Source organism: Melanotaenia boesemani, chromosome 1, assembly GCF_017639745.1.
Source record: "Melanotaenia boesemani isolate fMelBoe1 chromosome 1, fMelBoe1.pri, whole genome shotgun sequence".
NCBI lineage: Eukaryota > Metazoa > Chordata > Actinopteri > Atheriniformes > Melanotaeniidae > Melanotaenia > Melanotaenia boesemani.
In genome coordinates this window covers 2672784-3249499 of record NC_055682.1, presented here as the reverse complement: position 1 = coordinate 3249499, position 576716 = coordinate 2672784, and the positions used below count along the sequence as shown (strand labels likewise).

At 42.2% G+C, this 576716-nt stretch overlaps 20 protein-coding genes, 1 long non-coding RNA gene and 1 pseudogene across 35 annotated transcripts in view; 10 read left to right on the top strand and 12 right to left on the bottom strand.

The window, feature by feature from the left end:
• Positions 1-17212: 17212 nt before the first annotated feature.
• On the top strand, positions 17213-20149 carry LOC121641551. Its single transcript, XM_041987767.1, has 9 exons — positions 17213-17667; positions 17874-17992; positions 18084-18206; positions 18367-18432; positions 18509-18597; positions 19258-19363; positions 19457-19562; positions 19788-19849; positions 20028-20149. The coding sequence occupies exons 1-9, from the start codon at positions 17223-17225 to the stop codon at positions 20121-20123; spliced, it is 1212 nt and encodes a 403-aa protein (XP_041843701.1). The 5' UTR covers positions 17213-17222; the 3' UTR covers positions 20124-20149.
• Positions 20150-41024: 20875 nt separating this feature from the next.
• LOC121641543 (oncoprotein-induced transcript 3 protein-like) lies at positions 41025-43001 on the bottom strand. Its single transcript, XM_041987755.1, has 6 exons — positions 42986-43001; positions 42799-42857; positions 42525-42712; positions 41509-41903; positions 41326-41422; positions 41025-41036 (listed from the first exon to the last, which is right to left on the bottom strand). Exons 2-6 carry the CDS (start codon positions 42818-42820, stop codon positions 41025-41027), a joined length of 714 nt encoding a protein of 237 aa, XP_041843689.1. The 5' UTR covers positions 42821-42857; positions 42986-43001.
• Positions 43002-62854: 19853 nt separating this feature from the next.
• Positions 62855-65489, bottom strand: LOC121641537 (annotated as a pseudogene).
• Positions 65490-71013: 5524 nt separating this feature from the next.
• LOC121638559 (cell wall protein DAN4-like) lies at positions 71014-82543 on the bottom strand. Its single transcript, XM_041983445.1, has 13 exons — positions 82354-82543; positions 81681-81871; positions 81409-81573; positions 80688-80841; positions 77728-78838; positions 77498-77642; positions 77223-77366; positions 77036-77094; positions 76761-76948; positions 75143-75537; positions 74960-75056; positions 73024-73204; positions 71014-71730 (listed from the first exon to the last, which is right to left on the bottom strand). The coding sequence occupies exons 1-13, from the start codon at positions 82471-82473 to the stop codon at positions 71597-71599; spliced, it is 3084 nt and encodes a 1027-aa protein (XP_041839379.1). The 5' UTR covers positions 82474-82543; the 3' UTR covers positions 71014-71596.
• A 12188-nt stretch (positions 82544-94731) lies between these two features.
• Positions 94732-109820, bottom strand: LOC121635843. Its single transcript, XM_041979238.1, has 13 exons — positions 109665-109820; positions 108929-109128; positions 105040-105177; positions 104604-104721; positions 104164-104350; positions 102841-102982; positions 102569-102724; positions 101715-101770; positions 99806-99981; positions 99326-99726; positions 99148-99244; positions 96101-96329; positions 94732-96028 (listed from the first exon to the last, which is right to left on the bottom strand). Exons 1-13 carry the CDS (start codon positions 109785-109787, stop codon positions 95814-95816), a joined length of 2238 nt encoding a protein of 745 aa, XP_041835172.1. The 5' UTR covers positions 109788-109820; the 3' UTR covers positions 94732-95813.
• Positions 109821-110566: 746 nt separating this feature from the next.
• On the top strand, positions 110567-128465 carry arfgap2 (ADP-ribosylation factor GTPase activating protein 2). Its single transcript, XM_041979366.1, has 16 exons — positions 110567-110687; positions 112587-112705; positions 112886-112958; positions 113096-113227; positions 115385-115465; positions 117377-117482; positions 119776-119832; positions 121449-121501; positions 123099-123235; positions 123334-123465; positions 123550-123678; positions 124544-124696; positions 124779-124905; positions 124990-125077; positions 127158-127282; positions 127602-128465. Exons 1-16 carry the CDS (start codon positions 110616-110618, stop codon positions 127620-127622), a joined length of 1605 nt encoding a protein of 534 aa, XP_041835300.1. The 5' UTR covers positions 110567-110615; the 3' UTR covers positions 127623-128465.
• Positions 128055-159338, bottom strand: pex16 (peroxisomal biogenesis factor 16). Its single transcript, XM_041979396.1, has 11 exons — positions 159050-159338; positions 158797-158832; positions 154730-154806; positions 154508-154641; positions 152926-153026; positions 149240-149320; positions 148807-148956; positions 147368-147440; positions 143409-143528; positions 142731-142795; positions 128055-131584 (listed from the first exon to the last, which is right to left on the bottom strand). Exons 1-11 carry the CDS (start codon positions 159180-159182, stop codon positions 131526-131528), a joined length of 1029 nt encoding a protein of 342 aa, XP_041835330.1. The 5' UTR covers positions 159183-159338; the 3' UTR covers positions 128055-131525.
• A 64-nt stretch (positions 159339-159402) lies between these two features.
• cars1 (cysteinyl-tRNA synthetase 1) lies at positions 159403-181261 on the top strand. 2 transcript variants are annotated; one of them, XM_041989597.1, is made up of 22 exons: positions 159408-159478; positions 162735-162962; positions 164068-164159; positions 164798-164886; positions 164971-165067; positions 166188-166286; positions 166561-166710; positions 166853-166993; positions 169182-169270; positions 169349-169583; positions 170296-170424; positions 170498-170627; positions 170698-170801; positions 170883-170980; positions 172713-172902; positions 176668-176736; positions 178014-178095; positions 178177-178257; positions 178424-178491; positions 178613-178672; positions 178749-178832; positions 180685-181261. In XM_041989597.1, the coding sequence occupies exons 1-22, from the start codon at positions 159457-159459 to the stop codon at positions 180805-180807; spliced, it is 2460 nt and encodes an 819-aa protein (XP_041845531.1). In that variant the 5' UTR covers positions 159408-159456; the 3' UTR covers positions 180808-181261. The 2 variants fall into 2 exon arrangements, with proteins under 2 accessions (XP_041845540.1, XP_041845531.1); XM_041989606.1 differs by lacking the exon at positions 162735-162962 and having other exon boundaries at positions 159403-159478.
• A 3898-nt stretch (positions 181262-185159) lies between these two features.
• Positions 185160-188095, top strand: ccnb2 (cyclin B2). Its single transcript, XM_041979913.1, has 8 exons — positions 185160-185320; positions 185503-185616; positions 186440-186715; positions 186787-186945; positions 187012-187248; positions 187355-187495; positions 187574-187684; positions 187756-188095. Exons 1-8 carry the CDS (start codon positions 185294-185296, stop codon positions 187864-187866), a joined length of 1176 nt encoding a protein of 391 aa, XP_041835847.1. The 5' UTR covers positions 185160-185293; the 3' UTR covers positions 187867-188095.
• Positions 188096-189568: 1473 nt separating this feature from the next.
• On the bottom strand, positions 189569-196079 carry crybgx (crystallin beta gamma X). Its single transcript, XM_041986687.1, has 6 exons — positions 195740-196079; positions 195356-195404; positions 193216-193337; positions 192193-192328; positions 190464-190603; positions 189569-189793 (listed from the first exon to the last, which is right to left on the bottom strand). The coding sequence occupies exons 1-6, from the start codon at positions 195781-195783 to the stop codon at positions 189661-189663; spliced, it is 624 nt and encodes a 207-aa protein (XP_041842621.1). The 5' UTR covers positions 195784-196079; the 3' UTR covers positions 189569-189660.
• On the top strand, positions 195958-214200 carry lctla (lactase-like a). Its single transcript, XM_041986700.1, has 14 exons — positions 195958-196010; positions 198966-199131; positions 199298-199458; positions 199933-200020; positions 205495-205604; positions 205685-205813; positions 205888-205983; positions 206376-206430; positions 206510-206671; positions 210587-210861; positions 211141-211267; positions 211360-211559; positions 212925-212988; positions 213914-214200. The coding sequence occupies exons 2-14, from the start codon at positions 199002-199004 to the stop codon at positions 214027-214029; spliced, it is 1713 nt and encodes a 570-aa protein (XP_041842634.1). The 5' UTR covers positions 195958-196010; positions 198966-199001; the 3' UTR covers positions 214030-214200.
• A 1017-nt stretch (positions 214201-215217) lies between these two features.
• On the top strand, positions 215218-219812 carry tipin (timeless interacting protein). Of its 2 annotated transcripts, none has more exons than XM_041987715.1 (8): positions 215218-215306; positions 216311-216458; positions 216577-216667; positions 216974-217049; positions 217900-218022; positions 218105-218168; positions 218254-218514; positions 219223-219812. In XM_041987715.1, the coding sequence occupies exons 2-8, from the start codon at positions 216320-216322 to the stop codon at positions 219486-219488; spliced, it is 1020 nt and encodes a 339-aa protein (XP_041843649.1). In that variant the 5' UTR covers positions 215218-215306; positions 216311-216319; the 3' UTR covers positions 219489-219812. The 2 variants fall into 2 exon arrangements, with proteins under 2 accessions (XP_041843649.1, XP_041843641.1); XM_041987707.1 differs by having other exon boundaries at positions 215223-215306; positions 216308-216458.
• Positions 219813-219982: 170 nt separating this feature from the next.
• dis3l (DIS3 like exosome 3'-5' exoribonuclease) lies at positions 219983-235312 on the bottom strand. Of its 3 annotated transcripts, none has more exons than XM_041987675.1 (18): positions 234567-235312; positions 233665-233815; positions 230953-231081; positions 229016-229151; positions 227181-227348; positions 226922-227015; positions 226643-226819; positions 225921-226090; positions 225582-225743; positions 225256-225506; positions 223621-223713; positions 223260-223548; positions 222231-222466; positions 222000-222154; positions 221751-221929; positions 221085-221230; positions 220706-220877; positions 219983-220631 (listed from the first exon to the last, which is right to left on the bottom strand). In XM_041987675.1, the coding sequence occupies exons 1-18, from the start codon at positions 234694-234696 to the stop codon at positions 220320-220322; spliced, it is 3150 nt and encodes a 1049-aa protein (XP_041843609.1). In that variant the 5' UTR covers positions 234697-235312; the 3' UTR covers positions 219983-220319. The 3 variants fall into 3 exon arrangements, with proteins under 3 accessions (XP_041843609.1, XP_041843619.1, XP_041843629.1); XM_041987685.1 differs by having other exon boundaries at positions 226937-227015; positions 234567-235311; XM_041987695.1 differs by lacking the exon at positions 233665-233815 and having other exon boundaries at positions 234567-234651.
• A 24927-nt stretch (positions 235313-260239) lies between these two features.
• Positions 260240-272283, bottom strand: LOC121641532 (lactase-like protein). The gene is made up of 5 exons (XM_041987729.1): positions 272160-272283; positions 263429-263703; positions 263045-263171; positions 262754-262952; positions 260240-260312 (listed from the first exon to the last, which is right to left on the bottom strand). The coding sequence occupies exons 1-5, from the start codon at positions 272281-272283 to the stop codon at positions 260240-260242; spliced, it is 798 nt and encodes a 265-aa protein (XP_041843663.1).
• A 13410-nt stretch (positions 272284-285693) lies between these two features.
• Positions 285694-428484, top strand: LOC121643868 (multiple epidermal growth factor-like domains protein 10). The gene is made up of 22 exons (XM_041991455.1): positions 285694-285784; positions 313235-313327; positions 363251-363497; positions 367056-367176; positions 370353-370489; positions 373916-374128; positions 376747-376921; positions 391214-391334; positions 393109-393272; positions 393382-393484; positions 404796-404942; positions 406567-406701; positions 413087-413215; positions 413320-413448; positions 416310-416438; positions 416517-416645; positions 420239-420472; positions 420686-420837; positions 421801-421876; positions 423318-423371; positions 425311-425523; positions 426414-428484. The coding sequence occupies exons 1-22, from the start codon at positions 285724-285726 to the stop codon at positions 426596-426598; spliced, it is 3147 nt and encodes a 1048-aa protein (XP_041847389.1). The 5' UTR covers positions 285694-285723; the 3' UTR covers positions 426599-428484.
• On the bottom strand, positions 376172-400258 carry LOC121643873. The gene is made up of 5 exons (XR_006011184.1): positions 400248-400258; positions 394396-394403; positions 394225-394227; positions 387441-387446; positions 376172-376253 (listed from the first exon to the last, which is right to left on the bottom strand). It is a non-coding gene; the product is annotated as an uncharacterized LOC121643873 (long non-coding RNA).
• Positions 428485-433443: 4959 nt separating the features above from the next.
• On the bottom strand, positions 433444-440942 carry LOC121639770 (ras-related protein Rab-11A). The gene is made up of 5 exons (XM_041985253.1): positions 440765-440942; positions 438638-438833; positions 438359-438552; positions 437410-437490; positions 433444-436095 (listed from the first exon to the last, which is right to left on the bottom strand). Exons 1-5 carry the CDS (start codon positions 440802-440804, stop codon positions 435959-435961), a joined length of 648 nt encoding a protein of 215 aa, XP_041841187.1. The 5' UTR covers positions 440805-440942; the 3' UTR covers positions 433444-435958.
• LOC121639724 (collagen alpha-1(I) chain-like) lies at positions 434680-435498 on the top strand. 8 transcript variants are annotated; one of them, XM_041985209.1, is made up of 3 exons: positions 434680-434981; positions 435056-435093; positions 435149-435498. In XM_041985209.1, exons 1-3 carry the CDS (start codon positions 434680-434682, stop codon positions 435496-435498), a joined length of 690 nt encoding a protein of 229 aa, XP_041841143.1. The 8 variants fall into 8 exon arrangements, with proteins under 8 accessions (XP_041841143.1, XP_041841136.1, XP_041841129.1 ...); XM_041985202.1 differs by having other exon boundaries at positions 435056-435298; positions 435336-435498; XM_041985195.1 differs by having other exon boundaries at positions 434680-435093; positions 435149-435299; positions 435356-435498.
• Positions 440943-446153: 5211 nt separating the features above from the next.
• sh2d7 (SH2 domain containing 7) lies at positions 446154-453814 on the bottom strand. Its single transcript, XM_041990226.1, has 6 exons — positions 453214-453814; positions 451322-451411; positions 451074-451239; positions 448588-448818; positions 446705-447346; positions 446154-446610 (listed from the first exon to the last, which is right to left on the bottom strand). The coding sequence occupies exons 1-6, from the start codon at positions 453363-453365 to the stop codon at positions 446566-446568; spliced, it is 1326 nt and encodes a 441-aa protein (XP_041846160.1). The 5' UTR covers positions 453366-453814; the 3' UTR covers positions 446154-446565.
• On the top strand, positions 451796-476502 carry dapk2a (death-associated protein kinase 2a). 4 transcript variants are annotated; one of them, XM_041990186.1, is made up of 9 exons: positions 455781-456160; positions 456284-456369; positions 468801-469022; positions 469663-469801; positions 471299-471428; positions 471607-471682; positions 472877-473029; positions 473119-473164; positions 475576-476502. In XM_041990186.1, the coding sequence occupies exons 2-9, from the start codon at positions 456308-456310 to the stop codon at positions 476230-476232; spliced, it is 1485 nt and encodes a 494-aa protein (XP_041846120.1). In that variant the 5' UTR covers positions 455781-456160; positions 456284-456307; the 3' UTR covers positions 476233-476502. The 4 variants fall into 4 exon arrangements, with proteins under 4 accessions (XP_041846147.1, XP_041846120.1, XP_041846129.1 ...); XM_041990195.1 differs by having other exon boundaries at positions 456239-456369; XM_041990213.1 differs by lacking the exons at positions 455781-456160; positions 456284-456369 and adding an exon at positions 451796-451864.
• An 8478-nt stretch (positions 476503-484980) lies between these two features.
• On the top strand, positions 484981-568763 carry herc1 (HECT and RLD domain containing E3 ubiquitin protein ligase family member 1). Its single transcript, XM_041987663.1, is given in 120 exon segments — positions 484981-485444; positions 491542-492518; positions 494689-494784; positions 494858-495052; positions 496484-496795; positions 496898-496994; positions 498253-498396; positions 498494-498621; positions 498723-498867; positions 499084-499255; positions 500348-500482; positions 500565-500730; positions 501030-501155; positions 502051-502272; positions 505623-505775; positions 506675-506807; positions 506941-507132; positions 507791-508015; positions 508114-508287; positions 508363-508477; positions 511296-511416; positions 513058-513229; positions 514188-514527; positions 516961-517081; positions 517162-517213; positions 517818-518089; positions 521248-521463; positions 521535-521655; positions 522571-522808; positions 522907-523079; positions 524897-525052; positions 525141-525247; positions 525317-525427; positions 525605-525775; positions 525851-526090; positions 529520-529603; positions 529688-530247; positions 531359-531992; positions 534403-534676; positions 534759-534969; positions 535054-535214; positions 535292-535321; positions 535324-535407; positions 535631-535862; positions 538928-538963; positions 538965-539050; positions 539149-539333; positions 539335-539376; positions 539688-539717; positions 539719-539742; positions 539744-539818; positions 539821-539859; positions 539861-539961; positions 540301-540353; positions 541328-541374; positions 541377-541427; positions 541429-541531; positions 541612-541674; positions 541677-541750; positions 541753-541787; positions 545425-545692; positions 549886-550099; positions 550406-550614; positions 550697-550824; positions 551364-551500; positions 551603-551803; positions 551875-552005; positions 554758-554981; positions 556936-557043; positions 557130-557261; positions 557263-557275; positions 557351-557383; positions 557385-557453; positions 557527-557548; positions 557551-557591; positions 557593-557703; positions 559486-559620; positions 559622-559754; positions 559757-559785; positions 559865-559891; positions 559893-559931; positions 560027-560104; positions 560106-560153; positions 562995-563133; positions 563276-563460; positions 563535-563558; positions 563560-563619; positions 563621-563692; positions 563769-563891; positions 563973-564051; positions 564054-564074; positions 564492-564532; positions 564534-564563; positions 564565-564612; positions 564614-564664; positions 564819-564894; positions 564897-564931; positions 564933-564957; positions 565038-565093; positions 565096-565152; positions 565154-565210; positions 565611-565620; positions 565811-565982; positions 566100-566194; positions 566197-566264; positions 566341-566406; positions 566408-566418; positions 566507-566546; positions 566548-566602; positions 566605-566651; positions 566653-566731; positions 566734-566759; positions 567530-567569; positions 567572-567613; positions 567616-567633; positions 567636-567679; positions 567859-567951; positions 567953-568177; positions 568242-568268; positions 568270-568763. Coding segments are annotated over 119 exon segments (14832 nt in total). The 5' UTR covers positions 484981-485444; positions 491542-491567; the 3' UTR covers positions 568429-568763.
• Positions 568764-576406: 7643 nt separating this feature from the next.
• Positions 576407-576716, bottom strand: part of LOC121641492 — a 5608-nt gene continuing 5298 nt past the window's right edge. The window contains exons 2-3 of the mRNA XM_041987651.1: positions 576475-576627; positions 576407-576442 (exon numbers count right to left, since the gene is read on the bottom strand). Of these exons, the coding sequence (XP_041843585.1) occupies positions 576407-576442; positions 576475-576627 (189 nt within the window). The remainder of the gene's footprint in view (positions 576443-576474; positions 576628-576716) is intronic.

Here is a 576716-nt window from a genome sequence, read left to right as displayed (position 1 = left end):
ACAGAAGGAGAAGGTGAAGAACCAGGGCCGCGAACTGAAGGGGACCAACTTCGGAGTAAACGACCAATATCCGAGAGAGATTCTGGACCGACGGAGAGTCCTGTTTCCCATCAGAAGGAAATCTATGGCTAATGGCGCTCGCGCTGTCATCGCGGTGGATAAACTGTTTATTAATGGACAACTGTACCGCGACCCGGACATCACTCCGTGGCTCTTCTGATCCCAGGTGCTGTAAGTCAATCTCTCCAAATGATCACTCTTAACTCGCCATTATAGATCACTGACAGTAGAACACACTGCTCGTCTCACCACAGCCTCTACATCTAGATCGATGTATTTTTTTCTGTTTCACCACTCTTCTCACTTTTCACTTTTCACTATCTTTCTATTTCACGTCTTCACTGTTAATTGTAATCCAGCTCGTAATATCAGCAGCGCACGCAACACCGTCAGGACGCACAGCCGCACCATACATGATACATATAAACACTCGCGTTTTATGTATGAGAGAACACGCATTAAGGTAGACTACATATACGGACATTTAACATACGGACAAACGCGCGCAATCAGGCTGCATGCAAACACGCGCGAACACGCAAGAGGGGCGCACAAAGACACACGCGTCAGTAACACGCATGAAGCATTAAACCGTTCACAATAACCATGTTAAAAATCGTCTGTTGGAATGTACATGGAGCCGGTTCCAGGGAGAAGAGGTTGAAGATCTTTAATAAATTACAGGAGCTGCAGGCTGACATTGTCTTACTACAAGAGACTCATTTAACAAACTCAACCATAGATCTTCTTAAAACAGCTCAGTTTCCTCATGTTTACTCAGCTTGTTATAATTCTAGGCAGAGAGGAGTAGCTACTCTTATTAATAAGAGACTAAATTTTGACATAGATAGCACAGTAGTGGATCCGGAAGGCAGATTTCTGATAACTTTATTATCTATTTGTAATATCAAATTATGTATTACCAATGTGTACGGCCCCAATGCAGATGATCCCTCCTTTTTCCACTCCCTGTTTGCTACACTCCAGAATTATTCAGATAACAGAATAGTGCTAGCTGGTGATTTTAATGTAGTCTTGACTGAACAAGATCGCTGCAGCATATCAGCCAGTCATCGAGTCTGGCAGTCGTCAGAAACTATCAAACAGTACATGAAGGATTTTGGTCTTTGCGATGCTTGGCGCTCTCACCATCCTAAACTAAGAGAATACACCTTCTTCTCTTCAGTTCACCACTCCTTCTCTAGACTAGATTATATTTTAAATAGTAATTCACTAATGGGCGACATTTCAGAGACTCAGATACATCCAATCAGCATTAGCGATCACGCACCAGTTTCATTCAGTCTGAGAATCAAAAATAATAAACCGATTGGTAAAAGCTGGAGATTTAACACCTCTTTATTGAAAGATCCTGAGTTTATTGATTATTTTAAAAAAGAATGGTCAATTTATATAGAAAAAAATGACATGCCTGAAACTTCAGCGTGTCTCCTTTGGGAAGCAGGAAAAGCAGTAATGCGAGGGAAAATAATTTCCTTCTCCTCACATAAGAAGAAGAAGGAAACAGCAAGAGTTTTAGAATTAGAACTCCGGATTAAATCATTGGAGGAGGCTTACCGCATTTCCCCCGAAGAGCACACAATGAATAATATAAGGAAAACTAAATTGCAGCTTAAAGAAATTATAGATAAAAAAACACAGTTTTTAGTGCAAAGACTTCGCTTGGAGAACTTTGAACACAGTAACAAATCTGGAAAGTTTTTAGCAAATCAACTAAAAACAAACAAGGAGAAAACAACAATCTCTTCTGTTAAAGATCAAGACGGAAACATCAGCCATGACTCAGACAAGATAAATGACACGTTTAGAAGCTTCTATAAAACATTATATGAATCACAGATTAATCCAACAGATGAACATATTGAACAATTTTTAAACAACATTAATCTACCAAAACTAAAAAATGAAAATAGTAGGGTAAGTGAGAATGAAATTATTTCTGTTGTATCCAAATTACAAAGTAAACGTTCATGTGACAGTGATGGCTTAGATATGTTTATTGTTAAAGAGAGTGTACACTGCATTAGTAGACCATTAGTATATATATTTAATTTGTCCTTCAATACTGGTGTCTTTCCAGAAAAAATGAAGGTGGCTAAAATTATTCCACTTTTTAAATCAGGCAACAGGCAAGCATCACAAATTATAGACCTATATCTTTACTTTCGCAGTTTTCAAAAATTTTGGAGAAGCTTTTTGTTAAAAAGTTGGACGCTTTTATTGAAAAACATTCTTTGATATATGACAATCAGTTTGGTTTTCGTAGTAATCGTTCAACAGCTTTGGCAATAATGAAAATTACAGAGGACATAACCACAGAACTGGACAACAAAAATCACACAGTGGGAGTTTTCATTGACCTTAAAAAGGCTTTCGACACTTTGGACCATCGTATACTGATTTCCAAATTACAGTCATATGGAATTAGAGGTATAGTGTTAAACTGGGTTATTAGTTATTTAGAAAACAGACAACAATATGTGGAGTATCTTGACCATAAATCTATGGTGAAAACAATTCTCTGTGGAGTCCCTCAAGGCTCTGTGCTTGGACCTAAACTTTTTACGTTATATATTAATGACCTTTGTGATGTATCAAAAATTTTACGTTTTATTCTCTTCGCAGATGATACAAATTTTTTTGTGTCAGGAAAGAACTTAAAACTACTAATGAAAATAATAGAACAAGAAATGGTACTACTTCAGAAATGGTTCAGTGAAAATAAATTGTCTTTAAATTTAAGTAAAACAAGGTTTATGCTGTTTACAAATCAAAAATGCCCTGAAAATATTGATTTAAGTTTAAATGGAATCAGTATAAAGAGGGTGTCTGAATTTAGATTTTTAGGAGTAGTTATTGATGAAAAATTAAAATGGAAGTCACACATAGCATTCGTTAAAAAGAAAATTTGTAAAAACATTGCTGTGTTGAGTAAGGTCAAGTTTATGTTAAATTATAAGGCAATGCGAATTCTCTACTGTTCTCTTATTTTGCCATACTTGATGTACTGTTTGGAAGTGTGGGGTAATTCCTATAGCACCAATCTAAGCCCTCTAATTGTCTTACAAAAGAGGGCAATACGAATAATTAATAAAACTGCTCCTAAAGAGTCGACAACAGGACTGTTTCTGAAGTCAGGACTGTTAAAATTGCAAGACTTGGTTGTGATGAAAACATTATTAGTAATATATAAAGCTAGACATTTCTTGTTGCCACTTGGACTACAAACGCTTTTTATCCTAAATGATGAATCAAGTAGACGATATTGTGACTTTCAACATCCTTTTGCAAGAACTACACTCAAACAAATGAGTTGGTGTAAAACAATGGAACTCACTTAAAACAGATCTTAAATGTTGTTCAAATATTCTCCAATTTAAATATAAATATAAAGAGTACATAATTAAAATGTATGAAAAGAATTGTCTGAATGGTTAAGAAAATAGAGGCATCTGCTGGATGTATTTGTGTTTTAAGAATCTACTGTTGATGAGGCTGTCCTGTTCGTTTAGAAATAAGGATGGGGTAGGAGTTAATAAGATTAATTCTTCTTCCTACTCCAATTCTGTTTTTTTTTTTTTTTGTTTTGTTTTTTTCTCTCTTTCTATGGAATGTATTACAATTGTTGTATTTAAATTATTGTAATTATGAAATGTTTTGTTTTGAATTTGATGCATTAACGTGGGAAGAGGGGAAAGGAGAAGGGGGAAAGAAAGGAAAAAAAAAGGAGAAAAAAAAAAGAGAGAATAAATAAATAAAAAGAAAAAAAAAAGAAAGAAAAAGAAAATAAAATAACTTTAGATGCACCTATTACTGTAGATGAACTCCACGAAGCTCTCCAACATATGCCCAACAATAAAGCCCCAGGTCCAGATGGTTACTCAGCAGAATTTTACAAGGAATTCTGGACAACGCTAGCTCCTACATTTTATAATATGTTGTTAGAAATACAGGAAAAACAAAAAACACCGCAAAATATGAACTTAGCTAATATAACACTATTGCTAAAACCAGGCAAAGACCCCACACTTCCATCCAGTTACCGTCCCATATCTTTAATAAATGTAGACCTGAAAATAATTAGTAAAGCTCTTGCCAGAAGGATAGAAAAAATAACCCCTCTTATAATACATCCGGACCAGACAGGTTTTATAAAAGGTCGACATTCATCTACTAACACGCGTAGACTAATTAACCTCATAGATTACTCTACTTTACATAATCTAGAATCCACAATCATTTCTCTAGATGCAGAAAAAGCCTTCGACAGGGTAAACTGGAAGTTTCTATTTGCAACACTAGACAAATTTGGGTTTGGACCTGCTTTCATAGAGTGGATTAAAATATTATATAATAACCCAAACGCATGTGTGAAAACCAACGATCAAACTTCTCCAAGCTTTCGCTTACAGAGAGGCACCAGACAGGGCTGCCCACTCTCCCCCTCACTTTTTGCCATTTTCATAGAGCCGTTAGCAGCTGCTATTAGACAAAATATAGAAATTAAAGGAATCCAGGGCAAAAACATAGAACATAAAATAAGTCTTTATGCAGATGATATATTACTTTTCCTTCAGAACTCACAAACATCACTCTCTGAGACAATCACAGTTATTAATAAGTTCTCATCAATATCTGATTATTCTATTAACTGGTCTAAGACTACAGCCATGTCCATCAACTGTGACCTACAAAACATCCCTAATATCAAAATACAGACAGGAAACATTAGATATTTAGGTATAAATATTTCCCCCAGATTATCAGATTTAACAAAATTAAACTATGTTCAGCTACTAAAAACAATAGAAGATGATCTCTTACGGTGGAGGCGCTTACCCATCTCACTAATGGGGAGAGTTGCCACCATTAAGATGATGATTCTACCTAAAGTTAATTATTTATTTTCAATGATACCCACTAAACCCTCCACCAGTTGGTTTAAATCTCTGGACTCTTTCATATCCAAGTTTCTTTGGAAAAACAAGCCGTCACGTATCAGTCTTAAAACCTTACAACAGACTAAAGATAGAGGAGGACTGGATCTACCAAACTTTAATCACTACTTTATAGCTAACAGGCTGCAGTACATCTCAATGTGGCTCAAACCCAGTTATCTGGATGAGCCGTGGCTAGATGTGGAGCAGGCTTTGTGTGAGGACTTAGTCATCTCTGACCTGCCGTTCATCAGCTCAACCATTAAACCATATAAGTGCTTTAAAAGCCTTAACATCCGTTTTTCCTTAATGGCTTGGTGGGAATTCTGTAAGATAACCAGATCTTCCCTCTTTCCATGTAGACTTACACCCATCTGGAACAACCCTGACATCCTGCAGAACAAAAAGATGATAAACTTCACTCAATGGAAGACTAAAGGAATACAACAGTTAGGACAGATAATAGAAAATGGAAACTTTGTATCTTTCAACACAATTGTCTCACAGTATGGAATCAACAGCAATAAATTCTTAGAGTACCACCAACTAAAATCAATTATATGTAAGAAGTATACCCCTGTACAGTTAGACTTGCAGCTTCCTGTCAGAATAGCAGAATTCTTGAATCTTAATACTCCAAAATTATTATCAAAAATATATAGATTACTTGCAAAGCTAGAAGACAGGATATCTCTCCCAACTTCAAAATGGGAAGATGATTTATCTAATAACTTTGATCAGAAAAGATGGTCACAAATATGTTTAAACACGTTTAAAATGACTCAGAATTCAAATATACAACTAATACAATTCAAAATTCTCCATAGAACTCATTATACAGGACACAGGATGTTCAGGATGGGCCTTTCACCATCAGATATCTGCCCACACTGCTCTGAGAACACTTCTGATAGCTACTTCCATGCGCTGTGGTCCTGCACACCTGTCCAAAGGTTCTGGATTAAGGTGTGTGAAGATCTCTCAAAATGGTTTAAAACCAGTTTTTCTGCAAACCCCACACTCTGCCTACTGGGCGACCTTGGTGACACTAACATAGGAATACACTCCATAAACTTGGTCCTCGCAGTCTTATGCATCGCAAAGAAAACTATCCTTGTGAACTGGAAAGATAAGAATAATTTGTCTATCCAGCAGTTTAGAAATCTCCTGTTAGATCACATCAGCATTGAGACAATGTCTGCCTCCTCCAGGAACCAATCAGATGACTTTCATTCCCTCTGGTCCCCTGTGACTGGCTACATCACCTAATGTAGGTGGAGGATTGCGGCTTCGCTGGGATGGGGGTGGATATGGGTGGGGGGTCCCTGGTGGCTTCGGGACTCCGGTTGTCTCCTGGGTGGGGATCTCGGCTGCTCCGCTGCTGGGTCGGCTGGGGGTTCCGGTCTGGGCGGGCGGCATTGGGTGGGCCCCGGGGTGGGACTGCCTCGTGGCGGTGGGGGGTGGCTGCCGGGGTGCCTGGGTCGGTGTCCGTCGGCCCCTGGCCGGGTGGCCGGTCGGGCCCGGGGTGGGCCGGGTGGGGGCCCCGGGCTCTGGGGTGTCGGGTCTCCCCCCTCTCCTGGGGGTGGGGGGTCTGCCGCTGCTGGGGGGGGCTGGGTCTGTCCGGATGTGCCGTGCCGGGGGTTGGTCCGTGCCCTGGTGCTTGGTCGCAGCCCCGGAACCTGGGTGGGGGTGTGTTTGTATATAGGTGGGTGTGTGTGTGTGTGTGTGTCTGTAGGTATGCGGGTGTGTGGGTGGGTGTAGAGGGATGTGTGTGCTGTATGTGTGTGTGGGTGTGTATGAAGGTCTAGGTGTGTGCGTGTATGTGTGTGTGAGTGGTGTGCGGGTGTGTGTGTGGAGGTCTATGTGGGATGTGTGTGTGGGTGTGTGTGAAGGTGTGTATATATGAGTGTGTGCACGTGGAGGTCGAGGTGTGTGTGGAGGAGTGAAGGAGTGGGTGGAGGCGTGAGTATGTATGGAGGTGCTTGTGTGTATATGCAGGTATGTATGTGAGTGCGTGTGTAGTGGTGTATGTGTATGGAGGGGTATGAGAGTGTGTGTGTATGTGGGCACCGGTGTGTGTGTTTATAGGTATGTGCGTGAAGTGTGTGTGTGGAGGTATGTGCACGTATTGAGGTGTTGGTGTATAGAGGTGTGTGAGAGGGTGTGTGAGTGGCTGGGGTATAAAAAAAAAAAAAAAAAAAAAAAAGTGTGTGCGTTTGCAGGGGGTTAGGACGTGTCCTCTGGGGGGCGCCCTGGCCGGGTGTTGGGGGCGTGGGCCTGGGGTTCCCTTCCTTTGCCTCGCCCCCCTCCCACTCAGAAAGAGGAAAGTGGCCCCTTGGGCTGGTGGCTGGCCCCTGGGGGGGTTCGTGGCGTGCCTGGGTTGGGGTGCCTGCTCCAGGCCTGTGACGCCCTTCGGGGCTGGCGGGGGACGGGGGCGCCCTAAGCCACTGGCGGGTCGTCTTCCAGGGGGGAGGCTTACTCCCCTCTGGACCTACATCTCCTGACCCCTCCCCTCCCCCACTCTTCACTACATACACAGGTAGGGCTGTGGGAGGTGTGCTTGTTGCGCTGGGCGGGGCAGGGGGGTCATCATAGTGGCCCTGTTGCTTCGCCGAGCGGCAGCATGCCTCCCAGCTTTTAATTCCACTTAGTCACTGAGCACAAATAACATTTGCAACATACAAACACGTTTTGGGGAGTGGAACATGCAAGGTCAGGTGGGTGGGACTGCTCAGGTGGCCCCACCCCCTCCTTAATGCAGTTACTGCCCCCCAATTTTAACCCTCTTTTTTTTAATTGCAAACAGCACATAATATATTCCATCACTAGTGGGGGAGGGAGGGGGGATGGGGTCTTCAAGCGCCCCTGTCTCCATGGATGGCCCGGGGGCGGGGCGGGCCGGGTGGCCTGTCGCGTTGGCCCGGGGCGTAGGCGGGCTGTCCCGAGGGGTTTTGGCTGCTGGCCCTGGGGGGAAGGTGCTGTTTTGGGGGTGGGGAGTGGGGGGCGGGGGCGGGGTGGGGGGTTGGGGGCCTGGCTCGTGTCTCCTCGCCTCCTGGCTGGGGCTGTCCCCCCGTGGCGTGGGGTGGCGGGAGGATGGTGGTGGGGGGATGGTGTTTGTGTGTGTGTGTGTTGGGGGGGGGGTGGTGTGTGGGTGGGAGAGTGGTGTGGGTGTGGGGGGATGGGTGGTGGAGGGATGGTGTGTGGGAGGGTGGGGTGTGTGGAGGTGGATGCGTGGTGTGTGGGAGGGGGGGTGGTGTGGGTGTGGGAGGATGAATGGTGGAGGGATGATGTATGTGTGGGAGGATGGGGCATGTGTGGGAGAATGTATGGTGCAGGGATGGGGGAGTGTGTGGGAGGATGGATGGTGGAAGGATGGTGTGTGTGCGGGAGGATGGATGGTGTATGGGAGGGAGGATGGTGTGTGTGTGGGGGAGTGGTGTATGTTTGGGAGAGTGGGTGATGGAGGGGTGGTGTGTGTGTGTGGGAGGATGGGGTACGTGAAGGTGGATGTTTGGTGTAGGAGAATGATGTATGTGTGGGAGGATGGGTAGTGGAAGGAAGGTGTGTGTGTGTGTGTGTGTATGGGAGGTGTGAAGGTGGATGAATGGTGTGTGAGAGGGAGGATGGTGTATGTGTGGGAGGATGAGTGGTGGAGGGATGATGTGTGTGTGGGAGGATGGGATAGGTGTGGGAGAGTGTATGGTGGAAGGATGGTGAGTGTGTGGGAGGAAGGATGGTCTGTGTGTGGAAGGATGGATGGTGGAAGGATGGTGTGTGTGTGTGTGGGAGGACAGAGTATGTGAGGGTTGAATGGTGTATGCGTGGGAGGATAAATGGAGGAGTGGAAGGAGAGTGTGTGTGTTTGTGTGTGTGTGTGTTGGTCTGGGGGGGGGCAGGACTGGTTCTCGGGGTGTGCGGCTGGGCGCTGGGGTGTGGGGCTGGCCTCTGGTGGTGGCCGTCTGGGCGGGCCGGGTCCCCCCGGGTGGCGTGCTGGCCCTTGGCCTGTGGGGGAGGGGGGTGTCCCTGCGCTCCTGGGCCCGGGCCCTCTGCCCCGTCTGTCCCGGGCGGCCGGTGCCCGGGGGGGTCGGGGACTGCTGGCCTCGGCCTGCCGGGGCCGGTGCCCTGTGTCCGCGGGGCGGCTCCTGCTGGGGTCTCCTGCTGCTGCCTTCCTGGGCGGGCGAGTGGTCGTCTCTGTGGACCGGTCGGGATCTGTTGCCTGCGGGGGGGCTGGTGGCCTGGGTCTCGGGACCGCTGGCCTGACTCTGGCCTCTGTTCAAGTGAGGTGGCATCTGCATGATCACTCTGCATGGTCACTCCTTCCTGAACGTCTCCACACAGTCTTTGCGTCGCCGTGTGGCCGAGTTCTCAACACATCCACACAGGTTTCTCTGCGCGTGTTCTTGAATACAGCAGTTTCACTTATATCTATTATCATATTTTGTTTCTTTTTTCAATTATTTCTGTTCTTATTATTATTATTATTACTCTTACTCTTATTATTATTATTGTTACTATTATCAACTAGTTGTGTAATGACCTACTGGCTAGGATGATCGTAGCTATATATGTTGTAAGTAGTATGGATTACATGGTCTTCTGTATGATGTTTCAAGTCCCCACCCGCACTCCCCACACCCTTTCTGTCCCTCTCTCTCCCCTCCCTCTTCTCTCTACTTTCTTTTCTCTCTCTCTCTCTCTGTCCCCTCCGGTCGAGTCCAGCATTAAGAGTCTGATTTAATAAAGTTTTTCATCAAGAGGGACTTTATACATGTAGTATAAATCCCTGCTTGATAGAGTAAAATTGCCCAGCACCAGACAGCAGCCAGACAATCATTCTGTTTGCAACGATGCTGGACAAGACAGGTTAAAAAAAAAAAAAAAAAAAAAAAAAAAAACTAAAGGAACCATTTGCCGGACAATCAGATGCGTTTGTCTGGCGCTGAAATCATTCAGCAATATATTCATCACCTTCCCTGGCCACAGAAGACCCCTCTACATCAAGGAGGAGTTTTACAAGATTGCAGGTAACCTCAATTTTAATGTGCACCCATTAGTTTCTAAGTATATCTGTCACAGTTGGATACTCACTATTTTTTGTTACAGCTTTCCCTAACATCATTGGGGCAGTGGATTGCACACACATAAGAATCAGACGCCCCTCAGATGAACATGAGGGAGATTACATTAACAGGAAATCCTTCCACAGCATCAATGTTCAGGTAAGAGTGATTTGTGATTATGACCTACATGAATCTGTTCTGTGCATTTAATGACCTTAATAGGCTACAACTAAATATTTCAGATGATCAGTGATGCTGACTGCCTTGTGAGCAATTTAGAGGCAAAGTGGCCTGGCTCAGTGCATGACTCTAGAGTCTTTCGGGCTAGTCCAATTTATGAGAGACTTTCACAAGGTAGCCCACACATTTGTACTGTAAGCACCTTGGACATTGTGTGTGTAACTGTTTTCTAAATTATATTTTGTATTATCAGGTGAATTCTCTGGTGTGCTGCTGGGAGATGAAGGATACGCCTGTGAGTCATTCCTCTTGACTCCCCTTGCAGATCCCCAAACCCCACCACAGCAGGCCTACAACCATGCACACACCAAGACAAGGGCTCGAATCGAGATGACCTTCGGCCTTCTGAAATCTCGGTTTCAGTGCGTGCACCACCTGAGGATTTACCCGGACAGAGCCTGTGATGTTATTGCTGCATGCGTAGTACTGCATAACATTGCAGGCCTAAGAAAGGAGAGACCCCCCCCCCGAGTGGCTGTTGATGTTGACTGGGAAAATGCTCCCATCTTCCCGGACAACATTAATGGCAGACTTGTCAGGGAGCAATATATTGCAAGTTTCTTCACTTAATTTTGGGATTTAGCCCCTTTATTTAATAAAAGAGCTTTTCCTGTGTGAGCATTTTGTTTAGCACTGGTGGTTCTTTGAAATTCTTTTACATTCATGAAAAGAGGACAGACACCAATGTTCTAGTTCTTTTTTTTTATTAAGCAGTCATTTGTCTTGGTTGCTTGGATCCTACGACAGCAAAAGTAACAAGGATTAAAACACTGTATTGCAGATATGGTTACTGTGTGCATTGAAACACTCACTTCTCTTTCTAGTTTCTGGATTTCCAGATCCAGTTTTCTGAGTGTCCGGCGTTTAATCTCTAGATCCAGCTCTATTTCTTGGAGCTTTCTCTTTTTGAGTCTGATTTTAACATCTGCCAGCTCTATCTGTCTCTCCAGGTGCTTTGCATAAAGTGTTCTGACAGTTTGTGAAGTCTGTAAAGGAAATGTCAGTTAGCACAGCAGGATTTGTTCATAACGTAGATTTACTTTAGCCAATACTCACAATGTTACCAGGCCGCTTAGGAGACTGTGCAGCATCCGGGTCCTGTTATACATTTTCTATTAGCACCACATCACTGACTTCATATCCTTCATGGAATAAATAAGCAGACCAATCCCATAAAACTGACATGCCTCAAGCCTTCTGGACTCCACTGACACAGTCTCCTCATCTGCAGACGTGCATTCTGCAGCTGCAGATGTGCCTTCCTCCTGCCGTATACATGCAGCGAGAGGACTCGGATTAAGATTTCACAGAACATACCAAGCCTGTGATTTCGAGACACTGTACTAACCGGATCATCTTCTGGTGGCTCCAAAAGTGTAATTGTGTTCCCAGACACTGCAAGGTTATCCAAAGTCAGACACTATATTATATTTGATTGTGTTCCATGTGCAGTAGAATTGCAGTACTTTGTGTACCTTGTATGAAGCGGACAGTTTCTGTGGCTGGGACAGAGTCAGTTATTGTCCCTCCCTGGATCCCCTCCATCACTGGCCTCCCTTTATTTAAATGGAGGCCAGTTCCTCTGCTGGAGTCACATCCTGGCTTGGTGGGCCGCCCCCTGTGCCAGTTCTATAGGCCTTTTTTTAACTGCTACAATCATACAGACATTCAACATGTCAGCAGACACCTCATCTATTCACCTCATTTGTTCTCGGTTATCTACTTTGGAGTCACTTACCAGCCTGCAAAATGTTCTTATATTTAATTTTTTCTTGCTGCCAGGTCCTTTTATGGCCAGACAGGTTTGTCCTTTATGAAGGACAGAAAGATAAAATAGATAAAAACGTTACATGAGGAAAATAGATTAAATGACACATTGTGGATAATTGTTTGCACCTAATCATACTCTACATTTCCTGAGTAACATGCACCTGCTTGTCACTCTTAAAGTATACAACAGTTAGTGGATTTGAAAAGTAACTCCTTTAATTGTAGCCTAATTATGACAGTTCCAGTGGAGCACTGTTTATTAATTGTACAGTTTTTGACCACTTACGCATTGAGCCGGTGGGCTATTGTCTGCCAGGCTCTCTCGCGTTCTTTACTTATGGCATTGGTATTGCCTTTTTTCCTTATAATATCCTTAACTTCGTCAGAGAACTCCGTCAGGAGCTGTTGTTCAGCGGCCGTGACATAGGACGCGCGACTTTTATCCATTTCCCCATCGGTGATTCTGTGAGCGATCGCGAGGTCTGCTTCAGTATGCCGTGCACACGCACTTATCCCAACTATCTTCACCTGGCTTAACCTAGCCGCACCTTCTCATCCTGGCTCAGCAAGCGTGCAACCAATTAAGCCAGGATAGGCTGCGCAAGCTAGGTCAAGCTGGGCTTGCTTAATTATCCTGGATTTCTTTATTCTGGTTTCGTGCAATACCCCTCGGGTGTCGTGCCAAGGCACTTATCCCCGACACAATTTGTTTCCCCTGTCTCGGGAGCGCGCACTGCCGCTCAGCAGCGTATGGTCGCTTATGATGATGGATTTCACCACGCAAACAAACGAAACAACGGCATAGGAGTGTCCTGAATAATTTTGCTGGAATTTTTGTTATTTCAGCGAGGATTTCTAGCGGCATTGAATATTAGATTTGTCTCCATTTTCGTAAGTTTGCTACTGTTTGGCTGACGAATTCTAGATCTCGTCACTAAATCAGTCCGCCCGCTTCACAGTAAAACAACTAAGCTCTCTTTTATATATATCCAAATCGCGGTTTTCGTAACTAGTCAACTTCTTTTTGTCGCTATGTCCATTCACCACATTGTTAGATATGAATAATGAAGTTTAATAAGTGATAAGCGATCCGTTGATCCAGAAAACCCGATTATTACACGCATTTATATATAATAATTAATACTTGCCAGAAAAACTTTGCACTTATACAATTTTTAAGGTACCTGGAAGTTAATCCATCATACTGCATAGGTTACATTCTGTCATCTCGTCTTTCAAGCTCAGTCTCTTCTCTTACACAAGCTGTTTTCACACAGTTTATCATATTTGATCATTTAAGTATGGAAAAGTTCACACTTTCTTCACAAAAGCTGACAGCTGCCTATTTAGTCTATAGACAGAATATGAGAGAAGTTTGGCATTCATATGCCAAAATGTAAAGATGTCACACATTCTAGCAGCCTGAAAATAATGGGCTGCAAGAATCTGTGTCCCCTGCCTTTAAAGCATGGAACATATGTAATCTTCACAATATTCTCTCTATTTGTACTATGTATCATGTCTACTAGCTGCTGTGAAGGAGATCCATTAATGTCTACAAATATTAAAGTTAGACAGGAGGTACATATTCTGGCAGCCTGTGTGAATCAGCCTGCCAGAATCTGTGTCCCCTGCCTTTAAAGCATGAAATATATCTAATCTTCACAATATTCTGTCTATTTGTACTATGGATCATGGCTAACATCTGCAGTGAAGGAGATCCATTAATGTCTACAAATATTAAAGTTAGACAGGGGGTACATATTCTGGCAGCCTGTGTGAATCAGCCCGCCAGAATCTGTGTCCCCTGCCTTTAAAGCATGAAATATATCTAATCTTCACAATATTCTGTCTATTTGTACTATGGATCATGGCTAACATCTGCAGTGAAGGAGATCCATTAATGTCTACAAATATTAAAGTTAGACAGGAGGTACATATTCTGGCAGCCTGTGTGAATCAGCCTGCCAGAATCTGTGTCCCCTGCCTTTAAAGCATGAAATATATCTAATCTTCACAATATTCTGTCTATTTGTACTATGGATCATGGCTAACATCTGCAGTGAAGGAGATCCATTAATGTCTACAAATATTAAAGTTAGACAGGGGGTACATATTCTGGCAGCCTGTGTGAATCAGCCTGCCAGAATCTGTGTCCCCTGCCTTTAAAGCATGAAATATATCTAATCTTCACAATATTCTGTCTATTTGTACTATGGATCATGCCTAATAAATGCAGTGAAAAAGATCCATTTATGTTTTCAAATAGAAGAGTTAGACAGGGGGTACAGATTCTGTGTGAATCAGTCTGCTAGGATTCGTATCCCCTGCTTATATTATTTATGATATATCCCACCATCAGATGTTTTTATTCATAGGTAGACTACCTTATGTCATACCAAAATACTGCAGTCAATATGATTTGGTTTACTCTTTATTTGATTCTAGCAGCCAGTATAACTCTGCACAAATAATGTTTTTCTTTTGCTAAGATTATCTTTATATTTTAGTATCATAAGTTTTAATTTACAGGGAATTTGTATGTCAATCTTTACAGGCTTTCTTAATATTATCAAAAAATGAAATAACATTTCGAAATCAATTAAAAGTAACTCATCCTCATTTGTTCATTGTAAGAGCAGCAAACTTAGCGGACATGGCCTAATAGTTCAATTAGCCTATTCATGCTAATTAGTTGGGTTCGTGGCACGGTACACAGCGTGCTGCAGGACTTTTGATACTTAGCAGTTAATACTCTATTCTTCATTTTGAGGACAAAATGAATCCAGAGGAGTACAAAAACATTTTACAATACAAACTTAACGGGACATACCCGTCTCTCTTAACAAAAAGAGACAAATTTTTGCTGAGACGAAAAGCATCCCTTTACGACATTGAAGGTAAGGCGATTGAGCGTCTTTTCTTATTATTAGCTTTACGTTAGAGTATGGTAATTAAACTGACTACCTATAAATCTATTTATTTTCCTTTATATAGATGAAGAGTTGTATTATTGGCGTCACAAAGGCACTGATAAAACTGTCAAGACAAAAGTTGTCTGTGGCACAGAGGAAGCCAATAACATTTTTAATGACTTCCATGCCAGTGCAACTGGGGCACATTGTGGCCAAACCAAAACCAGAGACGCGATCTCTAAGAGGTTCTACTGGCCAGGCATGTCAGTGGACATTAATAACTGGGTATGTAACGCAACATCCATAAAACGTAATAATTCTGGAAAAATTGAAATTGTTTTTTTATTCCCATATATTAAAGTATGTAACTTTAATATCTCAATTCATAAACTGATGTCAGATGTTATGTCAGAGTTTTCCTCTTTTTGCATGTTTTAATTTAACAAAACTCTATTATTAAATTACACTCTACAGGTTGCACAGTGCTCAGCCTGTCAGGCCAGTGGCCCATCAATTAAAAAGCCATCAAAACTGACGCCAATTAAAGTAAGTCAATTAATATTGCTAATTTTATACCATTGTTAACGAATGTTCAAAATGTACATTATTCATTTATTTAAACGCATTTTCTTCAGGTTCAGTCTTTGAAGCCATCAAGAATGTGTTTAAAGTTTTTTTTTACTTGAAAAAACTTCTAAAAAAGAACCTTCATTACAGGTCTCTGAGCCATTTGAGTTGGTTGGCATGGATCTTATTGGGAAATTAACGGCATCAAAAAGTGGACATCAGTACATCTGCGTCATGGTGGACTATTTCACGAAATGGCCACAGGCGTATGCACTGAAATCTAAGTCGGCCAGTGAAGTGACGGAGTGCATACTGAAATTTGTTTATCAGTTTGGAGCCCCCAAAAGAATCTTGACCGACCAGGGGAGAGAATTTGTTAATTCTGTTAGTACCTTTGTCCTATCACAACACTGTAAACATGCTTAAAGCAAATTGTACAATATAAACGTATTAAATGGTAAACATGGCCATTTTAAACTTCCAAAATTTAAATGAAATAACTTAAAAGCCAAAAATGTTTTATTCATTGTTAATACTCCAGATCAACAAAGAAGTGTGTGGTGCCTTGGGCATCCAAAGGAGCCTCTGCTCTCCATATCATCCTCAAACCAATGGATTGGTTGAGAGGATGAATGGGACGATTCAGAGGTAAGTCCTTTACTTTTCCATACAACATTGCAACTTTTCATACAACTAATGAATACATATTTACTTAAATTTTTTTAAGTTGCCTTTTTAATAACATGTTTATGTGGAGGAATTTTTATCCAATAGCCATCCTACAACTAAACTTTTAATTTTTTTTTTTAATTTGTTTGCAGAGCCTTGAGTAAAGTGGTTGTCCGCCACCTAGAAGAATGGGATGATTTCCTGGATCCCATAATGTTTGGTCTTCGTACCAAAAAACAGATGACCACAAAATACTCACCATACTACCTCATGTTTGGACGAGAGGCTCGGTATCCCTCTGAAATTCCAGAGCATCTTGAGGTAGATTGGTCAGATACTTCACATGTTTGTTAAACTCTGTTACCTGCTACATATGCAAATAAACACATTACCAGTTTCACATAAAGCAGCAACCACATGAATATCTATGAGACATAATTTCATTTATAAGCATTTTTCAAACATAGGTAGCACAAAGTGCTTTACATATTACAAACAACAATGGTAAAAAGAAATTGTATTGTAACAACTATGTTCTATTATTGTAGTACACTTCCAATGATTTATCAAGTAGCAATAGCAAATGTTCTGTTGAAGAACTTATTACACAGACAAAATGTGTTTTTTCTATTCATTCTCTGTAATTTATCATTTCAGTCAAACACATAATATAATAAGAACAAAACACTGAAAAGATTCTAAACAATTAACATTTTGTGCTTTCCTCAAAGATTGACAACACTGTTGAGGAGGCAGTTGGAGCAGAGGAAATCTCTGTGAACATTGAGCGACATACTAAACTTTTGGAGGTTGTCAGGGAAAACCTCTCAAAAGGTCATGACAAAACAAAGGGCAAGATAAAACCTGATAAACAGCCTGAGCTGAAAGTAGGGGACAAGGTTTTGAGGAAAAATGTCCGAAATAGTAGCAGAAAAGGGGGTAAGCTGGAAGCTAGCTTCCTAGGGCCTTTTACTATTGTGGCCATGCAGGGAAAGAGTGCTGACCTTCAAGATCAGAAAGGAGTGATCTATCCAAGGATCAATGTTGACCAGCTGAAGCTCACCTTTGACCCCGTCCCCAGAGTTCCACACAAAAATCTTAGGAACCAACCAACTCCCCCCACAGCTCCAGCTCCCCAACCACCAGCTCCAACTCCTACACCTTCCTCAGTTCCAGCTACCCCACCATCAGCTCCAGCTACCCCACCATCAGCTCCAGCTACCCCACCATCAGCTCCAATTCCTCCACCATCAGCTCCAGCTCCAGCTCCGACACCCTCCGCAGCTCCAGCTACCCCACTTTCAGCTCCAACTGCCTCCGCAGCTCCAGCTCCTCCACCATCAGCTCCAGCTCCAACTTCTCCTGCAGCTCCAGCTCCCCCATCGCCTGCTTTCACTCCCAGACACACAAAAACTGTAGCAGAGAAGTGTAAGTACTAACTTAATAAACTAATTAACTAACTTCATACATACATACATACTGCATACATGAATGCATACAAATTTACTTGAGACAAGAAAACTTATATTTAGTGTTAAATTGTATTTAGCCCCTAAAATGTTTGCATAATTCATTCATTAATTCCCATAAGTAACAATTTTGAATGTTTTTGTATTTTTTTTTATTTTTGACAGACGTCAGAGATGCCTGGGCTGGAAATGTTTCCCATGTCCTCCTGTCCAAAGTGGGGGCATACAAAATGTTTTATTGGGACATATCCCAAATTGGACCAAATATGGAGATGGAAAGTGAGGTATACCTTAAGGCTTTAGAGTTTAACTGCTTTCTAAATTTACTATAAACCTAATTCCTTTCTAACCTTCAGATGAAATATGTTTTTACAGGCTATCAATGCATACATGTCAATCATTGTGAGGGATCACAACGCCCAAAACACACAAAAAGCAGCTGTGATTGACTCTTTTGCAATGACGGCAATATGGCAAGGAAAATCCTCAAGAATTAAGGTCTATATCTGTTTTATTGCAAACTTGGATGTACTCTTAAAAGCAGAGTATTTTTGGTAAACCTGAAATAGCAAATACTTTTATGGAACATATTTTTGTTATATTTTATATTTAGTATTACCGACAGCTAACTTTTATTTCTTTGTTTAATTCCTTGCAGATCAAACCCCTGGACTACCACATTCTTTTGGGGATCATAAATCAAAACCATCACTGGATATTGGCGGTATTTACAGAAATTAAAAAACATACCTGTAGTACAGGCAAAACTTATGTAAATTTTATATAACTCTTTTTTTCAGGCTATCTATCCACATGAAAAAAGATCCCTGCTAATGGGTCCTCTGGGAGAGTCCAAACAAAATATAAAGCGATGTTTGGAGAGAACAAGGTAAGATATGTTTCACCCACATGCATATACACTTGTGCTTGAAAGTTTCCATCCCTCCCATTAAAAGTGGAAAAAATCTGTTGCCAGTGAAACCAGTCAAATTAACAAAAAAAAAAAAGGTATATACATATTTCATGTAACTCATGACATTGATTTTGAATTATTTTGACAGAAATATATGAAAATATATAATAATAATAATAATAATAATAATAATAATAATAATAAAATTAACAAAAACCAAAAAAACAAATGAGCATAATTGGGCTCATGAACGAAATTTTTATTGAGCAAAACATTGAGGTGATCACTGCAATCAAGTGTTTTCAATAATGTTCTATAAGACTTCTTCATCTTTTAAAAGGTATTTTGGCCCTCTGTTCATGAGAAAGGTGCTTTAATCTGTCTGTTTTTTTTCTAAACTACAATCTAAAATCAATAACCTATTTTACTGAATTTAAAATTCGTAAATTTTAATTATTGTTACTTTTTGCTAATTCTTGTCATTTGAATGACTACAGTTAATTTAGTCTTTTCTTTAATGAAAGGGTATTTAAACTTTGAAGCACATCTGTATATAGTTTTGTGGGTATAATCTGCTATGTATGAATACTTTTGTCAAATGTGTAGTAATGATGGACTTGTTTTGTACTTTTGTAGGGCTTTCCTTAGAAACAAGGGATGCAATGTGTCAAGGTGGACATGTGACACAGTCGAACACCCCTTCCAAACAGATGGCACCTCATGTGGAGTGTTTTCACTGAAGGTATATCCCCCCACACACAGAGAAAGCCAATAAATCGGCTTTTGGTGAAGCATCTGTCACCACGTTTTAACTTTGATTTACTTACTCTCTCAGTTTGCAGAAAAAATCCTACAAAATGAGAGAATTCATTTCAGTGCTACCCAACAGGCCATCAACAGATACAGGATGGAAATAGCTGTCACTCTCCTCCTACAGACTGGTTAGTTATATGCTATACTAGACAGACAACAGTCAGTTAAAACCCTGACCATCATAGCACTTTTTGCTTTAGATTAAGACTCAACAACTTACATGATTTCAAGTCTCAACTAATATTGCTTACTTTGAACATATTAATGAAACATCCATATTACTTTTGTTACAAAAACATAGACCTCAACAGATGTGAGACAAGTCAAATTTCAGCTCCTTTTATTTTAAACAGATGACCTAAATGACTTGTGCTTCTATTGTGGGACAAAGGAGCATGAGACAGACATTGACTGGGTAAGAAAAAAGAGCAACTGTGAATTTTGAATAGTAAATTCTATATGTTGAGATGTTATTATTACTACTCTAGATCATTAGATTAATATTACTCTTGTTGGCTTGCACCATTTGGCCTTCATACTTTGCATGCATAAATTGTATGAGATTATTATTTGAAAACAATTGTCTTTTTCAGATCCAGTGTGATATTTGTCTGCGGTGGTTTCACCAGACCTGTGTAGGAAGCCCATCACCACAGGAAACTTTTGTTTGCCCAGCTTGTGTTCACTGAAAAGTGAAGGGGGATGAGCTGCTCTCAAATGCAGCTTCAGTGTTAACTATAATAATTATTGTTTTCATATGTTGCTTTAGGTGTACATTATTTTTTGGGATGTATATAGTTAATAAATTGTTTTGAAAAGTTAAATAAAGGTGTCAAGACACTGCAAATGTTGTGCCAAACAAATTGAAAATGCCCATCTCTTAACTATAGATAGCTGCCCCCCCCCCCAAAAAGTTCGACAAATAAAGTCTGATCTGCTACAGTTTGTTTGTACTAAGGACATCAAAAATCACTAGCTTTCTGACAATGTTGAATATTAAAAGACTTTATTAAGCAAAAAAAGAAGAACTTCCTTATATTAACTGCATATTTTAAGTATAACGTATTTATGAATGAAAGCATCTGATGGTGGGATATATTACAAACTATAAGCAGACGTAGAAATTCTTGCAGACTGAGTCACACTGGCTGCTAGAATTTGTATACCCTATATAACCACAGTTAAGAGACCTACCTTCCTCATATTTACAGCATTTACAGCACTTGCTGCCAGAATCTGTACCCCCTGTCTAACTCTTCTATTTGAAAACATAAATGGATCTTTTTCACTGCATTTATTAGGCATGATCCATAGTACAAATAGACAGAATATTGTGAAGATTAGATATATTTCATGCTTTAAAGGCAGGGGACACAGATTCTGGCAGGCTGATTCACACAGGCTGCCAGAATATGTACCCCCTGTCTAACTTTAATATTTGTAGACATTAATGGATCTCCTTCACTGCAGATGTTAGCCATGATCCATAGTACAAATAGACAGAATATTGTGAAGATTAGATATATTTCATGCTTTAAAGGCAGGGGACACAGATTCTGGCAGGCTGATTCACACAGGCTGCCAGAATATGTACCCCCTGTCTAACTTTAATATTTGTAGACATTAATGGATCTCCTTCACTGCAGATGTTAGCCATGATCCATAGTACAAATAGACAGAATATTGTGAAGATTAGATATATTTCATGCTTTAAAGGCAGGGGACACAGATTCTGGCAGGCTGATTCACACAGGCTGCCAGAATATGTACCCCCTGTCTAACTTTAATATTTGTAGACATTAATGGATCTCCTTCACTGCAGATGTTAGCCATGATCCATAGTACAAATAGACAGAATATTGTGAAGATTAGATATATTTCATGCTTTAAAGGCAGGGGACACAGATTCTGGCAGGCTGATTCACACAGGCTGCCAGAATATGTACCCCCTGTCTAACTTTAATATTTGTAGACATTAATGGATCTCCTTCACTGCAGATGTTAGCCATGATCCATAGTACAAATAGACAGAATATTGTGAAGATTAGATATATTTCATGCTTTAAAGGCAGGGGACACAGATTCTGGCAGGCTGATTCACACAGGCTGCCAGAATATGTACCACCTGTCTAACTTTAATATTTGTAGACATTAATGGATCTCCTTCACTGCAGATGTTAGCCATGATCCATAGTACAAATAGACAGAATATTGTGAAGATTAGATATATTTCATGCTTTAAAGGCAGGGGACACAGATTCTGGCAGGCTGATTCACACAGGCTGCCAGAATATGTACCCCCTGTCTAACCTTTCTATTTGAAAACATAAATGGATCTCCTTTACAGCAGCTAGTAGGCATGATACATAGTACAAATAGAGAGAATATTGTGAAGATTACATATGTTCCATGCTTTAAAGGCAGGGGACACAGATTCTGGCAGGCTGATTCACACAGGCTGCCAGAATATGTACCCCCTGTCTAACTTTTCTATTTGAAAACATAAATGGATCTCCTTCACAGCAGCTAGTAGGCATGATACATAGTACAAATAGAGAGAATATTGTGAAGATTACATATGTTCCATGCTTTAAAGGCAGGGGACACAGATTCTTGCAGCCCATTATTTTCAGGCTGCTAGAATGTGTGACATCTTTACATTTTGGCATATGAATGCCAAACTTCTCTCATATTCTGTCTATAGACTAAATAGGCAGCTGTCAGCTTTTGTGAAGAAAGTGTGAACTTTTCAATACTTAAATGATCAAATATGATAAACTGTGTGAAAACAGCTTGTGTAAGAGAAGAGACTGAGCTTGAAAGACGAGATGACAGAATGTAACCTATGCAGTATGATGGATTAACTTCCAGGTACCTTAAAAATTGTATAAGTGCAAAGTTTTTCTGGCAAGTATTAATTGTTATATATAAATGCGTGTAATAATCGGGTTTTCTGGATCAACGGATCGCTTATCACTTATTAAACTTCATTATTCATATCTAACAATGTGGTGAATGGACATAGCGACAAAAAGAAGTTGACTAGTTACGAAAACCGCGATTTGGATATATATAAAAGAGAGCTTAGTTGTTTTACTGTGAAGCGGGCGGACTGATTTAGTGACGAGATCTAGAATTCGTCAGCCAAACAGTAGCAAACTTACGAAAATGGAGACAAATCTAATATTCAATGCCGCTAGAAATCCTCGCTGAAATAACAAAAATTCCAGCAAAATTATTCAGGACACTCCTATGCCGTTGTTTCGTTTGTTTGCATGGTGAAATCCATCATCATAAGCGACCATACGCTGCTGAGCGGCAGTGCGCGCTCCCGAGACAGGGGAAACAAATTGTGTCGGGGATAAGTGCCTTGGCACGACACCGGCGCACGTCTGTGTAAAGGAACAGCTCTGCACCAGGGACATTGAGTTACTCGCTGTGGGCATGCGGCCGTATTACCTCCCGAGGGAGTTTTCACACGTTATACTGTTTAATGTGTACATCCCTCCCTCGGCCGATGCAGCAGCTGCTTGTGAGCTGCTCCACAGCGCAGTGACTCGGATGCAGACTCGCCACCCGCAGTCCCTCCTGCTCATCAGCGGGGATTTCAATCACACCTCGCTCTCTGCCACTCTCCCTACTTTCATCCAGTACGTGAAGTGCCACACCAGGGAGAACAAGACGCTGGACCTACTGTATGCTAATGTGAAGGACGCATACACCTCCGCCCCCCTCCCCCCGCTTGGACGCTCTGATCACAACCTCGTACATCTGCTCCCTGAATACACACCCAGGGTGAGAAGACAGCTGGCACAGAAGAAGTCCGTGAAAGTGTGGACCGATGAGGCCAATGAGAGACTGAGAGACTGTTTCCAAACCACAGACTGGGAGACACTCTGCAGCTCTCATGGAGAGGACATTGATGGCCTGACCCACTGCATCACGGACTACATCAACTTCTGTGTGGAGAACACTGTGCCAACCCGGAGGGTGCGGCGTTTCTCCAACAACAAACCCTGGGTGAGCCCTGAGCTTAAAGTCCTGCTGAACCAGAAGAAGAGGGTTTTCATTTCAGGGGACAGAGAGGAGCAGAGGAGAGTTCAGCATGAACTCCAGTACAAGATCAGGCGAGCCAAGGACAGCTACAGGAAGAAGCTGGAGGAGCGGCTGGAGCAGAAGAACAAGCGGGACGTGTGGAGAGGGCTGAAGGAGATCTCTGGATTTGGACAGAGTGGTGCCAGAGGGACAGCTGATGGAGACCAGCGCTGGGCCAATGATTAAAATCTGTTTTTTAACAGATTTGATTCTAACCCCACTCTCCCTGCCCCCCCTCCCTCCTCTTCACACATCCCCAGTCCAGCGTCAACCATCCCCTTCCCCCGACCACCTTCATCTTCACCTCCACTTTCACCTACCCCCCATCTCCACTCCACACCAATGGACTCCACCACCAGCCCCCCACTGCCCTCCACCTCCCCCCTCTCCCTTACATCGGCCCAGGTGAGGAGAGAACTGAGGCGGCTGAAGAACAAGAAAGCTGCAGGACCAGACGGCATCAGCCCCAGGCTGCTCAGGACCTGTGCAGACCAGCTCTGTGAGGTGCTCAGGTACATCTTTAACCTGAGCCTCAGCCTGGAGAAGGTCCCTGTCCTGTGGAAGACCTCCTGTGTGGTTCCGGTTCCTAAGATATCACACGCTAAGGAACTGAACCATTACAGACCCGTCGCCTTGACCTCCCACCTGATGAAGACCATGGAGAGGCTCATCCTCTGTCACCTCCGCTCCGTGGTGTGCACCGCGATGGACCCGCTGCAGTTTGCCTACAGGCCAAACATTGGGGTGGATGATGCTGTCATCTACCTACTGCACAGGACGCTGGCTCACCTGGAGACCGCTGGGAGCGTCATGAGTCATGTTTTTTGACTTCTCCAGTGCGTTCAACACCATCCAGCCGGCGCTGCTGCGGGGGAAGCTGGGTGGAGCTGGAGTGGATGGAAAGTTAGCTGCGTGGACCATCGACTACCTCACCAACCGGCCACAGTACGTGCGTCTGCAGAACTGTGTGTCTGAGGTGGTAGTCTGCAGCACGGGGGCCCCTCAGGGAACAGTGCTCTCACCGTTCCTCTTCACCCTCTACACCTCAGACTTCACCTACAACACCAGCAGCTGTCATCTCCAGAAGTTCTCTGACGACTCAGCCATTGTGGGCTGTGTGTCTGAGGGGAACGAGCTGGAGTACCGGTCAGTCATCATGGACTTTGTGGACTGGTGTGAGCGCAACCACCTGTGCTTAAACACCAGTAAGACCAAGGAGATGGTGATGGACCTCCGGAGAAGGACACTACCCCACACACCGGTGAACATCCAGGGGAAGGACATTGACCCGGTGGACAGTTTCAAGTACCTGGGTGTTCACCTCAACAGTAAACTGGACTGGTCACACCACACAGACGCCCTGTACAAGAAGGGCCGAGTGGAGGCAGAGTCGCCTCCACCTCCTGAGGAGACTGAGGTCCTTTGGAGTATGCAGGCCTCTGCTAAGGACATTTTATGTCTCTGTGGTAGCCTCTGCTGTCCTCTACGCCGTTGTCTGCTGGGGAGCGAGCAGCACTGACCGGGACAGGAAGAGACTGAACAAGCTGGTCAGGAGGGCCAGCTCTGTCCTGGGCTGCCCGCTGGACTCTGTGGAGGAGGTGGGTGAGAGGAGGATGTTGGCCAAGCTCACATCCATCATGGACAACACCTCTCACCCGCTGCACCAGACTGTGGAGGGGCTGAGCAGCTCCTTCAGCAGCAGACTGAGACACCCTCAGTGTAGGAAGGAGCTACCGCAGGTCCTTCATTCCCACTGCTGTCAGACTGTACAACTTATCTGTATAGTCATAATACTGTGTAATATTTATTTATATTTTACTGTGCAATACCCCCCATTATCAATGTCAATATTCTTCATATCCCACCATCACCATGTAAATATGTATATAGTCTGTGAAGTTGTTGTTATATTCTATATATATATATAGTATATATATATATATATCTTTTATATTTATAATGGTACATATTATTTCTTTTCTTAGACTTTTTCTTGTAAATAATTTATATTGCACCTTCTTGCTGTGATGCATGTTCACCTTATTCTGTCTTTCTGCACTTTATTCTATAACAAGAGCTGCTGTAACAAGTGAATTTCTCCACTGTGAGATAATAAAGTCTAATCTAATCTCTCTAATCTAATTTATCTTGCTTTTAATCATTTTAATGTAATTTATGATTTTATTGTGATTCTTGCTATGTGTTGCTGCCTTTTACTATTTCTTCCTATTTGTAATGCTTTTGTTTTATGTAAATCACTTTGAATTGTCCCGTACATGAAACGTGCTGCACAAATAAACTGCCCTGTCTTGTTTTGGCATTTCTTTGGATGAAGTCATTTGTACAAACAAAGGTCGGGATCATTCTAGTTTTAATTAAGGCTGACATGGGCGGGGAAGTTGGTTGAAATCTAGCATGAGAACGTAGAATGTGTTCTTCTAGGTGGAGTCGATTTACAGGAAACATTCATTGCTGCTCCTCCCTCTCCTGACAGTTACTGGTGAATCAGCAGTCAGAAATCAGGTCAGAAATATGTCCACCTGAACAAAACAAGTCACCTGACATCAACTCTTTACTGACACGTTACAGTTTCTATAGACATGTTATTGTTGGCAGAAACATCAGTTTTTGTGGAGAGAAAACCTGATTTTCTGACAGGTCTGTAATCAACCCTCTTTTGTTTTTCACCTTCTTCAGGTTCATCAGGACACAGTCTACTCCTCAAAACTACTGACTATCATTACCATCTATCCATCCATCCGTCCACCCACCCATCCATTCATTCATCCGTCCACCCATTCATCCACCCATCCATCCATCCTTCCATACACCCGCCCATCCATCCATCCATCCATCCATCCGTCCACCCATCCATCCATCCATCCATCCATCCATCCATCCTTTCATCCATCCATCCACCCATCCTTTCATCCATCCACCCATCCATCCACCCACCCATCCATCCATCCATCCACCCATCCATCCATCCACCCATCCATCCATCCATCCACCCATCCATCCATCCATCCATCCTTTCATCCATCCACCCATCCATACACCCACCCTTCCATCCATCGACCCATCCATCCATCCGTCCACCCATCCATCCATCCATCCATCCATCCTTTCATCCATCCACCCATCCTTTCATCCATCCACCCATCCATCCACCCATCCATCCACCCATCCTTTCATCCATCCACCCATCCATCCACCCACCCATCCATCCATCCATCCACCCATCCATCCACCCACCCACCCACCCATCCATCCATCCACCCATCCATCCATCCATCCATCCATCCATCCTTTCATCCATCCACCCATCCATCCACCCACCCATCCATCCATCCACCCATCCATCCATCCGTCCACCCATCCATCCATCCATCCATCCATCCATTCATCCATCCACCCATCCATCCATCCACCCATGCATCCATCCATCCATCCACCCACCCATCCATCCACCCATCCATCCATTCATCCATCCATCCATCCATCCATCCATCCATCCACCTGTCAATCCATCCATCCATCCTTCCATCCATCTGTCCATCCATCCATCCATCCATCCATCCATCCATCCACCCGTCAATCCATCCATCCACCTGTCAATCCATCCATCCATCCATCCATCCATCCATCCACCCGTCAATCCATCCATCCACCTGTCAATCCATCCATCCATCCATCCATCCATCCACCCGTCAATCCATCCATCCACCTGTCAATCCATCCATCCATCCATCCATCCATCCATTCATCCATCCATCCATTTCTTTTGCCCCCTTTTCCACCATGTTGTTCAGCTCAGTACGTCATTATTTCAGTTCTACATACAAAAGCTGATAACAGCATGACACAGCTACGATGTCATGCTGTTACAAACAGGTAAAGGTACAATTAGCTGTGGAAACACAACAGAGATCAGAGTTAACCAAACCAAACCACACCAAACTGTCCCTCCCTGAGCCGGACCCCATGCTGGAAACGGGGCTTCTCAGTCACCATCTACATCTTGTGACCGTTAGTTGTGAGTTCAAACATAGACCAGTGGATGGAGAGCTTTGCCTTTCAGCTCAGCTCTCGCTTCACCACAACAGACCAGTGCATCTCCTTCATTACGACTGATGAAGCTCCAATCCACTGGTCTATGTCTCGCTCCATCCTACCAGCACTCGTCAACAAAATGCTGACATACACTCAAAACGTAATGATGGAGAAATGAAGAAGAAAACAGAACCACATTATCTGTAAAATCAGGGCGAAATCCCAAACTTCCCAAATGAAATATTTACTCCTTTAACCACTACTGGGTAAAACCTTATAATGTTATTAGAAGCTGCAGAAAACACAGATGCGACTTTCAGTGCCTTGAGGAACAAAACTTGTGTGACGGGGTTCATCCGGCTACACACCTGTGGGTGTCAGAATGCTGATCACACCAGTTTGCTCTGATTAAATACATCATTGGATGGTTTAAAGTTTGTATTTGTATTTTGTATTTGTTTAAAAAGCTTTTTAAATGAATGAAATAAAAAATATTTTAGCAATCTAAGAAGGAACTTCCAAAGCAATGGAAATTAGTTTTTCCCATTTTTATCCCCAGTAAATGAACTGGCACTGAGATCAGCTTTGAAGGTTTGAAGGGAGCCTTTTCCAGACGCCATGTTTCAGCTCCTTCCAAAGATGCTTAATAGGATTTAGTTCAGGGCTCATAGAAGCCACTTTAGAATAGTCCATGTTTTCCTCTTAGCCATTCTTGGTGTTTTTAGCTGTGTTTATGGTCATTGTCCTGTTGAAAGACCCATGACCTGCGACTGAGACCAAGCTTTCTGACACTGGCCAGCACATTTCTCTCTAGAATCCCTTGATAGTCTTGAGATTTCATTGTACCTGCACAGATTCAAGACAACCTGTACCAGATGCAGCAAAGCAGCCCAGAACATAACAGAACCTCCTCCATGTTCCACAGCAGGGACGGTGTTCTTTTCTTCATATGCTTCATTTTTCTGTCTGTAAACATAGAGCTGATGAGCCTCAGCAAAAAGTTCCATTTTTGTCTCATCTGTCCAAAAGGACATTCTCCCAGAAGCTTTGTGGCTTGTAAACATGCAGTCTCTCTATTTGATTTGTCGTAAATTTTCCTCCTGCGGCCACGTCCAGGGAGGTTGGCTACAGTCCCATGGATCTTACATTTCTGAATATGTGCAACTGTAGTCACAGGAACATCAGGCTGCTTGGAGATGGTCTTATAGCCTTTACCTTTAACATGCTGTCTATAATTTTCTTTCTAACCTCCTGAGACAACTCTTTTCTTTGCTTCCTCTGGTCCATGTTGAGTGTGGTACACACCATGTCACCAAACAGCACAGTGACCACCTGTAGCCTATATATAGGCCCACTGACTGGTTACAAGATTGTAGACACCTGTGATGCTAATTAGTGGACACACCTTGGATTAACACGTCCCTTTGGTCACATTATTTTCAGTCTTTTCTAGAGGGACCATCATTTTAGTCCAGGCCTGTTTCATGAGTTTATTTTTTTTAAATATTTCTGTTGAAACATGGTTAAAAAGCAACGTCTGACTTTCACTGGTTAAATTTCATAGAATTATTTATTATTACTTTTTTCAGATTCAAGTTGTTTCTGTGACCATTGTGAGTTTTTCTTTCATTAACCCTTGCGCTCTCTTGACTCGCAACTGGGTCAAAACGCCCCTCGTTTCTCTTCTCCGCCTGGGTCAAAACGTCCCCACCACCACCACCAACAACCACTGGGTCAAAACGTCCCAGCCACCACCAACAACCACCGGGTCAAAAAATCCCCATGGGTCAAAACGTCCCCACCACCACCACCACCACCACCACCAACCAAGCACTACCGGGTCAAAACGTCCCCACCACCACCAACACCTATTTCATTTCAAAGTGTAATGTTATAATAATAATAATAATAATAATAATAATAATAATAATGCATGTCATTATAGAATGAGGACAAGTGAAAAATGTTACTTTTACAGTTGTCAAGGTAGATTTTTATTCGTCCCCACCACCACCACCACCACCAACAACTACCGGGTCAAAACGTCCCCACCACCAACCACTGGGTCAAAACGTCCCCACCACCACCAACAACCACCGTGTCAAAACGTCCCCATGGGTCAAAACGTCCCCACCACCAACCAACCAACCAACCAACCAACCAACCAAGCACTGGGTCAAAACGTCCCCACCACCAACCAACCAACCAAGCACTGGGTCAAAACGTCCCCACCACCACCACCACCAAGCACTGGGTCAAAACGTCCCCACCACCACCAAACAACCACTAAGCAAGCACTAGCGGGTCAAAACGTCCCCACCACCAACCAACCAACCAAGCACTGGGTCAAAACGTCCCCATGGGTCAAAACGTCCCCACCACCAACCACTGGGTCAAAACGTCCCCACCACCACCAAACAACCACCAAGCTAGCACTACCGGGTCAAAACGTCCCCACCACCAACCAACCAACCAAGCACTGGGTCAAAACGTCCCCATGGGTCAAAACGTCCCCACCACCAACCACTGGGTCAAAACGTCCCCACCACCAAACAACAAGCACTACCGGGTCAAAACGTCCCCACCACCAACCACCAAGCAAGCACTACCGGGTCAAAACGTCCCCACCACCAACCACTGGGTGAAAACGTCCCCACCAACAACCAACCACCGGGTCAAAACGTCCCCATGGGTCAAAACGTCCCCACCACCAAACAACCACCAAGCAAGCACTAGCGGGTCAAAACGTCCCCACCACCAACCAACCAAGCACTGGGTCAAAATGTCCCCATGGGTCAAAACGTCCCCACCACCAAGCACTGGGTCAAAACGTCCCCACCACCACCAAACAACCACCAAGCTAGCACTACCGGGTCAAAACGTCCCCACCACCAACCAACCAACCAAGCACTGGGTCAAAACGTCCCCACCACCAAGCACTGGGTCAAAACGTCCCCACCACCACCAAACAACCACCAAGCTAGCACTACCGGGTCAAAACGTCCCCACCACCAACCAACCAACCAACCAAGCACTGGGTCAAAACGTCCCCACCACCAACAACCAACCACTACCGGGTCAAAACGTCCCCCACCACCACCACCACCACCACCACCACCACCAACAACAACCACCTATTTCATTTCAAAGTGTAATGTTATTATAGAATGAGGACAAGTGAAAAAAAATGCTACTTTTACAGTTTTCAAGGAAGGTAGATTTTTATTAATCTTTCCAGCACATACCTTCAATTTGGTGAGTACAGAGATCATTGTGCAGGACAGTTAGCTGAATAAGAAAAATGCATTGTACTATAAATTTAACCCTTGCGCTCTCCTGGCTCGCACCTGGGTCAAAACGCCCCCTCGTTTCTCTTCTCCGCCTGGGTCAAAACGTCCCCACCACCAACCAACCAACCACCGGGTCAAAACGTCCCCACCACCACCAACAACAACCACCGGGTCAAAACGTCCCCACCACCAACCAACCAACCACCGGGTCAAAACGTCCCCACCACCACCAACAACAACCACCGTGTCAAAACGTCCCCATGGGTCAAAACGTCCCCACCACCAACCAACCAACCACCGGGTCAAAATGTCCCCACCACCACCACCAACAACCACCGGGTCAAAACGTCCCCATGGGTCAAAACGTCCCCACCACCAACCAACCAACCACCGGGTCAAAACGTCCCCATGGGTCAAAACGTCCCCACCACCAACCAACCAACCAACCACCTATTTCATTTCAAAGTGTAATGTTATTATAAAATGAGGACAAGTGAAAAAAAAAATGCTACTTTTACAGTTTTCAAGGAAGGTAGATTTTTATTACTCTTTCCAGCACATACCTTCAATTTGGGAGTACAGAGATCATTGTGCAGGACAGTTAGCTGAATAAGAAAAATGCATTGTACTATAAATTTAAATGCACACACACATATACACACATATACACACACATATATATATATATATATATATATATATATATATTCTTTTTACATTCACTTCAAGCAATCAGACGGCCACCTGCTGTGGGTCGCGTGATTGCTATGAAAGAGGCAACGGGCCTGTTGGTAAAAGCACATAATCAAGTTTCCCACGGTACTGTGCCTACCCTCCATTAGGAGGTCGTACCGCAACATGGGACGCGGAACGTAACGCTTAAACCTCTTCCCGTATTTGTAACCGACCACGACCATACAGTTCTCGCCCATCATATATTCGGTAGCCTGTTCCAGCATGTCACGTCCCAAAGAATCCACGATGCCGTTGTTGAGCTTACACAGCCTCTTTACTTCGGTGTCCTGGACGTGAACAAACGTCAGCAGGCCTTCGGGGGAGATCCACTCCTTGGGCGGCCTGTAAAACGTAACGTCCATGTCCACGTACATCAGCGCGTTGCCGGTCAGAACCGAAGCACGCTCGGGGGTACACATGCCTCTCACGACCTCTTTGAATCGGGCAGCCTCGTACATAGCCATTTGCCTGAGGTAGTCCATGAAGTATACCTCGTTGTATTCGGCAGGTATCCGCTCGTACGTCTCCGGAGGATAAAGTTCGGGTAGGTCTTCCAGGCATACGGCGAGCAGATTTTCTCCTCGGACCTGCCGGAGCATTTCACGCTCGTTGGTCATGCGCCATCGGGAGTAGAACAACACGTGCACGTAGTCGAGCATGGTCTTGGATTGGTGCCTTATTTTAGAAACATAGTCATGTTTCTCTCCCGCTCTGCCCGCTGGCAGAGGACGTCCAAACACGCTGGCCCACGTGTACATTATTATGTCGGGTGTTAGAGTTACGTAGTGATCGGGAATCTTATACTGAAAGTTTTCCAGCATATACCTTTTTACGCTCTCTTTGCCTCCGACAATGCATGACGAGGAGGAAGAAGAAGAAGAAGAAGAAGAAGAAGAAGAAGAAGAAGAAGAAGAAGAACAAGAAGCCATTATGTGTACTACTGGGACAAAAACTCAACTGTGGGGGCCTTCTATGTAAGCTGTGTCCTTTAAGTATCTACATGTAAGCCCGCCCTCCCCCTTCTGTTATGTGGGCAGGTTTTTTGTGGTAAGATGACAGCAGGTTGATGTTCATGGTGCTGAAGGAAACAACGGATCTGAAAGACAGAAAAAAAAGAAATGAATAAAAAATAAAACTTGAAATGTTGTTGTTGTTGTGAAAGATTTTTGTTTTTGGGGTATTTCAAATAAAGTTAACGTGCCCACAACCACCACCACCACCACCACCACCACCACCACCACCACCAAGTCTTTGTTGTTTTCGTGCTCGTACTAATTGCACCTGGATTCCCAAACTACTACTACTACTACTACTACTACTACTACTAGTACTACTACTACTACTACTAGAGCTATGAGCAGAACTAGAGGATTAAAGACGGTCCTGGACCCTAACAAAGAGGATAAGGTTGAGCATCAAAGCAAGGAAGAAGAAGAAGAAGAAGAAGATGAGGATGAGGAGGATGAAGAGGATGAGGAGGATGAGGAGGAGGAAGAGGAGGAACAACAACAACAACAACAACAAACGCTCGTCTCGAGAAATGGACAAATAACATGGTACACGTCTCCGTCGCAGGCCGACCGGTACAGTGGCTGCGAGGAGAGTTACGGTGGTCTCCGTGACGATAGTGATGATGATGATGCTGCTGCTGCTGATGCTGATGCTGATGCTGATGGTGATGACCACCAAAGACAAAGGAAAAAACAGCACCACCACCACCAACAACAACAACAACAACAACAACAGGGACCCACAGAGTACGCAAGAGCTCGCATTCGGGACACGGTTTCGGCCTTTCGCCTCTTTCTAACGTATGACATGGAACGGCTTATACTAGACAGCACAAACGCGGCGGGTCTGCGAAAATACGGCATACAAAGACAAAACGGGAGGACCGTGAAGAGACCGAGACTCCTCGCGGGCGCAGCGGCAGTAGACCAGGACAAAGAACAAGACAAACGACACGAACAACATCAAGAAGAAGAAGAAGAAGAAGAAGAAGAAGTTGATGATGAAGAAGAAGTTGATGAAGAAGAAGAAGTTGAACAAGACAAACAAGAACAAGATGATGATGATGATGATGATGATGATGATGATGATGATGGAAACCAAGAAGAACATGAAAAAGAAAAGCGAGGTCCGCGTGGTGGTGGCGGCGGAGGTGGCAGTAGCAGCGGCAGAAGCAGCAGTAGCAGCGGCAGAAGCAGCAGCAGCGGCAGAAGCAGCAGCAGCAGCAGCAGCAGCTGGAGAGAGATGGATGCGGTGGATCTGCGAGCGTACGTGGGCCTGCTCATTCTGGCGGGTGTGTATCGCTCTCGAGGAGAGGCCGCGGCCAGCCTGTGGCACGCAAAGAGCGGACGCCCTGTCTTTCGCGCAACCATGCCGCTCAAAGTGTTCTACTCGTACTCGGCGGCGCTGCGTTTTGACGATCAAAGCACCAGAGCGGAGAGACGCGCCACGGACAAGCTCGCGCCCGTCAGGGAACTGTGGGACATGTGGACGGAGCGACTCTCCTCTACGAGCCCGGCTCCGAAGTAACGGTGGACGAGCAGCTGGTTCCGTTCCGAGGTGAGTGGAGTGGAGTGAGTGGAGTGGAGTGAGTGAATGAATGAATGAATGAATGAATGAATGAATGAATGAGTGTTATGATGATGATGATGATGATAATAACTATTTTTTTTATCGTCTGTGTCCTTTTCTTTTTTCTTTCTTTTTTTGTTGTTGTTGTTCTTGGACATCGTTTTTTCCCCCCTTTTCTCTTCAATGACCACCACCACCACCGTCACCATCACCACCACCACCACCACCACCACCACCATCACCACCATCATCACCACCATCATCACCATCACCATCACCATCACCACCAACGCCACCTCTCACAACACCAGGTCGTTGTCCATTCCGCCAGTACATGCCCAACAAACCAGCCAAATATGGAATCAAATCGTGGGTAGCGTGCGACGCCAGGTCCAGCTACGCGTGGAAGATGCAAATCTACACAGGGAAAAGACAAAAACAAAAACAAACAACGGAGGCAACAACAACAACAACAACAACAACAACAACTGTGGCTGCTGCTGCTGCTGCTGAGGAAAACCTGGGCACCAGAGTCGTGCTCGAAGTGACCGAGGGACTCAGGGACCGCAACATCACGTGTGATAATTTCTTCACGTCCTACGATCTCGCTATGAAACTCCTCTCTCCGGCGGACCGCAACAACACCTTGGTCGGTACGCTTCGAAAAAACAGACCGGAGATCCCGGCCGCCTTGCTCGCGGTCAAGGGCAGGCAAATCTTTTCTTCCCTGCACGCGTTCACGAGCCGAGCCGCGCTCGTTTCTCACGTAGCTAAAAAGAACAGAGCGGTAGTGCTGCTCAGCACGCGCCCCGAACACCGCCGCAGCAGCAGCAGCAGCAGACGCCGCTGGAGCGCAGGTGGTGGGCGTGATTCTTCTTCTTCTGAGGAGGAGGAGGAGGATGAGGAGGATGCAGCAGCAGCAGCAGCAGCAGCAGCAGCAGCAGCAGCAAGAGGCAAAGAGGGAAGCGCAAGAAGAAAAAGAAGAGGAGGAAAGCAAAAACAACAACAACAACAACAACAACAACGAGTCCAAAAGCCCGAGATCATCCTTAGCTACAATCGCAACAAGGGAGGCGTAGACAACCTTGACAAATGCGTAGCCACGTACAGCTGCCGGAGGATGACCTCTCGCTGGCCCGTGGCCGTTTTCCACAACATCATCGACGTGTCTTGCTACAACGCCTTCGTGCTGTGGCGAGAAATCAATCCGGATTGGTTACAGCGCAAGCGCAACAAGAGAAGGCTGTTTCTGGAGCAGCTGGGACTAGCGCTCGTGGACCCTTTGATCCGACGCAGGACCCACATGCCCCGCGGGGCTCCGGCTTCAGCTTCCATCGTCGTCGTCGCCTCTGCCTCCGACAACAACAACAACAACAAAAACAACAACTCTGCCTCCGCTTCAACCAAGAAAACCAGAACGCTTGTCGAGCCTAGGAGGGCGTCGGCAGCAGCGTCGGCAGCCACAGGAGCAGCCACAGGAGCAGCCGGAGCAGCAGCATCAGCATCGGCATCATCATCATCATCATCAGCAGCAGCAGCAGCAGCAGCAGCAGCAGCATCACAACAAGAACGAGAACAAGAACGAGAACAAGAACGAGAACAAGAACGAGAACAAGAACGAGAACGAGAACGAGAACAAGAACCAGAAAGAGGACGAGGACGAGGAGGACGAATACGAGCACGAGGACGAGGAGGAATACGAGGACGAGGACGAGCGTCTTGTGTTGGGGAGACTACGAGAGACCCGGAAGAGTATCCGAACAACAACATCGCACCTACTACAACATCCTCATCCTTGTGCTCAGATGCCAACGTTGTTCACGTCGAGGAGGAGCAGGAGGAGCAGGAGCAGGAGGGGGAGGACGCCGCTGTCTCCGCCGATGATGATGCAAACACGTCCCCCGCCACAGCGTTGCCAGCGGCAAACAAAAAACAAAAAAGCAAAAGGAAACGATGTCAGATATGTCCCTGGAAAAAAGATTGTAAAACGGTAAATGTGTGCTACGCGTGTAAGAGATATGTGTGCAGAACCCGAGCGGTCATGTACTGTCCGTCTTGCTGTAACGCAGATGCGGAAACTTCAGCGGGAGCGGTCGTACCGGGAGACCAGAGAAAAAAAAAATAAATGTAAAAAAAAATAAAAAGAAAAGAGAAACACAATAAATCGTTGCAACAAAATCATGGTCCTTGTGTTCTTTTGGGTTTCCTGACTGACAGCAAAAAAAAAAAAAAATAAAAAATAAAAAATAAAAGTACAGAAAAAAAAATAAAACAGGGATGAACTCCAAAAACAAAACAAAAAAAAACAACAAAAAAAAAAGAGGTCAGAGAGCTAACACGATCCCAAAGGCAAGAAAAAGAAAAAGAAAAAGAAAAAAGAAAGAAAATCAAACCAAATAAAGTATGAGATAAACCAAAAGCCTGTGGTATACATTGAAATGAGCGAAGAGAGCACAAGGGTTATCCGAAGGGAACCAACAACTTTGTCCACGTGTGTATTTAATGAGAAATATTGTCTAAGTTAGTTTGGCGTTTGTTGGGAAGCTGAGTTGTTTGTACAAGCCAAGCCGGGTTTGTTCTGGTTTTTAATTAAGGTTGTCATGTGCAGGACTGAAATCCAACATGAGGCGATTGGTTTGTCACGGCCTCAGAGTGTAGAATGTGTTCTTCTTCCAAGTAGAGTCAATTTACAGGAAACATTCAACGTTCCTCCTTCGCTGCACGTTTAGATTCACAAGTGTGTCAACACTCATTTTTAATTAGGTCATAAATATGGCTACACACACACACACACACACACACACACGCACACACACACACGCACACACACACACACAAAAAAACAGTCACCTGACACAAACTCTTCTCTGACACTCGTTCTTTGTTTTATTTTCACATCCTCTATAGAAATGATAGTTTTGTTATCAGGAACGTTGAAATACAACCTGATCTTCTGACCCTCTTATGTTCTTAAACTGGAAGTTTGCCTACAAGTGATACCTGCACATGCAGCGGGCCAAACCAAGGTGACAGGTTGGTATGTGCTGTCCTTGTCTGACACCATCAGCTGCATGGTTTCACTGAGCCTCATAAGACAAAGAAACAACCTTCACCAGGCTACATCATGACCTGCAACACTTTACAGGACTTACAGCCGCTGGTTCGACTAACCCCGTCTTTTTACTGGTCACTGTCCTTGACGATAACAGTAATAAACACACACACATCTAAAAACTGTAAGCGTACATTATAGCCATTATTATCAGCGTGTTCAGACACTGTGTCTGTGTGTGCTGCGTATCTATGATCAATATGTGGGTTCTTTTAATAACCTACTTCCATATCACTGCAAAAACAATCCATCTGATCCTTCAGACCAAGTCAAACCCAGCTCCTTATTGGCGAGTACAGACTTCAGTGTGGTTTTATTTATCTATATTTAGATAAAATCCAATAAATAAATATCTTATAAAAGACCTCTAACCAAGGATTGCAAGGTGCATGCAGGGGTGAAGGACCACAGAGTGCTTTCTACGATTTTATTTATTTCTTTAAATCAATCGTAAAGCGTACTGGCACATTGCAGTGCTCCCTTTCCCTCTATAACTTTGCACTATCCAGATTTCTCATCATTAGTAGATTCTTAAAATAGAAAAATACACCTTTTATCAGAAAAGAATTACTTTAAAACAATATGATTGCTTCAGGGAAAATTTTTCCAGCTTCCATGAAAAAGAGAAATATAAACTCTGTCCACTACATCCTGATCCAAGCTGATGAAAGCATCTTATGTGTCAAAGGTTGGCAGGGGCTGGTATCCAGTTCTGGTCCTCCTCGATCGGTAGATGACCACTCCACATGCCAGGAGGCAGCCGGCAATAAAGACGAGGTTTGCGCCCAGATTCAGGCTCAGACCGGATGCTGGAAGGAGAAAATAGTCGTTCAGCTTGAGGTGCTTATTTTCCTACCAGGTCAGAGTGTGTGGTATAAAAGATGTTCGGTCTGCTCTCTGGCCAATTATTTCTCTACACGATGCAAAGTTCACAGTTACCACTGGGTTGGGATTAAAATGTTTAATTAGAATTTTTTTTATCAATCCCATGATTTTCTTTGATTTATCACAATCACTTGAATTTTCTTTTAATAATCATTTGATTTTCTCTCTGTTTCAGTTTATTTTATTTCTAAAAAGGGACGGTGCATATTTATGTATTTGGCAAATCATGATTAACTGCAGGATTTTTTATATTAATCACTTGATTTTCTTTGATTAATCACAATTAAATTCTTTTTTTATTGTATGATGTTTAGTGATTTATCACAATTATGGAACCAATTGCAATAAATTGCAGCTATAAGCAAAATGAAATAATAAAAAAAAAGATTATTCATGAGGAAAACTAAGATAATAACCTCAAGCGTGTGTAAATACTTGGTTTTCTACCATTAACCTTTTCTCTTAGCTTAAAATTTGATAATCACTTATTTTTATGAACATTCTCACAAACTGGTATAATATTTTATTTTATGCATTGGCACGTGCTGCGATGCTGTCGCTCTCTTTGTTAAACTGTAACTGGATGAAAAATAGCTTGTTTTGGTTTAAACTTCTTTCAAAAGGAACTGAATAACTGCCGATCTGTGTTTGAGTTTTTGGTTTGGCAGAAATGGCGGTTAATGTTAAATCAGTTGTGAATTTTCCCTCATTCCCCTCTGGCCTGCTGCAGGAGATGGGAGAGGCCTGGCCGCTGTCTGCATGCCCCTCCTGCTCTCCACAGAATAAATGTGCACATCCTGATCCCTGGATCATCATCATATTTGTTTGAGTTTTACAAAAAACTAGCAGTATGACACAAGCACGGTATGTCGGGAACAGGTTTGAAATGAGTGTGCACTTCTTTCCCCCATGTGAACGGGTGGAGATTGGGTGGAGATAAAGAGGGATAGATCTCAACACATCACCAGTTCCTGTGATTGTGCCAGCAGTCTACATACAGATGGCCTTCCAGTCCAGCACCCCTCTCCTGTGGTTTGTCTGTATGTGTATTTAGTCAGTGAATAATGGACTTTTAAAAAACTACCTTTACATGCAATAAAATAATTTTCTGTTTTAATTACTACGTTAACACGTAACATGCCCAGCCCTTGTTGAAATACAACAGAAACTACGTAGCAGCACCCTCATCTTTTCCCCTGACTGCAGGTGCACACTCACCTGTCTTCTCAGAAGTCTTAACCAGGTGCAAAGGCCCCTGGGAAATGAAGTGACTGCTGGTCTGAGATGCAGCTTCTCTTTTGCCGCGATGGTTCTCAGAGTTGGACCCGAGGCATCCCTGGGAGCACCGGGTTCCAGGAACATCACTCTCACACAGGATGACTGAGCAGGTGATGTAGACCTGCAGACACACGGAGGTCAAGTCCAACATTTGGACATTTTAATGACGTCCCAAACATGAGAAACCAGCTTTTACAGAGTAAAGAACTTCTTTCATCCGGACATGTTCTGTTAGATCGGTTTTAAACACACTGAATTATTGGGGAATATTAAAGACTTTGGCTTTTGAGTCACTGTTTTGCTCATCATGGCTGGACTTGTTGTCAGCTGCTCTAAGTGGTTTTAAGCTGTGCGTGATGATGGTGGCTTTCCATATCAGACTGTGATAACAGCAGAGGGCACTGCTGAACATCAGATATCCAAACATGCATCTGTTTTTACCTCTGTTGCTCTTCTCCTTCTAATTCCCTGGTAAAACAGGTATGTTGGCATGAACATGCATCAGTGCTGAATTCCTAAGTTAAAGTCGGGTGGTTACAAATGTCTAGAGACTGAGGAAGTGCAACCAAACCTCCCCTTCCACATTAACCGGTTGGACTGGTGTCTGTCTGATATTAGCAAAAAGGAAAACCTGCTTTTAATTCACTGATGGGCATCAATAATGACTCAAGGAAGTTGACTAACTATTTGAAAACATCTCAAATTGTATGGCTCATGGCTGAAAGATCACAAAATGATTTGTGGTTGTGACCAGAAAAAGTCTTAATGCTTCAGAGATAATCGCAGGGGACAGAAAAAGAGTAAAAATACATCAGAAATGAAATGAAAGATTTGATGTTGGTATAGGTGTTTTGCCGGTGGAGTAGCCCAAGTATAACGGTGTGGGCCAAAATTACAGACTCATGTTTAAAACTGTGCGTAGCAAAATAAACTACAGGTGGCGTCTGCAGGAATAAAGGAAATACAGCACATAAAAACTTTCAGATTTATAAAAACGCTTGTTTCCATTTATAAATCAGAATCAACTCTAATGATACACATGAGGGAGCGCCTTGCCCCGCCCACATGGTGGCTATAAATGGTCAGGTGGATGCCTGTAAAACATATTCATCACATCATTTCCATGATGGCTCAGGAGGTAAAAGGAGGGAAAAAGTGGATTTTTTCAGAATGTGATGGACCACGTTGGAAAAGGTACAAAATGTTCAACTGGTGGGCACAGCGTGGACATTACTGGTGTCAGAGAGGCTGAATAGTGGCAGCAAGTGGAGATGCTGTCATCACAGTGTCAGAGGGGGAAGACACGCCAGAGGAATCGAACGTACGGCTGGATATCTCAGTCGATAGAGCATTCGTCTGTCATGCAGGAGATCGAAGTTCGATTCCCACAGGGGTGAACAATAACACCTTCCAGATGGGGCCTTAGGCAGGATGCTACAGCCCAGAGTCAATCGTTCTAGAGAAAAGCGTCTGCTAGATGACAGTAATGATGCCGGTAATGTAGTCTTTTAATGTATAAAATAAATATGTACAGCCCATCCAGCACCGTAGCAGACGTGTCCTCAGAGGAAGTCCTGCAGGTGCAGAGGGACACCATCACCTCTATTAACCAGGTGGACAAGGAGCTGCAGAAAATGGAGACTGACTTGACGGAAATTGGAACAATTACAAAAGGATTGTGTAGGAATAAATAAATAAATAAAGGAAATCCACCTCTTGTGTGTGTCATGAGCATTGCAGTGCTTTAGCTAGCACCATTTTCTACTGACCAAATCTTGTTTTGTTGTTACTTTGACTTGGATTTCTGACTTTTAAAAGCTTTAAAGTATCTTGTCTGTTTGTTTGTTTTTTAAGGAACTCTACCTCATCTTGTGCTCCAATGAACTCGAAAGCCTCCATACCAAATCTTAACTGAGACCTGGACCTGGAGTAGATTTGCACAGTTTTGTCCTTAACACACCTGAGACAGAGAGCAGGTAAATGCTTTAGAAACTGATCATTTCTCATAAAGATCAGACACAACACAGAAACATTTTCACCAAATACCCATTTTCCATGATGGTGTAGCTGATGTGGGAGTTAGGGTTGTCGTAGGGAGTTGCCTTGCAGGCCTCCACAAAGAGCTCGGTGTTGGGGATGGACGAAGTCGCCTCGATCTGCATGAAGATCATCTGCTTGATGTAAACCTGCACTGGGTAGCTGCTGGGGTTCACTCGTCTGCTGAAATTCTGAGTCTCAAAGAACTCAAACTGGAAGGTGAACACACCAAAGCCTCTCTCTCTGAAGCTGTACGGGTCTTTGTGTGTGAATCCCAGAGTCAGGCTGGTTCGCTTCGGATAGACGCAGGAAAAGGAGATCTCTTCATGATGTCGTCTGGAAATGACTTCATTTAGGTCCGCAGATGTGATCGCATTCCTATAGACGATGTTATCATCGTCCTCCTAAAGTGACAGGAGATAAAAGAGAATTAAATGGAGTCAATAAGACAGGAGGTGGTGATAATTGGAGAATTTTTTACATGAATGCACATATTATCTAGATAAAAGATTAAAATAGAAATTTTATTATAAATTATACTGTAGATTATAGATTATAAAACCACAATATATACAACCACTGTGTTAGACCAGTAAAAAAACAGCATAAAAGAAGAGTAATAATAATAATAATAATCATAATAATAATAATAATGGTATCGGGAGAGATAGAAAACAACATTAAAAACAGTCAGCAGAGAAAGTTGTGGCTGAGACAGATCTTTGTTATTGTCTAATAAATAAGTTTTTTTATGAAAGTCACACACACACACACATATATATATATATATATATATATATGCATATATATATATGTATATAGGTGGGTGGATGGATGGATGGATGGATGGATGGATGGATGGATAGATAGATAGATAGATAGATAGATAGATAGATAGATAGATAGATAGATAGATAGATAGATAGATAGATAGATAGATAGATAGATAGATAGATAGATAGATAAATAGATAGATAGATAAATAGATAGATAGATAGATAGATAGGTTGGTTTGTTTTGAGTACCTCAACATAAGTCCCACAGGCATTGAGTGACATCACAGCTACCAGGTGGGTTGCGTTGGAGAGTCTTTTCAGGTCACAGGAAGAATCTGTGAACTCGTTCAGGTGCAGTTTGTTTTCGTTGAGTTTGATATGGGGGGTCTTCTTCACTTCAACGGTTACAGTTGTTTCATTGCAGGTCACAGTGGCCTCTACATGGTGTAAGATGTTTTTATTCTAGTGACACTGAATTTCATATAAATAATTAAACAAAAGCAAAAATCTTGCTATAACTAACCATGTTGCTCAACATCAACCATGACACAGCGCAGCTCTGAATGGAAGACTCGGTTTTGTCTAAGAAAGACAGAAAGAGCAGGTTATGTAGGTTTTACAATGAAATGCCACAGAATGTTTGATCTAAACTGCAGTTTTAAGTGTACAGTGGGAAAGTCATTAAACAAAGACAATTATCTAAACCTCACCCATCTTTTGCTTCAGACACGAAACAAAAAGGAGATGTTCATTCAGTTCAAGTTCAGTTGGTGTCCATGTAATCAGGTATGAGTCTGTGGAGACTTTCTGCTTTGAAAAGCCTCGTGGTCCCGTCACTATCAGGTCAATTATCCTACAAAATAAATTCATTTACAATAGGCGTCATTATTGGCCATGAAACAAATAAAGTCAGACATGATATTAAAACGAGGCACAATAGAAGGAAAATACCGTATTGAGGATTCTTTTGAAAGGTTTTCTTACTCTGTATATTGGGTTGTGGATCTGACTTTGATTTCAAGGCTTTGGTTGACAAATGCAGGAAGGTGTGCACCATGCGCTGGAGTTGGTGACAAGAAAAGGGGAAAATAATCGCCATCCAGACATGAAGGGATGTCATGGGAGTCCACTGAAAACAATATGGAGAAACAGACTGTAAGGAGTTTATAAGTTCCAAAATATTAAATATTATGACAATAAAAATGTTACCATACCAAAAACAGTAAAATCCAAAGGAATCCTGCTTAAACGAGGTGCTGATGCTCTGTAATATGGTGTGGTAGTCAATGGTCCAGGTGTGGGGGTTGATAGGGGATCTGTTGTAATAACTGGTCCAGCTGTGGTGGTGGTGGTTGGAGGAGCTGTTGCATTGACTGGTCCAGCTGTGGTGGTGGTTGGAGGAGCTGTTGCATTGACAAGTCTAGCTGTGGTGATGGTTGGAGGAGCTGTTGCATTGACTGGTCTAGCTGCGGTGGTGGTTGGAGGAGCTGTTGCATTGACTGGTCTAGCTGCGGTGGTGGTTGGAGGAGCTGTTGCATTGACTGGTCTAGCTGCGGTGGTGGTTGGAGGAGCTGTTGCATTGACTGGTCTAGCTGCGGTGGTGGTTGGAGGAGCTGTTGCATTGACTGGTCCAGCTGTGGTGGTGGTTGGAGGAGCTGTTGCATTGACTGGTCTAGCTGCGGTGGTGGTTGGAGGAGCAGTTGCATTGACTGGTCCAGCTGTGGTGGTGGTTGGAGGAGCTGTTGCATTGACTGGTCTAGCTGTGGTGGTGGTTGGAGGAGCTGTTGCATTAACTGGTCCAGCTGTGGTGGTGGTTGGAGGAGCTGTTGCATTGACTGGTCCAGCTGTGGTGGTGGTTGGAGGAGCTGTTGCATTGACTGGTCCAGCTGTGGTGATGGTTGGAGGAGCTGTTGCATTAACTGGTCCAGCTGTGGTGGTGGTTGGAGGAGCTGTTGCATTAACTGGTCCAGCTGTGGTGGTGGTTGAAGGAGCTGTTGCATTAACTGGTCCAGCTGTGGTGGTGGTTGGAGGAGCTGTTGCATTGACTGGTCCAGCTGTGGTCGTGGTTGGAGGAGCTGTTGCATTGACTGGTCCAGCTGTGGTGGTGGTTGGAGGAGCTGTTGCATTGACTGGTCCAGCTGTGGTCGTGGTTGGAGGAGCTGTTGCATTGACTGGTCCAGCTGTGGTGTTCATAGATGGATCTACAACTTGACGTTTACTTCGGCTAACTGAAAGGGGTGTTTTTCTTGTGTAAGAGCCATCAGAGTAGAACAGTGTGATATCATTGTTGGGAAAGTCTTCCACCACAAGCTCAATTGGATGGTATCCACTGACAGTACTGTATCTGTATGTAAGGGAGCACGAATTCTGACAAATAGGAAGACAATGGTCATGAGTTGTGGGTAGTGACCGAGTGAATGAGATTGCAAATACAGGTGGTCATCTCGGTCATCCAGGCAGGGCTCAGAGTAGTTACTGCTACTTTGCTTCGAGAATAGCCAGATGGTTTAGAATCTGGTTGCCTCCTGGACAACTCCCTGGTGAGGGATTCTGAGCAGATCCCACCTGGAGAAGACCTCGTGTAAGACCCTGGACATGCTGGAGGGACTATATCTCACAGCTTGCCTGGAAATGCCTTGAGATCCGGCCGGACGAGCTGGCAAATGAGGCCCGGAAGAGGGAAGTCTGAGTTTCCCTGTTTAGACAGCCTCCCCGCCACCAGAACCCGGAAAAGCAGCAAGAAAATGGAAGAATAGATTTATATAGCACTTTTCATGACCCCCAAAGTGCTGTACACTGAATCTGTTGTGCATTCATTCCAACAGGAACACACAGGAGGGATTTTCCCTCTCGGCGGTCCTGGAAGCTGAAAGAAGTTGCTAGGGGCTGGGCTTCTCTTCTTAGGCTACTGCACCCACAATCCACCCTAGATGAGCAGTAGAAAGTGGATGGATGTGTAGGCGGGTCTGTTGTACACTGGGTCTTGCAAACATCCAAAATACACATTAAGCCAGATTTACCAAACATTTTTTGTTTGTTTGTTTGTTTTGTTTTCTTTAAAAAAAAATACTATTGATATTTATTAACAAGGTGTAGTGATAAGCTAGTATCTGGCAGCCTTGTCAGGTTTCACAACCATGTAGTTTATGCAACATATGCTGCATACAGTTTTCTGCAACAATATCATGACATATATATTTTCATGTGAAAGCACCACAACTTGTGTTAAATACTTTTTAATAATCATAACTCTTTTGTGTTTCATTTATTTTTTGTTTAATTCTATTTTCTATTATATAACTGCTGATGGTATCATGAAGCACTTTGATCAACTGTTTTTAAATGTGCTACATAAATAAATTTAACATTGACATTAGACATTGTGTAGCTGAGATGCAGACACTTCCTTACCTGATCTAAAGTGAAAGCTGAGTCAAGGTTACACAGCGAACATGTTTCATGGTAATGTAATCCATATGCATATGAAATGAAATGAATGAAATGAAAAATACTTTATTAATCCCAAAGGGAAATTCAATATTGCAGTAGTAGTAATTTTTTTTTTTTTTTTTTTTTTTTTAAACAATCACATTAATTAATTAAGGGCTTTGTTCTTCAGCCTGATAGCTGCTGGAAGGAAGGATCTTCTGTATCTCTCTGTCTTGCATCGGACTTGAACAAGCCTCCCACTGAACACACTCTGTTGTTTCGTCACGGCGTTGTGTAGAGGGTGTGAAGGATCTTCCATTATCTTCGTCAGCTTGTACAGAATTCTTTTTTTGATGATCAACTCCAGCGGCTCCAGAGTTACTCCAAGCACAGAACCAGCTTTCTTGATCAGTTTGTTAATTCTTTTCAAGTCTCTGGTTCTGATGCCGCTGCCCCAGCAGATTGCTGCAAAGCTGATTGCACTTTCAACAACAGACCTGTAGAACATTTGCAACATTTTGGTGCAGACGTTAAAAGATCTCAGCTTCCTTAAGAAGTAGAGTCTGCTCTGACCTTTCTTGTAAATGTACTCAGTGTTGCTTTTCCACTCAAGTCTGTTGTCCAGCTGAACTCCAAGGTACTTGTATTCCTCCACCACCTCCACCTCCTCTCCCATGATGGAAACACTTCTATGTGTGTTCTTGTTCCTCCTGAAGTCAACAATCATCTCCTTTGTTTTCTTGGTATTCAAGATGAGATGATTGTCACCGCACCATTTCACAAACTGACCGACCAGTTCTCTGTACTCTGCTTCTTGTCCATCACTGATACACCCAACAACTGCTGAGTCATCAGAGTATTTCTGCAGATGACAGAACTCAGAGTTGTACTGGAAGTCTGAGGTGTACAGCGTGAATAGAAATGGTGAAAGTACAGTCCCTTGTGGTGTTCCAGTGCAGCTGACCACCATCTCAGACACACAACCTTTCAGTCTCACAAACTGTGGTCTGTTTGTGAGGTAGTCGTAAATCCAGGTGGTTGTGGAGGGATCCACCTGGAATTTCTGCAGCTTCTCACACAGCAGAGCAGGCTGAATCGTATTAAAAGCACTTGAGAAATCAAAGAACATGACCCTCAAAGTGCTGCCTGACTGGTCCAGATGAGAGTGGGCTCTCTGAAGCAGGTATATGATGGCATCTTCAACCCCAAGCCCATTACGGTATGCAAACTGTAATGGGTCCTGAAAGGTGTTCACCTGCTTGCTGAGGTGAGCCAGTAAGAGTCTCTCCAGGACTTTCATGACGTGAGATGTCAGGGCGACTGGTCTGTAGTCTTTTGGTTCAGCTGGTTGTGGTTTTTTAGGCACTGGAACAAGGCAGGATGTTTTCCACAGCACCGGGATTCTACTCTGACTCAGGCTGGTGTTGAACAGGTGCTGGAGAATCGGACATAGCTGTTTTGAGCAGGTCTTGAGAACTCTGGGACTGACACCATCTGGACCTGCAGCCTTGTTCTGGTTCAGTTTCACCAGTTGTTGCATGACTTGGTTACAGGAGACAATGTTTCCAGTCTGCATCTCACGCTGTCACCATCAGGGTCAAACACGGTGAGGTTGAATGTTCGAGGGCACTTCTGTGTTACTCTGTAAAATGTGATTCAAATAAGTCAGAAATTATTTCCACTTAGAGGAATCCATTTTGTAATGGGGAGAGGCGGAGCCCATCCCAGCTGTCATTTAGCATGAGGCATAATACACCGGTCCATCATGGGGTCATCTACCACATGAGTGGGAAGCCCATTTGAAAGCTAGCTGCTGTATATATCCCTCCTAATGCAAACAAAGGGACTCAAATCTGCTGTGACACTAACTCAGACTGATGTTACTGGAATAGAATTGTTTAAGGTTGAGTTTTTAGAAAGGTCCAGGGACAAACACTCATGCATACTCACTCCTAAGTTAAATTCAGAGTCACAAATTACCCCAACATGCACAGTTTTGGACTATAAGGGGAAGTTAGAGGACCTTGTAGCCCAGTATCTGCCACTGAATATGTTTCATTAGCAAATTTACTGCATACTTATTTACCACCAGCTTACACCTAAACAGGTGGTTTAGATACTGAAATTTAACTTAATATTAATGAAACCAAAAGATCATTTCAAGATCAAGAAAGAGAAAATGTTAAAGAAACAGGAACCACTTCCTTACCTGATAATTGGAAGTATGGTAGTGATGGGAGAACGGTTTGATTCTCCAGTATCAGATCGAGTTCCCAGGTCCACATGTGTCAACATTCTCCATGAAACACGTGAGCCTCTGTGATTTTCGATCCAGAAAGTCGGATCATTGTAGAACATGGCATACTCAGGGTACCTGTTTAAAGAGATATTTGCAAAATAAGCATAAAATTCACATAAATGTCAATAAATGTTTCTACTGAAAAAACTTTTGCTGAATCCTCAGATTTAATGTTGTCTTACATTACATCAAAGGGGAGGTTGGTGTTGAGCTCTCTTCGTAATAACAACTCAGTTTGGTGCCAGGTGAGGCCATAAGAATTACGGGCAGTTGTTTCAGCATAGATCTCGGTCGGATATCCACATTCTCCATATGTACAACCTTGGGAATACGTATGGAAATCATTTCCAGTTGGCTTGTAGCGAAAATCTACCTGTAAAAATTTTAAAAGTTATATGTATTTATGTTCAGTTTGTTTTACAAGAGGAATAATATTCAAGACTCAGGAGAGTAATAAACCCCGATATAAGCAATAAATATGAATTCTACAGCTTATTTAGTTCTTGTGTTATCACTTAGTTTTATCACAAGATAAAATTATTATGATAAAACTAAGCGTCTGATAACACAAGGATTAAATCAGTCACTGAAAATTATAGACGCCTTATTGGATTAAATATGAACTCTATTTTCATGACAAAGCACCAATACAATCACTTCTAAATGAACCAATCAACTAAGTCAGGGGAATGCTGTGGGCTTTGTGTTTGTCAGCCAAACATCAGTTTTGCCTGCATCTAATGATCAGGATACTGGGATTCATCAAATTCTATGTAAAAGAAGTTCAACCACATTCTGCTCATTTTAAGGTTCTTGAAGATTTCACAAGACACCTGCCATTAAATTTAACTTACCTCATAACGCCCATTTGAATTCCTTCCTTTGGGGGTGAAAGCCAGTGATGCACCTATGTGACTGGATGTACATGCAGGTGTGAACATCAGCAGTTGCAGAAGCAGCGTAAGGGAACCCATCCTGTCGAGTTCTTCTACCTCAACATGTGCAGCTCGCCTTAAATATTCTGCTACACGGAAAAAAACATGACATCCTCACACTGGATCAACTTTAGTAAAAACACCCTGGACTGATGAGAACTAGTTTTACCAGATTTGTTTTCTAAGAAGCCAAAATGTTCCACCCCTGATCTCAGGAATCCCAGACTTGTGTAAATGAACTGGGTCTGCATTGTGTTTCTGCATCTGAGAACAATTAAAGCTTGTTGAAAACAAACCTATGACTATGCAAAATGTTGGTAAAGATCTTCCACTTAAATCAGAAAAAATATTCAAATAAAAATGAATGAAAAATAAATTCATTAACCCACCTAAAACTCCTGACTTCAGTACTACTTATTTATCATAATTTGCTTTTATTTGAAATGAAATTCTTCGTTTCTTGACTTCTTGTCTCTTTTTTGGATCCAGATTGACAAAACAGAACAGTCTGCCCTGCTGTTTACAGGGCGTGATTGGGCTAGGAACATATGGGGTGAATATTAAAACCTTCCAGTTGGGTCCTTGACACTGCCTATTCTCAAATGTACGTTGCTTTGAAGAAAAGTGTCTGCTAAACAGTGTTGGGCACGTTACTTTGAAAAAGTAATTAGTTACAGTTACTAGTTACTTCTCCCAAAAAGTAACTGAGTTAGTAACTGAGTTACTCCACTATAAAAATAACTAGTTACCAGGGAAAGTAACTATTTAATTACTTTTTTAAAGTTTAAAAATGTCAAAGAAGTTTGATTTTTTTCAGAACAGGTTTCACAGGCCAGGTGCATAGAGTAGAACAGCAAAGACTGGTACCTGAACAGAGGTTTTAATATTTATTGCACCTCAAAAGACCACAACTGGTACAACTGTACTTCAAGAATTTTCTTCATCATTTCCACCTCGAAAACGCCGTCTTTCCCTGAGACTCCGGACTCGCCATCTCTGATTTTTTGTGTGTGTGCTTCTATGTGCTGGGTTTGTGTGTAAACATCCGCCCACCTGGTGTCTCTGATTGGCTTATAAAATTTTCCTCCAATCATCATTACTTAATCGCTTACCCCTGTTTTCACTACAGGGGAAAACACACACACATTTGGAGCTCCTGTGTCTGTGAGCCAAGCTAGCGTTAAACCAAGTGGGACGACCACTTCGTAGCTTCACTCAGTAACTTGTAGTAACGGCATTTTGGTAATGGTAACGGCGTTGTAACGATAGAAAAAGTAATTAATTAGATTACTCGTTACTAAAAAAGGCAACGGCGTTAGTAACGGCGTTTATTTTAACTCCGTTATTCCCATCACTGCTGCTAAATGAGTGTAATGTAATTTAGTCTGTTTTGGGGTCGAAACCATGGGGGCAGTGTTGAGCAGTATAGCTGATGCAAAAGGAACAAAGAATAAGAAGTGACACATTTAATGGCATCACAGACCACCTGTATCTACTGCACTGCCTTCTATTATGTTGTTTTCTAAGAATGAACATCATCATGATCTCCACTGCCGCCATGGACTTCAGAACTCAGAGATGAACTCTGCACTGGTGGATGTATTAGCTAACAACCATATGATGCATGAAGGCATGAGGGCAGTGCCATTTGAAACAGATGTACCGGCTTACTTATGGAAAGGGAGCATAAATAGGACATTAGAGGAAGGAGGCGGTGTTAACTCTTCTGTTGCCATGGAAACTCATAACAAGCCTTGAAGGAGTCAAAAGTACATGGAGAAACAACTTCAGCAGCACAGCCTCTAAAGCAACATGAAAAAACATGAAAAATTATCTTTACAGCGAATGTCTTAAAAAAATGTTTATATGTTAAAAATCACAACACTGCCCACGTTTAGACGAGTTTTAATGACCCTTTAATTCAGAATTAAAATTTAGTCCTCTTCCATCCATCCTTTAATTTTATTCCGCTTATCCGGAGTCGGGTCGCGGGGGCAGCTGCCTAAGCAGGGAAGCCCAGACTTCCCTCTCCCTGGCCACATTCACCAGCTCATCCCGAGGGATCCCAAGGCGTTTCCCGGCCAGCCGAGAGATGTAGTCCGTCCAGCGTGTCCTGGGTCTTCCCCGGGTCCTCTTTCCGGTGGGACGTGCCCAGAACACCTCACTAGGGAGGCTTCCAGGAGGCATCCTAACCAGATGCCCGAGCCACCTCATCTGGTTCCTCTCGATGTGGAGGAGCAGCGACTCTACTCTGAGCCCCTCCCAGATCACTGAGCTTCTCACCCTATCTCTAAGGGAGAGCCCGGCCACCCTGCAGAGAAAACTCATTTCAGCCGCTTGTATTTGCGATCTCGTTCTTTCGGTCACTACCCAGAGCTCATGACCATAGGTGAGGGTAGGAACGTAGATCGACCAGTAAATCAGAATCAGAATCAGAATCAGAATCAGAATCAGATTTATTGCCAAGTAACTTCCATTCCAAGGAATTTGTTGTGATTTGACGGTGCCTACATATAAATAAATAAATATGAACCATAAAGATATGAACAAGCCAACTGAACATATAACATTAAGACTGCAAAACTATATAAATAAAAAGTTATGTACATAAAATAAGATAAAAGTAAAGTAGTGTATTTACATGAAATGTGCAGTCTGTAGTATAAAAATGTACAAGTTGAAGTGACCAATGGAGGGGGAGTGTGTTAATATAACTCCTGTGTGCTTGGATGTGCGTTAAGATAACGAACATCCAGATGTCGCTAATATAACGAATTGCGTTGTGTCAGTTAGTCAGGTAAGTCTTTAGGTGAGTTCCAAAGCCTGATGGCAGAGGGGAAGAAACTGTTTTTGTGGCGGGAGGTTCTGGTTCTGATAGACCGCAGCCTCCGGCCAGAGGGGAGAGGGTCAAACAGATGGTGTCCAGGGTGGGAGGGGTCAGCTGCTATCCTCCCTAAATTGAGAGCTTTGCCTTTTGGCTCAGCTCCTTCTTCACCACGACAGACCGATGCAGAGTCTGCATCACTGTTTACGATTTAGTCCTCTTTAAAAGTCAAAAAAATACTTGTAAACACCAAATTCCAAATGAAAATCACCATTTCGAATTAAACTTAACTCCAAAGTAAGTGGCTGGTTTATTCTGATTTTAAGTCCAATAAAATAATTCCTCGATAATGTATGTATAATGTATGTTTAAATAAATTCCGGTTGTTCTGCGCATGCTCGTTCCCCTGTCCTGTCACGATGATACACAAATGATATCGTCCTTCTCCTCAGCTGACGAAAGTGAAGTAGGATGCCAGTGTTGAGCTGCTGATTCAAAACTATAATCAAAAGTAAAGCAAAAGTGGTTATTATTATGTGATCTTCTATGTTGTAAGTGAAAAGAAAAGAAGCAGGAAGTAGAGTTTGTTTACTTCCAGTAGACGTAAATGCGTCATGTCCATCCCCTGTCCAGTAAGAACCCTTTCCAACACCCAGATCTAAAGCAGAATTCGGAATTACTCTTTTCATGTAAATGCGAGTGAGAATACTTTAATTTCAAATTATCTAATTCATTATTTCATTCTGAATTCATAAATCAGAGTTAAAAATCATCATGTAATCATGGCCACTATGACACCGTGGTCAGGTCTACGATAGCTTGCTGCCACATCGCGGCGCTTTCTGGAACACAAGGAGCAGATTCAGCAGCATATGAAACAAAGCCATCCTGAAAAGAAGTCCATCTTGAACATGAATGCTTCATCCTAAATATGCCTCTGTAACGGGTGTGTCTACGGTCCTCTCAGTTCAGTTCCTCACCAAGTCCACACCCGTGACTCTTTATGTAGTCTGCGTTGTGTTCATATGCGTGATGATGAATAAGACCACGCTGGACCACGTTGCTGGTTGCTCTTTAATAGCTGTACAAATAAAACAGAAATGAGCTGTGACATGCAGCTTGCTTCATACAGTAAGGCAAGGCAAGGCAAGGCAGTTTATTTGTATAGCACATTTCATGTACAGGACAATTCAAAGTGCTTTACATAAAACAAAGACATTACAGATATTTAGAATAGTAAAAGGCATCAACACATAATCAACACATAATCACAATAAAATAATAAATTACATTAAAATGATTAAAAGCAAGATGAGTTAAAAAAAAGTTACCGTGCAGATTTCATGCATAGGCGCATGAGAAAAGAAAAGTTTTTAACCTGGATTTAAAAATGTCTACATTTGGGGAAAGTTTAATCTCCACTGGCAGTTTGTTCCATTTGTTTGCAGCATAACAGCTAAATGCTGCTTCTCCATGTTTAGTCTGGACTCTGGCCTGGACTAGTTGACCAGAGTCTTTGGATCTAAGAGCTCTGCTAGGTTTATATTCTCTGAACATATCACAGATGTATTCTGGGCCTAAACCATTCTGGGATTTGTAAATGATCAGAAGGGTTTTAAAATCTATTCTGTGACTGACTGGAAGCCAGTGTAAAGATTTTAAAACTGGTGTGATGTGTTCAGATCTCTTAGTCCTGGTTAAAACTCTAGCAGCAGCGTTCTGGATGAGCTGCAGATGTTTAATGCTCTTTTTAGGAAGTCCTGTTAAAAGACCATTACAGTAATCCAGTCTACTGGAGATGAATGCATGGATGAGTTTCTCTTGGTCTTTCTGGGAGACTAAACTTTTAATTCTGTTGATGTTTCTGAGCTGGTAAAAAGCTGTCTTAGTGACAGCTTTGATATGGCTGCTGAAAGTCAGATCTGAGTCTATCAACACTCCCAGGTTACGAACTTGGTTGGTAATTTTAAGAGCCCGAGTCTCCAGGTGTTTGCCAATGCTGACCCTCTTCTCTTTGCTACCAAACAGAATAATCTCAGTTTTGTCTTCATTTAATTGTAGGAAATTCTCCCTCATCCAGGTGTGGTCGTCAGCCACCTTTTCTCAGACAGCAAAGCGCGGACTGAGAGCACTGCCACGCGGGCTGAGAACGGTGCAGCCCCGACGTCATCAAACAGTGAAGTCTTAAAGGGATAGTACACCGGAGTAGAAACAAGCTACCAAACATATTCTGAACAAAAGGAAAGGGAAGATTTTCTAGTTCAATCAGGATTTGGTGGTATTTCAAACATAAAATTAAGGACATATCACCTTTGTTACATTCACCCCCCATGAAATCCACCAATATCCTGATGACAGTTCTTCTGCAGGAAAGTAAAAAGAACATGTCTCATACTGGTACACACTGGCACAAGTAAAATGAAAGACCTAGTCTTCACAGTCAACTGAAAAGTTACCCTCTGTGGAAGGTACAGGGAAGAAAGAGGGTGATCAAGCCTCCCAATTCCCTTAGCTCAAGGTGACAGTGGCAATCTTGACATGTACAAATATAAAACGTACATTAGAGTTCAGCTCCCAACACTAAATAGAAGGAACAGAGCGGCTACCAAATGAAATGGTAGGGCCCTTAAGGAATGGTTTCTGAACCATAGATTCTATCAGTCTATTCACTGATTTCACCAGCCTTCCTGCACATGTCCTAACCTGGCCTTCAGTACCATCATGCGCCTGTGAGGTGGTGTGAACAGAGGTGTCAGCATTTAGCGCAAGTGAAGTGGGTAAATTGTCAGCAGAGGCCTGGGCAGGACTAGATACTGGACCAAGGGGCAATAGGTCACTGGAAACAGCCAATTCAGACTCTTGAGAGTCGCTGTCCCTGCCCTGCTGTCCCTGCCCTGCTGTCCCTGGAACACGATGGGTCCTGTGCATCCACATCAAGAGTCGAACCTCCAAGCACTGAAACAGTCACATCTCCACTGTCAGTGTCATCCAGTTCAGATCCCACACTGTCCAGTAACCCATAAGATGCATCAATATAATTAATCTCAGAAAGCGGCAGGAAGTTGACATCCAGTAGAAGATTTCTGTGCACAACTTTTGTGCGTCCGGCCGCATCCTGGATTTTATAGACATGGATATTTGGGTCGACTCCAACAACTGTGTACATACAATCCTCCCATTTATCAGCAAGTTTCCTCTTTCCTCGTTCACCCTTATTTGCCACCAAAACTCGATCTCCCACAGACAAGCACGTTCCCCTGATGCGCCTGTTATACTGGTGGGCTTGGTGTCACTGCTGAAGATGATGAAGAGTGTTTCTGGGCAATTTCCATGGCACACTTCAGTGAGGAAAGAAGAGACTTGGCATATGAGTCATAGTCAACAACTTTGGGATCATCCAGAACTGGCTTGAACATGATGTCCACCGGAAGTCTAGGAACACGCCCAAACATCAGGAAGAAGGGAGTGTAACCAGTTGTTTCGTGGACAGTGGCATTATAGGCAAATGTGAGAGACTGGATTTGCTCTGGCCATCGTTGTTTCTCTTTAAGAGGAAGGGTACGCAACATGCAGCCTAAGGTGGGGTTGAATCGCTCAGTTACCCCATTCCCCATAGGGTGTTAAGTGGTTGTATAGGATTTCGCGACACCTGCCAACCGAAGAAGCTCTGAAATAAGGTTGCTCTCAAAATTTGTGCCTTGGTCAGTGTGTATTCTTTCTGGGAAACCATAAACGCAGAACACATTATCCCAGAGCTTTTTGGCAACCTGTTTTGCCGTCTGGTTGGCACAAGGGAATGCATGAGCAAGCTTGGTGAAGTGGTCGGTAACCACAAGAACATCCACTGATCTCTGCTTGCTATCTTCTGCTGACCAAAAGTCTAAACACACCAACTCCATTGGTGCAGAGCTCACGATACCTTCCAGTGGTGCTCGGGCAGCAGGTTCTGGTGATTTTCCAAGCACACACCTCTGACAGCATCTGACATATGCACGCACATCCTTCTCCATATCAGGCCAATAAAAGCGTTGCCTTGCCAGTGAGAGAGTACGGTCCTGGCCCTGATGACCCGCCAGGTCGTGGGTACCTGAAAGCGCTGAGTCTTGTAGACTCTGAGGCAGCACAAACTGGAACCTTCTGTGCCCGGACATGGGATCCTTAGACACTCTATACAGCACACCATCACGGACTTCCAATTTGTCCCACTGCTTGAACAGCCTAAGAACCTTCAAGTCAGTTACATGCTTCTCACGCCTAGATGGTCTTTTTCTGGCAGCAACAAAGGGCAACACTTTAGAGATCACAGGGTCCTGCTGTTGGCTGGACTGCAACTCTTGAATAGAGAACATGGGCAATACATCCTGACCACCTGATATCTGTTGAACTTGGTGGGTCAGACAAAGTGCTCTATACTCAGCTGCTTCAATCCAGTCACAGTGAGCCTCACAAAGAGCTCTGATTTCAGTTTGACCATATGCCCCACTGAATTTTGGAAAGTCTGATGAGTCAAGAGCCTGAGTTTGACAGGTGAACCTGAAAACATCCTGCAACGAACTCTCCTCAATCTCATTAGCTTCCCGGAGCAGAGATGGGTATGGTTCCTTCAGCGGCCTTTGACCAACTGATTTTGCAAAAGGGTCACGGCTGAGAGCGTCCGCAACCACATTTCGCTTCCCTGGGAGATGTTTGAGATCAAAAGAGTAAGATGCAAGTTTGGACACCCAGAGGATCTTGCATGCATCCAGCTTTGGCTTTGTCAAAAGGTAGGTAAGCTGATTATTGTCCGTCCACATGGTGAAACTATGGCCCCGTAGCCAATGACTAAACTTTTCACACACGCTCCACTTTAGAGCCATGAATTCCAGCCTATGAGCTGGATATTTCCGCTGTGATGCGTTGAGAGTCTTGCTTGCAAAAGCAATAGGTCTGGCACTGGACTCTCCACGTGGCACTTGAGATAGTACCGCACCAAGACCGTCCAATGACGCATCCACAGACAAGATTAAAGGTTCATCAAAGTCAGGGTGGGCAAGTACGACACACTCCAACAACATGTTCTTCAGATGACTGAATGCAGCTTCACATTCTGCTGTCCAATCCGCAGGGCTAAGCTTACGATAGACATCTTTTGACTTCTTGTCTCTAGCAGCACTGCCCCGTCTCTTCTGACCAGCTGTAAGTGCAAACAAAGACTTTGCAATGGAAGAACAGTTAGGGATGAAATGCTGGTAATAAAGCACCATGCCCAAGAAGGACTTAATCCTTCGAACAGAGGGTGTACAACCATCAACCTCCATGAGATCTTGAACAGCCATGTTGGCGATGACCTCTACCTTTGAAGGATCCACAGATACACCCCCGCCGCCAATAACATGACCAAGGAAGTTGACTCGCTTCTGTAGCAAGTGGCACTTCTTAGGAGCGAGTTTAAGATTGTTCTCTCGCAACCTTTGAAACACTGTGTGAAGTCTCGATATGGCTTCATCCTCTGATGGTGCAACGACCAGAAGGTCATCCAGGTAACACAAGAGTTTTGTAAAGTTCATGTCACCGAAGATACCAATCATCATTCTCATGAAAGAGGCTGGGCTATTACACAGACAGACAGGGGGAAGTAGCCATCTTCTACTTCTAATGCACCATGTCACAAAGCTCAGATCATCTCCACCTGTTTTCTAGAACATGACAATGAGTTTACTGGACTCCAACGGCCTCCAGATCTCAGTCCAGTAGAGCAGCTTTGGGATGTGGTGGAACGGGAGATTCTCATCATGGATGCAGCCGACAAACCTGCATCAACTGTATGATGCTGTCATGTCAATATGGAGAAAACCTCTGAGGTAGGTTTCCACCACCTGCTTCCATCTATCACACCAGGAATTTAATCATATATGTCTGCATGTGTGTGTATGTTACAGTGCAGATACACTTGTTGCTTATTTTAACTTTGCTCCCCATTATTCAAGTTGTTTCTGTGAACATTGTGAATTTTTCTTTCATTAACCGAAGGGTACCAACAATTTTGTCCACGTGTGTATTTAATTAGAAAGATTGTCTAAGTTAGTTTGGCGTTTGTTGGGAGTCTGAGTTGTTTGTTCTGGTTTTTAATTAAGGTTGTCATGTGCAGGACTGAAATCCAACATGAGGCGATTGGTTTGTCACGGCCTCAGAGTGTAGAATGTGTTCTTCTTCCAAGTAGAGTCAATTTACAGGAAACATTCAACGTTCCTCCTTCGCTGCACGTTTAGATTCACAAGTGTGTCAACATTCATTTTTAATTAGGTCATAAATATGGCTACACACAAAAAAAACGGTCACCTGACGCAAACTCTTCTCTGACACTCGTTCTTTGTTTTATTTTCACATCCTCTATAGATATGATAGGTTTGTTATCAGGAAAGTTGAAATAAGACGTAGGGTTACTTGCGTAACTCCTGGTTCTTTGATAACAGACTGAGGTGTTTCACTATGGAAAATCGCCTTGGCGTGACCAACTACGGAAGCTCCAATGACATCACGTCTGTCAGTGACAGACTGGTCAAGCAGTGCTCGGGGCCCCGCCCCCTCATATTAACACGGCCGACCGACCCCTCCTACTCATTCTAAGCAGGTTTCTTTCCGTGCCCTGCAAGGAGGGAAGTGTTGGTGAAACACCTCACTCTGTTATCAAAGAACCAGGAGTTACGCAAGTAACCCTACGTTCTTTTTCTAACTTCGCTCGGTGTTTCACTATGGGAGATATAGCCCACTCCCGAATTGCATCAGCTCCCTGACGCCGTGAACTTTAATGAGTAAAGAGAGACCTTTACCCTAGATCAGCAAAACCTGCCTCCAGCACAGCTTGAGACAGTGACTGACGAACAACATTGAGCCTATAAAAATGCACAAACCTGTGAGGTGTTGCCCAACTTGCTGCTGTGCAAATGTCCTGAACTGACACTCCTCTGAATAAGGCCCACGGTGAAGCCATGCTTCTAGTAGAGTGGGCTCTCACCCCCAGAGGAGGCTGGGAGCCCTTACATCTGTAAGCAACAGACATGGCCTCCACTATCCAGTGTGACAGTCTCTGACGAGACAACGGCTTACCCTTATGAGGAGTGGCCCAAGACACAAACAACTGATCGGTTCTCCTGAACCCAGCTGTCCGATCCACATACACCCCCAGAGCCCGCACAGGGCACAGGGTATGAAGCCGCTCGTCCTCCTCCGAAGAAAATGGTGGAGGGTGAAAAGCCAACAGCTCCACAGACGGACATCTGTAAGAATGCCCCATCACCTTAGGCACAAACGCCAGATTAGGTTGTAAGTGCGCCTTAGCCCGCCCAGGGGCTAACTGTAAACAAGAAGGATGGACTGACAAAGCCTGTAAGTCACTCACCCGCTTTGCAGTGGTCAGAGTCAGAAGTAAAGCTGTCTTAATCGAAAGAAATTTCAACCCTACTGCCTCAATGGGCTGGAAAGGGTGGTTAGAAAGGGCGTCCAAGCCCTGGTGCTTGGTCGCAGCCCCGGAACCTGGGTGGGGGTGTGTTTGTGTGTGGGTGTGTGTGTGTGTGTGTCTGTGGGTATGCTGGTGTGTGGGTGGGTGTAGAGGGACGTGTGTGCCGTATGTGTGTGTGGGTGTGTATGAAGGTCTGGGTGTGTGCGTGTATGTGTGTGTGTGAGTAGTGTGCGGGTGTGTGTGTGGAGGTCTATGTGGGATGTGGGTGTGTGTGAAGGTATGTATATATGAGTGTGTGCACGTGGAGGTCGAGGTGTGTGTGGAGGAGTGAAGGAGTGGGTGGAGGCGTGAGTATGTATGGAGGTGCTTGTGTGTATATGCAGGTATGTATGTGAGTGTGTGTGTAGTGGTGTATGTGTATGGAGGGGTATGAGAGTGTGTGTGTATGTGGGCACCGGTGTGTGTGTTTATAGGTATGTGCGTGACGTGTGTGTGTGGAGGTATGTGCACGTATTGAGGTGTTGGTATATAGAGGTGTGTGAGAGTGTGTGTGAGTGGCTGGGGAGAAAAAAAAAAAAAAAAAAAAAAAAAAAAAAAAAAAAAGGGAGTGTGTGCGTTTGCAGGGGGTTAGGACGTGTCCTCTGGGGGGCGCCCTGGCTGGGTGTTGGGGGCGGGGGCCTGGGGTTCCCTTCCTTCGCCTCGCCCCCCTCCCACTCAGAAAGAGGAAAGTGGCCCCTTGGGCTGGTGGCTGGCCCCTGGGGGGGTTCGTGGCGTGCCTGGGTTGAGGTGCCTGCTCTGGGCCTGTGACGCCCTTCGGGGCCGGCGGGGGACGGGGGCGCCCTAAGCCACTGGCGGGTCGTCTTCCAGGGGGGAGGCTTACCCCCCTCTGGACCTACATCTCCTGACCCCTCCCCTCCCCACTCTTCACTACATACACAGGTAGGGCCGTGGGGGGTGTGCTTGTTGCGCTGGGCGGGGCAGGGGGGGTCATCATAGTGGCCCCGTTGCTTCGCCGAGCGGCAGCATGCCTCCCAGCTTTTAATTCCACTTAGTCACTGAGCACAAATAACATTTGCAACATACAAACACGTTTTGGGGGGTGGAACATGCGAGGTCAGGTGGGTGGGACTGCTCAGGTGGCCCCACCCCCTCCTCAATGCAGTTACTGCCCCCCAATTTTAACCCTCTTTTTTTAATTGCAAACAGCACATAATATATTCCCTCACTAGTGGGGGAGGGAGGGGCGATGGGGTCTTCAAGCGCCCCTGTCTCCATGGATGGCCCGGGGGCGGGGCGGGCCGGGTGGCCTGTCGCGTTGGCCCGGGGCGTGGGCGGGCTGTCCCGGGGGGTTTGGCTGCTGGCCCTGGGGGGAAGGTGCTGTTTTGGGGGTGGGGAGTGGGGGACTGGGGCGGGGTGGGGGGGGGTGGGGGCCTGGCTCGTGTCTCCTCGCCTCCTGGCTGGGGCTGTCCCCCCGCGGCATGGGGTGGCAGGAGGATGGTGGTGGGGGGATGGTGTTTGTTTGTGTGTGTGTGTGTATGTGGGGGGGGGGGGGGGAAGAGAGTGGTGTGTGTGTGGGGGGATGGGTGGTGGAGGGATGGTGTGTGTGTGTGGGAGGGTGGGGTGTGTGGAGGTGGATGTGTGGTGTGTGGGAGGGGGGGTGGTGTGGGTGTGGGAGGATGAATGGTGGAGGGATGATGTATGTGGGGGAGGATGGGGTATGTGTGGGAGAATGTATGGTGCAGGGAGGGGGAGTGTGTGGGAGGATGGATGGTGGAAGAATGGTGTGTGTGCAGGAGGATGGATGGTGTATGGGAGGGAGGATGGTGTGTGTGTGGGGGAGTGGTGTATGTTTGGGAGAGTGGGTGATGGAGGGGTGGTGTGTGTGTGTGTGGGAGGATGGGGTACGTGAAGGTGGATGTTTGGTGTAGGAGAGGGAGGACGGTGTATGTGTAGGAGAATGATGTATGTGTGGGAGGATGGGTAGTGGAAGGATGGTGTGTGTGTGTGTGTGTGGGAGGTGTGAAGGTGGAGGATGGTGTATGTGTGGGAGGATGAGTGGTGGAGGGATGATGTGTGTGTGGGAGGATGGGGTAGGTGTGGGAGAGTGTATGGTGGAAGGATGGTGAGTGTGTGGGAGGATGGATGGTGGAAGGATGGTGTGTGGAAGGATGGATGGTGGAAGGATGGTGTGTGTGTGTGGGAGGACAGAGTATGTAAGGGTTGGATGGTGTATGTGTGGGAGGATGAATGGAGGAGTGGAAGGAGAGTGTGTGTGTTTGTGTGTGTTGGTCTGGGGGGGGGGCAGGACTGGTTCTCGGGGTGTGCGGCTGGGCGCTGGGGTGTGGGGCTGGCCTCTGGCGGTGGCCGTCTGGGCGGGCCGGGTCCCCCCGGGTGGCGTGCTGGCCCTTGGCCTGTGGGGGTGGGGGGTGTCCCTGCGCTCCTGGGCCCGGGCCCTCTGCCCCGTCTGTCCCGGGCGGCCGGTGCCCGGGGGGGTCGGGGACTGCTGGCCTCGGCCTGCCGGGGCCGGTGCCCTGTGTCCGCGGGGCGGCTCCTGCTGGGGTCTCCTGCTGCTGCCTTCCTGGGCGGGCGAGTGGTCGTCTCTGTGGACCGGTCGGGATCTGTAGCCTACGGGGGGGCTGGTGGCCTGGGTCTCGGGACCGCTGGCCTGACTCTGGCCTCTGTTCAAGTGAGGTGGCATCTGCATGATCACTCTGCATGGTCACTCCTTCCTGAACGTCTCCACACAGTCTTTGCGTCGCCATGTGGCCGAGTTCTCCAGCATATCCACACAGGTTTCTCTGCGCGTGTTCTTGAATACAGCAGTTTCACTTATATCTATTATCATATTTTTTTTTCTTTTTTTTTTTTATTTCTGTTCTTATTATTATTATTACTCTTACTCTTATTATTATTACTACTACTATTATTATTATTACTATTATTGTGATTATTATTATTGTTACTATTATCAACTAGTTGTGTAATGACCTACTGGCCAGGATGATCTTAGCTATATATGTTGCAAGTAGTATGGATTACATGGTTTTCTGTATAATGTTTTAAGTCCCCACCCGCACTCCCCACACCCTTTCTGTCCCTCTCTCTCCCCTCCCTCTTCTCTCTACTTTCTTTTCTATCTCTCTCTCTCTCTGTCCCCTCCGGTCGAGTCCAGCATTAAGAGTCTGATTTAATAAAGTTTTTCATGTCATCAAGAGGGACTTTATACATGTAGTATAAATCCCTGCTTGATAGAGTAAAATTGCCCAGCACCAGACAGCAGCCAGACAATCATTCTGTTTGCAACGATGCTGGACAAGACAAGTTAAAAAAAAAAAAAAAAAAAAAAAGAAAGGGCGTTCAGCACCAGCGACAAATCCCACAATGGCACCAGTGGCCTAGACACTGGGAGCTTGCAGTGGGCCCCCTTCATGAAGCGGCACACCAAAGGGTGCTGCCCCGCCGACTTATCACCAAAACCCACATGACAAGCTGAAATTGCTGCCAAATAAACCTTAATTGGAGAAAGCCGTTCCTTTATCCAACAATTTCTGTAGGAAACAGAACGATTCCACCACTGAACACTGAAAAGGGATAATGCCCCTAGGCTGGCACCAATCCTCAAAAATCCGCCATTTACCACTGTAAAACGGGTGGAGGAAGCCCTAGCATTCTGAATAGTGTCAATGACCTCTGGAGGCAAGCCCGCAGCATTCAGGTTCCACCTCTCACTGGCCAGGCCCAAAGAGACAGACGGTCTGGGTGAGGGTGATAAATCTCGCCCCGAGCCTGGGAGAGAATATCCCTGCGTATGGGGAGTGGCCATGGCTCGTCTGCCAGAAGCTGTATTACCTCTGCTATCCAGTGTTTGGACGGCCACCGAGAAGCCACCAAAATCAGTGTTAGCCCCTGCTCCCGCACTCTGGCCAGAGTCGGAGAAATCAGGCAGAGAGGCAGAAAGGCATACAGCAGAGCATCTGGCCACTGGTGGGCCAGAGCGTCGACGCCTAGAGGTGCGCTCATGTCCGACAGAGAGAAGAACAGTGGGCAGTGAGTGTTTTCTTGAGAGGCGAAGAGATCTACGTCTGCCTGGCCGTATCTCTGCTAAATCTGTGCTACCACATGTGGGTGGAGCCTCCACTTTCCATACAGCGGGTTCCCCCTGGACAATAGGTCCGCTCCCCTGTTCAGAATCCCTGCTACATGGGTCGCTCTGAAGGACAGGAACCTTGTACTGCTCCACACAATTAACTTCTGAGTTAACCTATGCAGCTGCAGACACCGTGTGCCTCCCTGGCGGTTGATATAAGCTACCACAGTGGAGTTGTCTGTCTTCACTAAGACATGACAGCCATAAAGATGGGACAGAAAATGTCTGAGTGCCAAAAACACTGCATGCATCTCCAGTACATTTATGTGAAATTGCACCATCCGCTGGGGCCCCACGCCATTGGCTGTCCTGCCCAGAAGCGCCGCACCCCACCCCGAAAGAGAAGCGTCTGTCGTCATGGTTACCCTGGACGACACCTCCCCCAGAGGTACGCCAGACGTTAACATCGTCGGGTCTCTCCATGGCCAAAGTGCCGTAATGCACTGCACCGTTATCCTCACTCTGCGGTGCAGATGACGCTGAGAGCTCAGATGCAGAGATGCCACCCATCGCTGAAGATCCCTCATCATAAGCAGCCCCAGCCGCACCACAAATATCACGGACGCCATGAGTCCGAGAAGCCGTAGGCATAGTCTGAAACTCACTACTTTCCCCAGCTGAAAAAGCGCGAGACACTGACTGAATGCCGTCACCCTCGCCTCCGATAACCTGATGCGATACGAGAGGGAGTTTATACTGAGCCCTAAATACTCTGTGCATTGTGCCGGCTCCAGGCGACTCTTTGCCTCGTTTATTCTGAAACCGAGGTCTTTGAGGTGATTCAGCACCGTAACAGAATCTTTGATCACCTGCTCCCGAGAGTGAGAGCAAATGAGATAGTCGTCTATGTACGAAAATATCCTGATGCCGTTGTTCCTCAGAGGAAACCCTCGGAGCTAACAAAAGGCCGAAAGGGATTGTCTGAAACTCGTAGGCCGCCCCTTGATAGGTGAACCTGAGGAATTTCCTGTGTGCTGGATAAATGGCAATGTGAAAATACGCGTCTGGTAAATCGATAGTCACAAACCAGTCGTTTGGACGAACCGAGCGGCAGAGCACTTTGTGTGTTAGCATTCTGAACGTGTATTTTAGAATAGAATAGAATAGAAATACTTTATTAATCTCTTCGGAGAGCCCTCAGGGAAATTTGGGTACCAGCAGCAATACAACACCAACAGTAAAGCAGGACAGACACAAGAGACAATATATACAGGTACAAAGCAAAATAGAGGCAAATAGAATGCAATAAATATAACAATAATAACAATAATAACAATAAGATAAGTTAAATAAAACAATATAAACATAAGCTTCTTCCTCCTGCTTCCTGCGCGTGCTGGTTTCCTTCATCCTCTCCAGCGCAGGGCCAAAAAGACCTTTGGTGGGGTCATATGCTGCATCCATCTCAGCCTTCTGAGAGTCACTTAAACCAGACAAATTCAGCCACAGGGCTCTCTCACCTGTGACTGCTAGCCCCATGATGCAGGCACATCCCTGCACTGCTCCCCTGGAGGAGCGTAGGAGGAGATCATTCACCACGCATATTTCATCCCAAAGGAGGGGGTTGGGAGTCTGGGAATCCAGCTGACGACCCATCTCCTCCAGAATCTCAGCCTGGTACGCTGACAGCAGTGTGGCAGCGTTGAGGGAGCACACTGACTGAGCTGCATACTTATACATCCTCTGGTAAATAGATGCGGTGAGGCGATCTGATTTACTGGGCAGAGAAACGCTGGATGAGGCTGAAACTGACCTGCGGTTAGGATGTAGGTGGTATGCCACTGAAGGCTTCACCGCTGGGGGTTTGGCCAGACTCAGCTCACTCATCCCCTGAATCTCCAGCTTGGAACAGTCCTTGGTTGGGAGCTTGCTCTTGAAAGGGGATGGCCAGTAACGGCTCATCTCTTTCATACAGGCTGGCACCGCTGGTAAGAGCTGTTTGGGTGGAGGCTGAGCCAGCGGGAGCCTCTTACCATCATACAGGTCCCGCTCTATCCCCCTCTGCACCCTGGGCTGCAGGCCATGCAATTCCCAGTTTGGCAGCAGCACGCTTACAGACTTCATACAAGTTGCTGTCCATCGGTGGAGCAGCCTCGGCACCGCTAGGTGGCCTCGACTGTTGGGGTGGAAAAGAATCGTCATCCTCTTCTTCCTTCATATCCACCATGTCGAGGAGGTCAGAGTCAGCATTACACTCTGCGTCCTCATCACCCAGCTCCCCGTGATCTAGGTCGTCGAACAGCGGGGCATAACCGGGGATTCAGTGTCCATCGTGTCCGACCAGCTCGTAGAGACTCGCAGCTGATGGACGTCGGGCTTGGGAGTGGCGGCTGCCAGACAGGGGTCCTGACTGTTAGCCACACCTACTCTCAACCTCCTTTTCAAAATTTTCTCAGGCATTGAAGCACAGTAAGAACATGATTGTGGGTCAGCCAGCGAAGCCTGGGCGTGTTTAGGGCCCATGCACATTATGCACATCGGGTGAGGGTCCCTGCCTGAGATGGTCGCACCTCATGACGCGGGACATGGGCAGGATACAACCTCCTTGGCCTTGGGCTCCGACCCTTTGGCGGGGGTGACAGCCGTAGACATACTAAAGGAAAGGGGACACGACAGGTTAAAGGACTAGACTCGTCACAACACGTTAGCCTGTATCCTCTCAAATGTAAGTCGCTTTGGATAAAAGCGTCTGCTAAATGACTGTAGAATAGAATAGAATAGAATATCCACGCTGACGCTAGCAGCAATGCTAAAAACTCCATGGAGAAATGAAGAAATTAGAAAATTGAAAAAAGGCTGCAGGAGAGCTGAAAGAAAATGGAGAAAAACCAAACTCACAATACATTATGAAATCTTACGTGAACAACTCAAAAATTACAATAAAACTGTTAAAGAGGCAAGAACACACTACTTCTCAAACCTAATTACAGATAACAAAAACAACCCCCAATTCCTTTTTAGAACCATCGACCTTTTAATAAATATTGGGGGTAACAAGTCCACCATGTCGCCATCAGCCAACGCATGTGAGAACTTTGCATGTCACTTCGGAAGTAAAATCAATGCTATTAGATCCAGTCTTGTATCACAACAAAATTTTAGTTTTAACAGATCTGAAGCATTGTTTTTAGCCAAAGAAACACTGGAGAGTTTTGTCCTGGTTGATGCAGAGATGCTTGGTCGAGTTTTCTCCCAGCTAAACCCAACAACCTGCCTTTTAGACCCCATTCCCACATCTCTTTTAAAAACATTTTATGGTTTCTTCGAGTCTGAGCTTTTAAATATTGTAAACTGCTCTCTTCAGACAGGTGTCTTCCCATCTGCCTGCAAAACAGCTGTGGTACGGCCTCTTCTGAAGAAGAGTAATTTAGACTGCAACATCCTTGACAACTACAGACCTGTATCCAATCTACCATTTTTAAGTAAAATTATAGAAAAGGTTGTTTATACTCAATTACATGGGTTTTTAAACAAACACAACATTTTAGAAAAGTATCAGTCTGGTTTTAGGACAAACCACAGTACCGAGACGGCCCTTTTAAAGATTGTCAGTGACCTTAGACGTAATTTGGACTCTCAGAAACTTAATGTCCTGGTGCTACTTGATCTTAGTGCTGCTTTTGATACAGTGGACCACCAGATTTTATTAGACAGACTGAGAAGTCTGGTGGGCCTCTCAGGTACTGTTCTTAACTGGTTTTACTCCTATCTGGCTGATCGAAAGTTCTTGGTGAGTATGGATACATGCTCTTCAGGAATCTATGACATAAAATGTGGGGTTCCCCAAGGCTCAATTTTAGGCCCAATACTTTTTAATCTTTACATGTTGCCACTTGGGGACGTCATCAGGAGACACGGCATTGACTTTCACAGCTATGCTGATGATACACAGCTTTACATCGCCGTGTCTCCTGATGACCTAGAGCCAGTTAACACCCTTTTAAACTGTATTTTGGACATAAAGTCATGGATGGCAGTGAATTTCTTGCAGCTCAACCAGGACAAAACTGAGGTTTTAGTCATCGGTCCTGAAGACAAGAGAGAGATAATTTCCTGCAGACTGAAAAACTTCAAACCCTCTCAGTGTGTGAGAAATCTGGGTGTCCTTTTCGACTCTGAGCTGAATTTTATTTCACACATCAGAAATGTCACAAAGACAGGCTTTTATCATCTTAAAAACATCGCCAGAGTTCGCCCATTTCTCTCTCTTGCCAGCACGGAGGTGCTAATGCATGCTTTTATTTCCAGCAGGCTAGATTATTGTAATGCCCTGCTCTCTGGTCTTCCCAAAAAGTCTATTTCTAGTTTACAGTTACTGCAAAACTCGGCAGCACGAGTTCTGACGAGGACCGGGGGGCGGGAACACATTACACCGGTTTTAAAATCGCTGCATTGGCTCCCCGTGCGCTTCAGGATTGATTTTAAGGTTCTCTTACTTGTTTATAAATGTCGTAATGGTCTTGGGCCTTCTTATTTATCTGACTTGTTTTCAAATTATGGGAGGTGTTTAATCTGTCACATAACTGGGTGTGTAAAGGGCTTATTGTTTTTGTTCTGTGATTTCCTTTTTTTTTTTTTTTTCATTTTAATATGCATTCATTTCTACTATGTAAAGCACTTTGTGTTGCCTTTGCATGAAAAGCGCTTTATAAATAAAATTTGATTTGATTTGATTTGATCAGCAGCTGTACAAGTTAGCTCGTCGTGACACATTAGCTTAACTCGAGTAAACAGTCCCGGTAGCAGCTTAATGTCACCGAACTGCTACCACTTCAGCTCGCCTTGACGAGTCAGACGTGATGTCATTGGAGCTTCCGTAGTTGGTCACGCCAAGGCAATTTCCCATAGTGAAACACCAAGCGAAGTTAGAAAAAGAGCCTGATCTTCTGACCCTCTTATGTTTTTAAACTGGAAGTTTGCCTACAAGTGATACCTGCACATGCAGCGGGCCAAACCAAGGTGACAGGTTGGTATGGGCTGTCCTTATCTGACACCATCAGCTGCATGGTTTTACTGAGCCTCATAAGACAAAGAAACAACCTTCACCAGGCTACATTGTGACCTGCAACACTTTACAGGACTTACAGCCGCTGGTTCGACTAACCCTGTCTTTTTACTGGTCACTGTCCTTGACGATAACAGTAATAAACACACACACATCTAAAAACTGTATGTGAGCATACATTATAGCCATTATTATCAGCGTGTTCATACACTGTATCTGTGTGTGCTGCGTATCTATGATCAATGTGACGGAGACCAGTGGTTCCATCACCACCACAAGTCTGGCACATATTATTGGAATGTTTGGCAGATAGGACCACACAGATTAATTAATTGTTTTATTGAATGTTAAAACAGAGAAAAGTGTTTATTTGTTTGCAGAGGGGGACTGGCCATCCTGCCCAGGGAAAAGAGAACTTAAATTAGTATTTTAACATTTAACAACATTTTGATACTCATTTTTACTTTGATCTGTGTCTAATTGTGTAAAGCTATAAGCTCAAGAAGGAAATGGCAATACTCACCTCTTGTCTTTATTGCAGGGCAGGAGAGGTAAAAGGGGGAAGTAGGCCTAATTTCCTGTTTAAGAGGTTTCGGAACAAACCATGTTAACAAAGAGGGGTGGGAAGTAGTTTATATAAATTAAATGTGTATTTGAAGCATGCTGTAAAATTATTAAGTGGATTATGTTTAAGTTTGTATATATGTAAATATTGATTTATGATGTTTGCTTTACAGGTGTTATTTTAAGTAAGATATTTTGTGGATATGTTAACTTGTATAGTCTAGTCCCACTTCAACAGGTGGTTCCGGCTAATTACCTGCAGCAGGAGGGTATAAAAGCCCTTAGTTGCTCTTTAGAAGGTTGTTGATGGTTGTGGTTTAGATACCAATAAATTTTGCCAATCCCAGGCTTAAATGGACCCAAGTCTCACGCCTTTTTTTTAAAAGATTGTTGGGATCGTCGGCCAAATTGACAATCAATATGTGGGTTCTTTTAATAACTTACTTCCATATCACTGCAAAAACAATCCATCTAACCAAGTCTTACAATCTTATAATCAGCCAAAACGTCTTTAAGGTCTTGTTTTGAAAGTGACAAACGCAGCAGAAGTAGAATGTGTAAGGTTAATGATCATGTCTTTTTTTTCTTACTTACTAACTGAATCTTAATATTGTTTAGTTTACATGAACGTTGGGATAAATAATCTTACTGAGACTGAGATCATGTTGTATCTTTGACTCCCATCATACATTGTAAACTCTAATTACCACAGAGATGATTATAAACCACAAATAATAGTAAATGATCACCTACAGCAGTCATTAAAATTCCACTCGCTGTTTTTCCAACAGTTACACTGCCCCCCATTCTAAGTAATACACACCCACATTTGAAAGAATTTAATTATGTTTTTTGGGTTTTCTGTTTAACTAATCAACCAGAGTAGATTTGATTGGAGATTCTTCAACAGGATGTGAACAGGAGACCAGAGCTGATGGATCAGTGTTCAGTGTGTCGCTGCCATCAGAGGCAGCTGTCGTATATTCAGTCAGTCATTCAGTCAGTCACTTCCATATTTGGCCAGAAATGTAACAAATACAAATAGTAGTTCAATAATAAATAAGTGGGGATGTTTTCAGTAACTCCATGTAATAGTGTGTCATTTATTTGGATAAAAATGTATAAAACAAAGGGGAAACCACTTTTTTTGTTCTGCTTGTTCACATTGTTGCTCGGGAAATAAGTTTAAGTTGATGCGCTCCAAGAGCCACACGAGGCGCTGTATATGTGATGTCTGCAAGAGACAAGTCACAAAGGGTGTGCCAAGAAGATGGAAACCAGTCCTTTTTTCTAAGAAGCTAATGCAGTCTATCAGGTACAATATTTTACATGTTTTTCATTGTTAATAATAAATCATGTAAATGTCATGTAGCTATGATGCCAATTAAGCCATTAATTTTATAGTAAGACAAAGTTTTTTTTATTATGTCTCATGTATTTGTTGTATTTATGTAAGTCCTCCATTTTTGTTCTTTTGTTTTTTTTTTAGTTTATTTAAGTTTGTATTTCTTTATTAGTTCTGACAGCATAATTGGGGCAACCAAGGATCATTTAAAAACACGTTCCTACAATAAATACCTGTGAAAACCCAAGAACAACTTTGTCGAGACAGTAACACGGTATGAACAACAAAATACTTAAGTGAGAAAATATTCAATAATGTGTGAAAAGTCAGACTTAAAAAAAAGGTTCACAAAAAAAAACCTCTTTCCCAAAACACTCTAATCAACCACACTGATGCTCTCTTATGCTTCCTTACATCCTTCAGACCAAGTCAAACCCAGCTCCTTATTGGCGAGTACAGACTTCAGTGTGGTTTTATTTCTCTTCCATCTACTGGGCCTTACATAGTGGGTTTGCAAACTTCCCACAACTCAGCCCTGAACAAGCGTCGACTGGTAGGTCTAGTCTGGAGTCTGGAGCTGGTTGAGTGTCAGTATTGCTGAATTAGTTCAAGCCTGACATCAACCTCACTTCCATGTTCCTAATGCTTATCTCCAGTTTGACTACAGAATTAAGTCAAAGGACACATGAAATGTGTGTGTATATAGATCATGTACTTTAAACTATATTTGCTATAAATGACTCTTTTCACCCTTTAGGAATACATCATAAACTTTATAAAGCACTTTTCAAAACAAATGCAGCAAAATGCTTAAATCAACACAACAAATTAAACCATAATCAGCAACAGGAATAGTACAAATACAAATCAAAGTCATTGTAACTGCATTTTAATAAAAAAACAACCCCAATAAAAAGATGACCCTGAGTCAGCTGATTTTATTTCCACCTGCATGTTGTTCCAGAATGTTGAGGTGAAAAGCTCCGCCCCCTTTTTTTACAGCTTAACCAGAACAGATAAAAGACCTCTAACCAAGGATTGCAAGGTGCATGCAGGGGTGAAGGACCACAGAGTGCTTTCTACGATTTTATTTATTTCTTTAAATCAATCGTAAAGCGTACTGGCACATTGCAGTGCTCCCTTTCCCTCTATAACTTTGCACTATCCAGATTTCTCATCATTAGTAGATTCTTAAAATAGAAAAATACACCTTTTATCAGAAAAGAATTACTTTAAAACAATATGATTGCTTCAGGGAAAATTTTTCCAGCTTCCATGAAAAAGAGAAATATAAACTCTGTCCACTACATCCTGATCCAAGCTGATGAAAGCATCTTATGTGTCAAAGGTTGGCAGGGGCTGGTATCCAGTTCTGGTCCTCCTCGATCGGTAGATGACCACTCCACATGCCAGGAGGCAGCCGGCAATAAAGACAAGGTTTGCGCCCAGATTCAGGCTCAGACCGGATGCTGGAAGGAGAAAATAGTCGTTCAGCTTGAGGTGCTTATTTTCCTACCAGGTCAGAGTGTGTGGTATAAAAGATGTTCGGTCTGCTCTCTGGCCAATTATTTCTCTACACGATGCAAAGTTCACAGTTACCACTGGGTTGGGATTAAAATGTTTAATTAGAATTTTTTTTATCAATCCCATGATTTTCTTTGATTTATCACAATCACTTGAATTTTCTTTTAATAATCATTTGATTTTCTCTCTGTTTCAGTTTATTTTATTTCTAAAAAGGGACGGTGCATATTTATGTATTTGGCAAATCATGATTAACTGCAGGATTTTTTATATTAATCACTTGATTTTCTTTGATTAATCACAATTAAATTCTTTTTTATTGTATGATGTTTAGTGATTTATCACAATTATGGAACCAATTGCAATAAATTGCAGCTATAAGCAAAATGAAATAATAAAAAAAAAGATTATTCATGAGGAAAACTAAGATAATAACCTCAAGCGTGTGTAAATACTTGGTTTTCTACCATTAACCTTTTCTCTTAGCTTAAAATTTGATAATCACTTATTTTTATGAACATTCTCACAAACTGGTATAATATTTTATTTTATGCATTGGCACGTGCTGCGATGCTGTCGCTCTCTTTGTTAAACTGTAACTGGATGAAAAATAGCTTGTTTTGGTTTAAACTTCTTTCAAAAGGAACTGAATAACTGCCGATCTGTGTTTGAGTTTTTGGTTTGGCAGAAATGGCGGTTAATGTTAAATCAGTTGTGAATTTTCCCTCATTCCCCTCTGGCCTGCTGCAGGAGATGGGAGAGGCCTGGCCGCTGTCTGCATGCCCCTCCTGCTCTCCACAGAATAAATGTGCACATCCTGATCCCTGGATCATCATCATATTTGTTTGAGTTTTACAAAAAACTAGCAGTATGACACAAGCACGGTATGTCGGGAACAGGTTTGAAATGAGTGTGCACTTCTTTCCCCCATGTGAACGGGTGGAGATTGGGTGGAGATAAAGAGGGATAGATCTCAACACATCACCAGTTCCTGTGATTGTGCCAGCAGTCTACATACAGATGGCCTTCCAGTCCAGCACCCCTCTCCTGTGGTTTGTCTGTATGTGTATTTAGTCAGTGAATAATGGACTTTTAAAAAACTACCTTTACATGCAATAAAATAATTTTCTGTTTTAATTACTACGTTAACACGTAACATGCCCAGCCCTTGTTGAAATACAACAGAAACTACGTAGCAGCACCCTCATCTTTTCCCCTGACTGCAGGTGCACACTCACCTGTCTTCTCAGAAGTCTTAACCAGGTGCAAAGGCCCCTGGGAAATGAAGTGACTGCTGGTCTGAGATGCAGCTTCTCTTTTGCCGCGATGGTTCTCAGAGTTGGACCCGAGGCATCCCTGGGAGCACCGGGTTCCAGGAACATCACTCTCACACAGGATGACTGAGCAGGTGATGTAGACCTGCAGACACACGGAGGTCAAGTCCAACATTTGGACATTTTAATGACGTCTCAAACATGAGAAACCAGCTTTTACAGAGTGAAGAACTTCCTTCATCCGGACATGTTCTGTTAGATCGGTTTTAAACACACTGAATTATTGGGGAATATTAAAGACTTTGGCTTTTGAGTCACTGTTTTGCTCATCATGGCTGGACTTGTCAGCTGCTCTAAGTGGTTTTAAGCTGTGCATGATGATGGTGGCTTTCCATATCAGACTGTGATAACAGCAGAGGGCACTGCTGAACATCAGATATCCAAACGTGCATCTGTTTTTACCTCTGTTGCTCTTCTCCTTCTAATTCCCTGGTAAAACAGGTATGTTGGCATGAACATGCATCAATGCTGAATTTAAAGTTAAAGTCGGGTGGTTACAAATGTCTAGAGACTGATGAAGCGCAACCAGACCTCCCCTTCCACATTAACCGGTTGGACTGGTGTCTGTCTGATATTAGCAAAAAGGAAAACCTGCTTTTAATTCACTGATGGGCATCAATAATGACTCAAGGAAGTTGACTAACTATTTGAAAACATCTAAAATTGTATGGCTCATGGCTGAAAGATCACAAAATTATTTGTGGTTGTGACCAGAAAAAGTCTTCATGCTTCAGAGATAATCGCAGGGGACAGAAAAAGAGTAAAAATACATCAGAAATGAAATAAAAGATTTGATGTTGGTATAGGTGTTCTGCCAGCGGGAAGCCTCAGTTTTACAGCTGAACTGGGCCAAAATTACAGACTCATGTTAAAAACTGTGCGTAGCAAAATAAACTACAGGTGGCGTCTGCAGGAAAAAAGGAAATACGGCGCATAAAAACTTTCAGATTTATAAAAACGCTTGTTTCCATTTATAAATCAGAATCAACTCTAATGATACACATGAGGGAGCGCCTTGCCCCGCCCACATGGTGGCTATAAATGGTCAGGTGGATGCCTGTAAAACATATTCATCACATCATTTCCATGATGGCTCAGGAGGTAAAAGGAGGGGAAAAGTGGATTTTTTCAGAATGTGAGACAGAGATCCTGATGAACCACTCTGGAAAAGGTACAAAATGTTCAACTGGTGGGCACGGCGTGGACATTACTGGTGTCAGAGAGGCTGAATAGTGGCAGCAAGTGGAGATGCTGTCATCACAGTGTCAGAGGGGGAAGACACGCCAGAGGAATCGAACGTACGGCTGGATATCTCAGTCGATAGAGCATTCGTCTGTCATGCAGGAGATCGAAGTTCGATTCCCACAGGGGTGAACAGTAACACCTTCCAGATGGGACCTTAGGCAGGATGCTACAGCACAGAGTCAATCGTTCTGGAGAAAAGCGTCTGCTAGATGACAGTAATGATGCCGGTAATGTAGTCTTTTAATGTATAAAATAAATATGTACAGCCCATCCAGCACCGTAGCAGACGTGTCCTCAGAGGAAGTCCTGCAGGTGCAGAGGGACACCATCACCGCTATTAATCAGGTGGACAAGGAGCTGCAGCAAATGGAGACTGACTTGACGGAAATTGGAACAATTACAAAAGGATTGTGTAGGAATAAATAAATAAATAAAGGAAATCCACCTCTTGTGTGTTTCATGAGCATTGCAGTGCTTTAGCTAGCACCATTTTCTACTGACCAAATCTTGTTTTGTTGTTACTTTGACTTGGATTTCTGACTTTTAAAAGCTTTAAAGTATCTTGTCTGTTTGTTTGTTTTTTAAGGAACTCTACCTCATCTTGTGCTCCGATGAACTCGAAAGCCTCCATACCAAATCTGAACTGAGACCTGGACCTGGAGTAGATTTGCACAGTTTTGTCCTTCACACACCTGAGACAGAGAGCAGGTAAATGCTTTAGAAACTGATCATTTCTCATAAAGATCAGACACAGCACAGAAACATTTTCACCAAATACCCATTTTCCATGATGGTGTAGCTGATGTGGGAGTTAGGGTTGTCGTAGGGAGTTGCCTTGCAGGCCTCCACAAAGAGCTCGGTGTTGGGGATGGACGAAGTCGCCTCGATCTGCATGAAGATCATCTGCTTGATGTAAACCTGCACTGGGTAGCTGCTGGGGTTCACTCGTCTGCTGAAATTCTGAGTCTCAAAGAACTCAAACTGGAAGGTGAACACACCAAAGCCTCTCTCTCTGAAGCTGTACGGGTCTTTGTGTGTGAATCCCAGAGTCAGGCTGGTTCGCTTCGGATAGACGCAGGAAAAGGAGATCTCTTCATGATGTCGTCTGGAAATGACTTCATTTAGGTCCGCAGATGTGATCGCATTCCTATAGACGATGTTATCATCGTCCTCCTAAAGTGACAGGAGATAAAAGAGAATTAAATGGAGTCAATAAGACAGGAGGTGGTGATAATTGGAGAATTTTTTACATGAATGCACATATTATCTAGATAAAAGATTAAAATAGAAATTTTATTATAAATTATACTGTAGATTATAGATTATAAAACCACAATATATACAACCACTGTGTTAGACCAGTAAAAAAACAGCATAAAAGAAGAGTAATAATAATAATAGAATAGAATAGAATAGAATAGAATAGAAATACTTTATTAATCCCTTTGGAGAGTCCTCAGTGAAATTTGGGTACCAGCAGCAATACAACACCAACAGTAAAGCAGGATAAGCACTAAGATATACTATATACAGGTATAAAGTAAAATAGAGGTAATAAGGTGCAAGAAAAGTATAAAATAGAATGCAATAAAAAAAAGATAAGTTAAATAAAACAATATAAACAAGCATTGCACACAGTAGAGGTGATGCAGATTCCCAGTTCAGTATTGCACGTATAAGTTATTGCAACTGTTTGTATGGGTTTTTGTGCATGTGTTGTATCAGGCGGACTGCACAGCTGCCTCTCCCCCCTCCTTCTCCCCCTCCCTCTCCCCCCTCCTTCTCCCCCTCCTGCCTAATGCAGAGTTGTACAGTTTGATGGCTCGGTGGTCAAAGGAGTCTCTGAGCCGGTTGGTTCTACTCTTGGGGAGGAGCAGCCTGTTACTGGTCAGGCTTCTCTGTGCACTGATGACAGTGTGCAGAGGGAGACTGGCATCATTCACAATAGCCAGTAGTTTTTTTAGTGTTCTCCTCTCTGCCACTGTCACCAGGGAGTCCAGCTTCATGCCAACCACAGAGCCCGCCCGCCTGATGAGTTTTTCCAGTTAGCACACCTTTTTCTCATAATAATAATAATAACAATAATAATAATAATAATAATAATGGTATCGGGAGAGATAGAAAACAACATTAAAAACAGTCAGCAGAGAAAGTTGTGGCTGAGACAGATCTTTGTTATTGTCTAATAAATATGTTTTCTCTGAGTCATGCCAATTACAATGCATGTATATATATATATATACAGACAGACAGACAGATAGACAGATAGATAGATAGATAGATAGATAGATAGATAGATAGATAGATAGATAGATAGATAGATAGATAGATAGATAGATAGATAGATAGATAAATAGATAGATAGATAGATAGATAGGTTGGTTTGTTTTGAGTACCTCAACATAAGTCCCACAGGCATTGAGTGACATCACAGCTACCAGGTGGGTTGCGTTGGAGAGTCTTTTCAGGTCACAGGAAGAATCTGTGAACTCGTTCAGGTGCAGTTTGTTTTCGTTGAGTTTGATATGGGGGGTCTTCTTCACTTCAACGGTTACAGTTGTTTCATTGCAGGTCACAGTGGCCTCTACATGGTGTAAGATGTTTTTTATTCTAGTGACACTGAATTTCATATAAATAATTAAAGAAAAGCAAAAATCTTGCTATAACTAACCATGTTGCTCAACATCAACCATGACACAGCGCAGCTCTGAATGGAAGACTCGGTTTTGTCTAAGAAAGACAGAAAGAGCAGGTTATGTAGGTTTTACAATGAAATGCCACAGAATGTTTGATCTAAACTGCAGTTTTAAGTGTACAGTGGGAAAGTCATTAAACAAAGACAATTATCTAAAACTCACCCATCTTTTGCTTCAGACACGAAGCAAAAAGGGAGATGTTCATTAAGTTCAATTTCAGTTGGTGTCCATGTAATCAGGTATGAGTCTGTGGAGACTTTCTGCTTTGAAAAGCCTCGTGGTCCCGTCACTATCAGGTCAATTATCCTACAAAATAAATTCATTTACAATAGGCGTCATTATTGGCCATGAAACAAATAAAGTCAGACATGATATTAAAACGAGGCACAATAGAAGGAAAATACCGTATTGAGGATTCTTTTGAAAGGTTTTCTTACTCTGTATATTGGGTTGTAGATCTGACTTTGATTTCAAGGCTATGGTTGACAAATGCAGGAAGGTGTGCACCATGCGCTGGAGTTGGTGACAAGAAAAGGGGAAAATAATCGCCATCCAGACATGAAGGGATGTCATGGGAGTCCACTGAAAGCAATATGGAGAAACAGACTGTAAGGAATTTATAAGTTCCAAAATATTAAATATTATAACAATAAAAATGTTACCATACCAAAAACAGTAAAATCCAAAGGAATCCTGCTCAAACGAGGTGCTGATGCCCTGTAATATGGTGTGGTAGTCAATGGTCCAGGTGTGGGGGTTGATAGGGGATCTGTTGTAATAACTGGTCCAGCTGTTGTGGTGGTGGTTGGAGGAGCTGTTGCATTGACTGGTCCAGCTGTGGTGGTGGTTGGAGGAGCTGTTGCATTGACTGGTCTAGCTGCGGTGGTGGTTGGAGGAGCTGTTGCATTGACTGGTCTTGCTGCGGTGGTGGTTGGAGGAGCTGTTGCATTGACTGGTCTAGCTGCGGTGGTGGTTGGAGGAGCTGTTGCATTGACTGGTCTAGCTGCGGTGGTGGTTGGAGGAGCTGTTGCATTGACTGGTCTAGCTGTGGTGGTGGTTGGAGGAGCTGTTGCATTGACTGGTCTAGCTGTGGTGGTGGTTGGAGGAGCTGTTGCATTGACTGGTCTAGCTGCGGTGGTGGTTGGAGGAGCTGTTGCATTGACTGGTCTAGCTGCGGTGGTGGTTGGAGGAGCTGTTGCATTGACTGGTCTAGCTGCGGTGGTGGTTGGAGGAGCTGTTGCATTGACTGGTCTAGCTGTGGTGGTGGTTGGAGGAGCAGTTGCATTGACTGGTCCAGCTGTGGTGGTGGTTGGAGGAGCTGTTGCATTGACTGGTCCAGCTGCGGTGGTGGTTGGAGGAGCTGTTGCATTTACTGGTCTAGCTGTGGTGGTGGTTGGAGGAGCTGTTGCATTGACTGGTCCAGCTCTGGTGGTGGTTGGAGGAGCTGTTGCATTTACTGGTCTAGCTGCGGTGGTGGTTGGAGGAGCTGTTGCATTGACTGGTCCAGCTGTGGTGGTGGTTGGAGGAGCTGTTGCATTTACTGGTCTAGCTGTGGTCGTGGTTGGAGGAGCTGTTGCATTGACTGGTCCAGCTGTGGTGTTCAAAGATGGATCTACAACTTGACGTTTACTTCTGCTAACTGAAAGGGGTGTTTTTCTTGTGTAAGAGCCATCAGAGTAGAACAGTGTGATATCATTGTTGGGAAAGTCTTCCACCACAAGCTCAATTGGATGGTATCCACTGATAGTACTGTATCTGTATGTAAGGGAGCACGAATTCTGACAAATAGGAAGACAATGGTCATGAGTTGTGGGTAGTGACAGAGTGAATGAGATTGCAAGTACAGGTGGTCATCTTGGTCATCCAGGCAGGGCTCAGAGTAGTTACTGCTACTTTGCTTCGAGAATAGCCAGATGGTTTAGAATCTGGTTACCTCCTGGACAACTCCCTGGTGAGGGATTCTGAGCAGATCCCACCTGGAGAAGACCCCGTGTAAGACCCTGGACATGCTGGAGGGACTATATCTCACAGCTTGCCTGGAAATGCCTTGAGATCCGGCCGGACGAGCTGGCAAATGTGGCCGGGAAGAGGGAAGTCTGAGTTTCCCTGTTTAGACAGCTTCCCAGCCACCAGAACCCGGAAAAGTGGCAAGAAAATGGAAGAATAGATTTATATAGCACTTTTCATGACCCCCAAAGTGCTGTACACTGAATCTGTTGTGCATTTATTCCACATTTATACTTGGTGGTGGTAAGCTAAACGTGTAGTCACAGCTACCCTGGGCCACATCGATGGAAACATGGCAGCCAATCAGCACCATCTGAACAACCATGAATATTCATATGCATTCATACATCAGCAATGTTGATGCTGAGGGCAAGGAGGGTGAAGAATAGTTGATTCTGGATTGAGGAGGAGCAGTGTAGTTTTTGCCCCGGCCCTGGAACAGTGGACCAGCTCTACACCCTCTGCAGGGTCTTGGAGGAAGCATGGAAGTTTGCCCAACCAGTCTACATGTTTTGTTGACTTAAAGAAGGAGTCCAACTGTGTCTACTGTGGGAGTCCTGTCGTAGGTTTATTGATTATTGAGTGCCAGACCTCCTTATATAGGCTGTGTGGCCCATGTACAACTGGTTTCAGAGCTGGGTATCTCAGGTTCTTGTTCACAAATGAGGGAAGAATGAATGAAGCTGGAAATCGATAAGCAGATCAGTGCAGCATCTGCAGTGATGCAGACTCTGCATCTGTCTGTTGTGGTGAAGAAGGAGCTGAGCTAAAGCTTCTTCCTGTACTGGTCGATCTATGTTACTACCCTCACCTTGGTCTCCATTTGTGGGTAGTGGCCAAATAAAGGAGCTGAGCCAAAAGGCAAAGCTCTCGATTTATCGGTCAGTCCACATTCCTACCCTCACCCATGGTCATGAGTTGTAGGTAGTGACTGAATGAATGAGACTGCAAATACAAGTGGTGCAAATACATCCTGTACACCTCTCAGGAGAAATTTTCTGGACATGTCCCAAGAGGAGACCACTGGGAAGACCCAGAACACACAGGAGGGATTTTCGCTCTCGGAGGTCCTGGAAGCTGAAAGAAGTTGCTAGGGGCTGGGCTTCTCTTCTTAGGCTACTGCACCCACAATCCACCCTAGATGAGCAGTAGAAAGTGGATGGATGTGTAGGCGGGTCTGTTGTACACTGGGTCTTGCAAACATCCAAAATACACATTAAGCCAGATTTACCAAACATTTTTTGTTTGTTTGTTTGTTATGTTTTCTTTAAAAAATTACTATTGATATTTATTAACAAGGTGTAGTGATAAGCTAGTATCTGGCAGCCTTGTCAGGTTTCACAACCATGTAGTTTATGCAACACATGCTGCATACAGTTTTCTGCAACAATATCATGACATATATATTTTCATGTGAAAGCACCACAACTTGTGTTAAATACTTTTTAATAATCATAACTCTTTTGTGTTTCATTTATTTTTTGTTTAATTCTATTTTCTATTATATAACTGCTGATGGTATCATGAAGCACTTTGATCAACTGTTTTTAAATGTGCTACATAAATAAATTTAACATTGACATTAGACATTGTGTAGCTGAGATGCAGACACTTCCTTACCTGATCTAAAGTGAAAGCTGAGTCAAGGTTACACAGCGAACATGTTTCATGGTAATGTAATCCATATGCATATGTTTCCAGTCTGCATCTCACGCTGTCACCATCAGGGTCAAACACGGTGAGGTTGAATGTTCGAGGGCACTTCTGTGTTACTCTGTAAAATGTGATTCAAATAAGTCAGAAATTATTTCCACTTAGAGGAATCCATTTTGTAATGGGGAGAGGCGGAGCCTATCCCAGCTGTCATTTAGCATGAGGCATAATACACCGGTCCATCATGGGGTCATCTACCACATGAGTGGGAAGCCCATTTGAAAGCTAGCTGCTGTATATATCCCTCCTAATGCAAACAAAGGGACTCAAATCTGCTGTGACACTAACTCAGACTGATGTTACTGGAATAGAATTGTTTAAGGTTGAGTTTTTAGAAAGGTCCAGGGACAAACACTCATGCATACTCACTCCTAAGTTAAATTCAGAGTCACAAATTACCCCAACATGCACAGTTTTGGACTATAAGGGGAAGTTAGAGGACCTTGTAGCCCAGTATCTGCCACTGAATATGTTTCATTAGCAAATTTACTGCATACTTATTTACCACCAGCTTACACCTAAACAGGTGGTTTAGATACTGAAATTTAACTTAATATTAATGAAACCAAAAGATCATTTCAAGATCAAGAAAGAGAAAATGTTAAAGAAACAGGAACCACTTCCTTACCTGATAATTGGAAGTATGGTAGTGATGGGAGAACGGTTTGATTCTCCAGTATCAGATCGAGTTCCCAGGTCCACATGTGTCAACATTCTCCATGAAACACGTGAGCCTCTGTGATTTTCGATCCAGAAAGTCGGATCATTGTAGAACATGGCATACTCAGGGTACCTGTTTAAAGAGATATTTGCAAAATAAGCATAAAATTCACATAAATGTCAATAAATGTTTCTACTGAAAAAGCTTTTGCTGAATCCTCAGATTTAATGTTGTCTTACATTACATCAAAGGGGAGGTTGGTGTTGAGCTCTCTTCGTAATAACAACTCAGTTTGGTGCCAGGTGAGGCCATAGGAATTACGGGCAGTTGTTTCAGCATAGATCTCGGTCGGATATCCACATTCTCCATATGTACAACCTTGGGAATACGTATGGAAATCATTTCCAGTTGGCTTGTAGCGAAAATCTACCTGTAAAAATTTTAAAAGTTATATGTATTTATGTTCAGTTTGTTTTACAAGAGGAATAATATTCAAGACTCAGGAGAGTAATAAACCCCGATATAAGCAATAAATATGAATTCTACAGCTTATTTAGTTCTTGTGTTATCACTTAGTTTTATCACAAGATAAAATTATTATGATAAAACTAAGCGTCTGATAACACAAGGATTAAATCAGTCACTGAAAATTATAGACGTCTTATTGGATTAAATATGAACTCTATTTTCATGACAAAGCACCAATACAATCACTTCTAAATGAACCAATCAACTAAGTCAGGGGAATGCTGTGGGCTTTGTGTTTGTCAGCCAAACATCAGTTTTGCCTGCATCTAATGATCAGGATACTGGGATTCATCAAATTCTATGTAAAAGAAGTCTCAACCACATTCTGCTCATTTTAAGGTTCTTGAAGATTTCACAAGACACCTGCCATTAAATTTAACTTACCTCATAACGCCCATTTGAATTCCTTCCTTTGGGGGTGAAAGCCAGTGATGCACCTATGTGACTGGATGTACATGCAGGTGTGAACATCAGCAGTTGCAGAAGCAGCGTAAGGGAACCCATCCTGTCGAGTTCTTCTACCTCAACATGTGCAGCTCGCCTTAAATATTCTGCTACACGGAAAAAAACATGACATCCTCACACTGGATCAGCTTTAATAAAAACACCCTGGACTGATGAGAACTAGTTTTACCAGATTCGTTTTCTAAGAAGCCAAAATGTTCCACCCCTGATCTCAGGAATCCCAGACTTGTGTAAATGAACTGGGTCTGCATTGTGTTTCTGCATCTGAGAACAATTAAAGCTTGTTGAAAACAAACCTATGACTATGCAAAATGTTGGTAAAGATCTTCCACTTAAATCAGAAAAAATATTCAAATAAAAATGAATGAAAAATAAATTCATTAACCCACCTAAAACTCCTGACTTCAGTACTACTTATTTATCATAATTTGCTTTTATTTGAACTGAAATTCTTTGTTTCTTGACTTCTTGTCTCTTTTTTGGATCCAGATTGACAAAACAGAACAGTCTGCCCTGCTGTTTACAGGGCGTGATTGGGCCATGGCCCAACTACACAAAACACATTCATTTTACTTCTACTTACACACTCGTAATTTTAAATTAAATTTTAAATTAAAATTTAAAACTTCCTAATAAAGCATGCAGAGAATCTCTTAAAAGATTTCACTGGAAATCTGTTTTAGAAATCCAAGTATTTTTGCTTTAGTTGACAAAATTGTTTATGTTTTAAAGATTATCTTTTAAGGAATTCCTTAAGTATAAGTATTTATACTCTACACTAATGACGGAGTCTTACATGTGTAATTTGGTGGCCGGATACTTCAGTTTGCAGGTCATCCATCTCCCATGTGGAAGACCTGAGTTTGAACCCAACTAGGGACATATGGGGTGAATATTAAAACCTTCCAGTTGGGTCCTTGACACTGCCTATTCTCAAATGTACGTTGCTTTGAAGAAAAGTGTCTGCTAAATGAGTGTAATGTAATTTCGTCTGTTTTGGGGTCGAAACCATGGGGGCAGTGTTGAGCAGTATAGTTGATACAAAAGGAACAAAGAATAAGAAGTGACACATTTAATGGCATCACAGACCACCTGTATCTACTGCACTGCCTTCTATTATGTTGTTTTCTAAGAATGAACATCATCATGATCTCCACTGCCGCCATGGACTTCAGAACTCAGAGATGAACTCTGCACTGCCCTCTGGTGGATGTATTAGCTAACAACCATATGATGCATGAAGGCATGAGGGCAGTGCCATTTGAAACAGATGTACCGGCTTACTTATGGAAAGGGAGCATAAATAGGACATTAGAGGAAGGAGCTGGTGTTAACTCTTCTGTTGCCATGGAAACTCATAACAAGCCTTGAAGGAGTCAAAAGTACATGGAGAAACAACTTCAGCAGCACAGCCTCTAAAGCAACATGAAAAATTATCTTTACAGTGAATGTCTTTAAAAAAAGTTTATATGTTAAAAATCACAACACTGCCCACGTTTAGACGAGTTTTAATGACCCTTTAATTCAGAATTAAAATTTAGTCCTCTTTAAAAGTTAAAAAAAATACTCGTAAAATCCAAATTCCAAATGAAAATCACCATTTCGAACTTAACTCCAAAGTAAGTGGCTGGTTTATTCTGATTTTAAGTCCAAATAAAATAATTCCTCGATAATGTATGTATAATGTATGTTTAAATAAATTCCGGTTGTTCTGCGCATGCTCGTTCCCCTGTCCTGTCACGATGATACACAAATGATATCGTCCTTCTCCTCCTCAGCTGACGAAAGTGAAGTAGGATGCCAGTGTTGAGCTGCTGCTTCAAAACTATAATCAAAAGTAAAGCAAAAGTGGTTATTATTATGTGATCTTCTATGTTGTAAGTGAAAAGAAAAGAAGCAGGAAGTAGAGTTTGTTTTCTTCCAGTAGACGTAAATGCGTCATGTCCATCCCCTGTCCAGTAAGAACCCTTTCCAACACCCAGATCTAAAGCAGAATTCGGAATTACTCTTTTCATGTAAATGCGAACGAGAATACTTTAATTTCAAATTATCTAATTCATTATTTCATTCTGAATAATTAAATCAGAGTTAAAAATCATCATGTAACCATGGCCACTATGACACCGTGGTCAGGTCTACGATAGCTTGCTGCCACATCGCGGCGCATTCTGGAATGGATTCACCGTGAACACAAGGAGCAGATGCAGCAGCATGTGAAACAAAGCCATCCTGAAAAGAAGTCCATCTTGAACATGAATGCTGCATCCTAAATATGCCTCGAATAAATTTTACTTATTATGCTCCATGTATTATTACAATCACAACTATAATCATTTCCTTTTATTATTTAAATTTATTTATTCATTTATTAATTGTGTTCACACTGACTGTTCAACATTTTATCCATTGTGCATTTTTCATTGTGTTCTGTTCTACTTGGAGTTCACTGAAAGGACAGAGTGACCCCCCAGTTTCCATCTCCTCATCTCTGATAGTGGGTGCAGGCTGGTGCTTGTACAGACGCAGATCTGGAACATAGCTCAACTCTTTGAAGATAACAGGCTGTTCACGACACCGATCTACAGATTTATGCACCCACTCCAGATTCTGGGAGGAGGGAAGGATTCACTCTGTCTTGACCTTATCGGGTCAAAGTGACCCCTAAGTACGACAGAAAGGGATAAAACATTTGTCCCGGCTTGGGTCCAGCAGAGTCCTCTTTTGACTTTACACGACTCAGACGAATGCTCTCACTTACTTGCAAGTAATTTGTCTTTGTTCATTTTCCTTTAATAAATTGTGTTATACTTTACTCATTCCAGACTCTTGGTAATTAATTAACAGCCTCACTGGAGATAGAAAAGGAACAAACCATCACATCATTTACTGAAAGCAACATGAATGAAGCGAAACCTGTTTAGCTGCTTTGTATTTTCCACTGTGTGAACTGATCTGATCTTTGTAGATTAAAATATTTATTTCTTTAGGCTGACTTATTAAAACTTTGAGTTTGCAATCAGATTGATTTTTATCTTCAAAAGGTTCATCTAGAACGACTCATAAATAAGATCTAAGTGAGTCCCGATGTGCACGGCTGTAACACTGGGTTACTCATGAGCTGATACATATTTGTCTTCTGAGTAAAGCCATATTACAGGAAACATTTGTAGTTGTTTCCTCCTATTTGCACTTGCAGAATGGATCACGTTGTCAGTAACCAGTCCTCAGAAGACCTGTAGCATGGCTCAGAGGGTAGAGTGGTCATCTTGTAGCCTGAGGGTTGCTGGTTTGATCCTCGTCCTGTTGAGCTCATGTCAAGGTGTGAAGGGGTTAGCGCCTTGCATGGCAGCTTCCGCCAGTGTGTGAATATGTGTGTGAATGAATGAATGTGATGCATAATGTAAAGCGCTTTGGGTATCATTACAGGTACAGAAAAGTGTTGTATAAATTTACCATTTAGAAAATGGAGAAACGTTGCTCATCTGACGAGTCTCCATTTCAGCTCCACATTCAGATGCTCAGCTCAGAATCTGCTGGAAACATCATGAAAACATGGATCCATCCTGCCTTGGATCAACGCTTCAGGCTGCTGCTGGTGTCATTGTGGGGGAAGTAGCCATCTTCTACTTCAAATGCACCATGTCACAAAGCTCAGATCATCTCCACCTGCTTTCTAGAACATGACGATGAGTTCACTGGACTCCAACGGCCTCCACAGCCACCAGATCTCAGTCCAGTAGAGCAGCTTTGGGATGTGGTGGAACCGGAGATTCTCATCATGGATGCAGCCGACAAACCTGCAGCAACTGTGTGATGCTGTCATGTCAATATGGAGAAAACCTCTGAGGAAGGTTTCCACCTGCTTCCATCTATCACACCAGGAATTAAAAAGGTCCGACCCGGTACAAGCAGGTGGACGGTGAGTGTATGTTACATCATGTTTTGTGCGGGTCAGACATGATGCAAAGGCCCAAAACATATTCCCTGAATCATGATCGTCATTCTAAACCAGTGTGGTGTCTCTCTCTGCTCCTTATTTGAGACAGAAATTGTTTTCTCAAACAGGACAAAACCAGAAGTAAAATACCTCTGCTTTGTTTGCACAACCTAATTGTTCTCTGAGGAGGAATGTTCTGCTTAAAGAAAACAAATGAGTTGTCCTGGATGGTTTCACTTCACTTGAACATGAACACAAAAGACGAGAGATTCTCTTTAGTTTGAATTTGGTTTGGTTACGTTGTCAAGACACAGTTTTAAAATCTGAAAAGAGGTTATAGGAGGGCATTAAGTGACTGTCGTGGGTCCACAAACCTGCAGCAACTGTGTGATGCTGTCATGTCAATATGGAGAAAACCTCTGAGGAAGGTTTCCACCACCTGCTTCCATCTATCACACCAAGAATTTAATCATATATGTCTGCATGTGTGTGTATGTTACAGTGCAGATACACTTGTTGCTTATTTTAACTTTGCTCCCCATTATTAACTTGTCCTTATTAAAGTATCTTAAAGTATCGAGTTGGATGGGATCCAAGCTCAGAACCTCCATTTGACAAATGTGTTACCACCACTAAAACCCTCCAATTTCCAAATATTGGCACATTAAAGCTGATATTTGTTCCTTTCATGCCTATTTTGTCAATTCCAATGAGATTGCAATCCTGTATTTTTGTGTCCACACGCACCAATTTATGTCCCAAGACAAATAATGAACAATACCTGTAGACAGTTTCACAGATTTTTATGACTAATGCACATCATGCAGATTTTAATTAGTTTAAAGATAGATGGTGAGGTGTTTCGGGCACGTCCCACCGGAAAGAGGCCCCGGGGAAGACCTAGGACACACTGGATGGACTACATCTCTCGGCTGGCCTGGGAACGCCTTGGGATCCCCCCGGATGAGCTGTTGAATGTGGCCCGGGAGAGGGAAGTCTGGGTTTCCCTGTTTAGACAGCTGCCCCCGCAACCCTACTCTGGATAAGTGGCAGACAGTGGATGGATGGATGGATAAAGCTAGGTGAGTTGATAGGTCCTTCTGTGTCATCATTTACAGGCTCAGAATCATCCAGTCTTGTGTCATGTGGAGTCCCACAGGGATCAGTTCTAGAGCCACTGTTTTTTACTTGTATTATTTGCCTCTGGGATCCATCCTTACAAAGCCTGGAATTACGTTCCACTGCTATGCTGATGACTGTCAGATTTATTTGCCTCTAAAGAAGAAGGGTGTCTTCTTAATTGAACCACTCATGAATTGTTTGGAGGATATTAAAGTTTGCTTGGTTCTAAACTTCTTATGTTTATTTTTAAATGTTTAAATGGCCTTGACCCGCCTTACCTTTAATTTCACTTATACATAATCTGAATGACATCTTATCATAAAATCCTTGACTGTCATCAGAGCTTTTGTGCTTTCAGTCTTTGTTTATCTTGAACTTATACCAGTGTCACACCCTCTGACACAATGCTGTGAAAATTCAGCAAATTTTTTCAAGTCATGTCGGGAAGACTTGTGTAACTACAGTCTTCACACTTACTGTGGCATGTGAACTCCTGTTACATCTCAGGTGGCGTTTATTGTCGTCTTCCAGTAAACTGAAAATTACCTGCATCATTTCTTCCATTCTTACAGTCCTGAAAGGGTTTGCATGCATGAATGAAGACAAACAGCTCTGCTCTGATGCTAATCACAAAGCGGGAAATGAGACAAAAGCTTGACAAGGGAATGAAATCCTTCAACATTCATCAGCAGCAGGATGATTTAGCAGCAGATGGTAACTTTTTCTGGTGTAACTAAACTCCTTAATCATAATCCACTTTAAAAATTTAAAATGGGGGCCTTGTTAATTTTTAATTATTAAAAATAAATATGCCGGATTTAGTAAAAGGGCTAATTTTCATCCGTTGCCTCTGGTAAGATCTTACAAAGGCTCCCTGGAATAAGGAAAAACAGAAAGAAAAGCAAACATTAATATAAGTATCAGTAATTAAGATTAATATTGAAGTTGTAGCTATTTTTATGTGTTTCTATCATGCAGGAGTTTCCTTCAGTTCTATTGATTTTTGTTGAAGGAAATTTGGTCATAATAACAAACTAATAAAAGAAATCTTAAGAACAGATTGAAGAGCAGCTTTTCCCCCAGAGATGCTACTGCTACTGGTTTTAGCTTGTATACTTCAGGGTCCATCTGCAATTATTTCTACACTCCACAAGCTTATCCAGATGACACACACATTTCAACTGTACTAATTTAGTTTCTTATTGTTTCTATGTCATAAAGAATGTACACATTATTTATCTATCATACTTTTAGCTACATGTTAGTATTTTAACTTTGTATTGTACTGCTGCTAATCCCATTATGTTGCACTTTGCTGCCATACTTTGCAGTTTTAATAAATTACCTTCTTTCATGCCTCTTGTATGAGGCATCAAAGACTAAAAATTATCTGTTCAGACTCAGTTTCATTGTGTGTATCCTCTCTGAAGTCTGTTCATAAAATGCATTGCGGTTTTATTTTGATTGAGCCGTCAGGTGTCACATGACAGAAAAACATGAGTGTGAATCTTCTGCAGGTGCCAGATCACCATGTGACGGCTGCATGACCCATTTCCTGCCCCTTTATGATGTGATGTGAAGGGAATCCGTCTACATGTATCGTAACTTTGGAACTTCACAAGAAAGTCCATTAAAATAGGACCAAATGCACCATAAAAATGTGAAGGTATTTTCCGTGGTAACTTTTTACAGTTTTACCAATATTTGTTTCATTTAGCTGTCCTTCTCCTGATGATTGACTTCAGGACAAGGAGGACAGCTCCACAGCGCCTTTGCATCCTGGGGAGGAACAAGAACCTGGGTGTGAACACTGACAGCAGACTGGACCGGAAGACCAACAGCCTGGCTGTACACAAGAAGGTGATGAGCCGACTTTTTTCCCGAGGAAGCTCAGATCCTCCAACATGTGCAACAGGATGCTGGAGATGTTCTACCAGCCTGTTGTTGCCAGCGTCTTGTTCATCGCTGTGGTCTTCTGGGGGAGCAGCATTGGAGCCAGAGACAGGATCAAATTCAACAAAGTGATCAGGAAAGCTGGCTCTGTGATTGGCTGCAGGCAGGAAACATTTGAGACCGTGGTGGAGAGGAGGACAGCAGACCATCTGTCATCTATCATGGATAATCCAGACCACCCTCTCCACCACAGGTATAACGCTACCTGGGATCTTCCTGCCACCGACCATAACAGACAGCCGGACTCACAACTGCTTAACTCTCCTTCTTTTCTATTTCTTCATGCACCACCATACCTGTTTTTAATCTTGTACCCTACATTGTCCCATTATTCATGTTTTATTTTTGCCTGGATACTTATTTATGAATAGTGTCTTGTAAATATTTTCGTAAATATTTACATACATACATACATACACACACACACACACACATACACACATTTTTTTTTTTTTTTTTTTTTAAACACACACACACTGTGAGCATGCTGCCCTAAGAGCGGCTGGAAAACAGTGAGGCGAGGACCGCAGAATCCAATCCAAAAAAAAGGTTTTATTCATCAATCACAGAACACATAGAAAACTCACCCCTTTTGTTCTATGGGTAGTCCAGTCACCATCAGCAGCCACCCAAATGAGCAAATCTTCCTCATTTATCCTCTGCTGCTTATTGGGCTGTACCATTCCCCCAACAGGTGCATTCTCAATTATAACCCATTTCTCTATTAAAATTAATTCTACAAAAGCTAAAAATATTCACACACACTATATACTTAATATGGCAACCATGAAGTTAAACCAAAAACCCAAAATACAAATAACTCCAACAATCTTCCTGCCACATGGTCTCTCCCAAATCATTAAAAGAAATCCAGGCCACCTGAAACCCATTTGCCCGGTCACCCTGGAGAGGCCATGTGCCAGGTAAGTAAAGCTCCATTACTTCATTAAATTACCTATGACTTCAGATTTACACACAATGTTCTGCCTATTACTGTTAACGGCTGTCTTTGCAGGCATCTGTAAAACAAACCACATCAGTAATAAATAAACAGTTCAACCTTTGTGCATAATTGTAATTCTTTTAAAGTGCCAAACCTCAGCTTCGTTACACACACACACACACACATATATATATAAACGCCATATATATATATATATATATATATATGTTTTTACATCTCTTTTTTTTGTATATAGTATTTTTGCATCTTACAGTTTATTTTCCTCTTTTTATTTTTCTCTGACATTTTTGCTGCTGTTAACACTGAAATTTCCCAGTCTGGGATGAATAAAGTACTTCTGATTCTGAATTTGTGCATTAATTATAATAATTCATGCTTGTGTTGTTCTTACTCTCAAATGTAAGTCACTTTGGATAAAAGCGTCTGCTAAATGACTGTAGAATAGAACAGAATAGAATAGAATAATACATTTTGTTTAAAAGCACCTTTCAAAACCCCCAAGGGCACTGTACAAAAGAACATCAAAATAGTTAAAAAACAATAAGTACAAAACAAACATTAAAACAGTTAAAAACAATAAGTACAAAACAAAACGAAACGGAGGACAACATAAAGATGAAGAGTGACAAGATGGCATAGGGCTGTCTGAACAAATGTGTTTTGAGTTGTGATTTAAAGAGAGGAAGAGAGTCTATGATACGGATGTCAGGGGGAGTTCCAGAGATGGGGAGCAGAGCGGCTGAATGCTCGGCTCCCCATAGTGACAAGGCGGGCAGGGGGGACAAGAAGCTGGAGAGAGGAGGAGGAGCGAAGCGAACGGACCGGAGTGGCAATGTGCAGGAGATCAGATATATATGGTGGGGCCAGATTGTGGAGTGCTTTGAATGTAATGAGGAGAATTTTGAAGTTAATTCTTTGTTTTACGGGGAGCCAGTGAAGTTGTTGTAAGATAGGGGTGATGTGGTGAGTAGTAGGGGTCCGTGTAATGATGCATGCTGCAGAGTTTTGGAGGAGCTGCAGTTTCTGGAGGGATTTATTGGGGAGATCAAAGAGAAGTGAGTTGCAATAGTCAATCCGGGAAGTAACAAGACTGTGGATGAGGATGGCAGAGGTGTGCGGGGTGAGAGAGGGAAGGAGATGAGAAATGTTTCTCAAGTGAAAATATGCAGACCGGGTGATACTGTTAATGTGGGAGTGAAAAGAAAGAGTGCTGTCGAGGACGACACCCAGACTCTTTACCTGAGTGGAGGGAAGGACAGGTGAGTTGTTTATGGAAATGGGAAAACTGTTAGATTTGGCGAGAGTGGGGGGCGTGCCTACCAGGAGGATTTCTGTTTTAGAACTGTTGAGTTTGAGGAAGTTGGATGAAAACATAGAATGAATTTCTTGTAGACAGGTGGTGAGGGAGGTCGGTGGAAGTGAAGAGGATGGTTTGGTAGAGAGGTAGAGCTGGGTGTCATCTGCGTAGCAATGAAAATTAATATTGTGTCTGCGAAAGATGTAACCAAGTGGAAGAATGTAGATAATGAAAAGGAGGGGCCCCAGGACTGAGCCCTGGGGCACACCAGCAGAGACAGGAAAGCGTTTGATTCATGGGATTTCATTTGAATGAATTGTGTGCGGCCTGAAAGGTAAGAAGTGAACTAGGCGAGGGGGGTGTGAGTGATGCCGATGGACGATAGTCTATCAAGGAGAATGCTGTGAGAGATAGTGTCGAATGCTGCGGTGAGGTCAAGAAGGAGGAGAATGGATAGTAAACCTGAATCTGAAGCTATGAGAAGGTCGTTGGAGATTTTGAGAAGTACTGTTTCAGTACTGTGAAGGGGACTGAAACTGGATTGAAACTGCTCATAAATATTGTTAGTAATAAGATGGTTATGAAGTTGAGAAGCAACAGACTTTTCAAGGATTTTGGAAATGAAGGGTAAATTGGAAGTTGGACGAAGGTTATTGAAATTTGTGGGTTAGGGTTATCTGGATTGAGCTGACAGGTAGAGGGTTTGGATTTGAGGATAAAGTCAGAGATGGCTTGGACGGAGGGGAGAATTAAACTGGAGAATGTGGTTATGGGTGATGTATAGGGGGCGGTGAAGTCCACTCCAGAGACTGCGGCTTTCCATGAGGCCAGGTGTTGGTGAATGTCAGAGATTTTGGAGACAAAGAAAGACATGAATGAGTTACAGAAGTCAGTGGATTGCATGTGGTGGGAAGAGAGTCAGGCGGCTTTGTAATATTGGTGAGGAGAGAAAAGAGAGTTCTGGAGTTGTGTTGATTGGACTGAATGACACCAGAGTAGTAAGAAGATTTAGTTAAGGAGAGACTGTCCTTGTATAGCATTACATGATTATTGTACATTTCTTTGTGTATACTGAGTCCAGTTTTGTTATAGAGTTGTTCAAGTTGTCGTCCTTGGGATTTGAGCCGACGGAGGGCAGGAGTGAACCAGGGTGCAGAGCGGGCAAAGATCTGGTTTTCAGTGGAGCGTGAGTATTCAGAAGAGTATGAAGATTGTTGTTATAGTGGGAAACCAGGTCATCTGGTGAGCTGTTGGCATGTGGACTGGGAAAATTGATAATATCAGAAGAAAAAATCTTAATGTTAATGTCCTTAACACTACGGAATGAGATGGTCCGGGGGAGAATGATTCTGGACAGAAGGAGGTTGACATTGAAAGTAATGAGTCTATGGTCAGTGTACGGGAGTGTATGAGGTTTACAGTCAATGGGGGTGATACCAGAACAGCAGACTAAATCCAAGATATGACCTTTTCAGTGAGTTGGAAAATTAATGTGTTGTTGCAGACCAAATCTTTCTAGACAAGATGAGCATTATGTTATTGTCCATATGAATATTAAAGTCACCAAGAATAATTGTGTTTGACATCTTGGGATGCAGTGTACGGTTCTATACTGATTTTTTTTCTCTTGCTTTACTTTTAAAGTAATTCCTCCTAAATGTATTTATTATACAGGCATATTGCATTCACTTTCTTCCAGTTCTGTCATTGTGCCCTTGGGCAAGACACTTCACCCTCTTTGCCTCCAGCATCGCCATCGCTGGTGTTTGAATGTGGATGAATGTTGGGTGGTCGGAGAGGCCGTTGGAGCAGATTAGTGTCAGGACAGCTGTGGCTACAGATGGAGATTAACACCAGCAGGTGTGAATGAGTGAATGAACGATGGATTCACAGTAAAACACTTCGGTGCCTTAAAAAGTTGTAAAGATCTAACCTGTTATTAGTTTTTAAAAAAACTACTGCACCAGTACAATTTCCCTCTGGCAATAAAGCCTTTTTCATTTAACTTCATTCTTACTTTTAAAAGAATAAATACACATTTTCATTCATTTTCTTTATTTAAAGATATTTCTAAGTTCTTTAATTATGTTATATTGTGACCATGACCAGCAGGTCTCTGCAGAATCAAAACCTTTATCTTCTCACGAGCTGTAGAAGTTCATGTTAAGAGCAAGACTGATTTTAGTCTATTTTTATTTTATTACAAATTTAAATGTTTTTCGTATGCTATTTATTTTTGTAGTTTAATATTATGTCTGTTATAAATAAAGTTGATAGTTATTTATAAATCACACTATGTACTGATGAGTCAGAAAAACTCTTTTGTTTTGTTTTTATTTTTAAATTATTTTAATTAATAAAAACAAAGTTTGTTTGTTTTTTTTCCAAGTGAATGTAGTATGCTCCGTAGTTTATATTTATAGTCTTCTGCTTGGGATCAGCCATGTCTCAGTGTTAAATGAGATATTAAAGAGATAAAAGAGATAATAATACAACATTGCTGTAATATTTGTGATGCTCCCTTAATAACAGAGAGAAAAAAAACAATTTATTATCAACCAGACTCAGTTTTCATTATTTCATTGTTAGATTATCTTTGAGATATCATCAGTATTATCTGTAATGATATTTCATATTTACATTTAAACTAAATGAATCAACAAAATTAACCCATAAGAGTCCGACATGACATATTTGTCATATACAGTTTCTGCTACAATTTGTGGTAAAAACTTTGCTCAAAATCCCGTTGAACACAATCTGATACTCGTCTTCTGTCCCATAACAGATGCCCAGAAGCAGAAAACCCTATTATAATATTTTTTAAATATCACATGGTAATAAATGATAGATATTCCTTTACATTTTGTTAAAGGGCCAAATAAAGACCTCAAATTAAAAGACATTAGACTTTTCTTATCATTTTTCCATGGGTCAGGCCTTAGAGGGTTATACACACAAACACAAAGGAGATTCATTTTATTAAGTTAGACTTAAAAATCCAATGTAAACAAAATACCCATCTCATATTGAAAATATGTTTTTCATTTATTTGTATGATGTGTTAATACATGAAAAAATATAATAACATTATGTACATTTATTTATTGAAAACAATGGCTTATATGAGTTCTTAACAAGAACAAACCAACACCAGGTAAAAGGTAGGTAACATATTATATTGTTGTATTTTGACCAAAAACAGCTTCAGATGTCAGAAAGTAATTAATTACAGCAGCTTAAAAACACCCTGCTAAACCAGCCTGGAAGGACTTTTCTCATCTTTCTGCTATAATTAGAGTGAAACAGGTCGAGCGAGTTTCTTTCTGCAGGTTCTGCTCATCACTTCAGGAAATCTGACTCAAACGTAAACCCTGTTTCATTTCATTGGTAATAAAAAAACAATGCTACAGCAAACACTGACCTCTAAGTCAGATTAAATCATTCAGATCAGATATGTTTATTTTTCTGAAAAGCTTTTTCTCCTGAGATTTTATTACCTATAATGACTAAGTCTATGCTTGAAACTAGAATATCGATAGATACAAACCAGCACTAAAAGTCTAAAATTGCTTTTCCAAAGTAAATCTTTATTATTTCAATCAAGACAAGAAAATAATTCTCATATATTGTATTCTTATCACTAAAATTGAACTTGTTATTAGTGAGAAACACTTATTTTGAGATATTTGTGGGTTCATTGACGTTAGATATTTTCGTGCTTTGGAAAATCTTGACAAACCAAAGTTTCTTCTTGTGTTGGCAGATCATTTTTCTTATTTTAGGCAACATAAACTACATTTTTGTACTTTTTTCTTGTTGTTGGAAGCTGACATTTTGCATATTGGATTTTTAGTTATTTGTTTTTCATGAAAATAAAATGGAATAACAGTTATAACAGTTGTTATCTTAGTTGCAGTAATCATCCCTCCTGTTATGATAAAAATGGTCATTAAATCAGTCTTGGTCAAATTTGGTCAAATTGGTCAAATCAATTAAAAATATTCCAAATTTTCATACAAGACTCAGATAAACATGTTTTTATCTGATATGAAAAGCAGGAACCAACACACACGTTTATGACAGAAGAAGGAGATGATTTATGCTTAGTTCTCACAGTCGGACTCGATGAGGACGGTACGATCTTCTGCTCTTCTCTTCCGGTTGTAGTGACGAACAATCACGGCCATCAGCAGCAGCGACAGAACGAAGCCGCTGGCAAAGACCACTGTGGTGATGTGTGAGGTGAGGACCTGTCCGAATCCAGTAGGTTCTCCGTCTCTGGCTGATTTGGTGTCTGGGAAAACTGGTGGAAAGTTCACTGAAAGACATAATGATGGAGATTAGATTGCAGACAAATGGACAGACAGACAGAGGGTCTTTAATATTCTACCTGTAGCAGGCATGCCACTCTTCTTCTCCACAACATCCCCCTCTTCCTCAGCTGCCATGGCTGCAGATGGCCCCACAAACTGCAGGGGGCCCTGGGTGATGTAGTGGCTGCTCGTCTCCTTGCTCAGCCCTCGTCTGCGCCTGCGGGACGGTTCCGTCACACACCCCTGAGCACATCTGGAAAAGGGATTTTCAGGTTCGCACATGATGACGGAGCAAGTGATGAACACCTGGGAGGAAGTACAAGAGAGAGTTCGTTCAAAGCAGGTTATCAGAGAAATCCGTCCACATGATCACAGCGTGCCGTTAAACTCGGATGTAATGATGTCTGACCCATGCAACCCTTTATTTTAGGTCCTTTATAAAACTGAAGCTTCCTTTTTACAACGGCCACTGATCTCCTTCATTTTATTTCTTTGAATTTTATTTTCAGTCCTTTTTGCAGCTTTTTGTGCAAATTACAGGTCTGCAGGGGTGTGAAGTCCTCGGTGCTGGAGCTGCTCCTGAGCTGCATGAAATGCCTCATTTATAGTCCGACAGGTATGGAAATCATTATGAGATCAATTAAATTAAATTAAATTAAAAAATCATTAATCCCAGAGGGAAATTGCAATGTTGTAGTGGGTTTTAAAATATTTTTCAATTTATTTATTTATTTCATTTTGACACATTTACCTTATCTCTGCTTCATCATTCTATTATGAATTTTATGAACGTATTTCTATTCTATTCTATTCTATCACACAAGTTTTAATTTAGAAAGACTTTCTTTTTTAATTTCTGAATACTTTGTGATTATGTTCTGTACACTGACAGTGATAGTGATTACTTTAATTTAAAATATATGAAAAATTATATATGAAATTGGAAAATAAAAATTGACAAGGTTTAAACCTGTCACAGCTTAAGATGTTTTAGACCATCAACATTATGGAAAGATAAGATGATAACAGCTGAAAAGTCTAAGTGTGTGTACTGTTAAGCGTGCAGCTTAAGCAGCTGTTCTCAAAGTTTTTTAAGTATATATATATATAAATATATATATGAACTTATATATGAACTTTTACAGATTTTACGTGTGTGTATTAATCCTGACCACCTGAAGTGACTCACCTCATCTCGATAGATAGATCGATAGATAGATAGATGGATGGATGGATGGATGGATGGATGGATGGATGGATGGATGGATGGATGGATGGATGGGTAGGTAGGTAGGTAGGTAGGTAGGTAGGTAGATAGATAGATAGATAGATAGATAGATAGATAGATAGATAGATAGATGGGCTGTAAAATGATTAAACTTTTTAATCAGATTAACCACAGCTTACAAATGAATCATGATTAATCACCATTTGCGACTACGCCTGAAATCTGCCCGTTTTTACTGCATTGTATCACCAGAACGAGTCGATGCTACAAATATTTAAAATGGTAAATGGTCCGTATTTATACAGCGCTTTATTGTACCTGGGATGATACCCATGTATGTACATCATACATCCCATTCACCCATTCACACACACATTCACACACTGATGGCAGAAGCTGCCATGCAAGGCGCTCAACCACGACCCAACAGGAGCAAGTAGGGGTTCGTTGTCTTGCCCAAGGACACCTCGACATGAACTCAACTTGGCCGAGGATCGAACCGACAACCCTCAGACGACCGCTCTACCTTGCTGAGCCACGTCGCCCTTTTACTGTTTACTGTTAACTGACCTTCTCTTGGGTAAACGTCAGATGTCCAATGGTCAATAAATGCAGCATGTAATGTTCTATATGTTGTTCTAAATCATCTCTACCATGTTCTAGATCATAATTCAGAATTCATATATCACCATCTCACCAACCGTCTCCATGGTGATAATTTCTGTCGTAAAACCAGCAGATGTGATGACTGAAGTTAAACAGCCAACATTGATGAAGAAACTCTGATAAAGCTGATGATGTAGATAAAAACCTTCCTTTTATCGTTGAAGTGTGAGTGTTTGTGCAGCCGTGATAAAAGTCCTACAGCAGCATCACATAAAGTAAACACATCACTGGCTGTTTGTTTTACTAGTTTCTCTGCACATTTTTACATCAGATGATCACTTTAGTTGTAATAATCAGTTCAATACTTCATAAAATCTAGACCTAAAAGGTCTCATCTGTGCCCCCCTTTTTCTGGTCAGTGCTCCTGCCTGGCCCCCCATCAGAACTTTTCTAGAACCGCCCCTGCATAGCTGAAGTATAAACCCTGTTTACCACCAGCCAGCTACTGTGTTAGAGAAGGTCCTGCCAACAACAAGACTTTGGGGTAAATATGTGACGGTGTGAACCATGAATCGCTAGTTTCCTCCTTCTCATCTGATCCATAAACAAACACAACAAGAGAGAAAAGCCGATCAGCTGATCACCAACGACCAGAGCTCCTCTAGAGCAGACACTCTGGTGCAAAACAAGCTGGACTGTCACAAGTCGCAGAAAAAGAATGCGAGAAGAGTGCAGGTGTGAAACCTTCTCAACGGGAAAAGAGTGTGTGTTAAAACACCCCCATTCTCCACGGAGGCGACGTCCATGGGTTGCTCCATAATGCTGTGTTTATTCTCAGGTCCATCCATAGAAACGCCCGGCTGATCCCGTCATAACAGAGAAAAGACGGATGTATGGGGCTTGTCATGCCGCGCATGTGTTAAAAATTTTAACGCAATTAATTACATAATAAATTAATGCTGTTAAAGCGTTATTTTTGACAGCCCTAATATATATATATATATATTTATATAAAGAGAGAGAGAGAGAGAGAGAGAGCGATATAGAGATATAGATATTTATAAATATATAAATATATATATCTATATATATAAAAGAACAAGTTACCTCACTTTTTTTCATAAATTTTTCAGGTATTGTGATAGTGTGTTTATGAGAACCCCAGGGGGTACGTGCACCCCCATTTGAGAAACAGTGACTTAATGTTTCTAAGAGTTTATATTGTGATATAAAGCTTCACTCTCTCAGAGAGACGGTGATGTCAGTGGTTTTAGTTTGACTCTGACGTACCTGGTCATAGTTTCCACTAAATTTAAAGGCTTGAACTTCAAAGTTGAATGAAGTGGGACCAGACGGGTGGACTTTAAGCGTCTCATCCTTCTTACACCTGAAACAGAACAGATTGCAGAAAAGGCAGTGAATATTTTTATAAATAAGTCCTCAAACCCTCAGCATCATCACCACTAACCCGTTCTTGATGAGATCATAAGAGAGAACGTTCTCAGGGTTGTCATCTGGAGTTGCTTTGCATGAATCCACAAACAAAGTCACATTTGGGAGGTCTGAAGTTGCCTGAATGCCCATATAGATCATCTCCAGCAGCTTGACCTGCACTGGGTACGCACTGGCCTCCACTTTTTTTGTAAAGTTGCCATCATTGAATATCTCAAAGGTGTAGCTGAAGCTGCCGAAGCTGGATTCGGTGAAGATGTAGTCGGAGCTGTGCATGTTGTAGTAACTGGAGATGCTGATGATTTTGGGAAACTCGCAAAAGAAGTCGATCTTAACCGTCCTCCTCCGGATGATGACCTCTTCTGGCAGCTCAAAGGAGTTGATCTCATTCTTGAAAACTATGAAGTCACCTTTATCCTGATTTCATGTTAAATGATAGGGTTAGAAACAAAAGGAAATGAGAGGGAATTTTCCACTTTCATCTATTTTTCCATACCTCCAGTTTGGTGCCGCAGGTGTTGAAGGACATGCTGCCCACTATGTGAGTACTGTTGGAGGTGAGCGAGCAGGACGGGTCCCTCAGCTGGAGGAAGTTCTCATCGATGTCAGGCATCGACGCTCTCTCCAGAGCCACCATCATCTTATTAGACGAGCAATGAACGATGGCCTTCCCTGTAAATCATTTTTTAATTATTAGTATTATTATTATCACTATTATTAATAGAGATGGGTATCGTACTTTCCCGGAATCAATTCAATTCAAATCAATCAATTATCGATTCAATATCGATTTATTTACAGCCAATTGTCTAACACCACCTATTTTTATTAAGTATTAAAGACTTTCTTAGATAAATATTTTATAAAACATTGAGTGCATTTACATGACAATCAAAATCACTTATCTGGGAGTAATCAGATTACTGTAATAGTCTAATCTGACACATCTACATGCATTTCTGACATACCAGAACAATCCAGTGTTTCCCAGATTCACAGGCAGAAATACTGTGATGAAGAAAGAAAACCCTCGGGACAGAAAAAAGTGAAACTTTTTAAATGTCCTGGTGAAGCTTTTTATTCAGTGGAGTCGCTCTAAATACTCTTAAAGTTCAGATCTCAGATAACGTGTTGATGTTAATAAAACATACAAAGAATACTGGATCAGTTTACACTACAATGATGTAGATTCAGCTCGTTCTGCTGTGAGCGTTCCCATGACAACCGTGACCCAATCGCATGACACCGGAACAGGAGAAAGCCTCTGCTTTTACAATCCAAGTTACTAAACTCCAGGACCGGGTTAATTATCACACAGCACTTTAAAGGCTAGCTAGATTCTGTTTAAAGTTAGCTGGAGATTGTTACCATACCATATACAAAAACTTTTTAGCCAGAGAGATGGGGGTATAATTTACAAGGAAACACAGTTTATAAAATCCAGTTGGTGAGAAGCATCAGGAAAAGTTTTTGTGTCTGTTTGTGGGTAAAACTATGGAACAGGATGGGGAAAAACACAGGGGGTGTCCAAATATACAAATATTTAAATCAGTATATAAAGAGATGACACTCGAACAGTACAGAAATGGTCTGGAATGAAGAAGTATTATACAGACTGAGAATTTCTGTTATCATTATTCTTATAATTGTTGCTATTGTAATTGTTGTTATTATTATGATTGTTATTATTACTGCATAACTCTGTAATTGCAATTGATTATTGTAAGCTTATTGATTATGTAACATAATAAGGATAATATTACTATATGGGTATCACTATTATTATTATTACTGTATTATTGTTAGCACAGCTATTATTATTATATAGTTTCATGATAAAAAAAGATATTGATTGTATGTGTACTGAATCCTGTTATTGGAACTACTGTGTCTAAAAGATTATCTTGTGCCTGGTAGTGGTTGTGATAATGGTACTATCTGAAGATAGTTGTAATTTACTGGGGTGGGATTAAATAAGATTATGCTTCCAACCACTGCTTTTCAACTTTTTGTGTTTCCTGTTTTTGACAGGACGGGTAAAAAAATGAAAAGAATACTACATACTGGACTGGAACTGTCCCTAATCAGGCCCAAACTTGGGTCTGAGTCAAGCCAGATCTGGGCCAAACTTGGGCCAAATTTACAACTCAGGAATCTCACATCTGGACCTGGGCTTCAGTTCTAGCCTGGATTTGGAAAAACGGAACCGCACCAGTGTTGGCCTGTTGTGTTAAAGGACAATGGGCAGAACTTTGGTGGACTCCGGGCCAGATCCGGGCCAAGTGATTTTTGCTATCTGGGCAGCAAGAGTTGGCCCTGATGCAAAGATGTATACAAACCTGATCCGGTCTGTCGGACTCCCGTCAAAAAGTCTTTTAACAGAAATAACTGATGAGTTAACAAACCTTGGGTAATAGTTGAGCGGGTCACCATGATGACAACACACCTCATCTCTGATTGGCTTTGGGACAAAAAGAAAGAAAATGTTATCATGAGTACAAATATATAAAAAATGAAGAGAAAGTTGATATTAAAGTTAGTCAAATTTCAAAATTGATTGAAATGTTGGGAGAAAAGACACGTGAGGGTGTAGCAGGTAAAACCTAAAGCTAATAAAGCTAACAGCTAACACTAGCTATTCTGTTCCATGGTGTTTGTTTTTTTCAAGCATGGGGACGTATGGACGCATACACATTAATGGCTTCGCATTAAAATATATATATATATATATATATATATATATATATATATATATACTGGTAGTGTATATATTTACCATTTGTACGCAGCCACCCATTAACATTAAACAAGTTTACTAAATTAAGCTAATCATGCTCACCCAGTTCTTTGTTTAACGTTTGATATCCAAACTGGGAAATCTGACTTCCTGCTGGGTTTTTTTGTTAACAGGTCTGTGGTAGTCTGAGCTCTCAGGTTTGCTACTGGATTTTTCCACATTATGGGAACAACTTGCGAGAGGATGAAAATGAGCAAGCTAAAAATAAGTCAATGTTTATTTATATTGCACCTTTCAAGTGCTTCACAATGAAACACAAAGCAACACGGGAGACATAAAACAAATAAAAGCGGCTGCTATGAACAGAGCTGTGAAGATGTGTTGGAGAAGGAACTGTTGTTCTGCATTTCAGTGGTATTTTGACTAAAATGTGACTGCGGTTTAAAGAACTGACCATTCTGCCAACAAGTTTAGGTAAACATAAACTCTGAGGTGTGTTTTCTAGTACATGAAAGCACTCACGCTTCATTTGTCTCTGCAGTGAAACAGACTGGGACTAATCTATACAAGTCACTCCTTTGTGGTGTCCAGTTCAGGGTGACTTCTGCGTTCCCCGCAGCATCTTTTTTGAACTCTTTAGTCATGTTCTGGGGGCCACTGACCTGGAAGTCGTATATCCTTCATAGAAATAAAAAAGACAGATTGAGACATATGACATAAATGTCCATCGTAACAGAAGTATTCTGACATGGTATAGTAACTAGTCATGTCTTAGAGAAGAAATGTGTCAGTACTGAGACTGGCCAGCCTGTGCTTGTGCAAAGAGCTGGAAGTTCTGGCCCACGGTGGCATGAAGAACATCTCCATGAGACGGAGTCCTGGCCAGGAACATGGGCTGCACATGACCGGCCCCACAGTCTAGAATCGAAGGAAGAACTGAAACACAAACACAGAAGCTATTTTAGCTGACTCAGACTACAATATGAGGGTTTAAAACATTCATTATTATGTCTCCATGCAAGTCATGTTAAACCTTTTCTCTCTCGTGAAAATGAGACCGTAGAATGACGAGAGAGAAATATTTATTTACAACCGTTGTGTCACCGTGAGGATGACAACCCAAATGCTGGGTGGAGATGCAGGAGAAAGATGGACATAGGGATTAATGGTTTAATGAGGATAACTAAAATATAACCTATGGCTTGCAAAACTGGACTAGGAGGCAGACTAATACAAACAAGGAACACAAGGATGACACTGGCTAAATAACGACAATCTGGCAGATAACAAATGAAACCAAGGGGTATATATACACCGAGGGGAACAAACTAAACAAGGAGCAGGTGAAGCAAATTGAAAAATGAAACCAAGTGTGTAGAGAACAGAAGGTAAACAGAAATAACACACAAGGAGATGAACATCACTAAATAAATCAGGAAACAAGAACAGAAACTAAGGAACAGATGAGAACAGAAATAAAAATGTGGGGCAAAAACCCATAAACCGATCCATCCACCCATCCTTCTATCTATCTATCCATCCATCCATCCATCCATCCATCCATCCTTCTATCTATCTATCTATCTATCTATCTATCTATCTATCTATCTATCTATCTATCTATCTATCTATCTATCTATCTATCTATCTATCTATCTATCTATCTATCTATCTCTGTATTCTTCAGTCTGTTTCTTTATATCATTTAATGAGCATTATGAAAATGTGCTGTTTAACTAAATGTGCCTTGAAAACATCTTTAGAAAATAACTTTACTCATATATGGTGCAGAAGAAATGCATTTTAATGTGAAAACTCTTATTTCATACATCTACTCTGCTACATTTCAGGGGGAAATATTTTGTTTCTTAGACTTTTTAAAGTAGTACTATGTAACTTTCCGACTTTAAAACTTTGTGTTTTTGACACTGACGTTCATTCTGTTCCTTTGTGGAGTTGCCGTTGTCCTGCAGCATCCTGAGGCTGAGAATCTTCACTTCATTATTTTTGCTTCCAGGACGCTGCGTCACGTTACAGATGAGCTTTAAACTTGCTGTTGACTCAGATCAAACTGTTGGATTTGTCCCCATGAATGCTTCACGTTGTTGCACACTCACCCTCCATGGAGAACTGCAGCTTCACTTTACAGAGAGGAGGTGAGTTCCTGTCTGAGGCATCCCGAAACACTGATGTCCCATCTGTGTAGGTCAGAGTGATGTTTCGAGTGGAGAAGTCCTCCATCATCAGCTCAAATACATGGATGCCGGTTTGGATTTGACCCGACCTGCTCAGTGTGCAGGTTTTCTAAGAGGAAGCGAAAAATTACAGGAATTCTGGTCAAGATCTGCCTGCCTGGGTCTGGAACTCGTGTAAAAACGCAGTTTTATTTGTTAAATTGGAATAATGCAGGTAAACCAACAGCAGTTTAAAAATGAAGGATGTAAACATGCTGATTGCAATCAATCAAGCAAGCACATCTTATTTCTAAAGCGCACTTATTGTACACTTATTGCAGGGTAATTGTTTGAATACTGGATCATTTGCTGGGGTGGATCACCTTGTCCAGAGCGAAGTTCAAAGGAACGCTGGCGTCTGCAGAGAAGCGGCATCGTACTTCATCTCCATCTGGATCATGAGCCAGAAGACGAACTCTGGTAAAACAGTTCTGAGGGACTCTGCACAAAACCACACATTTAAAATTTCACATATTATTAGGATCTTTACAATTTTCATAGTTAGTAAAAGTTGGTTACCACATTAACACATGTAAATATGCTGAATGACACTGTAATTTGGTACCTTCCAGTTTAGTATATTTCCTGCTTATTGTATTTGTTTTCAAGAAAAATCGTACAGATTTATAAAAGATACTGCACTTGGCTGAAAATCCGCACTGAAATATTCTGATTATTTTTATTATTATGAATAATTTAATGATTGAATATATATATATATTATTCATTTTCATATTATTATATTATATAATTCCTTACCGTAAAGAAGACACTGTTGTGGTTACTGGGCATCTGTTGATGGAGTGGGAGTCAGATCGCGTTCCCAGGTCTAGCTCTGCTTGAGTCGTCCAGTTGGTTTTTCCTTCAACATTAGAGACCCAACAGCAGCCTGAGTCCCTGAAAATAAAGATGTCAGTTCAAACAGAAACATGAAACGTCTTCCTACCTCACAATGTTCCCACACACTGACCCCAACAACTAATCACCCAAATAACCGAGATTATACAGAAATAAAAGATGTAAAACTGGGACAAAAGAAAGAGGCAGATCAGCAAGGGCAGAGCCAGAGCGATGGTCTGGAGGTGGGGGGGGGGCATCGGTCACGTCTAGAACCTGACTGGCCTTCCCAGTTACCCAAGAACAGACAATCAAATTCTAACAAATATTTAGAGCAAACTGATCTTTACCTGGTAAAGTTCAGATGTCCAAGTGTAAGTGAATGCAGCATATAATGTACCTCTATGTTTTTCTACATCAACACATCCGTGTTCTTGATCATAACGCAGATTCATACATCGTACATCTGACAACATGCCTAGAAGGTGATAATATCTGTCTGTCCAAGCTGTTTATACTTTATAAAAAAAGGATGTAAAAATCATAAAAACACAGATACGACGGTACAAAGTTAAACTTTCCTTATTCCTCAAAATTTAGACCTTTATAATCTCTCTTTTATTTATCTTTTTTAAGGTCTTCTTTTCATATGCCACAATTGTCCCAGTCTGTACCTGTGCCTGACCACCCAGCAAAAATGTTCTAGCACCACCCCTGTTCTGTTTGGATCAACTGCATAACTACCTCAGCTTAGGTTAATAGAAGTATTAACTGATGATATTAACTGATTTTACTTTTATTCATATTTTTATAAATGACCCTTTACAATAAAATAATAATGTATAACAATAGTCTTAATATTCCTAGATTATTTAATAAATAATAGATAGATAGATAGATAGATAGATAGATAGATAGATAGATAGATAGATAGATAGATAGATAGATAGATAGATGGGCTGTAAAATGATTAAACTTTTTAATCAGATTAACCACAGCTTACAAATGAATCATGATTAATCACCATTTGCGACTACGCCTGAAATCTGCCCGTTTTTACTGCATTGTATCACCAGAACGAGTCGATGCTACAAATATTTAAAATGGTAAATGGTCCGTATTTATACAGCGCTTTATTGTACCTGGGATGATACCCATGTATGTACATCATACATCCCATTCACCCATTCACACACACATTCACACACTGATGGCAGAAGCTGCCATGCAAGGCGCTCAACCACGACCCAACAGGAGCAAGTAGGGGTTCGTTGTCTTGCCCAAGGACACCTCGACATGAACTCAACTTGGCCGAGGATCGAACTAACAACCCTCAGACGACCGCTCTACCTTGCTGAGCCACGTCGCCCTTTTACTGTTTACTGTTAACTGACCTTCTCTTGGGTAAACGTCAGATGTCCAATGGTCAATAAATGCAGCATGTAATGTTCTATATGTTGTTCTAAATCATCTCTACCATGTTCTAGATCATAATTCAGAATTCATATAGATAGATAGAAAACATTCCTTTTGTTGAGTCACACCAGCTCAACAAAAGAAACGAGCAAACGTTTTGCTCTTATTGAAAACACGAGGAAATGATCTAACAGGTATTGTCTTCATGCTTTGTTCTCACAACTCTTTCACTTTAACTGAGCATATTTCTTTTTGTTTTTAATACTCGAACACTCCCAGAACAAGATAATGACAGTGTTCTCTCAACTTTCTCACAGCGTGACATCAGTTAGCACGAAAGCTAAATAACCCTGATGAGACGAAGAATTCACTCAGATCATGAGATAAATGTTGGAAGGAGGAGACAATCCAGCCTTCAAAACACACTTAAATATATTTACTAATGTTTAATTAATCAGAGTCATTAAGAGGACATTATACTTCACAGCAACGGCCTGAAAACAGCCTTCAACGCAAAATCAGAGTCACATGACAAATAAATGAGCTTCTGCTGATGCGTTCACTGTGGTCAGGATTTCAGAAAATTAAATTTAGTGTCTTTGCTGAAGCACAAATATGTGGATAGGTGAGACACATTAGGTGGAGCAGAACATTTATGGTCTGTTTACCCCAAAGCAGAGTTCCACCTATGTCACAAACAATGTAGTACAGTCTTTCTTTCTAAATCTAATCTAATGCACTTTTTAAGTTTCATTTTTAGCTTTAAATTTTACAGATAAATGTCATTGAGGCACAAGGTCACATTTATAGGAGCGGCCTGTTTTAAAAGTACAGACAAAACTACAATGTGATTAAACAAACTTTAGTAATTACCCTTCATATAACAAAGTAACTGAAAGAATAAATTACAAAGACAGTAGCAATAAAAGATTAAGAACAGGAACAGTCAGTTATGATGCGTATGTTTAACTGAAAGTGTACTAAAGACATCTGTACCTGAACGCCATGAACAAAACACTAAATATGCACCATAACTTTCAAACTGATTTGAAATGAACAAAACTGATCTCTCTGGGGGAGATTAAGTCTATTCTAAGGGCTTGAAAAGACAAATTTCTCGGTAAATGTTTAAACCTTTATGTATTATCAACCCAGGCTGCGTTTCATTACCTGATGTTGGCTTTGCGTGTTTTACTTCTTGTGATCTCTGTTATGTGGTAAATTGTGTTCTTGTGGTTGTGCCTTTCTTGGCCAGGTCACTCTTGAAAAAGAGGTTTCTGATCTCAATAAGTTTTTTATTTGGTTAAATAATAGTTAAGAAAATGAACTGTTCTCAAATTATAGGGTTATAAAATTAATAACAGACCTCTTCGTTCTACCATAATATCTAAAGAATTATTAATAATTAAGTAATTTTAATTGTTTGGATAGTTTAATTCAGAATATGTGAACAGAAGTAATAAATGTAATTAGGTCAACTTAAAGTATAAAAGAAAAAAGATTATTTGACTGATCTGACTGAATCTGATCTGTTATAATCTGACTAAAGATTCAGCTGAAGTTTATAATAAAGAAACTAAACTAAAAGAACATAAAGCCAGCTCCTGTGTTCTGTTGGACCATCATGTTCATGTTAAAAATGGTTTGTTTCAACTGTGATGGAAATGTCAAAGTTCCTCACAATTTTCAGAAAACATTGCTGTGGATTTTCTAAAAGCTGGGGAAATGTTAACACCTTAACACTGGAATTCACTTCCAATTAAATAAAAACAGAAAATCAAGTAAAAAAAATCTGGAAAATAAATAAATAAATAAATAAAAGACTACAAAATAATTAAATAAAATATAATTAAATTAATGACAATTAATAAATAAAGAAAAATAAACTAATTATAAGAAAATACATATATAGATATATGTGAATACAAGCAAAAACATGAAAGTAATAGATTAGTTACTTAAAGATAAATGAGCTAAACAAAGTCAGAAGTGGATTGTTAATTAGCACCAGCAGGCGTTCATGCAGCCAAACGAGGTTCTGCAAAGGCTGCAGGAGAACGCGAGGGAACAAATCATGCAGCTAAAATATGAATTCGTGTTTATATCAGGAAAATGTTTGTAATGAACCAAATCAAATCAAAAATAACTTTTGGGGAACATTTCTGCAACCAAAAACCAACATTCCTGAAGCTTTCCATGCCTTCAGCATTTTCTGATGCAGTCTTTTCTCGACCATCTTTATTAAACATTAACTTCACCGGGACAAAATTCCACTGAGATGATAAAAGTTTTTCTGGGAAGGTGCAGGCCTAAAGAGCAGCTGAACCCACTTGATGGATATTAGAAGGTCTGCTTGGAAAAAGATGCACATGGAGAGGTTTGGTGCTTCACTTACTGCAGACTGAACGTTGTTTTGTTAGTCATGACGGTGGTGGTCGTGTGTCCTTCAGACTGACACCAGCGGCTCTGACCGGTATCCTCATCTGTTTGCAGGACAGCTGATGAATCAAGGTTTGAACACACACCACCCTCACATGAGAAGGACGACTGAGCCGAACAATTGCTTCGCCCATTCTGCCTGCGATGGAAGGTCACCTGAAGAGTTTGGAAAAATAAGCACCAACATGATGCAGACATTGTCTGAAATCCTTTTTCAGAGCAGAAATTATCTAATATTCATGGTTTATACAGACTTACTTCAATATTTGGAGCCTTTTAGATCAGACTGATGTCACAGTGGACATGTAATTAAAATTCAAAGTGACTTCTGTGATCTTTTAATTCTTTTTTTTAATATGTTTGTTTTTGAGCTTGAAAGATTTCCAGGAACTTTTATAGACACAAGTCATAAAATACTGTGACAGAAGGTGTGGCTGACATGTAGCTGGGAAACATACCATGGAGCAGCTCTTCAGTCTGTACATGAACGTAGGGGTTCATGATTCAATCAATTCATCAGTTTTTACTCAGATTCTGTTTACGAACAATAACTTAACAATTAAACAAGAAGCTGGAACTAAATTCAGGTTGTTACACATAATAAATGAATAAGTATTCATAAATACTCATTTTGGCTGTTAAATAAATCAACCATTTTTAAAGAATATTATATAAGTTTTAAGAGACTTTACCTTAAATGTTTCATCTGCTATCCTCTGTGGAGGCATGAAACTGATGCTGTCTCCATAAAAACTGAGAGATGAACTCGCCCCCAACAATGTGAACATAAAGAGAAGAAGTGCACCTGCCTCCATGATGTCTCACCGACTCTGCTCATGCCAAACCCTGTAGTCAGCATAGCTTTAGAGATGGAGGAGGCGGCTCCCTTTCAATCCATCCAACAGGTTTAACCAGATTTCAGATAACACAACACATTTCTGGAGATGGGGATATACAGTAACATTTTTGTAAAAGGTTATTCATATAAATTTTCCTCTATGTAAAATACTAGTTTAATACCCACACAGGCGTAACGGTGGCTGATGTGTGTGTGAAGCTGCAACAATTCTAACTAATTTACCTTATGTGACAGGATATAAATCTTTAATGGAAAATGACACAATGTCCTAAATGAACATAAATAAATACCTTAATAAAAGTATACCTGGAATTTTGGTGTTTCCATATAATAAATAAATAATTTAATTAAATTAACTATTTGAGGTCTTTTGGAGTAAATATGGAGAAGGATTTTCTACCTGATCTGAAGTAGAGATTAGATATAAAGTAAAGCCATCGTACATTTTGACACAGGAATTCATAACAACCCCTTCAGCTACACGCTAAATCTGTGTAAAGACCCATCAAAAAGCTCGATTCTCAGTGGCTGGGTGGAGAGAGGGGGCTACTAATTACTGCAGATCATTAATTAAAGATGTTGACACGGAAAAGTTCAGACAGTGATTTTAGCTCAAACACTGTATTTTATTTTCTCAAAAACGAGGGATATGATCGTTTTACGGCAGGGTTTTACTCTCCCCTCCATCGGTTTGGTGATAAACAAGAACTTTCGTTTTTGTTTGATTTGGGACACACGACTTGCCGTAGTTACGTCAGCTAATGGAAATTGTCAGAGTGGCAAGATGGCTACTGAACCAAATAAGACCGAAATCCTTACCATTTTCAAAAGACTAAGATCTATTCCTACAAACAAGGTAAGCTAGAACGACGTTGTTGTTGTTTGTGTGGACTTTTGTGATCTTGTTTTTTGTTGGCACTCTTACGTTAGCTTGATTAGGTCGGTTGGGGACCGTGAGCTAGCGCTTAGCTTGGCCCGGCTCCACGGTCACACAGCTAGCCTTGGCTAACAACTGCTAACCTAAGCTAAGAGCTACTAGCCTGCCGGTATAGTTGTAACACATAAGGCCACGTAAACGGTTAGTGTTTGCCGAGGAAGGTGACACGTTAGCTACTGTGTTTTCGAACTCAGCTGAATTATTTAACTGGTTACGTGGATCTAAAAATATTAAGATTAAGCCGTCAAAGAGGTATAACAATGATGACGTTTACGTCGTGATATAAAGTTACACATAGGTGCAGGTGGCTTTGTCGGGTGTGTGTAATCATCTGAGGGGAGTTTTCTGTTGCCTCTTACATCCAAGTTATCAATGTTTAGGTTTACATATTTAACAAAGCTCCCGCAAATAAAACCATACTTTATGTCTTTAGTTCTAACATTCTTGATTTGTGTTTGTAGTGAAGTTGTATTTAAAAGTCCCAATCCAGACCTAATTTCCTCATATTTCTCTTCCGACTGCCAGATTTTCCTACGTAGCCTTGATCAATAGTTCTCCAGCTTTCTGAAGGTCTTTTAAGTTTTTCTTTGGACATTGACACTTATTTGAGTCCATTCCTTGTACCTGACCATTTTCAGAGGAGCTCAACTCTGACATGAATCATTCAAGCATATAAAGCCCCATAATTAAAAAAATGAACCAGTGTTGTGATGACATTTAACAGACAACTTAGGAAATAACCTGTTTAAAACAGGATCTATATGCTCTTTATTTCAAAGACACAATTTATTCTCATTTATATGTGGAAAAACAGCAAAGATAAGACAGTCTGTCAGACAAGAAAAAAAAAATTTTAACAGCAACGAGGTGATTCCCAAAGAGCTGTTAGTTTGGTGGCAGAAACTAGAAAACAGGAGGACAAATAAAGAAAAAGAATCAGGACTAAAAACTATCTACAGTAGATAAACAGGATCTGAAAGTGATGTCCTAAAGAAATAGGAACAAATCCAAGAAAGACCTGAACCAGGACCTGAGAGATGCATCTGGACCTTCAGTTGATCTACTGATATATAAGATCTTCTGAGGGCTGAAGCCGCATCAGAAATGGTGTCCATGGAAACGGGGCTATCAAGAAGCCATTCTTAAGGAAGGGAAACAGAAAGGAAAAACTGTATGTCACATGACCCAAGAACTGGCCTAAAGATCAGTGGCAACAGGTCTGATGGAGGGATGGATCCTTCCCAGAACCCGGACCTCAGCAGGTCTGATGGAGGGATGGATCCTTCCCAGAACCCGGACCTCAGCAGGTCTGATGGAGGGATGGATCCTTCCCAGAACCCGGACCTCAGCAGGTCTGATGGAGGGATGGATCCTTCCCAGAACCCGGACCTCAGCAGGTCTGATGGAGGCATGGATCCTTCCCAGAACCCGGCCCTAAGCAGGTCTGATGGAGGCATGGATCCTTCCCAGAACCCGGACCTCAGCAGGTCTGATGGAGGGATGGATCCTTCCCAGAAACCAGACCTCAGCAGGTCTGATGGAGTGAGAGAAGTCAGATGTATTTGAGGCACTTCAGTGGTGGAAAACAAACAAAAGTTCATCAGACTCATAAATGTTTTCAGGATGACTAAAACAAGTTGTACAACATCACCAAACACTGAATCACACTGGTGGGGAAGGTTTGCATATTGGTGCTTGAAATCTGAGGAAGTGATGTAACATATAATTATAATATCTTCAAGTGTTCTTTGAAATCTTTTCAGCACAGAATGACATGTTGCTCTAATCAGCCTCTGGTGACATGCTTTGTCTGTTCAGGCTTGTTTTGATTGTGCTGCCAAAAACCCGAGCTGGGCGAGCATCCCGTACGGTGTGTTCCTGTGCATCGACTGCTCTGGCATCCACCGCTCACTGGGAGTGCATCTCAGCTTCATCAGGTAAACTTCAACAATTATTATCATCAGCTTACTTCCGAGGACCAGTTTAACCACCGGGTTTATTAAATAAATTCATACTGTAGAGAATGGGTGTGTGCGCTATGCTGAAAATAGTTTTCCTTAGACGACAGGTTGTGAATGACTGCTGTCTGAGTTACATGCTCCTTTTCTTCCCTTCAGATCTACTGAGTTAGACTCCAACTGGAACTGGTTTCAGCTCAGATGTATGCAAGTTGGAGGCAATGCCAATGCGGTAAGTCAGAACCTCACTTTTCCCAGAAAATCAAGGGTTTGAACTGAAATAGAAAATTAGGAATCAGAATTGGGCGGTGGGCAGATTTTTCTTTGGTTTCTGACTCGGTGTGATAACCCTTCTCCTTCTGTCTGAAGACGGCCTTCTTCCGTCAACACGGCTGCTCCACAAACGACACCAACGCTAAGTATAACAGTCGCGCAGCCCAGATGTACCGGGAGAAAATTCGCCAGCTGGCAAATGCAGCATTGTCCAAGTATGGCACAGAAGTGAGTATCAGATGGGTGGAAATGTTTTGGATTATTAACACAAAATCTACTAAATATAAAATTTTGCTACAGAAAACTAAATAAAAGTGGACTTGCTAAATACATTCAAATAAATAAAGTTTCAAATTAAATAAACTGTAAAAAATATATTTAGTTTATTTAGATGTTTAATTCCAAAACATTTAATTCATAAAATGGTTAAAAATATTTTAAATTGTTATTTATCTGTGAAACTTTTCTTAGAATCTTTTTAGGAGTTGCCAGACGTGACAGGCTTTCTGCATCTGTAGCTCATTTTCATTCCCTTTTTTTTGTTTGTTTCGTAAAAATTCCAGCAGCTTTCCCCCGAGTGGACGTTTGGTTGCTAGCTGCTGCTTTAGTGTTGTGATGGGAAGTGTTAGCTAGCTCTCCATACACACCTCTCAGCTCTGCCTTGTTACCTCTGTTTAATACAGCGTAATGCATGAAGGGGTTTGTTCTTTTGCAATATTTTTTTTCTTTTCAGGGGTTTGGGCTAATTTTTGTCTTAATGTTTTTTTGTTTTAAATACTGCAGGCTAACTGCTAGCTGAGTGTCTTTTTTCTACTTATTGGAGTTTATTGCTGCATTGCAACAGAGCTTTTAATGGATAACAGTGATATCTGCTGTGTACGTTATTCGGTTTTGTGGCGCTCAGCCACTTTTAAGTTTTTTGCAGCCCTCTAGGTGGCGCTTGAGTCCCAAGCATGGGCCTCGTGATTAAGAATCACTGACTTAAACCATTCTTATTGTTCGCTGTGAGGAAAAAAGAGAATAATAGAGTGAAGAGAATAAGAAAGAGACAAATATAAAACAAATGGAAAGCAACAGCAACGTCTGTGCAACAGAAAGCATGCTATAGCTTCTGCAGGCAAACAAAGCAGACTATCATCAGGAGCACCTAATGGAAGACAAACAGAATCATTCAGTAAAAGCAAGACTACAAAAACTTCTATTGAAGATTAAACCTTCACAACAACTGTGTGTGAGTAAATAAATGTGTTAAATGCACATTTCTGTTGACTCAGAGCAGCAGACCGTCAGACTCCAGCGTGTCCCGGTTGAGGGTCTACAGGCTTCAGAGTGCGGGTTCGCGCTTCATTTCGCACAAGATGATGGTGAATGAGCAACAAAGCTCATTCACGTTTTTATTTTAACTCGCTTCAGTAGAAATGTGACAAAACCAAATACATTAAAAACATGTTTGTTAAACGGTGCCATTAAATTCTGTGATATTTGATACTCGTGGATTTTTAAGGGGTTAATGAAGAAACTACCAGCTGGAAAACAGCAGAGCCTCAGACAGGTTTTTTTTTTACATTATTACTTGGTCGGTGTTAACGTGCACTATGACGTGCAAACTTAGTCATTTCAGAGGTTTAAGTGATTCAACGTGCTTCTCGTCAGCTAGGTAGGCTGTCCCATTTCATGAACGGTAAGCGGCTTCGGAGTGACAGCCTACGTAGGACACGCCGAAGTGTGTAGACCCTGAATTGGGACACGGCTTTTATCACTGATTGAGTGTTGAAAATAATGTGGACTTTTCTGGTCATCATAAACTTTCAACTTATTTTTTGTTTTGTTTGTTTTGTATTTAACTCATCTGACGTCACACTTGAGAAATAAGATAATAAACTGGGACTTAATGAACTGTTGCATCATTAAATACAGGATGATCACGGTGAGGTAACACACGACAGCAGACATTTATTATCTTCTACTCATAGTTTGTGTCTGTCGAGTAAAACACAGAAACTTTTAAGTAATCTGAAGGAATCATGTTTTTGACTCAGATGAGATAGTGAGATGTTTACATTTTAAAACCTAAAAGAATTCAGATGAAGCCAAATGTTTACGGATGCTATGGTATGTAATTGGTAGAGTAGCAGTTCAGTCTAACTCAGTCATCGGGTTACAGGTCATTGTGTAGCTCACAGGTCCAGCAGTTCATTGGTCTGTCAGTAAATAAGTTCTGCTCCAGAAGTTCTGACATGTTATATAAGATCAGTAAAGGGATTATCAGTGTGGTGGATCCCACCCAGATTACACGGGGTATGTTATACTTCTTATCATTAGCAACATGATAAGAAAAACAATGTAAAATCATGTCTGTAACAAATTTTGTCGTCCTGCTTGCAGCTCTGGATCGACTCTCCTGCAGGAGGAACTCTGGCTGCTGCTGAGAAGAAGGAGGCCGACTTTTTTGCAGAACATGCGCAGGTTGGCTTTCTGCACGAGTGTGGTCACTAATTTAAACCAAAAGTCGTCTCAGATTACTAATACTTGATGTTTTAAGGGTGCCAGTATGCCATTTAAAAATGAATATAACCAGTGTACCAACTGGTAATATTCACTTTTCAGTGTGTTGGATGACTCACTAATGTCAACTAAAGTTGCTTATATGCAAATTTACCATCCTCACCCATTGGCCTGTCTCGATAAGCAATAATTAATTGCACGGTAAGAAAAAATGAGCACAATAAGTTTGCCGGCTGCGAACATTTTTATTATTTTTTTCCCCCTATGTTACTTTACCATAGACTGTGTATGACACTAGGTTTCCCTGTGAAGTGTCTCGACTGAACGCTCTGGTTACTAGCGGACTGATCTCTCTCTCGTGTCATACTTGACAGCAGCATGTTGCAGCATGAGACCGTGGTGAAGCACCTGTGCGAGCCGGTACGCCGCATTTGTTTTGCAGGGCTGCCGACACGCATCGGCCGTGAGACTCATGCATTTAAGTGGCTTCTCACGCTCTCGCGCCGATTCTCATGCTGAAATATGTAAATAAGTCGAATGGAGAAATAATAGCAGCGAGCGCCTCCTCATTTATTGTTTTGCTGCTCCTCACATGTAAGCAGAGCACACACATGTAGCCTACAACTCCAGTACAAAGCCCCCACTTCCTGGTCTACCGTAATAACCCCTGTAATGCGCAGGCACATTACACAAATAGAGTCAACCTATATACTACTGTAAATGACAAAATACACATCAAGAGCAGCAATGCTGGCTAATCGAGAGGTTCAGGAGGATTCCCGGCAGGCCGCATTACTTTTGGGCCGGTGTCCCGGCGTGTGTGAAAAAGGCGCGTCGCAGCAGCGCATCGCAGCAGCGTCGCAGCAGCTCGTCGCAGCAGCGCGGTTCACTCACTGCTCATAGATCAGTCTGACACGTAGTGATGAGGGGAGATATTTCAGCTTTACAAACGATGCGCAGTGTGTGTGTATAACAGCTTTTAAACGTGTGTGAAGAGGTTAAAAATTCAGGAGGCAAAACATAATTTGGTTGTTTCAGTCGCACCTGTTTTAATATCGCTAAGTCCTTAGAAATGAAAATCTAAGAGTTAATTTCTGAAATGGTAAGAACATTTTACATGCCATCCTGGGCATTTTCTGGGGTTATTCTGGCATTATTCCAGGGAACCTGTTTGTTCAGCAGAGCTTTGCTTGAGGTGTTGTGTTGTCCCACTATAAATTCTCTAAATGACTTTTGCTGGATTCTGGTCTGGTGGCATACTTGTCTTGGTTAGTTTTGTTCGTTTCTTCTGCAGTTCTGATGTAATTTAGGTTTTTCTTGAGCTGTCATTCTAATGCTCCCACCCCCTGCTTCACTGCACATTCGACCCAAACCTGCTGATATTTGGTATCCATCTAAACAAGTTGAAAGTTTTTAGCTTAGTTTTGTGCCAATGGCCAGAAAGTTTTTGTTAGATGCTGTTTGTTAAGATGAGCGCTGTCCTTTATGCTGAGCCGTCACTTGGTGTCAGGAGGACGGGTCTGATCAGTGGGTATGCAGGTTGTACTTGAAGTATTTATCTTCCACGTGGATCGATGATGCAGATATTCTGTACAGAGAATTCTGGGTTCCTGGGTGCAAAACACACAGGTCAGCTAATGTTTAGATCGGAATTTATGACTTCTCCTCTGAAAAGATTCGACTATGACATTTTCTGTCTTCTGTCATTAACTTTCAATGCATCACATAAACATTTTGATATTGGTCATTTTGTGACTTGGATGTGTAACCAGCCAAACAATTTAAGCTGAAATTATTGAAGGAAACTGAAAAACTAAAGTTTAATATTATGATCTGATATTGTAACAAGCTGTACTGTATTTTCCCTTTTAGCTTGCTAACGACTGGAGCATGGGGCCCCCCTCAGAGCCGCAGCAGAATGGAGCCGCCATCACTCCACAGCTGACGGACACATCGGCTAAAGGCCAGGCTGACAACCGTAAGACGACTAAGCTGTTGCTGTTAAAGTTCATGTGCTCCGTGTGAACAGCTGCTAAGTCTTGGCAGTGCTATCAGAATTTGACTTGACTTGGCAACACAAAGTGTCTTAAAAACTGCTGGTACTGACTCTGAAGTTCACAGGCAGAGTCTAATTAAAGCCACCAGTGTGTTTTAAACTGGAACAAACAGGCTTGAAATGAGATCCTGCACACTGCTGCAGTGCTGTCCCATCCATCACCTTCACCCGTGTTTACTTGTGTTGTCATAGAGGTGCTTTAATCAGGCTGTTTTGCCTCCTTTAAGAACTGATGTTGACTAAAATGACACCACTCGCCCTCAGAAACACATTTTGGGAGATTCTAACTGATTGAAAAGCTTTCAGTTTCTTCCTGATTCAGGGTTTATAACCTGCAGCTAATAAACCGTATTCAGTCTGTGCTGCCATGTTAAAACTCTGGTGCATCACTGGAGGTCTCCACATATGGACAATCTGTCAGCAATGCTGTCAGACTGTAGTGTTCCCAGATTATTCACCGACATCCTGCTAGGCCTGTCACGATAACCAATTTAGCTGTACGATAAATTTTCTCAGAAATTATCGCGATAAACGATAATATTGCGCAAAGCGCTAATGTGTCATTTTGAGACCATTCTCAACTAATATAATAATAATAATGCAAGTACACATTTTCAAAGATCAATAAACTAAATAAATAAAAGCGCCTTTTTCACATAAGCCGGGACGCCGGCCCAAAAGTAATGCAGCCCACTGGGAATCCTCCCAAACCTCTCGATTAGCCGGCATTGCTCTTAATGTGTATTTTGTCAAATACGCTAGTGTTAACCATTCCCGCTTCTTATCCGCCGATAGTAGTCGGAGGACACGGGGGAGATCCGTCCTCTCCAGGGCCGAAGTGGAGTTGGCTTCGGGGTTAACTCCCAATTACTCTTCTCTCGCCGCTCACGGCGTGGAGCACCATAAAAAAAAGGAAACAGCGGTTGTGCTGAGAAACGGCTTTATTATAACGCACCGTTATTGTTTTTCCTGACTGTTCTGCCTAACCGCTCCGTCTCTTCTCTTCACACCTTTTCTTCTTCTGCTACTCTCGTTCCTCATAAGCTCTTCTTCTCCTCCCTCTGCGCTCACGCTCACTCTCACGCGCACTGAGCTGCTGGATCGCACACACAAAGTTAGACACATCGCACAACACTAGTATATAGGCTGACTCTATTTGCGTAATGTGCCTGCGGATTACAGGGGTTATTACGGTAGACCAGGAAGTGGGGGCTTTGTACTGACGTCGTAAGCTAGATGTGTGTGTTCTGCTTACATGTGGGGAGCAGCGAAATGATAAAAGAGGAGGTGCTTGCATCTATTATTTCTCCATTCGACTTATTTACATATTTCAGCATGAGAATCGGAGGTTTAGCGCGAGAGCGTGAGAAGCCACTTAAATGCGCAAGTCTCACGGCCATTGCGTGTTGGCAGCCCTGCAAAACAAATGCGGCTTACCGGCTCGTGCTGCAACATGCTGCAGTCAAGTATGACACCAGAGAGATCACTCCGCAACAAACCAGAGCGTTGAGTCGAAATACGCCATAGTGAAACCTATTGTCATACACAGTTTATGGTAAAGGGAGGACTAATAAAAATAATCGCGGCCGGCAAACTTATCGTGCTCTTATTTTCTTATCGTTCAATTAATTGACTTATTGCTTATCGCGACAGGCCTACATCCTGCTTCCCTTTCAACACTTTCTCTTTAAAACTGAAAGACTGTTAAATTAGAACTACCTTTGTTTTTCTTTAGATTTTGAAGCAGCTACTAGTCTTGTCTTTCATTTACTTTTTTTTCTTAAGTTTAAAAAATTAAGTTATTTTTCTTATGAATTTGCTAAACATTTAAATCGGATTAATTTTGTGTATCAGTTGCTCTCTTAATAAGAAGTGGTGTGTGGTTTGTTACAGCCTAATGAAACACAATAACCACAACAGCAATTATGTTCCCGTAAACTGATTTGGTGTTGGAAAAAAACGTATCAGCAGAAATCTAATCTCAGATATTAGAATCTGATCAAAACCCCACAATAGTTGATCGGTGCCTCTCTAAATATTTCCAGCATGTTTGGGATCTATAAGAAGCTTTAAAAGTGTATTATGGGAAACGTTAGCTTAGCTCATAATATCTTCTGCCCCCAGTGACCCGTTTCCTGTGGTTCCTACACGTTTTATGTGCTGCTACATCCATCCTGTAATATGTGTTTGATGAGTCTGTCGTGTTTGCTTCCAGAGCCAGAGGAAGGACCCAGCATCGATGGTCTGAGCACATCACCCAAAGCCTCCCTCGGTGAGTAAATCAGCCCGAGAGAAGCACATCTCATCTTCTTTCATAAGCTGTCGCCTACCATTTACCTCCTCATTCACTGTGTTCATATATACACCTCCCTCCCATTAATCTCCTCATTTCACTGCAGTTTTTCCAGCTTGTTTTAAGATCTTTTGATCCGATATGAGCTCAGGCTCTGAATTATTACCGGAAAGTAAACACTTTTAATACTGGTGTAGATATTATTGACCACTTTGGTTGTGCAGAAACTCATCAAAGGTCAAAGCTTTTTTCAACAGTAGTGATAGCTACAGTAGTTTAGTTTTAAGCATAATATATGTTTAAAAACCAGTTTCACAGACACCCACGAGAACAAGAACAAAGTTCTCGCAGTGGATGGGACAAGCTTCACTAAGAAGCAATTTTCCAGATTATTTTAATCATATAGCAGATTTCATCCATGAGGACTGAAGAAAATCTTCCACACAAATGTGAGCAAAAATGACACATTCAGTAAGTTATTCAGCCTGTACATTAGGGGATCCGTTGGCAGGGCACCGAGTTCCATCCCACAGGGGACGAATATTAACACCTTCCAGTTGGGTTCTTAGACCAGACTGCCGGACCACCTTCACATGTAAGTCTCTTTGGAGAAAGGCTTGACTACATGACTGCAGAGAGAATAGAAATGCTGGTTTGTGTTCTGAGCGCCTGCAAATGGAAGGTTTTCCACCTGCATGAATAGAAAATAGGAAATATCAGACTTTTGGACTTGGATCTTATTGGAGGAGGTCTTCTCATGTCCAGTGTCACTCTGTGTTTGGGTCATCCCCGGTCCTGCTGTCCCGTCCTGTAGAGGACTCCATGCGTTTGTCGTCACAGGAAGGATGGACACCCAGAGGTGAAAAGTGTGTGTATCGTCCCGCTTTAAACGCATGGCCAACCAGTTCACCCACCGTGGATCTCTGTTACTGAGACTCTCCACTATCCTGCTAAACTGCTAATTACTAGTATTTAATTAAAACAAAGCTGCCCTCCGAAGAGGAGTGGTGGTGGTGGGCCGGAAAAAACCTGCATGGCTTTGTCTGCGTGACACTTTCTGAGCCGCTGTCCGTCCTCACCTCGCTGTCAGGTCATGCAAATATCTGTGGTGGGAGAGGCTGAGATGGTTGAGAGCTATTTGTGACGAGCACCTGCTGTTTAGCAAGATGCTTCCAGCAAAATAAAGCTTGGTATTCTCATTCAGCCCCAACAATGCTGTTGTGTAAGCATCAGTGTCTTTGTGAAGTTGCAGCTAATCAGCGTTTAGCCTCCAGCGTTTCAGTGAAACAAGTCATTTCCAAAGACCAGCATAGATTTCTAACAGTAGTGGTGATCGTGACAAGTCTGTCTGAACGATGAATTCTTTCCTAAATTATATCTGCTTCTCTTTGTGACACAAATCCCGTCTGCAGCGAAACCAGGCGACTGCATTCGTGTCTAACTGCTTTTTTCTGTTTGATAATTAACCTTGAAAAGCTGCAAGACGAGCTTCCCCAGCATGACCCAGTTCCTCTGAGCTGCTCTGGGTTTCTCGCTTTGATTTAAAGTCTTAAAGATCTAAATGTCTTTTAAAGAGAGTCTTGCTTGTGTTACAGATGTGAAGCCTTCCATCATCGGGAAGAAGAAGCCCATGGCTGCCAAGAAAGGGGTGAGTGCAGCTCAAACCACCAGCAATCTGCTCATTTCAAGGTTTCGTTAGGAAAGTTTTACATTCTTTAAAGGTCCCATATTATACACTTTATTCCCAATCTGAGACCATTCATTAATATCTAAATGAAATATTTCCGCCATGGTATGGACAAATCGACCCTCAGTTTGAGTGCAGCGGCTTCTCTTCACCTCCCTCTTTTTAGCAGCTTCAGAAATGTGCCGTTTATGGTGGGCGGAACCCTGGTGGAGCAGCTCAGCTGTTGGCTCCGCCCATCGCATCGCCCGTCATGAGGTGATTGACAGGTTAATATATTTTCAAGCTATCAGACTAATAAGGCCGAAACGATAAAATAACTGCCAGCTCTTACCTCTCCAGCTGTGTCACGGACAGTTGGTATTGAACCTGGCTTCAGCTTCAAACGGTTGGCGAAGCCTGCTTTCCATGCCCCCATGTTGTGGAAACAGTCCTCTTTGAAATGCTGGCCACAGACATGCAAAACCTTTGGAAGTTTTCCGGGTACATTTCCTCCAAAAATAAAATTAATCCACTCAGTCCTCGTGGGTTCAGTGGATGGAAGTAAAAAAACGTTTTCGTGTTCATTTATGCAGCCACAAACAGAACAGTGCTTCTGTCGCTTAGCCATGTCCGCTAACGAGGGTTGCCGAAGAGGGAAAAACACTGGGCGCTAGGTGATTTTTAGAGGGCGGGCTTTGAGAGCCGGTAGACGGGTCCATCGCTCTGTGGGGAGTGGTTATTGTCCCTTATGACGTCATAACGTACACGCTTTCAAACAAGCTCATTTCAGCGCTTACTTCCCTAGAGGTGGAGCAGGGGGGAGAGAGAGCGCCTGAAAGAGTTTCACACTTACGGGTCTCCTACACATGCGGGGGGACCAGTATGACTGTTCCAAAACCATTAAAAAGTGAATTTTGCATAATATGGGACCTTTAACCTTAAAAGCACGTTTTTATCATCACTCTCTGTCAGAAACTACACTTTTAGTTCCTTGTATCTGTGAAGTTTGAGCTGTTGGGAGGTCAAAGTGGATCCAACAGACTCCTGCAGAAGCTGGTGTTTCACAGCGAGCACCATGTTTTCATGCAGCGGTGTCGTGTTTCTAAAACCTCCTGCATCGTGGCCACCCGGGTGTCGCATGCTCCGCGCCAGGAGAGGTCATGTTGCACTGGAGCTCATTGCTGCTCCCAGTTAATAATGATTAATAAGGGTTCATCCCTTTTCAAGCCCTGGAAAGGCAACTAAATATGCCCAAACTCCAAAAGCACATCTGAAGTTAAAGTTCAGCTTTCTGGTTAACGTCATGAGTGATTTTAAAAACCAAGAAATGTGTTTTTCTCCAGATGAGCTTTGAATTAACATTCAGAACTTTAACTGGGCTATAAAAACCTCACACACACTCCAGGAAAAAGCATTTTTCTGAGCTCTGATGTCTAATAAATACATACAGCTGATCAGTTATTTCCACAAACTATTCTGTGAATACTTCCTACATACTGTAAGACAACAGAAGTCAGTTAGTAGGTCACTGAAGAGGCTTTTAAACCCTGAAGTGATCTGTACCACATCCTTCCTGCAGCTCGGAGCAAAGAAAGGTCTCGGTGCCCAGAAGGTGAGCAGCCAGAGTTTCTCTGAGGTGGAGAAGCAGGCGCAGGTGGCCGAAAAGCTGAGGGAGGAGCAGGTGGCCGAGGCCAAGAAACAAGCCGAGGAATCCATGTGAGGACAGAAAATATTCTCCTTATCGTGTAGATGTCGGTTCAGAAAGCAAAGCGCCATGTTGGGAGGATTAAAGCGTTTCTGTCTGGCTGCTGCAGAGTGACGTCGATGCGTCTGGCCTACAAGGAGCTGGAGATCGACAGGAAGATGGAGGAGAAGAAGCTGCAGAGCCTGGAAGGGAAGAAGAGGGAGCAGGCCGAGAGGCTGGGGATGGGCTTCGGGAACAGGAGGTAAGCTCGACAGTTCGACCCCTCCATGACAACGGTACAGTTACAGTGTGTGTGTGTTAATGTGTGTGTCGTTTCCCGTTTCAGCGCCGTGTCGCACTCGGTCATGTCAGAGATGCAGGTGATCGAGCAGGAAACACCTGTGGGAGCCAAGTCGTCCTCTCGCTCCAAACTGGACATGTTTGATGAGCCGGGCTTCACCTCTGGACCCCCGAAGTACGCGTCACGCTCAGCCCACAATCTGAACTCCTCCCTCTGGGTTCTGTCTGACAGAACCAGCCAGTTTCCTTCATTTTAATGCAATTCATGGCACACAGAGTAGTTTCCAGGTTTCACTGGATGTGGGGAGTAAGGCAGAAGACAGGTAGCCCCACAACCAGGGTGGTGGTGCGGTACATGTCGTGTAAAGGTAAAACATGTAAATTAAATCAAATATAAGGAAGTAACATGGCAGTAATACACACTATGATATAGTACTGTAGTATAATATGTAATCTAGAATGTATATTAAATGGCAATAAAGTACATTTTACTATTATATAGGGTGTAATATTATAAACTGTAATAATAACAGTATAAGAGTACTAATAATAGATAATAATAAATTATTAATTGGGCAGTATTAGCCTATGATTACAGAGGCAGGCTTGGGTCTGGAGGACTCTGGTCCCTGTTCTGGCAACAGAGGTGTAAAAGCCCATTTATGCTCGATGTAGAAGACGGATACGCAGAAGACAGAGTTTCATCTGTCTTCTGCATCAGTTACAAGCATAATTTAGTCCGTCTTCAGGTAGATTAGCTATCTGTAAGCAATACCACCAGAAATCACAGGGGGCAGCACCACCTTTAACGCGTTATTTTGACAGCCCTAGTTATAATATAATATAATATAATATAATGCCATAAGCTGTGCTATGGTATGATAAACAGTATACTAATAATAATAACATGAGGAGTACACCAATACTGTCCTGTGCGATAAAGTAAACCGTGTAAGTGTGAAAGTAATGAATAAATAGTGACAGCACTTTATGATTAATAATCTCACCACCGGCTTAATCCCAGGTGTTTCCTGTTTCAGGTACAAGGACAACCCCTTCACTGTGGGGGACAGTTTTGGATCCCGGTGGGACACTGATGGAGGGACCGCTTCTTTCACCACCTCCTGGACTCTGGAGAAGGAGGACCCCAAAGAGGAGGTCACCATCTCTAGTATTCAGCCAATTGGAGAGAGGTATTGCACAGATGTTCATGCACACACACGCAGACACACACACGCTGGTTGTGTTGGTTCTGACGTGTCCCTTTAAATTCAGACGTCCCAGCAGGAGGAAAGCAGAGGCGTCGGCTCCGGTCTCCGAGTCCAATGAGGCCAGACAGAAGTTCGCCAACGCCAAGGCCATCTCCTCCGACATGTTCTTCGGACGGGAGAGCAGCGCAGAGGTGAGACATGTTCCTTTCAGCGTGAAGCCGCCACCAGCACACGCTTGTTATTTCACCTGGGCTTGACTTTGTCCTCTGTCTCAGTACGATGCCAAGACGAGACTGGAGAGCATGTCTGGCAGCACCTCCATCAGCTCGGCCGACCTGTTTGGAGACGACAGCGACCATAAAGGTGAGGCCTGTTCCTCTCCTGGTTATACAACCTAGTCCTGCATGTGGACTGGATCAGATCTAAAGTTAATAAAGCAGTTCAGATAATAATCTCCTCCTCCTTCATTATAGTTTGGTTTATTCTTTCTTACTGTAATATAGTTTGGACAACAACTCGTCTGCTCCGTTTTATTCCCTTTATTTAACAACCTGAAAATTCTCACCGTATTTTTATACGAAATGTATTCCAACATTTAAATATACCTGATCATTTATTAATAAGAAGTCCTAATGTAGAAAGTTTAAGGAGGTGTCATTTATATTTAATCTTTATTTAACCAGGAAATGATCCATTGAGATTAAAAAGTGTCCTGCTGATACACATTATATTTGCAGGTTTTCATACAATGTTGTGTTTTAATCTAAGTGTTTAGTTTTCTTACTTAATATTTATTTTCTTAAAAAGTAAAACTTGAGGACTAAATTATTAGCACCATATAAAATTCCAGTTTTTTTCTACGTTATCCCAAGTGCTTTTTTTAACGGGCAAAGAATTGTCAACATGTGATTTGTAAACATAGAAAAATAAATTAATTCTGTTTTCACACAATAACAGAACTGATGCAGGAAACATGAAAATGTCCAGGGTCGGCATCATTAGCCCTCTTAAGTGCTGATCTGTTTACCGAGCCATCGAACAATCCCATGTACAAGATCTTTAACTTGGTTATGCTCAAAGCTGGTAAGACCATGATAAAAATAAAAAGGTTTCCTCACACACAGTTTAAAAACTGAGCATCACTCGAGAGAGTATCAAGGCAAAAACACACATCTCTCCTGGTGAAGAACCACCTCCAAAGACCAAAGTGCACGTTGTTGACTGGCCTGCATCAAGTCCTGACTTTAACATTAAAAACCTGTGGGGTGATCTTTAGACGAAGGTCCACCAAGTCTGGAGGAATTTGAGAGATTTGCTTAAGAAGCCTGGGCTGGGATATCTGAAGAGAGGCATCACACGACAGCTGTTATCCAGCAGCTGCTAGGCGGTTAGCATCAGGAGGCCATCATCTTGACCCTGGGAGGTTTTTTTTTTTTTTTTTTTTTGTAGAATAATTTAATTTCTGGCTTCAAAGTAAAATAATTTAAGCATCCAAAACAAAACTATGATGTCTGTTAAATATTATTTGCTTTGTTTAACAGTATTTGGGAAAAACTTTAAAAATAATTACATTTTCCTAAGGAGGCGAATAACTTTGTCCTCAAGCTTTGTCCTTAGAGGTGGAGGCTGATTCAAGCCGGTTTGGGCTTTTTGTGCTTCTTCCTGCTGGGTCCTCCAGGTTTTAGAAGTTTCTCTGCACACGTGTGCTAATCACCCACGGGTTTGAGCCAGATGTGTTGCAGCAGGGAAACCTGCAGGACACCGGTTTTTTAAACTGATTTTAAACAGTCTGTTGCTGGATTAAAGAAGGATCTCAGCCAATAAGAGCGTTTCAGGTTGACCTAAAGCACTCATATGAACCGGTTTTGGGTCAAGGTTTGTTCCTCCTCATGCCAAAATTTCTCCTTTTTACAGCACGCCTATTTTTAGGTTTTAAAACATAATTAAAACACAGACTTTCCCCTCAGAAGGTGAGCTGAGATTATAATCCTGCAGTCCGTTCCAGCAGAGAAACCACATGTTCTTCCCTCAGTGTTACAAGGCAGATTCACACAGCTGTTCCTTTTCTCTTGAAATCCTGAACATGTCCCGTTTGGGCGTTTGGCCTTGATTTTATATGTCAGATAAGTTGGATTATTTTAGTCTTTGAGTTGAGATTTTTACAGGAAACAGTTTGCTGTTAAAGTTACGGAACTTTTCTTTATATAGAAGTATGCAATACACTTTTACTGAACTGTGCTCAGCCCCTCCTCCGGTGCCTCCGAGGTCCATCTCTTCTGTCGTCATCAGTGTCTCGGGAACGGTGGTGTGTAACTCTACGGAACTTTTCCAGACATCCCGTCAGGAGGTTTACAGTCCAGCTGCTAAAGTAGATCAGTTAACGCAGGAACGAGGGTTTTATATTTGTTCCAGCTTTCTGAATTTCTCCTCTTTCTGCTTCCAGGGAGGGCATCAGGCTTCGACAACGTGCTCCCCTCCGGCCCGGACATCGCTCAGTTCAAACAGGGAGTGAAGACCGTCGCGGGCAAGATGGCCGTCCTCGCCAACGGCGTGATGAACACGATCCAGGTGAGGATCAGAAACATTTGTAGTTGTTCCCTCCTATTTGCACTTGAAGAATGGATGACATTTATCAGTGACCAGTCCTCAGAAGACCTGTGGCATGGCTCAGTGGGTAGAGTGGTCGTCTTGTAGCCCGAGGGTTGCTGGTTCGATCCTGGCCTGGAGAGTTCATGTTGAGGTGTCCCTGAGCAGGACTCCAAACCCCAAAGTGCTCCTGATGGGTGGTGGTTAACACCTTGCATGGCAGCTTCCGCCATCAGTGTGTGAATAATGTGAAGTGTTATATAAATACAGACCATTTACTACTTTGTTTTGTTTTGCTCAGGACCGTTACGGCTCCTACTGAGCGGCGGCCTGAAGACACGCCTACCAACGCCCGTGTAGAACCAACCAGCCTCCGAATGACACGTGCATCTGGACGACACGCAGAGGGTTGCATGAGGAAAGACGGCGTCCCTCTCGCCCGTCCTCCACTAGAGACAATTTTCCAGGACTGAGACAGTATTTCCTCCTCTCATCCTCATTAGCAGACTCTTATTTTCATAAACGAAACCATGAAAGGATTTAAATTCTTTTCTAAAACCAGATGATTTTGTCGTTTACTGTCTGCAATATTTTGGTCTTAGCTTTTCAAAAACAATGTGAGTAAATTCTTCTATATTTTATTCTTTATTCATAAATCAGAGTGTTGATTTTGTTTTATGTGATATTAAAACAAGGCACAGTTTCTATTTTTAGTTAATTTGAAGAGAAAGTTTCAGCAGGTTTCTTTTTACTGACACGAAGCACTGATTCTGTGGAGGTGAACCATCGGACGTCTTAGCTGCTGTTATTTCCTCCAGACGGCCGACCCGGCGGTTCTGTTCTGCTGTCATTTACTTCGGCTTGTTTCACTTCCACGGCTGTAAACGGTTGACAGGAATCAGACGTGCTCGGCGTGGTGTGAGCGTTTCCATCCATCACACACCCCCCTTCGCCTTGCGCTCTGAGCAGACTCCATGTTGGCCGAGCAGATGAGGTCTGGAGGCGGTTTGTTCATTTTCTGATATTTTTCCCTCTACATGCCTGTGTATTCCTCACCTACTGAGAGCCTCCAGAAAAAAACACGTGTGGACTGAAAGGATGAAAGTATTTATTTGTAGGCTACAAAAAAAACTTATTCAGTATGTTAATAAAGATCAAAAACCTTCTTATTGACTCCATTTTTTTGGCTTTTTCTGCAGGAAACAAATATTAACTCTCGTGGGAATTTTCTTCCTTCAGGTCATTAGTGGACAGAAACAGCTTCACTTTTTTCTTGTCTTAAAACTGTAGGTCAGCTTGTGGTGTGTAACTCAACCGGTCGAGCAGCCACCTCCACGTAGAGGCTACAGCTCCTCGGTGCACTGGCTCGAGTCCCGACCTGGGGCGGTTAGTAGCTTAGCTTAATGTCTCTGACCCCACTTTCCTGTCCATGTCCAAGTACTGTCAAATAAAGGCCACTAGAGCCCAAAAAAGTCAGTGTCAATCCTTATGAAACCTGTAGCTGGATGTCTCGGGTGGCAGAGCAGCCGTCTCCCATGCAGGAGACGGAGGAGAGAGAGTTCGATTCCCCCCAAGAGACAAATCTCAACACCTCCCAGTTGGGTCTTTTGGCTAGACCCCGACCACTGTAAGTCGCTTTGGATGAAAGCGTCTGCTAAATGACTGTAATGTACCAAATATGCATTTATTTAAATTATTTTAACACTTAAAAGGCTAATTTAATTACGTCACTGTTTTTCTTCAAAAATATACATAAAGTGAGTTACTTTCCATCTAAGAAATGTTAAGATCTGGGATTATTAGTATTTTACAAAAAAGATTTATTTTAGAGGACAAAGAAGTCCTCTCCCAAAAAGTGCCATAAAACAAAGATTGAGATTTTTCCACTTTTTTAAAATCTTTCCACTAAATATGTCATTAAATGCCAATTTATTAACATGTGAAAAAAAGAAAAATAATTTTCATAAAACACGTTTGTGAGTTGGAGGGAGTTTTCTTAGACTTAAATTTACTAAAAATTAATCATAAAACACTAACTTGGATCTTTCCTGAAAATCACCCAAACATGCATGAAGTTTCTTTTCATAAAAATTTGCATTGTATAATTAAACAGGCATTGAAAGGGTTAAAATAAACTGAATAGTTACATATTTGGTATTTTTAATTAGGACTGAAGTTGATGGGGCATTTTGAGAAGAAAAGTGGAAAACCGAGTCTGTAATGTTTTGTTTTGTGTCCACTAATGAAGGAAAAAAGTCTCTGATGGCCGGCGAGTTAAATCTACTAAAAATAACTACTCTAACAGTGATTGGTTTTACAGTGTCGGATTTAAAATTTACTGCCCTTTCAGGTCCTTAGAAGACTAAAAACAGTCTCCCAAAAAAGGACTATAAAAACTTTGATCAAGTCTTCAGTATATTTAACCATTTAATGCTGTATTTATTACTGATAAGTTTGAGACATTTTGCATCATTTTATGGTAAAAACTTTGCTTAAAACCCTGTAGTACACAATGATACGTCTTCTGCCCCCTGGTGGACACCTTTTACACTACAACATTTTTGACATCAAAAAATAAATATATAAAATTATTTTGGTTATTTTTAGGGCTGTCGAAAATAACGCGTTAACAGCAGTAACTAATTTATGTTATTAATTCCGTTAATATTTTAACCCTAATAATATTTTAATGCAATTAACGCATTTGCAGAATACGTCCATCATTTCTCCCTTATGGACCTATGGGTGCCGCCCCGGGAGGATGGTGGCGTTTTAACACCCGAACTTCTCGGGTTGCGAGGGCTCCACAGCCGCACTCTTCCCGCCTTTAATAAAAAGAAAAGACTTCCTGCGTTTACCTGGTTAGTGGCTCTCCGGACGTCTCTGTGCAGCCCAGCGTGGCTCCTCCCTCTCATATTCTTTTATGAATCATGGCGGCTGTCAGCGATCAGCTGATCAGCTTTTCTCTCTTGTTGTGTGTGTTTATGGATCAGCTGAGAAAGAGGAAGCTAGCGGTTCATGTTCACACCGTCACATATTTACCCCAAAGTCTTGTTGTTGGCAGGACCTTCTCTAACTGGGTAGCTGCTGGTGGTAGACTGGGTTTATATGCAGGGCCGCGTCTAGAAAAGTTCTGATGGGGGGCCAGGCAGGAGCTCTGACCAGGAAAAGGGGGGCATAGATGACACCTTTTTATAGGTCTAGATTTTATGAAATATTGAACTGATTATTACAACTGAACTAATCATCTAATTTGTAAAAAAAAAAAAAAAAAAAAATACAGTATAAAATACAGTAAAAATGATCAAATTTCAAGCATAGCTGCGAATGGTGATTAACCATGATTAATTAATTTGGGATTAATCTGGTTACATTTTTTATCTTTTGACAGCCCTAATTTTTTTTTTTTTTTTTACATTTTGTTAAAGGGCAAATAAAGATTTCAGAAAAAAATATTTGACTTTTCTCCCCATTTTTTCTTGAGCCGGGCTCTAAAGGGTTAAGATTGATCTTAAGAGAAAGAAATAATAGATATTTTTTTATTTGAACCAAACTGGCATTAAACGTGTTGAAATGATATCTTTGATAGTTTTAATAAGATTTGAGCAACAAACAGGGAAAAAGTATGAATCCAGTTTTTTAACAGTTTCTGGGGAGGAAAGCGTTCCTGGTATGTTGTTAATCTTAATGAAATAAAAAGAAACTGGAATTTCAAAGTTCTTTGAGGAGAAAAGCATCCTCCCAGACGGGGAAACGCATCCAGAACAGAGAGCAAGAACTGGCCTGAATGGAGGAGAAAGTCCTCGGCGACCTGCAGGGGTTCAGTTGGAAACTGATCTCCAGTCATGGGAAAAGTTTTGTGTTGTTGCAGCGCAGCCTCTGCAGCCAGCTGCTGACAACGAAAATCACCACAAAGATGTCACACAAGTCATAAATCTGTCATCCCGGAGACGGAGCTTAAATCTTAAACTGGAGGAATGAAGTGGCCCAACCTGCCTGACGGGCGGCAAATCTGCTTCTAGCACAGGATGATGGCTTCGTCAGGATCACAAGGTCAGCTGTTCCTGACGTCTGAAATGTGTTTGGAATCATTTCCACTAAATTTAATCAGATTTGTGGGGATTGATGGGAAGCGTCTCTGTCTCTGGAGGAGGAGGAGCAGCATCCAGACGGGTCCTTCCTCCCTGCTGCCTCAGATCATTTACAAACATGGAGTCCTGCAGGTTTACCCCCAGTTATAGAAGTAGATCTTCTGCCAGGCGGGGAGGTACTCCATCAGAGGACCTGAAACACACAGCAGCACCTCAGTTCTGATGCAGTTCAGTCAGTTACCAGCAGCTGATGCTATTTTCATTATTGTTTTAACTAAAATTCAACCCGGGGCAAACAAAAACGAGCAGCACTAGAGACATTTCCAGAGCACAAACACAGCATTTGCTGAACCAAACTAAAGAAACGTTTCAGATTTTCTTTTCTGTGAAAAGCTGAGCCGACTGTGAAGAAGTGGATCAAGTCCCTAAAGGCAACTCCTGCTGCAGGTTTTTTGGCAACCTAAGCGGTAGGAAGTCACGGAAAGCCTTTTACAAGCAGAGCATCTATACCTGGACTTAAATGTGAAATAGTTGGTTTAGCTCCAGCTGGCTGAAGCACCCGTCGCCATGCCAACACCACCCATCAGACCGCTCTGATGGTGCACAGGAGTTTCTTCTTCTTTTCTCATGACAAAAAGCTATAAAATGTTGGCAGTTTTATTTATTGTAAGTTACTCTTATTTGTGACCAAACAGGCGGTAAAAATGGCTCTTTTATTCATAAACGTTGTAGAACACAGCCTTTCCCAAACGGAGGGTCCCAAGATCGCTGAAAAATAAAGCCTACATGTAGGGCTGCAGAATAACCGTGTTAATTATTTACTGAATAAACTACTAAGTTATTACTCATGCCACATTAAAAATCTGAATTTGGTTTTATCTCGGTGACAGAAGCTGATCTTGGGCATGAAGGTGCCTTGTCACTAGGGCTGCAACTAATGACTATTCTGATGGTCGATTAGTCATCGACTATTAAAACGACTAGTCCACCAATCAGATTATGTATCTCATCGTTGTTAAATGGATCTTATTTCCCTTTCAGCTTTGAAATCTTGCATGAGGTTGTTCTGTAAGGCCGACGTTCCTCCTCTTTAAATGTTCGAGCGTTGCAGACGTACTTCGTGGTACACAAGGTCAGCTTTACAAACCTCACATGTATTTAATTTATTTTGTTTAACGTGAAGTTATTTCAGACTTTTGACGTCCTCTACAACCGTTTTATTCCCTAGTCGGCCGCCATATTTTTCCCCTGGACGACTTTAATGCACATGTGGAACATTTAGCAGAGATTAAAAAAAGAAGACAATGTCTCACTGTAGGTTTCTTTTTTTGTTTGTTTTGGGGGTTTTTTGCCGACAATAGTCGGTGGTTAAATTCATTGTCGACTATTTTTTTTGTTGACTATTAACAACGTTGACTAGTCGTTGCAGCCCTACTTTTCCCAGCTGTGAACCAGATCCAACAAAAAAGCACTTTATCCTCCTCATTGCTTTAGTTTCTGATCATTTTCAAGCCTTACATTTAGAATGATCAGGTCTCAGTCGTGGATGTAAAAGTTTGAGAAGCGCTGCTCGATCTGATTCGGGTTAGGTCTGGTCTCCATGTGGAACAGGTTTCTGTAGCCGCAGGTTAAAAGTAAAACATAGAACAGCTGGAGGACCCCGCTGTCTGAAACCAGTTCTACAGCAGACGTCCAGACTCCGTTCATGCCTGGTAAAAGTCCTGCCCTCCTTGTTGATCAGGTTTCAGTCCAGATCAGAGTTCAGACGGGTGTGTGTGTGTGTGTGTGTGTGTGTGTGTGTGGACACATAGTTTTAGTGGGGCTGAACAAAGACGGGCTCTGGGCCACGCTAATGACCACCTGACCTCACACACCTCTGGTTTTTCCCTCCCTTCTTTTTGTTTATGGAGCTTCAATATTCTGTCGTAGTGTTTGGACGAAGGATTTCATGGTTACTTAATTCCACAGTATGGCAGTATTGAATGCTACGATTAATTAAACTGCAAAGATTCCTCAGTATCCTCACTTTCCATAAAAGATCATGTCTGTACCATGACGCCGGAGTTTTTTTTTACCAAGAATTTGTAAAATCTGACGGATTTTCAGAACCAACAAGCGCACATTTTTCACAACACCCCTTTCTGACCACATACGTGCTGACCTGGTTTGGGAAGAGTTCAGTCCGCTAGCGCCATCCCTGATGAGAAAGACTTATTAGTCACTGTAGCGGGAGCAGGGCCCAGCGAGCCAACATGGCGGCATATTCGGCCAGTGTGATGTCACTGAGAACGGTCCATAGAAGGAAGCGTACTAATTCCAGATATGTGGTCCAGGTTCTTTTTTCCCACTGTTCCAGGTGATTTATGTGTCAAACAGCAGCTGGACGTCAGAGCAGCCAGATGTTTTCCTGCTTTCTAGAGAAATGCTCAAAAGCATGTTTATAACGTAGTTTCCAGAAAGAAGCCTCTCAAGTCCAGGTAGAGGTCCTGGTCCTGGTAGAGGTCCTGGTCCAGGTAGAGGTCCTGGTCCAGGTAGAGGCCCTGGTCCAGGTAGGGGTCCTGGTCCTGGTAGAGGTTCTGGTCCTGGTCGAGGTCCTGGTCCTGGCAGAGGTCCAGATAGAGGTCCTGGTCGCGCTAGACCATGGGCACCTTTACAAGCACAACCTTCTCAGCTTGCTTGACCAAGTCAAAGCAGTTTATTGAAGTGTTCCCCCTCTCACTTTCTCTTATCGGCAGGATTAACTCTATCAAAATGACTCAAAATACTCCCCAAACTCTTATACCTCTTCCAATGCCTCCCTACTCTTATCCCTAAATCATTCTTTAAAGCACTTGACTCTGCTCGGTTCTTATTTTTGGAACGGCAAATCTTCCAGGCTGCGTAGTGTTTCTCCAAAGACCGAAGCACGAGGGTGGCATGGCCCTCCCTAACTTCCAATATTACTATTGGGCTTCAAATATCTGCTGTGTACTACATTGGGTCCACTTCCACCTCGACCCGTTCCCCCCTGTTTGGGTGAGTTTCCAGTTTCTTACCTACAACAGTCATCTCTGAGTAGTCCCCCCCTCCACCCACCACATTTATTCTATTCTATTTTATTTTACGTTTTATTTACCTAATTTACTTAATAATTGTTAGTTGTTTTTTTTTTTTCTTTTTTTTTCTCTCTGTTATAATTTTTATTTTCCATTCGTCAGTGGGGTACTGTTGGGGGTCTGCTTCATAGTTGGCACTTGCTGTTCTCCTTGGGTTGTGGGTGGGGGAGTACATGGGAAGGGGTCTACTTTGCTATCCGTTATGTTTGACTGCTATGCCGTTCTTAACCTGGAATGCTACACCGATTCAAGGCAGAAAAAAATTAAAACGGTTACTGTCCAGGTGTTTGTCCATTTCATGTATGTTTGTGATTGCTTCTTTAAAAAAAACACTGAAAGAGGTCCTGGTCCTGGCAGAGGTCCAGGTAGAGTTTCTGGTCCTGGTAGAGGTCCAGGTAGAGGTTCTGGTCCTGGCAGAGGTCCAGGTAGAGGTTCTGGTCCTGGTAGAGGTTCTGGTCCTGGCAGAGGTCCAGGTAGAGGTTCTGGTCCTGGTAGAGGTTCTGGACCTGGTAGAGGTCCATGTAGAGGTTCTGGTCCTGGCAGAGGTCCAGGTAGAGGTTCTGGTCCTGGTAGAGGTCCAGGTAGAGGTTCTGGTCCTGGTAGAGGTTCTGGTCCTGGCAGAGGTCCAGGTAGAGGTTCTGGACCTGGTAGAGGTCCAGGTAGAGGTTCTGGTCCTGGCAGAGGTCCAGGTAGAGGTTCTGGTCCTGGTAGAGGTCCAGGTAGAGGTTCTGGGCCTGGTAGAGGTTCTGTACCTGGTAGAGGTCCTGCAGCTTTTCAGCTGTTTCCCTGAGTTAATATGTAGGATTTATTTATTCTAACTTTACTTTGTTTCTATATTATTTTGTTATGTTGGCATCAAAAGATAATAAATTAATCACCTATAACGAGTGTTCATGTGATTCTTTATAGTGCTGGAAATAAAATAATGTAAAATAATCCTGTTGTGTAATGTTGTGTTGTGTTGTGTAATGTTGTGTTGTGTTTTGTTGTGTAATGTTGTGTTGTGTTGTGTAATGTTGTGTAATTTTGTGTTCTGTTGTGTAATGTTGTGTTCTCTTGTGTAATGTTGTGTTATGTTGTGTTATGTTGTGTAATGTTGTGTTATGTTGTGTTATGTTGTGTTGTGTAATGTTGTGTTATGTTGTGTTGTGTTATGTTGTGTTGTGGTATGTTATGTTGTGTTGTGTAATGTTGTGTTATGTTGTGTAATGTTGTGTAATGTTGTGTTATGTTGTGTAATGTTGTTTTATGTTGTGTTATGTTGTGTAATGTTGTGTAATGTTGTGTTGTGTTGTGTTGTGTTTTGTTGTGTTGTGTAATGTTTTGTTGTGTTGTGTTGTGTTGTGTAATGTTGTGTTGTGTTTTGTTGTGTTGTGTAATGTTTTGTTGTGTTGTGTTGTGTAATGTTGTGTTGTGTAATGTTGTGTTGTGTTCTGTTGTGTAATGTTGTGTTATGTTATGTTGTGTTGTGTTCTGTTGTATTGTGTTATGTTATTTTGTGTTGTGTTATGTTATGTTGTGTTGTGTAATGTTGTGTTATGTTGTGTAATGTTGTGTTGTGTTGTGTTATGTTGTGTAATGTTGTGTTGTGTAATGTTGTGTTATGTTGTGTAATGTTGTGTTATGTTGTGTAATGTTGTGTAATGCTGTGTTATGTTGTGTAATGTTGTGTTGTGTTGTGTAATGTTGTGTAATTTTGTGTTCTGTTGTGTAATGTTGTGTTCTGTTGTGTAATGTTGTGTTATGTTGTGTTATGTTGTGTAATGTTGTGTTATGTTGTGTTATGTTGTGTTGTGTAATGTTGTGTTGTGTTATGTTGTGTTGTGTAATGTTGTGTTATGTTGTGTAATGTTGTGTAATGTTGTGTTATGTTGTGTAATGTTGTTTTATGTTGTGTTATGTTGTGTAATGTTGTGTAATGTTGTGTTATGTTGTGTTATGTTGTGTTGTTGTGTTATGTTGTGTTGTGTTATGTTGTGTTGTGTAATGTTGTGTTTTGTTGTGTTGTGTTGTGTTATGTTGTGTTGTGTAATGCTGTGTTATGTTGTGTAATGTTGTGTTATGTTGTGTTATGTTGTGTAATGTTGTGTTGTGTTGTGTAATGTTGTGTTGTGTAATGTTGTGTTGTGTTGTGTAATGTTATGTTGTGTTTTGTTGTGTAATGTTGTGTTGTGTTGTGTTGTGTAATGTTGTGTTGTGTAATGTTGTGCCGTGTAATGTTGTGCCGTGTAATGTTGTGTTGTGTAATGTTTTGTTGTGTTGTGTAATGTTTTGTTGTGTTGTGTAATGTTGTTTTATGTTGTGTTATGTTGTGTAATGTTGTGTAATGTTGTGTTATGTTGTGTTATGTTGTGTTGTTGTGTTATGTTGTGTTGTGTAATGTTGTGTTTTGTTGTGTTGTGTTGTGTTATGTTGTGTTGTGTAATGCTGTGTTATGTTGTGTAATGTTGTGTAATGTTGTGTAATGTTGTGTTATGTTGTGTTATGTTGTGTTATGTTGTGTTGTTGTGTTATGTTGTGTTGTGTAATGTTGTGTTGTGTTGTGTTGTGTTGTGTTATGTTGTGTTGTGTAATGCTGTGTTATGTTGTGTAATGTTGTGTAATGTTGTGTAATGTTGTGTAATGTTGTGTAATGTTGTGTAATGTTGTGTTGTGTTGTGTAATGTTGTGTTGTGTAATGTTGTGTTGTGTAATGTTGTGTTGTGTTGTGTAATGTTATGTTGTGTTTTGTTGTGTAATGTTGTGTTGTGTTGTGTTGTGTAATGTTGTGTTGTGTAATGTTGTGCCGTGTAATGTTGTGCTGTGTAATGTTGTGTTGTGTAATGTTTTGTTGTGTTGTGTAATGTTTTGTTGTGTTGTGTAATGTTGTGTTGTGTTTTGTTGTGTTGTGTTTTGTTGTGTAATGTTTTGTTGTGTTGTGTTGTGTTGTGTAATGTTGTGTTGTGTTGTGTAATGTTGTGTTGTGTTTTGTTGTGTTGTGTAATGTTGTGTTGTGTTGTGTAATGTTGTGTTGTGTTGTGTAATGTTGTGTTGTGTTGTGTAATGTTGTGTTGTGTTGTGTTGTGTAATGTTGTGTTGTGTTGTGTTGTGTTATGTTATTTTGTGTTGTGTAATGTTGTGTTATGTTGTGTAATGTTGTGTTGTGTTGTGTTATGTTGTGTAATGTTGTGTTGTGTAATGTTGTGTTATGTTGTGTAATGTTGTGTAATGCTGTGTTATGTTGTGTAATGTTGTGTTGTGTTGTGTTCTGTTGTGTAATGTTGTGTTCTGTTGTGTTATGTTGTGTAATGTTGTGTAATGTTGTGTTATGTTGTGTTGTGTAATGTTGTGTTATGTTGTGTTGTGTTATGTTGTGTTGTGGTATGTTATGTTGTGTTGTGTAATGTTGTGTTATGTTGTGTAATGTTGTGTAATGTTGTGTTATGTTGTGTAATGTTGTGTTATGTTGTGTTATGTTGTGTAATGTTGTGTAATGTTGTGTTATGTTGTGTAATGTTGTGTAATGTTGTGTTATGTTGTGTTATGTTGTGTTATGTTGTGTTATGTTGTGTTGTGTAATGTTGTGTTATGTTGTGTTATGTTGTGTAATGTTGTGTTATGTTGTGTTGTGTAATGTTGTGTTATGTTGTGTTGTGTTATGTTGTGTTGTGGTATGTTATGTTGTGTTGTGTAATGTTGTGTTATGTTGTGTAATGTTGTGTAATGTTGTGTTATGTTGTGTAATGTTGTTTTATGTTGTGTTATGTTGTGTAATGTTGTGTAATGTTGTGTTTTGTTGTGTTGTGTAATGTTTTGTTGTGTTGTGTTGTGTTGTGTAATGTTGTGTTGTGTTTTGTTGTGTTGTGTAATGTTTTGTTGTGTTGTGTTGTGTAATGTTGTGTTGTGTAATGTTGTGTTGTGTTCTGTTGTGTAATGTTGTGTTATGTTATGTTGTGTTGTGTTCTGTTGTATTGTGTTATGTTATTTTGTGTTGTGTTATGTTATGTTGTGTTGTGTAATGTTGTGTTATGTTGTGTAATGTTGTGCTGTGTTGTGTAATGTTGTGTAATTTTGTGTTCTGTTGTGTAATGTTGTGTTCTCTTGTGTAATGTTGTGTTATGTTGTGTTATGTTGTGTTATGTTGTGTTGTGTAATGTTGTGTTATGTTGTGTTGTGTTATGTTGTGTTGTGGTATGTTATGTTGTGTTGTGTAATGTTGTGTTATGTTGTGTAATGTTGTGTAATGTTGTGTTATGTTGTTTTATGTTGTGTTATGTTGTGTAATGTTGTGTAATGTTGTGTTGTGTTGTGTTTTGTTGTGTTGTGTAATGTTTTGTTGTGTTGTGTTGTTGTGTAATGTTGTGTTGTGTTTTGTTGTGTTGTGTTGTGTAATGTTGTGTTGTGTTGTGTAATGTTGTGTTGTGTTCTGTTGTGTAATGTTGTGTTATGTTATGTTGTGTTGTGTTCTGTTGTATTGTGTTATGTTATTTTGTGTTGTGTTATGTTATGTTGTGTTGTGTAATGTTGTGTTATGTTGTGTAATGTTGTGTTATGTTGTGTAATGTTGTGTTGTGTAATGTTGTGTTATGTTGTGTAATGTTGTGTTATGTTGTGTAATGTTGTGTTGTGTTGTGTAATGTTGTGTTGTGTAATGTTGTGTTGTGTTGTGTAATGTTATGTTGTGTTTTGTTGTGTAATGTTGTGTTGTGTTGTGTTGTGTAATGTTGTGTTGTGTAATGTTGTGCCATGTAATGTTGTGTTGTGTAATGTTTTGTTGTGTTGTGTAATGTTGTGTTGTGTTTTGTTGTGTTGTGTTTTGTTGTGTTGTGTAATGTTTTGTTGTGTTGTGTTGTGTTGTGTAATGTTGTGTTGTGTTGTGTAATGTTGTGTTGTGTTTTGTTGTGTTGTGTAATGTTTTGTTGTGTTGTGTTATGTTGTGTAATGTTGTGTTGTGTAATGTTGTGTTATGTTGTGTAATGTTGTTTTATGTTGTGTAATGTTGTGTAATGCTGTGTTATGTTGTGTAATGTTGTGTTGTGTTGTGTTCTGTTGTGTAATGTTGTGTTCTGTTGTGTTATGTTGTGTTATGTTGTGTTATGTTGTGTAATGTTGTGTTATGTTGTGTTGTGGTATGTTATGTTGTGTTGTGTAATGTTGTGTAATGTTGTGTAATGTTGTGTTATGTTGTGTTATGTTGTGTAATGTTGTTTTATGTTGTGTTATGTTGTGTAATGTTGTGTAATGTTGTGTTATGTTGTGTAATGTTGTGTAATGTTGTGTTATGTTGTGTTATGTTGTGTTATGTTGTGTTGTGTAATGTTGTGTTATGTTGTGTTGTGTTGTGTTATGTTGTGTTGTGGTATGTTGTGTAATGCTGTGTTATGTTGTGTAATGTTGTGTAATGTTGTGTTATGTTGTGTAATGCTGTGTAATGCTGTGTAATGCTGTGTAATGTTGTGTAATGTTGTGTAATGTTTTGTTGTGTAATGTTGTGTTATGTTGTGTAATGTTGTGTAATGCTGTGTAATGTTGTGTTATGTTGTGTTATGTTGTGTTCTGTTGTGTAATGTTGTGTTATGTTGTGTTTTGTTGTGTAATGTTGTGTTATGTTGTGTAATGTTGTGTTATGTTGTGTTGTGTAATGTTGTGTTATGTTGTGTTGTGTTGTGTTATGTTGTGTTGTGGTATGTTGTGTTGTGTTGTGTAATGTTGTGTTATGTTGTGTAATGCTGTGTTATGTTGTGTAATGTTGTATAATGTTGTGTTATGTTGTGTAATGTTGTGTTATGTTGTGTTATGTTGTGTTATGTTGTGTTATGTTGTGTAATGTAATGTTGTGTTATGTTGTGTTGTGGTATGTTGTGTTGTGTAATGTTGTGTAATGTTGTGTTGTGTTGTGTTGTGTTGTGTAATGTTGTGTTGTGGTATGTTGTGTAATGCTGTGTTATGTTGTGTTATGTTGTGTAATCTTGTGTAATGTTGTTTTATGTTGTGTAATGTTGTGTTATGTTGTGTAATGTTGTGTAATGTTGTGTTATGTTGTGTTATGTTGTGTTGTGTAATGTTGTGTTATGTTGTGTTGTGTTGTGTTATGTTGTGTTGTGGTATGTTGTGTTGTGTTGTGTAATGTTGTGTTATGTTGTGTAATGTTGTGTAATGTTGTGTAATGTTGTGTAATGTTGTGTTATGTTGTGTAATGTTGTGTAATGTTGTGTTATGTTGTGTAATGTTGTGTTATGTTTTGTTATGTTGTGTAATGTTGTGTAATGTTGTGTTATGTTGTGTTGTGGTATGTTGTGTTGTGTTGTGTAATGTTGTGTAATGTTGTGTTATGTTGTGTTGTGGTATGTTATGTTGTGTTGTGTAATGCTGTGTTATGTTGTGTAATGTTGTGTAATGTTGTGTTATGTTGTGTAATGTTGTGTAATGTTGTGTTATGTTGTGTAATGTTGTGTAATGTTGTGTAATGTTGTGTAATGTTGTGTAATGTTGTGTTATGTTGTGTTGTGGTATGTTATGTTGTGTTATGTTGTGTAATGTTGTGTAATGTTGTGTTATGTTGTGTAATGTTGTGTTATGTTGTGTAATGTTGTGTAATGTAATGTTGTGTTATGTTGTGTTGTGGTATGTTGTGTTGTGTTATGTAATGTTGTGTTATGTTGTACTGTGTTATGTTATGTTGTGTTGTGTAATGTTGTGTTCTGTTGTGTTGTGTTATGTTATGTTGTGTTGTGTTGTGTTATGTTGTGTAATGTTGTATTGTGTTATGTTATGTTGTGTTGTGTAATGTTGTGTTATGTTATGTTGTGTTGTGTTATGTTATGTTGTGTTGTGTAATGTTGTGTTATGTTGTGTAATGTTATGTTATGTTGTGTAATGTTGTGTTGTGTTATGTTGTGTTGTGTTGTGTTGTGTAATGTTGTGTAATGTTGTGTTATGTTGTGTTATGTTGTGTTGTGGTATGTTATGTTGTGTTGTGTAATGTTGTGGTATGTTGTGGTATGTTATGTTGTGTTGTGTAATGTTGTGTTATGTTGTGTAATGTTGTGTTATGTTGTGTTGTGTAATGTTGTGTTGTGTGATGTTGTGTTGTGTTATGTTGTGTTGTGTTGTGTAATGTTGTGTTGTGTTATGTTGTGTAATGTTGTGTTGTGTTGTGTAATGTTGTGTAATGTTGTGTTGTGTTATGTTGTGTAATATTGTCTTGTGTTGTGTAATGTTGTGTAATGTTGTGTTATGTTGTGTAATGTTGTGTTGTGTAATATTGTGTAATGTTGTGTAATGTGTTGTGTAATGTTGTGTTGTGTTATGTTGTGTAATATTGTCTTGTGTTGTGTAATGTTGTGTAATGTTGTGTTATGTTGTGTAATGTTATGTTGTGTAATATTGTGTAATGTTGTGTTATGTTGTGTAATGTTGTGTTGTGTAATGTTGTGTTGTGTTGAACTAGGTTTAAATGTCCTGAATTACCTTCAAACTTACAAAGTAAAGTTAAATAAAATACAATAAAACTACATAAAACAAATCAACATAAAATAAAGTTAAATAAAAAAACTAAATTAAATAAAAATGTAAAAAATAAAGTAAAATAAGACCAAATAAAATAAATAAAATTCTTACAATCTGATACAACAGATATGGAGTGAGTTTGTGAAGAAGAGTAGGAAATATTTCAAAGCTAAGACGTTCAGTCCTGATAGACTCCAACACTTTGGGATTAAATCCAAATTTAATTAAATTTGAGGGTGTCCAAACTTAAGCAACCAGTGTATTGTATGTTTTTAATTTTTCTCCATTTTAAAACCTTTATTTCTGAATAAAGTTAATAAGAATAAAGCTAGCATACAGGTTAAAGATTAAAGTCTAAATGTTGAGAATAACCTCAACCTTTAAAAGATATAAATAAATCAGAGATTAGATTAAACCAGAAAGATACGATGAGGATTTCTACTAATTTTACCCCAGAGCAGCAAGAAAAATGATCCTCATCAGATAAAGGCCGTACGGTCGCAGGTATTAGCACGTTAAAGGTCCAGTGAGTAAATTTACTGCCATCTAGTGGTTAAGACGGTTATTGCACAGTTGTGAAAGGATGGTGGCCATCAGTGGCCAAACTTCTTCCAGGCATAAAGATGTTTTTATGTGTGAGTGGTCTAATGGTCTCAGGTGCAGCGATGACTGCACTACAGGTGTACTGTCTTCTTCTATGGTGCTTTTAAGGCGCTACGTATCAGCGGTTCAACCTCCAAACACTGCAGTACTTACGCGCCACAAGTCCGACTCCTGGAATGTGATCAGCCAGAAGTCTGAGGAGGAAGAGGATCTTCTCCCTGTGGATGAAGCAGCAGAGTGGTCAGGAGGAGCCGAGCTGAGGCTGTTTTTACCGGAAACACGGCTCATACATGTTTAGTTCTGCAGCGCCGTCCTCTGACACGCTCTTCTGGGATACTCCTATTGTTGCTGAATCAGGGAATAACTGATGAACAGACTCCAGTTACTATGGCGATCATCGTTTGTTTGGACTCAGAATTTTCTCTCCATGTGAGCGGGTGAAGCAGGAACTTTCCACCAGTTTGAATCACCATGGCAACCAAGCTGGAAATTCTCATGGGGTTTGTTCCTGAGGACTTTTAAAGATTTATAGCTTTACATTTCTTTCTATTTATTAAAAATCATGACTGGGCTGGAAGGACTTCGGGTCCATCTGATCACATCTTATCAAACAAATTCAGCTAAAATCCTTCAACATGAACATTTTAAAACTTTTACTGGAGATCATTTAAACCAGCTGATGCCAGAAAGTCACCAGCAACAATTCATTTGATAAAATACCCACTCATACATCATCTGATCTGTTTATGCTTTACGTCAGTGGTATTGATCAGATTACATTCAGTCCAGCTTTCTCTTTGTCACTGAATAAGAAGAACAAGAAAAACTCACTCTGAGTATCTGTCATAGAAAGGTGAACGCAGCAGGTAGTACAACAGAAGGAAGGCCCTCCTCCTCATCTCAGCTCGCTCCCATCGGTTCTGAAATTTGGCTTCATGGAGGACGGCGAAGCTGCAAAAAGACAGCAAATATAAATGTTCTGGTCTGAGACAGAGGTTGAACTTTCTAGACACAATTCCAAAAGAAAAACCACTTTGCATCCCCACAGTGAAGCACGGTGGTGGCAGTGTCAGGCTAAGGGGTTGCTTCTCTTCAGTTGGAACTGGGCTTTAATCAAGGTTGAGGGAATCATAACCAGATCCAAAACCTTCACGTCCTCTAGAAAGCTGAAGCTGAGGAGGGATTTCACTTTTCAGCCAGAGAACATCTTCACCAGAAGAAAGTAAAGGTTCTGGAAAGGCCACAAGGTACAGTCCAGAACCTAAATCCAACAGAACAGAGCTTTCCGCACGAGACTATTAATGATGGAAAAACAAAAATAGTGAAATCAATTGCTCTGTTAGATAAAATAAAGGACTCATTGAAAAATAAAGCTCCAGATCTCTTTGTTCCATATATGACTTGTTAAGTTTTAAGCTAATTTATGAAGCTCATAGTAAGTTTGCCATCAATAGCAAAAAAAGATTTTAAAAAGACAAATTTTTAAAGCCATTATAATTTAAAATGACGTGAGATAATCACAAAACCAAGACTCAGAACCAAGGATGCGTTTCTGTGTCTGGAAAGCTGCAGCTGCTTTTAGCTCAGTCTAACTATGTGTTTGGTTTAATTCATTGTTTGTGCGAGACGGCAGATTCCACGAGATTTTTGTTGTTTCAGATCTATGACTGTTTTGTTTTGATTAGTAAAGCATGAAATAAATTTATAAATAAAACACAACAAAAATAAAATATTTTATGAATAAAAATAAACTGAAACAAAACTAAGTCAAATAAAATAAAATAAAATACAAGAAAGTAAAGTCAAATAAAGTTAAATAAAACAATGAAATAAAATTTTACTAATTTAAACAAAAATAAAATAAAATAAAGTTCCATCCTGACAGACTCCAGCACTTCTGGATTAAATCACACTTTTAGTTTATGTTCGTATGTATTCATACATTCTTAACAGATCTGGGTGTTTTTCAGTTGAATGGTAGGACAGAGCTCATTGTTTAGCCTCGCAAACACATTTTAAATCCGCTGTAAATGAAACGAAAGTTGGCTTTCATTGTCTGATCTTTGCTTTGTTCACATTTCAACTCTGACAGACATCTGAAAAGGAAAACGGGAGGAGAGGAGACGCAGCACAGCCCAGGTTCAGCCTCAGCCTCGGGTAAATATTTCATTTAAACAAAGACCAAGTCACAAACATCTGAGCTGAGAACAGACAGTCTGCAGACGTAGTGTAATGGAAATGCAAATACTTTACATCAAACCACACCCGAAAACCCAACCTCTCTGCAGGACAAGTGTTCAGACTTTTTACCGTCTCTTCGCATCTGTTGCATGAGATCCAAAAGCAGACCAAGACTTCTCAGAACTCTGCTGACCTCTGTGGTTAAACAGTGGTGAGGAAAACAGACATTAAATGAGGGTTTGAAACGGTTTCTAAAGCTGTAAGTGGAACAAAAACACCGGTCAGAGCCGTGAGACAGATGAAAGAAGCCAAGTATGCAGCAGAGGCTAGAAACAGCTCACATCAGTCCTGGATATCACAATCAGAAAGCACTAATAGGTGTGAACACGCCATCATTACAGATGGTGAGGGAGAAATCCTAAATTCCTCCATTTGAGCTCAAATCCAAAACAAATCATGTAGAGAAAAATAAGGTCAGAAAGTTTCTGCAACAGCTCCTTTTTATCCTGCAGAGAATCTCAGAGCTGCAGAAATCTGCACTTCCATACAGATCAGTGCATTAACACAAACAACATCATATCAAGCTGCCACAGAAGTATAAATCCTCCTAAAGGAGGCTTAAAACAACAGATCCACTTCATTTAGTCAGAATTCTGCAGGTTTCATCCAAAAGGTCTACCACAGAATTTAATGATCCATGGGTTGATTTGTTTAAACGTAGGAATACGTAAAGTAATCCTAGGGATGAGTAAAGTAATCCTAGGGATGAGTAAAGTAATTCTAGGGAAGAGTAAAGTAATCCTATGAATGAGTAAAGTAATTCTAGGAATGAGTAAAGTAATCCTAGGGATGAGTAAAGTAATTCTAGGGACAAGTAAAGTAATCCTATGAATGAGTAAAGTAATTCTAGGAATGAGTAAAGTAATCCTAGGGATGAGTAAAGTAATTCTAGGGACAAGTAAAGTAATCCTATGAATGAGTAAAGTAATTCTAGGAATGAGTAAAGTAATCCTAGGAATGAGTAAAGTGGTCCTAGGAATAAGTAAAGTAGTCCTAGGAATGAGTAAAGTAATCCTAGGAATAAGTAAAGTAATCGTAGGGATGAGTAAAGTAATCCTAGGGATGAGTAAAGTAATCCTATGAATGAGTAAAGTAATCCTAGGGATGAGTAAAGTAATTCTAGGGACAAGTAAAGTAATCCTAGGAATGAGTAAAGTAATCCTAGGGATGAGTAAAGTAATCCTAGGAATGAGTAAAGTAATCCTAGGAATGAGTAAAGTAATCCTAGGAATAAGTAGAGTAATCCTAGGGATGAGTAAAGTAATCCTAGGAATAAGGAAAGTAATCCTAGGAATGAGTAAAGTAATCCTAGGAATGAGTAAAGTAATACTAGGGATGAGTAAAGTAATCCTAGGAATGAGTAAAGTAATTCTGGGAATGAGTAAAGTAAGCCTAGGAATGAGTAAAGTAATCCTAGGAATGAGTAAAGTAATACTAGGGATGAGTAAAGTAATCGTAGGGATGAGTAAAGTAATCGTAGGGATGAGTAAAGTAATCCTAGGAATGAGTAAAGTAATTCTGGGAATGAGTAAATTAATCCCAGGAATGAGTAAAGTAATCCTAGGGATGAGTAAAGTAATCCTAGGAATGAGTAAAGTAATCCTGGGAATGAGTAAAGTAATCGTAGGAATGAGTAAAGTAATCCTAGGGATGAGTAAAGTAATCCTAGGAATGAGTAAAGTAATCCTAGGAATGAGTAAAGTAATCCTAGGAATGAGTAAAGTAGTCCTAGGGATGAGTAAAGTTATCCTAGGAATAAGTAAAGTAATCCTAGGAATGAGTAAAGTAATCCTAGGAATGAGTAAAGTAGTCCTAGGGATGAGTAAAGTGGTACTAGGAATAAGTAAAGTAATCCTAGGAATGAGTAAAGTAATCCTAGGGATGAGTAAAGTAATCCTAGGGATGAGTAAAGTAATCCTAGGACTACTCATGGTTTTCTTACATTCCAATAGAACTGTTTGGGGTCTGAACTGTTTGGTTTGGATGCTGGTGCTTGGTAGAGTTATTTACCTGAGTTTCTCCCGTCATGTACTATGCTACATGTAAGCATCTGCTGGACTGTACGTATTTCATGCATGAGGGTGAGCTGGGGGTTTCTTTAACACAGAGCTTACCAGCTGCATAATCCATATTACCAGTTCAGATTTGCTGTTTTATGCTCTGGTATCTACTGTTTCAGGGCTCATTTGGTTGGTCTAACATTTGCAAACCCACAGGGACGTGAAAACGTGGTGATCCACAGTTTATATTTAATTTAACTGGAGTTTTTTTCCCATGATGAGGATGACAGAAAGGTTTAGTATTTGTTGTGTTACTGCAACAAGGGCCTGACGCTCTTAGAAACTGTTTTTTGGACATGACACCATCTTTGACTGCAGGTCATGAAAAAGATCCTTAAAAGCTTGTAATTTTGCAAACTGGGTTTATCGTTCCACTAAGGATTTCCAAGTTCATCTTTTCTTCTTCTTTTTTCTTTTTGCTGTTGTTCTTAAATGATGTATAATTTCTTCTAAACATTTACAAGCACAGCAATGGTGGAGTGTGTTCACCTCGACATTTCCAGGAGTCCAGAGATGAGCCACGGCTTCCAGGACTGCTTCCCGCAGAGTCCAAGACAGAGTACTGCAGTCAGGAGGGAGTCGGGAGTCAAAGAAAACTCATGTTAAAAGTCTCCTGTGGCTCAAACTACAACACACACAGAAGGAAACAAACAAATCTGGTGGCCACTGCCCTCCTTCCTGTGTCACATCTCAGGTGTTTTCTGGGTGTTTTGAGCTGAAGAATGATGAAGATCTGACAGAACATCGTCACTGAAGCAGGAAAAGCTCAGATTCTTCCAACCGAGTACAGAAAGTTAATATTTACTCTGTCTTCACAGTCACATGCAGCTTCCGCTGCAACAGCACCATCTAGAGTTCACTTCAGGTAATGCATAACACACATTTTATCTTCAAAACCAGGGGTGCCAAACCTACGGTCTGGGGGCCAAAATTGGTCCGCCAGAGGGCTCAGTCTGGCCTGCGGGGAAAATTAGGTAAATATGAAAATGACATAGAGGACAGAAGATTACAGTAGAACTGTAATATTGTAATAAAAGTAACTGTAATCTCTGATGTGGCCACATGAGGTTTAAATTTGTTTAAACATAAAACATTTCCAAGGCAAGAGGAGAATATCTTCCATCTTTCTGACTTCATAGATGTGACTTCAGTTTATACGATGAGGTGAGTCAGTTCAGGTGCTCACGATTACTACACACATGTGGAAATGTACACGTATGTAGATTTAAAATAACTTCTAGATCTGGAAAAGTTGCTCTGCTCTGATCATCATGTGAAATACTGGATTTTTCTCCTCCCGATACATGGAATTAAACATGCTGTGATTTTATTGATCCATGTTGTAATGTATAAATAAATATGTAAAATAAATAAAATATGCAAGTAAAAGATAAAATAAATAAAAATACATAATAGATGAAAATAAAATGTGGAACTGACACAAAATTTTGTGTAAATTGCTCTTTTGTTTCTCAAATAATTTCAGGTTGTGATAAGCTTCTAACGGGGTGATTCATTAGAGATAAACATATTGATTAGGCACTTATTCTTCTTTGCACTATAAGAAAGAAAAATTTTGCATTATGCTGTTATTTTACTGGTCGGACCCCTTTAAGAACAAACTGTGCTGGATGTGACCCTGAACTCAAATGAGTTTGACACCCCTGCTCTAAACCCTCATCTCCTCCTCTTCCTCATCTTTATCTTCTCCTTCATCTGAACTAAAACAAACTGTTTTGTACCAGGTTACAATTATCCAACAGATCGGCAAACATGAGGAAACCACCACAGACGTTCAGCCAGCAGAAAGATGGAGAAATGACCCCCCCCCCCCCCCCCCCCCCAAAAAAAAAAAAACATCCTCAAAACAAAAACAGGATCCAGAATCTAGAAATCTGCATGGACGATGTGACGCTGGGGAAGGATACGGTGCACGAGCGGCCGTCCAATGAACGCGGACTCTGCGATGGTCTCCTGAAGGCCCAGAGATGTTGGTTTGCTGTTGAGCTTCTCCTTCAAGCTGCTCCGCTTCTTCCTCTGGGGGGATGCTCCCCACAGCCGGGACTGCAGGGATGGAGCTGGAGACACATGCTGACTTCAGTTATTAAACATAAGCACTAGCAGGGAAATAATTGTGCTATTGTGTCCCAGTATAACCAAAGCAGAAGTCTGACAGGATCTTTTTTTGGGAAGCAGAATCTGACCAGAAGTCACTGTTTTCTCACGAATTAGATAATTTTGGTGAGATAACACCAGATCACTGAAGATAACTTCTCACCTGTCCCAGGTGTTCTTTCTAAGTTCTACAAGCGATAAAGTCAGACCATGTGAACCTTTTAAGGACATTCAGTTTTATCTCACCGCTTCCCAGAGGCCTGATGACTCGTCCTGACCTCTGACCCACAAAGCAGGACTCTTCTTGCTCCTCGCTGTTAGCATCACCTGTGTATGAGACAAAGGTGGGAAGATAGAAGGAGAAAAAGAGCATAAAGCTGAAAAAAGCATCACTTGTGGAGGATTTGAGTGGCAGCAGCACTGGAGTTTCAGCTACATGAAGCAGCAGGAACGTTCATGTGAGGCGCTGATGTGATCCGTATGAACCCTCCAGTTCAGAACCAAGAGGAGTCCATGGTCCACTCAATGACCGCAAGGAGTCCAGATCATCATCCTTCCACCACCGTGCTGGACAGCTGGTTTGGGTTTTTTGTGTATTCTGTCAAAACATCTCCACTTTGGTCTGGTCTGTCCAAAGGACATTGGGCCTCATTCACTAGTATCTTCTTATGAATCTTCCTAAATTTGTTCTTAGCTCTTATCATTTTTTTAAATTCCATCTGATTCACAAACGCGTTCACATCTTTCCTTTTGAAAGAATTACACCCAAAAGTTGTCCATAAAAAGCCATGATGTCGGGGCCGTGTGCAGACACAGACGGAGGCAAGACAGACGAGGAAAAATATCAGAGTCCCAAAAGAATGAATGAAAACAAACCTTTAAAGGTCCCATATTATACACTTTATTCCCAATCTGAGACCATTCATTAATATCTAAATGAAATATTTCCGCCATGGTATGGACAAATCGACCCTCAGTTTGAGTGCAGCGGCTTCTCTTCACCTCCCTCTTTTTAGCAGCTTCAGAAATGTGCCGTTTATGGTGGGCGGAACCCTGGTGGAGCAGCTCAGCTGTTGGCTCCGCCCATCGCATCGCCCGTCATGAGGTGATTGACAGGTTAATATATTTTCAAGCTATCAGACTAATAAGGCCGAAACGATAAAATAACTGCCAGCTCTTACCTCTCCAGCTGTGTCACGGACAGTTGGTATTGAACCTGGCTTCAGCTTCAAACGGTTGGCGAAGCCTGCTTTCCATGCCCCCATGTTGTGGAAACAGTCCTCTTTGAAATGCTGGCCACAGACATGCAAAACCTTTGGAAGTTTTCCGGGTACATTTCCTCCAAAAATAAAATTAATCCACTCAGTCCTCGTGGGTTCAGTGGATGGAAGTAAAAAAACGTTTTCGTGTTCATTTATGCAGCCACAAACAGAACAGTGCTTCTGTCGCTTAGCCATGTCCGCTAACGAGGGTTGCCGAAGAGGGAAAAACACTGGGCGCTAGGTGATTTTTAGAGGGCGGGCTTTGAGAGCCGGTAGACGGGTCCATCGCTCTGTGGGGAGTGGTTATTGTCCCTTATGATGTCATAACGTACACGCTTTCAAACAAGCTCATTTCAGCGCTTACTTCCCTAGAGGTGGAGCAGGGGGGAGAGAGAGCGCCTGAAAGAGTTTCACACTTACGGGTCTCCTACACATGCGGGGGGACCAGTATGACTGTTCCAAAACCATTAAAAAGTGAATTTTGCATAATATGGGACCTTTAAAATAAAGATATTCACTGAAACTTGACCGTCCTCACTTTGAAGTGATAAGTTGGTTATACATCATCACACGGTGAGATTCAGATCATATGAAAGCAGTTTCAGCTATAAAGGGTCATTAATTCCCCCTGAACTTGGACTGGTCTGGTCCTATGAATGCATCAGGACCAACATCCTCATGGATTCAAGGCTGGAAGAAACTGTACAATAAAGTGTTGATGGTAGAACAGACGAGAATCAGACTATTTTCTTAACAAGGTCAAGGAAATCTGGAAGGACTTGTGCTGTTCATGGCTGCTGGAACAGCAGTGGAAAACTTTAATTGTGATAAAAAAAGTGAATGTGATGATCACGGACATTTACTCCATGAAGATTTCAGCTGTCTGGGTGACACTGAAGGGGGTGTTGGTTGTTTGTATCGGGGTGGAACATTACCCAATCAGAGCACAGAGGAGAAACAACACTGTCATGCAGCGGAAACACAGGATTTTATTCCCAACAACAAAAGCAAGGTAAATTTTGGTGACCAGTCATGAATCCGATGCTAAATTCTACGTTTCCATGTTGCTGTCCAGCTTAACGTGACACAACGGGTAACGTTTGTTATGCTAATAATGCTAACGCAACGGGTAACATTTTGTTATGCTAGTTAATGCTAAGTTAACGGGTAATGTTTGTCATGCTAGTTAATGCTAAGTTAACGGGTAACATTTTGTCATGCTAGTTAATGCTAAGTTAACGGGTAACATTTGTTATGCTAGTTAATGCTAAGTTAACGGGTAATGTTTGTCATGCTAGTTAATGCTAAGTTAACGGGTAACATTTGTCATGCTAGTTAATGCCAAGTTAACGTGTAACATTTGTTAATGCTAGTTAATGCTAAGGTAACGGGTAATGTTTGTCATGCTAGTTAATGCAAAGGTAACGGGTAATGTTTGTCATGCTAGTTAATGCAAAGGTAACGGATAACGTTTGTTATGCTAGTTAATGTTTAAGTAACGGGTAATGTTTGTCACGCTAGTTAATGTTAAGGTAAGGGGTAACGTTTGTTATGCTAGTTAATGCTAAAGTAACGGGTAATATTTGTAATGCTAGTTAATGCAAACATAACTTGTCAAATTTGTTATGCTAGTTAATGCTAAGGTAACGGATAACGTTTGTCATGCTAGTTAATGCTAAGTTAACGGGTAACATTTGTTATGCTAGTTAATGCTAAGTTAACGGGTAATGTTTGTCATGCTAGTTAATGCTAAGTTAACGGGTAACATTTGTTAATGCTAGTTAATGCTAAGGTAACGGGTAATGTTTGTCATGCTAGTTAATGCTAAGGTAACGGATAACGTTTGTTATGCTAGTTAATGTTTAAGTAACGGGTAATGTTTGTCATGCTAGTTAATGCTAAGTTAACGGGTAATGTTTGTCATGCTAGTTAATGCTAAGTTAACGGGTAACATTTGTTATGCTAGTTAATGCTAAGTTAACGGGTAATGTTTGTCATGCTAGTTAATGCTAAGTTAACGGGTAACATTTGTTAATGCTAGTTAATGCTAAGGTAACGGGTAATGTTTGTCATGCTAGTTAATGCTAAGTAGCGTGATTACCTCACCACCATCTCAACTTTGCCAACCTAAACCTTGCTGCCATGTTTTTCTTTTTTCTCCAAACAAGCCATATTTGTTCAGCTTTTTTCTAACTGGCCTGTCGTGAACTTTAACCTTTAACTTGCTAACAGAGACCTGGAGATTTTGAGATGGAGCTCTTGGGTCTGATCTTGGACTGAACTTGCTGGGACGTCCACTGCTAGAAGGATTAGCATCTGTGTTGTAAATAATCTTTCACTCTGTGGAACAATAGACTCCAGAAAGTTTGGAAATGACCTTATTGACCTTCCCAGACTGATGGGCAACAACAGCTGCTTCTCTACTACCACTGCTGATGTCTTTCCTCCTTGGCATTGTGCTAACACAAACTGCCAAAACTTCTTCTCATAACTTGAGTCTTCAAGCTATAAGACAGGATGACACCACAAAGATAATGTCTTGTGATGGATAGAGTTGACCAATCACAGTGAAGGAGGAGGGAGCTTCCTTCCCACCAGTGTTTACAGAAGAATGTGTAAATATGCATGAAAAAAATATTTTATTTATTTTTTTGCTGATATAAAACTGACCTTCACCAACACATTCTGCACTTCTGTCCAGAGGGATTATGGGAGGTGAAGTCTGAAGGCCGGATTTGTAGACGAGAAGAAGAACGATGCGGAAAGCTGCCCTGGAAGAGAGGAAGAATGAAAGTTTACGTTGCATCAAGTAACTGGAAAGAGTTTTTATGACAGAGTACTGCAGACAGGACATCCTAAACATCAGACGACATAAAGAAAACAAACCTGGTGTATTCAGACTCACATTCACACTACATGACCTAAAACTTGCTGGAAAGGGATGAGTCCGTTTGTCCCGGTGGAAATGAGCCTTTAGTAGTTTTAGTTTGTTTTAAATTCTTTTTAATGTGTCTTTTGCGGTTTGCTTTTATGTAATGCATTTTATTTATTTTATACTTTTCTTGGCATCTATTTCCAGTCTGGTCTACATACTGATGAACAGACGTTCTGGTTTTATTTAATTTCTTTTTTAATTCTCTTCATTTTAATGTTTCCTTTGCACCTTGCTGTGATGTTTTTAATGTTTTATGTAAAGCACTTTGAGTTGTCTTTACTACCACATGACCAACTTCCAGGATCTACTCACTCCTCCAGTTACAAAAGGGACATTCAACATACTGAGACAGGAAAAGGAAGCCAATATATAACTTGGTTGAATATATGTAGGACAAACCACACTACCTCCTGGCAGTCAGTTCATATGGAAAAACATTTTAACATTTTGTAACGTGCAACATAAAAAGTCTGACTATGGCCACTGGTGGAGGCTGTAGGGGATTCATCTGCTGGTCTTTTCCATATTTTCTGGGACTCCTCCAACATAACCCCCCACTGAATGAAAACTGTAAAAGTCTGGATCTTGATCTTAATTTTGGTGTAGTCTACTTGGGAAATGTTCCAAATGGTCTGAAAAAACAAGATTTAATACCCAAATTGTTTGCAGGAAGCAGCAAAGGAATAACAAGGAAATGGCTGAACAAAGAGCCTCCATCAGTTTCTGACTGGACAGAAGTTGTTAAAGAAATTCCCTGAATGGAACGAATGACATTTACCCCGAGACAAGCTAACAGTAAGGGTGAAAAGCACTGGGAAAAAATGGACATATTTAAAACCATAACCTGCACCCGTGCTGCTAGCTAGCTATTTATTTGTTTGTTTGTTTATAATCTGTCTGTTTTTCTTCTTTCTTCTCCAGCCCAGCGTCTTTAAAACAAGAGACTGTTTTCTGTGGTTACGTATTACCTACATGTATGGATGTCCAGAGACAAGCTAAGGGGACAGAAAGCAGAACGGATCTGGAAAGACTATAAGGCTTTGAAGTGCTACATTAATTACTGACTGATATGAAGGACAAAGACATGGTTGATCTTTTGTGATCATATCTATCTGTCAATCCACAAGTATGAAGTATTTCTGATTCCTCCAGGCCAATCTGTCTTGTTCCATTGTCAAATGTTTTGTAACTGAAATATGACGTACAAATAAACCTTCTTCAAAGTCAATCTGATCTGTCTGATCACTCCAGAATCGGTTCCCACTGTTCAATCCTTCTGTTTCTTTTATGTTTTTAAGGAGGAAGAGGAGGACGTACTTAAAAAGCTGAACGAGTCCGATCACGAGCCAGCGGCCGACTTCACCCCACAGCCTGCCGGCTCCCATCTCCAGGAAAACCTCCACGTGCTCCAGCACCGACAGCCAGGTGAGGAGTCTCTGCTGAGACAGAGACTGAACACACAGCGCATGATTAACGTTAAAGGTTTAAAAACGAAAACTTAACGTTTTAAATGCAGCGATGAAGAATGACGGTTCTCACCGGAGGAAAAGCACATCTCAGCCCTTTACGCAGGATGCTGTCGTTAAAAAGCACCAGAAGGTTGGAGGCAGAATACACTGGAAAACAAGACATGACAACATTTTACTACCACACTGTCTACACATGTTCATCAGATAATTCACAGCATAAAATCACGCCAGTTCAAACGACCCCCTGAGCTGTACTCATGCCTCATGCCTGAACTGGTGGCAGAGCTAACTGCCCCTGCTGTTTGTCATATAACTAACCAAAGCCTAATTCTCTGTGTATGTCCACAAAAATGTAAACAGCTAAAATCAAACCACTGCCACAAACAAGAAACTACCATTCTCTGGTCCAAACAGTCGTCTAATTAGCTTACTGCCTTCTGCTTAGTAAAATAATGGAGAATGTAGTTTATCAACAAATTCAATATTATTTTATCACAAATATTTTCCTAACAGACTGCCAACATGTCTACAGAAAAGGGCTCCACAGCACCAGCTCTCACTTTGATGCCTGGTGACTGGCTTAGAGAAGTAGAGAAGGTAACAGGGGCAGTTATGTTAGACTTTTCAGCTGCATTTGATATTAATAATCATTAAATACTGGAAAAAACTGGCATGAGATGGATTTGAACTGCCGTGTCCTGGACCGAGCGTTACCTAACCAACCAGACACAAACTGTGTTTTAATGGATGCTATTCTGATGGCAGCAGTGTAACAGACCAATGTTATACAACAGTTTTACTAATTACCTACCACTGATCCTACATAGAGCAAAATGTGTGCTGTATGCCGACGATTCAACTATAAATTCATCTGCATTTCCAGGGGGAACTACAGTCAGTGATCCAACGGGTGGAGCAAAATGAAAGAAAAAGTGAAAGAAATGAAGTTTCTGGTGGTGATAATCAACCAACATGTACAAGCTAAACTAAACAAAACTATTTCAGTACTTAGTAAAGCTAAATATTTTTTTAATATTAAAGCAATACATATTTATGTTGCTTACTTATATCGCCGTACTTGAATTATTGTGTGGAAGTATGTATGTACTTGTGGGTATGTATGTATATATATTTATAAATATGATTGATGTAACTGTGTAGGCATGTATATGCATGTAGGTGTATGTGTGTTAAGGGATGTTTGGGTGTGTATGGGGGCATGTGTGAATGTATGTGGATATAGATATGTGTGTGTGGATAGAGGAATGACTATGTATATCTGCTAGGATGGTGGGGAGTGATATCTGTGTGTGAACTTATGAATATGTACATGTATGTATGGGTTTGGGGTATGTATATGTATGTATGTAGGGTGGGTACATATATGTATATATGGGTGTATGGGTATGTATTTATGTATATATGTACACAAGTATAATTTCTCCCCTTCTTAAAACATAAGTAAGGAAGCAGGATGATTGTATAGGGTAACTATTAACTTTGGGTGAGGGGTAGGAATAAATAAGTTTACTTCTACCCGTTTTCGGACATGTCGATTGGTATAAATGTACTGCTAGATGGCTACGTATGTTATTGGTAAAGAAGTGACCAGTCTGAAATAAACTGAACTGAAAATATTTTCTTAAAGGGTCAAATAAAGAATTCAGATTTTAAAAAGTATTTTCTGCCCATTATTTCCTGGGTCAGGCTTTTAAATTTTACTGTCACTGTGTCTCTTGGTGGAGGTGATGATCTGTTTATTTCTGACTCTCAGAGTGAGTTACAGGAAAACATTATGGGTTCATTTCAGTTTCATTCTGAGTGGAGGTGATGCACACGAGGAGTGTGTTTGCATCAGCTTTTCTATCTGGACAGCAGGCCTGTAAGAGTCCACAAAACATGGTCTCATGTTTCATTATGGAAAAGAAAACCTACCACTGAAAATTCCAAATTTAAAGTAAATCAAAATAAATATTCTCTCAAAAAATGAAGTAATAATTAAAGTGGACATTTAGAAAATGAAGCAAAAATTGTGTTCTGCGTGTGAAATGTAATAGATTACATGTTTGTAGATCACCTAAAATTAGGAATCTGTCCATTGTTGTTTGGCAAACACGGTCTCCAAACAGCGCCATGCACAAAGTTAGAAAACGCCCTGGTGCAGAGCATCACAAAGCACGATTTAAGTCACTCTTCTCCATTTATCAGTTGTAGTTAGTTTGATTTTGTTTCCATTTTTAACGCCAAACGTATCATATTTTATAGTTTCTGAGACCTGCTGCATCATTTTATTATAAAAAGGTACTTAAAATCCTGTTGTAGACAACCTGAAACTGGTCTTCTGCACCCTAGTGGAGACCTTTTGTACTACAATAATCATAACATATAACACAGTAATAACCCGTGAAACAGGTAAACATACCTGTCCTACTAGACATGCTGTTTATAATTTCACTTCACCAGAAGTAAAAACTAATGCCAACAAGCAAACTGTTCTCTACAAATAAGCTTTTTGTTTAAAGAAAATATTTTATTAAAGGGTCAAATAAAGAATTCAGATTTTAAAAAGTATTTTCTGCCCATTAATTCCTGGGTCAGGCTTTAAAGTTTTACTGTCACTGTGTCTCTTGGTGGAGGTGATGATCTGACTCTCAGAGTGAGTTACAGGAAAACGTTATCAGTTTCTTTCTGTTTCATTCTGAGTGGAGGTGATGATGCACACGAGGAGTGTGTCTGCATCAGCTTTTCTATCTGAGCTTCAGGGCTGTGACAGACCACAAAACCATGTCTGTTTTTTTCAGTTCAGCAAAGTGAAAACAAATAAACAGAATATAAAGAACTTGTTTTAGTATGAAACTTGCAGAATTTTTAAATCATATCAAAAAGCCAAAGAAAATCAGCAGGTGGTGCTACCGAGCTGATAGTTTTCTAGAAATTGCTGGAACTCTCCAGTTCTTTCTGACTTATTTTTATTTTAAACCTGTTTTCTAGGACCAATAAATAAACATCTTCACACAGAGATGAGAATAGGCGAAGTCATCACCTGATTCCAACATTGAGCAGCTGTGAGGCTTTTCAGTCTCAACGTGTTTGTCAGCCATTGATTTTAATATCTGGTTTATGGCTCAGTGTATAAATAAGTGAAACATGGCGCTGTGTAAAATCATTGAGCCGCTCCTCAATTTTGTCTATATTTCCAGGAAAATAGGAATGAAATCCAGGTTTTGGGGAGGATCCATCCCTCCATCAGACCTGTTGCCACTGATCTTCAGTCCAGTTCTTGTGTCATGTGACATACCTCAGCCTTTCCTCTCTGTTTCCCTTCCTTAAGAAAGGCTTTTTGACAGCCCCGTTTCCATGGAGACCATTTCTGATGAGGCTTCAGTCAACAGTAGGGTCAGGTGCATCTCTGAGGTCCTGGATTCAGGTCTTTGCCGGATTTGTTCCTATTTCTTCAGGACCTACAGATCCTGTTCATCTGCTGTAGATAGTTTTTAGTCCTGACTCTTCTTTTGTCTTCCACGTGTCCAGTTTCTGCCTCTATGCTGAGATAAACCAGGTTTCCAGCCAACAGCTCTTTGGGAATCACCTTGTTGCTGCTAGAATCCTGTTTTCTGTCTGTCAGACTGTCTGATCTTTGCTGGTTTTCACAAATGAAACTAAAGAAACAGTAACAGATTATGTGTTTTGTGAGAGGCTGCTAATAACAAAGAGACTAAAGGTTAAAGATTGGTTCTTTAAGTTGTCTGCTATGTGTCGACACAACACTGGTTCATCCTGTGAGTTAGGAGCTAGTTTCTGATCGAATTATTCATGGGTCAGAGTTAAGTTCCTCTAAATATGATTAAGCACCAAAAGGAAAAACTTTGAAAGACCATCAGAAAGCTGGAGAAATATTGATGAAGACCACTTCAGAAGATCAAAGAAAAAGATAGGCTGCTTGGAGGGAAATATAAAGATATGGAGGGTGGATCAACACTTTTGCTCAGGACTGTATTAACATCACCACTCGCTGAATCCCCAGATAACATCTTCACTTTATTTCTTTGAATAAAGAATCAAAAACTCACATTTAAAAATTAATCAGTCTAATTCTAAAAGCAACCTTGTGTCAATGCATGACGGACCAAAGCTTACCTAGTTCAGATAATTCATGGGAATCAGCAAATCGCCCTGTAAAAGAAAAAACATGACATGTTGACATTAGCTGCTGCAAATGTGTTTTCATTTTCTGAAACAAAAACGAAACTCGGGCTAGATCTGGGACAAAGTTCAGGACTGTGAACAGTGTGGCTAGGTTTCGGTACTTTTATATTAACTGTAGAGTTTCTAACACTGCATTCTGGATTCATAATGACTTCAAAGCTCATTTTAATGAGCTGTCACGGACCTGCTATCAGGTAGGAGAGAGTCCGCACAGTGTTCTCCAGCTGCGCTGTGGCAGCTGGGTTCCTCCTCACATACTCGGTGTATCTCTCATAAACACGAGTCACTTTGTCGATATACTCCTTAATGTTAGACATTTCAGCTCTAACGGACACGCGCGCTCCTCATTTAGCCACTCAAATTTAGAAAACAACAGCTACAAAAACGAGTTTCATTCGGTTTCCATTGCTTCTTCTTCTTCTTTTAAAATAAACTGAACAAACTTCCGCTTGGTTGAACCGACACGCATTAGCGTCCCCTTGCTCTCTAATTCAAAAGATTGGTTCCGGTTCCTACCGTTGGTATATAGTGCGCATGTTCTTCCGGACACGTTATTGTTGCATCAGCATCCAACCAGTAAGCACTGTGGCTATGTCGAGCTCAGGAGATCCAGGTAGTGTTTACTAATTTGTCTTTCTCATTTTACAGCTTGCTTTGTTATAATCTAATAGGAAGTTATGACATTTTGTTTAAATGCTAGACGAACTGTCACAGTGATTAAACTAAAGTTAGCAGTGTTAGCTGAAACTGATTTAAAGCTGAGCTACAGTGAGCAATAACGTGAAGCTGAACTCCCTTTTTAAAAAAATCCAATTTAAGCGTTTAACACAAGAAGCAGCTTACAGCAAAGACACACAGATAGCCTAATAAAAGATTATCTGAGCGTAAAAGACTCTTTTAACTTAGGCATATTTAAAATTAACCGAACTGCAAAGAAATTGGAGTGTAAATGTTTAAAGCTCGAGCTGATCAGTTCGAGTTGGTGCGTTAAGCAGCTAAACTAAACCTTAGTTTATGTTTCTTTCAAAAGAGTAAAACATAAGGCATTTAGATAAAATCATATTTATGTCGGTTTATATGATTTTGCCGGAACTGCTGCACATCACTGTTATAACGGTTCTCCTCGCAGCTGTGACTTAATTCAGCGAGATCACAGATTATTTGCAAATTTTCAGATTATTGATACACACATTTTTGACGACGTTAAACTATCATAAAATAAAGTTAATTTGCATTCATTAGTTCACTGTTTATTATCTCTGCTATCATCCAGTATTTTCCTAATTTGAAGTTACTTGAAAGATGATTTTTAGATCTTATTCTTTTTGTTAAACCCGTTTTTCTCCTTTTGAATAGTTACAGGGAAATCCTAACATTTATTATTATATATTTGTTTTTAGAGTTTTTTTTTATAAAGTTGCCATAAATTTGTGAATTTCTATCATTTGCACGGATGACTATAGAAGATCAAATGGCAGGAGATTTTATTATGTGCTTTCATGTGTGTATGAATAAATTGAAGTACTTATTAGACAAAGATGATATAAAGCATCTTATGATAATATAAAAAGGTATAAAATACCTGGTCTGTAAGTCCTAATGGTGCATTTGCTGGTTCATTTGGCGTGTAGGGCGTAGTTATAATTTTAGCATCACTTTGTTTTCCACTTATCTCCATTTATGGTCATAACTTATTGTTTGTGTGGTTTTTTTTTGTTTTTTTTTTTGTTTTGTTTTGTTTTTTTGCTTTCATTTTCACAATTGGTCATGCATGGGTGGGGCCGGTCCTCAGTTTCTGTTTGACTCTTCATCATGTTGAAAGTACCATCAGTTCATTTCACTTTCATTCTTAGCAGTGGGCATGATGTCCAAGGAGTGTGTGTGCGTCATGTTTGCTTTGTGTGCATGAATAAAATACCATCAGTTGTGGGCTTGAGTTTATGTACAAAGGTCTGTGTGCATTTTGCATCAGTCAAGTCGAGAGTGTACTTGATGTTGGTGTGATGCATCGAGTGTTCACTCTGCAGGTTCCACTCGTCCACACATCAGGATTCCTCTTGTTAATGTTGGTCGTCTAAAAGAAAACCATCAGCTTCACTAACTCGTCCTTATTGTTTAATCTGCTCATAGCATGGAAAAAGCATCACATGAAGTGAAAGATTTCAGCTTTGTTGACTAGTTTTGGAGATGGACTTTTGGAAAGGATAGAAGTGCCACAAAACAGAATAAATCATTTAAAAGACAACAAACAAATTAGAGCATTTATGGCAGGTAGCCCAACAGGTGCAGCATTACAGAAAACACCTGACTGCAGTTCAACAGAATACTGTACACAACTGACTGGACAAAATATGTAAATAAAATAGTTTATTATTCCTTTTGCTTGATTTGTTTTTCTATTATTAAATTTATTGTAAATTTTCTTTTTTTTGTTAGTAGTTTCTTATTCTTCTGTGTGGTGCTCCTTTCTTCATCTGATAAGACGTGGTGCTGGGTGGAGCTGCATGGAGCTGCGTGGTTCTGCGTGGTTTTGCTTGGTGTTGTGTGGTGCTGCGTGGTTCTGCGTGGTTCTGCGTGGTGCTGCATGGTGCTGCGTGGTTCTGTGTGGTTCTGCGTGGTTCTGCGTGGTTCTGCATGGTGCTGCGTGGTTCTGTGTGGTTCTGCGTGGTTCTGTGTGGTGCTGCATGGTTCTGCGTGGAGCTGTGTGGTTCTGCGTGGAGCTGCGTGGTTCTGCTTGGTGCTGCCTGGTTCTGCGTGGTTCTGCGTGGTTCTGCGTGGAGCTGCGTGGTTCTGCTTGGTGCTGTCTGGTTCTGCGTGGTGCTGCGTGGTTCTGTGTGGTGCTGCGTGGTTCTGCGTGGTTCTGCGTGGAGCTGCGTGGTGCTGCCTGGTTCTGCCTGGTTCTGCGTGGTGCTGCGTGGTTCTGCGTGGTGCTGCGTGGTTCTGCGTGGTGCTGCGTGGTTCTGCTTGGTGCTGTCTGGTTCTGCGTGGAGCTGCGTGGTTCTGTGTGGTGCTGCGTGGTTCTGCTTGGTGCTGCGTGGTTCTGTGTGGTGCTGCATGGTTCTGCGTGGTGCTGTGTGGTTCTGCGTGGTTCTGCGTGGAGCTGCGTGGTTCTACTTGGTGCTGTCTGGTTCTGCGTGGAGCTGCGTGGTTCTGTGTGGTGCTGCATGGTTCTGCGTGGAGCTGCGTGGTTCTGCTTGGTGCTGTCTGGTTCTGCGTGGAGCTGCGTGGTTCTGTGTGGTGCTGCGTGGTTCTGCTTGGTGCTGCCTGGTTCTGTGTGGTGCTGCGTGGTTCTGCGTGGTGCTGCGTGGTTCTGCGTGGTTCTGCGTGGAGCTGCGTGGTTCTGCTTGGTGCTGTCTGGTTCTGCGTGGAGCTGCGTGGTTCTGCGTGGAGCTGCGTGGTTCTGTGTGGTGCTGCGTGGTTCTGCTTGGTGCTGCATGGAGCTGCGTGGTTCTGTGTGGTGCTGCGTGGTTCTGCTTGGTGCTGCATGGAGCTGCGTGGTTCTGTGTGGTGCTGCGTGGTTCTGCTTGGTGCTGCATGGAGCTGCGTGGTTCTGCTTGGTGCTGCATGGAGCTGCGTGGTTCTGTGTGGTGCTGCGTGGTTCTGCTTGGTGCTGCATGGAGCTGCGTGGTTCTGCTTGGTGCTGCATGGAGCTGCGTGGTTCTGTGTGGTGCTGCGTGGTTCTGCTTGGTGCTGCATGGAGCTGCGTGGTTCTGTGTGGTGCTGCATGGTTCTGCGTGGAGCTGCGTGGTTCTGCGTGGTAGCCAGTGATCGTGTCTGCAGAGCAAACCTGCCGTGCTCTTCTTGTTTTCTCACCCTGATGCTGCTTGCTCGGTAACTCTTTGCGAACATTTGCCCTCTTGTTTCTGCAGCCTTTGAGTTTGGCTTCTTGCTGCAGATAAATGAGGAGGCTGCGCTGACAGCTGCCCTGAATGACTACCTTACCTCACGCAGCTACCTGGCGGGGTTCGGCCCCTCCCAGGCCGACCTGAAAGCCTTTAAGCTCCTCCACAGGCCCCCCGATCCACAACATGTCCACGCGCTGCGCTGGTACAGACACATAGGCGCCCTGCAGCAGGACCTCAGCACACAGAGCAGCAGTGAGTAGACGGCTGAGGGCTGGAGGAGGTTAGGTGTGATTTGAGCATGATTGGTCCGGATGTGGAGGTCTTTAAAACGCAGCTGTATCTGTGCAGGCATGAAGCCATTCCAGAGCTCCACGCTGGTCACGGTGGCGTTCTGTGTGTGAAGCGTGCCGGGGAGGGTCCGTTAATCGCTGTTTAAACTGAGTGATGGCGGCTGGAAAAAACCGCACCCAGGTTTGGGTTTTAGCAAACGTGAAAGTCGCCTGGAGAAAACCTGCCGTTTCAGAAGCAGCCACGGTGTAGTCGGGCTTCTGATGGTTGATTTTTGCCCACATGTGTTTCATGAACATGTGCAGCTGCAGTTCCAACATCCTGACAAACCATAAAGCCAAACCGTTACTGGGAATGACGGCAGATGGTTGAATGATATAACATTCCTAAATTCATTTATTTAGGAATTTCTTATTTTTATTCAGTTATAGGGGAGATGCAAAAAAATGACCAAATTTATGGTAGAATAAGAAAACCAGAAGCACTCAGAGCGCAGACCTCCACCGAGCCATTGTCATTTTCTTTTTCTTTTTTTTTTTTTTTTTTTTTTGATTGTGGGCGTTATATTACCCCAAACTCCTTTAGTAAAGAATCCAGTTTTCCTGGATCCAGGCGGTGATCCAGATCACCCCCAAAATGTAACCACTTGTTTCCATTTCTGATGTTTCCTAAAAATTTACTCAAAATCCGTCCTCAAGTTTTTGAGTTATGCTGCTGACGGACGGACGGACAGACGCCCTGAATTCCTGACGTCCGCCATGACGGCGGTCAGGAAGCAGAATGTTTGAGTTTAATTTTTTATTTTATTTTGTTTTATTTCATATTTTATTTTGTTTTATTTAGTTTATTTTGTGTATTTAATGTCATTTAATTTTATTTAATCTTATTTTAATTTTTTTATATATTTAATTTTTCAAATATTCATTTTATTTATTTCATTATATTTATTTATTTATTGGGTTAGATTAAGGGCTGTTGATACTGGCTTGTACAAGTAGTAAAAGGTTGGTGGTAAAACTTAGATGCTCTGGTCTGAATGAAGTAAAGTTTTTCCCTGTTCTCATTCCAGTGAGGGAGAAGCGGGTCCAGCCTCCGTGGTCTCCTCCAGCAGGGACCAACGTTCCCCAGCTGCGACTCTACAACAGCCTGACCAGAGCAAAGGTACATGAAAGCCCCCAGTTTGCCATAATCTAACTCTAAAATATAAACTGGGTATAAAACATGCAGCAGGTGTGGTTGGCAGGATCAGTGATGTAGACGTGGATGCATGTCGATGAAATGCAAACAAACCAAACATCAGAGGCTCATTGATAACCGGGTCTTTAATAACCCGGATGTGCTGGGTACAAGCTCTCCGGTGAGAAGGAAGCACCCATGCAGGCTGCGGCACACTAACCTGACAAGGCAAATACCAGCAGGCAGAGCGAGGGCCGCCCCTGAAGTGGTTTTACGGGGTGCTGTGTCTCAGTTGACATGTGCAGAGTCCATGATCATTTAGTTTGAGCGGTTATTAGTGTCGGACAGCCTCGTGCAGCCGGTTGTTTCTGCAGAAGATGACTGAAGCGTTTTCTGCAGACATGAAGGAGAAGGTCTGAAAACTCACAGTAGTGGCTTCTTCTCACCCTATTCTGGTATAAAAAGCTCATTTAATATTTTATATTCATCAGAGACGTTTAAAATTTACTTTTTGTACGACTGTCTCTAGAAAAGATGGTGTGGGTGGTGTAAAAATGGTGTGTGTGACTCAGATCTCGTCATTCTTTTGTTTTTCCATAACTTTTGTGATCTTGGTGTTTCAGGAGCCGTTTGTACCCCAGAAGGGGAATAAAGTGACGTGGTACTGCTGTGGGCCGACGGTGTATGACGCCTCACACATGGGACATGCTCGGTAAACAGATCACAGCCAGACAAATAAATCGGTGGTGATTCCTCCCTAGTATGTGGATTATAATATATTCTAATCTGTGTCCAGGTCCTACATATCTTTTGACATCCTGCGAAGGATTCTGAAGGATTACTTCAAGTATGACGTCCTCTACTGCATGAACATCACGGACATAGATGACAAGGTTAGTGGGGTTTAGATGTGTACATCTTGAGCATTGCTGGCTGTTCTGCAGGGCTGGAAAAGTCTTCCTTAGAAAGGGTCCAGAATTATTTGACTTTGAAATGTGCAGCCTGAGATAAAACTGCAAGTCAGAGTGAAAAACGAAGCCGACCGAAGCCAAAGATAAACTAAGCTAGAGCTGATAAATGGATCATAAATGTCTTTATCTCTGTTTTCCTTTCTTTAAGGGAGTCTTATTAACTGATTCGTTCAGTGGAGGACGAGGCAGAACTTTGATTGCATTGAAAGTCTCTCCTGCACAGTGAAAACAGCTAAAATATTGCTTATCAACTTCCTTAATTCCTGGTGTGATAAATGGAAGCAGGTGATGGAAACCTTCCTCAGAGGTTTTCTCCATATTGACATGACAGCATCACACAGTTGCTGCAGGTTTGTCGGCTGCATCCATGATGAGAATCTCCCGTTCCACCACATCCCAAAGCTGCTCTACTGGACTGAGATCTGGTGGCTGTGGAGGCCGTTGGAGTCCAGTGAACTCATCGTCATGTTCTAGAAAGCAGGTGGAGATGATCTGAGCTTTGTGACATGGTGCATTATCCTGCTGGAAGTAGCATCAGAAGATGCTCCACTGTGGTCATAAAGGGATGGACATGGTCAGCAACAATACTCAGGCTGCACCCAGCCTGCACATTCTCCTCTGACCTCTTCAGACCGTTCTCTGGAAACCCTGGAGATGGTTGTGGGTGAAAATCCCAGTAATCACTCAGACCAGCAACCATGTCACGTTCAAAGTCTCTTAAATCTTCTTTCTTCCTCATTCTGATGCTCAGTTTGAACTTCAGCACGTCATCTTCACCACATCAACGTGACTACATGCTGCCGTGTGATTGGCTGGTTGGATATTTGTGTTGCTAACAGGAAGCTGGATGGGTAGATCTGAACAAGTGGATGGTGACTGTATAATTAGTTCTGGAGTTATATTTGTGTACGATTCCTGAATCTTCCAATAGAAATCATCAAGAACAGGGAGATGTCAGCAGCTAAAGTTGCACTAGTGTTGTTTCCAGCATCACGGCTGCTTTTTTTTATCCTTTTTTTTTATTTCCTTTTTTCTCTTTCAGATTATTAAAAGGGCCCGGCAGAACTACCTTCTGGACCAGTACAAAGAGAAGCAGCCGCAAGCTGCCCAGATACTGCAGGATGTCCTGAGTGCCCGAGGGGTGAGACACTACACATGTCCCTCTGCAGTGTGTCAGTCTGGATTAGGACTATTTTTCCTGACAGCTCAAATTAAACAGACCTTTTTCCAAATATTCTTCATACTGTTATTATCAGTCCTGGTTTTTATTACATTTCGCTTCACAGCATAAAATGGTATTTCAACTTGTTTGCTGCAGCCAGAGGTCATCATGAGCCTGATAGACGATTAAGTTCAGTTCGGCTGAGGCTGTTTTTACGAGTTTCCGTCTCACCTGTTTGTCCTGCCGTCTTCAGCCCTTTCAGGAGTATTTGGCTTCCACCACTGACCCGGATAAGAAGCAGATGCTGGAGCGGCTGGACGATGCCGTCTCCGCCGCTCTGCAGCCCCTGCAGGCAGCAATGGAGAGCAAAGCAGCGGACCAGGTCCTGCAGCCTCTCGCACAGGTGAGACTCCTATTTAGATTTTATAAAATGATCTGACTGAACATGTGTGATGGAAGGAGGAGATTCATATTCCCCGTTTGTTTTAAAATGAATAAATGCTGCATTTTAACTAAGTGTTTCTTTTATTTTCTCTTTTTTAAAGACGTTGTTGGACAGTTCCAAGGATTTGCTCGCCGACTGGTTGGACAAACAGTTTGGAAGTCAAGTTACAGAGAATTCCATCTTCTCCATCCTCCCTAAATACTGGGAGGGAGAGTACCACAAAGACATGGAAGCCCTGAACGTAAGCCGCCTGTTTGAGTCGCACCCGCCTGGTAATTCACCTTCTAGCAAATGTCAAACGTTTCTGTCCACTTCAAGAAAACCAACAACACAATTAAACCGCGTGGTCAGGAGGTGGCGCTTCTATACTTGATCTCTTATCCAGAACGTAACCTGTCCGGAGCAGGTTAGCCGCTCAGCGTACGTTACCATGGTGATTTACCCGGTAAGAAGTTAACTAGCGTTATAGGACAGAAATCCCCAGGTTAACCTCGAAGTCACCTCCGAAAGAGAAAATCCAGCTTCCTAGTACAGGCCTCAAGTCTTCTTCTGCCGAGGATCATAATAAGAAAAAACAAATTCTTTAATTTATAAAGCACTTTACATTGTAGGACCCTCTCAAAGTGCTGCAAGCAATCACCAAAAAAAGATGTTATAAAACATAAAATCACACCAAAACACAGCCAATAAAAGCAATTAAAGAATTCTCCGGTTTAATCAGCATGATTCACCATATTTTTGTCATTTTCTCAGAAAGTTCGTCCAGAAATTTAGTTTCTGATGTGACCAGGGTCTCCTCTGCCTTCTCTGCATCGCCTCTTGTTCATGTAATTAGACGCTTCCCGCACAAGATGGCGCTCCCGTTCCAACATGAAATCTAAAACAGCCTCGTCTTCTGGTTTCTGTTCTCCCTCCCCCAGTCGGCATCAGGAGCATCACTGAGTGTCTGAGTTATGAACCTGCTCCCGGATTTTAGTCACAGATCTGGAAGCACGATACGAAGTAGAACGTCCAAAGTCCAGACCTGCTCTGCACAGAGAACATTATGTTTAAAATCCCCTTCATCTACCAGCAATTTAAGCGGCTCTGATCATCAGCTTAAACGGACTTATTAGCATTTTCTCTGCATGTAGATGCTTTCTCACAGCTGTGAACCGAATCCACCAAAAACCACTTTATCCTCCTTATTTCTGAAGATTCTATGGGTTTTATTAGTACTCGTATCAGCAAGTACTCAAATGCATGTACTTGGAAAAATGTGTCGCCCACACTAAAAATGTAACTGTCTGCAAAGGTGGATCAGTATAAACCACGACAGAATTATTGTTGCAGTCCTGACTGCACACAGTGTCAAGATCAACCTTAGATAAATTATATAGATTTATAGATAATGAGGAGGGGGGGCTCATGTCCAATGAGGAGGGGGAGCTCATGTCCAATGAGGAGGGGGAGCTCATGTCCAATGAGGAGGGGGAGCTCATGTCCAATGAGGAGGGGGAGCTCATGTCTAATGTGAAGGGGGGGCTCATGTCCAATGAGGAGGGGGAGCTCATGTCTGATGCGGAGGGGGGGCTCATGTCCAATGAGGAGGGGGGGCTCATGTCTAATGTGAAGGGGGGCTCATGTCTGATGTGAAGGGAGGCTCATGTCTGATGAGGAGGGAGGCTCATGTCTGATGAGGAGGGGGGGCTCATGTCTAATGAGGAGGGGAGCTCATGTCTAATGTGAAGGGGGGCTCATGTCTGATGTGAAGGGGGGCTCATGTCTGATGAGGAGGGGAGCTCATGTCTAATGTGAAGGGGGGCTCATGTCTGATGTGAAGGGAGGCTCATGTCTGATGAGGAGGGGGGGCTCATGTCTGATGAGGAGGGGAGCTCATGTCTAATGTGAAGGGGGGCTCATGTCTGATGTGAAGGGAGGCTCATGTCTGATGAGGAGGGGGGGCTCATGTCTAATGAGGAGGGGAGCTCATGTCTAATGTGAAGGGGGGCTCATGTCTGATGTGAAGGGGGGCTCATGTCTGATGTGAAGGGGGGCTCATGTCTGATGAGGAGGGGGGGCTCATGTCTAATGGGAAGGGGGGCTCATGTCTGATGAGGAGGGGAGCTCATGTCTAATGTGAAGGGGGGCTCATGTCTGATGAGGAGGGGGGGCTCATGTCTAATGTGAAGGGGAGCTCATGTCTAATGTGAAGGGGGGCTCATGTCTGATGAGGAGGGGGGGCTCATGTCTAATGAGGAGGGGGAGCTCATTCCACCAGGGCTGTCATTGTTTTTGGATTGTTTGTGTGTGTTTGTGTGGCATTGGGTGAGTCTTGTGTCTGGAGAAATGCACCATGTCAGGGTTTTATACAGAATCTGTCATTAACATATTTCTAACGGCTTGTGGTGAATGAAAGCTCAGATATAAACTCTGTTTCTCTGCTTCAGGTTCTTCCTCCAGACGTCCTCACTCGCGTCAGCGAATATGTGCCCGAGATCGTGGAGTTTGTGAAGAAGATCGTCTCCAACGGTTACGGGTGAGGAAGAAACCAACGCAGCAGATGAACAGCTGCATCTGTTCTGGTTTTAACCACCTGCTTCTCTGACGTCCGCAGATACGAGTCGAACGGTTCGGTTTACTTCGACACCTCCAAGTTCGACGCCAGTCCCCAGCACTCATACGCCAAACTGGTCCCAGAAGCTGTCGGAGATCAGAAAGCTCTGCAGGAGGGGGAAGGTGACCTGAGCATCTCTGCAGAAAGACTGAGTGAGAAAAAGTCCCAGAATGACTTTGCTCTGTGGAAAGCTTCCAAACCCGGAGAGCCGTCGTGGGACTCCCCGTGGGGGAAGGTTAGCGTTTGCTCTGCGTGGAATTTGCTTCCAGCCATGTCTACAGTCGGGTCATAACCGGTGTTTTTATCAGATAAAGGGATGAAGGAATTTATTTCTGGTTGCTGGGTGAAGATCTGGTGGTTTATTTACCAGGATGGCTTCCAGTTTGTCCAGTTTGACCAACAGGGTTCATATAAAGATCAACTGACAAACATCAGGATGTTTAAATTAGTCTTTAAGTAAAAATGTTAAATATTGAGTTTTTTTTCATGGTTAAATAAAATTAATTTAAAAAATGAAAGAATATTTTATTCATGCCAGAAGCAAATATTATTACTTTTAGATAATTAGAATTTCATTTATACACAAATACTTCACCAAAAACACAATGAAAAGACTAAATAGAAATAGTTTTCATTCAACTGAAAGGAAATGAAAATATAAATAAAAATATAATAATAAATAAACAAAAGGAAAGTGTAAGAAATAAACGATATGCAAAGAGAGAGGACTGAATGGCTGAAAAATAAAATATTAGATGACAGAGATACATGAATAAATGAAGAGAAAGATGAATAGATTGAAAATATACGCGGTTGGTTGGATGAGTATATGCAGATGGATGAATGAATAGATAAATTGGGGTTTTAGTTTTTAAGCCTAGTAACTAAACTTCAAATGTGACTGCCGTGTTCAGTGTGAATGTATTTTGGTCTGTTTCTTGGGTCAGGGTCGGCCCGGGTGGCACATCGAATGTTCGGCTATGGCCGGGTCCATCTTGGGGGAGTCGATGGATATCCACGGCGGAGGGTTCGATCTCCGATTCCCTCACCATGACAACGAGTTGGCTCAGTCTGAGGTCAGATTCCTTCACCTTTACTCAGTTTCCAGTGGAGACACCTCCTCTGACCACAGCCGGTCTCCTTCCACAGGCTTTCTTTGAGAACGACTACTGGGTCCGTTACTTCCTGCACACCGGTCACCTGACCATCGCAGGCTGCAAGATGTCAAAATCCCTCAAAAATTTTATCACCATTAAGGAGGCGTTGGCAAAGAACACAGGTGAGTCGTCAGTGAAGCAGACAGCTGATGCTTCTACCTGAAAAACTCTGACATGTTGGTCTTCCTGCAGCTCGTCAGCTCCGTCTGGCTTTCCTGATGCATTCCTGGAAGGACACCCTCGACTACTCCTCCAACACGATGGAGTCGGCCGTCCAGTACGAGAAATTCCTGAACGTAGGTGACAAGACGAGCGTGGGGGCAGATCCTGAACTCCACCTCAGTTTGTGTTTATTTATTTTTTTTACTGTCCACCAGGAGTTCTTCCTGACCGTGAAGGACATCCTGCGCGCTCCCACCGATATCACCGGCCGCTTTGAGAAGTGGGAGGCCGAAGAGGTGGCGCTGAACAACAGGTGAGGCGGGGAAACGGGGAGTCTGCTCGCAGACTGGGTTTCAGCTGGGTGGCTGTTTTTAGAGTTTAGTCAAATATTACTGCGTACCTGGTTCTGCGTACCTGGTTCTGTATACCTGTTTCTCAGTCTTCAACTTTGTACCCAGTGTTTTGAAGTTTGAAGAATGATTTCAGCCAAGTACCCCTTTAAACCAGAGATGTCATTTACGTTTAGCTCGGGTTCCACATTCAGCACAGTCCGATCTCCAGGGGACCGGACTCCTGGAGAAGCCGTCCTAGTCGATAAGACCAGTTTGGGGTTGGGCGATATGGCCTTTAACTGATATCACAATACTTTTTTGCCTTATCCCGATACACGATGTACATCCCGATGTTTTGAAATCTCTTCTGAAACACTGTTGAGGATGAATGAATGAATGAATTTAACATTATCACAATAAAAAGACAAAAACCAGCAGGATTTAGGTAATCTCTGCTAAATTTATCTCTCAACTTTCAACAAACTTTTTATTTTGAATCGGGGACCTGAACTCAAACATTTAATAAACCGGTGGTTCCCTGAACATTATATACTCCCACGGCCCTATAAGGTTACGTTTATTTTTTTTTCTAGAATTACTCAACTAATCACTGATATATTTCTTCAGTTATTTTATATTAAAATATTATTTTATTTTTATTACATCAGCAGTAATCCAGGGTCTCCTTTCCTTCAGAACAGGTTTATATTTTTCCTTTTATTATAAAAACTAAACAGCCAGGTTTATTTATCTTTTTCTCATGTTGACATGTAATTACATCATGTCATGTCTGTACACACAGGTGAGCTACCTGGTCAACCGCCCGTAAATCAAACAAAAACGTCTGGTTTAACAAGAGGAGCAGGTGGAGGAGCAGGTGGAGGAGTTTCCGTCTCCGGTGTATTAAGAACTTCATGTCCACACGCACAGCTGAACAGTCTCCTCGTCACCGTCGTCAATTCTGAGATGACGTCCTGGTTAAATGGACGTCTTGCATTTAGCTTCCGTCTCTTAGCGATCGTAAGCTAGCTAGCTAGCTGCATTCTCCTTCATGCTTCGTTCCTGTCTCCCCTGAAACAGCGCGCATGGGAGTGGGAGAGCTTTCTGGATGGGAGAGGGCGAAATGTCACCTAAGCTAAACTACGAAGAAAATCACATGTAGACACGTCAAACGCTGTCGTGTCATTTTGTGCTCGATGTTCACCATAAAGACATTTAATATGTCGTATGTAAAACTTCTTGGGATACCTCGAGTATATCCGGTACATCGACCAGCACTAGACCAGTTAACTCTTTACCACCTTCCCAAACACACACTCTCCGACCGCCTCTGCCTGCTGTTGGGAGCCTGCTCATCTGTGTGCATCGAGGTTTAGGAGAATCGTAAACATGTGACCATGTAAAATGACAAGCTGTAGCTTAAATGAGATGAAAAACTGTTTCCTTTTTAAACATGGGCATCAAAATCCAAGAACTGGAGTAATCAGATTACTGTGATAATCTGATTTTAGGAATCTATGTGCAGTGCTAAAGTGTGATATTTAAAATACTCGGGTCTACAAAGTGATGTAGCTTCCGTACATCATAGCTGAGGTGAGCCGGGCAGATGAAGATTGTTTCCATAAAGCTGCAGCTTGTAGACGTCACTGTGTGAAGAAAACGATTCAGCCTTTCCTGCTGTCTCACCTCCAACACCGACTTTTTGTTGTCCAGTTTCTACGACAGGAAGTCGGCCGTCCACGAGGCTCTGTGTGACAACATGGACACGCGCACCGCCGTGGAGGAGATGAGGGTGCTGGTCGGCCACAGCAACAGTTACATCGCCAGCAGGAAGAGCGCCAAGCTGAGGCCCAACCGCATGCTGGTGGAAAGCATCGCCGCCTACCTCACCAGCATGCTGAAGGTCAGTCACATCGCCTCGAATGCTTCGGTCGTTGGATTTTACTTTCAGAGTTGAGTGTTAAAAACAAACTTAACTTTTATTTTTCTTTTAAAAAAAAAAACCGCTGAAAATGAAATAAAGTATTTTTCCTTTTAACTGTTGAAATGGAATTAACAAAAAAAATTGTTTTATAGTTTGCCAAACGACACATAAAATCACTAAAAAAAAAAAAACATTTATTCGTATTTTCAGACAGGAATTGGTATTTTATGTTCATGCTTCTCATGAACTAGTTCATTTCATTTCAGTTGTTTTAAATTAGAACTGAGAATAAAAGACTGAACGTGAGAAACCTCTGTGTAGACCGGCGAGCTGTCCAGGGTGTACCTGCCTCTCAACTCCTAATTGCTGGGATAGGCTCCAGTCTAACCCGACCCTGAATTGGATTAAGCTGTATGGAAAATGGATGGGTGGACTTGAGAAACCTGCAACGATTCAGCTGACCTGTTGCAGGGAAATCCGGCTCCTGAAGGCTGCAGGCCATTTGATCTGGGTCGTTGAGGCTGTTGGGACGAGGTCTTGCCCTTTCCCTCTCAAACTGGACAGATGCTTATGTTGAGTCGATGAGGCTGACGTTATGCAGGCAGACATAACTTATAGAAATGTCGGCTTTTTACTGTCGGAAGCTTCTGCAGACAGAATGTAATATTCCTGGGAATGACCATAAGCACATGCAGCATGTGATGTGCAGCTTCTCTTCTTTCTCCTCCACTTGCCATTTCAGAGCAGGACTGTACCGATGTTGCTGAGGAGCGTTGCCGGTTTGTAATGCTGAAGTGAGCAATGCATGGTGGGAAATGTAGTGTAAAGTAGGTGAAGATGTAGGCAGAGATATGCAGGACCTCACATAATCTGAACAGTTCACGTTCTTTATTTACAGTTACTTTGTGGTGTTGTGCATGAATGTGTTCTTATGAGGTCAACAAGTCCAGAATTCTTTATTTACCAGGTTAAAATAATTCAGAGTAATCTGCGTTAGTTCTGTAATTCTATTCTATGTCTGATACCACTTGTTGGTACGACCAGACTCCGCCTGTTGTGGTCCTTCTGTAACGGCTGGGGGGTCTGGCTGTCTGGACCAAACAGCAAGCGCTGCAAGAACAGAGGTCTAGTAAAAACCAGGTTGATTGAATATATAGTTTTTGGGAGCCGGAGGGACGATCCAGCTACACAAGAATCTCTGGGAGGAGAGGCAGATGATTAATGGGAGTTCCAGTGGGAAACAAATCCAAATAGCGACTGGGTTAGTGTTTTCATAAGTAAAGCACAGAAACAGGCCGGTCTGGGGTCTAGTTGCTCCTGCAGGTCTTTAAAAAGGAGGCCTTGATGAGATGACCAGACTCCGCTACGCTTCCTGGACCCTTCTCCAACCCCTTCTAGACCCAGAAACCAAACCAACACCTCAGCAAGCATAACTGACATCTTCAGCTTCTTTAGTCTTGTTTCAGTTTCTTTAACATTTTCTGAACGTGTGTGTGTGTCCTACACTCAGCTCTGCTGCTGGTTGGCTGTTTGCAGCACACACTTGTTTAAAAGTTGCAAACTGAAAGTCGACGTGAATGGCGTCCTCAGTAAATGCTCCACAGATCCTGGACCTCGTGGTCCGTCCCCGTCTCATAGTCCATTTTTCCAAATGATCAAAACACAGAGCTCCATTGGAGAAGCAGAATTAATATTTTTGAAGGCGAACACCCTATTATACACACTTCAGTTGACTTGTGTTTTCATTGTCACCATTGCGTGAGGAGGCTCCATATGTCCATGCTTAGACAGTGAGATCACTGTTTTGGATTTCCGTCATCAAAACTGGCACACGCGTGTCACGTGAAGGCAGCATGGAAAAATGTAGATTAAAAATATACTGCTCGCTACTGCAGCTTGGTTCTTATGTTTCATTTAAAAGAGCCGTTTAAAAGAATTGATTTGTTCATGAACTTCACATCTCTATTCTTGACGCGAGGCCTGTCATCCACACAAAGTTCTGCACGGATGTCGCTCAAAAGTGGGAGGAGAAGAGATAAAATCCTTTTGTTTGGCAGATTTATAAAACTGAAATCAAAGCATTTTCTCACTTAATATCAGAAAGTTTAAAAGGAAAAACGTCTCGTATTTTGTTTTTGTTTTTTTGCCTTTTTTTTGTTTGTTCGTTTTAAGACTCCCCTCTGAACAGAAAATCCATTGACCAAATTATCCACCGACACTCCCCATTTCCTGTTTCTGTTCTGCCGTCAGAGACCATAGAGGCCACGCCTGCAGGTCCTCTGTGTTGGCGTGTTCTGTAGATCAGACTCCTGTTTTCAGGCTGGAAAACTGAGTTGGACTCTCTGGAGCGGTCCTTAACTGGTTCAGGTCCTGTTTAGAAGGCCGGAGTTATTTAGTTCCGATCGGCAGCTATGAATCTATGCGAGTGGCCATGACTTGTGGAGTCCCCCAGGGGTCAGTCCTTGGACCTCTTCTGTTCAACTTGTATATGCTCCCTTTTGGTCAAATATTACAGAACTATAGAAATAATTATCAAAGTTATGCAGATGATACACAACTTTATGTCTCTGTCACCAGATGACTGCAGTCCAATAGACTTATTGTGTCAGTGTCTGGAGCAAATAAACACCTGGATGAAGGAGAATTTTCTACAATTACATGAAGACAAAACTGAGATTATTCTGTTTGGTAGCAAAGAGAAGAGGGTCAACATTGGTAAACACCTGGAGACTCGGGCTCTTAAAACCACCGACCAAGTTCGTAACCTGGGAGTGTTGATAGACTCAGATCTGACTTTCAGCAGCCACATCAAAGCTTCACTAAGAAGCTTTTTACCAGCTCAGAAACATCAACAGAATTAAAAGTTTAGCCTCCCAGAAAGACCAAGAGAAACTCATCCATGAATCCATCTCCAGTAGGCTGGATTACTGTAATGGTCTTTTAACAGGACTTCCTAAAAAGAGCATTAAACATCTGCAGCTCATCCAGAACGCTGCTGCTAGAGTTTTAACCAGGACTAAGAGATCTGAACACATCACACCAGTTTTGAAATCTTTACACTGGCTTCCAGTCAGTCACAGAATAGATTTTAAAACCCTTCTGCTTGTTTACAAATCCCAGAACAGTTTAGGCCCAGAATACATCTGTGATATGTTCAGAGATTATAAACCTAGCAGAGCTCTTAGATCCAAAGACTCTGGTCAACTAGTCCAGACCAGAGTCCAGACTAAACATGGAGAAGCAGCATTTAGCTGTTATGCTGCAAACAAATGGACCAAACTGCCAGTGGAGATTAAACTTTCCCCAAATGTAGACATTTTTAAATCCAGGTTAAAAACATTTCTTTTCTCATGCGTCTATGCATGAAATCTGCACGGTAACTTTTTAACTTATCTTGCTTTTAATCATTTTAATGTAATTTATTATTTTATTGTGATTATGTGTTGATGCCTTTTACTATTCTAAATATCTGTAATGTCTTTGTTTTAAGTAAAGCACTTTGAATTGTCCTGTACATGAAATGTGCTGTACAAATAAACTGCCTTGTCTATGGAGGCCACACCGGTGGCTCCTCCGTGTTGGCGCATCCTCCGTGGACGCCACTCAGGCACATTTTTCTGAGCAGAAATGTCTGACAGACGTTTGAGCAGAAGCTTCGTTTTGAGTTTTGTTCCTGCACAAATGATTTTTGTTTGGCTGGAAGCTTGTTGCCTCTCACTGATAAAAGGCTTCTCTGACCTTCAGATATTCGGTGCGATTGAAGGATCGGAGCCCATCGGGTTCCCCATGGGAGGACCAAGCCATGGTGTTGATGTAAGTAAGCATGTTTTCTCTAGAAAAGTCAGGAACAGATGTGTAACTACACTTCCTGCTTTTAAGTGCGGGGATGAGCAGGGATGAGGGTAAACTGGTGGTGACATGGACCGTGGTCAGGCCAGCAGGCTTTTAACAGATGGAGAGCGACACAGATCTACTAGGAAACAGTAGCAAGCTGCTGATAACTGGACAGGTTTGACTCTGCTTGTGTCCTCTTCAGACATTTTTATATAGTTTTTCTAAATGCCAGTTTAATTATTTGTATTATTGCATATTTATTACCAAAATAAAAAAAACACACATAACATTAATTATTTTCCGTAGTTAACTGTAAACCGTAGAAGGATGAGCCGTTTGTGGTGATTAAACGTGTCAAAGATTAGCAGCAAAACTAATTTAATATCAGTATTTTTTATTTTAGATACTCCATGTGGGACCTTTGTGGCCAAAAACAGCCCACTGACTTTAAACTCCAACTTTTAATGTCAGTCATTACAGTTTAGAACCTTTTATTTTTATTGTTGGTATTTCATTTGGGGAAAAAGAATATTTTACATTTTTACTGGATTCCACCAAATTCAACTGGTTTCCACTGGTTTCCATTGTAGCCAGATCCAGGACATTTGTGTGGTTTTGCTGGTTAGATAATGGAGCCGTGGGGGCACCAGGGACGCCAAACGAGAAATTATTTCACCCGCACACACAAACTTAGAAAGCTGGCTGCGCCCTCCTTGTTGTCACATACATATGTCTGATTGTGTGTGTTAATTTTATAGATCATGTTTTGTGTTTAGACATTTTTGGCCACAAAGGTAGAAAATCTGGTTTAAAGGGCAACGTGAGAGGTTTATTTTACAGACATCCTCCAAAGAGATGGAAGCAGCTGCAAATCGTTAGGAGGCATAGGAAATGCATAATGTTGCACGCTGAAAATTAGTGATAGGAGCAACATTACAAACTCTTTGCATCTCACTTTTTCTCCTGACATAGCAGGGTCCCAGACGGTCGATTGTCAGGTTTGAGCATGAAAAACTAAACCTGGTCTGAACCAGTAGGTGGCGTTTTTGAGCCGTTTTTCAACCCCCCAAAAAATCATGATTAAAAAAAAAAGTGGTTTCCATAGCAATACAGTGATGTTGTTTCCAGGTCCGAAAACACAATTTAGGATTCACTACCCTGCTTCTGTGTCCATCTTCCTCGTCAGGATTTCCTTCTGTTAAATTAAAAGAGCTGTGGAAGTTTTATTCAGAACCTTGTTCCTCACGTCTCTGCAGCTGGAGAGCACGGTGATGCCGTACCTCACGGTGCTGTCGGACTTCAGGGAGAAAGTCCGGAATATCGCCCGGGAGCAGAAGGGTAAGGAGGAAGAATCACATCCAAGTTAAATCTGAGTTTTTCTTCGGGGTGTAACCGAAGCTTTTTCTCCGGCTCATGCAGTGGTGCAGCTGCTGCAGCTGTGCGACATCATCCGTGACGACACGTTACCGGAGCTGGGCGTCCGACTGGAGGATCATGAAGGTAACACGGAAACATCCGTACAAGAACAAAGTCTGCTGGCGTATTCTCTTCAGAAAAGGACGTCGGCTTTGATAGTTACAGCGGAGTTTTCTGTAAAAAGAGGTTATTTCATTAAATAAAAGAAAGAAGGATGAAAACTAAGCTGAAACTAAGTGGTGTGTTGCAGGTTTGCCCACTGTGGTGAAACTGGTGGACAAGGAGACATTACTGAAGGAGAAAGAAGAGAAGAAGAAGGTAAGAACAACAAGGAGACGGGACTGATAGTGATGCTGATTTTTATTTTATTTATTTAAGGTGGCACAAACACATCCGTCACGTGAACACGAGCGAGGTTCTGAATTTTCCTCATTCACAGGTAGAAGAAGAGAAGAAAAGAAAGAAGGAAGAGGCGGCCCAGAAGAAGCAGGAGCAGGAGGTCAGGCTGACGCCTCGTCTCTCCGACCGTCCACGTTTTTCTCTTATTTCTCACTTCTTTTCCGCCTCGGTTTCAGATGGCTAAACTCGCCAAGATGAAAGTCCCTCCCAGTGAAATGTTCCGCTCGGAAACGGACAAGTATTCCAAATTTGATGAAACGGTAAACGTTTTTTTGTTGTTTTGTTTTGTTTTTGTTTTTATTAAATATTTATTTCAGCTTAGTTTATTCAATTTTATTCAATACATTTCAGTGAAGTCCAGGTTTACTGAAAGACTTTTTTTTTGCCCTCTGATGACTTGAATGAGTGGGAATTTTTTCCCAGTTTCTTGTTGGAAAAATTTAAATTGTATTTCCAAAGTTCTTCTAAATAAATACATGATTCCAAAAAAAATCATCAGACAAGGTAAAACAACCAAAATGATGGCCAAAAGCTGAAGGGAAAACTACCAGAAAGGACAAAAAAGTCCATAATGAGCAGTAAGGATTCATATGATAGAATAGTTTCATTGCCTACTTACTCACTCTCACACACACACAACACACACACGTGCACACAGGCAGGCATGTTTGAAGATACAATAAATACCATGTAGGAAACCGAATTAAAGTGCATAAAAAATGAGGGTGCATCAGTGATAAAATCAAGTCTATGGGTGGGTCAGATGGTGGAGGGGAGCGGCGGTGGGATAGGGCAGCACAAGTGCTCAGCTGGTTCGACTCTGGTGCTTCCAAAGAACCTGTTCAGGTTTCCACAGATGGAGCGAAGTCAGTGCTGCGTCATAACATCATCTAAAACATCTGTCCGTAACATATCTAATGTCACAGTCATTTCCCCTTGTTACGCAGTAGAAAGCCGCTACACTGACGGTTCAGCGGCGTTCCGAGCTTCCACCATGAGCAGGAGGATGGACTCACCTGTGGTGGATCCGGTTGTTTGGTTTGTCCCGTTGCGTCTGCGTCCCAGCTCCTTTTTCTGGGCCCTGAAATCTTTTTCCAGCTCTTAGAATTCCTTAACTAGCTGGTGGACGCCGCGTTCGTAGCAGCAGTATTCATCTCCCTCTGTAGCTGCTCAAAGACTGGCACCCAACAGTAATACCAGGAAAGCCTCGGTCTCCTCCTCAGACCAGTTTAGCTTGTTTTTATTGTCCATTGCTTCGCTGGTTTGAAGATGTTGGTCTTGTTTCAGCGCTCTTATGTCGGCCAGAAAACCCCGCCCCCAGCTGTTAATGCAAGCAACGTGAAGCGGTTCTTCACTTTGGTGCAGCAAAGAGTTGGTGCCTGTTTAGAACCAGACTCAGGAGCCTGTGCTTAGTCAGGCTCTGGCTCCAAACCAGCACGGGGGCCGCTCGGTTGAAAAAGAGGCCGGACAGCTGAGGGCTAGAAGCTGTTCCTCAGCCTTGCTGTGCAGCACCTCGGGCCGTGTAACACCTCCCAGAGGGCAGCAGAGAGAAGACATGATGGAAGAAGGGAGAGGGAGGATTTTCTAAACCGTGTTCAGAGCTGGAGAGCAGCTCGGTCTGCTTCTGTGCAGCTGCCAAACCATGCCAAGAGGAAATATAGAACCGCGGTAGAAGGTTTTCAGGAGTCCAGGCAGAGGTTCTTCTTCAAAATCCTGAGAATGTGCAGTCTCTGGTGGGTCTTCACTACAGCAGCAGTGTTGATGCCCCATTTCAGGTTGTTCTTGATGTGAGATCCCAGGAACTCGAAGCTGGACACCTGCTCCACCTCCTGGTGTGTGATCCTCAGCGGCAGGTGCTCATTCCTGTTGTGTCTGAGGTCCAGGATGAGCTCCTTAGTTTCCTGATGTTCAGGGACGACTTGTTGTCTGCACACCAGCCGTTCAGGCTGCAGACTTCAGGCCTGTACGTGGTCTCATCGTTGTTTGAGATGACCCTGATCACAGTTGTTTGTCAGGGTGCGAGTTTCTATTGATCTCCTTGGAAGTGCTGTAAAATCTTGATGTGATTATCCGGATCATGATTTTTGTTTGTCTTCCTGTTGCTGCATGCAGGGTTTCCCCACTCATGATGCAGAAGGGAAGGAGCTCAGCAAGGGTCAGGCCAAGAAGCTGCGCAAGCTGTACGAGGCCCAGGAGAAGCTGCACGCCGAGTATCTGACCCACAACAGCAACTGAGTGTCCTGCTGTCCAGCCATCCAGAAACACACCCTCACTCTTAAATCAGCAGATGCTGGGTTGTCTTGCCTCCACCTCACCACGTTTTTTTCTTCTTCTTTCTTTTTATTTCTTTGTCGTAAGGTTTCAAAAGCATTAAAAATCATTCTACGTTTTTCCAACATGAAGGAGTAATATGAACGAATCACTAAAAATGGACTTTGTAACGCTGCAGCTTGCATTGGAATAAAGATCCTGCAGGAACTGGGGAGGAAGAAGGAAAAGCCAGCATGCCTCTTAACGCCTCTGCTAACGGCCTCATTCAGTCACATTCAGAACATTTCTCACTTTTGTTTGAAAAGTGATTCCTTTGAGTCAGATTTCCTGCTTTTACTGAATTATCAGGGTGATTATGGCAAATTCCCATGTTTTCCACGATGTCACTTAATAAAATGTTATATTTCTTCTAAAGATGGCATCTAGTTCAGAACATCAGAGCCAGTTTTACCTCAGCCACATCAGAGCTGTTTCATCCACGTTTCGTCCACAGATGGGTCGCCCTGCAGCATCCTCTGAATGTAAGGCAGGAAAACTGTCAGAAACATCAATCAGGAGGATAGAGTGGTTTTTGGTAGGGCTGGGCAATGCTGCAGATTTTAGTATTGATCCGATAACAAGTAAATCCAGGGCAAGTATCGTCAGTACCGATACTTTCTGCTTGAAATTTTACAACCTTTAAAATTTTTTCTTCAGTCATTGATGATGATGATGATCAAAAATCAAACACAGTATAAAGTTTTTGTCAAATAAAATATTTTTTATTTATAAACTGAATGGTATAACTGAACATTTTAAATTTAAGCTTTTTTGTTTGTAAGCAATAGAAAATAACGTCAATAAAGTAAAAAAATATAAATTAAGTTTTTTCTTTTATCACCGTTGTCTAAGAAAAATAAAGTAAGATTAGCTCAACAAAAGCAGAACGTAGTGTTGCTTTACTCTCATTCACATTCATCGAAGCGCCCTGCAATAAAAATATCGATCTCATCACCCCAGTATCGAACGATACTGATACTAGACTTGGTATCGATACTCCAGATACGCCCCAGTAATAGTAATAACCCTAATAGGAGAACATTAACGTCGCTTGCTAATTAAAAATGTTGACAAGCATCTCATTGAGACTCAAAGTCATTACTATGAGATAAAAAGTCACTGTTCGTCATAACGAGTTAAATCTCATACTGACTTTATGACTTTTTGAGACTCTCAATTATGAGACACTTTATTGATGTTTTTAATTTAGAAGTGGTGGGAATGGTAGTTCTGGACACCAGATGATAAAATATATGATTTATTGTTTATAAGATTAATGGCCGTAGTTTATTTTTTTTAATTGGTATGGGGTTCTAGCCAGAATAATAGCCAGCCCAGCGCTGTGCGGGTGAGGAGTCAGTCTGTAGCTGCTTTATGACGCGCTAGGCGGCTAACATACCTGTTTGCGTGTAGAATTTAATCCAGAAGAATTTGTCATGATCGCAGTGTCACCAGTTTGTTTCTCACGCAGGTGAATTGTGCACAATGTCCAAATCTCTTGCAATCCCACAGGTTACACATCAACAGTGTTCATACACACTCCACCACAGTGGTCAAAAATCTGTAAGCCCTTATGACTGGGCACCCGACTCTACCTGTAATCACTATATGCATGAGCCCACAGCACCATCTAGTGACCAAACAAGAAGTAAAACATATTTGGCTCCTATACCGAGCATGAGTACATGTATAGTATCAGAACGATACCTAATACTGGTATCTGTACTGGTATCAATGCATCCTTAGTGTCAGCAAGTCCCAGAAGACTTGCCAACAACATCTTGTTCCCCTTGCCGTCTTTTTCTGACCCCTCTGCTCTCTGCTGCTGAGCTCCGAGTCTGCCGTCTCCTGTAAAAACACTTAACCCACATTTAAAATGCTCCGTAAAACAGCTGCAGATGTTCAGTAATGTTATCCAAACATGACAAAGAAAAAAAGTGATTAACTTGTGACTAGAACAAGTCTGGTTTGACTGGAGAGAAGCAGCACAGACGAGTGGATCTGTTCTCAGAAGCAGGCTGCTCTTTAAATGTGGATCAGGAAAATCTCTTAAACTCGCATTAAACTGTGTGTTTTTATCACTCAGCCGTCCATTAGGGTTTTGTATTTTTCTACTGTTTTAATACAAATCAGTGGTGCTGTGACGTGGCTGAGACGATTTCATCTCCCTTCACATGTTATGATAAAGGTGCAGCTAATGGCGGATGTTGGATTTGTGGAAGCATCAGTGGAAACACAGATATCAGACATGCAGGTGTTTGTTTGGTAGATTTATCCTGTTAAACTCATTTTTCTTCCTGCACATTCTTAATAAATGCTCTACAAAAACAACCAAACACTTTTCTCCTGTATCTGTTTCTTAGCCTGACTTTCCCCTCAGAAGGACATTTTGGTGGTTTTGAACCCTGTTTATGTTTTTTGGGGCTCTGCACAACAATTATATAGTTTGTCTCTGCTTTTAATACTTTTAGGTTTATTAAGATGCATAAGTGTGTGTTACTGGTGAGGAGGTGAGGTTTCAGGCTCACCTAGAAAATCAAACACTAGATGAATATTATGCATCTTTTGTGTGATGCAGCTCTGAACCTGTACTAGATCATAGAACAACATACGATCTCTGCAGTGGTCAGCTCTGATGAAGAGACCCAGAAGAAAGTTATTAGTTCAGACAGTCCAGGAGAGGTAAGGAGAGCCACCATCTGTTCTCAAGGTACTGCTGGAACTCAGTGCTGTTACCACTTAAAGAGCATCTGGAGGATTAAAGGGCTGATGACTCAGCAGGATTTAGAAAAACTGGTCCATGCATTGATCTTTAGTAGACTGGACTACTGTAACGCTGTCCTCACAGGTCTCCCTAAAAAAGTCCATCAGACACCTGCAGTTAGTCCAGAACGCTGCAGCTCCTCACCAAGACCAGGAAAGTAGATCCTAGAACTCCAGTTCTCACTAAGACTAGGAAAGTAGATCCTATAACTCCAGTTCTCACTAAGACTAGGAAAGTAGATCATAGAACTCCAGTTCTCAGATCTTTACTGGCTTCCTGTCTGGCAAAGAACTGACTTCAACATCCTGCTGTTAGTCTTTTATCAAAACAACTTAATTCCTCACAGTGGAACTTTATTTCTTGCATTTATCTATTTTTTCTGTTTTTATTTAATTTCTCTTATTTCTTTTTAAAGTTGGTTTTTAATGCACTTGCCATTGCTTTCTGCTCCCTGTTGTGATGCTTTTGATGTTTTATGTAAAGCACTTTGAATTGTCTTGTACATGAAATGTGCTCTTTAAATAAACTTGCCTGGCTTCAACATCACAAAATTAGGGGACCTAAGGTTTTAAAAGAATAAAATACAAGAACGCTTAAAAGGTTCTTTTAATGCAATGCAGCATCACTAATTATGAATTATACTAATGTATGCTGGATGTAATTGTGTTTCTGTATAATTAAAGACATAGTCAAAAACCAGCAGAGAAACCCTCCACGGTCTTCTGAATGATTTGACTCAGACGACAGAAAAATGAATAAAATAAATAAAATCAAACTGACTTATGGAAGATGTTGAAAGATGTTAATTCACTGTTTTATTTCGCCTGTTAATAAAAATGTGACACAAAAATATCTCATAAACTGCAGAACATACACACACACACACACACACACAAACATATGTGTGTATATATATATATATATATATATATATATATATATATATATATATAATATGTCCATTTTGTGAAACTGCTTGACTGGTGCCTTCATTGCAGTGCAGGATTATTGAAAGGTAGTTTTAATTTTGGTCTGATAGTGTTTGTTTTTAACTGTACACATAACAGTGGAAAGAATTAAACAGATATTAAAATATAACCCAGGTAACGAAATAACCAGTTAAATTCAGGATGAGACTACTATACTGTACGTGTTTTTGTATTTAATAAAAACACATCAAATACATAAGAGATTTGGAGATTTACCCACTATTCTTCTGTTTATAATAGAATTATCGTGTCAAAATAATTCATTTAACCGGAAAAGAAAACACAAAAATACAACAAACATTATACATTTTAATTAATTTCTTCTTTTTCTTTATTTAGTTGTTCATTTACTTATCTTTACTTTGCGCTGGACCATTTCATTGTAAGTCACGTTCTTGTTTCTGTGCATTTATTCATAGATTTAAAATGACTAAAACCATTCGGTTGACGTTAGATTCTCATCCAATCAGCAGCGTCCTTTTCTCAGCAGCGTCCAATCAGATTTACCTGAGCGTTATTTGAGTGCTCCTTGAATCTCTTGCGTGTACTTTCTGCACAAGTCGACGTTATCTGTAAATTGTGTCGCTGTTGGTGAACTTATTAATTGAGTTGTGGATTTACAGTCGCCTTTTATTTTGTTTCCGGCCAAGACGTTTAGATGTCGTCTGTGGACGTTCGTGCTGCGGTGAGTAAACTTATTTTTACAACGTTTACACTGCTTTAAGCTTCTCAGGCCTACTGTCGTTAGCCGAGCTGCTAGCATTAGCATAGCTTTAGTTGGTTTATGTAAAACTGTGGTCAGGGACTTTTTGTCAGGATCTATCCAGCTTCTCCTAAATATCCCGGCTTGTTTCATCGACTTTGCAGCCGCTGCAAACCGCAGACAACCCTCAGAAGATGAGTAAAACCACCGCAGCGGGTCCAAGGAGGGCTGCTCTGGGAGAGATGACCAACTTTAACGGAGCAGCAGTCAACTCAAAGGTAACCTGAACACAACACCTGGGTTCACGTATCCGTCCGAACTGGGTTGTTCTGAACACATGAACGGCGCTGCCTGCAGATTGTTTCCTAGGTTTAAAATGAGCTTTTATAGTTTTTATGTAAAAACACTGTGGATATCAGCTGATTAAAACAAAACTATTCTTTTACAATTTTATTTGTGTAGTATCGAAAGTCTTCTTTCCAGCTGTATCGCTGTGTGGTTTGGCAATCTCACTGTGAAAGAAAAGGAAACTTTAAACAGTGGTTTACTCACAGGACAATAAGCTGTGACCTAGCAGTCCTGGAGGACATGTACAAGTCTAGACTCTTAACAGGAGCTCTACAGATCCCTCTGGCCACCCTGCTACAGAGATGTTCCACCTCCTGCCCTCAGGGAAACGATATCGCGCTATTAAATGCACCACACCTCCTCATACTAAGTTTTTTTTTTTAACACAAGCTGTCATGACTTTGAACAATGCACTTTGAAATACTTCAGACATGCACTTTATTGTTTTAGTTACTACTTTTACTGCTATTATTTATACAGTGTTTTTATTGTTAGTATTATGTGTTGTAAGATGTGTCCATGTGTTGTATTTTTATTTTTGTTTTGTCTGTTAAATGCTGACAGTGCACTTTGGAAAACCGTTGCAAGGAACTCAACGTGGTTTCTTTTCTGCAAATGGCAAATAAACTGAACTGTACTGAAACATTTTAATTACTCGTCTCAGAAGAGATTGCACAAGTTGATTATTTACAGAATCTTGATACCCTCTTCCCACCACCCATTTACACATCTAACAACCTCATATTTCTACAGAGAATTGGGCCCTCAAAACCATCATTCAGGTCCTGTGCTCAGAAAGCTAAACTTGTCCAGAGGGTGGCTCCAGTAGTCCAGGTCCAACCAGCTGCAGATCCTCTTCCTCCAGTTTCAGAGGCGCCAGCTGTCGTGTCCGTGGAGGAGGAGGAACTGAGCCAGGCTTTCTCTGAGGTGCTGCTGACGGTGCAGGATGTGGATGAGCAGGATGCAGACCAGCCTCAGCTCTGCTCCCAATACGTCAAAGAGATCTACAAGTACCTGCACACCCTGGAGGTAACCTCTCCCCCTCCCTCAGTTGCTCGGGCAGCTTTTATCTGCCACGTTACCTCGGTGTGTCTCCTCAGGTGCAGCAGGCCGTACGACCCAACTACATGCAGGGGTACGAGATCACAGATCGCATGCGAGCGCTGCTGATCGACTGGCTGGTCCAGGTTCACTCCAGATTCCAGCTGCTGCAGGAGACTCTGTACCTCACAGTTGCCATTCTGGACCGTTTTCTCCAGGTAAGATCTGTCTGAACATCTTCTCTCCTGAGATGGTCTGCGTACGAACCTCTGCTGCTGCTGCAGGTCCAGCCGGTCTCCCGCAGGAAGCTGCAGCTTGTCGGCGTGACGGCCATGTTGGTGGCCTGTAAGTACGAGGAGATGTACGCTCCAGAGGTCGGGGACTTCGCCTACATCACAGACAACGCCTTCACCAGGTCTCAGATTCTGGAGATGGAGCAGCTGATGCTGAGGGCCCTCAACTTCCAGCTGGGACGCCCGCTGCCGCTGCACTTCCTCAGACGAGCCTCCAAGGTGGCAAACGTGAGTTTGTTGTTGCAGAGTCGACTCAGACGTGAAGAAACTGAAGGTGTGAGAATGTAGGAAGCAGCCGGGTTGTGCAGAGCTGACTGTGGGATGTTTGTGTCAGTCTGACGTAGAGAAACACACTCTGGCCAAGTATCTGATGGAGCTGACCCTCCTGGACTACGACATGGTGCACTACCGGCCCTCTGAGATCGCCGCCGCCTCCCTGTGTCTCTCCCAGCTGCTGCTCGACGGGCTGCCGTGGGTGAGTTTTTACTTCCTGTTTGCTTCTCTGCCGCTTCAGGCAGGTTGAAACTGGAACTGATCTCCTCCTCTTCCTCAGTCGCCCACACAGCAGCACTTCTCGACTTACGACGAGGCCCACCTGAAGCCCATCATGCAGCACATCGCCAAGAACGTGGTGCAGGTGAACGAGGGGAAGACGAAGTTTCAGGTGAGTCTGCAGACGAATGAAAACTCCTGATGCTCCGCCGCAGAGTGAACTCTAAACTCCGTCCTCTGCAGGCTGTGAGGAACAAGTACTCGAGTAGCAAGCTGATGAAGATCAGCCTCATCCCTCAGCTGAAGTCGCCCATCATCAGCAACATGGCGGCCGCTTTTCTCAAGGATCCCTGAGTCCAACATTTTTTATTTGTTGGACTTCACATGCACTTTGTTTTAGTTCACTCGCAACCCCGGGGGGGCTGGGTAGGAGATGTTTCTCATTTCTTTTAAAATTGTGCCTTTTTTTTCAGCCAGTCTTAAACATTTTTATGATTTTTAAGATGTAAATGTACAGAAGTGACCTTGTGTATTAGGTGTGCTTGTTTTGTTAATGAAGTTTAAATAAAAATGTTTTAGGAAACCAGTGATCTAAACTTGTGCTGCTGACCATGTTCAAGGTACACTGTAAGTTAATGTCTAGTGGCTAAGATGGTCATAGAAATCACTTAAAATACAAAACACAGTTATGAATGGATGGTGGCTGTCAGTGGCCAAAATTATTCCTGACGGGGATGTTTTCATCTGAGTGGATGTGCATTGTCTTATTCTATGGTGCTTTATTTTTATTTTAAGGCTTTATTTATCCCAAATGGTGCTCTAACGCTATCAAGCCGTTACTGTAGTTTTAAAGCACAGAGCTGTTTGTCCATTCAGGGACGCTGTAGTAAAAATGATGACAACTGCCATGCATGAGGACCCACTGCAAGCAGATATAAATGTCTCATTGAGCCTGTTTTATGTGTGCGACAAATATCTGATCTTTTTTCTGATATCAGATGATTCAAGTGCTCATATAGACAGCAAAATCTGATTATGATGTATTGGAAAGTGGCAGGTTAACACGCCTGGGCCGGTTCAAAAGATTTATTCTGGATAAAAGCAATCCAGAATCCAATTCTTCACCATGGAGGATCATGTAATCCAGCTTGCTTTTATCCCGGATCCTGGATTGGATCACCCTGATCCACAACCACGGTTTTCAAGATGACCAGATCCTGATTACCTGAACTTAACAATGTGGGCTTCTAGCTATGTGAAGAACAGGGAGAAGAGCCAGAATGGGGTCACTTTTAAGTGTTTAGCGTTCTGAGTCTACACACATTAACATGCTCTTCTATTTATGATTGTATAACTTCTCATCTGAGCCACAACAAATGTAAAACAAATTCATTGACGATGTTTTGGAAACATCTGAAATGAAAAAGGCTCGGTGTCCTGAGTCGACGTGAACATCTGAGCCCCGTGTTGGAGAACCAGACGCACCTTTGGCCGTCTATCAGAATGAGGGACTGACCGGGCGTGTAGTACGGGATGCAGTTAGAAATCATTTGACAGGTTCTTCTCTGAGTGCAGTGACGAATGACAGGAAAGTAGATCGTTTTGTGTTTATTGAAATGTGTTTTGGGGGTTTATTCCATTGGGACCAAATTTGAGGTTTTACCACATTTTCTTACCAAAATCCACCTTGAAATCCTGCCCCCTGCTGGGATCAGGATAATCTTGTTTTCTTGGATTAAAGTTGTCCAAATCTTGAAAGTTTTGAATGACACAAAATGAAGGCTTTATACCCATCACAACTAGGATTGGATTACGTAATCCAATCTGATTTCAGAATCCTCCTTTTCCTTTTGAACAACCCGTTTTCAAGGTTTGATCCAACTGGATAACCGAACTCCCATCAGATTGCCTTTGAACATCCGGCCCTGGTGCTAGAGTTTTCTCATTGACCTGACAGGTTTTGTTACATACACTGCACCTTTAAAGAGCATGTCTTAGATCATGAAATTTGACCAAAGAATGGACAAAATCCACAAATTTATTACTAAAATAGGTTTTATTCTTAGTAAAGCTGACCGGTTCCATGAGCTGGTGTTATGCTGAGGGGTGTGTTGGCGCTGACAGCCGGTGGCGGATGAAAGAGGGCGTTTAGTTGAAGCGGACTCTGCGTATGGAGCCCACGGTGCTGTTCTGGCTGCCCCAGTCGGAGAAGTTGTTGTAGTCCCGTTTCTCCAGGATGTAATGAGGTCCTCTGTAGTTGGGCTCCTGATACACCACCCACCTGAAGAAGCACCAGGAGGAAAGTTAGATTGTCTAAGCCTGAAACAACAATTTCAAAAAGTTGGAGCATTCAATCTGTGTTGCTCTGAAAGTCAGTGGCAGAGCTAGACTTATAAATGGGGAGGGACTCTGTTCCTCTCTCTAACACTGCAGTGATAAATGGTCAGAGACATGAGAAATAAAACATCTTTACATTAATAATAATAATCTGGATAATTGAGGAAATTTTCATAGAAGGAAGGGAAGGTAAGTCGGTTTTAGAGTGCTGTATGTGGAGCTTGATGTGATAGTAGGGGGATCAGTTCTGGTCTACTGTCTACTGGTGGTGGTAGACTGGATCCTGACGTGGATCTTTATGTGGCAAGCTCCATGTTGGGAGCTCTGGGGCTGGGGTCTGTCTTGGCCTGATCGGAGTCCTTTACTAAAAAGTCAAAAACATCTCCCTTTCTTTACATTCTTATTAGTATCAATAAATATTAATACCAGCATTGGTATTGAAATTATCGATAAATCAATCCACGCACCACTAATATATTCATTTAAATGAACTGAACCGTATTTCAGTGCTTTGAGCCTCGGTGAGTAAATCCAGTCACTGTCTGAACATTTCCAGTCAGTGTGAGACAGAAATGAAATCCTTCCACAGCTGAGGGGAAGTTGTAGAAACTTACGCTCCTCCGAGCACGCGGATGGAGGCAACTCTGTTGAGGCTGTAGCGGTTCATCAGGTTGGGAATGTCGTCCTGGATCTCCATCTTCTTCCCAGACAGACCAGTTCGCTCAAACAGCTGAGCTCTGGCAGGGCTGTTGTCCTGCGGGTCGGAGACAGCAGTGAGAGTTTCTGTCCAGTTTCTGACCACAAACCGTCCGTTTTACACCAACATGGAACTTCATATTCCTCACTGTTTTTCAAATGTTTTACACCTTAATATGCAGTATTTGACAGTCATTACATCAAATTCCTGTCATTACCAAACAACCACACACCTGTCATTCACAACTTAAGGGGCTCAGATTGTCAGTTATAAATATGGTTAAAAACATAACTAATCAGTCTTCCTTCAACAGTTACAGCTTAAATGACGACAAAATTTGGATTCCTGGGAAATGATACGCCTTAATTTTAAAATGTGTAGTTTGAACTAATCCTGTCTAACACAGGTCTGAACAGCTCTAACTTGTATTTATAATAAAATCAAGCCATTTCTAGGCCCCTGTATGGATGCCAAACTGGGCCTAAAATGGTCATTTTTGGAGACCTGAACTATCTGAGCTAAAACCTCTCATTTTGTTCTGCTTCACTGACCTTTGCAGAGATGATAAATTTCACGTGTTGCTCTATGATTTGAAAGAGGTTTAGAGATAAAGATGCATCATTCAAACAGATATTCGTATAGGATTTGCTTTTTTTTTTTTTTTTTTAAAGTAATCCTGAAACCTTTAAAAATTGTGCTATGTGCCATCTTTATTCTTCACTAGTAACACATAAAATGATATTTATACATCTTCACTATAACTCCAAAAGCATTCACATAGACCTTGTGTACTCATTTCTTTATGGGGATACATTTAAAAAAAATTGGCGCAGGAGAGCAGGAAAGCACTTTATATTTGATCCTTCGAAGCAAAAGAAATAAATGTGATAGTTTTATTTAATCGATGGCAGATGCTTGGAGCTGTATCTGAGTTGTGGTTAAAAATATCCCCATTTTTCAGCCGTGTACTACTGTTTTAGTTTCTGATAGCTTAAATAACATCCTGTAAGTTTTATTTTTGCCATTAATTTGTTGTTGTTTCCTGAATAAAAATGAATAACTTTATATTTTAACCTGTAATCACACCCTTTAAACTAATCCCCTTTTCTATCCTAAGGTATCATAAATGTATGTATAACAATATGAAGCAATAAAAAATTTTGATATAATTTTCCGCCATTTTAACTTTTTTATTTTCTAAACCAGTATCTACTAATCATACATATTGCATATGACTTAATTTCTTATATTTTTAACCCTTAAATTGCCATGTTGTGGTCAAGGTGCAACTCTGTTTTATAGTAGATTATTGCTGCCTCGTATATGTTAAAAAATTAGCAAAGAAATTTTTTATATTTATTTTTAGCCCTTCCATAATATGACATATATGAAAATTAGATTATCAAAAGGATGCATAACTTCTAATATAACTTCATTTTATACTTGATGCTTGCTGCTTTTGTGCACTAAACCTTTTACATCTGCATCATATGTCCTCTATAAAGATGTCAGATTTGACAAGAACCATCTGAGTTAACTCAAAGTCCTCATTTTATACATTTAAAGCAGTAAAAGTTGCAGGAAATCTGCGAACCTGTCAATGAACATCAGCAGAGGTCAGAGTTTACCTGCAGCTCGCGTCTCACCTGTTTGACAGAGCGGACAGAGGAGACGTGGTCCACCTGGGCGCACCACTTGTCGTAGCAGTTGTACTCCCCCCTCTCGGACATGTCCCACAGGTACTGACGGCCCCGGAAGTTCTCATGCTCGAAACCGACCCATCTTCACAGGAGGTGGAAAAAAGAGACAGAAAAAGGACGGAAATGGGAGCAAAAATATGCAAGGTCAAAATTTTCTGATCCATCCTGTGACTTCCTGTAAACCTCAACACGATGAAATGATCCTACAAGCTCTGGTTTTAACTCTGCTCTTCAGTTTCTGTTGTTTTTTTTATCTTCAAGTGGATGTAAAGTGAAATAAATCCTGTTGTTTAGAGACCCCGTTCATGGAGCTGCTGCAGAGCTTATTTAAAATGGGTTTTAATTCTTAATGCACAAACCACTTCAGGACTTTATTTTATTCCTTTTCATCGAATTAACTTATATTGTTTATCTCTTTGCTTTTATTAAGCTGTATTTGTGTGTTTTTTTTATATTATTTCTAATTTTTATTTATTTATTTAATATTTAATTCTTTTTTATTGTTTTCTAATGTTCCTGATTTTTTTCTTGCATTTATTTTGTTTTTATGTAACTGGAAATAAATTCAGGCATTTAGGGGTTAACGGCATTTTTAGACAAACCAAAACCTACATTTCTCCAAATACAACTTAAAATATTCTAGAAATTTAAATATTCTATTGAGGCTTAGAAAATAAACCTGCTGTATGACATAACAGGGTAAATGCACCTTGTTTTGAGTTTTCCATGTAAAACAAGTTACTGTATACCTGAACTGTGCTCTGCAAATAAACCTACCTTGCTTAGAAGTAAACAAAGCATCACTGTACAGGTGTGTAGTAAAATACTCGACATGGGAAAAAGATGTGTTGCTGCTTTTTTAAAATTTCAAACGTCCGTGGGTTAAATGATCAGGAATGCCATCAGTGCAGAAGATAAAAACAAACAGGAAGCTCACGGAATCCCAGCTGTTTTCTGCTTTGGACTTACGCTCCGCTCTCCACCTGCACAGAGTTGCATCTCTCTGGGAAGTTCTTGTCACTGATCCGTGAGCAGTCAGAGTTCAGGTCCAGCCGTCTGCCAGCGAAGTTCCGCTGCTCGAAAAGGGTCACCTGAAAGTTGAAAACAGGAATCATCAGGGATGTGCTGAGGTGTGGCTGTAGGTGTCCACACTTTCCTGGTTTTTCTGTCTGAACCCTATTTTCTGGCTGGACTCTTGAAGCTTTGTTGTTTTCATTTACATCTGTGAACTCGACCCTTTTTATTTGGGTAATTGATAATTCAATCATATTGTAGTGATTGGGATTAATGTTTATTTAAAAAAGGGAAGCCTGAAATGGAATATTATAAAGTTTACAAGAACTTTATGGCTGAAAGAAAACAATCAGAATCAGGAAGAGTCCAACCAGTCACTCACTGCTGCTGATTCAGTTCCCATGGTTACGAAACTGTACATACATGACAGCCTCTGCAGGGCTAAAGCACAGCAGAGAGGGAGGAGCAGGAGTCTGTTTATGTTAAATTTAGCTTGATTTTAATTAAATTTAGCTCAGATGCAACTCTCTCCAGTGGTTCCCAAACTGTTTTTGCAGCCGACCACCCCTCCATGGTTAAACCCAGCCTGGTCCGTGGGAAAACCCTACAGGAAACTGGAATGCTGTCCACTTCAGAGTGAATCAGAAAACACTGGGTTTACACTCAGTGTCCTCTTCATCAGGACCACCTTCTAGTACCGGGTCGGACCTTTTTAATCCTGGTGTGATAGATGAAGCAGGTGGTGGAAACCTTCCTCAGAGGTTTTCTCCATATTAACATGACAGCATCACACAGTTGCTGCAGGTTTGTCGGCTGCATCCATGATGAGAATCTCCCGTTCCACCACATCCCAAAGCTGCTCTACTGGACTGAGATCTGGTGGCTGTGGAGGCCGTTGGAGTCCAGTGAACTCATCGTCATGTTCTAGAAAGCAGGTGGAGATGATCTGAGCTTTGTGACATGGTGCATTATCCTGCTGGAAGTAGCATCAGAAGATGCTCCACTGTGGTCATAAAGGGATGGACATGGTCAGCAACAATACTCAGGTAGGCTGTGCTGGTTAAACCAGGCCACGTTGGTACTAAGGGGCCCAAAGTGGACCAAGAAAATCTCCCCCCACCATTACACCAGCAGCAGCCTGAAGCGTTGATCCAAGGCAGGATGGATCCATGTTTTCATGATGTTTCCAGCAGATTCTGAGCCGAGCATCTGAATGTGGAGCTGAAATGGAGACTCATCAGACCAGCAACGTTTCTCCATCTTCTATTGTCCAGTGTTGGTGAGTGTGTGTGAATTGCAGCCTCAGTTTCCTGTTCTTAGCTGACAGGAGGAACCCGGTGTGTCTTCTGCTGCTGGAGCCCATCTTCTTCCAGGCTGGACGTGTTGTGTGTTCAGAGATGCTGTTCTGCAGATCTTGGTTGGAACCAGTGATTATCTGACTTCCTGTTGTCTTTCTATCATCTCCAACCAGTCTGCCCATTCTCCTCTGACCTCTGACATCAACCAGACATTCTGGTCCAGACAACTGCTGCTCGCTGGATATTTTCTCTTCTTCAGAACATTTTCTGGAAACCCTGGAGATGGTTGTGTGTGAAAATCCCAATAAATACTCAGACCAATGACCATGCCACGTTTAAAGTCGCTTCAGTCCCCTTTCTTCCTCATTCTGATGTTCAGTTTGAACTTCAGCAAGTCGTCTTCACCATGTCTACATGACTACATGCTGCCATGTGATTAGCTGGTTAGATATTTGTGTTAACAGCAGGTGGAGCTGATGTAGTGTGGTGTATTTATTAGTAATGTCCCCAACAAAGTTTTTAGCTAATTTTAACTATCTGTAATGAAACATATTTAACATATATATATATATATATATATATATATATATATACATATAAAACTATTTATTTAGAAACTTGGGGAAAAACTTTAAAACATTTCTCTAATTTATGACAGAATCCAATTTTCAGTCAGTTTGTTAATGGTTTATAACTCAGTTTTGCTCAAATTTCAGGTTTCTGCCACAGAACTTGCACATTTTTTCTAATGTAAACCAATCTGCAGATTTGCTTTGACACATAAGGATGGGACTCACCCTCCCACTGGACCCGTAGAAGGCACGTTGGAGCACAGACCCCAGCTTGCTGCAGATACAGAAGCATTATTTTTAACAAATAATCCAAACAGCAGTAAAACAAAGTCTCAAATTTGAGATAATAACAGAAAAGTCATTTTTATGTCAACAAACATTATTCTTCATTCTGCTCCCAGAAACTCTAAATTATAGTTATGTTAAAGACTTCCTGTGCTTCAGTCTTTCAGATTCATCATAACTCTGCTGGTGATTTGGGGAAACTGGTGGTGAAGGGGTAACAGAGCATGGGACCCAGCAGTCGCTGTGCTGTGGAGTCACCTCCAACCAGGGTGGGGTCTCGCTCTGCCCCGCAGGCTCCAGCTGGGCACGGCGCTATAAACATACCTGGTTTGTTGGGTTAATCCTGGAACCTTAGTAAAGATGTTCATGTCAGCTCTGCGAGGCCACAAGAAAGCCCCTTAAATATGTGGAGATGAAGCGAACACACAGCTACCAGAAAGCTCAGAGTGTTTCTGCAACAGTCGTCGGGGCCCTGAAGGCCATTGATATGCTAAACACACAACTCATGATGTGTCCTCTTTCTGCAGCGCACACACCGGCCACAAACACTGCAACTGCACACAGTTCACAAAAATACATACAAGCCCACATACAGGTGAGTGAATGCTGATGCACAACGAGCACAGAGAGCGCACACGGAGTGCAGTGCCAACACTTTTAGCTTTGAACATTTCAGCATTTTCCCTCCAACAATGCACGCTAGGATAATGGTTGCACGGGCGCTTTGTTCGGGCCTGCTGCAGAGCTGATGGAGGAAACACAGGAGAGCTCAGCCTCTGTGAACTCACCGTACAGGTTACAGTTAAAATATATATGAAACAACACCTGGACAGGGCAGGTGTCTATTTAAACAGTTGTTCTGGATGCACTGAAGAGTTTTATTATCATCATGAACAGCTCTTTTTATTTGGCGAATCAGCCAGGAAAGGTCATATTTATTGTGTTAACTAGTGGTACATATATTAGAAAACTCTGAAAGTGGAAGGTAAGAGTAACTTCAGCTGAGGTGAGAAACCCTGAAGTCTAATCCTTTGATTTGTGGATAAGCACAAAGATTTTCTGTTTGTTATTCATTCAGAAATCAATCTGAAGAAGATTGAGATAAACATTGAAATGTTAAAAGCGTCAGATTTTATACAAACTTTCCAGAAATGGGATGGGTCCCTCCCTGGCAGCTGCAGCTCAGCTGTTGCAAAGATGCTGATGATGCTTTACAAGCCGCCCTGATGGGTTCACCTGTATGGGTCCAGTTCTGGTGCTGTGAACATTTAATGATGGATGGAGATAAATTTGGAGTCATGGAGACGTGGTGAAGACGACTTGCTGAAGTTCAACCTGAGCATCAGAATGAGGAGGAGAGGAGATTTAAGAGATTGAACATGGCATGGTTGTTGGTCTGAGGATTTACTGGGATTTTCACCCACAACCATCTCCAGGGTTTCCAGAGAATGGTCTGAAGAAGAGAAAATATCCAGCGAGCAGCAGTTGTCTGGACCAGGATGCAGCAGAAGACACACCCGGTCTATGAATCCCAGATCGGTTTAGGCCCAGAATCCATCTGTGACATGTTCAGAGAACATAAACCTAGCAGAGCTCTTAGCTCCATTAGACTGGTCAGCTAGTCCAGACCAGAGTCCAGACCACAGTCCAGACCAGGGTCCAGACCAGAGTCCAGACCAGGGTCCAGGCCAGAGTCCAGACCAGGGTCCAGATTAAACATGGAGAAGCTGCATTTAGCTGTTAAGGAACAAACTGCCAGTGGAGATTAAACTTTTATCAAACGTAGACATTTTTAAATCCAGGTTAAAAACATTTCTTTTTTCATGTGCCTATGCATGAAATCTGCACGCTAACTTTTAACTCATCTTGCTTTTAATCATTTTATTGTAATTTATTATTTTATTGTGATTCTTGCTATTTTTTGCTGCCTTTTACAATTTCTGAATGCTTTCTTTGAACCATCTTTAATCCTTTTAATGTTTTATGTGAAGCACTGTGAATTGTCTTGGACATGAAATATGCTGTACAAATGAACTGCCTTGCTTGTACCAACGTGGCCTGGTTTAACCAGCACATCCACCACCTGCTTCCACGTATCACACCATGAATTAAGGCAGCTCTGGAGGGAAAGGGGGTCTAACCATTGATAGAGATGTCCATCATCAACATCACCCGATGGCTTCCTGAGATATTTATCTGCGTAACACCTCTATTAAAACACCTGGAAAACTGCTTAGGTTCACTTTTTACCTTCTACTGTAGTACAGTTCCTCATCAGACATTACTTCATTCATTCCTAGATGAACGGAGCTGCTATTCTCTTGTTTTCACTGAATGTAATGTGGTTTTCTTTTAGGAGGAGATAACCATTTGCATTTTCTACTGTGTTCCAGGTGAACTCTGACACAGTAACACTTATCTTCATTCTGATACTTCTGTAGTAATCTCATGTGTCACAGCTTTCTGTAGAAAATAAAATTATACATACAGCTCTTGTAGTGAAGTTATACAAAATTTATATTCAGCATGTCCTGTCAGACAGGATGCAGAAAAACAGGCCTTGTGATGAAGGGGTTTTGCTTAAACAGAGGGATCAAACAGATTTTCTTCTCTCTCTTTGACCTTGCTGAGATATTCTGATCTGTTTTGTGGGTAAATATGATGAAGAGCCATGTAACCAAGCTTCAAATCAGCCACATTCTCTAACATTAACTTTGCTTACAGTGTGGAAATCCCTCCTTTTTCCAAAAGATCTGTTTGGCTCAGCAAATTTACCCTCACACTTCACTGACTTACAATGGAGGGTATTCAGTTTGTGTATGTGTGTTGCTGTTGCTGTATGTGAGCTGATGAATAGCAGAAAATGATCTGGATGCTTCACCCGGTTTTGTTTTTGAAACACTGGCAGTGAACCAGCCAGGGACATCGCCGAGCACCAACCTGTCCAGAAGCTTGGGGATTTTTCCTGCATCTTGGAGCAGTTTCCAGCAGAGACAAATGCAGCAGGTCAGACATGTATATGTGGTTCTGAGTGAGGCGGCCAGGCTGAGACGGAAGCTGAGCAAAGGGACAGCACAGGCTTTTGGCAGATCCATTCACAGCTTCATCCCCTTTTTTAACCACATCCATTTTTTGTGTTTGTTTATTGACCACTGAGGGAATCCAGCATCTTGAAATGTCTCTCATCCTCACCGTGCTGGAAAAGTTGGCTTACTTCCTGTCTCTGATAGCGTTTTGTGTCAGTGTGTCTTACAGCTGGCTGAAATGAAAGCCTCTGTGAAACCATTAGGTTTGACTGTGACTGGCTGTTTTTTCCAGCAGAAATTTAACAAATGATGCTGTGCTTTGACTTATGATGGTTTTACTGACAACTTGCAGACACCTGACACTTAAGTGTGAGTTTCTGAGTCATTTAGAGAAACATTTCTGCACGTCCGGCTCTGATTGGCTGACAGGATACGAAGCCTTGCAGTGGGTTTTGAAAGATCTTGGAAGTGTGATGAATGACTACAGTGACGTAATTCAGACATCTTATTTAACTGCTCTGCAGGTGTGATTGAAGACAGCGAGCATTGTGCCAAAGACCATGATGCTGCAGCGGGGATTCCTGAGGACTTGCCATGTGCTTGCACTGTTGCTGTGTGTTTCAGCCAGCAAAGATTTTGACTGGACAAAGAATGACAGAACCTCTTTCTACTATGGCACCTTCCCAACAGGTAAGAACTTGGTGATATGCACTTAAAAAAATCAGTTAAACAAACAGCATCTTTTCTCTGGAGCTTTTGTTCACATCACACCATCTTCAGTTAGAGTTGAGCCATTTGCAATATTCATATTTTTGTTTTTTTTATATTTTATTTTTAATGCTGTGTTTCTCTGCAGGCTTCTCGTGGGGAGCCGGCAGCTCTGCCTATCAGACAGAAGGAGCTTGGAACACAGATGGAAAAGGAATGAGCATTTGGGATGCATTTGCACACAAAAAGGGGAAAATTATCTCAAATGATACGGGAGACTCCTCCTGCGAGAGCTACTACAAGTTCAAGGTGACTTTGTGGTGCAAATGTGAGAGCTGTGTGTTGTTGGATCAAAACCAAAAGACTATACTTGTACTGGTTTACTGCCTCACAGTAAATTCAGCATCAGCTGATTGAAAACACATTCTATTCAACTGGAGCTATTGACAAAAGTCTATAGATTTATGATCTTAATTTAAAGATTTAATGATTTGGGAAATTTGGTATACTACTACCTTCTTTTTTGAGAGAATTGTGGAAATCCCACTGAGTTCACACTGATCCACAAATACTGAGTCTAATAAACTGATGTAAAAGAAACCCAATACCAAAATAGCATCAGTTTATTCTGGATAAATAATAAATGCGAGCAAAAAAACATCAGCTAAACTGTTATGGAGACATTAATCATTTTTATTTTTAAACGGTTTCAGAAAAAAAAAAGAAAACTTTGAAAAGAAAAATTCATTTTTTAAATTTTCTTTTCTGCTGTTTGTCTTTCAGGATGACATTACCTTAATGAAGGACATGAAGCTGAACCATTATCGATTCTCCATCTCCTGGCCAAGGATTTTACCTGGTGGAATTAAAAGTAAGCAAAACCCTTAAAATTATATATGTTATGTTGACAATATGTAAATGATGCACAGAGAAATGTAGTTTTCTACAAAACAATTCTACAAACAAAAAACAGTTATTTTTTTACATGCAGAAACACAACAAAAACAAATCTGTTTTCATTATTTGTTTGAACATTTAATTAATGCAAGTCTACAATCTGCAGATTGCAGATGCAGCAACATGCACTCAGTAAGATTTATTATAAAGAGTTGATTCTCCCACCAGCAGATTACCCGATGACAAGTGAGGGTGTCTGGATTGGGTATAAAAGCAGCATCTACCAAAGGTTTAGGGTGCATTCACACTGGCACTGTTTAGTCCTCTTTAAACAACCCCTAGATAGTCCAGCTCATCTGGAGTAGTGTGAACAGTCATTTGCACTCAGGTGCAGACCAAAGAAGTAAACTCCGCTGGAAAACCAAGGCTCTTGGTTCACTTGCAAGTAATCCTTGTGCTTACAGTGTGAAAGCAAACAGAGCATTCAGTGAACTAAAGAGTGTAGCATGCTGGATATCCTGTTTCCCAATAAAATGTCCAAGGAATCACAGGCTCTCCTCCTCTCCCAGTCGAGAACATTACCTAACTAAGAAAATTTCCATAAAAAGACTGTCCTGCCAGAAATTTACCAAGACATTTTACTCTTAATTGTATGAATACTTCCAATAAACCAAAAACAAAAATTCTATACTTGCACAGCACATGCCCTGTTGCATTCATGGAGACATCAATCAATCTGAAAATGGAAAATTCTGTACTTTCATAGCCCTGTTACACACAGGAAATGATACCACACAAAACTAAAGCATAAGAATTTTTTAACCAAATGAAAATATTTACTTGAATTAGTAAAATTCACCCTGAGCTGCCACCTTACCGCATCAGTGGTGTTTTGTTGTTGGACTTCTGTGTTCGTCATGGACTGTCCATTACGAACACTTTGTTCAGGCATAAGAGTGTCCACATGTGCACTTGGCACCAGGACACTCTAGGCCGCAGTTCGATGAACAACTTTGTAGTCGTATCATCGGACTTGCAGCTGCATGTCTTGGACACTTGAGTGAAGAGCGGGGCGAAAGCTGTCACCTGATCACCACCTGTGGTGAGTTGGCTCAGATGGTGGGGGAGGATGCCGGGCCGGCCTGGCAAACCCAAGACTGTTGTGAGAGTCTGCTGGGAATGTCTGGCGGAGTCCCCTGTCAAAAAGAGTTTCAACTCCCATCTCTGGCAGAGCTTCAACCATGTCCCGGGTGAGGCGGGGGACATTGAGTCCAAGTGGGCTGTGTTCCGTGCTTCTATTGTTGAAGTAGCCAACTGGAGCTGTGGCTGTAAGGTCGTTGGTTCCTGGTGTGGTGGAAATCCCTGAACTTATTGATGGACATCAGCAGTGAAGGGTGCCGTTCAGCTGAAGGAGTCCTATCGGGCCTTTTTGCCCTGTGGGACTCCCGAGGCAGCTGATGGGTATCAGCAGGCTAAGCGGAATGTGGTTTCAGAGGTTGCTGAGGCAAAAACTAGGGCATGGGAGGAGTTCGGAGAGGCCATAGAGATTGACTTCTGGATGGCCTTGAGGAGATTCTGGTCCACCATCCAGCGGCTCAGGAGGGGAAAGCAGTGCTCCATCAACATTGTATACAGTGGGGATGGGGGGCTGCTGACCTTGACTCGGGATGTTGTGGCTCGGTGGAGAGAAAACTTCGAAGACCTCCTCAATCCCACCTATGAGGAAGCAGAGTCGGGGGAGTCTGGCGTGGGATCTCCCGTCTCTGGGGCTGAGGTATTTAAAAGGCTCCATGGTGGTAGGGCCCCCGGGGTGAATGATATCTGCCCGGAGTTTCTTAACGCTCTGGATGCTGTAGAGCTGTCTTGGCTGACATGCCTGTGCAGCATCACATGGACATCAGGGACAGTTCCTCTGGACTGGCAGACTGGGGTGGTGGTCCTCCTCTTCAAAAAGGGGGATTGGAGGGTGTGCTCCAACTACAGGGGGATCACACTCCTCAGCTTCCCTGGTAAGGTCTCTTCAGGAGTCCTGGAGAGGAGGGTCCGTCAGGTAGTTGAACCTTGGATTGGACAATAGACCAGCTCTACACCTTTTTCAGGGTCTTGGAGAGGACATGGGAGTTCGCTCAACCGGTCTACATGTACTTTGTGGACTTGGAGAAGGCGTTCGACCGTGTTCCCTGGGGACTCCTGTGGGGGGTACTCTGGGAGTATGGAGTGCCTGACTCCGTTGTACAGGTGTCCGATCCCTGTACGACCGGTGTCAGAGCTTGGTCCACATGGCCGGCAGTAAATCAGAGTCGTTTCCAGTGAGGGTTGGACTCCACCAAGGCTGCCCTTTGTCTCCAATTCTGCTTGTAACTTTTATGTACAGAATTTCTAGTTGCAACCGAGGTGTTGAGGGGATCCAGGATTGGGTCTCTGCTCTTTGCGGATGATGTGGGTCTATTGGCTTTATTGGGCCATGATCTTCAGCGCTTGTTGGAGCGATTCGCAGCCGAGTGTGAAGCAGCTGGGATGTGAATCAGCACCTCAGAAAAGGGTAGAGTGTTTTCTCCAGGTTGGGAATCATTAGCAAATCTTGCAATATTGCACACCTCTGATAACAAGTGTTGGAATTTAGGACGCCTTTAGTTTGTCCAACAACAATGAATTATGGTTCACCACTTTGGTCCAAACTCCATCAGAGAATCCTCAATAAGTCCAACAAATATTTTTCAATGATGGATTGTGAAGAACTTTGGTCTTTCAGCATCTACAAAGCAGAATATTTGAAAAAGATTCAGGGAGTCTGGAGACATCTAAGAGCGGAAAGGACAGGGACAGAAACCCCTGTTGGATGGCCGGGACCTTTAAGTCCTCAGGCAGGATCCAACACGGTCCACCACTGGATCCAAAACCAGAACATTCTATTCTATTCTATTCTATTCTATTCTATTCTACAGTCATTTAGCAGACGCTTTTCTCCACAGCGACTTACATCTGAGAATAAGAACAACACAAGCATCAAACAAGATGGGATGATTTAGTCATTTAGTGGTAGTCAGACTGCTGTGAGTCCAGTTGGACCCAGGTGCTGTCATGTAGTGCCAGAGGCAGTGTTTTTTTGTTTGTTTGTTTTGTTTGTTTTTTGTAAGTCCTATGTTTAAATACAAGATCACAATTTCATCACACAATATCATCTTGGGCATACGTGCATGTAGCTTGGGCTCAACTCTGAGTTGAGCCAAAGAGCTGGACAAATCTTTCTAACTCATTTAGTTAAGCTAAGTGCAGAAATGCTCCTTAAATATTCTATTGTATTTAGCTTATATTCTATTTATATTTAGCCTATATTTCTATTTTTCTTCATGTCTTATTTTATTTCACTTATTGCCCTCCTTCTTATGGCTCAAACTGGGACCTCAGTTCTAATTTCGTACCATAAACATGTAAATGTGAGCTGGTATGACAATAAAGTTCCTTGAATCCTTGAATCCTTGAATCCTAAACAACTGAGTCTTTAGCTTGCTCTTAAAAGTGGATAAGGACTCTGTGGATCGGACAGAGTTTGGTAGATGGTTCCACCACCGGGACACAACAGAGGAGAAGAGTCTAGCTACTGATGTGGCGCCACGTTGTGGTGGGAGCACTAGATGTTTTTCACTGGCAGAGCGTAACTGTGGAGAGGGAGTGTAGCTCTGGATTAAGGAGTGGAGGTAGACCGGAGCCTTTTGGGTTATTGTTTTGTAAGCCAGAAGCAGAGCTTTGAATCTGATGCGCTGCAACTGGAAGCCAGTGGAGAGCGATTAGCAGCAGAGTGACATGAGCTCTTTTGGGCTGGTTGAAGACCAGACGTGCTGCTGTGTTCTGGATCATCTGCAGAGGTTTAACTCAGCATGCAGGCAGGCCAGCCAGTAAGGAGTTGCAGTAGTCAATGCGAGAAATGACCAGAGCCTGGACCAGGAGCTGGGCCAGGTTTTCAGTCAGGTAGGGTCTGATCCTCCTGATGTTGTAGAGAGCAAATCGGCAAGATCGAGCAACCGAGGCAACATGGTCCTTAAAGGTCAGCTGGTTGTCTACCATGACACCAAGATTCCTGGTAGAAGACGTAGGCACAAGCGTGATGGAGTCAAGCTGAACACTTATCTGTGGCGGTAAGGAAGGATTGGCTGGACAGACAACAAGCTCAGTATTGGACAGATTTAGCTGAAGGTGATGATCCTTCATCCATGCAGCGATATCAGCAACATGCTGATATTCACATTGAGACGGTTGTGTCGTCAGGTGGGAAAGAAAGGAAAAGCTGAGTGTCATCTGAACATGAAAATTACACAAAGAAGAAGACATGAGCTCTGTAGAGAAACAGAACTGAGTTCTCTGGACACCAGCTCATCTCAGATGGACAGAAAGACAGTGGACACGTATGCTGTGGACAGACGAGTCCATGTTTTAGCTGCTTTTGGTAAAAACTGACATCTGCTTCTACATCCAAAGAGGAGAAAGATCATCCAGGCTGTTATCAGAGAAAGCTGTGATGGTATGGAGGACTTCCACGGAGGACTGTATCTCTGTAAAGGTGCCACTGATGCAGAGGTGGATGCTGGGATTTTGATTATTCCAGCAGGATGACGTCAGATCTCGTTCTGAACGACTTCCACCAGAAAATGTTGGAGCATCAATGAAGAGAATCAGACAACAACAACCAGCTGAAGTCTGGGATTCAGCAGGAATGGACACAGATTCCTCTGGGAAACCAAATCAGTTCATTAACAAGAAGCTGAGGGAGCAGAATAGAAACACAACTCTATCCAACTGTTACTCAGTGTTGCAGCAGATTCTATTTTCACTTCTGTTTTCTAAAAACAATAAAGTTGGTCAGTAAATAAGCTGAAATGATTTCCTTCGCATAGTTTTGGTTTCACTTGTTTTTAGATTATAGAATACAAAAGGTGATATAAGCGGTCATAAAATAAGACCAAGTGTTATGTTGCTGAAACAAAGTGAATGTAACTCTAGTCAGAGTCCAAATGTGAATATATCAGAATTATATGCATAACAAAATAAGAACAGTAATATTAATAACATAATTAAAATAAAATCATAATATCAGTTTCACAGGAATAACAGTAGTAATGGCAATAAATAATGAGAAATACATAGGATATTAATAAGGCAACGAAAGGGGGAAAAAGGGTAAATACATTTAAATAAATACTTTTAAGGTAATTATAATAACAATAATGATAATAATATTATCTACAAACAAAACAAAAGCCATAATCTTGGTTTTCAATGAAGGAAGACAGAGAGAAAATAAAAGGTAAATAAATTAGAAAAATAATTTTATACTACTACTACTACTTCTACTACTACTACTACTAATAATAATAATAATAATAATAATAACACAATTCCTTTAACTTATGGAAATAATGACTGAGAATACTTCCCTGGCAACTCTTTCAGACGAATACATCAACGAGAGAGGAATCAGTTACTATGACGACCTGATCAACATGCTCCTGGAGAATAAGATCACGCCCATAGTTACTCTGTATCACTGGGATTTACCACAGGTAAGTCGTGCCTTGTTTTGCAGATTGGAAGCTTCTCTGCAGATACAACCGTAACACAGCTCTCCTCTACCACTCTACAGGTGTTGCAGGATAAATATGGCGGCTGGCAGAACGCCAGCATGATCAACTACTTCAATGACTTCGCAAACTTGTGCTTTGAAAGATTTGGAAACAGAGTGAAGTACTGGATCACCTTCAACAACCCGTGGGTATGTCAGGTTGCAGAGAGATGCTTCGTTCACTGTCTGTTTGTAGCTATAATGAGAGAGTCTTGTATTTTCAGTCCATTGCTGTGGAGGGATATGAAACTGGAGAGCATGCCCCTGGACTTAAGATGAAGGGAACAGGAGCTTACAAAGCTGCCCACCACATCATCAAGGTGAGACTGAGCAGCTTCTGTAGGTCTGGTCGATTGATACTAGTGGAATAACATCAATACTTTAGCTTCAGTTCCTCTCTGCTATGCAGTTTCTGCATTTCCATACCACATCATTTTTCCCCCATCAAGATGGGGGTCATTGGTTTGTCTGTCTGTCAGCATCATAACTCAAAACGTTATGGATGGATTTTGATTTTGAATCTCAGACTTCATACAGCTTTATTAATCCCTTTGGGAAGTTCCCTCAGAGAAATTCCATTACACCAGTGGTTCTCAGACCTTTTCGACCGTGCCCCCCTTTGGAGGAATAAACATTCCCAGGCCATTTCATTAAGGAAATACCCAGTTATAAAGCAAACAGGCATCACCTTGACACTTTCTCTCTACAACAGGCACATGCTAAAGTCTGGCACACGTATGACATGAAGTGGAGAAGCAAACAAAAAGGTGACAGAGAAACTCAAAGCACACTTTTCAGATTGTGTTTATTTAAATAAATACATTTCCATCTCTTATATTTCTCCAGGTCTGGTTGGGATCTCGCTGACTGCTGACTGGGGAGAACCAGTGGACATCTCCAACCAGAGAGACATCGAAGCAGCAGAGAGATACATTCACTTCTACATGGGCTGGTTTGCGATGCCCCTTTTTAATGGAGACTACCCCCAGGTTATGAAAGATTACATTGGTATGTTAGATTTATGTATAGAGCTACTTTATCATATGCTTCATACAAATAATTCTACATCTCTTTGCATGACCAACCAAACTCAATAGTTCCAGGATCCATTGACTTACTTAGATTTGTGTTTATTATTTAGTGCCATTTAGTGTGTCTATTCAATGTTTATGAGGAAATTGTATTTGAAAGACACCATAAAGAGCTAACCGGCTAATGAAGGTAGGTAGGCCAAAGCTAAAGCACACTGTTAGCCGGCTTAAAACCACGTTTGTACTGCACTCTCCCTTCTTGCTGCGGATATTGGATAACTGTCAATCAAAAGGACACACCCCTAATTATGCTGAAATTCAAGATTAAATAACATCGAAATGGATGCGTTAGAAAAAAATTCACCCCCCTCACAGTTGTCATGAAGGTAAACTTGACCTATTAATCCTAAAATGGATTTTTGTACCAGGCTATAAACATGTTTATTTCTGCTGTGAAGTTGGTCTTTTTAACATGGGAGTCTATGGGGATTTACTCTGTTTTCGAGCCCCTAGTGGATGAGGAGGGAACTGCAATTTCGTGCACTTCTGCATAGGCGTCACATTTTACCGCTGGAGGTTGCCGCTTGGTTCTCAGTGGTTCCCAACCTATTTTCCTTGAGGACCCCTTTTATGCAAAATTTAAAAAGCCATGGACCCCCTGCCCCACCCCATGCTGAAACCCTGTGATTTTATACTTTAAAAAGTAAGATTCTCACCATAAATAATGTATTCTAGCTGAGTCCTGTCCTTCCATTAAGCCAAAATTAAATTAATATATAGCCTTACTTTTTTCTTAAAATAGGCACAATGTGTGGACGTTGGTTCTGAATGGTTCTGAATATTCAAAGCATCAGGGACTCCCTATGCTCTTTAGTGGACCTGCTAGGGGGTTCCCAGACCCCAGTTTGGGAAACACTGTTCTAGATCATAATTCAGAATTCATACATCATCACCATCTCACCAACCGTGAAGACTGAAGTTAAACAGCCAACATTGATGAAAAAAGTCTGATAAAACTGATGATCTGGATAAAAACACTTTTTTTTATCATTGAAGTGTGAGTGTTTGTGCAGCCGTGATAAAAGTCCTACAGCAGCATCACCCAAAGTACGACAAGGCAAGGTTCAATATTTCATAAAATCTAGACCAAAAAACAAGGTCATAACAGAGAAATACCACACATGCGTTAATATTTTCAATGCAGCAGCTATATATATGTATATTACTGCTGGGCAACAATTAAAATTTTGTTACGCACAAAATGTCCTTTTAAACAAGTTTTATTCAGCTGGCTGAGGGAAAAATGGCTCTTTGGACTGGAAAGGCTGCAGACCCCTGCACTAAACACATAAACAGATTTAGCAGCAGTTTTCTTTTTAAACAGCAACAGTTAAAATATTTCTTCATATATATTTATAAAATCACATATTTATGAGAAAGAAGGATGAAACGTTCAGGATTTACTAACTAAAAGGTAAAAAGTCAGCAGGATGGATTTAAAGCTGTGAAGCTGCTTCCTTCTAAACACAGAAGGAACAATATGTGATGAATATCAGCATCAGGTGAACAGACAGAAAGCAGGATGAGAATCTCACAGCTTCTAGATGGTGAGGAGAGAGAAATATTCACAATATGCACAATAACTTCCATCCATGCACCTTCACTGCTTCATTATCCACATTTCTGGATATAATTTCTCTAAACTTTCATTCTTAGCTTGACTGTTTAGCTTCACCTCTGCACCTGCAGCCTCCGCTACCGGGAGTTAAGGGTTAACATCTCGTTTCCGGGTTTTAGCTTCAGGTCTGTAGATGTAACTATAAACATGTGTGGTATCCACAGAAAGTCCAGAATCTCAGCTACCAGCTCAGTAAAACCATTTCTATCACCAATAAACACAGTTAAGACAACAATAATTAAAAGACCAGGAACACAAAGTCTGAAAAATATGTAAACACAGATGATGTTTCCCCATGAACATGAACAAACGGCTCCTCTACTGAAAGCTCACATCTCACAGATTCCACAGCTGGAAGTTCCATCTCGCTACGACCAAGATTCACCGAACCAGAGGCAGAAGAAGACCCGATTTATGCTGCACGTCTGTAAAACATAGTCAGAAAATGTCTTACCTTTGCTTTCTGGCCTCAGAACTTCTATCCACCAGAATAAAACTGCTTTTAGTTTAAAAGAAAAAAAAAAAAAACTAAAAACTAAAAGCTATTTTTCTCATTGTCTTTTGGGAGCAGTTTCCCATCCAAAAATCACAATTTTCCACCATCTACATGGGTTTAGGCGGACAAAGAGAAACGTCGGTTCTTCTTCTTAAGTTCCAGACAGAAAACGTCTCTTCATGTTAATAAACCCGCTCTCTGCTGATTACATGAGACGCACCGCTGCAGCAGGACCAGACATGGAGGAAGAGGCCTGGACTGCAGCCTCTGCATGAGGTTCCTGCATGAGGTTCCTCTGGTTCAGAGCCAGTAGCAAGAAGCTTTAAACTGCGTTAACGGAGGATAAAAAAAATTAACGGCATTAATTAATTAATTAATGCAATGATTAACAGTGCCGAGGGCCTTTGAAAGGTCGATTAAAAAAGCAGCACACGTTTTTTCATTGCATAGTGCCTCCATTATATGATTCACCATCCTTTAATGATGCTGTAATGGTGCTGTGTTTCTTCTTAAAGCCTGTCTGATACTATTGGTGTTCAGGAAATCTTTCCATTGATTGCTCACCAATCCCTCTAGAACCGCCCCCTCCTTTCAACTGGGGGAGTGTATGGGCCGATTTCCACACTTTTGGTATAACATGTGAAGTGGAGAGGCTGAAAATGTTGGTCAAAGGTTTTGTGATTGGATCAGGTGTAAGTTTTAAAAAATATTGTTCCATCAAAGCCTGCAGGTTTTCTGGTTTCCAGCAAGCGTAAATCTCTGCGAACATCATTTCCTGAAAAGGGTACAAAATGACCATTAGGAACAAGTTCACCAGTCAAGTTAGAAGAAGGTGAAGACTTCAAGGCAGGGGACTGATTAAAAAGGGCTCCAGATGCAATAAGGTGCTCATTAAAACGTTTAACAGCAGATTCAGAGATAGAAACCTTGTCCTTAACAATGCAAGGAGGAAGATCTTTTCAAGTATCAGGGACTGAAATAAACTTGCCAGATTTTTCCAGAATTTTCTTGGGTTATTTCTGTTTTCAGTTGTAGCAGAATAAACTGAAACATTTAGTTTGACTAATAAGAGAAGTGAAGCGGTTGCAAAGTTGTCTAATGTGAAGCCAGTCGGCATCTGTCCCTGCTTCTCCAGCCTTTGCCCAAACCTTGTTTCTGACATACGGTAATGTAGCTGGGTCAGAGAAGAGCCAAGCATTATCTCGACCCTTAACTCTGAACCTTCCAACTGGTGCATGTTTGTCTACAATATGCGAAAACCAGTCATCAAAAAGTGCCCACGGTCTTTCAACATTATCAATGAGCTGTATTTTTTCCCAGTCACAATAAAATAAATCATATAAAAAAGCTCGTTCAGAAAAACATTTCATATCACTTCATATATTTCATTTCATTTCATTCATCCATTAAATGTACCTGCTTATTTTATTTTATTTTATTTTATTTTATTTTGGTTTATTTTATTTTATTTTATTTTGGTTTTTTTTATTTTATTTTATTTTATTTTGGTTTAGTTTATTTTATTTTATTTTATTTTGGTTTAGTTTATTTTATTTTATTTTATTTTGGTTTAGTTTATTTTATTTTATTTTGGTTTAGTTTAGCTTAGTTTAGTTTATTTTATTTTGGTTTAGTTTAGTTTAGTTTAGCTTAGCTTAGTTTAGTTTAGTTAGCTAGTTATCCTTGTCTGTTGATAACTGCTGAGCTCCATCCTTCAGGCAGGAAGAGTGGCCAGCAGGGCCTGGGAGCTTCGCGGCTGCCTGTCTTCTCACCCCAGGAGAAGAGTTACATCAAAGGCACCTGTGACTTCCTGGGTCTCGGACATTTTACCACCCGCTACATCACCCAGAAGAACTACCCATCTGGCCTCGGGGATAGCTACTTCGCAGATCGTGACCTCGCTGAGCTGGTTGACCCGAAATGGCCCGATCCTGGTTCTGAGTGGCTTTATTCAGTTCCCTGGGGCTTCCGCCGCTTGCTGAACTTTGTGAAGGTACACAGCCTGAATCCAAACACCCTCCAGGTTTCCATCCATATCTGATTTTTCTCTGTTATGACTTTTTGAAATGTGGGTCTTGTGTTCCTTAAATTTTCTGGTGTTTTTCATTCTGTTGCAGTTTTTCTATTTCATTGCATTATCTTTTATTTTGTTGTGCAAAATGCTCTGTTTTTATTTTGTTTCTCCTTTTAGTGCCGTGTTATGGTCTTGGGGGCCACCAAACAAATGATTAAATAATGTGTGACTGATTTTAACGTGTGGTCTCACCGGCAGACTCAGTATGGAAACCCCATGATCTACGTGACAGAAAACGGTGTCTCAGAGAAAATGCTCTGCACTGACCTCTGCGATGACTGGCGGATGCAGTACTTTCAAGACTACATCAATGAAATGCTGAAAGGTGACATGTTTTACTGTGTGGAGCCGTGTGTTTAAGGCAGGTGGGTTGTTTGTATGACATTAAGTAAACGTGTGTCCCTGTTTAACCTACAGCCATTAAAGACGGGGTAAATTTGAAGGGCTACACCGCCTGGTCCCTCCTGGATAGCTTTGAGTGGGATGAAGGATACTCTGAAAGGTTCGGTCTCTACTTTGTGGACTTCAGGAACAAAAACAAACCACGCTACCCGAAGGCATCTGTTCAGTTCTATAAACGCATCATTAGCTCTAACGGCTTTCCCAATCAGAGAGAGGTAAGTCCTATCAATGAGCTCGTTTCCAAGCACACCAAATATTTTCTGGAGTTATCAGAAAATTCAAGAGGCCATGCAGACAGCAAAATCTGATTCTGTTTTGTCAGATAACTGCCATTATCTGATTATGAGAGATGTAAATGGTAAATGGTCTGTATTTATATGCTTTTCTGTACCTGGAATGGTACCCAAAGCGCTTCACATCATACATCACATTCACACATTCACACACACATTCACACACTGATGGGGGAAGCTGCCATGCAAGGCGCTCAACCACGACCCATCAGGAGCAATTGGGGGTTCAGTGTCTTGCCCAAGGACACCTCGACATGAACTCGACTTGGCCGAGGATCGAACCGGCAACCCTTGGGTTACATGACGACCGCTCTAAACATGTAAATTTCTCCACAATACTGTATTTGTGTATGTCGACCTGTATACCTGATTTATTTAGTCCTCTCCGCATGTGGAAAAACCGCCGCTTCCATCTTTTCGATATTTTCTGTTAAAAAGATGGAAGAGACGCATATAGTGTCCAACAGCAGGACACGGGAGTATAAAGAAAGTAAAGCGTTCACCTGTAGTCCATTTTACAGTTCATTTGCTCCCACATTAGCAGCTAATGCTAAAACCGTGGGCTCTGCCATGTTCCGCTAAGAAAATGACAGGAAGTTACAGCATTATGTACGTACTCCCAAGTAAACCCGGTAATGGACTGGTAAGTGTCAACAGGGATTTTTTTTTTAATATATCACATTTCAGGAGGGCATGTAGACGTGTAAAAGCAGATTATTATAATAATGTCATTACTCCCTGATATCTGATTTTGGTATGCATGTAAACAGGCTCATTATCTGATTATGAGAAATCAGATTAACAACCCTAGATTTCTCCACAATACTCTGATGTCTTTGCTCATGTAGACTAGTATATATGATTAATTTAGTGTTTTTACATCTGTGCATGCGTGCTAACTTGCAACACTTCTGTCATCACTATGTCAGCAGAACACAAAAGGAAATCACAACCGTGCAGCTGCGTATTAACAAATTACAACGTTTGTGTCTAGTCCATATGGCAGTTTATTAGCTCCCACATTAGCTAAGACCGCGGGCACCTCCATATTTAACAAAGACAGGGTGCATTGCTAAGTACGTACTCCGAAATTAATCCGATAATAGATGGAAAATGTAGACAAGGATTTTTTGATATTGTATTTTGTATTTTGATACAATCACATTATTACAGTAATCTGACTTTTCCCAGATATATGATTCTCTGATCTGGTCATGTAAACAGGCTCAATATCCTTGAGCATTAAGGAGAATATGCTGTTTATCCGTGTGACTCTGGTCTCTACAGGTGGAGAGTTGGAAGAGAAAAGCCACAGAAACTTGCTCCTCCAGTAACCAGCTCCTTGCTGCAGGTTAGTACGATGAAACGTTGGCTGTGAGAAGCCTGGTGGGGCCAAACAAAGGAAAATTCAGTCTGAAGCTTGTTTTTCTGCTACCTAACAGGGTTTTTCTTTGTTTTGCCCCTCCAGCTAGAAGAAAGTCCCAGGGATATCAGGAACATGCTGGAATGCAAAACACTTGGCCAGTGCATGATGAAGTTTAGGTACTTATGCTTGCTGTGTAAACTTAAGTCCATTCTTCCTACAGCGCTGTAAAAATATAATACAGATGACACACCCATTGATCATTTCGGCTTTCTGTTTAAAATTTTGGATTGATGGGTTTCAGATTTAATTAAAATAGGCCACAGTGTCTGTCATGTAGCAAGAAAAGCAGCAGCCGGGTCCTTTTTAATGGGGAGTGTTTGTGTGTATTAAATATTAATCAAAATCCTTCCTCCACATAAACCTTTCTGATTAGAGATCTAAAAACTTAAGGGTGAAAAATAATAGTTAAAATCTCTGTACTGTGCTCATTTAGGCACTGATAAATCATGCTTTAAAGATGCATTGATTTGGTTAAAATCTAATTATTTCCACAAATTCTATCCTTATTTGTTTACGTCATCAGTAATCGATGGTATAATTAAATATTGATGATATTCTTTTTGCTTTGCCTTGTCTGTGTATAAAAGGTAAATTTATTAATATGTATTTAGCCCCATCTGTTTTAAGATTTTTCCTATTTGTTTAACTAAAAGGAAATGTATGGACACATAAAGTTGTTTTTTGTTTTTAAATTATTTTTCCGCCAACTTCAGTTGAATATGAAAAACTGGAATGTAAAAAAAAATGGAGAAAGAAACTACAAGGAATTTTTTAAGACTAAAAATGATAAAACAGGACTAGCAGTGCTGTTTGGTTTGTGTTAATATTTACTCACCTTCCTGTTCTGCAGATCCATTGATAGGTCACATGGAGATGGTGACAGAGATCGTGGTTCCCACTGTGTGTACACTCTGCATCCTCCTCAGTGCAGTTTTCCTCATGTTTCTGCTGCGTAGACGCTTCTGAGAAACATAACTGTGTTTTCATCAAAGCGGAGCTCAGCAGGCTTAAAGCTGAAGAAATCATTCAGAAGGACGTCAAAGCTCAAACCTGTCCAGAGCCTTTTGTTGCTTTAACTGTCCTGCCCTTCTGTTTCTGAATAAACCCTTTTTCAGGGTGTCACTAAAGAGTCAGAGAAATAGCCAGAGACTGTTTTAACTCTGGACAAATAAACTCTAATATAAGACTACATGATTCTTTTATTTATTTATTTATTTATTTATTTATTTATTTATTTTTCAAGAGACTGGTTTTTGGAATAGGTTTAAGTTTCACCTGTGACTCAAACTAACTGCAGATAAAAGCTCATTTATTGTCAGCAAGATTGTAAAGTGGTTAAAGTAGCTGGAGATACAGCAAAGTGTTGTAAACTTGGAGCATTAATAAATTAATTTTTAAGACTTACATGGTGACTGATTTTTTAAAAAAAAATAGCATTACCTTCCACAACAATGTAAATCACATCTGACATGTTAACAAATGACAGAAAGATGAAGATGTTTAGGAAAAAGGTACGTCATAATTAAAATATCAAACTAATAGTTTATTTACTTGAGGTCCATGTACTGATGAATGGGACGAATGTGGATTTGTTTAAATTGGATCACAATGAATTAGCTTGAGCAGATCATGTCTGTAAAGTGCCTTGTGATGACCGATGTGAATTGTTGCTAAAGAAATTAAGCTGAATTGACTTGAATTTAACAGCCTTATTAATTTATTTTATGTGTGTTTTCAGTTATTCCAAGTATTTAATATTCAGTAGTGATTAAAATGGAATTTCATAGTTTCAATTAAAACGTAAACACCAACATTAACAAATGAACATGTATATGAGATTTGCATTAAATAATGTGTATGACTGAAGAATTTCTATAAAACAAAGAAAAAAGGCCACAATAATGTTTGAGAATATTGACCAGCGTTAAACTTTATTCATAGTTAATGCCGGAACATTTATTTATTTTATTAAGGTGTAGATTTTATTTTATAAAACATTTTCTAAGTGTAATTTTAACATTCACATTTAAATGTGTTTATTAATGTTTTTATCTATTTCACCTTGATAGAGGTGCAGAGAATTGGTAGACACTGACATGTGAACTTCACCTGTCACTAATTGTTTATTTTGTACTATGTGTATAGTCTAATAAAGTTTTTTGAAAAGAAAACCAAATGCGGCAGGCAACCGGAAGTTGTTGTTACGATCTTCCTCCTGAAAATCTTATCGACCAGCTCAACAGGTATGTAAAAAAGGTTAACTATATATGAACAATAATGCGTTAAAATAGACTGTCGTATGAGCTTAACTTGTCTTACTTTTAAAGTGTTTTTCTGACAGCTGTTTACTTAAATGTTACTCTAATTTAACCTGAATATATCGGCTGCTTGTAGCTAGCATGGCGGTGTTAACAGCTAAACGACTACACTTTATTGTTAACATTGAGTCGGAAAAATACATTAATGTCGTCTTGTCAAACATTTACTTCATCTCCTGCTTATGGTCTTTTTAGAAGGCAGTAAATTACAAAAAAAAAAAAAAAAAAAAAAAAACTAGCTGAAATTAAACGTTTTTCGTTAGCGACATAATTTTGAAAGCGCCTCGGTTTGCATTTTGCCGCCGTCCGGTTAATTCTTCTTCTGCGGTAAGTACAGTCAGTGTTGTTGCTGCCCGCTAAAGGTGCAGACAGCGAGTTAGTACCGTTACAAACATGCTGTTTCTCCGTGCGATATAACACTTCATGAAATGGATTATCCATCCTGTTTTGAGGAGGAAGTTTTTATTTTACCACTCAAGTTTCCAACCAGCAGCTGATGATGATAAAACAAAGTATTGTCGATGTGAAACTTTGCAAGCTTTCTCAGTTAAAAACGTTGCTGCTGCCAGCAATTCACAGTTAGTATTGAATTTCAGCTCGCTAGTGATTATAGTGCCTCAGTATTCAGGTATACAGGCCAAACTGAGTAAGGTAGATAAAGCTCTATAAGCTTACTATATATTTATCAAAAGGAGAATAAAATTACTCCAGGCCATTAGTGTGCTAAACCACTACTTCTTTATTTGAATAAATACCAGTATGTATTATTTCAAAGTTTCAAACTACTCCACAGAAGCTAATAGTATAAAGCTGTCAGACATCCTGGTGATACACAAGTTTTATATACATTAGGCTGATTATTAAGCAGTTAGTGAAAACACCAACACTGTCAAAGACTTGTGAAGCAGTTGTTATTTCTCACCCAGAAGTTTGATGCCATGCTCGACCCAGAGGAAAACAACCTGAGTGGTACACCTGAGTACGATGACTTAGAAGAGGAAGCCTTCCCTCCCCTTCCTCCACCCTATTCCCCAGGCCAGGGAGGACATCAGGAAGATGGAGGCCTTTTTGCACAAGGTGAGAGACTGTAGTCAAAATTCATCAGCCAAGAAAATATTCTGCATTAAAAAGACTAAAATTTATAGCGTTTATTTGTAAATTCCACCCATGTTGTTGTCATGTGTTGTGTTTGCAGGGGAGGAAGGAGAGGTGTCCAGGCTGGCTGACGTTCCTGCTGCTAAGAGGAAATCAGTGAAGAGGCCACAACCTAAACTCGACTCTCAGAGGTGCCTCAGACATTTTACATCATGCAATGATTCCTTACTTAATGATACCTTTTGTATAGATAGTTTTTTTTTCCTTTTATTAAAATTCTTTACATAATATTAGAATGAGATTATTTAACTTAAATGGGTATACAGGTTGCAGATTTCTTTAAATTTAAGCCTTAAAGAATCCCAACGGCTCAATTTTTGTTCCTTCCATTCTGTTTAACCAAAAAGTTGCCCAGTTTTTTTACATTTCATTAAAAATAAAGAATTATAAATACCTAATTATAAAAAGTAAGTAAAAATCTTGCTGTTTTTCTTCAGGTTGATTTCAGAAAGAGGACTTCCAGCTCTGCGTACTCTGTTTGATAGCGTCCGTTTCAAAGGAAAGGGACATGAGGTAAGAGCTGCTAAAAGATCAGTGGGATGACAGACTACATCAGAGGCTCTTAACCTTTCTGACATTCGGGCCTAATTTTTCCAGTGTAAAATGGCCCAGGGTCGGCTTGCATATTAATACTGTATCAGTTTAACTTTTATTCAGTAACTGAATCAAATCCGCTTCCAGTTTGGATCATCACAACGACATTTATTTGTTACGTGTACGTGAATCCTCACAGACATCGAGATGCCGGATGGGCTAACAATTCATGGAATAAAATGAAGTTGCTGCAAGAACAAATTTAGAAACTCAAAGCTGGTTCATTAACAAAAAAATCCAAATTATTATTAAATAGATTTTCATGCAACAAAAAACTAAAAAACTGGGGCTTTTAAAATCAGAAAAAAATAGAAAATTAAAAAATAAATTGATGCTATAATAAAATATACATTCAAAATAAAAAAAAATCAGTTCAAATGAAATATTTAAATCAAATAAAATTTTTATTTGTTGAAATAAAATCATTAAAATAAACTTCATTTCATAAAGTTAGAATTTTTAAGAGTCGCAGGGCGCAAAAGATTAATCTTTTTGTTTAGAAAACGTCTTAAGTTTCTCTACTTGCTAGCGGCGAGCTGAACGTCGTCTTCTGCTTATTGGAGTTTAATAAAAAAAAAACGGGCTGATGAATTAGTGCCACCAAGTGGTGGAAAGCTGTATTTCTGTTGAGCTTCTCAGGAATAACAGTAGTATCTCTTGTATAATCAGTTCATAACTTATTGGACCCAGAGCAGCCCCTCTTGGTGGTGTTTGAGGCCCAGAATCAATGGTCGATGTGTAAAAATGATGTTTCTGTTGATCCGGTCAGGCCGAAGACCTGCGGCTGCTCATGCAGAAGATGGAGAACTGGGCCCACAGGTTGTACCCCAAACTACAGTTTGAGGATTTCATTGATAAGGTGGAAAAGCTCGGCAGCAAAAAGGAAGTGCAGGTGAGACGAAGCCGCTGAAGTGTTTCCATGAAATCTTCAGTAACTCCTTGCTGCTTCTTTCTGATAGTTGTCTTCTGTGCAGACTTGTCTCAAACGGATCCGGCTGGACATGCCGCTGACACACGAAGACTTTATGGATAAAGACGGTAAGACATGAAAGCGTGTTATTTACGTGTAACTGTAATCTGGCTGCAGTCGATATTCAGAGCGATGTGAAAATTTTGGGTTCAGGAGAAGAAGAAGTGCCACTTGAAATGCAAGTATTTGGGGATCCTGATCCATTCAGCAGAGTGAGCACCATTTATGACCCCCAAGAGCCGGTCCACTCCACCCCGGCGCCCACCTCCCCGGTCCACTCCACCCCAGTCCTCTCTGGCCCGGTCCACTCCCCCCCGGCGCTCTCCGCCCTGACGGAGGAGCAGCGCAGACGCATGGAGCTGAACAGACAGCGGGCTCTGGAGAGGAGGCTGGCACGGCAGCAGCAGCAAACAGGTGAGAGGCAGCAGTTTAGGAATGGCACAGTTACTTGATTAAACAATTAATCGTGGAATTACTTCATCATAAAAATCCCTTACTTTCTAGTACTTTGAGATTTGTCAGACCCATCACACATACTTTATCCTGAATGAGTAGAAGGTATTAGGTTCCCAAATGCAGCCTGAACAGTGTTTTTTTTTTTTATTAATTTGTCCCAGTTTCTATCAATTTTAAATAACATCTTTTATGGCCACATGAATTGTGCAATACTGTATCTCTTTCGGGGCTGTGGGACATGGGTCATGCAACAGCATCTTATTTCATTCTTTTTTTTATTCTGATGTTCTAACTTTTATCCCAAGTGGGTATTGTAAAATATATTTCTGATTTCTGGCGTGTGGCTGATGGTTGACTGCAGTGGTTTATTTTGTTGTGGGTGTGTTGATGTTGTCAAGGCAGCTAATGTACCAGCACTTGAGTTTAAGTCAAATTTCTCTCATTTGTTCCCACGTCTTTAGTTTCATCTCTGAAAACTGAACAAATTCCTAAAAGGAGAACAAAAAGGAAATGAACAGGATGTTAATGAGGTGTTTGATGCTTTTCAGAATATAACTTTTTAATTAGGGGGGTAAAGCAGGATCCAGGTCTTTGTTGTATTTATCTTTACCATTTTAGTGTTAAATCTGTGAATTAATCTGTTTTCTTTCCTTTTACATCCCTCAGATTCCCAGACCATCGACATATCAGAGGGAAATGAACCCACATCTGTTTCTTCTGAAAATGTCCTCAACGCCACAGTGGAGGATGAGAAGGTGGAAGACTTGGACCAGGACCCATCCATCAGCAGTGTGCAGAACCCTAGCCAGCCCCCACCCACTGAGTCTGAGTCCCCACCCACTGAGTCTGAGCCCGAGCCCACTCAGGGTGAGGGGGAGAGCAGCGCAAGTCCTGAGCATGAACTCTGTAATGGCTGCGAGAAAGAAGATTAACACCTGCAGGACAAACTGTGGTGAAAAGGAAACCAGCATCACATCTACAAACTGTAAAGAGAAAGTTTTACTGTCGCCATGGCTACGGGTTTGTGGAGAGGATGAGCTCCAGGAAACGGTCCACATTTTCTCTTCAGGTTTGACTTGTATTTTAGAGTGAAGTTACCAGCAGTGGTGCAGCAGCTTGTTTGTTCTTTATTTCACTGATAATTTTAAGTGGTTGTGAAACATCTGAAAACACTTTCTTTAAAAAAAAAATTACTGTTTTATCCAAACATTTTATCATGTTTAAATGAGCTGGAAACTGAAGAATTTGTGTTTTTTGTTTTCATTTAATTTAGTCAGTAGACCCGATCGGTTCTTCCAGTTCTGGAGCTTTTTAAAAAACAGCAAACAGATCTTTTTGTGCAAGTTTTTCATTTTTATTATGTAAAATCATCAAGCTATAATAAAAGTTTTTTTTTTATCCTACCACCTTAAAGTTGGTTTTATACCTGAAGAATGTCCTCAGTCAGGAAAGCTCGTGAAACTCTGTGCTTCGTGTTGAACGTCATCATATTTCAGCCAGTTTTCAGTTGTGATGTCAGAAGTTTGGGAAGCTCTGTTATAATGTCGCCGCAGGAAATGAAAGTTCACAGAAGCCGTTTGACTGCAGAGTTTTTCCATCAATCAGGAGACAATGAGCGGACGCACCGAACATCATCTCCGGAGTTTTCCTCCTCATCTTTGGACCAGCTCCATGAACATTTTTACCGAGTCTGAAATAGGAAACCCACGACACAGCAAACCCGGCAGCCTTGCGTTTCCAGTTCTCTGGGTGGACTCTGAAGTCTACGCTGTGGTCATGCAGATCTGTGAGACCGTTTCCAGATCCATCAGGGCCAGCTCTCGGACCTCCTCCAGCAGAGAATACAGATTTGGAGTTCTGCTCTGGCGGAACTCCCTCTCCTCTCTGGAGAGTTTGGGTCTCTGGGCCGCCTTCTCTTGGGCCTCCTCAGCCAGCCGGACCACCTCCTGGACCAGCTGGCTGCGGGCCTGGGAGGGAGGCTGCCGAGTTTCTGCGCTGCGGTGCGGCTTGTTGCTGATGACCCCCATGTTCAGAGTGGCAGCGTGACAAGCCGTGAACTGGACAGAAATACGAACCTGAAAGGGAAGAACAGAGCTCTGGGTTTTATGGACCGAACATCCGAACAGAACCTGGTGTCAATTTCACTCACGGTGATGTGGTCGAACAGCCTGAAAGTGGAGGTCCCGTAGCTGGAGGTGGTTGTAATGTGGTCCGGGTATCGTCGCACGGAGCCGCTCTGCCACTCACAGCTGCCGTCGGGCTCCACCGATACCACCTGGCCCTCTTTGTTCTTCACATACACCGGGCCCTTCACCCCGTACCTGGAGACATTAAAACAGCTGTGGTCAGACTCAAGGCTGTTTTCTGTTCAGTGGATCCACATTCACACACACACACCCACAACCAGCAGATAGTTATATATTTAAATATTTACAGTAAATGTTGGGAATTATCTGCAGAGCTCCACCAAACATGGAGGAAGACTGCAGGATCTAAAAGACTACCGGGACCCTGGATCAGTTCCTTACTCTGAGACAAACACCAACACGCCGTTGTCTCTGATGGAGTAGATGATGGCGTCGGCCACGCAGCGCGGGTCGGTCTGAGGATCTCTTTCTTTGAAGTAGAGACACTGAAACAATGCAGTGGACATATTCTGGGCTCGTTGGGCCGCCTGGAACCGTCACAGAGAGAGGTTTATTCCATCCAGGAAGGACCTCGTGTCACAGAACCAAGACACAGACCTGAGATCTCACAAAAAACACTCTTAAAGTAACTAAAATGCCTTTTTTTTCCTACAGCATAGTTGTAACTTTTAAAAACACCACCACGTTTCAGCCTATTGGCCTTTATCAGGGGGTCAAACAGAGTTTATGAGTTCCAGGTGATTTTATAGTGGAATTCTTCACCTGTAAAGGAAATTCCAGCAACAGTACTCCTCCCAAAAGAAAAAAAAAACTACAAACATGGACACCTAAATACACCAGAAGATGGCATAATATAAAATGTCAGGATGCTCTTATCTAAACTACCAAATACCCACAAAAATAACTATTTACAAAACAAAAAACCTGTAAAAATAGCTTCTCATTCAGGATATTTAGTGGTCTGTAATTTAAAAACCCAAAGAGCACTTCGGATAAGAGCCGGTGAATGCAGGAAGTGCTCCTAGACAAACACTTCTTAGTTCTGACCCTGTTCTTGTTGTTGATGTGCTGGGCCATTTCCTCCACTTCCCTGTTACTGGCCAGTGGCCTATCAGGACTCGAGCCCCGCTCCACCTGCAGGGCTGCGGTGAGGAGGCGGTGGACCACCATGTCGGCATAGCGACGGATGGGGGAGGTGAAGTGGGTGTAGCAGTCCAGAGCCAGACCTGAACCAGAACAGCAGAACATTTTATCCCTCATCCTCGCCAAAATAAAAACTCGGGGAATGGAGATTACCGTAATGGTAGAACTGGTCCACGGGCTCTGCACCAGTGGAGAAGTACACAGCCTGGGACATGGCTTGGGTGGCCATCATTCTGAGCAGCCTGTTCACCAGCGGGTCCTGCTGGTCCACGGCTCGGTCCAGAGAGTCAGCCAAGGCTTTGTTGGTCCTGCAGGAGCAGAGTCAGGCGATCAGAGATGAGCTGCAGCCTCCGGCTGAAGAACCAACACTAACCGCCTCCACACCTGGTGTCGATGGGGAACCCGCGGGCCTTGGCCGTATCCACCAGCTGGCTGAACAGCTCCAGCCGTGGTGGAGGGTGGCGCCGTAGCAGTGCCTGATAAGGGAAGGCTTCCTGGATTTTGCGCGCCACCCAGTGGTTGGCGTAGATCATGCACTCTGCCACGGTCTCATGGACCTCCAGGGGCTGCCGGGGGACAAGGGCTGTGATGTTCCTGTCCTCGTCCAGCTGGGCACGAACCTTAGAGTGGAACAAAAACACTAAACTAAGACACTTTCACTTCAGCACCGCAAACAGTGGACGGAACCTAGAAGTCATTAGTTTTTATTTTGTTATTGGAGGAACATGAATGTTCCCGCATGATTTAATTCATTAATTCATTCAGTTTTATACTGATAGACTTTTGTGCCATTCATAATATGGCACAAAAGTCTTCTGATAACACTCCTTTCACCCTTACAACTCAAATCTCAGGCGCCCACGAGAACTATTGCAGTTTCTCATGAAAGGTAGTTTGTAACTGTGGTGTAGATTGTGATGGATATTTTACCCTTTAGGTGATCTACAGAAGTTTTCCAGGCATTTCTATCCCATTCAGGAGGTTTAAAATCCAGCAACTAAATGTCGTGCTTTATTCCAGCCATAGAGGAGCATTATTTTTCTTCTTTTCACACACACATAGAACTTTCTGCTCACTGGTTGATCTTTGGCTGCTCCTGATTGGACGTTACCGTCAATCTAAGCTCTCTGATTGGTGGAAAGTCTGACAGGAAGTGGCTTCATCATCATGTCCAGGTCTAAATAGAGGTCTCTTAGCAACATAGTAGTGATGGTGATGTTTTTATGATGAAATGTGGTAAATAATGCTGTTATCATGGATCATTGTGGATTTACCAGATAGAGTCTCTGAATAAAACTACGTTTAGTGGCTGGATTGTAAACCTCCTGGAGGGGATAAAAATGCCGGCAAAACTCACCATTTCTGCATCCTGAAAGTATTTCAGGGAAAATACGAAGTAGAACCCAGACATACCTCCACCCCCTCCAGCTCCAGCGCTCCTCCTCGGTCCCTCTGCGCTCGCAGGTGTCGGGCGACACGTGTCAGCATCTCCAGCGCCTGGATGAGCTCAGCCAGCTTCCTGTCCCTCTGTTCTGAGCCCAGCCGGGCCAGCTCTGGGACCTCGGCATCCTCTCCGTTCAGGAGCGCCTGGGCCAGCTCGTAGTGGAGCTGGTAGGAGGAGCGGATCAGAGTCCGACCGTACCACACCTTGTTGACGGCGAGGGTCTGAGCATCCAGCTCCCACATAACACTCATGGCGTACCTGAATGTGAATAAAAATGTTTTACTCAAGGAGTCTTAATGTGTTCATGAATGTCGCTTCCCCTGCACCCACCTGTCGACTCCTCCCAGCAGCGAGCAGAGGTCTGCACTGAGGACAGCAGGTAACATGTCGTACCTGCGGTCTGCCAGGTAGTAGGTGGTGGCTCTGAGGAGATGAAGAGGAAAAGCTGCTGATTTAGAGGCTTTTTTAACTTTGTGTAGCAGCTACATTCACAACGATTAATTTGTTCCCTTGTTTTTAATAAGTCAGGGACAGTAGGAGAGATGGGCAAAATATCTTCAACATTTAAGATTTTCTTTAACCTTTATATGAACAGATTTGATAAAAGTAAAAGTTTAGTCCAAACTTTGGGGACAGAAAGCCAAGTTTTACCAGATGAGGGTCAGAAGAGACCAGAAGGTCTGGAAAGTCCTAACTAGTTTAACTCTTTATAGAATGACAGCTGTATCTAGAAGCAATTCTTTGTGGGACCCGTGGAAAAATTTCAGAACTGGGGTGATCTGATCTTTTTTTTTTTTTTTAATCTTGGTGAGAACTCAAGCTCTGTTCTGATTTTTGTAGCAGACCTGTAAATAATCCAGTCGAAGATAATGCATGACCTAATTTTTCCACATCAGCCCTTTGATTCTTGAAATATTCTTAAAAATATGAGATAAGCTTTATGTGCCACACAAACAAACATACAAATATAAACATGTCAGAATGAAAAGAGAAATGTTCTGTACTGCAACAAAACAAGAAATTAACACTTGCAAGAAAAACCTATAGAAATCTAAAACAAAGTGGTGTAGTCTTTATGTAGAATGTGTAAATATTGTGCAGGACTTTGATGCTGATTTAACAGCCTGAGAGGCTACAACTGAGTGGTGGAGGGAGTGTCCGGGGTGTCCAGGCTGTTTGAGGATCTTCCTAACCCTTAACCTGCAACATTTGTTCAGGTTGGAGAGGAGGGTTATGATGCTTTTCAAGGCCAGGAAGTCTTATTCGTTTCCCATACAGGTAGCTCCCATACAAGATGCTCTCAATGGTGCAGGTGTAAAAGTTCCTGAGCACCTTGAGTGGGAGCTTTAAGTTGCTTGAGGAAGTACAGATGCCGTCTGGCCGCCTTCACATTAGTACTGATGTGTTGAGACGAGGACAGTGCTGTAAGACGGTCCGCTCTTTTTCCACGCACATGAAAAATCTGATCATTACCCGATTTCAGATAATTCATGTGACCATGTAAACAGCTAAATCTGATAACCTTTATCAGATAACTGACATCTGATGAACACAATACCCTGATGTCTTCATGCATACAGAACTCGTATGTCTGATTTATTTAGTCTTTTTACATCTGCACATGCGCAAAAAGCTGCATCGCTTCCGTCTAAAATCTTTATTATGGCTGAAACGGGCCTGGCAGAGAAAGTTTGGGAACCACTGAAAAAATTGACCTGGAAACTATTTAGCAGCTTATTACCATTAGCATTAGCAGCTAACGCTAAGACTGCAAGCACTGCCATGTTTAACACAGACACAATGTTTTGGAAATAACAGGAAGTGACATCACCATGTATGTACGTATGCACTCAGAAATAAAGCCTCTGTGATGTTTGTGGCTTTACTCGCTCTGAAAGCCTCAGAAACAAACCTAGGGTGTGGAAACTTTAACAAACCTGTGGTCGGATGCCTCTGCTTGCTCACCTTGATCGCGCCTCCAAGTCAGTGAGCGAGCCCTCAGTGATGAAGTGAGTGACATCGGCGATGTGGACTCCAAGCTCCAGGAGCTTCCCGTCGGCGAGGCTGCGGACTGACAGCGTGTCGTCCACGTCCTCACAGCCCTGTGGGTCAATGCTGAAGACCAGGCGAGTCCCTCTGAGGTCTCGCCGCTCTTGCATCTGAGCTGGATCCACCCTCCACGGCCTCTCGGGTGAATTTATCGGCATCTCTCTCAACTGAGGATCAACGTGTTTAGGTTAGATGTAAGTTTGTAAAGATGAAAAATACTGCAGCTTAAAACCCTTTCTGACCTGCACATCAGAGAATGGAGGCACATGGATGCAGTTCTCTATGAGGATGGTCTGGACCTCAGTCTCCAGCTCTCCAGCCCGACCCAGAACCCGCACGCTGTGTCCATTGGGATAGAGCGAGCTGCTCTCCCACGAATCAATGCGCACCACCACTCTGTGGTCCTGAGGGGGACGGAGACGGTTTCGGTGGTTACTCGTATCCATGTCAGAATGACATGTCTTCACACTTGGAATGAAGAACATCTCACACATGGTGCATCAATCATATTTTCATTTTAAGGTAAATAAAATCCAGTAAAGCAGCCAGAACGGACCCAACTGGACAAACAGAACTCAGACCTGCAGAGTGTCTGCCTGCTGAGTGCTGATGCGGATCTTGGGGATGCGACGGTCCCAGGGTATCACCAGGATGCGTTGGGAATTCCTTGTCTGGGACTGGGTCTTGTCCCTGGTGGGGAAAGTCACCACATAGTCCCTCCAGTTCCTCTGCAGGATTCCAACAACATTACCTGGGAGTTTTAATGTCAGACATCAGGATATGTAGAGAGAAACATGTCTGTCTTTTTATAGCTCTCATAACTATTTAAAACTGTTTCCCTTCATTTTGCTGTGTACAAGCTGCAAGAACTACCACTGATCACAGTTCATGAAACTACTTCATCAGAGTGGGACCTTTCCTTCCATGAGGAAGTCGAGCAGTTGATTGGTCCACATGACGTAGGCGTGATCTGTGATCAGATGAATGTTCAAGGACACAGTAAATAATAATTCTCTCATGTAAACCATCAATCCATAATGTTGGACTACAAAAAAGTAAAAAGAAAATAAGAGTTGTGACGTGGTTCCATCTGTGCTGTGAATGTAACCTAAGAAAGAAGCTCTTGAAGGTATTTTGTCCTTTAGGAGACTCCTTAGTCCTCATTACCTTAACTGCTCATATAAAAGTGTCTTTTGCAATAAAAACCATCTCTGTGGTTCTGGTTGTTTGTTCATGACTTCCAGTAACACTTCTATGCAGATAACACCCAATTATACCCATCAGTCAGTCTGGATGCCCCCACCTGTCGGCATGGGTTTGCTCTCGCTGTCCTCTCTGGTCTTCTCGTCCTGTCCCTCGATCAGTGCCGTGGCCTTCCCTCTCCACTCGCTCTTTGGCAGCAGCTCCACCACCACCGTGTCGCCGTGCACGGCTCTGTTCCTGTTCTTACTGCCGTACACCAACACTCCCTCGCTCAGATCTGACAGGGACAACAGAAGCAAATGAATCTGGACATCTGAGATGAAGGAACCCTGGATTCTTCTTCTCATGCTGCCTGTTTAGCAGAAAAATGTGACGTTACTGTGGTTTCCTGCACCTGTGTTCTTGTTGGACAAACCCTCGTTCATGATGAAAGCCTCATTCTGGGCTCGGTGCTTGCTCACATTCAGAGTACCCTGATGGAAACAAGGATAATTCACAAAGATTTTCAAACTGAAAAAATATTTTTTAATGCTTTAAAAAGCAGTTTGCAGCTTTACACGATCTCTAGTGTTTCTTTCAGATACATCTTATGTAGTTTTTTATTCCTTCATCTCCTTGAAAACCCTGCGGAGCTGTACCTGAATGTAGCGTCCGGACTTGATGCCAGCCTCCAGGACTTCAGCAGGCAGATGTTCAGTAAACTCTTTCTGGGAATCCTCGTTCTCCTTCTCTTGCAGCGCCTGAGAAATGGAGCTGTAGAGCTCATGAGCTGCCTGCAGCTCCGGCCAGAAGTTCTGCAAATAATCCTGGAAAATAGTATAAGAAAAAATTTAATGAGAAGACTGTGCACGACTCTGCAGTCAGCATCCACATCATCAGGTCCATCTGTTCAACTTCTTGTTTAGCACAAATATCTAACCAGCCAATCACAGGGCAGCATTTTGTCGCGTAGACGTGGTGGAGACGACTTACTGAAGTTCAAAGTGAGCATCAGAATGACGAAGTAAGGAGATTTAAGTGGCTTTGAATGGTTGTTGGTCTGAGTATTTCAGAAGGGTTAGGAGCTGCTGATCTACTGGGATTTTCCCACATAACCATCTCTAGGGTTTACAGAGAATGGTCTGAGGAGGTCAGAGAATGGTCAGACCCGTTGGGGATGATAGAAAGGCAACAAGAAGTCAAATCAGCACTGGTTCCAACCAAGGTCTGCAGAACAGCATCTCTGAACACACAACACGTCCAACCTGGAAGCAGATGGGCTCCAGCAGCAGAAGACACACCGGGTGCCTCCTGCCAGCTAAGAACAGGAAACTGAGGCTACAGTTCACACACACTCACCAACACTGGACAATAGAAGATGGAGAAACATTGCTGGTCTGATGAGTCTCCATTTCAGCTCCACGTTCAGATGCTCGGCTCAGAATCTGCTGGAAACATCATGAAAACATGGATCCATCCTGCCTTGGATCAACGCTTCAGGCTGCTGCTGGTGTCATGGTGGGGGGAGATTTTCTTGGTCCACTTTGGGCCCCTTAGTACCAACGTGGCCTGGTTTAACCAGCACAGCCTACCTGAGTATTGTTGCTGACCATGTCCATCCCTTTATGACCACAGTGGAGCATCTTCTGATGCTACTTCCAGCAGGATAATGCACCATGTCACAAAGCTCAGATCATCTCCACCTGCTTTCTAGAACATGACGATGAGTTCACTGGACTCCAACGGCCTCCACAGCCACCAGATCTCAGTCCAGTAGAGCAGCTTTGGGATGTGGTGGAACGGGAGATTCTCATCATGGATGCAGCCGACAAACCTGCAGCAACCGTGTGATGCTGTCATGTTAATATGGAGAAAACCTCTGAGGAAGGTTTCCACCACCTGCTTCCATCTTCTGAGTTATGGATCATGTCTACAGACCAATACATTATAGCTCAGTTAACATATTGTCACAGTGATTCCTTCTGTCACTTTCCGGTCTGAAAGCAGTTTGAGAAATGTTAATATTAATGTGACCGCATCACTGAAAGCTGCTGGCTTTAACAGACCGAGGAAGATATAAAGGTTTATGTATGGGATGGATATTCTGAACGCGGTGCTGCTTCTGTGCAATAAAGCTGCTGCTGCAAATTTCATCAGTTCTTTTTAAATAAGAGAGAAAAAAATACAAACATCAGAACCTTAAAAAACCACCCATACATTTTCAGGGTCACGGCCTAAAAAACAATGACAAGATTTTTTTTTTGTGAGTTTGGAAGTGAATCAAAGTGTGAACTGTGATTTATTCACACATACTGATTTTCTGTCGCGTTTACTGGTAAAAATAATATTTTTGGTGTTGATATGACACCTTCGAACTGAAACAGTTCATGTGTTTCAGCTTGATGAGGCTGAAGCTGAAACTCTGCAGGACAATCACCGGGACAGAACCTCTGAACACACTCAGATAAAAGCCGAGCCGAGGTGTGTGTCGTACCTGGACGGTGATGACGAACACTCCAGAGTTGAGGCTGCTGTACTGAGCCACGGCATCATCATCCTCTGTGATCATCACTACATTCATCATACCTGCCAGGTGGTTGTAGTACCACACTGCAGCAGAATACACACACCTGGAAACACACACACACACGAGGGATTAAATTACAACTTCCTGAAGGAGGTGCATGTATGCAGATGACTTGCAGAAGCTCCAAACTTCAACAGTTTACATAAAAATCTGCCTGAAACTCAGATGCTGCTGCGACGCTTGTTTCTGTCTTGTTACATGAGAGCAGACTGCACCTCAGGGATTCTCTGGAAAACTAAATTAAAAACAACATCACACTGTCAACCATAGCATTATGAACAATGGGGGAAACAAAATGTTATATTAAAATCACCATGGTAACCAGATTTTTACAGAGCTTTATTCCTTTTCACGAGGACCAGAAACCTTTATACATGCAAATATTTTAAATCCATGATTCAGCTGCAATGACGGGCTGATCATTCAAAGAAAAGAAAAAAATTCAAACATTTCCTTGAACCACTCTCACAAATACCCTCTGAAAGAAACCAGGTTTTCTGCATCAGTCTGATTTCCTCCATCAAACCTGACAGGACATCAACGTACACTTTATAGAGAAAACTGAAAAAATTATTATGTTTTCTTTCACATCTAAGCCATTATTCTCAACTCCACCTGCTTTCTTTGTAGCTCGTACACGTGAAGGAGAGGAAAATATCACCTTCACCCGAAACAAGTGCCTGTAAATGTCTGACTGACATGTGAGCCAGCGTGGAGGCCCAAAGTGCCGTACGGTTATGTACCACTGGTCTAATGTACAGGCTGAAGCAAAGCTGGAATAATTTCAGGGTTTATGCTTTTAACTTCAATCTAAAACCTGCTGAAGGACCCCGAGGAGCACATTTGTGGTGTATGGAAATCAGCAACAGCTTTCACTTCATATTAAGTTCCTAAGTATCAAAAGTTTTTTATTTCTGTCCAGGATTCAGCAGCAGGAGGCGGCGGCAGGTCCACAACAAGAACTGATGGATTTGTAATGCAAAACCGGAGACACGAGGAACTGCTCAGAGCTCAGAAACAGGACTGTGGCAAGTTCTGCAGCACTTCAGAGCTCAGAGGTCTCCATAGCTCTTTAATGAAAGACAGATGGGACAACCAGGACTCTTTCTGGGAGGGTGGGGGATCCTCTGTGGAGATGGGAGAAAGTTCCAGAAGGACAACAATCACTGCAGCCCTCCACTGATCTGTACTGTATGGCAGAGTAGAATGATTCTCCTCAATGCAAGACTCATGAAAAACCTGCATAGTCTGGAGGAAAAGAAAGAAGTGAAGGACTCTCAAATCATTCTCCAGTCTGATGAAACCAAGATGAAACTCTGGTTTTAGTTCTGAGCGGTATGTGTAGAGGAAATCAGACCTAGTTAGGACTGCCATCCCAATTGTGAAGCACGGTGGTGGCAGCCTCATAGTGGTGGCAGCTGCAGGGCGACTGACATATCTTGGATGAACGCCTTGTGCTGAGTGCTCAGGACCTCAGACTGGGCTGAAGGTTCACCTTCCAACATGAAAACGACCCTGAGCAAACAGTCAGAACACAGAAGAAGCTAAGGAACAACCACACATTTCTGGAGAGACGTCCACCAACATCTGGAGGTGGTTTGGAAGAGCTGCAGAGAAGAGGAGCAGAAAATCTCCAAATCCAGGACAGAAAACCTCACTGCACTTCTACGAGTACCAAGCCGAGTCGGAACACTTGTGTCCATCTCAGATTTCAGTTTTTCTTTTTTAAAAAATTGGCTTTAATTTCTTTAATTCAGAGTTCGTTTGTTTTTTTGGGGAGGGGGGGGGGGGGGATTCAGGATCAGAGCTGACTGGTTTTCTGATAAAGGACTTCTTTGACTGACCTGGTCTGCCACTTTTCCTGGCTCTCGCCTTTCTCTCGAGGACAGTACGAATATTCCTGGAATTCATTGGCAAAGAGGACACAGTTGTGTCGCGGGTCCTTGACCAGACTTCGAAGACGGTTGTAGAACCTGCAGAAAGAAAAGACAAAACACTAAAATTACAGAGAATTCCACGAGAGAGTGAACATTTATCATTTCAGCCTCAATGACATTTTTTTTAATATTCAACCATTTTTACATTTCAGACCTTGAACAACGTTCCCATTCCTTCCCCCAACACTCCCAAGTCGTTGCAGCGTTGAGGATATCGACTGATGAAGTTATTTTGTCCCATTCTTCCTAATAAAAACACGCCTTCAGCTGTCCAACAGACCAGGGTCCTGGTTGTTTCAGGTCAGGACTGCAGGCAGGCCCATCCAGAACCAGAACCCTCCTCTTCCTCAGCTATTATGATGGAAGGTAGCAGAATGTGGTTCTTCATCATGTTGTTGAAAACTGCATGGACATCTCTGGAAATTAAGTGGTCTAGAAACCCTGATCTGACCCTGTACGACCAGAACCCTGATCCGACCCCGTACGACCAGAACCCTGATCCGACCCCGTACGACCAGAACCCTGATCCGACCCCGTACCATCAGAACTGGACTTTTGGACTTGTTGCTGAAATCAGTCTGGATGCTTCTTTTGCTCTCAGGGATACTGACTGGTCTGACCACAGTCCATGTTTCAGGTGTGTGATGGTCCATCCCAGAACCCTCCGAGTCCAGAGAAGTGGACCAGGTCCAGGTTAACATGCAGCTTCTTTTCTGCTCAGTGAAGTCTGAAGTGACGTCTGTGAATGTAACTCTGTATTGTAGAGCTTGATGATGGTTTCCATGGTAATCCTTCTTCGTGTGGTTCTATCAGCTGGTTATGATGGTTCTGGATGCAGGTCCGTCAGGGATCAGAGATCACCGTGTCCAGCTTAGACTGATTGAAGGGTTTAGTGGTCGTCTGACTGTAGAGGGGAAACATGGAAATCCTTCAATCTTTCTTTGCAAAACTGTTTTTGAACTATTTGAGGATTTTCTGGATATCCTCAGAACATCTTTGATCCTCAGAGACTTTCGTGGATGAGAGTTTATCACAAATGCTGTGTGAACACACTTTGTTCTTTGGGCTCGGTGTGTGTGTGTCGAAGTTAACAGAAGAGCCCAATTACAGACTCACCGTGGCGCCAGCAAACACTCCTCCAGCTACGTCCCGACTTTATAAAAAGTGAAGCTTCATCACATTAATGATGCAACATTTTAAAGTGGCCGTGTCAGCAGAAATCTATGAAACCTGGAGAGAACAGAGGTCATGTGGGACTCCTTATTTACAGCATTCATCAGGTTTGTCAGAAGGTAGCTGGAGTCACCAGCTCGGGTTCTGCTTTAGCTTCGTCAGCAGAGCTCGGATATAATGAGGATGACCTCTGCTCACTCTTCCTCACTGGTGCAGGTAGGTTGCTGTTTCAGAATTAATTCAAAGGGAACCTGACTGAGCCTAAAGATTAACATTTTTCTTTACTTTGTGATATGTTGTTAATTCCAACAATTAATGTTTCTTTATTTCAGTAAAAAGAAAAAAATCAAGGTGGACCAGCTACAGGTGATGCTGATTCATCACGTTGGTTGTCCTTCACACTTTGCTTGACGTCTTGCTGATTTCATCCCGTTTCATGTTCGACAAAAAGCAAAGAGTGACAAAAAAAAAATCCTGAATTCGTGAGTCGCTTCAGCTTCAGGTCGTTCTTCAGAAAAACATTACAGATTGATATATTTTCCACTTTTGTGCAGATATTTCAATCCACTTCAGTTCTTATGAAAACATCCAAATATTTAATTATTCAATTCATTTTAACCCCTTAAACGCTCATTTTGACATTCTGCTGTTTTCATTAAATAAATGCACAAATTTAGTTATTAGCTTTACACGTTAGGCAGCAAAACATTAACTCAGCCTTTAAATCTGCTAAAAATAAGTAACAACGTTGATTCTGATGCATGGTTGTTTTTTTTGTAGTTTCAGATGAAACTTTACAATCCGTTCAGGTCCTTAGAGATCAAAACACCCAAACTCCCAAAAACATTTTAATTAAATCTTTAGCATATTTAAATACTTATCTTAAAAAACCTAAATAAATTAATAGAAAATAAATACCCAGTTTTCCAACATGTTTTATATGGAAAATAACTTTTATGTGTTTTTTCTCTCCATAAAAACAGTAACATCAGTTATTCAAAATACTTTAAAAACATGTTTGGCAGGACGGACGTTAACTGAAACTGGAGTGAAAATAATCATTTGTGATGTTTTTATTGTAGTCACTGGGAGAGGATTTTTTTGTCCTTAAGGACCCAAATTGTGTGGTAAATTTTCTCAGATGTCTTGTTGACCTTTCAGAAAAATTGAAACTGGAATTCCAAAGTTCTTCAATATATAATGTCCCTAAAGAGGTCGACTAGAGTTAGTGACCTATAAGCTGTGTAGAAAGGGACAAACTGTTCCTGTAATTAGGGTTTTATTAACACAAACACCTCTGAACAGAAACCTGGAGCATTTTAGTTGCTGCAGAAAAATGGTCCTACATGTGGTTAAATACATTTCTTGGAGAGAAAATCAGACCAAAATAAAAAAGAAAACCAGGAAACAGAATCAGACTGGAACGGCGTCATCGGTTGAGCATACCTGCGTCCTTTACTGTGTAAAGCCTGGCAGGCGGTCTGGGTGAAGATGACGCCCTGCAGCTCCCTGAACTCCAGGATCTCCAGGTACTTGACCACCACCTCTGCATCAGGAACCACGTAGTGGGTCAAATCTCCCGGAAGAAGCTTTCCATCTGTTGGGGAGGGCAGCCGGTCATTTCCTTGCTGTTTGTTTTAAGTCACTTTGTTTTAAGGAGGTGAGACAGAAGATCAGGTGTATTCTGACCGGTCTGTGTCTCTACTAAACTTAACGACTTCTAAAGCACCTTTGAACTGGTTTTTCTAATGCGAGTCATTACTGATCAACTTTTTTGGGCTTCTTTCTGAAGTCTACCAGAGTCGCTTCCAGAAAAACCACAAACACCAGAAAAGGGAAGACGTCACTCCGGTTCTCACGTTCCTGTTCTGCTTCCTGTGAGATAAATATTTAAAAATGTTGCTGCTGGTGTACAAGGCTCTGAATGAATGTGGTCCAGATCATAGATCTGATCATCAATTTCCTTCTCACCTACAGTTCAAACGAATTAGTTTTCTGCTCCTGATATCTGGGTTTGTAAGTATGAATAAATAAATAAATACTACCCAAAAGATATTCACTCGACCCAAACCTGAGTTCTTTTAGCTTAACTGATCAGTGTCTGAGGCTGTCATTAGGTCCAGTTTGTTCCACTGATCTGGCTGCACATCCAGCTCTTCGTGAATCTCTTTAGCTCCATCCTGAATGAAAGTTACCTCCAAACTCAGACACGTGAAACTGATGAAAGTTTAATCAGATCTGGTTTAATATCTGTCCAGAGTGTCTTTGTCCGTGTCATTAGCTTCAGTTTTACCAGCTGTTCGTGGTTCTAGCAGTTAAAGGGCTGCATGTGTGTTTGGCTAACGTACCGTTAGCACAGTCCGCCTGACACAGAGAGCTGAAACACGGAACCAGCTCCCTCAGATAATGCTCCCGAACCACCCGAACCTTCCGACCCCGGCTGCTCTTCAGATGCAGAATCTTCTCTGTCTTAATCATCCCGAACACTCAGTAACAGCCCATCGAAGCAAACTGCAGCTGTTTGGTCACAAAGCGGGAAGATTCTCATGTAAACAGCGACGCTGAGCTTCAGAGAGAGCGAGAACGTGCTGACGTCATGACGTAAAGGCTGGTTCAAGCGTGGATATCTACAGTAAACGCATAGAGGTATTATTGTAGATATCTATGCTAAATCTAAATCTATGCTGTCTGCTGGCGAAGCTAAATAAAATATGTTCAAGTATAAATAAAGCACGTCTCAAAATTAACACATTTATCAAATACAACTTAGCAGCAATAGTTAAAACTAACAGCGGGATGTTGAAGTCAGTTGAATACAGAGAACCCCTATGAGGAAAAAAGGGCTTTTGAAGCCATATCTCCCTGGCAGGTCCCTGAGGTCCTGTGGCCAGGGCCTGCTGATGCTGCCCCCATACAAAGTTAAAAACTGAAGGAGCTTTCTGTTCAGTGTTCCCCAGTTTCTGGAACTCTTCCTTTGGACTAAAGATCGGTGGACTCTGTGGTCGCTTTCAAAAGTCAATTAAAGTGTAACTACACAGAGCGTCTTTGAGGTGGAAGACTTTCCCTCCCTATTCTCTCATCAGCTACACCTGAACCAGGTGGTCCTGAAAGTATCAGTGTGAGCTGTTAGCTGTTAGCTGCTGTCAGCAGCTCCAGCAGCTCTGGAAAGCTGTGGAGACTCGCGGCAGGTTGTGGCAGCTGCAGGAAGAGCTGCTGCTACGATTTGAGCTGCTGTCTGTCACCAGATGAGGATCAGCAGGTAAAGAATAAAGTCCGGTTTTACTTTTACACTCTCAGAAGCACAAATCTGTCCCATTACAGGAATATTTAATCAGAAACTCTGTGAAAGAACAGAAGTCTGAAACTAGCAGATCTACACCAGATAAGCTCACATCTCTTCATATTAGAGATGTGACGTTCATGAACGAATCGATTCTTTTGAACGACTCTTTAAAATGAACGATGGGAACCGATTCACAGCTGTGAGCCGTTCATTTGTGAGCCATTCTTTTTATATACAAATTTCTGACTGTGAGTTCTGTCCAAAACATTTACTAGGATTTGCACAGACTGCTCAGGTTTATCCTTTTTTTATCTATATTTTTCCTATAATTATTTAATCTTGTATAGTAGATTTTATATAGGTACATATTTTGATTGTTTGTCATTCTTATATATTGTGAAATTTTGTAAGATATTGTGTGAACGAGCCAGTCTTTTGAATGGCTCTTTGAAAGGAGCGGCTCCTCAAGATCCGGCTCCCTTCAAAGAGCCATAAATCCCATCTCTACTTCATATGCGTTGGTGGGCGTGGTTTTCTATTCCTGCAAGGCGAGGCCCCGCCTACCTGCATCTGGAGGGAGGAGCTGTGGGTTTTTTTAATCTTCTCATGACGTAGAGAAGCACCTGTAAGGCTCTACATCACGAAAAACAAAACCAGGTTTTTCCCTGTAGGGGGTGTTATGAGCCGTTTTTTACCCTCAAAATCCCATTGTGTGTGTGTGTGTGTATGTTTTTTTTTTTTATTCATTGACAGTATAGTTGGTTTTAATCACAATTAAGTAATACTGTGTTATTTACAGCTCAACAAACACATTTTGGGTGCACTACCCATTTAAAAATATTATGTTAAAATCGACTTACATCCACTTAATTTTTTGTTTGTTTTTTACGTTGTTGGTTCTTGTGAAGCATTTTGTGATTTTATATCTTGAGAGGTGCTATGTAAATAAAGGTTTACTTACTTGCATTTAACATACAAGTCAACTTTATTGACACAGTGTTATGTACAAAATAAAAACAAAAATATATGCTCAGATTTACTTTTGACTTTTTTAACATATTTATAAAACAACAAAAAATAAAATAAAAAACAAAAAAAAAAAAACACTGAAAATATAGGTATATATTTATGTCAAAAAGGTTTAAGGAAAAGCTAGCAGCGTGATCGCGCCTGTGCAGGCGACATGCGCAGTGACGCGGGGGTGACTCCTCTTGCTGGCCCTGCTGCTCTTTGGCTGCGAGGTGTAGAGGGAAGCTGCAGCAGAACTCCGGCGCAAACACTCAGTTCAAGTTGGCACCTGCAGTGAGGCGGATGCTGAGGACTTTACTCATGTTTCCACATCGGCATCTTCCAGAAAAAAATATATATTCGTTTTAGAGAAAGAACAAACATCCCACATTTCCTCCAGGAGCACATTTACAGGCACAAAGAACATCGGGATGAACTTTATTCAGGACGCATCACAGCTGCAGGTAAGCTGTAAATCTCCTACTGTGACCGTATGTCGTTGTTTCACATGCACCGTTTTCACTATGAGGATAAAACGAGAGGTGATGAGCTGAAACAAGAAGCGGGAGTTTTAGATCATGATGATCTGTGGCCAGCCATGATGTTGGAAGGAATTTTGAAGTAAAGGATACGCTCCACCCATCTGTTTCTTTTACCAAGCATGTATTCGGGCTCTGATATATTTTCTCTAAAATAAACATGACTGATCTGTTTTAGATCAAAATTTAGCTTATATATGTAGTTTTCTTTCTTTTTTTCTTTTAGTTGGTTTCTGGTGGCAGTGTATGAAGCATCGCTGATGTGGCTTCTTCACTACGTTTCTTTCATAACTATTTTTTTTTCTCGGGGTGCGTTCAAGTTTGGGTTCATTCTTAAGTGCTGCAGTATTTAGGAGTTTGATTTCCTCGATCTGGGCCTCAGTTGGCGGCTCAAAGCAATTATCTGCAGGCTGGCTGGACAGATAGAAATAAGGTGATCAATGGGAAAGCGTTTTAAAAAGTGCAGTGGGTCAGTGTGGCTGCTGAGGAGCTGTCCGGTCAGAGGTCTGGACTCTGCAGTGATGCGTTGACTTTAATGAGCTGTGTCAGGAGCTTCGTTGCTGCTGTAGTATTCTATTGATCCCCCCTGAGGCGTCACATCAGGCGGATTCTCACGTGGAAACAACACGGTGTGGGCGCTAGATGTCGATCTTGAGCAAGGCGCGTGTGGACCTGCATGTGGAGAAAAAGCTAAATGACTAGAAGCGTGCACCGGCCCCACTTCACCTCTTTGTGGAGAATATAGTTTAAATAAATTACATAGTTGCGTTCAGTGACCATTGAGTGCGCGTTTCCTGCAGCAGTATCATCTGTCACCCAGACATTTGTCACAAACGTGGCCTTGCAATAAAAGTAATGCAGTTTTCTGATGACTCCCGAGCTCTTACTTTAATTAAATGTGCGCTACTTTTGCTGGTGCTGCTGGGTCAACAGTTCGGATGCAGAGTTTTGCAGAAGCGTGTGCAGGACAGGCGGAAGTGTCCTCCCCGGCTGTGGGGAGATGATGATAAACGCTGCATAAAATGTAAAATGAAGCAGGTGAGGCTGGTGGCAGGTGTTGCAGCCTCTCCCAGGAACGAACCCAGGTCAGGATCACCGGCTTGTGTTTGGAGTGACTGAAGGGAAAGGTTGAGTGCAAGAAGAGGCTGGTGTGATCTGTAAATACCCCCGATATTTCTCACTTTGATATCCAGTAATTCTTGCTCTTAAAGCCGCGATAGAAAAAGAATAAACACATGAGTCACATGGATCCAATTTTTTTTATCCATTAGGAAAAGAAAATCTAGCGCGAGTTCATTCAGATTTCATGATTGTGTTTTTGTGGCTGCATGAAACACCTCCAACTGCTTTGTGGAGCACGGCTTAATAATCCCTCCGCTGCTGTTATGATTCAGGCTTCACAGTCAACGTAATTTCAGTCACAACAGAGTGTTGATGTGTGTCGCCAGCAGAAAATAGTTCCTTCAGGCCGGTTTTCCTCTCATGCATACAAAGCAAAGAGTTCTCTGCTCTTTGCAAACACGGATCCATTAAACATCTGATTCAGAGTGCTTGGAAAAATTGTCCCTCTGGGCTTCAGTGCCGATGTGCACGTGCTTTTGTCCCTGAAATTCAATGTGTTGAAGGTTGAAAGCAGCTGTTCGTCCGTTTACGAGCACATTAAACCAGATTTTCCTATTTTAGCATGAAGAAAGAATTCAGCCTGGATAGTAGGAGGGAAATATTCTAAAAGATAAATGATTCCGGGTGAAAAACGTTTTTTTTATTATTATTATTTATTTAATTTTTTTCTACACAAATAAAGATTTAAAATGATGCTTTCACCAGCAGATTATCTGTTAAATAAGATGAGACATCCCACGTTACTGCTGTGTATTTCCATGAAGCTCTTAAACATTCAGGAAGGTTTCTGAGTGAAATGACTGATGAGAGCTGTTTGGAGTCTAGGTACTGAGGAAAAGATATTTTGTGGGTCATTTATTATCCCACTTAGAACAAGAAACACTGGAGCATCTTTTATGGATTAAAAGACGTGGTTTTGACCCACAATACCACATGATCCAGTTTTTAAAGTGATGCTGCTGTTGGACAAACTGTGATTGATGTGATAAAGATGAGCGTGAGCAGCTTTTTCTCTCCTTTCCTAATCAGTAACCTTGGTCATGACGTAACATTTGATACTTTACGTATTAATATGTGGTCACATTGCAGTACATGAAGGATTTGAAGCTCCTTCTGTTCAGAGCTGCAGAGGGATCGGATTCTCTTCCCAGCCCCGTCTTCCTTAACTGGAATTCCTCCCTCCACCTTAACTTGACCCCGTCATGTTGTGGTCCAGGTCGGACCCACAGACCTGGTCTAACTGCAGGGGTCAGAAGGATCATGATGTGTGAATGTCAGCAGCTGCTGTTTCCACAGACCCGGAATCCTCATTCTGTTAGATCAACACACACGATCAGAGTTAATTAATGGACAAACGCTGGCTGCTGTTTTATTAGAGGTCTGTTGCCATGGTGATGATGCCTCGTAGATTTCAAGGTGCAGAGAAGTTAAAAGGAAGAAAAAAAGATCGCTTTAATCAAAACACCTGAAAAACTACTTTCCTCATTCCTAGGATTACTTTACTCATTCCTAGGACTACTTTACTCATTCCTAGGATTACTTTACTCGTTCCTAGGACTACTTTACTCATTCCTAGGACTACTTTAATTTCATCCAACTTTTACATCACTGAAGTGAGACAGACTAAAACAAAGCACCAACATGTCTAAAATCTGCTTTTCAGGCAGAGATATAACTGAATTCAGATTTTTAATACGAGTAATGTGTTGAAAATGAACATGGAAATTTCACACAATTTCTTTTTATTAACATGTTAATTTTGAGAGTTCTATTAAAAATCCCAATTTATATATATATATATATATATATATACCCCCTGAAATTATCCATGGGATCTTTAACGGGGTCGGGACCCCCTGTTTGGGAAAAGCTGACTTAAAGTGTAAGCTATCCATCTGGAGATCTAAAGGAGATTTAAAGGTTAAAGGAGAGAAATAATACACAAAACAATTATTTCTTTCTTTATTTTTTTAACTTCTTTTCCTCATTTTTTATATTCTATTGAAGCCAGTGTCACAACTTAAAATGTCTTGTTAAATACTGTGTATGTGTGGAGAAGGCTATGAATTATGGAGGGTATTTGTGGAGAAGTTTGAGTCACGTTCTCTCTGCATGAAGCAGTGACAAACATCAGCCATGAAATTCAAATGGCTCATAAGGTTGGAGGTAAAAGGGGGAGACCATTAAGGCCAGCAGCTCGTCGGCTCTCAACATCTTATTCATCCTGCAACAAAGGCACAGCCAGGAGGAGAAAACAGAGGAAAAGCAACATGAAAGACTTAAGTGGTTCTGCCTTATGGGTACTCTAGAGTGGACAGGAGGAGGAGGAGGGTGATGAAGCTGACCATTACACAACCTCATGAATTCTCTCCTCCGGGCGTGAGTGACACATGGTAAACAAGCGAGTCAGGACTGGAGCGCGAGGAGAGGCAGCTGAAGTCGGGCCATGCAGGACGGGACGGGTCACAGAGGGCTCTGAGGTTGCTGTGACCCAGGAGGTCAACACACACCTTTAAAAGTACGACGTACGTGTGTGTGTTTGGTTTGCTGGGAGCATCGGAGACACTCCAGGAATCAAAATACGACGATGATCCCATCGCTCTGCTTTTAAAAATTCTGTCTGGGAAAAACGCAATCCTTGGGATTTATTTTTATTTCAGTTCTGGACTTTTCTAACATATTCAGCAGTTATAAAACAGCAGGACACATAATTTCCACCAAGAAAAATCTGTCAGTATGCAAAGATAAACTACAGAGAAAAGAATCATCCATAAACATCTGGAAGCTCATCATCCGTCATTGCAGATTATAATCAGACATTATGTGTGAAGGTTTTCCAGCTGAAGAAAACCAGCTCAGGTTCTGATGGTCGAGATTCCAGCAGCTTATTTTAATGCAGGTTTTATAGCAACAGCTTTCCATGCATGTTTGGATGATAGGTCCGGAGACAAGAACAGCTTTTTCTTTCCTTCCAGATACAACTTTTATGTCCCTCTGTCTAAATCAAACTTACACCTTTGGATAGGCTAGATTTTAAAATTTTTTTTTACTAATAGCACTTTAAAGCAAAGTTTAACCAACATCATCTTTGTTTTACTGGAGCTGTTCTGTTGATGATGTTTGGTTCTTATTTTTCCTTTTGGAGATTAGCATCTTGCTATATCCTGCTGGTATGCAGCAATATATTGTGCAATCCTTAATATTCACTCCACCTAGAAAAAACGATTTAACGATAAGGCATCAAATTACACATTCAAACCCAATTTTCTATGATCACACACACAGAGCGTGCAGAGGGTTTGCAGACCACCCTGGCTGTGGTACCTGCAGCTAACACAAGCACATCCCATCCTGCACGGCAGCTCTGTGATCTTTGGTGAACACGGGAGTTGGATGAGACCGTGCAAAGTTTCTTTAGCAGTCATCAGCTTTTTTCCTGTGTGGTTTGGACTTGGGCTGGCAGTGATTGGGGGAAATGAGATCACGCCTGCAGCGTGACGGGATGAGCCAAGTTTGTTTCTGCCAGCCACACAAAGTGATGACAACACGTTTTCCTCCTTTTTTCTCCAAAGACGATCCATGATAATGGTTTAGTATTTCACTGGTTTGGTCTCCACAGGGACACGCCTGACTTTTTTGTGTCGTTTCCCTCCACTCTGAGTGAAAACAAGAACCTTGACACAGATAGTTGGAATTGTAATGAACAGATGAACCAGAGATCATTGAACGATCATAAGGACTGAAGATCCGAGGGACGGTTCAGTGCTGCTGCTGTATTCATGCACTGAACCCAATTCTGCATGTCTGAGGGCAAAACAGGTTGAGCAGCCTCTCCATCCTGGTGTTAGGTTACTTTTTCTCTGCATCAAGCACTTAGATGAAGTTGTGAGCTTCATGCTGACCAGCTTAGACAGCCTCTGTGATGGAGCTGGAAGCATTACAGTGGATTATACAGAGTCCAGCAGGGCACCGCAAGACTGGCTCATTGTAAAGCGATCCATCTTCTTTTCTGACAGTCAACAGTCTGTCAAGTCTCTGCAGGGTTACTTCATCCACTCTGACAGCCGCTAACCAGACATGATGTGGAAAACAACCGTTTCTTGTTCAGATTAACAAATGGAGGAGAAAACTGGTCAGTTTGGGATCGTTAAACATGTTAACGTGAGGAGGATAAATCTGTGTCAGATCCAGGAAACGAGAGGATTTTCTGGCAAACTGTTTTATTTGATGACAAAAGAATAAGTGAAACTTTAATTTGAGCCCATGGAAGTGATTATTGCAGGTATCATGACAGATTCCTCTCTCCGATGAGGTGACTCCTCACCTCCTGCTGCAAACACTTTCCTTCTGCTTGAGATGTTTATTCATGCTGAATAAATACGATTTATTCATGCCCATTTAGTAAACAAAAAAAGTTAATTTAAATATTTTGTATTTATCTAGACTTGGTGTACCGTAGCTCTTTAGGCAATTGAAAAGGAACTGAGGTGTGATCCTCCTAGTCCAGGGGTCCATGTCATTCAACGTTTACTACTTTACAGAGACTTCTATACCGGTCCTCGAGGGCCACTGTCCTGCAAGTTTTAGATGTGTCTCTGCTTCAATGCTTCAACACTCCTGATTCATTATAACTTGTTTGTCAGTTTGTTTCTCTTATAGGTGCTCCTGATGATTGTCAGCTTTGTTTTCCAGTAAAGGCTGTAGGACAGAGGTATTCAACTAAAATTTAAAGAGGTACAGTTAGAGAAAAACTTTCAGAGCCAAGGTCCAGATCATAATGACTATTTAGTGTAGTATAAAAAAAACTCCCATCTCCCCTGGCTGCGTAGGCTGGGTGGTTGTTCATCTTCAGCTCGGGTCCTCTGCCAGAGTCCTGGGAGCTTGAGGGTCCTCAAGTATCTTAGCTGTTCCTAGGGCTGATCTCTTCTGGATGGAGATGTCTGATGGTTCTCCGGGTATCTGGTGGAGCCACTTCTCCAGGGTGGGGAACGCGGCCCCCAGTGCTCTAATGACCACTGGTAACACTGTTGCCTTCACCTTCCAGGCTTTCTCCAGCTCTTCCTTGAGTTCTTGGATGATTGACACCCATCAAACTCCGAGCTGCCTGTAGCTAAGAGCTAACTTAACCAACTCGGATCTAACGTGAGCTAACCGGCTAATGAAGATAGGTAGGCTAATGCTAAGTCGCGTTAGCCGGCTAAAAACCGCAGTTGTGCTGCACTCTCCCTTCTTGCCGCGGATATTGGATACCTGTCAATCAAAAGGACACGCCCCTAATTATGCTGAATTTCAAGATTGAATAACATCCAAACAGATGAGTTAGAAAAAAATTCACCCCCCTCACAGTTGTCATGAAGGTAAACTTGACCTTTAAATCCTAAAATTATTTTTGTACCAGGCTTTAAACATGTTTATTTCTGCTGTGAAGTTGGTCTTTTTAACATGGGAGTCTATGGGGATTTGCTCTGTTTTGGAGCCCCTAGTGGATGAGGGGAGAACTACATCTCTGTTTTATCTAGCTGGCTTTCTTTCGTCTACCGTCTTCTTACCAGCCTCTTAACCTCTCGTCTGTCTGTGCTGTAGTGCAGCAAAGTTTACCACCAGCAACCTCACATCCTGATTGGCTGAGTGCATCACGTGCGATGGCTGAACTCAAATGCAATTGGTCTGCGTGTCTCTGACCACAACCGTGACGACTAAAAAGCTATGCCAATTAAAGTAAAAGCACCCCGTCAGATTTTATGTGTTAGGTCAGGGTCCATATGGGAAAGGTTCTGGGTCCGGGTCCGGGTCCGGGTCCAGATTGCGGCTGCGTGTTAGTAACCTCTGTAGGATGTGGTCACGTACAGGTGCAGCAGTGGGTGTTTGGATTGAAGAGCCATTGCTTTTTCTCTGGTGTATCTTCATCTCCTCTTTCTTTTCTCCACACTCCTCTTCATTTCTGTTCACTATTTATCCCTTTTTTTGTCCCCTCCAGTCAGGACCTGCAATATTATGTAAATTCAGGATTAAACAGTCAGTGTGAGACAGCTTGTAGGCCTCTCCAGGTCTCCATCTAACCATAAAATGACTAGGTGTTGGGCTCAGAGACGATGACCTTTCTCCAGTCTTCTACGGCCCAGTTCCTGTGGTCTTTTAAAAAACTCAGCCTGAGGTGTTTTCTTCTCACCGACTGAAGGTGAGCTTTGCATGACTCCAGTCCTGTAGGACCCGGTTTCCATCTGTTCTTCACCCCAGTCTCAGTTTGCCGCTGTGTTTGATGCTTACTTCATGCCAGCTTCTGGTTCTTGCATGATGAGTTTGCAGTCATCCCTTTCGGTTCCTGGCCAGTCTGGAGCTTTATTATCCTTGTAAATCAGAATAATATGTGCTTAATTTTTAGTGGTACTAGTCAAAGATGCTGATTTAAGAATAAAAACCAGCAGTCTCTTATGTTTTTTTTTACAGAGCTGTACAGTACTTTAGCTCTAAACCAGGGCTGTCCAACTCCGGTCCTCGTGAGCTGCCGTCTCAGGTTTTAGACGTTTCCAGCTCAATGGATCATCAACACGCTTGTGCAGAGTGCCCCTTGGAGACAATACAGTTGACCTTGAATCTTTAACCATTTAATTTGCATCAGGTGTGTTGAAACAGGAAACCTGTAAAACCTGCAGGACAGTGCGGCTCAAGGATTTACTAATCCCTGATGTAAGGTCAGCAAGTAACTTCAAAAGGATTATCCATGAATCAAAGTGGCTTACATCTACTGTACACCAAGTCTTAACACACATTTTAGTCACTATCAGCCAATTAAAGTCAATAAAAAAGATTATGACAAGTGAAAATGGAGACAAACGTGCGGCTGTAGAGGTTTCTGCTGTACTTGGCAGACAAATCAACCTCAGGTGAAGGTGATCTCCTCTAAGTCTTCAACATTGATGATTGGGGACTGAAAAAAAAACACACCTAACCATAGAAACTGCTGCTGCTGCATCTTATTTCAGCTGAGAATGTAAAAGTATTTTCATGTGAGGGAAGAAACCAGAGATGACCTTCAGTCTGCTAATGAAGGGACGCGCTGATTGCGGCCTGCTGCTGTGCATTGGAAACACCTTCATGTGCTCTGATATGAATTCTAAAGTGAATATCTGAGGGAACTTTGGAGATAAATTTGCTTTCTTTTTCTTTAATGTTAGCGGCGAGGCTGCAACAACATACTAATTATGACTGACAAATTCTCAGAGGTTTTCATTGCTTGTGGATTTGGTTATGCAGATGTGCATGCATTTTAAGGAGGGCTGATAAAGCCTTCTTAGACTTAAGAGTTTGATCAGATTTAATGAAGGATTAACCTTTTCTACCATATATTTGTAGGGAAATGTGCAACTGGCTAATTTGACTTTCAAAAGGTCAAATTTGAAAGATTTTAAATTTGTATTGCACCTTCATAAAAGGTTCAAATGTCATCCAACATCCACAGAAGCTGATGTGGAAGCAGTTAAACCTAAAAACCTTTTTTCATGTGAGTTTAGACTTCACGTTCTGCTCATCGCCATCATTTGGCTTCAGCTGAAGCTGGTTGGAACATTTATTTGTTTCCCAGATGTTTGGTTATTGTACGTGTTTATAAAGCTGGTATTTCTAATAGAGGAGTGTGTACACCTCTCCCTGCATGCATGTTTGAAAGCAATTAAAGTCTGATATGAAAAAGAAATGAAAGAAAAAGAATTGAACTGAAAATTGAATGTAATTAAAATGCTTATAGGGTTATTTAATTAAAGTTAGAAAGAGCTGCAGCTGTGTGTGATGGTCCTGCTGCATGAGGATGGCTGCCCTGGTGGTGGTGGAGTTTGCTGATGTAGAAGAAGAAGTCGTCCTCAGGCAGCAGAAGATGGTAGTGCTGAAAAGCCCTCGTACACTGAGCTGGAACACTAGATCCTCTGAGAACATTTGTTTTGCTTGTCTTTTTGGGGTTCAGTGGCTTTGTTTTTGTTTTTGTTTTGTTTTTTTGCTGATTCAGCAGTGAAACCATGTCAGGTCTGTCAGCGTTGCTAAAGTATCTGCGATTTCACCCACTTCGTCTGGTTTCTCCTTCCTCTCTCCTTCCAGAATCAACAGATGTTCTTGTCTCTGCTGGTTCCTGAGACCAGCTCGTTCATTCTTCCACTGATGCTCTCCTTTTTCCTCTGTTTCTCACTCTACCTCCTGCATCTCTTACATTTTTCCATCAGCTTTATTTGTACAGCGGCAATTCACAACTAAATCTCCAGGTGCTCGACAGACATGATCAATTCAAGCCAATTCGTTGTGTCCAACCTAAATAAATCTATATTAGTCCCATTTATAATTAGTGTTGATACAGGACAATAAAAGATAAAGTACTTGACTTTGATTCATGCACGGGGCGGCGGGCGCAGTGGAAAGGAAAGCCAGCCCGGAGAGGGCAGCCATGCTGGATGCTCCAAATAAAACAGATTTCATTTAGTCTGAAGGAGTTACTGAGTTTGGTCTTTAGGAAAACTGCTGCTTCTTCTGTGCTCCACTTTCATTATTATGTTGATAAAATTGTGCTACAGGTAGTGTGTTTATACATAAATGATTAATTATGCAGTTAATTAAACAATCTAATGCACCATGGGTTAAATTTATCACTGTTTGACTTTATAAAGCAGAACCAGCTGCAGAAATGTGGTGAAAGAAATGAGTTGTGCTCAGTTTTCTCATCTGGCTGCTGGCGTAATGCTGCGCTGGGTCCTGATGCAGACCTGAACAAATGTCACTCAGATCAGATGTTAGATTCCATCGCTTACGGCTCCGAGCATGGATGTGTCGCTCTCTGGTGACTCAGTGTTTCTGCTCAGGATCATCTTAAACCCATCTGTTATTTCTCAAGACATTTGGCAGAACTTCAGCTGAACATGAACGTCATCAAATCTTTGTCTGAGCAGTGTGTGCGAAGTGCTCACGTCTCTTTTCCGCTGCAGTCTGAATCAGAGGAAGGAAACACTCAGATGAATCTGTGTGTAGGATAGACGGTTTGTTCCAGTTGGGAAAGCAAAACATCCAGAATTTGTGCTGTAACGATGCAGATGTTGACCCTACGAACTCCACACGGTCAAACCTCGGCATTTAACCAGGAAAAGTGAAATACAAAAAATAAAGATTAGCAGCTTCAGCCTGATCAGACAGCAGAAGTCTGAGAGTGGCTCTTTGTTTTCTATTCAGACATGATTAGTTTTAACATCAGCCTGTATATTTTGTGCTGGTGAATGTTTTTATTCATAAGCTAGCTGGGTGATTCATTGGTTTGACACTGGATTCAGCAGCTGCAGGCGACACGCAAACACAACAATGAAATGAGCTCAGTTTATTTTAATTCTTTAATATTAAAATGAAAAGAGACCTAAATGAAAGGCCGGCCCTGCAGGGACTTTGTTTTTAAGTGCTTTTATCAGAATGCTGCATTCACTCAGCAGGACTGAAAAAGCCTTCAGCTCTGAGAAGAAGTTTGGAGATATCAGCATTATTATGCAGAAGGAAATCCCAGAGCCGACGTGAGACTGACCCAACTCCCGTCTTTCCATCGAAGAACACACACAAACACACACTGGTGTAATAACTCCAGGGTTTTCTTTAACCCGCTGCCCTCCCTTCATCCCTGTGCTGATCAATTATGAGCCAGTTTATCTCAATGACAAGTGGAGCGACCTCTGCAGAGCTGTGTGTGACTTCCTACAAATACTGCTGATATTTCTGCCTGAGTGAGGCAGCTCACCTGGGGAATATCACCGCGAACCCACAGCCTCCTGACTTAGCTCAGAGTCTGTGGACAGGCGAGGAAGAGGAAGAGGAAGAGGAGATGTAAACGCGTCTCTGATTCACCTGAGCTGCATCCATTGAGACCTTTTAATCAGCTCAGTTCTGTAACAGACGCGACATGGAGGACGTAAAGGAGTGTAGATGAAAGTGATTTCTACAGACACCAGCGGATTTTAAAGCTTTTAACAGCTGAATTTCTGACAGTTTATCAGCTGTTTTCTAAACTTCGAAGACAAATATTGTGCATGACTGGTTGCACATGGTGCATACATCTAGAAAGCTGAGCTTGATGCAAAGACTTCCACAGCAGGAATAATCAGTACCGACAGATATGCTACAGGCAGCTCACCTGGGAATGAAGCGTGAAGGAATTTTCCTTTGTACATGAAACTTACAGTATATGAACAGAGAGTAAAAGAAATAATGCAAACACTAAAGAATATAATCTAAATAAAATGGATCTTTATAAGAAATGTGCAGATGAAACAGATCCAGCCAGAGTTCACATTTTACAGATGTTCTATGAGCAAATATGTACAGTAGCATGACTAGGTACATACAGACTTAGGATGACATGCACTAGATACACACGTGTGTGTTGATCCTTTTCAACAACTTGAGTATTGTTTAGTCTTGTGGGCAGTTTAAAGCGAGTGGACTGGCGTCTCTCAGGTGGTGAACTCAGGTTCAGGACAGAACGAGCTGGAAACGCTGCAGGAAATGAGGTTAGAAGTTAGTGAAGAAAGATTTTTGTGTGTTAAATTAAATCTCTAATTGACTCTGCTTGTGAAAAATCAAAGGATATAACCTCCCCCAAAAAATACAAAACTCCTTATTTAACCCCTTCGTGGCTGTTTAGCATACAGTTTTGGAACAAACTGCTTCTGACCTTCTCGTGGTTTGAATCTGAACAGTTTCCCTTCGCTTCAGTGGAAAAACCTGGATTGTTTGAGGATGAAGGCTCAGCTTCATCTTCCTCTGTGTGAAATCTAAACCACTGCCTTGGAACTGAACCTGTTCAGATCACAGAAGTTTGCTGGGCAGGACAAAAAAAAAGTTTTACAGATTTAAACATGAAGAAATGAGGGAGTAACATCAGCGAGAGCAGCCAAACAAACAGAAACCGGCAGGATGAGATGAGTCTGTAAACGTATAAAACATCCCAGAAGCTTCAGTTTTACAGAAAATCTGTTTTCCGACAGCTTGTTGAAGCAAACCAGCTGTTTGTTTTTCCAGATTTTTCCTCCTAGTTTACTCTGTTGTTGGAGCTTCCACAGAGAAGTGTTTGTCTTCATTCTTTACTGCAGCTCAGACATAAAAGCTCAAGGCCTTCACCAACTGTCCTGAAACTGTGTCTTTTAGTACCTGAAACAGGACATTAGACCACTGATGCTGCTTATTGCACAAACCTATGTGCAGTTAAAGCAGGAGGCAAGCTTCTGGTTCATGGTCCCGACACTGGCTGCTTTAAACTGAAGTGAAGTGTCATGGTGAGTAAAGAAAGTATTTCTAGTAGTTATTTATGGTCCCTATATCTCGGACAGTGACGCCATATCAAAGCTTTCTTGACAGAAAAGCACAGGTGAACCAGCTTCTTTCTTCTTCTTTCAAAGCTCTCTGCCTCTCTTAGACCACTTCCATTGCTGCTGGAAATCTCTGCAGTGTCGGCGCGTTTCAGATAAACGCAGGCGTTGATGCGGCTCTGACGGACATCTCTGTCACCAGCTGTAGTTTTCTGATTCATCAGATGTCGGTGAGTGTTTTCTGTCATGAAGCATGTCGCGAGCTTCTTGTCGTCAGTGTTAAGTGGAACTTCTTCATGTGGGAGTTTCACATTAGTGAGTTTGGATGTGGATGCAGGAAAGATACAGGAAGTAGAAACACCGGTCTGTAGTTATGGACATTTTTGTCCTTTTGGGCATTTCGCCTGTTGGTGCATCATTTTTATTAGAAAGTCTCTTTATTGACACACTTGTTATTTTTATAATAGTTCAATAGAACCAGTGATGTGCGGTGAAGTTTGTGGTTGGTGAGGCTCTGATTTACAATTGTAAAGAACTGAAAGAGCATCTTTTTCAATATTCATGCAACAGCATGTAACTACTGGTAGTGCTTCTTATCCCATCAGCTTTCCTCTTTCAATTACACTGTTACCAACTCTTCAGTGAGAAAAGTAGCTATTGGCTGTCCTAAATGACGTCATCTAATGTGCGTAATAGCCTGGTACATAGTAATTGAGGCTGCCGTGGAAAGGAATGTCATGGGAACGGCAAAAATGGACAAAAAGACAAGCTAAAAATGTTTAAAAAGGCAAAACTAATAAAAATAAAACAAATTCTTTGGCTAATATTTTCTTTTGTTGTAGTTTAATTTTATTAAATTTAGGTTGTTTTCTAATTAGGAGGCTGCAACATTTTACAAGACTTAAATTTCCAAATGTTTTCCTCCACACTCTTCATTAATAGGCATTAATATCTGACGGTAAGCCGGCGCGGGATCATCCAGCAGCAGCTTTGTACGTTTCATGTTCAGTCTGGTCGTGAAACAGAGGCGATCATCTCCTGCTCTGAATGCAGCTGCTGCTGCCAGAAGCCTCTTCTGGTTGCTTTTGGACAGGGGAGGGGTCTGTGCAGCATCCATTCCTCATGGAGAAGATTAAACTACGTTCATATACGTCAGTATCCAAAACTACCAGAAAAGTCAATAGATTTGTTGCTAGTCCTTAAAAAACTAAAACATAAATAAATAAAAAATTCGCTAAGTTGGCAACACTACACACACAGCGTCAGTGTGTGAGTGCGCCCCCTTGAGGTGAGGCAGAGTACTGTTTGCCTCACCTGCTGACTTTTCTCTGCACTTTATTGTACGATAAATGTGAATATCTCTCTCACAAATACATTAAAGACATTACACAGACTGTAGAGAGTCATGGTGTATAACAAACATTTCTGTAAAGTTCATATTGGCAATATGGTGAGGAACAGAAACGTGCACGTGTCATGCAACCCAGTTTGTATTGGAGTGTGCAGTCAGCGTTGAGGCACAGCTCGCCCTCCACTGGGGTTTCTGCCCTGGATTTGATGGAGAAATACTCAAATTCGGCGATTTTTACTTGATAAACTGTCAAAAACGTGTTAGTCATACTGAAAATGCATTTTTAACTCAGATCAGTGGAAAATATTAATATTTATTTAATTCTTTTTTTCTTTATCATGACCTGCCTCCCCTGACCGCATGTCATAGAACACTGTGAAATACTACCTTCTTGTATCATTTAAGGAGCAGCATGTAACAAAACCAAAAGTCAATGACAGAAAAAGTGTAATAAATCATTAAAAGCTGTTTTTAGTGCTATCTGACAACTATTTTTATTCTCTTAGAATGAAGCACATGTATCCACTTGCATGGCAGCTGCCACCATTTTTACTACGGCATCTCTGAATGGACAAACAACTCTGTGTGAAGCTTTAAAACTGCAGGATCTGCTTTGTTTGACAGGAGCTAGAGCTCCATTTGGGATAAGTAATGCCTTAAGGCAGATTTATGTTCGCATGGCATCTGCATGTGGTCGGTTACAGTCGAGTGTGAGTTTGCTCTCACACTCGACTGTAAGGGGTACGCATTGTTTTGGTGTCATGTTGCAGTTTCTCCTCCTAACCTGAAGGTGGCAGCAGGGGTGGTATCAGCCGGTAAACTCACCAGGTCGGAGTTCTTTAGATGATTCACTTCAGTTTTTTAGGTATTTTCTGGTTTAAAACAACAATGGCGTCCAGTATGGTTCAGTGTCTTTATTAGCTTGTGGAAGAAACCTTATATCTTATCAACTCGATCCACAGGTTATTGTTTTTAAAAACTGTGGTTACCACACAAATTCAGCGAGAAGATCCAGGATAATTCGGCAACACGTGATCCCAAAACTGACCAATTACAAGGGAGTACCTCTGGAAAGCTGTGGAGACTCGCGGCAGGTTGTAGCAGCTGCTGGAAGTTGCTGCTGCTACGATTTGAGCTGCTGTCTGTCGACAGATGAGGATCAGCAGGTAAAGAATAAAGTCCGGTTTTACTTTTACACCCTCAGAAGCACAAATCTGTCCCATCGCAGGAAGATTTAATCAGAAACTCTGTGAAAGAACAGAAGTCTGAAACTAGCAGATCTACACCAGATAAGCTCACATCTCTTCATGTGCGTTGGTGGGCGTGGTTTTCTATTCCTGCAAGGCGAGGCCCCGCCTACCTGCATCTGGAGGGAGGGGCTGTGGGGTTTCTCATGACGTAGATACAGCTCTACATCATGAAAAACATAACCTGGTTTTATCCTATAGGGAGCGCTATGAGTCATTTCTTCCACTTTTCTCACTTTTTTATTTAAAGAAATTAGAAAATTACTAATGTTATGAACAGTATATGTGGCTTTCATCACAATTAGGTAATACTGTGTTGTTTACAGCTCAAAAGAGTAAGAAAACTGTGATTTTGGAAGGGAAACTGCTCTCAAAAGACAATGACAAACAGTTTTTTTTCCGTTTGTCGTTCGTCTGTGTTGGGTGGACATGGGGAAACATCATCTGTGTTTACATGTGTGTTTGGACTTTGTGTTCCTGGTCTTTTAACTATTGTTGTCTTAACTGTGTTTGTTGGTGATAGAAATGGTTTTACTGAGCTGGTAGCTGAGATTCTGGACTTTCTGTGGATACCACACATGTTTATAGTTACATCTACAGACCTGACGCTACACCCGGAAACGAGATGTTAACTCTTAACTCCCAGTAGCGGAGGCTGCAGGTGCAGAGGTGAAGCTAAACAGTCAAGCTAAGAATGAAAGTTTAGAGAATTTATAGGTAAGAAATCTGGATAAGTACCATGCTTGGACTACTGCCTCCCTACGTTTGTGCTTTAGAGGAGTTTTGATTCATTCTCCTTACGATCAAATGATCAGTTGATGCTCTCTGTTCCTTTTGCCTGCTCAGAGCTCGGGAAGAAAGCCTTTGTTCATGCAGCTCCTTTTGCTTGGAACATGCTGCAGAAAGGCTGAAAATTGACTGAGCTATTGCCCTTAAATGGCTTCAAAACCAAGCTTAAAGTATCAGAGACTGCTTCAGTAACTTGCAATTGTCCTTTTTGACCTGTGTTATATTAATGTTTGTTTGCATGTTGTAACTGTGTGTTGAAGTTTACTGCCTGATTTTCCTGATAAAATAAAATAAAATAATGAAGCAGTGAAGGTGCATGGATGGAAGTTATTGTGCATATTGTGAATATTTCTCTCCTCACCATCTAGAAGCTGTGAGATTCTCATCCTGCTTTCTGTCTGTTCACCTGATGCTGATATTCATCACATATTGTTCCTTCTGTGTTTAGAAGGAAGCAGCTTCACAGCTTTAAATTCATCCTGCTGACTTTTTACCTTTTAGTTAGTAAATCCTGAACTTTTCATCCTTCTTTCTCATAAATATGTGGTTTTATATATGAAGAAATATTTTAACTGTTGCTGTTTAAAGAGAAAACTGCTGCTAAACCTGTTTATGTGTTTAGTGCAGGGGTCTGCAGCCTTTCCAGTCCAAAGAGACATTTTTCCCTCAGCCAGCTAAATAAAACTCCTTTAGAGACGCAGATGTTACAGACTTTTCAAAAAGGAAACTTAATATATATTTTTAATAAAGAGCCACCATAGGATGTTTGTTATTTTGAAGAACCACATTTTTATGTCTTAAAATAAAGACAAAAAATAATAAATAAATAATAAAACAAAAAAACTTTTGCCCAAGATGATATTGTGTGATGAAATCATGCACTTATGCCCAATTTGATATTATGTGATGAAATCATGCACTTATGACCTAGTTGATATTGTTTGATGAAATCGTGATCCTGTATTTAAATAAAATGACAAAAAAAAAAAAAAAAAAAATAAAAAAAAAAAAAAATTTATATGCACTGCACTAGCACTACATGACAGCACCTGGTCCAACTGGACTCAAAAGCGGTCTGACTATCACTTAATTATGACGTCCCATCTTGTTTGAATTCATGCTTGTGTTGTTCTTCCTCTTAAATGTAAGTCGCTTTGGATAAAAGCGTCTGCTAAATGACTGTAGAATAGAATAGAATAGAATAGAAAGAGGACAGACAGACTTCTTATATAGGACGTACATATATGTGGAAAATGATGGGAAAAAAAGTCCATAGTTTCCAACCTAATGACAAGAAAAATAGAATTAAAAAAATATTAGTGGTAATTTTAGTGTCATGATGTTGTGGAGTTTCAATAAAGTTATTCCATGAAAAAACAGAAAAATTATCTACATTTACAAAACATTAGTTAGTTCTTTAGCATTTTTAGCCGTGTATTAAGAGCCATTGTGGAAAGTCCAGAGAGACACTTGTTGCTCCGCAGGGATATGTATGTATATATATGTATATATATGTGTATATATATATATATGTGTGTATATATATATGTATATATATATATATATATATATATACATATATATACATATATATATATATGTGTGTGTATATATATATGTATATATATATGTATACACACACACAACACACACACACACACACACACACGCACACACACACACACATGTATGTATATATATATATATATATATATACATGTGTGTGTGTGTGTATGTATATATATATCTATATATATATGTACTACAAAACAGTACAGATGAATATTTTTGAGTTACATCCTTCAGTTAACTTCAGTCCTGAACGCTGTTTTTTCCTGAAACTCTTGCATGCTCCCTGCACTAAATACTGTAGTTGTTGTCTTGTGTGATTGTGTCTAAATATAAAAAAACAAACAAACAAAAAAAACCTGCAGGGTAAATCAGGAACGTTTCAGAAGTAGTATTTTTCAAAGTCAAATAATTCTAGAACATTCTGCGTTAGTCTGCACAAAATCTCTGATTCCTGATTGAACTTTAAAGCCTCGTGCTTAATCAGCACTGTACTTAGGCTTCTAATCGATGAGAGGGTGGGTGGCTCGTGGGCCGGTGGGCCTGACGGATTACACCGAGCTTCTCGTGTGAGCTGCAGACGCCCCGCAGCGGCTCGGGCCTCCTGACAGCCTTCACTCATGAATTACACGGCTGACATTCCCACGAGAGGAGCTCCTGCCTGGTGTCAACAGTTTGCATCAGTTATTTGTTCTTGCAGACACCTTCACCTCCTTCACTTTCAAATCAGACTCTTTCAAGTCAGCGTGTGTGTTTGGATTTAAAACGGTCGCGCAAAGAGAGCAGAGCTTGTGTTGCCATGGTGTTGCGTTCAGGGGTTTCATCAGATGACAGCATTTTGTGACAGAGGCAGAAAGACGTGAGTGACTGTTGTCTACACGTGTTGCTCTGGTCCAGTCCGCCCACACCTCAATCAGTCCACTTCACTGAAGGAGTCTCCATACAGAGAAGCAGAAAGTGGGGCGCCCATGTTTTAGAACCCCCTCCGCGTGAACGTGTGAGACTCAGGCCACATCAAGTATTTATGCTCTGCAGACCGCAACCTCATTGAGGCACGCGTTCAAAGGCAGAGTAAGCAGCAGTCATTATACAGCTTGTACTCATTATGCAGCATTGTACATCGATCCTGCTTTCATTTGCAGAATGTGTACTAGTTTGTGTATTAATTAACACCGCCAGATACTTGGAGAGATCGGACGTTTTTAGCAACGCGTCATACGGAGCACGCTCAATATGTCATCCGCAAAAGCAGGTCAATTATTGAGGGGATTATTTTTCTAATCACAGTGGATAGATTTGTGGTATAAACTGGAATTAGCTGAGCTGCGTCTTGGCAGGAATTCAGCTTTTAGGTCAAGTGCACTTATCTGCTTCTTCTGCAGAACCTCGATAAAAAGAGAAAAGTAAAAAAATAAATGAATTTAAAAAACGGGTTTTCCTGTAATTCTTTAACAGTTCCTCTAATTGCCTCATTCTGTTAAACAGGTTTTCTTTTAAAGCTGAACGGGAAAGAGTTTCCCTCCTGCTGACAGAAACACCTGCTGATCTTTATAAAACATTAACAAAAGCAGGCAGAGGTGTGAAGCTTTCCAGCTAGTCTGGTTAATAAAATGCAGTTCCAGGCGGTAAAAGCTGCACATTGTCCAATCACAGGATGTGCAGGTTAAGTCTTCATTTCAGTGTCTATTTAAGGGTTTTAAAGGTTAAAAGAAAATGACAGGCGTGTTTGCTGACGGCTGAGCTGCATGGACCTGCTATGTTATGATTTAATTCATAATTAATGAAAACTTCAAACAAAGATTTTAGTTTTTGACCATAAAAGAGAAACATAACAGATAAAATGTCCATGTGTGGACCCACAATTCAGAAATGTAAAGATTTTTCCATGCATACATGCAGAGATACACTAAGTAGGTCTAAAACCATCTAAATCAAAAATGAAAACTTAAATGGCTCAATAAACAAATAAACAAATAAACAAACAAACAAATAAACAAGTTAGTAAGTCCTGCAAAGAAAACAAAAATGAATTGAGGCAATAATAAATGTATAAAATGAGAAGCAATATATTTCTGCTTTAATTTTAATCTGTATTCATTTAGATTTACCCTCATATTTCTTTCTTTCTTTCTTTCTTTCTTTCTTTCTTTCTTTCTTTCTTTCTTTCTCATTATTTTATAAGTGCAGTCAGACTCAGCTTCGGGCTTGGGATGGTGAGGAATGTGTGATCAGGTTTCTGTCATACATGTGAAAAACATCATGCGCTCCACATTTCCATGTGGTTCACATGTAAATTGCATGTTTTAAAAGATTTGCTGTTCACATGTGACTCGTGGTTTTTTTGTTCCTGCAGCTTTCGTGGTCATTTCCAGCTTTTTTCTGTTTCCGATCTGAACGTCTGTTTTAGATCTGAACGTCTGTTTCCGATCTGAACGTCTGTTTCAGATCTGAACGTCTGTTTTAGATCTGAACGTCTGTTTTAGATCTGAACGTCTGTTTCAGATCTGAACGTCTGTTTTAGATCTGAACGTCTGTTTCAGATCTGAACGTCTGTTTCCGATCTGAACGTCTGTTTCAGATCTGAACGTCTGTTTTAGATCTGAACGTCTGTTTAGATCTGAACGTCTGTTTCCGATCTGAACGTCTGTTTTAGATCTGAACGTCTGTTTTAGATCTGAACGTCTGTTTCAGATCTGAACGTCTGTTTTAGATCTGAACGTCTGTTTCAGATCTGAACGTCTGTTTAGATCTGAACGTCTGTTTTAGATCTGAACGTCTGTTTTAGATCTGAACGTCTGTTTTCAGATCTGAACGTCTGTTTTAGATCTGAACGTCTGTTTCAGATCTGAACGTCTGTTTCCGATCTGAACGTCTGTTTCAGATCTGAACGTCTGTTTTAGATCTGAACGTCTGTTTTAGATCTGAACGTCTGTTTCCGATCTGAACGTCTGTTTTAGATCTGAACGTCTGTTTTAGATCTGAACGTCTGTTTCAGATCTGAACGTCTGTTTTAGATCTGAACGTCTGTTTCAGATCTGAACGTCTGTTTTAGATCTGAACGTCTGTTTCCGATCTGAACGTCTGTTTCCGATCTGAACGTCTGTTTCAGATCTGAATGTCTGTTTCCGATCTGAGCGTCTGTTTTTAGATCTGAACGTCTGTTTCCGATCTGAACGTCTGTTTCAGATCTGAATGTCTGTTTCCGATCTGAACGTCTGTTTCCGATCTGAACGTCTGTTTTAGATCTGAACGTCTGTTTTAGATCTGAACGTCTGTTTCCGATCTGAACGTCTGTTTCAGATCTGAACGTCTGTTTTAGATCTGAACGTCTGTTTCAGATCTGAACGTCTGTTTCAGATCTGAACGTCTGTTTTAGATCTGAACGTCTGTTTTAGATCTGAACGTCTGTTTCAGATCTGAACGTCTGTTTTAGATCTGAACGTCTGTTTCAGATCTGAACGTCTGTTTTCCGATCTGAACGTCTGTTTCAGATCTGAACGTCTGTTTTAGATCTGAACGTCTGTTTCAGATCTGAACGTCTGTTTCCGATCTGAACGTCTGTTTTAGATCTGAACGTCTGTTTTAGATCTGAACGTCTGTTTCAGATCTGAACGTCTGTTTTAGATCTGAACGTCTGTTTCAGATCTGAACGTCTGTTTTAGATCTGAACGTCTGTTTCCGATCTGAACGTCTGTTTCCGATCTGAACGTCTGTTTCAGATCTGAATGTCTGTTTCCGATCTGAGCGTCTGTTTTAGATCTGAACGTCTGTTTCCGATCTGAACGTCTGTTTCAGATCTGAATGTCTGTTTCCGATCTGAACGTCTGTTTCCGATCTGAACGTCTGTTTTAGATCTGAACGTCTGTTTCAGATCTGAACGTCTGTTTCAGATCTGAACGTCTGTTTTAGATCTGAACGTCTGTTTCCGATCTGAACGTCTGTTTCCGATCTGAACGTCTGTTTTAGATCTGAACGTCTGTTTCCGATCTGAACGTCTGTTTTAGATCTGAACGTCTGTTTCCGATCTGAACGTCTGTTTCCGATCTGAACGTCTGTTTCAGATCTGAACGTCTGTTTTAGATCTGAACGTTCTGTTTCAGATCTGAACGTCTGTTTCAGATCTGAACGTCTGTTTTAGATCTGAACGTCTGTTTCAGATCTGAACGTCTGTTTCAGATCTGAATGTCTGTTTCCGATCTGAACGTCTGTTTCAGATCTGAACGTCTGTTTCCGATCTGAACGTCTGTTTCAGATCTGAACGTCTGTTTTAGATCTGAATGTCTGTTTCCGATCTGAACGTCTGTTTTAGATCTGAACGTCTGTTTCAGATCTGAACGTCTGTTTCAGATCTGAACGTCTGTTTCAGATCTGAACGTCTGTTTCAGATCTGAACGTCTGTTTCAGATCTGAATGTCTGTTTCCGATCTGAACGTCTGTTTCAGATCTGAACGTCTGTTTTAGATCTGAACGTCTGTTTCAGATCTGAACGTCTGTTTCCGATCTGAACGTCTGTTTCAGATCTGAACGTCTGTTTTAGATCTGAACGTCTGTTTCAGATCTGAACGTCTGTTTCAGATCTGAACGTCTGTTTCCGATCTGAACGTCTGTTTCAGATCTGAACGTCTGTTTCCGATCTGAACGTCTGTTTCCGATCTGAACGTCTGTTTTAGATCTGAACGTCTGTTTCAGACCTGAACGTCTGTCCGTGTCCATGTTGAACACCTTCATGCTGACGTGGTTGATGGTGCAAAGCTGCCGTAACGAGTGCATCGCTGCATCCTCACACATTCACTGGCAGGATGCAGGTTTTGGATCACTCTCAGAAATATAAACCTCCATACACTCTCAGCTCCACCTGTTCAACTTCCTGTTAACACAGGTATCTAATCAGCCAATCACATGGCAGCATGTGCTGTAATGAAGGACCTCCCCAAGACAAATAAGATTCAAACAGATCTTTATTAACAGACTTGGGAATCACAGAAGTCCAGATAATATCCAGGTGAGTCGGAGCCGGGAGGGAGCAACGGGAAAGGTCCAGCATAGCTGATATGAGGTCTGACGAGTAAGTGTGGAGCTGGTGTATAAGAAGCCGGGTGGATAGTTGATAGCAGGTGTGAAGAATCAGTACTCTGGAGATTGACTGCGGTGATGTGTGGCAGGAGTGGGTGTGTCCATGGCAGGGCCTGGTGCTGATGTAACAAGTGCATGTCGTCATGTAGATATGGTCAAAGGAGTGGGTGTTAGACTTCGGGAGGAAGAAGGTGGGAACTAAAATCAACGCCCCTGTGAAAAGGCACAGCAGGATCTGTACTTTTTAAGCCACTGAGAGACGTCGCAGTGTCCCAGGAACTGCTGCTTTCCTTCTACAGATGTTCAGTAGAGAGTGTCCTCACCCACAGCTGCTTGGTGTGGTCCTCCAGCTGCTCAAAGGCTGACAGAAACTCACTGGAGCGAGTCAGAAGTCAGCAGAAAGCATCGTAGGAAGACAGCTGAATCCCTGTCAGACATGTGTACCAGCGATTCTCCACCTGTCTGAGCTACGACCCCCAAGTTGTTTGATTTTTTCATATGGCTCGAGTACTAACTATTTATGCATTAATGTGTTAATTCCACAGATTAATCTCTTTGCATTAACACATTCATTTTGACAGCCCTAAAAAAATTCAAAACTTACTTGATAAAAGAATAGTTTTTCTAAATGATCTGGCAACACCCTGCAAAAGGCTGATCTGTACCGCCAGATGCCTGCGTAGGGCCAAAAGCATCATCTCGTTCACACCCTGGAAACCCTATTCAGGGCTACACCAGCAGGCTAGCCAGTAGTAGCCATTTTCCCATGACTCCTGTTCGGAGGCTGAACTCCTGTAAACAAACATGGACGGACGGATATACGCCTGTAAACAATGACTCCTGTCATTTAGGTTCAGGGTTAAGCTACAGCTCGCATTGTGCTTATGTCTGATAATTTTATAAGTACAGATGTGTATTACAACCCATTTATTTTTCATTTTCTTCTTTTTTTCTTGTCTTAATATATTTTTTTTAAACTTTACCACAGGGAGTAGTGTTGTGTTTTTAATCTGCTTGTACATTGCATGTGTATCATGACACTCTGTTCTATTCTTTAAGTTCAAAGTGAGCATCATAGCGGGGAAGAAAGGGGATTCAAGTGACTTTGAGTGTTGCAGCTAAGAACAGGAAACTGAGGCTACAATTCACACACACTCACCAACACTGGACAATAGAAGATGGAGAAACGTTGCTGGTCTGATGAGTCTCCATTTCAGCTCCACATTCAGATGCTCGGCTCAGAATCTGCTGGAAACATCATGAAAACATGGATCCATCAAGTCCGTCTGCACCAACCTGCAGGATGGAGCGTGAGGCCGATAAACTTTAGCTTTTCGGTGGCTGTTATCTCCAAACTCTTTCCACTGCTGTCTGAATATTTAAAAAGCAAACCTTTAAATATTTGTTCTCGCAGTCACAGAAGTGGAGGTCTGCAGCACTTTCCCAGATAACAAGTCATTTACGAGATTGGACTGTTTTTGTGGTGCAGCATGTTTACTTGGATGCTTTTCAGTCACGCTGTCCTACAGGGCAGAAAAGCTCTCATTTTTCTCTTTACTATCTGCTTTGTAAAAAAAAAGCAAATTTTTTCATTGTTCCTGGTTGCAGAAGCAGGCTGTAGAACAGGGAAAGCTTTCGTTGTCCCCCAGCTCTCTATTCTTTAGATTAAATGGTCCCGGAGCCAAACACATCACAGACAAGGAGTGTTTATAGGAGACAGGGTGGGCTTGCCTCTTCACTGGGTTTCTTTTCTCCGCACGCTGGATTTTACAGTTCTGTAGAATTAAAATCTCAAGAAGGCAGCAGTAAGGAAAAAAACTCAGCTTTCTGACTCCTAAAATCCAAATGTTTAACAATATGATCTGTATTTAATTCTAACAATAAACAGTACCTCAGATTTTGTTTTAAACAATATAAACAGAGAGGTTTTTTTAAATGGACTTTATGCAATAAATTAATAAAATTCATCAATCAGATCAACTTTAACTACTCATTTAATTTAAATAAGCTTAATTTCTGAGTGTTTGTCAACAATTCCTGAAGGAACCAGCTGCTGATCAATCAAACTTTATTTATTTAGCGCCTTTCAAACGATACACCCTAATTAGAAATCAGCCAACGTTATGGTGCCATCAGCTGGTAAAACACATTTATTTCTGCAAGTGTCAGAGCCCAACCTTCAGTTACTTCATCAGTATCAAGATGGAAAGTCCAAGAGAAGATGATGGAAGCCTATCTCTGCACAGGAGGCATGATGGTCATATATTCCCAAAAGTATGTGGAACGTCTGCTTTTCCATGCACATGGACTTTAAAGACATTTCTCGTGGATTCAGTCCACCCTTTGCAGCGATAACAGCTTCATCTCCTTCAGGAAGCTTTCCACAGGCGTTAGTCGCTAAAGTCGCTCCACCAGCTCCCAGACCTCTCTAAACCACACCGTGTGGCTCAATAAGTAGATTTGTTCTATTTTGACTTGGGATATATATTTTTTAAATACTGCTGTAGCAGATTTTGATGACCCCCATTTATTCACTTTGAGGCCTGGTTTAAAAACGAGTGTTTCAGGCTCCCAAAAACGCTGTTTCCATGGGAACACAACATCCCAATAATAAAAAATAAATCCTTTAGCAGATACACCTAAACTTGTCTCTGTGTGGACAACTGTACGAGCCGATGTGACAATCACACCAGGCTCTGTACAGTCAAAGCCCCCCCTGGGGAGCCCCAGGTGGGGAGCCACTGTTCTTTTGGGTTGGGGTCAGGACTCTGCAGGCCAGTCAAGTTCCTCCACAGCAAACCGACTCACCCATGTGTTCATGGACCTTTCTTGGATGGAGGGCAGCATGGCTCAGCAAGGTCGTCTCGTAACCCAAGGGTTGCTCGGCCAAGTCGAGTTCATGTCGAGGTGTCTTTGGCAAGACACTGAACCCCTACTTGCTCCTGATGGGTCGTGGTTGAGCGCCTTGCATGGCAGCTTCCACCATCAGTGTGTGAATGTGTGTGTGAATGTGTGAATGTGATGTACGATGTAAAGCGCTTTGGGTACCATTCCAGGTACAGAAAAGCATATAAATACAGACCATTTACCATTTACATCTCTCATAATCAGATAATGGCAGTTATCTGACAAAACAGAATCAGATTTTGCTGTCTGCATGGCCTCTTGAATTTTTCTGATAACTCCAGAAAATATTTGGTGTGCTTGGAAACGAGCTCATTGATAGGACTTACCTCTCTCTGATTGGAAAGCCGTTAGAGCTAATGATGCGTTTATAGAACTGAACAGATGCCTTCGGGTAGCGTGGTTTGTTTTTGTTCCTGAAGTCCACAAAGTAGAGACCGAACCTTTCAGAGTATCCTTCATCCCACTCAAAGCTATCCAGGAGGGACCAGGCGGTGTAGCCCTTCAAATTTACCCCGTCTTTAATGGCTGTAGGTTAAACAGGGACACACGTTTACTTAATGTCATACAAACAACCCACCTGCCTTAAACACACGGCTCCACACAGTAAAACATGTCACCTTTCAGCATTTCATTGATGTAGTCTTGAAAGTACTGCATCCGCCAGTCATCGCAGAGGTCAGTGCAGAGCATTTTCTCTGAGACACCGTTTTCTGTCACGTAGATCATGGGGTTTCCATACTGAGTCTGCCGGTGAGACCACACGTTAAAATCAGTCACACATTATTTAATCATTTGTTTGGTGGCCCCCAAGACCATAACACGGCACTAAAAGGAGAAACAAAATAAAAACAGAGCATTTTGCACAACAAAAGAAAAACTGCAACAGAATGAAAAACACCAGAAAATTTAAGGAACACAAGACCCACATTTCAAAAAGTCATAACAGAGAAAAATCAGATATGGATGGAAACCTGGAGGGTGTTTGGATTCAGGCTGTGTACCTTCACAAAGTTCAGCAAGCGGCGGAAGCCCCAGGGAACTGAATAAAGCCACTCAGAACCAGGATCGGGCCATTTCGGGTCAACCAGCTCAGCGAGGTCACGATCTGCGAAGTAGCTATCCCCGAGGCCAGATGGGTAGTTCTTCTGGGTGATGTAGCGGGTGGTAAAATGTCCGAGACCCAGGAAGTCACAGGTGCCTTTGATGTAACTCTTCTCCTGGGGTGAGAAGACAGGCAGCCGCGAAGCTCCCAGGCCCTGCTGGCCACTCTTCCTGCCTGAAGGATGGAGCTCAGCAGTTATCAACAGACAAGGATAACTAGCTAACTAAACTAAACTAAGCTAAGCTAAACTAAACTAAACTAAACTAAACTAAACTAAACTAAACTAAAACTAAACTAAACCAAAATAAATAAACTAAACTAAACTAAGCTAAACTAAACTAAACTAAGCTAAACTAAACTAAACTAAACCAAAATAAAATAAAATAAAATAAAATAAACTAAACTAAACTAAACTAAACCAAAATAAAATAAAATAAACTAAACCAAAATAAAATAAATAAAATAAACTAAAATAAACTAAACCAAAATAAAATAAAATAAAATAAACTAAACTAAACTAAACTAACTAACTAAACCAAAATAAACTAAACCAAACTAAACTAAACTAAACTAAACCAAAATAAAATACACTAAACTAAACTAAGCTAAACTAAACTAAACTAAACTAAACGAAAATAAACTAAACTAAACTAAACTAAGCTAAACTAAACTAAACTAAACTAACCAAATAAAATAAACTAAACTAAACTAAGCTAAACTAAACTAACTAAACCAAAATAAAATAAAATAAAATAAACTAAACTAAACTAAACTAAACCAAAATAAAATAAAATAAACTAAACCAAAATAAAATAAAATAAAATAAACTAAAATAAACTAAACCAAAATAAAATAAAATAAAATAAACTAAACTAAACTAAACTAAACCAAAATAAACTAAACCAAACTAAACTAAACTAAACTAAACCAAAATAAACTAAACTAAACTAAACTAAGCTAAACTAAACTAAACTAAACTAAACCAAATAAACTAAACTAAACTAAACTAAGCTAAACTAAACTAAACTAAACTAAACTAAACCAAAATAAAATAAAATAAACTAAACTAAACTAAGCTAAACTAAACTAAACTAAACTAAACTAAACCAAAATAAACTAAACTAAACTAAACTAAGCTAAACTAAGCTAAACTAAACTAAACTAAACCAAAATAAAATAAACTAAACTAAACTAAGCTAAACTAAACTAACTAAACTAAACCAAAATAAACTAAACTAAACTAAACTAAGCTAAACTAAGCTAAACTAAACTAAACTAAACTAAACCAAAATAAAATAAACTAAACTAAACTAAGCTAAACTAAACTAAACTAAACTAAACTAAACTAAACTAAACCAAAATAAACTAAACTAAACTAAACTAAACTAAGCTAAACTAAACTAAACTAAACTAAACTAAACTAAACTAAGCTAAACTAAACTAAACTAAACTAAACTAAACTAAACCAAAATAAAATAAACTAAACTAAACTAAGCTAAACTAAACTAAACCAAAATAAAATAAAATAAAATAAAATAAATAAGCAGGTACATTTAATGGATGAATGAAATGAAATATGAAGTGATATGAAACGTATAAATACAGACCATTTAACATTTACTTTCTTGATTTGGAGGGGCGTCCCACTTACTTTTGGCATTCTGTGGTCAAGCTGTCTTTAAGAACGGAAAAGGGGAGAAAAGGCTGAGTTATACCAGGAGAAGGGCTTAGGAACGTCCTCCATGGAGTCTGGAGAGCAACGTCCTGAATACTAACTAAAGAAATGTCAGAAAGTTTGTTTAAGAGGGTTCAGACCGTTAAATATCTTCTTCAGGGTTGCATCCCTGCTGTTTGTAGATGATGTGCTTCAGGTGGTTTCCTCAGACCAAGATCTCCGAACACACTGGGCTAGTTTGCAGCTGAGAGTGAAGCAGTCGGGATGAAAGTTGGCCCCTCTAAGTCAGAGGTCATTCTCAACTGGAAAATGGTGGAGTCCTCCTGGGTTGGCAATCAAGCAGATGAGTGGACGTATCTCTGGATCTTATTTGTTTAGTGATGGATAGATGGACTGGGGTGGTTACTGAAGGAGCTGCTCTGGACCATTGTGGTGAAGAGAGAGCTGATCTGAAAGACAAGCTCAATGACTTTTGTTTATCTCACACCACAGTGTTGCACTTGCTTACTGCCATGATCACGGTCAGCACTAGCAACGTATTTTCAGGCTCTGGGATCTTTTGTTAGACAGGAAATGTGGGTTGAGAGGGCAAAGGGATGACATTAAATAAATGGGCTGTGGGTCTCTGCCTGAGGCCAGTTTAGCTAAACCCCTCCCTGAACACTGGGACAGTGTCTAACCTCACAGAGATTTCCAACGACATTGTAACAAATTTCTCTTTAAAATTGTGGTGACTGGAAAAATTTGCAAGGATGTGAAAAAACTTGTGAGGATTTGCAGCATTACGATAATAGTTGCATCCACAACGTTCATGAATTCCTGGAGGGAATGCTTCTCCACTGGGAACACTGGAGCAGGAGGATGAAGATTGTAGCTGGGGAGAGAAGGGTCTGGGTCTTCTCCAGAACGTGTTGCCTTAGATAAACAGAGGATGGATGGATGGATGGAAGGATGGATGAATGGATGGATGAATGGGTGGACGGACGGACGGCGACGAATGGACGGATGGATTGGACGGAAGGACGGCTGGATGGACGGACGGACAAATGACAAATGGAACGGATGGATGGATGGATGGCATGGATGGACGGACGGACGGGACGGACGGATGGATGGACGGAAGGACGGCTGGATAGACGGACGGACAATATGGACAAAATGGATGGATGGATGGATGGATGGATGGATGGATGGACGGCCGGATGGACGGAACGGACAAATGGACGGACGGATGGATGGATGGACGGACGGACGGACGGACGGATGGATGGATGGACGGATGGATGGGACGGACGGATGGATGGACAGACGGATGGACGGATGGATGGATGGATGGATCTATATCCGCTCTAGACACTGTGCAGGTCTTCTTGAGAATGAGTGAATACCCTCCATCCTCGGCCCGGCTGTGATGTGGAGCGGCTACTGAAGGATGTTTCTCTTTACTGAAAATGAACCTGCTTTGTATCTTTGTCCAGCTCACCTGTTCGTCTCCTGCTGCAGTCATTCGTCTCATCTCCTGTCCTCTCATTTCATGGTACCCCAGTTTGCTAAATGACTGTTATCACACACTGTATGAGCTTCGCCGTTGGATCGTACTGACTTGCAGCGATGGAAGCTCATTGACTTTATGTGAAATCTTCTCCTCCATTTGACCTTGTTTATTTGGAGGAGACTTCTATGTCTAATGGAGGGTAAATAAATGGTTAATGAGCCAACCTCCAAGATGATCATGCTTGTCTTTAAAGTGGCTTTGCTGAGCAGAGATCCAGTAGGAGACTGGAGAAAGTTCTCATTTAGTGGTTTATGTGACCTCTGAGATTTCTGGGCTTGTTAAGCAAGTTTAATAAGAGCTAATATTTGAAAACTGTTTGTAGTGAAATATAAGAAACCCTGAATCAACAAAAGCTGTGGGTCTTACAGACTGAGGGTTCTAAAGGGATCAATTTTTATTTGACGCCAGCTCCAACACCAACAATGCCACCCCTCCATCCTGCACCCCCTTCGCCTCGATCAGGCCAGATGAAGAGCGAATGGGCGGCTTTGGCTGATTTCACTGTTTGGTGCTTTGTCAGCTGAGGCAGAAACACAGCAGAGAAAAGAGGCTGATGAGGTTAAACAATCCAAACAGATTTAAATAATTAGATTTTAATTAGATTTTATCAATAAACAGTTTTTTTCTGAAGGTGACCTGGTTTTAAATCTATTGGAAGAAGGAAAATGGGAGGGTACATTACTGGGCAGCTCAGTGGTACAGAAGCAGACGTATGTCAGGACTTTGTAAGTTGCAGATGTTGTGTGTGATGAAAAGACTTGGTTGCATTTGTGGATGTTGGGCAGGAGCAGCTGTTTGAACTTTAAGCTGCTCACTTCTCACCTGATAACCTATAACAGATCTGATGGAGATCGACATATTGATCACTTGGGTGTGAACAGGTCACACTTTAGAAGTCTGCAGCATCAGAGCCTTTTTAATTTTACTGCCGTCTGATGTGAAAGATGTTGTGACCATTTTGTGACTCATTGTGTGGGAAAACCTAATATCTGTGTAATTAGTTAAACACTGGGACTTGATGACCTTTGCTAAGTTTTTATTAGAGAAAGCCGCCCGTGGGGGTCCTTTGTTCCACACGGTGATTCATTTTCTCTCAGTGAAGATGTGCTTGTTAATCCATATTGAGCGAGTAAATGAAACCCAAACTGTCGAAGCCGACACGTTTCCCTTCATCACCTCCATTAAACGTCTGCGGTTTTCCTGCTTCCCCTCGCGTCTCTCAGCCCTTTCAGCAGCTCTAAGATCTCCTCCGGCTCCTTTATCACTGATCTGCCTGGAGAAACGCCACAACTTCTCAAAGAATTAGGAATCAAAAGTCAAAAGGAGGCATGTTTTCATTCCAGCGTTTTGCATTAATTAAAAAGGTTTGATGCGACGCGGCCGGTCCAGCTGGTCTGTAGTCTGGCAGATAATGAAAGCAGCCTTTCCAGGGCGGCTGAGAGCTGGAGGAGGTAAAATCACTCGTTCAGACGTTCATTGGACTCAATCCCTGTCTCCATTATTTGGGTGCTTCTGCAGCTGGACGTGTGACCAGCTGCACTGACTACATGTGATAAAACATTGGTTTGCATGTAAAAACAAAACAACTCGCTGTTTTAACTGAAGTTATTTCCGATTATTCATGTAATCAACACAATAAATCATACGGGCTTCTAAATATGAGCTGATAATGTGTGTGATGTCTTCCAAACCTAGGAGGAAAAGTATTATTTCAAACCGGTCTGACTTGTTACCATGACTACCAAGATGATGGGAGGCTTGTGGAAAAGGGATGAAGTTCATAGAATGAGGGGAATGACAGAAAATAATAAATCTGGAAAAGAGCAATTAAAAACATAAATGAATTTTGAACTAAAAAGTACTGAATGAATGTGGAAATATAACAAATGGCAAAATAATTGAATTACATTTATTATTCAGGACCATTTTTCATTTGGTAATTATATATGTACGCATCTGTTTTTAATGAATAACACCTGGTCAAAATAAATAGACATAAATAGATTAATAAATTAATCAACAACAATAAACCAACAACTCTGGAGAGTCTCCTTACCTCATCTATTTTAAACTTTCCAAATATGTTCAAAAATAAAAACATAATGGAAATAAGAAATAGGAAGTGACAGAAAATGCTTTTGTTTATTTATTCAAAATATTGTTATTATTGTTGTTGTTGTTGTTACTCATTCTGCTGCTACTCCAAATGTGGACTTTTAACAATTTAAAGCTAAACCCCAAAAATGGGGAGATTTTTTTTTTAATCTGATGTCTTAATTTGGCCCTTTAACAAAATGTAGTAATAATAATAATAATAATAATAATAATAATAATAATAATAATAATAATAATAATAATTGTAAATTAACGGTTTATGTGTGATGTCAAAATGATTGCAGTGCAAAAGGTGGCCACTAGGGGGCAGAAGACATGTATCAAATTGTGTTAAACGGGGTTTTGAGCAAAGTTTTTACCGTAAAGTTATACTGAAGGTCTCAGATAGTGTTTGGAATAAATTTAATACATACAGCATTAAGAAACAGTTTTTATGCTTCTCTGATTTCTGGAAAGAAGTTGGGGGGCAGAGAGGGGAGTTGGTGTTGGTTTTTTATCCCATATAAATGTCCTGAATGCCTTCTTAGCACATTTTCAGCCATTCAGCACCTTTTAGTTAGAAAAATATCTTCTAAACCCTGTTAGAGCCACCTCACCTCTGTCAGTAAATCATTCATGCTCTGGAAGAATACTGGAAATAATTTTCCCATTATTGAACCGAAGTGATGACCTCTGAGCTCCAGGAAGACCATGTTCAGTGACAGCTGAGTCCTGATGAGTCCACCAGCCTCCTGTTGTTCCAGTCTGTGTGGATTTCTTCGTAGACCTCTATGATTAGTGTTTTAAGGATGATTGATGACATCAAACACCGTTTAAATCAGAGTGAAAATCCTAGAAGACAAAAAGAAAAACACTGAAAGGAAACGGGAATGAATCCAGGTAGAGGTGCGTTCACTGTTCCTCAATTTTACTATTATATTTATCTAGCAGCAAAATTAACCCCAAATGATCATTCCACCAGATGTTTCAGTGCATAACTCACCTATCATTATACAATAAATGTCCGGGCACTTTACTCCAGTAAGGTCCGACATGAGGAGCAGCCCACATCTCTGCTTCCATCTGCTGTGTTTCTGGAGTCAGCCCTCATCATTTTCCAAGTGAGAAATCTGCTTCTAGAAGTCCATCAGCAGTTTTATCTTTCACTTAACGGTAGAAAGAAAGAGGGCTTCCTTCAAGATTTTCATTATTTAGTCAAACTACCTCTGAATAATGAGTTCAGATGGACTTCTGATGGTGTTCTCTTAGTTTCCTCTGTCAGAAAACAGAAACACAGATTCTCCAGCTGTTGTAGCAGCTGGTTTGCTCAGTGGGTAGACAGTTTGTTTCCCATGCAGGCCCAGAGTTCAAAACCCTGAGGGGGTGAATTTTAACACCGTCCAGTCGGGTCCTGAGGTAAGACCCTTAATGCTAATGTCTAACCACTATAAAGTCGCTTTGGAGAAAAGTGTCTGCTAAATGACTGCAGCATTTTATTCTAGTTTCCTCTGCAGACGCAGGATTTCCCAGGTTGCATCATTTTTAGTTTCACTGCCCCATCCGTGCTGGCTAAAACTGATCTTGTTACTGGGAAAGCACACAGTGATGCAACAATGATAATAACAGCCATAATATTAAATTATTCCAATCAAATTCACTCAGAGATGCCACACCGTTAAGAATGCAAGCAGCAGGAAATGCAGATATTTCTGCAAAAATTAGGATTATAAAAGAAAAAAACTATTTTTCTTCATTCTACCTCTGCCATCATTAAGTAAAAACATGATGATTTTTTACTGTCTGGATATAAATCAGCATTTGTAGCTTTAATTCTGTGAAGCCATCTGTGTAATGAGCGTCCTTCAGCATTTAAAGAGGAGGCCGTTAATTCAGGACTGTAAGTATTTATGTGAGGAGCAACTTGTTGGCAGAGGCATCAGTGGCATCCTCCGCGAAGCCCCGAACGCAGCGCTTAATGCTTTAATAGAGTTGTTTAAGTCTTTTTCACTGCTGTGCTGAGCAGTAAATCACTGTGTCTGCAGCGGCTCTGTTTCAGCCCAGAGTCTGGCAGCGCTGCAGCCCTGATGCTGAGACGTTCATCCGCTCTGGGAAACTTTGTTTGACCACATAACAGAGTTTTCATTGATCTTCCGTCAGTTTGAGTTGCAGCTTATGAAGAGCAGCACCGACTGAACACATGAAACATTTAGACTGGAACAGAAGCAAACGATGGTTTCAGGAATCACGTTTATTTCTCTTATCTCACACAAAAGGCTGTAAAGAAACAATGAGATAAATATGTTATAGATGCTGCTGAACTCCGGCTGGAAGCTTGTTTTAGGTTTTCATTAGATAGAAACAACTCTGGTCATTTATAAAGAACAGAGGCCCATCAGGGACAGACGTTACATCATCAGACCTCTCAGTTTGGATTGGACTCTGGTCTGGACTCTGGTCTGGACCCTGGCCTGGACTCCGGTCTGGATTAGTTGACCTGAGTCCTCAAAGCTATGAGTCCTGCCAGTTTATATTCTCTGAATACGTCACAGATGGATTCTGGGATTTGTAGGCCATCAGAATGGTTTTGGAATCTATTTCGTGACTGACTGGAAACCATATAAACCAGTGTAGAGATGTAAAACTGGTGCGATGTGTTCAGATCTCTTAGTCCTGGTTAAACTCCAGCAGCAGCATCTGGACGAGCTGCAGATGTTTGATGCTCTTTTAGGGAAGTTCAGTTAAAAGACGAGTACAGTAATCCAGACTACTGGAGATCAACCACTGGTTCCTGCTGGTCGTTCTGGTCTTCTCTCTATGACGGGAACAGATGCTGGTTTCAGAGCTGGTCTGAGTCCTACATGTTCCAGCGTCCTAACAGCTGTCCAGTGATGGAGTTCTCCACGTTGCACCGTGCACACACCTTCCGCACACAAACCTCCGTCGTTCTTTGGTTCTGATGTTTTTGTGAATTAAATGAGTGCAGTGATAAAATATGGCCGAGCTCAGGTAAAACCACTGCTGACTGAACATCCGATGGTCCCGATTAATCTCTGGGTTTAATCTTCAGATGGAAGCTTCTACCTGCATGTGCTGAAATCAAATTAATTACAGGAAGTGAGTTCTCTGCAGTTTTGGTGTCCTCCGGTGCAGCTAGAAGATGATGATTAAGATGTTGCTTCAGTGGAAAACTTGGATAAATCTAAAGCAGAAACTAAACTAGACTATTTAAATTAGTTTCTTATGCGATGTGAATGCTCTGAGAAATACTGATAAATAACCCCGTCAGCAGAAACCCATCTTCTCTACATGCCTTGATCTCTGTCTGCAACTCAGGTCCGGTGTCGCTGCTGAGCTGCACCATCAGATCACCATCATCATCATCACCTTTGCTTCTGCTGCAGGTGAGTTTCTCTGCTCTGATAATCTGCATCTAATCTGCTGTCAGATTAAATTCTGCCTGACGAGGCTCAGATTATGCTGCATGTTGCAACAGGAAAGAGACTTCTGGAGGATTTCAACTTTATGCCTTCATGGCTTCTACTTATTTCGGCTTTTGACATAATGCCGATCAGTGGCTCGCCAACTTTTTTCATGATTGTACATCGAAGCTCCGGGATGGGAGGAGGTGGTTTGCATTAGGATGTAAAATAGGAGGTTGTTTTGGTAGAAAAGCTGCAGTTTACAGCAGTGATAGATGACTGTGGTGGAGTGATGATAAGCTGGATGTGCAGCTTGTTCAGCCTGATGATGATACAGAGATCCTGACTTTAGGCCAACTTGTGTATTTATTCATTTTCCCTGAAGCCAGTGATGTATGCGCTAAATGAGGACATTTAATCAATGCCATTAAAATTTATAACTAATCAGCTCACACTACCTGTTCATTAAATACTTTTCATCTGAAAACGCTCCTCTGCACATCAGAAAATTTGATCAGTTCAACCTTTTTCAGTTTTTTATTTTAAAGCTGAAAATTTATTGAAACTGTCAGAATTATGAAATATCTGCTAGTTATTAAAGTTTTTGTGAACTATCCCAGTGGTTTCCCAACCCGTGGTTCCCCCAAGAGCTCAGTTCAGAGCCAGTGGGATTTAAATCAGTGATTCTCAACCATGGGGTTGTGGCACCTGCTTGGGCCTTGAGGGACATCGAGAGGGTCGTAAAATTTCAGCTTTGCACCTGTGGGCCGTGAGGGTAGCAGGACCACGTAACTTATCAACTGAGGCCAACGACAGATATCACTGTTATCCATGAAAAGCTCAGCTGCAGTTTAGCTTCCCACCACTTAGTGGTGGTGATGTGTTGTTCAACAAACTCCAATCAAAAGAAAACTCAGCTAGCCGCTAGCCTGTAGTCAGAGTTACGAAGAAGTATTTAAAACAAAAAAATGAAGAGATAAATATCCCAAACCACTCCTAAAAGGCAAACATATTGTGCAAGAACAATCCAATTTATAAAGTAGGGTTTTGTAAATGGAGGTAACAAAGCAGAGCTGAGAGGAGTGTTAGCTAATGCTAACGCTAGTTATCACTGAAACCCTGAAGCCTTCAACACAAAAGCAGCATCTAGCAACCAAACATGCAACTGTCATGGGAAAACCGGTGGAATGTTTAACAAAAACAAAAAAAAAGATAAAAGAAAGAAAAGAAAGATATGAGCCAAAGATGCAGTTTGTCATGTCTGGCAAGTCTGAAAATATATAAAAGTTAATTAAATAGTTTAAATAAATGTTGTATTTAAATATTAAAAAAAATATATATAATTTTGTTTTTAATTTAATTTGAACTTTTTATTAATTTGAATGTATTTTATTACTGCATTATTCTACAGGTCAATTACCATTTTCATCAGTTTTTTCAAGCCCCCCCCTTTTTTTTGTAGTAAATTCTAATATTTGTTAGATTTCTGTTTATAATCCTGACCTGAGCTTTTAAATTCGTTCTTGTAGGAGCCTGATTTTATTCCATGAATTTTTAGCCTGTTGGGTGCCATGTTGTATAGTTACCAGGTCACATGCACGTGATACACAGATGTCTTTGTGATGGTCATATTGTATCATTAAAATATTTTTCAATATTTCATATTTTAATAGGTTTTAGCTGTTAAAGTGGATTTGGCTTAAGTCTTGAGTGCAGTGGAATCAGTTAAACCAATACATTCCATAATATTTGAATGGGCCCTGGACCAGTTTGTGGAAAAGTTTGGCCCCAGCATAAATAAAAAAAGGTTAAAAATCCCTGATTTAAATGAAGTCCACACAGAGATGAGCTGAGGTGGATTAACTTAAGTTTTTTTTTTTTAATCATTTGGGTGTTTCATTCACATGAAACCAGAGTTTTGGGAGCCTGAAAACACTGCACATTTTAGTGATAAGACATGTCTGAGAAACGCCACCATGCCGATGATTCGTCCTTATTTTGAAATAAAAAACAAAAAGTAAGATGATATGTTGATAATTAACTTTGGTTTTATCAGAGGAAAGGAGTCAGCCAGACTTCATCATTTATGGTGAGAAGCAGCTGATGAAAGCATAAAACACGGGGCGGGGATCCACAGCTTTTTGGTAGTTGCATGAAGGGGTCCTCATGGAAAATAGCTAAACTCCAAAAGGTCTCCGTATAAAATGTTTAAAAAAACAGCATCTCATCAACCCATATTTTATTCCCAGTAGAAGATAAACAACATGTCAGAGGATGAAACTGACATTCTACCATCTGATGGAAAATATGAGCTGATAGTGAATCTAATACAGGAACACGTCTGTAAAAAGTAGTTCCAGGGTGATGTTCGGCACGGTGTAAAAGTAGTTCCAGGGTGATGTTCAGCGTGGTGTAAAAAGTAGTTCTGGGGTGATGTTCAGCGTGGTGTAAAAAGTAGTTCCAGGGTGATGTTCAGCATGGTGGAAAAAGTAGTTCCAGGGTGATGTTCAGCATGGTGGAAAAAGTAGTTCCAGGGTGGTGTTCAGCATGGTGTAAAAAGTAGTTCCAGGGTGATGTTCAGCATGGTGTAAAAAGTAGTTCCAGGGTGATGTTCAGCATGGTGTAAAAAGTAGTTCCAGGGTGATGTTCAGCATGGTGTAAAAAGTAGTTCTGGGGTGATGTTCAGCGTGGTGTAAAAAGTAGTTCCAGGGTGATGTTCAGCATGGTGGAAAAAGTAGTTCCAGGGTGATGTTCAGCATGGTGTAAAAAAATAGTTCTGGGGTGATGTTCAGCGTGGTGTAAAAAGTAGTTCAAGGGTGATGTTCAGCATGGTGGAAAAAGTAGTTCCAGGGTGGTGTTCAGCATGGTGTAAAAAAATAGTTCTGGGTGATGTTCAGCGTGGTGTAAAAAGTAGTTCCAGGGTGATGTTCAGCATGGTGGAAAAAGTAGTTCCAGGGTGATGTTCAGCATGGTGGAAAAAGTAGTTCCAGGGTGATGTTCAGCACGGTGTAAAAAGTAGTTCCAGGGTGATGTTCAGCATAGTGGAAAAAGTAGTTCCAGGGTGATGTTCAGCATGGTGGAAAAAGTAGTTCCAGGGTGATGTTCGGCATGGTGTAAAAAGTAGTTCCAGGGTGGTGTTCAGCATGGTGTAAAAAGTAGTTCCAGGGTGATGTTCAGCACGGTGTAAAAAGTAGTTCCAGGGTGATGTTCAGCGTGGTGTAAAAAGTAGTTCTGGGGTGATGTTCAGCGTGGTGTAAAAAGTAGTTCTAGGGTGATGTTCAGCATGGTGGAAAAAGTAGTTCCAGGTGATGTTCAGCATGGTGGAAAAGTAGTTCCAGGGTGGTGTTCAGCATGGTGTAAAAGTAGTTCCAGGGTGATGTTCAGCATGGTGTAAAAGTAGTTCCAGGGTGATGTTCAGCATGGTGTAAAAAGTAGTTCCAGGGTGATGTTCAGCATGGTGTAAAAAGTAGTTCTGGGGTTGTTCAGCGTGGTGTAAAAAGTAGTTCCAGGGTGATGTTCAGCATGGTGTAAAAAAATAGTTCTGGGGTGATGTTCAGCGTGTGTAAAAAGTAGTTCCAGGGTGATGTTCAGCATGGTGTAAAAAGTAGTTCCAGGGTGATGTTCAGCATGGTGGAAAAAGTAGTTCCAGGGTGATGTTCAGCATGGTGGAAAAAGTAGTTCCAGGGTGATGTTCAGCACGGTGTAAAAAGTAGTTCCAGGGTGATGTTCAGCATAGTGGAAAAAGTAGTTCCAGGGTGATGTTCAGCATGGTGGAAAAAGTAGTTCCAGGGTGATGTTCGGCATGGTGTAAAAAGTAGTTCCAGGGTGGTGTTCGGCATGGTGTAAAAAGTAGTTCCAGGGTGATGTTCAGCATGGTGTAAAGTAGTTCCAGGGTGGTGTTCAGCATGGTGTAAAAAGTAGTTCCAGGGTGATGTTCAGCATGGTGTAAAAAGTAGTTCCAGGGTGATGGTCAGCATGGTGTAAAAAGTAGTTCCAGGGTGATGGTCAGCATGGTGTAAAAAGTAGTTCCAGGGTGATGTTCAGCATGGTGTAGCATCTCTCTTCTAACATGTCTGGAAACGTCTGGGATGAGGAGACCAGTTGCTGGAGTTTTAGGAGAGGAATGTTGTCCCATTCTGGTCTGATGCAGGATTCTAGCTGCTCTACAGTCCTGGACCTTGGTTGCTGGATTTCTGCTTCCATGATGCCAGATGTTGTGTACTGGTGAAAGGTCTGGACTGCAGGCAGGCCAGTTCAGCAGCCGGACTCTTCTCCTGTGAAGCCATGCTGCTGTGATGGATGCAGGATGTGGTTCAGCATCGTCTTGCTGAAATCTGCGAGGTCTTCCCTGAAAGATACGTTGTCTGGATGGGAGCAGATGTTGCTCTAAAACCTCCATGTACTTTTCAGCATTGATGGAGCTTCACAGATGTGGAAGCTGCCCACGCCATAGGCACTAATGCAGCCCCATCCCATCAGAGATGCAGCTTTCACCTGTCCACTGATAACAAGCTGGATGCTCCCTTCCTCTTTAGTCTGCAGGACATGGGATATGTTGTTTATGTTCTACTCAGAATAATATGGTTTGATGACATCTGGAAAACCTTTTATTCTATGTTATTATTTATATTTTGTCCAGCGTCCGCAACTTTTTTGTAATTGCAGTTTTAATGCTAGTGTCCAGGTTTGGATCATATCTACATAAGACATCTGCTTATTGATATTCCTGCCTTCATGATTAGTTAAATTTCCTAGTTTCTCATCGTTCTCATGTAGATGCGTTTTATCCTCACCACTAAAAAAATGACCAGCTAATAATTAGACACTTGGATCAGGTGTAAAAACACCCAGGTTTTAAAAGTAGAATGAAATGTCTACATGTGTAAGATCTGATCTGGTTATTTAATATTGTAATTATTTCTTTATTTTGCCAGCGAAGTGTAGTTTAGACCAAGATCTGTTAATGGGGAGAAAAACTACAGCAACCACACATACTGACAACCATGAATCAGATAAATAACCAGAATGCAGGAGGAGGATACGTCCCTAAATATAAATATGTGCTGATGTAAAAACAGACATTAACAGAGCAAAGCTTCCGTCTTCTATTAGCTGTGGTTAAAATATGTCTTTAAAAATTTTTTAACTGTTTTGGAAAATAAATACTTCATTAAAGTCAATATCTATTTATGGAAAATAGTTTTTTAGTTTTTTTTGTATCATACTTGTACAAAGGTGCCTGATTATATTTATATTTCTCCTAATTTTAATTATAATTTTAAAAAAAGATCTAACATACGACCAGTATTACATGTGCCTACATTAAAGAATATTTCTGATCAATATCACACATATTTATAGTTTTGACTTCAGGAGGGTTTGAATGATTTGCAAACCAGTGCATTTCTTTTAAATTGAGATTTTTCTCTTTTAGAGCTGCAGCGGTGGTTCTGCTCAGCTCCTGATGCGACCCAGAGCTCAACCCTGCATCACATCTAAAGTCTAAGACCATTTACATCTCACTTTTTCTACCGTTAAAGAGTTCAGATCATTTGCAGATGAATATTTACATGTTATCTCCATTTTTAGTAAACGGGGTCATAGGTGGTCATCGCTCCATCATGCAGCGGCTGATTCAACGCCTCACCTGTCTGCAGACACCTGATGGAAAAGCAGAAATTGTCCTTGTCTGCTTTCTCCTTATATTCCCCCTAATGATATCACTCCAGCAAGTGTCCACAAACGAACATCAGAATGTCATCCTTCTGCAGGATAGCGTGGGCTGGAGAATTTGGCTCGTACGTTTCTGTCACTCAGGGATTCATCATCATCTTCATCGTCGTCGGCATATTTCAGGGCTGTCAGTGTGACGCTGAACCCGGCCGATGGCTCCGGGGAGAAGTCTTGTCCTGTCTCTGCAGAGTTACCAGGAAAAGGGTCATTCTGCAAACATTTTACAGACTGACTTGGAAAAAGGAAAGCTTGTGCTTTTAATTTAGTGGAATATTTGCATTTGTATTGCCTAAATTACATCTTTCCACCATGTGGGGGTGTCTAAAGTCTGGGTTACTGTAATCTTCTTCACTTGTTGTTAATGTTTATGTGAAGCAGTAAACAGTGTTTTCTGAAACCCAACTGGTTGTGTCCACCACAAGAAGCACTCCTTCCACAGCTGTCACGCCTCTCTGCATCTGGATTGTTTGCATTTAAAGCACGTCTGCATGTGTAGTCCGGCTTCGTTGCTCTTCTTGCTGCTTTTCGTATTCTGACTCAGACAGAATAACTGCCGCTTAATTTTAGTCATTTTTGCCGAAGGTCCTCTCCAGGACACTTTTCAAAATTACTGCAATTACACTTTTCTTTCCGTACCCAAACATACATGAACGAATGTTTTTAGAAAGAAGGTGAAATTCAACTTTTGTAAACGTTTTGTTTGCCATACAAGCAGAGGAGCATGAAGTATAACTGCCACCCAGTAAAGCTGCCCCTGATTACAGGAGGTTTTAGAACATATCTGAGGGTGCTAGCCCCACGTTTAGCTGTGTCGCTCATTCCACAGAAGCCCCATCCTTACAAGTTTTACCTGGTTGTAAATGTGAGTAATCAGGCTTCCCAACCGGGTTTAATACAACACCAGCAGGTGTTAACAAAGGAGAGAAATAATCCACTGAACATTCATTTGCTTACTCTTTGTGCCAAGCCTACAAGAAATGTTACAGAAATGCAGTTTGACGGCAATTTAGGAAACTGAACAATTAGAAAAACAATTATGAAATCAAATCAAATTTATTTGTTAAGCTCATAAAAAACAACAAAAAAAGACAAACAAAAAAAAAAAAAACAATAAAAACACAGATGACCAAAGTGCTAAACAATTTTTAAAAGCAATGGATTAATATAAATTTATAAAAAGAAAACAACAGATACAGTAAAAGTTAAAGGATCCAAAAAAGATTTTGGAACAGTTTCCAAACATTAAGCAGCTTGTAAAGAACTGAAATGTTCATCTGTCAGATTGTTTTCATTATGTAAAAGATCTTTTTCTAAAAACAAATAAAACCACGTTTTACCATGTTACTGCAGAAGGAGCTTTTCTTCCCCTTAAACCACGGCAGGAAATGCTCCGTTAGAAACTGGACCAGTTCATCAGGGATCCACCATAACAGGTCCTACCATCTCACTCCCATTATTCCAGCCCAGAACATCACTCGGACATGGCAGCCTTGGTGGGACATGGTGGCCATCCACCAACCAACCAGACCTCCGTCCATCTGGACCATCCAGTGTAGCACAGGATTCATCAGTGAATAAAACTCTGTGTATTTCTGAGCTCACTGGAAACGTTTCTCAGTGTGAGAGCATTGGTTAAGGGAGGTCCAGATACAGATTTATGTACAACTGCTTCCTCTGGAGTGTCCTGATGGAGAGGTCCACCAGCAGCTTCAGATACCAGCTGCTGCTCATCAGCTGATCACTGAGTACGATTCGTTGTCCTGATGGAGGCTTTCCTTCATCTGCCTTTATGTGAACGGGCCTCAATCCAGCCTGAAACCAAGCGTGTGCATCCTTGGTTTTCCCAGACAGCATGGAAACAGGGACTGTCTTAATAGTGTGGAACAACCTCCTTCACCAGGAAACTAAAGATCAGACGTGTCTGAGGCTGTTTTCAGTGTTACACAAGCCAAATAAAACCCAAATGTTTCATGAGCTGAAATCCTACCACAGAGTAATACATATGACCTAAAAGAAAGTTTTCTTTTCGTCTGAGTGTGACTCAGTGCTGTCCGTTATGTTTTTGTGCCCCCTGGAAACGTGTTGTGTTGTTTGAAGAGGGCCTCTTATAATTTTTTCTACAGACTGTTCTGCTATTCTTTCTAAAAATTTTCTTTATTGTGCACATGTTTTTTTCCTGCCCTAAAAGCTTTTGTATTTTCATGTCTACATTTTAAGACCCTTTTAGTCCACATGCCAGTAACGTGGCTGAACAATGACCAGAAAGTAATATTTCAGTCATAATTAAGGATATTTTCCCCATTTCCTGAGGCACAGCTAAAAATGTGTCATGACTCATCCTGCACTCAGGAGCGAGATAAATTTTATGTACAAGGTTTTTGTCTTACAGTTTGACCTCCCTCCTCATAACCGTAAATTTAAATGAAAACACCAGTGGAGGCGATGCAGAATGGAGGATGGCCAGTCGGAAAAGGAGGAAATGTGAACTTGTTGGAAAACAGGCAGGGAGAGATATTTTACATTTACCTGTTTTTTAGTCATCAAACAAAAAAACTCCTCAGGATCCCGTTTTCAATCTGACCATCAGATTGTATTTTATTAACTTGTCCATATCCTTACTTCATGTAAATCTTTCATCTTGAAGCTTTTTCTTTTTTTTTTTTAAACTAAAACTACAAATCTGACTCCTGAGATGGTTGAACTAGACACACGAAACATTACCCCTTAAAAACCCCACAAGATTCCCGGGGGGGGGGGGGACTGTTGAGGCTTTCCCTCCTGATGGTCGGCAACCTTCCCCATGATGGTGGATTCTACTGAAACAAACTGAGACATTTAAAATGCTCAGGACTTCTTTGCAGGTGTTTGGATAAATTATCTGGTTTGAGTGGCACCTAGAGGCTACAATGTTGAATCTTTTCACTATATTTTAACTTTCTGAGACGTTGATTTTTGGGTTTTAACGTAAGCCATAATCATCAAAATTATAAGAAATAAATGCTTCAAATACCTCACATGTAATGGGTCTATATAATATATTAGTTTCCCTTTTTAAGTCGTTACTGAAATTAAGTTTTGCTCAATATTCAAATTCTTTTGAGTTTCACCTGTAAATATATAAAGACCGTTTACATGTGTTCATTGCAAAGTCTGACAGCTGAAGGGAGGAATGATCCATGATAACAGCATTATTTATCACATTTCACCATAAAAACATCACCATCACTACTATGTTGCTAAGAGACCTCTATTTAGACCTGGACATGATGATGAAGCCACTTCCTGTCAGACTTTCCACCAATCAGAGAGCTTAGATTGACGGTAACGTCCAATCAGGAGCAGCCAAAGATCAACCAGTGAGCAGAAAGTTCTATGTGTGTGTGAAAAGAAGAAAAATAATGCTCCTCTATGGCTGGAATAAAGCCAAGAAGACGTTTCTGATGCACGGTGGCGCCACAAAGCAGCTGAGCTGGAGTTGGTTTAGTGAGGATAGCAGGTAAATAGTAGCAGGAATAACTGGAAATGAGGAAAAAGTGGAAACATGGAAATTGTTTCTGTTGTGTGTTTGTTTCAATAACAATATTTTTTCTCCTGAAAGCCAAGACTTGAGAGAACGATGAGATGAGAAAAGGTTTGGTCACTGTTGATCTGTGTGTTATTTCTACAAAGTTCTGTTAGTAATAAATTCTGCTTCCTTCTTCTGGTCGACCTTCATGCTGCTACATCTATTCATACATTCATTTTACATCATTTTACCTCCCAGTCTGACAGCTGAGAAACATCATGATGCTGCTGACTGGGGTTAAAAGCTTTAGCTTCTACATTTAGTTTTATATTAGAAAAAAATGGCTTGGAGAAGAATTAAAATAAACCCTTTCTCTCATTGTCATTTTGTCTTTACTGCTTTCTGTCTGCTTCGTGTAGGTCGGGCGAAGGGGGACGATGGGGGCTGGCCGTGTTTCCTCCCACCTTCTGCTGTGGCTCAGCTTCATCCCTTTGGTGTCGCTCCTCAACCCTGACGACCCCAACGTGTGCAGCCACTGGGAGAGGTCAGTTTCTGCAGTTTCAGTACTACAAATGATATAAAGCTGCTCTAAGCTGCTGCAGGGAGCTAATGGACTCATGGCCACAAATCAAGGCTGACGGGGTTTGCCAATAATCAGAAGCAAAAAGGGAAAGCTTTATTCATGGAGGGATGGGATGGCCATAAATCCAGAGCAATGGCAGCGTGACTTCTAGAGTGGTTTCAGCTCTACGCTCGGTAAAAGGCACAATGCCATTTCTGCTGGGATCAATAAGCCCTGTGTGAATTAGCTCTGATGAGAATTCCTCTGTTCACTTTTCATTCAGTGCAGGTGAAAACACTGAGAATGAGCTGCCAGGTGTGGTAAAAATTTCATGTTTCCAGCACTAAAGAAAAGTTTTCTTTAGAAATCAAAGCACATTAAACATTTTGGTGCTCTGTGTTCCCTCTGAGATCAATACCCCCTGATTCTAATGATCAGTTTAAAAGGAAATGCTATTTATTTGGTCTTTTCTGAAAAAATAACCTCTGATGTTTAGGCTACAGAAATATTGTTAGCTACTAAACTATGACTTTTTGGAGGTGTCAGACTTCATAAAACCCTCAGGAGCAAAGTTGAAATTGATGTTTTCATTTAGTTAATGACAGATTTTTCAGGATTTCTCTGGTTGTTATTTTTCCTGCAGTTACGCAGTGACGGTTCAGGAGTCTTATGCTCATCCATTTGACCAGGTCTACTACACCCGCTGCACCGACATCCTCAACTGGTTCAAATGCACCAGACACAGGTACGTACGAAGCCTCTGGCCTCTTTTCATCATTTAAAACAACTCAGTTTCACTATGGCAAATTAATGCTTTATTGTTGTATTTTTGCTTAATGGCAGGGGTGTTAAACTTATTTTAAGGCTGGTCCACACATGAGGATTTTTTTAATCTGAAGAGATTTTCTATCTGTTAGAGACCTCACACATGAAGATAAAAAATCAGGCTTTGATCATACTGTGTGTGGTGGCTCCGATAATCTCAGCACAGAACAACACACACATAATGATGCTGTCCTGCAACCGATCCAGAATCTAGTCCTCCGAGCCAGAAATCTTGCATGACCAAACATGATCTAACAAAAACGAAGAAGAAGAAACATAGCAACAACCGAAAAAACGAAAAAGAAGAAACATAGCAACAACCGAAAAAACGAAGAAGGAGAAACATAGCAACAACCAAAAAAACAAAGAAGAACCATGACAACAACCGGAAAACACAACACCCAGCATGGTAGAGGATATACAGGACCCACCATCTCGCTCTCTGATTGGCTACATTCCGTTCCACGTCATAATCCACACAGTCACAACCAAGTAGCAACCTCCGGCGGTGAAACGTGGAGCCTATGCGGAAGCACAAAAAAAATGCAGTTCACCCCTCATCCACTAGGGGCTGGCTCTAAAACAAAGCAAATCCCTATAGACTCCCATGTTAGAAAGACCAAATGCACAGTAAAAATAAACATGTTTAAAGCCTGGTACAAAAATCCATTCTAGGATTTAAAGGGCAAGTTTACCTTCATGACAACTGTGAGGGGGGTGAATTTTTTTCTAACTCATCTGTTTGGATGTAATTTAATCTTGAAATTCGGCATAATTAAGGGCATGTCCTTTTGATTGACAGGTATCCAATATCCATGGCAAGAAGGTAGAGTGTAGCACAAACGCGGATTTTAGTTAGCTAACAGCATGCCTTAGCTTTAGCCCACCTACCTCCGTTAGCTGGTTAGCTAAGGTTGAACCACAGAGTTAGCTTGGTTAGCTCTCTTCAGAAACCTACGGCTGACGTCACAGAGGATTTGTCCATCTTTTATATACAGTCTATGATCACAACTCAGGAGTTGTCGGCTTTCCACACGTGAAGAGTTTGGTCGTAAATATTAAACATGGGTTCAATACTTCCTTTGTTGGCCACGACCTTTCTTAGAGCAGATTGTTGGGACGAATTCGCTCTGAACACACCTCAGATACCACAGGATGAATTTCAAATCAGGGAAAAATTGGTGTGTGTTGAGGGGGGGAGCGAAAAGCGACTCAAAAAGATATTAATATCAAATTAAGTTGGTTTCCCTCCTGTCTACAAGCAGTTCTGAGGCAGGCTCTTTGTGGAGCATCGTGGTCTTTATTTAAATAATCCAGATAGTTATACTCCCCAGCAATGCAAGTAGAAGTTAAACCTTCCATTTTAAAAGGATTCATTAAGAATTGGGTCTCAGATCAGCTCTAGTCATACCCATCTTGTAACTGGTTATAATTTAATTCAGAATAAGCAAAACTAGCTGCGTAAACACTTTCCAAAACTAGAAAACACATTTACACGTCACCGGTGTGATGTAGGGGGTCGTGTGACCAGTTCATTTCAAGTAAATTTGGCGCAGTGTGTTAATGAACAGAGGAGGAGGAGACAAAAGCAAACTGTGAATGCAGTTTTACAAGGAATTCTAAATCTCCATTCCTCTCAAAGTGGAGTCTTACGGGACGAAGATTTTATGAGAATAACAACTTATGTGCTAAAAACTAGCAACACCTGCAAATTGTAACTTTGTCAAAGTTGTAAAAAATGATCACTTTTATTAAGCAAAAAACTAATGGAAACGCAGCTTTGACTTTTTTAAGCCACGTTTCTGCAAGTCTCTGCTCAGCTGGAGCAGTGGTTCCAACCGATTCTCCTTGGGGAACCCCTTCATGCAAATACTAAAAAGCCGTGGACCCCCCTGCCCCACCCTGTGCTGAAACCATGCAGGTTTTATGCTTTCAAAAGTGAGATTCTCACCAATAATGCTCATAAACAATGTATTCTGGCTAAGTCCTGTTCTTTGATAAAGCCAAGCTAAATTAACAACATATAGCCTTATATTTCTTTTCTTAAAATAGGGACCAGGTCGTGGACCATTTAATCACAATAGATCTGAATGTTCAAGGCCTCAGGAACCCCCGTGCTCTTTGGGGGATCCCCTTGGGGGATCTCGGACCCCAGGTTGGGAACCACTGAGCTAAAACATGCATTTGGATTTCTTATGAAACTATGGGCCATGCCATACTTTTAGTTCAGATTTAATTAAAATGTACTCGCTCCTCATCCTCAGGCTTTGTGGGGGGGGTGTTGGAGTTCTCCCCTCATAGAACAATAAACTGTGTTCAATTAAATACCTTGTTTCTGCAAAGGCAAGGGCAAACAAGGACTAAATACTTTAAAATCAAGCTGTTTTATCAAATTTTGGACTAATTAACTAATACAAAGTGTTTTTTTGTTTCCTGTTTCCTTTTCCCTTTTGTCCTAACCTCAGAAATATAATCACTGTTTCATGTGCAGCAGGTCAGATGAAGAGCTTTGTACAGTTTGACTACAGTCTGTCAACAGCAGATGAACTACAGAACAGCTGTATTGTTTGAGGAGCAGCCGTCACCGTACTGACGTTAACAACCACATTAAGCTTTATAGCAACCTCCAGCTGAGTGCTGATGTTAAACTGCAATGTCAGAAAACATCAGGTCCCTGAATAAGACGTAGAAACTCCACGGTAGTGCTGCTCATCTGATAATTACCGTGTTGGGACTGAGCCGGGTTAGCTGACACCTACATGTATGTGTTTGTGGTCACGTGTACAGGATCAGCTACAGACGGCGTACAGGAGAGGCGTGAGGACTATGTACAGGCTGCGCTCGCAGTGCTGTCCTGGCTTCTACGAAAGTGGAGACCTGTGTGTCCGTAAGTTGTTGATTCCTTCACCATCTGCTCAGTAAAGCTGTTAATGTGATGATGTGACCAGGTGAGGCTGATGGAGGACAGGTAAAGCGGTTATTTTGTTTTGTTGGTCATTTCCCTGCTGTTTGATTCTAGCTCTAAAATCTCTGCTAACGTGTCCTCCTATGACTGCCTTTGGTTGAAATGAACCATGAAGGGCCTGCTGGTTTCCATGGAGATGAAGGGAGGTTTTCAAGTGAAGGATTCACTCTTCCTACTAGTGGTAATTTTATCAGCCATTTTTAAATTTAGTCTCACTTTTAGTCGAGTTTCATTCGCGCTTGTTAGTTTTATTACATGTAGTCAACCTCATCCCATTTTTATTTCGACAAGTTTTAGTCGACTATAAGTCGAGCATTTTAGTCCATAAAACAGTCATTTTATTTGTCCAGTTTTAGTCAACAAAAAACTGTCAACATTTTAGTCTAGTTTTAGTCAGGACAATCATTTTTTACCCTTGTTTTTGTCAGCAGATAATACTGAACATTGTTAGTAGTTACATTCCACACTTCCTTCCCTTCGACTAAAATCAAGCCTAAGGTTTTTTCTCCACTTCGGTGTAGTGAAAATGGGTCCATATATCACGTCTTCTTTTTCTCGTGGGCCCCTGCAAAGCATGGTCATTAATGTTTTACTTTTAAACTCTTCACCGTGAATCCACACCCTGTCTGTCCCGTTTGTGCACCTGCCCGCTGCAGGTTTGAAAGGGGGTGTGTGGTGGAAGAGCCGAGGAGGAGGAGACAGGATATGACAATATCATATCATATAATAATGTATATTTCATCTTGTCTTTGAACTAAAATATCCATAGATTTTGTCCAGTTTTTTATTTAGTGAACTACATTTTCATCTCGTCGTAATTAGTCCATGAAAATACATTCTGACGTTTATTAACAGGGGTTTTAGTCTCGTCTAGTTTAGTTTCGTCCGGTGAAAAATGTGCGTTGATGAAAATATTTTCATTTAGTTTAAACGAAATTAACACTACTTACTATAATATCTACTACTACTACTACTACTACTACTCTCTTGGGCTTCACTTCCTTCTGGACCCTCATGGTGTTTCTAAGGTGAATGTGGGGTCTACGCCTGAATCCTCCTGACTCTGACCATTGGTAGAGGCTTCAATCATCATCATCAACCGAGATATTTACCTGCGTAAACTCCTCTATTAAACACCTGGAAACCTGCTCAGTTCACTGTTAACCTTCTAATGTTGCACAGTTGCTCCTCAGACATTACTTTACTCCTTCCTAGGACTACTTTACTCAGTTCCTAGGATTACTTTACTCAATTCATAGGATTACTGTTACTCATTCCTAGGACTACTTTACTCATTCCTAGGACAACTTTACTCATTCCTAGGACTACTTTACTCATTCCTAGGACTACTTTACTCATTTCCTAGATTACTTTACTCATTCCTAGGACAACTTTACTCATCTGCTAGGACTACTTTACTCATTCCTAGGATTACTTGTTACTCATTCCTAGGATTACTTTAATCATTCCTAGGATTACTTTACTCATTCCTAGGACTACTTGGACTCATTCCTAGGATTACTTCTACTCATTCCTAGGACTACTTTACTCATTCCTAGGATTACTTAGATCATTCCCAGGATTACTTTACTCATTCCTAGGATTACTTTTACTCATTAACTAGGACTGATTTACTCATTCATAGGACTACTTTACTCCATTACTAGGATTACTTTACTCATTTCCTAGGAATACTTACTCATTCCTAGGATTACTTTAACTCATACTAGGACTAATTTTCTCATTCCTGGGACTACTTTACTCATTCCTAGGATACTTTACTCATTCCTAGGACAACTTTACTCATTCTAGGACTACTTAGTCCATTACTAGGATATAGTTAGTCATTTTTAGGATTACCTTACTCATTCCTTGGACTACTTTATCATTCCTAGGAATTACTTTACTCATTCCTATGATTACTTTACTCATTCCTTGTATTACTTTACTCTTTCCTAGGATTACTTTACTCATTCCAAAGACAAACTTTACTCATTCCTAGGACTACTCTACTCAATGGTCCTAGGATTAGCTTTAATCATTCCTAGGAATACTTTACTCATTCCTAGGATTACTTTACTCAATTCCTAGGACAACTTTTACTCATTCCTAGGACATATTTTACTCATCCCTAGGATTACTTTTCTCATTCCTACGAATACTTTACTCATTCCTAGGATTACTTTTCTCATTCCTAGGATTACTTTACTCATTCCTAGGAACTAACTTCACTTCATTCCGAGCACAACTTTACTCAGTCCTAGGACATATTTTACTCATCCCTAGGATTACTTTTCTCAATTCCTACGAGTACTTACTCATTCCTAGGATTACGTTTCTCATTCCTAGGATACTTTACTACTCATTCCTAGGACAACTTTACTCATTCCTAGACTACTTTACTCATTCCTATGATTACTTTAATCATTCCTAGGACTACTTTACTCATTCCTATGATTACTTTACTCATTCCTAGGACAACTTTACTCATTCCTAGGACATATTTTACTCATCCCTAGGATTACTTTTCTCATTCATACTAGTACTTTACTCATTCCTAGGATTACTTTTCTCATTCCTAGGATTACTTTAGTCATTCCTAGGACTACTTTACTCATTCCCAGACTACTTTACTCATTCCTATGACTATTTTACTCATTCCTAGGACTACTTTACTCATTCCTAGATTACTTTACTCATTTCATAGGACTACTTAACTCATTCCTAGGATTACTTTACTCATTCCTAGGACTATTTTACTCATTCGTAGGACTACTTTACTCATTCCCTAGGATTACTTTACTCATTCTAGGATTACTTTACTCATTCCTAGGAAAACTTTACTCATTCCTAGGATTACTTAGCCATTCCTAGGGTTACATTACTCATTCCGAGGACTACTTTAATCATTCCTAGGACTTCTTGACTCATTCCTAGGAAGACTTTACTCATTCCTGGACTACTTTACCCATTCCTAGGACATATTTTACTCATTCCTGGTAGTACTTTGAACTCATTCCTAGGATTACTTTACTCATTCCTTGTATCACTTTACTCAATTCAGAGGACTACTTAACTCATTCCTAGGATTGCTTTACTCATTCCTAGGGACCTATTTTACTCATTCGTAGGACTACTTTACTCAATTCCTAGGACTACTTGACTCATTCCTAGGATTACTTTACTCATTCCTGGGACTACTTTACCCATTCCTAGGACATATTTTACTCATTCCTGGGATTACTTTACTCATTCCTAGGACTACTTTACTCATTACTAGGATTACTTTACTCATTCCTAGGACTACTTTACTCATTCCTAGGATTACTTTACTCATTACTAGGACTAATTTTCTCATTCCTGGGACTACTTTACTCATTCCTAGGATTACTTTACTCATTCCTAGGATTACTTTACTCATTCCTTGTATCACTTTACTCATTCCTATGACTACTTTACTCATTCCTAGGACTACTTTACTCATTCCTATGACTACTTTACTCATTCCTAGGATTACTTTACTCATTCCTAGGACTACTTTACTCATTCCTAGGATTACTTGACTCATTCCAGGACTACTGTACGCATTACTAGGATTAGTTAGTCCATTTTTTAGGATTACCTTACTCATTCCTAGGACTACTTGACTCATTCCTAGGATTACTTTACTCATTCCTAGGATTACTTTACTCATTCCTAGGATTACTTTACTCATTACTAGGACTGATTTACTCATTCATAGGACTACTTTACTCATTCCTGGGACTACTTTACTCATTCCTATGATTACTTTACTCATTCCTAGGATTACTTCACTCATTCCTATGATTACTTTACTCATTCCTTGTATTACTTTACTCTTTCCTAGGATTACTTTTACTCATTCCTAGGACAACTTTACTCATTCCTAGGACTACTTTACTCATTACTAGGATTAGTTAGTCATTTTTAGGATTACCTTACTCCATTCTGTAGGACTACTTTACTCATTCCTAGGATTACTTCACTCATTCCTATGATTACTTTACTCATCCTTGTATTACTTTACTCTTTCCTAGGATTACTTACTCATTCCTCAGGGACAACTTTACTCATTCCTAGGACTACTTTTCTACATTCCTAGGATTACGTTACTCATGTCCTAGGACTACTTTACTCATTCCCAGGACTACTTTACTCATTCCTATGGACTATTTTACTCATTCCTAGGACTACTTTACTCATTCCTAAGATTACTTTATTCATTCATAGGACTACTTAAGTCATTCCTAGGATTACTTTACTCATTCCTAGGACTATTTTAGTCATTCGTAGGACTACTTTACTCATTCCTAGGATACTTTACTCATTCCTAGGATTACTTTACTCATCCTAGGACTACTTTACTCATTCCTAGGAAAAACTTTACTCATTCCTAGGATTACTTAGCCATTCCTAGGGTTACTTTACTCATTCCGAGGACTACTTTACTCATTCCTAGGACTTCTTGACTTCATTCCTAGGAAGACTTTACTCATTCTCCTGGGACTACTTTACCCATTCCTAGGACATATTTTACTCATTCCTGGTATACTTTACCTCATTCCTAGGATTACTTTACTCATTCCTGTAATCACTTTACTCATTCATAGGACTACTTAACTCATTCCTAGGAATTGCTTTACTCATTCCTAGGACTATTTTTACTCAGTCGTAGGACTACTTTACTCATTCCTAGGACTACTTGACTCATTCCTAGGAAGACTTTACTCATTCCTGGGACTACTTTACCCATTCCTAGGACATATTTTACTCATTCCTGGGATACTTTACTCATTCCTAGGACTACTTTACTCATTACTAGGATTACTTTACTCATTTCTAGACTTACTTTACTCATTCCTAGGATTACTTTACTCATCCTAGATTACTTTACTCATTACTAGGACTAATTTTCTCATTCCTGGGACTACTTTACTCATTCCTAGGATTACTTTACTCATTCCTAGGATTACTTTACTCATTCCTTGTGATCACTTTACTCATCCTAGGACTACTTTACTCATTCCTAGGACTACTTTACTCATTCCGATGACTACTTTTACTCATTCCTAGGATTACTGTACTCATTCCTAGGACTACTTTACTCATTCCTAGGATTACTTCACTCATTCCTAGGACTACTTTACTCATTACTAGGATTAGTTAGGTCATTTTTAGGATTACCTTACTCATTCCTAGGACTACTTGACTCATTCCTAGGACTACTTTACTCATTCCTAGGACTACTTTACTCATTCCCACGATTACTTTACTCATTCCTAGGATTACTTTACTCATTCCTTGTATTACTTTACTCTTTCCTAGGACTACTTTACTCATTCCTAGGACTACTTTACTCATTCCTAGGATTACTTGTCATTCCTAGGATTTACTTTTAACCCATTCCTAGGATTACTTTACTTATTCCTTGTATTTCTTTACACATTCCTAGGACCACTTTACTCATTCTCGTGGGATTACTCAGTCATTTCTAGGATTACTTGACTCATTCCTAGGAGTACTTTACTCATTCCTTGTATGACTTTACACATTCCTAGGACTACTTTACTCATTCCTAGGGACAGTTTCTCAAGGTTTGGTGTTTTGAAACAAATAAAAATCCATGTTTGGGGGTTTTCCAGGGTGTCAGACTGCAACCATTTACTAGACATCAGTGCTGTTTATGGAGATGCTGTAAATTAAGAATGAATAAATAAAATCTGCGTGAACTGAAGTGAGTAAATCTTCTCCAATTATTCTTCAGTCATCATATCTTAAGAAATGGAAGAAGGAGTGAAAAATGTGTGTGCATGTGTGTGTGTTGTGTGAGTTAATGCTGGTTCGTGTCATCACTATAACAAGTCTAGTGGATTATTAAGCTGCAGACTTCCTTCTCTATCTGTCTGGTCTGGGAGCAGCCTGCGCTTCATTCGCCTCTTTGAACTATCAGTTTCATTCTTATTAAAAGGAAAACATCATTTAGACAGACCTCTTCCATCGTAGTTTTGAAGTCTAGAAAACTTACGCAGTGATATCAAGTGATTCCAACTCTGTTAGAAGGAATAGTTGCAGGTTATTTACTGTATGAGTCACATGTCTGGAAAAACAAGTTGTTTAAATGAATTAGACTTAACTCTTTAAAACCTTATGGAAAATCTGAAATCTTTATTTGGTCTTTAAAAAACGGAAAATAATATATATACACAATAGTTAATTTAGTTTCAAAGGTTTATTTTGGACCATTTTAGAATATTTCCAGTGATAAAAAATCACTTACAATTCAAGATAAAAGAAATATCTAATCCTACTCTGTTCAAAAGGAGTAGAATGAGTTTATGAGTTAGTTAATCTGACCCTTGTCTCTATTTTTCAGCAAATATATCTGCTGACCATCAATTTATCTGCCTTCTGTATTTTTCAACTTTTCTAAAAGATACATAAACCATTTTTACTTCTTCCCAGCCCACTTTTCGAGCATGATCTTTGTTTCATTTTCTTTTTTTGTATTTGGAAGTTCTCATGGCTGTACATGTGGTTTTGTATGTGCTCGAAATAAACAAACTTACAAACTAACAAATAAACTTACAAACCATAATATTTACACATATACATATACATATATATACATATAAATATACATATATACAGTATACATATAAGCTCACATATCAAGAAGGGTTGCTGTTTCGAGTCCTTGGCTGGGGAGGTTCGAACAGTGGCCTTCTGTGTGGAGTTTTGCATGTTCTTCCTGTGTGTGTGTGTGGATTCTCTCCAGCTGCTCCGGCTTCTAAATCACCCTAGGACTGAGTGGTGAGTGGTTGTTTGTATCTCTGGTGTTGGCCCTGTGATGGAACTGGCGACTTGTCCAGGTGTACCCTCTCCTCACCTGTTTTAATTGCTGGGATAGACTCCAGCTTCCCTGAATTGGACTCCAGTGGTACAGAAAATGAATGAATAAATAATATAGTGAGTGAAAGTGATTGTCGATGCCCGTCTTCATTATACCCGCCGTCTCTCAAAATTATTTTTGTATGTTTTGTGGGGAGCAGATTGTGAGTTAAAATGATTTTAGCTCATTGAAAAATAAACCAGATCAGTGTATTTCAAATTTTTCATTATAAGAAAAGCAGATTTTAGTGATCTCATTCACTGGTATCGTGAATCATGCTAATTGCTTGTGTTTGCAGCATGAATAGTAACATCTGAAAATATTTTCCCAAAACTCACACAGCAATTTAAACAATGTGAAGAGCAGTGAGCAGTAGACAATTCACTCATTATGGAAATGTTTCATACAAGTTTATGTTGTAACGCACTTATTTGAGAATTCCAACTCATTTAAAACTTTTCATTGTTTCTACCAGTGTCTACAACTTTCCTGTCTGTCTTTGGTGCTTGAGGATCATTGTTGCTAAATAGTTTTTGTTCCAGTTTACTTAAATTCCATGTTTCCACTTCATGTGGACAAAATTGTTGGTACCCTTCAGTTAATGAAAGAAAAAACTGTTTCATGAGTTTATTTTTTTAAATAATTCTGTTGAAACATGGTTGAAAAGCAATGTCTGACTTTCATTGGTTAAATTTCATAGAATTTTTATTTATTATTACTTCTGTCAGATTCAAGTTATTTCTGTGGCCATTGTGAGTTTTTCTTTCTTAACCGAAGGGTACCAACAATTTGTCCACGAGTGTCTGGGTGCTACCGCTGTAAACATTTAGACTTGCATTTTACTGTTTGTGTTTATTTAGTTTATACATCATGATTTTTGGCATGTAACTCATCCTATAGCCTCAACACAACCAACAAAAGTTATATCCAAGCATGTGGCTTGATCAGGAGAAGTGTGCTTTGACTTTTGCTGTACAACAATCTTACAGTTTTGATCAAAATCAGACAAAACTGCTATTTTTGTCCTATTGAAATTGAATGGAATTTTACTGAAACAAGAAACAAGCCAGCCCACCTCAGAGCCCTTTAACTCTGGCATACTTTCATGCAGAAACTTCATTCAAAGTTTAAAATGGGTTTAAATTAGATTTAAATGCTGAAATCTCTCTCAAAGCCTCCTTATATCATCCACTCTAACGCTGCTCCTCAAAATTACTCAGAAAATTTCTAAAACAAACTTCTTTCAGGCCCATAGCTTTTCCTGTCCGTACACAAATTATGAATCACATGAAAACATTTTTCCTGGCTTCTAAATGCATAAATGTGTTTGCCAGACACTTCTGCCACAGATGGTTCAAGAACTTTTAAGATGCTTTTGTTTGTGAAGAACATCTATTTGTTTGAGGGGTACACCATGCAATTAGTAAACTGAAAGACTTCAGCTGTGTCCTAGTTCAGGGTCTACACACTTCAGAGTGCACAGACTACGTAGGTTACGGAGTGTCTTACGTAGTCTGTGCACTCCGGAGCTGCTTACCATTCATGAAAATGGGACAGCCTACCTAGCCCAGCGGACGAGAATTTCCAGTAGCAGCAACGTAGGATGCTGAATCACTATGAAATTACTAAGTTTGCATATCATAGGACACTTTAGTGAACGTTAACACCGACAGAGTAATGGAAAAAAAAAGAATAAACTATCTTTTTTTTTTTTTTTTAACTTGTCCTGTCCAGCATCATAGCAGCAAAATGATAATCTGGTTGCTGTATCGTGCTGAACAAATTTGCTCTGCCAAGGGGAGGCCTATGGGTAAGGCTCCTCTTGATAATCTGATTCATTTATTTATTTATTTACTTTGAATCACAGAATCTATGTAATCTTGCTGGACCTGACCAGAGGGGACAGAAAAAGATGGAAAATAGCAAAAAGAGCAAAAGAAGAAAGGAGACAAAAAGATCACAGACAGAAGGAAACGACCCTTCAATCCACACCATCACCAGACAACCAGAAAAAACCTATCTGAGGCTCTGTTGTTTTACAGCAGGTACACTCTTCATTAACCTCTTAAAAATCCACAAATATTAAATATTACAAAATTTAATTCCATCGTTTAACAAAGATCATTTTAATGTATTTGATTTTGTCATACTTCTACTAAAGTGAATTAAAATAAAAACTCTTCAGAGCTTTGTTGCTCATTCAGCATCATCTTGAGCGCAGTGAATTTTAGGAGTAAAAGAGGCCATGAAGGATGCACCGTCAGTAGCCTTCGCTACAGGCCAAACGAAGTGCGGTTTGTGGGGTGGATTCTGAGACTTTCCAGTTGGGACAGTGCTTGGTGCCATTGGGACGTATGCAGCCGACAAACCTGCACTTTGAAGTGTGGAGACCTTGAACCGGGACATAGCTTTATGTCTTGAGTGTCTCAGCAAGCAGAGAATGCCTCTGTCGTCATAGCAATGGCAACGAGCGGGTGCAGTTGTGTGTGTCATGTTGGAGTCATGCCCATACCTCCCAGATACAGTAATATGTAGTGATTCTGAGGATGAGATGCATTTAATAAGCCATCCATGGTTTTTAGTTTTTTTGCGTTGGACGTCTGTGATTCAAGTGCGATGATTCAGCGTTCATGTATAACTTTTCCTTTTCCTCTTTTACACTCCACACATCATAGAGGTGTCTCTCCATATCAGAGACAATGTCTGTTTGCAGCCTTCCCTTGCTCTCATTTGGACCTGCTCTGTCACCATAGCAACCAGGCTCACTCTGTGACTTTTTCCATCATGGCTGTCCTCACCATATATGTATGTATATCTCAGTGGGCAGTAGCTGCGGTGGTGCCTCAGTTGTCTCAGACTGTTTTAAATGTGATATATTAGATATTGTAGTGGATGTGTGCAGCTTCTCAGAAGTGATTCTGTTTTATTCTAAGTACCACTTAAAACATTATGCAATCTTTACATACTGATAAATACTGGTAATCTTACATGTTAAAGGTTAACAGATTGTAATAAGGGAATTTCTTCAGTTCTTTCATTAGAAGTAATTTGAATTTGAATGACTCCACGGTCTCTCTGCCCCCAACAGAAAGTGAAACTGATATGTGGGACTCAGCAGGCAGCAAGGTCTTTTCTTTTCAACAATGCTTCAGACTCTCCTTTAGGATCATATTTTTCAATATGGATGGGCAATTCAAGTAAAAATACTTTTTGAAATCGAGTTATTTTACTATTTTTCAAACTCCACCCACCCACGCGGGTGTTAAGTCTTGGCTAGCATCATGTTGCGAGCATTGTCATGTACACAGTGTTACTTTTCCATTTCGGTTCCAGTGTTCAGTATCCGTAGAAAACACATTATCAGTGTTTTGTTGTTTTTTTTTTTTGTTTTTTTGTTTTTTTTGTTTTTACTTTTCATGTCTTTGGTCTCCAGAATAGCTCTAAAAAGATATATTTATGAGCTTAAAAAGTCATTATGATGAGTTAGAAGATGAGAAAAATTGTTATGAGATTAAGTTATTGACATAAATTTACCTTTTTTTATTTTACAATTTTGACTTTTTATCTCCTAATAATGAGATACTTTAATTTACAAGAGGCGCAAAAGAGCTTCCCTATATAATCCTACTGAAGCACACATTGTTCTGATTGCTGGGAACTAAAATAAACATCAAGTGCAGATTAAACACTAACAGCATCACCTGAAGGATGCTGTGGTCATATAATCCGAATATTATCAAAGAAGACCTACAATCTACAAATGTTTTAACGATGATGTGATGCTAAATGAGCTGCTTTTCAGTTAGTTTTATGAGAAAGAAACAGGAAAAATATGTAAATGAAAGCAGGTTTACTGTGAAATCAGTACAGCTGCACTGTTTTTACACAAACATGCTGAAGGATGCAGATGGTTTTTGGTGCTCTGTTCTTGTATGTGAGAAGTAAAAATGCTTCTAGTTTCACACATGTGACAAAAAGAAAACAAGTCCGTCCTTTTTGTTTTGACATTTTGCAGGATAATCCGCCACAAAAGAACATTTGTTCTGCAGAGCATCTCCATGACCAACACAGTCATTTTCCTGTCATCTGTTGTGTTATTTTCAAACTCTTTTCACTTGATGCACTAAAGCAGCCATGCTTGTTGAAATTTCAGTGAGCTAAAATTGCAGTTTGGCCAGTTATTTGTACAGCATCTGATGGGGGAGCTGTCAGAGTAAAATCAATCCTGCTCTGTTACAAATCCATTTCCACTTAAAGTCTGACCTCAGAGAGCTTGGAAATTTGCATAAATAGGAGAAAAGGTAGAAACAGGCCTCAAATATTTTTTATGTGGAGTCGGATGTCAGACATCTTTTAAAACAGAACTCCAAGCTGAATTCAGAGGGTCTGGTGATGATGTACGGAAGCCGAGCGAGAATTTAGAGACTCAAATCAGCCTAACAGGCATGCCTTTGGACTGTTGGATGACGCGAGAGAACCCATGACACGGAAAAACTCCACACAGATTCCCTCCAGAAACCTCCTGGTTGTTAATATCTAAGAATCACAAAAATAAGATGTGTTTTATTGAGTGTGTTTGTGGTCTACTGGGAGAATAACGGACCTCCATCAAGCGCTCCTACATGCTTCGGATGCAGCAGTCTGTCTCTGAAGGAGCTCTGCAGGGCTGTCGGTGCCTCAGCAATGGACGCAGACGTCTGATCGAGCAACATCCATCACTTATCAATACGTCCGATTTTACTTCTATCAAGTCTGACAAAGGCTGAAATTGCAGCATTTCTGACTGTTAAGTTTTGCCATCAGTCATTCACATAATTACACATCTACACCATGACTGTAGCCCCTCCCATCAGCTGTCATGTGGTCAGTTTTGATCACTGAAATCAGATGTCACACATGTACTTTAGAGCCCATCTTAAAAGATAACAAGATAAATTATCCCGATATCACGGGAAAAAGGTCCTTGTTAATACCTATAAAATTAACTTATTTTGAGATAAAGATTAAAAGAAATAATTTATCCTATAACGATACAAGAAGACAGTTATTTTTGCTTGAAAATCCTTTTCAAAGACAAAAACGTCTTCCATCATTTGAAACATCTGACCACCAGACTGAGCAGATGTTCAAAGCAGATTCCTACAACACGTTAATTAAATTCTTTAACTCAACCTCTTCTTACTTTTAAAGAGAAACTACTCATTTAGAAGCTGAATCTTTTAATCCTAGTATAAACCAGTGTGTAGCAGCTTTTAATCCCAGTATAAACCAGTGTGTAGCAGCTTTTAATCCCAGTATAAACCAGTGTGTAGCAGCTTTTAATCCCAGTATGAAACAGTCTGTAGCAGCTTTTAATCCCAGTATAAACCAGTGTGTAGCAGCTTTTAATCCCAGTATAAACCAGTCTGTAGCGCCTTTTAATCCCAGTATAAACCCGTCTGTAGCAGCTTTTTATCCCAGTATAAACCAGTCTGTAGCAGCTTTTAATCCCAGTATAAACCAGTCTGTAGCAGCTTTTAATCCCAGTATAAACCAGTCTGTAGCAGCTTTTAATCCCAGTAAAAACCAGTCTGTAGCGGCTTTTAATCCCAGTATAAACCAGTCTGTAGCGGCTTTTAATCCCAGTATAAACCAGTCTGTAGCGGCTTTTAATCCCAGTATAAACCAGTCTGTTGCGGCTTTTAATCCCAGTATAAACCAGTGTGTAGCAGCTTTTATTCCCAGTATAAACCAGTCTGTAGCGGCTTTTAATCCCAGTATAAACCAGTCTGTAGCAGCTTTTAATCCCAGTATAAACCAGTCTGTAGCGGCTTTTAATCCCAGTATAAACCAGTCTGTAGCGCCTTTTAATCCCAGTATAAACCAGTCTGTAGCAGCTTTTAATCTCAGTATAAACCAGTCTGTAGCAGCTTTTAATCCCAGTATAAACCAGTCTGTAGCAGCTTTTAATCCCAGTATAAACCAGTCTGTAGCAGCTTTTAATCCCAGTATAAACCAGTCTGTAGCAGCCTTTAATCCCAGTATAAACCAGTGTGTAGCGGCTTTTAATCCCAGTATAAACCAGTCTGTAGCGGCTTTTAATCCCAGTATAAACCAGTCTGTAACATCTTTTAATCCCAGTATAAACCAGTCTGTAGCAGCTTTTATTCCCAGTATAAACCAGTCTATAGCAGCTTTTAATCCCAGTATAAACCAGTCTGTAGCAGCTTTTAATCCCAGTATAAACCAGTCTGTAGCGGCTTTTAATCCCAGTATAAACCAGTCTGTAACAGCTTTTAATCCCAGTATAAACCAGTCTGTAGCGGCTTTTAATCCCAGTATAAACCAGTCTGTTGCGGCTTTTAATCCCAGTATAAACCAGTGTGTAGCAGCTTTTAATCCCAGTATAAACCAGTGTGTAGCAGCTTTTAATCCCAGTATAAACCAGTCTGTAGCAGCTTTTAATCCCAGTATAAACCAGTCTGTAACAGCTTTTAATCCCAGTATAAACCAGTCTGTAGCAGCTTTTAATCCCAGTATAAACCAGTCTGTAGCAGCTTTTAATCCCAGTGTAAACCAGTCTGTAGCAGCTTTTAATCCCAGTATAAACCAGTCTGTAACAGCTTTTAATCCCAGTATAAACCAGTCTGTAGCGGCTTTTAATCCCAGTATAAACCAGTCTGTAGCAGCTTTTAATCCCAGTATAAACCAGTGTGTAGCAGCTTTTAATCCCAGTATAAACCAGTGTGTAGCAGCTTTTAATCCCAGTATAAACCAGTGTGTAGCAGCTTTTAATCCCAGTATAAACCAGTGTGTAGCAGCTTTTAATCCCAGTATAAACCAGTCTGTAACAGCTTTTAATCCCAGTATAAACCAGTCTGTAGCAGCTTTTAATCCCAGTATAAACCAGTGTGTAGCAGCTTTTAATCCCAGTATAAACCAGTGTGTAGCAGCTTTTAATCCCAGTATAAACCAGTGTGTAGCAGCTTTTAATCCCAGTATAAACCAGTCTGTAACAGCTTTTAATCCCAGTATAAACCAGTCTGTAGCAGCTTTTAATCCCAGTATAAACCAGTGTGTAGCAGCTTTTAATCCCAGTATAAACCAGTGTGTAGCAGCTTTTAATCCCAGTATAAACCAGTGTGTAGCAGCTTTTAATCCCAGTATAAACCAGTGTGTAACAGCTTTTAATCCCAGTATAAACCAGTGTGTAGCAGCTGTCAGACTGGGAGGTAAAATGATGTAAAATGAATGTATGAATAGATTTAGCAGCATAAAGGTCGACCAGAAGAAGAAAGCAGAATTTATTACTAACAGAACTTTGTAGAAATAACACACAGATCAGCAGTGACCAAACCTTTTCTCATCTCATCGTTCTCTCAAGTCTTGGCTTTCAGGAGAAAAAATATTGTTATTAAAACAAACACACAACAGAAACTATTTCCATGTTTCCACTTTTTCCTCATTTCCAGTTATTCCTGCTACTATTTACCTGCTATCCTCACTAAACCAACTCCAGCTCAGCTGCTTTGTGGCGCCACCGTGCATCAGAAACGTCTTCTTGGCTTTATTCCAGCCATAGAGGAGCATTATTTTTCTTCTTTTCACACACACATAGAACTTTCTGCTCACTGGTTGATCTTTGGCTGCTCCTGATTGGACGTTACCGTCAATCTAAGCTCTCTGATTGGTGGAAAGTCTGACAGGAAGTGGCTTCATCATCATGTCCAGGTCTAAATAGAGGTCTCTTAGCAACATAGTAGTGATGGTGATGTTTTTATGGTGAAATGTGATAAATAATGCTGTTATCATGGATCATTGTGGATTTACCAGATAGAGTCTCTGAATAAAACTACATTTAGTGGCTGCATTTGATTGTAAATCTCCTGGACAGGATAGAAATGTCTGGAAAACCTCCGTAGATCAGCTAAAGGGTAGCTATCCATCACATTTACCCCACAGAGATACACACCACCGCTCCTGAGAAACTGGGGAGCTACACTAAAGTAAATGTTTGTTTTAGTGGTGTGACTTTAATGCTTTAATTGCAATCAGTTAATTACAAAAGATTAACACATTTAATTATTATTAAATTATAATTATTATTATTAGTTTGAATTGCAAACAATGCAGAATATTTGTTAGTGTACATGTTCCTGGTAAACTGAATACACTGGTGTACACATCAGACCTTTGGGTTTCAGTTTCACAACCTATAGACCCTAATCACATGATCTCAGGGACCTGCTGGGACTGTAAAGATTCATTTATGCTTAACGCAGAAGACGGATATGCAGACAGAAGGACTGTTTCTTCCATCTTCTGCGTCGGTTACGTGCAGAATTCGGTCCGTTTTCAGGGAGCTTAGCTATCCATCACTTGATGCTGAAGATGATGCAATACCTCTGGAAATCCCGGGGGCAGTGCTGAGCGGAACAGCTGACATGCACCCAGCAAAAGAAACAAACCAGAAAAGAGGAAGAGAATCAGGAAGGGAACAAAAAAGTAGAAGAAGAATGAAGACGAGGACAACAAATGTAGAAATTGTACGAGCTTTTAAAGAAACGATATGTGTTCAGGGTGTGCTGGGCGGTTGGAAACAACCGACACATTACTGCTGCCAAACGGTGTCTGAAACTGACGTTGGCTCGTGGGAGTGAACTCTGAATTTAGCACCGCCTGCTAATGGAGGAACTAATTTAACAACCATGGCAACGCAAAATACGCATGGAAGTATGAGGACGGCGACGTATGACAACGTTTGAAACAGATGTCGCTAAGTACGTAAGGGAGCATAAACGGGCCTTCAGGCTGCAAAAGGTCACTGATATAAACTGGTGCTTGATCATTTAAAGTTGTATGCGTTAAAGGCCTATTTATGCTCTATGCCAGTGGTTCCCAACCTAGGGTCCAGGATCCTCCCAAGAGGGTCCACTAAAGAGCAAAGGGGGTCCTCGAGACTTTAAACATTCAGAGCAAATATGGTCAATGTTCACACACTGTCTCTATTTTAAGGAAAAAAGTAAGAGGTATGTTGTTAATTTAACTTTGGCTCTATCGAAGGACAGGACTCAGCCAGAATACATTAAATATTCACTTTTACAGCGTAAAACCAGCATGGTTTCAGCACGGGGTGGGGCAGGGGGTCTGTGGCTTTTTAGTATTTGCATGAAGGGGGTCCCTGAGGAAAAAAGGTTTGGAACCATTGCTCTATGCTAAAGATGGATACAGGGTATTTCCTCCATCTTGTATAGTTTGGTCAACTTTTGAGACCCTTGTGGACCTGTATCTTGACGGAGCAAATGGAGCAGTACCACCAAAAACCATAGTGTAGAGCAGTAAAGCTGATGTATGACCTGAGAAAGAAACAAAGAAGAAGAAAAGGTCATGCAGACCACCATTCGCTTTCTGAGAATGTGCATTACCATGATTTCCTCCATCGTTGCCATGATTGCTGTTGTCTGAAATGTCATTAGCAAACGTGACGTCAGAACTTAAGGAGGAACTCCAAACTCTGCTCTGCCCTCTGGTGGATGTACTGACTAACAACCACGCCAACCTAAAAGATGCATGGGAGTATGCAGGCATTGACTTTTGAACTGGACGTACTTAATAACATGAGCATAAATGAGCCTTTAGGCTTTAAATATGCATTTTGTAACTTGTCGACCCTAAAACTCTCTCATCCGAGCTTGTTTGATGGGACATCGATTACGTGCATTTCTGGAGCCATTGCTGCCCAGCAGCATTCTGAGGCTGAGAAATTGAACAATATTACATTTTCTTCAGGAATGCCATGTGGCGTTGCAGCCCAGTTTCTCTTTATGCACCTTGTCACATGCTAGCAAGCGGATGTAGACACACCGGATGTTTTGGACATGCATGATGGCTGATTCAGCAAAGAAACTCAAGAAGACATTATCAAAGGAGAGGAGGCAAAGAGAGAGAAAGAGGGACAGAACAAGACATAAGACAAGAGTCAAGACAAGACCGTCTTTTACTGGCTGGAGAGATCTCACAGTGCAGGCAGGATGAGGTGATAATAAATTAGCTGTTGATAGGGGGCGCATCACTTCATTAGTGCATCTTTAACCTTTTAAAACTTTTTAAATGTTGAGAACAGATGATGTTAGAGATAATGTTCAGAATTTTTCCATGATATTGATCGAGGATTCGAGCTACAGATGCATCATTCCAAAGAGATATTCACATTCATCCTGGAAGTGGTTTTTAAATTTGTGCTATGTGCCGTCTTCATTTATTCTTCACCAGTAACACATATACTGATATCTATACATCTTTAGACCTTGTGGTTGCAGAGAAATACTCATTAAATTTCGGATATGACACCACGTAAAAGGTTACAAGTACTTGTTTACAAAATATATTAATATATGGATGTTTTTGACTTGACTTTTTACTTTTTCATGCCTGACAGAAAACAGGGTATTTGGCTACCATTTGACAAAGACACAAATGAGCTTGTTTCATGGTTTTCTGGTGAAACTTGACTGGACGTATACACAGAAGAGTCTAATTAAAGAAAAAAAGAAACTGAAGTTGAGCACAAAACACCCAGAAGTCACGTTCAAACCACCAAAGAGAAAAAAAATGGTGTCAGCATCAGTGAAAGAAGAATATCTGCGTGTCCAGCCTTTATCTCCTGATCCAACAAAAAGAAATCAATTATCCACCCTAGATGGTAAACTCTATAGGAAAGCACTGCTTTGTCATTGAACAGAGGAGGTGAGTGGGATTGCCTAAGGGGGGCTGTCAGGGAGGGGGGTTTTATTTGACATCTGCTTGTAAACAACTATATTAGATTCTCCCGCAGGACATTAATTCTTCAGCGTTAACTAGAACGAGCCGCCTGCACGGTTCACTAACGTTAACGGCCTGGGACAGTCCTTTTGTTGTGTGATGTGCACAACCTGAGCTAACTGAAAGCGAGGAGGACGACAATGAGGAGGGATGATTTAATTTGTTGGCTTTCTGGGCTTCCTGCCTGTTTTGTTGACTCTGTTTTTCATTTCCTGTTTGTGTGACTCCCTCAAATAGACATGTTATTACTTTATGCTCAGGGTCTGGTATGTTTCCTGAAGTCTGCAGACCAGCAGCCTGAGCTCAACACATCTTTAGTCAGCGTTTCCTCTCCGCCTGAGACCAGTTGATCTTGTTAGAGTTGTTCCCTTTGACATTTGTTTCCACGTTTGTTCCGACTCACTTGTCTGCCCTCTTTTCTGGACTTATTCTCCTCTCACTTATTCTCCTGACTTTGTCTTCTGACCATCAGACATTGATATAACCCCTCAGTACAATACGATACGATACTATAAGGGATAATGTGCTGTTTCAATAGCTGCCTTGACAGCAACAGTACACCCAACAACTCAACAATAAATCACTGTAATCTACAAACAACCATCAGCCACATGGCAGAAATTATCGACATATCACACAAATACGCATTTGGGATAAAAAAGAAAAATAGAAAGACATAAAAAAGAATAAGACATGACCGTATTGGATGCTATTGCTAAGGATGTGTGATGGGTCCTAAAACACTCTACTTGTCAGAGTACAAACTACTCATGGATGCGTTGCAGGGAGAGGTTTCCAGTCCTCCATCACCGTCATGGCGGATGGTACAAGCAACCTAGCTTTGCCATGTGCCGAGAGATTGCTGCACCAAGCTGATATACCATACCTAATAATGCTGATAGTGGTGCTTGTTCGTCACAGTCTGCAAACATTTTATGGTGTCTGTTGAGAACCGGCTTTCAGGTTCCAAAAATCTTTATCTGCTTTGACCGGGAACCAGAATGGAACGTGAAAGCGCTATCTGTGCTTCCATGTTTGGATGCGTGGGTTCTCTCCAGGTACTCCAGCATCCTCTCACAGTCCAAAACATGTATGTTAGCTAGATTTCCAGATTTACTAGCACAGTTATGTTTATTTAAGTAAACTTTCACTATTAACCTTCAGACAATAAATCATGTCCACTTCCATAGAACTGCCATAAAACTTCACAAAAAAATTTTCTGCAGAAGAACTTCGGTCCTTTTAATCCTTTTAAATGGCGGTTTGATTACTAGATGTCACTGTTGTTTTCCTTACTTTTTAGGACAAAAATGTTCCATTAAATCCACAACTGCTTTGTTTGTGTGTGCATGCATGTGTGTGCGTTCTACAGTGTGTAAAAGAGAGTATGAGTGTTTTTTCTTTTAAATAGCTGCTATCTATTTTGGTGTCTGAAGGCTTGTTTTATTTTAATATGCACAAAGTGCTTTGTGTTGCCTTTGGCACGAAAAGCGCTTTATAAATAAAGTTTGATTTGATTTGATTAAGAGATAAACATTTGCCCAAATGGACAAAAATGTCCATAATTATCCAAAATTATTAAGTTTAACCCTCTCATGCCTGGTGTCTCAAATTTGCATCAGACCACTTTTTGCCTTTATTTCATTTCTTTATATATAGTTATTCTGCTTATTTTTTTGGTTTTATTAAAATAATAATAAAATACAGTATATTATGATACATACTATACATTACAATACCGTATGATACAATGCGATACATTACGATACAGTACGATACAGTATGATACAGTACAATAAGTATGATACATTATGATACAGTATGATACATACAATACAACACAGTGTGATACATTTGGTTTTAAACTAGTGAATTAGAAATCATGTTTATGTAAAAGTTGTATTTCGGAGTAAAAGTCTGCAGATGTCACAAATGTTTATCAGACACCTGGATTTCATTTTTAGTATTGCCAGACTTAAGTCCTGAAATATATGTTTGATTTGAACCTTAAATACAAGCAGTCGTGGAGCAGCAGCAGATTCAAGGGCACTAAAATCTGCTTCAGCATGGTGAGACAATAGCTGGAATTAGGCATTGATTAGTTCATTTGATATCTATTCATCTCATTGTAGCTGTTGTTGCTGATGTAATCCTCCTTGTAGTCGTTTCTTCTCGTCTCCACAAGATTAAAAGATTAGTTACCCCTTTTTAAAGATTAATCATCTCTCTGTGAGGATTACAAGAGCTTGTGTCTCCGGCTCTTATTAAAATCTGGGCCAGCAGTTAGAAGGTATGTTATCTCCTCTCATAAAATCTGCTGGACAGCACAAAGATCTCATCCACAAGTTTGTAAAATAGTTCATATGGAATAGTGTTCAGGTTTATCAAAGTATTTACCATACCAACTTTATTTATAAAGCACTTTAAAACAACCACAGCTGAAACAAAGTGCTGCACATAAGCAAATACTAAAAACTACCAGAAAGTATAAAAAGCATAAAATGGATAAAAACATTAGATATATGAATAAACATGACATAAAAACAACTGAAATCTAACACAATAAAACCAAATAAAACAAATCAGATCAAATAAAGAAACTAAGTCTCGCTGGAGTTGAAAGTCAAAGAATAAAAATGGGTTTTAAGACGAGTTTAAAAGTAGACAGTGGGGGGGGTCTCTCTGACATGCAAGGCAAGGTTATTCTACAGTTTGGGAGCAGCAGTAGAGAAGATCCTGTCCCCTCCGAGCTTCCACCTGATCTCGGTACCTGCAGGACCAGCTGGTCAGCTGACCTGAAGGACCGAGATGGTGAGCAGAGATGAAGAAGCGCAGAAAGATATTTAAACATTTAAAAACAAACATGAGAAGTTTAAAATGAATTAATACGCAGAGGCAGCCAGTGAAAGGACAGGGGGATGTGCTTGACTGGAACAAACATGTTTATCATGGGTTAGAGCTGTTAAATTTGGTGCTTTGGGTCCAAGTCTCTCATTCTGACCACTGGATGTACAACATGACACCTCATGGCAAAGACCTCTCTGTGGATGTGGGAACTAGAATTGTGGCTCTCTACAAAGATGGCCTGGTTTATAGGAAGGCTGGTAAAACCGAGCTACAGCACGGTGGCAGAAGTCATACACCACTTTTCCAAGACAGGTTCCAGTTGGAGCCGGCCTCTCCAGGTTCGACTGGCGAATCCTTGTGATCGGCGTCATATCCAGACGTTGGCTTAAAAAACAGAACATGAAGCTGCCGGCTTCATCAATGTTGGCTGTTAAACTTCAGTCGTCACATCTGCTGGTTTTAGGACAGAAATGATCACCATGGAGACGGTTGGTGAGATGATGATATATGAATTCTGCATTATGATCTAGAACATGGTGGAGATGATTTAGAACAACACATAGAAGTACATTACATTCTGCTTTTACTGACCATTGGACATCTGACGTTTACCCAAGGGAACGTCAGTTAACAGTAAATATTTGTAGCATCGGCTCTTTCTGGTGATACGATGCAGCAGAAACCGGCAGATTCCAGGCATAGTCGCGATTAATCATAATCAATTTGTAAGTAGTAAGTTGTGAGTAATTATGATTAATTTGAAAGCTGTGATTAACCACATGTTTAGCTCATTTCTGGTTTCTGGTTTTGAGAATCCCTAATCAGGACAGACATGAACTGGAGTTTAACTCTTTGATTTATTTGGAAATTGTTTTGTTTTTTTGTTTGTTTGTTTGTTTGTTTGTTTAGCCTTATTGGGTCCTGAGTCGGGGTCGGAGTAGCCAACAGAACAGAGCAAAACATGGGGAGATTTTTCCTGAACTGATTTTCAGGAAAGGCACAAAGAAGAAGTCAGGCAGAGCAGAGAAATGGGATTAGTAAAGGTTCAGACAAACTGGCTTTTAGAAAACTTGGCTGGACTGTGACTAACAGAGAAACTGAGTGTAAAGATCTGGCAGGGGTGGAGAGTAGAGCCGAGAACAGATGCACTGCAGAGCAGCTGGCAGCCTGAAAACCACAAATCGGATCCAGTTCCTGTAAGTGAACACAGCAGAAATCCACAGGCGAAGAAAGAAGCTGGTTGTGGAGTAGCGGTGGAAGCAGTGGGACACTGACGATGAGGCTCATCTCATTTCTCGTCTCTCTTCATCCTCCCACTCATGACCTGGAAATTGTTCAGCTGAATGCTCTGAAGGACATCTCAAATCTTAAAACACATCCAGATGAGGAGGACAGAGGAGACAGGAGACCCTACAGAGGTGATACAATGAGCCTGCTTCATGTGGAAAGGTTATGGCACCTGTTATCTGAAGTGGGCGTGGCCTCGTAATCCTACACTTTGAACTGAATTAAAAGTAATATTTTGTCAATGATTCAATGCTCATCTGTTTGAAAAAATATTAAACTGCATGTAAACAGTGGTTAGATGACCATTATTATATCTAATTGATGCTTTGAGGGGAGGACATCTTTATTTAAGAGTTGAGTGTGTGTGGACCAGAGGAAGATCATCTGATGGTGATTTCCAGCAGGATAATACACCATGTCACAAAGCTCTACTCCAGCTGGATGAAGCTGAAACTACTGCCCATAGGACCACTATAAAGGCTGAAAGGGCTAAACATCACTACCCACATACTTTCATTTGTCCCTTACGTTGTCATGGTTGTTACTCAATGCTTCCACCAGAGGGCAGTGCAGAGTTCACCTCCCAGTGCTCAGTTTCAGACAATAACAAATATGATAATGGTGGAGGAGATCACGATGATGTTCATTCTCAAAGAGACATTAAAGTAGGCAGCACAGTGGACAGAGATGGTCCGTGCAGCCATTAAATATATTGTGGCTTCTTCTTTGTTCCTTTTGTGCGTCGCACGTAAGCTACCCTGCTCAACACTGCCCCCCATGGTTTCTGGTGGTACACAGAAGATGGACTAAATGCTCCATAACTGTCTTTGGCGTTGAGCAGGGATCCTCAGTCTTGGTACTCGAGGGCTGGTATCCTGCAGGTTTTAGAAGTTTCCCTGCTGCAATGAGAAAGAAAGTAACTGAGATCGGTGAGGCTGGAAAATTGTATAAAGCTGTTTCTAAAGCTTTGGGATTCCAGCAAGAGCCGTTATCCACAAATACTGAAAACATGGAACCGTGGTGAACCTTCCCAGGAGTGGCCGGCCGACCAAAATCACCCCAAGAGAGCAGCAACGACTCATCCAAGAGGTCACAAAAGACCCCACAACAACATCCAAAGAACTGCAGGCCTCGCTTGCCTCAGTTAAGGTCAGTGGTCATGACTCCGTTATAAGAAAGACTGGGCAGAAATATCCTGCAGGGCAGAGTTCCAAGACAAAAACCACTGCTGAGCACAATGAACATTAAAGCTCGACTCAGTTTGCCAGAAAACTTCTTGATGATCCCCAAGACTGAAGCGAATTCTGGTCCGTTTGAAAACTGGGGGTCTCAGTTCCCTTTCAAGTGAACCCTGGTGCAGATCGCTTACAGTGTGAAAGCAAACAGAGCATCACAAACTGTATTAGGTTTAAACACTGAAATAAACACAGAAACCTAAAAACTGCTGTGAACATCCTGGCCAGCCAATGAGCCAGGTTTTCTTCTTCGTTCTGCTTTTTTTCTTCCTGGTCAATGGTTGTTTGGGGAATATTGCCCCCTAATGAGGAGTTGTTGTAACTGCATGTGTTGTCAGGAAGTTTTTGTCTGCTCCAGTAAAGTGCAGGAAGGTGTGACATTTTTCTGAATTCCCAGCATAATTGTAACAGTCCCCAGAATGCGCCCTAAAAACGTCCCAAAAAACTTTTTGGACATCAAGAAACAGACCTAAAAGTTCTCATCACCCACAGCGAAGCATGGTGGTGGCAGCATCATGCTGTGGGGATGTTTTTTATCACCAGGCACAGGGAAACTGGTCAGAAGTGAGGGAATGATGGATGGAGCTAAATCCAGGGAGATTGTGTGTTGAAATGATCGAGTCAAAGCCCAGACCTCAGTCCAACAGAGTAAGTTGAAGAAAGCTGAAGAAAGCTAGACACCAGCAGACATCATCGAGAACCCGAAGGAACAGTTTGACACTGAAGAATGGACCAAAGTCCAAGGAGCTGGATGTACTGGGATCAGAGACATTCCCAAAGCGACTTGAGCTGGAACTGAAGAAAAAGGTGGAAATCTAAAGGAATGAGTTTAGGAAGACTGATAAAAATTCAAAATTCTAAAATTAGATTTTTTTTTTTTTAATTTATTCTTTTTGTTTCAGTTCAGTTTAGACTTTTTAAATTTTAATTATTGTCTTTATTTGGATTAAAAATTTCTGGACTACTGGCTTCGCAGCACCTTTTAGATTAAAGTGTATTCTTCCATCATCCTTTGGGCTCTGCGAGGCAGTGTTGGAGTTCTCATTGTACAAGAAACTGCATTCAAACTACATAATTAACGCTTTCTTTGTACAAATGAAGAGCAAACAGGGGGGTCAAGTGCTTTGACATCAAATCTTTTACACAACTTGCTCGCCACCTGAATGAGTTTTGTATGTTAGGGAGAAACTGTCCTGCAGCATCTCCTCAGTTCATGTGCCTGCGGTGGTTTTATCCTGAAAAAAAAAGCTGTAAAATGTTAACAAGCTACTGCTGTAAATTCAAAGCTGACGACTCCTCTGTGACCCAAAATACCATAAAATCCAGCCTCACTGTTTCTCCACCTTCACTGGAACTTTATAAAAACTCAGCATTTCACTTTCTTTTAGAAAATGCCTTAAAAAGCAGGTCAGTGTTGAAATGATTAAACCATGCATGAGCTGCGCAGCTCCGGCTCCTGCCATGCAAACCAGAGAGCAAAGCAAGGATCTTTCCTGATGCTTAGCTTCTGTGTGAGTCCAGAACGGCAGCATGTGTTATCGGTATGATAGAGGAGGAAAGTCTGAGCTGTCAGCCTGTCTTCTTCCACAACAATCCCAACATGATGGATGCTGCAGTCTATTCCTGATGCACAAATTATCCCCTAAACCAGAGTTTAAGGAAAATTAGACAAAATTCAGCTTTTTTCTTCAACAGCTGCTTTTTGATTTATTTAATTATATTTAGTTTGTTTTCATCCTTTCTGAACAACTTACTTTTTTCTTTTTCATGTGTGTTTACTAATTAACATGTAGAGAAGTGTGATCATCTTCACTTGCAAACAGAAATATTAAACCAATTACTGCCTTTCCCAGAATTCACTGTGCAGGACATATCATCACTTGGACCCCATCCACAACTTCGGCCAGTTCAGCCAGTTGCTAGGCAACCTTACCATTATAGCTTCCTTCATGTCTGCAAGTTTTCTGCCGATGACACGTGTTAATGAGCTTGTGCAGAAGTTTGCATCTTTACAAACATGTTTCCAGAAAGCTGGAACACTGAATCAAAACTTCAGTAAGTTTGAGTCCCTAAATTCAGTGCAGTTCTTTTTTTTCTTCCACACAATGCAGCATACTTAATGAGATGATTTCCTCTGAGAAGCTGTACTAGTCAATGACAAATAGTCATTTACTATCTCTTCCTATTTGTTGTCTTACAGTCTGTAATTTACATGTTTGTGGTTTTTATGCTGTGTATGTATGTAAGTACATATATGTATATATATATATGTGTATATATGTCGGCAACTTCATATGTACAGTATCTCACATAAGTAAATTCACCCCTCACATTTTTGCAAATATTTTATTATATCTTTTCATGAGATAACACTATATAAATTAAACTTTGTTATACAGAATATCAAACTATGGAAACTAAACTCTGAAATTCTGTATGTCAACGTTCCATTTCTATAGTGTTGTCTCATGAAAAGATATAGTAAAATATTTGCAAAAATGTGAGGGCTGCACTCACTTATGTGAGATACCGTATGTAAAATAAGCAATTTTAAGATTGAGTAAGAAATAAGACACAAACCCTTAAAACATGATTAAAAATCTTTTACGTTCAGCTTTTGCTGAGAATATTACTGATGAAGATGATAAAGACTTTCTGGCTGAATATAAGCTTGTAGGACTTGGTTAGACAGTTTTTGCAGTGGAGTTAAAAAAAAAACTAAATCCTATATAATTAAAATTGTAGTGGAAATATTTCATGAACTCATTCTGCATCAACATATTTCATTAGCTTTAAACCAGCATAATTCTTATTATTTGTGAACATGGGACCATGGGAGGCCCCCCTGTGGATTGGTGGGAGACGGGACCGGATCTCTGCTGCTGTCTTTGTTTACATGGATGTCGTTTCAGACTCTGACAAGGACATTTTCAGTGCTGTCGTGTGGTCCAAATCCCGACTGAAAGACATCCAAACAATTAAGAACCAAGAATTTATTCAGGTTTCTAAGTGTCTCTTTTAGCTGTGGTGTGATCACTGCAGTTTTCAGGTGAGAGGTGTTAAGCATTTAAGTTAATGCATTTTATGGAGCTCCTCCCTCGTCTCGACTCATATTATTTCTCCTCATCATTGCTGTCTGGACACCTCCAGCCTCTGAGTTAATGGCTGCACAAACTACTGTCAGCGTGACAGGGCGGCCCTGTGAAAATGCTGCTGCATCATTTATCATGCTGTGAAGTGGTTAGCTGGGAAGCTGCAGATGCTCTGTGACGGCTCTCAGCTGTAAGGTTGTGTCACAATGAAATATGACACCACTTGGAAAATCTTTGGGTGAAAATGAAGGCGTGAGCGCTGCCTTATCTGTTCGCCGTACAGTTCAGATAGTGTTCCTTATCAGAACACCGGGTACTGCCATCTTTCCATATCAAAGCTTGTTTTTCCAAGCAAATAGATATGTTAATACTCCGAGTGTAAACTTTCAGGTCCAACCAGACTTTTAGAGGTGTGCATGAAAAATGACAGAGCTGCATGAGGATAATGGCATGAAAAGACCTTTGTCTTTATGGGCTCTCGTTAAAGTCTGACATCTGCAAACCTGAAGCCTTGAGTCAGACACACAATTCACCTGGTAATAAAGAAAGCTTTTACAAGCTCATTATACTCTAACGGTGCAGGCATGTTAATTCAGAGGAGGATGGAACAAAAAGGGGGGATGTTTGGGCTTAAATGTCTGTAACCTTAGACAATATTAGAGGTGTAACAATCAGCGTGAATCTTAAGGCACTTTTACACACAAGTTAAATCCAGATAAAGCAAATCCATCGTATGATCCACATTAGTCCACTTTATAATAATTGTGGTCATGTAATGACAGTGGAGAGGAAAACCTCCACCAGAACCAGGAAGGCCATCTTCCTGGACTGGTTTGGGGAGGGTTGTGACTAAATGGATGGACTAAAGGGTCACAGTTTATCAGAAAGGAAAGTTTGAAGATGATCTGAAGGTAGAGAGGGTGTCTGCTACCTGAAGCCAAACTGGGAGCTGGTTCCACAGAGAGGGTCCGATAACTGGAGGATCTGCCTCCCATTCTACCACATAAGGTGAATGGTTTAGCAGCGATACAGAATACAGCTGTCAGCATGAGATGGGTTCATTCTGATGTTAATGATTTACACCCCAACTGTTACGCTACGATTTAGACAAACCTGTGATGTGTTTCTGGTGAGCTGTGCAGTTAAGACAGAACCAACTCCTACATGAAAAGTAAATTTCCACCCTCTTCTTTCTCCTCAGCGCTGTGCTCTGAGGAGTGTGTGCACGGCCGATGTGTGTCTCCTGAGACCTGCCTGTGTGAACCCGGCTGGGGAGGCCTGGACTGCTCCAGCGGTGAGTACTCCCTTCATGAAATTCACCTCAAACCGACGATGAACAGAAACCCTGGAAAGTAGAACACGAATATAAACGGATTTTTTCTATTTTCAGGAAGTTTGAAGCTGCTTTTTTTCAACTTATATGATCATAAACACATCACATGACGGGATTTTTAATGCTGGGATTCAACATGTATCAAAACATTTAACATCAGCTTTTGTTTTCCTAGTTTCGTTCATGCTGCTTAGGTTGCCTGTGTCTTTGTGCTGACATTGATCGCTAATGTCAGACTGAGCTGGTTCAATCATTTATAATTTGAAATGGCACCATCATCATGCTAAAAGAAACCAGAGACGAAGCTTTTGTCTTTTAATTTTCCTGTAAAACTCAAATCTGAACTGATCAAATCAAACCAAGAGTTAATTTTTAGTATTTAGTGGCAAGAACATATGTAGGTGCTCCTGATGATTCTCTGCTTTTCTCCTCTATGTGATGATGGAGGCTGCTGGTTTTATTTGAATCTTTTTCTTTCTGATTTGTGGTCATTACTGTGCCTTCATTAAAAGGCAGTTCTTTGTCTGAAGTTGTCCTCACAAAACAGGAAAATCTGCCGTTGGAATTAGAACAACCTGATAATGCTGAACGACAGATTGTTTTTGTTTGACTTTTGTATAAAATAGATAAGTTAGGTTTAGTCTTGAAACGCACTGGGACATGAACAAAGACATTAAAACATCAGATTTTTATTTAAACTGCTGTTCAAACATGAAAGCATCACAGATCTGGAGCCAGATCAATATGTTTCTTATCAATTGTGGTATTGTATAGCATCTCCACAGTTTCTGTCACGATAATTACAACAAAAAAATACAAGGTTACAAGCAATCCAGTTAAAAATGTATTATACTATAGTACAGTACAGTTTAGCATAGCACAGCATAGCATAGTATAGTTTAGCATAGCATAGCATAGCATAGCATAGTTTAGCATAGCATAGCATAGTTTAGCATAGCATAGCATAGTATAGTTTAGCATAGCATAGCATAGCATAGCATAGCATAGCATAGTGTAGTTTAGCATAGCATAGCATAGCATAGTTTAGCATAGCATAGCATAGCATATTATAGCATAGCATAGCATAGTATAGTTTAGCATAGCATAGCATAGTTTAGCATAGCATAGCATAGTTTAGCATACATAGCATAGTATAGTTTAGCATAGCATAGCATAGCATAGCATTGTATAGTTTAGCATAGCATAGCATAGCATAGCATAGTATAGTTTAGCATAGCATAGCATAGCATAGTTTAGCATAGCATAGCATAGCATATTATAGCATAGCATAGCATAGTATAGTTTAGCATAGCATAGCATAGTATAGTTTAGCATAGCATAGCATAGCATAGTTTAGCATAGCATAGCATAGCATAGCATAGCATAGTATAGTTTAGCATAGCATAGTATAGTTTAGCATAGCATAGCATAGCATAGCATAGTATAGCCCATCCTCAGCTTTTATCACTGATCATGTGACTTGCACATTGGTGACGTTTTGTGGGTGGCTTGAAGATAAACAAAGTAAGCGTAGTGCTACCTGCTCAGCTGCTACAGCTAGCTTTTAGCATTGGAAAAGAATATGGGTGCATCCATGTTGTGTCTTGGGATGTTCCAATCAACCTCCCAAGAATGAGATTTAATTTTACAGCTTGCTATCAGCTGTGTAGCGAGCACTTTGTCAGTGGAAAATTGTGTCAATAAACAAAGCAGTAATTAAACAGTAATGTTTTCTCACAGTAAGTACAACCTTAACTTCTAAATATAACACTGAAACTGTCTATTTTTCGTTGTTATTTGCGGCTGCTGTCTACCTTTGACATAAAGAGAAAATACTTTGTTTGGGCCATTTTTCACAGGTAAGGGTTTGATTCCCATCCTGCCACAAAATATAAGCCTCTAAAGGTTTTTAATTCTGCCCCTGTGAAGTGCGACTATAGGTGGTTGTAAATGCTGTGATAAGCTAAATCTTGTTGCAATATCTCTGTCAGTTGGCAGTTTTGGAGGTTCGTGAACCAGGATTTGGAAAAATTATACGAGTCTTGAGCACAGACAAGTTCACATTTTTCAAAATATGGCTGTCTGACCACATAAGTGCTGAACTGGCTTAGAAAGTGGGAAATCCGGTAGCGCCATCCCTGATGAGAAAGTTAACAGCAAATTAATCTGTCACATCTGGAAAAAAGCAGCAATGTTAATGTAGCTTACTGAAAACCATCACTGTTTAACTTAAATAAATTTATATTAAAAAATAAATTATTACTTGATAATGGCAGGCAGCTAGATTTTTGCCACCCATCATTTAGGCGTAAAGAAGATGCCACTGCGAATGGTCTATATCAGAGGTTCCGAACCTTTATTCCTGAAAATCCATTGACTCCCTGCTGAAACCATGCTTGGTTTTATATTTTTAAAAGTGAGATTCTCAACATAAATAATCTATTCTGGCTGAGCCCTGTGATTTGATAGAGCCAAAGTTAAATTAACAACATGTAGCCTTACTTTTTTTCCTCACAATAGGGACAGTGGCCCTCATTCACGTTTAAATATGTTCACACGACCATTTCCACGCACGGCTTGGAGTTTATTCATTTGGACGTTAGCAGCTATGATCAAATCTCACGCCAGGTCTGAGACCGTGTACGCAATTTTGAGTCCGTGTGGATCAGCACTGCAGCTCAGCAGACACTGAAAATAATTATTAAACAAAACTCCAAAAGTCATCTCAGCGTCAGCAGTCACATGTTCGGGACTCATCATCAACACATTTGCAAAATAAATCAATAAATAAAAGCACATTTAAATGGGTTCCCAAAACGGATAAAATAAATAGCTTACTGATCTTGGAGTGCACACCGACACACTAAAAAACATATTTGGGAAAATAAATATGATAAACAGACGGGAGTAGTCTAGACCTTAAAGTTGTAGAACCATTTAATCAGAAGGCTAATGTTTTCCAGGCTAAACGTGCAGTTCTTTACTGGACAGGTGGAAATGCCACAAGGCTATTGAACAGGCTACAGATTTTCTCTTTTGGAGGCTGTAAAAAGTGGCTTCATATAACAGAACCTTGAACACAATAATACTAAGCTAATGCAGGTAAACACAGACGTTTAGCAGCTTATACTCACTTTTATATGTTTTCATTGATCGCTTATATTTTCAAGAGTGCGAAGTAAAGAATTGTGACTTTCAGCTACCGGCCATGAGCCGTTATCCTAATTAAAAACTAATAAAACGTTAATCAGGGGCATATATCGGCTACTTATTGAGAATTTATTGGAGGTTATTAACGGCCTCCATGATCCTCTTCCATGAAGCGTTTTTGTTCCCACCTTTGACTCCGGGTTTTAGGCTGCCAAACAGCTCTTTATTCTCTTCCACCTCACAAGTGATGCTTTCCATCTCAACCTCTGAAAAGTTTTGTTTTTTGGCAGAACGCCTCCTCTCTGTGGTTTGGCCTCACTGGGCGTGGCCTCTGGACCACAAATAATTAAAGGCGTAAATATAAATGACGATGGATTTCAGCCGCTGCATTTATCAAGGCCCGACCGCTCCTACGCTGGATCGGTCACATACGAACGTTTCATGAATCACACGTGGATCCAGTCGTGAGATCATTCCTGTGACCAGACGTGCTCTCATTGCCACGTTTGTTTGATTTATGAGGGACAAAGTGTGGACATGAGTCACAATGGCTCTGAATGTTCAAAGCCTGGGGGACCACAGGTTGGGAACCCCTGGTCTGTAGTATAATATAATATACCATAGCATAGCCTAGCATAGTATAGCTGATGATGAAGTCACAAATATCAAGCATGATGAAGATGATCGATGGCAAAACTGCAGGAAATTCAGCTGGAGTGAGTTTTTGAGAGAAATAAGGTTTTGAAAGATTTTTTTTTTTTTTTTTTTTTGTAATTTAAACATTTTTTAAATAATTAAAGACTCTCTAAAGATAGAAAAAAAATTCTACGTGGGACAGAAATGGTCCTGGTTGCAGCTGTCCGCTCCTCTCAGAGACTCGGCTCAGTTTTCTGGTAAAATCTTTGTGTTTATTGAACCTTTAAACCAAAAATGATTCTGATTTCCATTCTTCACTCTTTGGTATAAACTGGAGATGTGTGTGTGTGCTGCCGCGAGCCTCTCAGCCACTTCAGCCCCTCCCTGCATCACCGTTATTGGTCTGTGCCAGCCTAATCTCTGTTTACCTGTTTTTATTGCTGCTCATGAGCTGAGGGGACGGAGGCCACCACAGAGGTTAGTTAAATCCACCACTTTGGCTGAAGATGAAGTATTGACCGATCATGAATGTCCCCAGCTGAAGAGAGGAGAGGAGGTACAGGCAGGCTAATCAATGCAGCATGTCAGGTGAACTCAGGCTGACTTTGACTTCTGTCTTCCACCTCCTGTTGATTTAAGTGAGAAAAAACAGAAACCCTGCATGCATCAGACTCACGCCGACTTCTGCAGACAGAAAATACATTTTTCTCCCATGTTGGTTTGATCCACCGCTGAGCGGGGACTCTGCCTCCTGACTTCCCTGCAACACACGCCGTCTTCTGCTCATTACCAGCAGAAAAATGTCATTTGTTTTAAAGATGCTGCATAGTGGGACTCAATCTTTCCTCCCATGAGGATATCGAGCTGCTTTTGTGTTTATTTTATGCATGTTTTTGTCTTCTTGGTCAGTGGGAATGAATCCTGTTTTCTTGTTTGGCCGACACATTTTTCTGTTTAGTTTTCTGATTAGCTTTAGCTGGAGAGCAGATTCTACATGATGTTTAGCAGATGCTGTAGTTTTATTTGCAGTGACATGTGGAGAGTGAATTTTTATGGCTTCGTGTTTCTCAGACTGGACACTTACTGGACTGAATGTTGGAGACCACAGGGAGTGGAGGCTCCTTAACTATAATATTACATGCTGGAGTTGTGAGAAACTCTTCAGCAAATGTTCACAAGCTGTGTTTCCATTACAGCTTTTTGCTAAATAAAAGAGATATTTCTACAACTTTGACAAGTACAATGGGCATTTGCAGATGTTTCCACCGAATGGTGTTTAGCACTTTAGCCGTAATTCTCGTGAACTCTCGTCCCACGAGACTCCATTTTGAGGAAGGAGGAGATTTCTAATTCCTTGTAAAACTGCATTTCAGTTATATTTTTCTCTTTAATTGTATGTAAAAAAGATTTCGTCTCTTCCTCCGTCCAGACATAATTCATACCTTTACTTGAATTGGTCATGTGACCCCCTACGTCACGTCCAGTGATGTGTAAATGCGAAAAAACTTTTGCGATATACTTCTATATTGACATGTCTGAAAAATCCCCTCATGAGAGCGCAAAAACTTTCTAGTAATATTTTAGATTTTTTTTTAAATGTAGGTGTTTCCATTACCTGTTTTTTATTGCGATATTTAGGTTTTGCACAATTCTAGGGATAATAGAAACGCAGCAACTAAGAACCAAAAAGAAAAGTCCTGTGGTGGTTTATTGGTGATCACTCTACTGAAAATCAATGACCTTAAACCTCCGACAATGTGTCTGCGTTGAGATCTTTAACCACTCTGGAGGTATTTTAAAAAATGAAGAAAAACAAGTCCTCAGATAGTTTGTCTGGAGTTTTTATAATTTTGACAAAAGTAATTGCGGAACCGAACTTTCCTCACACTCCAAGTCTCCACCATGTTTTTATATATATAAAACATATACAGGAAAATACCTTCAGCTAAGAGGAGCTAACCACATCATCTCCTTAAATAGAAAACTCTTCAGAGCTGACATGTAAGGGATGATTCCTTGACTAGCGTGATTACAAAAGTCATGTCAAATGATGTATTTAAATGCTTAAACCACACAAAGATATTCTCCTCAGAGGTCACCGTGCAGCATGCTAGCATGCTGTGTTAGCATGTCATCAGTCTTAATTGTTGCTTTATGTACAGGTTAGCTTTTTAATACATTTTATTTTTGAAAAACTGTATTCCCATCTCCATTATACGTAGCACTGACAAGCATGCATTATTTCCCTGCTTCGCCAGCAGAGGGAGTTCGCATAAAGTGAGGCCAGGTCTCTGTAACCTGCCCGGGTCAGTTGTTGCATGAAATGCACCCAGTCAGACGTGGTAACTGTGGGAATGGCCGTTTACCTATATCAAGTTTGTGTATATTGTTTTATGATTTTTATCCATGTGAATTAGCCACAGCGCTAATATTCAGCGTCTAGAGCTAATGTACAGGACACTAGCAGATATTATAATGTGATTGTAAGTGTGTTGTGTTTGTGCTTAACTGTAATGACAGGAAAGTGAGATGGGTGTTACATGAATATTTTAAATTATTCATGAATTTAGATTTTTTATGTAATCTGTAACTTGCCTGGGTCAGTTGTTGCATGAAATGCACCCAGACAGACCTGGTAACTGTGTGCTATGTCTGTGTAAGGAACAGTTTCGTCAAAGGCTACATAGAAATCCACACTGGTCATCCTTCTCAAGTGTGCAACAAATGCCTTAGTTTTAAATGTTATTAACACAGTCACGATTGTTACTTGGCTCAAGTTTGTAATAAAAGAGAGGAGTTTACACAATGAGAATATTCATGCTCAGTTAACTTTAGCTTTTTTCTAATAAAAACAAAAACATGGAAAGTCGGTATAGAGCCATGAGTGGTTGGGTGACAGTGTGTGTAATGTTGTACACAGATGCAAAACAAGCCGAAAGAGAAATAGTTGGAGGTAAAATGGCTGCCCAGATAGACAGAGGGAAACCGGCCCTAGCAGGCTTTTATAAGCTTAGCCACGCCCACCACTGCAGGTGCAGTACATTCACCAATGATCACAGCTAACTTATCCTAAAATAACAAGAAAGCCAAGATGGTGGGCCATTACACTGTATTTTTGCTTTCAGGTCTTTATTTGTATCGAATACTTGTATAGAATACTCAATTAGCTGAATAAGTGTCTGCTGCAGCCCTGACTGCAGACATGCAGAGTATCCTGGATGTATGAATAATATGACCTCACACCTGCTCATAAACGCATCAAACATCTATGACATCTGCTTTTTGACCAAACACACAACAAGTTATGTCTTCTTCACAAACATTCGTGGCCAGATGAATTTCTCAGAGGTGGCTTTTCCCATCATCCGTGCAGGCTTGTTCTTTTCTGTTCTGGTAGACAGAAGCTAGCTCCTCTGTAGCTAACCAGATTAGCGGTTTGCGTTAGCTCCAGTCCAACTTTGTTGCCGTGTCAGGTGGCGTAAAAACTCTGCAGCATAGCAAAGACGAAGAGGACACACACAGATAAAGACACATCATAATGAAAATTATCATGTACTGTACAGATTGTGATTATAATGAAAAAGATTATAGAGAGCACGACTGATCAGATAAAAGCAGAGACGGTGTGAGATGAAGAACCCTGACAGAATCAGGAGGATGAGAAGCAAGTTGCTGCTTAAGCACTTTATGAAGTGAATCAATTTGATCTACAGGGATTACTTCTGTCCAGCTGATCTATCCGAAGCATCGGAGGTGACCAAAGTTGTTAAAAGTGTCTTTTTCTCCTTTCAGATGAAAATATAGAACAGCAGCATGAAGAATAATTAATCTATAAATATCTTCCTGCTTTTATCCCTCTGCTACTTCAGGTTTTCTGAGCATATACAGCACAATGTATCCTAGCAAAAAGTAGTATACTTTAACTTTATTTCATTAAGTATACTTGAGTAAAAGTATAAGTATAGCAAGTATACTACAGCTCATGTACTTATAGTGTACTTAATACTTCTTTGGATTAAACTGGAACATTTTAAGTTTATAAAAGTATACTTTAAGTGTACTTTATAAGGTCATTTTGAGTTTACAAAAGTACACTTTCCAAGTATACAAGTACACTCATTTATATACTACTAGTGTACTTGGTAAATACTTCTAGTCCACATTTTAGTTTATTGAAATATACTTTAAGTATTCTTTTATGAACTTAGAATTACTAAAACTAAACTTTTAGGAACATAAAGATAATTAAGCACACAAACTATTTACTATTTACTATATGATCTTGAACATGTAAGTTTTTACGGGGTACTACCTTAAAGCATGTACTTAGTTTCAGACTTTTCTTTATACTTTTCTATATAAGCTAAGTAAACGTCTTCAGTTCAGTATACGGTCTTGGTTTTAGTATAAAATAAGTATACTCGTTGTATACTTGTAGGGGCGACATGGCTTAGTGGGTAGAGTGGTCGTCCTGTAGCCTGAGGGTTGCCGTTTCGATCCCAGCCCAGACAGCAAGTATAAGCTCAAAAGCGCTATGTAAATACAGACCATTTACACTTGAATAAACTACTTTTTGCTAAGGGTATGCACGCTGGGGGCAGTTGTAGTTCAGGAGGAAGAGCCACTGAAAGTTGCTGGATCGATTCCTAACTTCCCCTGGTCATATGCCGAAGTGTCCTCGTGTTCTTGGGCAACACGCTGAATCCATGTTGCCTCACGATGTGTCTATCAGGTAAAATAAGGTCAAATAAAGCACTGATTACAATGACAATAGAAGCACTTTATGAGTGTGCGAATGTGACGTCATGTAAAAGCACTTTGATTCGTCAAATCAATCGCCAATCTGGGAGCTGATTCCACCTCCTGAAGCCAAACTGGGAGCTGATTCCACCTCCTGAAGCCAAATTGGGAGCTGATTCCACCTCTTGAAGCCAAACTGGGAGCTGATTGCGCCTCCTGAAGCCAAACTGGGAGCTGATTGCGCCTCCTGAAGCCAAACTGGGAGCTGATTCCACCTCTTGAAGCAAAATTGGGAGCTGATTCCACCTCCTGAAGCCAAACTGGGAGCTGATTCCACCTCCTGAAGCCAAACTGGGAGCTGATTGCGCCTCCTGAAGCCAAACTGGGAGCTGATTGCGCCTCCTGAAGCCAAACTGGGAGCTGATTGCGCCTCCTGAAGCCAAACTGAGAGCTGATTCCGCCTCCTGAAGCCAAACTTGGAGCTGGTTCCACAGAGAAATGCCTGATTAATGAAGCTACAACATTGCTGGTATCACATCCTCCAGCACTGCATGTTGGTGAGGTCAACTCAATTTAATCTAAAATGTTTCTGAGCAGCAGAGAGCATTGCCATTTCAACACCCTCCTCTGATGAAGCTCGATGGAGGTGATGGTGTAATTTAAACCAACCACAGAAGATGACCCCACCGCCACAGAAGCTCATCCCTGCTCAGGGGCTGAGAGAAGCCAGGCGTTTAACTCTGACTGCAACACTTCTTGCCAAAGCTCTGTCTTCTGTTTTCCACTCGTTCATGTGTTATGAACCCTGCGCAGGGCTCCATTTGTAGTCATGGAGACAAACAAGGTTCTAGCACATTAAATTAACATGTTTTTTTTAACTGATGAGCTCCCAGATGATGATGAACACTTCAGCTGTTTGTGTGTCTTATAATGGATGAACTTTGACCGTCAGCCCCAGAATCCAGATTATATATATATATGTTTACAGACAGGAAAGAGAACATGTGATCACCTGGCTGTTTTCATCTCACCTGCAGAGGAGAGAAAAGGATGGTGGCGCTGATGTGAAGCATCTCATTTTTATTTCCTGTCGTTTACCCTCCAAATACGCCTGCAAAGAAAATAAAAACCTTAATGGTTTTATTTCTCAGATGATGAATGATCAGGGGTCTCATTTATAAAACATTGTGTAGGATCTAAACTAAAAGTGTATGTACACCCAAAAGCTGAAAATGGAATACGTCAAAAAAAATAAAATAAAATAAAAAAAAAAAGAAATCCACTTATAAAAAGCATGCGCACACACACCTGAAGCAGTTTCCCCTTTATAAATCATAAACTACTTGGAAATGTGCACACCTGAATCAGACTCATTTCCCGCCCTGAACACGCCCACCAAACCAGCTGTAGATGGTCAGTGCAAAGCAGGACATGAATATCATTAAATGTGAAGAAGCTGCTGATCAAATAGGAAACCATGGCAACAAAAATAAACAAAAATAAAAAAATATTTTTACAACACAGAAATTGAAGTGAAGTGCACGTTGGCGGACATGAGAAATGAAGTTTTGTTTGGTGGCCACAGCAGCGGAGTCACAAGACAGAGAAATTGTTGCACATGCACGTGCACATGCACGTGCAGCATGTTGATGTGGTGCAGTCTGTCAGTGTGGCTGACAGAACTGTAGCAGAAATAAACTAGAAGCTTTTTTTGTGCCAGTGAGCATTAGTTCTGAGTTAGAAGCTGTAATGACAAACTGATCCCTGTCTCTAGTAAAAAATCCTTTAAAAAGTTCCAGCTGTGATCCGGATCAACCCCACAATCTAATCATTTGGTCCAAATTCCATTTCTGACATTTCCTGAAGATTTAAACAAAATCTGTCCCAAAACTTTTTGAGTTATGTTGCTAACAGACAGACCAATGCCCTGAATATGTGACCTCTACCTTGGTGGAGCTAATAAAACAGATGTGGAAGCAAAATAAATAAATGAATAAATAAAAGACTTGCCTCCCACCGTCAGTGTGTCTGCAGCTGGAGGAGGAAGATCAGACCTGAGCTCACGAGCAGGACCACAAAGTTAAGGAGGGAGACACTGACTTGGAGACTACAGGTGAACCCAGGAAAGGTGCACCCCTTCCCAACAAGCCGTACTGGTTCAGGCCCCGTTTACATGACAACGCTGAGACAGTAAAACAAGGTTTTGGCCTCTCGTTTCCATGGTTACAGACGTTTTGGGTGAAAAAAGCCGTAAAGGTTTGAGAACGGGCTTCAGCGCAAGGCACATCCTGTCTGTGTGAACGCAAACGGGAATCTTTTGGCAATGACGTCGTCTGTCACATCGTCTGTTTACACCCGGAAACGCCACGACAACAACAATAATGGCGGACGGAAGGTGTGGAGGATCAAATGGTTTTTGGTGGATTTGGTTCACTGCTGCGAAAACTCACCAATATGCCAAAAATCAGCTTTTTAAATTTTATTTATTTATTTATTTATTTAGTTATTTATTTTATGTACAAGTGGTTGCTGTGTTTTCAGGTGTGATGAGGATGTCTGGCATGCTGTGTGCCAGCCCTGTTTGTGTTTTCATTCTTCTTGGAGGTAGTTTTCACTCCGCTGTTATTTAACTTATTTTGAACACACAAAGGGAAACATAAGGGCTTTTGGATAGAAAGCTTCAGTGTTTCTAACTGGACTGTCATGAACTTTAACATTCAGCATGCTAACTGAGGCCTGGAGAGTCTAGATGGAGCTGTAGCTTGGCCTGAACTAGCTGGGACGTCCACTCCTTTCTCTCTGTAGACTGATGGACTTTTTTAGTTTCTAAGAGATTCTTCCTGTGGTGCCCCATGATTAGTGTTTTTCATCAGTCATTTTATTGAATATTAATTTGGCTTTATTTCAGTCTAATAAATAATAACACATTGAAGGTTCCTGAAATGTAAAAGCGTTGAATATGAAAGGATTTATCTTCCTCTTCACATAGCTGCATGTTTTCTGGTGTTCAGAGGCGGTTTTTCTCTGTGATGACCCGTCAGTAGTCAGCGTGGGCTTCTGCTCATTACTGCTGTTTGTCAGAGATGGAAAGGACACGTACAAACATCCTGCACAGGTAATCACACAAAGCTCAGAAGCTATCAGAACAGCTGGTAAACACACACACACATCCATGCAGCTGCCTGCGTTGATGCTCTGGCTCATCTTTGCTGCCCCCAAAAACCAAGTTTCACCCTTTTTTTTTCATGCTGAGGTCTACATTGTTTAAGCCTGTCAAGGACAGCAGAACGCGGCAGGGCTGTGGTTGCTGTTGTCTCTTTTCACTCCTCTGTTCGTCTCTTTTACCTGGTGACACTGCTGTGGTACACATCAGCCTCAGCTCCTGCTTTTCAGCAGCTGCACAGCAACCAGCTCATCATCTAACATTTATGTCTCCTTAAAGAGTGAAGAGATTCATCTGGATCAACTGCATCACAAACAGATGACAGTGGTTTTAGTTTTTGCTTGTTAAAGTGGCAACATCCAGACATCCTTAACCCTTAAAACTCCACCAGATCTCCCGATCTCCTGAGCGCCATCAGCATCTCAGGAGCGGTGGTGTGTAGCTCTGTGGGGTAAATGTGATGGATAACTACCCTTTAGCTGATCTACGGAAGTTTTCCAGACATTTCTATCCCATCCAGGAAGTTTACAATCCAGCCACTAAATGTAGTTTTATTCAGAGACTCTATCTGGTTAATCCACAATGATCCATGATAACAGCATTATTTATCACATTTCATCATAAAAACATCACCATCACTACTATGTTGCTAAGAGACCTCTATTTAGACCTGGACATGATGATGAAGCCACTTCCTGTCAGACTTTCCACCAATCAGAGAGCTTAGATTGACGGTAACGTCCAATCAGGAGCAGCCAAAGATCAACCAGTGATTTCGATTTAATTGACAATGAGAAAAACTTTGAACCAAATTGCAGGTTTTATCAGTGTTTCTTCAACATTGTTGGCTGTTTGTTTGTTTGTTTGTTTATTTATTAGATCCCCATTAGCTGCTGTTGTTTCACAGCAGCTACTCTTCCTGGGTTCTCCACAAAATCATTAATACATCCATTAATTAAAATACATAACATGCAGCACACAACCACACAAACATCAAGCACAGACACCTGCTCAAAGTACAAAACTAACCACTATAACACAGAAAACAAAACAATGGCATTGTAACTACATTTTCTCTCCTAACTAAGAAATTACATGATCTCACTGCTTTCCAATGTAAAGAAAACAACTTCTAAACAGACAGTATTATTCCTGCCGAATAAACAGAAGTAATTTCAGCTTCTTTTTAAAGCCTCATATCATTTTCTAAAACCAAAAAGTCTGGTAATGCACACCAAGCCACCATTGCTCTGTAATTCATTGTCTTCTGTTTGAAGTTAGTTCTACATGGAGGCGACAGAAAACGACCTGCTGGCGCTGCCTCGTTCAATGATTGTGTGTGTCTGAGAAAAACAATAATCTTCTGTACAATAATTCTGGTTCGTTCGTTTTTTATTAAACATATCAGTGAACATTTCATCCTACTCAACCATGACAGATGATGATTCACAACACTCACACTGGTCTGGTAAGGACACTGCAGAACAAGTCGAGCAGCTTTGTTCTGAGCTACTTGGCCAGGTTACGTTTAGTTGTACTGGACCAAATTACAGAACAATAATCTAAATTTGATAAGACTAATGCTTGTGTCACTCCATCCATCCATCCATTCTCTTCCGCTTATCCGTAATCGGGTCGCGGGGGCAGCTGCCTAAGCAGGGAAACCCAGACTTCCCTCTCCCCGGCCACATTCACCAGCTCATCCGGAGGGATCCTGAGGCGTTCCCAGGCCAGCCGAGAGATGTAGTCTGTCCAGCGTGTCCTGGGTCTGCCCCGGGGCCTCCTTCCGGTGGGACGTGCCCGGAACACCTCACCAGGGAGGCGTCCAGGAGGCATCCTAACCAGATGCCCGAGCCACCTCATCTGGCTCCTCTCGATGTGGAGGAGAAGCGGCTCTACTCTGAGACCCTCCCGGATTACCGAGCTTCTCACCCTATCTCTAAGGTCACTCTTTTAATTAAATAATTATGTATAAATTTCCTGCTTGTGCTATCACTACATCACCCATAGTTAAGCATAGCTAAGGATTCTCAGCAAATGTTTTGAACCCAAAAACTCTTAGTTTTCTTTTTATTCAGAACCAATTTGTTACTCCTCATCCATTTCTTTATTAAGTCTAATTCTTCATTTAAAATCCTGGTTAATTCAGCAGGTGTATTTGCCGATGTATAAACTGTTGAGTCATCAGCATACATTGCAGTGGTGGCATGATTCAAAATTAAAGGAAGGTCATTAATAAATATTGAAAACAAAAGTGGACCTAAAGAACTCCCTTGTGGCACGCCTCAGCTCTCAGCTCAGAATAGCTGCCATTAAAATATGAAGTAACTTCATCCATGCAACAGCAGCTGGTTCAAACCCACAGCAGCTCAACTTCGTCAGTAATGCATCATGATCAAGAACATCAAATGCTGCACTCAAGTCTAACAATACAGCACAACAATTTTTTTTTGTCATCTAGTTCCATCATCCAATCATCTGTCATCTGATCGAGTGCCATAGCTGTAGAGCCCTTTTTTAAATGCATATTGATGTACTGAATTTAACCCATTTTCCTTTAAGTTTAATTTCTTCATATATTATTTGCTCCATTATTTTACCAGTACAGGTAAAATACAAATAGGTCTACTATTTTTAGCAGAAAATAATTCTTTGTTATCTTTTGGTAAAGGAATAATTTTGACTATCTTCCATTCAAAAGGACGTACACAAGTCTTTAAACTTAAATTAAAAATGTGAGCGACAGGCAGAGCTATCAACTCGGCTACAAGTTTCAGCAATTTTATATCAAGGTTGTCAATATCTGAAGGTTTTTCTTTGCTCCTTCTGAGTAATTTCAATATTGTATAATTGTATTGTATTGTATTGTATCATTATTTTGAAAACGAATCTACATGCTTTATTATCCATTATTATATTTGAGATCCCTGTACTAGACCGCCCTTTTCTGCCCATTAATTCATTAAGTGTATTCCAACTTTTTTATCTAATTTTATAGAAGCAATTTTATTTACATAATACCGTATCTTTTTTGTTTTATTTAATTTTGTGACTTTATTCCTCAATTTACGATAATAATACCATTGCAATGCATTCCCTGATCTTACTGCTTCTATTTTGGCTCGATCCCTTTGGGTCATATAATCTCTAAGCTCTTTATCTAACCATGGAGCCCTAGCAGTCCTCACTATTTCTTTCCTTACTGGAGCATGTATATCTATAACTGACATTAACAAGTCATTAAACTCACTTAAAGCCCTGTTAGCATCCTGCTCCTTCAAGACTGTGGACCAATCGATCCATTTTACATCATCATAATAATGATTCCAAACGTTTGAGCACCCTCCTTAAAATAATCTTCTGACCAGCTCTTGGTATTTTGGCCTTACGTCCAATTGCAACTAAATTGTGATCCCTGCAACCAACCGGAACTGATACTGATATATGCTGTTGAACACACATCAACTGCGTTTGTAAAAACTACATCAATACAAGTGGATGAGTTAGAGCCATCATGTCATAAGTTCCTGAATACCTGAGTCAAACTACAAGTATCTGCACAAGTAAGCAACTCGCATTTGGGTCCACATGATTTTAAATTCCAATCAATATTCAAATCACCCAAAGAAATCAATCTAGTTTTTTAAATTTGATTAAACATTCCAGCACTTCACCTACCTGTTTAACTTCAGATGTCACATCTGGCGGTTTTATCAATTTTACGTCCTCTTCATGAACTGTGAACAGGCAAATATTATCACCCAAGTATGTAGCTGGTGAGACGAGGCTGTATGATTTCTGCATTATGATCAATAACATGTTAAATCAACATATGCATCGCATACATTACATGATGCATTCATTTGCACTCAGTTATCTTTACCAGGTTTACCAGGAAAAAAAACTATATTAATTAAAAACTGCAGCAAAATGATTTTATCAAATAGTCTGTAAATTGTATTTACTGCACATTTAAAATCTGTAAAGGATTAAAAATCTATAAATTATGGTTTGACATGTTCAAACAGACCTTGAGCACTCAGAAGCAGGTGTTGTTTTTAATTCTTAAAACATAAGAAAACTACAGAATAATATGCCTAAGCTTTTTTTTTTAAAAAAAAAAGCATGTGGTGTCATGGTGATTTAAAAGTTGAACAGATGAAAAGAAGTCACATTTTTATAGCTTTAAAAAACTGCATCTCACTTCATCTGTGAACGGATTTGAGTTTATTATATATATATATATATATATATATATACATTAGATGAGAGGCGACAGGTCAGAGGGCCCTTACATTTTGTTTTTAACAGTCCTGCATTTGTATTGAATGTATTGTATTTATTTCAGCCCATTACCTCACAAATTAAGTTCTTGACAAAAGAATTTCTTCTTTATTTTAAAGTCAATCACATTTTTTCGCCAATACTGTCTAATCAACAGCACTGCAGCTTGTCATTTAATTAGAAATACTAAAGAAAAAAGCAGCTTATCAACACACGTAGGATCAGAGTTTTGGCACTAAAGTGCAGCAAAAAAAAGAAAAAAAAAAAAAGAAAAAGCTTCAACTTTTAAACACTTGCAGAAGTTTGTGTCCCCTGGCTGCTCTGACTGGCTTTAATAAGCTCCTGTTCATGAACTGTTGCAGATAAATGACTTGGAAGAGGAAATAAGCCGCAGGTGTAAGAGGTTAAGTTCTTTGTTAGTAGACAGGAGTAAGGCAAGGTGATGGGTTTGATGTGGGGGGAGTACGACGAAGGCAGGGGAGAGCGGGGACGTGACATGTTTCTTAAGGAGATGAGTTTTCAATCCCCACATGTATGAGGGCAGTGACTTTACAGTCCTGAATGGGATTGCAAGGTCATCCCTCCACTGGGAGACAAGAGGGAGCAAGTCTGGACCGATTGGAAGCAATTGCCTCCAAGAAAGGAGGAACTAAGCCTCCAGTTGGAGCTGATAGGCTGCTATTCACAGAAAAGGAGAGAGAAACCTCTGGGGACAGGGTGCACTGAGGCCTCTCATAAATATGACCTTTATTACATTTTAACACCAGGACTCACTCCACATCCTTTATGTTGTAGTTTTATCTGAGAGGCCGACACTGAAGGACTCCAGCAGGCGAGCTGCAGGTATGTTAAAGTCCTCAAGGACACGAGAGGCGTAAATAGTCTACACTGACTTTATGATGCAGAAAAGTCAAAACAGAGGATGTTAATACACCTTTATCCATGTCTTCTCACAAGATCACAGAGACTTTTCTGACAGAACAAACATCAAATTTTGATTTGTTTTAAATAGAATTTGCAGGAAAAAGTCAGCAAATTTGTGTTTAGTGGACTCCTTCATAGCTAGCTATAAAAAATAGTTAGCTAGCAAAAGAAGTCAGTAAATTAGTGTTTGGCAGATATTTTCATAGCTAGCTAGTTGGATTTGAAAAAAATCCACCAAACACTAATTTACTGACTTTTTCCTGCTTAGTTCATATTTCTATTATTCACATCCTCAGAGATGCTTTTACCCTCCATCCTTATGAGCTGCTGCTTTCTAACGAAAACTGGAAGCATTTTTTTCTTTCATCACTGCATCCAAAATGGATCATTTACTACTTATTAATTCAGATTCAAGAACTTTATTTATCCCATACGGGCAATTCACTAGCAGCTTACCACAGACACCAGTCAACATTCAAAGTGCCATGTGTCAGGCATGATCAGTCCAGAGTAGCCGTGAGGAAGACGCGACAAATAAATACATTAAATAATCAACAATAAAACAATAAATACGGATACTGGCCAAGACACCTGTTAGCTCAGCTAAGATAAAGCAATAACAGAATAAATGTCATTTAAAAGGACTGCAGTCTCCAGTGATCTCCGGTGACTGGTCTAGGCGAAAGAGAAGACCGAATTCCCGTAATGACAGATCATCATGCTGATCCTGGTCATTAAGCCAAGTTTCAGGAGGCCAATAGACAAGTGTCCTTCACCTCATGCTGAGAGGTGGCCCAAGCTTCAAGCTCATCCAACTTATTGTGGAGAGACTGCACATTGAAGAGAAGGACTGTAGGAAGAGCCGGCAGTTTACAGTGGTTGTTAGGGCTCATGTTCCTCAATCTCAGTTGTATCCCACCTTGTTTCCTTTCAGACTTAAAGCTTGGTTTGTGAATCTCCAGTGGCAGATTTACCAGCACAACCCCACTGGCTGTGGATCGGATAGAGAGAAGGAACTCCTGACTCAACATAATCCTCATGGAAAATGGGCGCACCGCACCAGACACGCTCCCAGTGTGGATTGATCCGCCGCGGAGGTCAGAACAAAACCGCAGCGCACACGCACCCGGTGGAAATTCTGGGTCAGAGGCGCCTCAGTAGCGCTGATAATGACGGACTTGGACTTGTCATATTTCGCTACTCATAATTAATTAGAGCATTAGTAAAAAAAATAAAAAATAAAAAAGATTATTGATTCAAATTTAATTAATTTAATCGATTTATAAAACTAAGGTAGATTTTTTTTTAACATGTTTCCTTTTCCGGTGAAAACAGTGACCCTACTCCTGCGTGACTTATATCTTGGTGTCCAGTGTTGCCCAGTCTACTTGTTATATACAACTTGTCCTGTGAAGAAACTTGTAAATATTGTCAGTCACAGGTTGTGGGATTTGGGGCTTGTTGTCTTACGTGTGGTTGCATGTTTGGGCTTCCTCTGCTCGCTTTGTGACGCCCTCCTGATTCTCTCCTAGCTGTCCACAATAAAGCAATAACCCCTGGATGTGGATCTGGAAACATGAATGCAACATTTCCTTCTTTCGTAAACTAGTGTGCACAGCCCCGTTTCTTTGATTATTGTGGCCATCCAAACCAGCATGCCTAGCTTAACAACTTCACTCACAATACCCACAAATATATAAGGAATTAAGGAAAGAGAAGGAGAAAGAGAGTGCATTGGAGGGTCTGAGCAGAGGTCCCCACACTTCCCTCTTCCAAGCTGCCTCCTGCCTGCAGATCACTGGCATTTCCCAGCCAATCCAGCTCTGCTGCAGGCTGGAAGGTCAATGAGAAGTCACAGAAAACCTTTTGACCTCCCTCACAGATGGTCTACCAGGACATGAAAAATTCAGCGGTGCTCCTCAGAACTCCATTTATTTTCCCTTTTAATCTTTCACTTCAGTGGTGACATTAAGAAGCAAACTGAGTCCAATCAGTGATGAGAGAGGTTTCAATTTACAGTAATTTACATTCAGAAGGCATAGCAGTCATTTACTGACCTCACTGTTCTTTGTTTTGGTCCTTTCATGTCTAAATGTGAGGTAATCTGCTTCGTCACTGTGGCGCATTCAGCCTTCATCCTCTGAGTCTACCTCCAGCTCTGCCTGAACTCCCACTGCTCCTCATTAGCATCGAGTTCATTAGGCAGCTAATACCTGTTGCCCAGGCTGAAGGGGGTGAAACTGTGAGGTCAGCTGCCATTAGTCGGAGCTCCTCTGGGTTTCATCCTGCTTTGAACCCCATTCAGGAGAAGACCGGCCTTTTATGACAATGCGGATCTTTCATTAGACCTACCCACCAGTCAGAGTTCAGCATATCATTAAGTGCACCTTTGTGTTTCTGTGGAAGAGCATTATCTGGGAAAATAGACAGGATCCCTGAAAGTTAGTTATAAAGAAACATCCTCCACAAACAGTGGACTGCTGGATGTTTATACATGGGCCAGAGGGTGGGCAAGACTATCAGGGGGGTCATGATAAAAAAGTAAAAGGTCAGTGACACTAGCTCCACGTTGGGAGCTGTGGGGCTGCTGATACTGGGTCTGGGGTCTGTCTTGACCTGATCTATGTCCTTCCTCTTACTAAAAAGTGAGAAATATCTCCTTTTTTCTTCATGATTATATCTTTCTTTTAGGCTGTCAAATGATTAAAATTTTTAATCAAATAAATCACAGCTTTCAAATTAATTAATCAGATTAACCACAGCTTACAAATGAATCATGATTAATCACCATTTGCGACTACGCCTGAAATTTGCCCGTTTTTACTGCATCGTATCACCAGAACGAGCCGATGCTACAAAAATTTACTGTTAACTGACCTTTTCTTTGGGTAAACGTCAGATGTCCAAAGGTCAATAAATGCAGCATGTAATGTTCTATATGTTGTTCTAAATAATCTCTGCATGTTCTAGATCAGGGGTGGCCAACGTCGGTCCTTGAGAGCCACAATCCTGCAGGTTTTCCAAATTTCCCTGCTCCAGCACACCTGACTCAAATTAAGAGGATCCAACAGCCTATAAGGATCTGCACAATGACTCATTAGTTTAAGTCAGGTGTGTTGGAGCAGGGAAATTTGGAAAACCTGCAGGATTGTGGCTCTCGAGGACCGACGTTGGCCACCCCTGGTCTAGATCATAATTCAGAATTCATATATCACCATCTCACCAACCGTCTCCACGGTGATAATTTCTGTCGTAAAACCAGCAGATGTGACGACTGAAATTAAACAGCCAAAACTGATGAAGAAACTCTGATAAAACCGATGATCTGGATAAAAACAGCTTTTTCCTTTTTTCGTTGAAGTGTGAGTGTTTGTGCAGCCATGATAAAAGTCCTACAGCAGCATCACCCAAAGTAAACACCTGCTGATAAAACACATCACTAGCTGTTTGTTTTACTAGTTTTTCTTCACGTTTTTACATCAGATGATCACTTTAAGGCGGATTTATGGTTGCGTGGCATCTGTGTCTGTGTAACTGGCGTAGGCTTGGCGTAGCTCTGCAGAGGCTCGACGAAAACCTTTTCCAGACCTGAAGTGCACTGCTGCTTCGCAGACGGTTACGCCAAAGTACTCCCTTGATTTGGGATCATGTGTTGCCGGATATCTGGATCTTCTCGCTGAATTTGTGTGGTAACCACCATTTTTAAAACAATAACCAGTGGATCAAGTTGTTGGGAGGCTGACTGAATTATTTCATCTGTTTCTTTCACAAGCTAATAAAGACACTGAACCATACTGGACTCCATTGTTGTTTTAAAACAGAAAATACCTACCGAACTGAAGTGAACCATCAAAAGAACTCCGACCTGGTGAGTTTACCATCCGATACCACCCCTGCTGCCACCTTCAGATTACGAGGAGAAACTGCAACATGACACCAAAACTACGTGTACCCCCTACGCTCGAGTGCGAGAGCAAACTCACCAGCGTCAGTTATGCCGTAAATGACCGCTCGCAGACGTCACAAGAGCATAAATCCGCCTTTAGTTGTAATAATCAGTTCAATACTTCATAAAATCTAGACCTAAAAGGTCTCATCTGAGCCCCCCTTTTTCTGGTCCGTGCTCCTGCCTGGCCCCCCATCAGAACTTTTCTAGAACCGCCCCTGCATAGCTGAAGTATAAACCCTGTTTACCACCAGCCAGCTACTGTGTTAGAGAAGGTCCTGCCAACAACAAGACTTTGGGGTAAATATGTGCCATGTGAACCATGTGAAGTTTTCTCCTTCTCAGCTGATCCATAAACAAACACAACAAGAGAGAAAAGCCGATCAGCTGATCACCGATGACCAGAGCTCCTCTAGAGCAGACACGCTGGTGCAAAACAAGCTGGACTGTCACAAGTCGCAGAAAAAGAATGCGAGAAGAGTGCCGGTGTGAAACCTTCTCAACGGGAAAAGAGTGTGTGTTAAAACACCCCCATTCTCCACGGAGGCGACGTCCATGGGTTGCTCCATAATGCTGTGTTTATTCTCAAGTTCATCCATAGAAACACCCGGCTGATCCCGTCATAACAGAGAAAAGACGGATGTATGGGGCTTGTCATGCCGCGCATGTGTTAATTGCGTTAAAAATTTTAACGCAATTAATTAAATAAATTAGTTAATGTGTTATTTTTCACTGCCCTACTTTCTTTACTAAACCAGACTAGCTACAGGATTCTCCACATTTTCATGCCGTGGCTACTTTAAAACCAGCTAGCAGCCTTGCTAGCCTCCTGTTTAAATGAAACTGGATCATGTAGCGCTAGCTTAGTCAGCGCTAAGCTAATCTTTAAACATCTTTATAGTTTATTTTCAGTTTTTATGTGAAACTTTTGATTAACTGAGCTGATGTGTAGTCCCTAAATACACTCATTTAAAACCAGATATGACATGATTTTCCCACATTATCTTAAAACTAGTGCTAGCATTGAACTAGATTAGCACTGCCACGTAGCTTCATGCAAACATCAGGTTAACAGCCTTATATAACATTAGTAGCTGTACTTGCACAGAGACAAAATCTCTTCTAGAAATATGCAGCCACATGTCAATATCTTTAAAGAGTGATTATTTAGGAAAATACTTTTTAAAAAAAGAAAGAATTTCAGCTGTAACCTGACAGAAAAAATGGTTTCTCAGCCTCGGGATGCTGCAGGGCAACAACGGCTCTGGGGATATATAATGAGTCAGAAGCTCAGAGTTTTAAGGTCAGAAAGTTGTGTAGTGCCGCTTTAACATGTGCAGCCAGTCTAAGACAGTGTCGGCTTCCATTATCAATTCAGATTCACATTTAGATGTGAAAATAAAAAGATAAATAAAAAAACGTTAACGTCTGTTTTTAAGAAGACTTGATTAATTTTAGGGGGAAATGGAAACACTCTTAAAAGTCCAAGTCTGACAGGAAGTGGCTTCATCATCATGTCCAGGTCTAAATAGAGGTCTCTTAGCAACATAGTAGTGATGGTGATGTTTTTATGGTGAAATGTGATAATAATGCTGTTATCATGGATCATGGTGGATTTACCAGATAGAGTCTCTGAATAAAACTACATTTAGTGGCTGGATTGTAAACCTCCTGGACAGAATAGAAATGCTGAAAAACTTCCATAGATCATCTAAAGGGTCCTGAAGACCGATCTGTGGGGGAGTTTACAGGATGCCAATAATACAGCTTAATGGTTGATTCATTTGAAGGACTGCTTGTTTTTTCTTTTTTTTTTTTTTTTCTCAGCTTTTCAGAAGATAATCTCAGATTTTCTTTGATAGCTAATGCCATAACGTTCCATGTCAGGCCAGTGGTGATGCAGAGGTGTGTAACAGATAGAGACCATACTGTGGGAGATGTGTGTTCTCTGGGTTAAAACACTGGTGTTTTTTTTTGTTTGTTTGTTTGTTTGTTTTTTTGTTTGTTTTGTTTTAATATAAATTCTTATGTATTTATTAAAACATCTGCAAATGTTATGCATTTGTAACCTCACAGTTTTCCCCGCTGCCCTTTGAGGCATAGTGTGTTGATGATGCTGCAGCTCCTTATGATGTTTATCCACACACCTCATTTAGGTCTTGAGTGACTAAGCATGAAGCCCGTGGGGGAGGGGACCCTGATTGTTCTGCTCAACACGACTGCAGCATTATACACATACTCAATGCTGACTGGTGGACTGGCCCGGCTGACAAGTCCAATTAATGGCTGCTAGCTGCATCAGCTTATGTTTGATCAACACAAATTTACCATCAAACCTTTTAATCTAATTTCACCACAGCCTCTGAGGGTGGTTGGCTCTCTGCAGTTCACTGCCCACAGCTGAGATGACCGTCTCCATAGACAGGCACCTGCCAAGCATGACTTCTTCTTGTGAGCATGAGAAAAATAATTATCATGCAGGACAATTAAAGCCACATTCTGGTTAGCAAAGGCAAAAACTCTTAAATGTCACCTTTTCTGCCTCCATGAAAGTCAGGCTGTCTTGTTTCTCAGAGAAACTCATCTCTGAAGAGTTTTAGGTGCAATCAAGTCCCTTCATGTCCACAGCATTTCCACAAAGGTTAAAAGATGCTGCAGATAAATGATCACAGAGAGAGACATCACATCTCTAAGTGGTTCAGCTGCTGCCATTTTCTGGCTTAGTTTCATTTTCTGAAACTACTTCATAAATGTCAGTGAGATTCTGCCTGTTCCAACCTCCAGTTTGGTACCGATCATCGTGACCTATCCGGTGCTGATCTTTCCATATTTTACAGCTTGACTGTTTTTTTGTTTGTTTTTTAATTTGATACGAAATGAACCAAAATCTGAATATCTATCCGCTTGATAACGTGTTATGATCAGAGATGTATATTACGTCATGTTTGGTGCAGGAAGAAACAGTAACAACAGCTGATTCTAAGGAAAGTGTTGCAAGAGAAAAAATAAAAAAAAGAAAGCAATAAAACAAAATTCTATTGGTGGAACAATGCATCACATCAGCCAATCAAAGAATTCTGTGATGTGGCATGTTGGGTTGTTGAGAAAGAGGAGAAGTTGTGGGCGTGTCCAATACAGTTTATTTATAGAGCACTTTAAACACAACCATGTTGACCAAAGTGCTGCACAATAAACAACAACAAATAATGGTTAGTTTTAAAAGCCAAACAAAATAAGTGACAGCGAGGAGGCCTTTTTGCTGGTTCCACAGCTAACATCCACCAATAGCAGATGGCAGTGCTGCCTCCTGGTGGACAGGAGGACTAACACACGCTGGACATGTCCAACCTGTCATGTCCTCTCTGTCTTTTAGTGGACAGGACCTGGTTTTTGGAGTGGAACAAATCATTATATAGCATCTTCTGGTCAAACTGATTGTTTTATAAATAGTCATATAAAAACCTGAGATTTTGCTGCATTTTGATGTAAATAGTTGTTTATAATTGTTGTTTACTGAATCTGTACATACTTTTTTTAATCAATTGTTTCTACTTGCATTCTAAGTTATAAAACTGGTTGTTAAGCATGTTTGTTGTTTTTCACACTAAAATCTAAACTTTATTAAAACTTGGATTTTACATGTTTAAGTCCAGTGTGTTAATAAAGGATGTTAAAATGAAAAATGAAAAAAGAGTTAAAGAGCTTTAGTTCTGGTGAAGTTTGACTTTTGATCTTGAGCAGCTCTGTTAACAGAGTTGGAGAAAACAAACAAACCTTTGCTGTTTTCCCATCACATCCAGAGGGTCCTTGTCCTCCTCCCTCTGTTTGCCATCAATCTTCAGTCTAAAGTCAGAGTGGAAATGGACTGGCACCTCACCTCAGAAACCTTTTGATTACCCATTTTCCTTCCTCATTCATGTGAGCCCACGCTGGCCAAACCTCCTGACAGACAAGCCATTAAGGAATATAACGACTTGGCCACTCTTTCCCATCTCCTCCTCCTCCTCTTCCTCCTCGTCTCTTCTTCTGCATTCTGAATCATTTTCAAATGAACTTGTTTATCGTCGGCCGCCGCCTTTCAGCTGAAGTGGTCGTCACAATAGACGCCTTTCCTCCCCTCTTCACTGTCTTCGCTTTGACTTTGAAAGTGGCCAGGAATTATTCATCAGCCGTCTTCCTCCACTTTACATTTGCTGGGAGAAGAAGAGCAGAAATGGCAGCCACCCTGGTCTCTTTATTTCCTCATCCACTTCTCCTGCAGTCATTTCGCACTTCAAGCGGTCTTGACCTTTCGGAAAGGGGTCCATGGTGCTGAGAAGGAAGGCCATGTGTTCTCCACATGAGGGGGAACTTTGGCCTGTTCATTCCTTAAAGGACCCCCCAAAGCCAGTTAGTTTTCTGGACCGGGTGATGGTTTTGAATTGGATAACACTTCACTGAGCTTATGGAGGAGCTGTCTTCCAGGACACATAGAAAGACTTTATGTTTACAGGAATGTGGAAAAAACTGAGAATATTAACTGAGAGTGATGATGAGATGTGTTTTTAAGTTGAGTTTATAGAAAATTTCAACGATGAACAGTAAATATACCTGAAAGTAATCAGTTGTTCATTTCATTTGTGTCTGGAGGTATTTTATTAGCAGAGAGAAACAGATTTGTGTTAAAATATAGCATCTTTGTGCTACAATTCACTCTTGACCAGATTCATAAGATATACGTAAATTTAACATTTGATCAATTATTCTTTATTTCTAGAGCTCTTTTTCATTCAAAGAAATGCAACTCAAAGTGCATTACATTAAAAACTTAATGAACCCCAACCCCATCTTTTCAGGTCCCCCCCAGTCACACATGTACACGACATACTCACACACACACAAATACACACATACGTGCATGATGTCTTAACACCCCTGTCCCTACCCACCAGGGACACTAAAGGCCACCGGTAACATGGTTCTGGAAGATTGTTTTACCAACAGATTACCTGGTGAGGGTGTCAAGATTGGGTATAAAAACCATATTAACCAAAGGTTTAGTCTTTTCAACAAGGATGGGCCATTTGCGTCCGCGTAACCACCGTAAGCTTGGCGTAGCTCCACAAAGGCTCGACGTGCACCTCTTCCAGACCCGACGTGCACCCCTGCTATGCAGACAGTTACGCAGAGGTACTCCCTTGTGATTGGTCAGTTTGGGGTCACGTGTTGCAGGATATCTGGATCTTCTCGCTGAGTTTTTGGGTAAAACACCGTTTTTAAAACAATAACCAGTGGATCAAGTTGATGAGAGGCTGATCCAATTATGTCTTTCTTTTTTTTCTTTTTTTTTTTTATACCCTGCCCTGTCCAGCATCCATATCCATTTCTGTGCCATATTTTGCTTGACAGATTTGCTTTACCAAGGGAGACATGTTATATACATGGCTGCCCTTGATATTTTTATTATTTTTATTGTAATCTTATTTTCTTAAGTCCTTATATGTCAGTGCCGAACCTGACAGGGAGATAGAGGAAGACGGAAAAAAGGGAGGAAAGGACAGGATTAAAAATGTGGAAATAAAGTTGTCTAGGCTGCCTAAAACTACCACAGTACTACATGATACATAAAGAAAACAGGATAATGATGATATGAAAAAGTACAATAGTCATCCAATGTACCTGCAGAGAAACGTACCAACACACAAACATCAGCCACATCTAGTCAGAAGCAGATGGAGAGACGAGCACGTTTGTGAGCATGCAAGTGTGAACGTGCGTGTGTGGCCATGCAACAAGTAAGAAATGTGTGCTTGCAAGGGGGCCGTGATCACGCCGCAGCCTGAAGCATCAGCGGAGGACGGGGGGAGCCCGAGGCCCCAAAGGCCCAGCAGGTCCACAAAGCACCAAGCCCGGGACGGCCAAAGCAGACAGAGCAGGGGCCGACTCAGCCCAGAGCAGAGGGGCCCCCAGACTGGAGCTCCCGGTGCGACAGGGCAAGGCTCGGTACCCCAGGGACAAGAACCTGTCTGCAGGTGTCTACAGGTGTTGTGCGCCAGCCCCCCCCCCCCCCAAAATCCACGTCACACCCGATCCACCTGATCCACGAAACGCCTGATCCACGAAACACCTGATCCACGAAACGCCTGATCCACGTCACACCTGATCCACGAAACGCCTGATCCACGAAACACCTGATCCACGAAACGCCTGATCCACGTCACACCTGATCCACGAAACACCTGATCCTCGTCACACCTGATCCACGAAACACCTGATCCACATCACACCTGATCCACGTCACACCTGATCAACATCACACCTGATCCACGTCACACCTGATCAACATCACACCTGATCCACATCACACCTGATCCACGTCACACCTGATCAACATCACACCTGATCCACGTCACACCTGATCCACGAAATGCCTGATCCACGAAACACCTGATCCATGAAACGCCTGATTCACGAAACACCAAATAAGTACTTTTAAGGTGGCTGAAGTTGGATGTGGTGGATTTTTGTACCACAGACTTTCCAGTTTGGTGCTCTTATACTGGTCCTTTTTATTAAGTTTAAATACCCTAAAGGTACAGGCTGTGTTCACAAATGCTGTCAATGTTTTGACTGATTGTGCGTCTGCGTGATGTTACATCAGTATTGCGTCTGGAGAAATGACAGCAGGTGGGAGACAAATGACATGGCAAAACTAAACTGTTCATGAGTCTCAAATCACGAGTCCAAGTCGAGTCTCAAGCCTTTTTTTGCAAGTCCAAGTCTCAAAACATGATTAATAATGTACCTTCTGCTTTTGCTGAGCTTATCTGTTGGATTTGTGTTCTCAAATGCTGTTTTGTTTTTTCTGTGTAATTTGTTGTATGTTTTAACAGCTTCTATGCGTCTTATTTTGTACTGTGTAAAATAGTCATTATGTTGAAGGGCATGACTAATGTACTTTCTCCTGTTACCTCACTTCCTGTGCCCGCTAAAAATGATAAATTAACTGGACTACGTGATGGAGCTCTCGCAACACAAAAGTTAAAATAAAGGAAGTACAAAAGACGTCATTTGTCTTCTTACATCCACATCATGTCAGAAGAGGAGGAAGATGCTACGAGATCAACATTATCAAACTTAAAACAAGATCATAAAGATTTTCTGCTTGTGAAAATATAAAAAAATAAACCTTACATGGAAGTCTGCTTAGACTTTATTGTTATTATGTGCCATGTTGTGGTCAACTGTGGTTGTTTAAATGAGTCTTATCAGTAAAATTTCATGTTATTTAAACGCCTCCGCTCATGGTCCCGTTGTGTCTCTGGTTCAGTATCACACTGGGATGATGGCTTGACCTTTGACCCCGGCCTAATGGCGGCGTCAGCTGTCGGATGTTCACCTCTCACCTCTTTACATTTGCAGGCAGGTCAGTGGGAGGACAGCCACCTGCTAAGAGCCATTAGACCTTATCTGAGATTTCTGCCCCAAGTTTGAATAAAAGGAGATCATTAAACTGTAATTACCACACAAGAAGGCGAGCTGGACTACGCCCAGACAAGTCCACATGCGCAAACCCATTAAGTGAAAGGTTGCTGCATCTCATGCATCATTCCACAGCAAAGTTGTTGATGACTGCTAATGACAGCAATTATTTAGTCTTAAAAGACAACACAGACTGAGTCGTGCAGAGAAGTCGGGACAGACTCCGTCTGATATGTTACGCCTGCAGACTCAACCGCTGCCTGCATTGATTAACCGTGTTGACTTTCCCTGCTTATTATCTGGACGTGAAACGGCCTCATTAAAAGGCAAATCTGTAAAAACTCACTTTGCTGCACAAACACACGCAGACGTGCACGTCCATCCAGTCTGTTGCTTTATTCCAAGCCTCTGAGCAGAAAAACTGTCATCATCCATCTGGCCTGTCCTCCACTGCAGCCCGGCCCCACATCGACCCACGTCCCATACAGCCTGAAATATGCTGCCACTAATTACAATTATTAATTGAAAATTGGAAATCAATGGCAGTGAATTAAACACAAGCGTGCCTGTTAGTATACAGGTCAGCTGTTCCCCCATAAGTCAGATTTACTTGGCATAGTTACCTACTGTCAGGAGGTTTCAGAGTGGTCCAATCGAGCTGAAGACCTCACACAGTTTTATCCACAGCTACAACAGAAAAAAAAATAGTCATTAAGAGTTTTTAAATAATAACCAAATCAAAAAGACATAATAGCGACCAGATACTAACTCACAGGAAAAATTAAAAAATTAAAAAACAGAATTATCGCTTAGTATAAAAACCCACTGGACAACTCAGTGACTGTGTCAGCATGCAGAGCATGAGAAACAAGGAGTGATCAGTGATGAAGAGTGATGAGTGAGATCATGCAAATGCGACCTCGCCTCCACGGAGGCCAGAGGTAGACCAGGGCCAGAGACCCAGGCCATCAGCAGCAGACCCAGAGCACCAACCCAAGCCACCCCACCACGAAGACAACTCTAGCCTCACCTGAAGGGCGGCAGAGGAGAGCCCCAGCAAGAGCCCCCTACAGTCCCGGGGGCACAGGTCCCAGCGGGCCAAGATCAGCAGGGCAGCCTAAGCGAAGGGCCCAGGGCCCCAGAAGCCCAGATACGACCGCCCCACCCCCCAAAGGCAGAGGGCCTGCAAAATGCCTAGGAGGACCAGGCCCCCCCAGACAGCCACCCGACATAGGCCAGCACACACCCCGATGTCCCAGCCGCACACCCCGGGAACCAGGGTGCCATCGGCCCCCTCCCCCCACTTCCCACCTACTCCAATATGCACCCCATATAACCCCACACTCACACCCTCCCCCACGCCGCACCCACAAACACTCACCACCACACAGTCACACCACACACAACCCACCCACCATGCCCCGTGGGGGACACCCCAGGCGGACCAGAGGACAGCGAGCCCCAAGCACCCCCCCTTGACCCAACACCCACAGAGCCAGCAGCCCACCAATGCAGCCACCCCGGGACCGGCCCCAGGGCAACTACCTCCCCCCACCCGCCCCCAGCCACACACAGGGGGAACAGGGGTGTGAGAGGTCCCCAATACCCTCTCCCTTCCCGCTCCTGACTGTTTATGTAGTGTGTGAAATTAAAATTGAGGGGCAGTGATCGCAATGAGCCAGGAGCCGGGCCATCTAAGTGGCCCCGCCCGACATGCACAGCATGACATGCCCCCCAGGTGTTGTTTGTGTGTTGTGTTTCTTGTGTTTTGGTGTCTCGGTGCAATTAAAACTGAGAGGCGAGTCGCCACGGGGTGCATCCAAGGAGACCACTGAATGGCCCCCTCCGCTCCATCCCGCATGGCTCCACGCCTCCCAACGCCCTACATGTGTGTGTGTGTGTGAGACAGAGAGAGCGGGAAGTAAGAGGGGTCCAGGGATGTACGTCCAGAGGGAAGCAAACTTCCCTCTGGATGATGAGCCTCTAGTGGAATTAGGCACCCCCGCTCCCCAGGAGGCCCCCAGGGCAAGACAGGCAAGGAGAGGCCGCCCCCCACGACCCGGCCATTCAGGGACCGCAGCCAGTGAGCCGTCACCGACCCTAGAAGTGTGCAGTGTGTGCAGATGTTTGATTGTGACAGACAGGCGTTGCTGTTCCAACAGCAGCATCAACTTTTTTTTTTAAATGGGCGTATTTGCATTTTTCAAATAAATTTATTGTTGTTTCATGTGGACATTTTTCAGTTTATTTACTGAAAAAATTACTGCATGTTTAAAAAGAGAACCCAGAAAATAAATAAAAAGAATAATAATTATAATGAAAAACATCTAATTTTAAATATTTTTCTTTTTTTTAACAATCTGTTTGAATGTTCAGCATCTTTGAGTACCTTATAAAGTGTTCTTTGAATCAATTGTATTATTATTATTATTATTATTATTATTATTATTATTATTATTATTATAAATGAAAAAACAGGAGGAAAAATATAAAATATCCTGACATGTATTGGGTAAAAAATAGATAAAAGATAAATTATTAAATAAAACGATAGGGGAAAGAATAAGCAAAAAATAAATGTTATTAAATAAAAAGTTTTTTTTTATATTAGATATATTAGATAAACATTTTATGCAAATAATACATTAATATGTATTTTTTAAATATATAAGACATTAAAATAATGAACAAATAAATCAGAATAAATAAAATAAACTCATATTTGTCTAAGTTGTGATATCTGCAAGATTGACTCATTGCCCATAAAAACTTAAAAAATAAGGCAACAGGCATTTATGGCATGAAGCAAACGAACTTTTCCAATAAATATTGGAAAAAATTAACATTCTTTTTTTTTTTTCAAATAAATGATTGTTCCTGACATTTCCTCAACCCTCATGTTGTTTTACAGCTTTCTGTTTGTCTGTTTGTTGGTTTTATATTCCAGACATCCATCAGGTCAAAATCAGCAACTTCTCAGCAAAATGTAATTAAAGTCATAAAAAGCGTTTGTTCAGCTGATTGATTTGCAGGCTGATAATTAAGCTTTGACCAAGTCCCAACTGGATTTTTATTTGTTTAATTATTTATTTAACATGTGGGCTCTATGTGTGTGTGTGGGGGTGGGGGGGGGTGTTCATACGTCAGAGTGCAGCTGAAGGCAAACAGCAGCGATGATCTCGGCGTGTTGACAGGGTGAAATCTTGACTCTGCTGATCAGTTATTCAGCCCTGCAGCGAGGCGTTTAGCGTCTCAGTTCACCGAACAAGGAGCCGGTTCTCTGCTGACTGTCACACATGAAACTCAAACTGGGAAAAGCTTCTTTTCATCTGTGATGATGCAGTGTAGTGCAACTACATCACCTCTTTCAAAGCCAGCAGTGTATGTGTGTGTGTTGCAGTGGATTTGTCAGTTTTTTCACATGAGATTAGTTTGGAGGAATTTGATGCCAGTTTAGTTTGATTAATTGTTTTTAAGTGATGGTGAAAGTTTAATATTTCATTCAAACTTGCAGGAAACGTCTCAGAATGAGAGACGAGCACGTGCAGCAGAGTGAGACGTCTAATCGCACAAAGAATTTTTATGGTTTTCTTTTGGAACTCTATTTTCCAAAAAAAGTAGTTCCAGGGTGATGTTCACCATGGTGTAAAAAGTAGTTCCAGGGTGTTGTGTACTGGTGAAAGGTCTGGACTGCAGGCAGGCCAGTTCAGCAGCCGGACTCTTCTCCTGTGAAGCCATGCTGCTGTGATGGATGCAGGATGTGGTTCAGCATCGTCTTGCTGAAATCTGCGAGGTCTTCCCTGAAAGAGACGTTGTCTGGATGGGAGCAGATGTTGCTCTAAAACCTCCATGTACTTTTCAGCATTGATGGAGCTTCACAGATGTGGAAGCTGCCCACGCCATAGGCACTAATGCAGCCCCATCCCATCAGAGATGCAGCTTTTCACCTGTCCACTGATAACAAGCTGGATGCTCCCTCTCCTCTTTAGTCTGCAGGACACGCCGTCCATGCTTTCCACAAACTAGTTCACATCTTCATCCAGGTTTCCACTTTGCCTCAGACAGTTTTAAATGAGCTTTGGTCCAGAGAAGACGGTGCTGGTTCTGGATCCTGTTCACATCTGGCTTCTTCTCTGCATGATGGAGCTTTAACCTGCATTTGTGGGTTTCAGGGTGAACAGACAGTGGTTTCTGGAAGTCTTCCTGAGTCCATGCAGTGGTTTCCAGTATAGAATCATGTCTGCTTTTAATGCAGAAGATCACCAGCATCCAACCTTCTGTCCTAGACATACAGAGATTCCTCCTGATTCTCTGAATCTTCTGATGATATTCTACACTGTAGATGGTGGATCTTCTGAGGAGAATTTTTCAGAAATTGTTCCAGTTTTAGATCCAGTTTGTCTCAGATTGGTGAACCTTCCGTCCATCTTTCCATCTGAGAGACTCTTCCTCTCTGAAATGCTCCTTTTATACCAGTCATGTTACTGAGCTGTTGTCCTCCAGGTGTTTCTGGTTTGTACCAGGTACTTTTCCAGCCTTTTGTTGCTCCTGTTCCAACTTTTTCCAGACGTGTTGCTGCATCAGATTCACTATCAGCTCATATTTTCATCACATGGTGAAACGTCTTAGTTTCATCATCTGACGTGTTGTTTATCTTCTACTGGGAATAAAATATGAGTTGATGAGATTTGGAAATCATTGAATTTTGGTTCTATTTACATTTTTACAAAATACCAGCTTTTTTGTGTGTTTGTAAGTTAACTTAAAAATCACAGGGAATTCTGCTCTTGTCCCAGATCTGAGCTAGTTTTCATCTGCAGTTCCTGAGACACACAAAGAATAAATGACATATAGAAAACAGAGCACATGTACAGATAATCGTGATAAAGTACATTACAACGTAATAATACAATAAAATAGCAGAGAAAATACCATCTCTATTAAAAGCATTATTAACTGTAGTAATAAAAGCAAACGTGAGTTTACTGTGATGATTCCCGTCTTTCTCTGTATTTATATTTGCCTAAACCTGGTTTTGTAACAGCGTAGTAAACAGAACATGTCTGGGAGTCCTGCTGTTAAATGAACACACAAAGCTTTTTCCAGCTGGAGACAAACACAGCGGGAGACTTGGACCAAAAATGGGACAAAATCATTTTCCCTCAGCATCTTTAATCTTCTCCCAACTCTACAACCCAAGCATCTTCTTATTAATGAGGAGACTGATAAAAAATTATGACAAAATTTGCTATACTTGGGTGATTTGAACATTTTAACATGTGCAGAGTACATTAGTGATACTGAGATGATGTCACTGTGCTTTTGTAACCACGCAGAGCATTACCGAAAAGAAAAATAATGATACAGGAAGGACATGAAAGACATATATTGTATTATCAGGCCCCATTTAAAGTCGGAATAAGGGAACAAACAGTAAAAGATGTGCAGAGCATGAAGTGGGCGCTGATAATGGCAATAGATGGACCAAAGAAGCAGCACAGGGATAAAGAGGACTTGAAATTAACAAATAACTTGTATAGAATAAAAGCAAAGGCCAGAAAATTTCACTAAAATGCTGCTTTCTGGGATTTTTAATGAACGTCTTTGTGCTGGAGACAAAACAAGCTTCTTAAATATTCCCCCTGTGGTTTAATGGGATCGGACCAAATGATTAATGGATAGTTTATTTCGTCTTAAAGGTGTGAGAATAAACTGTATACATGCATGCAAAGCTACAGGCTGCCTGCTGTTTCCCTCCATCCCGTCCTTCATGTCTGCAGGTGTTCTTTAACAAAGCCGAGATCAGCGGGCCGAGCCAAGACGAATGAGTGCTGCTGCCGCTCGCTGGTTTAGCCACTCAGGACTCATTCCTCTGCCTCGCTTATTGGCAGGGAATTCCCAGCTCGTTCCCGACGCACCCAACAGCTCGTCCATCATCCACTCAGCCTGCATCTCCGTCATCAAACCGTAAATTTAAACTGCAGTTTGTTTGAGCGAACGTTGAGCTGTGTTTATGTCTGTGCTGACGGTCGGTCAATCAGCTGCAAAACTAAAGAAAGTCGCACCGAAGCTAAAATCTTTCCTGAGACTGTTTTCATCTTCAGACAGATGTGTCGAGCCCTGCAGCATGTTGGATTCATGATCTTGTTCTAGATAATGGCTGAAGAAGCCTCTGACTGAACACACTGATGTTTCCTCACTGTGCTGTGCAGAGGAGGTGAAGAATCATGCTCAGCAGCTTGTACGGCTTTCTTCTCTGGACATTTGGCTCCAGCTTGGTCTCCAGAGCAGAATGGTTCTGGTCCTGCTGCCCAACAGATGCTGCAGAGCAGGTTGAACTCTCCACCACAGACTGATAGAAGACTCATTCCTAGGATTACTTTACTCATTCCTATGACTACTTTACTCATTCCTAGGATTACTTTACTCATTCCTAGGACTGCTTTACTCATTCCTAAGACTACTTTACTCATTCCTAAGACTACTTTACTCATTCTTAGTACTACTTTACTCATTCCCAGGATTACTTTACTCATTCCCAGGATTACTTTACTCATTCCTAGGATTACTTTACTCATTCCTATGACTACTTTACTCATTCCCAGGATTACTTTACTCATTCCTAGGATTACTTTACTCATTCCTAAGACTACTTTACTCATTCCTAAGACTACTTTACTCATTCTTAGTACTACTTTACTCATTCCCAGGATTACTTTACTCATTCCCAGGATTACTTTACTCATTCCCAGGATTACTTTACTCATTCCTAGGATTACTTTACTCATTCCTAAGACTACTTTACTCATTCCTAAGACTACTTTACTCATTCTTAGTACTACTTTACTCATTCTTAGTACTACTTTACTCATTCCCAGGATTACTTTACTCATTCCTAGGACTACTTTACTCATTCCTAAGACTACTTTAGGATTACTTTACTCATTCCTAGGCCTACTTTACTCATTCCTAAGACTACTTTAGGATTACTTTACTCATTCCTAGGACTACGTTACCCACTGGTAGGATTACTTTACTCATTCCTAGGACTACTTTACTCATTCCTAAGACTACTTTAGGATTACTTTACTCATTCCTAGGACTACTTTACTCATTCCTAAGACTACTTTAGGATTACTTTACTCATTCCTAAGACTACTTTAGGATTACTTTACTCATTCCTAGGACTACTTTAGGATTACTTTACTCATTCCTAGGACTACGTTACCCACTGGTAGGATTACTTTACTCATTCCTAGGACTACTTTACTCATTCCTAAGACTACTTTAGGATTACTTTACTCATTCCTAAGACTACTTTAGGATTACTTTACTCATTCCTAAGACTACTTTAGGATTACTTTACTCATTCCTAGGACTACGTTACCCACTGGTAGGATTACTTTACCTGTCCCCCAGAGGTGGAGGCAGAGGAGATGTCGGTATGTTCTAATGTGGAGGGAGATGAGGTTGTATTAAGGTCCATGACTGAGCTGCAGGGTGACAGAGTTGAGGTGTGACAAGAAAGCTGGGGGTCATGGAGGGTGTGTGGTCTGAACTTCAACAACATCCGTGAAAAAAACAAAAACAAAAGAACACTCTGCTCCTTGGGGTCCAAACACAGCTTTTTCAGCTGTACTATGCAGTACTACATGCTTCAGGAATGAATGTGCAGAAGGATGCTGGAGAGCCAGATTCGGTCGGATCTCCTTGAGAAATTCATATTTAGAGACAGATTTCTACTCAACAATCTGAATTTTATAGCACAGAAGTGCATATTACTTATTATTTTTGTTCATTTCAGTAAAAATAGTGACTCCACCACTTGACTTCAACTTGATCATAACTAATGAATGATTATTGCATTTGCATAAGTTTTGCCTGTGTAATGAAAAACTGCAAATTTTTCATTTGAAACCTTTCAGCTCTTTGCGGCTGCAGAGACAAGAGAGAAGTGCATCTAAAGTAGGTGCAGCAGACGACTTAATGATGACATCCATCAGCCGTGCAAAGTGTGCAGACAGTACCTATAGCACTTTACAGGCCTGTATAATGCAATACAATGTTAAAATAGGACCAATAACTTTGTAAAATGTTCACATTGCTGCCCAAGCTATCATGAAATTCACATTTTAATATTGTTGGAAAATTCATTTCACCACAAGCTATGACTTCCTCTGCCTGCCAACCACATTATATCATAAAAAAACGACTGTGTCTGAGGATCTGCAGGTGTGGCTTGAAGTTCCTGTTATGTAAATAAAGAAATGTCACCACACAGAAGTAAACAGCTGCAGAACACAAGACGAGATTTTCTACTTGGACTCTGTGAGCTTGAAAGCTATTAAAGATTTCCGAGTCATCAAGAAAATGATGAACTGCATGAAACTAGACTGTAAGTGAAACTCAAACTCAGCATGTCGTCCTGCTCTTATGTATCTGTGGTACTTCCAGCAGTTTCTGCATGTAAATAGGAAACATAGTTTATGTGATGAATGTTGGGGGTCAGCTTATCTCTGTGTTCACATCAAGTCTTCTTAGGACAAAGCAAAGACTTCAGATAGGAAGAATAAAACTGAACAGGAGACTAAGTTTACTTTGAAATCTTAAAAACACTAGTTAGTCATTTTATCAGCTCCACCTGTTCAACTGCTATTTAATCAGCCAATCACTTGGAAAAAACTCAATGTATAGTCACACAAACATGGTCAGGCCAGGGATGGGCAACTCCAGTCACGGAGGGCCACGATCGTGCAGGTTTTAGATGCTTACTCCTTCAACACACCTGAGTCTAATTAATGGGTCATTGTGCAGAACTAACAAGCAGTTGGATCCATTCTATTCTATTCTATTCTATTCTATTCTATTCTACAGTCATTTAGCAGACGCTTTTAACCAAAGCGGCTTACATCTGAGAGTAAGAACAACACAAGCAAGAATTCAAACAAGATGGGACGTCATAATTTAGTGGTAGTCAGACTGCTGTGAGTCCAGTTGGACCAGGTGCTGTAACGTAGTGCTGGAGGCAGTGCTTTTTTTTTTTTTTTTTTTTTTTTAAGTCCTTTGTTTAAATACAAGATCATGACTTCATTGAACATCATCTTGGACATAAGTGCACACAGCTTATTAAGTACTTGGTTGAGCCAAAGAGCTGGACAAATCTTTCTAACTCATTCCGAGTAGAAGAATTAAGTTAAGTGTGGAAATGCTCCTTAAACAACTGAGTCTTTAGCTTGATTGAAGTGGATAAGGACTCTGCGGATCGGATGGAGTTTGGTAGATCGTTCCACCACCGGGGAACAACAGAGTAGAAGAGTCTAGCTACTGATGTGGCGCCACCTTGTGGTGGGAGCACTAGGCGTTTTTCGCTGGCAGAGCGTGACTGTGGAGAGGGAGTGTAGCTCTGGATTAAGGAGTGGAGGTAGACCGGAGCCGTTTGGGTTATTGTTTTGTAAGCCAGAAGCAGAGCTTTGAATTTGATGCGTGCTGCAACTGGAAGCCAGTGAAGATTAGCGGTGGAATGACATGAGCTCTTTTGGGCTGCTGTGTTCTGGATCATCTGCAGAGGTTTAACTGAGCATGCAGGCAGGCCAGCCAGTAAGGAGTTGCAGTAGTCAATGCGTGAAATAACCAGACCCTGGACCAGGAGCTGGGCCAGGTGTTCAGTCAGGTAGGGTCTGATCCTCCTGATGTTGTAGAGAGCAAATCGGCAAGACCGAGCAACCGAGGAAACATAGTCCTTAAAGGTCATCTAGTTGTCTACCATGACACCAAGATTCCTGGTAGAAGATGTAGGCACAAGCGTGATGGAGTCAAGCTGAACACTTATCTGTGGCGGTAGAGAAGGACTGGCTGGAAAGACAATAAGCTCGGTCTTGGACAGATTTAGCTGAAGGTGGCGATCCTTCATCCATGCGGAGATATCAGCAACATGCTGATATTCACATTGAGACGGTTGTGTTGTCATGTAGGAAAGAAAGGAAAAGCTGATTGTCATCTGCATAGCAGTGGTAGGAGAAACCATGAGAGCTAATGACTGCACAGAGTGAGGAGGTGTATAGTGAAAAGAGAAGAGGGCCAAGCACCGAGCCCTGAGGCACCCCTGTTGTCAGCCCATGTGATCTGAACACGCCCCTTCGCCAAGATACTTTGAAGGATCTTCCTATGAGGTAGGACATAAACCACGAGAAGACAGATCCTGAAATGCCAAGCTCAGAGTGTGGAGTATACAGTATATGATGGTTGACCGTGTCAAAGGCAGCAGACAGGTCCAGCAGTATAAGGACTGAGGATTGACCAGTGGATCTGGCAACCTGTAGGGAATCAGTAACTGACAGGAGAGCAGTTTCAGTAGAGCGACCTTGCCTATAGCCAGACTGATATGGATCTAACAGGTTGTTGTCTTGTAGGAACTGTGAGACCTGACTGAAGACGACACGTTCTAGTAGTTTAGACATGAATGGAAGCAGTGAGACCGGCCGGTAGTTTTCAACCTGGGCTGGGTTGAGTGTGGGTTTCTTCAGCAGTGGGGTAACCCGAGCTTGTTTGAAGGCAGAAGGAAAGACACCGGATTTAAGAGAGGAGGTGATTATATGGGTTTCTGCAGTTTTGATTGTAGGTAAAATGCTCTGCAGGATGTCAGAGGGAACAGGATCAAGAGACAGGTCGTGGGTTTTGAGTTAACTAGAAGTTTAGAGACTTGGTCCTCATTTAGAGAGGGGAAGGAGCAGAGTGAGGCACCAGTAGCTGGTTTGGTAAGACTGAGTTGGTCAGGCTCAGTGAATTGGTTACTGATGGTAGCAACCTTTTCAGTGAAGTAGGAAGCAAACATTTCTGCAGTCAGCACAGTGGAAGGCTGAGCAGGTGGTGGAGATAGAAGAGAGTTAAACGCCATGAACATGTCGTGTGTTGGGAGCATTGTGGATCTTGTTCTGATAAAAGGTTATCTTGGCCGCCTTTAGGCTGGATGTGAAAGTTTCAAGTTTTTGCTGGTACTCAGACAAGTCAGTGTTCTCTTTTGATTTGTGCCACTTTCTTTTTGCAGCCCTGAGTCTGGCTCTGTGATCCCTTAGAGCTCCCTGTGGACTGGGAGGGTTTTGTCTGGCTGGTTTTGACACCAGAGGACAGAGTTTGTCCAGAGAGGAGGCGAGAGAGGAGCAGAGTGTTTCTGTAGCCTCATTAACAGACAGTAAGGAGAAGTCTGAGTGGGAAGGGAGGGTAGAGTAAACCTCATCAGACAGCTGTGTAGGTCTGAGGGATCTCAAGTTTCTGAGGTAGGACACCATTTTTGGAGCTGCTTGAGTGACATGAGGAAGGAAGACAGAATTTAACCAGGAAGTGGTCTTAGAGATGCAGCGGGGTGACGGACAGGTTGGCTGTGGAGCAGTTTCTGGTCAGCACCAAGTCAAGAGTATTACCAGCTTTGTGTGTTGGAGGAGTCTGAACCAGTTTGAGATTGAAAGAGTAGATGAGAGCCAGAAAGTCAGTTGCTGGGGTTTGCCAATGTGAATGTTCATGTCTCCCATGACGATTAGTGGTGTGCCATCATCAGGAATGTCAGAGAGAATCATGTCCATTTCAGAGACAAACTCAGCTTTACTGCCACCCGGGTTTAATTTAAATCAAGTTTGTTGGAATAGGATCCATCCTGCCTTGGATCAACACTTCAGGCTGCTGCTGGTGTAATGGTGGGGGGAGATTTTCTTGGCCCACTTTGGGCCCCTTAGTACCAGCCTGGCCTGGTTTAACCAGCACAGCCTACCTGAGTATTGTTGCTGACCATGTCCATCCCTTTATGACCACAGTGGAGCATCTTCTGATGCTACTTCCAGCAGGATAATGCACCATGTCACAAAGCTCAGATCATCTCCACCTGCTTTCTAGAACATGACCATGAGTTCACTGGACTCCAACGGCCTCCACAGCCACCAGATCTCAGTCCAGTAGAGCAGCTTTGGGATGTGGTGGAACGGGAGATTCTCATCATGGATGCAGCCGACAAACCTGCAGCAACTGTGTGATGCTGTCATGTAAATATGGAGAAAACCTCTGAGGAAGGTTTCCACCACCTGCTTCATCTATCACACCAGGGTTAAAAAGGTCCGACCCGGTACTAGAAGGTGGGCCTGATGAAGAAGATGGTGAGTCCTTTAGATACATAAATGTCTATTAAAGACTTTCAGTGAGACCGGATTGCTAGTTTAGTTGATTAAAAGGTTTTTAAACATTTTGACCAGTTTGGTTCTTGTGTTGGAGGGTTGCAGGCTGAGCCAACAGATCTCTGTCTGCTTTTCAAACAACTCATTTATTTTCTTTATTTCATCCCCAACATCCACCTCTTCTCAATTATAACTCTTTGTGCTCTTTGTACTTCGTGCTAAACGACGACCAGCACATTGTTATGAAGTCACAGGTTTACGTTAAGTCAGAGATGAAAGACGACATCTGCGTGCTGATCTGAAGTCAACTTCCAAACAGTTCATGGTGAGCTTTCACCTTCAGCGACTTCTGCTTCAGAGCTGACGACACCTCAAACCCACAGCCTGTCACATCGGACAGGTTTTAACTTCAGATCGTTCCAGCCGCTTCTTCTTCCTGATTTCCTGCCTCAATCTCTCTTCTTCTCAAAAGATTTGTAGAAAAGATGAACACCCTGACTCAATATGAGCTCTGATTTACATTAGCTGGATTGAAACATGTGTCAGTCTTTAGGAGAAGCTGTGCATCATGCAGCTTCGACTCATTCTGGAGTCCATTTCATCTTTCTGTCACTTATTTGTCTGGAGTTCGTCCTGCTGGTGTCATTATCCATTTTAACTGCGTCTCTTCCGTTATCCGTTGTCTTAATTAACAATAAATTCTGTAGCCCCTTTTGTTTTCCTCTGTGGTGTTTAGGCTTTCTGAAGAGCCTCTTGTTAAAATCATACGAAGTCAGGTTCTTAGAAATAATAGAAATTCATGTCCGTCGGTGTAAATAAGCCATTTATGATCTGTACCCAATACGTAGACATACAAATCTGAGTACTTTCTGTATGTTTAAGATTCATGACACAAGACTGAAAATAATTCTGGGAATGCTTTTCTGTGCGCCGCTGTTATCATTAAGCCTCGTATTTAGTCAGTTTCCTGAAATGAAAAACAATTCTCCATCACTAGAACGAAAAGCAGACTTTCATGCCCGACCCAAGACACGTATAATGGGTAGAAAATTAAAAAAAATTAATTAATAATGAATAAACAAAACAAAATAAATTATTTATGATACATTCTATTTATTTACATATTTTATTTTTTGTATATTTTACTACATATTTCATATATAACAAGATGTATTTAATTATTATAAAAATTTATGTAAATGTAAAAAAATTAATTTTTAATTTTATTTCATTTGTTTAATTTGATGTATTTTTCAATAATTTAAATAACTTAATATGTATAATATAAAAATTTTATATATTGATATAATAATAATGATAATGATGATAATGATGATAATGATGATACATATGTATAACAGATTTAAGGGTGTAATGAATTAAAGGTTTAAATGAATTAAAGTCAAATTAAAGGGTAACTGGAGAGACTGGACGTGGTTGTTTTTGTCTCCGGTATCAGTAAGAAGACATCACCTCAGAGGCGTCCAGGCACAGTGAACCCACTCAAAGCGACGCTCAGGTGAGACTTAAGTTCATCGCTTTCTGCGTTTGACATGTAAAAGTCTCAAAAAGTAAAGCAGTGATGTCGTCTCAGAAGTGATCAGAGTGTGTGTTGAACGGCAGAAATGAGGGTGATGACCTTCTCCTTCACTCTCAGTAAAACCAGCACTCAGTAGCAGCTGATGAGGCCGACGGGCCACATGCTGGTTCTGGGAATCTTGTCTAGGTGTGTTTCTCATTTAGAAATGAAAGGAAACCTCTTGAGGACGCTCCAGGTTTCTTATTGGCAGGTGAGCTGTAGACAAACCTAGAAATATTCCTCCAGGAGTTAGCCTTGTCCAATGTATATTATGCAGCTCTTAATTTAGTGCAGAAAGTTCTTCTTAGTGCCAGCAAGCTACTCTTGATCAAAGTCATTAGTCACTTGATTTGGACTCTTTGCTGCTGAATAATTGAGGCTGTGAGAGGATAAAGGATTGGACGATGCCGGCTCGCTAGTTAAGGGAAATGAGGAGAACTCCCTGCTTTGAGACAGAAGGCGGAGACGGGAGGAAGAGAGAAAAATGACAGAGAGGGCGATGTGAATCTGATTTATGCTTTGTCTGCTCATAGCTCTGTCCACCACAGCTCTAATGAAACATTTAACACAGTAACATCTGTAAAACCACCACCTGCATCTGGGGAACAAAGCAGAGGATGGCTAACTACTTCTACATCCTCCAGCTGGTTACACAGATGTTTTCAGGCTTTGTCTTTTAACATGAAGTCCTTATAAAATACACTCATTTGTTCTATTAGTTTTACATGGCATTGGTAAGGCACCTTTTTAGCCTGGCCTGATTCTGCAGACTGATTTATATGCTTGTTATTCATCCATTCACAGAATTCCTCACACCAGGCTTCCTATTTATCTTCCATCCAGGATGTATTCAGCCCTTCCCTTCTCCTGACGCCTAAAAGATGTTCTGACAGTGGGCATACAGCATGAAGAGTTTCAGCTGTTTTGTCCCATTCTTCCCAAAAACTCGTCTTCAGGTGTTCAACCGTTCGGGTTTGTGTAGTTTCAAGTCAGGACCGTCAAGAACCAGTACCCTCCTCTTCAACTCAATCAATCAATCAAACTTTATTTATAATGCACTTTTCATGCTGGGGCAACACAAAGTGTTTTAAATGAAAAATCTATTTATGCATATTAAAACAAAAGGAAACTACATAACAGAAAAAGAGAGAAAAAAAAAGTTACAGTTGCACGCACGCACGCACATGCATGTATACACACAAAGCAGATACCCCCCCCCATTCGGCACATGACTCCTTCATTTCTTTCTCTGTTCTAAAAGTAGTATAAAACACTAAAAGTGACAACCATCTGGCTTGATGTTGCTGTGAGGAAACAATATCATGGGGATCCATCCACACTAGGAACCAGTCCACCCATGTCCTACAGAGGCCACCATCACAACAACCACCCCGATCAGGACAGACCGGGGCCCACACCACAGCCATAAGGCTGCAGTGCAGGGCCCCAGCCACCCAGACACGGGCGATCACCACAGCAACAACCCCCAAACTGAGCAGGCAGAGCCGCCGGCGTGGAGGATCCCCATGACGAAAACACTGGAGTAAAAATAAATATTAAATAACCTTAAGAAACAATAAGCTAAGAGTAAGTAAATAAATAAATAAATAAAATAAATATAACGGAGTAAAATGAAATGAAAATAAAATAAGATATAAAATAAAAAAGAAAAGCTTAAGATCAAATAAAATTTAGTTAAAAGCTAAGCTAGAAGGGTAGGTCTTAAGCCTCTTTTTAAAAACATTAACAATCTCTGCAGCCCTGAGCTTCTCTGGCAGACTGTTCCACAGAACAGAAACAGAAACAACAGAAAGAGGCCTCACCGTATGTCTTGGTCCTCAACCTTGGAACAACTAAGAGACCGCTACCAGAGGACCTCAGGGTCCGCGAGGGTTCATAACCTAAAAGCAAGTCGGATAAATAAGAGGGGCCCAAGACCATTAAGACATTTATAAACTACTAAAAGAACCTTAAAATCAATCCTGAAACACACGGGGAGCCAATGCAGCGATTTTAAAACTGGTATAATGTGTTCCTGTCCTCTGGTCCTCGTCAGAACTCGTGCTGCCGAGTTCTGAAGTAGCTGTAGGTTCGAAAGGGACTTTTTGGGAAGACCAGAGAGCAGGGCATTACAATAATCTAATCTACTAAAAATAAAAGCATGCATCAGCACCTCCGTGCTGGCAAGAGAGACAAATGGGCGGACTCTGGCAATGTTTTTAAGATGATAAAATCCTGTCTTTGTGACATTTCTGATGTGTGGAATAAAATCAAGCTCAGAGTCGAAAAGAACACCCAGATTTCTCACACACTGAGAGGGATTAAAATTATGTAGTTTTGGTGAAATTATCTCTCTCTTGTCTTGAGGACCAATAATTAAAACTTCAGCTTTGTCCTGATTGAGCTGTAAGAAGTTCTCTGCCATCCATGACTTTATATATAAAAGACAGTTTAAAAGGACATTAACTGGCTCCAGGTCATCAGGAGACACGGCGATGTAAAGCTGTGTGTCATCAGACATGCAGGAATATAGCAGAATGTGGGTCTTCATCGTCTTGTTGAAAACTGCATGGATGTCCCTGAAAAGAAAGTGATCTAGAACCCTGATCCTACCCTGTACCATCACAGAACCATCACAAAACCCTGATCCTACCCCGTACCATCACAGAACCATGATCCTACCCCGTACCATCATAGAACCCTGATCCTACCCCGTACCACCACAGAACCCTGATCCTACCCGGTACCACCACAGAACCCTGATCCTACCCGGTACCACCACAGAACCCTGATCCTACCCTGTACCATCATAGAACCCTGATCCTACCCGGTACCACCACAGAACCCTGATCCTACCCCGTACCATCATAGAACCATCACAGAACCCTGATCCTACCCCGTACCATCACAGAACCATGATCCTACCCCGTACCATCACAGAACCATCACAGAACCCTGATCCTACCCCGTACCATCACAGAACCATGATCCTAACCCGTACCATCACAGAACCCTGATCCTACCCCGTACCATCATAGAACCATCACAGAACCCTGATCCTACCCCGTACCATCACAGAACCATGATCCTACGCCGTACCATCATAGAACCCTGATCCTACCACGTACCATCACAGAACCCTGATCCTACCCTGTACCATCATAGAACCCTAATCCTACCCCGTACCATCATAGAACCATCACAGAACCCTGATCCTACCCCGTACCATCACAGAACCATGATCCTACGCCGTACCATCATAAAACCCTGATCCAACCCCGTACCATCACAGAACCCTGATCCTACCCTGTACCATCATAGAACCCTGATCCTACCCGGTACCACCACAGGACCCTGATCCTACCCTGTACCATCATAAAATCCTGATCTTACCCCGTACCATCACAGGACCCTAATCCAACCCCGTACCATCACAGAACCCTGATCTTACACTGTACTATCACAGGACCCTGATCCTACCCCTTACCATCACAGAACCATCACAGGACCATCACAGGACCCTGATCTTACCCCATACCATCATAGAACCCTGATCTTACCCCGTACCATCACAGGACCCTAATCCAACCCCGTACCATCATAGAACCCTGATCTTACCCCGTACCATCACAGGACCCTAATCCAACCCTGTACCATCACAGAACCTTGATCTTACACTGTACCACCACAGAACCCTGATCCTACCCTGTACCATCATAGAACCCTGATCCTACCCGGTACCATCACAGGACCCTAATCCAACCCCGTACCATCACAGAACCTTGATCTTACACTGTACCATCACAGAACCCTTATACATCCCCGTACCATCACAGAACTCGGCTTTTGGACCTGACAATGGTCTAGATCCTCCCTTTGCTCCATTTTTCTTCCAGCAAAGATCTAGGATGCTCTGTATTAGAATTATTTCATTTCATTCAAGTTGCCTTTTTAATATATCCCAACTTTTTCTGATGCAGCAATCTACAGAATATAAATATTACATTGAATTCTCAGGCTGTTTGAAGAGCATGTCACCACTGCAGCAGGTTTTGTTTCCTTCTGAACTGTTGCTGCATCACTTAATGATAAATGAGGGCAAATATTTGCATTACTAACCTTATTCTGAGTTACATTCAGGTACATCCATTGTTGAGGCTTCAAGCAAACTAGTTTGTTTTCACTTGTTCTTCACGCTGTGATCAGATTTAGAAGAGAAATCCTTCTGGATGCTTCCTGCAGAGTCCCTGATCTCTCTCCAGCAGCTCAGAGATTCCATCTGTCGCTGCAAACTTTGGCATAGCAAGGAGAAAACAAAGAGTCTTTCCCTAAAGGACAAAAAAAAAAGTCTGAATCCTGCATCAGTCTCACTTCTGCAGGGTGGATCTGTGATGTGTAAGTTTCCGGTTTGGTAACTGAAAAGCAGATTCACTAAAGCTGCCTGTTGGAGTTTGTTTTAGATGCCACCACTTATTTCTGCAAAGTTTGCTGCAGAGGGATGCTATAAATGCAGAGGTGTGCTTGTATGCTGGAGCTGTGGAGGGGACAAGGCATTCTGCTTGGAGCATACTGATGTGTACAGTGTAAATTTAAATATCCAGTTCTACATCTCAGGAAGAGGTGACCGTCTCCTTAACCAACTCATCATTTCTAGGCAAGAAAAAGTCAAACAATCAAGGATTTTGTGCGATAATGCAGCTCACTGTTTAGCTTCTGCTACAATATTCATAGCATGGCGGTCACATTTATTCTCTCCTCCAGTCTGCTGTAGGATCAGACCTGGCCATCAGGAAGCAACCCATTAAAACATGATTGCAAACTCATCATGCTTCAAAGACACAGCTGTATTGTGTTGCAACATTTTGTCCTCTTCAGCATCTTGATAATTTTCTCCATATCGACATGACAGCATCACACAGTTGCTGCAGGTTTGTCGGCTGCATCCATGATGAGAATCTCCCGTTCCACCACATCCCAAAGCTGCTCTACTGGACTGAGATCTGGTGGCTGTGGAGGCCGTTGGAGTCCAGTGAACTCATCGTCATGTTCTAGAAAGCAGGTGGAGATGATCTGAGCTTTGTGACATGGTGCTTTATCCTGCTGGAAGTAGCATCAGAAGATGCTCCACTGTGGTCATAAAGGGATGGACATGGTCAGCAACAATACTCAGGTAGGCTGTGCTGGTTAAACCAGGCCACGTTGGTACTAAGGGGCCCAAAGTGGGCCAAGAAAACCTCCCCCCACCATTACACCAGCAGCAGCCTGAAGCGTTGATCCAAGGCAGGATGGATCCATGTTTTCATGATGTTTCCAGCAGATTCTGAGCCGAGCATCTGAATGTGGAGCTGAAATGGAGACTCATCAGACCAGCAACGTTTCTCCATCTTCTATTGTCCAGTGTTGGTGAGTGTGTGTGAATTGAAGCCTCAGTTTCCTGTTCTTAGCTGGCAGGAGGCACCCGGTGTGTCTTCTGCTGCTGGAGCCCATCTGCTTCAAGGCTGGACGTGTTGTGTGTTCAAAGATGCTGTTCTGCAGACTTTGGTTGGAACCAGTGCTTATGCAGCAGCTTTTGAATGGTAGCTGACAGACAGTGACGTCACACCGGGATCAGAATCTGCACATTTATTCTGAAGATGGCATGAGAGGCGCAGTTAAGACCCAGACAGCAGCACAGTCTCCCCCTGTCTCCCGTCTAGTTTTTCAGCTTTTGCCACGAAGCTTCAAAAACATCAAACATGAGACTGTGGAGCATCGTTAATAAAAGCCCCCAAACTGCTACAGGTGACTAGGAACTTTGGTAGCAGTAATAAAGAAAGAAATGGTTTGGCTATACTGAATAATAGCAACTTGACAATAGAAAACATAACAAGTTTAGTTAATGTTCATAACAACAAATAATCATCACATTTATTTATTTTTTAATTATTTCAGCTACATACGGCCCCTGAACCTTGCACAGTTGAGCTAGAATCTGTGTTCCGGGTAATATCAGGAAAGCTGTTTTTTCTGATGACGATCATCTATAAATGCAGCCTACATGTTGCTGCCATGTGATTGGTTGGTTAGATATTTGTGTGTACAGTGGGTGGAGCGGATGAAGTGGACGGCCAGTGTGTAACCAGATGTTTTCCTGCTGCAGGTTCTGTGGCAGGAGGATCTCAAACAGCTGATGCGTTGTTGCTGCACAGTGTTGACTGATGTTTTTCTACATGTCACTGTCTGCTTCAGTTAGGGAGGTGGGGGAGGTGCACGCACAGGTCACATCTGTGCAGGTGACCAAACGTGGTACTTTGTGATCATAAATCCATCTGTAAATCAATCCTTCTACTATTTGTCTGTTCTAGGAATTCTGTTATTGACGTCTCACTTCATTATGGAGGGAAAAAATATTAATCGCGTAACCATGGCAACTTGTGAGGTGGTTAAGAGGTTACTGAAGGTTTGATGTGTTTTATCAGTGTATAGATTTGTGTTCAGGTTAAAGTCTTTGGATCGGTTTTTCATTCAGTTTCTACCGCAACATTCATGACAGGGAATCAATTCATAGTCTACAGAATTTTATTATTATTATTATTAATAATAATAATAATAATAAAAAATAATATTTATTATTCAGTCACCAGACAAACTTGTATGAAACTGGCTTAATAAAAATAAAAAAATTTTGTTTTGTTTTGGTTTTGTTTGTTTCACATACTTGCAACATATTTTTTATTAACTCAAATGTTTGTAGATGGCAGAAAAACTGAATTATTACACATTTTATGTGTGGTGAGCCAACAGGAAGCAGCCAGCTCACCCTGCGGGAGTCTGAGTCTGTTTGTCTGAAGATGCTGATAATTTGGTTTCTCTGTTTACTGCAAAAATTTCCCCCAAGATCTTCTTCTTCTCTTCTTCTTTTCTTCCTTCCTAGATAGATAGATAGATAGATAGATAGATAGATAGATAGATAGATAGATAGATAGATAGATAGATAGATAGATAGATAGATTTTTATTCTTTTTCTAACCTAATAAAGAAACAATTCTGTTAGTTTTGATAAAAATAAAATAAATAGTATTCCAATAACAACAGAAAGAAAAACTAAAGTTGAAGATACTAAAATACACACACATGGAGGATGTATGTTTATATGAATATATATATATATATATATATATATATATACACACACACACACACACTCATATATGTGTGTGTGTGTGTGTGTGTGTGTGTGTGTGTGTGTGTGTGTGTGTGTGTGTAAAATACAAAATCAACATGTTTTTGATTTTCTTTCAACTTTTAAGAAATATTAAATTAAATTAAAAATAAGTAAAGCTTCTTTGTCTTTAATTCATTTACAATAACCAGCAACAAAGATAAAAAAAATATTCATATTTACTATTTTGGAACAAATCTTGACTCTTTATTAAGAAAAGAATCAAACGTAAATAAAAAACAAATAACAGGATTTATTCAAAAGATTTGATCAAAATTGCAACTTTTTAAAAGATAAAAATGACAAAAAACAAACCAAACTAATTAAAAATCTAATTTTATTTTAAAATCTATTAAAGTTTAAATAAAAAAAAATCCCCCAAAAATGACAAAAACAATCTGAACCTAAAATAAAATCCAGTACTTGTTAATAATGTTTTTGTTTTTTGTTTTTTTCTTGCCCTCTGGTTGAAGATTTTTCTTCCTGCCTGAAGTTGGCAGGAGTTTTGCTGTGACTGCATATTTCTCACCTGTCCTTGCTAATACTTCACCACCTCCCGCCAAACGCTCTGTTAAACCAACCTCTGTCATGGATCCGTCTCAGACTTAAACATCGCTCACACTTCCTGTTTCCTCTGCTCAGGCTGTGAAAGCGACTTCTGGGGCCCCCACTGCAGCAACCGCTGTCAGTGCCACAACGGGGCTAAATGCAACCCGATAACCGGGGCCTGCGTCTGCACCGACGGCTTCCAGGGCTGGCGCTGCGAGGAACACTGCGACCGCAGCTTCTACGGGAAAGACTGCCTGCAGGAATGCCAGTGCTTCAACGGCGCCACCTGCCACCATCAGACTGGGGAGTGCCTCTGTGCACCTGGATACACCGGAGTCTTGTGAGTAGCAACTAAACCTGCAGATTTTATTTAGATCATGTGTTTCAAGCTGCCCCAGCTGCTGGTAGATACCGGTGTGATTGAGTGCATCACGGCTGGGCGCAGCCTCTGTGCTGTAATCAGAGGTGCGTTCATGTCCGTTAGTGCGCGTGAGTTTCTGTGAGTTAACTGTGTTTATAAGGGGTGGCAAGGACATTATTAACCCCGTTTTCTCATCGTAAGGAAATAATTTATCTCGTAATCTTGAGATAACACGGCCCGTTTTCTCAAGAAAACGGAATCATTTATTTTCTTGAGATATCATTCTTTTTTTTTTTCTTTTCTTCTTTTTTTCTAAACCATCCGTTTGGATGTTATTTAATCTTGAAATTCAGCATAATTAGGGGCGTGTCCTTTTGATTGACAGGCATCCCATATCCACGGAAAGATGGGAGAATGCGGTTTTTAGCCGGCCAACAGTGCGCCTTAGCTTTAGCCCACCTAAATCTGTCAGCTGGTTAGCTACAGTTGCTCGGGGTTAGCTCAGTTAGCTCTTAGCTACAGGCAGCTCAGAGTTTGATGGGTGTCAATCATCCACCCCCACCTTCACAGTCTCCCTTTCAACTCCACCTCTGCCCATTTTTGGATTTTCCAGGACTAACGACACGCGTGACACTACCAAGATGGCGATAGTGGGAACCGCCCAGTGAGCTTCAGTTCAGCTCTTCAGAAACCTATGGGTGACGTCACGGAGGCTCCATCCATCTTTTCTATAGTCTATGGTTTAAATGCACAATAAGACAATTATTCACAGAAAATGTATTTTACATACAAAATATTCCTTCAACTGCACAAATCTCAAGTTTGTGTTCTGTAAAGCTTCTACGCATATAGATCATTAAATACACATGCATGAATTGGTGCATGATTAGTTTACGAGCGCACAAAGGGTTTTTAGGATTTTGTGAACCTCACAGTTTTGCTTATAAATGGGACTTTTTAGTGCTGGCAGGATGCTGGGTTTTCGTCGGATTTTCTTCTATAGTTAATTCAAAGTAGTGAGGATGCGTCCTGTGACAGAATAGTTCACCCTTTGATCAGGGGTAAATTCAGGTTTGTCCGTGCGTATGGGGTGATATGAGCACATATAATGTTTTATATGTATAGGAGCCTTTTTAAAGAAGAAACTATGAATGCTGTAACACACAAGCATTTTTTTTATTTTGTTTGCTTTATTTTTAACATTCTGTGAGCTGTAGTGTCTTTGTACAGTAAGTAGATGAGAAAGTGGGTCAGAGAGATGCCGGGATTGAACCTAACTAGCTGCATCAAGCAACTCTGCTTAGTGCGGCTAGCAGCTAGCTTCAGGGTTAGCTCCCTTCACTTTACCCAACAGCAGCTAGCTTCAGGGTTAGCTCCCTTCACTTTACCCAATAGCAGCTAGCTTCAGGGTTAGCTCCCTTCACTTTACCCAATAGCAGCTAGCTTCAGGGTTAGCTCCCTTCACTTTACCCAACAGCAGCTAGCTTAGTTAGCTCCCTTCACTTTACCCAACAGCAGCTAGCTTGGTTAGCTCCCTTCACTTTACCCAATAGCAGCTAGCTTCAGGGTTAGCTCCCTTCACTTTACCCAATAGCAGCTAGCTTCAGGGTTAGCTCCCTTCACTTTACCCAACAGCAGCTAGCTTGGTTAGCTCCCTTCACTTTACCCAACAGCAGCTAGCTTGGTTAGCTCCCTTCACTTTACCCAATAGCAGCTAGCTTCAGGGTTAGCTCCCTTCACTTTGCCCAACAGCAGCTAGCTTGGTTAGCTCCCTTCACTTTACCCAACAGCAGCTAGCTTCAGGGTTAGCTCCCTTCACTTTACCCAACAGCAGCTAGCTTCAGGGTTAGCTCCCTTCACTTTACCCAACAGCAGCTAGCTTCAGGGTTAGCTCCCTTCACTTTACCCAATAGCAGCTAGCTTCAGGGTTAGCTCCCTTCACTTTACCCAGTAGCAGCTAGCTTCAGGGTTAGCTCCCTTCACTTTACCCAACAGCAGCTAGCTTGGTTAGCTCCCTTCACTTTACCCAACAGCAGCTAGCTTGGTTAGCTCCCTTCACTTTACCCAATAGCAGCTAGCTTCAGGGTTAGCTCCCTTCACTTTGCCCAACAGCAGCTAGCTTGGTTAGCTCCCTTCACTTTACCCAACAGCAGCTAGCTTGGTTAGCTCCCTTCACTTTACCCAACAGCAGCTAGCTTGGTTAGCTCCCTTCACTTTACCCAACAGCAGCTAGCTTCAGGGTTAGCTCCCTTCATTTTACTCAACAGCAGCTAGCTTCAGGGTTAGCTCCCTTCATTTTACTCAACAGCAGCTAGCTTCAGGGTTGGTGGTGATGTCTAAAAGCTGGTAGAAAATCATTCACTGCTAAACAGGAAGTTTCTCACAACTAACCTCCTCTGATCCTTATTTTACTGAATCATTCACGGTGCGCATTCAAAATGGCTGTTGTGTTGATATCCACTTGCTAACGTGTGACATGTTGTGTAAAGTGACGTCACGCAGGCATCCTGAAAGAAACAGTTGTGGAGTGGTTTCTCAGCCTCTGGGCGCTGCTGGATAGTGATGGCTCCAGAAATGCACATAATAGATGTCATTATGCCACCAAAAGGGTCCAGAAACAACAGATAGAGCAGGGAGGGAGCAGGGGGCTGGGTGGGTTTCTGAGGCAGTTGCCCCTTCTCGAATGCTCGCCTGGTGCGGGACACAAGCACACTGGAAAGTTTTTGCCATCCTAAGGACTGTATGTGTGTGTGCTGTTTATTATATGCATAATTTTCTTTCACCTTCTCTCAATCATGTGCTTACTTGCTCCCCTTTTGTTTTGTTTTTCTCTTCCATATGTTAGTATAACTTATCAAATCTCCTCATCCTGTGTTCATTTGTGTTGACTTGTCACCTTATCAAATAAAAAACTCCTGCCTACTTAAATTCCCAGATCTGGTAGAATTTCAGTCTGCTCTGTTAATGTACAAAGCCAACCAGAGGCCAGAAAGTAACATAGTGCAGCTTTAAACTCCTAAACTGTAGATGTTAAAAGAAATGTTTTGGTTGAATATCTTATTTCCCCTTTAAATCTTTGAACCACATGAGAATAGATCCCACCTTACCTTCCTTGTCAGGTGTGATGGTGCTGTTGACCCAGAAACTGGGACAATGCTGGTTCCTCTCAGAACAGTTTTATTTCCACATGTAAATATAACCGTTATCTGCAGTTCTCTCACACTTTCAGGACCTATTTCACTTTAAATAAGAAAATAAATGATTTCATAATGTTCCACTCCAAAGACACATTTTCTCCTTTTATTAAATATAAAAACTCTGGACTTCAGATTCCACAGATAATTCAGTCTCTTTTAATAATTTAGGCAGCTCTTTATTTTCAGCTGTAACTTGTCTTTTCCAGCTTTTAAAGAGCTTTTTTTCTGTTCCCATTTTAATAAAAGGCATCTTAATGTCCCCTACATTTAGAGAACATATTGCTTTCTAGTGAAGCAGTTAAATGAAAAAGTGAAGTAACCATCCTCTGTCTCTCTGCAGCTGTGAGGAGCCTTGTCCTCCAGGTAAACATGGCTCCCTGTGCGAGCAGCGCTGCCCCTGTCAGAACGGAGGAACGTGCCATCATGTGACCGGAGAATGCTCCTGCCCTGCTGGATGGATGGTACGACCCGCAGCACATGCACAACCACATGTAGCATCAAGCTAATTTGACATCCCAAGGCAGGAGATTCACATTTCCCACACCAATGCAGAGTTGTTTGTCCTTTAAAATGAACCTGCAGACACATGATGGAGCATGAAGGTGACTGTAGAGGAGGTGGCCGCGCATCCCTGCAGCTTTAATTTAGAGGCTTTAATTACCATCTATGAGGCTACACATATTATTATCAACAACAACAACCATGTTCATTTACATTAAATGATGCATGGCTCAGTGGGTAGAGTAGTCGTCCTGTAGCCCAAGGGTTGCCAGTTCAATTCCAGCCCAGTTGAGCTCATGTGGAGGTGTTTCTGAGCAAGACACCAAACCCCTAATTGCTACTGATGGGTCGTGGTTGAGCGCCTTGCATGGCAGCTTCCACCATCAGTGTGTGAATGTGTGTGTGAATGGGTGAATGTGACGTACATGTAAAGCGCTTTGGATAAAAGAACTATAAGTACAGACCATTTACCATTAAATGAATGCAGCAACTGCTGGCTCCGGTCACTGCGCTCCGGGCACCGAGCACACAGAGCATCGAGCTCCGGGCACCGAGGACTGAGCTCCGGGCACCGGGCTCCGACACAGCTTTGATGGGATGTCCATGGCCGGATGCATGCATTACTGAGTGTTACGTTCAAGGCTGCAGGACTAAGAACGAGACAAACTGATGCATTTACCGTCTGGAAGATGACTAACAGCTCAATATCCAGATTTAATCAGACTGTTCTTGACCTTTAAAAGCCATTCAGACTTTTTGTTTGTTTAAAAAGTGACGTCTATCTTGTAAAAATAGTTTTCTATTTTCTAGTTTAATTTTTTTTCTAGGCTGCATCATAAGACATTTAATTACGTCAAATAAATATCTATATCAATATCAATTATGCTTTGATTTATCAATATTTAGGATTTAAGATATTTTATTATGTTTTTTTGTTATAAATATGTACAAATATTTCTTTATTAAAAAGAATCCTTAAAACATTTCTATGGTTAAACTGATTATAATGGGCCATCATTTTGTCTGCAGCTGCATCCTTTCTGCCCAGTTTTGTCTCTGGATGCTCAAATGCTGAATGTTAACGGATCCATACCAAAAAAGATGCCTCCAACACTATTTATGTTCTAAAATAGATTTTCATAAATACTTTAGTAAGTTGGGGTAAATGTGTGCAGGTGAATCTCAATAAATTAGAATATCACCGAAAGTTGTTCTTTTCCAGTAAATCAATTTAAATAAATGAAAAACATCTTTACATACGGAGTCATCTCTAGTTTCTGTGTTAAATCCTTTATTTAATTTGTTTTATTATAATTTCCTAACATGTTAAAGTTTGTGTTTTCATCAGCTTTGTTATAATCAACATGAAAAAATAAAAATTTAAAATATATGTCAGGAGCCGTGGACGTGAGGACCCAAATGTAGGCAGGTGAGGCCGGTGAAGGTAAGAAGGTTTTATTAACAGAAACACTAACTTACATAACAAAATTCCAGAGGCAAAAACGCTGACATGGCATAGACTACATTAACAGCTCTAACAGAAAGCAAGAGCAAACAATGACCTGGCAACGGAGGAGCTGAAACCAGTGGCTTAAATACACTGAGGAACTAACGAGACACAGGTGAGGTGAATGAACAAATCAGACCAGGTGAATTAATGAGCAGAAACCAAAAAACACTGAAAAAATAACCTAAATAACCAGGATCAAACCAAAAACATGCCAAAAACCAAACACACGAAGCCAGAACAGAAGGCATGAATCCTGGTTTATCTGTCTCTAATGCAGTGGCTATCAGACGTTTTCTAACATGCCCCCCCTCTGGAGGAATATACATCCCCCGCAACGTTTCCAAGAGCCCGAGTTTAAAGATATTAGTTCCTCGCCTACATTTTCCCAGTTCCACGCACCCGTCCACTGAACCACTGCCCTTATGAATCTGTGTGTTTCACTTTTTGGGTTAGTTTAGTGAAATTAACTAGTTTACTTACATGCACCTGTAACTTATAACTAACTGGAATACAGTTACCTCTTTTAAATGCATTAAAACTTCAACAACAAACATATTACATGTACCACAGTAAAAATCTAAATTCTGTATTTTCTCAGTGAGAGAAGCTGAATTTGGTAAAAGGAAATCCACCAAAAACCACTTTATCCTCCTTATTTCTGAAGATTCTGACACTTTTCCAGCCGTACATGTAGAGGACGACCCATCTATCAGACATTAACCACTCAGTCGTTGCATCGGACGTTCTGGTCCACACTCCTCACCGGTTGATGACACAACAAATCGTCGCATCCCCCCATCTGGAAAAGAAGAAGTTGTTGCATCTATGTAATGTCTGATTATACCCAGAGCAGGATAGAGGAAGGCTTCTTGAAAGTTATTTTCTAAACACATCAAGTTTCTGTACAAAGTTACAAAATCTGATCGGTATCACTGATACTAGCTTGAACTTTACTTGATATCAGATCAGTATCACTGATACTAGCTTGAACTTTACTTGATATCAGATCAGTATCACTGATACTAGCTTGAACTTTACTTGATATCAGATCAGTATCACTGATACTAGCTTGAACTTTACTTGATATCAGATCAGTATCACTGATACTAGCTTGAACTTTACTTGATATCGGATCGGTATCACTGATACTAGCTTAAATTTTGCTTGATATCGGATCAGTATCACTGATACTAGCTTGAATTTTACTTGATATCGGATCAGTATCACTGATACTAGCTTGAATTTTACTTGATATCGGATCAGTATCACTGATACTAGCTTGAATTTTACTTGATATCAGATCAGTATCACTGATACTAGCTTGAATTTTACTTGATATCGGATCAGTATCACTGATACTAGCTTGAATTTTACTTGATATCGGATCAGTATCACTGATACTAGCTTGAATTTTACTTGATATCAGATCAGTATCACTGATACTAGCTTGAATTTTACTTGATATCGGATCAGTATCGCTGATACTAGCTTAAATTCTACTTTACATAAATTCTACTACAGTCTTTATTCAAGTCGAAGCAATGACATTCTGTTAGTTTACAGGTGGTTCTAAAAACAAGATTTGTCTATGGATTATGTGATGATATATTATCCCCTCCCCTCCAGGGTCCAGTGTGCGCCCAGCCATGTCCTTTCGGATGGTTCGGCATCAACTGCTCGCAGGAGTGCACGTGTCGCAACGGAGGCCTGTGCGACCACATCAGTGGTCAGTGTGAGTGCACGGCGGGTTACATCGGAGAGAGGTACACTCTGAACGTGTGATTGGTGATGTATAGTTCAAGCCATCGGTTCAGTTACGAGGATGTAGTTTGATGCTTTAACAGTGGAAACAAATGAACATTTCAATGAGCAATAAGCATTTTCCCTGAGATTCTAACACAGCTGCAGGTTGTGTTCACGTGTTTCCTTAAAAGTTTGTGAACCCCAGTTTACTGCGAAGATGTGACCTGATGCCCAAGAAGCCATAAATTTTATTTCAAGTAAACCTAGTAGATATTTGTTTTTATATTAATTGCACTGTTACGCACTAAATGTCCATTTACTCTAAAAGCAGGCCTACTGCTCTGTGAAGAAAATGCAGTAAATTTTAGTTTACAAACACTAAATCAGGGGTGTTCAACCTGCGGCTCTGGACCTTCCACAGTGCTCTTAATACACGGCTAAACATGCTAAACAAATAACTAATGTTTTTAAATATAGATATAAGAACAACTGCAGGTTTTTAGCAATTTTTCAGTTTTTTCATGGACTCGTTGCATTAAATTTCCACAACATCATGACACTAAAAGTACCAGTAATATATTTCTATATTTTCTTTATCTTTTTTTTATTGTTATTATGTTGGAAACTATGGTGTTTTTTATTTACATAATTTTTCACAGATATCTATATAATATAGAAGAAAGTCTGTCTATCCTCTTTTTGCAAGTCTGGTAACATCTGCGTCTCTAAAGGAGTTTTATTTAGCTGGCTGAGGGAAAAATGGCTCTTTGGATTGGAAAGGCTGCAGACCCCTGCACTAAACACATTAACAGGTTTAGCAGCAGTTTTCTCTTTAAACAGCAACAGTTAAAATATTTCTAATACTCTCCTCTCCATGTCAGGTTTTAAACAAGAGCCATTTAAAGTTTTTTTGTTTGTTTATTACCTCCATCATCTCCCACTCGATCTGCTGGGGAAGGCTGAATTCTACTCATCATCCATTCTGCCTTTCACTCCTTTCTTTCTTCTTCCTCCACCCCGCCCTCCCTCCTCTCCATCACTACTCTCATTTGAGCTAAATTACCTCCATCCATTCAGGATCCCGACAGGTGAATTAGCCTACATGGAATAATTCCTAAAATGAGTTCTCTTCCACTCCGGCCACGTTCTAATGGAATTATCCCAGATAAGAGTCCTGAGGAAGTCTGCATGATTTAATTGTGACGCCAACAGAAGTCCACGCCGAGCCATTTTAATTGAGTGATTTGTCTATTTCTAAATGTCGCAGGGAGAAAAACGTCCACCGGGACTCGGACCAGGACTCTTTCTCTTCTGCTCAGATCAGTCGCGCTCATTATGACCCGCACGGCGACTCGGCCGGCTCTGACCTTGAGCACAGCTCAGGGTCTGATGTGTAGCTTGTTGACCTCATAATGGTGCGAGATGTCATCTGTGGAGAAAACAGAGTGTGGGACATCATTCAGGTCTTAATGTGGGTGGAGCATTGTTTTTTTAGGTGATTCAAGCTGTGGTGAAAGTGAAACCTGAATATAAGGTTTTGTTTATTTGGGAAAATTGAAAAAGGAAACATGAGTTTTGCACCTGTAGAAATACTTGTTTTTGTTTATGGTGTGAAATTAGTCTCCTAACACTTAGAAATGTGTATTAAATCATTTCAAACATGTAAAACAATTATTTAGTAGCTCTGGGTTCTTGTAAATGTGTGTTTGAGTCCAGACACACTCCTTACACACACACACACACACACACACACTACAGATGGAATCATTTTCATGTTAAAAAATCCTCCCGTGCACACCAGTGCTTTCACGTGTGTGCTTGTGTGGCCTGACGTGCACAGATTAGATTGTATTAGATTGTAGAGTTTTGAGATTCCTTTCACACCCTCACAGTTAACCAGTATACATGCTGCATTCAAATGCTGATGGAAAGCTGAGTCATCTGGATTTTAATTGGAGTGGAATATAAAGTTTTATTATCTGGTTTTCAGGTTTGACCTCCACCGTACAGGAAAATCTTTTCTTACTGCACAAATGATGATAGATTTACATTTGAATATAAATTTGAAATCCAGAAGCCCTAAATTCACACTTAAATCTGAATGAAGTCCAGATGACCCAGCGTTCCACCAGCACCTAAATGCAGCATGAATTTGTGGCTCTGTATGAGCCCATGAAAGGAGATTTATTTCATGATGTGTCTGCACAGGAAGCCTTTTGAGCATCTGTGTGTTCGCGGTATGGCTCTGCAGGTATCAGATAAATCTGCAGCTTGTGTGTGTACGTATAAAGTTATTTTACATGTGATCAAACTTTACTCATAGATTCTTTTACTATTTATAACTGTTACGAGATTCATTTTGCTCCATATTTTTCTCTCAGTTTACTGAAAAACAATCTCAAGCTGCATCATTTATTTGTTTATTTATTTTATTGCAATAGCAAACGTAAAAAGACGGGACATGGGGCACTAGACTGACATGTTAGAAGAGGTGACACTATGTGGGTATAAACCATTTTTAAATTGGGGAGAGGAAGAAATAAAATAAAAAGATATCGATATGAAAACCGATTACAAACAAACAAATCGAATAAAAAAAGCAGAAGCAAAGCAACTATTCGTCGTTTTTTAAGTAAATGTAAATCTTTAAATGAACGTCTAGAATTGAGAGCTCTCTTATAGCGTTTGGTTATTTTCTACTGACATCCTTTTTTTAAATCAAACTCTGTAGAAGCGTTCTGCAGGAACTCCTCCGTTCATGTTGCCTTCACTGACCATTTAGTTTTGTTTTGTGCTTCGCTGACGGGCGTCTCCATCATTTTCAGGAGCGCATTAATATCAGTGATTGCCGGCTAACTAATGCAGAGCCTGTTTGTATTATAACCGGTTTTACAGGCATCACAAACTGCATCCTGCAGCTGGATTTACAGATTCAATTAAAGCTTTCATAACGGAGGATTTGCTGCCGGGCTGCTGTTGGCTGTGTGAGTTTATACTGTTTCTAATGAGCTACAGAACATCTTTAACATGCGTGTATGAGGAAAGAGGTTTCACCATCGGCATTTTGTCCTGGTTGGATTATCTAAACATGAGGTCTCCGTGGATCATCACATTCAAACACTGATCCCGGATCCAGGCTGGTATTCTGAAGCTGGGTATCTTCATAAAATTGGTCCTAAATCACAGAGTCCTGAAACCGACCCGGTACGGGGTCAGTCGTTCACCAGCTGTTCTACTTAAAAACTATTTGTGACGTTCATGAAAACCTTTAGTATCTTTAATTTGTTGCCCAGAAAACATCCTATGGACACTCAGGAGAACTACAATAATAAAAATGAGAGTAAAATAACTTTTTCTGGTTAGGAATGTTTCTGATAATCACGATGTCACATTCATAGAGACGCTGTGCATGTTGGGAAATAACTCTTCTCTTCATCCTGACCCAGATGCCAGGAGGAATGTCCAGTCAGCACATACGGGCCACATTGTGCCCATAAGTGCGACTGCCTGAACGGCGCCAGGTGCTACCACATCAACGGGGCCTGCCTGTGCAACGAGGGCTTCAAGGGCCCCAGCTGCCAGGACCGCTTCTGCCCCGCCGGCCTGTACGGAATCATCTGCGACAAATACTGCCCCTGCAAAGCCGACAGCACGCTGAGGTACTGACCCGTCCAGGGAGACTCTGTTTCCTCCAGAGACTGAAAGGGCTGATGCTCCTCCCACCACGATGCTGCATGCGCCCCATGCATCAGAGAACGGGACGAGCCAATCAGAGTCAGACGTGCTTTATTCATCCCAGACTGGGAAACTGCAGCGTTATAGAATAAGAAAGAGAATTAAATTAATCTACATGATACAAAAATACTTTATACAGAACACACTTAACAAATATCCAGTTTAAAAGTAGAAATGAAAGAAATACAAATATTTAAAAAACTATTTGCAATGTGCAATTTACAAATAAATATCCAGGTAAAAATGAATAATAACACTAAACCTTTTAGTACATTGTAATATCAGTATTCGCAGGGATGTTGCTAGACATAGTGCTGTACAGGGGCCCAGGCCCCCATTACTCAGATCACACTTTTTATTTTAAAGACCTGCTATGTTTGTAAAATAAGCAGCGTTATGTTCCCCCTGCTTCCCTTTGCTCACCCGGCTGTTACTGCTGCTTCCAAGAAACTGCTGCTGAAGCTAAGCACATAATAATAATACTAATAATAATAATAATAATAATTATAATAATAATATAATAATAATAATAATAATAATAATAATAATAATAATATATTAATATAACAATAATAATAATAATAATAATATATTAATATAATAATAATAATATATTAATATAAATATAATAATATATTAATATAATATAATAATAATAATAATAATAATAATAATAATTATAATAATAATATAATAATAATAATAATAATAATAATGATGATAATATATAATAATAATAATAATAATATAGTAATAATATATTAATATAATAATAATAATTATTATAATATAATAACAATAATAATAATATATTAATATAATAATAATAATAATAATAATAATAATAATAATAATAATATAATAATAATAATGATGATGATAATATATAATAATAATAATGATATAATAATAATATATTAATATAATAACAATAATAATAATATATTAATATAATAATAATAATAATAATATAATAATAATAATAATAATAATAATAATAATAATAATAATAATATAATAATAATAATTATAATATAATAATAATAATTATGATATAATAACAATAATAATAATATATTAATATAATATAATAATAATAATAATAATAATAATAATAATAATAATGATAATATATAATAATAATAATATAATAATAATAATATGGTTGTAATAGACTATTTTCTGAAAAAAAGTAAATTATTTTGCTTAGTCAACCGAAAGTGAAACAAATTGAAAAAAATACAATTAGAGATATTATATTTTAATCAAATTTATAAATTAATAAGGATTCTGAGATACCAACTGAATATCAGATTGTTGTGGTAAATCCAGTCAGATGACGTCATTTTCATCTCTCATTAATTTGGACGGTAGGTCATAATGACCAGACTCTGCCTTATTCATTCTTATCCATACCAAGTCAAACTGTCGTTACGGCGACGTCTGAGTAAAATAATTAGTGGTAATAACTTTGATGAATTTCTGGTCCTAATTAATCGTGTTGCTCTTAAACGTGCAGCTGATATCAGCTCAGACTGTTAGTCCAGGTGAGCTGCTCACCTCTTCTCTCAGAAACCAGGAAGCAGCTGATTCTCTCTTCATTTCCTCTCCTGGTAGACAGATATGACTTTTTCTGCCTGCTGTGGAGTCCGATCGCTCATCGGCTACCAGTGCAGGTGTGGACTAAACCACTGTGCACCGTTTTAATGGTGTAGAGGGTCTTCAGAGACCATCCAGAATTATTGTAAATGTGGACTTCAGCACAAACTGGAGATTTTATTTTCATGAAACTTCCTTATTTTAATTTGCATATTAGGACTAGGGCGGCCCAGAGACCCGGGCCTGGGTCAACTCCCGGGATGACACCGGCCACAACCTATGAGTATTAGCAAAGATTAGCATCACGAACCACATGGTCCTCAGTCCCAGCAGCAGGTCTATCATCATGTCCAGATGATCACTGAGGATGTGAGATGAGATCAGCTCATGGAGGCTGTAAAGCTATTCAGTTTACAATCAGTCATCTGTAGCTGGTTCAGATGAAATGATCTCAGTAACACTTCCATCACGTTTTATCCTATTGTATGTTCAGATAATCTTATATCTATCTAGCTCGTATAGGGTCTGTCCTCCTTGTAGCAGAGAGAGAGATACAGAGGTTGTAAGTGAAGAAATGGGATATGAAGGTTGCTCTGAAGGTAGTGAGGAGGTTGAGGAGAGGAAAGCAGAGGAGCAGGAAGACAGCGAGAGGCTGAGGACTGCAGCAGAGTTTCTGCCAGATGAACCAGGACTACGGCCAGAGAAGCCACTTAGAGGTCAAATTAAGATCAGGTTTATTATCTTTGTCTTACACCATGGGAAAAGAATTATTAAACCGTGAGAACAGTCCATCACGTCCACATAGGGGCCCATCAAGATGGTTTATACGTAGGGCCAGAATATCGTGCTATGGATATTAAATCACTCATCTATATGGTATCAACAGGAAACATCTGGTTTCTGTAATCAGAGATGCTTCCTCTCTCTCTCTTTATTCTCTCAGCTGCCATCCTCTGTCAGGGGAGTGCACCTGTGCAGCAGGATGGGCGGGGCTTTTCTGCAACGAGACCTGCCCGGCCGGTTACTATGGTGAGGGCTGCAGGGAGGCGTGTTCCTGCGCCAATGGGGCCGACTGCGACGGCATCACTGGAGCTTGCATGTGCGCACCGGGATATATAGTAAGTACACAAACACACACCAGCGACATTCTGTTCCTATGAGTTCCTTGTTTTCACCTCAGTGGTCAGTGAATGCACCACTGCTCAGTGTTTATGAGAGTTTGGTCCAGAAACTCCAGGGTACGATCAGCTTACATAGACACCAAACTCTCCTTTACATCTCAGTGCTTTGAAAAAACATTTTATGGTTACTTTATCATAAATCAATAAGAACCTACAACAGCATTTTTTTCTACAGCTCATTTCGCTATGTAAACTGAACACTGAGGACAAAACAGAAGAAAAGAAACACAACACATTCACTGGTAACCATAGAAACGGTCCACATTATGGGACCCACCTGTCCACTTACTTGTTTTTTTCCATCTGCCACACATGCACAAAAACAAACTGAAAATGCGTCATTAGAGAGAACGACAAAGGTCATGCAAAATAAACAGTAAATGTCTCAGATGGAACAAATCTTGGACACTGGATGTTTGGGGGTTTTTTTTCCCTTGTACTTAATTTGTAGGATTTTAAAGTCTCATAATTCACTGAATTTCAACTATTTTAACTGAAAAACGATTTGGTGAATATTTTGCTTTACATACAATTCTGTTGACCGTCTTAGCGTTACCCCTCGTTTCCTCCGGGTGCATGTGCGTTGCATTTCAGCTGCGCTGCGGTTTTGTTCCGACCTCCGTGGGGCATCAATCCACACGGGGAGCGTGTCAGGTGCGGCGCGCCCTCGAGTGCAGTCCACCTAGCTGGATACACAATCATGAAATCACAGGGGAATTTAAGAATCTTGTGATTCTCCACTTCCAGGATAAACGTCGTCCACAAAACAGTGGGACACCCTGACTGATTCAAGACGTAATGTTTACGTGGTTCAGCAGCGCAAATCTGTACGTATGAAGGTAAAAATGTGCCAAAATGAACAAACTTATACATTTGATGTGAAAACTTGTAGAATAAAATGTGAGAAGTTGTGCATCGAAAATCTTCCTCTGAAATTTTCTGCTGTAAAGAAAACTCACACACACGTGAACTGAATTTGAAGTTACAGAGAAAAATAGTCCATCTGACAAATTATCTTCCATAGTTTACTTGTAATTACATTTTTTTTTAAGTGTTCATTTTGCTTCACAACCTCAACTTAGCAATTACAACTTCCTGAATCTGCTGCTGCAAGTCACAGATGTGCTCTCGCGAGTCACAGCGTGATAAAACTGTGGCCTGACTTTTGGCTCATTCCTTGCGAGATATTTGTGCCAAAACTAACTTGTGTCTGAAGACGTGAGAGCAGAGGAGGGGGCGGGGCTTAACCAATCAGAGTGAACGGTCGTGAGACCAACGTCTCCAGAGTTTCTCTTGTCGGACCTCTTGGCAGCTATCGCTATGGCGCACCAACCTGCGGTAAATTACTTCATTAACCATCGTTTTGACTACCCCACTGTGTGTTTTAGGAGTAAACGAACATATGCTCTAACAAAATGTATAAAGAATTACATTAAGATCAAGTGAATACACTCTTTGGTGTGTATGAAAGGTGACTGCTGGCTAGCTGAACAAATCTGAACAGTTCTAACTAATAAAAGAACCAAAGAACCAGAAACACACACACCTGAACCAAAGCATCTCTTAGTGTATAAACCTACTGGACACCGCAGTGCTGAGTCAGCATGCAGAGGATGAGGAAGAGGAGGGTCATCAGCAGCATCCTGGAGCACCAAACCAAGCCACCGCACCACGAAGACCACCTGGTAGGGACATAAAAGTTGTCCACAGCGTCCCCTGGAAGACATGTGTTTTCTCTTGCTGGACGGTTATTTGCAGGATCATGTAATTGGGTGGGTGGGACTTCTGAACAAGCAGCAGTTTAGAAAGTAAAATATTCCATTCAGGGATTAAAATTAAGATTTAGGGTTTTTTTGTCTAAGCTGAATCCAGGATTAATTTTTTTCATGATTTCTATGATTTTATGATTTGGAGACGTCTGTTGGTATATTTGCTTCACGTAGTTGCACCACGGTGGGATCTGCTTTGCTCTACAGAAATGTTCTTTAATCACACAGAACAAGAAATCAGCCACTTAAATTCATCAACTTAATGAAACCCTGAAGAAAAAGATGACCGTTAGCACAGAAATAAACCATCATCACATCATCATCCTTATAATGAAATAGTTTTGATCAATAAAATCTGGTATACAGGATCATTTTCACTCAACTGCATAGAATTTTTCATGTCAGGATTTTCAGAGATCTGCACCAAACAAAAATGTCTTTTTTAATGAAGCTCAGTAAACACTTTATTATGACTGGCTATGTTTGAATTTAACAAGTTAGGACTTGCTTGACATGGGTGGGGACACGTCTCTATCGTCCCTACCCGATCCTGCACCCATGGTTGGAAGCAAGAACTGGTCTAGGGTCTGAACCGCATCAGAAACGGTGATTGCATCCATCAGCTTAGCAAAGATCAAAATATTCTGACTTGTTAGCAAATTTGGGTCAAGCTTCTTAAAATCTCCTACATTTCCCAGCATGCACCACTTTTCATGAGGGATGTGCATCGGCACATCATTAGCACTAATTATTTTAAACAGAAACACATCAAACAACTCTTTTAATTCCAGATTTATTATATTGAATCATCTAAAGGCTGAAAATTGGCCACTAATGTGATCAAGCTGATTCCTGCTGTAGAGAACATTTATCTTCCGGACTGCTTCCTAACTTTTGCTCTTTGTTTGATAATTAGGACTAGAAAATATTGTTGGATGATACAATATTTGGTGAGGGGATGGAAACCTCTGCTGAGCTTCACCCTCCTTTCTTTGGCAAAACTGTTAGGGAGACTAGATGTCTTTGATCAGAAGACGCTGGTATTGACTAAAACTTGGCTAATGAACGTCCTCTACATCTGTCAGAGCTTTTAAGTTGAAGTACATTGCATCAGCTATAGGTCTGGTCTGAACAAAAACAGACTCAGAGGCTCCAGCTGCAAGAAATCAAAGAGATTTCCACAGAAGCTAGTGGAAGGATACTTCACTCCAGAATTCTTTATTCAGAAGTTTGCTGCCTTTGTTCTCAAAAACTATGAACTAGCACCAGATGCAGGTTTTTTTCTTTTATTTCAGCCAGCATGTGCAGGAGCAGGTGCATCACGTGCTGACTTTGATTTATCAGGTGCTGGGGATTCTGCAGGACCAGAGAGGGGAATCCTGCAGGTGCAAACCTGCTGATGTGGGTCACAGAAAAGTGTGTGTAGACGTTGTCTCGACACTGGGATGATCAGCTTCTTCTTTTCATTATTTTAATTAAAGGTAACATTTAACTTTTGAAACTCCAGCTTTTAATCCCAGTCAGCATCAGACATGATGTTTCTCAGCTGTCAGATTGGGAGGTAAAATGATGTAAAATGAATGAATGAATAGATAAAGCAGCATAAAGGTCGACCAGAAGAAGAAAGCAGAATTTATTACTAACAGAACTTTGTAGAAATAACACACAGACCAACAGTGACCAAACCTTTTCTCATCTCATCGTTCTCTCAAGTCTTGGCTTTCAGGAGAAAAAATATTGTTATTGAAACAAACACACAACAGAAACTATTTCCATGTTTCCACTTTTTCCTCATTTCCAGTTATTCCTGCTACTATTTACCTGCTATCCTCACTAAACCAACTCCAGCTCAGCTGCTTTGTGGCGCCACCGTGCATCAGAAACGTCTTCTTGGCTTTATTCCAGCCATAGAGGAGCATTATTTTTCTTCTTTTCACACACACATAGAACTTTCTGCTCACTGGTTGATCTTTGGCTGCTCCTGATTGGACGTTACCGTCAATCTAAGCTCTCTGATTGGTGGAAAGTCTGACAGGAAGTGACTTCATCATCATGTCCAGGTCTAAATAGAGGTCTCTTAGCAACATAGTAGTGATGGTGATGTTTTTATGGTGAAATGTGATAAATAATGCTGTTATCATGGATCATTGTGGATTTTAAGAGTTGAGCTTTAACATGCATTTACAAGACAAAAAACAGCAAAAATATCCAGACCTTTAAAGGGTTAACCCATTTACTGATATTGAAAACATCATTACACATTCTCAACATGAAGCAGCTGCAAATCAAACAGGTTAGCCTTTTCAGCCTGGCCTGGAACCAGTCAGATGGACCACTCCCCCGTCGGTAGCTGCAGTAGAAGATCCATGATCCACACTGTCGGCTGTCTGTGGAAATTAACCCACATTTTAATCTCAGGAGGAAAAAGATCACTCTTTACTCAAGCTTAGTTTCATCAGAGTACATCTGGCCAAAGATGGCAGCTGAGCTAAGCAAACATTGATGGTGGTAGTCATAGCAACTTGATGAAGGCCAACATCAGCACCACTCAGAGGAAAACAACCACACGGGATTGTTTGAGCTCATTTCATCAAATCTGAAAGTTGGAAAACGGGCAGAAATCAACTCTGCAGATGCAAAGGAGTAACACTTTTTCATTTATAAATCACTTTTTGCAGATGAAGCCCATCTGAGATGTCACCCACACTTTCTACACAGTTTTGCATGAACACCCAGTCACATTGTCCTTTATTCACCGTCTGAGCCTGGTTGGCCCTAAACTTTTTACACCTTAATGAGGAAAAAAATGGAAGTGATGGTGTTTGGTCCCAGTGGCTTTTGTGAACCCTGCTCCATTGATTTGGGTCCTTTGGCAGGTTTTTTTTTTTTTTTTCATTCACTTCTTTATTGAGTTTTTAAAAAGCAAAAAAAAATAAAAAAAAATAAAAAAACAAAAAGACAAAAATAATACATAACAATACTCTGGTACACTTGTGTTACACAGACTGTGGGCTATTACAACCAGCACCCAGATACCTAATGTTTTAAAATTTTGACCGTTCATATTCGGTAGTAATGAAAGTTTAGGTACCAAGAATATTAAAAGACAGTTTAAACTTATAATCAATAAACATTTATAACAATGTAGCTTAGAACAAGGGTGTCTAACCTCCGTCATACTTTCCATTAGGGATACATATGCGATCGGAAATAAGACTAGGATTTCACATATACACCTTCCATCTCCACAAATGATACCACATGATCTGGGGGTAAGTAATACTATTCCTATCCCAAATCCCCTCTTAGTTGTTTCACATATTGTAGCCATCCTTCCCAAACGGCATTGAGTTTGTCCAGTTCCAATCTAAGAGAAAAAGTTAGTTTCTCCATTTGGTAAATGTTCATCATTATTTCAACCCAGTCATCTCCCCTAGGTGCTACCCCACTTCGCCACCTCCTGGTGATTGTCTTTTTACTGGCCACCAACATGATCCTCAACAATTTGTAATCTTCAGGTTTCTTTAGGTTAAGCTTGTTCGTCCTTCCTAAAAACATATCTTCAAAGGTGAGAGGGATATTTGTTTTCAGCACCTTATCAACACTTTTTTTAATCTCACCCCAATATTGACCTATTACTGGACATCCCCAAAAGATGTGATAGTGATCCGCTCTGGCTTCTCCACATAGTCTCCAACACGATGCATCTACATATTTTCTTTGTGCGGGTGTCACAAAAAACCTTATTATGTTCTTCCATCCATGCTCCCTCCAAAGTGTGGAGCTGGTGGTCTTCCATTGTATTTCGTTTATTTCTTCCCAGTCTTCCCTTGGTATCTCAATATTTGCTTCCCTCTCCCACTTTCCTTTTATATAATCTGTGGTGTCAGTTTTCAATTCCTCTAGAGCCATGTACAGTTTGGAGACAATTTTTTGAACCAACTTTGATTTACATGCTTCAACCATTATTTTGATTATCGTTGGTTGGGAGACATCTAGATCCTCTTTTTTTATTTCCTGCCCTACATAGTGTCGCAACTGGAGATATCTGTGGAAATCTTGATTGTTTAGAACATATCGATCCTTTAGTTCCTGGAAACTCATCATTACCTTATCTTTAATAACTTCCCAATACATCTTTGGCCCCCTTTCCCATTTTTTAAATGTATTATCTAACTTATTGGGTATGAAATCCGTATCATACGCAATCCATCTCAGTGATCTACACTTACCCATCAAATTGTATTTAGTCACAATGACAGTCCATATCCTAAGAGGTACCTCAAGCCATGGGTTTGTTCCTTCTTTTAGATAGGATCTTAGTTTACTGTCACATATAGTCGCCTGTACTGGAACTTTTTCTATTAAATTTTCATCTATGTCCTTCCATTTTGCAAGATAATCGGGGTCACATAGGTGCAACAACACTTTGAGCTGTGCGGCATAGTAATAGCTCTTCAGACACGGCAATGCCAGTCCTCCCTTTCCCTTTGATAACTGCATTGTTCTATATTTGATTCTTGGCCTCATGCCTTGCCAGACATATCTGGAAATCATTTTATCCCATTCTTTAAATTCTGTCTCCGTCACTTCAACTGGAAGAGTCTGAAATACATATAGCAGCCGGGGAAGAACATTCATTTTAATTATCTCTACTCTTGATGTTAGACTTAAAAAAGGGATTAAGCTCCATTTTCCCAAATCGGCTTTTATTTTCGATATTAACTGAGTATAATTAGATGATTTCAACTGTCCCAAATCTTGTGTTAGGTTTATACCTAAATACTTCATTGATTTCTGTCCCCACTTAATTTTATAATTCTGTTCAATAGCCTGATTTGGTTCGTAATTAAAGGTGATGACTTGAGTTTTTTGTATGTTAATTTTATACCCAGATAGCCTCCCAAATTCCGCAAAGACGGTCATAAGTGTAGGTAACGATGCGTTGGGTTTTTCAAGATAAATGAAGATGTCGTCCGCAAACAAGGCTATTTTATGCTCTTGTCCCGCAATAACTATACCTTTTATAACCTCATGCTGTTTTATCCACTGGCTCAAGGGTTCCAGGAAGATGGCAAAAAGTAATGGGCTAACCGAACACCCTTGTCGGCAGCCTCGTTCTAGTGTGATTGCGTTGGACAAACTTCCATTGACTTTAATCCTTGCTGTAGGATTTGCATATAAGGCCTGCAATAACTTAATACTAGTTTCATGGAAATTAAACTTCTTCATAACCCTATATAAGAATTCCCACCTAACTGAGTCAAAAGCTTTTTCTGCATCAATCCCCATTATCAGTGCTTCTAACTTATTATTTGATATATACTGCATTATATGTAAGGTCCGGCGGATATTATCATGTGTCTGGCGACGTTTGATAAAGCCTGTTTGATCCAAACTTATGATATCTGGCAAAATTTTCTCTATTCGCCTTGCTAAGATTGCTGTGAAGAGTCTATAGTCTATGTTGAGTACACTTATAGGTCTATAGTTGGAACAATTGGTTTCATCCTTTCCTTCCTTCGCAATTACAGAAATAATTCCCTCTTTCCATGAATTAGGAATCCCTCCTCCTTGTAGTATCCAATTAAAAGTCCTATGTAATAATGGTAATAGTTTGTGTCTGTAGATCTTATACCATTCCGAGATGTATCCATCAGCTCCAGGGCTCTTATTATTCTTGAGTTTAGAAATTGCCGTATTTATTTCTTCCATAGTTATCTCCAATATTAGAGCAGCATTTTGTTCTTCTGTTACCTGTGGTAAATTTAGCCTTTCCAAAAAACTATCTATCTGTAATTCATTATCATGGTTCATTTTAGCATACAATTGTCTATAATAGAGTTCAAAACATTTATGAATTTCTCCTGTTTTATACACCAATTTCTTCGTTTGTGGGTCTCTCATTTTGTAAACGTTTCTCGTTGCTTGTTGTTTTTTAAGCCTATATGCTAACAGTTTCGCAGATTTACTTCCGGCCTCATAATTTCTTTGTTTGGAGAAGATCAGTTTATTCTGAATTTCTTGTGTTAAGATGTCATTTATCTCTGCCCTTTTCTTTCTAATCTCGGTACATTTTTCCTTATCTAATGTATTTTTATGTTCCCTTTCAATCTTTTCTAAATCAGCCTGCAATGATTTCAACTTTTCCTGTCTTTTCTTTTTCAAGTATGAAGATCTAGCTATTAGTTTCCCTCTCATTACCGCCTTACAAGCATCCCACAGAACGGACGGGCACACCTCCCCATTATCATTGTCATCCACGTACTCCTGAATTTCTTTCTCAATTTCTTCCCTCATGCGACCATTTAATAAGTTTGAGTTAAGTCTCCATAATGTAGTTTTCTTTTCGTTCTCCAGGTGCATTTTTAAATACACCGGACTATGATCGGACAAGTCCCTTACTCCAAACTCGCAACGTACCACCCTGTATCGATCTCTATTATAAATCAAGAAATAATCAGTTCTTGAGTACAGAACATGGGGCGCAGAAAAATATGTGTAGTCTTTTCCAGTAGGATTAAGTTCTCTCCATATATCTAAAATTCCAAGCTCAGACATCATTTTACAGATTTTTTTCCCCGTGACACTTTTTTGCACATTTTTCCCAGAAGAGTCTAATTGTGGATTAAGTCTTTGGTTGAGGTCTCCTCCCCCAATGAAAATACCCTCTACCTCTGTTGCCATTAAGTTAAACAATTGCTTAAAGAAATCCCAGTCTGATCCCGGAGGCGCATAAACGTTAAGTAGTGTGACTAGTTCTCCTTCCAATCGACCCGTCACTAGAATGTATCTACCTTCTTTGTCTTTTACCACTCTCAGTCTCTCAAAACAGAGTTTATTTGATATCAATATAGCCACCCCTCTTCTATGTCCAGATTTATATGACGCTGAAAACTCCTGGTTATAACCATTCCTTTTTAATTTGTCATGCTCCTTGTCGGTTAAATGGGTCTCCTGTAAAAAGAGCACTTCTACCTTCTCCTTCTTCATTTTACTAATTATCTTGCTCCTTTTTATCGGGTTGAGTACTCCGTTGACATTATATGAGGCAATTTTAATAGTAGTCATTTTCTATATTTTAACTTATCTATTCCCTCCTACTTGTCCTTCCACCCCATTTGCTACAACACTTAAACATTAAGAACGAGAACAATGAAATAAACAATCGAACCTTATCAATAACAACTTCCAAACAAGAGGTCCAAAACTTGACCTTTTCTGAGCCAACTCCTAGCTCTAAGGGATAGACCCTGGACCATGAAGGCCAGGGGCCCTTTTGGCCTACTTTGGCCCTGTTCATTTGTCCAATATTTTCAAGAAAATTAACATAAAAGAAAAACAGTCCCGACATGACCATTACTTAAAAGGAAGGGAACTCTCAGTTATTTATCAAAAGTGCTAGCTGGGCGCATCAGGTTACCTTAATCGCCCTATATGCCACCTTTCACCTGGCTTTATGCATTGTTCTTCACTGTTCCTTCGGAAAACCTGCAGTTTTTGTTTGTATCCCATTGATGTCGTCCCGTCCGGTTTATCCGCTGCTTCAGCTCGACGCCACATCTGTCTCCGTATCCTCTCCATCGGGTCGTCTGCTGGTTTGATGACTCTCACCTGAAATCCTCTCTCTACCATGTCCTTGGTTGCCTCCGTCGCCGTGTTATAAGTCCGTGTGTCACCCTCATAGAAGACACGGAGCTTTGCCGGAAATGGAGTCTGAAAACGAATCTTTTTCTCTTTCAGGATCTTCTTTGCCTCGATATATTCCTTACGCCTCTTCATAATCTCGGGAGCATAATCATGATCCACAATAACCCGCCGCCCTTCGTACAAAAACCCTTTCTTTTCCCAAGCCAGCTTGATGATTTCTTCTTTGCATCTGTAACTCAGCAGTTTAACAACAATTGACCGCGGAGGGGCATCACTTGGAGGGCGTGCTGACAGCGCTCTGTGAGCCCTCTCGATATTGAGTGCGAATGACTGTGGCAATTCTAGTTGTTCCCTCAGCAGGTTTTTTACAAAGTCAGCCATTGACTCCGTGTTGTCCTCAGCCCCCTCTTTAACCCCGTGCAGTCTTATATTTTCTCTCCTGGCGCGCCCTTCTTGGTCTATCAGCTTCTCCTCAAATCTCTTTTGAAGTTTAAGCAGCTCCAGTGTAGCTTCCTCCACGCTCTGAACACGGTCTTCCGCTTCGACTATGCGCCTTTCTGCCTCGTCAAGTCTGCCATTCGTTTTCGTGATTTCTTCTCTTATGTCTTTAAGACTAGCTGCATTTTCCCGGCGAAACTCTCTTATCTCCCGCAACACCGTATCTAAGTCCGCCATGCTTTCAGCCACTTGCCCCGGTGTCTCCCGATGCGCCTCCGCCAGCACGGGGATAGCTTCAGCTGCTAAGTCTGCTAGCTCCGATGTTAGCTTATCGTGTTTGCTGTCGTCTTTCGCGTTCTTCCCCGCTTCGTATGTCGTCTTTTTTGGTCTTCCTTTAGTCATAATCCCTGCCCCCGGTAATTTATTCACTCGTTGTCCTTGAAACACTCACATTTAAACCGTACGGGGCATTATTACTGCATAATGTCGGGGAGCTGTGTTCCTATGCTGTCGCCATGTTCATGGTTCCGACCGGAAGCCCTTTGGCAGGTTTTTTAAAACCAACAGTCTCAAACTTGGGTTTTAAGATGGACAGCGACTTTAAACTGGATTGTCAAATCAGCTCTGTAGTGAAGTCCAGCTTTTTCCACATCGGGCAGCTTGCTAAGGTCAAACCTTTTCTTAAAAAACAACACTTTGAAACAGTAATCCATGCCTTCATTACATCTTGGCTGGATTATTGTAATGCTCTTTATTTTGGGGTTAGCCAGTCCTCCCTCGCACGTCTCCAGTTGGTGCTAAATGCAGCTGCACGCCTCGTAGCTGGAGTACGTAAGAGGGAGCACATAACCCCCATCCTGGCCTCCCTCCACTGGCTGCCAGTACACTACAGAGTTCATTTTAAGATTCTTTTATTTGTTTTTAAACCTTTAAATGGTCTGGCGCCTCCTTACCTCTCTGAGCTACTCCACCCCTACGCTCCTGCTCGGTGCCTCAGGTCAGCTGACCTGCTGCTCCTGGACGTACCGAGGTCCAAACGGAAGCTCAGGGGGGATCGAGCTTTTTCAGTCGCTGGTCCAAAACTGTGGAATGAGCTCCCTCTCCACATTAGACAAGCTTCTTCATTGTCTATTTTTAAAACTCATCTTAAAACCCATTTTTATTCTCTGGCTTTCAGCCCAGTGTGAGACTGTTCCTGTATAGTGTGTGTGGTTTGTTTTATTTATTGGTTTTGTTTGTTTTTAATTTGTTTATTCTTTTAAAATTGCTTATTGTTTTAAAACTGTTTTAAAACAATAAACAATTATTTTATTATATTTTATGATATTATTTATTTTCTGGTTGATTTTTGTACTTTATGTGTTGTTTTGTCCATTTATGTACAGAACTTTGTTTCAGCTGTAGTTGTTTTAAAGGGCTTTATAAATAAAGTTGAGTTGAGCTGCAGCTCCTCCTCTTCCTCCCTCTCCTGTTGCACCTTGAAACACAACACCAGCTGTGGGAGTGGGTAAGGATTATATGCAAGTGTGGGGAGTGAACCACCAACCAAATCCCACGCAAACATATTTGAGGCAGAGATCCACCAAAAACCTGGACAATGTTGAAATTTTGACCGGACACATTTTTTTGCTCTAAAAAAGTCACCAAAGTAATAGATGGTCGGATCTTTCCATACTAATGACCGGTCTTTCCATACTTTTGGCCAGCCAAGGCAGCGTCTAATCCAGTGGGTCACCAACTTAAGCATGCTAATTGTTAGCCTCTAACACCAGTGTCTCCTTACTGACAAACCTCAGAGAGAGTGTCTGGTGCCCAGTGGGTCACTAGCCTGGAGAAACTAGTCATTAATCTTTCCACTGCTAATCACATCTGGGATGACACATGATCCAATGAGCAGGTTAAATGTGTTCAACCAGACTACAGAAGTCCCAGTTCTACAGACTTGAATCACATGTATGAATTTAGTGAGACAATAAGAAACATTTTATTTTTAAATTGTGTTTGCGAGGATGAACCCAACACAGATTTATAAAGAAAATCCAAAACAACTAAACGTCTGAGAATGAACAACAAAGACTTACGTGATTCACACATGTGGTTCACATGTTCACACATAAATCACATTTATCTCTCATGGAGTTTTTACACATGCAGTTTACATTTAAATCATATGTGAATTACAGGTGTTTTAGAAATGTGTTTCACGAGCCAATCTCGTGTGAATCACACATTTTTAAATTGTGGTTAAAACATAAATCACATTTGTCTAACATGGGGCTTAAATGTTTCTCACATGTGGTTCACATGTGAAATTTGTGGAAAGTCTCATGTGTTTTTTCCGTGATGATAAGTCAGACGGTCTCTCCAGGCCGTTTGAGTCTGATATCATGAAGCGATGAGCATCAGTAAATTGTGGGTTGACAGGACGCCTCAGTAACCTGACCTGTCCCGCTGAACTCTGATCGGCTCGTCAGCCCTCGGGCGCTTCACTGGAAATTAATCAACATGAGTCAAAACACGCTTGGACTTGTATGGATTCATTTCCACCAACATGAAAGCGCTGGTGGACAGTACATAGCTTTTTCCTGGACCTAAACCCGGACGTCTCTGACCTGCTAGTCTGAATAACTGTCCCTTTAAATTCATAAAACGTTTTATAATTAATGTAATTTCGACCCACAGGGAGGAACTGTGGAGCGATTTTCCACATTTCATTCATTTATCTGCAGCTATTCAAAGAAATCTGTTAATTTATTAATCCATGATCATCTTGAATTTTAGAAAAGACAAATGAAAAGACAAAGCTCATAAAACACCTAATTGCAAAATAAATATCAGGGTCCATCGATCTACTTTTGTTTTTCCAGAGGTCACTTGTTGGAGCTCACGTCCCCTGATGACTTTAATCATTGAGCCCACACATGTTATTTATTAACAAAGTTAATAAAAAAAGTCAGTAATTCACCAACTTTTTAATAAACCTCTCTCTACCCTGCCTGTGCCATTCGACTGGCTTTGTGAATTTTAGATGAATAGCAGTTTAAAGGCAGCAGGTTGGAAGCGGGCAGCTTTAATTAACAGAGTTCATAATTGGAGGTCCTGATCAATGCAGCAGCGGGTCGGAGGTGCAGTTTGAGTGGACCTCGTCTTCACAGCTGGTTAACGGCACTGAATGAGGTTAGACACCCCGCTAATGCCAAGTTGTCTGTCTCTTTGATGCAAGCATGTACTAAATTGATTGGACAAGCTCAGACATCATGCTGCTCTGCAGGGATGCCATCAGTGATGATCGTCTCTCTCCTCCCCGCTTCCTGTGCTGCTTTATTGCATCAGCACCAACAAATTAAACGCAGCCACGGACTTATAATCAATTTAAAGATACGCTCTACGCGAGAGGGAGCTGCAGGAGAAGCAGATGGTGAAAACCTCCATCAGTTGTTGATCCAGAGGACTGGAGACAAACTGCAGAAAGAATGATTTTAACTGGAGCTAACTTGTTTACTCTAGTCATTGCTGAACTGTTGATGGTGCGTTCAATGACAAATGGGGAAATCAGAAAGAAATCAACAGTAGAAGCTGTAGTTTCCTTGTTTGTATAAAACATGGTGAGATTTCAACCAAAAAGCAAGAACCATGTTCTGATGTCCCACGGAGGTTGTGGTTGGTTTGGACCTGGAGGTCGGGGTTTGGACCTGGAGGTCTGGGTTTGGTGTGGTCCTGTAGGCTGTGGTGTGGACCTGGAGAAAGTGGTGTGGACCTGGAGGTCGTGGTGTGGACCTGGAGGTCGGGTTTGGTGTGGACCTGGAGGTCGTGGTGTGGACCTGGAGGTCAGGGTTTGGTGTGGACCTGGAGGTCGGGGTTTGGTGTGGACCTGGAGGTCGTGGTGTGAACCTGGAGGTCGAGGTTTGGTGTGGACCTGGAGGTCGTGGTTTGGTGTGGACCTGGAGGTCGGGGTTTGGTGTGGACCTGGAGGTCGTGGTGTGGACCTGGAGGTCGGGGTTTGGTGTGGACCTGGAGGTCGGGGTTTGGTGTGGACCTGGAGGTCGGGGTTTGGTGTGGACCTAGAGGTCAGGGTTTGGTGTGGACCTGGAGGTCGGGGTTTGGTGTGGACCTGGAGGTCGTGGTGTGGACCTGGAAGTCGGGGATTGGTGTGGACCTGGAGGTTGTGGTGTGGACCTGGAAGTCGGGGTTTGGTGTGGACCTGGAGGTCGTGGTGTGGACCTGGAGGTCGGGGTTTGGTGTGGACCTGGAGGTCATGGTGTGGACCTGGAGGTTGTGAACCTACAGACATGAATCATTCATGACTCACTGTTTATCAGCCTGTCTTACAGTAAAACACAGCTGTCTCTCTGTTTGTGTGTCCTGTTTCCAGGGAGACGACTGCTCGGTCAGCTGTCCTGCAGGCCTGTACGGGACCAACTGCACCTTGCCATGCTCCTGCAACAACGAGATCTCCTGCTCGCACATTGACGGCTCCTGCATCTGCAGAGAAGGTTCGACTCACATCTCAGCCTCATGCCATCTCAGCATTCTGGTTCTTACTGAGGTCACAATTCAAGTTTTAACTTTAGTGGAAAAAAGAAGTTTGTCTTTGGAAGAAATTAATTTTCCATAGTTAGATGTTTAAAACTGAATGCTTCGTGTCTTCAAATGTCATACCGATAAAAAGAGGAGCTGGTACTTTCCTCTTTGGTGTTTGAATCATGCAGCAGCTTTAACTCAAGGCATCACCTGTAGTAAGATCATACAACAGTAAGACATTTATCTTAGACTGATATGTGAAGTCAAATAAAGCAGTTTTATGGAAATACAAGTTCCAGTTGGCTCTGAAGTTTGTTAACAATAATGATGGATGTTCTGAGTCCCCCTTTTAAAATGGTGGAGCATGGTTTAGTCCACACCTGCATGATGGTTTTACCTGAGTTACGTAGCCTGCTGGTAGCCTACATATCGCATGAACGGACAGGCACAGGAGGCAGGAAAAGGTGGAGCTGTCAGAGCTTTTAACTACCTGGACGAAATGGACGTGTCCTCCCACTAATCCTCTTACTCTGCCTACTCAGTGGAGGACATAGTGCCTGAGTGATATCTAGTCACTTAAACTTAATATTTACATCTGGAAAACTCTCCTGTTAAACTAGAACATTCCTTGAATATTCCAGGAGCTTCTGGGTGGGGCCTGGTAGGGAGTCTGTCTGGAGGTGAAGTTATGAAACATTCTCAGAGACAGAATCTGTTATTTAAAACTTTTTTTACCTTTTATTTAATTATATTGTCCTCAAGTTAAACTTTCTGACCCCAAACATGTTCAAATACAAACACAATCAATATGAAGAGCTTTTTCCATCTTTTGTTCTCTGCTCTACTCGCTCAATATCAACATGTTTAAATATTTATGCAGCCTGAATCTTTCTGGAAGTTCGGGTAATTAAAGTGAAGAAACATGAAAGTTTGTTGGAGCAACAGCTGCCTTTCAACCTGTAAAACAGAAAAAATGGATAATATCAGAGCCACTGTGTTAGAAACTTAAAGAACAGACGTTCAGAAAGATGAACAGACTTGTCAGGACTGTTCATTCTTGGGAATAGAGCCGATAATCCCAGATTAATCCCAAATTCACTGGAATCAAATTTCCTTGTTTGTGCATACAGACTTGGCAAAATAAATTATTCTGATTTTGGGGTCTCAGTCTTACCCATCTGACCCAAAAGGGTGGAGCTTGACACCCCTGACCTGTTGATTGGCTGAATATCATTTCCTGTTCAACCTGGCAATGAGAAGAAAGCAGGAATAGCGTCATGTTTAAACACACGGTGGATTTTTCTGTTGTTTAAGAAGAAAGGAGACAGCCTGCTGGATGTCCAGCAGTTGGTTCTGGGTCACATTCTTCTTTGCTATAATCCAGGGCAGGCATCACGCTGCTGTGACGTCATGTTATTATGTAGCCGACACATCTATCGCTATCCGGCCAATATGCCGCCTACAAGGTAAAGCTACAGTAGCAGAGATAACCGAACTAAACCGTCCCATACCGACCCGGACCTGTTGGTGGAAATGGGACGTAAAATTGAGTGTGAAAGGTGCAACATTTCTCAGCTTTCCCCGCCCAATCAAACCGAGTCCCCTGGACCATCCTGATGTCAAAGCACCCTCAGGACCAGTAGTCTTGTGCCACAAATGGTGCGAACAGATTATTAACTACGGTGAATGTTGTACATTTTGAGTCTGCATGTTGCAGCGTTGCAGTTAAAGACATATCTCTTTCAGGCTGGCAGGGCGTGGACTGCTCCATCCCCTGCTCCAGTGGCTTTTGGGGCCTGAGCTGCAATCAGACGTGCCAGTGCGCCAACGAGGCGGCGTGCGACCCAGTCAACGGGACCTGCACCTGCTCGCCAGGCTGGAGGGGCGAGTACTGCGGCGTACCATGTCCTGTAGGTGCTCGTTTCTCTTGAACCATCCTACACTCATGATGCTTGGTCAGAGTTCCATAAGTTCATGAAGCTCATACGTGTTTTGTCTGTTATGTTCTTGCTCGGTCAGGAGGGATCATACGGGCTGGACTGCAGAGAGAGATGCGACTGTGTCCACGCTGATGGCTGCGACCTGGTGACCGGCGCCTGTCGATGCCTCGCAGGATGGACTGGTGAGTTCTGCTGCTGCAGATTCAGGTCATCAGACCAAATAAAGGCCCAAAACACACAGACACACACATAATATATGAAAGTCAATCAGTCAGTCTTTATTTATAAAGCACTTTCTCAAGCAAATTACAATTCAACAGCAATAAAAGAGCACAAACAATACATTCCTACACCTACTATTAGACACTCCTGTGGGGTTTTAGGAAACTATAAGACCTTCAATGAAAAAGAACAATAGAATTTAGGACTTCACATGTGGTGAAGAGAAGCCAAAACAGGGGGAATGTGGTCCTGAAGGTACCAGTCAAAACTTTTGCATGTGAGTTTTGGATCAGCTGGGAGATATTTGTACAAGCAGCTAAAATGGGATTGCACTAGTCCAGTCTGCATGGACCAGCTTGACAGCATCACTTTAAGAAAGAATGCTTCTGAGTTTTGGCTTAATTTCTGATGATGCAGAAGGCATGTTTACAGTAAACAAAAATGGTCCAGGACCAGAACCCTGTGGAACACCAAAGTTACCTCTGGCAGCTGTGGAGGACACATTTTTAGCATGGACAAAGTTGGTATGACTCAATCCAAAGCAGAACAAATTTCACATGTAATTTTACAAACATACCTCTACCCACCCCTCCTACCTCCTTATACACCATATGACAAGACTAGCTGAGCCAAATGTGAACATCTTTGTGTGGTGAGGCATTAAACGTCAACACTAGAGAACCACAGCGCTGTGGACTACAAACTGCCACTCATTTCTTTTTCAGATTATGTTTTTATTGTTCACATTCACTGTATTTACTTCAGAATTAGAGTTTTTAACTGAAATGTTCATTATCTTCATGTTTTATCATTCGTGCTCATCTGGGTGTTGCTGGATGTACAGCTCAACCGGAGCTCGGGACCCAGTTACTTAGATCACTTTCTTTTTCTTTTTCTTTTTCTTTTCCTTGCGTGGCTTCAGCTTACAATATGCAAAGCAGCTTCACTATGAGAAAAAAATAACATTGCAATCGTTTTTTCAACTTGAAATGTCTTCGGATTGTGATTATTATGGTGATTTTTCTTAGTTTTTTGTGCCATCTTAGGGCATCAGGATTACTTAATTCAGTCTTACGAGGGCCGCAATCCAGCCGGTTTTCAATGTGTTCCTCCTTCAACACACCTGAATCAAATTAAATGGATCTAACATCAGTGTCTGCACAATGACTTGTAAAGAATAGAATAGAATAGAAATACTTTATTAATCCCTTTGGAGAGTCCTCAGGGAAATTTGGGAATTTGTAGTGTAGCATCATTAAACATTAAACATGTTTTGATAAAGTATTAATTTTAATAATCAATATAAAATATAATTTATTCATTTACACCTCAGAGCACCACCAAGCTTTTTCACTTCGTGGAAGCATGGAAAACCATTAAAGTCTTAATTAGTTTATTAATTGAATAAATTAATAAATTCAACTCGATTAAATCAAATCAGTCTCAACAGGCTAACTAGTAAGTTCTGATTTGAAGGGACCAAAACATGATTCAAAGGAAAGAAATCACAAACAACGACTAGTTAAATATATGTGAATATTTATTAACTAGGCTACAACTGTATGATGTCAAAGGAAATATTTACAAAAGGTGAGCGTGGTGGGTGCAAGTGTGATGTCCAAACCAGACTCTTCAGGGAAGGCAAAGCAAAGTGTGGAGCAAAAATGAAAGCAGACGTTAATTAAACTGTGGATTTCTGAATCCTATGCAGCTAAATGGCACCATCTTTTTAAGACGGGAACCTAGCTGGAAAGAGCCAGTTATTTCACTATGACCGATTCTGTAAGGCAGCAGTCGTAGAAAGGAGACTGGTCGCACTCGTCCGATTCCGTTTGGCCCGAGTCGACTCACTTTCTGGTGAACAACTCCGGCGCGCAGAGGAAGCCTGGCTGGTGCTTGAGTTCCAGCTCCCATGAAGGCCAAAGGTCCGTCATTCGTGGTGGTCTGCAGGTTTGGGTCTGCAGGGTTCTCCCTCTCTTTCGGTCTCGTGCCGAGACGCTGCCGGGTCGAAGGTGTCAACAGATGCTGTATAGTAAAAGTTAGATAAAAAAGTCCAGCTTTGATGAGCCGAAAGGGGAAAAACTTAGGTAACTGGTACTGAAGTGTGCAGGCTTGATTTAACCAGTTAAAAAATATATAAAATAAAAAGTAAAACTGAGTTTAACGAGTTATAGAAAGAGGTGTTAAAAAGAAGGCACAGCTTTTAGACTGGTGATAAAACAATTATTTTTCAAATATGCTTCAGCTGTATATTCCTGTTTAATCTGGCCTTCCAGTCCTCTGGGAGAAGCCACATCCAGACCTGAGCTGGAAGCTCAGTGGGAAGCTGAAGCAGGTGTGTGAATACCTGGACAGACACTCTGAAGGGATAAGAGTGTGAGGCAGAAAGAAGACTAGTCAGTACCGCACTGATTCAAACGTTTCATTCAAAATCTGATGGAGAGTCAAGCTTGGATGAGTCTGACAGCTCAGACCTCTTCAGTAATTCAGCTTTAAAGATGTTCCTGAGATGGAAACTCCTTCAAAGCTCGGTTCTCTGACCTCTGCCCCAGGGGTTGATTACGACAGATTTTTGGTTCAGCATCAGTAGCAGTGACATCATCGGTGACATCACAGCCTGTCATGATGAGCAGTGATCAATATGAGCAAACAGACGGAGAACTGCTCAGAAAAACAAGTCTGAGGTGTGTTTACAGCCATTTAAATGAGAGAAAACATGCTGTGGTTAAAAACGTAAAAAGCAGGAGAGATCCAGAACGTCTCCTTTTAAACCATGTGGTCACAGCAGCTGCTTTCCCTGGCTCACTCCTGCTAATACATTTTTAGTTTATATAGATAGAAATATAATGAAATATAAAATATGTTTAATACATATTAAGTTATTGAAATTCTGGGAAAAAAAATTAATCTGAGTAATTTCATAAACAAATTTTAAATAAAAATAAAAAAATATTTTTAACTCCAGCTATATATATATATATATATATATATATATATATATATATATATATATATATATATATATATATATATATATATATGCATGTATGTATATATATATATGCATGTATGTATATGTATGTCATGGTTTATGTTCTTTATTTTGTCATATTTAGTTTTGTTTCCAGTTTTGTTAATTCCCTTGTGTTCCTTGTTTTCTGATTCCGGTTCGTTAGTTTACCTGGTCTGATGACTCACTCCCCTCACCTGTTCCCTGTCAGTCGTCCTCTGTAGATAAACCCCTTGGTTTCTTTTACTCAGTGCCAGATCTTTGTAGCAGTTTTCTCTGTGACTGTCTGTGTCAGTAACTTTGTTCCTTGAATTAAACTCTGGATAACTGTATTCATCTGCCTCGTCAGTCCAATCTTGGGTCCACTTCCTCTCCACTGCTGTGACATAAATCCTTACATGTAAAATATAAGTAATAAAAAATCTAAAATATAGAAATAAAGTATGCAAATTAATAACATAGGTTGTTCATAATGTTTTAATAAAGGATAATCCATTAAATATAAATATCTTGATAATTTACACTAAAAGAAAAATGTGCTTTTGAGTTTTCATTTTTTTATGGCTATGATGGAAACAACACAAAAAATGAAAACAGAAGAACTAAAACCCAGATGATCCGTTAGCTTAACTTCTGCATGAAGAGCTATCTGGACCACAGTGACCTGCTGATGATGGAAGCTGTGGGTTGGAGATGATTCTCCTCTGATCCGGACCGGATGGAGCAGAACCCTGCAGATCTGAACGGGTCAGTCAAGGACAGATTGTCAGACACATTAACACACTTTAAAGCAGAGGTAAATAATGCCTGATTTCTTTTTTAAGTTCACACTGAACCCGGCAGAGATGGAGGTGAGCACAGGGAAGTTTTTTTGCCCTTCTGATAAGGAAACGAGGATGAGTGTAGAGAAACGTGTTCAGAACTTCTTATAAGTCAGCAGCTGAAACATCTGAGATCACTGTTGTATTTAAAGGGAAAAAAGTAAAATCAGAGCTGAGGTTAGACGGAGAGATTCCTCCAGCTTGGAGGATGTTATTTAACAGATTAGAATCAACATGAGCTGATGGAGTTTGAGGGATCAAACAGATTAAATCGACTCATAATCACTGAATTTAGGAGAATCTTTGGATCAAGCTATGAGGTTTTCTCTGCATCTGCAACTAAGTGGCATCCACATGAAAATGATGATGTCTGTATCAAAAACTTGAACAAGCCAGCAAACATGCAGCATAAAAATGTGCATTTTACAGATTTATTCTTAGCATTTACACTCACCAGCCACTGGGTCAGACCCCTTCTTCCTCCAGAAAAGCTTTAATTCCTGGTGTGATAGATGAAGCAGGTGGTGGAAACCTTCCTCAGAGGTTTTCTCCATATAAACATGACAGCATCACACAGTTGCTGCAGGTTTGTCGGCTGCATCCATGATGAGAATCTCCCGTTCCACCACATCCCAAAGCTGCTCTACTGGACTGAGATCTGGTGGCTGTGGAGGAAAACATGATGACTGTTTGTCCATCCATAGCTCAGACTGATGTAGTTATTCAGCTCACCAAGTGAACGTTAAATCTTTCTCTTGATCTGATAAAACACAAGACTTGCTGGCTGTTTCCGCTGCACAAACTCCGCCTGTAGCTCCTCTGCCAGCTGCTGCAGAAACTTCTGTCGTGCAATTTGGGTGCTGGAGTGCTGCTTGAAGGGGACGTGAGCATTTATTCCAGCAAGGTCCAGCAAGTTGTAGAATACGGCCGTTGGAGTCCAGTGAACTCATGGTCATGTTCTAGAAAGCAGGTGGAGATGATCTGAGCTTTGTGACATGGTGCATTATCCTGCTGGAAGTAGCATCAGAAGATGCTCCACTGTGGTCATAAAGGGATGGACATGGTCAGCAACAATACTCAGGTAGGCTGTGCTGGTTAAACCAGGCCACGTTGGTACTAAGGGGCCCAAAGTGGACCAAGAAAATCTCCCCCCACCATTACACCAGCAGCAGCCTGAAGCGTTGATCCAAGGCAGGATGGATCCATGTTTTCATGATGTTTCCAGCAGATTCTGAGCCGAGCATCTGAACGTGGAGCTGAAATGGAGACTCATCAGACCAGCAACGTTTCTCCATCTTCTATTGTCCAGTGTTGGTGAGTGTGTGTGAATTGTAGCCTCAGTTTCCTGTTCTTAGCTGGCAGGAGGCACCCGGTGTGTCTTCTGCTGCATCCTGGTCCAGACAACTGCTGCTCTGGATGTTTTCTCTTCTTCAGACAATCTCTGGAAACCCTGGAGATGGTTGTGGGTAAAAATCCCAGTAAATGCTCAGCAGGGGGAGGGGGAAGCTGTGTAGGCTGCATTGTTAGCATAAAGTAAGTTCTCCCTTCCCCTGCTGGGAAGATCAGACCACAACCTGGTGTGGTTAACACCTCAGTATGTTCCTGTGGCTCAAAGGCTGCCTGTCTCCTCTAAGCCTGTGAGGAGGTGAAGTCAGACTGTGAAGCTCTGCAGGACTGATTACATGCCACAGTATGAGACGCTCTCCATCAGCCACATGGAGAGGATATTATTTTGATCATGGGCTGCGTTACCGATTACATAAAACTTTGTGAGAGTATCACTATCCCAACCTGGAATATGTGCTGTTTCCCCGACAACAAGCCCTGGATCACCAGCAACCTGAAGCATCTTTTCAATGAGAAGAAGTGAGCCTTTGGATCAGGAGATTGGGAGTTAAAGAGGATTTAGAGGGAATCTGAGGAGGTGTAAGGAGGCCGACAGGAAGAAGCTGGAAGACTGCCTCCAGCAGAACAACACCGGAGACGTGTGAACAAGATGAAGGAGATGCTTTTTGACTTTAGGAGGAGGAAACCTGCACACCAGCTCATCAGGATCCTGGTGAGGAGGTGGAAGTTTTGGACAGCTATAAATACTTGGGTGTGCACTTGGACAGCAGACTGGACTGGAATTCTAATACAGATACTGTGTACAGGAAGGGGAGGAGCAGACTCTCCTTCCTGAGGAAGCTCAGATCCTTTAATGTCTATAGCAAACTGCTGGAGATGTTCTTCCAGTCTGTGGTGGCCAGCGCCATCATGTATGCTGTGGTGTGCTGGGGGAGCAGCATCAGCTCCAGAGATGCCAGCAGGATCACTAACTAATCCATAAGGCTGGAACGATCATTGGACAGAACCTGGAGACAGTTAAGAGACAGGAGGTCCCTGAACAAACCAGCCTCCAGCATGGACAATTCCTCACATCCACCGTACAGTAAACTGGAGGCCAGCGGAGCCCTTTCTCTACCAGACGCTGCAGCTCCGCTTCATGAAGAGGTTCAGGAATCATTCCTTCCTTTCACAATAACCCTGATCAATAACTCCTCCATGTGTGAGCAGTGATCATCATCTCTATATTTTACCCAAACACACCCACCAACCCATCTATCTATCTATCTATCTGTCTATCTGTCTGTCTGTCTGTCTGTCTGTCTGTCTGTCTGTCTGTCTATCTATCTGTCTGTCTGAAGACACTTTCCAATAATATAAAAAGTTAGATGCGTCCTTCATTTTCCTTTCAGGTCATAAAGTTTGTTGTCTTTAAACCACAGTGAGGAAACTTAACTGCACAATGCCACAAATCAGTCCTTCACATTTCCTCTTCATCATATCCTCACCCTCCTCATCCTCACCTCTCATCTTCGCCCTTTGTTTTAACTTTACAGCTAAACCAACAGTGGCTTTCACCTACTTTATGGCTCTAAGGTAGTTTATTGAGTAATAATGGCTGCCTGTGCCTCGCTCTCTTATTCTCTCCTATTCAAAGTCAAAGGAAGTTTCTAATGAGCTGTACATATGCCAGGCTGCTGCACCACAGGGGGGTGATATACTTCCTACATACTTCCTACTGTCTGTCCCTTTTTATATTTAGATGTGGTGGTGAACTTGTGTGGCTTTAAGTATTAATTTTATGTGCATCTCGTGGGTGCTGCAGTCTCCAGACCGTCCCCTGTGAGCAGCAGGAGCTCTGATCCATCCTGCAAACCAGCTTTTGTTTAATTTCTGCCACTTGGGATGCACACGCTCACACACATGCATGCCGTGTATATATGCAACACTGATGAAAGCAGGAGACACTTCAGCAACGATTAAAGGCGGGAAAGTCACAAGGAGAAGATAGATTTTTATTTTTGCCTTAAATGTGTGTTGACTTGTGTTGATTTGGTGTTGAGGGGGAACTGAACCGCGCTGGTTGTTGTGTTCACATATTTGTTAGTATAATGTCCTTAGCTGTGTTAGAGTTGTCCACTAGTCCACCAGCAGGACATGTTTATATGTGTATTTCATGTACAAGACAATTCAAAGTGTTTTACATAAAACATTAAAAGCATTACAGCGGGGTGCAGAAGAGGCATTAAAAAGTACATTTAAAAACAAACTTTATAAATAGATAAAAAACATTGAGTAAAGACAGAAAAGCTAAAATAGAATAAGATAAAATGCCAGAAATAAAAGTTCCAGTGTGAGGAATTAACGGTTGTTCTGATAAAAGCAGCAAATATTAAAGTTTTTAATGTTGATTTAAAGCAGCAGAGTTTTAGCAGACCTGCAGGTTTCTGGGAGATCGTTCTAGAAACTGAACGCTGCCTCCACTTTAGCTCTGATTGTGAGGACAGGAAATAGACTTTACACCGATGACCTGAGCGATCTGGTTGCTTCATAATGAACCAGGAGATCCTGAGAGTATATTAGATCTAAACTATTCAGTTCTTTGTAAAATAACAGCCAAATTTAGAAGTCAGTGTAAAGATATGAGGACTGGAGTTCTATGATGCAGTTTCTTGGTCTTAGTGAGGAGGAGGTCTTATTGTGGGCTCTCACTTCAGCAGCGAATACTAAGACTGTGGCCTCTCACATTAGCAGCTAACGTTAAGACCGTGGGCTCCACCATGTTCAACAAATCCTGGATGTTTTGAAAATAACAGCAAATGGCATCATCACACACACATATGCACTCCAAAATAAATCCAATAATGAACTGGTAAAAGTAGACATTTTTACATCATTATGGTCTTTTGGTTATCATATTTAAATGCACATATAACATAACATATAAGTGCATGTAGATGCATCAGATTAGATTATAACAGTAATCTGATTACTCCCACATATCTGAGTTTGATGGTCATGTGAACGGTCTTAGTGTTTTATAAAAACTGATATCTGAGAATGTCATTAATATTCAAGAAAATTTGCTCATAAATATCTGTAAATGAACTGATATCAAATTGAATCAGGAAATTGATGGTTTTATCCAGGCCTACTTCCCATCTTTGCTCTCTGCAACCAGAGCTGATAAATCCCCAGATTAAAGTCATTCTACTGAACACTGAAGTGAGCATCCCTTCCTGCATCTCACCAGGAAAATCCTGTTATGTATCCACAGGAATCAGATTTTAATTATTCCTCTCTACAGTCGAATGGATGAAAAATCTAAAATCTGAAGCAAACTTGAAAGCAGACTTGTGTCTGACTCCTTGTCTGTTATGATGAATCAATATCAACAGATGTCTTTAGATATTTTTAAATTTCACACAGACTTTGTTGTTCATTCTTCAAAATTCACAGCATCTTTATTAAAACATTTTTTAACCCTTTTTTTTTCCTGGGTGTGATCTCTGTGTGGACCTCATACATTCAGCCTTTGTTGCCTTCTAGCAAATGTAATTAGTGACCAACGCTTTGGGGCAACACATATTTATTCAGTTCCTGTTTGTTTTATATCGATTAAACCAGTTCATAATTAACTTCCTTCATTACTAATCAATGGAGTGAATAAGAATTTACTGCATGTATGTCTCATATGTATTAACCACACTGTGTTTGAACATCAAGATATTCTTCATACATCAGGAAAAAAGGAAATTAGGATCAAACAGTTGAACCGCTTCTGATCATTTAGTGGTCATTTCATTAATATTGTTTTCTTCCTGACATTTAGATGAAAAGTCACTTAATGAATAAAACTAAATAATGAAAGTGATCGTTTGTCTCTTTCTGCCAGAACCTGCAGCTCCTCCTGGAGGCAGTAAAGACCTGTATGTTTGAAGAGTGAGGTCCTTATTTTAGGCTATTTCTTTCTATCCACAGTAAAAATGACTTCCTGGTCTTATACCTTCCATTAAAAGGCCATTAAACCAGTGGGTTAGTCTGCTCTGCTGTCTTTGGATCACCCTCTGGACGTATGATCAAGTATCAGAAGTCTCTGCCATCAGATTGACTCTGATGGCGGAGAAATGTCTCGTTTTTGTTATTTTGTGTTTGTGGTTCGTCCAGCACGTCGGCTCTGACTTCACGACTTTCCTGCCTCAACTGGAACAAATTCTCAGAATGGCTGCTTCCTTTCTCTGGACGTCATTGAGACCACAACCTGGAGTTTGAGCATTTTTAATTTGATTAAGAGTTGATTAGATTGTTCTGTGTTGGCAGTTTTAATTTTCAGTTCTTTTTGCTTTTTTTGCTAAATTTAAATTGGATGGATGTTTGTTCTGCTGGTGTTTCGCTTCACCTCCACATAGTCTATCATTAATGGAAGTATAAAGGATGAAAGAACAGTACAGAGCATAAAAGGATCTATGGTTTTTGAAAATCTAACTATATGATTTAGCAACTTATTTTTATATATTTTACACTGGAAATATTAAAGATTTATGAATCCAGAGCAGCTGTGGAACATCAGGCTTTGGACAAACGAAGCCAAGTTAAATGTGTTGCTAACCAACCGGAAGAAAGAAGTCCAGCATGTAGAGCAGGTTTAGTTCAGCTCAATCTGGTCTCCACTGGGTGCAACCATCTAAATTATACACACACATATATATATAAAGGAAGAAGTGTTCCTTCTGCAGTAAGGACAACGCTCCGTCCCACGATGCAGGAATTTCAGCAGGATGTTTGGCTGCTAAGGGGGTAAAACTCATGGTGGGACCTCCATCGTTGTTAGGGATGGACTAATACGGAGACAGATTGTAGATAGATCAAGGTTTATTAACACAGGGGATGTACAGGAATCAGCTTATTAATACAGGAATGAGGAAGGAAGCACCGGAGTCCAGCCATCCGACAGAAGAGCTGAGACCGGTCAGGGGAACGAGGAAAGTCCATGTAAATCCAAACGAGATCCGACAGGAGTGAATGTGTAGCTGGAGTATATGAAGTCCGGATGGAGGTCGGTAACAGGTGTGGATCATTAGCAATCTGGAGAGGGACTGCTGTGGTGCATGGCTGGAAAGGGTGTGGATAATCAGTAATCCACAGCGTGGCAATCATGTCCCGACCTCCACCCTACGGAGAACCTGTGGAGCATCCTTACAGGGAGACCTATGAAGGCGGGGGGCAGTAGACCTCCACACAGCAACTTTGGGAGGAAATTCTGGTCTCAGTGAGACCTAGAAAAAACCGACTCATGGGCTTGAGAGAGCTGATGAGGTGATATCACAGAAGGACTCCATGTTAACATGGAACTGGATCTGGAAACATGGTTTTATTTGTTTTTAGAAAAAGATCTTTTACATAATGAAAACAATCTGACAGATGAACATTTCAATTCCTTACAAGCTGCTTAATGTTTGGAAACTGTTCTGCAGAATCATCTGGGACTCTGGAGTCGGAGGTAAATTACAGGTTAATAACATAAAATCCAGATATTATATAACCTAATATAATTTTTGACGATTAAAACTTATTAACCGTTGTATTACCAAGACCCGAGCCACTGCAACCAGCTGCTGTGAACAGAGCTGTACAGACTTGGTTTAGAGACGTGTTGTTCTGATCTCTGTCTCTTTTCACCTCTGAGGTAAGTAAACACATTCAGAAAGATAGAGACGAGAGAAAAATGTATCCTCCTGCTGTGGAAATGTTTTCAACATGATTCCAAAATTCATCCCACGGGCCAGATCGGAGACTGACGGGTCTGCTTTTGGCCCCCGGGCTTTATGTTTAAAACCCCGCCTTACACGATTGACTATATTAAATGACTAAACATGTAACTGCAACCCTTGCTGTGACTTTTTGAAGCTAGTTAGTAAATCTGGGCACCATAGCCACACCTACCTCCATCACCATCAGTTTATTTGTGGTGCGCTGGAACAGCTGGAACACATCTGCTTCATCACGTTATTCTGATGACGTTTTCTGACGTTTTTTTCTGACGTCAGCGAGCGGATGTTGCGGCATGTAAACTGCCGTGTCTGTGCTGCAGTAATGTGTGTGTGTTTTGTCCAGGTGTCCACTGCGACGGCGTGTGTCATGAGGGCCGATGGGGGCCGAACTGCTCCTACAGCTGCAGCTGTGAGAACGGAGGCTCCTGCTCCCCCGAGGACGGCGCCTGCGTGTGCGCCCCCGGTTACCGTGGCACCAGCTGCAGGCGAAGTAAATGAACACAGATATTCACATGCTGCACGTCTGCTAGAGCTGAACGTCGAACACTACCTGATATTTACCTGTAAACCACAGTGTGTGGAGCTCCAGTCAGGTTCCCACCTGCTTATCATATTCCCCTTTTTACTGGCAGACCGTGTGGTACCAGTACAGCTCATTAAACTCCATCATGACAGGATCTTCAGTCTGGACTTGTTTCCATTCACTGAGCTAAACAGGAAAAAGCTGAAAATTATGGTAAAATAAATAAATAAAAATGGTGAATTTAAAGTGTTTAACCCTTAAAACTTTTTTGTTCACCTGTTCTTTTTTATCTAAAGCTTCATATAGAAGTGGTCATTAACCCTTTTAATCCCAGTCAGCATCAGACATGATGTCTCTCAGCTGTCAGATTGGGAGGTAAAATGATGTAAAATGAATGTATGAATAGATTTAGCAGCATAAAGGTCGACCAGAAGAAGAAAGCAGAATTTATTACTAACAGAACTTTGTAGAAATAACACACAGACCAACAGTGACCAAACCTTTTCTCATCTCATCGTTCTCTCAAGTCTTGGCTTTCAGGAGAAAAAATATTGTTATTGAAACAAACACACAACAGAAACTATTTCCATGTTTCCACTTTTTCCTCATTTCCAGTTATTCCTGCTACTATTTACCTGCTATCCTCACTAAACCAACTCCAGCTCAGCTGCTTTGTGGCGCCACCGTGCATCAGAAACGTCTTCTTGGCTTTATTCCAGCCATAGAGGAGCATTATTTTTCTTCTTTTCACACACACATAGAACTTTCTGCTCACTGGTTGATCTTTGGCTGCTCCTGATTGGACGTTACCGTCAATCTAAGCTCTCTGATTGGTGGAAAGTCTGACAGGAAGTGGCTTCATCATCATGTCCAGGTCTAAATAGAGGTCTCTTAGCAACATAGTAGTGATGGTGATGTTTTTATGGTGAAATGTGATAAATAAAGCTGTTATCATGGATCATTGTGGATTTACCAGATAGAGTCTCTGAATAAAACTACATTTAGTGGCTGGATTGTAAACCTCCTGGACGTGGTATTCTGTAGACCCTTCTGTAGTTCAGCTATTCGGATATCAAACTCTGGCTTTGCAGCTTGTTGCTCTAGAGGAACAGGTTTTTTTTTTTTGTTTGTTTTTAGCAAGTGACTCAGATGGAATATCCCAGATAAGAGAGATCTTCTCTGTTAGACACCTTCAGGAGCTGATAGATTTCTTTAAATCAGTCCAGAAGGAGACTTTGTGTTGACGATGATGCTGTCTGTGTTTTTTCTGCTTCTCTCTGCATCAGGGTGATAGATTTAAGGCCTCTTGATGCACAGTTTAAGCAATTATCTTAATTAGGACAGCGCTGTAGTGTGATGGAGCGGCCTGCTCCGGGTCCTCTCTCCACTTAGACGAACATCAATTAAAGCAAATTAAAAGCTTTAGGAAGATGTATGAGTCCGGATCTGCAATGGAAGGAAAAACAAAGCTAATACAGCCAGTAGGATGGCCTGAAGGAAACACTCACTTCAACACACCAAAACACACCAAGTTCTCAGAGAAGTAATGAGGAAGTCTGATCATCTGATCTGAGCTCTGCTTCCTCTGCAGCCTGTTCTCCTGGGTTCTACGGCCACCGCTGCAGCCAGTCGTGTCCTCAGTGCGTCCACAGTGACGGAGCGTGCCACCACATCACCGGACGCTGCGAATGTCTCTCCGGGTTCTTCGGATCCCTCTGCAACCAAGGTCAATTTTCTTCTTCTTCTTTTTCCCTGGTTGTCTCCAGCAGAGCGATGGTCTGGCTGCCGTGCTGTCAGAACAAACTTTACCAGGAGGCGCTTCATGGATAGAAAGGGAATGATGCTCTATGGTGTAAGGCAGGGTTTCTCAAATGAGATACATGTAGCAATGCGGCTCCAGGGGTACATGAGAAAATAAAAAAGGGGAACTCATCTATTAAGTCTTTCTGACTTAATACATGTGACATCAGTTTGTATGATGAGGCGAGTCGGTTCATGTGCTCAGGGTTACTACACACATGTAGAAATGGACACGTGTGTACATTTAAGATAACTTCTCTGATCATCGTGTGAAATACTGGATTTTTCTCTTCCAGATACCTGGAATTAAATGTTTTGATCAGTTGTGATCTGGAAGTTATAATGAATGTGTAAATATGTAAATAAAATTAAAATAAGTAAAAATGTTTTCATAGATAAAAAATATAGAATAAAAATACAATAAAAAAATAATTTTGAATATCTGTCTTTTAATTATATATATATATATATATATATATAGTTAAAATGTAGTTAAAATATTTCTTCATATATAAAACCAAATATTTATGAGAAAGAAGGATGAAATGTTCAGGATTTACTAACTAAAAGGTAAAAAGTCAGCAGGATGGATTTAAAGCTGTGAAGCTGCTTCCTTCTAAACACAGAACAATATGTGATGAATATCAGCATCAGGTGAACAGACAGAAAGCAGGATGAGAATCTCACAGCTTCTAGATGGTGAGGAGAGAGAAATATTCACAATATGTACAATAACTTCCATCCATGCAGCTTCACTGCTTCATTATCCACATTTCTGGATATAATTTCTCTAAACTTTCATTCTTAGCTTGACTGTTTAGCTTCACCTCTGCACCTGCAGCCTCCGCTACTGGGAGTTAAGGGTTAACATCTGGTTTCCGGGTGTAGCATCAGGTCTGTAAATAATTGTAAATGTAATGTAATCACAAGACCAGCTACACAAAGTCCAAAAACATGTAAACACAGATGATGTTTCCCCATGAACACGAACACGAACGAACCCTCTCACCTGCCAGCGTCAGCAGGTCAGGCGAGAGCTTCTTTGTAGCTTCTTTTCATTTTTAGAATTTGTTTGGTCTACGTATTATTTATGAGGAAATGGAACGGAAATCAAATAAGCATAATATATATATTTTTTTGACGGCAGTTTGGCTCCCCTACCAACAGATGGCGCCCAAGGCAACCGCCTAGGTCGCCTATGCCCAGAGCCGGCCCGGATAAAATGTCTCACCTTTGCTGTCTGGCCTCAAAACATAAATCCACCAGGATAAAACCGTAGAACGACCACGGAAGTCATTTTGGCCGTTTTGAAAATTGAATGCTTAATAACTTTTTCAAATAAAATCATAAACCTTTGCTGGTCCTTGACTTTTCTTAAAACTATTTAAATTTCCATTTAAATTAGTTTTTAAATTTAGTATGTGAAGGACAGAGGTAATAAACTTCTACCTGTTTCCGCCACAAGCGCAACACATGTATTTTCCCGTTACCCTGGTGGGAAATTTGACAGGTGGACAATCCGATCTGGATAATGGATCTGATCACAGCAAAAACTCCTGGGTGATGAAAACTCCTCATCCTCAGAAAGTGAAGAAGAGGACATCCCAAGGAAAAGGAGGTGGCTGATGACAGTTGACATCAACGCACATACTGTGATGACAGTGGAAATGTTATTATTACGCTGTTATCACCGTGTTATCATTATAGGCCCTACTGAACCATCAGCCACACTGGACATAAACTGGGACGCCAGCCCGCATCATGAGTCATCTCACTCAGAAGTGGCGGGGGAAAATGGTACTGTGTGGACAGTTGTCCAGCCTGTTGAACATCCAGGGTGACGGCAGAGTCTAAATGTCCTTACTGAAATGGCCAGCCTCACTCTATAGCAAAGCGGACCATCGAGGATGCGGCCACGGCTTTCCTGAGCCTTGTGGCACGGCATGCTGAAGCACATCAGGGACTGCAGTGTGGCTTTGGCGCATCGACTTGAAGGTTACAGCTCATGGGAATGACGGTGGCTGAGCTGAAAGCCCTCATTGCCCTCCTATATATCCGTGGAGCACAGGGAACAAAAAATATGGACTTGGATAGTCTCTGGTCGGAAAAATCGGGCTTTCAGTTTTTCAAGGACTCAATGTCCATAAAAAGATTCAAAGAGATTATGAAATTTCTCCGGTTCAATAAAACGAAACCCGATGCACGCCTCTCCTGGATCTGGTCATGGTCATGAACATGGTCTCTGCCACCTGGAACAAGCTTATGGAGAACTGATTTGCTTGCTTCAAGCCCGGTGCTTGCTTCAAGCCCGGTGCCAACACAGTCCATGAACAGCTGTTTCCCACCAAGGCCAGGTGCAGATTTATTCAGTACATGGCAAATAAACCGCATACATGTGGGACCAAGTTTTGGCTGGCAGTGGATGTCGAGTCAAAAGTACCTGCTGAATGGGGCTTCGTCTCTGGGAAATGAGGAGACGCAGAGCAGAGGTTAGCTCCTTGGAGAGAATGTGGTGCTGAAGCTGGCAGAGCCGTTCATGGGGAGGGAAAGAAACATCACCACCTCCCTAAAACTGGCCACCACCTTACAGGCTAAGAAGACCAGTCTTGTCTCCCTCCCCCAAACAGCAAACGGAGCTGTTTTCTACCAAGCTGCTGAAATGCAGAGAAGCAACCCTCACAATTTATCAGGGAAAGCCTCACAAAAATGTGTGTATTTTGAGCACACTGATGAGCTGAAGCCAGAGTCTGTGCAATGTTATAAAAACACCAAATACGGCGTAGACATCCTGGATCAGATGGCAAAGAAATACTCAGTAAGGAGTGGAACACGAAGATGGTCCGTTGCCGTATTCTACAACTTGCTGGACCTTGCTGGAATAAATGCTCACGTCCCCTTCAAGCAGCACTCCAGCACCCAAATTGCACGACAGAAGTTTCTGCAGCAGCTGGCAGAGGAGCTACAGGCAGAGTTTGTGCAGCGGAAACAGCCAGCAAGTCTTGTGTTTTATCAGATCAAGAGAAAGATTTAACGTTCACTTGGTGAGCTGAATAACTACATCAGTCTGAGCTATGGATGGACGGTGCAACCCGGTACTAGAAGGCAGTCCTGGTGAAGAGGACGACCCGGTACTAGATGGCGGTCCTGGTGAAGAGGACGACCCGGTACTAGAAGGCGGTCCTGGTGAAGAGGACGACCCGGTACTAGAAGGCGGTCCTGGTGAAGAGGACGACCCGGTACTAGAAGGCGGTCCTGGTGAAGAGGACGACCCGGTACTAGATGGCGGTCCTGGTGAAGAGGACGACCCGGTACTAGATGGCGGTCCTGGTGAAGAGGACGACCCGGTACTAGAAGGCGGTCCTGGTGAAGAGGACGACCCGGTACTAGAAGGCGGTCCTGGTGAAGAGGACGACCCGGTACTAGATGGCGGTCCTGGTGAAGAGGACGACCCGGTACTAGATGGCGGTCCTGGTGAAGAGGACGACCCGGTACTAGAAGGCGGTCCTGGTGAAGAGGACGACCCGGTACTAGAAGGCGGTCCTGGTGAAGAGGACAGAGGACGACCCGGCACTAGAAGGCGGTCCTGGTGAAGAGGACGACCCGGCACTAGATGGCGGTCCTGGTGAAGAGGACGACCCGGTACTAGAAGGTGGTCCTGGTGAAGAGGACGACCCGGCACTAGAAGGCGGTCCTGGTGAAGAGGACGACCCGGCACTAGAAGGCGGTCCTGGTGAAGAGGACGACCCGGCACTAGAAGGCGGTCCTGGTGAAGAGGACGACCCGGCACTAGATGGCGGTCCTGGTGAAGAGGACGACCCGGTACTAGAAGGCGGTCCTGATGAAGAGGACGCCCCGGTACTAGAAGGCGGTCCTGGTGAAGAGGACGCCCCGGTACTAGAAGGCGGTCCTGGTGAAGAGGGTTCTGCATGGCAGCATCTTTTTTCTTCTCTTTTTAACAAGTAATACTGGAACACTGATGCATGCTGGGAGGTCTTCTGTGTAAATGACGAACCTGAGAGCAAGAAAACGTTGAGCTCTTGGAAATGAAATTCCACTTCCACACTTTGCCCAAGGAGAAAATATGGTGAAATAAAGAGGCGAGCGGGTGTATCCTGCACACACTCTTCACACCCTCGCATGTCTCAGATGAGCTGACTCAAACCACTCCATGTTTTCTCCCACTGTTTCCTCTCATTCCGACATGTGTGTGTTCTTTCTTTGACTTCTGTGACCAGCAGCAGGAGCAGTATAGGTAAAACTCCTGACTTCTCCTTAAACAAAGCCTGTTTTAAAACTCTGACATCACATTAACTAAAGGTAAGAAACGCAGCCCTGCGTACAAAAGCAAAGCCCTTGAACGTCTGCACTTCTAAGAAATGAAAGAAATGCAGACCTCGAGCTGTTCGCTGGTTCTCCTGCTTCTTCCTTTTTTCTGAATAACGTCGGTTCCTCCAGTGCTTCAGCTTCTCTCCTCTGCAAGTGAAGCAGGTCTCAGCTGGTCTGAGGTCAGTTATCGAGTCGACAGCAGAGGAAGATTGTGCTGTGAAAAATTCATCGTCATTAAACGTGAATCTCTGTCCTGCATTCAGCTGGGCGCTGCACGTGTGTGCACACGCATGAAGCCTCCAGCCGTTTCCTCGCAGGGTTTTGTCCAAGCAACGATGCAGCTGACTGGATGTTCAGAGATTCAGATCCCAGATTCAGAGGCTGAAAGTCCTCGTTGCTGCAGGCCCGAGTTCCAGTCGTGACCTGAATCCTTCAACCCCGCCTGCCACACCCAAAATGATCTTATTTATTCTAAAATAAATGTATACGTATAAACCACAATTTAACAAAGTTTTTTTTTACTTTTTAACTTGAGTCATGAATATTTGTGGTTCAGTACGTTCAGATCTGAGCTCGAACCAACAACTTCTTCCACAAGTTTCCCCCTCTGCTTTCCTTGAGGCTGGTTTTCTTCTGACGTGCCAGGTGAGCTTTTTCTGTGCGTTTAGAGAAGAACTGCGTCGTGGATGATAAAGGTGTCTCTGAGTGGAGGTTCAGGTTTGCTCCAGCAGCGAACCAACAGGAAGTCTGGCTCCGGTGGATTTGCTTCCTGTAAATTTTCCTTCCGTTGCTCCCTCTGCAGAGTATTACTGCTAATAAATACTTAATAAAGCATAAATTAATCTCATTAAAGTTCATTATGGGATTCTCTGGGCTTTGAATGATGTTCTTTAACAGATTTGAATTAATAGCCAATACTCTGTCAATAATTTGAACAGTTCCTACGTAATAAAACGTTGATGCTTCAGACTGTTTTTCTTTACAAATTCTCTGTAAATTAAGTTTTTTTAAGCATTTTTTTATAAGCTCATGAATTCCAGCTGTAGCTGAGCCTCGCTGACATACTATGTGCAGTTCGCTCATGTTAATTGGCAATAATCAAAAAACCCCAGAGTCCATAAATTTATTATCAGGCTTGTCAGACGCCACAGATTCTGTCTCAATATTTTATTAGTTTGACTGAATATAGGAAATGAATATTACATCCGTGAGCAGCGGTAAATTCATTACCAGCCAACAAACTGGATCTACATGAAGTTTATTACAGTTTGTTTTAGGCGTTCTTTTCCATCCCACCTCCACAAAAACAAATATCCTCCGTGCTTCAACCCACAGCTGAACCGAAGCTGTTTCCAGCAGCGGGTCTGGCTCGGTACGGGATGGTCCGGCTCGGTACGGGATGGTCCGGCTCGGTACGGGATGGTCCGGCTCGGTGCGGGATGGTCCGGCTCGGTGCGGGATGGTCCGGCTCGGTACGGGATGGTCCGGCTCGGTACAGATCTGTGTTGTGTTTCCACAGCCAGCTGTTTCTTCACCCTGTAGGAAAAAATCAGCCAGATAGCGACAGATGCGTCAGTGTGATGTCAAAGCAGAGCAACGCTTTCCTTGAATTCAGTAAAGCAGTTTGTCTTTTCTTTTTTTCTTTTTTTTTTTTTGTCATGTGACTTTAAACAACAAAAATCCAGCGTATATTTCAACATGGAGATGTTCCTGTTTGTTCTTATTGCTGAGTCACACAGGAAGTTCTTCCAACCAATCAACAGACTGCAGTTTGTCAAGCTCCATCCTTTTGGGTCAGATTGGTAAGATTGGGACCCCAACTGGTTCAGATGGTTGGATATTGTGGTACCCATCCCAGTTTTAGCCTGTGGAAACGTAAAAGATTGCGTACAATGTGTACAACCCAGGTCTCCAACATCTGCACCACAGTTTTTGTAAAGTTGGTTGTGAAATGTGAGAAGATGAAGTAACGTGTGTGTCCACAGTGTGTCCTGGTGGAAAGTTCGGAAAGGCCTGCTCTGAGACCTGTCTGTGCACCAACAACGGCACCTGCAACCCCATCGACGGCTCGTGTCAGTGCTACCCTGGATGGCTTGGCGAGGACTGCTCCAAACGTGAGCTAGAAACTTTTCCTCTGCCTCTTTAGAAAGGTTGAAGAGTTTAGAAGAGAAAGTATTGGTAGATGTGTGTTCTGACTGTGTGTGCGTGTTATCGGCAGTGTGTCCGCCAGGCTCGTGGGGTCCAGACTGCATTCACATGTGTAACTGTCACAATGGAGCTCAGTGCAGCGCCACAGACGGAGAGTGTAACTGCAGCCCTGGATGGACAGGACTCTTCTGCACACAGCGTAAAACACACTCACAATCTACTCTTAGCAGCTCTGCCTTGAAAAAAATCTAACGTCTCCATCTAGTGGCAAATAACTGAACTGCACACCTGAATTCACTCCACTCATCCTACCGCCTTTCCAAGTTTAGTATATTAATTTAAATATTATGTTCTAGCTACTTGTCATCCTTCTAAATAAATCTCCGTTAAGGAAGCAAAGAATAGCTTGTAAGCTTTATGTTTTCTTAACAGCCATATTTAATTCTGCAATGCACATAATGCATTATCAAGTTGTTTCTTCACTTTAAGCTGTTATTTAACATATAACTGCAAATTCATCCAAGTATCTGTTTAAGAATGAAAATATAGAACAAGTTATAAAGGTTCACCTTCTGGCTTACCACCGCCATCTGTGCAGGCTTATCATTGGTCTGATCAGTATTAGCTTTGGAAGATATAGCCTCTCTGCCGGCTCTTTTACTGCCATTTATTTGGTGCCCTGGCTGACTTTTGACCAAAGCACACAAACTTTACCTGGAAATTTAAAAGACCTAAATGCCAGCAGAGAAGGAAGGAAGGATGTTTGGAATATAACCTTTAATTACGGAACAACAGCAGCACCTAAATGCTTCTAGTTTATTTTTAGCTCAGACATGGTTGCTGGGACAGTGAATAGACAATGAGAAGTCATTCTGACATTTAAAATAAATTTAATTTGAAGTGCTTCTACACACTCTGTGTGCCTTGATCAGTTTTAAAAATAACATGTATGTACAGTCATGTAAGAGAAAACCAAACCTCTTTAGAGTCTAAAGACAAAATAATTAAAATTGTCTCCTCATCAGATCTTAAAATGAGGTAAATACTTGGGATGGTTATTTTACGGGATTTCTGAAGTCGACTAGTCAGGCCTTCAAAATCAATTTGTTGATTAGTTGTGATGTCATCATGACGTTATCAATAATTGAATGAAAAAAATGCTTTATCTACAACTGGAAACTGTAAAACGTGTGTGCGATTGTATATTGTGTGTGTTCTATAAACAGGTGTTTTTTTTACATTGTTATATATTTAACATTGTGTGGGCTCTAATATCAGCTGGTTGTTCAGCCGGTAGAGGAGAAAGTGGGTCAGGGAGACGTCAGGATTGAACCTGTATTTATATGGTGGCTGCTATGCTACACGGGCGCAACACCTTGCCCACAGGAGCATTCAGCAACATCACAAACCAGTTATTTACCTCGTCTTTCCATCTGGTCTTTTTGCTCTTGAAGCAACATTTCTGGGGGTTTAGTGCTGCCCTGGTCTGTTGTCTCCACTGTCTGTAAAAAATCTGACGGAAACAGCTGCTAAACTTTCACCTCCACACCGATGTTGGAAGGCGGAGGAGAGATGATTACTCCTGGGTGAAGCTGCAGCTAGCTTCAGATTTAGCTCCCTTCATTTAGCAGCTAGCAGCAGCTAGCTTCAGGGTTAGCTTCCTTCATTTAGCAGGTAGCAGTAGCTAGCTTCAGGGTTAGCTCCCCATTTAGCAGCTAGCAGCAGCTAGCTTCAGGGTTAGTTCCCTTCATTTAGCAGCTAGCAGTAGCTTGCTTCAGGGTTAGCTTCCTTCATTTAGCAGGTAGCAGCAGCTAGCTTCAGGGTTAGCTCCCTTCATTTAGCAGCTAGCAGTTGCTAGCTTCAGATTTAGCGCCATTCTCCTTACCTAGCAGCTAGCTTCAGGTTTAGTTCCCCTTCACTTTACCCAGCAGCTAGCAGCAGCTAGCTTCAGGGTTAGCTCCCTTCATTTATTAGCTAGCAGCAGCTAGCTTCAGGGTTAGCTCCCTTCATTTAGCAGCTAGCAGTTGCTAGCTTCAGGGTTAGCTCCCTTCACTTATTAGCTAGCAGCAGCTAGCTTCAGGGTTAGCTCCCTTCATTTAGCAGCTAGCAGTTGCTAGCTTCAGGGTTAGCTCCCTTCACTCATTAGCTAGCAGCAGCTAGCTTCAGGGTTAGCTCCCTTCATTTAGCAACTAGCAGTAGCTAGCTTCAGGTTTAGCTCCCTTCACTTTACCCAGCAGTGCTAAAGCAGGTCTGCTGGAACTAGCAGAGCTGTGTGGTGTTTATTGCTAAAGCTGGTAGCAAAATATTCACCGCTAAACAAGAAGTTTCTCACGGTGACTTCCTCGGCTCCAATGTTTCCCATACCCTCCCCTGCAATTTATAAAGCACTGAATTCTGTTATATTCACATTTTACAGAGACCCTTTTTTTAGTTGGTGTTCCATATATTGATTTACTTTATGACTAAAATAATATTCCTTAGCTTCTGGGTTGCATGGAAAGTTTCAATAAAATACCCTTAAATTTTGTTTAAGAAGTTTATCTTTGTTCACAATTTGTTTGAGTTTTGAAGAAATTGAAATACGAGTTGATGAGCTAAGGCAGCAAGCAGTTAGGAAATATTTTAGAAATAATTAGGAAAAATAGATTATTTTTATGTGAGACGTTAAATTAGAGCCAGAAGTCAAACATGGAGTTATATTGGAGGCACTCAGCAGACAAGGTGTCCAGAATCAGAACCAGGTTCAGAGTGAGGAACCATAATCTGGTTTCTCTTGGTCCACTGCTGTAAATTTCTGTTTCCTTAGACTCTTTGTGAATGTACTTTCTTGATTTTTTGGAAATGCAGCAGAAGAGTGTGGTTGTTTGTTGAAATCTTGCTGAGATAAAGCAGGTTTGCATCTTCACTGATGATCCATGCTGCTTCCACTGTGACGAACCGGATTAGTCCACCCCTGAAAAGCTGCTTCCAAACATTTCTAAATCCTCTCTCAGCAAGTCAAACTGACGAAAAGCTGAAAACTCCTGCAGGAATGTGGACAGTTGTGGTGTCTCCCTACAGGTTGTCCGACAGGCTTCTACGGCTCCCAGTGTGCCGAGGTGTGTCGCTGCCAGAACGGGGCGGACTGCGACCACATCACAGGACAGTGCTCCTGCAGGACGGGCTTCATTGGACAGAGCTGCGAGCTCAGTGAGTGTACAACAGTGTTGTGTTCACCTCAGCTGGTAAAGGCTTTAAAATGTGTTAAACCGAGGTTCCTGTGTCTAGAATGTCCTGCAGGAACGTTCGGCTATGGCTGCCAGCAGCTGTGTGAATGCATGAACAACGCTACATGTGACTACGTGACGGGAACGTGCTACTGCAGCATCGGCTTCAAAGGCATCCGATGTGACCAGGGTGAGAACTGACGTCTCCATGAGCACCCACTTTGGAGCTTCTGCTAATTTCTTCACTTCAAGCAAACCACACAAACCAGGAGTCACATGAAAGCAGAGACTCTGCTGGTTCCAGAGACGTCTGTCTCATCATGGTGGGACAGAAACTCTGGAGCTAGCAGCCAGAACCAAAAACCAGGTCTTACTTTTGCTGGTTTGTGGTGAAAAGTTTGATTCCAGCTCTAAAACTCTGCTAACGTGTTCTCCTATGACTCTGCCTTTGTTTGAAATGAACCATGAAGGTCCTGCTGGTTTCCATGGAGATTAAGGAGGTTTTATAATAAAGTATTCACTCTTCCTATCATAGACTATGTTGGGCTTCACTTCTTTCTGGACCCTCATGGTGTTTCTAAGGTGAATTTCAGGTCTATTCCTGAATCCTCCTCACTCTGACCATTGATAGAGGTGTCCATCATCATCATCATCATCATCATCATCGGCCAATGGCTTCCTGAGATATTTACCTGCGTAACACCTCTATTAAACACCTGGAAACCTGATCAGGTTCACTGTTAACCTTCTACTGTAGCACAGTTACTCATCAGACATTACTTTACTCATTCCTAAGAGTACTTTACTCATTCCTAGGATTACTTTACTCATTCCTAAGAGTACTTTACTCATTCCTAGGATTACTTTACTCATTCCTAAGAGTACTTTACTCATTTCTAGGAATACTTTACTCATTCCTAGGATTACTTTACTCATTCCTAGGATTACTTTTCTCATTCATAGGATTACTTTACTCATTCCTAGGATTACTTTACTCATTCCTAGGATTACTTTTCTCATTCATAGGATTACTTTACTCATTCCTAGGATTACTTTACTCATTCCTAGGATTACTTTACTCATTCCTAGGATTACTTTTCTCATTCATAGGATTACTTTAATCATTCCTAGGATTACTTTACTCATTCCTAAGAGTACTTTACTAATTTCTAGGATTACTTGACTCATTCCTAGGATTACTTTTCTCATTCATAGGATTACTTTACTCATTCCTAGGACTACTTTACTCATTCCTAGGATTACTTGACTCATTCCTAGGATTACTTTTTTCATTCATAGGACTACTTTACTCATTCCTAGGACTACTTTACTCATTTCTAGGATTACTTGACTCATTCCTAGGATTACTTTTCTCATTCATAGGATTACTTTACTCATTCCTAGGACTACTTGACTCATTCCTAGGATTACTTTTTTCATTCATAGGACTACTTTACTCATTCCTAGGACTACTTTACTCATTTCTAGGATTACTTGACTCATTCCTAGGATTACTTTTCTCATTCATAGGATTACTTTACTCATTCCTAGGACTACTTGACTCATTCCTAGGATTACTTGACTCATTCGTAGGATTACTTTTCTCATTCATAGGATTACTTTACTCATTCCTAGGACTACTTTACTCATTTCTAGGATTACTTGACTCATTCCTAGGATTACTTTTCTCATTCATAGGATTACTTTACTCATTCCTAGGACTACTTGACTCATTCCTAGGATTACTTGACTCATTCGTAGGATTACTTTTCTCATTCATAGGATTACTTTACTCATTCCTAGGACTACTTTACTCATTTCTAGGATTACTTGACTCATTCCTAGGATTACTTTTCTCATTCATAGGATTACTTTACTCATTCCTAGGACTACTTGACTCATTCCTAGGATTACTTGACTCATTCCTAGGATTACTTTTCTCATTCATAGGATTACTTTACTCATTCCTAGGACTACTTAACTCATTCCTAGGATTACTTTACTCATTCCTAGGATTACTTTTCTCATTCATAGGATTACTTTAATCATTCCTAGGATTACTTTACTCATTCCTAAGAGTACTTTACTCATTTCTAGGATTACTTGACTCATTCCTAGGATTACTTTTCTCATTCATAGGATTACTTTACTCATTCCTAGGACTACTTTACTCATTCCTAAGAGTACTTTACTCATTTCTAGGATTACTTGACTCATTCCTAGGATTACTTTTCTCATTCATAGGATTACTTTACTCATTCCTAGGACTACTTTACTCATTCCTGGGATTACTTTACTCATTCCTAGGATTACTTTACTCATTCCTAGGATTACTTTTCTCATTCATAGGATTACTTTAATCATTCCTAGGATTACTTTAATCATTCCTAAGAGTACTTTACTCATTTCTAGGATTACTTTACTCATTCCTAGGACTACTTTACTCATTCCTAGGATTACTTTACTCATTCATAGGATTACTTTACTCATTCCTAGGACTACTTTACTCATTCCTAGGATTACTTTACTCATTCCTAGGATTACTTTACTCATTCCTAGGATTACTTTACTCATTCCTAAGAGTACTTTACTCATTTCTAGGATTACTTTACTCATTCCTAGGACTACTTTACTCATTCCTAAGAGTACTTTACTCATTCCTAAGAGTACTTTACTCATTTCTAGGATTACTTTACTCATTCCTAGGATTACTTCACTCATTCCTAGGATTACTTTACTCATTCCTAGGATTACTTTTCTCATTCATAGGATTACTTTACTCATTCCTAAGAGTACTTTACTCATTTCTAGGATTACTTTACTCATTCCTAGGACTACTTTACTCATTCCTAGGATTACTTTACTCATTCCTAGGACTTCTTTACTCATTCCTAAGAGTACTTTACTCATTCCTAAGAGTACTTTACTCATTTCTAGGATTACTTTACTCATTCCTAGGATTACTTTTCTCATTCATAGGATTACTTTAATCATTCCTAGGACCACAAAGTGCTAGCAAGCAGAAACTTTCAGGTATACCGGTTTTCCCTTTTGGTGGAAAAAAGCACCACATCAACCAATCAAAATACGTCACATTCACACACTGATGGCAGAAGCTACCATGCGAAGTGCTAACGACGACCATCAGTAGCAATATGGGGTTCGTTTATCTTGCTCAGGGACACCTCGACATGAGCTCCACAGGCCGAGGATCAAACCAGCAACCCTATATATATATATACATAAATATAACAATATTATATATATATACATAAAACAATAACTTATACTTCTTATACTTCAAACACACTAAATGTAAATAATTGTATAAAACTGATATTTGACAAGTTTGTAAATGATTTTCTTTCAGTTTAGAATCTATATTTAGATTTTTAAGTATAAAAATGGTTCACTTCATATGTCTGTGGCTTTGACAGCAATAAATCAGTTTTTTCCCACTTGTGCTTTTTGTGTAAAAATTAAATTATAACTGTAAATTTACACAGGTGAGATTGTGCTGAAAAGAATGACGAAAAGCAGTCAAAAGCCGCCATTTATACCCTAGTCCCCAGAGGGTTAAACTTTGAATGAAGTAATGTTTACCTGGCTTGGAGATATTTATAGAGTTCGGTTTTTAGGAGAATCCAACATTTCTCTACTAGGACATTAGAGTTTTATTTAATTTTTCTTCAAATCTTTGGATACCAACTATTTTCTTCTCACCAGAAGTAATTCCTGACTGAGCCACAAGTTTTAACTTTCAGCCTCCATGTCTTTCCACAGCGGCTCTGATGATGGAGGAGCTGAACCCCTACACCAAGATCAGCCCGGCGCTGGCGTCCGAGCGGCAGTCGGCCGGCGCCGTTCTGGGCATCGTGTTCCTGCTGCTGCTCATCATGGCCATGCTCGCCTTGGTGGTCTGGTTCCGCTATCGGCAGAGAGAGAAAGGCCAGCACGTGCCCAACGTTGCCTACACGCCCGCCATGCACATCAATTCTACCGACTACTCCCTCTCAGGTAAGACCGCCATGTCTGGGCCGGTTTACTTTCCTCTCTGCAGGGCTGCAGACCTGGACTCAGCCTGCAGACCTGGGCTCAGGCTGCAGACCTGGACTCTGGCCGCAGGCCTGGACTCGGGAGTCCGATGAGACGTGTGAAGGTGCTCTGGTTGGTTCAGGTTTTTGGGATGTGTGTTCCTGAGCATGATGTGATGATGTTGTGTGGTGGCAGCAGGGCTGCCATGTGCAGGCCTGCTCTCTGCAGAGACCTCTCCCAGTAACAGCTCTGCAGGCGGCTGCTTCTCCAACCCCAGCTACCGAACCCTGGGGCCGTGCACCTACGCCGCACACTACGCCAAGCCAGACAAGAAAAGCTCCACCAAGGTGGGTGAAAAATCCTCATAGTTAGTCTGCAACATTTGTGATGAGTCTCAGGCCAATTAAAACCTCAGGACCGACATTCATAGATCTGCTGTAGTCTGGACGTCATTCAGCAAAATGTGGTGATTTTAGCTCACTTTCTAGATGTTTTGCTTTTTCTCCACCCTTTAACTGAGATAAGTTGTACTTTTCAGACTTTAAAATCTCTGATTTAGAGGAAAGGTTACGTTATTTGTAAAGATGCTGACACATTACAAAACTAAGAAAGAGGCTACAGATATGTTTGGCCCAAATGTGGCCCGCTTCTGCAGTCTTGTTTGGCCCATATTTGGCCTTGTCTTGCGCTGTTGATTCAGTCACACAACCAGCACATGTAGTCCACAAGGAACTTATTGTAATATATCCAAGCTGGCTCCTCATATCTGGACCGCTTACTTAGTTAGAAATCATCACAGCTAAGGAAAGATGGTCGGAGAAATTCAGGACTTCTACTTCTTCAGGACTCAGGAAAAGATGGTGTCATGATGAGAATCAGACCAGACCGACACTTAGCTCCAAAATTACAGGTGGTCAATAATTATTCTGCAGAGACTTTGAGAGTCTTCTTCTAATGCAATCTCATCAGTGTTAGACTGAAAATATAAATTTATGTGATAATTTTCCCCCAAAAAACTAGAAGCTACAATATTAAGTTTATATTTTTGCATTTTGCCTTAACAACAGGTCATCTCTGGGACACTACAAGATAATAAATACCAGACAGTCATGTATTAGACTGCAGATCTCAGCAGCTAATAGTAGTTCTAATGGCTTCAGTCATCTCAAACAAAATAAAATCAAATTTGCACGTTCCTTCAGATGGGCTCTTTAACCCTGCAGCATCATCGCTGCATCAGGATGCAACATCACGTTTACACTGAGCACGCTTCATGTTTGTGTTCCCTGACGTGTCGGCGGTTTTTCCAGATTAAGACGAAGAAGCAGAACAGGAACAGGAACAGCGCTCCAGAGTGGGGAGCCTACTGCAACCTCAGTGAGCTGGGTCAGTCTGTTTTTAATGCTCTGCAAGTCATTCATCAACAGAGACTTTGTTAAGTTTTAGTCTTTAATCCAGGGGTGCCCAAGTCCGGTCCTTGAGGTCTACCATCCTGCAACTTTTAGATGCAGCCCTTCACCAGCACACCTGAATCAAATGACTGGCTCGTTACCAGGCCTCTGCAGAGCTGAATGACATGCAGATGACATTTGATTCAGGTGTGTTGTAGAAGGGCTGCATCTAAAAGTTGCAGGATGGTAGATCTCGAGGACTGAACTTGGGCACCCCGCTTTAATCTCACACTCAGACACTGGTCCGCTGTCATGAGTCCACCAACGTATCTCTGATTCTCACTGTTTGCTTTTTATGGGTGTTTAGTTTATCTGTAAATGAGTCACATATCACTACGGAAGGCAAACTTCCATCTGCAGGTTGTTGTGAAACAGGCTGAAATAAAAGTAATCCAGCCTCAGACAAATTATACTGGGTCAATATTTATTAAGCAAATATGTCCATCCTTACTGCTTCCAGAGGAGGTAAGAGGGTCAGTAGCAGGCCACCATCAAGGTAGTCAGTTTCTGCTCTGCAGCTTTCAGATGTGTGTTAACACAATGCCAAGGAGGAAAGACATCAGAAATTATATGAGAAAAGCAACTGGGGTCCGTGGTTCTACAGAGAGAAATATTTTATAAGACAGCTGCTGTTGGTGAGGGGTGGTAACTAGCTTAGCTATTAGTTATTGATAAATGTCTGAGGACAGTTGTTAATATTCAATGGAGTTTTTAATGAAAACCATTAATCATGGGGCACCACACCGTACTTGACAGCTGGTACAGTTCAGTACAATCCGTAACGTAAAGTGTGGGATTGCATTACGATAAGGTACAGCTGACATAACAGGCAGTAAGGATCGTTTCTATCCATCATTCAGTATATCTGTTTAGATATAGTTAACCAACCCTCTCCAGAGGGATCAGACTCTTCTCATTTTCTTCTATCAGGCTTTTAATCCAAACACTCTTTGGCCTCAAGTCTCTTCACGTGTCCATGAAATAATTGCCTATTGAGTGAACCAAAAACTCCTCTGGATGCCAAGGTTTCCAGAGTCATACGTGAAGCAAGGCTAAAACGGTCTGATGCAGCAGGACAATGATCCCAAACCCAGCAGCAGATCTACACCAGAACCAGGTGTTGACATGATCCAGTCCAGACCTCAACCTGACTGAGATGCTGTGGTGGGACCTTCAGAGAGCTGCAGAAACCTCAGTGAGCTGAAGCCATGAGAGCGATTGATAACATCATCCAGGAACGGATTCTGACCTCAGCTTTCTGTGTGATCGGTCATGTTAAACTTCTGAGGGTGGTTACTGAATTATAAACCTGATATGGAGCTGTCATTCTTCTGTTTCTTGGTTTGTAAAAGTCCCACTTTCTTCTTGCTTTGCAGGTGTTTACTGCATCGATCGGCGCTACAGCTACCATGTGGAGCCATGCTACAGAGGTACAGCGTGGCCTCCTCACATCTGCCTCCCCAGCCAATCCTCCTGCTCAAACACTTCCCTCAGCCAATGACAGCCTCAGCCTGAACCCCAGATTCAGTTCCTGGTGTTTTAAAATGTGGATCTCTGCATGTGATGGAGACTCGCACAGCTCAGGTGGACCAGGTGGTGGCGAGAAGGCGAGGAGGCGCAGCATGTCTGACAGATCCAAGCCTCTTTACCTGAATGCTGCTGATTCATGCCAGATTTCATGTCCCTCCCCTGGTCTGACCCCTTCTCTTCCTAAACTCCTCCAGGAAAACTCTCCTCTAAATAACTTGATGCTTTTCCTGCTGCTTCATGCCTCTGATCTGCTGCTTCACCAATTGTGTGTTTCTGATCTGAGCTGCTGATGCAAACTTTTAATGTTCGAAGTCTTCGTTCTTACATCAATTTCCAGGACCAGTCTCCTAAATTTCCTCTATACAACTGATTCCAGTCAAAAGACCAAAACCAACAATGAATTCACCCATTCAGGTTTCTGATTTTACAATTTACAACTCACAGTTTGTTTTTCTGTCATTATTAAAAGCACTGCTAGTTTGTTCATGTTGCTAACGGTCGTCAGTATAACTCTCTGAATGTGTATTATAACACAACGCCTCCTTTTGTTTTTACATCTTGTTTAGGACAAATGCAAAACTTTGCTCACAGACCAGGCAGCTCAAACGATTTGTTAACATCAGTTTGTTGCCATTCGGTTGTCATGGATACCTGTCGCTTCGTCTGACGTAGCAACTTGCGATGATGTATGACGGTAAAGTAGGGGAATGGCTTCACCCCGTCCCCCTTTCCACTTTGTTCTAGGGGGTGAGGGGTAGGGGAAGGCATGGGGTTGAGGACGGGTAGAAAGAGAAAGGGGACAGAGCCTAGGTTTGGTTGCATATTTGCAACTGAAAGAGCAAAGCAGTGAAAATCTTGAGATGGGTGGGTGTTGGACTTGGATCGGAGAGTCTGCAGAGGAAGGCCTTCATCCACCCCTCCTGCCTCCTTATAAGAGTTTGCAGCCAGATCAGCGCGGTTAGTCGTGGTCACGGTCATGCAACCAGACGTAGCTGCATCTCTGTAGTGGGTTTATCTCCGTGGACCAGTCACATGTTCTGCTGTGAGATCAGGCTGTGCAGCTACTTTCATCTGTACATAATTCAGGAAACTTTCTACATCAGTTACACAATGACTGAGAAATACAATTTAAAAAGAGAGAATGTGTTTTCTAAGTCTATAAATCCAGAGAAATGACAACAAATTGATACGATTTCAAGCAGTTTAGTTTTCTGCCACCTGGATTTTAGTTTAAAACAGATCTTTCAAAGACTGACCCAGAAAGTTCTGGATGGATTAAAACATGGTTGGTTTTGGTCATTTTATGTCTCATTTTTGTAGTGAAGATGTGACCTAACCTATTTATTCCTATTTTATTTTATTTGTTATTAATTTAAAAAGTATATTTGATTGTATTTTGTTATTCCAGTCTTTCTTTTTGCTCTTTTTTTACTGTATTTGTTTAGTTTTGATATAATTATCAAATAAATCAATCAATTTTGGCATTAAGGGGTTAAAATTCAGATTAGCAGGAAATTTCTTGTTTCTGGGAAATGGCCGTTCTGTTGCTAGTATTCATATTATATTAATCCCAATTAGAAAAGTAGGGTCATCTGACCCGTTTCTGGATTCACTAGAGAGTGGTGGGCTGCCACGTTTCCAGGGGCAGTATGGAGGATAAGAGCCTTGCTCATGGGCCACAGTGGTTTACCTTCGCAGCCAGTAAGCTGCAGAGGTTAGCGCGGTACCTGCTGTAGTAGCTACTCTGGAGACGTAGTATTAAAGGAAATATCTTGTGTAAATGAAGATGTGGAGGCCTCAGTGACCTGTGTGGTTGTCCTGCCTTCGCTCTGTCTGCAGACTACATGAAGGGCTCCTTGTCCAGCACCTGCTCCCTGAACAGTGAGAACCCGTACGCCACCATTAATGACCCCCCCGCTGTGTGCAAACACTTGGAGAGCAGCTACGTGGAGATGAAATCCCCAGCTCACCATGAACATGTGACTCACTGCTGCTCTGCCGCCATCATCAGCGCCACCGCCAGCCTGCCGGCCAAGAACATCTACGACATGGGTACGTGGGGGGGGGGGGGGGGGGGGGGGGGGGGGGGGGGGGGGGGGGGTTATAATGCCACAAAGAACTGAGCCAGTCAGTTAATGTTGCTATGACAACGGTGTCATCTGAGCCTGATCGTTACTGTCGATGTGCCCTTTCAGACACAAGAAGGTTTTTCTTTTGTGACCAGTTAAAACGGAACTAAGCTTCTATGAAAGCAGGCCTTTAGTTCTAGTTCACGTCGGTTCAGCAGAACTGTGTCGCTACCAGAAGTCTTAGCACACTTTTCCCCATCGAGCCGCACATTTTGATATTTTTTTGTTAGGATTTTTCAAAACTGTGTGACAAGTTACACAGAAATTCATGACAGAAAAAGAAGAAACCGAATTTATGTTTAAATTTTAGTTTCTAAAGTTTGTTTTTTAACATAAAAGAAAAAGCAGGAAACTGCAATAAATAAAACAGAAGTTCATTCTCAAGCAGGTGGAAGAGAACGTTCTGGTTACTTCTTTATTATTCTGGTTCGTCGGACTCAGCGTGGTAAATGGGTTTGGTTTTACATAAATGTTCTAATTGTGCCTGTTTTTATAAAAGCAGGGGGAAAAACAAAAGGTGGAAACTCTGGATCACTATAGTTGTGTATGTTGTACAATTCCTTCAATTAAAGAAAAATAAAAGAAGGAACTTTCTGAGGCCGAACCCCTTTTTCTGTGTTTATCTTTGTGTATTTAGTGTGTTGTTATAAGTGGAGTAATACATTTGTTTGTGTGCACGTCGGGTTTGTTTTTCTGCCACTGACAATAATAATAATAATAATTAAATAAATTAAATTTTTAAAAATTAAATAGCATTTAAAGAAAAAAAAAAAGGAAAAATTAAGAGAAAGCTTCATTCATGTCCTCCCTCAGAGCCGACCGTCAGCATCGTCCAGGGCGTCGGAGCTGAGCTGGTTCCCAGTTACCCCCAGAACCCGTACGACCTGCCCAGGAACAGCCACATCCCCAGCCACTACGACCTGCTACCTGTGCGCCCTAGCCCCTCCCACAGCCACAGCCCGCCACTGCCCGGCAGCCCCACCAGCTCGCTGCTGTAAACCTCCTCCCCAGTGCCCAAAACCAGGACGCTGATGGGACCCGGTGCTCCCAGTTCATCCACAACCAGAAAAGGAAGAGAGGTGCGTTCAGGGTTTCAGTCAGCGAACGCAGGAGGACACGGATGTTCGTTGTTTCAACTCAAGTTTCTTCTTTATTTTAGGTGCACCCTGCTGCACTGAGGTTTGATATTTTGTCCTGAGCTGTTTGTTTTTCAGCAGTTTTTCTCCATCGGAAAGCGTCCATAAGAGGAACTTACAGGTGCACACAAGTCTGCCTGTTTTCAGGTATGTGACATGTGGGTTCAAAGGATGGAAGGATCAGGAAAATGACCTGCTCAGTAAGAAAAATGAAAAAGAATCCTGCTTTTCTGGGACTTTCCTTAAGGCTGGAGTTGTGTTGTAAAGACTGAAGCTTCACACCTGGAGAAGGTGTCTGACTTCCTGACCCTGTCCGGCCTGGACAGAGACACCTGCTGGACGTCTCTGATGGTTGAGAGGAAGAAATGCACACAAACTGCAGCCTCCTCAGATTTAAACACTCTGTGAAGTTCTGCTATTTTTACATCTTTTCTTATTTCCTGTTTACATATTCAAAGATCCCGTCGGGGTCCATATTTTCTCTCTGGAAAGTTCTCTTTTTGTATGTTCTGTAGACAAAGTGGTGTGTTGGATGTACACTTGCTGTACGCTAATGATTATTGTGCTTTTTCTTAGTTGTGTCGAGCTTAATACACATGCATGCCAAAGATTATTCCAGATAGAATAGTTAGAAAAGACCTACAGTCCGGTTTCTACCATCATCATGCTCAGATGGTGAAAAGCCATTATTTTCATAAGTTGTGACCTAAACTGTGTTTTTTGGGGAAGATGTGTTGTCCTTGTTGCAGTGAGGTCAGAAGAGGAACACCTACATGGAAACAACTCTAATACCTCTTGCCTCTCCCTTCTAATTTCCAGTTTTATTCCCAAACATGTAGATGTTTGTAAAAACTGCTGATATAACAGAAAAAAACCCACATATTCATGGATACAAAGTACTGAGACTTCTTTGTTGTTTTGTATTCAAACAATTTGAAATATTTATTTTAGGCTGATTAAACTGTTTGTTTTTTTTTTACATCGCTCTTCTCACACTTACCTCCACGTGATGATCAGTTTTTCCTAAATCCAGGCACACACCTGTAGAAACGTACTTAGGACGTCTGGAAGCTGCTGCCGGAGGAAACAACCAAGTACTGATTTCAGAACCTTTTTGCAAAATCAATCCTCATTTTCTTATTACGTTTAGCAAAAACTTTATTCCAAAGTAACAGAGTTTGGAACACCATTAGGTCCCAAAGACCCGTTTTAAAACTCGGGGAGACCTGGCTTTTCAGGCTGTGGCCTCCAGACTCTGGGATGACTTGCCCGTCCCTCCGTGTGGTCGAGTCCGTGGACTCATTTAACAAGCAGTTTCAAACTACTTTATTCAGGAAAGCTTTTTCATGGTGGTTATTATTTATTTGATTAAATTATGTTGTTTTATTGCAGCCGTTTTATGTACAGTACAGATTTGTATCTGTGAAAAGCGCTTTATACATAAAATGACTAACTTTACTTACAGAGACCGGCGTGAGCATGAGCACTGCAGGTGGAACCCGACCTGAAGTCCACCCATTGTTAGAGGTGTTATTTAGAGATTCTTAAAGGTATAGAGGGATGATACAGCCTCATCTTTATCATATTATAGAGACATGACCAAAACAGAGACATATTGTGATCAGAGGAGAAGCAAACATTAACCCTTAAAACTCCAAGCCATTTTTCTTGGTTTTTGGTCCACCTGTTGCTTTTTAATGTAAACCAGCCTGTAGCAGCTGAAGCTTTTAATCCCAGTCAGCATCAGACATGATGTTTCTCAGCTGTCAGATTGGGAGGTAAAATGATGTAAAATGAATGAATGAATAGATAAAGCAGCATAAAGGTCGACCAGAAGAAGAAAGCAGAATTTATTACTAACAGAACTTTGTAGAAATAACACACAGATCAACAGTGACCAAACCTTTTCTCATCTCATCGTTCTCTCAAGTCTTGGCTTTCAGGAGAAAAAATATTGTTATTGAAACAAACACACAACAGAAACTATTTCCATGTTTCCACTTTTTCCTCATTTCCAGTTATTCCTGCTACTATTTACCTGCTATCCTCACTAAACCAACTCCAGCTCAGCTGCTTTGTGGCGCCACCGTGCATCAGAAACGTCTTCTTGGCTTTATTCCAGCCATAGAGGAGCATTATTTTTCTTCTTTTCACACACACATAGAACTTTCTGCTCACTGGTTGATCTTTGGCTGCTCCTGATTGGACGTTACCGTCAATCTAAGCTCTCTGATTGGTGGAAAGTCTGACAGGAAGTGGCTTCATCATCATGTCCAGGTCTAAATAGAGGTCTCTTAGCAACATAGTAGTGATGGTGATGTTTTTATGGTGAAATGTGATAAATAATGCTGTTATCATGGATCATTGTGGATTTACCAGATCGAGTCTCAGAAAGAACGAGTCATTCCTTCAATTCGGTGCCATTTAAACATTGCGACTTTCTTTTAAAAAGTATTTAAGAATTTTTCATATACTCTGAAGGCGGGCTATTTAAACTACAATAAATTTATATTTGTCAAGCTCAGGATAATGAATTCTCATAATTTTGATCAAATGTTTGGCATGTAACATGGTCCGAATGTCCACCCTGTTGTAGGACATTTTCATCTTGACGGATACATGTTCTGATTAACAATGCGTCATTGCCCAATATTTTCTCGCTTTACAACATCAGACCGTGATGGTTCGTCATTACAACACAGGCCTACTTCCTTCAGGTCATGGAACTCACAGTCAAGGACACTTTTCTCTGCCTGGCAAAGACAAATTATGTCCCAATATTTAATTGTTCCTGAAGAGAGGCTGACAACTTGGTGGGTTTCCATTGTTCCTTTGACTGGAACAACTGTTCTCATCTCTCAGACTTTCCTCTCACCTTCTTCTTTCATAAAATGAAGTTCCACTGAGGTCCCCATGTTTTTTAGCTGTTAGTACATGGCCTCTGCTTTGGGGATATCCCATCCATGACGCAGTTTTGTCAACTGACCTTTTGAGGGTTTCTCCAACCCCCCGACTAGCCAGTTAATTTCTTTGAAGCTGTTCTTAAAAGGCTGTTTCAACAGAAGATAAAAGTTGCCTTTCTGTCTGTATTGCATTGCCGTGTTCTTCTAACCTTAAGGGGGTGACTGAGGGACATCTTCTACCTCTGGAGGATCTTGTGGACTTGGAGGAGTTAATTGGAAGGTTTTCGTGGCTCTTGCACTTTCCCTTTGCTTTCTTTTTTTTCCCCACTGTGTCTTTCTCTGTACTCTACTCTCTATCACTGAGGTCCGACACTTTCCTTTTTCTTCCTTCCTTTCTGTCCTTTCTCCACTTCTCTCTTTTTAATTAGGTATTTTGCCCATTGTTCTGGGTCTGCATGCCCTGTAGAGCCGCAGCATTTCTGCTGCAGATAGCGGTGCCATTCCCTAACAAATACATGCATGTTGTTTTAACCATTCCTTTTATATAAAGTATAAGAACCTAATGTGTAAAGAAAAATTAAAGAAAGAAAAACCACCAATAAATGCTGGAAATAGTCCACCCTGTTATGGTGCAAAACAGGGTGAACAGTAACAGGGGTGACATTTTTGGCTAAAGTTAGCCATTGCTACTCGTAATGAGAAACATGCTAGTACCCAATGACCACAGAATAAGATTTACAACATATTAACCACATTTCAGATTTTGCAATAATGGTCAAATTCAACAATAAAATAGTGGACAAGTTCTGCTTTACCAAATCAGAGAGCCATTCTTAAAGACTGAAAAGGAGTAGAATAAAGAGAGATACCCACTGAGCTTCTTGTTGAACATTTCCCTCCAAAAATCTTCTTCCAAAAAAGCTACTTCTGGAAAATCATGTGACTAGAGGAATGGTCAGTGGTTGTGTTTAAAGGGATATTCATCAGAGTAACAAGGGTGGGGGCAGGCAATCAACACAGGGACGGAACTTATTTTTGATTAAGCAACAATTAAATATGTGATGTTATGAATTTAAATCCGGATGTTATTTAAACAAAATATACAATCTAACATCATGAAGACTTAAATGGCACCGAATTGTAGGAATGGTTTTGTGGTTGGATTGTAAACCTCCTGGACAGGATATAAATGCCTGGAAAACTTCCATAGATCACCTAAAGGGTAAGCTATCCATCACAATTTACCCTACCGAGCAACACACTACCTTTCCTGGGACACTGTTGATGATATAAGCGATGGCGCTCTGAGATGTTTTAAGGGTTATTCATGACAGTCAGGTTTATCGCAAAGAGAAATCAACAGCCCAGAGGTTTAAATCAAGGTTGTGTTCTTTTACCTATGTTGATATCTCCATGTTCAGACCATGGGGTCATCTGATGAGGATCACAGGTACAGTAGGATATCATCTGCATAGCGGTGATCCAAGAAAATGACCAAAACTGAGGAGGTGATGTTCACTGTAAAGGGGGGTCCAGCATTGAGCCTTGATAAATCCTAGAATAGACAGAGATAAATTTATTAATTCTATCATTTATAAATAACACCTTGATTTAAAGTGTGACTGAGGGGTTCTTAATTCTTTGTAAAACAACTGTTAAAGTTCTGCTTTGGCTAACAGCAATAACAGGATACTGACAATCAGATGTAAACAGCTATGTTTTTTTTTCAGGATTTGGTTTTCTGCTTTTGTTCAAGTTCTCTAAAATGTTCTTGCTCTTGTTGTTTCTTCATCTATGAACCAGAAAATTGTTTCTGTAGATGTATCAAGTGCTTGTTTTCTTTGTTTTAAGCCCTGAACTTAATAAAGCCATCGTAGCTCAGGGGAATGCTGTCATGACTGGTCCACTAATGAGCTCTGCTCGTACGAGCATTCAAACATCTGATGAAACTCACACTAACAATATTGTGTTTTTACCTATACAAACATACATGTTTCTTTTTCAGTTTTTTAATTTTAAAATGAAAATAACATTTAAAAAAACTATTGTTTTGTAATACTCACATCTGAAAAGAAAATTGAGTGACTAAAACATACACTGGCCTGTGTCTGTGTTTTCTAATTTCATTACAGAAGGTGACAACAAACATTATATAACATATATCCAGCGTTAAATATGTGGCTAACCAGTGTGTAAAATATGGGAAGACATGGGACTGGGGGTAGTGGTGGATTGAAGGTTTAGTGGGTAACTCTCCATTAGCCTTGTATGAACTTGTGTTAACTGGTTAATCATTTGTTTGTTTACTTCCTACTTTGTCAGTGGGAATGAATATTAATCTAATTTAATTCATTTATGTATGACACAATATAATCCTAACATACTAAGAAATACTCTGTATTGATATAACCTAATTCTATAGTTACATAGACAGCTTTTACTTATACATAATGCAGCTTGACACAGAATACATGGTTGAGATAACAGCTGCCTGTTTTTGGCCAGCCGGTGGCTACATGTGCGCACGAAGCCTCACGAAATGAACAATTCTCTGAACCAATTTGCTGGAAAGCTTCAATGCTTCATGAAGCTTCATCTGACCATCAGAAATTAGGAGTCAGTTGGCTGCTCTTCATTTACCGTCCTCCTTATGTGACCCTCCTTATGTCAAACAGGTGAAAAAGGACCAAGTAGAGCAACACTGCAACACCAAGAGGAGGCAAAATAGAATTTGACCAAATTTATTGTTACAAAAGGAGAATCCAAAGAAAATCCCAAGGTGGTTGGAACCGTTACAGGCGTGTCATCACTAGGCCAGGGAGAATCAACTGGGACATCATGTAAATGGTATTTGAAGACTTTCATATATTTAGTACGTTTCATAAAGACTGAAGTTGACTGAAATATTTGAGCCAAAAAAAAAAAAAAAAGAAAATAGTTCTGGACTCTGTGGTGGCCGATCCATGTGTGAAAATGATGTCTCCTGTTCCCTGAACCACTCTTTCACACTCTGAGCCCCATGAATCCTGCATCTTGTACAGCAGCACTAGGCATGATGGCTGCATCCCTTCATCCTCCTCTCTTCTTACCCTGATGCTCCATGACTCTGGACCAGGGTAGATCTGGACTCATTAGACCACATGACCTTCTTCCATGGCTCCAGAGTCCAGTCTTTATGCTCCCTAGCAAACTGAAGCCTTTTTCTCCGGTTAGCCTCCCTGGTTAGTGGTTTTCTTGTAGCTCCACAGCTGTTCAGTCCCTCAAGTTCCTTCACATTGTTCATGTGGAAATGTTCTAACTTTCACTATTAAACATGCTATTAAACATGGTCTTGAGTTCTACTGCTGTTTTTCTTCCCTCTGGTTTCACCAAGTTTAATTGATCACCGATCACCATCATTCAGGATGTTTTTCTGACCATGTTTCTTCCTGGAAGACGACGGTTCCCACCATCCTTCCAGTTTTTCATACTGTTGGACATTTCTGAACCCAGTTCTAGTAGTTTTTGCATTGATCCCAATGATCTGACCCTTCTGAAACAGATGATGTGATGCGTCTTCCCACACGGTTGTTTAAGAAATGCATCAGCTAAGGTCAATAACTTATTAATCATCCATCCAGTAATCATCCAGTGGGAGGCTCGTACCTGTTTAGTTAAATCCAGGTGATAAATTTTTATTTTGGATGAGTTGTGTGTGTTCCTTAAATGCATTTAAACGCTAAATGTTTTATTCCAGATGTCTGGTCATCTTTCTTGTTGGGCTTCTTCATAGAAACTGGTCATAAAGAAAAGTCAGGGATCATCTAAAGGTTTATGACTGGTGCGCTTTATTAAGATGAACTGATAACTTAAGATATAGACACAATTGTACAATTCATGAGTCTGTACAAAACAAAACCATTCATTTTGACCCCCCTGTCACATTAAACCCTCCAATTGCATCATTTCATTCTTACGTGTTTTCACTGGAATTAGTTACAGAATTCAATATAGTAAAAAACAAAAGAAATCAAAACACACTTCTTAAAAATAATTAAAAAAGAACAATGGAGACAGCAGAGGTACATGAACAGGATCAGAACTCGTTCTCAGAAAGGAATCACTCCGTCCACCTGCTGCTGGTTCTGGAGCAGCTCGGCCCGGCTCGGCCTGGCCCGGCCACTCCAGAGTTACCCATCTACCTCTAAACACACCTGGACATTCACCAGGACACACACACTGGGGAGTTTATGGCCCGGACTCAAGTCAGCTTCGTGCTGCCTGCAGAAGCTTCCAGCTCTCGCGGACAGTAAAGACGAATGTTAGCGACGTAAGGCGACAAGAGGAGAAGCGGTGGACGTACGGCGGGCGTGCGGCGCGCGTGCGGCGCGCTGTGAAGTCAGAGGCAGCTCGGTGTATGTAGGCTTTATGTGGCTGGGGAGGTGACAGCGCTCAGTGAGGGACGAGGTGGACGTGGCGCGAGCTGTGGCGGGTTGATGAGGCATTGGAAGGTGAAGGAGGCACTGTGAGCAGAAGTTGGCGAAAATGCGGCTCCACCCCTCGAGTTGGTTTCGTTTCAGCGTTGAGTTTCATTCTTTAACACCGTCTCAAAAAAAGAGCCATGAATCTGACAGAAGAGGTCCAGATTGTATAAGTGCAGCAAAGATCTAATTCTAAACAAGAAAGCATGTCGACACATTAACGTTCAGTGCAAGACGAAGACAATTTCATGCTCACGAGACATTTTTCCTTTCCGTCTTTCTTAGTGGTCCTACCTACAGTTCTGTGGTCACATGCAAAGGAGAATTGGCTGGACAGATTGATTCTGAGTATCATAGGAATGTTATACAAGAATACTACCTCAGGTACATCAGTTTACTTTATTTTCTATAGAAGTGCAGGAGCAAAGAAAATCTGTGTGCTAGTTTCTGCATAGTTGTAGTCGAATATGTCACAAATGAATGTTTTCTTAAAGTTGGAGCAGGAGAGACTAATGTGTCTTCAGTACGTCGCGCTGAGAGTTGGAACAGTACTAGTCCTGTTCAGCTCGCCTTCAAGGCCATGCTAGTGTTTCCAAGCCGAGTTTCCTGCCTGGAAACGGCGCTGCAGCGCATGGCGCCCACGGGGCCGCATGGCGCTCACGGGGCCGTGCGTTCCCACGGGGCCGCATGGCGCCCACGGAGCCGCATGGCGCCCACGGGGCCGTGCGTTCCCACGGGGCCGCATGGCGCTCACGGGGCCGCATGGCGCCCACGGGGCCGTGCGTTCCCACGGGGCCGCATGGCGCTCACGGGGCCGCATGGTGCTCACGGGGCCGTGCGTGCCCACGGGGCCGCATGGCGCCCACGGGGCCGCATGGCGCTCACGGGGCCGTGCGTTCCCACGGGGCCACATGGCGCCCACGGAGCCGCATGGCGCCCACGGGGCCGTGCGTTCCCACGGGGCCGCATGGCGCTCACGGGGCCGCATGGCGCTCACGGGGCCGTGCGTGCCCACGGGGCCGCATGGCGCCCACGGGGCAGTGCGTTCCCACGGGGCCGCATGGCGCTCACGGGGCCGCATGGCGCTCACGGGGCCGTGCGTGCCCACGGGGCCGCATGGCGCCCACGGAGCCGCATGGCGCCCACGGGGCAGTGTGTTCCCACGGGGCCGCATGGCGCTCACGGGGCCGCATGGCGCTCACGGGGCCGTGCGTGCCCATGGGGCCGCATGACGCACACGGGGCCGCATGCTGCTTACGGGGCCGTGCGCGCTGCTGCTTACGGGAACTCGGCACAGTCCAACAGTTCTGGCGTCGGATTCGTGGCTGTCAGAACAAACGACCCGACGCTGCCGGTTTCCAAACAGTACATTGCACTAAAGAAGAGGGAGAGGGGCTAAAACGATGGGAGAAAGAGGAATACGCTTGATGTGCTTTAAATTCAGATACATATACGGAGAAGAAGATATGAGACGGTAAAAAGAAGAGCAGGAAGATAACTAATCACATTCATATTTTAAGACATTTCTGTGGCATGTCAGCGCATCTACAGTAATGAAATCTAACGTGATATGAAATGCCTGCAGTAGCCTAAAGACATAGGGGGCTCTGCCTGGGGAGGGTCCCCACACTTCGTCTTATACTGGGATATATTTACCAGGGCATGGGGAGGGTGGGTTGGTGGGGGCGGGGTCGTCAGGTACAGGTAGGTGCAGAGTTTGACATCGTTCCTTCCACACCAAGCAGAGGCAGTCTGTTCTCTGAGGGCGGGGTTGGGAGGGGAGTGAGGGAGGGAGGAGAAGAAGGTGGTTGAGTAGGATATTGGGGGCGGGGGGTATCAGCAACGGATCCACAGCCGGGCTAGATGTTCTGACAGCACTGCATCTTTGGTTTGTTCTCAGTGGGCTGCACCTGGATGTTGACAACGTTGTTGCTAGGCGACATGTCGCTCTCCTGACGCTCCGACATCTGCTTCTGGGAGACGATACGGTAAATCTCTGATAGGGAAGGAGAGAAACAGAGTTAAGTAGCTCCATCACCATGAACTACGTCTTCACAACAACCAGGGATGCATGTATAATCCTGGTCTCTACAGAAAGCTGAGACATGTGAGATTACTACAGACGTGTCAGAATCAAGGCGTGTTACTGTGTCCGAGTAAATTCACCTGGAACACAGTAGAAAATGTAAACGGTTGTCTTCTCCTAAAAGAAAACCACATGACTTTCAAGGGAAACCAGAAAATTGCAGCCCAGTTAATCTAGGAATGAGTAAAGTAAGTTTTAAAAGAGGTGATCAGAGTGAGGAGGATTCAGGAATAGACCCCACTTTCACCTTTGAAACACCATGAGGATCCAGAAAGAAGTGAAGACCAACATAGTCTATGATAGGAAGAGTGAATCCTTCACTATAAACCTCCTTAATCTCCATGGAAACCAGCAGGACCTTCATGGTTCATTTCAAACAAAGGCAGAGTCATAGGAGAACACGTTAGCAGTTTTTAGAGCTGGAAACACTTAGACCTGGTTTCTGGTTCTGGCTGCTAGTTTCAGAGTTTCTGTCCCACCATGATGAGACAGACGTCTCTGTAACCAGCAGAGTCTCTGCTTTCATGTGACTCCTGGTTTGTGTGGTTTGCTTGAAGTGGAGAAATTCGCAGAAGCTCCAAAGTGGATGCTCATGGAGGCCCTGGTCAGAGCCGATGCCATTGAAGTCGATGTCGAGTTCCCGGCATGGCAGATGAAGCCCCAGTTATGTAAGCTGGACATTCTCTATTGGTCGAGCATTCCCAGCATTTTATTCATCTTTTTGTCTTATTTATGCATTTATTATCTACAATAACTGATTAAAACCCATAAACTTTGAGAGGTGCTGCTGTAGTTAATGTTTCCAAGAACATACTTGAAGCTGTCAATCAACTGAGGAGCATCACGAAAAGAAGCTGAAACTGACGTAAATCTGAAAAAAACGACAACAACCTGGGATGAAATGATCTTTTAGCTTGTTGCGAAAATGATTCAGAGCAGCAGAATGTGTCTGCAGCTGCTCCTCCTGATCACACGAGGCCAGCCACTCCTTCAGCGATAAGCCTGCATGATGTAATGACGAGAATGCGGAGCAGCTGTGGGTTTGTGGGACTTCTCTCTCCACACCTGACTTCCTCCGCCTGCCTCATAAAAACGGCTGATAACAAAGGGCTCCTGTTAACCAGAACGAGTGGACTGTGTAAGCTTCCTCTGCAGGCCATAAAAGCCAAAAGAGCTGTTGCATCTGCAGAGGAGAAGGAGGGTCTGAGCACACGGAGCACGAACCTGTGAGGATGGTCTGGAACGCCGTCTCAACGTTGGTGGAATCCAGGGCCGACGTCTCCAGAAAAGATAGACCGTTTTTCTCTGCAGGACAAAGTTTAAGAGTCATACATGAAATATGCAGCTGATAATGAGCCAGTTTGACCCGTTAGAGAAACATCTGATCCTGAAACTTCCAGCAACCAGTTTAACAACTTAACCCGTTTAATCCAACCAGCAGCAGCAGGTTGTTCTTTTAACTTCTGGAAGCTGTAAAAGTGTGTTAGCTTTGGGCTAATGGAAGTCTGAAAATCAAAGAGTAGCCTGTCTCCTAAATTTTATCAGTTTCATATAACTTGTATGAATGATCACATGACCGGGCGTCTCAACTTCCTGTCTGCACCTCTGGAAGGAGATGTTAGCCTCAAACTTACACAGAAGAAAGTAAATAAAATCCACGAGTTAGAAGCTTGAATGCATCTTTACATCATTATAGGAGTAAATGTAATGGCAACAGTTGCTGCTGCTAGCATTGTTATGCTAGGTGTCACATGTTTTGGCTGTTTATTCCATTTTTATACTTATCTCATGTTTTCAGGCTTTATCTGCAAAATCTAAACTCATCAGAGGTTTTGGATCTTCTAAACTTAAAAGAACCCAAAAATGAGGCGTTCTGCATCATATGGTTCCTCCAGGAGCAAAAGGTTGTAAGAGCCTGATAGTTACCGCTCAGACAGACATCTAAAGCTAAACAGGCCATTTGCCCACTAGACTGAATAGTAAAGCAGAGATGACCTGTCTGGAGGATGATGATGAAGAAGATTTTAACCTGATAAGTGATTTATTTTATTAAATTTATCTGCAGGTTTATTATGAATCAAATGAAAACAGTTTGTGTTTATAGCAGATATTAAATTGCTAAATTTATCCCGATTTTCAATAATTTTATTAAATTGAATAAAAGCTGAAATACCTGCAAATGCCCGAGCCTCGTCGGTGGGAACAGCCCGCAGGTGGCGCAGGTCACTTTTGTTGCCCACCAGCATGATGACGATGTTGCTGTCGGCGTGGTCCCTCAGCTCCTTCAGCCAGCGCTCCACGTTCTCGTAGGTTAAATGTTTGGCGATGTCGTAGACCAGAAGCGCGCCCACTGCTCCGCGGTAGTACCTGCAGCAGAGATGGAGCGTTGTCATGACGACCAGCAGACCACTGTCAGGCTGTTAGAGCATCTCGCTCACTTTTCTGCACTCACGCTGAGGTGATGGCCCGATAGCGCTCCTGGCCGGCCGTGTCCCAGATCTGGGCCTTCACCGTCTTGCCGTCCACCTGGATGCTGCGCGTGGCGAACTCCACCCCGATGGTGCTCTTACTCTCCAGGTTGAACTCGTTGCGAGTGAAGCGGGACAGCAGGTTACTCTTTCCCACACCCGAATCACCAATTAGGACCACTGAGAGAAGAAAACAACCCATTTACCATGTGACATGACTCCAAGCTGCATGCAAATGTTTGAACACCCCTGGTCTGATGAATTGTTTAGATCTGGATCCAGAGGATGAGCAAACTGGAAGCAGAACTACAAATTGTTAACTTTTTATTAGATTCTCACTGTGAAGCATTTAGATTAAATGATAAAAAGCCTGTTAGTTATCCTGTAACTACTCCAAGAGACTTTACTTTTTGCACACTGTCTGTTTCTATTCAGTTTCCATTGTTTACAGCGACACAGTTTTCCTGTTCTCTTCCTCTGTGATTCCCACGTGACTGCTGGAACTAATTATTTCAAACAAGACTCATGAACTCTTTTAAGGACGTCCCTGTTGGTCAAAGTCCTGACGGTCCAACACAACCAGCACCGTGCTGACCAGCACAGTCAGAAATAACAAGCGACAGATTTGTGGAACAAAAGCAAACACAGTAACCGGTCCGTGCACGATCTCACCAGAGCTGCAACACAAACTCAGCTGATCTGCTGACCGGCTGGATGACCTCCTGCTGGTGGGAGAGGGTGAGGATGTGGGAATGGTATCCATGAGGAAATGACATAGTCTGAGGACAACGGGATGTCCATCAACCTGTTGAACTTTCATTATGCATCAAACTGTGTCCGGGTCCCTGACCAGATATGTCCAGCTCCTGCATGATGGACGCAGTGTCCACATATTAATTTAATTTAAATGTTTACCAGTTCTGCGTTTCATAAGTGACTCTGGTCTTGCTTTTCACTGGAGTAGTTTTCAGATATCAGTGATGGCATGTTGAGTTTTGTTTTTATCTTTCACCACTGTGGCTATTTATGCAAAATGACGCTTCCTGTACAGTCAGGCGATGGTTCATCACCATGCAGGCAATGGATTTTTTACAGCTGATTTTGTTTTTAGGGTTTTCATAGGCAGCGTTTGTGGTATCAAACTCACCTTTTTTTTAATTGACATTTCATTCTTTTTTGTTTTAGTTACTTTAAAACTAAAATCGTATTACAACACAGATGAAGCTCCTGGGTTGTATAAAATTAACAGAATGAACTCCAGTGTCACCATTTAAAGTGATTTTATACAGTAATCAATAATCCTAACTGTCCATAGTCATGTGTATAAACTGATCTCAGCAAAAGATCACCGGTCTTGTCTGACATGTTCTGGCAGCACAGCAGCAAACCCAACACAGACCTCCAGAATCTCCAGGATGTCTGGATGCGGCTTCACTTATTAACTCCATCAACACGCCTCATTAAGTCGTGACTTAATCAGTTTGTAGTCATGCAAAAACATTTTCGCACCAAAGACACCACCTCCTGAACTGATAAAAATATGGCCTGTAAATAATTTATGTTTGGCTGTTGGAAATATTATAGTTATGATTCTCCGCCACCTTCCACTACCCTGCGGTCAGTTATCAGTTTGTTTACTTCTGCTGGATTCTCGCTGCCCTCGCAAGCTGTAAACAACATAACAAGCTAACTGTTAGCTTCGCTGCTATGTACCACGTTTAGTTGTAAACTGTAAAATATGCTTCATGTGTCTCAGTCTGGTTAATTATACCGCTACTTGGTGATAACGGTTAGGTGTGTCCCACGCGCCCACTGACAGCAGGCTAACGCCAGCTAACCGCTAACATTAGCCACGACGCTCGGACGTTAATAAACAATAACTACCGGCGCGTGATCGATCACTCTCTTCTGACGCAGTTGCAGAGGAATCATTTGGAGCCACGTACGCAGATTAAATGTGTTGACATGTACAAGAGTTTTAGGTGAGGTGAGATTAGAGCACAAAGGCTCACAGCGGTTCCGTTCGCCTAACAGCTGATCAGCTGGCCTGTTAGCCTGTGCGCTAACAGCACTCCTGGGATGCAACAACAACAAAAAAGACACCACGGTACCTTTGAACAAATAGTCGTATTCGTCGTCTCTAGTTCCCATTGTATTTTCAAGAGACGCCTAATTCAAGATTTGTTTTTTTTATTTCAAAGTAGAAACAGAAATCTTCGGTATATTACACTTCGAACGGGAATCTGTTAGGAAGTCGTACTTCCGTAGATTCTTCTTCGTCTGTGTAAGTGTGACAACAGCACGCAGAGAAAACCCTGACATCTGGTGGTTAAAAGACAGAACTGCAACGTTTCAGCAAATAGCCGACTAGGAAGTACAGGCCAATGCTTTCTTTCTTTCTTTCTTTCTTTCTTTCTTTCTTTCTTTCTTTCTTTCTTTCTTTCTTTCTTTCTTTCTTTCTTTTGATGTATCTTGACCAGGAGATGTGGAAAAATTGTCTTTCAGGCAAAAACGTCTCTGGACGCTGACTTGAATAATAAAAAGAAGTTTATTACAAAAGTTCAGACATCAAAACAGATTTCTGCAGCAAAATCTGGAGGTCCCAAAGCCAGAACGAAGACCTAAAGACTTGATGTGTCATTCTGTCTTATATAGGGTTTAAACAAAGAAAATTCCTCAGTCCTGTGTCCTCCAATCATAGAGTTTGCCTATAGGATGCTCATTTGCATGGAATGCATGTTCTTGTGTCAATCCAGTCTGTGGGACAGAGAACCTTATATGGTAAAGGCTTAAGTGTGTACCATACAAATGCTATGCTTAGATACTTCATAATTCCCCCCTTCGGGACTGGAATTAACAGTCCCGAAAAAAACGAACTATATAGGACTCAAATTAATAGCAACCTCACTTTCTTTCTTTCTTTCTTTCTTTCTTTCTTTCTTTCTTTCTTTCTTTCTTTCTTTCTTTCTTTCTTTCTTTCTTTCTTTCTTTCTTACGTCCGTCCGTATCTATTGCAAAGAATATTATAAATCATTCTTTGAAACATGCTGAAAAGAACTGTAAAATACTTTCTAAATCCCAGAGGGAAATTGCAATGCTGTAGCAGGTCGTTAAAATAATTATAATGATAATAAGATTATATAAATAATAGATATAAAAACTATAGTAATTAATTAGGTGATGATGATGATGATGATATGTATAAGAAAAAAGGGTGGCTTACCTTTTATTCGTTTATTTGTTCTCTTTATTTTGGGTTTTTTTTCACCATCTTGCTTTGTGAAAAATATATTTTGGTAAAAATGCTAATTATATTTATTGGTAAGCTTTATTTCACCAGCAAATAGGATAAAATCAACAATAATTATGCCAATAACAACCAAGTGTTCAGCATTATTTTGTGGATTGTATAGAATTCAGTACATGAAACACAGTTTCTTCAGAAAAACGTCATAGTTTTAAATTCCCCATATTCACAAGCTGATATTCATATTGTTCCTACCCTTCAGAGTAAAAGGTGTCTTACATATTAAACGCTATTATCTGGACATTTTCCACCAAAGCTGAGGAGCCATTTCCTGAGCCATCATCACAAAGCATCAATCACTGGACACCATTCATGTCAACCTCATTAAATTAGGCCGTTTGATGTAGCTTTAGATGAGTCATCCATAAGGTCTACATATGGGGTTTGACAAACATACAGCCTGGGGCCCAAAACCGGCCTGCTGGAGGGTCCCATGTGGTAAATATGAAAAATGATGTATAAAATATTAACTATCATATTTTAATAATAGTAACTGTAATCCCTGATGTGTCCATGTGAGGTTTAATCTTATGTTTAAATGTAAAACATTTGCACGGCAGGAGGAGAACTTCTTCCATCTTTTCCATCTCTCTGACGTCATACATGTGACTTCAGTTTGTATGATGAGGTGAGTCAGTTCAGGTGCTCACAATTATTACACACATGTGGAAAGGTACACGTATGTACATTTAAAATAACTTCTAGATCTGAAAAAGTTACTCTGATCAACATGTGAAATACAGAATTTTTCAGCTCCAGATACTTGAAATTAAATGTTTGTAATTTCTTGGATTCCTTGTAATCTAAATGTTGGAATGTACGTGTGAATTTAAGAAATATATAAATGTGCAAATATTTAAATAAAGTCTATATATGTGTGTGTGTATATATATATATATATATATATATATATATATATATATATATATATATATATATATATATATATATATATATATAAATAATTTTTTTTTTTTTTGTCGGTCTGGATCTGGAAGTCCCACAGGATCTTAGCTCGGTTATTCTCTACCACCTTCAGAGGTGTTTCCCACCTTGACCTCGGGGCTTCCAGTCTGTACTCCGCACAGATGTTCCTGTACACTATACCAGCCACTTGGTTATGACGCTCCTTGTAAGCTTTCCCTGCCAGCATCTTACACCCTGCAGCTATGTGCTGGATTTTCTCAGGGGCCTCATTGCACAGTCTGCACCTGGGGTCTTGTCTTGTATGGTAGACCTGGTTCTCTATTGCTCTGGTGCTCAAGGCCTGCTCCTGTGCAGCTATGATCAGTGCCTCTGTGCTGTCTTTCAGTCCAGCCCTTTCTAGCCATTGGTAGGATTTCTCAATATCAGCCATTTCAGTTATCTGTCGGTGGTACATCCCATGGAGGGGCTTTTCCTCCCATGATGGTTCCTCCATCACCACATGATCTGTTTTCCACTGCCTGAGACATTCACCGAGCACTTCGTCCGTTGAGGCCATCTTCCTTATGTATTCAAGGATATTGGATGTTTTATCCTGGATAGTGGTTCTGACACTCACTAGTCCTCTGCCTCCTTCCTTGCGCGTAGTGTACAGTCTCAGGGTGCTGGATTTGGGGTGGAACCCTCCATGCATGGTCAGGAGCTTTCGTGTTTTCATATCAGTTTATTATTCCCGCAGGGTATCTGATGACCGGCAGGGCATAGCTGTTAATTGCCCGGACCTTGTTCTTGCCATTGAGCTGACTCCTTAGGACTTGCCTTACTCGTTGGAGGCTGTGGCTGCTTTTCTTGTGTCCTGTTCGAGGTTGCCATTTGCTTGTGGGATTCCAAGGTACTTGTAGCTGTCCTCAGTGTCTGCTATTCTGCAGTCTGGGAGTGAGACCCCTTCTGTATGGACTACCTTCCATCCCTGAGTTGGTACCCATAGCCAGTCTTGGTGATTATTTGGCTGAGGGGGTTCAGACCTATGCAGAACAGCACAGGGGACAGGGCATCTCCTTGGTATATGCCACATTTGATGGACACTTGTGCAATTGGCTTGCAGTTGGCCTCAAGGGTGGTCTTCCACTGCCGCACTGAGTTTGCCATGAAGGCTCTCAGAGTCCTGTGGATGTTATACATCTCCTAGCATTCCATGATCCATGTGTGTGGCATTGAGTCATAAGCTTTCTTGTAATCAATCCAGGCAGTGCACAGATTGGTATTCCTGGTTCTGCAGCCCCGAGCGACTGTTCTATGGATGGAACTGTTCCCTTCAGGGGATCCTTCTGGATCAGGATTTTCCGGCCTTCAGTTAGCAATTCAGGGTGGGTCCCATCCTTTAGCAGCCGGGTCATTTGTGCTGCCAGGCGCTCATGGAGTGCAGTTAGCTTCTTCAGCCAGTAGGCGTGGACCATGTCAGGCCTTGGTGCTGTCCATATGTATATGTGTATATATGCATGTGTATATATATATATATATATATATATATATATATATATATATATATATATGGTTGTTGATTCACCTTTAGGGATGTACTGGTGATACCAAGGCAAAGGCAGGGCAAGTTTATTTCTACAGCACATTTCATGTACAAGACAATTCAGAGCATTTTACATAAAACATTAAAAGCATCACAGCAGGGAGCAGGAAGCAGTAACAAGAGCATTAAAAACAAATTTTAAAAGAAAATAAATTTTTAAAAAAAGCTAAAATAAAATAGATAAAAATACAGAACTAAAGTTCCAGTGTGGGGAATTTACAGTTGTTCTGATAAAAGGCAGCAAATTATTAATTATTTATTCACATTCAACACCTTAAAGATTGTCATTTTTAATTTTGTTGTACCAGTACAATGACAATAGAGATTGATTGATTGATTCAAAGAGAAAAGTTTTTAACCCTGAATCCTAAATGGATTCTGGTCCTAAACCATTCAGGTCTTTGTAAACTAACAGTGGGAAGCCAGTGTAAAGACCTGAAGACTGGAGTTCTAGGATCTACTTTCCTGGTCTTAGTGAGGACTGGAGTTCTAGGATCTACTTTCCTGGTCTTAGTGAGGACTGGAGTTCTAGAAGCTACTTTCCTGGTCTTAGTGAGGACTGGAGTTCTAGGACCTACTTTGGTCTTAGTGAGGACTGGAGTTCTAGGAACTACTTTCCTGGTCTTAGCGAGGACTGGAGTTCTAGGATCTACTTTCCTGGTCTTAGTGAGGACTGGAGTTCTAGAAGCTACTTTCCTGGTCTTAGTGAGGACTGGAGTTCTAGGACCTACTTTCCTGGTCTTAGTGAGGACTGGAGTTCTAGGACCTACTTTTCTGGTCTTAGTGAGGACTGGAGTTCTAGGATCTACTTTCCTGGTCTTAGCGAGGACTGAAGTTCTAGGATCTACTTTCCTGGTCTTAGTGAGGACTGGAGTTCTAGGACCTACTTTCCTGGTCTTAGTGAGGACTGGAGTTCTAGGAACTACTTTCCTGGTCTTAGTGAGGACTGGAGTTCTAGGACCTACTTTCCTAGTCTTAGTGAGGACTGGAGCTGCAGCGTTCTGGACTAATTGCAGGTGTCTGATGGACTTTTTAGGGAGACCTGTGAGGACAGCATTACAGTAGTCCAGTCTACTAAAGATCAATGCATGGACCAGTTTTTCTGAAATCTGCTGAGTCATCAGTCCTTTAATCCTCCAGATGTTCTTTAAGTGGTAACAGGCCAACTTCACAGCTGTCTTAATATAACTGCTAAAACCCAGGTCTGAGTCCAGAACTGTTCCTAGGTCTGAGTCCAGGACTACTCCCAGGTTTCTGGCTTGGTTGTTAGTTTTGAACTTAGATGTAGTCCCTCCTGCGTGTCCTGGGTCTTCCCCAGGTTCTCTTTCCGGTGGGACGAGCCTGGAACACCTCACCAGGGAGGCGTTCAGGAGGCATCCTAACCAGATGCCCGAGCCACCTCATCTGGCTCCTCTCGATGTGGAGGAGCAGTGGCTCTACTCTGAGCCCCTCCCGGATCACCGAGCTTCTCACCCTATCTCTAAGGGAGAGCCCGGCCACCCTGCACAGAAATCTCATTTCGGTCGCTTGTACTCGCGATCTTGTTCTTTCGGTCACTACCCACAGCTCGTGACCATAGGTGAGGGTAGGAATGTAGATCGACCGGTAAATGGAGAGCTTTGCCTTTTGGCTCAGCTCCTTCTTCACCACGACAGACCGATGCAGAGTCCACATCACTGCAGACGCCGCACCGATCCGCCTGTCCATCTCCTGCTCCATCCTTCCCTCACTCCTGAACAAGACCCCGAGATACGTGAACTCCGCTTCGGACAGGACCTTATTTCCGACCTGGAGAAAATACTCATACTCGGTATTCGTAAAAGTGTTCCGATGCTATAGAAGAGATTATTCAGTGAAATTTGTTAAGGCATTAACACATAAACAACTGTGCCATATTAAAAATCGTGCCATTATCTTGGAGAGAGAAGCTGATCTTTGGTATGTAGGTGCCTTGTCAAAGCTGTGAACTGAATCCACCAAAAACCACTTCATCAGCCTTATTTCTGAAGATTTTAACAGTTTTCAAGTCTTACATTTAGATGGATGCAGGATGACCCATTGGCGCCCATGAGATGCACCCCCCTGTCATAGTGAGTTTATTTCTTCAAGTAATCAGGAAGGAATTTCTTCCATTTAATATTCTGAAAACAGAAGGCAACAAAAAGAAAAAAAAGCCCATCAAATTGATTTTTTTGCCTTCAATAATGTTGGTTACACGTTTTCTTTTGTACTTACTTTTTTGCCCCAGGTGGATTTGGATTTCTTGGACTTCACATCCTCCAGAGACTCGTACGTGTTACTTTGGCCGGGAATCATCTCGTAGGTTTGATCGGGCAGTCCTGCCGGTGGGACTTCAGCATACATCAGGTCTCCCAGCTGCACCAAATTCCCTCTCTGTGTCTCAGAGGACTGGTACAGAGGGTTGGACCTCAGGACATCCTGATCGCTGCTGTGCTGCTCTGACCTGGAGCTGTTCAAACCTTCAGAGTGAGCGTGAAGGGAGTAGGTGAGGCAGGTGACCTTCTTCAGTGGGGCTGTGGAAGAAGAACTGCCAGGCAAGTTAGAGTTCTCCTCCTCTTCCTCCTCCTCCTCCTCCTCCCCCATGTTTATGTTCAGTTGTGGCAAAGACCTGCTCCTGCTCTCCCCATGATTCAGCTCAGCGTATGAAACACCTGCTGGACAAAGATCACCTGGAAAGTTTGTGTCGGTGGAGGTAAATGAGTCTCTGCCAGCAGTCAGCTCTTGGTTTGGGCTTCTTGTGAGTCTCTGTCTATTTGAGTCCTCCTGGGTTTCATTTGGATGTGGCATCGAGTCAGGCAAAGATCCACCAATGAGGAACCCCAAAGGAATGCTCCTTTTTGGTACAGGAGGTACACCCTGTAACGCACGATCAGATGAAAATGACTAAACTCCAGGTGCCATGAAATGAGGAGAAATGTTTAAGAAAAAAACTATTGTGAGAATAACTTAAAAATCGAATTTTTTTATAGCAATATGATCCCAATTCTTAAATGTTGGAACACAGTGTAAATTGTAAAAAAAAAACAGAATCCAGTTATTTACAAATTTGAACCTATAAAATATTTTTATTTGTAGTAGAACATGAACAACATGATGAAGATGAAACCGAGACACTTTACTATTTCATGGAAAATATTAAGGATTTTCAAACCATCCATCCATCTTTTCATCATCACTCATCCATCCATCCATCCATCCATCCATCCATCCATCCATCTATCCATCCATCCATCCATCCATCTTTTCATCATCACTCTGTCATCCATCCATCCATCCATCCATCCATCCATCCATCTAACCTGCCCACCCACCCATCCATCCACCCATCCATCCATCCATCCATCTTTTCATCATCACTCTGTCATCCATCCATCCATCCATCCATCCATCCATCTTTTCATCATCACTCTGTCATCCATCCATACATCCATCCATCCATCCATCCAATCCGTCCGTCCATCCGTCCGTCCATCCATCCATCCATCCATCCATCCATCCATCCATCCATCCAGCCATCCATCCATCCATCCATCCACCCGTCCGCCCATCCATCCATCCATCCATCCATCCATCCATCCATCCATCCATCCATCCATCCGTCCAGCCACCCACCCACCCACCCATCCATCCATCCACCCACCCACCCATCCATCCATCCATCCAAACCGCCCGCCCGCCCATCCATCCATCCATCCGTCCGTCCATCCGTCCGTCCGTCCATCCATCCATCCAATCCGCCCGCCCCTTCCGTCCGTCCGTCCGTCCACCCATCCATCCATCCATCCACCCACCCACCCATCCATCCATCCATCCGCCCGCCCGCCCATCCATCCATCCATCCATCCATCCATCCATCCAACCCGCCCGCCCGCCCACCCACCCATCCATCCAGCCATCCATCCACCCACCCATCCATCCATCCATCCACCCGTCCGCCCACCCGTCCATCCATCCATCCATCTATCCAATCCGCCCGCCCGCTCGCCCTCCCATCCATCCATCCATCCATCCATCCATCCATCCGTCCACCCGTCCATCCATCCATAATAACATGTGATGGAAGTCTCTTCTATTAAGACAACACCAGCCAAACTTACCTTTGAGAGAGATGCTGCATCTACAGACACTGTCCCTGTCAGCTTTCTGTTTTTGGATTTAAACGGAAGTACAGGTGGATGCATTGATGGAGATTCATCATGGTGCTTAATCCTTTGATTTTTGCCAGGCTGATGATCATCTTTGTGATCCCACATCGAGCGCAGAGCGTGTACACTGACCCCAGGCCTCTCTTTAGCATGGATCACATCATACAGCTCATCATTGTCTTCCTGAAAATAACAGCTGATGTTATTCATTGTTCCTAATCCACTCAACAAGGAAAGGAAGTGAGACAGTGAAATTATGCAAGTCAAATCGCACCTATAATGTCACATTTAAGGCCTTTTAGAGTTAACATAGACATGCAGCTTTGTGATGTTTGATGGAACTTCAAGTTGAACATTTTTTGTTGTTTAAGTATTAAAAAACTCAAGGTTTTCTCATGCATTGTGATCATTTGTCCAAAATCACAGTTTAACATAAGTAAATTTCATAGAAACTTTAAATTCTGTCAGCGTGCTGACGTGTAAATGTAAACGTTACCATCACTACAGCTGCAGCTAACCGCTCTCTCAGCCAGTGCCTTAAAAACAGAAATAAGTTCATCTACAGCCGACATGAACTCCTTCGGATAGGACAGGATGTCAAGCAGAAGGAAACAGCTGAGTTTAATGACACACATAACATCCCGGCGGACATGGCGAGAGCCCCCAGGTCTTCGTGGATCACCATGCCCACAGAGAGGCGGCGAAGGCGGCGTCGGGTGAGAAAGCAGAAGTGGGGCTGCAGGGCCGGAGTGTTAACCCGACTGTTAAACCACCGCTTCGTAGCATTGGAGGACTGCTTCGACAGAACTATCTGGGACATTTTCAAACACCCAGACCTGGAGGTGTTCACAGTGTCTTATGCTACATCAAGAACTGCGTAGATAATGTCACAGTGGACAAGACGATCCAGGTGTACCCCAACAGGATTTATTATTCTGTTTTGCACTGACTAGACAGCTTTGTAATTTTGTGGCAATGACAATAAAGTTCTATTTTCTTCTAAATGAGAGAAAATGACAACTTTCAGAAACAATTATACAAAAAATTTACATCGAGTCTTTTTTAGTTTTTGTAAACTTCGCATTCATTGTCAGTTGAACTCAAAGAAATGTTTATAACTTTTAAACTTGAGGACAAGTTACCAAGAACACTGCTGACAGGATAAGAATTTCAGGGCCAAAGTACAAAGAATAAAACTCCACAATCATACAAGCTTTGAAAGGCTACAAGCAAAAGGAAATGCTAACCTGCTTACAATACGCTTGTAAACTGTAATGCCTGCTAGCATGCTAGCATTTTCTAAATAGCTGTAAGTATATTTAATTTTCTAAACATTTTATTTAGTATGTTATTGGTCTAACATGTATTGATTCAGCTAAAAATAGCCTGGTTATCATTTAGCATGTTAGCATTCTAATATTCTAAGAAGACAACCTATAGCATCTTAGCAGGTTAATATTTCATAATTAGCTAAATCCTCATTTTAGCATGTTAGCATCCTGGTATTTCCTAATTAGCTATGACAATGCAGACTTGGCATCAATATATTTTTGCTATAATTTGCTCCGAAAGGTAACTTTGTTCTACTCTATATTATAAAAGTAATATATGTTATTTATATCAGCTGAACTCAAAGACATATTTATAGCTTTTTGCCTAAGATTTTGGGACAAGTTGCCAAGAACGCTGCTGACTGGATGAGAAATTTCCAGGGCCAAAGTAAAAAGAATAAAAACTCTACAATCATAAAAGCTTTGTAAGGCTACAGGCAAAAGTAAATGTTAGCATGCTGACTACAATATGCTTGTTAAAATTTCCGAAATAGCAGTGAGGACATTTAATTTAGTATTTTAGCAGTTTAACCTTTATTCACTTAAAATAACACTAACACTATTTCTTCATTTGGCGTGTTAGCATTCTAATATTCTACAAACATAACCTAAAAAGCATCTTAGCTGGTAGGTTGTTTAATTTCTTGTGTACTGATTTAAACTCATGCACAATTTTTACTACATTTGGAACATTATTTAATACCCGAGGTTCATTGTGCATTAAACACAATTTACTGGAAATGGAAGCGAAATATATTTGAATTAATAACCCAACTGTGGGAACAAAAACATGCCAAATTGGTGAAGTGAGTTGGAGTGGACGGAATATCTTCAATGTAAAGATTAATTTAACTTCAGAACCTGCAGATTATCCACACAATTTAATTTTAAATTAGAAAAAGCTCTTATTTGGTCAATATCTTATATCACGTGAGAAAAGGTCAAATAATTCTAAGTGGTGGCTGCTGGGAGAGTCCCAGCCTTCTGTGATTGTTTGGGTTTATTCCTGAAACTGAAACTGGAATAAAGGGGGGAACACATGTTAGTTCCTGAAAACGCAAACCAAAGCCCAAACCAAAGAAAAGGTAAGGTTTGATAATGGCTCACCTCTTGACAGCTGGAGGTCAAGCACTCCCCAAACGGCTCGATGGGGCTGACCTTGTAGTGGTCAATCAGCTCAGTCAGACTGCCGAACAGCTGACAGTCCCCGGCTATGACGAACTGCCCGTCCTGATTTTGTTTGATGACAAAATGGCGACACCTCTCGTGGCCCCTGAGTAGGAGAGCATGAGGTGAATCAGAAAGGAAGTAAAAATAACAAACAAAAAGAGGATATTAGATCTGATTTGCCTCACTTGTAGGAAAGGATATAGCCGATGGCTTTATCACTGAGGCGGATGAGGAAACAGCCCAGAGCTTTATCTCTCAATAGATCTTCCGCATCCCTGCAGCAGAAAGAGATACAAGCAACTAAAAATACCTGCAGGCAAATTAGATTCAAACATATCAGTGTGAACCAATGCAGATGTTTCAGTCACTCAGACTCCCGTTTTTATTTAATCATTTCCTGCCTTCAGTTTGCATCTGCGTTCAGTTACTGTCGAAGCCCATTTACGCTACCTTTAAACTGAAAATACTGACAAAGAACTTTGTAGTTAGGAGATTTAAAGACCTTTTAAAGACCTTTTTGACCTTTGTCTTTCAGGACACTTTCACTTTATGCACCGCGTCAGACACCAGTAAGCAGATATCAACATACCGGCCACGTTGAATGAGCACCGAGGCTGATTCAGAAAAGAAAGACAAGAGAGGAAGAGAGGAAAAGAAAGAGAGAAAGAGTAAGACACAAGAGGAGACAAGATAAATGTCTTACTGGCTGGAGAGATCTCACAGTACAGGTAGGGAGGAGGATGATGGATTAGCCGTCTGTAGGGGTTAAACCGAGATTCTGTAAAAGTTCTGTAGTCTTTAAAGTCACAATTATGAGATAAAATTACTTTTAATCTCATGACTTTTATCTCATAACCTTTTATCTCATAATTCTGACTTAAAAATACAGAATTATGTGATTTAAAACCATAATTATGAGATAAAAAAAATCTGAATTGTAGGATTTAATCTTAGAATTGGTGCTTTAAATCTCATAATTATGACTTTTTATGTCATAATTATGACTTTAAATTTCATATTATGACTTTTATCTTACAATTCTGACTTAAAGGTATAATTATGAAATTTAAAGTTATAGTTATTAGGTAAAAAGTCCTTATAAGATAAAAAGTCATAATTATGAGATTTAATCTCATATCACTTTAAATATCATAATTATGACTTTATATGACTTTATACTGCAGTTTTTGTAAAATAGGTGTGAAATTTCCTTCAGCTTCGTGGAGCGGGGGTCACGGTGGGGTGTGTCATTTCTGATGCTTCAAACAGAAGCAGGAAGCGTGACAGCCATCATGTGCATGCAAACGCACAATCGAAACAAAAATGGAGAAGTAAAAAAAGAATTCTGCATCCAATTGACATTTTCTATCAGTGGAATCGATGAACTTATAAATAAATAAGGAAAAATGGCCTCTGGATTTAAACACTGATGCATTAATGTGCGAGATAATTTTTCAAGCTTTGTTAAACTGTCTGTGGTCTTCAAATGAATAAACCCACCAAACGCTACAAACCTCTCAAATATGGCTAAAAAGCTTTTATGCTGTCATGAGGTGGTTTTTCAGACGTGCCGATATATCACAAAAGTGTAACAAACACTTTTTTCGCATTTGCACGTCCCTGGACGTGATGTAGGGGGTCATGTGACAAGTCCATTTCAAGTAAAGATGGCGCGGTATGAGTAGACGCAGGAGGAGATAGCTAATAACAGTGAAATGCAGAGTTTTATAAGGAATTAGAAATCTCCTTCCTCCTCAGTCTCGGCTCATGCGCTAACCACCGTTCAGTGGAAACACCTGCGAATCACAGCTGCACTTTGTCGAAATGTTAGAAAAATCACTTTTATGTAGCGAAAAACTGGAAACGTGGCTACTGATGGTAGTTAGATTCCACCTCTAACTGTAAACAGCTGTCAGAGGTGTAAACAAACTGTAAACAAACATCGCTGTAAACAAACATGGTGACATCTTTTATCTTTCTACTAGAGGCAGATAAAAAGCCACATCCTCCCACTAATGCAGCTTTACAAAGACCTCCCCTCCCCACAGACCCTGCACAGCTCTACCATGTTGCTTACTTTCGTGCAGCGAGGCCCTGGAACCAGTCTGGGAAGCTTCCATTCTTCATGATGAGCGGTGCCTGGGTCTCCGTGAACCACCTCAGCACCAGCTCCTTCAGGCCACCTCCTGCTGCCTCCATGTGCAGATCCACACCCGGATTCTTCGCCATCTTCACCGGCCGTGAGGAGCTCACAGAGCAGATGTACAGCGATGCGTTGAGCTCAAGCGGTGTTTGACTCTGCAACGGAAGAAGAGGAGCCTCATTTGACTATTTTAGCCAGGCGCCATTCAGCTTTGAATAGTGGCATTGTTTCAGTTTTCCTACTGACTCTTCCACCTCTCATCACTCGGCTGTTTCATTTTACTATCTCTGTTCCTTGTTCCACACTGAACTTTAACCACTTTACAGTTAATGGTGGGGTTAATGTGGAGTTGTGATGGTAGACATATACCACAAATATCCAACCAGCCAATCACACAGCAGCATGTGGTCATGTAGACATGGTGAAGACGACTTGCTGAAGTTCAAACTGAGCATCCGAATGAGGATGAAAGGGGATCTAAGAGACTCTGAACGTGGCCTGGTTGTTGGTCTGAGTATTTACAGGGATTTCCACCCACAACCATCTCCTGGGTTTCTAGAGAATGGTCTGAAGAAGAGAAAATATCCAGCGAGCAGCAGTTGTCTGGACCAGGATGTGTGGTTGATGTCAGAGGAGAAACATTACAACCATAGTTGCCAAATATGAACAGAGAACTGCAGAATGAGCACAGTTTCGTGCTTCATCTGGGCTAAGTTCATTTCCCTCAGACTTTAGCCATTTAAGAGATGCACTTGAGCAATTAATTTGGAACATAATACACAGGAACTAAAGCTACTGGCGTCACAGTCGTAGTCACAGTCGCATAAGTAGGTTGAATTGATGGGTCATTCTGCAGTTTTCTGTGCTACACAAGCAAAGGGATGCCATTCTGATGGGTAAACTAAAGCCTTAGAGCACCTGGTCTTCACAGTAACTGCTCATTTTTTAGCCCATCCTTAATCATTAGCTTGTTATCATGAGAAAATGGTCCTCATAATCTCAAGGTAATGAGAAATTTAAATTATCATAATAATTATCAAGATGACGCTGCACGGTGGTTAGCACCACAGCCTCGCCTCAAGAAGGCTGCTGGTTCGAGCCTTGGCTGGGTGGGGGTTCGAAGGCAGTGGTCTTTCTGTGTAAAGTCTGCATGTTCTCCCCGTGTATGCGTGGGTTCTTTCCGGGTTCTCCGGCTTCCTCCCACCGTCCAAAGACATGCATGTTAGGTTAACTGGTCACTCTAAATCCTCCCTAGGACTAAGTGTGTGTGTGAGTGGTTTGACTCTGAGTTGGCCGTGTGATGGACTGGTGACCTGTCCAGGTGTCTCACCTGCTAAAATACTGATATAGGCCCCAGCTTACCTGGCCTGTAATGGGTAAAGCAGTAAAGATTATGAATGAATGAATCTCAAGATGACGATTAAACAAACACCAAACATGGCTGCTCTTAGCTTCCATAATTTTTAACCGTTTCTCTTTTTAATCATCAGCATCTTGTTTTCATCATGTTGACTGAAATTAGGTTCCACAGGCAAAATGTGGTGTATTTCTTTTCTTCTCTTTTGTAGTTTTCTAATTTGATTAGAAACCTAATTGTCACTCAGTGTAAACAGTTAAATATACTGACAATATAAATAACTGCAGCTCCATAAACTGTTTTTAAAAACCACCCAAATCTGCAACCACTGATATAACTCTAAATTTGAACCTTTTGTATATTGTTATGGTGCTGAATAAATGTGTGTTTGTGTCTGGGTGGGTTGTGTCCATATATGGTATTTGTGTGGGTTTTAAGTGCCTACCAGGGGACTGCAGATGTAAAGGCTAACTCCGGTACAATGCATCAAGTAGCAACATTTGAGCTTAAAAACTGTATATGGTCCCTTATGTAAATAAAATAACATTAAAAAATGTGCTTAAAGTTAACATAAAAGATAGCGATATATCTTTGACCTGCTCCAGGACCTGCCTAAAGACACGCCTTGGAGGACTGCCTTCATTTACATATTGAGGCAGAAATTCATACAGAAATGTAAAAAGGAAACAGAAATAAATACTCTTGGAAAATTTTACAGAAGAAGAAATGCAAAATTGGAATTAATGATGATTTAAATATAACTGTGAATAAAAAAGATGTTAAATAAATGGATGAAAATTAAATGTCAGATGAAAATAATATACAGAAATAAATATAGACATAAATTTAAAGGAGGGAATTGTTTTTTAAAGGCACCAAATAATTAAATTAAACTGAAATTTACTTGTAAAAGTAAATAAATAGACGTATTAATACAAAGTTAAAACTGTTGAAAATGATAAAATATTTTTGTCACATTTTGTTTGTTTTTTTTAAAGAAAAACTATTCTCTTTCATTTTTGTATAATTTATTGCAATATTAATTTGTTTATTGTTTTTTTTTTATTCCTGTATGTAATATTTTTAGTTTAGTCATTTCCGGTCCTCCATACAGCAGGAGGCACCAGGTGTGCGAGGTCACGCGCTGGCTGAACAACACTGACGCTCAGCATGATAAATTAAGCGTTGCTGAGTTATCTGTAAAAAGTTACAAAGATTAAAACCTTTTGGACCTTTACCGGAGTCTTTCTGGGTTTTTGATGAATTCGGTTAAAAGTAATTGTCCTAAAGTCTTAATTACGTAACAAATGTCTTTCCAGCAGGTGAGCTGCGGGTGTTTGAGAGAACGGAGCAGCGAGGCTTAAATTAGCGGGTTTTTTAATGGAGTTCCGGGCGGGGCTCAGCGTGGGTTGTATCGCGGGATCCTCGTGGTTTGAGGCGAGGACAGAGAGCAGGAGGAGGAGGAGGAGGAGGAGGAAGAGGACATGGTCTCTGCTGTCAGCACGCGAAGTCATTTTTAAAAAGGTGAGAGATTTTCTTTCATTTCCCTCCAGTCGTGTCCAGCAGGAGACTGGTAGCAAATCAGCTCCTGTCGTCCTGCAGGTTTTAGTGCAGTTTGGGAGAAATGACTGACTGTCCTCCCTGCAGACATCACACTGAAGACTGCAAACAATGGATTTATTCAAGCAGCAGAAAGTGGAGGATTTCTATGAAATTGGTGAAGAGCTGGGAAGGTACAGACCTGCATGCAGCATCTGCTAATGAACATCTGCATGAAAAGTGGACAAAACTTCAAATAAATGATGTTTAATGTCAATAAAAGCAGAGCTGAGACTGTTACTGAGGACACCTGTTGGATCCACCTGCAGGAAGACAGAAACTGGACCTGATGCAACCACTGAACATGTTCAGAGGAATAACAAGGCTTCAAAAATAAACCGAGTAATAAAAACTTAAAACTGAGGGACTAAAAGTGGAGACCAGAAACTCTTTGGTCTTTTATTCGTTTATATAATTCACATTTATTATATTTAAGGTTAAGATAACTATAAACCTGCTAGTTAATTAAATAAATAAAAACAGTCAGAACCTGAAGCTTCGTCTGATGTTTATTTGGCTCATTTCAGCTGATTTTAGGAGGTTTCTGGAGCTCAGAAAGAGGACTGAAATGAACAGCTGAGTCTTTTTGGGACATGTGCTCTGCATGTCCAGCTGCTGTTTAAAGGACTTGTCTATCTTTAGCAGGGCTTTGCTCGGCTCTCAGGGCGGCTGCAGGTCGGGACGTTGCTGCCAACAAGCAGAGAAAGTTCTGCTTTTAACTCGTCCTGCAGCTTGCAGATGAATGATGCTTAAAAAAGACGTGGGAAGGTGTGAGCGCAGCTTCAGCCTGCAGCACATGTTGTTGTTGTTTGGCCACGGTTCAGTAAACAACTCAAGTCAACAAACAGTCCATAATTCAGTTGTAATTTCATCCTTCTCTTCGGAAGGTGTTGCAGCGCCCCCTTCAGGTCCTCCGGGAAAGAAAAGCTGCCAAATAAGTTCTGGTAAATGAGTAGTTTATCTTAAAGTTTCTCAGTTTCATTTTAAAGGCGCCCTATTATGATATTTCAACTTTTCTGAGCTTTCTACAGTGTTATCGTGCTGAAGTGAAGAGTTTTCCAGTCTTATACTTTCAGTTTCCACGGCGCTGAAAACACAAGGTTTTAGATATTTTAGTGACGTCCCAGGGGGAGACACTCAGTTCAGTGTCCGAAATTAACGTTTTGACTCATCGGCCAAGTTGGCCGGTGGATGAAAAAATCCACTGGCCAAACATATTTTTACTGGCCAAATTATTAAATTATTTTACACACACGTTATTTTCTATAATACTTTGTTGTGTTGTATCCAAACTGAAAGTGGAAGTCACAGCAACTTTAAACAAAGCCAACAAGAAAAACGGTTTTATTTGATAAAGTGTTAATGTCTAAATGAACTAAAACCTGATCAGACTCGGACTCTCTGCTCTTCGTCTGGCCTCCTGCTCCTATCAGTCCTTGTGCCACAGCATTACAGCCTTGGTGGGATCAAACTCCCTGATTTTTGCTTTTTATTTTATTGTTTAAAATATAAACTTAACAAAAATTGATAAATTTAAAGCTTATTGATCTGATTCATGACAAATCAGTAATAATGAATATAAATAGCTTATCAATAATCATAAAAGCTGATTGATAATAATAATGAACCTAATAACTGATCAATACAATAATAAGTGTATCTGCCCTGGTTGCAAAGAATCCACGCTTCGTACTGATGTCCACAATCTGTTTATTCCTTCTCTGAAGACTCATGGAACACCGTGAAAACTAGAAACAACAGAACGTTTGAATAACAACATCACATATCAGCCTTCCCAGCATGAACAAAATAAAATCATTCTTTACCGTGTACACCACGTAAACCAGTGGTAGATAAGATCGGTAAGCATAAAAGTCCTCCGCCTTGCTCGTGCGATGCCTCTTTTCTCTGTCGGACTCCCGCTGTCTGTTTCCCGCTCGCCACTTCCGGGTCATGTGATTCACGTAAACTTAACTCAATAATTTTAAACAAGTAGTTTTAACAACTTATGGCAGGAACCTTATGAGGTACAGGGCAAGTATTTAATTATACACATACCAAAAACAAGAAAAGCCACAGCAACATATTACGTCTCAGCGTTGTCATGGAAACATAAACAATCACACTCGCGTCAGCTACACTCCCACCAATTACCTTTGATAAGTATAAATGGAGATTTTAAACACGCTCTTCATTGGACGTTCAATGATAATTCTATAACTCACATTGTAAATGAACCATGTGTTTCCCACAACGACATTTTCAACAACTGAAAAACAGTCCAATAGAATTTTATATCTCAACTCAAAAATAATACATCGAATGGGTGGACTACAGTATAATAACCACCTTTAGCTCAAAGGAGATCAGTAATCAATGACGGATGTCTTCCCACACCCTTTAGCTACTCTTAACTAAGACCACTAATTTCTGAATGGGTCTTTGAACAATTGATGGTGGATTGAGACGTTCACCCCCCTTTCCTAACTTCCGTTCTCCAATCTGCACTTTCACTTTTCGTACAAGGCCATCGCCATCAGCGTGTACTTCAACAACTCTAGCGAGTTTCCATTCATTCCGCGGGACATCCTCCTCCTTGATGATCACCACATCACCCACATCCATGTTACGGCGAGGCACATGCCATTGTTGCCTCAGAGTGATGTTTCCTAGGTACTCTTTCCTCCATCTGTGCTAAAACTGCTCCAAAAGATATTGGACTCTTCTCCACCGTTTTTTTGCATACAGGTCTTCCTTGATGAACCGACCAGGTGGGGGGAGTGGAATAGAGGACTTCATGGTGATTAAGTGGTTTGGTGTGAGGGGCTCCAAACTTGTGGAATCATTGATGTTGTCAACAGTGAGCGGGCGGTTATTTACAATGGACATGGCTTCATAGAGGAATGTTCTTAAGGAAGTGTCATCCAATCTTCCAGCACTGTGGGCTAGCACTGTGTTCAGCACACTTCTCACAGTTCTGATTTGACGCTCCCACACTCCTCCAGTGTGACTCGAGTGTGGTGTATTCATCTAAAAGTCACATTGTTGATCCGCCAGGTATACAGCCACTCTTTCCTTATCAAGTTCTTTCATGGCTCTCGCCATGTAATTCTTTGCACCGACAAAGTTAGTGCCCTGATCTGATCTGATGTGTCTCACAGCTCCCCGAATAGCGATAAAGCATCTTAGGGCATTGATGAAGACATCGGTCGATAGATCCTCCAACATCTCTATGTGCACTGCTCTGGAGCAAAGGCATGTGAAAAGAAGGCCATACCATTTTTGTTCTTTGCGTCCCTGCTTGGTGTGGAAGGGACCAAAGCAGTCCATACCACAGTAAGAGAACGGTAGTGAGGGATCAACACGATCGTTGGGCAGATCTGCCATCCGTTGTTCTTCTGGTGGTGCACGAGCTCTTCTGCACCGTACACACTGCCTGATGTATTGGGCTACGGCTTTACTTCCACCTACAATCCAGTATCCATTGGCCCTTATTTCATTAAGGGTTTGTCCCCTGCCTTGGTGTTGTATTTTGTCATGATGTGCAATGAGGAGGTTTGTGACAGCACCATTTTTAGGGAGGATTGCTGGTTGTCTCAACTCGAAAGGTTCAGGTGAATTTCTCAATCTTCCTCCTACTCTTATCATACCATCCCAGAGGAATTGATCAAGCCGGTAAAGTTGGTTATTGCCGGGCAGTTTTGCCGATTTCTGGCTGAGCGTGTTCAACTCTTCTTGAAATGCATCCTGCTGTGCAAGCTTTACAAGAGTCAACATAGCTTGCCTTCTCTCTTCCACACTCAAAGGCTCTGAGGTCTTGATCCTCTTAGCCAGGCGTTGTATACGAGCTACAACACTAATCGCCGTGGTCCATTTTGAGAACCGTAGCAGGTGACTTTGGATGTCAAATTGCCTGGCGGCCTCAGTTTTCAACACTTGTGTAGCTCTCACCTCTGGATCCCCCACCTGCAGTTCTGTTGACACCTGGTTTATGGTCATACAAGGAGGCAACAATCGAGAGAATTCCCCGTCGTGTTGCAGGCTTTTCATCGAGTAACACTTTGAAAGTGAAGCTGTCGTTTTCAGTGTTCCATCTTATGCCTAGCACCCTTTGCACTGGTAAGTCATCATGACTGAGATCCACATTTTTTACTTCCGCAGCACGCTCTGCAACATTGATGGAGTCTAGCACCTCTCTGTTGTTGGAAAGAAATTTGTGCAGATGCATCTTTCACTTTGCACACACAGCCTGGGCTTCCCTCACCAGTTTTATTGCCTCGCCAACTGACTCCATGCTCACGAGACCATCGTCGACATAGAAATGCCTCCTGGTGAAGCTCGCTGCAGAGGGAAACTCCCTTTCACTTTGGCTGGCAAGGTGTTTCATGCCATAATTGGCGCAGCCAGGGGAAGATGACCCTCCAAACAGATGTACCTTCATGCGGTACTCTGTGGGTTCTGTATCTGTGTCCCCATTTTCCCACCAGAGAAACCGCAATAGTCCCTGTCTGCTTTGCTGACATGGAATCTGTGGAACATTTTCTCCTTGTCGCACATGACTGCAATGGAATATTTACGAAAGCGGCACAGTACAGCTGTAAGACCATTTGTAAGGTCGGGTCCTGTTAGTAGATGGTCATTTAAGGAGGTGCCCTCGTACTTTGCGGAGCAGTCAAAAACCACCCTAATTTTGTCCGGTTTCCTGGGATGATACACCCCTTGATGCAGGATATACCAGACTTTCCCAGGCTCTGGTTGAGTGTCTACTTTCTCTGCATCACCATCCTGTAAGACACCATCCATGAACTTCACTTCTGAACTTAGGATATCTGTTCAGCTTCCTTTTAAGGTGCTTTAGCCTGGCCAAGGCCATTTTCTTGTCTGGGAGGTGTGGACGTGCTCTGAAAGGAAGGGGCATCTCAAGGTGGCCAAGCTCGTTTTGCCGGATTTCTCCTTTTAGGATTTGCAGGAAGCAAATATCCTCCTGAGATATGCTTTTGTCACCTGAATTTGTGTCTGCGAAATCAGACTCAAGAGCCTTAATGACAGCACATGGTGTTAAAGGCGGCAGCTCTCTCACTGATACCCGATGACAAAGGCCAGTCAGATCTGTAGCATTCACGTGCTGAGATGTGCTTCCCACAATGCTCCAGCCGAGGTCAGTTTTAATGGCGTAGGGTTCATGGTCACCCCCAGTGATGACCTTTCTTTGAATTAGAGCTCTGGAGCAATCATAGCCAATCAGCAGTCCAACACCACAGTCCATTAGTTGGGGTATCTCTTGGGCTATTCAAGCAAGATGATTCCATTTGCTAGCTGTTTGGCAAGTAGGGATATGTGTGCGATCAAGAGGAATGAAGTCCCTCATGTAGGCTGGAAGTAGGTCGATGGAAATGTTTGAGGAAAATCTTCTGATTTTGAGGTTACATACTCTTTGACTTTTCACTACAGAGTCTTTCCCCATCATAGTGGAAAGCTTGAGTTTTACTGGTTCCATTGCCACCTGGAGCTTTTGACATACTTCCTGATCAACGAATGTGTGGCTGCTTTGTGTGTCCAATAAGGCATATGCTAAGGTTTCAGTTTCAAGAGCACTGGGTGCAGAGATCCACACCAGAGATCGTAGACGTGCTCCCACCTTCATTTCCATTTACACAGCATGACAGAGAGGATGTGCTTTCTTCAACTACACTTTGTGTTGATGGTGCTTCTACTGAGGAGCGATTTTCATGCAGCGGAGTTGGGTGACCTTTTTAGCATATGCCACACATGGCTCTGTTTCTACAGTCCTTAGAGTTGTGACCTTTTCTCAGGCATGCAAAACATAGCTTATTCTCATGTATGCATTTTTCTTCTCCTCTATAGACATTTCCATTAGTCTTTTACATTTGTGTATAGTGTGGTTCTCTCCACAGCACATACACTTGCCTGAGTTTGGGTTTTGGGACGATGTGCTCCATTTCTTTGGCCTTTCGGCATCTCTCCACTTTATTTCATCAAGGTCTGCTTTGGCTGCTGAACTTAATGGGAGTGGGGCCTTCACCTCTGTGGCAAATGTATTTGCCTTTGGGCGCTTTGTCTCTCTGGTCGGTGACTCTTTAATGCATGTAAGGATGACACTGGGTTGCATGCTATGCATGCCTCTTTTGGGATGAATGAAGCAAAATCATGAAAACTTGGATAGTCCTTGTCTTGGGTCAGCTGCTCTGTCATGTAATGATTCCACCTGGAAGTCACCCATTCTGGGAGTTTGACCAGCATCTTCTGATTCTCCTCACAGTCATTGAAAACCTGTAAACCCTTTACATGAGGCATGGCGTTGCTACACGTTTGGAGGAAATCGCTAAATTCTCTTAGCTTGGCATACTCCCCCGATCTTTGGCTATTTATTTAGCTTCTCTCTGAAGGCTCGTTGAACTACTAAGGAATGGCCATATCTGGTTTTCAGCCTATCCCACACTTGTTGATAGGCTTCTTCATCTTTCCGGTAGAAGCTGCCTTCGAGAGAAGCCTTTGCCTCTCCTGCTACGTATTTTTGCAGATAGAACAGCCTATCTACAGGGTTAGAGCAACGTCTCTCAATAAGAGCCTTAAAGCTTGTGCTCCATTCTGCAAACTTCAGGGGATCACCTGAAAATACGGAAGGTTCTGGAGTTGGAAGACGGGTGAGAGCTAGTGACTCTTGTAGTGTCTGGACTAAGGATAAATCATTTTGCACAGCTTGCTTTTCGTGTTTTGGAATCTGGTGAATAAACATGCTTGTATCATTCACTTTGCTATGTACAGAACTGCAGGACCCGTTTTTCTGTTTTGCTTCCTCTTCCGAATAAACGTTTAGCTTTGCTTGAATAATATCAATCTCTCACTGATTTTCAAGTTTTTTCAGCTGCTTACATTGAGCTTCAATGACAGCTTCCATATTCACTTCAGCTTTCTTTGCAGCCAAAAGAGCAGCAGTTCCTGCCCTCTTAACTGAGATGCTGGGTGACTCTGAAAGATGGTCAGAATGATGGTGGCTGGGAGCAGGAACTCTGGAGGCTGTGGATCCATATATAGACCTGGCATAATCATTGTCAAGAAGCATGCACAGCCTTGCTTTCTCTGCCACAGCATCAAAATCTTCTCCAACCTCAGTTAGACGCACTCTCATTAATTGAAGCAGGTCTGCTGTCACAGCTACACATGCGTCAATTTTCCTCCGTATCTCCTGACTTGGTACCCTATGGAGTCTAATGCTGTCATACAGTTCCTTCATCTCGGAATCCAGCTTCTCAGTTTCATCCATCATATTGCACAACTCTCCCTCAGAGCACATTTGTTTTAATCTGGTCCGAACATCTCTTGCAGTACTTTTCCATTTCTCGTAAGTTGCCTTAAACTTACTCTCTTTGTGCATCAATTCCTGCTCTTTCAGGTCTTTCATTTTTTGTTAACTTTCTTTCACGGGAGGACTTTCTGATTCTTCTTTCTGATTTCTCAGACACAGCCCTTCTCTCCTCATCTTTCTCCTCTACTTCTTGCCCCTCTAGCATGACATCATACTGTCTGTCACCATTTAAAGACATTTAGGCTTTAAAGATTGTCACATGAAAGGTCAAGGTAAGTAAATTGAGGCACAAGAATATGGCAGCTGTAACTCGTCAATGAATAATCAAAGCAACACAAATAACCAGTTACCACTTTTCTGCAACTTGTATCAGGTTGGTTTTCAACTTAATAGCAATAATAGATTTTAACAGTGCTAAGATTATAATATATGAATTGAATTCACCTTTCAGCTCTCAAATAAGCAAAATAGCTTACATTAGAACACTCAACAAATTTCTATTTTACATTTTTCTTTTTGTTTTTTTTGGGGGGGTTTTTTTTGGTCTCTAGTTTAAGTTCAATCCATCAGTTTTTGAGGCATATACAATTGCACAGTGTCATGGGGGGGCCTGACGCTGCTCCAGGGAATGTCTGCTGAAACCTGAAGCTCTTATTGCTGCAGGATGAAAAGCAACGTTGCAACGATATGCACGTAGCCTTTAGCCTGTAGCTTGATGAGGTGAAACACGTGGTGAAGGACTCTAAAGCCCGTAGCTGCCCAGGATGTAGCCTTTAGCTGGCGTGTAGCTTGATTTGGATTAGCCCGTAGAAAACCGAAGCTTGTAGTTGCCCAGGATGTAAAGCGATGCTGTGCTTTTAGCCTCTGGATAGATTAGGTCACGTTTGCATGTATCTGCCCTGGTTGCAAAGAATCCACGCTTCGTACTGATGTCCACAATCTGTTTATTCCTTCTCTGAAGACTCATGGAACACCGTGAAAACTAGAAACAACAGAACGTTTGAATAACAACATCACATATCAGCCTTCACAGTATGAACAAAATAAAATCATTCTTTACCGTGTACACCACGTAAACCAGTGGTAGATAAGATCGGTAAGCATAAAAGTCCTCTGCCTGCTCGTGCAATGCCTCTTTTCTCTGTCGGACTCCCGCTGTCTGTTTCCCGCTCGCCACTTCCGGGTCATGTGATTCACGTAAACTTAACTCAATAATTTTAACCAAGTAATTTTAACAACTTATGGCAGGAACCTTATGACCTCCAGCGCAAGTATTTAATTATACACATACCAAAAACAAGAAAAGCCACAGCAACATATTACGTCTCAGTGTTGTCATGGAAACACAAACAATCACACTCGTGTCAGCTACACTAAGTATCATTATTATTATATTAAGTTAATCGGTTGACAGCTGTTCATAGTCTCGCAGAGTCACATCACGCCCGTTATGCAGCTGTCGTCACCCTTCAGGTTGAAAAAAGCTAAGCTAACAAGCTAAGCTAACAGGCTAACGTCACGTCCAACAGAGTGCTGCTGTGCTGACAGCGCAGCACGCGCAGGTAGGTTACCGCCTACAGTCGGCGCGTGAGAAGCGGACCTCACATCCTCTAGAGGTCAGCTTGGTCAGACTTGGTGAGGAAGGAAGACCTTGCAAAGGAGTCTCCGGTACGGTGTCTGTGGGTGGTTGGGCTGGGGATGAGTCATCCTCAGTGACAGCTGGTGTTGAAGGACTGCTTGCAGACTGGACGGGATCTGTCTGGTCCGCCGGGAGAGGGTCAGTGTTATCTGGAAGAGTTTGAAGATGTCTCCAGTTACGCCGCAGCACAGCCCCGTCTCCTGTCTGGATGAGATAAGATCGTGGCTCCTCGGATCTGGAGATCACTTCAGCAGGGGTGGGCCATGCCTTTTTGCCGCCCAGCTTCACCCTCACAGTTTGTCCTGGGTGCAGCGCTGGTAGCTGACGCCTCGAGTGTCTGCGGTTGTAAAAGTGCTTGTTTGGCTCTGGAGTGTTTTAACTGAACCAGGTCACGGCTGACAGGGTCAGCATGCAGCTTCTCTTCAAGCATGGGAACTGTGGTGCTGGGCTGGCTCCAGTTGCTGTGATAGGTGTTGCACGGTAGCTCATCAGAGCTCTGGAAGGGTCTGGCTGCTTCAGTCTTTTTTGCAGCTTGGACGGCTCTTTCTGCAGCTCCGTTTGCTTGGGGGTAGTGAGGACTGGAGGTTGTGTGTGCAAAACCATACTCTTTGCTAAAGTCTTTGAACTCTACTGATACAAACTGCATGGCATTGTCACTGACCAGCTCCAGTTATATCCCCCATCTGGCGAACACGCACAAGTCTGCTGATGACTTAAAGGCTTGTTGTGGAAGGAAGATGCGTCATTTTGATGTAGCATGAATAATATTAAACTACTACCACGTAATTTTCCCTTCAGTTCACAAAGGTCTGCTGCGACCTGCCAGGGTCCTTCTGGTAAGGGTGTGGTGATGAGGGGCTCGCGCCTTTGTGTTGGTTTGGGCTCCTGGCAGAATCTGCATTGCATCACAGCCTGTTTATGTCATCGCTGATTCCAGGCCACTGCACTGACATCCCCGCTCATTCACGGCACTTTGTCAGCCCCTGGTGACCCTCGTGAATCCGTTTTAGGATGTCAGCTCTAAGCGGTGCTGGATAACTATCCAGTCGTCATAGAGAAGCAGTCCATCTGTCTCAGAGAGGTGATTTTGTGCACTGTAAAAGACGTGGTTGGAAGGGAACGCGGCCATCCTGCACAGCCAGCCTTCCTGGATGAACTTGAGACCACCTGGAGGTCTGAGTCGTTCTGTGTTTGTTCTCTTGTCTCTCTGAGCCTGTCGTGTGAGATCGGTTTGCTTGTCGTCATGGCTTTGACATGAACTTCGACATCCTGCTTCATTTCTGGGCCTATTCTGTGTTTTAAGGTCTTCTGGATGGATTGCAGCAAAACAGCAAAAGTATTTTAGCAAACCACCTTTTCATCCCCACGAAGCAGGGATTAGCCTCCATGGAACCGACCATGTCTGAAGCCAGGTACCAAGGTGGATCGGTTTGAGTCCTCTACCGTCTGCGGTACTGTGCAGACAGCGAAGCCGCACAACTCCAGGATATGACGTCAATATGGCGAACATGGCCGATCCACCCTTCCTCAAGTTTTTTTTATGTTTTGTAGTCCAGCATTTTTTGAAGAAGAAGCTCAACTTCTTCATTAGTCCAAAGAAATGTTTCTCTTTTGCTTCGCAGTGAATCCTCAGCCATCTTCTCTTCTCTGATGGGAACTTCCTGCAACACGCAGTGAGCCTTTTTCTGCGCATGCATTGTTCTGCTCTGTCTTTGGAGTGCTACTCTTGAGTATGCACTACAGTGGTGTCGTGGGGATGTTTTCACACCTGAACCGGCTTCGGTGCCGTGTGGACATATTCTTAGCGTGTGCAGAAGGCTTCCGGTCTCAGCTCCCACACCGTTACCGCTGGCGTCGGCACTGATGACAGTCTGACGGTCAGGTCAAAGAATGCGAGTGTGGGTGCTGACAGGAGCATTTCTTTGGCATCCCCCAGTGCTTTTTCTTGTGCTTCTCCCCCTAGCCACTCGCTCTCTGACTTAACTGGGTGTGGCATGGCCCGGCAGGAACTTCCCATGTAGCTGATTAGGCCCAGGAAATGGCGCAGCTCTCCGACATTAGTTGGACTGGGCATCTCTGTAATAGCCGTGACTTTGCTCGTGTCAGGCTTTACCCCCTCTGCACTAACAATGTGGCCAAAGTAGCACAACTCAGTCTTGCACTTGTGTTTCTTGTGGCTCATGTCTGGTGCAACTGGCCAGTTTCTCTTGTGCTTTGTCAAAAATTCTGGCCCAGCAGTCCAGTCCTGACACATGAAAGACACATCTGCATTCATTCCTCTCAACGCGTGGTGAGCGGGTTCACCTCAGACTAAACTTACATCCACTTACTTGACTTTGTGTTTTCTCTGATTAGTGACACTCGACTTGCTGCCGATGTTTTGAAGCTGGTAAAGTACTTCAACTCAGCAGTGCTGTCAGTCCAAAACGTTGATTCTTCCAGTGGCATTTGCAGCTCCATTTTCACAAGTCTGTGGCTGCTGTTTATTCCAGTCGTGGAATTGTTTGCTTTAATGGTGAAACTCTGGACTTGCTGATGATGAATAAACAGCGATTTTCTTCTCTTTTATTTGACATTTGAAGGTAAGAGACTACCCCATAGCTTTTCTAACTCGCATCTGCAAAGTGGTGCAGTTGTGCAGAGGTGATTTTTACAAAACCAGCCGGTTTCAGATATCTTTTCACTATGAAGCCATGAAGCTTTGTGAGATTAGAGAGCCATCTTGTTGACCTTTGAGCCAGTTCTTAAGGGATTTCTTCATCCCAGGAGAATTTTTTGTCACACAGTTCTTGGAGGAGCATCTTTGCTGAAAAAAATTACATGTGACAAAAAACCTAAAGCGTCACATATAACACTTACAAATGAAAGGATCTCACTTCTTGTATATGGCATGTGTTTTGTACCTATCCTTATCTTGAAAGAATCTGACTCTGCACACCAGATAACTTCAAAAACCCTTTCATCAGGCAACACATCACAGCTGAGGTCCAGCTCCTTGACTTCTTCAGCTCTGTCTGTTTCAGGGACAGAGGCAAGAACTGCTCTGCTCTCCTGCCAGAGGGAAGAGGGATGAAGAGTTTGTGACTGGGGTGGGAAGGATCAGCCATGATCTTTCCCACCCGCCTCAGAGCCCTGGAGAAGTGCAGGTCCAAGACAGAGGGAAGATTACAGCCGATCACTCTCTGGGCTGACCGGATGATACGCTGCAGTCTCTTTGCCTTTGACGGTGTTTTCAGGTAGCAGATTGTGATGGAGGTGGTGAGGATGGACTCAGTGATGAAGGTGTAGCTTGAATTTCTTCAGCTTCCGGAGGAACATCATCCTCTGCTGAGCTTTTTTTGATGATGGAGCTGATGTTCTCCACCCGCTTTAGGTCTTTAGGAGATGATAGCTCCCAGGAGGCGGTAGACTCCACGCTAGTAACTGGAGAGTCATGCACGGTGATGGGGAGGGAGGGGCTGTGTTCTTCCTGAAGTCTACAACCATCTCCACTGTCTTGGCAGCGTTAAGCTCCAAGTTGTTTCTGCTGCATCAGGTTGATGATGGAGGATGAGAGACATGCTGATAAATGTTCCTTCAATCCTTCCATTTGGTTTCAGCGGGCAGTTTGCAATCGTAAAGCAATGCAGAGAGAAAAGCACGGGTCTGCAGTTCGCCGCCAAGTTCATCAAGAAGCGGCAGAGCATGGCGAGCTCTCGCGGAGTCCGGCGGGAGGACATCGAGCGGGAGGTGGACATCCTGCAGCAGATCCAGCATCCCAACATCGTCACTCTGCACGACGTCTACGAGAACCGTACCGATGTGGTGCTCATCCTGGAGCTGTGAGTGGCAGAACATCTGCATTGTTACCTTTTTATTCACCTCAAACTAACCTCAACGTGCTGATAAAAATACACTTTAGTCAGGATTATTTTTATATTTGCAGAGATGCTTGTACTGTCCAAATCTGCATGTGCTGTTTATGTTCAGTTCTCCTAAATAATCAATATGAATGACAGTAAATATGATTTTTAATAATCAAAAATTATATTACGTTATATGATAATCTGGATTTTGCTGAACAAAACTACCAAAGGTACCAGCATTACCTCTCAAACTTGCTGAGTTGAGATCTACTATTATTTTGGGTTTGTCATTTTGGACTGGAGGCAGAAACAATAGGCCTCATGAAGAAGAGGTTAAGGATGCTCCACAGGTTCTCAGCAGGGTTGAGGTTGGGGGATGAGGGCGGCCACGATGCCATGAGTCTCTTCATACCAACATTCATGTTCTGAATCCCACAAACTTCTTGAGTGCTTCTCATGATCGAATGAATGACTACACAGCCAGTTCACCTCCTTCTTGCATGATGGTGATGATGTACCACATGACAAACTGTGTTCATTATCAAAACATGTCAATCTGAGAGTAAACAGAGTCTGCTCCAAATCAGCAGTGTGAATGATGCCATTTGTGTTTCAGTGTCTCTGGAGGGGAGCTCTTTGACTTCCTGGCCCAGAAGGAGTCTCTGAGCGAAGAGGAGGCCACTCAGTTCATCAAGCAGATCCTGGAGGGGGTCAACTACCTCCACGCCAGAAAGATCGCCCACTTTGACCTCAAGGTTTGACACACTGCGCTCTGTTTATCTGGAGACGTGGTCACATCTCCTGAGGAGGGTCAAAGTGTGATTTGGTGACCTCAGCTCATTTTAAGTTCTTTCATCATGATTCAGCACTTCTGTAAAGCTTTTCTTCCATAGATATGTCTTATTGCTCTGTGCCTACATACCTGGCACTATATATGTATATTAGGCCTGTCACGATAACAAATTTAGCTGTACGATAAATTTTCTCAGAAATTATCGCGATAAACGATAATATTGCGCAGAGCGCTAATGTGTCATTTTGAGACCATTCTCAACTAATATAGTGACATATGCCGTAATAATGCAAGTACACATTTTCAAAGGTCAATAAACTAAATAAATAAAAGCGCCTTTTTCACTGTTGCATCTTCAAATAAACTCCAGACAAGTAGACAAGCATGCCGGTTTTAATGACGAACCAAACTTCAGCACTTTACATCGAACAAAAACCCGTGTTCTTCTTCTGCTCTTCAAAATCTACTGCTTGTGAAACAAAGTCATTCTGCCCTCTGTTGGCCTTATTAGTAACTACAACCCAGCAGTTAGCTGGGATACCACATTCACATACACCGGGACACCGGCCCAAAAGTTATGCGGCCCACTGGGAATCCTCCCAAACCTCTCGATTAGCCGGCATTGCTCTTAATGTGTATTTTGTCATATACGGTAGTATATAGGCTGATTCTATTTGCGTAATGTGCCTGCGGATTACAGGGGTTATTACGGTAGACCAGGAAGTGGGGGCTTTGTACTGACGTCGTAAGCTAGAATGTGTGTGTTCTGCTTACATGTGGGAAGCAGCGAAACAATAAAAGAGGAGATGCTTGCATCTATTATTTACATATTTCAGCATGAGAATCGGAGGTTTAGCGCGAGAGCGTGAGAAGCCACTTAAATACGCAAGTCTCACGGCCATTGCGTGTTGGCAGCCGTGCAAAACAAATGCGGCTTACCGGCTCGTGCTGCAACATGCTGCAGTCAAGTGTGACACTAGAGAGATCACTCCGCAAGAAACCAGAGCGTTTAGTCGAAATACTCCATAGTGAAACCTATTGTCATACACAGTCTATGGTAAAGGGGGGACGAAAAAAAATTATCGCGGCCGGCAAACTTATCGTGCTCTTATTTTCTTATCGTTCAATTAATTGACTTATTGCTTATCGCGACAGGCCTAATGTATATGTGTCTGTTTATCACAGGTATGTAGCTCACAGCACCACCTGCTGACTACACAGAGACTGACTCTGGATCCATCAGCTGGATTTATTCACTCCGTTTACATGTTATAAAAGTTAGTTTTTACATGACATTGTTGGACTAGATCGTTAATGTGTCCATCACATGAGCACTTCTGTGAGTTTTTTTCATACATTTCTGCTGTGTCTCACTGAGGACGTCTTTGGAAAATCACCACAAAGGGAGGTTTTTGACCTCATAAAGTTAAGAAGTTCTTGAATTTTTTCTCCTCGGCAGCCTGAAAATATAATGCTGTTGGACAAGAACGTTCCGCTGCCGAGAATCAAACTGATTGATTTCGGTCTTGCCCACAAGATTGAAGCTGGAGTCGAGTTCAAAAACATCTTCGGAACGCCAGAGTTTGTTGGTGAGACGGATTTCCTTATTTGATTTAACTCCAATCCTCATATACATGATGGCAGATTTTCATGAAACACCCACAGACTCTGGAAAGGTCTGTCTATGAAATGATAAAGCATCTTTTTTATAATCTTGTGGTTTTTATTTTAAATGAAAGATACTCATGTTTCTTGTTCTCTTTAAAGCTCCAGAGATCGTCAACTACGAGCCGCTGGGACTGGAAGCTGACATGTGGAGCATTGGAGTCATCACCTACATCCTGTCAGCAACCTACAGACGGCGTTAACGTTAACATACAGTCTGCTTCATGTCTGTTTCATGTCTGCTTTACGTCTGCTTCCTGTCTGCTTTACGTCTGCTTCCTGTCTGCTTCACATCTGCTTCCTGTCTGCTTCAGATCTGCTTCCTGTCTGCTTCACATCTGCTTCATACCTGCTTCGTTCCTGCTTCACATCAGCTTTGTGCCTGCTTCATGACTGTTTCACATCTGCTTCCTGTCTGCTTCACATCTGCTTCCTGTCTGCTTCACATCTGCTTCCTGTCTGCTTCACATCTGCTTCATACCTGCTTCGTTCCTGCTTCACATCAGCTTTGTGCCTGCTTCATGACTGTTTCACATCTGCTTCTTGTCTGCTTCACATCTGCTTCCTGTCTGCTTCACATCTTCTTCCTGTCTGCTTCACATCTGCTTCATGTCTGCTTCACATCTGCTTCATGACTGTTTCACATCTGCTTCATGTCTGCTTCACATCTGCTTCACGTCTGCTTCACATCTGCTTCATGTCTGCTTCACATCTGCTTCATGTCTGCTTCGTTCCTGCTTCACATTAGCTTTGTGCCTGCTTCATCTCTGTCTCGTCTTCTTCATGTCTGCTTCACATCTGCTTCGTTCCTGCTTCACATCAGCTTTGTGCCTGCTTCATGACTGTTTCACATCTGCTTCTTGTCTTCTTCACATCTGCTTCATGTCTGCTTCACATCTGCTTCCTGTCTGCTTCACATCTGCTTCATGTCTGCTTCACATCTGCTTCATGTCTGCTTCACATCTGCTTCCTGTCTGCTTCACATCTCCTTGTCTGCTTTATGCCTGCTTCCCGTCTGTTTCACATCTGCTTAATTCCTGCTTCACATCAGCTTTGTGCCTGCTTCACATCAGCTTTGTGCCTGCTTCATCTCTGTCTCGTCTTCTTCGTGTCTGCTTCACATCTGCTTCATGTCTGCTTCCCGCCTGCTTCACGTCTGCTTCATGCCTGCTTCGTTCCTGCTTCGCATCAGCTTTGTGCCTGCTTCATGACTGTTTCACATCTGCTTCTTGTCTTCTTCATGACTGTTTCACATCTGCTTCCTGTCTGCTTTGTGCCTGCTTATCTGCTTTGCATCTACTTCACATCTGCTTTCCATCGGCTTTATGCTTTTACCAGAACTGGACCGTGAAGTGTCTCTGTTTCTGTCCAGGCTGAGCGGGGCTTCTCCATTCCTCGGTGAGACCAAACAGGACACGCTGGAGAACATCTCAGCCATAAACTACGAGTTTGACGAGGAGTTCTTCTGCCACACCAGCGAGCTGGCCAAGAAGTTCATCAGTCAACTGCTGGAAAGAGATAAGAAGTAATGAAGGAGGTTTTATTTCAACTTGTCCCACAGCAGGAGGGTTGTGGTTTAAATCTGTTGTGCTGATGATTGTTTTCTTCTACCAGGAAAAGATTAACAATTCAGGATGCTCTGAATCACCCATGGATCAAGGTAGACACAAACTTGTTTTCTCTTTTATTCACAGAAACAATTTAAGGCCGAAAAAGGGACACAAAACTAGAAAGTTTGGGGTCAGAAGTCGTTTTCGGACCTTTTGGTTTCTACAGAGGTACAGAAATAAAGGTTTTAACAGATGGTAAAAATTATTTGAAGTGTAAAATTCCCAAAATAAGCAATATCCCATTTTAGAGTGATGCTCTTTATTAAATCCAGAATAGAATTTAAAGTTCTTGTCACAAATACAGCTCTTAATAACCAAGCTCCATTGGATCTTAAAGATCTCAGAGTTCCAGATTTTCCTAACAAAGAGCTCTGGTCTCGGTTTCCAGGTGTTTCTGACTGATTAATACAAAACAAAACGGCATTAAATCATTTACATGTGGGGTACCTCAGGGAACAGTTTTAGGTCCAAAAATGTTAAATATGTATATTGGAAGGGAAGGTATATACATAAGAGTTTGTGTATTTTCAGATGACATGATAATTTTTTGGCCTGATGTGGATTTGCAGCAGCTTTTTCCCTCTTCTTCGTGTCTTTTGGGAGAAGTTGACACACAGCGTTGCCGTCCTGTCAGACAATGCTCTATTCTATCTCTGCATCTACCCATCTGTTTATCTCTATCTATCTCTACTTCTTTCTTTCTCTATCATCTTTTTTCTATATCTGTATATATCATCTTTGTCTATCAATCAGTATTTCTCTAGCTCTCCATCTTTACAGGGTGTGCAGAATTATTAGGCAAGTTGTATTTTTGAGGATTAATTTTATTATAGAACAACAGCTTTTTTAGTTTTATTATCTTAGGAGGATATCTGTGTGTGCAGGTGACTATTACTGTGCATGAGTATTAGGCAACTTAACAAAAACCAAATATATACCCATTTCACTTATTTATTTTCACCAGGGAAACCAATGTAACAACTCAAAATTTACAAATATACATTTCTGGCATTCAAAAACAAAACAAAAACAAACCAGTGACCAATATAACCACCTTTCTTTGCGAGGACACTCAAAAGCCTGCCATCCATAGATTCTGTCAGTGTCTTGATCTGTTCACGATCAACATTGCGTGCAGCAGCAACCACAGCCTCCCAGACCCTGTTCAGAGAGGTGTACTGTTTTCCCTCCCTGTAGATCTCACATTTGATGAGGGACCACAGGTTCTCTATGGGGTTAAGATCAGGTGAACAAGGAGGCCATGTCATTATTTTTACTTCTTTTAGACCTTTTCTGGCCAGCCACGCAGTGGAGTACTTGGATGCGTGTGATGGAGCATTGTCCTGCATGAAAATCATGTTTTTCTTGAACGATGCTGACTTCTTCCTGTACCACTGCTTGAAGAAGGTGTCTTCCAGAAACTGGCAGTAGGACTGGGAGTTGAGCTTGACTCCATCCTCAACCCGAAAAGGTCCCACAAGCTCATCTTTGATGATACCAGCCCATACCAGTATCCCACCTCCACCTTGCTGGCGTCTGAGTCGGAGTGGAGCTCTCTGCCCTGTACTGATCCAGCCACGGGCCCATCCATCTGGCCCATCAAGACTCACTCTCATTTCATCAGTTCATAAAACCTTAGAAAAATCAGTCTTATGATATTTCTTGGCCCAGTCTTGACGTTTTATCTTGTGTGTCTTGTTCAGTGGTGGTCGTTTTTCAGCCTTCCTTACCTTGGCCATGTCCCTGAGTATTGCACACCTTGTGCTTCTTGGCACTCCAGTGATGTCGCAGCTCTGAAATATGGCAAAACTGGTGGCCAATGGCATCTTGGCAGCTTCACGCTTGATTTTCCTCAGTTCATGGGCAGTTATTTTGCGCCTTGTTTTTTCAACACGCTTCTTGCGACCCTGTTGACTATTTTGAATGAAACGCTTGATTGTTCGATGATCACGCCTCAAAAGCTTGGCAATTTTAAGAGTGCTGCATCCCTCTGCAAGACATCTCACTATTTTTGACTTTTCAGAGTCCGTCACATCTCTCTTCTGACCCATTTTGCCAAAGAAATGGAAGTTGCCTAATAATTACGCACACCTGATATAGGGTGTTGATGTCATTAGACCACACCCCTTCTCATTACAGAGATGCACATCACCTGATATGCTTAATTGGTAGTAGGCTTTCAAGCCTGTACCGGTTGGAGTGGAACAACACTCAACGTTGATCAAAATACTCATTTGCCTAATAATTCTGCACACACTGTATCTTTCGTTATGTCTCTATCTGTCGTCTCTGTCTCTCGTTCTAAATCTGTCTATATCTATCTTTCTATCTCTATAAATCTTTTTTCTCTATAATCCCTGTCTTTCTTTATCTCTGTATCTCAAACCTCCATCGTTTTGCCTGTTCTTCCCTCTGTTTCATGGTTTATTTAACTCTTCTTGTCTCTTCTTGAATCCTACAGTCCAATGAGCACAAGGAGGAGAATAAATCCCATGAGCTGAAGAAACGGGAACGCCGCCAGCTGAAGACCAAGCGTCTGAGGGAATACACCATCAAATCCCACTCCAGCATGCCGCCAAACAACACCTATGTGAACTTTGAGCGCTTTGCTCAGGTGGTGGAAGACATTGACCAGATGGAGAGCTCCTTCGTCAGCCTGGCAGGGGCCCACGACTCTCTGCAGGAAGACATCGATGCCATGGTCTCCATATACAACGAGAAGGAGGCCTGGTACAAGGAGGAGAGTGAGAGCGTTCGCCATGAGCTCTCCCAGATCCGCTACGACTTCCGGAAGGTGGAGGCCCTGAAGAGGAGCCTGCAGGATGACATGCAGGCATTCAGCTGCAGCCTTGCTGCCGTCAGCCAGCGCTTCCAGGAGAGGCAGAACCACTTCGACGCTCTGCGCCTGGAGCTCAGCAACGAGCTCAGATGGGTGCAGGAGGTGGTGGGCTCCTTTCCAGCCGACGGAGGTGGCGGAGGATATCCCAGCTGCAGCTTCTCCACCGTCTTCAACAATGATGTGAACGAAGCCCTCAAAGAGCTGCTGAACCGATCCTGTGGAGGAGATATGCTGTCCGGGATCAACCTGGACCTCACCGAGACCGGACAGCAGAGATGAAGACTCCAGTCCAGGAGACGCTGCAATGAGATGAAGCATCTCACATCCTCTCTATTTATTAGGCAAACGGGGAGTCAGGTGACTGTTTACACACCTCGCGTAATCATAATAACCACAAAATAATAATCACAAATGTTCAGCTCAGTGAGCTCAATTTGTTAGGACAAAACGTTTTTATTTACTCAACAATGTGGAAAATACTAATAAAAAATGTTGTTTTTATATTAGAAATAAAGATGGCAGCAGGCACCTGGTTGCTGTTCTCACACCTCCTGAATGAAGCTGTTTTTGTTGGTTCTGGGTTTAATGGTAACTGTTCTTCTACAGCTGCACATGAATCTCAGCAGTTTATTTCATGTGGTTGGTAAATAAATGCAGATACATTTAAACTCTCATTTTACCTGAAGAGGTAGGTTACTTGTGACTGAGACAAAGATCAGTAACCTTAAAAAAAAAGTTGTTTCTGATTTGTACCAGTTACTTTTCCAGCCGTTTGCTGCTCCTGTTCCAACTTTTTACAGACGTGTTGCTGCCATCTGATTAAAAAAATCAGCTCATATTTTGGCCAAATGTCAGTTACAACATCTGATATGTTTATGTTCTACTGGAAATAAAATATGGTTTGATGAGATTTGGAAATCATTGCATTCCCAACTTTTTTGGAATTAGTGTTGTAGTATCTGTTCCTTCACAGCAGGAAAACTAGTCATGATTGATGCAAACATCAGCCCAAGTTTACACGTTTCTGTTCCACAGAATCTGAAATGCTCTCATGATTAATCTGATTTGACTTGTGCAGCCTGAGTCACAGCAGCAGAGAGGAGACGTCCTACAAGGATCAGAGATCCCAACCAGCCGGGTCTGTAGACCTGCAGGGATCCCAACCCGGGTCTGCAGACCTGCAGGGATCCAGCTCTTCCTGAAATCCACACCTCCCTATTCCCCCACCATCTAGATACTGGCTGCTATTCTGGGAGCACATACAGGTTGTGTTTACGGGATGCTTGTTTAAACCGGTGGGCTGGATCACAACACTTTTCATAGTTCACAATCAACTCCAGTTTTAATTTCTTTTTTGCAGTTTCTTCGTTGATTCAGCTGAACAGATTTTTCAGCAACGTGACAGGTGACCATTCGCTGGACATTTTGGCTACAAGCATAAAGGCAGTAACCAAATGCTGGCTCCAACCAAAACCTCCAGCCCCGAAGCTAAATGAGGACCTTAACATTGCAACTTCAGAAAGAAAAAGGGGGGGAACTGGGGAAAATGAGACTGGCCTTTAATTTTTACTCTCTGTACTTAAAACATATCTGCTATACACTGTGGTCTGTGCTCTGCTGCATTATTATTCCACTTATGTCATTCCTTGTGTCCAGGTCAGGCTCCTCACCTGTTCACTGATTACAAACAAAACAAAAAGAAATTATGTTGAAAGTTTTTTCTCTACTATTTGTTAGCTTTCTTGCCCTAGTGGGGATGGAGGGCTGATTAAGACTGTTACTGCAGCAGGGCAGCCATGTTGGATTTTTAAGTTGCGATGACAAGTTTGTTCTCTGAAGAGAGTCAGAAATCCAGCTTTGATTCCAGTTTGTTCTCCCTACCAGATCAGAATAAACTCAAGCTTCTGGTTCCTGCAATAATACAGCTTATTGATCATTCAGGCAGTCTGCACACATAGTCCTGACCAGCGTCTGTCAGTGAACGTCAGCAAATCCAGCTGGTTTCCTAATTCTAACACATCATTCCCAGCCTTCCAAGGCAAAGGCAACATGAGTCAGTAAAAGCAAGGATGTTTTCTCTTTTATTCACAGGGGTATATCTCACCATCCACCTCCACCTGTTAACTTCCTGTTAACGCAAATATCTCATCAGCCAGTCACATGGTGATGGTGTATCACAATAACACAATAAACACAATAATTTATTTAATTTAATTAATTGTAGGTGATGTGATTTTATCTTACTTTAGTGTGGGTCAAAAGAATTACTTTCAAAACAAGAATTTGCTTTTATTTCACAATAAAATGTGTGTCTGGCCTTGAAAACTACCAAATGAGGTCATGATCACATGACTTCTGTCTCATAAAAAGTGGAAAGGTGACATGTTAGCCATACCCAACTCCTAGAGGCTCTTCTCACAACTTTGGAAGGCTCTGAACCTCTTTTCTAAAATAAAACTGTCCTTAGACAAGCCAGCATCACGGCATTTCGTCCCAGTTGGCTGACGTTTCCTGGATCCTGTATCTTCATGCTTAGAATCTGTTTATTTATTTTAATTCTCGTGTTTCATTTTTCATAAACTTTGTATTTCGTACCTTTTGAAAAATCAGTAACAACCTTAAAGCAAAAAAAAAAAAAATCTATTTAGACAAGACAGAATAAAAACTATTTATTTTTGCTGCATTTCTGCTCAGTCAGCTGTCGGTAAATAAAACCCTAAAAATACCAAAGAACAGGCGACGCATGAGTCTCAGAGATAAGATGGGAAGTGTTGCACCGTCTGCACCGTCCAGATAACAACACAAGCCACTGAAGGAACCTCTAAACATTATATACCGTTTACAAAGGTCCTGAGTCGAGTCCCGTCTGGGTCCTGCATGAACCTGGACAGGTCCTGGTCTCAGAGATTGACCTTCGGGTAGATGTTAGAGTCTGCAATAAAGCTGGTTGATCTGAGCTCTGAACAAGTCTGATAATTGTTGGATATTGTATGTAGATAAACCTCAGATGCCAAAGTGTAAGTGAATGCAACATGCAATGGTGTTTTCCCCCTTTATTTTTACTTACCGTCCTTTTTTGTGTCCCCCCAGTCAGATCCAGCAAGATTACATAAATTCCATAAATAAATAAAATAATGAATAAATAAGGAGCCTTATACCCATGAAGCTCCTCTTGGAAGAGCAAATTTGTTCTGCATAACACAGCAGCCATCATTCTGCAGCCACCATGTTGGACAGGACAAGGTAGAAAAAAAAACATTATTCCTTTGCTGCAGTGTGCAGTGACCAGTAGGGGGCAGCACAGGGACCAGTTTGACCAAATGTGAGTTCGACATCAGTAAACATTATGGAAGACAAAATGTTCAAAGGAACACCTCTAAATGTGTCAGATTTAGCCAAAGGGCTAGTTTCCATCTGTTATCGCTGGCCATGTCTTACAAAGGCACCCTGGGGAAAAAAAGAAACAAAGTGGTGAAGAAAACAATTATCCATCATTTTAAAAATATTAATCATTGAGATCAAACTGATCAAAAAGTGATTTAAACAGAAACAATAATTGATCATAACATTGTTAAAATCTACACACCCCAAAGCTCCTGAATCACAAAGCAAAGCAACGACATGAAAAAAGGAATACAAATATCCATCAATCTAAAAATCTGAAAATATTAATAAGCTAAAACTGATCACTAGCCTCTTCTGTTAGCCCCACGTTTATTGTTTTGCTTCCATCCTTTTATTCACAACTCTATCAGGTCTGAGTTTTCCAACGCGCCCCCTGGTGGAATCCTGCGGTAAGTAACGCAGTACACGAGCGAGGACGTGGACGCTAACGCTTACGATGGATCTACATGGATGTGACATTAAAAAGCAAATATATTCTCAGCCTTTTCTGCTGTTCTAGGATGTAAAAGTCCAATAAACACCAGATGTGACAACTGTGCAAGAAAATTAGCTAAAGAATGCTGAAAAAACTACTGACTCCTCTCAAGGCAAGTTTTTCCTGGTATCCGTGAGGTATAACCATCGGGAGATGCGGGACGCGGCCTCCTCTGTCCGCTGGGCTGGATTCGGGTCCTGCTGCCTACACCTGTGGCTGTTTTGAGTGGAATCCTGTGACAACGCCTGGATTGTGACTCAGCATAAAAGTGGAGCCATTTTCCAGGCCTCCATTTTCTATCAGGCGAACTTCTGCTTTGACTGATTTAGTTATCATGCCTCCAGAAAAGCTGGAGGACATAAAGCTCCCACTAAGTTTTATGTCCGAAGAGATGTCAAAGATAGTAAAACTACAAACAGTACTTATCAGCCTATGGGAGAAGTGAGGGAACTAAAGGCCAAAATTATTGAGAAAGACAAAAATATTGATAGTCTAGAAAGATGTGAAGACGAACTGGAGCAGTATACAAGAATGGAGGCTCAACACAAGGCCCCGCTCTGAGGCTGGAGGGACCAGGATGGTGAGTTCAACAGCAGAAAAGCAAAAACCGACCGACTCCCACAAACCAAAGAACTGAGAGGAACGGCTGTATTTATAAATGAACACTTGACAAAGAAAAATTCTGAAATAGCAAAGCAAGCCCGGGCTCTCAGAAAGCAAAGGAACATACAAGCGACGTGGACAAGGACCAGTAAGGTGTGGATAAAACTGCTGGTTCACCAGAAGAAGAAGAAGAAGCTACACTCTCACTGATAAAAGGTTGAGGAGTTGGACAAATTTAAATGACAGTCCTAATGCAGAATAACAGCTCACTTTCCATTTCTGTTTTTGCTGTAGGAGGCCGGGATGGTTGGAACATGGGGAGAGTTGGAACGTCACCATTTCCACCAATCAGGAATGGAGCAGGAGTCAGATGATCCCTTCAGTAGGCGCATTTCCATTACCCCCCGAACTGAACAAAACCTAAAGATTGCAATAAAAAAGCGGTAATGGAAACACCTACATTTCAAAAAACCTTTCAAATATCGCTAAAAAATTTTTATGCTCTCATGAGGTGGTTTAGAAGTATATTAGAAAAGTGTAACGGAAACACTTTTTCACATTTACACGTCACTGGACGTGATGCAAAGCCTGGTACACACATAAAGATAATCGGGCTGTTTTTTTCCCCGATTGTGCCTCTTTCCGATCAGGGACGGCAAACACCTGATTACTGTGAGTCTTATGAGATTTTGCTGTCCAATTATCATTTGGTCTGTGGTGTGTTACAAGCAGATTTGTTCTGATCATCCAAAACAGGTTGTAGCGTGATGACTCATGATTTGTGACTAGGTGGATGGTGACGTGGCTCGGAATGTAGCCAATCAGAGAGCGAGCTGGCTGGGGAACAAGGAAGTAAATAAAGTCCATGTTCACGCCATCTCCAGTCTGTTATTTTTTGATTTCTGGCTTTTTTCTGTTAACAGTAGTCTCATGACCAGCATGATTGCCCGTCCTGTTTGTCCCCTTTCATGCAGGGTGTTATGTTTTCCGGTTGTTACTTTGTTTCTTCTTCGTTTTTTGCTGGTTGTTGCTATGGTTCTTCTTCTACGTTTTTGTTAGATCACATTTGGTCATGTGAGATGTCTGGCTTGGAGGACTAGATTGTAGATCAGTTGCAGACAGCATCGTTATGTGTGTGTTGTTCTGTGACTAGATTATCGAGCCACCACACTGTTTAATGCCTGAATTTTTATCTTCACGTGTGAGGTCTCGAACTGATAAAAAATCTCATAAAATTAAAAATCCTTATGTGTGTTTAAGGAGTCACATGACCAGTTCATTTCAAATAAAGATGGCGCGGTATGTGTAGACGCAGGAGTAGATGGAAATCTTTTTACAGAAAATTAAAGAACAAATATAACTGCCATCTTTGATAGCAAACAATTGTGAAATGCAGAGTTTTACAAAGAATTAGAACTCTCCTTCCTCATCAAAGTGGAGTCTTGTAGGACGAGATTTTAGGAGAACAATGGCTAATGCGCTAATTCAATTCAATGGAAACGTTTGTCAAAATTTTAGAAATATTGCTTTTATTTTGTGAAATACTGTAATGGAAACACAGCTAATGTTTGCCCACTTCTTTCTCAATGTCACATGGCAGTGATCAAGGCTGAAAACACGCGTATGCTGATTTCATGGAGAAAAAAAATTATTTTGAGGTAAGAAAGTATTTTTTTTTACCAACATGAAACTTTGTTTAGTACTTATGTAACTGAAGATAAAACCACATGACTTACAGTAACTGCAGTTGTTATCTTTTATGCAAAATGTGATGCATCGCCCCCCCCCTGCTAATTTCAAACCACTATGTTAATACAGTTAGCTAAACAATGGCTGACAGGGTTGGGGTGGGTTGTAACATTTATTTTAACAGTTTTACAACCATCCCCTTACATAAAATTAAGTATATTTTTTCATTTTATTCCTTTTAAAGCATGCCTAGGCAATGGAAAAGAAAGACTGAGAGAGGTGTGACTGCTAATGTTGAGCATATGAAGGGGAACCCAACTTGTCCGTGTGGGGTGCAGAGGCAACCAGCCTAGCAAGGGCCAGTTGTAACAGCCTTGGACAGGTCATTGAGAGATAGAGCTTTGATGGGAGAACATATGGAATGTGGACGAAACAGGCATAACAACTGTCCAGTCACCATACCGTATTGTTGCACGTCGTGGGGTCAACCAGCTGGATGCAATGACATCAAATGAAAGTGGTGTGCTTGTGTCAGTAGCATGCGCTGTGCAAGTACTGGGAAATCTGAGTAACCACCGTAGGCCCAGCGTAGCTCCGGAGAGGCTCAACGTGCACCTCTTCCAGACCTGAGGTGCACCCCTGCTACGCAGACGGTTACGCCGAGTTACTCCTTTGTGATTGGTCAGTTTGGGATCACGTGTTGCCAGATATTTGGATCTTCTTGCTGAATTTGTGTGGTAACCACCGTTTTTAAAAACAATAACCTGTGGATCAAGTTGATGAGAGGCTGATCTAATTATTTCTTTGTTTTCTTCCACAAGCTAATAAAGACACTGAACCATACTGGACGCCACTGTTGTTTGAAAATAAAAAATACCTACCAAACTGAAGTAAACCATCAAAAGAACTCCGACCTGGAGAGTTTACCTGCTGACACCACCCCTACTGCCACCTTCAGGTGAGGAAGAGAAACTGCAACACGACACCAAAACGATGCGTGCCCCCTACGCTCGAGTGTGCAAGCAAACTCACCAGCATCAGATACGCTATAACCAAGCACAGTTCTCACTGAGGAACAGCGTGACGTCAGTGAGAATGGTCCATAACATAGTCTGTATATAAAAGATGGACGGAGCCTCCATGACGTCACCTGTAAGTTTCTGAAGGGCTGAACTGAAGCTCATTGGCCTGTTCCCAACATCGCCATCTTGGCAGCGTCCACATGCCTTCATTCCCGGAAAATCCAAAAATGGGCAAAGAGGTTGAGCTAAGAGGGAGACTGTGAAGGTGGGGGTGGATGATTGACAACCATCAAACTCAGAGCTGCCTGTAGCTAAGAGCTAACCGAGCTAACCTGGAGCTAACAGTAGCTAACCAGCTAACGGAGGTAGGTGGGGCTAAAGCTAAGGCGCACTGTTAGCCGGCTAAAAACCTCGGTTGTGCTGCACTCTACCTACCTGGGGGTGGCGTGGCTCAGCAAGGTAGAGCGGTCATCTTGTAACCTGAGGGTTGCCGGTTTGATCCTCGGCCAAGTCGAGTTCATGTCGAGGTGTCCTTGGGCAAGACACCGAACCCCTAATTGCTCCTGATGGGTCGTGGTTGAGCGCCTTGCATGGCAGCATCCGCCATCAGTGTGTGAATGTGTGTGTGAATGGGTGAATGTGATGTATAATGTAAAGTGCTTTGGGTATCACCCCAGGTACAGTAAAGCGCTATATAAATACGGACCATTTACCATTTACCTTCTTGCCCGAATATTGGATACATGTCAATCAAAAGGACACGCCCCTAGTTATGCCGAATTTCAAGATTAAATAACATCCAAATGATGAATTAGAAAAAAAAATCCCCCTCACAGTTGTCATGAAGGTAAACTTGACCTATTAATCCTAAAATGGATTTTTGTACCATGATTTAAACATGTTTATTTCTGCTGTTAAGTTGGTCTCTTTAACATGGGAGTCTATGGGGATTTACTCTGTTTTGGAGCCCCTAGTGGATGAGGGGGGAACTGCATTTTTTGCACTTCCGCATAGGCTTCACATTTTACGGGCGGAGGTTGCCGCTTGGTCCAAAATTATTCCACAAAAGAGAAATCAATTAATCTACAGTGTAACAATGTTCAGGCTTTGGCCGTTATTTATTTGATTTACTTGTTGTGGTTTGTGTTCCGTTGTTCATTTGAAGGTTTGATTAAAACAATAAATAGTGACTGCATTTCTGAACAAAAAATGAATTAAAAAATAACTTATGAAAAACTAAATATATAACAGAAAGTGACCAGATGCGTACTCCAAAATAAATCCAGTAAAAGACTGGTAAATGTAGATCACCATCTTTTAAATATTGTATTTCATAAGTGCATGTAGACGCATCATATCAGATTTTTAACGTAATCTGATTACTACCAGATATCTGACTATTATGATCATGCAAATGGGTTGTGTTTTATAAAAATAATCTTTAATATTTAAGAAAAACTGGTAATATTACATAAATATGTTGATGTTGATGAATTAATATCGAATAGGATTTAATCGAAATTGAACAGAATCAGGAAATTAGTGGTGATTCCCAGCCCTGGCCCTAGAGAGCCAGACTTCCCATCACTATTAGATGGCCTGTTTGAATGTAATGATCAGTAAATTATTTAATTATTATTTTTATTAATTCCAAATTCCCCTGAGGACTCTCCAAAGGGATTAATAAAGTATTTATATTCTATTCTATTCTAATAAAATATAGGTTTTTTTCTTTTAAAGTTCCTATATACATGTGCCACCCCTGATCAAATCCACGTCTAATTTGTCATATTTGGGGGTGTTCTGTGCGGCTCGTGCAGTGCTGGGTATCATGGGTGGCATCAACAGTGAGATGGCAGTATTGGACACTGAAACCTGACAGACCCGCAGCGGGTTTGCAGCTCTTTGTCTCTAAGCCGCTGCTGACTTTTTATTATGAGCACATCCAGCAGAAATACTCAGAGAAACACGCAGCAGTTTTAACCAGGCAAGCAAAACGACAAAGAGACAAATAGACGGGCGGTGAGACAGACAGACAGACAGACAGGCAGGCAGGCGGGTCTCAGCGTCACGGCCTGGGGCTCTGACTGAGAGGGGCTGGGACTGAGCGGACTCACTGCAGTGGAAGCTACGGGAGAGGCGGGCGGAGGCATGGAAGTCCATGCATGCCGCTGTCTTCGTTCACACTGATCGTATCAAACACGGAGCTGCTGGTGTGGGTGAGAGATGAAGCTCTGGTGGTTAGTTGTGTAAGCACAGAGCAGAAGAAGAAGAGGAGGAGGCCTTTTACCTTAACAGTGAGTGAGCTTTATCTAAGCTAGCTAGCTACTAACCTCCTTCGCGCTATGATACAGCAGATAATCAGGCTAATACTGACCCAAATAGCTCACGTTATACGAAGCCGAAGAGTTTGGGCGGTGTGCACGCCGGTATGTAGCTATAAACCTCCTGTTCTGCCTGAATATGGAGGTGTCACTGCTGTGTTTGGGTGTTTTATGCTAATTGTAGCTATGACAGAAAGTTAGCTAACGTTAGCTAAACAGCAGCGTCAGTTGAAAGTGCGTCTTTTCCCCTGTTTGTTTTTGTTTTTAATCCAACTGCCAACAAACAGTTAATGACACTTTTTACAACAAGAGCAAGGGAGGCATGTGATGTTATTAACGTAATGTCATGTCTGTCATGTCAAGCAGGTTCCTGTAAAGCTGTCAGATTTTAGGAAATGTTAGCTGTCGGTGATTATCGCTAAGAAGCAGGTCAGCGAACCGCTCCGTGTTCAGGCCAGCTGTGTCATGGGTCACTATCAGCCAGAACCAGAACCGAGGCGATGGGACTGCAGACATGTCCAGTTTTTAATCATCCCAGCTGCAGCTGGACTGTCAGCATGTTGAAGGAGAAGTCAGTCAGCTCCACATCGAGCAGAAGGAAAACGAAAATCAAATGATCCGCTAATAATCAGAGATAAAAATAAACAAATAATAGATTATTACTCCAACAGCATGGCGATAGCTGGAGCTGCTGCTGGGGTGAATATTCACACATCTGACTTAACCCTGTCACAGTTATTACATAACCACTCCGTGCAACTGTTTGACTTGCCTCCCGGCTTTTTGTGGAACTGAACATTTATATAAAAACCACAGAAATGTCTGTTTTTAAAGCACTGTTTTCATTTTGTTTTACACTGTTAGCTGAAAAGATGGCGCACCCTTTTTTCGTTTTATGTACCAACGCATTATAAAAAATAAATAATTTAATTAATATCAGGTTTTTAAGTAGGGAAAATCCACATGCAGATGAACAGTTTAACATATGCTGTGTTATTATTTATGAACAAAAACTTAACCAAAAGTTAGCCTGTAGAAGCTCCTTTAGCAGCAGGAAGCTGCAGTCATGGTCTCTCTCACGATTGTGGAGAAATTTTGATCCACTCTTTACAGCGTTGCTTCGGTTTACAGCATCTGAATGTCCCACCACAGCATTTCAGTCAGGTTGAGGTCTGGACTCTGACTGGACCTCACTGAGGCCTCCAGAGAGACTGAGCCAGAACCAGGCTGCGGGTCCAGATGGTGTCAGACTTTACCTGGATCATGTCAGCACCTGGTTCTGGTATAGATCTACTGCTGTGTTTGGGATCATTGGCCTGTTGCAAGAGATAGTTTCAGCCAAGCTTTAGCTGTGATGGACTCACATCTGACTCTAGAAACCTTTGATGTTAAGAGGAGTTCATGGTTCACATAATGACTGCAAGCTGTCCGCGTCCAGATCATCAGCCCCCCACCACCCAGCTAACAGATTTGATAGATTAGATTTAACTTTATCGTCCTTACACATGTACAGGTCCAAAATGCAGGCTCGTATCTAACCAGAAGTGCAAAAAGCAAGTTAATAATTCAGTGTGATTTGCAGAGTGGGTACTATCAACATATACAGATGGATATGTGCCTTTAATGTAGTAGACTATAGACAGGAACTATGGACATAGTCAACAAGAGGAAATGTACAGATGATAAGTTATTCTATACAGAAAAACAAGTGAATGGACATTAAATAGTGTAGAAATCTAGACGGAAGCTGCCGATGGTTACTGAACCAGTGTAGTATTATGTAGTAGTTTGTGTGTGTGCAGGACAGTCCAGTAGTACAGTGGTAGTGGAGTAGAGTCTTGATCTGAGTAGAACTAGGAGGTGAGGGGGTGAAGAGGAGTTTAAGGGTTAAAAAGATTTCTGTAAGGACACAGTTCTGTGGAAGAAGCTGTTCCTCCCTCATGTACGTATATAGCAATGTCAGTTTCAAACGTTATACATCACCGTCCTCATACTTACATGCGTGTTTTTCGTTGCTATGGTTGTAAAGTGAATTCCTTTCAGTTCAGAGTTCATTTGTTGTGCTTGTCTTTATTGTTCTTCTTCTCTTTTGTTCCCTTCCCGATTCTCTTTTTCTTCTCTGGTTTTTCTTTCCCCGGTCTCATGTCAGTTCTTCTGCTCGGCACTGCCCCCAGTGATTTCTGGTGGTGTTGCTCCGTCTTCTGCGTCAAGCGACGGATCGCTAAGCTCCCTGTAAACGGACCAAATTATGCCAAGTCTTCTAGTTTAGATAATAGTCTATATATTTTCATAATAGCTTTGGGGCATTGAGATTCATGAATTCTGCCACCCTAATAGGTAGCTGCTAATTTAGTTGGTTAATACTATATATATATATATGTATATATATATTACATATAATAGATTTAAGCTGGTGATATTCTAAAAATGTTTTGCTACTGATTCCATATTGTGAAGTGAGAATATTAAATGATAAGAAGTTTCCATTTTCTATTATATGTTCTAACTGTTTTATTCCTTCATTTTTCCATTGAGTAAAATTAATCAGCTTTTTGTTTTGCAGGATGTCAGGGTTGTTCCAGAGGGGTGTAAACTTACATGGAAAAAGTGAGGATTTGGTTATTTTTAGAAAATCCCACCAAGCCACTAAAGAGGAACTGATATTGATGCTTTTAAAACAGTTATGTGTTTTGATGGATGAGCTGATGAATGGCAGGTCAGAGATAAACACATCCTCACACAATGCTTGCTCTACATCTAACCATGGTTCATCCAGACTGCTAGGTTTAAGCCATTTGGAGATATACTGCAGCTTGTTAGCTAAGAAAACATGATTAAAGTTGGGTAGCTCCAATCCGCCTCTATCTTTAGTCTGTTGTAAAGTTTTTAGACTGATACGTGATGGCTTATTTTTCCATAAAAATTTAGATATATGGGAGTCCAGTGACTTAAACCAGCTGGAGGATGGTTTAGTGGGTATCATTGAAAAGAGGTAGTTTACTTTAGATAGAACCATCATTTTAACTGTGGCAACCCTCCCCATGAGTGATATGGGTAAGCGCCTCCACCGTGAGAGATCATCCTCTATTGCTTTAAGTAGCTGGACATAATTTAGCTTTGTTAGTTCTGATAACCTGGGGGAAATGTTTATGCCTAGATATCTAATGTTTCCAGACTGTATTGTAGTATTGGGTGTGTTTTGTAGGTCACAGTTGATGGGCATAATAATAGTCTTAGACCAGTTAATAGAGTAGTCAGATATTGATGAGAATGTGTTAATAAGTGTGATTGTCTGGGGGAGAGATGTCGGTGAGTTCTGGAGGAAAAGTAATACGTCATCAGCATAAAAACTTATCTTGTGTTCTATATTTTTGGCATGGATTCCTTTAATCTCTTTATTTTGTCTTATGGCAGCAGCTAGGGGTTCAATAAAAATAGCAAAGAGTGATGGAGAAAGCGGGTAGCCCTGTCTGGTTCCTCTCTGCAAACAGAAGCTTGGAGAGGTTTGATCATTGGTCTTCACACATGCATTTGGGTTGTTATATAATATTTTTATCCAATCTATGAAAGATGACCCAAACCCAAATTTTATTTGACGTTGCAAATACAAATTTTCAGTTCACTCGGTCAAACGCTTTTTCTGCATCTAAAGAAATGAGTGTAGATTTCAGATTATGTAGAGTAGAATAATCTATGATGTTAATTAATCTACGCATGTTAGTAGAGGAATGTCTATCGCTAATAAAGATAGACAATAGAGCTTTGCTGATTATTTTATGATCTACATTTATTAATGAAATTGGGTGGTAACTGGATGGAAGTGTGGGGTCTTTTCCTGGTTTTAGAATAGGAATGGTGAGCTGAAGAGAAGAAGGTGTATTCTCTTAGTGTGGGATGGTGAGAGCGCCAAGCATCACAGAGACCAAAATCCTTCATGTTTAACAGTTTCTGAGGATTTCCAGACTTGGTGACTTCCTGTGGTTCTGTGTTTGTCCAGTATAATGTTAAAATCACCTCCTATAATTAATGTGTTATCTGAGTGACCATAGAGGGAGGTGAAGAGGGAGTGGAAGAAGGAGGGATCATCTACATTTAGACCAGATATATTTGCAATAGACAACTTAACATTTTGAATAGATATTTAGTACACCACTTTCTTTGCCGACAGTTTCTGGTTATGTGGCCTTTGATACCGCATTTGTAGCATACAACGTCTGCATGTCCACTATTTGCTGTCTCCGACATGTGTCTAGCGCTCCCATGTGCTCCTGCAGCCATTACATTGTCCTCGACCACTCTTGCACACAAATTTTCGACATCCTTGTAACTTCGAAGCTTTGTCTTGAATTCTACAAGTCATCTTAACATCACTGAGTCACATGAATTGCAAATGGTTTAAAAGTCTCTGGCAGTCCTTTCAGAATCATTGCAATCAAAAGGCCGTCACTTAGCGCCTCACCTCCGTTTCTCCGTGCAGTGATAGCGGTTTCAGCTCTATTAATGTATTCTGTGACCGTCTCAGTGGGTGACTTTAGTAAAGATGTCAACTCTGTGTACAGACTTATTATTCTAGGTTTACCTTGTCCAGCATAATATCCTAACAAATGCAGGTTTTAGCAGTTTTACAGCAATAATTTGTTTACAGTTTTTATTCTTCAAGTGAAGTCATTTTCTCAAAACTGTGATTAAATGCATAAAATTTTTTAGCACATTAATTGTTTTGTAATTAATGAATCGCAATTAACGTGTTAAAGTCCCACCCCTACAAACAACTGGATGTTGGTTTTGATGCATAGAAATTTATTTTGAAAGAGTTGAAGAGAACTTTCCTTTTTATTTGCCTCCTTTGAGCAGCGGATGTATTGAATACTGATGAAAATGACAAATGTTGTCTCAGATAAAGGTGATATCAGGTAATAATTGCGACAGGTCCAGCCTCCATCTTTCCGGTGTTGCGTTGTGGAGGGAGGGATGCAGGTCTGTGGTTCATGTCAACGCCATGTTTTCATGACTTTTATTGTGAGGATAAAACAGACCTCTCCGTTTGATTTGGATTTGGATATAAAAAGCTACTAGCTGGGAATCTTGTGGTTTTCATACCTCGTGAAACTTGCTTGGAAAAGACACAGGATTCCTGAACATTATTGAGTCAGAACGAAGACTATTTATTCCCATGAAATTATTTTAAAACAATGAGGGATCTGGTCTATGTTGGGTCGGCTAATTCTGCAGAACAGATTCAGGTCTCTGTTGATTTCTGAGGTCTTTTTTACATGCCTTGATTTGTTTGGAAGTTCATCCCAAATGTCCATGATGGGGACAGATTAAACGCTGCAGTCTCTCCCTGCAGGAACTCTGCTGCATTGTTCTCTGGCTGGTGAAAGTCAGACAGAGATGATGCTGATGCATGATTACTGTTCTCCAGCACGCTTTACATGAGAGGTTGTTTTCCCTCGTACCAGCTTAACCTTTCCCCCACTCGAACCAGACTGAACCTCCTCTCAGTTTGTTGGATTGGATGGTTATTACCTCCCAGCGGGGTTACAGTCATCCATAGCAGAATCAGGATGTTAATGTATTTTAAAGTGAATTTGTAATTTGACTCTCAGAAAACACACGACTTATTGATTAGCCTGATGCTGACTGGAATCAGGGGAAGTGGATGGGTCAACACCAGGTTTGGTTCATTTCCTGTTTCTGGAGCTGCAGCGAACATCTGTCAGTTTTTAAATGGAACACTTTCCTCTCAACAACTTTACAGCATCCACAGAAAGGACAATGTCACATTTTTACAGTTAAAAGCAAAAAAATGATGATTAATCTGAACAAAAACACTCCTGTTGCATCAGCAAGGATCCATTAAAAGCAGTTCAGTAATAGTTGGGCCACAATGAGTCTTTTATCTATAAAAACCAGTTTTAGGTGAAAATGGAAGGATTTTAGGGGTTAAACTCGTTCTCAGTTGCACGGGTTGTATATTTTCTTCAGTAACACGTTTACTTCTCAGAGGTGTGGTGAACATGGATTGTGGTGAAACATGAAGATTTTTCCCTCTGGTTTCTGTTTTCAGGACTGATGGCTCCAGAGTGACATGCCATGGCTTTAATGATCCCTCCGGTGAAACTCAAATGGCTGGAGCACCTGAACAGCTCATGGATCACAGAGGACAGCGAGTCCATCGCCACACGGGAGGGGGTGTCGGTGCTGTACTCTAAGCTGCTGGCCAACAAAGAGGTGGTGCTGCTCCCCCAGCAGGTGCTGTGTCTGAAGGGCCCCCAGCTGCCCGACTTCGAGCGCGAGTCCCTCTCCAGCGATGAGCAGGAGCACTATCTGGACGCGCTGCTCAGCAGCCAGCTGGCCTTGGCCAAGATGGTCTGCTCCGACTCTCCGTTCGCGGCTGCCCTGCGGAAGCGTGTCCTGGTGCTCCAGCGCATCTTCTACGCCCTCTCCAACAAGTACCACGACAAGGGGAAGGTGAAGCAGCAGCAGCACTCTCCAGAGAACAACTCGGGCTCGGCTGACCTCCATTCTGTCAGCGAGCGTCCGCGCTCCAGCACCGACGCCCTCATCGAGATGGGTGTTCGCACCGGCCTCAGCCTTCTGTTTGCTCTGCTACGCCAGAGCTGGATGATGCCCCCTCCGCCCAGTCCCGGTGGAGGTCCTGGGGGCAGCATAAATTTATGTAATGATGTCATCCACACGGCCATCGACGTGGTGAACTCCCTGCCGCCCCTCTCTCTGGCCAACGAGAGCAAGATCCCGCCGATGGGTCTGGACTGCCTGGCCCAGGTCACCACCTTCCTGAAGGGCGTGACCATGCCGAACTCAGGGGCAGATATTTTAGGGCGTCGGCTGGCCTCGGAGTTGCTTTTGGGGCTGGCTTCTCAGAGGGGCTCCCTGCGCTACCTGCTGGAGTGGATCGAGATGGCCCTGGCTGCATCAGCTGTGGTCAGCACCATGGAGCAGAACAAGGTGCTGCAGAGCCAAGAGGGTCTCATCGGCTATGATTGTTTCATGAACATCCTCATGCAGATGAGGCGCTCTTTGGTGAGTAACAGTAACGTGGAGGAATGAAGCATAAAAGTCTGATTAACGCTGGCGTGTCCATAGCAACATCTTTATTTTCAGTTAAATTTCTGTCCACTCGGCAGACTTCAGACTATTAACCAGTTTTTTAAATTGTGTTGATGAACCAGTAAAACCAGTTGAGATCAGAATTAAACGACATAATTTTCCCATGTAATGGGGCTGGGTAACGTCACTAATTTCCTGAATCGATTCGATTCACAGCAGCCTGTTTTGATTTGATTTTAATTAAATCCAATTTTATATTGATTCATTTACAGCTAATTATGTAACATCGCTTGTTTTTCGTTAATATTAAAGACGTTCTCAGAAAACTGTTTCTAAAAAACACAGAGCATCAAAATCAGTTATCTGGGAGTAATCAGATTACTGTAATAATCTGATCTGACACATCTCCATGCATTTCTGAAATACCAGAACAATGGTGTTTTGTGCGAGCTGTGCGTGTTTCCATGACGATGTGATGCTATCGGCGTAACACCGGAGCAGGAGAAGTCCTCCATCTGCTCCTCATTGGAGCAACACGCTTCCATCACCTGCTGAGAGAATCTAGAAAACTCATATTTTTGTCTGATTTTCAGCTAGTTGACGTGTTTTCTGATGTGTGTGGGCGTAGGTGTGTGTGTGCTCACTGCCGTGGACACACAGAGCAGCTATGACATGTCGTCATGTAAATCAGACAAATAGCATCAGACTGTTTTTTTAAAAGGACGAAGTGTAAACCGGTTCTAGAGGAAATGGGACTTTAAACAACCAAATCGGATTTATTTTAAAATACATACGTGTGTGGTGACATCAGTGTGGCGGCGGCCGCGATCTTGGCGTTAGCTGCTAATGTGAGCGGTAATATGCTACAAACCACTTCACAGGTGAATGTAATTCACACTAGTGAATGAAAATATCTGAATGTGACGTCGTCACGGCAAGAGAAGCTGATTGGACGGAGAAGACACAGGAAACCAGTTGTGTGTATGTATGCTAAGATCTCGCCGAGCTTCAGTAAGTCATGCAAGAGTAGGGTCGCGTTTCCGGAAAAGAGGACAAATAAAAATGTTGGTCTCCAAGTTTTATGAATCGATATTGGAATTATTTTCATTTGAATCGATTTAAATTGTAATACCATATATATTATGGCATGGTTGGTGCAGGAAGAAAGGGTAAAAATGTCTGATTCTAAGGAAATTGATTTGCTGGACAATGATTTCCTATTGGTGGAAAAATCAACCAATCACAACAATATATGACAATATAATGCATCTGGTTGCTGAGGAAGAGGAGGAAGCTGTAGGATGTTTGTAAATGAGAATTGGTTCTCAAACATCTTAACTGGAAAAGTAAAAGTAAAAAAAAAGTGCTGCCTCCTGGTGGACAGGAGGACTAACACACCCTGGAAATGTCCAACCTGTGACGTCCCTTGTCTTCTAAGGCAGGAACTGGTTCCTGAAGTGGAACAAATCAGCATCTTCTGCTGAAAACTGATTGTTTTGTAAATAGTTGTACAAAAACTTTACACCGAAAAACAGACATCCATTCACAGTATTTAGATGTAAACAGTTGTTTACAGGTTTGTTAGCTAAATTTGTACATTTTAAAATCAATTGTTTATACTTGCTTTATAGGTTATAAATGTGGTTTGTTTAACATGTTTGTTTCCTCTCAAATTTTAGTGTGATTTTATGTCCAGTGTGTTAATACAGGATGTTAAAATGAAGAAATAACTGTAAAATCACACACGTGAGGTTGAGCTGAAAGAATGAAACCAAACAAGGCAGGTGAGCTGCTTTAAAGGTGAAATATAAAAGGTAAAAACAAAAGCAGTCAAAAACGGCCAATTGTACTCCAGACCCCAGAGGGTTGCCTCAGAAGTTGCAAAGTTTGTTCCTCGAGGCCGCTATCCTGCAGGTTTTTGTCTTTTCCCTTTCTGAAAAAACAGAATAACAAGTCGGTTTAAAGCTGAACTAAACAGGTCTTAAAAACATCAGCGCTGTCATGATGTTGAAGAAGTTATGTAATGTTGGTTTCTCTCCGATTTAATAGTTCATGCTAAATCTGCTGTTCTGAAGTGTTTCCTTCACTCTGTAATTGGTTTGAAATGACGTGTGTGTGTGTGTGTGTGTGTTTGATGCATCAGGGCTCCTCAGCAGATCGTAGCCAGTGGCGAGAACCCACGCGGACCTCCGACGGCCTGTGCTCCCTATACGAGGCAGCGCTCTGTCTGTTTGAGGAGGTAAGAAGCTGAAGCAGCGTTTTACCCTCAGGACACTGAAACCAATAGAAAGCCTCACCCTTTTCTCCTCCAGGTGTGTCGGATGGCTTCGGACTACTCTCGCACCTGCGTGAGTCCGGACAGCATTCAGACCGGCGAGGCGCCGGTGGTGTCGGAAACCTGCGAGGTTTACGTGTGGGGCAGCAACAGCAGCCACCAGCTGGTGGAGGGAACCCAGGAGAAGATCCTGCAGCCCAAACTGGCCACCAGCTTCGCCGACGCACAGACGGTTCGTTGAAACATGAGATGCATTTTTTCATAAGTTTCACATGCTAGCGACTAGCTGGGTGTCTTCTTCCCAAGTGGTGGAAGCTGCGTTGCTTCTCATGGAAAACAGTACAGCTGAAACTCAAAAAATCAGAATATTGAGCAAAACTTAATTTATTTCAGTAATTCAACTTAAAAAGGGGAAACTAATATATAAACGCATTACATGCAGAGTGAGATATTTCACACATTTATTTGTTATAATTTTAGTGATTATGGCTACAGTTCATGAAAAGCCAAAAATGGTTTGAGCCCCTTCTGCATGGATACCTGCCTCCATGCGGCGTGGATGTTACCAGCCTGTGGTCCTGCTTCACTAGCGGCCTTCAGCTCTTCTGCATTGCTCCGTCTCATGTGTCTTGTCTTCCTCTTCTATGGGGTTCAGGTCAGCAGAGTCTGCTGGTCAGTCCAGCCCAGTAATCCTTGGTGACTGAACCGGGTTCTGGTTCTTGTGGCAGTGTGGGCAGGTGCCAAGTCCTGCTGGAAGATAAAGGCAGCGTCTCCGCAAAGCTTTTCTGCTGAAGGAAGCATCAAAAGTATAGCAAATAAATGCTTTTCTAATATCTCACTTTGCATGTAATGAGTCTAGATAATGTATTAGTTTCCCCTTTTAGGTTGAATTACTGAAAAAAAAGTTTTGGGCAATATTGAGATTTTTAAGATTAATCTGTGGTACCTTTAGTCTCTTCTGTTGATAAGTAACGTGGCCCTAACAGGTGCAAAACTAAAGGGATGGCAGCCGAGGCCCAAGCATGGGCCTCATGGGTAAAAACCAGCTAATGGATATATTTCATGAACTGATTGTTCTGCATACTTTGGTCCCTCGGTGGATCGGGAATTCAGCCTGATATCTGATCCGTGAATCAGGTCAGTATCAGATATTGGATCAGTCCCAACTCTAGGGGAAACGTGCTTCCGAAGCAGCTAAATTCAGATTTTAGAAGCTGCATGTGGAGACGGGAGCTTGTGTCCTTTAAGCTGAAGAAGCATCCTTTTATTTATTATGTTTATTTTCCTTTACTGCTGTCATGAGAGACAGCAAACCCCACTGTGAAGATAACCCTAATGAAGCGTGTAATTCCTGCTTGGAGAGCTTTCAGTCACTATCAGGATGGCCAGCGGGGGCAGATGTGCACTTTTGCTGATTTGTTTTTTTTTCTGCATAATGTTCTGAGAAAAGAGGAAAGTCCCGTCTAACCGAGAATGATTCTCATTTAATTATGTAATTTCTTTAAAGATATTTTTTAAAAAGTGTTGTCATGCTGCAGCTCTGATTAACACAGAGACAGCTGTGTGTCGTGATGCTGAGTCAGCTTCCCGGTCAGGAGCTCCTAAAACTGGAAAAACAGACTTCGTTTCTTCGTTTCTCAGCTTCTCTGCATTGTCTCTGCAGATTGAGGCGGGTCAGTACTGCACGTTCGTCATCTCCTCAGACGGGTCGGTCCGGGCCTGCGGGAAGGGCAGCTACGGCCGCTTGGGCCTCGGCGACTCCAACAACCAGTCCACGCTCAAGAAGCTGACCTTTGAACCCCACCGAGCCATCAAGAAGGTGTCATCATCCAAAGGCTCAGACGGCCACACGCTGGCCTTCACCACCGAGGGAGAGGTGTTCAGCTGGGGGGACGGCGACTACGGCAAACTGGGTCACGGGAACAGCTCCACGCAGAAATACCCCAAACTCATCCAGGGGCCGCTGCAGGGGAAGGTGGGCTTCCAGCTCCCAGCGCTGTCCAGCTATGTTTCTTCTACAGAGAGGAAAGCTCTGCAGATGCCTGTGTTTCTAACGCGGGTGTGTGTTTCCTGCCAGGTGGTGGTTTGCGTGTCTGCTGGCTACAGACACAGTGCTGCAGTCAGCGAGGACGGAGAGCTCTACACCTGGGGGGAAGGAGATTTTGGACGATTAGGTAGGAATTCTCACAGTTCCTTCTCCACTCCTTTCCTCATTCCCGATTAAACATGTAAATAAGATTAAATATGAAGATTGAAACTAAACTACTGGGACAGTTAGTCATCAATCCACGAGTCACCTTCAGTATGTAAGAAGTTTCATTCTTTTCTAATCAGTATATCAATTAATGGTTTTTTTTTCTTATTTATTTTTAATTTATTTTAGTATTTTCATTTATTTTACTTTATTATATAATTTATATATTATAATTGAATTTAATGATTTTTTGGTTTACTTATTTCATTATCATTATTATTGTTGTTTAATATGTATTTAAATAATTTAAATTTATTAATTTAAATAAAGTTAAGAATATGAAGTTAATCTTTTTTTTTATATTTAATATTTTTTATTTTAAGTTTTGGTTTTACTTGTATATTTAGTTTAATTCCCTTTATGATTATTAATGTATTATTTCCAGTTTATTTAATTTGACTTCACTATATATATATATATATATATATATATATATTATAACTGATAGTCAGGGATTTAAAATACGTTTTATATATATATATATATATATATATATATATATATATATATATATATATATATATAAATATAAATCTAGTTTCTGAGTGAATTCTTTTATTCTTCATCTCAGTTTGAACCTTCTCAAGAGAAGTTTTCCATCATTTCTTTAAATAGTCTTCAGGAATAATTCTCCAGGATGTTTGAATTACTTTCCAGGAATAGTTCTCCAGGATCTTTTAAGGACTTTTGTAGGAATATTTCCAAAGCTTTTCTTTGGATTTGTTTCTGCCTTTTGTTCTGTTCTCTGTCCAGATGATCCCACACTGCTTCAGTAATGTTGAGGTCCAGTCAAACCCCTTTACCTCATCTCAGCACCTACCTCACCTCACCACCTACCTCACCTCATCTACCTCGCCTCACCTCACCTACCTCACTTCACCACCTACCTCACCTCATCTACCTCACCTCACCTACCTCACTTCACCACCTACCTCACCTCACCATCTACCTCGCTTCACCATCTACCTCACCTCGCCTGCCTCGCCTGCCTTTGCCTCACCACCTACCTCACCTCACTTACCTCACCACCTACCTCACCTACCTCACCCACCTCACCTCACCATCTGCCTCACCTGCCTCAGCTCACCTTGTCTCTTTGCTAATGTTTCCTGATAAAAATGTCTAATTTCTGTTCCATGGATGAAGAGCCTGACCTCTGTCTTTGTTTGTGATTACAGGTCATGGTGACAGCAACAGCCGCAACATTCCCACCCTGGTCAAAGACATCAGTAATGTTGGAGAGGTGTCATGCGGAAGCTCCCACACCATTGCTCTGTCCAAGGATGGACGCACGGTTTGGTCCTTCGGAGGAGGGGACAACGGTGGGTAAACTCTCCAGTCTGACCCACTTTGTTTTATTCAATTCAATATTTGTTTATTTCATTTAGTTTTCTGTGTAAATAAACTGTCGGTTTGCAGGAAAACTGGGTCACGGTGATACTAATCGAGTCTACAAGCCCAAAGTGGTGGAAGCCCTGCAGGGGATGTTCATCAGGAAGGTGTGCGCTGGAAGCCAGTCGTCTCTGGCCCTAACCTCCACCGGACAGGTTGGACATCATTCCTGAGCGTTTGTAGTTGCATGCCTTTTAATGCCCGCTGGGACTCTGTGATTAGCTTATGTAACTCGCTTCTCCCTGCCTTCGTTCAGGTGTACGCCTGGGGATGCGGGGCCTGCCTGGGCTGTGGTTCCTCTGAGGCCACGGCGCTCAGACCCAAACTGATCGAGGAACTGGCTACCACCAGAGTGGTGGACATCTCTATTGGGGATAGCCACTGCCTGGCCCTGTCGCACGGTAATGAATCCATCAGTCCCAGTTTGAACGTCATTCTGCTGACTCAGCCAGATTTTGTTTGCTGAGGACGGTTCCAGGAATCATGATGCAACTGCAAACACACTAACCATTTGTTCAGGCTAATGCTTAACTTTCTGAGACTGGAAACAACTTTTCTTTTATTATTACTGACTATTACTTTAACCTCAGTATTTGAAGTGACTTTCTTTTATTCAGATAATGAAGTATACGCATGGGGGAACAACTCAATGGGCCAGTGTGGCCAGGGCAACTCCACAGGACCCATCACCAAACCAAAGAAGGTGGTTGGCCTGGACGGAGTGGCTATTCAGCAGATCTCAGCAGGAACTTCCCACAGCCTGGCCTGGACGGCTCTGCCCAGAGACAGGTGAGCCCCAGCGGCCTCGGGGCGCTGATGGCAGGGCAGGTAACCTGCTCCATGAACGGGTTGTGTAACTCCAGTCAGAGGGCAGAAAGTTTGTCTAAAATGTGCTGCAGTTCACTTAGACAAACATAATCCCCTTTTAAACGTATGCTAAATGTCCATGAGTTTTTCCTTTGAATCAAAAAAGAAAACAGAAGAAAATGTGTTTTTCATTTTTTTGTTTCCTAAACAAACATAAAAAATTGGAAAACTTTTCTGTTTTCTGATTTGTGCTCAGAATAAAGGTGGAAAAAACTGATTAAAAACAACTTGATTAGATCAGATTTGTTTCACCTGGAACAAGTCACATGACCTGGAGGTTATCTAAGCTTCGTGTACGCTCTGATGCTTCCAGGAATGTCCCAATTCTAGATCTTCTTGGTGTGATTATTATGAGAGAAATAATAAGCTGCTGGGGAGGAAGGGACATGGGTTTGTGTCAGATCAGTGAAATCAATAAACTTAAACAAGGCTTGACTCAAAGCTACACTGAAAATTATACAAGAAAAGCAAAAAAAAAGTTCATTAACGACATAAAAAAGTTCAATTGTCCCAGCATTTTTAGCAGGTGAGAGGCAGGAACACCTTGACAGGCCGCCAGTCCATCGCAGGGCCAGATAGGGTCTGGGAGAATTTAGAGTGACCAGGAAACCGGAGAACCCACGCATACAAGGGTAGAACATGCACACAGAAAGTCCACCGCCCCCCTAGGTTCGAACCTCGCCCCAGCCGAGGCTCGAACCAGCAACCTTCTTGCTGTGAGGCCGTGCAGCCCCCCCACACGGTCTTGGCGTTAATAAGCTGCTAAGAATTTACGGTTGAATTTTTTACTTCAGTGGTTTTCAAACCTTTTCTGCAGGGTCTGTTTTTCCACAGTAAAAACAGTTTATCGGATTTTTAAACTTTATTTTGGTTTCATTTTATGTTTAAAGGTAAAAACAAGCTTACTAAAAACATGTGGACATGTTTTGTTTTAGCTGCTAGTGCCTCTGACTGAAAGATGAAGAGTTGGTGTCTTGGTCTCTCTTATAAATATTTATGATTGTGGTTCTGCAGGCAGGTGGTGGCCTGGCATCGGCCTTACTGCGTGGACCTTGAAGAAAGCACCTTCTCTCACCTGCGCTCCTTTCTGGAGCGTTACTGTGACGGCATCAACAGCGAGGTTCCTCCTTTGCCCTTCCCCTCATCCAAGTAAGTAGTCGGACAGCGAGACCTCAGCTACACACATTTCTGTCAGACTCCCGATGTGGAATTGGCTATTTTATGTTTGCAGGGAGCACCACAACTTTCTCAAGCTGTGCCTTCGACTGTTGTCCAATCACCTGGCTCTGGCTCTGGCGGGGGGCGTGGCCACCAGCATTTTGGGTGGGCAGGCCAGGCCCCTGAGGAACCTGCTGTTCAGGCTGATGGATTCGTCTGTGCCGGATGAGATTCAGGAGGTATGAGATCAGTTTTATCTTTATTCAGCTGAAGAAACTTCTGGAACATCTGCGCATAGATGTGACCAAGACAGTAAATGAAGCTTCGTCTGAGGCCAGAGTCTCGGGGTGAGACAGTAATATGGAGCTGAGTCATGTCAGTATGAATATGAGAGTGAGATCATGTAGATGCTGAACAGTTTCCTCAGTCTGTTAGTGTAGAAGACGAGAAGACAGTCATTTGTTTGTCAGTGATATTGTTACCATGACAGGTGAGGCAGTGACTTCCTGTGTGTGTGTGTGTGTTTTGTTTCCTTTAGGCAGTGATTGAGACTCTGTCTGTGGGGGCGACCATGCTGCTGCCTCCACTGAGGGAGAGGATGGAGCTGCTTCACTCCCTGCTGCCTCAGGGCCCCGACAGATGGGAGAGTCTCTCCAAAGGACAGGTACCCAGCACGGCCTCCACATGGAGAACAGTCTGTAGAGAAAAACAAAATATAGTCTGTTTTCTCTTCTACATCTTCAGTCAGGGCCGCAGTTATTCCCTTTATTTTACTTTTAATTTTAGTCATTATTTATTTATTTATTGGTCAAGTTTTTTTAATTTACGTATTTATTTATTCATATTTGGGCCTTTTTATTTTATTTTTTGTTTGTTTGACCTGTCTTTGTTTGATTATGCGCTTTCTCTTGATTCGTCTTGAAAAGTTCAGGGTTTGACCAAGAACCTCAGAAACTGACTCCATGTTGGACCTCCAGTTCAGATCCAGTAAACAGAAGCTTTAGATCACGTGTCAAACTCAAGGCCCGCGGGCCACATCCAGCCCGTGAATATATTATTTTTGACCGGCATGATCATATCTAATCACTATTAGAGCTGGCACGCACCCCCATAATACTACGAGTCCCACAATGCACTGCCACCATGTTGGCGCGTCAATCACTCGTCATGAGCGCGTACCTCGCTTCTTCTCCAGCAGCCTGACTGAGCTGCTCACCTTAGTCAACAATGCCTCTCCCCAAAAATGGCTGAAGGAAAAGTGAAAACAGAGAAAATGTTTGTGGCTGTGCAGCTGTTTGTCTTCCGTGTGGAGACGGTGAGGCTGGAATGAAAGAATAAAACGTAACAAACATCTGGACACAAAGGCTTCAAACAGTAGAGGAGTTATTAACCCTTTCGGCACCAGAGTTTTGAAAGTTTTTAAGGCACATATATATTTATTTATACACACACACACACACACACATTATATATATATATATATATATATATATATATATATATATATATATGTTACATGTTTAATTTGTTTCCTGTTTCTCTCTGTGTGAATACCTCAGAGGATGCAGCTGGACATCATCCTGACCAGCCTCCAGGACCACACACATGTAGCCTCTCTCCTGGGTTACAGCTCTCCCGCTGACGGCCCTGAGGTTCTTTCCTCCGGTCCAACCTTCACAGCGTCCCCCGACCCCACCTACAGCACCACGGGTGGCCACCCTGACACCCACCTGGCTGAGATCCTCATGAAGACGCTGCTCAGAAATCTGGGTTTCTATACAGTGAGTGCAAGGGTTGTATTGATTTCAGTAACGGATCATTTGTTCAGATCAATTTTATGCAGGGAGGAAGTCATCAGGATGGCGGCAGACTTGGTCTACTTATTTTGTTCCTCTTCTCAGAGCGCAGAATGAGTCATCTTGTAATCCTTCGTCTTCACCTGCTGCCTTTTTTCCTGGCAGAGCAGCAGCTTCTTCCTGCTTCTCTGAAGGAGGCATATTATTGAATATAACACACACACTAACTTCAAGTATGTCTGATTATTCAGGCCTGTATGAAGACTTGTTGTTAGACAGCAAGCCTTTTGCGTTTGAGTCGTCTCGTCTGAATTTTTCCTCTTGGCTCTGGTCAACAAAAATCACTTCAAGCTCAGAAACAAAAACCAACAAATCTGGGAGAAAAGTTTAAAGTCTTCAGATCATAAAAACTAGAAAAAAACTGAGAAAAACCCAGTTTTTTCCCCAGATTATTATTATGTAGAAAGACTGGACTGAAAAGGTCCATAAATCAAGACCACTTTAAAAGAGTCAAGTAATCCTAGGAATGGGTAAGATAAGATAAGCTTTATTCATCCCCCAAAAGTGGAAATTTCTTTGCCACCACACATCTTATACATAGACAATGACAGCATGAATTAAACCTTTAAATATGTAAATATACTAAAAACATAATTTAAAGAAAAAAAAAACTTCAGGTGGTCATTAAAAAATGTGACAGCTACAGGAACAAAAGGCCTTCTGAAGCGTTCAGTAGAACACTGAGGCACAACAAGACAGTCACTAAAAGAGCTTTTGAGATGATTAAAAACAGCATGTAGAGGATGGTTTTCAAGGAATAAAATTGTTTTCAATTTGGACCCAGTTCTTTTTGCCAGGGTGCGGTCCAGAGAGTCAGGGGTGATGCCAATAACAGCCCTAGCTTTTACAATCAACTTTTTAATCCTGTTTCTGTCATCTACACAAATACTGCTTCCCCAACACAACAAAGCATAAAAAATAACACTGGCTAAAATCCCCTGATAAAACACAGAAAGAAGGTTTCTGCTTACATTAAAAGATCTGAGTTTTTTCAGAAAGAAGAGTCTTGTCTGAGCCTTTTTGAAGACCACCTCTGTGTTCTTTTTAAAATTTAATTTATTGTCCAGATCAACAGCAAGGTATGTGTAGGATTACACCACCTCTATTTCATGACCCTTCATAAAAGTTAATAAAGGCTCCTCTTTTTCCTCCTAAAATCAATTATGGGCTCTTTTGTTTTCTCTACATTCAGTTTTAAAAAGTTTGCATCGTCCCAGCTGACAAATACTTCCACCTCTCTTTTGTAGGCACGGTCCTCGGGTCAGCAGACCTATAAGTGCAGTATCATCTGAGTACTTTTGCAGTACACAGGATGGCTGAATGAAAGTAGTTCTAGGAATGAGTAAAGTAATCCTAGGAATAAGTAAAGTAATCCTAGGAATGATTAAAATAGTTCTAGGAAAGGTGTAAAGTAATCCAAGGGATGAGTAAAGTAGTCAAAGGAATGAGTAACATAGTTATAGGAATGAGAAAAGTAACCTAGGAATGAGTAAAGTAATTCCAGGAATGAGTAAATTAATTCCAGGAATGAGTAAAGTAATCCCAGGAATGAGTAAATAATTCCAGGAATGAGTAAAGTAATTCCAGAAACGAGTAAAGTAATTCCAGAAACGAGTAAAGTAATTCCAGGAATGAATAAAGTAATTCCAGAAACGAGTAAAGTAATTCCAAAAACGAGTAAAGTAATTCCAGGAATGAGTAAAGCAATTCCAGAAACGAGTAAAGTAATTCCAGAAACGAGTAAAGTAATTCCAGGAATGAATAAAGTAATTCCAGAAACGAGTAAAGTAATTCCAAAAACGAGTAAAGTAATTCCAGGAATGAATAAAGTAATTCCAGAAACGAGTAAAGTAATTCCAGAAACGAGTAAAGTAATTCCAGAAACGACTAAAGTAATTCCAAAAACGAGTAAAGTAATTCCAAAAACGAGTAAAGTAATTCCAGAAACGAGTAAAGTAATTCCAGGAATGAGTAAAGTAATTCCAGGAACGAGTAAAGTAATCCCAGGAATGAGTAAAGTAATTCCAGGAATGAGTAAAGTAATCCCAGGAATGAGTAAAATAATTCCAGAAACGAGTAAAGTAATTCCAGGAATGAGTAAAGCAATTCCAAAAATGAGTAAAGCAATTCCAGAAACGAGTAAAGTAATTCCAGGAATGAGTAAAGTAATTCCAAAAACGAGTAAAGTAATTCCAGAAACGAATTCCAGGAATAAGTAAAGTAATTCCAGGAATGAGTAAAGTAATTCCAAAAACAAGTAAAGTAATTCCAGGAATGAGTAAAGTAATTCCAGGAATGAGTAAAGTAATTCCAGGAATGAGTAAAGTAATCCCAGAAACGAGTAAAGTAATCCTAGTAATGAGTAAAGTAATCCTAGTAATGAGTAAAGTAATTCCAGGAATGAGTAAAGTAATCCCAGGAATGAGTAAAGTAATTCCAGGAACGAGTAAAGTAATCCCAGGAATGAGTAAAATAATTCCAGAAACGAGTAAAGTAATTCCAGGAATGAGTAAAGCAATTCCAAAAATGAGTAAAGCAATTCCAGAAACGAGTAAAGTAATTCCAGGAATGAGTAAAGTAATTCCAAAAACGAGTAAAGTAATTCCAGAAACGAATTCCAGGAATAAGTAAAGTAATTCCAGGAATGAGTAAAGTAATTCCAGGAATGAGTAAAGTAATTCCAGGAATGAGTAAAATAATTCCAGGAACGAGTAAAGTAATTCCAGAAATGAGTAAAGTAATTCCAGGAATGAGTAAAGTAATTTCAGAAACGAGTAAAGTTATTCCAGGAATGAGTAAAGTAATTCCAGAAACGAGTAAAGTAATTCCAGGAACGAGTAAAGTTATTCCAGGAATGAGTAAAGTTATTCCAGGAACGAGTAAAGTAATTCCAGGAACGAGTAAAGTAATTCCAGGAACGAGTAAAGTAATTCCAGAAACGAGTAAAGTAATTCCAGGAATGAGTAAAGTAATTCCAGAAACGAGTAAAGTAATTCCAGGAATGAGTAAAGTAATTCCAGAAACGAGTAAAGTAATTCCAGGAATGAGTAAAGTAATGTCTGATGAATGCCAAAGTAGAAATTTGAACCTGAGTAGTTTTGCAGGTGCTATTAAAGGTTTATTCGTAGAAGCTGAACTGATCTCAGATCTATAAATAATGTCGGGTCATTTGTTGAGAAGGGTTACAGAAGTGGTGAGGAATGTAATATTTCATGGATCCTTCTGAATTCTTTAGCCTGGTATTGACTGTGTTTGGTTTGCCTTTTGATGTGCAGGATCAGGCTTTTGGAGAGCTGGAGAAGAACAGCGATAAGATCCAGCAGGGCACGTCGTCATCCGACAGCAGCCAGCCGGCTCACCTCCACCAGCTGCTGTGCTCGCTGCAGAAGCAGCTGCTCGCGTACTGCCACATCAACGCCGTCACCGAGGTGCACACCCCCCGCTTCATCTGAGCTCTCCAGCTTTTATCACCAGGGAATGGCGTTTACACATTTGGGAATATACAAGTCTTTTTTGTTTACCTTTTGAGATCTAAAGGGACTTTTTAACAGAATGTCCCAACCAACAGTTCGGGTCAGCAGCAGTTTCACAACACCATGCTAAGTTTACTCCGCAAGATACATAAATCCATGGAGTTTCACTAGTTTAGTTGATTTTTACCTAATTTTATTTCTTTAGGGTGGAAACAGATCAAGAAAAGTGTCAGTTGTTGACCTGAACGTACGTTCAGCACACGCAGCGGTGGATAGCTAGGCTGTCTCTTCTATCATCACCAGTGTCTCAGCAGCGGTGGTGTGTATCTCTGTGGGGTAAATGTGATGGATATTTTACCCTTTAGCTGATCTACGGAGGTTTTCCCGGCATTTCTATCCCGTCCAGGAGGTTTACAATCCAGCCACTAAATGTAGTTTTATTCAGAGACTCAATCTGGAAAATCCACAATGATCCATGATAACAGCATTATTTACCACATTTCACCATAAAAACATCACCATCACTACTATGTTGCTAAGAGACGACCACGCTTCTCAGCCTTCAGAATCCGTTGGAATTACATGGATAGCGATAGTTAGGATTTACAGTAATGTTGGTTATGTCACTGGGAACAGTATCAGACTTAAAGCCTTATTTTACTGGTTACCAGTTCATTTCAGGAAATTTTGGTTTTAACCTTCAGAGCTTCAGTTTACAGGCTCTTCTATGTGAAAGGGGCTGTAGAAATAAATATTAACTTCTTCCTGTATGTTTTCAATCCAGTGTCAAACTGATGTTTTAACGAGACATGAGTTTTTATTGAAACATAACCCGATGTGTGTTTATGTTGCAGAACTCGAGCAGCGTGGCGCTGCTTCACAAACACCTGCAGCTGCTGCTTCCTCACGCCACCGACATCTTCTCCCGCTCTGCTGCTCTGATCAAGGAAAGCTCCTGGAACGGGAGCATTCGAGAGAAGCTGCAAGGTGAACGGGATCAGTAATGTTTCTCTTGTCATCTACTACAAGACCATCGTCTTTGTCTTTGTGTTTTTTAAATGAGATTTGACCCTAGAACTGCAACGTTGACGTGTTTGTTCTGTTTCTGTACCTCCTGCAGATGTGATCTACGTGTCTGCAGCAGGCAGCATGCTGTGCCAGATAATCAACGCGCTGCTGCTGCTTCCTGTGTCGGTGGCGAGGCCTCTGCTGAGCCACCTGCTGGACCTGCTGCCCCCTCTGGACCGCCTCAACAGGCTGCTGCCGGCCGCCTCCCCTCTGGAGGACCAGGAGTTGCAGTGGCCTCTGCACGGTGAGCATGAAAACAACACGGAAATTTGTCAGGAGATACAAACAGAACATTCTTTTTAAAATTATCTTCCAGGTCTGGATAAATATGGAAACAAGGAAAGAGTATGGAAAGACATTTGTGTTTCCATTTTCTTAAGATGAACACGCAGAGGGATTTTTACTCGAATCAGACTCCAATTTCGGCTGTGTTACAGCTACTGTCATGAATCGAGACCTTTTTTGTGTAAAAGAACGACATAATCAACATCTAATCGTTTGAGTGATCCTAAATTATTTCACACACAAGAAATTTTCTCTTAGCGCCCCCTGGTGGACACATGGCTCTATAATGTCACTGGCAAAAATACCAGAATTTCCTGCATCTGCCTGCGATGGGAAAACAGTTGAATCTGGTAGGAAAATGTAAAAATGGCGTTGGAGTTTTAATGGCTAATGCTTTCAGCACTGGCATCCATAACAACTGGCTTTGTTCATCTTTAAGTTTTTGCATAGATTACGTATAAAAGGTGGAAATTGGATGCCCATGTCTTCGTTTAAAGACACGGTAACCTTTTCCTTCTCCTAACCTCCACTGCCACTAAAACATCCGTTAGTACTGTTGTGTTTCTTTAAAATCAAACGTGTGTGCTGAGAAGAGTCGATGTTTTCTAACTGTGCAGGAATGTCAGACTTTGCCGAGCCTGCCTCAGGAATGTCGCTGCCACCGTTGGCGTTGTCCTGGGTGTGGCTCGTGGACCTGGAGAGGACCGTGGCTCTGCTGGTGGGCCGTTGCCTCGGTGGGATGCTGCAGGGAGCTCCGACCTCGCTGGAGGAACAAGATACCGCTTACTGGCTCAAAACGCCCCTCTTCAGCAACGGGCTGGAGATGGACATCCCTCAGCTAGGTGCAGAGAGGACACAGTTGGTCCCGTTACTGTTAATAAAACTCCTTTTTTTTCTACTTCACATTGACCACTTGTTGTTTCCTGCGTGACCCCTGCAGACTGCTGCATCAGCTCGTTACTGGAGGCGGCGCTGTCCGGGAATGAAGAGCAGAAACCCTTTGACTGCACTCTGCGGTCTGACCTCAGCGTCTTGGTGGATTTGGCCCTGGGTTCCTCTAAAGAACCAGCCAACAGCCTCTGGATCAACATGCAGGACTACGCTATCAGCAAAGGTCTGCTTGTGGACTGGGAGGAGAGTAGAGTCCAGTCTGAGCTACGCTCTGACCACTCTGTGATTCCTGTTGCAGACTGGGACAACGCGTCCCTCAGTAACGAGTCCCTGTTAGACACCGTGTCCAGGTTTGTGTTGGCGGCCTTGCTGAAGCACACGGGGCTGCTGGGCCAAGCCTGCGGAGAGGGAAGGTGAAGTTCCAGATATTTGATATGAATGATTCTCACACTTCCATCTAGGGGTGGGCGATATCGCCCAAAAATGATATCACAATATTTTTCTAAAATATGTCAATAACGATATCGTAGACGATATCGATGTCTGTGGCCACAAAAGAAGTCACAGCCTCTGTAAAATCCTTCCGTTGTGTATGGCGCGTTTTCTGACCCCTCTAGCGACTCTATTTCAAATACGTGCCTGGTGACAAATCTAGCGTCCTTTTCTAATGTTGTTGGAGACTGACGTGAAAGCTCATATAGTTTACTTGTCTGAGGAGTGGATGCTGATTCAGGCACACCCGAGCCACATTACACCCGATCCACTTCACACCCGAGTCACGTCACACCCGATCCACATCACACCCGAGTCACATCACACCCGAGTCACATCACACCCGATCCACTTCACACCCGATCCACGTCACACCCGATCCACTTCACACCCGAGTCACGTCACACCCGATCCACATTACACCCGATCCACTTCACACCCGAGTCACGTCACACCCCATCCACATCACACCCGATCCACATCACACCCGAGTCACGTCACACCCGATCCACTTCACACCCGAGTCACGTCGCACCCAATCCACGTCGCACCCGAGTCACGTCACACCCGATCCACATTACACCCGAGTCAAGCCGCACCCGATCCACATCACACCCGATCCACGTCGCACCCGAGTCACGTCACACCCGATCCACATTACACCCGATCCACTTCACACCCGATCCACGTCACACCCGATCCACATCACACCCGAGTCACATCACACCCGATCCACTTCACACCCGATCCACTTCACACCCGATCCACGTCACACCCGATCCACTTCACACCCGAGTCACGTTACACCCGATCCACATCACACCCGATCCACTTCACACCCGAGTCACGTCACACCCCATCCACATCACACCCGATCCACATCACACCTGAGTCACGTCACACCCGATCCACTTCACACCCGAGTCACGTCGCACCCAATCCACGTCGCACCCGAGTCACGTCACACCCGATCCACATTACACCCGAGTCACATCACACCCGATCCACTTCACACCCGATCCACTTCACACCCGATCCACTTTACACCCGATCCACGTCACACCCGATCCACTTCACACCCGAGTCACGTCGCACCCGATCCACTTCACACCCAAGTCACGTCACACGCGATCCACATCACACCCGATCCACTTCACACCCGATCCACTTCACACCCGATCCACGTCACACCCGATCCACTTCACACCCGAGTCACGTCGCACCCGATCCACGTCGCACCCGAGTCACTTCACACCCGATCCACGTCACACCCGAGTCACGTCACACCCGATCCACTTCACACCCGAGTCACGTCACACCCGATCCACATCACACCCGAGTCACGCCGCACCCGATCGACTTCACACCCGATCCACTTCACACCCGAGTCACGTCACACCCGATCCACGTCACACCCGAGTCACGTCATACCCGATCCACTTCACACCCGAGTCACGTCACACCCGATCCACATCACACCCGAGTCAAGCCGCACCCGATCCACATCACACCCGATCCACGTCGCACCCGAGTCACGTCACACCCGATCCACTTCACACCCGATCCACTTCACACCCGAGTCACGTCACACCCGAATCACGTCACACCCGATCCACGTCACACCCGATCCACTTCACACTTGATCCACGTCACACCCGATCCACGTCACACCAGATCCACGTCACACCCGATCCACTTCACACCCGAGTCACGTTTTTCTTTTTCTTTTTTAAAAAAAAGGGGCTTGAAATGATTGAGATGAATACAGAAAATAATAATTTTAAACTTTTTAAAATTGGACAAAAATAAACTTCATATTTTAATTAATTTAGATCCAGTGGTTGCAGGTCCGATAAATATTCCCCACATTCCCAAATCAGCTTGAGCTGGATTTTTCTAATAAACAGACCCAGTAAAGCCGTGTTGTTTACAGTGGGTCTGGTCCCAGTTTAATGTGATCATGGCAAAGTTACAGTTAGTGGAGCCAGTCTGATAAGTTAACTTTATTTTAGTACAAAAGTAGTAACAAGCTAATGTTTATGTTTACACTGCGTGGCTCTAAGGTCGTTGCTAACGTGGATGCTAACATTAGCTTCACATTACAGCGACTCTCTGGGTGTATTTTAAGGTGGATGAAGGTGGATGTGGTGGATCCAGCCACAGACGTTGCAGACCTGGTCAATATAAGTTTTTTTTAAGTTTTTAATACCCAAACGTCTGAGCGGTGCTGAAGCAGCAGCTGCTCGTCAGTGTTTTTATTCCGTGTGTGTGCATTGTGGATGCGTTTGTGTGAAGTTGCGTCTGGAGAAATGACAGCAGACAACACAGCCAGTTTATAGGAGATTGCGCCCGATGCTGCTAAGTTGGCAGCATTGGGCGCAATGGCGGCTGGTCTACTTCCGGTATTTGTCCGGATTCACCATCATAAGCAGCACTCTTTTCCAGAAGTGTGTCTTCTTTAGGAACATGAAGCTGAAATCAACATTCTACATGTTGTACAGCCGCACTCTGCTTTGCTCTGCTGTGTTTCCTTGTTAACTTCTTCAGCTGAGCTCCACAGGGCGACACTGCTGTGTTAAACGACGTCTTCAGGCTGCAAATGTGTGGTCATGTGATATCACAATATTACATTTTCTAGAGTATCAAAAATTCCACTGGTATTACTGCGAACTGTATGATATTGCAAACCCCTACTTCCATCCTGAATTACTCCTCACGTGGATGCTTGTCTCCTATTAGGTACCAGCCCTCCAAGAACCTGGCAGAAGTCTACCGCAGCGTCTATAAAGTCCGGAACCGCCTACTGGCCTGTAAGAACATGGATTTCATCCAGACCAGGTCTTCCTCACGCGAGCGGAGGGTGAGTTAACAAAACTTACAGGAGGAATTCCCTCCTGTAAACCTCCTCCGTCAGCTGGGAGTTTGATGTAGAAGCAGGAAAGTACAGAAGCGAACAGCCAGATGAGGATAATCTGAACATTTCGTATTGTGAGGATGTTGTGATGCAGGTGAAGGGAGGAGCTCAGTTGGTCTAAAACGATCAGGTGAAATCAAGGTGACACCGGAAGTATCAAATCTGCTCTGGTCAGGAGACGATGAAGAAAAGTTTCCTCCTGAACTGTTAAAAATTTTATTTCTGTCTGTGAACACGGCTCGGTGCACCACATAGAGAACACACAGCGGCTTTGTCTGCCATGTTGGGGGAACCAAACATTTCCCCCTAGTAAATTATATTAAAAACTTTTTTTCTGCTTGGTTGTTTGTTTTTCTCTTTTTAACCCTTTAAAACTGCAGTAGAAATGGTCCACTTCTGCCTACACTGTTATTTTTGTGCACAGTTCTTGGAGAATCCTCACGTGTTTCATATTTCTAAGATCTGTACAACTTAAGCTAAAAGGTTATAAAAGTCGGTAAATTTTTCTTTTAAGGGATGATGATCTCATTTCTACACACAGTGATTCTAAAGCATTTTATATCACGAGCTGTATCACAAACTAATGCTCCTAACAGCTGTTGCCTCTTCCCTCAACCAATGGTAAAGTGCCTTCACAACACGTGGTTCAGTGGAGGAAGCCGCCTGCAGGCCAGTGTTTGGAAAGAGTTAGCAAGAGTGAAAGCGGATCAATGTCTGTGGGAAGGAGGTTTAAATGCATAGCCATGAAAACCCAAGCGGTAGTGGCGAGTCACCCCCTCACCTGAACCGAGCTCGTACCCAAAAAACGTTGGCATTCGGCAGCGGTGTGGAAGTAATTTGGATTTAAGCCAGATGATGACAAGCAGTGTGAGTTGCATAGTAAAGTGTGTTTTCCCCTAGTTGCATCACTGCAAGGCAACACCACAAATCTCTACAATCACGAACAAAGCAAGAAACAAAGACAGACGTCAATGACCCGACTGAGCCTTATACAATGCATTTATATACATGTATATATATGTGTGTGTGTGTATGAGTTATATTTATATGTGTAATGTAGAAAAGTGACGTTAAGTGCAGTTCAGGTTTTTGCATCTTTTCTCCTGCTATAGTAGGACATTTGATTTTTCAAATGAGGAAAGCCTGTAGAAAATGTTTTCAATTGAAATTACTCTGGAAAAAAATGCATTTAGAGCCATAAAATTAATGCAACAGATCTGAACAGACTTTTTTTAATGTTGTTTTATAGCCAAGTACTAATAAGCTCTGTTAGTTCCAGGTACAATGTTTGCAATCAGGTCATTATAAAAAGGCTTTTAATAAACATTGAACCAGTCCAGACCTCAACTTGTTACAGGTTTTTTTTTTTTTTTTTTTTTTTAATTGCAAACAACATGTAGTGAAAAAATTGTGCCAGAGAATCGTGATCTCAGTTCTGAGCAAAGCAACTGCAGCCCTGGCTGTGATGAATCTGATTTACAAGTTTATCACTTGAAGATGTCTGTGGATAAACGTGTCAACTACTCATGTCGGGAAAAATAAAAATAATTATTTTTATTTGGCTCTTTCTCGGTTTATCTCGGTCAGATTTCAGACAACCAGGACTCTCTGGACATGGACCCTCAGGAGCATTCGTTCACTCGTACCATCGACGAGGAGGCGGAGCTAGAAGAGAGAGCCGACCGCGAGAGAGAGGAGGGCCACCAGGAGCAAGACGAGGAAGAGGAGGACAGGGAGCATGAAGTAATGACGGCTGGAAGTGAGTACACCTGCTGGGGCTTGTATGTGCATGCTTCAGGTGGGGACATGTAGCCTGCTGACTGACTGCTGACTGTTTGTTAAAGGGAGTTTCAGAGGATAATTTGGCTAAATTTAGTTTTATTTTTGGCGTTCTGCTTTGAGATTTGATTTTGAAGCTTGCTTTTCAGTGAGGCTGCACAACATATTGGAAATGATTATTTATCACAGTTTAACAAAACATTTTAATGTGAAATGGGTCCTGCTCAGGTGAGTTACTGAAGGCTGCGTTACTCCAGGAACAGGCTGGGTTTTTGTGCAGGTTTGGGCTCAATTCAGTCATAAAGATTTTGTGGTTGTAAATGAATGTTTGCAAATAATTTCAGTTTGTCTTTGTAAACCAGTGTTTCAAGTTTTCAAATGACTTGAAAAGAATTTAAATGATTGTTAAAAATATTGCATTTTAAAAAAAAGGTCTTTAGTAACAATTCGTTCATGGATTTAAAGCTAAAAAACTGCAAGAAAAGCTCTGATGTGGATTTTTGACCCCTTCTTTACGTCTCTGATTGGATGGTGAAAAATCTGTCGGTCCTATTTACAAGTTCATCATAAGATTGTGATAATTTCTAAAATTATTAACACCCCCCCCAAGGCTGTGAACCAGGGTGAAAAACTGCTCGGAGTCGGGTCATTCTGGTATAAATCCAGCTACATACCATCATGAAGGATCGTACATCCTGAAATCATTTGTGAACATTCATTAAAATGTTTCTGACTGAACGGAGCCCATGTGCATGTTCTACAGCTAACCAACATTCACAGCTCCAGAAGCCCCGAGTTTATCACCACATGCTGAACACGTCATCATCACAATGTTTCCAGAACATCCTGCAGCTCTGCTCTTTAGGTGATCTGGAGTGTGCTGACCTCTAACCCTGCATCTTGTGTGTGTTTGTGTGTCTGCTCGACACACAACGCAGAAATCTTTCAATGTTTCCTCTCAGCGCGGGAGGTGGCTCGCAGTCGGGACAGGGAGCGGGCCAGCAGCAGTACCGGTCTGGGTTCTGGATCGGTCTCCAGGAGCGGAGGAGGAGGCGTGGAGGAGGACGCCGTTCTGTCTCAGGAAGGGAGGAGAGGCAGCGGGAGTCTCACAGAGGGCCAGGACCTGTACACGGCAGCCTGCAACTCCGTCATCCACCGCTGTGCCCTGCTGGTGCTCGGTGTGAGCCCCGTGTTGGGCGAGCTGACCAAGCAGAACCAGGAGGAGGGCCAGACTCAGTCTGCAACGGGAACGCAGGAGTGTCTGAGCTACATGACCAGGTCAGAACGCCGGCAGCTGCAGGGACGAGGGAAACAATGATCAAACTCGAGAACCCACAAATCAGTCTGCAGAAAAATAAAAATCTTTAGGATACAAAGTGATTTATGCAAGTCCTATTTTAAAAAAGTTAAGACGTTTTTTTTAAATGAAAAGAAAAACAGAATCCCATCAACTCATATTTTATTCCAAGTAGAAGATAAACATGTCAGATGATGGAACTGAGACGTTTCACCATGTGATGAAAATATGAGCTGATAGTGAATCTGATGCAGCAACATGTCTGGAAAAAGTAGTTCCAGGGTGATGTTCGACACGGTGTAAAAAGTAGTTCCAGGGTGATGTTCGGCACGGTGTAAAAAGTAGTTCCAGGGTGATGTGCAGCGTGGTGTAAAAAGTAGTTCCAGGGTGATGTTCGGCACGGTGTAAAAAGTAGTTCCAAGGTGGTGTTCAGCACGGTGTAAAAAGTAGTTCCAGGGTGATGTTCGGCACGATGTAAAAAGTAGTTCCAGGGTGATGTTCGGCACGGTATAAAAAGTAGTTCCAGGGTGATGTTCGGCGCGGTGTAAAAAGTAGTTCCAGGGTGATGTTCAGCACGGTGTAAAAAGTAGTTCCAGGGTGATGTGCAGCGTGGTGTAAAAAGTAGTTCCAAGGTGATGTTCAGCACGGTGTAAAAAGTAGTTCCAGGGTGATGTTCGGCACGGTATAAAAAGTAGTTCCAGGGTGATGTTCGGCGCGGTGTAAAAAGTAGTTCCAGGGTGATGTTCAGCACGGTGTAAAAAGTAGTTCCAAGGTGATGTTCAGCACGGTGTAAAAAGTAGTTCCAGGGTGATGTTCGGCACGATGTAAAAAGTAGTTCCAGGGTGATGTTCAGCATGGTGTAAAAAGTAGTTCCAGGGTGATGTTCGGCACGGTATAAAAAGTAGTTCCAGGGTGATGTTCAGCGTGGTGTAAAAAGTATTTCCAGGGTGGTGTTCAGCACGGTGTAAAAAGTAGTTCCAGGGTGATGTTCGGCACGGTGTAAAAAGTAGTTCCAGGGTGATGTTCGGCACGGTGTAAAAAGTAGTTCCAGGGTGATGTTCGGCACGGTGTAAAAAGTATTTCCAGGGTGGTGTTCAGCACGGTGTAAAAAGTAGTTCCAGGGTGATGTTCGGCACGGTGTAAAAAGTAGTTCCAGGGTGATGTTCGGCACAGTGTAAAAAGTAGTTCCAGGGTGATGTTCGGCACGGTGTAAAAAGTAGTTCCAGGGTGATGTGCAGCACGGTATAAAAAGTAGTTCCAGGGTGATGTGCAGCGCGGTGTAAAAAGTAGTTCCAGGGTGATGTTCAGCACGGTGTAAAAAGTAGTTCCAAGGTGGTGTTCAGCACGGTGTAAAAAGTAGTTCCAGGGTTATGTTCAGCATGGTGTAAAAAGTAGTTCCAGGGTGATGTTCGGCACGGTATAAAAAGTAGTTCCAGGGTGGTGTTCAGCACGGTGTAAAAAGTAGTTCCAGGGTGATGTTCGGCAAGGTGTAAAAAGTAGTTCCAGGGTGATGTTCGGCACGGTGTAAAAAGTAGTTCCAGGGTGATGTTCGGCACGGTGTAAAAAGTAGTTCCAGGGTGATGTTCGGTACGGTGTAAAAAGTAGTTCCAGGGTGATGTGCGGCACGGTGTAAAAAGTAGTTCCAGGGTGATGTGCGGCACGGTGTAAAAAGTAGTTCCAGGGTGGTGTTCGGCACGGTGTAAAAAGTAGTTCCAGGGTGGTGTTCGGCACGGTGTAAAAAGTAGTTCCAGGGTGGTGTTCGGCACGGTGTAAAAAGTAGTTCCAGGGTGGTGTTCGGCACGGTGTAAAAAGTAGTTCCAGGGTGATGTTCGGCACGGTGTAAAAAGTAGTTCCAGGGTGATGTGCGGCACGGTGTAAAAAGTAGTTCCAGGGTGATGTGCGGCACGGTGTAAAAAGTAGTTCCAGGGTGATGTTCGGCACGGTGTAAAAAGTAGTTCCAGGGTGATGTTCAGCACGATGTAAAAAATAGTTCCAGGGTGATGTTCGGCATGGTGTAAAAAGTAGTTCCAGGGTGATGTTCAGCATGGTGTAAAAAGTAGTTCCAGGGTGATGTTCAGCATGGTGTAAAAAGTAGTTCCAGGGTGATGTTCAGCACGATGTAAAAAATAGTTCCAGGGTGATGTTCAGCATGGTGTAAAAAGTAGTTCCAGGGTGATGTTCAGCATGGTGTAAAAAGTAGTTCCAGGGTGATGTTCAGCACGGTGTAAAAAGTAGTTCCAGGGTGATGTTCAGCACGGTGTAAAAAGTAGTTCCAGGGTGATGTTCAGCATGGTGTAAAAAGTAGTTCCAGGGTGATGTTCAGCATGGTATAGCATCTCTTCTTCTAACATGTCTGGAAATGTCTGGGAAGTTGCAGACTGTTTGTATTGATGAGGTGATGCTTGTGTTGGCAGGAGTGAGAGTCTGAGCGCAGAGAGCCGGTCGGTCCAGAGCAGCCCGAGTTACAGGCTGATGAAGTCCAGGAGTGAGTCGGATCTCTCGCAGCCAGAGTCGGACGAAGAGGGATACAACCTGGTAGAGCAAACACTCCCGTCTCACTGCGTCCTCTAATGATGTGATTTGAAATCTACAACGGGCTTCGTGTTTTCTTTCAGACCGGAAGGAGGAACGTGGACCTGGACTTGGCGTTCTCTCAGAGGAAAAGAGGTAAGACCTGTGAAGATGGTGAATCCAGAGAGGCTGGTGGGGGTTCCTGTCGTCCTGGTTCATGTGTTACTTTTGTCTCTCTGTTTCCGTCCCTCTGGGGATAGTTTATTTGCTTCTTTTGGGGCAGTTGAGCCCCAAACACAAGCGGAGCTCCAAGCAAGTAAACGATGGCATGTTTCTTCCTTTTAATTCCTCCGTGACTGTAATGCTCCGCCCACATCCATCCCTCATGAGGTTTTGCACCTCCTATTTCACTGTTAAGGAGGTGAAACTAAAAGAGAGCAGGAACCCTTCATTCTTCAGTTTGGGAAGTTGGTAGGTTCCCAGTGAAGAATGTGATCTGGACTCAGCGCATCCATGTGCAGGTCATCATTTCACTTCTGAGCTGAAGCTCTGGGTGTGGGACGCCCAGCGCATCCATCACAGACGAACTCATCGGCTAATGACGGCTTGTTCTCGCATGGACAGTCTGCATTCGCTCATTTAATGATAGTTTTTCCGTAGATATGCATCAGTCCGCTTAGCTTTTTTTCAAAGCAGCACAGTCCATCCTCCATATGTGCATCTGAAAGGCTCCTTTCTTCCTCCTCCTCCTCCTCCTCAGGTCTTCTTCACAGCTCACCGGACTTCCTGGCGGACTCCTGGTTCCGGGCCAAACTGAGCCGCCAGCGGAGCTACAGCTCTGCGCACTCCTACGAAGAGTCTGATGTGGACCTGAGCCGCTCGCTGGGAATCCACGCGCTCATCGACAACATGGTGAGCTTCATCAGCGGTGACGTGGGCCTGGCTCCAGCCTTCAAGGAGCCGGAGGAGAGCATGTCCACCAGCCCGCAGGCCACCATCCTGGCTATGGAGCAGCAGCAGAACAGAGCCGAGGTGGGTTTCTGTCTGTCCAGCAGCTGGATTCAGACATCATTAACCCTTGAAACGCTGCTAAATCGCTATCATCTCTTTCATCATCACCAGTGTATCAGGAACGGTACCTTAGTGGGGTAAATGTGATGGATATTTAACCCTTTAGCTGATCTACGGAAGTTTTCCAGCATTTCTATCCCGTCCAGGAGGTTTACAATCCAGCCACTAAATGTAGTTTTATTCAGAGACTCTATCTGGTAAATCCACAATGATCCATGATAACAGCATTATTTATCACATTTCACCATAAAAACATCACCATCACTACTATGTTGCTAAGAGACCTCTATTTAGACCTGGACATGATGATGAAGCCACTTCCTGTCAGGCTTTCCACCAATCAGAGAGCTTAGATTGACGGTAACGTCCAATCAGGAGCAGCCAAAGATCAACCAGTGAGCAGAAAGTTCTATGTGTGTGTGAAAAGAAGAAAAATAATGCTCCTCTATGGCTGGAATAAAGCCAAGAAGACGTTTCTGATGCACGGTGGCGCCACAAAGCAGCTGAGCTGGAGTTGGTTTAGTGAGGATAGCAGGTAAATAGTAGCAGGAATAACTGGAAATGAGGAAAAAGTGGAAACATGGAAATAGTTTCTGTTGTGTGTTTGTTTCAATAACAATATTTTTTCTCCTGTAAGCCAAGACTTGAGAGAACGATGAGATGAGAAAAGGTTTGGTCACTGTTGATCTGTGTGTTATTTCTACAAAGTTCTGTTAGTAATAAATTCTGCTTTCTTCTTCTGGTCGACCTTCATGCTGCTACATCTATTCATACATTTATTTTACATCATTTTACCTCCCAATCTGACAGCTGAGGCTGTCCTGGAAAACAAGATTCTGACTGTGATGACATCCATGAAGGATCATGTGTGAACCAGATCATCTGATGAGGAAGGAAAACAAAGTTAAAGGACATCTGTGTGTTACAGTGTTGTGCAACTTCATGCTTCTCATGAATGAGTTCAGTTCAGCTTATTTTAGGTTAGAAGTGAGAATGAAGGTAATACAAATTAAGGTGTTGTGTCCTGAGATCAATTCCACTAGACCTTAAATTCTTCTAAAAATGTGAGCACAATAATAACCTTTTTCACTGTAACAGAGGTAATTTTTTCAGCTTCCCTAAATATTAAAGCAAGGGGAAAAAATGCTGCAAAAGGGTTAAAAAATATTATAAGATATCTTCTCGCATTGGACTGATGCATCGCCTCCACGTAACTTTTCTAAATAGAAGGTCAGCGTAGCCAACTTTCTGACTTAATGACAACTTGCACAGAAATGTTATATTTTCAGACAAAACGTAAAATTCCTGTAAATAATCCCAAGCAGACGAGGTGTCTGATGTGCACGCTGCGTTTGCAGCTTCTCTGCACCGGTGTTGCCGCGGAGCGTTGCCGGTTTGTCAAGCTTGAGTCTGCAGTGCATCGTGGGTAACGTAGTGTGAAGTACATGCAGCGTCGCGGACATGTCGCAGAGACTGTTGCGTTCAAGATCTTTATTTACAAACACGTTTGGTGCAGTTCAACACTCACAAATAAACCAGCGTGTTCTTTTGAACACTGGATACTGCCTGTGTTGCTTTGTTGCCCTTCCATGTTTTCATGGGATAGTACGGCAGAGGCAGAGTTATTCCTTTCAAACCGACAAATTTAATCTTCCTTTCTTGGATTTATTTACCCATAGAAAAAGGTTGCAGTAATGGAAGGAAGTCCATCCAGCAAGTTTCCCCTTCTGCAGGAGAACCAGCAGCTTGTAGCACAAAGTTCAGTAACTGGTTAATGATGCTGATGTTCAGTCGTAACTGGTGACCGGTTCGTTTACTGGGGGTTAAATTACAGGGATAGTGGGTAGTTTCTCTGTTCCAGCATCAGTGACTGGGCGTGAGGTCTCTTACTGGCCAGTGTTTGATGGTCTGTAGAAGGAAGTGTATTAATTCCAGATATGTGTTGTAGTTTCTTAATTTCCACTGTTCCATGTTATTTATGTGTTAAACAGCAGCTGTTCTGCCAAAGCAGCGGTTCTCAAACTTTCTGAGCCACGACCCCCAAGATAACATATGTTGGTGTTCGCGACCCCCACACGACGACTTTGTGGTTAATTGTGATGTATCACGCAGGTCATCTTGCAGCATCGTCTACATGCAAGGCTGGAAAACTATCAGAATCTTCATAAATAAGGAGGATAAAGTGGTTTTTGGTTCACCGTGGTGACAAGGCACCTACAAGTCCAAAATCAGATTTTTAATGTGGCAGCTGCACTAACTTTGTTGTTTATATGTTTAAAAAAGTAAATAATGTGCTAATTTCAAAGATTTATCTCTTCATTAATAGTCTAATTTTGACAGCCCTGATTAAAAAAATCCCTAATTTATTTGATTTATTTGATTTATTTGATTTGTAGACTATATATCTTTTACAATGATCTGGTGACCCCCTGAAATTGTCTCACGACCTGCATGGGGATCCCAACCCCCAGTTTGAGAACATCTGTGCAAAAGGACAGCTGGAAGTCAAAGCTAGCTAGAAGTATTTTTATAATGTAGTTTCCAGAGCGTTTCCATCTGGTTTCTCTGAGACTTGGTCTGTAGGGTGTATTTATTCTGCACACAGCAGAGCAGGTTTATGCTTACTTTACCATGTTCTATTGTTTTATTTTGGTGTCAAAATATAGAAATAAATACAACTTAAATACCTACAAGGAGTGTTGGTGTGATTGGGAAATGAATTAACACAGAATAAAATGATTATTTCTGTGAGAATAATCGTACCGAGAACATCTGGAATGGGGACGTTCCTGCTCTGTGATAGAAAATGTGGGTCAAGTCAACTTTATTTAAAAGCACTATTAAAAACAGCATATGTTGACCAAAGTGCTGTACAAATAAGAGTGATAGAACAGAAACAAAAATTTGGGGCCTAAATAATAAAACATATAAAATAAATAAAAGACTATAAAAACAAAAGCATGAAAAAAATAATCAGCATGAACTGCAAAACTCAGGCTGGTGTAAAAACAAGTCCAAGTTAACTGGAAATGAGTTAATTAAATGAAAATGAATGAAACGGTTTGTATTTTCATCATTTCTGAGAGAAACTGTTTAACTTGGATGTGTCGTCTCTGCAGCTGCGCTTGGAGGCTCTCCACCAGATCGTGGTGCTGATCTCAGGCATGGAGGAGAAAGGCAGCCAGCCCGGGAGCACCGACCGGTCCAGCAGCACCTTCCAGTCCTCCTCCCTGCTCACCTCCGTCAGGCTGCAGTTCCTGGCCGGATGTTTTGGCCTCGGCACCGTTGGCACCGGAGGGTTGAAGAGGGAGAACGTTCAGCTTCATCACTACCAGGTAGCAGGCTGCCACCCTGCCCATGCTCCACTCTGCTCTGACTTCACCTTTAACACTTCCCATCGTTACAGGATGGAGTCAAAGCAGCGAAGAGAAGCCTCCAGATGGAGATCCAGACGGCCGTCCATAAAATCTACCAGCAGCTGTCGGTCACTCTGGAGCGAGCGTTGCAGGCCAACAAACACCACATTGGTAAAATATGGAGGATGATTCTCCTCTTAAACCTCACCGCCCCTGGTACAGTGGGTAATGGGGTTAACATCAGCTTTCATAGGGTGTAACGTCAGGCCTGTTATGTGAATATAGACGTGTGGTTTCCTCTGAGAGTCCAGAATCTCAGCTAAAAGCTCATTAAAACCATTTCTATCACCACCAAACACAGTTAAGACAACAAACAATTAAAAGAAGGTAAACAACATGACACCTGGTCTAAGTAATGATCTACGCTGCAGATAATCTTACCTGACTGAATCTAGGCCTGTGGAACTGAGCTGATCTCAGGGACGTATCACGCCAAGCTGAATGCAGGCAGATATTTACTCTAACATTTACTACAAATTTCATAACCGAAACTAAACAGGCAGCCTAGTTTTATGATTACAGGAACTTGTGTTGTTTAAACATCGGCAGCAGACGTCAATCATCCACCTGTTTGCGGTGTTTTCTCCACTTTTTATCTACTTCTGGATAAATAACATCCCAAAAGAAACACTCCACCACAGAAGAAGAACTGGAGACAAAGTTGTGTGTGTCCCAGATTCCTCATGGGATGACGAGGACCTGACCTAAAACCACCTAGCTATCTCTTTACTAAAACCTCTGGAACTTTGTTTCACTTCAGCTTCATGAATCTTTGACCAGAAAATGTCCCCATGTTGGGTCGTGCTTTTCTGGAAGCTTTTGCCTCCTGCAGCAGATTTTTAACCCATGATGTCTGGTGGGCGGGGCATCATGGGTTAAGCTCCAAGCCCCCACAGTCTACCTTCCAAGTACCTCCACATGTTGGAAAGCGAAGATTCTTGAGATGTGAATGAAGTATACCATTCCAAGCTGAGGTTAGAACAGTAGTTTCAGTAAACACTGACCAATTTCTTTTCTCCTCTGCAGAAGCTCAGCAGCGCCTCCTGCTGGTGACGGTGTTTGCTCTGAGTGTTCGTTACCAGCCGGTGGACGTCTCTCTCGCCATCTCCAGCGGCCTGCTGAACGTTCTGTCTCAGCTCTGTGGGACAGAGACTATGCTGGGACAGCCCCTCCAGCTGCTGCAGAAACCTGGAGTGTCCCAGCTCAGCACCGCCCTGAAGGTGGCCTCCACCCGCCTGCTGCAGATTCTGGCCATCAGCACTGGGTGAGACGCCCAGCAGCTTCCAAACTGCAAGACTTGATCGACCTGGACCAGAACAAGGAAAACATTAAACCAGCAGCGGTGTCTCTCTGTCTCTGCAGGACGTATGCAGACAAGTTGAGTCCTAAGGTGGTCCAGTCCCTGCTGGACCTGCTCTGCAGTCAGCTGAAGAACCTTCTGTCTCAGGCAGGAGTGAACCTTCTGTCCACTGGGAAAGACCAGGAGGACACCAAACAGGAGGAGAGTTCAGAGTCTGAGAAGAAAGACTTCAGAGGTGAGACATTTCCTGTCACCACTGCGATCACAAACTGGACTAATGTATATAAACATCCGTTTTTACTTTTTCTGTTTACGGTAGGCGAGACACTACAGGTGAATAGGGTCAAATTAACTAATCAACTAACACCTTGAAACTTTTCTTGTTTATTCCTCACATTAAGACTATTATTTTTTGTATTGAAAATTTTCTGAAATTTTCTGTTAAAATACGCAAATTAAGTATTATGTAGTATATATAGTATTATATATATTTTATAGAAAATACTATCAATAACCAAGTTTCAATGTTCACCATGTTTTTGAGAAAAAATATTCTACAAATCAGACTGTAAGAAGTTGCAGAAAAAGGTTTGTGAATCACCAAAGTAAAATATTCACCTGTAAACTATTTAGCAGCTTATTACCTCTCACATTAGCAGCTAACGCTAAGACCGTGGCCTCTCACATTAGCAGCTAACGCTAAGACCGTGGCCTCTCACATTAGCAGCTAACGCTAAGACCGTGGCCTCTCACATTAGCAGCTAACGCTAAGACCGTGGCCTCTCACATTAGCAGCTAACGCTAAGACCCGTGGCCTCTCACATTAGCAGCTAACGCTAAGACCGTGGCCTCTCACATTAGCAGCTAACGCTAAGACCGTGGCCTCTCACATTAGCAGCTAACGCTAAGACCGTGGCCTCTCACATTAGCAGCTAACGCTAAGACCGTGGCCTCTCACATTAGCAGCTAACGCTAAGACCGTGGCCTCTCACATTAGCAGCTAACGCTAAGACCGTGGCCTCTCACATTAGCAGCTAACGCTAAGACCGTGGCCTCTCACATTAGCAGCTAACGCTAAGACCGTGGCCTCTCACATTAGCAGCTAACGCTAAGACCGTGGCCTCTCACATTAGCAGCTAACGCTAAGACCGTGGCCTCTCACATTAGCAGCTAACGCTAAGACCGTGGCCTCTCACATTAGCAGCTAACGCTAAGACCGTGGCCTCTCACATTAGCAGCTAACGCTAAGACCGTGGCCTCTCACATTAGCAGCTAACGCTAAGACCGTGGCCTCTCACATTAGCAGCTAACGCTAAGACTGTGGCCTCTCACATTAGCAGCTAACGCTAAGACCGTGGCCTCTCACATTAGCAGCTAACGCTAAGACCGTGGCCTCTCACATTAGCAGCTAACGCTAAAACTGTGGGCTCCGTTGTGTTCATCACAGACAAGATGTTTTGAAAATAACATCAAATTATGTCACCACACAAGTATGTCCTCTGAAATAAATATGGTAGTGGACTGGTGAATGAAGACACAGATTTTTTAAATATTGTATTTCAGAAGTGCATGTAGACAGTCATATCAGATCAGATTATACAGTAATCTGATTACTCCCAGATATCAGATTTTTGTGGTAATTGATGGTAAACGGACTCCTTGATGAAAAGACTAAACCTTTGATGAATGCTGCTTTTATACCCAATCTTGACACCCTCACCTGTCACCAGCTAATCTGCTGGTTGGAGAACAATGTTGGAGGATGTTCTATAAACTTTCCTGTGTTTATATATTATATTTTCTAAACACAGTGAAATTGGTTAAGAGACTAAAGACACTGGAAATTATTTATTTGTAATAATGTCTTTTTAAATAAAGTGTTGAACTAATGAAGAAGTTACAGAGTTAAATTGGTCTTTTAGAAAAGCTTTTTTGAAATGAGGCTAATGTAGGTGAGTTTCGGTTTATTGTTTCTGTGGTAAATAAAAACAGGTGGTGGATCGGATAGAATGCCCTGAAATGATCCGGGTCGGTGTGTTTTCTTGTCCTCAGCTTTGATCCGAAAGCAGCACACGGCAGAGCTGCATCTCGGAGACTTCCTGGTCTTCCTCAGGAGGGTGGTTTCCTCCAAGGCTATCCAGTCCAAGATGGCGTCACCTAAATGGACTGAGGTGCTGCTTAACATTGCCGCTCAGAAATGTTGCACAGGTAAGACCGGTTACCATGGAAACGCAGATAAACATGCAGGGTTATCTAAGCCAGACGCTGCAGACTCACTCCTGCCTTGTAAACGTAGGCGTCCCTCTGGTGGGAAATTTGAGGACACGGCTTCTCGCGCTTCATGTTTTGGAGGCGGTCCTGCCCGCCTGTGAGGCCAACATGGAGGACGACCAGGTGACGCAGGTACGACTCAGTTTTATCCCTCAGCGAAGAACCCGGTGATGCTCCGGAAGCTAACACGTTGTCTTTCAGGTGGTGGAGCGGCTGTTCTCTTTGCTGTCTGACTGCATGTGGGAAGCTCCCATCGCTCAGGCCAAACACGCCATCCAGATTAAGGAAAAAGTCCAGGAACTCAAACTACAGGTCTGACATAAATCTGACATAAAGTGAAGGTTCTTGGTTTAACTCTTTGTGTATTTTTTAAGAGTAAAATGAGACTTTGGGCTGCTTGAATTTCAATTAAAAAAGCTGGGAAAATGAGTGTTTTCTAAAAGGTTTGACTGGTACATGTCTGACTTTCATTGTGGCTCGGATCCACAGGGGGAGGCGGAGGAAGAGGACGAGAACCTTCCCATTCAGGAAGTGTCCTTTGACCCGGAGAAGGCTCAGTGCTGCGTGGTGGAGAACGGTCAGGGGCTGACTCACGGCAGCGGGGGGAAAGGCTACGGCCTGGCCTCCACCGGCATCTCCTCCGGATGCTACCAGTGGAAGGTACGGGAAGACGCTAACGGGTGGATGGGTGATGTCTCTGCCTTGTAGGAACTCCTGCTTCTGTTTCTGCCACAGTTCTACATCGTGAAGGAGAACCGAGGCAATGAGGGGACGTGTGTGGGCGTCTCGCGGTGGCCCGTTCACGACTTCAACCACCGCACCACCTCGGACATGTGGCTGTACCGCGCGTACAGCGGGAACCTTTACCACAACGGGGAGCAGACGCTGACGCTGAGCAGCTTCACGCAGGGAGACTTCATCACCTGCGTCCTGGACATGGAGGCCAGGACCGTGTCCTTCGGCAAGAACGGGGAGGTGAGCGGAGGCCTGAAACTTTACCCAGCACCTGCCACTTTTTACAGGGCTTCATTATTAACTTTATGTGCGCACTAATGTGGGTTATCTTTGAGTTAATCTGTCAGTAGCTTTACTCCCAACAAAGACATCGCTAACCAGTCCTGGTTAGTTGGGAGACACATTCACGTACGTTAGAAGAGAGATGGTGATGCAAAGCTTGTAAACATGCGTCTGTTTGGTTGGCAGGATGGAGGCTAAGTTAGCAAAGCCTGGAGAGGCCATTTTAATCTATAATTTTATCATGGATACCCTCCCACACACTTAAAGAACCAACTGAAGGAGGTTCTGTTTCCGTGTATGTGTTGTGTGTCTGCAGGTGGGAGTGTCCTCACCTGTGAGTTTGCGCATCGGGGTGGAGACCCATAGACTCAGAAATAACATGCCGTAGTTCAGTTTAAATAAGATGACTAATATCATGAATAATATCGTTTTAAAGATGATCTACAGAATTGAGCAGATTCTCTGTGATGCGCCCCTCTGGACGGCTAATCCAGCATCAGCTTGCATCCTCCAGAGTCTTATCTTGACTCTTGTCTCATCTTTCTGTGTCCTCTCTTCCTCCAATAATTCCTTCTTGTGTATCTTTGCTGAATAAGCCACGGTACGCGTTCAAAATGGCCGGTGTGTTTGTAGCTAGCTTGTGACGCGGTGCGTAAAGCAAAACTCTACATACACACACAAATAAAGGACACAGGACATGGAGGAAGAGTCTGTATCCGTCTTTATCCTTTAGGATGTGTCGGTTAGTTTACACACAGTTTCTGATGTGTAAAACTTATATTATAAAAATGCAAACAAGGCTTGTTTTATTTGTTTGTTGGCATCTAACACATCAGACCTGTTTAAGATGATTACACACAGACTGAGACCTTTCTTGTGATTACTGTTAAATGGCAATATGACAGATAGTTTCTATGAAACAGAGCAGCCTGTAGTTTTAATATGGAAAATAATTTACAATATGTTTTGTGTTAAAGGTGTCATCACCTGGTCTTTTCATGTGTCCACTGTCCTCTAAGTGTCATTAAATATTTTTTGAAAACTTATTAAACAAAAAAAATCAAACGTAGAGCTCGTTCTGATTAGGCCTGTCGTGATAAGCAATAAGTCAATTAATTGCACGGTAAGAAAAAATGAGCGCGATAAGTTTGCTGGCCGCAATAATTTTCTTTTTTTTTTTTTTTCTATCTTACTTTACCATAGGCTGTGTATGACAGCAGGTTTCACTATGGAGCATCTCGACTGAACGCTCTCGTTTCTTGGGAGTGATCTCTCTCGTGTCATACGTGACAGCAGCATGTTGCCGCAGGAGACCGTGGTGAAGCACTTAACCTGTACAAGCCGGTACGTCGCATTTGTTTACAGGGCTGCCAACTCTCACGCATCGGCCGTGAGACTCGCATATTTGAGCAGCTTCTTACGCTAAACCTCCGATTTGTCACACTGAAATACACACCAATCGGCTGATCGAGAGGTTCGGGAGGATTCCCAGTGGGCCGCGTTACTTTTGGGCCGATGTCCTGGTGTATGTGAAAAAGGCGTCGCAGTAGCGCAGTTCATCACTGCTTGTAGATCAGTCTGACCCGCAGTAACGAGGGAGATATTTTAGCTTCATAAACAGCAATGATGCGCAGTTGTTTTTTTTTAATACAATGGTACTAACAGGCAGTTTTACCAGTTTTCCCTGTCTGAGCCCCATGTTTAATGTTTTTTTAAATATATTTTTTGAAGAGCAATTTTGTTTACGGAGACTTTATTATCTATCATACTTATTGTTTTTGGTTGTGTTTGCTTTTCATTCATCGCATAGCAAAATTTGTTATCATGGCAGGCCTAGTTCTGATCCTTTGCTCATACCACGACTTTGTCTCGTGAGACAAGTCAAGCTGCCAGCTTTGGAAGGGGAGCTGGCCCAGTGCACGCACAGTGCGTCCGACTCCAAATCAACAGCTTAGTGATGGTGAGCGAACCTGACCGAGCAGCAGCTTACGGACTTCAGCCATTCATGTTTGAACCAGACTCCGATGGGAGTGAAGATACCTCCTCTACACTACAACCTCTGTAATACTGACACTTCCCCAGTTTTAGGCTCTTCCAGGAGGCTCATTTCTGCCCAGTTACCAGTAAAATCTAGCCTTAGAGATTACATCCTTCACGACTCCCGTTTTACATCCATGATGTGAAAATGTCAGAGAAATGAGAAGTTTGCGTTCTGGTTCGGTGATAAAATCCGACTACATGATGGTCACCTTGTTAGATTGAATGATCACATGGTCACAACTGCCGTGTCGTGGTAGGGAGACTAGCTACATCTGTGACCACACATCCATCATGACAAACCATCAGTCATGAATACTGTAGTGCTGTGTGGTAGCAGGCATGAAAAATAAGAAATAATTTACAAAAATTTACATAGCAGAGCACTTCACCCCACTTATAAAAAGAAAACACGGGGCTCATTTGTACGTTGCAGGGGGTTAACCTTTTAGACTCCTCCCTTAGCTTTAGCGCAGGGGTAGCCAACGTCGGTCCTCGAGGACACCAATCCGGCAGGTTTTCCAGATTTCCGTGCTCCAACACACCTGACTTAAGTCTGACTGAGTCAGGTGTGCTGGAGCAGGGAAATCTGGAAAACCTGCCGGATTGGTGCCCTCGAGGACCGACGTTGGCTACCCCTGCTTTAGCGTTAGCATTAGCATTAGCTGCATCAGCTTAACTCACATCTCAGACACAGTAAAGCATGACTTTATATCCGTAGCAGCACTTACCGATTGCATCGATGGTGAGCCCCTCTTTCCAACCGCAGGGTTGATGCCATCTTCGCCTGAAACTGCCCCAAATTACTGAAACATTCAGATGCAACTAGAGTGCGGCAGGCACAGGTGCAGGTACATTATTACAAAAATGGAATTTAATCCATTTGTCCCTGGTAGTTTGGTCCGCTGCTGCAGGGAGGCTAAAAATATTTTGATGTTGGTTTTGGCAACTGACAACCAAGCAGTTGCCATGGGAGCGCCGTTTCCACATCTTCACACAACTTGTTGCTAATGACGACTGCGGCAGGCTGAGCAGGTGAAGCTTATTCCTGTGATGACGAAATCCCAGGAGCAAATATAAATCACGCGTTTGCGAGTGTTTACCCTTGTTGGCGGTTCTGCTGTGAACAAAGAGCTGTCTTTAAAAAAAAAGGCTTTTAGGGAAGTTAATGCTTCGGTCCAACACCGATACACGTTTTAACTTGAAAAAGTGCAGTTTCCAGGTGGTGACTCCTTTTAAGTAGAGAATCCTGAGAGGAACAAATCTCTATTTTCTTTTTACAAACTGCCCCCTAAAGACAAGAACAAAGTTCAGGCTCTTTTACTTTAACCTTGACTTGTGATTGAACAGGAGCCAAAGTTGGCGTTCGAGGACGTGGACGCCACGGAGCTGTATCCCTGCGTGATGTTCTACAGCAGTAACCCTGGAGAGAAGGTGGGCGGAGACGTCTGCTGTCAGACTCATGGTGACGCTGTCATCTTGTCACTAACGGAATGTTTGGATATCTTTGATCTCCAGGTGAAGATCTGCGATATGCAGATGAGAGGAACGCCACGAGACCTGTTGCCCGGCGACCCGGTCTGCAGCCCGATGGCGACCGTGCTGGCCGAGGCCACCACGCAGCTGATCCGCATACTTCACCGCACCGACCACTGGACCCACCGCATCAACAAGACCATGATCGAGCGGCTCTACAAGATCAAGCCCTGCTTCCGAGAGTCCGCCGGCGCCTCCGGTGGCGCCGCTGGTCAGAGGCTGAAAAAGAGCCGCTCGGTCCAGAGCCGCGAGGAGCACGACGCTCAGAGAGAGAGCCAGGAAACCCCCGCCAGGACAGAGGAGGAGAAGGGCCGCCACGGACGCCAGCACGGGCTGGGCGAGCTGTCGGAGCACAACCTGAGGACTCTGTGCACGGATGTGTGGCCAGTCCTAGCGGTGATCGGAGGGGCGGACGCCGGGCTGCGCGTGGGGGGCAGATGTGTGCACAAACAAACAGGACGGCACGCCACGCTGCTGGGCGTGGTGAAGGAGGGCAGCACGTCGGCCAAGGTCCAGTGGGACGAAGCTGAGATCACCATCAGGTACTGCATGGAAAGCTCCGCTGCTGCATCGCTTTGTGTTATGTTGATGGAGGTGTTGCCATGGCAACGGCTCAGCTTCTTTTACTGGTTGCAAGAACAGCAACATGGCTTGTTTTTCTTACATTGTCTACATCAGGAATCCCAACAGAGCAGTTTTCACCCACCTGCTGGTGGGTCGCATTCTCATGACGTCATACACCAAAAATAATTTAACCCAAGGTCCTGAAAAACTTGAATTTAATTTGATAAAAAACACATATTAAAGTTTTTTTTATAAAATATTCATATAATATTAGCCATCAGCTGATCTGCTGTGTTAGTAATCAGTATTTAAAAACGACTGAATGCCAGCAGCTGGAGAAAACAAGCAAGTAAAGATGGAAATTTACAAAGATAATAACCTGGTTTCCATGTCAATCTTTGATTTGCTTTTAGAAGATGGGATTAAGAAATTCCACTATTGCACAAAAAAGTTTCTTCTGTTGACTCAAAGCACCGCTCAGGTGGAGTTAGAGATTTTTTATGTTTATGTGTATAATTAATTATTTTTAGTTTAGTTTTCTTAGGTCCGGTTTGGAGCCCAGTACAAGTCGCTGAACATGCACATGAACATTTTTAACAACATATGACGTTATAACACGATACCGTTCCAGTTTTTACAGTAAAATATCACCTTATTTAAAACCTTCCATGTTTTTATATCATGTTATGACGTGATTTGTTTTAAGTTTGTAGAATGAAACGTTATTATGCGATTTTGTTTAAAAATATTTCCTGTGCATGGCATCAGTGGGCTTCCGTAGGTTCCTTCAGATTTTCTGCAGTAGAAAATTTCCTTAAATTGTCATTTTTTCTACCTGTCAGTTAAACGGGATGTTAAATGTTTTCTGTTCCTCTGATTCGCTGCATCGGCCTCGTTGTTGCTTCCTGTTGCTCGTTTCCTCTCATCTGTTACTGCCTGGCCCGCCTTCATCATCGCTGCTCTTCATCGTCTCTGCCATGCTGCATCTCTTCAGTCGTGTTGCATGTTGTGCTCTTCCTCTCCTGCCCTTTCCCTCACTTTGTGTTTCCTTCCTTTGTCTCCTTTACTCTCCACTTCCTTCAATTAAAGCTTCCCAACTTTCTGGTCGCCTAGTGACACTCCGCTGTACAACCTGGAGCCCTGCGAGCCGCTGCCGTTCGACGTGGGACGTTTCCGCGGCCTCACCGCCTCGTTGCTGTTGGACCTCACCTACCTGACCAGCATCCACGAGGAGACGGCAGCAAAGCTTAGCGCACGGCGCCACGAGAAGAAGCATCGCAGCACACCCTCAACCGGACACGAGCCCACCGGCGGGGAGGAGAAGGCGGACGGCGAGGGACACAACCGTAACGAGCAGAAAGATAACAGCGGAGGCTCGTCTGGAGCAGCGTCGGCTGCCTCAGACCTCAGAGTATCTCACAGCCTGGACGAGGTGAAAGCGCACGTGGCGCCCAACTCGAAGTCTGAGAGCGAGATCTCGTCTGTGGCCGGTGGAGGCGGGAGCGAAGCTCTCTTCTCTGCAGCTGCTGCTGCTCCTGCTGCTGCTGAGGGGAGCAGGAAGAAAGGACACGAGCACGCCTCCCGAGGTCACGAAGCTTCCTCCATCGCCACTCAGTCGGAGATCCACGCCGTGCAGCTGTCCTACCTCTACCTGGGAGCCATGAAGACCCTCGGCGCTCTGCTCAGCTGCAGCAAGTATGCAGAGCTGCTCCTCATCCCAAAGGTACTGCAGAGGGTTTGCTCACAGCAGAGGATGGTTTTACATGCTGAGATCGTTCAATTTACTGGGTTATTACAACGTTATAATTATTACAATGTTATTACAGTGTTTAAGGATTATAAAGACGGTTATATGAGATCAGTCTGAAAACAGGTCGAGGTCATCAGTTCACCGTCAGTCTGCAGGCTCATCTTTAAAGAACATTAGACATCTTAATATCAGGAGAAAAACACTTGACTTGAGAAGGTTCCGACTATCATCCGGTGAAACAATCTGCCAAGATCATTAAACTGGGTAAGACGTCCTGATTTTAGACAGGTGAGAAATAACTTAAGTTGTCAAACTCTCTTCCTAATGGTGCGTTCCAGTTGTCTCGAAAGAGTCGATGAAGTCATGAGCAGGGAAAGCTCTCGTTTGGTGTCCTGCTGCATCCACGACGGTGCCCAGATAAGCAGTTTGTGAGCATCTAAAATTCTGACACATTAAACTAGAGAGTCATGAACCAAATGTAAAAACGTTCACCCTGGCGATTAATATTTACATAACTTTATAACCGAAACAATGTAAGTATCTACGACAATGGCTCAGTGATGTTTACACAAAACGTAATGGACACAAAACGTGTTGGAGAGAAACTACATAGATTACAGCTGGTACCTGCAGCCATCTTGAAATCTGGAATTTCAGGGTTATCTGCAACATATGAGTTTTTCGTTTGTTGTTTCAGGAAAAATTCCTTTGTAAAACAATCTCGGAGGACAACAGGAACACTCTACAAGTTCTTTAATGTTGGAGCTGTTTTCAACGTGGTTTGTTTCTCACTTTGAGAGAAATCGTCTGAAAACAAGAGAAATGAAACGCGACGAGTCTCCTAGATTTTAGACCCGCTAGTGCACGAAAAGTCATCCAGTAACTGGAAGGCTGGCTGTACAACTCCCACCTCATCCTGGTCAAGCTGGCTCCGGTAAAACACCACCACTTCGACCACTTTGGCCTCTCCTTTCCACGGTCAGTTTTGGGTGGACGAAACCACAAAGGTTTGAGAAGGGGCTCCAGAGTGACATTTTCTTGAAACGTGAGGTGAATCCTCTCTGTGTGAGCATGAGCTGGACTCTTCTGGTGAAGATGACGTCAGCTCACGCTCTTGGGTCCTGTTTACACCTACGTACGGCACAATGGCAGCGACAACAATGGCAGACCTCTGGTGTCTGTTCGTGCTGATGAATCTTTTTAAGTTATTTGGTCTCTTAAAACAAAACCAGCTTCTCCTGCAACATTTATGCTGCCAGTGAAGACGCAGAGATTACAGGCACCAGATAATCAGTACACCTCCGTACAAGCGTCACACAATGCATTTTTCTTCGTTGTCGTGTAAACAGAACCTTAATTTAAAGCCACTATTCGGCGAGCCATGGCTATGGTGTGGCTCATCTCTGAAAAGGTGAATAACTACACATTACAACCAGTGTGGAAATTAAACAGATTTTGAACCAGTAACCTCCTCTTTCATTAGTTTCGGACCAAGTGAAAAATGATATGATGGAGCCAGTGAACATAAATCCGTCACCTATCACTCTGCGCAGGATGCAGCTACCACACAGCTCCAGCCGTGGATTAGCATGTAGCTAGCAACACAATGGACGTATTAAATCCGTCTCACAGGTCAGACAGAAGAGAAACTGTTTAAATATCCAGTGGCAGGACATTGAAAGTCAGATTTCAGAGGGTCAGTTGTAAAAGCTTCTGACCCTCCCTCTTAAGAGCGGCTCAAACTCCATGCTGAGGCCGTGCAACACATCACTTACCTCTCTGAGCCGTCCTTTCACACATTGGCTGCAATTAAAAACAAAAATAGGGCTTGTTTACAAGTGGAGGAGAATTAGTTTGTTTATCATCCATCACTCTAAGAAGAGATAAACCAGCCTCATCCTTATCACTGATTTGCAGTTATTGGTGTAAGTGATCAGTCTTAGATAAAGTTTTTAGTCCAGATGTTATTGACAAGGCTTGATTATCAACAATATTATTATTTTCAACAGTTTTTGCCAATAATTTGCAGAGAAGGGGCAATAATGTGGTGATCTTAAAGTTGAATCACCAGTCCTGCTACTGGTCATTTTCTTGAAAATTTTAAGATATGTGAAAATGAGAAACACATTGAGCTCAGATTTTAATTTGGATTAAAAAAAATACCATTTAAAAGCACTCCAATGCATTTTCTTAAACTTCATTTAAGATGTAATTAAGTTATATTAAGTTTATGTTTAAAATGTAGTCGTTCCTATGAAATGGCAGTAAATGTGATTTGGGTCCCTGATTGGGGTTTAAAAAGTTAGCGAACCGTTGTTTTGAGGATCGAAACATTTCCATGTTGTTGGATTAACACGAACCTGTCGACTCTTCTGACTTCCAGGTGTTACCAGAGACGGCACCCAGCGGCCACAACGCCGACCTGAACGCTGGCTCCAACGGCGGCGCTGTGGCCTCCTCGCCGGTGTGTCAGGAGGAAGTGGAGATGAGGGCCGCGCTGCAGTTTCTGATGCGCCACATGGTGAAGCGGGCAGTGATGCGGTCGCCCATCAAGCGAGCGCTGGGCCTGGCGGACCTGGAGAGGGCCCAGGCCATGATCTACAAGCTGGTGGTTAACGGGCTGCAGGAGGAGCCCAGCGGGGGGAAGACGAGGCCCGGTGAGAGCCTCGTCCTTTCAGGATGAGGGTCTGAGGTAGAAAATAGTTTCATGTTTAAATGATTTACTTTTTTTTCTTTCAGGGGTGAGGACTGAGCCTGAAGGAGAGGGGGAGGGCACAGAGGGGGAGCAGCTGGCTCAGACCCCCATTACCACGAGCCCGTCTGCCTCCAGCACCACCTCCTTCATGAGCTCCTCGCTGGAGGACACCACCACCGCCACCACGCCGGTCACTGACACCGAGACGGTCCCCGCCTCAGAGTCTCCGGGCGTCATGCCTCTCAGCCTCCTCAGGTGACAGCGGCGGTGCTCAGAGGCTCGCGGTCAGAGAGGAGCCTTGTTTTCAGGTGGACTAACCCTCGCTCTGTGTTCCTACAGGCAAATGTTCTCCAGCTACCCCACCACCACCCTGGTTCCAACACGCCGAGCCCAGACTCCCCCCGTGTCGTCCCTACCCACCTCTCCCTCAGATGAGGTGGGCCGCCGGCAGAGCCTGACCTCCCCAGACTCCCAGCCAACCAGACCGCAGAACCGGGCCGGCACCTGTAAGTACCTGGATGTGTCTGGATGTGTCCATCATATCCATTCATGTCTGATGATTTCCTTCTTTCTTCAGCTCTGTCGGACCCCAGCAGCAGACTCTCCACCTCCCCCCCCCACCAGCCATCGCTGTGCCCCTGCTGGAAATGGGCTTCTCCCTGAGGCAGATCACCAAAGCCCTGGAAGCCACAGGTCAGTCTACATCAAGTCTCCTGCTCCTTCCAGACTTCTACATTTCATCTCATTTTAAGTCTCACAGAAAGGGTGGATAATGAGGATTCCACACTCAGGACATTTATTTATTTACATGGAGTCAGAGTCAGAAGTGGGGCTCCTGTGTTGTCATTGTCGAATCTAAAGGAAAAAGTAAATCAACATTAGTGATTATTTCTGGTGTTCATTCCCGTCATCCCAGGGGCTCGAGGAGAGGCCGACGCTCAGAACATCACCGTACTGGCCATGTGGATGATTGAACATCCGGGCACGGAGGACGAGCGCGATGAGGCTCATGCCAGGACCGGCGATGGGTCCGAGTCCTGTTCAGGCGCCACAGCTGGAGGTAAATCTCTGGACCGCAGCTCATACCTGTGCTCTCCCGGAGACATCGCCAGTGCAGATGCTGAGATGGAGGAGGGCTTCAGCGAGAGGTACAGCTGGAAGTTTTCCTGGTCCTGATTTAGACTTTTTAATATTAGGATAAATGTGTCTGTCTTTTCTCTCATTTCTTCACTTGTACTGATGGCACACAACAAGGCAGCATGTTTACTGAAAGGTTCAAACTTTTCAGTTACTATTTTGGCGCGTAGGGTACCAAGTTTCAGTGTAGATAACAAAAAAACACTTTTAATGATCAACTGTAATCATAATCATATTTAAAATTATAAATATTATAACTGATTCAATGCTAAATACAACTTATCCACAGGGAGAAAAAGGCTGCTGTGGATGGTAGCCAAAAGAAGAAAGAAAAAAAGACAAGAATAAACAGTTTACATAGTTTTAACATCATCCACTAACACCTCTAACATCAACACCTCTAACATGATGCTTAACATAGGCTGCTAACAGCTCTTTAACTTCAGCTGCTAACAGCTCTAACATCACCTGCTAACAACTCTTTACATTAGCTGCTAACAGCTCTAACATCACCTGCTAACAGCTCTTTACATTAGCTGCTAACAGCTCTAACATCACCTGCTAACAACTCTTTACATTAGCTGCTAACAGCTCTAACATCACCTGCTAACAGCTCTTTACATTAGCTGCTAACAGCTCTTTACATTAGCTGCTAACAGCTCTAACATCACCTGCTAACAACTCTTTAACTTCAGCTGCTAACAGCTCTAACATCACCTGCTAACAGCTCTTTAACTTCAGCTGCTAACAGCTCTAACATCACCTGCTAACAGCTCTTTACATTAGCTGCTAACAGCTCTAACATCACCTGCTAACAACTCTTTAACTTCAGCTGCTAACAGCTCTAACATCACCTGCTAACAACTCTTTACATTAGCTGCTAACAGCTCTAACATCACCTGCTAACAGCTCTTTACATTAGCTGCTAACAGCTCTAACATCACCTGCTAACAACTCTTTACATTAGCTGCTAACAGCTCTAACATCACCTGCTAACAGCTCTTTACATTAGCTGCTAACAGCTCTAACATCACCTGCTAACAGCTCTTTACATTAGCTGCTAACAGCTCTAACATCACCTGCTAACAACTCGTTACATTAGCTGCTAACAGCTCTAACATCACCTGCTAACAGCTCTTTACATTAGCTGTTAACAGCTCTAACATCACCTGCTAACAGCTCTTTACATTAGCTGCTAACAGCTCTAACATCACCTGCTAACAGCTCTTTACATTAGCTGTTAACAGCTCTAACATCACCTGCTAACAGCTCTTTACATTAGCTGCTAACAGCTCTACATCACCTGCTAACAGCTCTTTACATTAGCTGCTAACAGCTCTAACATCACCTGCTAACAGCTCTTTACATTAGCTGCTAACAGCTCTAACATCACCTGCTAACAGCTCTTTACATTAGCTGCTAACAGCTCTAACATCACCTGGTAACAGCTCTTTAACTTCAGCTGCTAACAGCTCTAACATCACCTGCTAACAACTCTTTACATTAGCTGCTAACAGCTCTAACATCACCTGCTAACAGCTCTTTACATTAGCTGTTAACAGCTCTAACATCACCTGCTAACAGCTCTAAAGGCCCACTTATGCTCCCTTACATATGTAAATAGCGATGTCCATTTTAAACGTCATACGTTGCCGTCCTCATGCTTCCATGCATGTTTTGTGTTGCCATGGTTGTTAAGTCAATTCCTCCACTAGTGGGCAGTCCTGAGTTCAGAGTTCATTCCTGCTAGCTGATGTCAGTTTCAGACAGCGTTTGGTGGCGGTAATGCACCAGGACGAAGTTGTTTTCAACCACTAAGCACACCTTAAACACACGAACATCCTTTCTTCAAAAGCTTGCACAATTTCTACAGTTGTTGTTGTCCTTGGCTGTGTCTGAATGTGCACCCTACTCCCTACATAGTGCCCTATATAGGGCTCATGCCATTTTGTCGGAGTTTCGAATGTCCAGAAAGAAAAAGTAGGGCACTTAAAATTACCCACAATGCATCTTGAAAAGTAGTGAGCATCGATGGTCACTAGACGGTTCAATATAGACCACAATGCATTGCTGGCAGAAGCCCAACATGGCCCAAGGAGGCGAAAAAATTTAGCTGCACGAAATTACCTATAAGCAAACAAACAAAGACTAAAATACAACATAAGGAATAAAAAAAAATATTTACACACAACTTTGGATTGGATTTGGAATGACATCTTGACGCGGGTTGTGGTTGCCGGAGTGACGGCGGTAGTCTCGTGGTTTGCAGCGATGAAAAAATAGGCTGCTTTGTGTCCGAATTGCCAAGAGAATGAGTTACAATGTAGTGCAGCCCTATGTAGTGAAGGAGGGGTTAGGGAGTAGGGTGGACATTCGGACACAGCCCTTGTCTTTATTCCTCTTCTGCTGTTCCCTTCCTGATCCTCTTCTTCGTCTATGGTTTGTTTCTTTCACTGGTTACATGTCAGCTATTCTGCCCCTGCAGTTTCAGGCGGTATTGCTCCATTTTCTGCTTGAAGTGATGGATAGCTAAGCTCCATGAAAAGAAACCAAATTACACTCGTAACCGATGCAGAAGACGGAAACTGTGCGCCCGTCTGCATATCCATCTTCTGCGTCGAGCATAAATGGGACTTAACATCATCAGCTAACAACTCGTTACATCAGCTGCTAACAGTTTTAACATCCACCCCTAAGGGCTCTAACATGTGTTGCTAAAGGCTCTAACATCAGCTGCTAGCAACGCTGAACTTACTTTTGTTTTTGCCAACAGCATTTTATGCGTAGGCTTGTAATGGGTCTGGGATTTTAATGGTGAAAAGTAAAAATAAAACTATTTATGATCATGGTTTATAATAGCTATGATGTTAAAAAATGTGGATTTAACTTAACGTAATAGGACATTTTTGTCCTAAATAATGAGGATCACTATGCAAGAAGGCAACTGTGCCTAGGGCACCCGATAATAAATATTTATAGATAACTTTGCAGAGAATATGGAGGGTAATATGGCACAAGTGTGGAGTTGCCCGGTGGTAAAACAAGTAAAACTGAAGCATGTGTCTGTGTTTTGTAGTCCTGAAGGTCTGGAACAAGACAGCGTGTCGGCCTCCAGCGGCGCCCCCCCTCAGAGGCCGATCCACAGCCGGCAGGAAACACCGCTTTGACCTGGCTGCACGCACGCTGTTGGCTCGCGCTGGTGAGAACATCCAACACACACACCCTCCATATTCAGCATTTTAACATCAGAGTTTACGTCCGCTCATCTGCTCACATTGAACTTCTTGTCCCGCCCAGCCGGACTGTACCGCTCAGTGCAGGCCCACCACAGCCAGTCACGGCGAGAGGTCTCCTCCCTCCAGCAACAACAAGACCCGGGCGCCTTGTATGACTTCAACCTGGACGAGGAGCTGGAGATGGACTTGGACGAAGAGACCATGGAGGCCATGTTTGGCCAGGACCTCGCCAGTGACACCGACATTCTTGGGAATGTGGATCCCGGAGGTACTGGACTGGCCAACATGGGTGTGTGTGACTTTACGCTCCAGCCAATGAGCTGCCACCTCCATCGTGCTCCTTACCTGCTTCTCTCGCCACTCACAGTAACTCACAACAGGACGTGCACACCTGTAGTCACTCACTCTGCTGATCCGGCCAGCATGACACACAAACGGATACCTGCATCTAATCCTCGCTGCAGATTGGCTGTTGCTTTGAATTCACCTATAGAAAGCCATCATAACAGATGAAACCCTGCATGAGCCTTTCAGTCACCTAGAAACGTGTATGGTGTGTTGTTTAATCACATCCTTATGTGTGTCGTACACTCCTTGCAGCATGTGTGTGAGGCCGACGATCGAGACGACAGTGGTGGTGTGTGAGCTCTGTGAGGGCCAATGTGGCCAACTTCAACCAACACATGAAGAAGAGCCACCCGGGCTGCGGGCGCAGCGTCCAACCGGCAGGGTTTACCGTAGCAACGGCTCCTACGTGGATGGCTGGTTCGGAGGGGGAGTGCGGCAGCGGCAACCCGTACTACCTGCTGTGTGGAGGCTGCAGAGAGAAGTATTGGCTATCCAAAAGCAAAGCCAAAGTTCCCGTCGTGGAGAGGTATGCATCGTTAGGTTTAGAAAATTCAGTCCCAGCCACCATTTAATTTCAGTAAGTTTGTCCTCCGCTTTTCCTGTTTAGCCAAAGATTAAAGGTTAGCTTTAAAGACGAGGAGAGGGTCCTGCTTCTATCCTTCGTTTCCTGACCAGCTGTGATATCCTGATCAAATAGACACAGAAGAATATATTTCTCTATCTGCAGATATTTAGGATCTGAAATGTTTCACATCTTTGATAGATCTGATTTATCTCTGCTCGGTATCTGAGTTCTTCCCTGCCTCAGAACCAGGACTGCTGAGTCATTGCACAGATGACAGATGTGGTTCTGTGGTGTGTTCAGGTACAAAGGCCAAGCTCCGGACCTCCTGGGGAAGCAAGACAGTGTTTACGAAGGTAAAAATGAAAATCTTGAATGCGATGCTGCATGGAGATGCTGAGCACTCTTCTGATTCTGAGAAAGCGTGAATCTTCAGGTGTGTGTAGCTGTGGAGGGGTGGGTGCATGTGTGCGAGTACTGGGGGGGCTAAATGTTGAACTACAGGGGTGCTATTGCTTCCACAGCTCTGGGGAAGAAGCTGTCTCTGAGTCAGTCTGTGGTGGTTTTAATGTCCTGTCCAGCTTTTCCTGATGGAGGTGGTACAAACAGGGCGTTGGTGGTGGCAGTGGTGGTAGGTGGGCGGGGTCGGCTGCAATGCGTCTGGCCCTCTTTTGGACTTGGGTGGTGTAGATGGAGTCCAGATCTGGTTGACGGCCGCCCACAATCCCCTGAGCTGTCCTCACCACACAGTCACACTGAGACACAGAATGCTCTCCATGGAGGCTCTGTAGAAGTTCTCCAGCAGCTGAGAAAGAGTCCATGCTTGTCCAGCCTGTTGTTGGCCTTCTTCACCAGGTGGGGAAGTGTTCAGTCCAGGATGCAGATTAGAGGAAATGGGATGTCCAGGAACTTCATGCTGTCTACACGCTCCACTGCCTCTCTGTGGATGCAGAGAGAAGCGTGCTCAGTCTTCCTGGACTCCTGTAATCTACTAAGACCTCCCTGGTCTTGTTGATGTGAAGAACCAGATTGTTATTGAACAGAATTTTGTGAGACTCTAGTCCCTCTTCTCTGTAGTGGGTCTCATCATTGTTGGAAATGAGACCCACCCACGGGGTAACATCCGCAGACTTAACCACCATGTCGGTGGGGTGGATGGCAGAACAGTCCTGTGTGAAGAGGCGGGGCTGAGCACACAACCCTGCGGCGTTCCGGTGTTGAGGATCGTGGTGAAGATGTTGACTTCCCTATCCTCACCTCCTGGGCCTGCTGGTCAGGAAGCCCCTGACCAGGTGCAGAGTGATGCTAACGACATTTCGTTCTGCTGCAGAGGACTGGGACATGCTGGACGTCGACGAAGACGAGAAGCTGACGGGTGAGAGGAGGAGTTTGAGCTCCTGGCCGGTCCATTGGGTCTGAGCGAGCGCAGGGATCATCCCCGAACCTGTCCAGTCCCCGACAGCTGACCCGCTGGGAGCTTCTGTTTGCCATGGTGACAGCCACCAACAGCAGGAGGAGACCCTGTTGCAGATAGGTAACCTAATCTTTTAAATCCCTGCATCCCAAACTGAACCAGACTGTGGTGACATGGTAACCAAGCATGTTTGTCTTCAGGGTGCCAGACCTCGGTGGATAAGAGTTCGTCGGGTCGGGTGACCCTCGGAGAGCAGGCGGCAGCTCTGCAGAACCTCATGACCGGGTGATGGCGCTCAGGAGGGTGACAGCTGCAGCCAGGTGCTGTCGTGGCCAGAACCATTGGTGATGAGAGCGCTGTCGCTGCTGTCCGTCAGGTAAACGTCACCAATACGATCCCAGCGCATCAAACGCCCGGATGGGTGGATAAAGGGGGATGGATGAATGGATGGGTGGGTGGATGGGTGGGTAGGTGGATGGGTGGGTGCAGGGTTCCCGCGGATCCTTAAAAAGTCTTAAAAGGCATTGAATTCATCAATCTAAAATTAAGGCCTTAATTGGCATTAAAATGTCTTAAATTGATCTTTCTAAAGTCTTAAAAATGTTTACACATAATTAGTAGGATTTTATAATTGAAATTAGTCTCAAATCTAAAAATAAATCCTAACATTAATTTTATTTAAAATGTACCGAATGTCTCTGATGAAGCGAACATGATGGCGGAACCAACAAAACAGTGACGTGGTTGCAGCGTCTCTAACTCTAAGAGCAGACGCACGTTGTTAATGTAGCAACTTTGAACTACATCATGGGAAAGTGTAAATTCAGCGAAAATTGGCTGTTCGACCAAGATTTTTCTTCATGGCTGAAACCGGTACCGGGCAATGTGTACGAGGCACGGTGTATTTTGTGCAAAAAAATGTTTCAAACTCGACACGATGGGAGTTGAGGCAGTGGAGTCCCACATGCACAGCTGCGAAACACAAAGCATCAAAACCGAGCTGCCCAACTGCATACGGCAGGTATTTCCTCTCGTCTCCACCGCACTACCGATATTCAACAACTGGGACAGCAGCACCACATCTCCGGGACAATGTTCGGGTGTACGCTACACTGAAAGCAGAGGTACTGTGGTCTCCTGAACACTCTGACAAAACCACCGATCGTTAAAGTCTAATGAGGGAGATTGAGAGACTATTTCGTGCAATGTTCCCAGACTCCGACATTACCTATCGTTTGCATGCGGTTTTATGATTTTATGTTAAAGTAAACATTTGGGTGAATTGTCCCTAACCACTTGTAATTGATGTGTGTGTTTTTCCCACTTTTTGTTAATTGGGAAGTTGGTCTTAAATTTATTTTCAAATGGCATTAAAAAAGTCATAAAAAGTCTAAATTTAACTTGCTTTAAGCTGTAGGAAACCCTGGGGTGGATGGATGAATAATGGATTGATGGATGGATGGATGGGTGGGTGGATGGATGGATGGGTGGATGGATGATGGATTGATGGGTGGGTGGATGGATGAATAATGGATTGATGGATGGGTGGATGGATGATGGATTGATGGATGGATGGATGGGTGGATGGATGGAAGAATGGATTGATGGGTGGGTGGATGGATGGATGGATGGATGGGTGGGTGGATGGATGATGGATGGATGGATGGATTGATGGGTGGGTGGATGGATGAATAATGGATTGATGGATGGATGGATGGGTGGGTGGATGGATGGATGGGTGGATGGATGATGGATTGATGGATGGATGGATGGATGGATGGATGGGTGGATGGATGGATGGATGGATTGATGGGTGGGTGGATGGATTGATGGGTGGGTGGATGGATGGATGGATGGATGGGTGGGTGGATGGATGATGGATGGATGGATAAATGGGTGGGTGGATGGATGGATGGGTGGATGGGTGGGTGGGTGGATGGATGAATAATAGATGGATGGATGGATGGGTGGGTGGATGGATGGATTGATGGGTGGGTGGATGGATGGATGGATTGATGGGTGGGTGGATGGATGGATGGATGGGTGGGTGGGTGGATGGATGGATGGATGGATGGATGGATGGGTGGGTGGATGGATGAATAATGGATGGATGGATGGATGGATTGATGGGTGGGTGGATGGGTGGTGGATGGGTGGATGGATGGGTGGGTGGGTGGATGGATGGATGGATGGGTGGGTGGGTGGATGGATGGGTGGGTGGATGGATGGGGGGTGGAGGATGGATGGATGGATTGATGGCGTGGGTGGATGGATGGATGAGGGTGGTGTGGTATGGATGGGTGGGTGGGTGGATGGAGGATGTATGGATGGATAGGAATGGGACGGATGGGTGGGTGGATGGATGGATGGATGGATGGATTGATGGGTGGGTGTATGGGTGGATGGATGGGTGGGTGGATGGATGGATGGATGGATGGATTGATGGGTGGGTGGATGGATGGATGGATGGGTGGGTGGATGGATGGATGGATGGGTGGGTGGATGGGTTGATGGAGGATGGATGGATGGATGGATGGATGGATTGATGGATGGATGGGTGGGTGGATGGGTGGATGGAGGATGGATGGATGGGTGGGTGGAGGATGGATGGATGGGTGGGTGGATGATGGATTGATGGATGGATGGATGGGTGGGTGGATGGATGGAGGGTGGCATGGATGATGGATTGATGATGGATGGATGGTGGATCGGAGGATGGATGGATTGATGGGTGGGTGGATGGATGATGGGTGGGTGGATGGATTGATGGGGGGGTGGATGGATGATGGATGGATGGATTGATGGTGGATGGTGGATGGGTGGCTGTGATGGATGGATGGATGGTGGATGGATGGATGGAATGGAGTGGGGGAGGGTGGATGGTATGGATGGATTTGATGGGTGGTGGATGGAGGATGGATGGATGGTATGGATGGGTGGGTGGATGGATGGATGGATGGATGGGATGGGTGGGGTGGGATGGATGGATGGATGGGTGGATGGATGGATGGATGGATGGGTGGGTGGATGGGTGGATGAATGGATGGGTGGGTGGATGGATGGATGGATGGATGGGTGGGTGGATGGGTGGATGGATGGATGGATGGATGGATGGGTGGGTGGATGGATGGATGGATGGGTGGGTGGATGGATGAATAATGGATTGATGGATGGATGGATGGGTGGATGGATGGATGGATGGGTGGATGGATGATGGATTGATGGATGGATGGATGGGTGGATGGATGGATGGATGGATTGATGGGTGGGTGGATGGATTGATGGGTGGGTGGATGGATGATGGATGGATGGATTGATGGGTGGATGGGTGGGTGGATGGATGGATGGATGGGTGGGTGGATGGATGGATGGATGGATGGATGGGTGGGTGGATGGATGGATGGATGGATGGGTGGGTGGATGGATGGATGGATGGATGGATGGATGGATGGATGGTGGATGGATGGATGGATGGGTGGATGGATGGATGGATGGATGGATGGGTGGATGAATGGATGGGTGGGTGGATGGATGGATGGATGGGTGGGTGGATGGGTGGATGGATGGATGATATGGTCTAAAACTGATATCTTGATTCTTGTTTTTACTTTATCCTGATACATGATATAATGGTGTTAGGCTGATTGAAGTGTCGTTTCCTTCTGTCTGTTCTGTCTTCGTCTTCTCTTTCTTTTTTCTACTTTTTACTTCTGTTCACTTTTTTCTGTCCCCTCTGGTCTGGTCCAGCGAGATTATGTAAATTCCATAGCTAGACAGGACAAAATAAATTTAAAAAAGTGTTTTATTTTTGTTTTTATTGTCAATGATTTCACAGACATCACAGATCAAATCATTGTTGATGTTTAAACGTCTTAACTTAAATGTATTTTTGTTCCAACAGAGACTCTAAAATATAATTTTTTCCATCTGGATTCAGACATTAATGTGTGTAAATGTCACCTGGAGGCATCTGACAGGTCCATCCTCTCTCTCTCTCTCTCTCTGCCGCACAGCGGGTCGAGCTGCAGCCTTGCAGCAGGTCTTGAGTCTCTCGGTTTGACCGACATCAGGACTCTGGTCCGGCTGATGTGCCTGGCGGCGGCAGGTCGGGCTGGTCTCTCCACCAGTCCTGTAGCTGGATCGGGTCACGCAGAAAGACCCCGCGGGGCTACCAAGGCCAGCAAACCCATCTCCTGCCTGGCTTACCTGAGCACAGCTGTGGGCTGCCTGGCCTCCAATAGTCCCAACGCTGCCAAGCTGCTGGTGCAGCTCTGCACACAGGTACACAAGCTTTCATATTGTTTGTCATCTAGGATTAAGTGGGAAGCTTCAGGTGAAATCACTTCAGACTCCAGGTCATTTCATGGTGCTCAGGTGGCAAAACGAAATACTCTTTTCCCAGAGTTCAGTGCACAAACGAGGGACAGTCAAATGATAAAACTCACAAGAACGCAGAGCATAACGGCTTCAAGTCCTATGAAGTTGTTTTCCAACTTTGAAGGAACCAGTCCAAGAAGAGCTTTGTAGACCAAAGTTGTGTTTCCCTGCATACTTTTAAAGATGGCCGCCAGTTTTAGCTGCAGATCAGAGTGGTGAGTTAGGAAATTACAACCAGTCATTAACTTCAAAGTAATACAGAGTTTAACCCACCTATTAACCAATGTTATTTTTGTGCGATGAGGTGTGGGGGGGCGGAGAGTGGGCAGGACAGGATACACAGGCAGAAATGATTGACAGACAGCAGCTCAGCGGCCACTTGATAGCAAATCTACACCAGATAAGTTCACATCCCTTCATATGCATTGGTGGGCGTGGTTTTCTATGCCTGCAAGGCGAGGACCCGCCTACCTGCATCTGGGGGAGGAGCTGTGGGGTTTTTAAAATGTTCTTGTGACCGAGAAGCACCAAGTATGGCTTTACATCACGAAAAACAAAACCTGGTTTTATCTTGAGGGGCGTTATGAGCCATTTTTCACCCACAAAATCCCGTTTTTAAAAATTTTATCAGCAGTATATGTGGTTTTCATCAGGTAATACTGGGTTGTTTACAACTCAAAAACACATTTTAGGGTGCACTACCCCTTTATCCTAAAGCTCATGAAAGTCACTGGGCAATAAAAAGTCATAAGTTTTGAAATTATACCATAAATATAAAAATTCACAAAAATCTTTACATTTCATTATATCATTACATTTTACTAAATAAAGAGAAAACATAGTGATCCAAAACATTTCTGAATGTACAAAACTAAAGAAAATAATTCTTTACATTATACAAGTTATCGCAGCGATATGTCTCTGACATAAAATTCTTTAAAGAGCAGAGAACAAACACGTTGGGATTGATTTTCATCTGCAATACAAAGCAACTGAAATATGTACATGGGCTTTTTTTCTACTGTGGTGTCATTTAAAAATAAACAATTAAAAACAAAAAAGTTAAGGAACAATGAAAGTCTGAAAAAATCAGAAAAAAATACAAATTCATGTTTTTGGTAAATGGTCCGTATTTATATAGCGCTTTTCTGTACCTGGAATCATACATCACATTCACACATTCACACACACATTCACACACTGATGGGGGAAGCTGCCATGCAAGGCGCTCAACTACGACCCATCAGGAGCAAGTAGGGGTTCGGTGTCTTTCCCAAGGACACCTCGACATGAACTTGACTTGGCCGAGGATCGAACCAGCAACCCTTGGGTTACAAGACGGCCGCTTACAAACGCAAGTCAAGTTAACTTTATTTACAAGTACATTTAAAAACAACATAAAGTGCTGTACAGCTGAGAGTCCACACGCTAAATCATAAAACAGATTTAAAGAAAAAAAAGACTAAAAACACAAGCATGAAACTAATAATCTGTAAACAAAGCCAAAGCTCAGTCTGGTTTAAAAGCAAGAGTAAAAATGCTGTTAAATAGTAATATTTTAACTATATACTTTGAAGTTTTTGAAGGTATTTTATATGTACAAACTACTAATGGGCTAAAAACAAACTACCGTATTTTCTGGACTACAAGTCACACTTTTTTTATAGTTTGGCTGGTCCTGCAACTTATAGTCAGGTGCGACTTATATATATAATTTAGCATGTTTTTAATGTGTCTACCAGGAATCTTGGTGTCATGGTAGACAACCAGCTGACCTTTAAGGACCATGTTGCCTCGGTTGCTCGATCTTGCCGATTTGCTCTCTACAACATCAGGAGGATCAGACCCTACCTGACTGAACACACGACCCAGCTCCTGGTCCAGGCTCTGGTCATTTCTCGCATTGACTACTGCAACTCCTTACTGGCTGGACTGCCTGCATGCTCAGTTAAACCTCTGCAGATGATCCAGAACGCAGCAGCACGTCTGGTCTTCAACCAGCCCAAAAGAGCTCATGTCACTCCGCTGCTAATCGTTCTCCACTGGCTTCCAGTTGCAGCGCATCAGATTCAAAGCTCTGCTTCTGGCTTACAAAACAATAACCCAAACGGCTCCGGTCTACCTCCACTCCTTAATCCAGAGCTACACTCCCTCTCCACAGTTACGCTCTGCCAGTGAAAGACGCCTAGTGCTCCCACCACAAGGTGGCACCACATCAGTAGCTAGACTCTTCTCCTCTGTTGTGTCTCGGTGGTGGAACCATCTACCAAACTCTGTCCGATCCGCAGAGTCCTTATCCACTTTTAAGAGCAAGCTAAAGACTCAGTTGTTTAAGGAGCATTTCCACACTTAGCTTAACTCTTCTACTCAGAATGAGTTAGAAAGATTTGTCCAGCTCTTTGGCTCAACCAGGTACTGAAGAAGCTGCTGCAATTATGCCCAAGATGATGTTGTGTGGAGAAATCGGGGTCTAGTATTTAAACAGACTGACTTACAAAAACTACAAAAAACTTAAAAAAAACAAAAATTATATGCTCTGCCTCTAGCTCCACATGACAGCACCTGGGTCCAGCTGGACTCACAGCAGTCTGACTACCACTAAATTATGATGTCCATCTTGTTTGAATTCATGCTTGTGTTGTTTTTACTCTCAAATGTAAGTCACTTTGGATTAAAAGCTGTCTGCTAAATGACTGTAGAAAGTAATAGAATAGAATAGAATAATTCATACCGACTGACATGAACCAACATGAGTAAACATTACCGTCTACAGCCACGAGAGGGCGCTCTAGGCTAACCACAGTATTTGTTGCTGCTGTACTACTGAAAAAATGAACTAAAACATTAACTTAAAGGCAACTGAGAAAAACTGAACCCAAACAAAATGCCCCCAAAGAAGAAAATCCTATTCTGTAGATTATAAAATTTTAGTAGTTAAAATATGCAGCTGGAAATGGTGATCGAGCAGTAGTTGGCGGAGTTCGTTCAGAAAACAACACGGGGATGAAGAATTCACAGGATTCAGTGATGAGGAATGAGATCGGAATCTCGGTGAACTTGCTACCGGTAACTGGCTTGTTGGAGTCGCTGGCTGTTAGGCTAACTTAGCCTGTTCAGCTCCCAGGTATGTTCTTTATGTCTGAATGAAGCTGAATGTTTCAGAGTTTTCTGCTACATAAACGATCACCATCATTGTGAATGGATCCATGTGAACAAAAGTCTCTATTTGCACAGATTTACAGACTTGTCTCAGGAAATGTGCACACTGCTCTGCCAATAACTTAATTTTTGAAAATAAACACTGGCATCTTAACTCCTGTCTGGTTGTACTAAAATATTCTCCATCTCTCCGATAATCACCGCTGCTACTTCCCATGAACTACCGTGTGTTTATATCGCCACTGTGCACCACACGTAGCATAACGCTGTGATGTCATTGGCTCACAACGATGTCACATCTTGAAAGGCAGAAGACTCAGTTTTCAGCTAAGACCGCTCTAGCTATTATAGTTCTTAATTTAGGTAATTTTAAACTGGATTATGCTAATAGGGAACTTCAGGCCACCGCTCTGTTTTTAAAGGGTTAATACCCTGATTCACATGAACGCTAAGTTTCACCTGAGAGTAGCAGCAAACACATGCTGTGGCACGCAAATGTTCATGAAAACTCCTCTCTGAACATACGGTCAATTTATTGTTTTTCAGCAAACAGAAAAAGAAAATCTGGAGCTAGAAAATTGGCAAATATGAACCAGTTGACACTGCCGTGGAATTCTGTCTCAGGATTCTGGAAAAGCTAGGAATTTTATTAATGATTATTGTAGTTTTCCCACAGTTGTTGGATGGAACGCAACCTCTTCCATGGAAATCATTTCTTTGAGTTGATCTGCTTCCTTCCAGTTCATCTCTGTTGGTCTTTTAGCTTCATACGTCCAGTTGTAAAAGGATTAGTTGGGAAACTTTGGACAAAACTCCGTCAACATTCCCATTCAAACATCATAAAGTCAGGTCCGGATGCAGAGAACAGCGTTCATCTGCATCCTCTCTGCGTTCCTGCTGCATCCAGGTGATGAGTTTCAGGTTTACTGTTCTTCCAGAACCTGATCTCTGCGGCGACGGGCATGAACCTGACCACCGTGGACGACCCCATCCAGAGGAAGTTCCTGCCCAGCTTCCTGCGCAGCGTTGCCGAGGAGAACAAGCTCGTCACTTCGCCCAACTTCGTGGTGACGCAGGCTCTAGTGGCGCTGCTGGCCGATAAGGGCGCCAGGCTGAGACCCGCGTACGACAAAGCCGACGTGGAGAAAAGAGGTTTGTAGACTGAGACCAGGCGGCGGCGGCGGCCAGCTGTTTGTTTGCTGCTCATCGTTCCAGAGTGATATTAGATGTCTGCTAGCATTCATGATGTCACTCCACATGGTCACGTTTGTTTACATTTTAGTCATGTTTGAGGCACATTAGCGCCTCTTTGAGTCACATTTTGTTTTTGTTTACGTGTTTTTGTCTTTTCGTTGCTCCTTCTCTCACTCACCTGGGATTCTTGTCCTTGTGTTCCATGTCGAGCAGGTCTAATTGCGCATTTATATGCCCATCCTACCTATAATCCTTCCGCTGTAGGCCCTCTGGAGCTGGCTAACGCTCTGGCGGCCTGCTGCCTGTCGTCCAGGCTCTCCTCGCAGCACCGCCAGTGGGCAGCGCAGCAGCTGGTCCGCACGCTCGCGGCCCACGACCGCGACAACAACCAGAGCCGACCGCAGACCTTTGCTGACATGGCGGGGGACCTGCGGAAGTGCTCCCTCATCAAGCTCGAAGCCCACCAGAGCCGGGTAGGTCTTTTCTTTCCTCTTCCTCCCAGGAAATCCTGTAATGGCTGTTTATGCTGACGCTGACGTTTCCTCTGAAATCCAGGTCATCACATGTGGGTGGTGCAGTAAGAAAGGCCTGCTGGCTACCAGCGGGAACGACGGGACGGTCCGGGTCTGGAACGTGACCAAGAGCCAGTACACCCTGCAGCAGACCTGCGTCTTCAACAAGGAGTGAGTTTAACGGTTCCAGATGTTTGTCTGTTTCACGCACACGACTGAGATCTGATGACAAGTCTCAGAGCTTTGAGTTTGGATCTGGATCTGATTCTAGATCCGGTTCTGGCTCTGAGTCATAATCTGAATCCTGGATCTGATTCTGAATCAGATTTTGGATTTGAATCTGATTGAAGTTGTTGTACCTTCCAACCGGTTATGTCCTAGCCCCGCCCCCCTGCAGGAATCCCACCAATCAGACGAGGACAACGGGTGTTATTCTTATCTCCTCTAAAGTCAGTTTAACACATAAACGCTGGAAACTTTCAGGGAAATCTCCGGATAACTGGACTGAACTGGTTGTTTACAGGAGTACTTCACTGCAGGAGATTCTGTAGGAAGATCAAGGAATTCTCCTTAATCTTCTAGATTTTATGGAGGAACTCTGCAGGAACATCTCCAGAACATTCAGGTTCTGCAGGTGAAAACGTCTCAGGAGACCAAATGAATGAGCTTAAACTTTGTCTCATGAGGTTTCTGCTGCTTTCTGTCCTCAGTGACGGCTCTTCAGAGGAGGGGATGTCCGGTTTGGGCTCCCCCAGTGATCCTTGCTTGTCTCCTCTGGCTTGGAGTGTAACTGGGAAATACCTGGCCTCTGCCATGGAGAAGATGGTCAACATCTGGCAAGTTAACGGTAAACTTTCCTTCAGTCTTCTCTGCAGGTTGTATTCAAACGTTTGGTAATCCTGGGCTTCGTCTGGTCTCTGATCTGACTGGGCTGCTTCTCCTCATCAAGGTGGTAAAGGCCTTCTGGACGTGCAGCCTCACTGGGTGTCGGCGCTGGCGTGGCCTGAGGAGGAGGCGGAGTCTTTGTGGTGCGGGGAGCCCAAAGACATGCTGCTGGTGGGGCGAATGGACGGGTCGCTGGGCCTCATCGAGGTGTTGGACACGTCCAGCATGTTTCGCACCGAGCTGGAGCACTGCTACAGGAAGGATGGTAGGAGCTCGTCCTCACTTCCTCCGCCCGGTTAATGGCCAACTTAAACCTGAGGTTGTTTCTTCTCTCAGTGGCTGTGATGAACATCGCCTGGTACAGCGAAGACAAACCTTTCGCTGTCGGCTATGCAGACGGGAAGCTGCTGATCGGCTCCAAAGAGCCGTTAGAAAAGGGAGCCATCGTGGTCATCGATGCACACAAGGTAAAAACTGCTGTCGGGTTTTTTAATTAAATTAATTAAATTAAAGTAGATTAACCTAAGTTAATTTGATTTAAATTCTTTTTACTGAAATTTATTTCATTAAATGAAATTAGGTCAAATTTCATTAATCAGGTCAACTAAATGAAGTCCAGTTAAAATAAACTGAATTTAAATAAATTAACTTCATTTAAATTTATGTAAATTAACTTAAAATAAATTGAACTGATTTAAATGTGAGGACAGTCCCCACGGCGGACTGTGCTGTGTCATGCTACATCCAGACGTACTCTGATGACACGGCTAATGTGTATTGGGGACGGACAGGGGAAGGAGAACAAGGACCTGGTGCTGGCTGCCAGCTGCATCGGTCTGCATGGAGATGGTGGTGGACTATCGTAGGTCTAAACCAGTGTTTTTCAACCAGTCTGCCTCGAGATATTGTCGGGTGTGCTGTGGGAAATTATCCAATTTCAAATAATTGGTGTAAAGAAGCGTTCTTCAAATAATGTGCCATTGTCGAGTGTCTGTGCTGGCAGAGCACTCATGCATTACTCTTTAATAACAGTAGGTGGCAGCAGGCAGCTAATTGTCTTGTACTTATAATAGAATTAGTTATGCATGGATGCAACAGGTAGCGGTGACAGTGGCATTTTGGCTAGCGAGACTATACGGTGACCTTGATGGAAAAGTTTTTAAAAAGGAAAAATGCTAACTCCAAACTAGACTCTGGACAAAATTCAGATCCAGATGAAGGCCCTAGTATGAGTGGAGGTCAAAAGAAACTAAGACGGTGAGCTGGCGCGAGGCTGTACAGGAAAAGCTGTCTTTCATTTGGATTTACTTTCACCGGGGATGCAGCGACACCGACTCCGCTTGGCGTGTGGTGAAAAGCTATCCAACAGCGGGATGGTCCCAAGTAAGCTTAAACGCCGTCTCCACACAAAACACCCTTCGCTTCAAGACAAGGATGCAGACTATTTTTTCCCCTGTGTGAACAAACGGAGAAGCAGGCCACTTTCACCAGAAAAACCACAACGGTGAATGAGAGAGACTTTAAAGCTGGCTGCCATGTTGCTGAACGTGTAGCTAAAAAAAATCCCACACTGGCAGAAACGTTGATACTTCCGTCTGCAAAGCCACCATAAGTGAGATGCTCGGACCTGGAGCTGCTAAAGACAAACGTCCCTCTCTCAGATAACACAATTTCCAGGCGTGTTGATGACGTGTCTGCAGACATCGAAAGTGTGGTTTTGGAAAAGATCCGCATCAGTAAGAAATTTGCATTGCAACTTGATGAGTCTACTGACATTAGTAGACTGTGTGTCAGAGAAGACTTCCTATTTTGCAAGAAAATTTTCCAGGTCACATCAGAATATCTTGAAAAAGGAGACTTAAGTGGGAAAACTTTGGGTGTCTGCACTGATGGAGCTGCAGCCATGGTCGGGTGCACCAAAGGTGAAGAGTGAAGGAAAGGAACCCAGATGTGATAGTTACGCATTGTTTTTTACACCGTGAGGCCCTCGTAGCCAAGACTTTACCAGCAGACCTTTTCCAGCGTTGGATGATGTTGTGCGCATGGTAAACTTTGTAAAGTCATAACCTGTGAGGAAATGGGGGCGGAGCATAAAGCCTTGCTGTTTCATACGGAGGAGGATGGTTGTCGCGCGGCAAGGTGCTGGCCCGAGTGTATGAGCTGCGGGAGGAACTTAAAGTGTTTCTGACAAATGAGAGGTCGGATTTCGCAAAGCAGCTTGCAAGTGATGAGTGGTGTGCAAGGCTGGCAAACCTGGCAGATATTTTCATCATCTGAATGAAGTGAATACACGAACGCAAGGCCGCAACGAAAACCTGCTTACAAGTACAGAAAAAATAAACTGATTCTGTTCAAAGCTGCACCTCGGGCAACAACATGTGGAAAGTGGCAACCTTGAAATGTTCCCTCTCACCACGACATGGCGACATGCTAACACTGCTGCATCGTGTGAAGTAATAGTTAAACATTTGAAAACTCTTGAGGTAAATAAGATGTAATTTTATTTCTCTGCAGCCTTCGCTGAATGCCTTGACCGGGTTAGGGACTCGTATAGCTCAGCATCAGACATGATTTCGCAGGAGCAGGAGGAACCAACTGAACTGAGACAAAATCGCGGTTTAAAGCTAAGGTGACCTACCTTTGGACAGTTTTTGGTTGGCTACTGCCAAGGAGTTCCCCATTCTGGCAAACAGAGCTATTGTGACATTGCTTCCATTTTCCACAACATATCTGTGTGAGGTATGAAAACTAAAGACAGAGAGACTGAGAGCTGTTGAAGAAGAGCTTCGTGTGTGTCTTTCTTCGATTACCGCCAGGATTTCAGCTCCGTGTTCATCCAAGCACACTGAGTTAGTTAAATATGAATATTATAAAATACTTCTTTTTTTTGTGTTTTGATTCCCATTCAAGACACTTTGATGAGAATGACTGACTTTTTATTGTTAATATAAGCTGCAGAGGTTCATTTTTTAACATTTCTGGCTGGTGGTGCACGTCGTGATTTTTATCAATGAAAAAAATTAACCTAGGCTCAAAAAAGGTTGAAAAACACTGGTCTAACCCCCCCCCCCCCCCCCTCCAGGCTGTTAGCATCAGAGGTGAGGACATACCTGGCAAATACCTGGCTGTGAGTCTGGACAACAGGCTGATAACTGATTATTATTATATTTATCCTCAGCTGAGCTTGAAATGTGACCTGTTGCTGAATCTTCTCATCAGGAGTCGATCAGCAGTATGAAGTGGAGTCCGACCGGTCACATCCTGCTCACCTGTGCCAAAGAGGAGACGGTAAAGCTGTGGGCCAGCCCGGACTCCCGTTCGGGTTCAGGTTCTGGTTCCGGCTGGCGCTGCCTGCAGAGTCTGCGACATCCTTCCCTGGTTAACGGCGGGGCGTGGTGCAGCCTGCCCGGACATGGCCCGAAGCCGCTCAGCATGCTCGCCATGTACGTAGACCAGCCGGAGCTCTGCTACGTTCCTCTGAGAAAACAAAGCAAATGTTTGTCCAGGATTTCTTACCAACTTTAACTAATGAGACGTTCTTGTTTTAAGAGCCGATGAAATTATTTTCCCTCCGGCTTGATCCAGAAAACTTCCGATAAGTTATTAAATCCCACCCCTTTCTGAAGTTCATTGTTACATTTGATATAGGTCAAATATAAATATATAAAATAGTATTAATATATTAGCAGGTATAAATAAACTTTTCATTTTAATAATTTAGATATAATACATAAGGTATGAATATATACATCTAACATACAATAAATGTTGTATTTATATTTCTATATTAAGACATGTATCCATTTGGAATTTGACAACAGTAAATATCATAAATTTAAATTTTACTATAAATATATAACTTATGCCTCTTTAAATATTATATATCAATATAGAAACATCTATGTTTTTTACTATACAACTATACATATCAGAGAATATGATGCCACTATTTACATATTTAATAATATGCACAATAATACACAATATAATAAATTACAAGTGTAGGAGTTCAGCCCCCCGGTAGCAGCCAGTAATGTAATACCTGCCACTTTTGATTTGGTCATTAAATGCAATAAAGCCAATAATGGAATATTCCAGTCCACAAGCCAGGTCCTGTCCCCTCAAAGAGGACACGGCAGGGTGGACGTTTCCAGGCTGTGTTGGTCCTCCTGACCACCAGGAGGCAGAACTGCCATCTGCTTTTGGTCACTCCCACCACTTCCTCCTCTTCCTCAGTAACCAGATGCATCACAGGTTTTTGTCTTTTTTGTCTTGCTTCCGTACAATCGTCCGTTTCTTCCTGCACCAGACGTGACGTTTCCGAGTACAACTCTGGTTTCACTGGTTTAATAAAGTGGTTTATAGTTTGAAGTCCGTGTTGTGGACAAACGTTGAACAGAGACTCTGCTGCTGCGTCTTGGCGGCTGCTCGGTTCTTGTTAAAACTTTCCGGACGTGTCCGCCGACCACAGAGGGTTCATTGATCCAGCATGTTGTTAAGACGTCTGGAAATTTTTTGTCATGACGATAATAATCATTATATTTATAGAAGGCTTTACAAGATACTCAAAGACACTTTGTATACAAACAGAAAAAGAAACCAAACAAATGAGGGTAAACAGGTCTGTGCAGTTTGCCATCTGCTCGGCGACACGACCTGAAAATAAAGTCAAACCAAATCTGATTTTAATCAGTTTTTTCCTTTTTTTTCTTATAGACATGTTAAACTTTTTAAAAGCTAAATTAAACCTGAAGCTTTTGCATGCAAAATTGTGTTATGATTTATTATTTTTTATTTACTTACGTGAATAAATGACGTCATAACTTTTCCACCAGCTTCATATCCTGCATAGAGTTCCCGTGATCTTTTTCCATCCTTATCCTACACGGTCCACCGAGGAAATAATTCCCCCTGACGTAGGTCGTCAGTTTGTGGGCTGAAGTTGTCTTCTGCATCTCGTAGCGAGCAGCATTTCTCACTGCGGTCATGCACAGCTGGATTCAGGTGTGAGTGGCGGTCTCTCTTCGCTGTAAACCCGTTCAGCGCTTTCAGACGAACACCGTTCTGATGCGGAGGGAGGGCTGAGCCCGCCGCCTAACTATGGAAGCCCTACGTTTACAGTGCATATAAAGCAGGGAAAATCCCAGATTTTCATAAAACATTTCAAATAAAATTTGATTAATCGCCCAACCCAAGTTTTCCATCAAAAAAGAAGGAGGACATGATGACGCTACTGCTTTATTACATTTAAAATGATTAATAAATTCTTCCTGACTTTAAAGTGCTGCGAGCTCATAGAACTTCCTTAGTTTGGACTTGTTGGATGTTCCGGCTGCTTTCTCTTCTTACTGTGTGTAAACTGGCGCTGCAGACATGAAAATTCCTGATGTTTTCCAGATGTTGTCAGAACGGCCTGGTCTCCGTCTGGACTCTTCTCAGAACATCTCCAGCTTCCCAGAATCCTCCTCCTCAGACGGCATGGTGGGAGAGCGACTCAAACCTAAACTGACGGTAATATAACTCTCTAGCTTCGCTTCTTGTTGCCGTGGACGACGAAGGAAGCCCCAACGTCGGCTGTGTGTGTGTTGCAGTCCTCGCCGTGACGGAGGACAGAGCGGTGTGTGTGTTTTCCAGCTGAAGGGACACATAACGCCGGTCAGGACGCTGGCTTTCAGTCCAGATGGTCTGGCTCTGGCATCCGGAGGGGTGGGAGGTCTGATGAATCTGGGCGCTGCGGGTACGACACACAGGCATGCACACACACGCACGCGCGCATTGAGCATGTTATCTGATGTGTGTGTGTGTCCACCAGGACGGCTCAGTGCTGCAGACCGTGGTCGCTGGTTTCTGGAGCGATCCAGAACACAGTCTGGATCCCAGATGTGGGCATTGCCGTCTGCTCCAACAGGTCGAAGGTGAGTTGTCCCGGTCGACGTTCGCGTCCTTTCCTCTGCTGTGCTTCGTCTTCATCGTTTTCCGTGTTTCCAGGATGTTCTGGTGGTGAATTGTTCAAAGACTTCATGGCGTCCAACCACGTGCTGGCCACCTGCCGCCACAGCGCTGAAGAAGCAGGGCGTGGTCGGGCTCAACATGGCGCCCTGCATGAGGGCCCTTCCTGGAAGCGGCTTGCCGGTGATGCTGCAGGAGCAGTACGCCTACGAGAAGGTACGAAGACAGCGCCCGCCGTGTGTCTGCAGAGGAGACGCCGCCGGACATTTCATTCCCAGAAATGACACAAACGCCTGATGTTTCTCTTCTCCATCATTTCCTCCGTTCTCCTCATAACACCCATCCATCCACCCATTCATCCACCCATCCATTCATCCATCTACCCACTCACCCACCCATCCATTCATCCATCCACCCACTCACCCATCCATTCATCCATCCACCCACCCATCCATCCATCCATTCATTCATCCATCCATCCACCATCAATCCATCCATCCACCCACTCACCCATCCATCCATTCATCCATCTACCCACTCACCCATCCATTCATCCACCCATCCATTCATCCACCCATCCATCCATCCATCCACCCACTCACCCATCCATCCATTCATCCATCTACCCACTCACCCACCCATCCATTCATCCATCCACCCACTCACCCATCCATTCATCCATCCACCCACCCACTCACCCATCCATTCATCCATCCACCCACCCACTCACCCATCCATCCATTCATTCATCCATCCATCCACCCATCCATCCATACATCCACCCACTCACCCATCCATCCATATCATCTACCCATCCCCCCATTCATCCATCCACCCATTCCCCCACCCCATCCATCCATCCATCCATCCATTCATCCATCCACCCACCTCACCCACCTCCATCCATCCACCCCCATCCATCCATCCATCCACCCACTCCACCCATCCATCCATCCATCCATCCATCCACCCATTCATCCACCCATCATCCATCCATCCATCCATCCATCCATTCATCCACCCACCCATCCATCAATCCATCCACTCACCCATCCATCCATCATCCATCTACCCATCCATCCACCCATTCATCCACCCATCCATCCATCTACCCACCCATCCATCTACCCACCCATCCATCTACCCACCCATCCATCTACCCATCCATCCATCTACCCACCCATCCATCTACCCACCCATCCATCTACCCACCCATCCATCTACCCACCCATCCATCAATCCATCCACTCACCCATCCATCCATTCATCCATCTACCCATCCATCCACCCATTCATCCACCCATCCATCCATCTACCCACCCATCCATCTACCCACCATCCATCTACCCACCCATCCATCAATCCATCCACTCACCCATACATCCATCCATCCACTCATCCATCCATTCATTCACCCACCCATCCATCCACCACTCATCATCCATCCATCCATCCATCCATATTTCTCTGCTTATCCGGTCACGGGGGCAGCTGCCTAAGCAGGGAAGTCCAGACTTCGCTCTACCCGGCCAGTTCTTCCAGCTTATCCGGGGGGATCCCGAGGCTTTCCTAAGCCAGTTGAGAAACAAGGTCCCTTTCAGTGTGTCCTGAGTCTCGTCCTAGTGGGACGTTCCTGAAACAACTCACCAGGAGGCATCCTAACCAGATGCTCTTTTCACCTCATCTGGCTCCTCTCCTTACAACGAAGAATACAAACGTTAATTTTTTTAATTTATTTAGAAAACAAAGTAATCAACAACTTTTTACACAACTGTGTACACCGTCGTGTTTCCTGGCCGTTACCGCTGTCCAGTCGTACATCTCCATCTTTCCTCCAGTTGTTTTCAGACCTTCACAGGTTTTGGTTTGTTGTTGTAAATATGAATTTCCCGGAGTTTAACCTTCAGATCACTCCCAGAACTTTGTAGTTCTGGTTCTGGAACGGTTTAATTTGTTAAACGTGTTGTCCCTGATGTCCCATCATCTGTCTCCACCCAGCCTCACGTGGTCTGTGGCGAGCAGCTCGTCCACAGCCCCTACATGCAGTGTCTGGCCTCCCTGGCCGTGGGTCTCCATCTGGACCAGCTCCTGTGCCGGCCCCCGGTGCCGCCCCACTTCCGACACTGCCCCCTGGAGTCCGGCACCTGCCGTCTGGAGCGCCAGCGAGTGGGCTTGGCTCGACTGCTTCTCCACAACCGTCAAGGCAGCCGAGTCCCTCGCTCGTGGCGCCACCTTCCCAGACTCCTTCTGCGTCCCGGACCTGGAGCCGTTCCCAAAGATGAAATGGTTCTGCTGATGGTGAGATCCCGACTGACAGCTTGTGCCTCGATGGCCTGACGAGCGGCTCGTAACATCTGTGTTTGTGTTTGTTTTCCAGGACAACAGCAAGTGGGCCTCTGGAATGGTATGAACAGATCATGTCCTGGGCCACCTCCAGACCTGAGGTAACGTTCCCCCGTCCTGAACTGGTTCTGAACCAGTCTGTTTGTTCCCTTCTGAGTCTTTAGCTGCTCTCACCTTCATCTTCACCTTTCTGCAGGACTGGCACCTGGGGGGGAAGTGTGACGTCTTCCTGTGGGGGGCGGGGCGGCACGGCCAGCTGGCCGAGGCGGGTCGAACAAATCCTGGTTCCAACAACCGCTCCGTCGTTCTCTCAGGCTCAGCAGGTACAGAAACCAAGTCGGACTAGATTAAACCTGCAGTGCAAACATCTAGATGTATAACCCTTAAAACACTTCCACATCTCCTGTTACCCAAGCTTTTACACTTCTATCATCATCAGCGTCTCAGGAGCGGTGGTGTGTAGCTCAGTGGATAAACTGTGATGAATAGCTACCCTTTAGCTGATCTACGGAGGTTTTCCAGGCATTTCTATCCCATCCAGAAGGTTTACAATCAAATCCAGCCACTAAATGTAGTTTTATTCAGAGACTCTATCTGGTAAATCCACAATGATCCATGATAACAGCATTATTTATCACATTTCATCATAAAAACATCACCATCACTACTATGTTGCTAAGAGACCTCTATTTAGACCTGGACATGATGATGAAGCCACTTCCTGTCAGACTTTCACCAATCAGAGAGCTTAGATTGACGGTAACGTCCAATCAGGAGCAGCCAAAGATCAACCAGTGAGCAGAAAGTTCTATGTGTGTGTGAAAAGAAGAAAAATAATGCTCCTCTATGGCTGGAATAAAGCCAAGAAGACGTTTCTGATGCACGGTGGCGCCACAAGCAGCTGAGCTGGAGTGGTTTAGTGAGGATAGCAGTAAATAGTAGCAGGAATAACTGGAAATGAGGAAAAAGTGGAAACATGGAAATAGTTTCTGTTGTGTGTTTGTTTTCAATAACAATATTTTTTTCTCCTGAAAGCCAAGACTTGAGAGAACGATGAGATGAGAAAAGGTTTGGTCACGTTGGTCTTGTGTGTTATTTCTACAAAGTTCTGTTAGTAATAAATTCTGCTTTCTTCTTCTGGTCGACCTTTATGCTGCTTTATCTATTCATTCATTCATTTTACATCATTTTAATCCCAGTCTGACAGCTGCTACACACTGGTTTATACTGGGATTAAAAGCTGCTACAGACTGGTTTATACTGGGATTAATTAAAGCTGCTACACACTGGTTTATACTGGGATTAAAAGCTGCTACACACTGGTTTATACTGGGATTAAAGCTGCTACACACTGGTTTATTACTGGGATTAAAAGCTGTTACAGACTGGTTTATACTGGGATTAAAAGCTGCTACACACTGGTTTATACTGGGATTTAAAAGCTGCTACACACTGTTTTATACTGGATTTAAAAGCTTCTACACACTGGTTTATTACTGGGATTAAAAGCTGCTACACACTGGTTTATACGGGGATTAGCTGCTACAACTGGTTTATACTGGATTAAAAAGCTGTATTAAAAGCTGCTACACACTGGTTTATACGGGGATTAAAAGCTGCTACAGACTGGTTTATACTGGGATTAAAAGCTGCTACACACTGGTTTATACTGGGATTAAAAGCTGTTACAGACTGGTTTATACTGGGATTAAAAGCTGCTACAGACTGGTTTATACTGGGATTAAAAGCTGCTACACACTGGTTTATACTGGGATTAAAAGCTGCTACAGACTGGTTTATACTGGGATTAAAAGCTGCTACACACTGGTTTATACTGGGATTAAAAGCTGCTACACACTGGTTTATACTGGGATTAAAAGCTGCTACACACTGGTTTATACTGGGATTAAAAGCTGCTACACACTGGTTTATACTGGGATTAAAAGCTGCTACACACTGGTTTATACTGGGATTAAAAGCTGCTACACACTGGTTTATACTGGGATTAAAAGCTGCTACACACTGGTTTATACTGGGATTAAAAGCTGCTACACATTGGTTTATACTGGGATTAAAAGTTGTTACAGACTGGTTAATACTGGGATTAAAAGCTGCTACACACTGGTTTATACTGGGATTAAAAGCTGCTACAGACTGGTTTATACTGGGATTAAAAGCTGCTACAGACTGGTTTATACTGGGATTAAAAGTTGTTACAGACTGGTTTATACTGGGATTAAAAGCTGCTACAGACTGGTTTATACTGGGATTAAAAGCTGTTAAAGACTGGTTTATACTGGGATTAAAAGCTGCTACACACTGGTTTATACTGGGATTAAACGCTGTTACACACTGGTTTATACTGGGATTAAAAGCTGCTACACACTGGTTTATACTGGGATTAAAAGTTGTTACAGACTGGTTTTTACTGGGATTAAAAGCTGCTACAGACTGGTTTATACTGGGATTAAAAGCTGCTACAGACTGGTTTATACTGGGATTAAAAGCTGTTAAAGACTGGTTTATACTGGGGTTAAAAGCTGCTACAGACTGGTTTATACTGGGATTAAAAGCTGCTACACACTGGTTTATACTGGGATTAAAAGTTGTTACAGACTGGTTATACTGGGATTAAAAGCTGTTACAGACTGGTTATGCTGGGATTAAAAGCTGCTACAGACTGGTTTATTATACTGGGATTAAAAGCTGTTACAGACTGGTTTATGCTGGGATTAAAGCTGCTACAGACTGGTTTATGCTGGGATTAAAAGCTGCTACAGACTGGTTTATACTGGGATAAAAGCTGCACACACGCTGTTTATACTGGGATTAAAAGCTGTTACAGACTGGTTTATACGGGATTAAAAGCTGCTACACACTGGTTTATACTGGGATTAAAAGCTGCTACACACTGGTTTATACTGGGATTAAAAGCTGCTACACACTGGTTTATACTGGGATTAAAAGCTGCTACAGACTGGTTTATACTGGGATTAAAAGCTGCTACAGACTGGTTTATACTGGGATTAAAGCTGCTACAGACTGGTTTATACTGGGATTAAAAGGTCCAGCTTCTAAATTTAGTTTTTATATAAAATATAAATAAAAATAGTAAACCTGGTTTGGCGTTTTAAGGGTTAAGTGTCTTCCTCCGTTGTCTGCAGGTGGTCTGCGGCCAGAACTGCACCTTTGTGATCCAGCCCAACGGGACGGTTCTGGCCTGTGGTGAGGGAAGCTACGGCCGTCTGGGTCAGGGAAACTCGGACGACCTCCACGTCCTCACCATCATCTCCGCTCTTCAAGGCAACTTTTCTTCTTCCTCTGTTGAATTTACGGTGACGTTGCTGCTCCGAAACGTTCGGGTTGACGCTCTGACCTGCTCTTCTCAGCGTTACCTGGATCCTGTCTCGGAATATTAAACCCGACGTTTCTGGTCTCCATTCAGGTTTCGTGGTGACCCATATGGTGACATCGTGCGGCAGCGACGGCCACTCCATGGCTCTGACGGAGAGTGGCGAGGTGTTCAGCTGGGGCGACGGAGACTACGGGAAGCTGGGCCACGGAACAGCGACCGGCAGCGTCGCCGCACCGCGGCAGATCGAGGCTCTGCAGGGGGAGGAGGTGGTCCAGGTCAGTCAGGAACCGGACCTCGCAGCCGAGGTCAGGTGATCCAGATCTTCACATTCTCTGCTCTCTGCTGCCAGATGTCCTGCGGATTCAAACACTCGTGCGGTCGTCACCGCAGATGGGAAGCTTTTCACCTTTGGGAACGGTGATTATGGCCGACTGGGGGCTGGGAAACACCTCCAACAAGAAGCTGCCGGAGAAGGTCGCGGCTCTAGAGGGGTACCAAGTGGGACAGGTGTGTTTCAGGGTCCTGAGTCCAGGATGGCCGCAGAACGTTCAGCGCTGACGCCCGTCCTCTGCTTCCTCCTCAGGTCGCCTGCGGTCTGAACCACACTCTGGTCGTCTCTGCCGACGGGATGATGGTCTGGCCTTCGGAGACGGGAGACTACGGGAAAACGGGGACTTGGCAATTCCACGGCAAGTCCTCCCCTCAGGTAGACATACCTGCTGCCTCACCTGAGCTGAAGGTGCTGTTCCAGAGTCCGGTTTGTGACCAAGGTGTGTTTGAACCTCAGAAAGTGGACGTCCTGTGTGGGATAGGCATCAAGAAGGTGGCCTGTGGAACCCAGTTCTCCGTAGCGTTGACCAAAGACGGAAAGTTTTCACATTCGGACAGGGTGCGTTTACCTTTCTGCTCCATCTTTATTCATTTTCCTCCAAAACGTACAAAACAAACATGTTTAAAATGTTAAATAATAACAATCAGTGTCATTAAAGGCGAGACCACAGATGCAGTCAGCTGACAGGGTCCACCAGGAAACTTTCTCCTTCCTTTAGTCTGAAGGAGAAAAAAATGACAAATCAGAAAATTGAGTAGGTGATTGAAAAAGATGGTTCTGGAAGTCCAGAGAGAAGTTTTCCCTTCAGACACGAGAACTTCCTGAATAACCCTGAACAACAGATCACACCCATACGAGCAAATCCCACCGTATGCTGTGTTTTAGAGCCGATTTCCAGTTTTCTGTTTCCATCCCGGTCAGGACGGACAGAAACCTGCAGAACTCACGTTTCTTCCTCTTCTCTTCCTGGTGAAGATCGTCTGATCGGCCTGCCAGAGGGTCGAGCCCGGAACCACCAACCGGCCCCAGCAGGTCCCAGCTCTGTCGGGGGGTCCACGTCCAGGACGTCGCCGGCGGAGCGGAACACTCTCTGGTTTCTGTCCTCCACCGGAGACGTTTACGCCTGGGGGAGCAACTCAGAGGGACAGGTGACAAACACTAAAACAAACACAAATGGATCTGGATCCAGAAGTTCTGGCTCGTTCTGAGTTGATGAAGTCAGAGACCCAAACAGAACCTGCTACAGAACTCAGTAGAGAAACTCATTGTTCCCTCCTGACCGTCCGTCTGTGTGTTCTGCAGCTGGGTTTGGGTCACACCAACCACGTCAGGGAACCCACGGCTGTGTCGGTGCTGCAGGGCAAGAACGTCCACCAGATCTCGCCGGACGCTGCCACAGCGCCGCCTGGACGGCTTCCGTGTGTGCCGCCTCGAGCTCCAGGTCGGTGTCCTCCGTTAGACAGACTCTGTATCCTGGACTTCAGGGTCTGTTAGCTCATCTTCGTCTGGTCTCTTCCTCAGGCTCGTCGGTCCCGCTCCAGCTGGGTCTGCCGGTGGCGGTTCCGCCTCAGTACGGCGGGGGCTGAAGGAGGTGAGCATGGAGGCGGTGAGGGCCCGTCTGCGCCTCCTCTACACTTCTTTCCGACCTCATGTACTCCTCCTGGAGGTTGCTGAACCTCAGTCCCAACCACCAGGTAGGACCAGGACCGCAACCCGAACCGGTCCAGATTATTCCATTAGAAACCGTTCCAGCTCAGTGAGGAAGAGGATGATGATGATGCTGAGGATGTCCAAACAAACCCTTTTAACGACATTATTCCTGATTTTAGATGATAAAGTGCACACACCAGAAGCTGCTCTTTTCGGCCCAGTGCCGCTCCTCTGGGACATGCGTGTCGTCTTCACCTGTTTTTGAATTAATCCTGATTTTCACAACAAAATAACTTCCACCCGAAAAGAATCAAGAATCAGAAGATGAGGTGATAGAAGATGCTTCACGCTTCTCTCTCACTTATCTGCATGTTCGTGATCAGAAACAGGAACAAATGTTTTTTCAGTAACATGGAGCAGCGCTGTGATTGGACCGATGTGCAGAATTCAGGAGGTTTGGGAACATCCTGAACTCCTGGGGGTCTGATGTATAAAACTCTGGAAACGGAACAAAAACAGGATAAAAATCTGGAATGTTTGTTTTGTTGTAAATCTTTTTTAATCTAATTTCTGTAAAATTTCAGCAGGAATATTTCTAAAAAAATGGAACTGACGCTTCAGTTTCTATCACTTGTCCTGCAGAGCTGCACACTCCCACTACAATGCCGGGACCTGGGGGATCGTCCAGGGCCAGCTGAGGCCCCTGTTGGCTCCCAGAGTCTACACTCTGCCCATGGTGCGCTCCATCGGGAAGACCATGGTGCAGGCAAGAAACTACGGACCCCAGATGGCATCCGTCAAACGGATCTCCACACGGTGAGCTCCTCTGGGAAACACTTCCGGACGTCTATAGAGCCTCTGTGGTTCTGATCCGGTTTCTGACCGGACCAGAACAAGCTGGTTTCCTGCCTGAACGTCTTCTCTCCCCTTTAGCGGCCGGAAGTGTAAACCATCTTCGTCCAGATCAGCCCGGCAGGTGGTGAAGCTCAACGCCTGGACCTGCGGCCTGCCGTCCAGAGCCTGGAAGGTCAACTGGTGGGGGAGGGGGCGGACGATGCGGGGGGGGTGTTTGACGACACCATCACAGAGATGTGTCAGGTAAGTCCAGTTCTTGGACTGGCTGGTTCTGAGTCCGGGTTTTCCCAGAGGCCTGATGGATGTGGATGTTTTCCAGGAGTTGGAGACGGGGGTGGTGGACCTGCTCATCCCGTCCCCCAACGCCACCGCAGAGGTCGGCTACAAACAGGGACAGGTGAGAGCTTGAAGTGCTCCATTCAGCTGATTCTGGAATAATGCCCACTGTCTTTGAATGCATCACATCTCTCTCCTCTGTGATCCAGATTCCTCTTCAACCCATCCTCCTGCCTGGATGAGCACATGCCTCCAGTTCAAGTTTCTGGGCATCCTGATGGGAGTGGCCATCCGCACCAAGAACCCTGGACCTCCATCTGGACCCCGCTGGTCTGGAAACAGCTGTGCTGCATCCCCGCTGCTGCTGGAGGACCTGGAGGAGGTGGACCTCCTCTACGTCCAGACACTCAAAAGCATTCTTCACATTGAAGACAGCGCATAACCGAGGATAATTTCCATGAGGTGGGAGAGACGGGATGCTGGGGGGGTTCAGGTCTGATGGAGCTGTATAAAGCTCTGAATGTGTCGGTCAGCGGTCCTTCACCTCAGCTGCAGGGGTCCTGGAAAAGTCAGATCATTTTCCAGGCCTGGAAATCCTAGAAAGCTGAAGTTATGTAGAAATCCCGACTGCAGCCCGTCCAGACAAATACGGCAGTGAGTGTGCTTTTTCCTCTTTCCACCAACATCTCATCACGGATGGGGAGCCTGTCGTTGTCATGACAACGACATCAGGAAAACACTCAAAAACTGTGTGATGAATCTGACAGCTGTGGTGTGTTCAGGGTCTATCTCCGCTGTAAACATTAACTCAGCCCGTTACCTGCTGACTGATCATCGCCATGGACAAACAGTCTGCTCCTTATCATGTGACCACCTGGACTCATCAGAATCACACGGTGATGGTTTTGATTCCCACAGAGGACAGAAACCACGCCAGGTCCCAGTGAGACCGACCCGGTTCTCAGCCTGTAGAACTAAACGGGGGTCTGGGTTCTGATGGTTCAGTATAAAACAGACTTTCTTCTGGTGTCACATTTCTTAGCTGCTGTCGCCCTGAAAAGCTCGGTCCACTCTGATTGGTCAGATATGTTCAAACTCACCTTTCAGCAGGTGTGATCTGTTTCATGATGTTCAGATGTTTCGCCATAGGAGGAGAAAAACCGAAGCAGAAACCAGAGCAGCATCATGTGACCAGGAAGGTCCACTTCACTGACCGACGGTTTGTCTTCCAGATGATTCCTCTGGATTCGTTCGTCGGGCAGAGCGCCGACGGAAGATGGTGCCCATCATCCCGGGAGGAAACAGCATCCCTCTGACGTCTCCAACAGGAAGGAGTACGTGAGCGAGCCATCGAGTACAGGCTGCACGAGATCGACCGGCAGGTGAGGCTTTGTTTGACTTTTAAGATAAACTAAATAAAAGTTGCTTAGCAAACATAAAAAACATCTAGAATCTATAAGTTGGGCTAAAAGAGAAGCTGATCTGATTCCTGGTTCTCAGAAAGCTATATTGTCCTGCACTGAATTCGACCCTGAAGTAACCGCTGCGTTGTGTACGTCAGGTGGCGGCGGTGCGTGAGGGCATGTCGTGGATCGTCCTGGTGCCGCTGCTGTCTCTGCTGACGGCCAAGCAGCTGGAGCAGATGGTGTGCGGCAATGCCGGAGATCTGCTGCGACGTCCTAAAGAAGGTGGTTCGATACCGGGAGGTGGACGAGCAGCACGCCCTGGTCCAGTGGTTCTGGCAGACCCTGGAGGAGTTCTCCAACGAGGAGCGCGTCCTCTTCATGCGCTTCGTCTCCGGACGCTCCCGGCGCCCGCCCAACACGGCCGACATCTCCCAGAGGTTCCAGATCATGAAGGTGGGACCGGGTGAGTGACCGGTAGCAGTCTGCACCATGCTCAGTAAGAACCCGGTTTTTAACTGGTTTCTGTGTCTGTGTCCAGCCCTACGACAGCCTGCCCACCTCCCAGGACCTGCTTCTTCCAGCTGCGGCTGCCGCCTTACTCCAGCCAGGCCGTCATGGCCGAGCGGCTGCGCTACGCCATCAACAACTGCCGCTCCATCGACATGGACAACTACATGCTGTCCCGCAATGTGGACAACGCCGAGGGCTCGGACACGGACTACTGAGGACGGGTTCCCGGACCAACCGGAGCCGCCGCGTTTTGCATCATTTTATGTCCTCAGCCGACACAAAGCTTCAATTCTCCGTGTGTTTTTTAGTTTTTAACGACATGAAAATCCAGAAAGTGCATTTAGTTTTTTTACTCCACATCCTGTTTGTCAGGGTTTCTGCATGGAGCCACCTTCTGTTGGAGGCGTGTATAGATTATTCCAGAAGGAGGAGACTGTACATTGTGTAAAAATGCTTCATTAGGAAAATGTTTTGCATTATTTCCATATTATTGTTTCCATGGCGACTTTCCAAAGCATCAACAAAACAACAATAAATGCTGCAGAACTGATCTGAGGTCTGCTTCCAAACAACCAATCAGAAACCAGCTTCACTTTTTATCCACCAATAAAAACAACCACAGGTCCTGGTTCTGGTCTTGATAGACCCAAACATTACAGGACTGGGTCCAGGTCCTGGTTCTGTCAGACCCAAACATAGCACTGTTGCACATGATGCAGCTTTGAGTGTGGAGGGGACGTGTGTGTATCAGCAGTCGATGAAATACAGGGCCACCCTCTGACTGAGCTGGACCCTGTTCTGGTTCCAAACTACTTCTTAAAATCCAAATCAGAGCAGGGCGACCTTAAAACCATAGACACGCTGTGGTCCTGGTTCTGTTCTTGTGGTCAGAACAAGTTTAACCAGGACCAAAGGCCCGGTGTGTAGATTTATTGCCATCTAGTGGTGATCGGTTAGGTCTCGGGTACAGCGGGTGACTGCGCTACAGGTAACTACAGGTGTACGATCTTCTTCTATGGTGCTTTTAAAGGGTTACAGACACACGCAGACTGTGCCCCAGTTCTACGCACTTCGAAGTTGCAGGCTACATACGTCACAGTGGTGCGAAGCGGCTGTCCCGCGTCGATGCGCCTTCAAACCCGCACTCCGTTGGCCTGTAGCGACGGCGGCTGCTGGTGCATCCTTCACGGCCTCTTTTCTCCCAGAATTCATTTTACCAAAGATGGCGGCAACAAAACTCAGAAAAGTACGTTTTTATTTTACCTCACTTTAGTAGAAATATGACCAAAGCAAATACATTAAAAACATGTTAAACGGTGGCATTAAAATGAAATTTATTTTTACATTGTTAGTTTAAACCAACTCGGTTAGTGTTAACTTTAACTAAAATGTCTGTTAATAAGCAAAACGTTGGGAATTTGAGGTTTAAGAGATTCAAACTTTATTTTGCTGCATGTATGTGGACCCACGGCACGTAGGGTGCTTCATTCTAAGAAAATAAAAAACAGTTTTTCAGGTAGCAATAGAACAGTTTTAATGTTTTATACATTTTTGTGTCATTGATCTTTGATTTATTTAAACGCTGCTTTAATTCATCCGGCTCTGTCATAACCTACGCTTTCCTGAAATCATTTATTTCCAGACAGAATTTCAGATGTTCTCCAACCTGAAAATGAACGAGTCGAGCAGAACAAGTAGAACAAATAAAAGTTAGTTCAGAACATTAAAGTCGGGAAATAGAGGCTCTACTCCATAAAACATGAAGCTGGCTCCACCTGAACGCTGCACGCTGTACTAGTCATGTTTCCAAATAAGTTCAAATAAAAACACACACCAGACCAAATGATCATAATAAGAGGGAACAGACGAAAACCGGAAGGCCTGCGTTTTTGTTGCCTGGCAACCAGTCTAGATTTATATAAGCGGGTGTTGACGTCGGGACATCTTACAAACTCTTCTCGGTGTCTTGAATGCTATTGTTCATCTTGGGAAAGTGTAGGTAATAACGGAGCCCGACGTAACCGTCAACCTCAGGACCACATCTCCAGCAGGTTGATGTTTACTTCGTTTGGTTCTGGTTAAGCTGGTTGACCAAAAGCTCCGAGGTTCTGAGAGTCCAAAACAGAACCAGAACCTGTCTGAAAGCACCATCAGAGACGAGGCTCGGTTCAGGCTGTGCCGGTTGTCATGGAGATGCAGCGTTTCCATACATGGGTCAATGGTTGTGGAGACAAGGACCCATACCTGGAGCAGAACTTCAAACTTCTAAGAGCTTCACGTTTGCCTCACGCTGGAGGCGTGCACGTGGCCTCTGTGCACGTGGCCTCTTCAGCTTGTAAAATTTAGGACGACATTCAGATAAATCAAACTTTCCCGTCGGTCATGGTTCCTGCCTGTTGATGAGATCACATGATCTGCATGAAGCGCGTGTTTTAGCTCACGGCCAGCAGGGGGCGACTGTCGCTCACTCACCTGTTTCAGCTCATTTAAATAAAAACACATTTTTAAGTCAACGGCGAGTTGACAGGAACATCTTGACATTCCTCTGTTGTCATAGCAACTGTCTCACCTGCTGAATCAGTCTGGTTTAGTCCCTCCTCGTCTTCAGAACCCAACCACATCCTCTGGTCACCTGTCCAGGTGTAGATGGGTCTCTGTTAATGTGTTCGAGTGCCATCTGTTTTCCCAGACACACTTTATGTGTGCAGGTGGTGCGTTCACTGGTTTCTGTCGTCTAACATCGTTCTGAGTGAAGACCTGAATGGACATCGAAGACAAAAGGTGACAGGTGGTGGGCTTTCGTCCTCAGATAGAACCAGACCAGATCACTTCTCTGGTGCCTTCACTGACATGGTTTGAGGAAGACAGATCGCTTAACAACAGTCAAATCCTGGAGTATAAAAACCAGGAGTCCCGTCTAGATCCGCGTTTTCAGAACCGGTACCAGAGAAACTGGTGGTCTTCACAGATGAAGGTCCAGCTCTAAGTTCTGATGGATCTCCAGATCAATCCCACATTCAGACGCCTGCACGGCAGCCGATCTTCCAGTTCTGCAGTGAGATCCGGTCTCACCCAGAACTGGTTTTAGATCACCGTTAGGATGCTGGCACGCCTCTGTCCTGAGGATGATGATGCTGTCCTTCACCTGCAGGAGTTTCTCCAGGCAGGGTGAGCTAACGATGAAGGGGGGGTGGAGCTGGGAGGGGCCCCCAGTCGGTGCTGGAGGGACACGGAGCTGTCCTGGGTCACTTCCAGGGAGGGGCTGGAGGCTGATGGAGGAGGGGAGGAGCTCCTGTGATGCTGCTGCACAGAAAACAACATGTGACGCCATGATGGAGGAAACAGGAACCAGAACAGACCTGTTTCATCTTCACAGAAGCCCTGAAAGCTTCTGATCGGATCCAAATGTGAAATATTCATTTTAATTCAGTAAAAATCGAAAGCGTGGAATTTGTAACTTTTCTCATATTTACCTTCAGTTTGTTGGCTCTGATGTGAGGAAACCAGCTCTGAAGCATCGCCTCGATCTTCAGCGTGATGCTGCGGCGGTTACCCCTGGAGAGACGAGGACGTGGAGGACAGACATGATGTCACCTCTAATACAGATATATAATCATCATGGCAGCATGTGGACATGGTGAAGACGACGTGCTGAGCATCAGGATGAGGAAGAAAGCTCGAGAGGTGACGGAGTTTCATAACCGGCTGAGTGTTGCTGCCGTCGTGTCCGTCCCTTCATGACACCGTGTAACATCTCCACAATCACCAGATCTCAGCCCAGAAGGACAGCGTGGACAGCAGCGTGGACATTCTGGACTCCGACCGTGTGAGACGCTTGATAAGTTTATCTGTTAATCTGTTTCTCATATCAGTGCATTTAATGTAAACTATGACTGGTTCTGAGAGAAACATTTTAATCCAAACTGGGATGTAAAACATTTATCTGGGTATAAAAGTTATTACAACTTGGAAAAGAAATAGCTTCAAACTTCTGGTCTTCAGGCTGCAGGTCACCATGTACGAGATCTGTTTACTGACGAATGAATTTTTATTTTCTGGTCACAACGTTGCCCCTGATCAGATCTAATAACGTCACGTTTTCACAATAAATTCATCATCTGCTCCCAGCAACACTCCGTCCATCAGCAGTGGCTCCCGTAACAAACGCTGCTCCACGCTGAACCTGCCGGAAACGTGGAAACTAGAATAGAATTTAGTTCACCAACCATGCTGCTGTTGGAATAAAATCTATTGTGTCATCCCCCTTCCTTCCCCCAGAAGGTCCAGTTACTTGGAGCTACATTTCCTCAGGACATTTTCCTGACCACCTCTGCTCTCTGGCAGCGCAGATTTCCAGATTTCCTCAACTTCATTAAGAAAACAGCACATTTTATTCTGATGCGCAGAAATGCTGGCGGGTCTACTTCTGGTTTGTGCCTGGATTAATCTATAGCAGGGCTACTCCACTTGCAGATCCACTTTAAACAAGAGAATCCAGATGTAAGATATTCCCACGTCCTCTGTCAGCAGAAATGAATCGTCACCTTCTCTCAACTATAAAAGGAAACGTTATATTTAAGGGACATCAGCTGTTTCACTCAGTTCATTTTCAGAGAAAATCTACTAAAACAACTCTGAACAAACATTCCAGTCATCAGGCAGCAGCGTTGGGGGTCTTGTCTAGAGACCCACCTGGAAGGAGTTGGATTCAGACTCTGGTCTCCTGCATGGGAGATGGATCCATCTGAGCCAACCAGCTGCTAATCTTTAACCTTTCCGTCCTTCATTTTTCTCGTTATCTGAGCAACTAGAGACGAGAATCTTTTGCAGTAACTTTTTGGTTATATTTTTTAAATCCAGTGGCCTTTTCTCTCACATCTTTTAATACCCTGTCGATGCATTTTACTCCTCTGTTGACCTTCATGGCCACACATAAAACTGCTATAAAATCAAACCAATACTATTTTCTACTTTTATTCATGAATCATTTTTAACCAAATTAAGACTGCTAGAACTACCAATCATTCAGTCCTTTAAGGATTTTAATCATTTAAATGTCAGTTTAATTATTTAGAATGATTTCATTATTCATTTAAATAACACAAAACAATTATATCTAGATAAATACCAAAGCGCTGGGTCTGGGGTGGTGATGAGAGTCTTGGATACGTCAAACATCAGCATCAAATTGATTTGATAGCACTGATATGTTTTATGTAGTATTAGTGTCTCCTCAGAGAACCTTGTGGCAAAAACGTCCCATTGACGTCCATTAAACTACATATTTTATTTTCACTGCATTAAAATTTAAAGTCATCCATTCTTTTATGTGAGCATTTCATTTGAAGAAAATTTGGATATTTGACATTTTTTACTGGATTCAACTGGTTTCTCATTGCAGACACGTGCAGAAATTCTGGTATTTTTTGCCGGTTATATATTTAAACCCTAAAATAAATGAATGTTTAGTTGTCGAGAGCAGGTCTGAAGTTGTTTAAACGGACTAATGAGGGATTCATGCTGGCAAACAGAACCAGAACTGGATGTGGAAAAAGGAGGACGGACGAAGGACGACATGTCCACATTTTACTCATGTCGGATTCTGAGGACCCCCATGATCCTCTGGATGCGGTCTGTGGCAACACTCTCCTGGAAACTGCTGAGACCTGCAGGAGGAAAGAGAAATCTGCTCAGAGGATGAAGAGAAGGCGAAGAAGAGTTTTGTCTACAACATGGACGACCACATAATAAAAACCATTTCTGCTCTGATGGTGATTCTAGTTCAGAAGCTGCAGCTCGACACCAGCATCCTGCTCACGTTTGGTCAGCCGAGGTAGGAGAAGGGAAGTAGATACCGTATCGTCATGGCGACAGGCCAAGGGAACAGCATGCTCAGAACAACCGGAATTTATTTACAGCAGAACATGATGGAGGAATTATTCAGTTCAGATTAAAGTCTGAAATAAACCAGCCACTGACTTCAGGTTTAAGTTTAATTCAGAACGGCCATTTTCATTCGGAATGGGGTGTTAACATTTAAAGAGGATTTCATTTTTATCTGAATTAAAGGGGAATTAACAACTCGTTAAACATGGCCAGTGTCTTTTCAGCCCGTTCCTGATCCAGCTTTAAAGAACTTTTCCATTCCTCACTTTGTGTCTCAGGAACTGGTTTTCCAGGTCTGGATGGATCTGTGTGTGTTGTATATTTGCAGCTCAGATGTAAAACTGATGGAGATGTCTGCAGGAATCACAGAGACCAGCATGTGGGCTTAAGTCGGTTTTTGTTGCGGTCTTGCTTCCCGTCTTCACCAGCGGGAGTTCTTGTCGGATTTTTTACCTTTAGTTTGTACATTTGTTATTTTGAATGTTTACATCTCTGACGTGGACACTTACGTTCAGAATACCTTCCTGATTTCAGGCCTCGCAGGATGATCCCAGTGGTTGGGTTGTAGCACTGCAGCTCCCAGCACTGTGGAGGAAGAGGAGGGTTAGCCTTCATCATATCAGGGCTCCGACAGAGTAAAGTAGTTTTTAATGCCGTCCTCAGAATGACGATTATTGCCGTCATAAAACTCAGAGCCACCATCCTGCCCAGTTCATCTGATGCTCGTCCCTGCTGCAGCATCCGCAGTAATCGCTGTTATGATCAGCTTCCCGCTGATGCTGTTACTGCTTGCTTCATGTTTCTACAATCAGTGTAGCTCACAGTGTTTCCTGAACTACCCCTGAACCCCCAGATCCTCTCTGACCATCAGGTATTGATCACATATAGGACCTAATGTCTAGGGTGGGCGATATGCATAAAAAAAATTCTATCTTAATATTTTTAGACCAAATGATGATATATAGGTCCTGTAAAACCACCTTCACCAGCCGGGCGGCAAGTTTCTCATCAGCATGTAGGATCTCATAAATCCTTTAATTTTCAGAAATTTCCATGTTTTTTCCCTCCTGAATTCTGTGTTTTTCCAGGTAATTTCAACAGGAAAATCTTTTTCTCTTAAAGATATTATTTTTGGTCTAAAGGGTTTTTATGACACAGTAGGGAGACCTGCAGCAAAGGGCTCCAAGATGGGAATCGAACCTGCGACGGCTGCATCGACTAGCTGTAGTTTGTGTTTTATGGGTTTGGCACCATAAACATCCCTTTTTAATTTTTCCAACGATTCTCTTTTTAAACACATCAGTGTCTCCTGCAGAGTTTCATGGACATGGACAGACATTTCCCCACCGGATCTTCTCCAGGACAGCGTCCAGCCTCAGCTCACATCCTCGCGGGGAGTCTGAGGGAGGCTGGTTTTCTGGACAATTACTCCACCTTCGTTTGTAAAGCTTCACCAAAAAACAGAGGCAGATTTTAAATTGTTCCCCAAGTGTCCAATCAGGAGACAACCAAAGACCAACAAGTGACCAGAAAAAAATGTGTCATATATACAAACATATACTATAATTTACATTATTTTAGCCCCATAATCTGACAGCTGAGCCTGAAAGAAGAACACCTGGAATGGTGATCTGGGATTAAAAGGGTTCAGCTTCTATCTTTACATAGAAAAATAAAAAAAAAACAGGGGACCAGAACTAGTAAAAAGTGTAAAAGTGTCTGAAGATTGAAGGACACCTGAACAATCCCATAAATTCCCAGACTAAAGGCCCATTTCTGCTCCATGATAGCCGGATATGGAGCATTTCCTCTTTTTTTGTGCAGAATTGGTGTGTTTTCAGGGCCCTTGTGGATGCCTACCCTGATGGAGCTAACAGTGTAGTACCACCAGAAACCATGGGGGGGCAGTGTTGAGCAGTATAGCTGATATGCGACCTCTGAAAGGAACAAAGAAGAAGAAGCTGCAACCACGTTTTAATGGCCACACAGTCCACCTCCATCTACGCACTGCCTCTTTTTATGTCTCTTTCTGAGAACATTTTCCTGATGTCCTCCATCGTCACCATGTTTGTTAACTTCGCCAAGGTGGAGGTTGTGTGTTCGGTGGCCTGGGAAGCCTGGGAACCACCGGAGGAGAAAACTCACCTTGTGTGAGAAACGCTTATTTTCTGTGTCCGAACCATCCCCAGTGATCCTCTTCCTGCTTGGTCCAGGGCTCCGCCTCCCCAGGAAGTGTCTGCAGCTCACAAGCAGAAGAGAAACCCTGAACTGGACTAACAGAGTTCCAAACCAGCCAGACAGGGGCCTTCATCTCCACAATTCCTCCTCCTCTGGGCCTCTATACTGGAACCAGTTGGAGAGAGAATCCCTGCAGCTGGATGATGGGGTGGGTCCAGGTGTCTCCTCTCTGAGCTGAGGACTAAATGGGCTGTTAGAGACGTCTTCATCATTGGTGAACCAGCCGATTGTAGCAGTCGGAGTCTGATGTGGACATGTTGGTGTGTCAGCCAGCCCAGATCATCATGGACCTGCAAAACAAAAACACATGAGACCAGTGGAACATCTGGAACTCCTGACACTCTCCTCCCAGAGGGATCCAGTGATGCTCAGAGCTGCC

Bases quoted from the DNA above. Each gene is read 5' to 3' on its own strand.
- LOC121641551 (XM_041987767.1), top strand. From the start codon at position 17,223: ATGCAGGGAAAGAGTGCTGACCTTCAAGATCAGAAAGGAGTGATCTAT. The intron at 18,433-18,508 runs GTATTTACAGAA...TCTTTTTTTCAG, and splicing joins ACCATCACTGGATATTGGCG to GCTATCTATCCACATGAAAA. The intron at 19,563-19,787 runs GTTAGTTATATG...TATTTTAAACAG, and splicing joins CACTCTCCTCCTACAGACTG to ATGACCTAAATGACTTGTGC.
- LOC121641543 (XM_041987755.1), bottom strand. From the start codon at position 42,820: ATGGTTGATGTTGAGCAACATG. The intron at 42,713-42,798 runs GTTAGTTATAGC...TACACCATGTAG, and splicing joins GGTTGATGTTGAGCAACATG to AGGCCACTGTGACCTGCAAT. The intron at 41,904-42,524 runs GTACTCAAAACA...CTGTCACTTTAG, and splicing joins CCTGTGGGACTTATGTTGAG to GAGGACGATGATAACATCGT.
- LOC121638559 (XM_041983445.1), bottom strand. From the start codon at position 82,473: ATGGGTTCCCTTACGCTGCTTCTGCAACTGCTGATGTTCACACCTGCA. The intron at 77,095-77,222 runs GTGAGTTTTAGA...TGTCTTTCTTAG, and splicing joins GTGTCTGAAGCAAAAGATGG to ACAAAACCGAGTCTTCCATT. The intron at 75,538-76,760 runs GTACTCAAAACA...CTGTCACTTTAG, and splicing joins CCTGTGGGACTTATGTTGAG to GAGGACGATGATAACATCGT.
- LOC121635843 (XM_041979238.1), bottom strand. From the start codon at position 109,787: ATGGAGGCAGGTGCACTTCTTCTCTTTATGTTCACATTGTTGGGGGCG. The intron at 102,725-102,840 runs GTACTGACACAT...ATTTCTATGAAG, and splicing joins GCACAGGCTGGCCAGTCTCA to GATATACGACTTCCAGGTCA. The intron at 96,330-99,147 runs GTACGTCAGAGT...ACTTCCTCCCAG, and splicing joins TTAGTGGAAACTATGACCAG to GTGTTCATCACTTGCTCCGT.
- arfgap2 (XM_041979366.1), top strand. From the start codon at position 110,616: ATGGCTACTGAACCAAATAAGACCGAAATCCTTACCATTTTCAAAAGA. The intron at 115,466-117,376 runs GTTGGCTTTCTG...TTTCCCTTTTAG, and splicing joins TTTTTGCAGAACATGCGCAG to CTTGCTAACGACTGGAGCAT. The intron at 121,502-123,098 runs GTGAGTGCAGCT...TCCTTCCTGCAG, and splicing joins CCATGGCTGCCAAGAAAGGG to CTCGGAGCAAAGAAAGGTCT.
- pex16 (XM_041979396.1), bottom strand. From the start codon at position 159,182: ATGTCTAACATTAAGGAGTATATCGACAAAGTGACTCGTGTTTATGAG. The intron at 142,796-143,408 runs GTGAGTTTTTCT...CTTCATCCACAG, and splicing joins TTCTATGACAGATACTCAGA to GGAGAAGATCCTCTTCCTCC. The intron at 131,585-142,730 runs GTAAGTACTGCA...TGTGTGTTTCAG, and splicing joins AGGAGTCGGACTTGTGGCGC to GTCCTCTGATGGAGTACCTC.
- cars1 (XM_041989597.1), top strand. From the start codon at position 159,457: ATGTCGAGCTCAGGAGATCCAG. The intron at 170,628-170,697 runs GTGAGTCGTCAG...GTCTTCCTGCAG, and splicing joins GGCGTTGGCAAAGAACACAG to CTCGTCAGCTCCGTCTGGCT. The intron at 170,802-170,882 runs GTAGGTGACAAG...ACTGTCCACCAG, and splicing joins AGTACGAGAAATTCCTGAAC to GAGTTCTTCCTGACCGTGAA.
- ccnb2 (XM_041979913.1), top strand. From the start codon at position 185,294: ATGTCGTCTGTGGACGTTCGTGCTGCG. The intron at 185,617-186,439 runs GTAACCTGAACA...ATATTTCTACAG, and splicing joins GAGCAGCAGTCAACTCAAAG to AGAATTGGGCCCTCAAAACC. The intron at 186,716-186,786 runs GTAACCTCTCCC...GTGTCTCCTCAG, and splicing joins AGTACCTGCACACCCTGGAG to GTGCAGCAGGCCGTACGACC.
- crybgx (XM_041986687.1), bottom strand. From the start codon at position 195,783: ATGAACATCTTTACTAAGGTTCCAGGATTAACCCAACAAACCAG. The intron at 193,338-195,355 runs GTGAGTCCCATC...TTCAACTTTCAG, and splicing joins TCTACGGGTCCAGTGGGAGG to GTGACCCTTTTCGAGCAGCG. The intron at 189,794-190,463 runs GTAAGTTTCTAC...GTGCTTCTTCAG, and splicing joins ATCCGCGTGCTCGGAGGAGC to GTGGGTGGTGTATCAGGAGC.
- lctla (XM_041986700.1), top strand. From the start codon at position 199,002: ATGATGCTGCAGCGGGGATTCCTGAGGACTTGCCATGTGCTTGCACTG. The intron at 211,268-211,359 runs GTGACATGTTTT...TTTAACCTACAG, and splicing joins CATCAATGAAATGCTGAAAG to CCATTAAAGACGGGGTAAAT. The intron at 211,560-212,924 runs GTAAGTCCTATC...TGGTCTCTACAG, and splicing joins GCTTTCCCAATCAGAGAGAG to GTGGAGAGTTGGAAGAGAAA.
- tipin (XM_041987715.1), top strand. From the start codon at position 216,320: ATGCTCGACCCAGAGGAAAACAACCTGAGTGGTACACCTGAGTACGAT. The intron at 216,668-216,973 runs GTGCCTCAGACA...GTTTTTCTTCAG, and splicing joins CCTAAACTCGACTCTCAGAG to GTTGATTTCAGAAAGAGGAC. The intron at 217,050-217,899 runs GTAAGAGCTGCT...TGATCCGGTCAG, and splicing joins TCAAAGGAAAGGGACATGAG to GCCGAAGACCTGCGGCTGCT.
- dis3l (XM_041987675.1), bottom strand. From the start codon at position 234,696: ATGATTAAGACAGAGAAGATTCTGCATCTGAAGAGCAGCCGGGGTCGG. The intron at 227,349-229,015 runs GTACGACACACA...ACTATTTTCCAG, and splicing joins TGTTCGTCATCACCGTCCAG to GATTATTTGCAGAACTTCTG. The intron at 225,507-225,581 runs GTCAGAAAGGGT...GTTGATCCTCAG, and splicing joins CTCCATTCTCTGATGTGCAG to TTGAGAGAGATGCCGATAAA.
- LOC121641532 (XM_041987729.1), bottom strand. From the start codon at position 272,283: ATGCAGATTATCAGAGCAGAGAAACTCACCTGCAGCAGAAGCAAAGGT. The intron at 263,704-272,159 runs GTAGAGAAGATG...TCCATCCTTCAG, and splicing joins GCAGACAGAGATCAAGGCAT to GCAGGAAGAGTGGCCAGCAG. The intron at 260,313-262,753 runs GTAAGTCCTATC...GTTTGTTTACAG, and splicing joins GGCTTTCCAATCAGAGAGAG to GAGTTCAGCCTCCGAACAGG.
- LOC121643868 (XM_041991455.1), top strand. From the start codon at position 285,724: ATGTACAGGCTGCGCTCGCAGTGCTGTCCTGGCTTCTACGAAAGTGGA. The intron at 404,943-406,566 runs GTAAATGAACAC...CTTCCTCTGCAG, and splicing joins TGGCACCAGCTGCAGGCGAA to CCTGTTCTCCTGGGTTCTAC. The intron at 416,439-416,516 runs GTGAGTGTACAA...TCCTGTGTCTAG, and splicing joins TGGACAGAGCTGCGAGCTCA to AATGTCCTGCAGGAACGTTC.
- LOC121639724 (XM_041985186.1), top strand. From the start codon at position 434,680: ATGCTAGTGTTTCCAAGCCGAGTTTCCTGCCTGGAAACGGCGCTGCAG. The intron at 435,299-435,335 runs CACGGGGCCGTG...CCGCATGACGCA, and splicing joins TCACGGGGCCGCATGGCGCT to CACGGGGCCGCATGCTGCTT.
- LOC121639770 (XM_041985253.1), bottom strand. From the start codon at position 440,804: ATGGGAACTAGAGACGACGAATACGACTATTTGTTCAAAG. The intron at 438,834-440,764 runs GTACCGTGGTGT...TTCTTCTCTCAG, and splicing joins ATACGACTATTTGTTCAAAG to TGGTCCTAATTGGTGATTCG. The intron at 436,096-437,409 runs GTTCGTGCTCCG...CTTCCCTATCAG, and splicing joins GTTCCAGACCATCCTCACAG to AGATTTACCGTATCGTCTCC.
- sh2d7 (XM_041990226.1), bottom strand. From the start codon at position 453,365: ATGGCGAAGAATCCGGGTGTGGATCTGCACATGGAGGCAGCAGGAGGT. The intron at 448,819-451,073 runs GTGAGCCATTAT...TGTTATTTTCAG, and splicing joins TGACCTCCAGCTGTCAAGAG to GAAGACAATGATGAGCTGTA. The intron at 447,347-448,587 runs GTAAGTTTGGCT...CGTGCGTTACAG, and splicing joins ATGCAGCATCTCTCTCAAAG to GGTGTACCTCCTGTACCAAA.
- dapk2a (XM_041990186.1), top strand. From the start codon at position 456,308: ATGGATTTATTCAAGCAGCAGAAAGTGGAGGATTTCTATGAAATTGGT. The intron at 471,683-472,876 runs GTCAGCAACCTA...GTTTCTGTCCAG, and splicing joins GGAGTCATCACCTACATCCT to GCTGAGCGGGGCTTCTCCAT. The intron at 473,030-473,118 runs GTAATGAAGGAG...TTCTTCTACCAG, and splicing joins CTGCTGGAAAGAGATAAGAA to GAAAAGATTAACAATTCAGG.